The 576716-nt window shown below is 42.2% G+C and overlaps 3 protein-coding genes across 5 annotated transcripts; 2 read left to right on the top strand and 1 right to left on the bottom strand.

The window, feature by feature from the left end:
* The first annotated feature begins 49963 nt into the window (after positions 1-49963).
* TBL1X (transducin beta like 1 X-linked) lies at positions 49964-159966 on the top strand. Of its 3 annotated transcripts, XM_039358394.1 has the most exons (14): positions 49964-50640; positions 107772-107917; positions 119462-119735; positions 120219-120351; positions 120598-120739; positions 136145-136208; positions 136323-136420; positions 136731-136791; positions 141786-141907; positions 151390-151464; positions 151694-151821; positions 152702-152867; positions 155798-155899; positions 157211-159966. In XM_039358394.1, the coding sequence occupies exons 1-14, from the start codon at positions 50583-50585 to the stop codon at positions 157235-157237; spliced, it is 1596 nt and encodes a 531-aa protein (XP_039214328.1). In that variant the 5' UTR covers positions 49964-50582; the 3' UTR covers positions 157238-159966. The 3 variants fall into 3 exon arrangements, with proteins under 3 accessions (XP_039214328.1, XP_039214330.1, XP_039214329.1); XM_039358396.1 differs by lacking the exon at positions 107772-107917 and having other exon boundaries at positions 49968-50640; XM_039358395.1 differs by lacking the exons at positions 49964-50640; positions 107772-107917 and adding an exon at positions 116331-116392.
* Positions 159967-209147: 49181 nt separating this feature from the next.
* Positions 209148-243431, bottom strand: GPR143 (G protein-coupled receptor 143). Its single transcript, XM_039358414.1, has 8 exons — positions 242500-243431; positions 239948-240057; positions 236792-236886; positions 236067-236159; positions 234375-234484; positions 234073-234181; positions 227130-227247; positions 209148-209797 (listed from the first exon to the last, which is right to left on the bottom strand). The coding sequence occupies exons 1-8, from the start codon at positions 242741-242743 to the stop codon at positions 209498-209500; spliced, it is 1179 nt and encodes a 392-aa protein (XP_039214348.1). The 5' UTR covers positions 242744-243431; the 3' UTR covers positions 209148-209497.
* A 17347-nt stretch (positions 243432-260778) lies between these two features.
* Positions 260779-567215, top strand: LOC120314877 (protein Shroom2-like). The gene is given in 11 exon segments (XM_039358413.1): positions 260779-262547; positions 454839-454990; positions 480576-480707; positions 482143-484005; positions 484007-484757; positions 504558-504658; positions 530695-531444; positions 538324-538875; positions 553216-553393; positions 560353-560625; positions 565961-567215. Coding segments are annotated over 11 exon segments (5229 nt in total). The 5' UTR covers positions 260779-262337; the 3' UTR covers positions 566228-567215.
* Positions 567216-576716: the final 9501 nt, after the last annotated feature.

Raw genomic sequence — 576716 nt, 5'->3', positions numbered from 1 at the left:
GGCAGTGTGCCAAGCTATGGCATCAGTGAGTCATCAACAAGCCCCCTCCGTTCCAGGACCATCCTCTTCTTCGGCATCAACAACTGCTGTGAGGCCTCCACTGGATCAGTCAGGTATGGTCTCTCCCTCCCAATCCCCTGATTCGGACCCGGATGTTTCAGATTACGGGGGAGGCAAGGATGGTTGGTCGGATTGCGAGGAACCATCTTACGAATCCCAACCCATGGCGGAGCTTTTTAATGCTTCGCTATTTCCGGCTTTGTTACGCAGAGTGTGCGAGGCAAGTAAGCTTTCCCCTCAGTCGGTACCAACCCCTCAGCCTTCCTCCAATCAGGAAACCAATCCTTTGTTTGCTGTGCCTGTAGACACGCACCTCCATATCCCTTGTCCACAGCTGTTCTTCCAAAATGTGCAGGATCAGTGGGAATCACCAGCAGCCCAGCCATCTCAAAGCGCGTCTGAGCGCAAAATGGTAGACATGCCTAAGGCATTCGGAGACCTACTAGAGGTCCCAAAAGTGGATGAATCGCTGGCACCGCTTTTCTCCACTGCCAGCCTTCCAGCTGATGTATCCGATGCCCTTAAGGCAGAGGATAAAAAATCTGAAATGGCCTTACGCAAAGCGCACTTGGCATCTGCCTGGGCTGTGAAGGCAGCGACGGCCACTTCCTTCTTTGCAAGAATCTCTATCACCTGGCTGCGTCAGCTGCAGGATAGAATCCCACTTGAGGAAACTAGAATGCATCAGGATCTAACAAAAATACTTGCCACATCCGAATATATGGCCGATGCCTCTCTGTATTCAGCCAAACATTCAGCCCGGGCTATGGCTTCCAACGTGGTAGCTAGGAGACTCCTGTGGCTAAAAAATTGGAGGGCCGAAAGTAAGCATAAGTGGCGCGCAGCCACAGCCCCTTTCAAAAGTGGCAAATTATTTGGGGATGCACTAACACCGTACTTAGTTGAAAATAAACAGAAGCAAAAGGTGATCTCCCACGTGGCAAAGAGGTCCACAAGACGGTTCACCCCTTACAGTCGCCGGCAGCCCTTTCGGGCAGGGACAGCAACAGAGTCGGCACAACCGTACCGACCGATCGCTCCCAAACAGGAGCGTTCACTGGACAGGACAGGTTATAGAGACAGGTCCAGGTACCAGCCACAACCCAAAAATTCCTTTCGTGGCCGAGGGGGTCGGTCCTTCCGCCGAGGCAAATGACTCCGAGGGAAATCCCCCCATTGGCGGCAGGCTCACTCACTTTACTCGCCAGTGGGAAAACACGACCACAGACTCCTGGGTGTTGCGTACCATAAGGGAAGGCCTGTCCCTGGAGTTCAAATCCATTCCTTTCAATCACTTTGTGTCTTGCCCAGCCATGAGAAACCCAGTAAAGAGGGGACTCATGGAGGACGCTATACAGCATCTTCTAGCCATCAAGGCGATAGGGGAGGTTCCCCCAAGCCAAGCAGGGCAGGGATATTACTCAATCCTGTTTGTAGTCCCAAAGTCTTCAGGGGGATGGAGGGCAATCCTCGATCTCAAGGGATTGAATCTTCACCTTCATTACAAACGGTTCAAAATGCAAACATTGCACTCCATCCTAACCAGTATCAGGCGGGGAGATTTATTAACATCCATAGATCTGAAGGAGGCATATCTCCACATCCCTATTCTCCCAGCTCATCGCAGGTACTTAAGATTCTGCTATCTCAACCGCCATTTTCAGTATAGAGCCCTTCCTTTCGGCCTCTCTTCAGCCCCCAGGGTCTTCACCAAAATCCTGGCAGTGTTGGCGGCTCACTTGCGGCTGGTCCCAGTCAGGGTCCAGTGCTACCTGGACGATATCCTGATCCAGTCCCCGTCAGTCTCAGCCGCCCATTCGGATTTGACCCTCACTATACAGACTCTTCAGGCCCAGGGCTTCCTGATCAACTTCAAAAAGAGCCAGATGAATCCATCTACCCGTTTGCTTCACCTGGGAGCAGTAATAGACACGGAATCATGTCATGTGTACCTGTCAGAGGAGAGACGCAGGAGCATCAGGGACTTGGCTTGCAAGGTACGCAGGGACAGAACCGTAGCATTAGCCACGCTTTCTCAGCTCCTGGGCAAACAGATCTCATGTATAGCAATCGTGCCGTGGGCTCGGCTACATACCCGGGAGCTTCAGTGGTTTCTTCTCCCATACCAAAGACAGCATACCAGTACGTCCAACAGACGGGTTCGGGTTCCCCGTCAAGTATGGGTTTCCCTTGGCTGGTGGACTTCATCGGCCGTCAGCAAAGGGACCCTGTTCAAAGAACCCAACTACCTTCAGGTGACCACGGACACCAGTCTCTTCGGCTGGGGGGCTCACCTCCAATCCCGGATAGCTCAGGGTCGGTGGTCGCAAGCAGATCTCAAACACAACATAAATTGGTTGGAGCTCAGAGCGATTTATCTAGCTCTTCAAAAATTCCACACAGAAGTCAGGGGCCAGCATGTACTGATTCAAACAGACAACGTGGCTGCAAAGGCCCACGTGAACCGGCAGGGGGGCACACGGTCGAAATCACTCATGACAGAAGCCCGAGCATTGGGCACCTGGGCAGAGAAACACCTGCTCTCCATCAGAGCCGAACACATTTCAGGGGAGGCAAATCAACAGGCAGATTTCCTCAGCAGGTCGACAATAGATCATTCGGAGTGGATGCTTCATCCAGATATCTTCAGGGAGATATCAGCCAAATTCGGCAGTCCGATCATGGACCTGTTTGCCACCCCGGAGAACGCTCAGCTTCCCAGATTCCTTTCCCGGTTCCCTTCTCGGGGAGCAGAGGGAACGGATGCGCTTCGCAGCAGATGGCCACAAGGCCTATTGTATGCCTTCCCCCCATTGCCTCTACTTCCTGCAGCGATCAGGAAGTTCCTGGAGGAACAAGCGGAGGTGATCTTCATCGCCCCTTACTGGCCCAGGAGACCATGGTTCGCGGATCTGGTGAGTCTTTCATTTTCAGCTCCATGGAGGATTCCCGACAGCCAAATAAGGCTGATACAGGGAGATCTACAACATCCAGATTCACAATGGCTTCAACTGACCGCCTGGCACGTGAACGCCGCGCCCTAACCAGGGAATCTTACTCAGCGGAGGTGATTGCTATGATACAGGCGGCCAGGAGACCGGCAACGAACCGGCTTTATGACCATACGTGGAAGCATTTCGGTCAATGGTGTGATAAGGAACACGTAAGTCTATCACAGGTGACGATTCCCAGGGTCCTGGAATATTTAATGGAGGGCATCAACAAGGGGTTGGCACCCAACACTTTGCGCAGACAGTTAGCAGCCCTGTCCTCAATTTTGTCATGGGACTCCTCGAGCTCCTTATCAAGACATCCAGCCATTCGGGCTTTTCTTAAAGGGGTCTCGAATACCAGACTGCCTGTTATTCACAGGTATCCCTCCTGGAACCTACCCCGAGTGCTTCAAGCTCTAACATCTTCTCCTTTTGAACCACTCAAAATGTGCTCATTACGACATTTGTCATTCAAGGTCTCCTTTCTCATTGCCATTACCTCGGCCAGGCGCATTTCAGAGTTAGCGGCCTTGTCGGTTAGAAAAAACCTATGCACATTCCACAAGGATAGGGTAGTTCTCAGGCTTGACCCTTCATTTATTCCAAAGGTTAACACGGTTTTCCATAGGGCACAGGAGGTTATCCTCCCAAATTTTTGCCCTCACCCGTCACATGAATTGGAACAACGCTGGCACACTTTGGACGTAAGGAGGGCCTTGCGATGTTATATCAAGCGCACTAAGCCCTTCCGTAAGTCAGAAACTCTATTTGTGTCCTTTCAGCCTTCGTCTATGGGGCAAAAGGTTTCAGCTTCCACCATAGGGAGGTGGATAAGGGCCTGTATTTCAAGCGCTTATGTTTCCCTGGCCTTACCAGTTCCTCCTCATGTGACGGCTCACTCTACCCGCAATGCTGCTACAACTGCGGCGTGGGCAACACAGGCGTCCATTGAGGACATATGCAGGGCGGCGACATGGTCGTCGCCATCTCCATTCATTAGACATTACCGTTTAGACAAGTTTGCTTCGGCTGAGGCCGCCTTTGGTAGACGTATCCTACAACAAGTAGTCACACCATCTGGGGGCCCGGCCCCTACTGACTCCCACCCTTAGGGACTCGAGAAGCTTTGGTACGTCCCATTGGTGGATTCTTCTTAATCATGCTGGAGAAGGAGTGTTGGCTTACCTGAACGCCTTTTCTCAGCATGATGAAGAAGAATCCACGCCCTCCCTAAGTAAAAGTCAGATCCGGGTGGGATGGTTGTTCTGTTAGTTGTCGTTACTACCTGCTTGAGAGTCATCACGTCGTACTGTTGTCAATGGCTTCGCCCGTCGATGAAAACTGGGAGGTCCCCAGATAATGAGGAGGCGTGACAACTTGACAACTTAGTCTGATTGGGCAGTAGAACTAAGATAACCCATTGGTGGATTCTTCTTCATCATGCTGAGAAAAGGCGTTCAGGTAAGCTCCTTTTTTAAGCTCCTCAGCCAAAAAAGCAAAATCCTTTCTTTTTCTAAGAATTTTCGGAAGTATGTCTTTTAAAATTATAACGTCTTGAGCTGCAATTTGAAATTTCTGCTTATAAAAAGCCTGTATAATTTCATTACGAAGTGATCTCCTAGAGAAGTAAATAACCACATCTCTTGGTAAATTTCTCTGCCTCGCAATCCATGAATTAACCCTAAAAACTTTTTCTATCTCTCTCAGAATTTCTTCAGATTCATATCCCAAAATGAGAGCTAAATCTGCTGCTATTTCTTCTCTCAAATTCTCTTGCAGGTTCTCCTTCAGCCCTCTTATTCGCAAGGCAAATTCCATGTCTCTATATTGTGACATAATAATTTCATCCTGTGTTATATCAACCTTGTTTTCAATTTTACCAATTCTCTCTTCTAATCTTTCAACATTTTCTACCACATTGTCCACACACGCATCTAGACGCTCTATGTGGGTTGCTAATCCTTGAAATGCAAGCACTATGTCCTCCCTCATCTCCCTATTTTTATTCTCAAAAGGCTCTGCCATTTCTTCTTTGATCTGTCGTGCTGTATTTCCCAAAGCATCCTGTATATCTTTAAGTGTAAATGCCGACGATGGAGGAGAAGGTGGTGGAGACTTAGGCTTAGTTTGTTGTACAGTCTGAGTTACTGGAAAGGAAATTGAGCCTTTAGGGGGAACAATTCCAAAGTGTTTAGAAGCCATTTTCAAACTATTTAAAACCACTTCTTATAAATCTTATATAATCTTATAATTGCAAAAAGAAGGAAAAGAAGGGGGGATAATAAAAACAAATCCCCCCTAAAAAATCTTGCTCTTTTAAATGAATAACCAAAATCCATTACATTGTTTAAACTTTGTTGCCAAGTAAAAGTCTTTCTTAACACTGTCCTTTCAAACAAAGAAACAGCATTCCCGTGCCATTTTTCTCCTCTTCTTATTATTGAGATTAATAAATGGAGAAGATCCTTTAATTCTCTCCTGAGTTAAAGTCCAAAATTCTCTCAGTTCTAATCCCTCCTGATCAGCTCCGTCTGCTTTTAATTTACTCACTGATCTTTCAAAGGTGCAGATGTAGAAGCAGCGTCTGGCTTTGTTCCTGAAAAATCAGGACAAAGGCGTCCTGGGATGTGGAGAAGATCACGGACTCCGAGGGAGTTCTCACCCTCAGACCTCCAAAAAAGATTTATGGAGGTCCTGGGGAACTCGACCTCTATCCGGGAAAAGCTCACCTCCTTCCCTTCTCCCGAGAAGAGAGGCTTCAAGCCGTGAAACAGCTGTTATTTGCCGTCTCTGCAGGCTTTTACACATTCCCAGGGCGGACGGCTAAGAAAAAGCCGCCATCATTGTGGCAGTCACCAGCGGACGTCCTTGCTGGCATTCTTGATTATTTTAGAAATACACTTCTTGTCCCTACTGGCAGTAGCACCTGGAAGACATCTGACCTCTTTTGAAACCTCTGTGTCCTTTCCTAAATTTACATCCCTTATAATTGAATCACCTACCAGAAGGTGGCTTCTCTTTTTGGATGCCTTTTTGTTCTTGCATGACTGATGTGTAATACCTGATTCACACTTCTCCCTGTCAAAAACAAGTTCTTCATCTCGGACCATGATCCCCTGCTTATTTGAGTTATTATCACAAATACCTTTCCCTGTCTCCTTAATGTCCCTATTAAGGTCAGCAAGGGCATGCATCTGTTGTGCAGGGACACAGTGAAAGCTTTGCATTTATGGTTCACAGCTCTCACCCTGCCAGATCCCACGGTTGTCCACACTGCCCTTCTTCTGCAGGATCTTTATGGTAGAGGGGGCTGATAGCGCCGAGGCTCAGTAGAGTAGTGGGACTGAACTGGACACCTACTTTCTGCCTGAAGAGCACAGATTACAGACCCTAGATAAATAATCTGTCCTTGTAGACTAGTGATTTGTTTACAGCATTATGGGGCAGTATATGTTATATTAACCAGTATATGTTAACTGGTTTTCCCAGTTGCAGTGTATGGCTGTGAAAGTTGGACCATAAGAAAGGCTGAGCGCCAAAGAATTGAGGCCTTTGAACTATGGTGCTGGAGAAGACTCCTATGAGTCCCTTGGACTGCAAGGCGTTCAAACTGGTCAGTCCTAGAAGAGATCAACCCCGACTGCTCTTTAGAAGGCCAGATCCTGAAGTTGAAACTCAAATACTTTGGCCACCTAATGAGAAGGAAGGACTCACTGGAGAAGGGCCTAATGCTGAGAAAGATTGAGGGCAATAGAAGAATGGGACGACAGAGAATGAGATGGCTGGATGGAGTCACTGAAGCAGTAGGTGTGAACTTAAATGGACTTTAGAAGATGGTAGAGGACAGGAAGACCTGGAGGAACGTTGTCCATGGGGTCGCGATGGGTCGGACACGACTTCACAATTAACAACAACAACAACAAATATGTTATGTGCCATTGCTATTCCTAATGGGCAATAGCTTTACTATTTTTATTATTTTGTTGTTATTATTATTGCTAATTTGATTTGCTCCATTCAAGTCTTGCAATGTGCTTCATCATAGTGATTCCTTGGAGAGAGGAGTGAAATGCCAAAAGTCCATGCCAAGAATACTATTCTTAGCAGAATCATCTAAGGCATAAAGTTTATCCTTGCTGCCCAGATATAGCAAGCGAGCACCTCTATCAACCAGCAGCGATATAGAAAGGTCTGGAGGTGGACAATTACTTTAGTGATAATAGCAAAGGCATTATTTAATAATACATGGGAGAAGGTAATAGTAAATCACCCCTATATTTTACCAAGACAATCACATGTATAAACAGTATACATGGATAAACAATACAATGCCAAATAATGGCCCCTCAGGTGGGAAGGCACTCAACATGCTCCTGAAGATCTTTTAGAATGCTAATGGTGTTTATGACTCAGCTAGACTAAAGCTTTTGGGATGTCTAGTTGCTGATATTGCCATGTAGAAAAATAAAACCTGAAGCTGCAATCACAGAATTAGCATCAGAAGCTGCAATCACAGAACTAGCATCAGAATATGCAATGTAAGAATCATGAACATAGAAAAGCTCAACACAATAAAAGATGAAATGAATTAACTATAGATCTACATGTTAGTCATCAGCAAATTAAAATGGACTGGAACTGGACACTTTTAGTCAGAAAATCATACAGTTAGTCCTTGACCTACAATAGTTTGTTTTGTGAGCCTTCAAAGTTACAACAGCACTGAAAAAAGTGACTTATGACCATTTTCACACTTATGACTATTGTAGAATCCCCATGGTCACGTGATTTACATTCAGATGCTTGACAACTGATTCATATTTATGATGGTTGCAGTGTCTCAGGGTCATGTGATCCCCTTTTGCGACCTTCTGATGAACAAAGTCAGTAGGGAAGCCAGATTCACTTAACAGACATGTTAACTAACTTAACAACTGCAGTGATTCACTTAACAAATGTGGCAAGAAAAGTCACAAAATGGGGCAAAATTCACCTAACAAATTTCTACTTAACATAAATGTTGGGCTCAAATGTGGTCGCAAGTTGAGGACTACCTGTACTGTTACTATTCAAGACAAAACCTCCCCAAACAACATTGCTTTCATAGTCAGGAAAAATACAGCAAAGACAGCATTTGGATACAGTGCAGTCAATGATTAATATCAGTTAGAATCTTCAGGCTTCCCTTTTGATACGATGAAAGTTTATGCTCCAACTACTGATGCTGAAGAAAATACAGTTGACAAACTTTATGGTTAAATTTGTGATGGAATGTGCACCTGAAGAAATAGGAGAAGAATTTTGACAGCACAGAGCTTGCCCAGTAAGGAGGGAGTACATTCCATCACAGAGAAGCTCAAATTAAGATTGCACAGTCTGGAACTGAATGGGGGAGAGGGAAGACTTTAAGGTAGCTGCATCTTAGAATCTCTCAAGATATATCTAGTAAATTAGAAGGTTATAGCTCTAGTTTAATGAGATTCTGTCCTTTAGGTATAAGAAAATAAAGAACTGGATCAATTGGATTTCGCTCTGTCATCTTTGGGCTTGAGCCTGACAAAATCTGAAATCAAAAGACCACACAAGTAAGATGGACTGATTATTGTAGAACACTAGAATGCCGAAGTTGGAAATAAAAAGGAAGAAAACATGGTTGGACTGTATGGCTTAGCAAAATGAAATGAAATAGAAGAATGCCCTATTTATTAGATTTTAGATTTAAATTTTTTATTGCTGTTACAATCTTCAAACAGCCAAAACAACATGAATATAATCAGGTAGAGTATACAGAAATCACATTAAGTATTTGATTGATACAAGGGAAGTTGAAGACCTTCATTATTATAGTAAAGATGTGGCCAGGAGTTGACTGGAACATATCATGAATTCCTCATGTGTTAATTGCAAGTCAAGCTAAAGTGAAAGAAGAAAACTAATTCTTTCCACAATTTAGTCTTGAGCATGTATACACTACATTCAGTGTTGCTGAATCTTACTGATAGGGAACAAGAAGAAATGTGAAACAAAATCAAAGAAGTTGTTAAGGATAAATGTGAAAAAGTCTGAAAAGATAAAGAAATCGAAAAAAGTAAAGTGGATGTCAGAACAATAATTGAAATTGCTACAAAGAGAAGCTAAACCCAGGAGAGACAAACATCTCAGGAAGGAGTTGTACTTTTCCTCTTGCCATGAAAGCCAGCTGGATGACTTTGGACCAGTCACACTCTCTCATCCCAACCTGTCTCACAGGATTGTTGTTGTGGGGAAAATAGGGGGATGATGGTGTGTTGGATATGTTCGTCAGCTTGAATAATCTGTAAAAATAATAAAGGTATGATACAAGCAAATAAATAATACGATAAAGAATTTCAGATAGCTACTAGAAGAGACAAAGAACAGTATTATAATAACACTTTTACTGGTGATCCTCCTTTAGCAATTACTTGATCAATGAGTATTTGAACTTGTGACTGTCATGGCCAACTCAGACTGATAAGGAACCAACAATGAATAGCAATTCCCAAGATGCTGTCTCAGGAATTGCAGGCAGAGGAAGGTGCACCATCTGGTAACCTGTGAGGACTTTGAGCTGACCCCCTCCTCTCCCAGTGCAAGGCTTGCCATTTGGAGAGGAGAGCAAAGCAAACCTTGCCCTTTCAAATGAACATTGGGGAACAATTAGGGTTGTTTCTATTTAAGAAGAGTAGTGAGCTCAGGCTACTCTGTTGGAGAAACTACTTGTTAGCCTAAATCAGGGCTTTTCAACCGGTGTTACGCGTACCACCAGTGGTACTTTGGCACATGACAGATGGTATGCGACCCTCCTAGATGAGTGTAGTGGGGGAGGGGAATGAGCTGAAGTGACCCAAGCCTGAGGGAGAGGCAACTGAAGCTGCAGGACTGTTGGGGCTCGGCAGAAGCCCCAGGAGCGCCAGCAGGGCTCCAGCTGATTGGCGCTTCTGGAAGCAGTGTGTAGCTGGAGGTGAACTAAAGAAAAAGGGGGAGGAGAGAGAGGATATAAAAGGTGGTTTTGGTGGGAAAGGGGAAAAAGACAACAGGGAAAGGGAAGGGAACAGAGAAGAAACTGGAAGGAGAGCTCAGCAGGCAGGGAGGAAAAAGAGATAGAGAAGAAGAAGCTGTTGCTGGAAGAAAAGATCCCCTGGTTCATTTTCTCCAGCCAGGAAAATGCAATCAGCACTGATGAAATGAAAAGCTGAGAGACAAGCATATAGGAAAGGAGGTTGGTTTATTTTGTAAGCCAGTGGGTTCCTGGTCAACTGGCAGCTTGAATTTTTGGAAAATATGCTGCTTGGTGCAGTCTGCACGAAGTCTACCAAATGTGCCCTGCAGGGGGCGCATGAAGAGCGCAGGCGCAGAGCAAGGCCCCGCCCTCCCCAGGGACTCATTGTGCAGCAACCGGATTGACTTCTCATGCACGCAGGTCAGCGAAGGGGAGGCCGCCGCAGCGCCGAACTCCTGCACCCATCAGCTGGTGACCCCCGAACTTGCGCTTCTCAGCCGGGAGGTCTGGCGATGGCCACCGGTCTCTTTTGCCACCCTGCCCATCCTCGACTCCTCCTCCGCCCATTCATGTCGAGCCCCCCGGGGCTTGACAGGGAGAGAGGGAGGGAAGGAGGAAGGGACTCCTCCTCCTCTCCTAAGCTTCAAAGCTTCCCAAGGGTGCCACAATCTTCATGAAAGTGGGAGGGGAGAAGCAAAGAGAGCAAGGAAGCTCGCAGCGGGCTCGAAGGAGCACCTGTCAGCATTGGTAATGAGAAATTCCCCACAAACCCAGGGAAGGGGTGGAGAAAAGGAGCCCCCTTTGGGAGGAAACCGGCACCTCCTTGGCTTTGCGCTCTTCTTTTCCTCGGCAGCCGGGCTGCCAAGCCTCTCCTGGCTGGAATTTCCTTTCCTTCCCTCCCTCTTGGTCTCTTCCTCCTTCCCTCCCTCTCTCCCCTTGTCCCTTCCTTCCTTCCTTTCGCCTCCCTCTTTGTCCCTCCTTCCCTCCCTCTTTCCCCTTTTCCCTTCCTTCCTTCCCTCTTGTCCAGGATCGGGGCGAGCCTCTACATCTGATCCGCGCTTCTGCAACTGTAGCTGCTTTCCTTGGCTCCTGCCCAGCAAACTTGATCAAGCTGGCTAATTTAGCAGAAGCACGAATCAGCTGTAGCCCGGCGCTGATCCTGGAGCTTCTGCTAACTTAGCAAGCGGCATGTCTTTCGGCGAAGCTGAGCAAGTGAGCTGGGCGAGCTCTCTGCCTGTGCACAGGCAGATTAATAGTATTAGTAATAGTAATAGAAGTAAAGTTGGAAGGGACCTTGGAGGTCATCTAGTCCAACCCCCTGCTCGGGCAGGAAACCCTACACCATTTTGGACAAATGGCTGTCCAGTCTCTTCTTAAAAACTTCCAGTGTTGGAGCATTTACTGCTTCTGGAGGCAAGCTGTTCCACTGATTAATTGTTCTCACTGTCAGGAAGTTTCTCCTTAGTTCTAGGTTGCTTCTCTCCTTGATTAGTTTCCACCCGTTGCTTCTTGTCCTGCCTTCAGGTGCTTTGGAAAATAGCTTAATTCCCTCTTCTTTATGGCAGCCCCTGAGATATTGGAATACTGCTATCATGTCCCCCCTTGTCCTTCTCTTCGTTAAACTAGACATACCCAATTCTCGCAACCGTTCCTTATATGTTTTAGCCTCCAGTCCCCTAATCATCTTTGTTGCTCTTCTCTGTACTCTTTCTAGAGTCTCAACATCTTTTTTACATCGTGGTGACCAAAACTGGATGCAGTATTCCAAGTGTGGCCTTACCAAGGCATTGAAGAGTGGTATTAATACTTCACGTGATCTTGATTCTATCCCTCTGTTAATGCAGCCTAGCACTGTGTTGGCCTTTTTGGCAGCTGCAGCACACTGCTGGCTCATATTTAAGTGATTGTCTACTAGGATTCCGAGGTCCCTCTCACAGTTACTACTATTGAGCATGGTGCCACCTATGCTGTACTTGTGCATTTGGTTTTTCTTGCCTAAATGTAGAACCTTGCTTTTTTCACCATTGAATTTCATTTTGTTAGTTAGTGCCCAGTGTTCAAGTCTGTCCAGATCCTTCTGTATCTGAAGCCTGTCTTCTGGAGTGTTGGCTATTCCTGCCAGCTTGGTGTCGTCTGCAAATTTGATGAGTTCCCCATCTATCCCTTCATCCAAATCGTTGATGAAGATGTTGAAGAGTACTGGGCCCAGAACAGAGCCCTGGGGCACCCCACTACACACTTCCCTCCATATAGATGCAGTTCCATTGAGGACCACTCGCTGAGTACGGCCAGTCAGCCAGCTACGGATCCATCTGGTGGTGGTTCTGTCTACCCCACATTTTTCTATCTTGTCAAGTAGTAGGTTGTGATCTACTTTATCAAATGCCTTACTGAAGTCCAAGTAAATTATGTCCACAGCATTCCTCTGATCCACTATTTGCCTCTGATCCACACCATTTGCCGGCAGTAAAGCCTCCAGCCACACTGGCAGCCTATCCCCCTCCCCTTGTTCCTTCCTGGGCATAGGGGGGAGGAAGGAAGGGACAAAGAGGGAGGGAAGTAAGGAACAATGAGAGAGGGAAGGAAGGAAGGAACAATGGAAGGGAGGAAGGGACAAAGGGGAAAAGAAGGAAGGAAGGAAGGAAGGAAGGAAGGAAGGAAGGAAGGAAGGAAGGAAGGAAGGAAGGAAGGGACAATGGGAGAGGGTGAGAAGGAGGAAGAGACTAAGAAGAAGGTGAAGGAAAGGAAGGAAAGAAGGAAGGAAGGGACAATGGGAGAGAGGGAGGGAAGGAGGAAGAGACTAAGCAGGAGGTGAAGGAAAGGAAAGGAAGGAAGGAAGGAACAATGGGAGAGGGGGGGAAGGAGGAAGAGACTAAGGGAGGGGAAGGAAAGGAAGGAAAGAAGGAAGGAAGGGACAATGGGAGAGGGAGGGAAGGAGGAAGAGACTAAGAAGGAGGTGAAGGAAAGGAAGGAAGGAAGGAACAATGGGAGAGGGAGGGAAGGAGGAAGAGACTAAGGGAGGGGAAGGAAAGGAAGGAAAGAAGGAAGGAAGGGACAATGGAAGAGAGGGAGGGAAGGAGGAAGAGACTAAGGGAGGTGAAGGAAAGGAAGAAAAGAAGGAAGGAAGGGACAAGGGGAGGGAAGGAAGGCAGGTACCCATCCCAGTCCCATCCCAGAGACCCACAGATTCCCCCCACAGGCATTCTGCACCCTGAGTGATCAGCTGGCCACGCCCCCTGGCCATTGATCACATGACCCTGGGACACTGTGAACGTAGTAAGTATGAATCAGTTGTCAAGCATCCGAATGTAAATCACATGACCCTGGGGATGCTGCAACAATCATAAGTGTGAAAAATGATCATAATTCGCTTTTTCAGTGCTGTTGTAACTTCAAACAGTCACTAAACGAATTGTAAGTTGAGGATTACCTATACTTTCCCCTTTTTTTCCTCTTTTTTGGGTCAAGTTTTTGATACCCCCTGGCCAGCTGGATGGGGGGTTGGGGGTCACCACAACATGAGGAACTGTATTAAAGGGTTGCGGCATTAGGAAGGTTGAGAACCACTGACCTATACTCATAACTCATACTTTGCATCCGTCTTCACACAAAAAGAAATGATAGCCCAACACACACACACCCAAAAAAACCCACTGCAAAAGACATACTAGAAACAAAAATCAAAATAAGCAAGAAAATGGTAAGAGAACACCTATCCAATCTTGATAAATACAAATCAACAGGACCCAACAGACTACATCCCAGAGTTCTGAAAGAGCTGGCAGATGTTATCTCAGAACTGTTGCACCACATCTTCCACAAATCCTGGAGCACCGGGGAAGTACCTGAGGATTGGAAAAGGGCTGATGTGGTCCCCATCTTCAAGAAAAGGAAAAAACGGACCCAGGAAACTACAGACCAATCAGTTTAACATCAATAACTGGGAAGATCCTAGAAAAGATAATCAAAAAACAGATCTGCGAACAACTAGAAGCAAAGTCATAACTAGCAGCCAGCATGGGTTTGTTAAAAACAGATCATGCCAAACCAATCTTTATCGAAGAATGACTTCGATAAAGTGACTAAACTAGTAGACCAGTGAAATGCAGTGGATGTAGTATACCTAGATTTCAGTAAGGCATTTGACAAAGTAGATCACAACCTACTCCTTGGTAAGCTAGAAAAAGGTGGAATAGACAATATCATCACCAGATGGATCTTTAGCTGCTTGACAAACCGTACTCAACAAGTAGTCCTCAATGGCACTACATCCATATAGAGAAAAGTAAGCAGTGGGGTACCACAAGGTTCCATCTTAGATCCAGTACTCTTCAATATCTTCATAAACAATTTAGATGATGGAGTTGAAGGGGAACTCATCAAATTTGCAGATAACACCAACTGTCAGGAATAGCCAACACCCCAGAAGACAAACTCGGGATCCAAAAAGATCTTGACAAACTTGAACAATGGGCCCTATCCAATAAAATGAGTTTCAATGTGGAGAAAAGCAAAGTCTTACACTTAGGCAGGAAAAACCAAAGGAACAAATACAGATTGGGTGAGACCTGGCTTGGAGGCAGCAATTGGAGAGGGACCTTGGAGTCGTGGTGGACGATCACTTAACTATGAGCCAGCAGTGTGCAGCAGCAACCAAAAAAGCTAATACAGTCCTGGATTGTATAAACAGAGGCATAGAATCAAGATCATGCAAAGTACTAGTACCACTTTATAAAGCCTTAGTAAGACCACACCTCGAATACTGCAGCCAATTTCGGTCACCATATCACAAAAAAGATGTTGAGAGTCTGAAAAAAAATTCAGAGAAGAGCAATTAAGATGATCAAAGACCTGGAAGAAGAATGGCTGTGGAACTTGGGTTTGGCCAGTCAAAAGAAAAGAAAAAATCGGGGAGAGATGATAGCAGTATTCCAGTATCTGAGGGGCACAAAAAAGAGGGGGTAAGGTTGTTCATCAGAGCACCAGAGGGAAGGATAAGAAACAATGGTTGGAAACTGATCAAAGAGAGAAGCAACCTGGAATTAAGGAGAAACTTCCTGATAGTGAAGATAATCAACCAGTGAAACAGCTTATCCCCAGAAATCGTGGGCGCTCCATCGCTGGAAGTTTTTAAAAAGACACTGGACAATCACCTGTCTGAGATAGTATAGGTCCTCCTGCTTGAGCAGGAGACTGGACTAGAAGACCTCTAAGGTCCCTTCCAGCTCTATTCTGTTCTGTTCTGTTCTGTAAGAAATTCTGGACTTGAACCAACTAACTACCCTGTGATGATGTTTGGACCTTGGACTTCACCTGACCATTCTTGTGCCTGCTGCTTTGGATTTGGACTTTCTTTCAAGGCAACCTTGATGGACTTTTAGGGACTTGATTCTGCTTATGTGTGTGTGCCTGCATGCACAGGTGTATTTGCAGATACATTTCCTTTTTTGTTGTTTTGCTTGAGAAACTCATAATGAACTTTGCAAAGCTGTATACTTATTTGTGAGTGTTGATGTGAAACAAGAGAACACCAGCACTGAACAAGCAGTAGTTATGACTGGTCTGCAGAGTTCCAGCCCGCACAGTGCTCCCATGGTCATGTGACTGCAATTCAGCCTAAACAACCAGTCTTGATGTCACATAGTCTTGCAGTCATATGATCATCATTTGCTACCTTTTCTGCCAGCATCCCACCAGCAAAGTAAATGGGGAAGCTGGCAGAAATTGGAAGTCACGATGACATGTGTTCCTTGCTTAATGATGGTAATTGAGGACATCCAGAATTGTCATCACTAATCATCGTGGTTATGTGACATCATGCTGTACAGTTGCATTGCTTAGTAACAGAAATTACAGTCTCTATTACTGTTGTTAACTGAAGACTAAACTTTAAATATGGAAACAGAAACAGAAAATGAGAAGTTTTCAAACATCTCTGTGCTGACAAGAAAGTTCCAACTTCAAATTGTTATGCTAAAGGATACTAATAGACTGTAGTAACTGATTCAAAGCAGATAAAAAAGTTAGAAGTGAAATGCTATACATTATCATTTTCAGTGATCAATATCTAAGACAGCTTAGAAGACATACCCTATTTACAAGAACTTCTAGTACATTATTGCTGTAAAGCAAAGAATAGTAAAAAAAACAGTCAGCATGAGCTTTAGTGATTACAGAAAGATCTTTGCTTGTGTCAATTATTTTAAATTGCAGAATGTGCTTAGGAAAATGTGAATCCCAGAAAAAAAAATTTAAAGAAAATTTTATTGATTTTCTAGTTTTACATTTAAATATTTGAAAAGCAACGTGGTGGCTGAGTTGGCCAATAATTCAATAACATACAAATATCTTTACTACAGATCACAAACTATTATATTAAATATTTCCCCCTTTTCCCCTTGGTATTTACTGTCTCATATTTAAATTAATACAATTCTTATTATATTGATTAAATAAAAATAACTTTCTTACGTTTATCAATAACTTTTAGTTTATACATATCCTAGTTATTTTAACATTCAATCTTTTTAGACAATCAATGTCCTGGTTAGTTTTTCCCAATTTTTAGTTTCCCATTAATATTTAAATTTAACATTTAATATTTATAATTTCCAAGTTTTAAATAACCCCAATTCCCTTTATCACAATTCATCACAAGATCTAGTGTTCAGGATACACATCTTATCTATTTGAATTCTCACCATCTTACATCAACTGATTAATAATACAATATAATATTCTTATTTTCTGATAATTTCCAAATATCTTAAATTTAGTAACCAAAATTTCTGTTATTTCAACATTTAATACTTTCTCTCTTTTTCTCTTAATATCTACTATCTCATATTTAAGCTAGTAATTTTTATTATTACTGCTAAGTAAAAAGATGTTTATTACATTCATTGATAGATTTTTAGCTTATATATTACCTTTACATTTAACCTTTATAAGCAAATCAATGTTCAAATTTATACTTCCAAGTTTTAAATGACCAAAGTTTTCTTTATCTCAACTCATAACAATATCTAGTATTCAAAGTACACATCTTATCTATTTGAGTATATTCTATTTTAATTCTCATTAAGTCAAAACCCCAATTTTCTTCAGTCTTATTCTAGCTTTCTTTCTTTTCCAAATCGTCTTCCATGTCCGTGCTTTTGAGTCATCAAATAAATCTCCCTATATTATTATGTACATTGTTTGACGTAGAAAAAACCATCCGGTCACCATTTTTTTGAGAGGATTAACAAATCATCTCTCTATTTTAACATCTTGATGTAGTTGTCCTGAACTGTTTATCTTCTCTTCAGTCTATTCTTCTTCTTGATACTTAGGTTTCTTCTGATTTATATAGGAAGTTTTTTCCCTTTTCCATATTGTCATTCCCTTTTCTGGATTTTCCATTGACTGTATTTGTTGATCAGTTGAATCCTCTATCATAATATTTAATTGTTCCACTTTTCCTGTTATATTCTGTGTAGTTGATTTTTTAGTTGTAATCAAAGTTTGAGTTCGTATATCTGGGCTGACATCTTGTTCTTTTCTGTAACCTCTTATTTCATCAGTAGCTGTAAGAATAGTTTGATGAATTGCTTTCAACATAAAGAGAATCTGTTCCTGATTTTCATCCATATTCTCTTAGTAGTGTATTAGGTTAGAAGCTTTACAATCAGAGAATGCAAAAAAAAATTGTCACTGAGTATAGACCACAGCTGGGTTACATAAGTCTTATCTATAGTCTAGGCTGCTGGCCAAGTCTCTTTTAAGCAATAACAAGTTATAATATCAAGTTTAGCCACAAGATGTCGCCCCTACCATTTAAAGTTTTCTTTTAAGACCAAAGTTTTTATAATCTTTTCAATTTTACTTTTTTATAAGTAAAAACCCAGATCTTCAGTAAGAATAGAAAATTTTTTAGTCCACAAACTTTAAAAAATAAAATTCCAATTAGGATCAAGTTATTCTTGCAACGTTTTAAACTCCCCTGAATAGTCAGTCACCACTGTTTTTAGACGGAGGGATAAAATCTTCCTTCCCTCTCCACAGGGGGGAAAGTACTTTAAGCAGCTTATGCAGGTAAAAAAGATAGTTAGGATTTAAGAGAGGTAGATCTCACCCAGTCTTATCCGCGCTGCTTTATAGTTGCCTAGTGGTAAGTGTGACTTCGGCTGTCTGCAGCCTAGTGACAAGCCATATTTCTATGGCCAGTCTTTCATCCGCCGGTTTGGAGAGCTGCCCTGGATCAAGTGGGAGGGCTACCACCCTCCCACAATCAAGCGGGGGTCCCCTCCTTGCTGGTCATGCCTACAGGGCGACTTTCAACCTTTTCCAGAATCCCCCAGTGAAGTGAAACTGGATGCAGAAGACGGAGCTCGCCTTCCAGACGTCTATGGCAGCTGCATTGGCAAACTGGAAGCCTTGAATCCCAGAACATCTTATTGTCCTATATGAAACCTATACATAAGACAAGAAACCACAATCTGGGCAGAACATGATAGAACAAACCGGCTCCCATTCAACAAAGGAGTGAAACAAAGCTTTATTTATTTATTCAACCCAAATATGTTTAACGTGATTTCTTTATTCATTGTAACAAGTTTTACCAAAAGAAATTTAAAAAAAAAACAGACAAGGGGAAATTAATATAGATACAGTGAGGGGGCAAAGTATTTGATCCCCTGCTGATTTTGTACGTTTGCCCACTGACAAAGAAATGGTCAGTCTATAATTTTAATGGTAGATTTATTTTAATTGTGAGAGACAGAATAACAACAAAAAAATCCAGAAAAATGCATTTCAAAAAAGTTATAAATTGATTTGCATTTTAATGAGTGAAACAAGTATTTGATCCCCTTTCAATCAGCAAGATTTCTGGCTCCCAGGTGTCTTTTATACAGGTAACGAGCTGAGATTAGGAGCACTAATGCTGGAATTCGAAGAAGCAGTATAGAAAAGATATTGATGCTTTTGAATTCTGGTGTTGGAGAAGACTTATAAAAATACTCTGAGCCAAAAAAACAAACAAACAAACCTAAAACAAATCAATCCAGAATTTTTATTGAAGGCACAAATAACCAGGTTCAAATTACTGTGTTTTGAATACATTTATGAAAAAGATCCAGCTATGTATAATACACATAGCTGGATGAATTTGATTACAGGTGTGATGGGTGTAATGTTGGAGATTGGGACAGATCATCCTGAAGAAAATCTACCTTTGTGGTTGCTAAAATTTGACATTGAACTGAAGGTACCTAATCAATTTGATCTGTGGCATACATAAATAAATTGTAGTTAATACAGACTTTCTGGCAGGAAGTGAGAGCGATTTTGTTGAATGTGAAAAAAGATGCTACTGATTTACTACGTTTAGCATTTTAAAAAAAAGTGTTATGTCAACCAACAATGAGCAACTAAAGAAGTGAGAAGAAATTGAACTGAAACAGACTTTGTCTTCCTAGAATCAAAAATTCATCAGAATAGCAAACACAATAATTAAATAAATAGATGTTTGCCATTATGACAAAACTAAACAAAATACTAAGGAGCTGAAATACTACATTGTCAAATTTTATATATCCTAGTTAAAAATGCAGTACTTAAATCACCAGAAATTGATGCTTCTGAACTATGATTGTGTTACTGAAGAAAATTGTTGAAAATACCCTAGACCAGAAGAACAAGTCATTCAGTATCAAATGAATATTTTGGACATATAAGGTGAAGGCAAAAGTCAGTAGAGGAGACCTCAACAATTGAGTAAATTGAAGACAATTGAAAAATAGGCCTACCTCAGATAAGATTGTCAGATACTATTACTGACAACACATGTGTAAGCTTACAAGTATTAAGAGAAGGGGCATTGTCTTACCTGAACGCCTTTTCTCAGCATGATGATGTAGAATCCACCAGTGGGTAATCTCAGCCTTCCTGCTCAGTTGAGACTAAGTCAGAACTTTAGCCATGCCTCCTTCTGGGCTGTACCTTCCCAGTTTTTGACAAGGCGAAACAAACATGACGAAGTCGACGCATTGGGTCCTCCTACTCTGACACATGCCCTGAAAGGGTGGGTGTGGATTCTACATCATCATGCTGAGAAGGGTGGGTGTGGATTCTACATCATCATGCTGAGGTAAGACAACGCCCCTTCTCCAGCATGATGAGTGTAGAATCCACCGGTGGGACATACCAAAGCCGCTCATGTCCCTACAGGGGGGGAAAGAGTCTGAGCTTGTGTCCCACTAGAAGAAACTACTTGTTGTAGAACCCTCCTACCTAACGAGGCATCCGCCGCTGCAAATTTATCAAGCTTATAATACTTTATAAATGACGAAGGCGAGGACCAAGTCGCTGCCCTGCCGATCTCCTCGACGGATGCCTGGGTAGATCAGGCCGCTGACATAGCGGCACTGCGTGTGGAGTGGGCAGTGATTTGGGCAGGAACCGGAAGAGACTGCAAGAGATAGGCATGGGCAATGCATGCTCTAATCCACCTACCAATGGTCGAAGAAGAGACCTTCTGACCCATGGAAGAGGGTTGGAAAAACACGAACAGTGCCTCTGACTTATGAAAGACAGATGTCTGCTTAACGTAATAGCGCAGAGCCCTGCATACGTCTAGTTTATGCCACTGCCTCTCCAGATTATGTGACGGTTTGGGCAAAATTCTGGAAGACCAGATCCTGAGACCTATGGAACCAGGTAGTAACCTTCGGAATGAAGGATGGATCTAATCTAAGAACAACCCTATCCTCAAAAAAGGTGTACAAGTCACTCCTGATGGAGAGCGCAGCCAGTACCGAAATACGTCTGGCTGATGTGATCGCGACTAAAAAGGCAACTTTCAGAGAAAGGAAGTGAAGTGAGCAAGACTGGATGGGTTCAAACGGTGAAGCTATTAGTGCTTGCAGCACTCGTGGCAGATCCCAAGAGGGATAACGATGAACTGCAGGCGGCCTGGCGTTGGTTGCCCCTTTGAGAAAAGCAGCGACTGCTGGATGTTGCGCTAATGGAACTAGATTGTCGCAAGTAAGTACCGTTGATAAGGCTGCTACCTGTCTGCGGATAGTGCTTGGTGATAAGCCCTTATCCATGCCTTCCAATAGATAATCCAAGATGTTAGGGATGGTGACCGATAGTGGACTGAGATGATGCCTACTACACCACATGCAAAAATTCTTCCACGTGGCATCATAAATCCTATTAGTCGAGGGATGTCTTGAGGCCTGGATCATCGAGATCACCCCGGATGAATAGGATTGTCTGGCTAAATTCTCCCGCTCAAGTGCCAGGCGGCCAGCTGGAGCCACTGTGGGTCCAGATGCTGAAGGACCCCTTGGCTGAGGGAGATGCGATCTGGAGGAATCCTCCATGGCGGTGAGATTGAGAGATCCACAAGGTCGGCAAACCATGGCCGCCTCGGCCAGTGTGGAACAGCTAAGATGATTTCTGGCTGCTCCTGCAGCATCTTGCAGATGGTTGCCAGTATCAGCGGGAGGGGGGATGCGTATACCAGACCTCTGGGCCACTCGCTGCGAAGAGCGTCTGTTCCCTCCGCTCCCGGAGATGGGAACCTGATGAAGTATCTGGGCAGTTGGGAGTTTTTCGGGAAGGCAAAGAGGTCCAATTGGGGTTGCCTGAATCTGACCGAGATCTCCCTGAACAGAGCTGGGTCCAGGCGCCACTCCGAATGGTCGACCGTAACCCTGCTCAGGGAATCCGCTTGACAATTCGCCTCTCCCGATATGTGCTCCACCCTGATGGATCCCAGATTGGACTTTGCCCAATAACCCAGGCCCTGAGCTTCTAGCATAAGAGACCTGGACCGGGTCCCTCCCTGCCTGTTGATGTGTGCCTTGGCTGTTACGTTGTCCATCAGTATGAGAACGTGCTTCCCCGCCACTACGGTGGAGAATTGACGGAGAGCCAGATGAATGGCCCTGAGTTCGAGCCAGTTTATGTTGTGGGCTAAGTCCAAATGTGACCATTGACCCTGCACTAGATGTGTCAGCAGGTGAGCGCCCCAACCAAACAGGCTGGCATCTGTGGTCAAGGTAAGCCTGATAGGTTCTTTGAAGAGGGATCCCCTGGCCATTGCCGCTGAGGTCCACCACAGAAGGGACGATAGTATCTGATGCGGAACCCTCACCCTCCTGATGGATGAACTCATGCACCATTTCTGGAAAGGAAGGAGAAACCACAGGAGGTTTCTTGAGTGTAGCCTGGCCCATGGAACTATCCCCATACCAGAGACCATCTTTCCCAATAGTTGAGACAGTAGGACCAGAGGAACTACCTTCTCCCTCCGAACCTGGTGGACAAGAGTCCGGATGCTGTTCCGGCAATCCTGAGAAAGGAAGACCTTGCACAGATTTGAATCTATTATCACTCCTAGGTGAAGGAGGCGAGTTGAAGGGATTGTGTGACTCTTCTTGAAGTTCACGGAAAACCCGTGATCTTGAAGAGTATTGATGGTGATTTCCAGGTCCGATTGAGCCGACTGGAAAGAACTGGATTGGATAAGTATATCATCCAGATAACATTGTACGCACACCAGAATCAACCTCAGATGGGCTGCCAAGACCACTAGGATCTTTGTAAATACCCGTGGGGTGGAAGAGAGGCCAAACGGGAGAGCCATGTACTGGAAATGCCGGTGCGCATAACAGAACTGGAGGAATTTGCAGTGTTCTGGAAGAATAGGGACGTGAAGATAGGCCTCTGTCAGATCTATAGAGGAAAGGAAATCCCCTTTCCTGATGCTTGCTAGAATGGACCTGAGGGATTGCATCTTGAACCTTTTGTAGATCAAGAAGTGATTCAGACCCTTTAAGTGCAGTATTGCCCTCCATCCCCCCGAGGCCTTTGGTACCACGAACAGAATGGAGTTAAATCCCTGTCCTCTCTGTTCCCTGGGCACTGGCTCTATGGCCTCTATCTCTAGCAGGTGGGAGATGGCCTTGGATACCAGACCGGCCTTGGCGGAGTTTCTTGAGGTGGGGCATTGTAGAAAGCAGTCTGGAGGATCGGAGAAGAACTCCAGGGTGAGACTGTGTCTTATGTAATCAATCACCCAAGAGTCAGTGGTGGTAACCTCCCAAGTGTTGCTGAACAGAGCCAGACGACCCCCTATGGGAGAGTCCCCCTTGGCATCACTTGTTCCGTCTGTATGGGCGGCCCCCTGAACCCCGGATGGGTCATTTGGATTGGTACTGGCCCTTGGCTCCAGGGTTCTGGTGGTCCTGCTGTCAATCCTGCCTAGGGGGAAAGGATCGAGAGCCTCTGGGCCATTCCCAGAACTGCCCAGCCCGAAAGGGCTGCCTCCAATCCCATGTACCTCCCGTGCAAAAGGTTGTCTACGAAAATCCTGTTGAGGCTTTCTGTCTGACTTCTTAGAGGGATGTGCAAGAACCTTGTGCTTGTCCTTTCCCTCTATGAGGTACGGCTCGAGAACTGGGCCAAATAGATGTGTTCCACTGTATGGGGCGATCGATAGATGCCACTTGGATTTCAGGTCAGCCCACCACTGTTTCAACCACAGCAGTCTGCGGGATGAGACTGTGGCCGCAATGGATCTGGAGGAGTACCTGGCAGAGTGGAGTGACGCATCCACCATGTACTCAGACGCTGCAACTAATTTGCCCAACGTCTGATGTGCTCGCACCTGGTCAGGGGGGATAAGAGCCTGGAGCTGGCTGAGCCACATGATGGATGACCTGGCGAAAAAGGAGGAGGATGTAGCCGCCTTAATTGACCATGCCGAGGCTTGGTAGGCTCTGTGGAGGGAAAACTTGAATCTCTTTTCCTCCACTTTCAAGGCCTCTGCCATATCTCCTGGAATTGTGGAGGTAGAAAACAAGGAGGTTAGTGGAGTGTCCACGATAGGCACTTCCAGGAGAGAAGAAAAGGAAGAAGAGACATTGAACAGCTTTTTCTCAGTGCTACTGGGGGAGGGAATAGTGGCCAAAGAAGGCCACTGTTTCTCCACTGTACTGCGGAAGAAGTTTGGACAAGGAATTTTCTTTCTCCTCCACTACCTATTCTGAGAACAAAAGGTTCGAGTCCTGGGTAGAGGAGGTAGATGGTTTAGGGTCCTGTTCAGGAGCAAGATTGGCCATGGTGCAGGCCTTCATGAGTAATGACCTAAATAGTGAAGGGTCAAATAGGCCAGATGTTGGTGCCGGGCCCGGCCTCGGCTCCTCATCCTCTGACATGGGTATGTCAGCAGTCTCAAGATCCACGGATCCCTCTTCACCTAACTGAGAGGATGTCTCAGAAATGCCAGGACCGGTTAACAGGGCATGACCTGTTTGAGGTAGGGATATCTGTGGAGGAGGTGGCACCTGCATGGGTCTTGACCCATAAAGGAGGCCATAAACTGCGCAAATGCGTGGTGCATAAAGGCCTGAAATTGATCTGACCACATGTCTTATTCTGAGGAACAAAGGCCCGCTGCTGTTGGAGTAAACGTGGCTTTAGGACCCTGTTGTATTGTGGGAGAAGAGGAGGGAGGGGGACCGACCTGTCCAGTTTCCCCCTGAGGAGACCATGCCCTAGGGGCATCATGGGAAGGCATGAATTGAGGCTCAAATGGGGACCGGTCCAGTGGAACGGGGGGAACCATGAGCCTTTGAACTCTGGAGAACTCCCTTTTCAGCGCCTGATGTCTCCTCGAGGCCTCTCGCTCAGCTGCCTTGGAGGGCTCTTTGGTGGATGAGGTCTTTGCCTTGGTCTTTTTCTTTCCCCCCGTGTCCAACTCAGATGGTCTGCGCTTTTTTTGTGCGGGGGGAACATCAGAGCCCTGCGATGGCTGAGGAGTTGAACTGTCTGTCATTGCACCCTGGATATTCCAGAAGGAGATGTCCAGGAATGGGGGCAAACCAACACACAGAGCTGGTTGTCAGAGAGGGAAATCCCGCGCTCTGAGCAACAGCAACGGCAAACAGCCGGACAGTCCACTAGAACTGCCTGTCCAAGCCTTGCAGCACAGCACCACAAACTAAATGGGACAGATGGAATTTAACTACAATTCCCCCTCTTGAATTTAAGTTCAGGAAAAATAGGAGTTTTTTTCTGCAATGAGTAGATATGGCCAATAGATGAAAATTCAAATTGGCGGCCATGCCCCTGTGCTTGGTGTCTTTTCAATAGAGTGTACAGGGCCTGACCCTTATGGAAAAAGGAGCTCTGTAGTATGTCCCCCCATTCCAAGCCTGTCACAACAGGCCAAGATAAGGGCTTGATGAAGGCCCAGCTGCACGCGTAAGAAATACGAGGCCCTTTCAAAATGGCAGCTGTGCCTGCAAATGCTCCAAATGCTCCCAAAATGGCAACTGTGCCAAAATTAATGAGCAAAAGAAATGCCCTTGCCTGGCCTGGGGAGGCCCTGAAGGAGCCCTGCCTGCTGGATAGAGGCTTTTCTCCCCTCGCTCTGAAGTTAAGATAATATTAACTTGCTGTTTTGTTGCACAGCCTCCGCTGCGATCTGAGCTTCAAACAAGGCCTCACTGTGATAATGCGGTCTCGATGAGGCCGTCCGGCCTCCCAGAGCTTCGAAGGGAACCACCCGGTAAGGGAACTCTCCGTTTTGCGCGGATCAGCTGAATCGGAGCCTTGTTGCTCCGGTAATCTGGAAAGGCCCAAATTTAGCTCATAGGGAGCCTGCAAGGCTCTCTGGAGCCAAGGCTGCAGTTGGCCTCAAGAAAGAAGCCTACAAATTTTGGAGCCAAATTGTATAAATAAGTAATTTAAGATAATTTGGAATTTGTACATATTAAACTAATTATCATACTAACTAATCACATTTAACCTAGTCTAAACAGAGGAGCCAAATAAATTGTGTCCTGCTGAGCTGAGACTAAGTCAAAAACTGGGAAGGTACAGCCCAGAAGGAGGCATGGCTAAATTTCTGACTTAGTCTCAACTGAGCAGGAAGGCTGAGATTACCCATCGGTGGATTCTACACTCATCATGCTGGAGAAGCAGTTGTACTGACAATCTTGGCAAACCAATATATATATGGGGCAACAAGAGTCAAAATTAACTGAGCAACAGCAAAAGAGCTTCCAAAACTAATTTCAAACTTAGGCCGCTTATTAAAAGGTGATAAGAAGAACACCAAAACATTTCCTATGATGTGGTAACAACCTGTTTTGAGTTTGAAATGGTGAAGATTTCAAACTCAAACTGCTTTGCATTTCAGTAAGTGTAATTCTCTGGAGAAAGGGTTTTGGTTCTTGTCATATTATTAAATTCTGGCTGAGAAGCCTAACGAAGCAAAACACCAGAGACATTGCGCTCTCTAATGTAAACTTTATTAGGCATTAGCAAACCGGTAAGAAAGAAAGGAAGCTAGCTCTGAGAAACAGCGGGAAGCAGATAATTAAAAGAGTGAAAATTTCCCTCTCCTCTCTGACAGTTCAGATCACATTGTCCAATATATCTTCCAGTAATTATTATGAGGAAAAAACTTTAGTTCGCCAAAACAACTCTTCAACGGCTTTGGCTCTCACATTGATAAAGAACACCTGTGAATCCAAAACTCTCCCCCTCCCCCTGGTACTGTAGACAAGCTATAAGCATTACAGCAATCCTAAAGACAGTAGGTTTCGTAGCTTGACATATATAAATATTCTAATTTAAATAAGTTGGACAATGCTATTAGCTGCTGTATTTTAACATAGCTGGCAAATCTATTAAGGTAAGATAATTTTAATATTTGTTTACTGGTGTTGCATACCATGGTGTAAAGCAGTTGCACTTGGAAAATAAATATATGCAGCTTATAAATATATTAACAACTCATCAGTTCAGTAGAGTGGTAGATATTTCCTTGACTATCTAATCTTTGCATTATTATTTTTTTATTGAAAATTTATAAGATTTTACAATACAAAAACGAAACAGTTTTCCCCATCCCTCCCCAACCCTCCCCTTCCCTCCCCCGACTATCCCAGAGCTGGATATAGGCTTAATTAGAATTTCTTCAAAAAATCTTAAGAAAAGTATAAAATATAAATAAATCTAGATACATTACTTAAACAAATTACTAAATAATTAACAACAATATATATGTAAAAAAAAGAAAAACATAAATACCAGAAAAGAAGGAAAAAAAAAGAAATACATAAAAATATGAAAAGAAAATTAACTTTTCAATATAAGTTATAAAACTATAAACAAATCTAAATACATTACTTAAACAAGTTATAAAATAATTAAAGGTAATATATATATAAAAAAAGAAAAATGGAAAAGAGGAAAGAAGAAAATAATAATAATAAAAAGGAAAAAAAGAGACAAAAAGTTTGGCTTTTCAAGAAAATTGGCTTTTCAATATAAATTATTAAAAAGCTAAATAATATTTTTTAATATTCATCTTGTGTTGTATAAAATCTATCCATTTCCTCCATACCACAACATACTTCTCTTGAGATTGATCCTTCAGGAAAGCCGAAATCTTTGCCATTTCCGCCAGATAAGAAACTTTAAAAAGCCACTCTTGCAAGGTAGGCAGAGATTCCTTCTTCCAACATTGTGCTACTAACAACCTTGCAGCTGTAATCTTTGCATTCTTATAACCAGAGATAATTAATTTGTAAATATAAATTTTCTGTCAAACTTCTCTGCTAGCAAACAGATTTTGTTCATATTTAAACAATTACTAACAAATATTGATAAAGGATTTTCATGTTCCTTCAAAATATGTCACGTGCTTATTATCACATATAGTTTATTTCTTCCTTTGAGAATATTGCAGATAATTTCAGATCACTGAGCTGTATTTTATGACTGAAAGAGAGTTTATGAATATATTTTTAACTATTTTTCTATCTGTCTCTATCTCTCTATCTAATTTATAATGCCACTTCTTTCTTGCAAATACATCCCTAGTTTTGCACCCTGGTACCTTATTTAGTGCTCTCCTTGTTCTGTCCTGTACTATATTATGCCACAAAATTTTAAACAGGCTCAGTAAAAGGCAAAATGTTTATGACACATTTTCAATGAACAAATGAGACTAAGCACTTCCTATTCCTGTACTTGTTCCTTTTTTAATAAGTGTAAACTTGTACTCCTATTACCTCATCTGAATATTTTTGAACATATTTACCTTTTTAATATCAAATTATATGGATTGGAATTTGTTTTGACTGTTTTAACAATCAAATGACATTAAGTCAACTGCTTTCAGTTGGAAGTATTTTTTTAAAAATGTCCAATCAATGATATATGCCGATTTAGATGAGTACTACATCAAGATGTCATAGATAGTATCACATAATTTTGTTTCTAACATTGTTTGCTATGTATTATCATAGCCAATTAATAGAAGCCATTAATACTGATATCAAAAGTTTGACAGTTTGTCACATAAAGTGGATAGTTGACTCTTCCTTATTTTTTTTTCAAAGTTGGAATATAATTAAAACCAAATATATATTGTTACTGTTACTAACTTTTCTAACTTCTTTTTACTTCAGTAGTGTGATCCAACTGTTCTCCAGCATGATGACTGAAGAATCCACCAATGGGTTATTTCAGTCCTCCTGCCCAATCAGACTAAGTTGTCAGATTTGTCACGCCCATCCTTGCCTGGGACCTCCCAGTTTCATCTTAGTCTTTCGCCCATGAGGACGTGATAACTTGGACTCTCAAAGCTTACTCTTCAGGCAGGTTTGACTTTTAGAAACTATTCAATTTTACCCATTCGTGGATTCTTTTCACTGGAGAATTGGAGACTTCTAGTCTCCGATCATCTCCCTTGCAGGAAACTCTATCCCATTCCCTTAATGGGGAATAAAATTCCCTTCCCCATTCTTCATTTGAACAATTTCCTGGGAGGGGGAGATTCTCCTGCTCAACAGTCAGCTGAGCCCTTCTCTCCAACCCATTTACGGGGGTTTTGTCATCCCCAAAACACCTCCGGCCCATTCCAAGGCCGTTTCAATTTTGCAACTGCCATTTTGAAGCCGCTAGACCGTCAGCCCCCTTCCAAAGGTTTTACCTCAGGCGAGCGGACTGGCCTAAGTTATTGGAATTACAAGCGATATGAGGAGAAGAGGCCTAGTAGAGCCTTGTCTCTTAATGGCAGCCTTTTGACTAAGGAATCTCTGACTCCGCCGGAATATGCTGATATGGCCATTGCACCTATCAGCTGTTAGGCGTGATCCGGAGAGAGTCGTTTTTCCTTACTTCTTTCCTTCCACTTCAATTGTACTTGGGGCAAGAATTCCTTGAGTGCCTTACTACACGATTGCAGGCTAGGTCTACGATCATTTCAAACCCCCCTCCTCCCCTCCCCTTACAAAAAAAAAAGAGCGGCCGCCATTTTGTGAGTATTCCTTCAGGAATATTCTACATAGGTTTTGCTGCCTCACAGTTACGGGCGCCATTTTGAGTGATCTTGCAGGCCTACAACCCCACTGATAGGCCTCTGACATTCCACATTAGCAAGCTCGCCCATTGGAGCACAGCTACTGTAACTTAATTTCACCAATTACAACAACAACTTGATCTCACAAGTTGAGGATCCCTTTACTGCGATCTGTTGACAACAAGCTCTTGAGGCCTTTGTCGCTTAGCACTCCTTCACCTTAGCTTCTGCCACTCTGCATCTAATGGTTGCTTATCAGGACTTGACCATTGCCACTATTGTGAGACACGTGAGATTTCGTCACCAATTGGTGCAAAACTATTCACACGGACACATTAACTTTGCCCTTTGCCTTGGTGACGAGCGCCTTGCTGCACCCAATGTGTGTCCAGCTTGGCCAGTGGGCCGGACCATGCTGATCCACGTGCAGTCAGTCCCTCCACGGGGGGGGGGTAACTGACGTCTCTTGCGGAGTGAGTTAGTTCCAGAGCCACATCTGGAATGCCTCTCGATCAACCATGGCAGTCATCACTGAGCCACAGTCTTCAGATGCAGACAAGCAACCCAGCCTCACAGCTCCTGGCCTAGAGGAGGCTAAGGGTAAGGCCAAAGCCAAATACAGCAAGAGGTCAAGCAAGGCTAGCGACAAACAGGGCGATCGCATGCACCGAGCCCTAGAGAAGCAATTCTCTCGGGCCCAACACTTGTCTGAGGGGGAGGGGCACAAATCACCACTTCCTCTGACTGCAGCTCCTGAGATGGTCCAACAATTGCTCACTTCACCAAGAGCTTGGTTGCCTGAGGGGGAGCTTCGGCAGGTCTCAGGTCAGGGCAGCACACCCCTCTTTGGAGAGGATCTCGAGCTACCAGGCCCCTCCACGGCACCCACAGCAACCTTCACACCGACTGCAGCAGGACTTTGTCTCCCACAGGGACCTTGCTTTACCGACCAACTGCAGTCATTGATTTCACAGGCAGTCATTCAAGTCATGACATCCTCGGGTCACCAAAAATCCCCATTGGTGCCAACCACCTCATCACGACCTGCACTGATGGACTACACCGGGGCAGCTTCTCCATCCCAATATCCTGAATCCAACTCTTCCAGCGCTTCGGGCTATGACAGGAATGCAGACCGGTGGTCGGACTGCGAGGAGCCTCCACAAGACTCCCAGCCCATGGCAGAGCTCTTCAATGCTTCGCTCTTTCCCTCCTTACTTCGCAGGGCATGTGCAGCAGGTAAGATCACTTCTGACCCAGCCTCCAGCCCGGAAACTTCCACTGGCCAGGACACAAATCCCCTGTTCTCCAAACCGGTAATTCGGCGTCAACAAATTCCCTGCCCCCCTTTATTCCTGAAGAATATTCAGGGATAATGGGAATCCCCGGCTGCACAACCATCCCAGGCGGGAGCTGAACGTAAGATAGTAGACATGGCTCAAAACTTGACTGACCTAATGGAGGTACCCAAAATGAATGAATCCATAGCCCCACTATTCTTGGCCTCCAGTCTTATCTGATGTATCTGATGCCCTTAAGGTAGAGGATAAGAAATCTGAGCTAGCATTTTGCAAAGCTCATCAAGCATCTGCATGGGCTGCGAAGGCGGCTACCGCCACTTCTTTTTTCGCTAGGATTTCCCTCACTTGGCTTAGACAGCTTCAGGAGAGGATTCCCCTGGAGGAGGTCAGAGTCCACCAGGACCTGACCAAACTCATAGCGATCTCGGAGCATATGGCGGATGTGTCCTTATATGCCGCCAAGCACTCGGCCCAAGCAATGGCTTCCAACGTAGTTGCTCGGACGCTGCTTTGGCTCAAAAATTGGAGGGTCGAGAGGAAACACAAATGACAAGTGGCCACGGCTCCATTCAAGGGAGGTAGTTTATTTGGGGAGGCATTAACCCCATTCCTAGTGGAGAACAAACAAAAGCAGAAGGTCATTTCTCATTTGTCTAGGAGAGCAAACAGGCATTTCCTTCCCTATGGCCACCGTCAGTCCTTTTAGACCACGGCAACAATGGAGACTGGACAAGCATACCATCCCCCTGTTCCTAGGGCAGACCGTCCAGTCAACAGGACGAATTACAGGGACAGGTCCCAACACCAGACCCAGAACAAATCTTCCTTTCGAGGCAGAGGGGGTTGTTCCTTCCGTCGCTCCAAGTGACTTAGGAGGAACCCCTCCCATTGGCGGCAGACTTATCCTTTTTATCCGCCAATGGGAAAACACAACCACAGACTCCTGGGTTCTGCGTACCATAAGAGAAGGTCTGTCCCTGGACTTCAAATCCACACCTATAAACCATTTTGTCTCTTGTCCAGCCCTGAGAAACCCTAGAAAAAAGGGTCTCATGGCAGACGCAATTTGGCATCTACTAAGCATCAAGGCCATAGAGGAGGTCCCAGCGGACCAGGCAGGACAGGGGTTCTACTCCATCTTATTCGTAGTCCCAAAATCATCAGGGGATGGAGGGCAATCCTGGACCTCAAGGCCCTGAACCTCCATCTCCAGTATCAGAAGTTCAAGATGCAGACGCTCCATTCCATCTTGGGCAGCATCAGGCGAGGGGATTTCATGACCTCGGTCAATCTCACAGAGGCATATCTGCACATCCCCATCCTCCCAGATCATTGCCAATTCCTGCGGTTCTGTCATTTCAACTGCCACTTCCAATACAGAGCCCTACCATTCGGTCTCTCCTCTGCTCCCAGAGTCTTCACCAAGATCCTGGCGGTTCTGGCAGCTCACTTAAGATTGGCCCCGGTACGCATCCAGTGCTACCTGGACGACATCCTGATACAATCAACCTCTGTCACGACCGCCCAGTCGGATCTGGCCCTCACGATCAGGACTCTTCAGGGACCATAAATTTCAAAAAGAGCCAGACGGTCCCCTCAACCCGCCTCTTACACCTGGGCATGGTAATAGACACAGACTCTTGTCACATGTTTCTGTCAGAGGACCGTCAGAAAAGCATTCAAGACCTGGTCATCAGAGCCCGCAGGGACTATGCTTTCCCAGCTACTGGGGAAATTCATATCTTGCATAGCGATAGTACCTTGGGCCAGACTACATGCTCGGACCCTCCAATGGTTCATGCTCCTGTACCAGAGACACCAGCTCTTCCAACTGGTTGGTACAGATCCCCAGTCAGGTGCTATGCTCTCTCAATTGGTGGACATCTTCAGCCATGCTCAAGGGGACTCTCTTCAAAGAGACTCACCACATTCTTATGACCATGGACGCAAGTCTCTTCGGCTGGGGTGCACACCTCCAAACCCAGATGGCTCAGGGCCAGTGGTCATGTTCAAACCTGAGGCACAACATAAACTGGTTGGAGCTCAGGGCGACTCATCTTGCTCTCAAACACTTCCACAAGGTGACTGGTGGAAAACATGTGCTTGTCCTCACGGACAATGTAGCCGCAAAGGCCCACGTGAACCGGCAAGGGGGCACCCGTTCCAAATCCCTCATCTTGGAGGCTCAAACGTTGGGTTCCTGGGCAGAGAAGAACCTGCTTTCCATCAGGGCCGAGCATATCTCAGGAGAGGCAAACTGGCAGGCAGACTTTCTCAGCAGGTCAATTGTGGACCATTCGGAGTGGCACTTACACCCGGATCTCTTCAAGGAGATCACAGACAGGTTGGGCCATCTGATCATGGACCTCTTTGCCTTGCCGGAGAACACCCAGCTTCCCAGGTTGTTTTCACGTTTCCCCTCTCGGGGAGCGGAGGGGACAGATGCACTATGCAACCCATGGCCGCAAGGCCTATTGTACGCCTTTCCTCCTCTTCCTTTGATCCCAGCAGCTATCAGGAAAGTCTTGGAGGAATGGGTGGAGTTAATATTCATTGCACCCCACTGGCCCAGATGGCCGTGGTTTGCGGACCTAGTGAGCCTCTCCATGGTGGATTCCCGATGGTCAAATACAGTTAATGCAGGGGTCCCTGCAACATCCAGACCCCCATTGGCTCCAATTGACTGCCTGGCACTTGAACGCCACACCCTGATTCAGCAGTCATATTCGTCAGGTGTGATTGACATGATTCAGGCGGCCAGGAAACCAGCGACTAACTGCATCTACGATCACACTTGGCGGAATTTCTGTCACTGGTGTGACAGGAACAATCTGAGTCTCTCAATTGTGACCATCCCAAGGGTCTTAGAATATTTACTGGAGGGTGTTAATAAGGGCTTGTCATCCAACACCATTCGGAGGCAAGTAGCGGCCCTTTCCACGGTACTGTCCTGGGACAGTTCTCAACCCTTGTCTCAGCATCCCATGCTCTGCTCCTTGCTCAAAGGAGTCACAAATAGCAGACCACCTGTGGTCCATAGGTATCCCTCCTGGGAGCTACCCTGGGTTCTACAGGCCCTAACCGCCTCACCCTTTGAACCCATTAGAACCTGTTCCTTGCGATACTTGTCACTCAAGGTTTCCTTCCTGATTGCCATCACCTCCGCCAAACGTATATCGGAGCTGGCCGCTTTATCTATCAGGAAGGACCTGTGCACGTTTCATGAGGATAGGGTGGTTCTTAGGTTAGATCCTTCCTTTTTCCCTAAGATTAACACAGTGTTTCATAGAGCACAGGAGGTTATCCTCCCAAATTTTTGTCCCCGCCCATCACATGACCTGGAGCGCCAATGGCACACATTGGATGTACGTAGAGTCCTACGCTGTTACATCAAGTGCATGGTGGCATTTCATAAATCAGAAGCCCTATTTGTATCATTTCAATCCTCTTCCATGGGACAGAAGGTATCCGCCTCTACCATAGGCAGATGGATCAGGGTGTGCATAGCAGGAGCGTATGTGTCATTTTCCCTGCCAGTTCCTAGTTATGTGACAGCACACTCCACCCGTAGCGCTGCTACATCTGCGGCGTGGCCAACACAGGCATCCATAGAGGATATTTGCAGGGTGGCGACATGGTCCTCGCCTTCCCTCTTCATTAGACATTACTGGTTAGACAAGTTCGTCTCGGCTGAGGCCTCTTTCGGTAGACGAATACTACAACAGGTAGTGACAGGACTAGAGACACAGATCCCAACTGACTCCCTCCCGTAGGGATTGTGGGGGCTTTGGTAAGTCCCATTGGTGGATTCTTCAGTCATCATGCTGGAGAAGGAGCGTTGGCTTACTTGAATGCCTCTTCTCAGCATGATGATGAAGAATCCACGCCCACTCCTATAGAGATCAGTTAGGTCAGTGTCAGTGTGTTGTTTTACCTTGTACTTCTTGGAGAGTCATCACGTCGAACTGTTGTCATTGGCTCCGCCATTGATGAAAGTGGGAGGTCCCAGGCAAAGATGGGCGTGACAACTCTGACAATTTAGTCTGATTGGGCAGGAGGACTGAAATAACTCATTGGTGGAATCTTTATCATCATGCTGAGAAGAGGCATTCAGGTAAGCCAACGTTCCTTCTCACACCTTTCCTTTATCAGGGTCCAGTCCAAGCCAGGAATAAGCAAAATGGAGACTGTTTTAGAAAGAAGGTTGTAGTTTATTGAAGAGCGGAGCCAGACAGAAATGTGACTCTGGGAAAGCTGAACTCATGTTGCTGGGAGTGGTGGGTTTTTATATCTTCTTGGGCTTTTATGTTTGGAGTTGTTTCCTGTTCCTGTGGCATGAACTTTGATCTGAGCTTTTTGAGTGTGTCCTTTTTGGTATTGGTGGGTTAATCCTATTATGTCCTAAGGGTCATGTCTTTAGAGTTTGGGTGGGATATGTAGATTTTAGGGGTCTTTGTCTTTCTAATCTCATCAGCTCCAAACTTCCTGGCCCCAACCTTTCTGATAATCTGATAGGATTATCGAATTGCATTCCTACAGACCTGACCTCTGCCTGGGGCTATTAAGAAATCTGGGCCTGCTTTTCTACCCCAAAATATTTCTTTCTCGGGGGAGGGGGGTTGCTGTCTTTCTACAATTCCCTCTTTGTGCCATATAAGTGTGGCACAAGATTAAAAAATTGATCTAGCCAGGGAGATTTGGTAAACAAGCTTTTAAACTGTTAATGCAAAAAGGGGAAAGCACTAATAGAGGCAGCAGAAAAAGATCCCTGCAGTGGCTCCCAAAAGGGGGAGCCTTCCAACCTATAAAGTCTAAAAGTCAGGGCAAAAGTTCTGTTAGGTGGAAAAGAAATTTATAGTGTCAAATATTCTTTGCCAATTATTTTCAAATGTTGGAGTCACTTTCTGTGAGCTTTCCAGTCAGGTTTTTTTTTGAACCACATGCCTCCCAAAATTCTTCACAGCCATGTTTATCCTCAGTACATAACCACTGGCTGCCCATTTTCAAGGGTTTTTTCCTACCTTAGCTCTTAGTTTAGTGCACCTAGAGTTTGTGATGTCCAATTGAGGTTAGCTTGTGTGCTATTAAATTGCACACATTGAGCCCCAGGACTCCCACTATGAGTCCACGAGTGCAACATATTCAGGGCTTGGGTTTGGAAATCTCTTTCCTGTTACCTCCTCAGTGAGGGCATATGAATTGCAAATTGCCTGAGGGGGCCTGGTTCCCTCCCCCTTGGAATTTTCAGGAAGGTATGCATGCAAAGGCCTTAGTGCCACAGAGCAAGAACCAGCCTGGGGAACTTTACATAGAGGTAGGTGAAGGGAATAGTTTCAGTGTGATTCTGAATGGTGTGTGTGCGTGTGCAGCTACTTCTACAAAACAGGCAATACAAACATCCTAGACAAATTTTCCCTCCCACTAGACAGAAGTCCAAGGTGTTCAGTACCTGTCATGCCAATCATTCCCAAATGCCATCCCTCCATGAATCCATTCAACTGCTTAATTATAACACAAATGGAACAAGAAAGAAAACCATACAATGAGTTTCTGCCCTCCCCCCCTAGTTTTCCCAGTTGTCTTCTGAGGCTTCACGTGGGGACCAATGGTTCCTTCCTTCCTCTGCAGCTTTCACAGGCATCTGATGTAGGACTTGGGAAGATCTGTTCCATTCTGGTTGCATGGTGACAAACCTATGGCACGCGTGCCAGAGGCGGCACTCAGAGCCCTCTCTGTGGCCATGCCTGCCATCCCCCAGCCCACCTCTACCTGCAGCAGCCTCCTCACCAGCACTGCCCCGGAGGAGAGTCACCCCCGGGTGCAGTCCATGCAGAGCAGAGCAGCCAAGGACATGGCAGCCGGGCAGGGGGACAAGACCCCATCTTCACTCCCTATCGCATGCAGATGATGTGGGACATGTGTGGAGGGCGTGGCCGCCATGGCACTGTGGCAGGCAGTGGGTGGCCCTGCAGGCAAGCAGGGGCAGGAGGCAGGGCAGGCAGAGCAGGGGAGGCAGGGCAGTTTGGGGGCATTCAATCTCTAAAGGTTTCACCATCACTGTTCTAGTGGATGGCTGGATTCAAACCCCAATTTCCTGGCTCAAATGGAGGGAGGGTCTCCTCTGGGGGCAGCATCTGGGTCAGTGTGCTCTACCTTCAAAGGTTGCTGAGTCATCTGTGCAGGGCTGAAAGATATTAGAACAGGATCCCCTCTCCCCTTTCTGGGTGACTGTCCCAGGAGAGGCATTGCTGATCAGACATGAGGAATGGAGAACAGAGGATAAGAAATGGAGAAGCTAAATGGGGGATAGCTTGCAGGCAGAGTTTGAAAAGACATTGATACTGCAGTTGTTTAAGGAACAGATAAACAGACAAAATGGGGACACCACAGATGAGGAGAAAAGAGAAGCTGAGCAGCTTGAGAATGCTGAAAGCTCCAAATAATTTTATAAGCCTAGTATTTTTTTGTGTACAATTTGTGAGGGCATGGAGAATCTACCTTTAACGTTTATTTTAAAATAGACCACATTATTTTAGAGATTGAAAAATGCTTATACGTTCCAGGATTAGTTCCATAGTAGTTTTACTGATTACTGATAGGATAAGAAAAGTAACTTAATAAGATTATTTCCCTACACAAGCAAACTTGAGTTCATGGGGCTCCTCACGTTTCAGGAGAAGAATAGACAGATAAAATCCATTTACAACATACAGAAAATGCACAAATAAAACTTTTTCTCTAAATGAGCTTAAAATTTTCCCCTCTGATAAGTTTGGGCTGTTTCTTAAAAGCACACAGAAATTAAAAAAAAAAAAAAGAACACGTTTCTCTTCACCCTGTTTTGCTGTCCAGATAAACAGGGTGAGGGGGTTTTTTGTAGCTTATTTTAAGCAGAATTTCTAGCAGAATTTTAAAATTCAATTATCTAGGGATTAGAGACACCCAACAGTTAACATTTACCTCGGGGACACACAAAGACCTTGACACACACACACACACACACACACACACACAAAGACAAAGAGTAAAGGAGAGGAAAACAGAACACTCAGTTTTCACACCCTGGTCATTCCCACTATAAATGTCAATCAACTCAAATTAGGGAAGGCACAAATCTTAAACATATCATGTGGTTACATAGAAACAGAGAGAGAAACAAACTGCTCCTGTACCTTTTCTTTTAAGTATCTTTATTTAGTCAAATTGGCTTTTCCTGCTTCATCCCTGAGCTGAGTCCACTTCCAAATAGTTTGCGTTCGTGCTTCTTCCCCATTCCTGCCTGGATGGGCAATTTGTCCTGACTCCAGGCTCTAACAGTCTTCCTAGGGGAGAATTTGTTGGAATCCTCTGAGCTTCCCATTTCCTAGGTTGCTCTTCCCATCATCCGCAATGAGACTCCAAGGCCCCTCCTTCCCCTTTTTTTACTTGAGTCTCTTGCAGCCTGCAGAATACACCACCTGCGGAATACACAGCCCCCAACAGGTGAAGGTACCTTCCAACCTGTGGTAACTCCTCAGTTTTTTAGGCAAATGGCCTGGGAGGACTCTGTCTGCTGTGATTTCAGAGTACGGGTACCTCCTTTCAGAATAGGGTCTACTGACTTCCGGTTCCAGATCACGGCACTGGAGGTCGCTCAGAGAGAGTCGTCTTTTCGCCAGCTGGTTTCCCTTCGCCGGTAGACCCTGAATAGGGTTGAAAGTTGCCCTGGAGGGGTGAACACTTGAGGAGGACTCTCGTCGACCGCGGAAGGGCGGCAGCTTCTTTCGCGGTCTGAGGCAGCTCCTTTGGGCCGACCAAGTAAAGATCAGCCATGTTAATGGCCGATCACTTAGCCGCACCAGCCGCAAGTCACAAGAACATCTAAGCGTAAAGAACCACCGTGGAAGATCCAGGTGAGACCCTTCCCTTCCTCTCTTTTCCCTCTCTATTCCCTATCTACTTCTGGGAAATGCTCTCTTGGAATTATTTCCCTGCTTTGACAGAGTGGCATCTGTTTATTTGGGAAGATAAGCTTTGGAACAAAGGAAAGAATAATCTAATTTTAATGACTATTTTTACTTTTGGATACTCTGGGGTCCCGAAAAAACCCCTATTATAGAATTTTATTATTCTACTTACTTGGAGAATATTGTTTCTTTTATCCTTTTAACTGGAGAAAAACTTTATTAGGGTCTGGAAAAAAAGATTCTATAACTTACTGGGGACATCTTGTGGTGAAATCCGACACTGCAATTGCTTTTTTTTTCTTTTTTTGATTTTGAGGCTGGCTTTGACCTTCAAACTATCATAAAAGGGAAAAGATAAAGAAGCTGAAACAGCTGGGTGATGAAACTGACTGTTAGAAATTGTGGAGGTGGATATTGGCTGACTGTGATTAAATATAGCCTCCACTAAAAGACTAAAGGACTCTTTTTCCCTACTGAAATGCAGGAATTCTACCCACAACTTAACTATAAGCTCATACTGGAAAAAATTCTTGAAGCCACTGAGCAAATGGACTCCAGAATGAAAGAGGCTATCTCAGAACTACAAATTAAAGCTCAAATTTTAACTGATCAATCTACAAGCCAAGAAATAGCAGAGGAGGAACAGATTAATATTCAAGAGGCCTGTATGCAACACCATGTACAACTCAATGAGATGGAGGAACCTGATTTATATCTTAATTATAAACTCATACTGGAAAATAAATTTGAAGTCACTGAGCAAATTCAGCCTTTTTGAAGGGAGTAGAGAAACTAATTCAACCTGTTTTGTGGGGGAAGGGCTCCTTTGTGCATTGGAAGCTTTGGGGTTTAAAGCCAGTCAGTGCAAGGCTGGCTGGCTGGCTAGAGTGCTGTCCAGGAAATCCCCAAGGTTGCTTCCTGTGTTTAATTGCAGGAGGAAGGTTGCTTGGCACTGTTGTAGCTCACACTGAGGGAGAGTTCCTGACATAAGGGCCTCCTGTTCAGCCTGTGTTGGGGTAGCACCAAGCAATTTTACTGCATCAAGTGAATATGTAGGAGAGTCACAAACCTGGAATTTCAGTTACAATTTATTTTTAGCTTTAAAATATACCTTATGTTTTGTTGTATTTTAATTTTATTTTCTTAATTTTTATTCAACTGCATTTTAATCTGGTTTCAGCCACACTCAGGAGTGTTGTCAACTACAGCAATGTCTTTGCACAGAACTTGGTGCTCACTTTGTTTACTTGTAAAACAGTTACTTGAAATGCCAATGCTTTTACTGGCACAATTGAATCTTATGCTTTATTTATAAATTAGACATCTGTTGCTTGTCTTTTAAATTATTTTTAGATTTGTTTTCTAAAAACCTATTTATTGGTTTTGAAGAATGTCACATAAAAGAACACTTTGATTTTAGTATATAGTTTTAAAAAACTCCCTTTTTATAATCCTGTAAACCAGGAGTCCCCAACCCCTGGTCCATGGACAGGCTGCGGCATGCCAACAACCAGTCTGCACAAACAAGCAAAGCTCTATCCGTGGGATGCAGGCAGCACACAAAACCACGCCCTTTCCGGTCCGTGGAAAAACCTTTCTCCATGGAATTGGTACCTGGTACCCAAAAGGTTGGGGACCTCTGCTGTAAGCCCTTTAATTCAGTATGGTTGGCAAAATGTGTGAGGGAAGAGGATGACTGAGAATGAAGGCAGCTTCAAGAGTTGTTTGAGAATTTTCATCAGCCTAGGAAATCTGAACTGATATGATTATGGAATTTTCAGATATTTTATGTCATTTCAGGCAATACAGATTATCCATACTTCCTGTAAAGTTTTAAAACAACTATCTTTCTTCATCCCTCTTTTTTTGGCATTCTGATAAAAATGATCTTCCTAAATAGAAAGAAATCACTGATAGGTATTGGAAACTTATTGGGGCATCAAAGAGTGTCAATGCAACATTGATGTAATCATTGTAAAGCAGCAGACAGAGCAGTAAAGATAATACAGAGAAAGTCTATGGTGATGGTTCAGTAAAGCAGTCAGAGAAAGAAAACTCTCAAAGAAAAAAACAAAGATGTTTTAGAAATCCTGAAAATGTTGAAATAAGCTAGAGTTTAAACAGTACATTGAAATGTACCTGTGTCTAAAATATTTTTTCAAACCCTAGTGTATATAATTGCGCCTATTTGTGCCTCACTCTCCCATACATTGATACGGAATATTGTTTCAAAGGTAGGCCAATGTCAATCTTAGCAATTTTTTCTGTTACCTTTAGTTGTATTGGTTGGCATCAGTAGCAATAGTAGTGTAATGTAGAAAACAGCACCAACAGCAGAAAATGGGTATTGTGGACATGGAGATAATAAATATGAAGATATAATTGATATGTTAATTGGTATTGTTTATTAGATTTACAAATGGTTCATTGTAAGTTCTTTCCAATTAAATGTCTGTTTTGCTGTGATATACAGGTAGTCCTCGAGTTACAACATAATGGAGCCTGCCCATTCCATTTGTAACTTGAGGACCCGTAAGAGTGAATATCATACCTTGAAAGCGATCACTCCCTACTTCCGCCCACGCATACGCTAATCAAATGCCCAGCTCGTTAAGTCCACATGAGGTATCTCAGGGTGGGGAAGGCCATGGGGGCCTAGTGATGGACCATACCACCTGCTTCAGACTACCCAAGGCCTCCCCTGACCCATTGAGATACCTCATTCTCCTTCCCTGGGTCCCCATAATTGCCCTCCCCCATCCTGCCAGGCTGGATCACTTACCTTGTGAAGATCTGTCTCCTCTACAGCCTCTCTGTTTCTTTGTCTGCTCCCAGGGAGAGCAGGACGAGCACTCCCTGCTCGGCTTCTCTGACTTCTGGAATGGTGGGCAACATCAGTGAGTTTCCTCCAAAGTCTTCAGGTTCAGCGTAGAAAAGCGTTTACTTGCTGAAGGGAGATGTGGGACAGTGAAATCACATTGCTTCAAGCCTCCCGTTAGTATGCAAACACTTTTCATGCAGAGACTGGAAGCTTCTGGATGCCTTGATCTCGCGGGGAAGTCAGGCACCCATTCTCTGCAAAAGCGGATGGATGCCTGAAGTCGCATGACATGGCCCCCAGAAGCTTTCAGCCTCTGACCGAAAAGTGTTTATACGCCTATGGGGCGCTGCTTCAAAGAGCCCCATAGGGCTTGAGGCCTCTACTGGTGAAAACAGAGCCCCTTGAGGGAGCGTACGGTCACTCTGGTCCTCTGTTCTCGGCAAGGGGTGACCTGTGCATCACTGGCACTCCATCACTAGAGATTTTTAAGAAGAGACTATACATCTCTGCTGATGAAAATGGAGCCCCCAGAGGGAGTATGCATTGTTCCGGGCCTCCGTTCTTGGCAACAAAGGCCTCCACAAGGTCTCTGCCACTGAGAATGGAGCCCTAGATTGAGGTGCACATCATCCACGGCCTCTGGTTTTGCCGGCAGAGGCCTTTCCTGAAGGCTTCTGCCGGTGAAAACAGAGGCCGGGGTGATGCGTACATCACTCCAAGGTTCCATTCTCAGTGGAATAGGCTTTTCCTGAAGGCCTCTGCCAGAAAAAATGGAGGCCAGGGCTGCATGTGCACGTGAATCTGTGGCTCCTTTCTCAGTGGCATAGGACTTGCCCGAAGGCCTCTGCTGGCAGAAACGGAGGCCAGGGGGTGACGTGTGCATCACTGGCACTCCATCACTAGAGATTTTTAAGAAGAGATTATACATTCACCTGTCTGAGGTTGTATAGGTTCTCCTGCTTGAGCAGGGAACTGGACTAAAAGACCTCCAAAGTTCCTTCCAGCTCTATTCTATTCTAATCTGGGTCTCCGTTCTCGGGAGCATAGGCCTTTTGTAAAGATAGCAAAAGGCTTTGTAAATAGAGAGAAAGTTTCAATGTTTTAGGCCTTCCCTCCATTTGCAAACCCTGTTACCACAGATCTTGTCCAGGCCTCCGTGTGCAGAGAATAGTGTCCTTAAGTACTGTGAAATCATGTGAGATCAATAGCATAAGATCTCATGCTACTGATATCACGTGATCTTGTGGTATTTTAGGCCTCCATTCTCTGCGAATGCACTTAAGACCTGAAGCACCGAAACAGGCCAAGAAACTGAAGGCTCTCTAGATCTTTGCAAGGTGAAGTGCCAGGCCAGGTGTTACTTTAAGCCAGGGTGAATGTTGCAGTGCCTCTGCGGTCATTCGTAATGGTGAACGATTGCTGTGGTGCTGCAACATTCATAATTTTGGGATTTGTTCATAAACACCAGGGGGCGCTTATCACATAATTTCAAAAGTTCGCTAAGGGAATATTCTTAACTCAGGGATTACCTATAGTTGTGTGATATTGATATTGTAACATAATTATTAGTCCTAGTATCATTGATATATCTGCTGTGAGAACTAAAAATGTCATTTTCTTGTATTATTCTGGTAGAGTTTATTCAGAACAAACAAACCTATGGTTGTGGACTAAGCTTTAAGAACACTTAAAAGAGATAATGTGCCAATTTTTAGCAGCGTTGCCACTGAATGCATTTATGTCTTTCTATATTATAGATTTCTCTACAATTAGATATTCTACATGGACTTTTTAATCATTTTTAATTATAAAGTAATCCATGTCCTTTCGAAAGAAACTTTTACTGAAAATAACAGAAATAACAGAAATATTTTTTTGTTTGGAAATACAATAGAAGGAAATAAAAGCAAATTACTATCTCTATTGTGCAAAGTACAAATTACTGCTGTAAGTATAATTAATACCTAGGAAGAAGAGTACTAATTTACCATGATTGTAAAACTGCAGGGGGAAATCAACCTGCATGGATGATAGATTATATGAAAACAATGAAATAAAAGCACCAAATAGTTCCAAAGAAAAGTTTACATAAATAATGCACAGACATCTGCTAGACTAATGTCTGACCTTTAGCTTTAAGGAAACCTGTAGATTACTATAGCTTAAAGTAGCAGGTGTTACTTTAAGCAGAAGGAATTGCTGAACAGTTTGAATGAATAAATGTTCTCCAGCACTGGAGATGGATAATCCACGCAGTGGGTTGAGACTGTATTCCTGGCCAATCAGATCAGTCAGCCAAAGTTGCCACGCCTGTCCTGGACCATGATTCTCCAGTCTTGACTGATCTGGTCACACAGACAGACGTACAACTTTGGCTCCTGGGCAGGTATAGTTCCTTTCCATTGGGGGATTTTTTTTCTAGTAGCTGAAATTGCTTAGTTTAAAAGTTAATTAGAGATAATTTAATTCAATTTAATTGATTACTCTACAATTTCCTTGCTAAATTGTAAGACTCAGGAAGTCAGATTCCCTACAGGGGAAACCACCCTCACTTAAAAGGGGGAAATCCCTAACTCCCCTCCCTCACCCAAACCCTAACCACCTTCCCACAGCCGGAGCAGCCGGCAGCCGCCTTAAACGGGGAGGCTCGGGCAACCCTTCGCGTTTAAAAAAAAAAGACAGAAAGGCAAGCAATTAGCGAGGGAAGCGGAGGACAAAGGGGACGCATGCTGGGAGGGAGATTGATTACGGGAACAGCTGGCGAGCGAAGGAGCAGTTTCTTTCACTCACCAGGCTGCTCAGGGTCTTTTAAACGAGGCGCCATTGTCTGAGCAGCTGGGAGCACGCGCGGCTCTTTGTTACAACCGCACGTGGCACCAGCAGCCTCTTTAGCACAGGCGCAGTAATCTCTTGCTTCTTTAACACATGCGCAGTAGTCTCCTGGCAGCGGCAGCCATATTTTGTGCAAGCAGGGGATCCAAGGCTCCCTGAGAAGTCTAGGTCCAGCCGCTGGAGTAAATGAATAGGCAAGCAATACTAGGGTACTAGAGCATCTATTATTCATTTAGAGACATTCAAATCAGACACATAGCTGCTTTGTTCCAGGACTTGGTGTCTACAATCCAAAGTAAATAAGAACCTTTCATAACTAACTGTGTTTAGTTGCCTTTGGCTCCTTCCGGACTTCGGGTCCCCCATTAGTGGCCCGTACGCTTCTGGATTTAGTGGTGGGTTCCAGGCATCCCCAGTCGCGTGCCTGTCCTTACCCACCATAGTCAAGCCGGGTTCCAGGCATTCCCATTAGCGTGCCTGTTCTTATCCGTGCACAGTGACTAACTCTGACAATTTTGCAGAGTCTGCTCCTGAGTTCCAGACGCCCCCAGTAGTGCGCCTGTCCTTACTCAAAGTTGGAGCTCTCCTACTACCTGGGTCCCCCCTATCGCGGCCCGGCGTTAGTGGAGAATGGAGGAAGCAATCATTCCCTCCACTGGAGCCCTGCCTTCATCCTCTGGAGCACCCGCTTCAGAGGATTCGGAATCCTCTGCAGCCCCTAGAAAGGCTGCAAGGAAGTCATCAAAGAAGGCTGACAAACAGGCAATCAGAAGACACCAAGCCCTAGAAAAGGAGTTCAACAGAGCGCAGAAAAGGGCCAGAATTGAAAATAGGCAGAATGGGGGGATAGGTCCCGATCTATCGCTGGGTCTCCCTACATCCCCACGGGCCATTTGGTCATTAGGGAACTCATCACAGTCCCAAACAGAGGGCGGGATAGGCGAGATCTCATCGCTCTCCTGATCCCCCTCCCCATGGAGGTTACAGGAAACCCCGAGGACCATGCAAACCACAGCACCTGCAGGGTCGCAGGCAATGGTTACTCCTCCTGCATTGATGGGGGATCTGCTAGCTACCCTAATAGCACAGGCAGTGGACCGTGCATTTGAGGCCAGGGCTCAAACTTCCAAAGCCAAGCCTCTAGGATTTAGAACGAGGCATCGGGAGGAAACGGAGGACTATCAGGACCTCTCCTCTTTCTCAGACTCGTCGGTCTCAGAGGAAGCTTACCTGGACCAGCCAGGTACGTCACAAGGGATTCAAATGTCTGAGGAAGAGGAGGACACCTCACCTCAAGGGCCGTCCTTCAGCGGCCTGTTTAACCCTTCTCTTTTTGTTACCATTCTGCGCAAGGCTGAGGCCACAGCCCATCTGGGGCATGGGACACCAGCGGAGCCTGTCACAGTTGACACGGAGGCTGAGCCAACGTTCGCTGAAAAGGTAACCACTCAATACCGCATACCATGCCCGACCATGTTCCTAAACACAATAAGGAAACAGTGGGCAGCGCCAACCTCCCTACCACTTCCTAGCAATGCGGAGAGGAAGCTATTTAACGTAGCAAGGGAGCTAAAGGGAACATTGGAGGTGCCGGTGGTGGACGAACCCATAGGTCCCCTGATATCAGACACGGCCATATCAGGAGATTTTGCTGAGGCTCTTAAAGCCAAGGACCGAAAGAGTGAGTCCAACTACAGGAGAACGCACCAGGCAATAGCTTGGGCTACCAGGGCGACTACCTCCGTGTTCTTTTTCACCAGAGCCACACTCTGTTGGCTCCGTGAGTTACAGGGCCGGGTTCCCATGGAGGACGTACGCACTCACCAGGAACTCAGCAAAATGGTAGCGGCCACGGAATATGTGTCGGACGCGACACTTTTGGCGACCAGGTTTTCAGCCAAGGCAATGGCAGCAAACAACACGAGCAGGCGCCTCCTCTGGCTAAAGAACTGGCAGGCGGATACCAAATCCAAGTGGAAATTGGCTTCGGCTCGGTACCAAGGGGCAAAGCTGTTTGGTGAGGCACTAACGCCATACCTGACAGAGAACAAGGACAAGCGCAAGGTCCTTAAACACATGCTTAAAAGGCAGGACAAGAGACCCGGCTCCTGGGGAAGGAAACAATCCTTTCATACAGAAACCAGGGTCAACTACTTCCAAAATTCCCAACCCTTCCAAGCTAGACAGGATAGGGAAAGACAGGGGGACAGACAGAACACAAGAAATAGGCAAACACAGGGAAGACGGCCCTTTCGGGGGAACAACCGCCCCTTCCGCCGTACCAGATGACTCCCACCCAGACCTTCCCATAGGGGGCAGACTAGCAGGGTTTGCTCCCCAGTGGGAAGAGACCACCACGGACGTATGGGTCAGGAACACCATACGTCGCGGTCTATCTCTAGAATTTCTCTCAAAGCCCCCGAACCGCTTCCGCCCATGCCCCTGTCCCACGAACCCAACAAAGAGAAGGCTCATGAACGAGGCTGTTCAGCACCTTCTAAACATACGGGCCGTAGAACCGGTGCCTATAAACCAGAGAGACCAGGGGTTTTACTCTATCCTCTTCGTGGTCCCAAAACCCTCGGGGGGTTGGAGAGCCGTTCTGGATCTAAAAAGGCTAAATTTCTACATAAAATACCGCAAATTCAAAATGCAGACACTACGCTCCATCTTTGGAAGCGTAAGGAAAGGGGATTTTCTGGCATCGATAGGACCTCACGGAGGCATACTTGCACATCCCTGTCTCTCTGGCTCACTGCCGCTTTCTACGGTTCGCCTACAGGGGGCACCATTTTCAATACAGGGCACTTCCATTCGGCCTGTCATCAGCGCCCAGGGTGTTCACCAAGATTCTGGCGGTTCTGGCAGCACGCCTAAGAAATGTCCCGATCAGAGTCCAGTGCTACCTGGACGATATTCTAATCCAGTCATCGTCCGCCCAGCAATCTCAAGCGGACCTAAAGTTAGTGATAAAGCTGCTGCAGGACCACGGCTTCTCGGTGAACTTTCCAAAGAGCCACCTAACCCCAACTACAAGAATACTCCATCTGGGAGCGGTCATAAACACACAGGAGTGCAAGGTGTACCTATCACAGGAACGCCTCAGCAGCATAAGGAAAGCCGTAAAACAGGTAAGCCGCGGTCAGTCAGTGACGCTGGTCTGCCTCTCCCAGCTGCTAGGAAAGATGATATCGACCATAGCAATAGTTCCTTGGGCAAGGCTGCACTCAAGAGAACTGCAGTGGTTCATGCTCCCGTTTCAGAGACAGCAAATCAGTGCATCCCGGAAGAGGGTAGGCATACCTCTGAGAGTACGACACTCCCTCAGGTGGTGGCTATCTCCAGCTCTCCTCAGGGGGTCCCCCTTCAGGGAACCAGACAGAGTAGTAGTCACAACAGATGCGAGTCTATTTGGCTGGGGAGCCCACTTGGGGACCAAGTGGACACAGGGCCGCTGGTCAGCGGTGGATCTCCGACACAACATAAACTGGCTCGAGCTGCGGGCTATTCACCTAGCGTTAAGGCATTTCCACAGCAGCATAAAAAGCAGGCACGTACTGGTCCTGACGGACAACGTGACAGCCAAGGCCCACATAAACCGTCAGGGGGGCACACACTCTCGCTCGCTCTCGGCCGAGGCCCTCCTACTGGGGGCCTGGGCGGAACAAAATCTGGCCTCCATAAAGGCCGACCACATATCGGGGGAGGCAAACATCCAAGCAGATCAGTTGAGCAGATCAACAATAGATCACTCGGAGTGGCAACTACACCCGAAGATCTTCAGGGAGATCTGTCACCGCTTCGGGCTTCCCCAGTTGGACCTATTTGCCTCTCCTTCCAATGCCCACCTAACTCGCTTCTTCTCCCGATTCCCATCCAGGGGAGCAGAGCAGACGGATGCATTACGGAGCCCATGGCCAAGGGGACTCCTGTACGCGTTTCCACCCTTACCTCTCCTTCCGGCAGTAGTACGCAAGATTCTGCGGGAAAGAGCCAGGGTAATCCTTGTGGCCCCTTATTGGCCAAGGAGACCTTGGTTCGCAGACCTGAGGAGTCTCTCCTGCACGAATCCATGGCGGATTCCTCCGGAGAGGATCTCCCTCAAATAGGGGGAGATCTGCCACCCAGAGCCACAATGGCTACAACTAGCCGTCTGGCTCTTGAACGGTCAATTTTAGTCAAGGGGGCTTGCTCACAGGGTGTAATTAGGGTCATACAGGCATCAAGGCGCCCCTCCACGAACCGTATCTACGAGGCCACGTGGAGAAGCTTCCAATCATGGTGCTCTGAACAGGAATTGTTACTCGAAGGGATCACAGTTCCCAAGATCCTAGAATTTTTACTAGAAGGCCTAGAGAGAGACCTCTCGCCAAACACGCTGCGCAGGCAAATCGCTGCCCTCTCAACTATATTTTCTGCCAGCCCCGGTGAATCCTTGGGCAAGCATCCCTTAATACGATCCTTTCTCAAGGGGGCTGCGAATATCAGACCGCCAACCGTGCACAGGTATCCATCGTGGGAACTACCACGAATACTACAAGCTCTTACCAGAGCGCCCTTCGAACCACTCAAAACATGTGACATTCGCTACCTGACCCATAAGGTAGCATTCTTAGTAGCTATCACGTCAGCTCGACGGATATCCGAGTTAGCTTCTCTCTCAATGAGGAAGGACCTGTGTCATTTTCACAGGGACAAGGTAGTCCTAAGAATAGACCATTCATTCCAAAGGTCAACTCCGTTTTTCACAGATCACAGGAAATAGTCCTACCAGACTTCTGTCCAAACCCAGCTCATCCCCTGGAGCAACAATGGCACACCTTGGACGTACGAAGGGCACTAAGACATTACATTTCGCGCACAGCAGAATTCCGACGCTCGGAAGCGCTTTTCATATCCTTCCACCCCGCTACTAGGGGCCGGAAGGTTTCGTCCTCTACCATCGGTAGGTGGATTAGGGCATGCATCACTGGGGCATACCAGGCGGAGTCCTTGCAAGTCCCCAAGCATATCACGGCCCACTCCACAAGGAGCGCTGCCACCTCAGCAGCATGGGCCATGCAGGCTTCTATTGAAGAAGTATGCAGGGCAGCCACTTGGGCCTCGCCCTCTCCATTCATTCGCCATTACAAAATCAACAAGTACTCCTCTGCAGAGGCCTCCTTCAGTAGGAGGGTTCTCCAGCAGGTTCTAGACCAAAGTTACACACGGGACCAGTCTATTCCCCAACCCAAGGGACAATAGGCTTTGGTATGTCCCACTGCGTGGATTATCCATCTCCAGTGCTGGAGAAGGGGCGTTGACTTACCTGAACGCCTTTTCTCAGCACGGAGATGGATAATCCACACCCACCCTTATAGACTAGGATAATAGGGTATATTTAGTGGAGCCAAAACGTCTTACTGTCAGTCAATGGCTGCGCTCGTGTCAAGACTGGAGAATCATGGTCCAGGACAGGCGTGGCAACTTTGGCTGACTGATCTGATTGGCCAGGAATACAGTCTCAACCCACTGCGTGGATTATCCATCTCCGTGCTGAGAAAAGGCGTTCAGGTAAGTCAACGCCCCTTTTCCTAAGTACAAAACGGAGAAACATGTATGCACATATATGTAGAGAATTTGTAAAAAAATCCATTCTGTTGTCTAACATTGTGGTATAACTTGGTGATGAGAATGGTAAAAGTGCAACATAGACATTGGAACAATTGGACTATATATTGTATTTTAAAGGCCATTTGATATACTTTTGATTCATAGTCATAGTTAAAAATTATATTTTGTTTGTAATGTAAATTTTTTAAAACAATTATAAGCTGCAGAGTCATCAACCATATTGTTCTAGATGGATCCTTTTAAACTGTTATCTTGCAATATTTGGTTCTTTTCTGGTATGTGGGTTCATTTTACAGAGACAACCGTGTAAATTTGTGAATAGTTTCAAAATAAATGACGAAACTCTCATTCAAAATGGTCAATTTACTATTGCTACATATATTTTACCCAACAATTAAACCTTTCAATCAATTAAATAATTACTTGAATTCATGTTTATTTCAGTTAAATGCAGCTGTAACTCAGAGTAACAGCTCATTTACCTTTAAAAAAATTTAAAATTCTAAATTAAAGTTAAAATTAAATAATTGCAATCAAAAGATATATTTCTGATTATTCCTCTTTGAACAGAGCGTGGATCACACTTCTTGCAAGCCTCATTGTATTGAGGTGGGGCTAAGATGAGCATAACCAGCGATGAAGTGAATTTCTTGGTTTATCGTTACCTCCAGGAGTCAGGTAATTACTGTTCATTTAACAATATAATGTATTTATCAAACACAAAGTTATTGGAGGTAACAAAATCACCTAAATAGATTAAAATAAATATTATGTTAATTGATTGTTTGACAGTATTATTTATCCCCAGTATAGCTTAACTGTTTTTTTTCTTACTTTGATAAGATACAGACACTATACTTCCAATTGGCATAAAGAAATTTACAAAACTGCTAATAGGATTTATAGGAACCTCATAACGAAATGTAACAAAATCATAAAAACACAGTAAAATTTTTACACAGTAAAATAATATAATATCATTCTGAATCATAACATCAGAAGGTTCTATGGATGGAAAGGCTCTATTGCAGTCTTTCTCAACTTTGGCAACTTTAAGCTGTTTGGACTTCAACTTCCAGAATTCCCAGCTAAACATATTGGCTGGGGAATTCTGGAAGTTGAAGTCCAAACAGTTTAAAATAGCCAGAATAACTCAACTGAATAACTTTATTGAATTGATTAAACAATATTGTTCTATATGGGCTTTAACAAATATTTGTAAGATAATAAATGTTTTCCATATATTTTGATTGATGATTAAATGAAAAGCAGCATCATTCCAAAAAACTGGAGACAAAATAATATTTTGGAACACACTTATGATTTTATACTGCTCGAAGATTTAAAAGCAATTATGTTGAACTGGCATTGGAAATAATTTAAAAGCCAATTGTATTGGAGTAATAAAAGAATCATATATTCTATCAATCTCATTTGAAACTATCATTGGTGGTTTCTATTTCTTCCATTCCTGAGCTTTTTTTGAAAGCACCAGCACAAATACCGTGTAGTAAATTTCTATAGTTCTAAATTGCCTAAATTTGTGAACATATTAGAACAATGTATTTGATACTATTGCATATTAGAACCAAGCAACTGTATCATCATCATAATGCAGTAAAACCTTGATACATAAGACAAGTCATAAACCATAGAAAGGGGGTGAAGTCTGTATAATAATATCCATTGTATCTGAGGTCCATTAAGTCAAGGTATCACTGAAATAACAAGTAATAATGTTAGTCCAAACTCTGAAAAATAAAGTTCACCTCAGAACATTTTATTTTTATAACCCTTTTGTTATTTTAATATTTTCTTCCTTGACATAAATTAACATTGAAAAATATTCTTTTGATCAAAGTAAGCAGAAATAATGAATTACGCTTATACAATATATCCTTATGGTTTATCTTACACCAACTCAAATCATCTTTCAGTCTATAATCCAAAACAATAGCAGTCAAATGGTAGTGTCAACTCTACAATGAGCATGGCTGAAGCCATTTTTTCTTCTCATTCTAGGTTGCCACATAGAATGGAGGGAGGGAGGTTGCCCAAGTGCTTCGTTAGTCAAAATAATCTTCTGTCTCATGAGAACCAAGGTCATCTGCTGCTCCCGAGACTAGGGACTGGGCGTTGCATAAAAAGCCCACCAAATAAGTATATTAGGGAACATAGTTGCTTGCATAGTTTTGTGGGTGGGACATATAATTTTGTAATTGGGCAATTGTTACTTGTGTATTCAGACTTGGTTTCACTTTTGACCGTGCCGATACTCTTCTTTATGGCAGCCCCTGAGATATTGGAATACTGCTATCATGTCCCCCCTTGTCCTTCTCTTCGTTAAACTAGACATACCCAATTCTAGCAACTGTTCCTCCAGTCCCCTAATCATCTTTGTTGCTCTTCTCTGTACTCTTTCTAGAGTCTCAACATCTTTTTTACATCGTGGTGACCAAAACTGGATGCAGTATTCCAAGTGTGGCTTACCAAGGCATTGAAGAGTGGTATTAATACTTCATGTGATCTTGATTCTATCCCTCTGTTAATGCAGCCTAGCACTGTGCTGTTTACTGTAATGCTGGTTAGTTCTTTTGGACTGTGGTTGGACTATAGCTTGGGCTGATCGATGAAATATAGCCTTTCTCTTGTCGGGTTAGAAGGCTTTCCCCAAGATGAACGAAATGACCGCAGTCATTCCAGAGTTGCCGGGGCACCCTTCTTTCTTCGCCGCCTCTCTGGGGTGGCTTCGACCCATTATGGCAGTGGTTCTCAACCTTTCTAATGCCGCGACCCCATAATACCATTCCCCATGTTGTGGTGACCCCCATCCACTTATACATTACCAGGTGCCAGGGGCGTGGCCAAAGAAAAGGGGAAAAAAATGGCGGACAGCCTGGTTTGGCGACCCCCGTGAAATAATTGTTCGACCTCAAATGGGGTCCCGACCCACAGGTTGAGAACCACTGTATTAGGGTCTCCAGGCAGGACGAAAGTTGGCCACAGGGGTGCAGCAAACCCGTGACCAGTCACTACTGCGTAGGACCAGAAGTCAAATTTAAGGGAGGCTTATTACCAAGTCCGGATTAAGGAAGGGGACGAATGGAAAACCACCTTCAATTGCCCCCTGGGAAACTTTCAATTTAAAGTGATGCCTTTTGGACTATACAGCTCCTGCTGTATTTATGCAGTTAATCAACCAGGTGCTCCATGATCATGTGTAGGGGTTTTGGTTTATCTTGATGATATTCTCATTTACACTGAGACTATGGAAGAGCACATTAAATTGGTCCGTAAAATGCTGAGGAAACTGCTGAAAGCTAAACTGTATGCAAAGCTTTCTAAATGTGAGTTTCACCAGACAGGCCTGATTATCTAGGCTACCGATTTTCAAATGAGGGGATAGAAATGGATCCTGCAAAAGTAAAAGCTGTATTGGAATGGCATCCCCCTCGCTCTGTAAACAACTTCAAAGCTTTCTGGGGTTTGCTAACTTTTACCGCCAATTTATCCCCTCTTTCGCAAAGATAGCCATGCCAATAATCAACTTATTGAAAATGGGAAGAGGGGGGGGAGAAACCCCAACCTTGTCAGCCATTGCCTTGATCCCTAGAAAGTCAAGCTGCATTTGAGAAACTAAAAATACTCTTTGCAGCCAAACCTGCTCTCAAGCACCCTGATCCTGAAAACAATTCATCATTCAAGCCAATGCGAGTGATGTGGCTGTGGGTGCTGTTGTCTTACAAAAAAATCACCAGGGGAAATTATAACCATGCACTTACACTTCTCAGAAGCTAACCAACATGAAGAGGAGTGGGCTATTTGGGAGAAAAGGAGGCTTTTGTGGTATGATGGGCATTACTAACGTTGTGTCATTTTTTGGAAGGGGGGAGATACCTTTTGAGGTGTGGACTGGTCATAAAAGGCTCTGAAAACCCCCCCCCCCCACAAATTATCCCCAGAACAGGTCTGGTGGGCTCAATATGTCAACCGTTTTAACTTCATCTTAAACTATTTCCCAGGGGGTAAGGATTTTTTGGCTGATGCCTTGTCTTGAATGCCCTAGTTCAAAAGTCACCGGGAGGAAGTATTCAACTTCATTATTCCCCTGCCACAGTCTGCTTCTCAAATAACAACTAGATCGCAAACACAAGGACCACCTACTGGTCCTGATGATCGCTTACTGAAGGAACTTAAGGAGCAATTAGAGACTGACACCTAGACAAGGCAAAGACAACAAATCTATTTTAACCCTTAGGTGAGGAGTAGCCTGGAAAGGCTCTACATTATACCACCCAAATGGCCTCAGACTACAAGCCCTTCAGTAAAGTCATGATGCAAAGCAGGCGGGTTGCATTTAGTGCAAAGGCAATTCTGGTGACCAGGGATGAAAAGAGACGTTGAGAATTATGTGAGGAGCTATGCTATGTGCGCTGCAATGAAAAGACATCCTGGGAAGCCCCTAGGGTTGCTGCAACAAGTGGCTGGTCCTTCTCAGCCTTGGGAAGAGATAGCCATGGACTTTATATTAGAGTTGCTTGAGAGCAACGGAAACACCGGAATAGGGACTGTAATTGATCTATTTTCCAAACAAGCACATTTCATCACTTGATCAGGACTTCCCTTTGCCCAAAAGCTAACCAAGATGTTTTTGAAACACATATATAGGCTCCATGGAGCCCCAAAGCAGATTATTTCTGACAGGGGAGTCCAGTTTACTGCAACATTCTGGAGGGAGTTCGTTAAACTGATTGGGTCAACTCAGGGGCTTTCGTCAGGTTTTTATCTGACTACAAATGGAGCTGTTGAAAAAGCTAATGCAGTGGTGGAACAGTACCTCAGATGTGATGTTAATTACCAGCAGACTAATTGGACTGACCTCCTGCCTTTTGCGGAGGTAGCCTACAACTATACTGTGCACAGTAACACTGGACTCACCCCATTTTAAATAGTAATGGGTCGGGATTTTGTGCCTATGCACAAAAGTATCCCCACGAGCCTCCTACTTCCCAGACTTTGGATCAATGAGTGACGTCTTTCCAGGGGGTTTGGGTGAATGTGAAGAAAGCATTGACCAAGGCTATCAAGGTTTACAAGGAGCAGGCAGATGAACAACGCTCTCCTCAAAACTCTTTTTATGTTGGGCGATTGGTTTATCTTTCAACAAAATATTTAAGGTTAAAGTTACCCAGCAGAAAATTGGGGCCAAAGTTCCTTGGTCCTTTTTCCATCACAGAAATCATAAGCCTTGTTACAGTGGAATTGAAATTTCCATGACTGTTGGGGAAAGTCCACCTTATGTTTCATTGTAGTTTGTTGAAATCTGTATCTGAATCCTCTTTAAGACCTATTCCAAAGAAGCCGCTGAGTCCAGTAGTGGTAGAGGGGGAGACACATTATGAAATAAAACGAATTCTTGATTTTAGGTTGTACAAGGGAAAGTTACAGTACCGATCAGAAGCTACATGGGTGAAATGTATCAATGTGAAAGCAGACTGGTTAATAAAAAAGTTTTACGATAAATATCCTCACAAGCCTCAAAGAAATACTTAACATGCTTTTTGTTTCCCATATGGGAGACTCTTTCCTTTTGAGTGGGGCCCACTGTCAACTCTACAATGAGCATGGCTATAGCCATTTTTTCTTCTCATTCTAGTTTGCCAGATAGAATGGAGGGAAGCAGGTTGCCCAGGTGCTTCGTTAGTCAAAATAATCTTCTGTCTCATGGGAACCAAGGTCATCTGCTGCTGCTGAGATTAGGGACTGGGCTTTGCATAAAAAGCCCGCCAAATAAGTATATTGGGGAATATAGTTGCTTGCAAAGTTTTGTAGGTGGGACATTTAACTTTGTGATTGAGCAATTGTTACTTCTGTATTCAGACTTGGTTTTACTTTTGACAGTGCTGATACTTCGTAACTAATAAACATGTTCTTTGAGGAAATTTCAAACCTCAGAGTTCTGCTTTGTGCGTTTCTGTCTGTCGGAATCATGACAGGTAGATAATTTCCTGAAATGAGGAATTCTGGAAACTTTTATGATAACTTTATTTGCACCACACAAAGACAACTTTAAACAAAAAAGGTTTGCTGTTGTGGCAGTGAAAGAAACTGTTCTGGTTGCCTATGGAAAATATCAGTGTTTAAAAGCCTTGCTATTCATGTCAATTTTGATAGTTTATTCACTATTCGTGGTTACAGGTGTTTATTATGATTAAATGCAAAGTACATCCTGGGCAAAATCTGCTAAGAATATTTTTTCTTGTTATAAAATTATCCTGGTTATTGTTTCTATTAAAGGGTTTTCTTACAATATTTTTTATCTATTATGTAAAAGGATCTATTTCATGACCTACTCATATTGGAAAAATGTTTAGGTTTTATGGATCAACATACATAGCTCCAAGGAATAGTGTTTTTGCAACAAATATTTTTACTTTATGAAGATATTTCTTTTGAAAAATATAAATAAAAGTGTTAGAAGGTTTAAAGAATGACTACTAGTCAAAAACTTTAGTTTATTTTTTCAAAAACATTACAACTGACATTTTTTTAAATTTCAGTACTTTGTTGTAGCATATATAAAGTACAGGTAATCTTCAAGTTACGAGCATTCACTTAATGCTCGTTCAAAGTACGTGATGACGCCCCCTAGTGCTTACGAGTAAGTCCCGAAATTACAAATATTGCAGCACCACAGCAGTTGTTTGCCCTTATGAGCAACTGCAGTGGGTCTACAATATTCACTCTGGTTATTCCCTCTCTCCCCATCCCCGCCCCGGGCCTCCCTAGGCATTAGGCCTTCAATACTCACCCTACGAAGATTGAGATCCTTCACTTTCTTGACTACTCCAGGCCTTCAGTGCAGTTGCAGAGTATGGAGGCCTAAAATAACACAGAATCACACAAGATCAGTGGGGCGAGATCTCACGCTATTGATCTTACGTGATCCCTTTAGGCCTCTGTTCTCTGCAACAGAGAATGGAACCAAAGCTGGGGGACACTTCTACGTTCTTCTGGAGGCTGGATTGTGAGGTCGGAAGCTTTTTCCAGGCCACTGCCACCCGGATCTGAGTCCAGAGAACACTTCTGTGCCCTACTGCAGCCCCATCTGGGCTTTGGAGATCTTTTCCAGGGTGCTGCTTCCCAGATCTGAGGTCGGGGAATGCTTCTGTGCCCCCCCCCCATGGCCCGATCCAGCCTCCGGAGGCCTTTTCCAGGCCATTGCTGCCTGGATCTGAGGCTGGGGACATTATGTAGCCCTCCATTACACTCATAACTCGTGGACTACCTGTAAATAGCAATATAAATATGTTACTCTTATTTAAATATTGCTTAGTTTATAGCACAAACCTAAACAGTTATTTACTGAAGAGAAAAAAAGTAGAAAAGTAAATGTACTTAGTGCAATTAAGTAAAGTACTGAAGATCTGGAAATCCAACATGATCAGACTGCTCTTCCCAAGAGCTCTTCCCAATGTTTTTTTGAGCATTCAAACTTCTCCTTTCCAAAATCCAAAAGGCATTAACCCTAGGAGCCATTGTGGTGCAGTGGGTAGAATGCAGTATTGCTGGCTGACTCTGCCCACTGCCAGAATTTCTATCCTGACCAGCTCGAGGTTGATTCCATCTTTTCGAGGTTGGTAAAATGGCCCCAGATTGTTGGGGGCAATATATTGACTCTGTAAACCACTTAGAGAGTGCTGTAAAGCAGTAAAAAGTGTATATAAGTGCTATTACTATTAGCTGCCGTGCTGCAGTGTACTTCCCACAGCAGTTTTGGAGGGCCAATAGAAAAAAATACCATATGAGCTGAGACTGTGCCTCTGTGGACAAGGAACATTGAAACTACAGCTCACATCCTGCTATGTTGCATTTTCTATAATAGACATGTCAAATTCGTGACATTGCGCGACATATTGTGACTGTCTTGCCATTGCTGGCAATGGGGTGGGGGTGGCTTCTGCGTGATGCATCCAGCCTGCGGGCCGGCATTTTGACAGCCCTGTTCTATAAGGACTCACAGACTCAATATATAACATCTTACCTAATAAAATATCTGGGAAATAGTGATCTCTTTTATGTACAACTACTGTTATCAGATCAGTGCAAATTAGTTTCTTTGAATATGGCCGCATTCTGTATGCTGTATTAAATAGACTCTAACTGCCCACTGATAATCCACCACCAATCGTAATATATTATTTTGCCTGCCTTTTATTTTTATTTTGTATTGTTTTTAATGCTTTTATTTGTAATGCTGGTCTGTGACCATAATAAAAATGGATTGATAGAAAGGTAAAAAACTGCATATTTTAATGTTTAATGTTATTTATTTTGAACATGTATTGTAGTTAATTTTAAATTAATATCTTTAACCCCCAAATTAATATCTTTAAAGAACATGGTTTGGCCTAATAATGTTTAATCATTATGCCCAAGCAAGTAGCAATGCCCATATAAGTACCAAGTTCCTTCAAATTTATTATATCTGAAGAATAGAAAGGATGAGAGTCAACCTTTTTAAAACATTGTCTCATTGGTCCAGTAATCCCTAAAGATAATTGTTTTATTGAATTAACTAAGCTTTTAGGTTATAAGAACCATATCAAACATTCCTTAAAGCCTGAATCCATTGATTGGACAAAATAGGATACTCCAACTCTTTCTTATTTATTTATTTATTTAACTTGTATGCCACCCATTTCACCAGAAATGGTTCTAGGTGGCTTACAGACATTCCACTAAAATGTACCATAAAACATTAAAACAAAAATAAGGATCATAAATATAAAATTCAATCAAAATAATTGTACTATATATCATCCATTTCCCTCTGGAGTTTCAGCAGTTGAAATGGTATAAGAACCAAATTGCATGTGCAACACGTCATTCAACTCTATGTGTTGCTATTCAGCCTTTCTTGGTAGTATATTTATTTTGAAAAATTGAAAACATCATAAAATTATAGTTACATAATATTTGATTAAGAGTTCCGTTACCAAATTTTAAAAACAAGTATTACCAAAATACTTATTCATTACTCTGCAGTGTCAGTGATGCATGACAAGAAATAATATTTACATTTTCTGTTGATTAAGGCATTAAGATCCAGATATATCTGGGGCTTCCGGTGGTGACAGCTGCACTAATGGCGGCTTTTCCTTAGCCGTCCGCCCTGGGAATGTGTCAAAGCCTGCGGAGATGGCAATCTACAGCTGTTTTGAAGCCTCTCTCCTCGGGAAAAGGGGAGGAGGCGAGCTTGCCTGGATAGAAGTTGAGTTCCCCAAGACCCCCATAAATTTTTTGGGGGGGGGTCAAAAGATGAGAACTTCTTCGGAGTCAATGGTATTCTCCACACCCCAGGAGGTCTTTGTTCTGATTTCAAAGGAACAAAGCTAGACGCTGCTTCCACTTCTGCTTTCTTAAAGAAAACTGTGAGTAAATTTAAAGCAGACGGAGCTGATCAGGAGAAATTAGTATTGTGAGAATTTGGAACTTTAACTCAGGAGAATTAAAGAAATTTCGCCATCTATTAATCTTAATAAAAGGACGAGTAGAAAATGGCGCATAAATGCTGTCTTTTTGTTTGAACAGACATCGTTAAGATGGACTTTCACTTTTAAAGGTAACAAAGTTTAAACAATGTAATGGATTTGGGCAGTCATTCAAAAAGCAAGAATCTTTTTTTATTTGGACTTTCTCTTTTTTTTCTTTTTAAGTGCTGGTTTTAAGATTTTACAAGATTTATAAGAAGTGGTTTTTAAAAAAAAATAGTCTGAAAATGGCTTCAAAACGTCCTGGAATTTTGGTTTTTCCTAAAGCCTCAATTTCCTCTCCGGTGGTACAACAGACCAAGCCTAAATCTTCCCCGCCTTCTCCCCCATCGCATGCATTGACACTTAAAGATTTACAGGATGCCTTGGGGCAAACAGCGCGACAGATCAAAGAAGAAATGGCAGAGTTTCTTGAGAGTAAAAATAGAGAGATGAGGGAAGACATTGTGTTTGCATTTCAAGGACTTGCTTCTCATATAGAACGTTTTGACGACCGTGTGGATGATGTTGTGGAAAATGTTGAAAAATTAGAAGATAGAGTTGATAAAGTTGAAATTAAAATTTCAGGATGAAATTATTATGTCACAATATAGAGATATGGAATTTGCTTTGAGAATAAGAGGTCTGGAAGAGAACTTGCAAGAGGATTTGAGAGAAGAAATATCCAGAGATTTGGCTGTAATTTTGGAATGTGAATAGGAGGAAATTCTGAGAGAGATAGAAAATTTTTTTAGAGTTAATTCATGGGTTGCGAGGCAGAGAAATTTACCAAGAGATGTGGTCATTTATTTTTCTAGAAGATCGCTTCGTAACGAAATTATACAGGCTTTTTACAAGCAGAGATTTCAAATTGCAGCCCAAGATGTTATAATATTAAAAGAAATTCCTCCAAAAGTCCTCAGAAGAAGAAAGGAGTTTGCTTTTTTGGTAGAGGAGCTTAAAGAACAACAGGTGCAATTTAGATGGGAAATACCTGTAGGAATAGTGGTGAACTATGCTGGGACACGTTATAGGCTTAATACAATTTTAAAAGTGAAAGGTTTTTATACTTCTGTCCTGAAGGCAGGTTCACCACCATCTCCACGATCTAAGAGAGATGAAGATAAGTTGGAAAAACAGCCGGCTGAAAGCGCAATGTCATTAGTTGTAAGTGACTTACAGGAGTCTGCTCAACAGTGTTTGGAGATAAAAGAGGCTCCAAAGGGGCAGAGAATGACTCGTGCAGCTTACAGACGTAAAGAAAAGGAACAGAGAAAAGTGGAGGCTGGACCTACAGTACAGGATGTGACTACTTCAGAGCCTGTGGGAGGGACAAGACCAAAGAGATATTCTACTGCAGATCTTCAAGCAGTGGTCCGGAGGCTTCAGGCCATTAAAGATGGCAAAGTTTCTGACATGGAATGTTAAACTGAATTTGCCACAGAAAAGAAGGAAAGTATTTCATTATTTGAAACAACATAAGAATGATGTTGTTTGTTTGTAAGAGACTCATATTACCTCGAAGGATCAAAAGTATTTGATTAACTCACGGTTAGGATCACATTTTATAGCTCCTGCTCCAGAGAAAAAAGGGAGGGTAGTTATTTATGTGCAGAAAGATTTATCTCCTAAATTAATTGATTCTGACCCACAAGGAAGATATGTTATTATTGATTTAGCATTATACAGCAAGAGACTTCTTATTATTGGATTGTATGCTCCTAACCAACAACAAAAGCAGTTTTATAAGCTGATACATCAGAAATTGACTCAGTTGGATTATAAATCTGTTATTATGATGGGGGACTGGAATGGAGTTATAGATGTTAGTAAGGACAAGAGAGGATCTACGAAATCTTCTAATCAAGCTAAATTACCTAAAGTTTTTTTTTATTTGAAGGATGATTTGGAATTTAGAGATATTTGGAGAGAACGGAATATGGAAGACAGAGACCATACTTTCTTCTCGGGCAGGCATCAATCGTTTTCTAGAATTGATTTTTTTCTAATTACTACTGATCTTTTTTCTAGGGTAAAGAATGCCAAGATTTTTTCTAGGACTTTGTCGGATCACAGTCCTGTATGGTTGGAGTTATCTGCTGAAGAAGGGAGTAGAACAGTGTTTCTCAACCTTGACAATTTTAAGGCATGTGGACTTCAACTCCCAGAATTCCACAGCCAGCAATGCTGGCTGTGGAATTCTGGGAGTTGAAGTCCACATGCCTTAAAATTGTCAAGGTTGAGAAACACTGGAGTAGAAGATCTGGAGGTTGAATGAGAATTTATTTAGATACGAGGGGATTTTTCAAAAATGTAGAGTATATTTGAAGGAATTTTTTGTTTTGAATATGCATAAAGGTACTTCAATGGCTATGGTGTGGGACACCAGCAAAGCTTATATGAGAGGGGTTTTGATTCATACGAATAATGCGCATAGGCATAAACAGGCAAAAAACCGTGAAGAGTTGGAAGAAGAGATTAAAATGAAAGAGGGAGCTTATATTTTGAACCCATCGGATAATAGTTTAAAAGTTTCTATAAATATGTTGAAGGAGCAATTTAATATGTTAATGGCTGATCAGGTTGCAATTAATTTAAATTATATGAAACATAATACATTTTGTAATGCAAATAAACCTGGTAGGTGGTTGGCTTATCAGTTATGAAAGAAACAGAAATCAAGGGTTACAGATAAAATAGTTTATAAAGGTAAAGAGGTTTATCAACAAAACTTGATTAAAAAGAGTTTTTTAGATTTTTATACAAAGCTAGATGCTAGTGAAAATATACAAGTTTCAGATATAGATAAGTATTTGCAATCTGCAAATTTTCCTAGACTTTCAGATGACCAAAGAAATGAGATGAGTGGTTTAATTACTTCTGAAGAAATTATTTTGGCTATTAAACAATTGAAGATTGGTAAAGCTCCTGGTACAGATGGTCTAACAGCAAGGTATTATAAAATCTTATTTGAAGAAATGATAGAACCATTAAAGGAAGTCTTTAATAGCATTCTGTCGGGAGCAGAAGTGCCTCCATCTTGGAGAAGAGCTTTAATATCGTTGATTCCAAAGGAGGATCAAGATCCTGCTCAGCCTAAGAATTATAGACCTATATTTCTTTTGAATACAGATTATAAGATTTTTACGAAAATATTGGCAAATAGATTAATGCATGTTTTGAAACAAGTGATTCATAGTGATCAATCTGGCTTTATAACTGGAAGATATATGAAATATAATGTAAGACAAATTGTTAATCTAATTGAGTATTTGGATAAGAATAATCAAATTCCTGCAGCTTTGATATTCTTAGATGCTGAAAAAGCTTTTGATAAGTTAAACTGGCAATTTTTATTGAAAGTTGTAGAGAAAATGAGTTTTGGGGATAAGTTTTTATATACTCTCAAGGCTATATATCAACAACAATTGGCTCAAATCATAGTTAATGGGGGGTTAACAGAGGTATTTAAAATTGAAAAGGGTACAAGACAGGGGTGTCCATTATCTCCGTTGTTGTTTGTTTTAACAATGGAAATTTTATTCATTAAAATTCCCGAATCAACTAACATAAAGGGAATAAAAATAAATAAAAATGATTATAGATTGAGAGCTTTTGCAGATGATTTAGTCGTGACTTTATCTCAACCAACTTATTCGGTTATAGATTTAGTAGAAATTATAACCCAGTATGGGAAAGTTTCTGGTTTTAAAGTAAATAATAATAAGACTAAAATATTATCAAAAAATATGACTATGAAGGAAAAGGAAATGTTGGTTAACAGGTTTTGAAATAGTGAAAAAGGTTAAATATTTGGGAGTATATATCACAGCCTCTAATGTAAAATTGTATAAGAATAATTATGAGACATTATGGGCAAAAGTGCAAAAGGATTTAAAAGATTGGAAAAAATTACAATTATCTTTGCTGGGCAGAATTTCAGTGATTAAAATGAATGTTCTACCAAAATTTCTGTTTTTGTTTCAAATGATACCTATTTTTTAAAAAGATGCTAATTTAGATGAATGGCAGAAGGGCAATAACAAATTTATTTGGGCAGGGAAAAAACCAAGAGTTAAGTTTAAGATTATACAAGATGCACGGGAAAGAGGAGGACTTAAGGCACCTAATTTAAAATTGTATTACGATGCGGTGGTTTTAACTTTGATTAGTGATTGGTTTAATTTAACCAATAAAAATATACTTTCTCTTGAGGGATGGGATTTACTATATGGATGGCATGCGTATTTAATTTATAATAAAAAACTAGATCAGGTTTTTAAATCTCATATTTTAAGAATTGCTTTATTGCATGTCTGGAAGAAGTATTATTATAGGTTGAATTATAAAATTCCAATTTGGGGGATTCCCAGACACGCAATAGAGGGGGTATCTAGAGGTGTGAATTTGGATATGATTTCTTATAAGGAATTGCTTAACTTGGTAGGGAAGGATTGGCAACAAAAATCTTTAGTTGAGTTGAAACAAGAAAATATTGTACTCTCTTGGTTTCAATAAAACCAATTATTAGTTAGGTGGAATTTAGATCAAAAGGTTGGTATTTCCTTAGAGGATGTGAACTTGATAAAACAGATTAAAGATCAAAATCGAGCACATATAAAGAAAGTCTATAATGTTTTAATAGAACTGGATTCTGAAACAGAGTTAGTTAAATACAGTATGGTAAAATGGGGTCAAAATATTCAAGAACCAATTCTATTGCATACATGGGAGACAATTTGGGTTAGAAATGTAAAATTTACTCAAGCTCAAAATTTAAGAGAAAATTTTTATAAAATGTTTTATAGGTGGCATCTGGACCCACAAAAGTTGTCTTATATGTATCCTAATCTACAGCCCAAATGTTGGAGATGTGGTAGTTTAGATGCAACTTATTTTCATATTTGGTGAACTTGTAGAAATATAAAAGCTTTTTAAATTAAGATTTGGTGGAACATTCAAAAAAATTTTAAGAGAAAGATAAAGTTTACGCTACAATTATTTCTGTTAGGCCAGTGGTTCTCAACCTGTGGGTCGGGACCCCATTTGGGGTCGAATGACCATTTCACGGGGGTCGCCAAACCATGCTGTCCGCCACTTTTTCCCTTTTCCCTAGTTGTCCTACTCCCTCTTATTGGTGGCCACACCCACTTGGGGGTCACCACAACATGGGGAACTGTATTATGGGGTCACGGCATAAGAAAGGTTGAGAATCACTGTGTTAGGCGTTATTGAAGATTGTGATGTTAAAGAAATTAATTTGATGTTGAATCTTATAACAGCTGAAAGATTATTGGTTGGGCAATATTGGAAGAAAGATTCTTTGCCCTCTATGGAAGAATGGACTCTTAAGGTGTCTAATTTAGCAGAAATGGCGAAAATTTCTGCATATTTGAAGGACCAGTCACAAGAAAGATATATTCTGGTTTGGAGAAGATGGATAGTATATTCAAAATAAATATGGGAATAAAAAGTTTCATTTACTTTTTGAATAATGAGTATTATTATTACTAGTATTACTATTATTATTATTATCAATAGTTTATTATAATGGAATTTTTATTATATCGTATTGTTTAAGAATTAGGATATTAATTTGTTTATGTTATTATGCTTATTTAGAATTTGTTTATTTTATGTTAAAAGGGAGTTAAAGTATATTATGGATTTGATTTTTATATAGTTGGTTAATGTTATTTAGATTATTATTGTCATATTTGTAACCCTGTATTCAGCTCTGGGAAGTGTGGGAGGGGGAGGGGGTGGGGGATTTGGGGTTGTTTTGTTGTAAACTTTTGTAAAACTTTTCAATAAAAAAAAAAGATCCAGATATATCTAACCACTTTTAGTGCCAGGAAAGCAGCCAAAGCCTATTATTATTGGAACCAAGAACTTGTCAAGATTGCAAGGGTATTAAAAACAATTCTGAAGATGAGGTTTATTCAATACTATTTCATTCTAATACTCCATTTAAGTTACAAATGCATTTTAAAAAGCACTGTAATGTCAAATAGCATTAATACAGTATTTTCTTAAACTTTTTGCTCTTAGAACCTGTTGGTAGAAATTCTAGCCCTCTGAATAACATCAAACAGCAAGTTGAAATTAAACAGAGATTTATTGGCTACAACGGTTTGCAACACGTGGTGGACTCCAAATGAATATTTGAGCCAAACCTATTCACAGCAAAAACACACATTATATACATTCTATCCCGACGCCTTGGCCTCTGAGGTTACAATCTTATCAGAGCCACCTAAACAAAATACATTATCCCTGCCCCTTACTATTTTGTTTCACCTATTCCCTTATATGTATTTTATCATGAAATCCTACAATTCTCCAGCAGGATGGCTGTAGAATCCACCGGATGGGTTCCATGACAGCCTTCCCACCCGATAGACTAGGTCAAAACCTCCTCTGGGCGTGACTCCAGTTTTGACTTAGTCTCGAGCCCGATAACAGCAAAAATTTTCAGCTCCGCAGATAATCAAGACTTTTGAGACAAACTTCTCTTTCTCTGGCAAAATTTGGTACCTTGTTAGCTGATTGTCAGTAGCAGAATGGTCCCGGTTTGTAGCTCGGAGCTCCGAGCCGCTGCCAGCTCCGCGATTCCCTGAGGGGTTACTAAGCAGCGCGGGGAGCGTTTTTCTAATAAGGCATTAGATCGCACAGCGAGCCGGCCCGCCCTTTGGCTCCAAGCCTCAGAGTGGTTTGAGTGCAGCAACGGCGCTATAAAAGGGGGGGGAATGACATTGCCATAGGTGTATTCTATAGGCCACCCAACCAAACAGGAAATAGATGAACTTTTTGCTAGTCAGCTAACTAAGATATGTAGGACGCACATCACAATAGTAATGGGGGACTTTATCTACCCTGACATTAACTGGGAGACAAACTCTCCACCAAGTGGAAGATCAAACAGATTCCTGACAAACTTAGCAGACAACTTTGTCTCCCAAAAAGTAGAGAAGGGAACTAGGGGATTAGCCATTTTTGATCTAATTCTCACTAACAGAGATGAAATGATAGAAGGTGTTGAAGCCATAGGAACCTTGGGAGGAAGTGATCATGCAATATTGGAATTCAACATTATGGAAGCACAAGCAATAGAACACAGTCAAACTAGAGTCTTAGACTTAAAGAGAGCTAATTTCAATAAACTTAGAGAGGGCTTGGGAAGGATTCCATGGATGAGAATCCTCCAGGGGAAAACAACTCAAGAAGCTTGGGAAATTTTGAAAAGTGAGATAATAAAAGCCCAGTCTAGCACAATACCAACAAAGAGGAAAAATAACAGTTCTCAAAAGAAACCTGAATGGCTACATAAAGAACTCTCTGATAAATTGAAAGATAAAAAGGACAAGTATAGAAAGTGGAAAGAGGGACACATAATTAAGTCAGAATATCAGCAAATAGCCCGATCCTGCAAATATGAAGTGAGGAAAGCTAGCCTAAGGCTTGCGACCAAAGTCAAAAATAGCAAAAAAAAAAAAAAAAAGCTTCTTTCAACATGTAAAAAACAAGAAAAAAGTGAAGGAAATGTTTGGTCCATTAGTAGTAAAGGTCACAAGCAACAAGGAGAAAGCAGAACTATTTAACTTGTTTTTTGCATCTGTCTTTACACAAAGGGAAAAAACAGACCAACCTATCAAAAATAGTGCCATAAAAAACAGAATAGAAACACAAGTTAAGATAGGCAAGAAAATGGTAAGTGAGTACCCACCCAGCCTAGACGAGTTCAAATCACCAGGACCAGATGGATTACACCCCAAGGTTCTCAAGGAACTGGCAGATGTGATCTCAGAACCACTGAACTATATTTTTCAAAGATCCTGGAGCACTGGGGAACTACCAGAGGACTGGAAATGATGTAGTTCCCATCTTCAAAAAAGGAAAAAAAATGGATCCAGGAAATTACAGACCTATCAGCCTGACCTCAATACCTGGGAAGATCCTGGAAAAGATAATCAAACAACGAATCAGCGAACACCTACAGGCAAACAAAATCATTACTAAAAGCCAACATGGGTTTGTCAAAAACAGATCATGCCAGACAAATCTTATTGCATTCTTTGACCAAGTGGACCAGAGGAATGCTGTGGATATAATTAGTGGACCAGAGGAATGCTGTGGATATAATTTACTTGGACTTCAGCAAGGCATTTCACAAAGTAGATTACAACCTACTACTTGATAAGATAAAAAAATGTGGGTTAGACAGCGTTACCACCAGATGGATTCGTAGCTGGCTGACCGACTGTACTCAGCGTGTAGTCCTCAATGGAACCGCATCTATATGGAGGGAAGTGTGTAGTGGGGTGCCCCAGGGCTCTATTCTGGACCCAGTCCTCTTCAACATCTTCCTCAACGATTTGGACGAGAGGATAGACGGGGAACTCATCAAATTTGCAGACAACACCAAGCTGGCAGGAATAGCCAACACTCCAGAAGACAGGCTTAGGATACAGGAGGATCTGGACAGACTTGAACACTGGGCGCTATCTAACAAAATGAAATTCATTGGTGAAAAAAGTAAAGTTCTACATTTAGGCAAGAAAAACCAAATGTACAGGTATAGTATAGGGGGTAACTTGTTCAATAGAAGTAACTGTGAGAGGGACCTCGGAGTCCTAGTGGACAATCATTTAAATATGAGTCAGCAGTATGCTGCAGCTGCCAAAAAAGCCAACACAGTGCTAGGCTGCATTAACAGAGGGATAGAATCAAGATCACGTGAAGTATTAATACCGCTTTACAATACCTTGGTAAGGCCACACTTGGAATACTGCATCCAGTTTTGGTCACCACGATGTAAAAAAGATGTTGAGACTCTAGAAAGAGTACAGAGAAGAACAACAAATATGATTAGGGGACTGGAGTTTAAAACATATACGGAATGGTTGCTGAAATTGGGTATGTCTAGTTTAATGAAGAGAAGGACGAGGGGAGACACGATAGCAATGTTCCAATATCTCAGGGCCTGCCACAAAGAAGAGGGATCCCTCTAACTATTTTCCAAAGCGGCTGAGGGCAGGACAAGAAGCAATGGATGGAAACTAATCAAGGAGAGAAGCAACCTGTCGGGCCGTGCTGCAACCAACTGCTGAACCTACCTGCGGCAGCAAGGCACTCGCCACTCTGTGTGACGTCCGGTCGGCCCGACATCGTTCCGGTGGCCACGCATGCGCAGAAGCCGGCCCGGCATGCAATCATGATTTCTAGAGCCGCGCATGCGTGAAGGACAGAACAGGCAATCCAACGCATGCGTACTCAATAGTGGCCACGGGACATCTTCAAAGAGTCGAAAGAAGACGGCAGAAGCTTCGGGAAGAGATCGAAGCAACGGGAAGCGGCCGGGTCGTCGGGAAGCGTTCAGTAATCATGATGCAGCAAGTTTTGAGGTGTGGGGCGGTCCGTAGGTGGGTGGCGGTGTATGGGCGGTGACAGGGGTGTGGGCTAGGAAGGGTTCCAGCTTATGTATAAAAACACTTAGGGTTAACAGCTAGTCAGTGCTGACTTTATTCCGTTTACGTTTGTGAAATAAACTGGATGTTCTCCGTTCTTGACGAAGTGCCTCATTTTTTTGGTTACGTGTGTCAAAGACGGGGCTAACAGTAAGTCAGCACTCATCTTAGGCTCCTTTATTGGCTTTACCGTGGAGCTGACTACAGGCAGCATGGCCGAAGGTGTCCAGGAGATTGGGGTGTTGGAGGAAGTCCTTGAGCAGTCGGAGGACCCTGGCACGTCAGTGGATCCAGGGGCAGCCACGGAAGGACCAGTTGTTCGTCCAAAGGAGAAAAGTGTTCCGCTGCTGGGGGATGTGGACCCTGGGGTTAAGCAGAGGCCGGTATTACCAGAGGCGGCTGGCTGGGGACTGAGTTCCACGTCCCAACGAAAGGACACCGAGCGTCGGTCCATACAGGATAACGGGGGCTCTGCGATGGGCTGGAGGGAGAGGAGAGTGGTCGGCGACGATGGAGGTGACTGGAGTTACTCTACCACTCCAGGGCAGTATACCCTCGATGTATTAAAGGCTAGGTTTGGGGAGCCAGGGTTCCTTCCCAGACAGGGGGTGGCCGCTCATCGCCCTGAGGAGTCATCCGGATTCCGTCTGGGTAGCCCACAGTTGCGGGGGTCAACGGTGCCGTTGCAACAAGGAGGACATGGAGGTGCGCGAATGGGACCCATAGCTACCACCCCTGTGTCCCTACCCTTGGGACCCGGGGACCTTGGCCGGCATTCTACTGGCACGGGCCCTCAGCATGGTGGCCAGCAGGCTGTAGCCTGGCCCACGGGTATACCATGGACCCCTCCAGCAATCGGGATTCTTTTTGATGGGGATCCGGACAAATTGGCCATGTTTTTAGGGCATGTGCTGAATCATTTGGACCGTTTCGCAGGATATTACTCCTCCCAATGGGCTATGGTGGTAGCGGTGACCGCTAGCTTGCAAGGTGAGGCGGCTGCATGGGCGGCCGACCTGTTCGGAGAGCACGCCAGTGAGTTGGCCGACATAGGTGCCTTCCTGGAGGCTCTGAGATTGCGGTTCGAGGATTCCACCAGGGCGCAGAGAGCGGAGGCGGAAATAGTGACACTGAGGCAGGCAGGTAGGCCGGTGAGAGAGTTTATTAAGGACTTCCAGAGGGTAGCAGGCCGACTACGATCTTGGCCTGAGAAGCTGCTGGTACATCATTTCAGGCATGGACTCGATGTGGAACTCCAACAGGCTTGCCTGATGAGAGGTGTGCCATCTCGGTTGTCTGATTGGTACAGGACAGTGACCGAACTCTATGCAGGGTTACAGGAAATCAGACCGGTAACAGCCGTCTCTCCTCCGGCGCCGCCTCAGCAAACAACCAACAAACCAGGACTGTCGGGAGTTCCAGTTCAACCAGTTCCGCCCGGGGCACCAAGAGGGACGTTTCGTTGTTTTAGGTGCAATAAACCGGGTCATCGGGCGGCCCAGTGCCCAACTACACCTGGACGAGGTTCAACTCCGGGACAGACAGCTTTAGGAATGAGAAGGCAGGAGGTTACCCCGTTCCGAGGAAAAGATCAATTGAGGTCTTTGCAGGATGAAGGCAGCACCCCTTATAAGGCTATACCTGTAGTGGCGGTTGCCACCCCGGAGGTAGTTCCCGAGAGGTGTGACCAGGAGGATCCGGAACAAGATCCCATGGTAAGTAATCCGGTGGTTCCATTCACCGTGCCAATCCGCCTAGGGGATTGTAAGTCCAAACAACGCATAGAATGTCAAGCATTAATAGATTCAGGGTGTACCCGGTGTTTGATCAATAGAAAAGTGGCGGATGCGTTGGGACTTCGATTGGTTAAATTATCTCGACCCATCAATTTTGAACAAGTGGATGGGTCCTTACTAGGTGGGGCACCGGCATCCTATGTAACGGAACTGGTGCGCTTAGAGATGCAGGAACACTGGGAATTGCTGCGTTTTATAGTCATCCCCTCAATGACCGAGGACGTGATCCTGGGGTTGGCATGGCTTGACAGATGGCAACCAGTTATCTGGTGGGCAGGGGGATGTCGCCGTATAAGGTTAGCAGTAGGCCCTCGACCCCCAGGCAGTGAGGGTGAGGAACCGCAGGTACAATCCCCACAAGGTAGTCCACGGCTGGAGGAAAGAATCAGAGTAGCGGTGGACACTGGTGGAGGTACCCGGTTATTTCCTGTGGAATATGAGGATTTACAGGACGTGTTTAGCGAGCGAGAGTGTGATGCGTTGCCGCCCCATCGTCCTACCGACTGCGCTATAGATATCATACCTGGGGCAAAAATGCCAAAGCCTCGGATGTACCCCATGTCCCCTAAGGAGTTAGAGGAGCTACGAAAATATATCGATAAAAATTTAGAGCGGGGGTTTATACAGCCGGCCCGATCACGGATTGCGGCTCCGGTGTTATTTCAAGGGAAAAAGGACGGAGGATTACGGCTTTGCGTGGATTTTAGGGGGTTGAATGCGGTAAGCACAGAAAACATGTATCCATTACCCCTGCTGAAGGACATGCTGTCTCATTTATCCCAAGGGAGGGTGTTTACTAAGCTGGATTTAAGGGAGGCATATTATCGCATTCGAATAAAGCCAGGGGATGAGTGGAAGACCGCATTTAACTGCCCTTTAGGGAGCTTCCAGTTTACCGTCATGCCGTTTGGGCTCAAAGGAGCGCCGGCGGTATTTATGCAGACCATTAATGCGGTGTTGCATCAACATTTATATAGAGGGGTGTTAGTCTATTTAGACGATATTTTGATTTATTCTAAAACCATGGCGGAACATATACAATTGGTTAGAGAGGTGTTACGCAAACTCCTCCAGGCTCAGCTGTTCGTGAAGCTCTCGAAATGCGAGTTCCATAAAACCTGTATCGAATATTTGGGGTATAAGATATCTGCTGCGGGAATAGAAATGGATCCAGGAAAGGTAAAAGCAGTACTTGGGTGGCAGGCGCCTCGGACGAGACGCCAGTTGCAGAGCTTTTTAGGATTCGCGAATTTCTACAGGCAGTTTGTTCCTCATTTTGCCCGCGTGGCTTTGCCACTCACAGAGTTGTTGAAAACACGGAACTCCCCAACAAGGGTACGGCCTGGTCAACCATTAGCGTGGTCTAAGGAAAGTCAAGCTGCATTTGAACATTTAAAGGCGTTATTTGCCAAAGAGCCCATTTTACTACATCCCGATCCCGAGAAACAGTATATTGTCCAGGCAGATGCAAGTGATGTGGCGGTGGGGGCTGTATTGTTACAACGAAATCTTAAGGGTGAGCTACAGCCCTGCGCTTATACATCGCGCAAGTTATCAGAAACTGAGAGAAGATGGGCTATATGGGAGAAGGAGGCCTTTGCTATTAAGTGGGCTTTGGCAACATGGCGGCACTTTCTGGAAGGGGCTAAACATGAGATCGAAATATGGACGGACCATAAAAACCTGGCTATATTACAGTCGCCCCGACGGTTAGCCCCTAAACACGTCCGTTGGGCACAATACTTTCAGCGGTTCACCTTCCAACTTAAATATGTACCTGGGGGCCGAAATTTCCTGGCGGACGCCTTGTCTAGGTTACCTCAATATGAGAGTCAAAGGGAAGAAATAGTACAAGCTATATTGCCACCATATACCCAGGGAGTGGGTAAACTACGGTCCCGTCCTAATTCCAAGGATCTTGAATCGGAGTTGAAGGCGGCATTGCCCCAAGATTCGTGGTTTCAGAGTCACCGTACCCTGTTAACTCAGAGAGACGGTTTGGTATGGTTCGGAGGGAAGTTATATGTTCCATCGGTGTTACGAGCTAAAGTTCTTCAGAGATGTCATGACTCACAGTTAGCAGGGCATTTTGGGTTCATCAAGACGTTACACCTAATTAGACGCCAATTTTGGTGGCCTACGTTAAGAAAAGATGTCGAACACTATGTAAAGGCATGTACAGTATGTGCCACCTGTAAAACTCAGCCAGGAAGGCCAGTGGGACAATTACAGTCGGTGGCGAAACCTGAGCATCCATGGCAAGATATTGCCATGGATTTTATAGTAGATTTGCCGAACAGTAGAGGATATACGATTATTTGGACAATAATTGATCTGTTCTCGAAACAGGCACATTTTGTTCCATGTCGAAAGTTACCCACTGCTCGGAAGTTAGCATACATGTTTCTGACTCATATATACCGGATCCATGGAGCCCCTCGGCGAATAATATCTGACCGGGGGGTTCAATTTACTGCAAAGTTCTGGAAGGGCTTTACCACGTTACTAGGGACGTCCCAGGGGCTCAGTACGGCGTACCACCCTGCCACCAATGGGGCTGCTGAGCGGGCAAATGCAGCTGTTGAAAGGTATCTGAGGAGTTATGTATCCTATCAGCAAACCAACTGGGCAGACCTACTGGTATTTGCGGAAGTGGCATATAATAACGCAGTACATACCAGTACGGGATTTGCGCCTTTTAAGGTGGTTTCAGGGAAGGAGTTCGTTCCCATACCTGAGTGTAAGGATTCGGGGGCACAACCATATCTGCCAAGAGAGTGGATCCAATGGGTGTCAGGAGCATGGAAGGCCGCAAGAACGGCGTTAATAGAATATGGACGAAGGATGAGGTCACAAGCAGACAAAAAACGACAGCCCTGCAAACCATATATGTTGGGTCAGCTAGTGTATCTGTCCACCAAATACCTGAAATTAAGAATCCCGTGTAAAAAACTGGGACCTAAATATATTGGCCCGTTCAAAATTGTAAAGATTATTAATCCTGTAACCGTACAACTGCAATTACCCCGACTGCTAGGAAAGGTGCACCCAGTATTTCACTGTAGTTTGCTTAAACCAGTCCATTCATACCAAATGGACACTAGACCAGGCCCTATTAAAGATGAACATTATGAAGTGCAGAAGATACTCGATTCCCGTAATCAGAGAGGCAAGTTATATTATTTAATTAAGTGGAAGGGCTATCCTTTGGCAGAAGCTACATGGGTACGGGCAGATGATGTACAAGCCCCTAAATTAATCAATCAGTTCCATGTGGAAAACCCAGAAAAGCCGGGACTATGTGGGGTAGCGGGAGTGGACAAAAAGGGGTAAAGATACGGGTATAACATATTTGTTTGTTTCCCAGGGGGAACCGTGGTGAAAGGGGGGCAGTATGTCGGGCCGTGCTGCAACCAACTGCTGAACCTACCTGCGGCAGCAAGGCACTCGCCACTCTGTGTGACGTCCGGTCGGCCCGACATCGTTCCGGTGGCCACGCATGCGCAGAAGCCGGCCCGGCATGCAATCATGATTTCTAGAGCCGCGCATGCGTGAAGGACAGAACAGGCAATCCAACGCATGCGTACTCAATAGTGGCCACGGGACATCTTCAAAGAGTCGAAAGAAGACGGCAGAAGCTTCGGGAAGAGATCGAAGCAACGGGAAGCGGCCGGGTCGTCGGGAAGCGTTCAGTCATCATGATGCAGCAAGTTTTGAGGTGTGGGGCGGTCCGTAGGTGGGTGGCGGTGTATGGGCGGTGACAGGGGTGTGGGCTAGGAAGGGTTCCAGCTTATGTATAAAAACACTTAGGGTTAACAGCTAGTCAGTGCTGACTTTATTCCGTTTACGTTTGTGAAATAAACTGGATGTTCTCCGTTCTTGACGAAGTGCCTCATTTTTTTGGTTACGTGTGTCAAAGACGGGGCTAACACAACCTAGAACTAAAGAGAAACTTCCTGACAGTTAGAACAATTAACCAGTGGAACAACCTGCCTCCAGAAGCGGTGAATGCTCCAACACTGGAAGTTTTTAAGAAGAGACTGGACAGCCATTTGTCAGAAATGGTATAGGGTTTCCTGCCTGAGCAGGAGATTGGACTTGATGACCTCCAAGTTCCCTTCCAACTTTTATTATTATTATTATTTTGGATCATCACACAGTCAGCCAGATGTTCAGATTGGATTTGGCATTTTGTCTACCTTACCCAGGACCTGGGATAGGCAGATCTGGATGTTTGATGGTATTACAGATATCGTCGCAGGATGGAAGCAGTTGCTAGCAAGGCCGCCTTTTGCAATTGATTAATAGCGAATTTGTCAATGCCAATGGTGTTCAAGTGGTGCTCCAGTTGTTTTGGGATTGCACCCAAGGAGCCTATTACTATTGGTACTACCCTTGCTTGCTTTTGCCATAGTCTTTCTATTTCTATTTGTAGGTCTTTGTATTTTGTTATCTTCTCCAGTTCTTTCTTGTCTATTCTGCTGCCTCCAGGCACTGCCACGTCCACTATCCAGACTTTTTTGTCTTTCTTATCGACAATTGTTAAGTCTGGGGTGTTATGTTGCAGGTGCTTGTCTGTTTGAATTCTGAAGTCCCAGAGCAGTTTAATTTTATCATTTTCTATGACTTTCTCTATTTTATGATCCCACCAGTTTTTGCTTACAGGCAAATGATATTTTTTGCAGATCTTCCAATGCACCATTGTTGCTACTTTGTCATGCCGCTGCTTGTAATCAGTCTGTGCAATCTTCTTGCAACAGCTTACCAAGTGGTCCACTGTTTCTTCAGCTTCTTTGCATAGGCGGCACTTACTGTCTGTTGCTGTCTTCTCAATTTTGACTTTGTATGCATTTGTCCTTAAGGCTTGGTCTTGTGCAGCCAGAATTAGTCCCTCGGTCTCTTTCTTCAATTTTCCTGCTCTTAGCCATTGCCAGGTTTTATTATTATCTGCTTTCCCAGCTATTTTTTTCATGTATTGGCCATGTAGTGCTTTGTCTTCCCATGCCTCTATTCTGTTCTTCATTTGGCCTTTCTTGTAGGCCAGTTTGGTCTCTCCAGTAGTCAGTAAGCCTTCCTGATATACTAATTTCAGTGCATCTTCATTATTGTTCTTCAGATATTCTTCCAAAGTCATTTTTTCTTCTTCAACCATCTGATGTACTTGTAGCATTCCACGCCCACCTATTTGCCTTGGTAGATAAAGTCTGTCAATGTCACTGCGTGGATGAAGGGCATGATTCATTGTCATTATTTTTCTGGTCTTCCTATCCATTGCTTTTAGTTCTGCTTGAGTCCAGTCCACTATTCCAGCTGTGTACCTAATGACTGGGATTGCCCAGGTGTTGATTGCCTTTATGGTATTTCCTCCATTGAGTTTGGATTTTAAGATCTTCTTCACTCTCTTGATGTATTCACCTCTAATCTTTTTCTTGACTTCAGTGTGCTTGATGTTGTCAGCTTGAAGGATACCCAAGTATTTGTAGTACTCTTCCTCATCCAGACTCTTAATGTTATTTTCGTGGGGCATCTTGATTCCTTCAGTTTTCACTATTTTTCCTTGTTTGATAGTAAGTGTGGCACATTTGTCCAAGCCAAACTCCATACAATATCTTGGCTATATATACGGACAGTGTTGAGCAGCGATTCTATTTCAGATGATGTTTTTCCATACAGCTTCAGATCATCCATGTAAAGGAGGTGGGATAGTCTGGCAGATGTTTTTGATGTTTGATAGCCATGTCCTGAGTTATTCAGTATTGTTGACAGAGGAAACAGTGCAATAACAAATAGTAATGATGATAATGAATCTCCTTGAAATATTCCTCTCTTGATATTAACCTCTCCCAGGTTCTCACCATTGATCTGCAACTGTGTCTTCCATTGTGCCATCAATCTTTGCACAAATTTTCTGATGTTTCTACTGACTCCTGTTATTTCTAGGCATTTGATTATCCAGTCATGTGGCAGAAGTCAAATGCCTTTTTGTAGTCAATCCATGCCACATTCAGGTTGGTCTTCCTTCTCTTGCAGTCTTCCAAGATCATTTTGTCTCTTAGGAGTTGATCTTTTGTTCCTCTGCTATTGGGGCGGTTTCCTTTCTGCTCAGGTGGAAAGAGATTGTTTTCAACTAGATGCTGTTGTACTGCATCAGCTACCACACCAGTTAGTAATTTGAAAGTTGTTGGTAAGCAGGTAATTGGCCTGTAGTTACCTGGTGTTGCCCCTTTTGCTGGATTTTTCATTATTAGGTAGGTTTTCCCAGTTGTTAGCCACTTTTCAAGTTTCTCCTCCTTGTAGTATATTGTTGAACTGCTTGGCAATGAGTGGGTGTATAACAGTTAGATGTTTCAACCAAAACCCATGCAGTTCATCTTCACCTGGTGCTGACCAATTTTTGATTTTCTTTGCTCTTTTTTCTACCATTTTTGTTGTTATTACTAGTTCTTTCATTTCAACTTCTGTTTTATTTGCATCCACCTCTTTTAACCAAGCCGCATCCTTGTTGTATTTCTTTGGGTTATCCCATATCTGCTTCCAGAACTGCACTGTTTCTTCCTTGTCAGGTACTGACTGATTCCTTGCAGTTTCTCCATTGATGGATTGGTAGAAACGTTTCTGATTGGATTGAAATTGGAGGTTCTGCCTATAGTTTGCAATTCGAGCTTCATATCTACTGATTTTCCTGGCTATAGCTGTTATTTGTTGCTTTATTATTTCCAGTGCTTCCTTGATCTTCCTTGTTTCTAAGTGGTATTTCTTGATTAGGTATTCTTTGGTCTTCTTGTTCTTCAGCTTCTTTTCTTTCATCTGTTCTAGCTTACTTGCATGTGATCTTAACTTGCTGATCTTATTTTCTAGTCTAACTTCCATTTTTCTGGTGCACTGTTTGTTTGTTTTTCTTTTTTGTTGATTTTGCATCCCAGGTATTCTGTTATAACTGCAGCTGTGCTGTACATTAGTTGGTTTGTTTCTTGCAGTGAATTGGTGCTTATACTTGATATTGCAGTATTTGCATCTTTTAATGCTTGTGCTAGCTGTTTCTTTGGAACAAGCTTCAATGCAGGCAGCCTTATTCTGTTGTTTTTGTGCTGTTCTAGATGCTCAGTTATTCTTTGTTTCAATTCTTTTATTTCTTTAGTTAGAGGGTTTTGTTCTTCCTGAGGTAGAGGTATCTGGTTTCCAAATGAGAACAGTTGTATATCTCTGCTAGATTCCTTCACTGCCAACTCCCCCTGGTTTGCCTCTACATTCTGAATTACTTCTGGTAAGGCTTTGATTTCTTTGCCCTGGGTAAACCTTTGCAGTTCGTCCAATTATGTTTCTGTAAATACTTTATTTCGTATTATAAATCGGCGTTGATCTGCTAATTATTATTATTATTATTATTATTATTATTATTATTATTATTATTACCCCAATTTTCTTCAGCCTTGTTCTGGCTTTCTTCCTTTGCAAACTAGCCTTCCATGTCAGTGCTTTTAAATCATCAAATAGATCTCCCTCTATTATTATATATATTATTTGAAATAAGATAGACCATTTAATTGCCATTTTTTTGAAGGGCTAGCCCATTTGTATTCATTAGATCATCTCCCTATTATTCCAATTCCCCATGATTGTCCTGATATCTTTATCTTCCATTCAATCTGTTCTTCCTCTTTCTCCTCAAATTTCTTCTGATTTATATAGAAAGTCTTTTCCAGTTTCAGTATTGTCACTCCCTTTTCTGGATTTTCCATTAACTGTATTTGTTGGTAATTGAGTCCTCTGTCTTAGTATTTAATTGTTCCACTTCTTCTGTTATCTTCTGCGTTGTTAGTTTTTTGGTTGTAGTCAAAATTTGGGTTTGTATATCTAAGCTGGCATCTTGTTATTTTATGTTGCATCTTGTTTTGTCACAAACTGAAAGAATGGTTTCATGTACTGCTTTCAACATGGAAAGGATCTTTTGCTGGTCTTCATCCATATTCAGTTAATAGTGTATTAAGTTGAGGACTTAAAAATCAGACGTTAAAACTAATTTTATAACTAGGTATGGGACCTCTATTTCATCTGTTTATAGGTAGTCTTTATAGTAGAAGTCGCTTGTCAAGTAAGATTTTATAGTCCAAGGTATTTCATCATCTCATATAATAACCAATGTTTCTCAGATAAAGAAATAGGAAAGCAATTCCCCACATATAGCTCTGAAAGTCAATAAAGGGTTTTTTTCTTCCCAAGTTTTTTATTAATTTTCCAATATTATATTTACATATTTGAAAAGTAGCATGGCGGCTGACCATAGTAATTCCATTACATCATCAGTACAAATCTCAGTGTATTACAACAACTAATTCGCTCTCTTTCCCCCCTAATATCTACTGTGTCATATTCGGGCCAATACAGTTCTTATTTTATCAATCAAACAAAAAGTACCTTTCTAGTATTCATCAATAATCTTCAGCTAAAGGGGCGAGAAAGGGATCCTCTGCCCCTGCTTCAACTTCGGCGAGTCCAGTTCCTCAAAAATCGATTACTACATTTTTACAACAAGAAAAAGGAAAATTCCAACAGAAAGATATACAAGCGATATTGCAAGCAATTGCAGCCCAGGCGGCATCTACGACTAAAAATATTGAAGATTTGAAAATGGAAATAAAAAAGAATTTGGATAAGAATTATGAAGACCTGAAAAATGATCTTGTTAAAATGAAAATGGAAATCTTCCAACAGGCGATTACAGACAACCAACAAAGAATGAAAAAATTGAAGACAAGTCAGTGAAAGTTGACCATAAATTAGAATCCTTGCAAGATGAGAATCAGAGATTGGCGCAAGTTAACGCGGAGTTGGAAGACAGCATGGCTATAATGGAGATGGAAAGAGCATCATACTTTAATATTCCAAAACATTATAGAAGGAGGAGAACTTATTAGACCTGATGAGCGAGTTACTTGCAGATTTACTTGGAATGGAAATGATTCAAATGAAACAAGAGATAGATCAGGCCTTCAGAGTAAATTCAAGCTATGCCAGAAGAAACAGAGTCCCCAGGGAAGTCCATGTAAGATTTACAAGAGATGAGATTTTGAGAGCAATAAGAGATCAACCACTGAAATAAAAAGTAAAAGAGCTTGTAGTTCTTAAGCAAATTCCCAGAAGAATAAGAGAAGCCCAAAGAGAATATCAGTTTTTAACAAAGAAATTGTGTAATAAAGGAGTGAATTTCAGATGGCTACTCCCAGAAGGATTGTTAATCTTCTGGGACTCAAAAATATATAGATTGGATACTCCATTCCAAGCAGAGGAATTCTTTAACAATCATAGAACTTTTCTGGAAAGAGGTGACCCTGAGCCTAAGAAACAAGAGGAAATGACCGCTGCAGGAGCGTCTAAACAAGTGGAGGAGGAAGAAACCTAAAAAGACCCAAACAGAGGAAGATGTAAGATCGAAAGACCAGAGACAGATAAGCTCTCCTAGAAGATTGAGGTCTAGATATAACTGAAGTTATGGAGGAGGTTGGAATTCTTCCAATAAATATAAATGGTTTAAACTCTCCTGCAAAAAGGAGGAGAATATTTACTAGATTACAAAAGTCGAAAATGGAAATAATTTGTCTTCAAGGGACAAATATTAAGAGACAACATGTTAGAATTTTAGAACAACCAAAAATAGGTAAGCTACACTTCTTCCTGGCACCTTAAAAGAAAAGAGGTATAGCTCTTTATGTAAAAGAAAAGATGAACCCAAAACAAATTTATGCTGATGAAGAAGGGAGAATTCTAATGGTGGAAATTATGTGGAATCAAAAACATACATACATACATACATACATACATACATACATACATACATACATATTTTATTAGATTTTATATGGGTAGGGAAAAGGTAGGATCAGTGCGGGTACAGGAAAATCGGGATAAAAGGGACAGGGTGTGGATAAATACAATAATACGTAATTCAACGAACAAGCTGTCATCCGGGTCTTCATAATAAGTATTATTGTTTATATAATACTAGACAGTTATAAGAATAAATCAGTATAGTTACAACCGACATTTGGTAAAACACTAATATTCCTTTAAATAATTAACATTGTTGGTAGCATAACAGCTATTTCCAATCATCAACCTTAATACTTAATATAATAAAACTCTAAAATCTCTTCTTATTCTTTTTTTTTAAATATATTTTATTGGTTTTATAGTTTTAACAAAAAGTGTTTAAGACACACCATGATGCTTGGGTAAACAAAGATTCCAACATAAAATCACACAATAACAGCTCAACTTAATAGATTCGCTATCATCTCTCTATTTCCCTCAAGTAACATAGTAAATTTAATATATTTGATTTCTATCCTAAATTTCTATTACTACTAAACCTGTTTATTAAAACTTTAAATCAATTTCAATTACCATAATCAGATAGTGTTTTACATCAACATATTATCACTTCAAATACCTCTTGCAAATATATTCAAGTTCTTAATCCCTCTCATCCCTTTTTTATCACCAATCTTATTTATTTCTTCTTTCAATAATAACTAGTTTAATTTAAAAAAACCCAATATTATCTTATCTTATCAAATCGTATTATTATACACGAACATCTCTTTAAGTAATTAAACATTACACATGTATATAGTTATAGTTTTTTTACTTCTAAATCTAACTCAATATCCTTAACCTTTCAGCCAATAAGTCCATTTATAGTAGTCTTTGACTTAATTCATTTCCATTCATTAAAGAAACCAAATTCCATCCAATTAATTATCATACCATATCAAGACGTATTATTATACACAAAAATCTCCTAATTAATTAAGCATTTCAAAATTCCAGTCTAAATCAATCTATTATTCCAAGGAATGCATTCTTAGTCTCTATAAAGTCAAGTTTCTTTTTTCCCTCCACATTTAACTTTCATATTTCCATATCAAATTTTCATAAAACAAAAAAGTCATCAAACTAAATTAAACACACATAAATATAATTGTAGATTTCTTACTTCTAAATCTAAATCATTATCCTTAAAACAATCCATAGAACCAACATTGCCTTTTAATCCATTAAACAGTTTTTACTAATTTAAACACGCATGTATATAATTGCATTTTTCCGTTCTAGATTATTATCCTTAAAACAATCCATGAAGTCAACATTGCCTTTTACTCCATTAAAAAATTTTAAATTTGTTTTTCAATCTAATTCTGGGTTTCTTTCTATGCCACACAGGCTTCCATAAAAACACTTCCCTTTCAACCAATAAGTCCATTCTCAATGCTTGTAGGAATCTTTGAGCAAATGTACGTCTCTTTCTCTACAGTAAACATCTTTTTTCTCTTTCAACCAATAGATCAGTTCTTATTGCTCGTAGTAGTCTTTGAGAGAGTATAAATCTCTTCCTCTGCAGTAAATGTCTTTTTCCGTTCTCTTTGCAATATAGTTGCTTTGTATTTTAAAGTCTTAGTCTTTGCTTCTTCTGGTTCTCTAAGTTGTTGAAGAGGGGATTGCAAATGAAATAAATTCCACTTCTATCTCTGTAGATTCCTCTTCTGGTACATTTTGATTTATGACATGATCAGTTGTAACCTGGACATCAGTTTGAGCAAATGTAGTAGAGTCTCTGGATCTTAATTCTAAAGTACAGTTTTTAAATGCAGCACAAATTTCTGCAGTGGCCTCATAAATCTTTTCCAATATAAGTGCACAGTTCAGTTGTATCTGAGGTTTCTCCATTTTAATACTCTTAAAAGGAAATTTCTTTTTCTTTTTTGTAGAGGCTTTGTTTAATGTAAAAACATCCACCCTCACAGCATCACAGGTGCACAACTTATCTTTAATGTTTGAAGTTCATAAAAAAAGTAAGCAAAGTTACAATATTAAATTTTCGCCACTAGATGTCCTCAATGAGTTAGGAAAGTCTTTTCCAAAAATCAATTATTTTTTTCTATCTTTTAAGGTATAACATGTATATGTATATACATATACATATACATACATACATATATACATACATACACATATATATATATATATGTAGAAATAATAACATTCTTAAAAATAAAAGAGAGAGGAAACCTTTTCCTTCTTTTTTTTCCTTTTTCGTGTCCAGTTTATAGTCTTTCAGTGTTTGTAAAATGCCTTTCTTCCCCCCAAAAAAGCAGAAGCCGCCTTTCCAAGCCAGGGAAATAATTTCAAAAGCTCTTTACAGGCATACAAACAAAGAAAAAAGTGGAATAGAGAGAAAAATAAGAAAACATTCTCACCCGGATTCACCACGGGGGCACTAAAAGCTTAGATGTTTTCTGGCTTACAGTCTGAAGCGGCAGGGCGATCGACCATTTTCATGGCTGATCTTCTCTGTCGGCCCTCAGAGATTCGTCCAGACAGCTGGAGGAGCCGCCGCTCCTCTGCAGCCAGACCGTAGCCTCCTTGACAGAAGTCACACCCTCCAGGGTGACTTTGGACCCGTATAAGGGTCCACCGACAAAGGGAAACCTAGTCGACGAGGAGAGGAGTCTCCCCGTGCGACTAGTGACGCCGCAAACCGGAACTGGAAGTCCTAAAATCTCTTCTTATTCTAATGTGTTTCAACCCACTGATAAAATTTTCCCCAAGTTCTATAAAAGATTGAGTCTTCATTCTCCCTCATCTCTAACAATAATCTGTCCATTTCTGCACAATCTAAGATTTTCAAAATTATAATCTGGTCTGATAGTAGATTTTCATTTTTCCAAAATTGGGCAAATACTATTCTTGCAGCTGTTAATACATGTAATATTAAATAATCATTTTTCTTTACCATAGTTAGGTCTTAATATTCCTAACAGAAACAGTTCCGGTTTAAATTCTATCTGCATTTTCGTCATCTTTTCTAACCATCTATGAATCTTAGACCAATATTTTTTTGCGATAGAGCATGTCCACCAGGCATGATAATAAGTACCCGGTTTTTGCTTACGTTTCCAACATGTATCCAATACATTTTTAAACATTTTCGCTAAATGAACTGGTGTCATATGCCATCTATAAAACATTTTATATACATTTTCTTTGTATGTTACTGCTTTAGTAAGTTTAATATTTTTATCCCACAGTTTTTGCCAGTCTTCTAATTCTATAGAATATCCAAAGTTCTTTGCCCATACTATCATTTTCTCTTTTACTTGTTCTTCTTCCATCTTCCAATTTAATAAGTATTTATAAAGTTTCTTAATCAAATGTTCATATGTTTTTAAAAGTATTTTATTAAGTGGAGTCAGCTCTTTATAAAATCCCATTATTTTTATGTCTTTTTCATATCTTGTTTGAATTTGCAAATAGGACCACCATGTTAAGTCAATACCTTGTTGTTGAAGGGCTTGCCTGTCTTTGAGTTTTCCGTCCTTGTCCAAAATGTCTTTGTAACTAACAAGTTTATCATAGTTAATCAAATTCAGATAGGCAAATGCTTCCATCGTTGAAAGCCACTCAGGAATTTTCATATACATTTTGTGTCTAACTTCCTCCCATTCAGTAAGTAAAACATTTCTTATAGCATGGTTTTGAAAATACTTATGTGTTTTAGCTTCCTTGTACCATAAAAAGGCATGCCAGCCTAGTTGAAGGTCATATCCCTCTAAATAGAGAATTTGCTTCTTTCTCAGAGTAATCCATTCTTTAAGCCAAAGCAAAATAGCTGCTTGATAATAAAGTCTCCAATCAGGAAGTCCAAAACCCCCTCTATCTTTCGAGTCTTGTAGAAGTTTACATTTAATTCTTGCTTTCTTTTTTTGCCATATAAATCTTAATATCATTGCATTTAAATCGTCAAAAAATTTCTCACCCAGCTTTACAGGAACTGTTTGAAATAAAAAAATTAGCTTTGGTAAAATGTTCTTTTTAACAGTCGCTATTCTTCCTAACAATGATAGTTGGAAATTTTCCCATTTTTCCAGGTCCATTTTTATTTTTCTGCCTAATGTCTGGTATCTTGCTATTTGTGACTGGGTCCACTCTTTGCAGTAAGGAAAGCATATAAGAAGATCCTGCAAAGCCGCAATTGGATTAAAATTTGGATTTGTTTTTTCCCTGGTTGGTTTGGGGGTTTTTTTGTGATTACTTTTTTCATTTTTCTTTTAGAAACTTTGGATTTTTATTTTTATTTATACTCCCCTTTTTTAGGGCCTTTGGATAAACTTTTTTACTGGACACTTTTACTTGGATTTTTATTTTTTGACTTGGTTGGGAGGGCACTGGATTATTATTTTTACCTTTCCTTTGTTTTTTTGAGGATTACAATTGGCCAGTGGGCCTCCATGTTGGATTACAAATAAAGTGGCCATCAGACTGGCTATTGTATTATAAATAAACACCCATAATAATCTGAAGTTGAGTACTCTAAATTTGGCGAAAGGGATGAAAAAGGGTGCTTCAGTCCCAGCTTCAACTTCAGTGAGTCCGGCCCCTCAAAAATCTATCACTACATTTCTACAGCAGGAAACCCAACAAGCCCAACAAAAAGACACACAGGCTATACTTCAGGCAATTGCAGATTGCAGAATGGATATGAAAAAAGACTTAGAGAGAAACTGTGAAGATTTGAAGAATTATATTCTTAAAATGGATCAAAGAATGGAAGTGTTCCAACAGGTGATGATAGATACACAACAAAGAATGCAAAAAATAGAAGACAAGTCAGCAGTGGTAGATGAGAAAATTAGTAGCCCTACAAGAGGAAAGCCAGAGAGTGGCACAATCTAATGGGGAATTGGAAGGAAATATAGTGGTCATGGAGATGGAATGGACATCGTATTTCTTAAGATTCCAAAATGTGATAGAAGAGAAAGATGAGAACTTATTAGGCTTGATGAGTGGACTACTGACGGATTTACTTGGAATGGAAAAGGATCAAATGAATAGGGAATTGGACCAGGTTTTTAGAGTCAATTCTAACTACGCAAGAAGGAACAGAGTGCCTAGGGAGGTCCACGTTAGATTTCTTAAATCAGCGAGATGAAATTTTGAGAATAGTAAGGCACCAACCTATGAAGTATAAAGATAAAGAGTTTGTAGTTCTTAAACAGATTCCTAGAAAAATAAGGGAAGCACGAAGAGATTATCAATTTTTAACAAGGAAACTGATTGATAGAGGAGTGAATTTTAGATGGTTGATTCCAGAAGGGCTTCTGATTTTTTGGGGACTCAAAAAGATATAGACTGGACACCCCATTCCAATCAGAGGAATTTTTCAATAATCACAGAGCCTTTTTGGAGAAAGGCGATATGGAGTTTAAGAGACCAGAGGGAACTTCTACTGCAGAGACTTCTAAGCAAACAGAGGAGGAGATACCAAAAAAGACGCAATCAGAGGAAAATGTCAGACCTAAAGACCAGAGACAGATAAGCTCACCTAGAAGATTAAGATCCCAAAATAATTAAAATTATGGAGGAAATTGGAATATACTCAATAAATATAAATGGTCTCAACTCCCCATCAAAAAGGAGTAAAATATTTCATAGGCTACAGAAACCTAAAATGGACATAATTTCTCTTCAAGAGACTAATATTAAGAGACAACACTCTAGAATTTTAAAACAGCCAAAACAAGGTAAACTTTATTTTTCTTCAGCATTACAAAAGAAAAGAGGGATAGTGATATATATAAAAGAAAAGTTGAATCCAAAACAAATTTATTCTGATGAGGAAGGAAGAATAGTAATGGTGGAGATTTCATGGAATCAAAAACAAATATTATTGGTGGCAGTATATGCCCCCAATGAGAAACAAGAGCAATTTTTTCAACAACTATACGACAAACTTGTGGACTTAAACTACCATAATCTTTGTATATTTGGAGACTTTAATGCAATTGTGGATGCAGTTCGAGACTATAAAAGCCATAAACAAGGGAAGAAAGGAAGTAATATTTTACCTAAATCTTGTTTAAAAATGAAAGATGAATTATGTTTGCAGGATATATGGTGAGAGATGAATCCAGGAAAGACACAATATACTTTTTACTCTAACAGGCATAAATCTTGGTCAAGAATAGAGATGATATGGGTCTCCCATGACTTGAAGACTATGATACAGGAAGTTGAAATTGAATCAAATATTTGGGCAGACCACAACCCAATTAAAATGACATGGAAAGGATCTAAGAGAAGATTGAGATGGTCTTTGAATAAATCTATTTTGAAGGAAAAAGAATTTTTACAATTAGCAACAAAAAAAATGGAATTTTTTTAAGATCAATAAAAAGGAAGATACCTCTATTCAAAATGACTGGGACACGGCAAAAGCATACTTTAGAGGTTTAGCTATAACCTATGTTGCTAAAAAGAACAAAGAAAAGAGAATCACACAGTCCAAATTGAAAAAAACAGCTTGGTCTATTGAAGCTGGAGTTACAAATTGATCCACACACAAAAGAAAAATTTGAAGATACAAATGGACTTAATAAAACATAAACTAAATCCACTTGAGACTGATACTATGGCACAACAGATTAAACGAGCCAAACAGAACTTTTTCAAAAATGCTAATAAACCGGGTAGATGGCTCACATATAGATTGAAAAAAGAAAGAGAGAAAAGATCAATAAGTAAATTACTGGATGAAAAGGGTGAAATACACTGTCATAATGATAGTATTAAAAAATTGTTAAGGCCTTTTATGAGCTACTTTATAAGGCTGAGATGATCTCTAAAGAGGCAATTCAGGACTATTTAAAAAAAGCAAATCTTCCCAAAATATCAGAAAATATGCGACAGAGTTTAAATGAGAAGATATCAATGATGGAGATCATAGAGGCAATTAAAAGACAAAAGAAAGATAAGACACCAGGGCCGGACGGACTACCTGCAGAATTTTATGTAGCTTTACAAGATACTGTGACTCCTTTTCTGAAGGACTTGTGTAATGAAACTTTTATACAGACAAAAGTTCTGAATTCATGGACTGAAGCTAATATTAACTTGATACATAAAGAAGATACAGATCCTACACAAATCAAAAACTACAGACCAATATTGTTACTAAATGTGGATTATAAAATCTTTGCTGTAATTTTGGCAGAAAGAATGAAAAGTTTTTTAATAGAATTTATTCACCCAGACCAAAATGGTTTTCTTCCTAAAAGGCAAATAAAGAACAACTTAAGGATTATTTTAAATATCTTGGAGTATTACGAAAATCATCCTGGGAACCAGATGGCGCTTATATTTCTTGATGCACAAAAAGCATTTGATAACTTAAATTGGCAATTTATGTTTCAACAACTACAGGAAATGGACTTTGGTGAAAACTTTATTAAAGCAATCCAAGTGATTTACAAGAAACAATTAGCAAGGATATTTATAAATGGAGATTATACAGAGAGCTTTGACATTAAAAAAGGTACGAGACAGGGATATCCACTCTCCCCCCTGCTGTTTATTTTTACTCTGGAGGTACTGACTAGAAACATTAGGCAAGATATAGAAATTAAAGGTCTTGAGATTAAAGACCAGAAATATAAATTACAGGCTTTCGCGGACAATCTGGTCTTTACCTTAGAGGAGCCTTTGGAAACAGCTCCTAAACTTCTGCAGAAAATTGAGAAATTTGGAGAAGTAGCTGGGCTGAAAATAAATAAGGAAAAAACTAAAGTGCTAACAAAAAATTTAGCTGATAAACAGAAAACTCAACTCACCAAAAAGACAAATCTTCAAATAGTTAAAAAAGTTAAATATTTAGGTATCTATCTTACGGCGAAATATACATCACTAAAAGAAGATAACTATGAGAGACTAATAAAACAAATAAAAACAAATATTGATGTTTGCAATATATGTACCCAACGAGAAACAAGACCAATTTTACCAGCAACTACATGACAAATTAGTGGACTTAAACTATCAAAATCTTTTTTTTTTATTGTAAAGTTTTATACAAGTTTTTAACAATATCCCCCCTAAAATAACTCCCTCCCTCCCCCCCTCACTTCCCAGAGCTGGTTACAGGGTTACAAATAAACAAACAAATTCTAAATAAACTTATCCAACTATACAAATAACAAAATCAATAATGTCCTTTAACTCGAATACAAAACAAATTTTAAGCAATTCCAAATTAAAAACTATTTTTTTTCATAATTTAAATAATACTTTTTTAATCCCATATCAACTCTATTTACTCTACATGTAATTTATCCATCTTCTCCACGCTGAGATGTATATTTCTTTTAAACAACCATTCATCCATAATAAACACAAAATTTTCCTTCCAATATAACCCAACCAACAAACTTACATTCGATAAACTTGGCTATTTGCTTTTTTTCCCAACCCTAAGTAATTCTATTAATATCCAATATCTATTAATAGTTTCAACAAACCATTCATCTTAATCACTAAAATTCTCATCAACAGAGATCATTAGAATTTAAATTCTTTTACACATTTACCCATATCTCATAATTATTTTTATACACTTTAAATTAAAAATTTTATAATATATATACTCCCAAATATTTAAACTTTCCACTAAATCGTCACCTTCTATTATTCTTTTTCTTTACATCTACATACTACACAAATTATTCACTATTCCTTTAAAACATACTATTTATTGTTCTTTTTCTTTACATCTACATATTACACAAATCATTCACTATTCCTTTAAAACTTCTTCTATCTCAAAAAACTACTACAAAAGTTCATCATTTTCTTTTCTTTATTCCAATATCCGCCTTCTGCTGTTCTTTTACTTTATGTCTATAGGTTGCACGAGTCATTCTCGGTTTCTTTAAAAAATCTTCTATCACAAGAGACTGCTGCAGAGGTTCAGCCTGTATGTCTCCTACATCCAATAACATAGCACCTTCAACCGGCTGCCCTTCCGACTTTTCTTCTGTAATCTCAGGTCGTAAAGATGATGGAGAGCCCGCCTTCAAAACAGAAGTGTAAAAATCTTTCGCCTTTGAAATTGTGTTAAGTCTATGATATATCTCAGCATAATTCACCGCTATTCCAGCCGGTATCCCCCAGCTGAACCGGACCTGTCGTTTTTTGAGCTCATCAGCCAAAAAAGCAAAATCCTTTCTTTTTCTAAGAATTTTTGAAGGTATTCTCTTTTAAAATTATAACATCTTGAGTTGCAATTTGAAATCTCTGCTTATAAAAAGCCTGTAAATTTTCATTACGAAGTGATCTCCTAGAAAAATAAATAACCACATCTCGTGGCAAATTCCTCTGCCTCACAATCCTTGAATTAACCTTAAAAACTTTTTCCGTCTCTCTCAGTATTTCTTCAGGCTCAACCCCCAAAATGAAAGCTATATCTTTTACCTCAAATCCTCAAATCCTCTTGCGTGTTTTCCTTCATTCCCCTTATTCTTAAAGCAAACTCCATGTCTCTATATTGTAACATAGTAATTTCATACAGTATTATTTCCGCCTTATTTTCTACTTTATCAATTCGATCTTCCAGTTTTTCAAAATTTTCCACTACATCATCAATACGATCATCCAGACGATCTATATGACCAACAAACTTTTGAAACGCAGACGCAATGTTCTCTCTCAGTTTCCCTAATTTTATTTTCAAGAAATTCCTCCATCTCTTCTTTAATCTGTCTTGCCGTATTTCCCAAGGCATTCTGTAAATCTTTAAGTATAGATGCTGGTAACGATGGAGAAGGTGGTGGTAACTTAAACTTAGCTTGCTGAGCTGTCTGCATTATCGGGAAGATCGAGGCTTTAGAAACAATAGAAGCTGTGAGACGCTTTGAAGCCATTTTATTTTTAAGACCACATTAAAAAGTCTGCTAAAATCTTAAAATCAACAAATATCAAAAATAAGGGGGAGGAAAAAAGACAAAAACCCCCTTAAAAGAAAAAAGAAGATTCTTGCATTTTATATAAATACAAAATCTGTTACATTGTTTCAAATAGAAGTTCCGGTCCTTTCACTCAAAGAATCAACATCTCAGCGCCATTTTTCACCACTCTTAATTGAAAAAAAAGGAAAAGATAAATTCTTTTCCAGAGTTAAAGTCTCGAAATAATCACCATTTTAATCTCTCCTGGTCAGCTCTGTCTGCTTTAAATTTTACTCACAAATTCATTTTAAGCGAAGATGTGGAAGCAGCGTCTAGCTTTGCCCTGGATAAAAATCAGGGCAAAGGCATTCTGGAATGTGGAGGACACCTCAGACTCTGTGGGAGCTCTCACCCTCCGACCACCAAAAAGAAAGCTTTGGGGTCTCGGGGAGCTCTACCACTATCTGAGGAAAGCTCACCTCCTCCCCTTCGCCCGGGGAGAGAGGTTCTAAGCCGTGAGACAGCTGTTGCTCACTGTCTCAGCTGGCTTTGACACATCCCAGGGCGGATGGCTGAAAAAAGCTGCCATCGGCGCGGCCGTCACCACTGGAAGTCTATCAAAATCTTTGTATATTGGGAGACTTCAATGCAATAGCTGATGCAATATGGGACTATAAAAGCCACAAACAAGGAAAAAAGGGGGGGAATACCCTACCTAAGGCTTTTTTTTAAATGAAAGATGAACTGCTTATACAAGATATATGGAGAGAGATGAACCCAGAAAAATCACAATATACATTTTATTCAAATAGACATAAATCCTAGTCAATAATTGATATGATATGGACATCTTATGATTTGAAGACGATAATACAAGAGGTGGAACTAGAACCTAACATTTGGGCAGACCACAATCCAATTAAAATGATTTGGAAAGGAAGTAGGAAAAAACTAAGATGGTCGCTGTAGAAATCCATATTGAAAGAAAAAGAATTCCTACAATTAACAATAAAAGAAATGGAATTTTTCTTTAAAATAAATAAGAAAGAAGATACCTCTCTGCAAAATGTGTGGGATCTGGCTAAAGCATATTTCAGAGGCTTGGCTATAACATATGTTGCTAAGAAGAACAAAGAAAAGAGCCGAGGTGGCGCAGCAGTTAGAGTGCAGTACTGCAGGCCACTTTAGCTGACTGTGTTCAGCAGGTCAGCGGTTCAGATCTCACCGGCTCAAGGTTGACTCAGCCTTCCATCCTTCCGGGGTAGGTAAAATGAGGACCCAGATTGTTGGGGGCAATGTAAATATATATATACATTGCTTACTGGTGTACACCGCTTAGAGAGTGTTTGCACTTAAAGCGGTATATAAGTCTCATAAATAAATAAATGAAACAAGTCCAGTTCAGGCTGAAAAAAGAACTTAGTAAATTGGAATCCGAGCTGCGACTTGATCCACAAAAGAAGAAGCTAAAGAAACAAATGGAATTAATACAACATAAATTAAACTTAACTGAGATGGACACAATGGCACAACAAATTAAACAATCTAAACAGAATTTTTTTGAAAATGCCAATAAACCGGGAAGATGGCTTGCATATAGATTGAAAAAAGAAAGAGAAAAAATAATAATAAGTAAGCTACAGGACTCAAAAGGAGAGGTACACTGTCATAATGAAACAATGAAAAAAATTATGAGACACTTTATAAGGCGGAGGTGGTTTCTACAAAGATAACAATGGAGATTACAGAGGCAATTAAAAGGCAAAAGAAAGATAAGACTCTGGGGCCTGATGGACTTCCTATAGAATTTTATGTAGCTTTACAAGATACAATAAGTCCGATTTTGAAGGAATTGTGCAATGAAGTTTTTTCAGAGATAAAAATACCAAAAATACCAATATGAAGCCAACATTACATTGACAATTACCTTGATACTTAAAGAAGACACTGATCTCACACAAATTAAAAACTACAGATCAGTATTGTTATTAAACGTGGATTATAACATTTTTACTTCAATAATGGCAGAAAGAATGAAGAAATTTGTGAACGAATTTATCCATACAGACCAAAATGGTTTTTTGCCTAAAAGACAGATAAAGAATAACTTAAGGATTATTCTAAATGTTTTGGAATATTATGAAAACCATCCAGGGAAACAGTTGGCACTCATATTTCTTGATGCTCAAAAAGCCTTTGACAACTTAAACTGGCGATTTATGTTCCAACAGTTGATGGAAATAGATTTTGGTAAAAACTTTACAAATGCAATTCAGGCAATTTATAATAAACAAATAGCAAGGATATTTTAAACAGAGATTATACAGACAGTTTTGATATTTAAAAAGGCACAAGACAGGGATGTCCACTATCCTCTTTGTTATTTATTCTTACATTGTAAGTGCTGGCCAGGAATATTAGGCAGGATATGGAAATCAAAGGACTGGAAATAAAGATCATAAATACAAACTACAGGCCTTCGCAAATGATTTGTTTTTTATTTTGGAGGAGCCACTGGAAACAGCTACTAAACTTTTGCAGAAAATAGAGAAATTTGGAGAAGTGGCCAGTTTGAAAATAAATAGGGAAACGACCAAGGTACTTACGAAAAACCTAACAGACAAACAGAAAAATCAACTTGTAAAAAAGACAAGCCTTCAAATAGCCAAAAAAATCAAATATTTGGGTATCCACTTAAGAGCTAAATATACAGCATTAAAAGAAGATAATTATGAAAGACTAATGAAACAAATAAAAATAGATATGGAAAAATGAAAAAACCTTTAACTGTCATTGTTAGGAAGAATAGCAACTGTGAAGATGAACATCTTACCGAAGCTACCTTTCCTATTTCAAACAGCCCCCATCAAATTGGTAAGAAATTCTTTGATGATTTAAATGCAACAATACTGAGATTTATATGGCAAGGGAAGAAAGCACGAATTAAAACCAAATTGTTACAAGAAACTAAAGACAGAGGGGGTTTTGGACTGCCGGATTGGAGACTTTATTATCAAGCAGCCATTTTGCTTTGGCTCAAAGAATGGATTACATTGAGAAATAAACAACTTCTTTATTTAGAGGGACATGATTTGCAACTGGGTTGGCACGCATTTTTGTGGTATGGGAAAAATAAAGTACATAAATATTTTCAAAATCATGCCACAAGAAATGTACTGCTTCCAGAATGGGAGAGAATTAAACAAAAAAAGCCACCTGAGAGGCTTTCAACAATGGAAGCGTTTGCTTATCCAAATTTAATTAACTATGATAAACTTGTTACTTATAAAGATATTTTAGACAAGGACGGAAAATTAAAGACAGACAGGTTCTTCAACAACAAGGTATTGATTTAACATGGTGGTCCTATCTGCAAATTCAAATGATACGAAAAAGATGTAAAATCAACAGGATTTTATAAAGAACAGACATTACTCGATAAAACACTTTTGAAAACAGACGATAACTTGATTAAGAAGCTCTACAAATTCCTGCTAAGATGGAAGATGGAAGAAGAATAAGTAAAAGAGACAATGATAGTGTGGGTAATTTTTTTTGGATATGCTATAGATTTAGAAGATTGGCAAAAGCTTTGGGACAGAAATATTAAACTTACTAAAGCAGCTTCATATAAAGAAAATTTGTATAAAATGTTTTATAGATGGCATATGACACCCTTTAGATTAGCGAAAATGTTTAAAAATGTATCGAACATTTGTTGGAAATGTAAACAAAAACCAGGCACCTACTATCATATCTGGTAGACATGCCCTAATGCAAAGAAATTCTGGTTTAAGATCCATACATGGCTGGAAAAGATGACTAAAATACAGATAGAATTTAAACCAGAATTGTTTTTCCTAGGAATATTAGGATCTAACTATGGAAAAGAGAATGAATATTTAAAATTATATGTATTGACAACTGCAAGAATAATATTTGGCCAATTTTGGAAAAATGAAAATTTACCACCAGATCAGATTATAATTATGAAAATTTTAGAATGTGCAGAAAGGGACAGACTAACTTTAGAGATTAAAGAGAAAGAAGATTCAGTTTACTTTAAAACATGGGAAAAATTCTACCAATGGTTAGCAGCTCGATAGAATGAGAATGGATTGTGAAACTTAATAGGATGAGAGATATTTATTGACTAGACTTTACTTTCATGATTATTGTTATTATTAGCTATTATGATTACTTAGTATTATATTAATTATTGCTACTTAAGATGAATGATACTTACTGATTAACTTTTCTTTTTTATGATTATTGTCGTTCTTGGTGACTATAATTGTTTAGTATTATATTAACTAAAGTTATTTAATATTGTAAAGCTAACAAGATGAATGATATTTATTGACTAAGCTTTATTTTTATGACTATTGTTATTATTAGTGATTATAATTATGCAGTATTATAGTAGCTATTTATTTAGTAGGATAAACGACACTTATTGACTAACTTTTATTTTTTATGATTACGATTATTTTTTGTGATTATAACTTTTTAATATTATTTTAATTACTGTTATTTAACATTTGTACCCAGATGACAGTCTGCTTGCTAAAGCGATGAATTACTGTTGGGGGTAACCCCACTATTGTATCTTTCCTTACCTTATCTCAACCTCATACCCCAACCCCATCCAACACCCTTACCGATCTTATCCCTTCCCCACCCTTATAAAATATAATAAAATATTTTTTTAAAAAATAATAATCTTCAGTCTATACATATCTTAATTGATTTGACATTCCATCTTTAATTTAGACAATAACCTAGTAAGTTTTTCTTAACTTTAATTTCCCATTGATATTTAAATTTAACATTTAATCTTTATCATTTCCAAATTTTAAATGACCCCAATTTCTAAGTCTCCTATCTCATATTTGGGGCTAATTTTTTTCTTTTCTTCCTTCTACTTTATTCCTTTCCAAAAAGAAAAAAACAAAGAAAAAAAATTAAAATAAACCATCAGCATTTGTACCACAAATTAATTAATTATTAGTATTTATACTTCTAAGTTTTACTTAATCTTTGTCTCAACTCATAACAATATCTTAAATTCAAATCTTAGTTATTTTTAAACATTCAAACTTTTAACCAATCAGTGACCTGATAGTTAATTTTCTCTTAATATTTTAATTTAACGTTTAATTTTTTTTCAAAATTTTTAATTAAGTACAATTCCTTTATCAGAATCCCTCATACAATGTAATATTTAAAATACACACCTTATATATAAATTCTACCATGTCTTAAGAAACTAATAAAACAATATAATATTCTTATTTCAATATTTATATTTCTAAATTTTAAATAATCAAAATTTTCTTTATCTCAAATCATTACAATATCTTTTCAGAATACATATTCTATCCATTTGGATATATTCTATTTTAGATCTCATGTATAAATCAAAACCCCAATTCTTTTCAGTCTTTTTATATATATATATAAATTTTTAGAATTTTACAATAAAAACCCCTTCCCCAATTCCTCCCAACCCACCCCAAAACCCTCCCCCATTCTTCCTAGAGCTGAATACAGGGTTAACTAGAACTTAAAAGAAAAAAACTTTTAAACCCAAAAAAACCTTAAACAAATAGAATTACATTCAGTAAACTAATTATTAAATACTTTAACTCCATTGTATATAAAAAACAGAAAGAGAAAAAAGAAGAAATAATAATAATAATAATAATAAAAAATACAAAAAAATCTTAAACTTTAAATATAAATTATTCTTTTCAGTCTTATTCTAGCTTTTTTTCTTTGCCAAGTCATCTTTCGTATCTTTGCTTTTAAATCATCAAAAAGATCTCCTTATATTGTTTTGACTATTGTTTGATGTTGATAAAAGCGTCTAGTTCAGTGGTTCTCAACCTGTGGGTCGGGACCCCATTTGGGGTCGAACGACCATTTCACGGGGGTTGCCAAACAATGCAGTCCATCATTTTTCCCCCTTTTCCTTAGCTGTGCTACTCCCTTTTATTCTATTGGCTTTTGAAAGCCAATAGAATAGACTCTCTTGAATAGAGTCTAATTCTATTGGCTTTCAAAAGCCAATAGGAATTGTCCAGGCTGTCTCTGCCCTGCTGAGCCCGCCAAAAGTCCCATTCTGCAAACGGTGCTGCACCAGTTGAGTAGTCCTCGACTTACGACCGGTTAAGTAGTCCTCAACTTACGACCGGTCGGGGGTCGCAGCATTAAAAAGGTTGAGAACCACTGGTCTAGTTGATGTTTTCTTAAGAGGACTAGCTGATTTAGCAGGTCGTCTCTTTGTTTTTCCAATTTGATGCAGTTGTCCCAAAGTATTTATCTTCTCTTTCATCTGTTTTTCTTTTTATCTTCAAATTCCTTCTGTTTTATAAGAAAAGTCCTTTCCTTGTTCTCTATTATCAGTTTCTTTTTTGTGTTTTCCATTGTCTGTTTTGTTGAGTATCTAAGTCTTCTGTCATAGCATTTGGTTGTTTCACTTTCTCTATAGAATTCTGTATAGATGATTCTTTGGTTGAAGTCATAGTTTGAGTTTGCATATCCAGACTTATATGGAGAGTTTGGATAATCGTTTTAACATACAAAGAATTTGTTCCTGTTCTTCTTCTGTAGGAGAAATCCATTCCTGTTATTCTTCCATTGTAGTATATTAAACTAAAAAAAAACTTAGTCAGAAAGTCCATCAAGTAAGGAACTGAGCTGAGTTTCTTGCAGCTGGTGTTTCAAGGTTGCTTTATATCTTATCTATTTTCAAAGCTGCCAACAAGTCTCTCTTAAAGAGTAGCAGGTTACACTCTCAAATTTAGCCACCAGATGTCATCTCAGAGTTAGTTGGATCTTTTCAGGGTTTTTTTCCCCCTCTATTTTAAGGGGGGAACCCCAATCTTCAATAATAGTTAGAGTAAAAATCAGAGAAAAAAAATAGAGAGTAGAAAGTTACAAGTCTTATAATCCACCAATTTTAGGAAATAGAATCCCAATTAGAATCCCAGTATTTTTCCAATGTTTTAAACTCCCAAGTAGTTGATTGCCGCTGTTTCTGGAAGGAGGGTTAAAATCCCCCTTCCCTCACCACTTTAGCAGCTTATGCAGGTAATTAAGTATTTAGGATGTAAGAGAGACAGATCTCACCCAGTCTCTTCCATGCTGCTTTAAAATTGCCAGATGATAAATGCGACTTTGGCTGTTAGCAGCCTAGGGACAAGCCATATTTCTATGGCTGGTCCTTTCGTCCGCCGGTTTGGAGGGATTGCCAGCTCTAATGGAAGAGTTGCTGCTCCTGCGGTCCAGCGAAAGCCCCTCCTTGCTGGTTGCCTCTTCGGGGCAATTTTCGGCCCTTTTCAGGGGCCCCAGCAATGCAAAATTGAACGGGGGAGAGACAGAAAATCTCCCAGCCGTCCATGGCAACCACGTGACAAACTGGAAGCCTGAAAGTCAATAAAGGTTTACATTCATAGTTCAAGCAGGCCAGTTATGCTGCCCAGAAATTCTCTTTATAGCTGAGTTGTTCACAGACGGTATCTATCAAGGTCGAAAGAGTTTTATCTGAAATCTGGGTTCAAGTCAAGTCTCTTTTAGACAATAACAAGTTGTAATACCAAACTTAGCCACAAGATGTCACCAATGCAATTTAAGGTTTTTTAAGTCCCAAAATTTTATAATCCTTTTTCCAGTTTTATTTCTTTTTTGTAGATAAGAACAAAAGTCTCCAGTAAAAATAAGAAAACTTTTGGTCCCCAAGTTTCAGAAACATAAATCCAATTAAGTTAAAATTGTTCTTTTAGTGCTTTAACTCCCCTGAGTAGTCAGTCGCTGCTATTAGAGGGTGGGATAGAAATTCCCTTCCCTCTCTCCTCACAGGGGGAAAAGATACGTTGGGCAGCTTTTACAGGAAAAGAAAATACTTAGGATCTTAAGTGCTTTAGAAGAGCTTGGTGGTAAATTTGATTTTGGCTGTCTATTGCTATGGCTGGTCTTTCCTCCGCCAGTTTGGAGGGCTACCCTGGATCGAGCAGAAGGGCTGCCCCTTTCCTGCGATCAAGCAGGAGTCCCCTCCTTGCTCATTGCCCCTACAGGGCGACTTTCAACCCTTTCCAGGGTCCCCCAGTAGAACAAACCCAAACGCAGAAGACGCAACTTGCCTTCCAGTAGCCACAATGGCAAACCAGAAGTCCCCTTGCAGGATTTTCTATGGCACCACTTCCAATGTCGTGTTGGTTCGTAATAATGCAATAAATATATTTATCATTGGGTTGCATTTCTTTGATAACTGTTATATAAGGTTTTTTGGTAACAGCATTTCTTTCTTTCTCTGATGTAGCATTTATGTAGTATCTTCAGCATTGAAATCATATGAGAAAAAAAATCACCAATTCTTAGACTTGCCTGTTACCCTTATTTGCTTCTGTATTATTAGCAATACTGCATTGCCATTTCAGAAAAATCATTATATATTTTATTATACTTTCTGTATTTAATTAGGATAGGGGTGCCTAAGTTTCATTATGTAGAGGGCTGTTCTAGAGGTTTTGTGCCTGTCCTTGGAAAAGAGTTTCCCTTGGAGATAGATCTGTATGGCTTTCATGCTGCTGGAATTTTAGAAAGGTTAAAACTTGCCTGTTTTCCCAGGCCTTGAGCTGAGCTTGGAGAGATGCTCTTGGGTGTGGGATGGGATAGGACAGAACAGAATAGAACAGAACAGTTTGAAGGGACCTTGTAGGTCATCTAGTCCAACCCCCTGCCCAAGCAGTCCCTACACCATTTTTGACAGGTGGCAGTCCAATCTCTTCTTGAAAGCCTCCAGTGATGAAGCATCAACAACATCTGAAGGCGGTCTGTTCCATTGGTTGATTGTTCTGTAAGGAAATTTCTTCTTATTTCCAGGTTGAATCTCTCCTTGATCAGTTTACATCCTTTGTTCCTTGTCTGGCCTTCAGTTGCTTTGAAAAATAGGTTAACCCCCTCCTCTCTGTGACAGCCCCTCAAATATTGGAACGGTAAGGACCCACCCCACTTTGCATCTTAAGAAGACAGAACTCTTGGAATAATTCTTCCAACAGGAATCCTTTATTAAGAGAAAATGGTTGCAGGCATGCTAGACAGGACTTGGGGTCCAAGCTCTCCCATTCAAGGTTTTAAGGGGTTCCCCAGTAGTCCCACCCAATCAACCCCCCTTCCAGTGATAGTTTCAAGTATCACAATTCCACTCCCTTTCTTCTTTCTTCCGTCTGGATGGAGACTTCAGATAACTACATGAAAGGCAATTACTCTCCTTTGGTATGCTAACACTTCGAGGTTACAATAAACACACATTCAGCATTCAGCTCTTTGAAGTGTACTGAAGGAAGTGAGGGCCATAAAGCCCCTTTGTTCTCCCCCTTCTCTCCCTCTTATGGCAGAATCCAGAGAAGGCAGAATTGGGAGTTTCTATATTTGATAATTTAAAGATGAAATATAATTGGATTCTGACATCCGGCCCCTCTTAACAATAAGAGAGATCCACCTGAAAGAAAACACAAGTATAAAATTTAGTCAGGCTTGTTAGGATACTCTGTGTGAAACTTCTTCAATAGCTTCGGGGCTCTGACATGACGTTTATGGACCCACTCATTTTGTGAGGGAGGGAGGTGTTTCCAGGCAACTAGGTACTGAGTTGCTCCATGATATCTCCTAGAGTCAAGGACTTCCTTTATTTCGAAGTGTTGTTCACCCTCCACCATGATTGGAGGTGGTGGGGGGGGGATTTTTGGCCGTAGAGGTGACTGATGCTCTCTTTTCAGCAAGCTGCAATGAAAAATTGGGTGTATTTGCCTGAGATTTTTGGGTAATTCTAATTCTACTGTTACTGGATTTATGATTCTTTTAATTGGAAAAGGTCCTATGTATTTTGGTCCAAGTTTTTTACAGGGCTGTAGGGACTTTAGGTATTTTGTAGATAAGTACACCATCTCTCCTATAATGAATGGTGTAGGCTCAACCCTTTTTTTATCGGCTTGTGTTTTGTAAGCCTGCCTAGCTTCATCTAGTGCTTTTCTGACTATTGGCCAGGTGTTTTGTAATTTTTCCATCCATTCTTTCAGCGAGGGGATCGTTGGTTCGTTTGGGGTTAATTCTGGCATGGGGTTGAAGCTTTGACCGGTGGCTATTTGAAAAGGAGTGTAACCTGTGCTGGAGTGGACTGCATTATTGTAGGCAACTTCTGCAAAGGGGAGTAAGTCCGCCCACTCGGTCTGCTGGAAACTAAGAAAACATCTTAAATATTGCTTAAGTACTGAGTTCATTTTTTCAGCCCCCCCATTTCCTTGAGGGTGGTGGCTAGATGTCAGTCCCTGAGTGGTTCCTAAGAGGGATAAAAATTCCTTCCAAAATGCAGACGTAAATTGCACCCCCCTGTCAGAGATGATGCGTTGGGGTGCCCCATGCAATCTGTAAATGTGTTGGATGAAAAGTTTTGCTAAGGCTTTTGCAGTGGGAATCTTTTGGCAAGGGATAAAGTGCACCTGTTTGGAAAACAAGTCTGTGACCGTCCAGACCACAGTATTCCCATTGCTTTCTGGCAATTCCACTATAAAATCCATGGCTATTTCTCTCCAGGGGGCTGAGGGACTTGCCACTGTTTGCAATAGTCCTGGCACTTTCCCTTGCAACCTCTTTGCCGTGGCACATTTTGGACAACTGGCTATATAACTTTCAATGTCCTTTTTCATGGATGGCCACCAAAATTGCCGTTTAATTAAATGTAAAGTTTTTACAAATCCAAAATGCCCTGCTGATTTTGTGTCATGGCAAAGGTGCATGAAAGTTACTCTTTGAGTTGTTGGTATATATAACTTTTCCCCTATCCAAGGCAACCCGTCTTTCATTGTGCACACATTTTTGTTTTTCTGGAACCATTCATCTGTTTCCAAACTTTTTCTGAATTCAATTCCAGTTTGGCTGTCCAGTTGTGGTTTTAATTTGGCTTGGGTTCTTGTGGTTACTGGTGCTGCCAGTTGTGACTCTGCCATTATTGGTCTAGAGTCTGTGGTTCGTGCGCTGTTATATTGGGGCATGCGAGATAGTGCATCTGCCAGGAAGTTCTTTCTTCCTGGTAAATGTTTGAGCTTAAATTGGAATTGGTGAAAATGCTGGGACCAGCGGGCTTGTTTGGGATTGAGTTTCCTGGAAGTTTTCAGGGCTTCTAAATTTTTGTGATCAGTCCACACCTGGAAGGGGATTTTGTTGCCTTCCAGGAACTGTCGCCACGTGAGTAATGCCCAACGTATCCCATAAGCCTCCTTCTCCCATACGGGCCAGCGCTGTTCTGTTTCCGTGAGTTTCTTGGATGTATATGCACAGGGTTGCAATACTGCATCATCATTTTCTTGTAATAGCACAGCCCCCACTGCCACATCACTTGCATCTGCCTGTATTATGAAGGGTTTGTCCATGTCTGGGTGCCTTAGTACTGGTTCGGCAGAAAAAAGTCTCTTTAGTCTCTCAAACGCTGCTTGGCACTCCATTGTCCATGTTAGTGGCTGGCTAGGTTTTACTGAGGATGTTCCCTTCGTTTTTAGTAAGTTAGTGAGGGGCAAGGCTATCTGTGCAAATGAGGGGATGAATTGGCGGTAAAAATTTGCAAAGCCCAGGAAACTTTGTAGTTGCTTTCTTGTGCGGGGTGGTGCCCATTCTAATACTGCTTTGACCTTCTCTGGGTCCATTTCAATGCCCTGTGGGGATATGCGATAGCCTAGGTAGTCTATCCTTTCCTGGTGGAATTCGCATTTTGAGAGTTTGGCATATAGGTGAGTGGCTCGCAGCTTCTTTAAAACCGCTCTGACAAGTTTGACGTGTTCTTCTTTTGTTTCGGTAAAGATAAGAATGTCGTCCAAGTAAACAAGGACCCCCTTAAACAGGTGCTCCCTTAGAACGTCATTGATTAATTGCATAAAGACTGCAGGGCCCCCTTGTAATCCAAATGGCAAGACTTTGAATTGATAGCACCCCATGGGGCAGTTAAATGCAGTCTTCCATTCGTCCCCTTCCTTGATTCTCACGCGATAGTAAGCTTCCCTTAAGTCTAGTTTAGAAAAAATTTTCCCTTTCGATAGGTGTGACAGCATGTCTTTCATGAGGGGCAGCGGGTATAGGTTGCTTTCACTGATTGTGTTCAGGGCCCTATAATCCACGCATAAACGTAAAGAGCCATCCTTCTTCTCTCTAAAAAGGACCGGGGCAGCCACTTTAGGCTTAGCTGGTTCAATGAAACCTCTCTCCAGGTTTTTTTTTATAAATCTTTCCATTTCCTCCTTCTCCTTTGGGCTCATGGAGTATAATCTGGGCTTCGGGAGTTTTGCCCCAGGCTTGAATTCAATGGTACAGTCTGTGGGTCGGTGGGGGGGAAGCTCATTCGCCCTCTCCTCACTGAAGACTTCAGCAAGGTCCCTATATTCCTCTGGTATTTCTGTTAATCTTTTTTCCTCTCCTATGGATGCTTTTTCTATTCTTGATTCTGGTAGCCTCCCTTGGGGTTTTAAGTCCATAGGGTCCCCCTTCGGGAATTTGATTTCTGTCGTCCTCCAATTTACCCAGGGGTTCCATTTTTTCAACCATTCCATCCCTAGAATCATTGGGCATTCCATACCTGGGGTCACCACAAACGTTAAGTCCTCTTCATGGTTGCCCAGGGAGAGGTGTATTGGCAGAGTGGCTAGGGTAGCTGGCACCCCCCCTGCTATGGATCCATCTAGCTGGCCAAATGAGATTGGTTGTTCCAGTCTCCTGGATGGGATGCCCAGATTCCCCACTAGTGTTGGGCTAATGAGGCAGCGGGTGCAGCCAGAGTCTATTAAGGCTTTCACCTTCACAGCTTCGGGCATGGGGGGGATTAATATAGTCACTGTTTTGAAGATGGGTGTGATGCGTCCACTTACCAGGGGTTCGCCCTCCGAGCTGTCATCTGAGGCATCCACCGGCCCTGTGGTGTAGGCTGGAGTTCTTTCCCCTTGGTGAGCAGAGGTGGGGGTTTCTGCAATTTCCATCATTCTCATGGCTGTTTCTTTTGGCTTAGCTGAATACTTTCCGGTTTTGTTGATTGGGGATCTGTCTGGGTTGTGCTGGGGGGCCTTTGAGCGGCATTCTACAGCTCGATGCCCTTCTCTTCCGCACTTGAAACACCCCATTTGCTTCTTGGCTGTATCCGATGATTTCACCGGTTGGTGTGTCAGCTCAGGCGGGGGGCGGCTCCATTGTTTTCCTCGGCGGTGCCTCTTCAATATGTCGATCTCTGCTTCCTCTGCCAAGACGTACCATTCCTCAAGTCGATGTGGGTCCCCTCGGGGCAGGCAAGCATCATATAGATCATAGTTTAGTCCGTCTTTGAAATGGCCAAGGAGGATGTCTTCTGGCCAATTCAGTTTGCTGGCAATGGCCCGGAATTCTTGTGTATACTCAGCCACTGGGCGTTTGCCCTGCCTCATCGTTGTTATTCTTTCACGGGCTTTGCGATCAGCCAGGGGGTCTTCAAATCGTCTTCTCAAAGAGGACATGAAACGGTTGAAGTTACTGAGTTCTGGGGCATTGGAGTCATGCAAGTTCACTACCCAATCCGCAGCTGGTCCATCCAGGGCAGATTGCACGATCCGGATGCGGGCTTTGTCGCTGGGAATATCCTGCCCATATTCCTCCATGTAGCTGAGGACTTGGGTTAGGAAAAACCCCAAGCGTGTTGGCTCCCCTTTGAATTTCACTTCCAACGGTGGACGTCTTGGAATGGATCGGTGTCTCTGTTGTGGGTGGTAGTGCCTTCCGTCCAGATTGCCATCTGTGGTCCGGTAGGGGGTGGGAGCTCCTGGATCAGTAGATGTCCCTGGGGTTGCAGGTTCCATGTCCCCCTCGGTGTCTCTCCCTTTGCGGCTCCAGGAACTGGGGCGGCCGTAGGGTTCAGTATTCTCCTCTCCTAGGGAGCTGAGAGTTCTCTTCATCAGGTCAATAGCTTTCTCTAGGATCCAGTCTGAGTACGGTGCCCAGCTTCCTCCCTCTTCACTTGCGTGCAGGGATTTCTCCATCTCCTGCTTCCATTCTGGTTGCTTGGTCCCCCGTCTCAGGGTCACCTTTCTTGATTCCTTTCCCCACTCACTTTTCTTTCCAACGCCCATCGACCAGCGAGGCTTGTGGTCCTGTGTCTCCACCACTTCTTCTCCTGAGGAAACTGGCCTCTCGGATCCCAACATATGGCAAGGTTCCAGCTGGGTCAGCGGCTCTCTTTCCAGGGAGTTTTCCCCCTCTCTTGCTCCATTGTCTGACATGGTAAATTTTTGCAAAATCCCCCGGCAAGGGTCTCCCTTCCAGGTGGATTAATTTTGCAAGTCCTGTCTAATGTAAGGACCCACCCCACTTTGCATCTTAAGAAGACAGAACTCTTGGAATAATTCTTCCAACAGGAATCCTTTATTAAGAGAAAATGGTTGCAGGCATGCTAGACAGGACTTGGGGTCCAAGCTCTCCCATTCAAGGTTTTAAGGGGTTCCCCAGTAGTCCCACCCAATCAACCCCCCTTCCAGTGATAGTTTCAAGTATCACAATTCCACTCCCTTTCTTCTTTCTTCCGTCTGGATGGAGACTTCAGATAACTACATGAAAGGCAATTACTCTCCTTTGGTATGCTAACACTTCGAGGTTACAATAAACACACATTCAGCATTTAGCTCTTTGAAGTGTAAAGAAGGAAGTGAGGGCCATAAAGCCCCTTTGTTCTCCCCCTTCTCTCCCTCTTATGGCAGAATCCAGAGAAGGCAGAATTGGGAGTTTCTATATTTGATAATTTAAAGATGAAATATAATTGGATTCTGACAGGAACACTGCAATCCTGTGTCCTCTGGTCCTTCTTTTCACTAGCCATGCCAAGTTCCTGTAGTCATTCTTCATATGTTTTAGACTCCAGTCCCCTAATCATCTTTGTTGCTCTTCTCTGCACTTTTTCTAGAGTCTCAACATCTTTTTTATAAAGCAAAGATCAACATTGGTTGCAGTATTCTAGGTGTGGTCTTACTAAGGCTTTATAGAGTGATATTAGTATTTCATGTGATCTTGATTGAATCCCTCTGTTAATGCAACTTAGGATTGCATTGGCTTTTTTGGCTGCCGCTGCACACTGTTGACTTATATTTAATTGTCTACTAAGACTCCAAGATCCCTCTTGCTGCTATTAAGCCTGGTTTCACCCAATCTATATGTGTACTTCTGGTTTTTCTTGCCTAAGTGTAAGACTTTACATTTCTCTACTAGAATTTCATTTAGTTGTCTAGATAGGGCCCAGTGTTCAAGTCTGTCAAGATCCCTATGGATCTTGAGCTATCATCTAGGGCAGGGGTCTGCAACCTTAAACACTCAAAGAGCCACTTGGACCCGTTTCCCAGAGAAAAAAAAACACTGGGAGCCACAAAACATGCACACGTGCATGAGTGGCGGAGCTTGATTGAAGAGTTTAATTAAAAAGAAATAGAGGCTACTGTGCATGAGTTCTCTCTCTTGCTTTCCTCTCCTTCTCTCTCTTTCTCTCTCCTCTCCCCCATTTCTTTCTCTCCCTTTTCTCTCTCTCCCTTTTTCTCTCCCTCTTCTCTCTCTCCTCTACTCTCCCCTTTTTTCTCTCCTCTCCCTTTCTTTCTCTCCCTTTCTCTCTTTCCTCTCCCTTTTTCTCCCTTTTTCTCTCTCCTCTCCCCCTTCTTTCCTTTTCTCTTTCCCTTTTTCTCTCCCTCTTTCCTCTCACCCTTCTCTCTCTCTCTCTCTCCTCCCTTTCTTTCTCTCCCTCTTTTTCTCTTTCCTCTCCCCCCTTTCTTTCCTCTCCCTTTCTCTCTCTCTCTTCTCCCTCCCTCTCTCTCTGTCTCCCTCTCTCCAATCTTCTGCTCACCTGGCAAGCTGGCTTCAAGCTGTTCTCCAACAGGCTGGCTCTCTCCTGCCCTTCCTGCTTCCTGCAGAGATGCAGCCAAGGCAGGAGCCCCGCCCAATAAACTTCTTAGCTCACAGTGAGGCCACTCTCTTTTTTTTTACACAAAGAGAGAGAGAGAAGAGAGAAGAGAAGCGCAAGTGCCTCTCTCTGTCTCTGTCTCTATACAAATGGCAGAGGAGGCTGGGAGCTGCAGAAGGTTCAAAGAGCCACATGCGGCTCCTGAGCTGCAGGTTGCCGACCTGTGATCTAGGACAGTGGTGGTGAATCTATGGCACGTGTGCCAGAGGCGGCACTCAGAGCCCTCTGTGGGCATGTGTGCCATCACCTCAGTCCTGCCTCCTCCCGTGGCCCCCTCATCAGCAGCCCCCCAGAGGAGAGTCGCACCCGAGCACAGCCCACACAGAGCAGTGCAGCCAAGGACATGGCAGCCAGGCAGCGGGGACAAGACTCCGATCTCCCACCCCATCACGCACAGTTGATGCTGCGGGGCACAGGCGGAGAGTGTAGCTGCCATGGAGCTGCTGGGCCACCTGGGCGATTGGCAGGCTGTGGAGGCAGTGGGTGGCCCTGCGGGTAGGCGGAGCGGGGTGGGGGGGCAGCATAGGGGCACAAAGTGGGGGTGAGGGCGGTTTTTGGGCACTCGGTCTCTAAAAGGTTCATCATCACTGATCTAGGGTATTGGCTATTATACTAGCTCCATTAATCTTCCATCATAAAATCTAGCCCCCAGGCCCCTTATCATCTTTGTCACTTTTCTCTGCACAATTTCTAGGGTCTCCGCATCTTTTTTGTATTGTGATGACCAGAACTGGATGCAGTATTCCAAGTGTGGCCTCATTAGTGCAGTATAAAGTGGCACTATTACTTCATGTGATCTTGATTATGGTCACTGTTGACAAAGTATCTAATATCTTATGAATATAAGATACTTCACAGAAAAAGATCTCTTTAGACTTGGTAATGATATGGGATCAATAAACAACTCATTGCGTATCAGATTGTTCTGTGACATGTAAGCTCTTTCAGAATTGGTTGAACAACATTCATTTTATTTTGCCTTTGATACTAGAAACACTGAACTCATTTCTATCTAATGTGCCACTTAAGCTTTATGCTTTAATCATCAAATATAGAGAGAGTAGAAATCATCATCAAGGTGACAGATGTGTGGAAATATATGCCCCATTAAAGTATATTATTTCTGAAGTTTCATTTTTGTTCTGGTCTGGCACAGGATTCAGCTGTGTTGTATTTAGTATATGTGCCACATTTCAGAGAGCTTAGATTTCATATCATGCCTTCCTTTTTCTCAGGTTTCTCCCATTCCGCATTTACATTTGGAATAGAGAGTCATATTAGCCAATCCAACATAAATGGAACATTAGTGCCACCTGCTGCCCTTATCTCTATACTTCAGAAAGGCTTACAATATGTGGAAGCAGAGATAAGCATCAATGAGGCAAGTATCATCTCTTCCTTAGGTAGAAAATGTTTAATAATTAGAGCTTGATCAAACTAAGGCAAACTAGTTTGCTTGAGTAGATGCTAATTTTGAAGGATAGAAGAACAAAAACCAGACCTAACTTATTTGTTAATGTTGATTTTAATTAAAATGGATGTGCTTGTTTTTCTTTAACTGGTGAAAGCCGTTGGGTCTCTTTTTCATTCTGCTCTTTTGAAAATGATATTTTTTATATTTGATTGTATATTAATTTTAATTTCAAATATGACTTGGAAGTATCAATAAAGTGTAACAAACATGATTTTAATGTTTGTTGAGTGGTTGCATACATTGCAGTTTTGACCTGAATATCATACTGAATGAGATGCTTTTCAATTGCTTTGGAGACATTCTAAGTTGATTTGTAAATTCCCGGGACTTTTAAACAATCTGAAACATTATTGCAAATGTTGTTTCATATATAAACAAAGCTGAAAAGAGACTGAGTGGAGTATTCAGCTCTCTGATAACAGAGGTGAATGGCCAGTGAGTTTTACACCGCCTAAAACCCACTTATCATAGCACCTTAATTGCATCACTCTTTTATTAGAATTTGTTGCTTCTCGGGAATGGAAGTTGGAGTGGGGGGACAATTGACAATTGACTACAGTTGACTAATGGGGATTTTATCAGTGCCGATGGTGTTCAAGTGGTGCTCTAGACATTTTGGGACTGCACTCAAGGAACCTACTGCTATTGGCACTATCTTTGCATTTTTTTGCCATAGCCATTCTACTTCTTTTTACAGGTCTTTATATTTTATGGTTTTCTTCAGTTCTTTCTCTTCTGTTCTGCTATTTCCATATATTGCAACATCCACCATCAAGATTTTTTTTAATTTCATATCAACAACGGTTAAGTCCGGGTGTTGTTTGGCAGGTGTTTGTTCGAATTCTAAAACCCCAGAGAATTATCTTATTTATTTATTTATAGATTCATTCATTCATACATACATACCTATATACAAAAATGTGAATTCTTATTATCACCTTCATAGATGAAATTCTATTCAGTCTGTAAATGAATATTATAGATTTATGCCTCCCTAAACTCTTCTTTTAGATAACTAAGTTTGTAATGCACACATTCTATATTTAGCATGAAATCTTAATACCAAATATATATTTAGATTGCAAACAAATATTTGCATGTAATAATATTACTCACAATGAATTTCTGATATTGTTTGACGTCAGGTGTTAATTGTGCTACACAGAAATCATTATTAAGAAGTGTTCTTGCTAAGGCTCATTTATTTGAGACCATTATTTTGTAGTGCACTTAGAAGATAATTCATTTTCTGTACATGTTGTCTGTTTGGTTGGTTTTACTTGCACTATGTTACATATTGTCAATAGAAAAATTATTTTAAAAGCAGTTTATACATAATAAACTATCTCATTGTTTTAGGTATGGAATAATGCATATGCTGCTTGCTTTGCTAATCATAATCAAAAGTGATAAGATAATTAAAAATAATAATGTTGTCAGGTCAAAGTCAGAACTAGGGTAGAACTTCAAAAAAATTCAGTCTTTGTTCGATAAATTCTGATTGTTCTTAAGTTTCCAGTCCTTGAAAAGGGTGACTTAAGATTATGTTGGTGTTCTTAATTTTATTAATTCATATATATATGCTGTCCCATACACACATAACTGTGGTTTAGTGGGTTTATTAATATTCCCCCACAACTCCCTTCACCAAAACCCCAGAACTGTCCCAATTAAGTCCAGCCACAAGCAGACCAATGCTAATCTACAGAGCAATTGCCAGTGAATCCTTAATGCACTTGAAAATTTCCCAATCAAAAGGAACCCAGGAACCCACCAGGCAAACTTAAACCCACAATACAAGAGGGTTCACAAGGCATGATCCAAATCAAGGTACGGTGTCAATCCAAAGCAAGGAAAGAATCATAATGACCAGAAAACACACAGCTAGGAAATGAACACATTGTTCCCAGCATCGCTTCCATCTCTCTGCTGTGCTAAATAGCCAGTTTCTGGTGCAGCCCATCAAGAAGGGTGAGGTTTTTTCCTTGTGAGTAATCTGGCTGACCTTACCTGCTCCTACCTTTTCTCTGCCCTATGTGTTCTTGGATCAGGTGCAGAAAGCAGTTCTTCCTTATCACTGACTGGCTGCAGCTGCATGCTTTTTCCACCTGAAGTTTCAGGGCTATCCAGCTTCAGCTGTGCTTGAGCCAAATCCCTTTCAAGTGGCTACTCGGAGCCATTAACCAGCTCCCCTCCAGACATGCCTGGAACTGGTTCATCTTCCTTTGAGCTGATATCTGGGGAAGCATCTGAAGGAGTCATCACAATATATATATTTATATATATGGCCAAGTCAAAGCTTGAAATCACGGTCTCTTGCTTTCTAGCCTGATGCCTTAGCCATTAGACCAAATTAGCTAAAATTATCATATACAAGGTGTAAGGACCCACCCCACTTTGCATCTTAAGAAGACAGAACTCTTGGAATAATTCTTCCAACAGGAATCCTTTAAGAGAAAATGGTTGCAGGCGTTCTAGACAGGACTTGGGGTCCAAGCTCTCCCATTCGAGGTTTTAAGGGGTTCCCCAGTCCAGTGACAGTTTCAGGCATCACAATCCCACCCCTTTTTCCTTTCTACTGGCTGGATGGAGACTTCAGAGAAAACTACATGAAAGGTAAATAGCCTTTGTTATGATAAGGCCTTTTGGTTCTATCCACATTCAATCCCTTTGAAGTTGTACCGAAGGAAGGTGATGGCCATAAAGCCCCTTTGTTCACCCCCTTCTCTTTCTTTATGACAGAATCCAGAGAGGGCAGAAATGGGGTTTTCTATAATTGATAACTGGAGATGAAGTATAATTGGATTCTGATATCCGGCCCCCTTAAAAATAAGAGAGATCCACCTGAAAGAAAACAAAACAGGTATAAAAGTTAGTCAGGCTTATTAGGATACTCTGTGTAAAACTTCTTCAATAGCTTCAGGGCTCTGACATGACGTTTATGGACCCACTCGTTTTGTGAGGGAGGGAGGTGTTTCCAGGCAACTAGGTACTGAGTTGCTCCATGATATCTCCTAGAGTCAAGGATTTCCTTTATTTCGAAGTGTTGTTCACCCTCCACCATGATTGGAGGTGGTGGGGGGGTATTTTTGGCCGTAGAGGTGACTGATGCTCTCTTTTCAGAAAGCTGCAATGAAAAATTGGGTGTATTTGCCTGAGATTTTTGGGTAATTCTAATTCTACTGTTACTGGATTTATGATTCTTTTAATTGGAAAAGGTCCTATATATTTTGGTCCAAGTTTTTTACAGGGCTGTAGGGACTTTAGGTATTTTGTAGATAAGTACACCATTTCTCCTATAATGAATGGTGTAGGCTCAACCCTTTTTTATCGGCTTGTGCTTTGTATGCCTGCCTAGCTTCATCTAGTGCTTTTCTAACTATTGGCCAGGTGTTTTGTAGTTTTTCCATCCATTCTTTCAGCGAAGGGATCGTTGGTTCGTTTGGGGTTAATTCTGGCATGGGGTTGAAACTTTGACCGGTGGCTATTTGAAAAGGAGTGTAACCTGTGCTGGAGTGGACTGCATTATTGTAGGCAACTTCTGCAAAAGGGAGTAAGTCCGCCCACTCGGTCTGCTGGAAACTAAGAAAACATCTTAAATATTGCTTAAGTACGGAGTTCATTTTTTCAGCCCCCCCATTTCCTTGTGGGTGGTGGCTAGATGTCAGTCCCTGAGTGGTTCCTAAGAGGGATAAAAATTCCTTCCAAAATGCAGACGTAAATTGCACCCCCCTGTCAGAGATGACACGTTGGGGTGCCCCATGCAATCTGTAAATGTGCTGGATGAAAAGTTTTGCTAAGGCTTTTGCGGTGGGAATCTTTTGGCAAGGGATAAAGTGCACCTGTTTGGAAAACAAGTCCGTGACCGTCCAGACAACAGTATTACCATTGCTTTCTGGCAATTCCACTATAAAATCCATGGTTATTTCTCTCCAGGGGGCTGAGGGACTTGCCACTGTTTGCAATAGTCCTGGCGATTTCCCTTGCAACCTCTTTGCAGTGGCACATTTTGGACAACTGGCCACATAACTTTCTATGTCCTTTTCCATGGATGGCCACCAAAATTGCCGTTTAATTAAATGTAAAGTTTTTACAAATCCAAAATGCCCTGCTGATTTTGTGTCATGGCAAAGCTGCATGAAAGTGACTCTGGGTTTTTGGTGTATATATAACTTTTCCCCCACCCAAGGAAACCCGTCTCTCATTGTGCACACATTTTTGTTTTTCTGGAACCATTCATCTGTTTCCAAACTTTTTCTGAATTCAATTCCAGTTTGGCTGTCCAGTTGTGGTTTTAATTTGGCTTGGGTTCTTGTGGTTACTGGTGCTGCCAGTTGTGACTCTGCCATTATTGGTTTAGAGTCTGTGGTTCGTGCGCTGTTATATTAAGGCATGCGAGGAAGTTCTTTCTCCCTGGTTAATGTTTGAGCTTAAATTGGAACTGGTGAAAATGCTGGAACCAGCGGGCTTGTTTGGGATTGAGTTTCCTGGATGTTTTCAGGGCTTCTAAATTTTTGTGATCAGTCCACACCTGGAAGGGGATTTTGTTGCCTTCCAGGAACTGTCGCCATGTGAGTAATGCCCAACATATCCCATAAGCCTCCTTCTCCCATACGGGCCAGCGCTGTTCTGTTTCCATGAGTTTCTTGGATGTATATGCACAGGGTTGCAATACTCCATCATCATTTTCTTGTAATAGAACAGCCCCCACTGCCACATCACTTGCATCTGCCTGTATTACGAAGGGCTTGTCCATGTCTGGGTGCCTTAGTACTGGTTCGGCAGAAAAAAGTCTCTTTAGTCTCTCAAACGCTGCTTGGCACTCCATTGTCCATGTTAGTGGCTGGCTAGGTTTTACTGAGGATGCTCCCTTCATTTTTAGTAAGTTAGTGAGGGGCAAGGCTATCTGGACAAATGAGGGGATGAATTGGCGGTAAAAGTTTGCAAAGCCCAGGAAACTTTGTAGTTGCTTTCTTGTGCGGGATGGTGCCCAATCTAATACTGCTTTGACCTTCTCTGGGTCCATTTCAATGCCCTGGGGGGGATATGCGATAACCTAGGTAGTCTATCCTTTCCTGGTGGAATTCGCATTTTGAGAGTTTGGCATATAGGTGGGTGGCTCGCAGCTTCTTTAAAACTGCTCTGACAAGGTTGACATGTTCCTCTTTTGTTTCGGTGAAGATAAGAATGTCGTCCAAGTAAACAAGGACCCCCTTAAACAGGTGCTCCCTTAGAACGTCATTGATTAATTGCATAAAGACTGCAGGGCCCCCTTGTAATCCAAATGGCAAGACTTTGAATTGATAGCACCCCATGGGGCAGTTAAATGCAGTCTTCCATTCGTCCCCTTCCTTAATTCTCACACGATAGTAAGCTTCCCTTAGGTCTAGTTTAGAAAAATTTTTCCCTTTCGATAGGTGTGACAGCATGTCTTTCATGAGGGGCAGAGGGTATAGGTTGCTTTCACTGATTGTATTCAGGGCCCTATAATCCACGCATAAACGTAAAGAGCCATCCTTCTTCTCTCTAAACAGGACCGGGGCAGTCACTTTAGGCTTGGCTGGCTCAATGAAACCTCTCTCTAGGTTTTTTTTAATGAATCTTTCCATTTCCTCCTTCTCCTTTGGGCTCATGGAGTATAATCTGGGCTTCGGGAGTTTTGCCCCAGGCTTGAATTCAATGGTACAGTCTGTGGGTCGGTGGGGGGGAAGCTCATTCGCCCTCTCCTCACTGAAGACTTCAGCAAGGTCTCTATATTCCTCTGGTATTTCTGTTAATCTTTTTTCCTCTCCTATGGATGCTTTTTCTATTCTTGATTCTGGTAGCCTCCCTTGGGATTTTAAGTCCATAGGGTCCCCCTTCGGGAATTTGATTTCTGTCATCCTCCAATTTACCCAGGGGTTCCATTTTTTCAACCATTCCATCCCTAGAATCATTGGGCATTCCATGCCTGGGGTCACCACAAACATTATGTCCTCTTCATGTTTGCCCAGGGAGAGGTGTATTGGTAGAGTGGCTAGGGTAGCTGGCACCCCCCCCCCTGCTATGGATCCATCTAACTGGCCAAATGAGATTGGTTGTTCCAGTCTCCTCGATGGGATGCCCAGATTCCCCACTAGTGTTGGGCTAATGAGGCAGCGGGTGCAGCCAGAGTCTATTAAGGCTTTCACCTTCACAGCTTCGGCCATGGGGGGAATTAATATAGTCACTGTCTTGAAGATGGGTGTGATGCGTCCACTTACCAGGGGTTCGCCCTCTGAGCTGTCATCTGAGGCATTCACCGGCCCTGTGGTGTAGGCTGGAGTTCTTTCCCCTTGGTGAGCAGAAGTGGGGGGTTCCGCAATTTCCATCATTCTCATGGCAGTTTCTTTTGGCTTAGCTGAAGACTTTCCGGATTTGTTGATTGGGGATCTGTCTGGGTTGTGCTGGGGGGCTTTGGAGCGGCATTCTACAGCTCGATGCCCTTCTCTTCCGCACTTGAAACACCCCATTTGCTTCTTGGCTGTAGCCTATGATTTCACCGGTTTGTGTGTCAGCTCAGGCGGGGGGCGGCTCCATTGTTTTCCTCGGCTGTGTCTTTTCAATATGCCGATCTCTGCTTCCTCTGCCAAGATGTACTATTCCTCAAGTTGGTGTGGGTCCCCTTGGGGCAGGCAAGCGTCATATAGATCATAATTTAGTCCGTCTTTGAAATGGCTAAGGAGGATGTCTTCTGGCCAATTCAGTTTGCTGGCAATGGCCCGGAATTCTTGTGTATATTCAGCCACCGGGCGTTTGCCTTGCCTCATCGTTTTTATCCTTTCACGGGCTTTGCGATCAGCCAGGGGGGTCTTCAAATCGTCTTCTCAGAGAGGATGAAACGGTTGAAGTTCACCACCCAATCTGCAGCCGGTCCATCCAGGGCAGACTGCACGATCCGGATGCGGGCTTTGTCGCTGGGGATGTCCTGCCCGTATTTCTCCATATAGCTGAGGACTTGGGTTAGGAAAAACCCCAAGCGTGTTGGCTCCCCTTTGAATTTCACCTCCAACGGCGAATGTCTTGGAATGGATCGGTGCCTCCATTGTTGGTGGTAGTGTCTTCCGTTCAGATTGCCATCTGTGGTCTGGTAGGGGTGGGGACTACTGGATCAGCAGATGTCCCCAGGGTTGCAGGTTCCACGTCCCCCTCGATGTCTCTCCCTTTGCGGCTCCAGGAGCTGGGGCAGCCATCGGGCTCAGGATTCTTCTCTCCTAGGGAGCTGAGAGTTCTCTTCATCAAGAGCCGAGGTGGCGCAGCAGTTAGACTGCAGTACTGCAGGCCACTTTAGCTGACTGTGTTCAGCAGTCAGCGGTTCAAATCTCACCGGCTCAAGGTTGACTCAGCCTTCCATCCTTCCGGGGTAGGTAAAATGAGGACCCAGATTGTTGGGGGCAATGTAAATATATATATATACATTGCTTACTGGTGTACACTGCTTAGAGAGTGCTTGCACTTAAAGCAGTATATAAGTCTCATAAAATAAATAAATAAATAAATCAGGTCAATAGCTTTCTCTAGGATCCAGTCTGAGTACAGTGCCCAGCTTTCTCCCTCTTCACTTGCATGCAGGGATTTCTCCATCTCCTGCTTCCATTCTGGTTGCTTGGTCCCCCGTCTCAGGGTCACCTTTCTTGATTCCTTTCCCCACTTACTTTTCTTTCCAATGCCCATTGACCAGCGAGACTTGTGGTCCCGTGTCTCCACCACTTCTTCTCCTGAGGAATCTGACCTCTCAGATCCCAACATCTGGCAAGGTTCCAATTTGGTCAGCGGCTCTCTTCCCAGGGAGTTTTCCCCCTTTCTTGCTCCATTGTCTGACATGGTGATTTTTTGCAAAATCCCCCGGCAAGGGTCTCCCTTCCAGGTGGATTAATTTTGCAAGTCCTGTCTAATGTAAGGACCCACCCCACTTTGCATCTTAAGAAGACAGAACTCTTGGAATAATTCTTCCAACAGGAATCCTTTATGAAGAGAAAATGGTTGCAGGCATGCTAGACAGGACTTGGGGTCCAAGCTCTCCCATTCAAGGTTTTAAGGGGTTCCCCAGTAGTCCCACCCAATCACCCCCCTCTTCCAGTGACAGTTTCAGGCATCACAATCCCACCCCTTTTTCCTTTCTACCGGCTGGATGGAGACTTCAGAGAAAACTACATGAAAGGTAAATAGCCTCCTTTGTTATGATAAGGCCTTTTGGTGCTATCCACATTCAATCCCTTTGAAGTTGTACCGAAGGAAGTGAGGGCCATAAAGCCCCTTTGTTCACCCCCTTCTCTTTCTTTATGACAGAATCCAGAGAGGGCAGAAATGGGGTTTTCTATAATTGATAACTGGAGATGAAGTATAATTGGATTCTGACACAAGGTATGGAGTTCATTCATCCCCCAAGTAGACTAAAATATGAACAGGGCTCAAAAGTTCTACAAGTTTATACACAAGAATCTGATCTGCTATTCATTGTTCAAGGCTTTTTTGTGCTAGATAAGAGTCAACGAATTTCAAGGAGGGGCTACACTTAGATCTTTTATGGAGGTGTAGAGACTTCAAACTGATGATGCATTTGACCCCACCCTTGGGCTTATCCTGGTCATATTCTACATATCATTTTTAATTCTAAATTGCTCTTAAAAATTAGAAGAGAGGTACATTGTGCTATTATAGACCAGGGCTTTTCAACTGGTGGTACGCAGGCACTTGGCAGGTGGTACATGACCCTGCCTAGCCTAGACAAGTGTAGCAGGGGGGAGGGAACAAGCTAAAGCAGCGCAGCACAGGACTTACCATGAGAGAGTCATCAGGAGCTGCAGGGCTGCTGGGGCGAGACAAACGATCAGCACTTCCAACACACCTGGAAGAGTAAGGAGGAGGAGGGCAGAGACAGGAGAGGATATAAAAGGAGGCAATTTTGGCAAGAGAGGGAGAGAAAAAGATGCAGCCCTGGGAGGAGTAGTCAGATGGACTTGCACTGAGGAGAAAAGAAGGAGGGGGGAGAGAAGAGAGGTGATAAAACAGACCAGCTGGGAGCTGATCTACAACTTTGTGGCAGCCATCCATGCCGGGCGCACAAACAGTTGGCAGTGAAAAACAGGCAAGAAACGCAGCTAGGGAAGTGTTGCCCTCCACGAAGAATGAAGAAAGGCACTATAGGCTGGAGGTGGCAAGCAATTGGCCTTCGCCCACTTCACACAGCTGGCTCTGTGGGCTCCAGAGGAGGTTGTATTGTAAGCAGGGTGAGAGTCCACATTACCTGTGTGATGCGCCCAGTCTGCCCAGTTTTGGCAGGTAGCAGCATGCTCTCCTCATAGCTCAGAGAGGCTGAGCTGGGCGAGGTGAAGCTGGCAAGAAGCCAAACCTGCCTGGGCACATGCACAAGAGGCAGTAAGCACGCATCCCAGGTAACCGTCCTGCCCCACAGACTGACTGCATTCTGAATGCTTCCCTTTCACCCGGGACACCAGGCCCTTTGCACTCAGTATTCCTATGTGCTCATCTAGGCAGGTTCGGCTTCTGGCCAGCTTTGGCTTGCCCAGCCCCAGGGGATGGTGCCTTTCTTCATTCCTTGAGGAGGGTGACACCTCCCCAGCTGCATTTCTTGTCTGTTTTTCTCCCTCCCTCATCACAAATATCTTCCCACCACAAGGCTGTGTGGCTCTTGTCCAGGAATTTACAGAGACCTTTCAAGCCATGGCCACCGGCAGCATGACCACCGGCCGTGCTGGCAACCTCTCCCCCTCCCCTTGTCCCTTCCTGGGCACAGAAGGAGGAAGGAAGGAGATGGAAATGAGAAGGAAGAAGGCAGGGAAACAGGAAGGAAGAAAATGGGAATGAGAAAGAGGGAGGCAGGGAAGGATGGAGGGAGGGATACCGGAAGGAAAGGAAGGAAGGAGATGGGAATGAGAAAGGAGGGAGGGAGGGGAGGAGGAGGGGAGGGAAACAGGAAGGAAGAAGATGGGAATGAGAAAGAGGGAGGCAGGAAAGGAGGGAAACAGGAAGGAAGGAGATAAGAATGAGAAAGGAGGAGGCAGGGAGGGAGGGAAACAGGAAGGAAGGGAAGGAAAGAGGTGGGAATGAGAAGCAGGGAGGGAGGGAGGGAAAAAGGAACGAAGGAAAGGAAGGAAAGGAAGAAAGGAGGGAGATTGGAATGAGAGGGAGGGAGGGTCTGAAGGAAGTCCTGTCTTAGCACTTGGCCATAAGCAGCCCTGCTGCTCTTTTGCCATCCCCTTGCCCCCTCCTCCTGGCCTATCCTGGTGGTCTCTCATCCTGTCGCTAAGGATGCTTTGGTTACAAAGCTAGGTTTCCTCGCATGGAGAGGGAGTGGGCCTCCCTCTGACTCACACACTTTTACCTCCTATACCCACCATGAGCAACTTGGCCAAGGAGAGCAAGCACAGTAGCAGCAGCCTTGAGGAGGAGATAAACGCAGCTGGGCACCCCCTCGGGGAAGTTGGGCTGGATTCCGTTGGGCTGTGGGGTCCTGGTGCCCTAGGAGCTTGAGAGTTGGGCTGGGCACTTGCCCTCCACTGCCCAGGACTCAAAGCAGCCCGCACCATCATCCTGGAGTCCCCAGAACGGCCCAAGAGGGATGGCGAGGCTCCTCCAGTGGACCATTGACTTAGTTTGTCAAAAGGTTTTAAAGATCACATGACCCTGAGACACTGTGACCATCATAAATATGAATCAATTGCCAAGCATCCAAATGTAAATCACATGACCCTGAGGATGTTGCAATGATCATAAGTGTGAAAAATGGTCATAAGTCACTTTTTTCAGTGCCATTGTAACTTTGAATAGTCACTAAGCGAACTGTTGTAAATCAAGGACTACCTGTACTTTATCACTTTTTTCCTTTTTTTGCCAGCAAGTTTTTGACACTTTGCTAGGCAGCTGGTGGTACTCAAATATTGCCGTACCCTAAAAGTGGTGCAATTGGTAAAAAGGTTGAAAAGACTCATTATAGACTATATAGCTATGTGATTCATCCAATGTTGGACTAGAAATACTTTTGCTGATCTAAAAAGGAATTTTATTATGTTCTTATTTAACCTTCATGAGAAAAAAAGCAATAAAATGACTTTTCTGAATCTCCCCAAATCCAGCCTTTGTAAATCAAGATTCCAGATCAAAAGGTTTCAAATGAAGCCTTACTTTTGTTAAGTATAATTTTATGTGATACTCTGAGCAATGTCTTCTGAGGATAAGTCAAAATATTTTTTCTTGTTCTTAGTGTGTGACTTCTGTACTTTATTTTATGATTAATCATTCAATTTTTTTGTGGTTGCATAGTAGTCTAGCAAGTTTGTAATAAAAATTCTATAGATTCAACTGAAGACTAATTTCAGATTACATGGTAATCGTATTCTGCTTAGCTAGTATTTCATCTTATTTTTCAGGAAAATTTTAGTTTAATTCTTTTTTTCTTCTTTCCATTCCTAGGATGGTACAGTGTTTGATGGCAGACCTATAGAATCATTATCTTTGATAGATGCAGTAATGCCTGATGTAGTGCAAACTCGGCAGCAGGCTTTCAGGGAGAAATTAGCACAGCAGCAAGCTAGTGCAGCAACAGCTGTAGCTACAATAGCAACAGGAACAGCAGCCACAACTACTACAACAGCCACAGCAACAACTATTGCTGTCTCACAGCAAAATACACCAAAGACTGGAGAAGCCACTGTGAATGGAGAGGAGAATGGGGCGCATGCAATAAGTAAATTAAACTATGTTTTCTAATGAGTATGTTTAGATCAAATGCAAATTTATGTGACAAAGCTAGATATATGTATAGATATTTTTGAACTCTAGATTTTTATGCTCCAAGACCAAAAGCCACAGACACATTGCCCTCATTTTAGCCTTACGTGTTACTTGATGCCTTTTCACTATTGTCTTTCATGTTCAGGTTACTACATGGAGATTACAAATAAGCATTCTGAAATTTTAAATTGTATTGACATGTTTAAGCATTATAATTTTCGTTGGTCCTCATATGCTGGGAATAGAAAGCGGGTTTAAACTGCCTTGATATCAGTCAATAATGGTTTTGTCCTCTTGGAAAAAATTAACATTTCCAATCGATATTTTATGATTAATCTAATTTTCCTATTAGTTTTGTTACTGTTGTTTTATTTTCGTTGTTCCTATTTTCATTGTACTTAGTGTTAGTTTACATAGATTTATGCATGTTTTGCAGATAATTACTCAAAACCAATGGAAATCGATGGGGATGTTGAAATTCCTTCTAACAAAGCAACAGTTCTTCGGGGTCATGAATCAGAGGTGTTCATCTGTGCCTGGAATCCTGTCAATGATCTACTAGCATCAGGGTAAATTAGCATTAAAACAAATGTGAACTTTTTGACACTTTTCATTCTTGCCCAGCAATATCAACTCTTCCAACAACAGTAAATAGAATTTGGCAGATAATCTTCATTCTCGGAAGGAAGACATGTGCTCATACGAAGAAATGGATTTCCTACTAATATATAATAATATTGTTTCAAAACAATATTTTGAGCCAACAGAACCCCAAGCTTTTCTTTGTGAGTAATATGTGTATTCATTCTTTTTAGATCTGGTGATTCCACTGCCAGAATATGGAATCTTAATGAAAACAGCAATGGTAGTTCCACACAACTAGTTTTGAGGCACTGTATAAGAGAAGGAGGGCATGATGTTCCCAGCAATAAGGATGTAACATCACTAGACTGGAATGTAAGTTGACAGATAAAACTCTTCTGTTATCTATAAAATACAGCTTGTGTATAAAATACGATATCCGTGTGTGTGTGTGTGTGTGTACATACATACATATGTACGTATATACGTATCTATATCTTCTATATAAATAAAAATGTAAACGTTCATTTGTTCAAAATCATAGATCTCTGAAAGTTCTTCACCGATTGCTTTGAAATTTTGACACGTTGCATTTGAATACGCATGTTTTTATATACATACATACATACATACATATATATATATATATATATTTATATATATATATATATATATATATATATATATATATATATATATAATAGTCAAACACCATGATAATATAAAACAACTGTTTAATAAACTTAGCTTTCGTCGGCTAACTGCCGACATCATCAGAGTGCAATGCTAGAGGTTCAAAAGCCTGCTTATAAGACCAGCTGCTTCTGCGCTCTGCTCATGGAGCGCATAACCGGTCTACCCGCCCCAGTTGGTCGTATTGCTTCTAATTGTCTCGCATCCGTCTGTGTATTTGTAAATACAGGGGTCATCGCCTCTCTTGTCGACGCTCTCTTTGCTCACTTTAGTCATGTCTGGCTACACGTTGCTGTAGGATGGTCTCCCAGTGCCTCCTGTCCTATGGCCATACCCCTTGATATATGTATGGCGCCCCATCCCCCGTCATTGGTTCCTGCACGGGACCATGTTGGGGATTGCTCCCCTTTGCCAGTCATAGTTCTTTGCTGTTGTATGAGCCCGCAGTTCTGATCTTGTGTAGGTTGCACCCATTGCACTCGTTGTGAGTTGTTGCGCCGTTGTTCCCACTTCCTTAATGCCTGATAGGCAGGCATTAACTCTATGTGGTGATTAATTGAGTGCTCATCCAATAGCCAAGCCTCCTTCAGTAACCAACTGCCCTTGGTGATATCCTAGGCAATGGCCTCCGCCCCAGCAAGATCAAACACATGATTGTTGCAGGCCATATGGGCCCACACCTTAGAGCACTGCTCATGCCATCTAATGGCCAGTTCATGTTCATGAATCCTAGTTCTAAGATGTTTGGTCGTCTCCCCAATGTAATTGCAGTGACAGTCCTTGCATTTCACTCTATATATCACCGAAGATCTTTCTTCATTGGGGAGTGGTTCCTTGGGGTGCATTATTTTGCATATAGGGTTTGATTCAGTTTGTGGGCAATACAGATATTATATGGATTCAATATCCATGCCATTGCCTCTGACACTCCATTGACATATGGTAGTGTTGTCCATGCTATAGGAGTGCCTGTGTGTTGCGCTCTGCGAGGCTGATGTGATCTGCTGTACTGTCTGATGAAATCAACAGGGTAGCCATTACGCCTGCAGACACAGTATAGATGAGCATGGCTGTCGGTGAGCACTTATCCGGGTAAACCAGTTACACGCTTCATGAGCAGAGCGCAGAAGCAGCTGGTCTTATAAGCAGGCTTTCAAATCTCCGGCATTCCACTCTGATGATGTCAGCAGTTAGCCAATGAAAGCTAAGTTTATTAAACAGCTGTTTTAGATTTATCCTGGTGTTTAACTATTTTTCTTTACATGAATGTACCCGGGATTCGTATTTTTAGTATAATTAGAGGCTGTGTGTGTATGTGTGTGTGTGAAGGTTCCAATAGATGAGATCAAACGAATCAGAACTCCGAGGCTAAAAACTTCCTCAAAGAACATGTTAATTGGTTACATATCAGCATGGTCAAAAGTGAAACCAAGTCTGAAATTCCCTTCAAAGAGTCATGCTATTACAAAGTTAAATTTCTCACCCCTCCCATCTTTGCTGCAACCTAGATTGAGCAAGATGGTTGCAGCCAGGCTTGTTGTAGAGTTGATAGTCGGCCCCCCTAAGAAGAGAGCAAATCCTGTAGAGGAAACAAAAATACAAGTTAGGAATCCCCCCTGGGTTTCTGAGGATATTTATCATAAAATCTCTGTATTGTCTATCTGCTTTCACATCTGTACATTTCACCCAGGTGGCTTCTGACAAGGGGTAACTCTTCCACTGAACTAAATATTGTAATTTACTCTTATACAATCTAGAATCCAAGATATGTTTTATCTCATAATGAGTTTCTCCCTCTACTAAAATGGGACCAGGCACCTTTTTAAGAATCGGCCGTAAGGACAATCCTGTGACTGGTTTTAACAGAATGCAATAGAAAACAGGGTGAACTTTCCCTAATAGCCATGGCAGTTTTAACTGAATTGTGACAGGATTTAAAATTCTGATTATGGGAAAAGGACTGAGAAACTTAGGTCCCAATTTTTTGCTAGGCAGTTTCAAACTTAGATATTTAGTGGAGAGGCAAACCTTCTCCCCCACATGGAGTGGCCTCTGGGAAGACTGCTTCTTATCGGCTTGTTGCTTGTATGTCTTAGCTGCTTGGGCTAAAGCTTTCTTTACGTTTGCCCAAATAGTTTGTAATGAGATCACCCATTGATCTAGGGTCTGCGAAGTAGGAGGTTCTTGGGGATATTTGGGCATAGGGACAAACTCCCAATCAGTAGCTACTTTAAACATAGTAAGTCCAGTGCTACTTTGTACAGTGTTGTTGTACGCTATTTTGTTGAAAGGCAGGAGGTCCACCCAGTTAGTCTGTTGGTAATTTACATAGCATCTGAGATATTGTTCCACCATTGCGTTTGTACATTCAGCCAATCCATTTGTACAGATGATATATCCAATCAGTTTTACAAATTCCCTCCAAACATTTGCAGTAAAATGAATCCCCCTATCTGATATAATCCTTTTTGGTGCTCCATGGAGTCAATAGATGTGTTTTAAAAATAACCTGGCTAGTTTTGGGACAGATGGGAGTCCTGAAGAAGCAATGAAATGAGCTTGCTTCAAAAAAAGATCAATGACAGGAGGTTTTCCAGGGTGCTTTTTTCATAGCTGCGCAGGTAGCACAGCTTTGTACCTAACTTTCAATGTCTTTTTTCATGCCTGGCCACCAAAACTGCTGCCACATCAAATGTAGTTTTTAGAAAACCAAAATGACTGGCTTGTTTTGCATCATGATTACATTGAAGGGCTGGAACTCTGAGGGATACTGGAAGGTATAGTTTTGAACCCTTCCAGGCTAGTCCGTCTTGATAGGTCAATAGTGATCTATTGTCTTTGAACCAGGGGTCTGTTTTGAGTTCCTCTTTGAGTTTTTCTATTAATAGACTATCGGGCTTCTCAGATTTCCTCTGCATTTGACCTTTCATGGTTACTTGAGAGGTTGACTGTGGTAGAGGAATGATGGAATTAATAACTTCCTCCTGATGGAGTTTATATTGGAGCATTCTAGACAAAGCATCTGCCAGGATGTTTTTTCCCACAGGGAGGTATCTGAGGGTCAAATTAAAATGATTGAAGTACTGTGGCCACCTAGCTTGTTTAGGGGACAATTTTCTAGGGGTTTTTAGTGCCTCTAAGTTTTTATGATCAGTCCATACTTCAAAAAGCACTTTACTCCCTTCCAGGAAATGACGCCAAGTTAGCAAAGCCCATTTCACTGCAAAAGCCACCTTCTCCCAAACAGCCCATTGTCTCTCTGTATCTGATAGCTTTCTTGAGGTGTAGACGCAAAGTTATAGGTTTCACCTATTATTTTTCTGTAGGAGAACAGCACCCACAGCAACATCACTTGCATCGGCCTGAATGACGAAAGGTTTGTTGGATCAGGGTATTTAAGAACTGGTTCTGCTGCAAATAGTTGAATTGCTCAAAAGCTGTCTGGCATTCCATAGTCCATTGCAAATGTTGACAAGACATTTTTAACAGTTCAGTCATTGGCATAGTGATTTTCGCGAAGGGATGAACCGACAATAGAAATTAGCGAACCCCCCAAAACTTTGAAGTTGCCTACAGGTTTGCGGAGGCTGCCATTCTAGCACTGCTTTGACTTTGCCAGGGTCCCTCACTAGAGATTCGGTAACCTAGGTAGTCAAGGTATGTCTAAGCTTGGCATGGAAGCTAGCCTTCAACAACTTCTTAAGCACTAACTTGACATGTTCCTCCATGGTCTCAGTGTAGATGAGGATATTGTCAAGGTAAACCAAACCCCCCTTGAACAGATGATCATGGTTTATCAGCTGCATAAACATGGCAGGGACTCCTTGGAGTCCATTACTTTGAACTGAAAACTCTCCAGAGGACAATTGAAGGCTGTCTTCCATTTTATCCCCCTCTCTAATTTGCACCCAGTAATAAGCTTCCCTTAAGTCCAGTGAAGATTTTTGTTTTTGCCAGGTGGGCTAGTATGTCTTTCATAAGAGGGAGGAAAGTGCATGTTTTCTATGCTGACAATATTTAACCCTTTAAAATCCACAAAGAGCCTCAAAGATCCATTTTTTCTTTGAATAGCACTGGAGCAGCCATGCGTGATTTTGCAGGCTGGATAAAGCCTCTGGCCAGATTCTTGTCAATGTATTCTCTCAGTTTCTCCATCTCTCTAGGCATCATAGAATACATTTTTGGCTTTGGGAGTTTGGCATCTGGTAGAATTTCAATTGTGCAGTCGGTGGTTTGGTGAGGAGGAAGTGTGGCACATTCCTTTTTGCTAAAGACTCCTGCCAAATCATGATATTCGCTGGGAACAAGTTGGATCCCTGGTATTCATTCTACAGTGGCCTTTAATGTCTCGAAGGGTTTCCCCGGCTTCCTACTGCTGCAGCCCCCTTTATTTCACTGAGCTCGGTGGGCGGGAGGAGTCCTGTCGCCAGTCTCAGAGTTCTCCCACCATTCTCCCACCAAATGTTTGGTCGCCACTTATCAAGCCATGTGAAGCCTAGAATCACAACCTCTTTCATCTTAGAGATCACCACAAAGTGGATGATTTCCCAATGCTGTCCCATTTCCAAATGCAATGGCTCGGTTAGGTATGTTGCAGGGGAACCTCCGATAAGGGACCCATCCGCCGGTTCAAACTTCATGACTAGGGACAACAGTTTAGGTACTGTGGGGAGGTTGATTAGGTATCTGGTGCAACCTGAGTCTATTAGAATGTCTAAATCTGTTTGAGCCCCCATCTTTGGCACTATAATTTTGGTGGGAATATTGAAAGGTGAGATGGGTTGACTTACCATTGGATCATCTTCACCATCCTCATCACTATTGTAAGGTGCCAGTAGGGGCAGGTGCTCAGGTGGAGATCTTGCTTCTCCCTTGGAAGGAGAGGAGATTTGGACAGCTTGCTCCTGTTGAGCCCAATTGACTTCTCTCATCTGGCTCATGGTAGTTTCTCAACTTGGCCGTTGGGGTGGGTGCATTCTTGTTTTGGGGGGTAGGAGCCAGGCACTCTGCAGCTCGGTGACCTTGCTGACCACATCTGAAGCACTTGATGGGAGTTCCAGCAAGTGCTCTAGGAGCGCTAGCCACAGAAGTAGACTGGAGGCGTCGACCAAATAAGCGTTTCTCTGGTCCCCATCTTGGTTTTGACTCCTTAATCACTGACTTCTTGGGCCTTCCAGCTCAGTGTCTAGGGTCATCACCAAGCTATACCATTCTTGGAATTGGTTTGGAATTCCCCAATAGATATATGCTTAGAGTAGGTCACAGTCCAGCCCTTGCTTGAAGTAGTGGATCAGCAATAGTTCTGAATGCTGTCCTAAGTGACCAGTGACTCTCTGGAATTCCCAGACATATTCTTTCATTGGGCGAACACTTTGTCTCAAACGGTGGATCTCTTTTTCTGCCTGCAGGGCTTGGGATTTATTCTCAAATCTTGCCCTCAATTGCTCCATGAATAGGTTCATGTCCAGCAGTTCTGGGAGTCCCTCGTCATGCAAGTTGGTCACCCACTCAGCTGCTTCCCCCTCCAAGTTGGCTGTCACTGCAATCACCATCGTGGCATTGTCAGAGTAAGCATAGGCACAGAGATTAAAGTGGGCCCACACTTGATTCAGAAGAAAGGTAACTTCTCAGGGTCTCCATCGAATGTGGGCTTGATAGGGGGTGGCTTGAGATATTAGGGGGCCAGACACACTGGCTGCTGGGCAGCTTGCTGATCCTGTGGCTGGGGCTGTATTACTCTCCAGAATCCCCTGTGCTGGGCTCTCGGGCTCGCAGCTTGATGCTGCTGCATAGGGTTTGGTTGATATTGGGGGCTTGAGATTGCTGCTAAATGGGGAGCAGGTGATGTAGCATGGGCCCCAGCTATGGGAGTGGGACTCCAGCGGGGAGTAGAAGCAATGGATGGTCTTTGCTTAACCCCCATTAAACACTTGCACTGGACAGTAAGAACCACTTCTCTGATTTCCAGCCAGTAAAACTTCTCCTTCAGCTGTTTGACCGAGGCACTGTGGACTGCCGTCTGGTTCTTCCACTCCGTGGAGTTGTCCCAACCAGTTAATTCCTTCCCCTTCTTCTGCACTGTGGTTGAAGAACTATGGAGCTCTTGAGCAGTCTTGGGATGTTTCTGTGCTGAGGGGCAGTCTCTGCCTGGTAGAGGTTCGCCAGGATCGTGGTTCCTTCTTGTGGCACCAACTTCCCAGGTTGGATTATCCGGTTCTTCATCATTAGGCCTTCTTCAATGGCCGGAGCAGCCGCTTGCGCTCCACCAGCCAAATCCCCACTGTGACCAGCAGCAGATTCCTATCTCTTCTCCATACCGAAATCTTCACTGAGTCTTCGCTGTCCTCACAAGGTGGAGAGTAGGCAGCTGGGGCTCAGCACCCCGTGAAAAATAACATTTTGAGTGAGACTTGGTTTAATATCAACGTTCCAATAGACGAGACCAAACAAATCGGAACTCCAGGGCTAGAAAATTTCTCAAAGAACATGTTTATTGGTTATATTGTATCGGCATGGTCAAAAGTGAAACCAAGTCTGAAATTCCTCCAAAGAGTCACACTATTACAAAGTTAAACTTCCCACCTTCTCCCATCTTTGTGGCAATCTAGAATGAGCAAGATGGCTGCCGCTATGTTTGTTGTAGAGTTGACTCTGTGTGTGTGTGTGTGTGTGTATGATATGTATATGATATGTGTGTGTGTGTGTGCATACATGCATTTGAGTGAGCGAGTGTAAGTGAATAAATAAATAAATGAGAGCCCACTTAGTGTAGTGAGTAAGGCACCAGGCTACAAATCAGGAGACCACGAGTTCTAATACGAAAGCTGGCAAAGTGACTTTGGGCCAGTCACTCTCAACCCACAACATCATATTCAGGTGACAAGCTGGTTGGTCAATTCATGTTGCTATCAAAGGATTAACATTCAGTTGATCCAAAAACAAAAAGTGGAACCTGCACTTAGAATATTATAGATATAGATATAAATATTTCTTCCATTTTTTTCTTACACTTATAATAGTAATTTACATTAGCACAGATGTAAGCAATTTAATGCCTTCTAGATGTTTTGGATAATGGTTCAGTAGCTCCCATAATATTATCAGTTATTTTAAATGTATGCTAATAGTCTCCTTATACCCAGAATCAATATTTTCTGCAGGAACAGTTTATTTTTTAGAAAACTGTAGTTAGGAACCATTTGTTAATATATTCAAATTAAAAAATACATGTATAATATTTAAATAAAATATTTCTAAAGATCCAGCAAGAATCTATCCCAGTGATGGCGAACGTTTTAGAGACCGAGTGCCCAAACTGGAACCCAAAACCCACTTATTTATCACCAGGTGCCAGGTGGGTGTGGCCCACTGGGTGGGCATAGCTGTGGTGGTCTTGGCACATTGGGTGGGTGTGGCCAAGGTGGGCATGATCACTTTGATGTTGCTCATGGAGAGGGATGCTTGTGGGGACCGAGCGGGGTTGGGAGAGATCCAAGGGGTCTCTGGAAGGTGGGGTGCTGGGCAGGAGACTCATCCTGCGGGGTGAGGTGAGGCAGGGCGGGGATGCCATTGTCACAGGGCAAGGTAAGGCAGGGGCCGGGGCGGCTGATGCCTCACACCATCGGCTTCTGCACACAGAGGCCAGCGAGCGCATGGGTGCTGGGATGCATCCGGCCATGTGAGACCTCGGTGAGTTAGTGGGCAGCTGGTTGAAGAGGGACAGTTGCCATCTCTGGGGCATGGCATGCGTGCCCACAGAGAGGGCTCTGAATGCCGCCTCTGGCATGCGTGCCATAGGTTCGCCACCACTGATCTATCCTATAGTTTTTTATTTTTCAAAGTTACAAAGTTTGGAATTTGTAGTTTAGTAAATGAATCAGAAAATATATTTTAAAAAGAGATAACAAATGGAAAGATAAAATATATCAAACTACATTAAAGCATCCATATGAACGTTATTAAAGTGAATAAACTACTTAAGTTTATGTACATTAATCCATATAGTTTGTGAAACAAACTATAACTCCTATTAATCTATAAAAAGGAAAAGTATAGATTGAGTTATTCTCATCATGTACAGTGGTACCTTGGTACTTAAATGCTTTGAAACTTACCGAATTTAGTACTCAACACATTTTGATTTAAAAGTTTTGTCCCAGTACTCAAGTGCTCATCATTTGTTTGATACTCAACAACTTGTTGATGCCAGCTGCCTTATGACTCACTACATTATTCCTTACGGGAAAATTTTGTTTGGTACTCATCATTTTTGGTACTTATTCAACTTCCTGGAACCAATTAAGGATGAATACTGAGATACCACTGTATTAAAGCTTACATTATATTCAGATACAAAAAATAACCATATCTAATAGGTATGAAATATCAGTGCTTCCTGGTGCCTGCGGTTTCCCATTCTAAAATGGCACACACTTTCTCTAGGTCCATCTCCACCCCCTCATGTGAGAACCAATAGCCTAGGTAGTCAATCTTCTCTTTGTGGAATTTGCACTTTGAAAGCTTAGCATATAGTTTGGCAGCACGGAGTTTATTCAGGACGACTCTGACCAGTTTTATGTGCTCAGCTTTTGTCTCAGTGTATATTAATATATCATCCAGGTACACCAAAACTCCCTTGTACAGGTGCTTATGTAGCACTTTATTTCTCAGTTGCATGAACGGTGCAGGGGTTCCTTGTAATCTAAAAGAGAGCACTTCAAATTGAAAGCAGCCCAGGGGGTAATTAAAAGCAGTTTTCCATTCGTCCCCCTCTCTAATTCTGACTCGGTAATAAGCCTCCTGTAAGTTCAGTTTAGAAAATACTTTCCCCTTAGAGAGGTGGGGCATATCCTTCATGAGGGGCAAGGGGTTCACATTCTCCATGAACACCATGTTCAGACCACTGTAATCCATGCAGAGACCCATCTTTCTTCTGGAACAACACTGGGGTTGCCACCCGTGGTCTAGCCAGCTGGATGAAGCCCCGAACTAAGTTCTTGTCTATGAACTGGCACAGTTCGTCTAACTCCCTGGGAGTCATGGAGCACAGTTCAGGCTTTGGAAGTTTAGCTCCGGGGTAATCTCAATGGCACAATCTCTGGGCCGGTGAGGAGGGAGTTTGTCTAAACCCCTCTCACTGAATACTTTCACCACCACTTTCACCACTTCAGCCAAATCACGGTAGTCCTTAGGTATGCCTCTCAGCGACTCGTTTTTTGCAGCTGCCGCTGTTTCTCGATTTGGCTCTTTTCTGTTTGTTGAGGTTGCTAGACAGGGCTTCCTGTTCCTTTGGGAACCTTAACTGCCCATCCTGCCAGTTCATCCGCAGGTTCCATTTTTTTCAGCCACACCAGTCCTAGGAGGAGGGGCCTTTCCATGCCAGGTGCCACTATAAAGATTAAAGTCTCGGAGTGGCTCCCCATGGTTAACCTCAGGGGTTCAATGGCAAAGGTGGCTGGGACACCTCCAGCAGTAGGCCCATCTAGCTGGCAGAATGCAATTGGGTTCTTTAATCAGACAAATTCCCAGTTTTCCCATTAGGGTTGGGTTTATTAAGCATCTGATGCACCCTGAGTCTAGTAGGGCCTTTAGGGCTACTTTTGTCCCCGTGCCTGAGATTAACAGTCGTATGGACGTGGTTACTGGCACAATCGGGCCACTTACCAGAGGATCGTCATCATAATCACTGCCAGACCTCCCCAGCTCTGTCTCCGGTGGGGTCGGGGTTTCCCCTCCCAATTTTGGGGAGGAAAGAAACTCAGCACTCTTCAGGGCCATGTCTTTAGGGCATTGGGAAGGCTTAGTCGGTTTTTCCCCAAGGGTCAATCTGCCTTCTTTGAGCGAGTCTTCGAATGGCATTCCACAGTCCAGTGGCCTTCCTTGCCACATTTGAAGAGGGCAGTTGAGCGCGGTGATGCTGCTAGGGGTCTTGCTACCTCCCTGTTTCCCTCTGGCAGGGATCATCTCCACACTCTGCCTGAGTGGTACTGGTTCTGGGCTTGGTCAATCTCTGCTTCTTCGGCCAAGATGCACCAGTCGTGGAGGAGGGCAGGGGCTCCTCTGGCGATGCAGGCATGGTATAGGTCATCGTTGAGCCTATCTTTAAAACAGCACACCTGGATGTCTTCCAACCAGTTGAGACAGCAGGCTAGGTCCCAAAATTCTTTGGTGTATTCGGCTACTAGGCAGCAGCCTTGCCTCATTGACTTAATGCAGTCTCACACCTTTCAATCAGCCAGGGGTTTTCAAAATGCTGCCTCAGCACTGCCATGAAACGGTTGAAGTTCCGGAGCTCTGGAGCATTAGCGTTGTGCAGGGTCACCATGCATCTGGCAGCAGCACCTTCCAGGGCTAGGGTGACAACTCTGACCCTGGCTCCCTCGCTGAGGAGTTCTCACCTGTACTCCTGCATGAACGTGAGGACATGAGCGAGGAAGAACCCCAACTGTTGAGGGTCCCAATTGAACTTGATACCTGGGGGATGCCTTCCACTCTGGCTGCGGGGCTCCCCTTCCGCCAGCCCTCTGTGCATTTATCCCAACTGGGACAACCCGAGGTGGGGAGCTGGGACAAATGTTGCCCTTTCTGCAGAAGCTGCAGGGTCAGCTGAGGTTCCTGGGGTGGGGGACTTGCTTTCTCCGTGTATGAGTTCCTTCACTGGTTCCTCGCTCTTTTCCCTGCAGCCACTGGCTTCTTGCGTCCTCAGGTTCTAGAAGGCTTCCACCATGAAGTGTATGACGTGTTTCAGGAGTTGGTCAGCTAGGCTCAACTCTTCGCTTGGTTCGTCATCGGCATAGAATAGCTACATCTCGCGCTTCCAGCCCGGCTTCCTGCTGCCATGGGTGAGAGTGACCCTCTGGGTCCTCCCTTCCCAATCATCCTTTTTCCCCACACCTTGGCCTCTGGAGATCTTCCATGGCTGCGGCTTCCTTCCTCCACTCAGAGGAGCTCTCCCCGGGGTGAGTCTTCATGGAGATCTCTGCCCATCACTCAGCTTTCTCCTGCTCACTGCCATGTTGAGACTTCATGTGCACGGTCCCCACGGTAGAGATGTAATCCCTCCTGGTTAACCACTTTGCAGGTCTTGCCTAATGTAGGTCCTGCCTCAGTTAATATTCCCAATAAAGCAGAACTCTTGAAACTGGTATTGTTTCAAAAGGAACTTTTATTGAGAGATAGTGAAAACAGGAAAGCTAGGCAAGATCTGAATAATTCACGCATGAAATGTTACATTAAACCCCTCTCTTCAAAACCCCTCCCAGGTGCCTAATTTCCCCATCCAAATCCAGCCAATCCACAGGTGTGAAGTTGTTATGGGAACTGGAAGTTGAAGGAGTGATAAAACTTTGTTCCCAGCTGTTGCATCCTCTTCTCAGCCTAGCAGAAATAAGGCAGATGGCTCCAGGCACATTCCTTCCCCCTTTCACACCCAAAGAGATACATCAAAGGTTTAGAGAACAAAACAAAAGAAACACATCACAGAGCCCACGACCTCCCCATTCCCAAAAGAGGAAAAGCCTTCCCATCCCAACAGAATGGCACTGCCCCGAAAATGATTTGAGGGGCCTGACACTGGCAGAAAATTAAGCAGTTGTCCTCTTTCAGTATTTACAGGCAGCATATGAGTATTCAGAGATTTTCAAGGCATAGCATTATTTTGTCAAATAGTATATACCAAATGAATGGATTTTTTTTATTTGAAGAAATATTTTTTTCCAGATTATTGGTTTTTACTTAGTGCATTATCTTATGCAGTTGTATGCATTTTTATCCAGCAACTTTTGTTGAGGAAAGGGAATTCATGAAGCTCTTATTAGGAATATGTTATCAGGAGAAACAAAGAGGGGAAACTCTGTTGAGATAAAATGTTAAAAGTAAATCCTTTCAGTTCAGCTAAAATGCCTCATGAAAATAATTATATATTAGCTAAATTATTCTTTTTTTGTATATATATTTTAATTAGTTTTTTAATAATCAGAAGTGTTTAATATTTTATCAGCAACACATTGCCTAGGTTCCAACATTTAACTTCATCGCTAACGTATAAAGCGCTAAAAATAGAGACAATATGGCAATGTCACATGTATTCTATTATTTTTTTGTCTTGTTTGTTTTATATAGACATCATTACTACTATTATATCGTGTTGGTCCATGGTGACATTGTCACTACCAGTTCAGGCACTTGAACCAGCAACCCCATCGCCATAGGGGGCATACCTGATAGCCGTGCAACAACAGCCATCAGCCTGACGATTAGGCAGCTTGGGAACCGGACAGATACCCACACAAGGTTTTGGAACCTCAAGGAAGAAACCAAGCTACAGGCTTGGGATCCTGAACCAAGAAACCCACCCATGGCTGGTGTTACACAAAAAAATAATAGAATACATGTGACATTGCCATAGCAATGTCCTCAACTTTGTCCCTATTTTTAGGGCTTTATATGTCAGCGATGAAAAACCAACCCTACTTTTTCAGGGGTTTTGAAACATGCTCTTTCTAATGAGAATGATTTAACAGAGTTTCCAGAAGGTCTTTTTTTGTAAAAGCGGGCTAAAAATACCCTATTTTTGGCATTTTTACAAAAAATGTCAACTTTAACTCAATTTGTAAACTATTGGAAAGCAGTAGGAGAATGAAATTTTATATTCGAAAACCTTGTGTTGCTAAATTATTATGTGCAAAGTTTTGTGTTTATCATACCTTTCCTTCCAGAGATATAAAAAGCCAAACTTTAAACTTTTTCTGAGCCGTAATATTTTCGGCCAACTTTGCTACAAATTATCTAGATGGAGATTGCTCATGAGAATGTTTTCATTATTTTGTTTAATAGAGCACAAAACGTTGTACAAGATGGCCAAGTTTTGTTTCTCTCAATAAAATATTGCCAGAGATATTATATCTCAAAGTTGCTGGAACCTCAGAGTCATCCAGTAGAAGGCTGCTTATGGGGTCATACAAATGACATATCTCCACAAGTATTGCATCAGCAAACATAACACTTTAGCAATGTTCATTGGGGACATGTCTGCATGTTCACACAAAATTTCATCAAAATCCGTGATGGTCGAGCAGGGCGCTTTTCTGAAATCAGACCATTTGACATGGAATGACTCTTCTGGAACTTACTAGCTTTTTCTTGTTGAAGCAGTGTTCAATTGAGTTCTGATACACCAGACTTGCAGATGCAGAGAATGGGACTGAGGGCGCTTTCTTACCAGTTTTAGTTAAATTCAGAACACTCATTTTATTTCTACTCCCAAAATCTTTTATCAAACTCTAATACTTTCCCAATGCCCGCCTTAAACCAAGCCATTAGCATTATATTCAACACAATATATCTTTTAAAATTATCTTAGGTAACTTTTATAGTTCTTATCTGTAGTCTCTAAGTCAATAGGCTCTCTCAGCAAAGAGGTAAGAGCAAATAAAAAAAAGTTTATAGTCCATTTCTATAGGTAGGACTCACTTATAGGAACGATTGTTCAGAGTCCAAAATTATAATCCACCAAGACCTACTATTCAAGTTGATAGTCCATAGGCCTTCTCCAAGGAGTATCTCCAATATTTCACTTTCCACTGTCTATAAAAAGTTCTCCAATCAAACGTTAAAATTTTGTAATCCACTAGTCTCCCCAAACAAATAGGAGAGATAAAAAGGAAAAAAGAGAAAAAGAAAAAAAAGGAAAGCATAGATTTTATACCAAGGTCTGATGTTGCCCATCTGCCAAGGTTTTAATCCAAAATGTCTTGCTTGCAGCAATTCCTTACCACTCACTCTATCTTTAAATAGCTTGTGAAATCACAGCTCAGACGGTACTTATAATCCGAAAAAAGCCAGATGGCTTCGAAGTAGTTTATATTTTTTAGTTATAATCCATCTTGTAGGGAAAAACAGCCCCCCAAAAGTCTTCTATTTTTTCAGCTATAATCCACAGGACTGTGAAGGTCAGGGACATCAAAGGGTTTAGACTGTAAACTATGTCTGGGCGTCAAGCTCTAACACTCCGGACAAAATATAGATAAGGTTTATGACAGGTTTGCCATTAGATGTCATCAGATGCCCATTTTGTAATTTTCCAGTAGCTTTAAAAAAAGTTTAGCTCTGATACTCTCCAACAGAAATATAAAAAAGTTTAAAAATATTAAAGCTCCCCAAACTTTTCTTTCTTCTGTTTCTCTCTGTTATATCCATAATGATATTGTAGACCTCTCTTTTTTCCCCTACGAAAACTTAAAAGCGCAGCTTTTATTCTGGAGGAAGGAGTAAAACCCCCCTTCCTTTAGTTCTGGGGATTTTGTTACTTTTGGATGCTTTTTTCCAGAACAGGTTTTATGATTGTAGAAGAAAGAAAATAGTTTCACCCAGGTCCAGAATGTTGTTTACGCTTGTTTAGAATCTCTTTTGCTTCCAGCGGTCAGCAGTTTCCGACTGGCTGATTTCTCCTGCCGGTCCCAAGAGATCTTTGGATCAAGCAGGTTGGCTACCACCTTCCCACAATCAACAAGGGTCCCCTCTTGGTCCGTCATCTCTATGGGGCGACCTTTGGTCCTTTTCGGACCCCCAGAAAGAAATTGGGCATGGGAATCAGAGTCCTGTTTCCCTGAGCCCGCCTTGACACAGCAATGAAACCAGAAGTCAGCTAAATCATTCTGATAACACTAGCAGTAGCATAGCATTTAGACTTGTATCCACTCCATAGTGCTTTTCACTATGGGTGGTTTGCAATGTCAGCATATTGCCCCCAACAATCTGGGTCCTCATTTTACCGACCTCGGAAGGATGGAAGGCTGAATCAACCTTGAGCCCTGTCAGGATCGAGGGCAGAATTTGCTTGCAATACTGCATTCTAACCACTGTGTCACCAAGGCTCCTTATCCAATTCTGATAACACTATACTGCATTAGCAGGCTTGTTTCTAGTTGTCAAACTAGCCATTAATTTTTGATAAAAGATGGTATTGATATTTATTCTTTGTCATGAAAGAATATGCTTTTTCATACTAAAAAACAGAGTTGAATTATTGAATTATAACTGATTTGGGCCTCATATAGAAAAACTCCCTCCTTTTTGCACATTTTACAGAGTGACGGAACACTCTTGGCTACTGGATCATATGATGGCTTTGCAAGAATATGGACAGAAGATGGTAAGACTGAAGACATTTTTTCCTAGATCATTAGATTTTTTGTGTGTGTGATCCTAAATTTATTTCAGTGTTCAGATTATTTAAAACATTGACTTTATTTTTAATTCATCACAGGAAATCTTGCAAGCACCTTAGGGCAACATAAAGGGCCCATCTTTGCTCTAAAGTGGAACAAAAAGGGAAATTACATTTTAAGTGCAGGTGTTGATAAAGTAAGTGCTGAATTCTATAATTTTCAAGTATCAATTATCTAGTTATCTTTTTTATCTACTATTTCTGTATTTAGCAGATGGTGGTGCCATCATACTCTTCATTTCCCTATATGCACAATACAGTAGTCAATTATTGTCTAACAATGATCAACTCTTGTTCAATTTATACATGGCCACATTTTTTATCTGTTGAAGACCCCATATTATCTATTTTAAGTTATAAGAATTGTGGATTGTTTTGACCTTAAAACTGATAATGCTGATTGACATCTGTCTTTTTTCTTCCATTTGCTCTTCCTTCTCTACCTAGACAACAATAATTTGGGATGCTCATACAGGTGAAGCTAAACAACAGTTTCCTTTCCACTCAGGTAATTAAAGTTCAACTGTTTTTTATGCTTGCTATATTTAACAAATGGCAAAAAACACTTACTTTGTCATAATCAATTATGTGTCACAAGTGACTAGTGTATTAAATAGATTTAGGCTATTACATCCTAGTTTGCTTGATTACATTAGTCTGAAAAAAAGACAGAAGTGAGATAAATTTTGTTAGATAACTTTGAGAGTAAAATTTTGCCATACAATAAAGCAGGGGTGTCAAACTCAATTTCATTGAGGGCCGCATCAGCACTGTGGTTGCCATCAGGGGGCCGGGTGGGCATGGCTGGTATGGGCGTGACCTACTGGGTGTGCATGGCCAGCTCGATATCACTCACATCAGGGGCACCTGTGCGGGCCTGGGTAGGACGGGGGCAGATCTGAAGGTCTCTGGCAGAAGGGGGTGGGACCAGGGCGACCACCGGGGCATGATCCACTGCAGGAACCTCACTGAGCCTCAGGTTGTGCACGGGGCCCCTGGACGGTGACACGGACTGCCCGGAGCCCTGGGCAGTGGAGGTCAAGCGCCCAGACTGGCACCAGGACCCCATAGCCCTGCCTAGACTAGCCGCACTTCCCTGAGGGGGCGCCCAGCTGGCTTACCTCCTCCTCAAGGCTGCTGCTGCTGCTGTGCTCCCTCTCCTTGACCATGTTGCCCATGGTGGGTGCAGGAGAACAAAGTGTGTGGGTCAGAGGGAGGCCCAGTCCCTCTCCATGTGAGGAGACCTGGCTTTGTAACCAAAGCATCCTCAGCAATAGGATGGGAGACCACCAGGGGATGGCGAAAGGGCAACAGGGCTGCTGGTGGCCAAGTGCTAAGGCAGGACTTCCCTCAGACCCTCCCTCCCTCTTATTCCAATCTCCCTCCCTTCCTTCCTCCTTCCCGCTCTCCCTCCCTCCCTCCCTGCCTCCCTCCTTTTCATTCCTATCTCCTTCCTTCTTTCCTTCCCTTTCTGTTTCCCTCCCTCCCTTCCTTCCTTCCTTCCTTCCTTCCTTCCTTCCTTCCTTCCTTCCTTCCTTCCTTCCTTCCTTCCTTCCTTTCTTCCTTCCCTCCCTCCTTCTCTCTGTGCCCAGCACTGGCAGCATTTCTCTCAAAGAAAAAGAGTTGAAAGAGACCTTTGAGGTCTTTAGTCCAAGCCCCTGCTCAAGCAGGGAACCTATACCATTCCAGACAATGGAATATCCAATCTCTACTGAAAAGCCTCAGTAATGGAGCATCCACAACTTCTGAAGGCAAGTCTTTTCACTGGTTAGTTGTTTTCACAAGTCCTTAGTTCTAGGCTGGTTTTCTTCTTGATTAGTTTCCATCTATTATTTGCCTTCTGATGCTTTGGAAAATAGGTTGACCTCTTCTTCTCTGTGGCAGCCCATCAAATATTGGAATACTGCTATCATGTCACGACCCCTAGTCCTTTTCACTAAGCTAGACATACCCAATTCCCACATATGTTTTAGCCTCCAGCCCCCTAATCATCTATGTTTACCATCCATTTAGACCAGATGGTCCCCCTGGTTTGGTTTATAGAACAGTGGCCACAAGCAGAGCCTTCTCAGAGACAGCACTCCCATTATAGAACTTTCTCCCAGGAAAATATGAACATTGCATCCCTCACCCATTTAGAGGCAACTCCAAACACACTGTTCAGCCAGGCATATGTAGAAAACAACACATTTTATGGTCAAACAGCACTAAGTAAATTACTACTAATATTTTTCTTTCTTAAAATACACACTTTTAATATTGTTTAAAGCAGTGCTAGTGATGCTTTAGAATAGTTGTCTTTGACAGTTTTCTTGTAAACCACCCTGGATTTCTCAGAAACTTTTAATTTCAAATTAGATGTTGATTTAATAAATTATACAGAAGTAACAAATGTTACATCTAAATCCCACAGACCTACTGCCTCCTAGGTGCGTACTGCAGAGAGAATAAGGCATTGCATTTCTAGCCAGCATAGCCACAGGATAATGGGAACTGTGATGACCCAGGTCCCCGAACAGAGGTAAAGCAATCAGCTGGCAAGAGCAATAGTCTTTTTAATCACTGCCAATGTTCACCCAAAAGCCCCCACATATGCTGGCACGAGTTCAAACAAAACAGTCAGGGAAGTTTACACTGTTCTCAAGGCAAGACAGATAACAAGAAAACATAGAGTCCTTTTAACACTCAGCTTGCCTGCGAACTGCAGACTGCAAGGAGAGATCAAGAATGTAGTCTGTGGTCATGCAGCAGGAAACAAACTGGTCCGGAATATAAAGTGTCCAGGTTACAAAAGCACAAGTCACACTATCTCAAGATTCCACATTTGTTCCTGGCAAATGCCCCACCCCCACAGCATCTCCTTAAATCCTAATCCCCAGGTGTACCTTGTGGAGTGGGGCGGGACACTCTCCTCCCGAGCCTGCTTCCTCTCCTCCTCTCTGCTATCCTTGCTGTAGGATCAGCCTTGCTCCTCGTCTTCCCTGTTCTAAATCTGAAGGGCCCTGGCCTGCCTCAGCCTGCTCCTCCCTACAGTCCTCCGAAGCCACAGACACCCCCTCCATGTCTTCCTTGGAACTGTGGTCCATGACACCCAAAATATATTAGTTTGGGTAAGGCTGGATTAAATTATAAAAGAGCAGATGAGGGGAAGTAGGAGCAAGAAACACTTTCCACGTCTCTGACAAAATAATTGGGGGTGGGGGGAATTGACTCGGCCTTTTAATTTCAACTCACACCAATTCCTCTTAACTTCCCATTCAATCCAAAGAGTTCTATTATTGCCTGGATTTTAGGGAGAGGAGGAGGCAAGAATAGACCACAAAGTCAATCTGCGAGTTTGCTCTCTCACCTGCCTGCACACCACCTTCCTGATGCAGCACATGTGTATGTGTGTGAGAGACAGAGAGAGAGAGATTCCCTTTTTGTAAGTTTGCTTACTCTGCAATGCTCCCCAGGCTCTCTCTCTCTCGCTCTCTCGCTCTCTCTCTCTCTCTCTCACACACACACACACACACACAGAGAGAGAGAGAGAGAGAGAGAGAGAGAGAGAAACCCTTCCTGCTTTCTCCCCCTTCTCATCCTTTTCCTCCAGCTGCACCTGAACGGAGCAGGTTAAAAAAAGAGAGAACGGGGGAAGATGGAAGCTCCCCTTTTTTGTAACACCTTGGCTTCCTCCTCCTCCTCCTCTTCCCCTCCTCTCTCTCTATCTCTCATACACACATATACACACAAATCCTTCCTGCTTTTTCCTCCTTTTCCTCCAGCTGCACCTGAACGGAATGGGAGGAAGGTAAAAAAAGAGAGAAGGGGTGGAAGAATGGGGGAAGCTCTCCTTTGTTATAACATCTCGGCTTCCTCCTCTTCCACTCCTGCTCTGTCTCTCTCTGTCTCTGTCTCTCTCTCTCACACACACACACACACACACACACAGAGAGAGAGAGAGAGAGAGATCCTTCCTGCTTTCTCCTCCTTCTCACCCTTTCTCTCCAGCCACCATAGAGTTTCACATTGCTGGCCACCGGCAGTTCCAGGCTCCGGCCCTGCATGACTGCTGCGTTCCCCTCTCTGGCCCTATCACATGGTGGAGAGGGCGAGTGGAAGCCGGCCAATGCTCGGCTTGTACCACCCCATGTCACATCTCCATGCCTTTCATCCCACAGGCTGGGTGTGCTAGGCTTACAGAACGCCATGGCCCAAGCGAGAAAGGTGCAGCGCGGTGTGCAAAGCAGAGCTGGATGAGAAAAAGCCCTGCAAAGCGGGGTGTGGCCAGGCATGACGGGGTTAGGCTGGGAGGGGAGGGGAGGGGCAGGCTGAGGCAAATGAGCTGCAGCTACTACTGCACACCACCAGCCTCTAAGCGCTCACTGTTTCCTGTGTGTGCGCCAGGGCGCTCAGCTAGGTTGGGCTGGGCCAGGGCTAGGGCTGCTAGGGCCGGTCCCTTGCCATTTCTGGGACAGCCCCAGTGGGCCAAAGCTGGGCCCTCTGCTAGCCTTGTGTTTGACGTGTCTGCAATAAAGTATATTGATAGACTAAATCACTGAGAAATATTTGTTATTCTCAATTATCTTTTACATAGGAGATAGTATCTTTGTAGTGATTTAGCCCAGTCACATACTTATGATACCAATAAAATAAATTTACATAAATGGTATCAAACAATATCATCATGTAAATTGCATAAATTATTCCATTTTCATCTTACTTATTCAAACAATATAAATTGCCATGAATATTTGATGTCTCAGAAATTTAAAATGCAGAGTCCATTTTATGTCAAGATTTCATCTTGTATTATCTTGTATAGAGTCTGGGCCACATGTTTTAAATCAGATTGATAGTGTTCTGAAAGTCAATCCTCTGGTTTCCTAAAACTTTATTCTGGCATATATGTAAAAACTACATTATCTAATTTATTTTGATAGTGTTTTATGGGTTTCAGAAAGTATGCTGTGGGAATCTTTTTAGGTCTGTTTGGAGTTTTTTTCTATAGGTAGTCCTTAACTATGACTATGATGGACATAAATTGGGTCACCCAGCAGACTGACCCAATTTTATATTTTTTTGCAATAGTTGTCAATGAACATCACAGTCATTAAGTGTACACTGCAGTTGTTAAATGAACCAATGGTTCACTAGCAGTTGGTTTTGCTGAAAACCAGAAGTAAATGCTGGTTTTCAGCAAAACTGTCATACAATACTTTAATGTATGTTATTTGTATGGCGATGTCATTAGAGTGGAAACTAGTCCCACTGCATGCTGTGGCATCGAGAGTTTTATTCTATTGTAAAGAGTTTTATTCTATTGTGCATAAGAGTTTTATTGTATTGTAAATAGCAGTCATATTATCAGAATAATGTTGGTCATATTATCAGAATGTTGGTCATACTATCAGAATAATAGTATAGTGTTAGGATGCTACATGTAATTAAATTAACAGTTCCAAAGGTTATTTGTTTCCTGGCTGAATTTCCTAATGGTCCTTTTCTGTCCTCCTTACACAGCCCCAGCCCTGGATGTAGACTGGCAAAACAATACTACCTTTGCATCATGCAGCACTGATATGTGCATACATGTATGCAGACTAGGTTGCGATCGTCCAGTCAAAACCTTTCAAGGCCACACGGTAAAATTAAGCAATAATCTTAACACATTGTAGTTAAAACAGACTTTATCAATATTTCAAGAATACTATATTCTTAAATCAACAGCTTTCTAGTTCATTTAGCTGGCGGGCATATATTGAATTTTGAGAATATATTTATGTGTTCATGCAAAATAGTAAGCATATTGCTCTGAAATGGGAGTTTCCTCATTCACAAATTAGTTGACAAAGTGGTAATGTCTATTAAGAGAAAGCCAAGAAGGAAAGTTCCATTATTACCACAGCTGATTTTGCCTCCTTTCTTTCTACTTCAAAATTAGATAACACATTAGGGATTTTAGTCTTAAATTTAATCTTGTGTATTCTTGGCAGTAAATTCATTGATATTAATAAGAATATAGTGGAATTAATGTTTATTTGTTTTTATAGTTTTGCTTTAGAAAAATAATAATGCTATTTTTATTAAAACATTAAATAGAATTCATGATAGTGAACCAGTGGTCTGAATTAATATGCAACACTTTCTCCAGAGATTATTTAAAACCCATAGGTATTGTTTTTAATGTATGAAGAGATCTGTAAAAAAAGGTAGCTAATTGTAATATTGGGAGAATGCAAGAAAATTTATCAATTAAATAGCAAATCCAGAAAATGTATGATTTTAAATTGTAATTTATAATAATATACATTAAATTAATTTTGAGTTTTTAAAAAATATTTAGGCTCATTATTGTAATTAATATAAAGTCTCTCTATATTACGTTAACACAGGGGTAGGCAACCCAAAACACTTAAAGAGCCACTTGGACCCGTTTCCCACCAAAAACAAAACACTGGGAGCCGCAAAACCCTTTTGATATCTAAAATGAAGATAACACTGCATATATCCTTTTTTACCTTTATTATAGGTGTGTGTGTGTGTGTGTGTATGTATGTGTGTGTGTGTATATATGTATATGTATATGTATATATGTATGTGTATACACACACACACACACACACACACACACGTAAAAAAAGGATATATGCAGTGTTATCTTCATTTTAGATGTCAAAAGGGTCTCTCTCTCTCTCTGTCTCTCTGTCCCTCCCTCTCTATCTGCCCTTGGTCTGCCACTCCTCTTCCCCCGCTCTCTTTCTTTCTCTCTCTCTCTCTTTCCTCTCTCTCTCCCTCCCTCTCTCTCTCTTTCTCTCTCTCTCTTTCTCCCCCCCCCCCATCTGCTGCTCACCTGGCAAGCTTCAAGCTGTTGTCCAATAAGCAACCTCTCTCTTTTATGACTCATGGACTTCAACTCCCAGAATTCCTGAGTCAGCCTAGCTGGGCTAGCTAGCTCTCTCCTGCCCTTCCTGCTTCCTGCAGAGATGCAGCAAAGGGAGGAACTCCGCCCAGTAAGCTTTTCAGCTCCTCGGAGAATACTGTGAGTGCACTCTCTTTTACACATACACACAGACACACACACACACACACAAACACACACACACACACACACACACAGAGAGAGAGAGAGAGAGAAGCAGGGAAGCACAATTGCCTCTCTCTGTCTCTGTCTCTCTCTGCAAAGGCAGAGGAGGCTGGGAGCCACGGGGGAAGGCTCAAAGAGCCGCATGCGGCTCCGGAGCCGCAGGTTGCCGACCTGTGCGTTAACACAACAGCAGATATAACAGCTTTTGCTCTTACATGAGGCAACTTCTAATTCCAATTTTTAATTTTCCATGCATCCCTGATGGCTATTTATTTATAAAACAGACAAAATACCCATGAAATGATAATGTGGTAATAATAATGCTTAAGATGTTAATTCATTGACATTTAACTTCTATAAGCATCTCACACAAAATTATGAACTCTGTAGTGATTATAACTTGCTTCCATTTGCAGTGGGAATGCATAAAATCTTGACATTTTAAAGGGGTGTCTTGGACAAAATGATAATAACTGGACAACAGATTGAATTCTCTCTAAATTTAGATTTATAATGTTTAACAGAAGAAGTAAAAAGTTGCAAAACAAGAAATGTACAGGTAATCCCCCAGGTACAAACATTTATTTAGCAAGTTTTCACAAAAACTAATTAATTCAGAAAGGGTACTTACATTAGAAATTCAAAATTACGACCAAAAAGAAGCCTCTGTAGCCATGTGACTTGGATTCAGTCTCTGCTGTATTTTATATTTTATATTTTAACTCTGTGATTTGCCTGGGGCCTGGGCCATTGGGTGCTATGAGAAGCCAGAAGGTTTTTTTTTTTTTTTTAATCCCTGGTCACATGGCCAAAGAAGAGCAGAGTCGGCACCAGTTTTTGCTTTTGCTGCAATCTGCTACTGCCTGGGCTCCAGTGCTAGAATTACTTCTGTAAGTATTTTCTTAAAAAAAAAAATGTTACTCTATAGTGCTTGCAAACAAACAGGAACTTTTTGTGAACTGCTCTGCTTTTTAAGTGCTGTACTTGGCAAACTATTGCGTTTGCATTGAACTTTTATTTTTGAGATTAGCATATATTACTGTAGTTTGTAGGTTTTAAATTTAAATTGCCTCCAGAAGTTGTGAGTGCCCCATCACTGGAAGCTTTTAAGAAGAGACTGGATAGGCATTTATCAGAAATACTGTACTCAGAGCACTGGGTTAGACTAGATGGCCTCAAGGTCCCTTCCATCTCTGTTACTATCGCAAGCCAAGAGTTCTACAAATCCTTCCCCCATCTCCCTCTGGGTGCTTGGCTGGAGATTCTTAGGCTGGCAAGTGGGTTTTTTTTTTTAAAGCAACGGCTCCACCACCACCCCACCCTGAGACAGCTGAAGACGCTTGAACTGGCTAGCCTCAGTTGTTTTTTTAAAAAAAATAACTAATGGCTGCAAGCCCTGCTTGGAGGCAATTTAGTTCCTGAGGCAGCTCACCAGAAACAGCTGATCAGCAACCGGTGGGAAACGGAGCTCAGTCATCAGAGCAGCTATTGGAGGAACTAGTAAGTCAGATCTTAGTTCATTTAACAACTCATTTGATTTAATTAATGAATTTAATTTTAAAAATTTGTAAAATTAGTCTGATTCATTTGACAAGTTTTTTTGATTTACGAGCCTAATGGCCAGGATCCATTAGGTTCGTACCTTGAAGACTATCTGAATTGTTTATCTGCTTATAACAGCATGTTATGTGCTTCTGGCTACTTTCCTTCGTGACCACAGGCAAGCTCTCCTGACCAATAACCAGCCAAGACACAGAAGCTATCAAAGCTTGGTTCTCTCCAAAGTTTTAACCCAAAATATCTCCTTCTTTTATTCATCCCTATCACCGGCCGCTACAGCCCTCCTCTTTCCCCATTGGCTGAGGTAGTATGAGGTTACAGTCTTTCCGTCCGCCTAGACACATTTCCTGATAACATACTAAATCATATTCACATAGACATGTAAATGGTTATTTTAAACTTAGTATATATTTATATCTCCATTTTAAACAATAAGTTCTTTTCCTACTTTTCAATTCAATGTGCCTCTCTTCTTATCTTATTCAGCTTATTTTCCTATTTTCCATTCAACCTTCCTGGCTAGCCATTTCCTTTAAAAAAACTATTTATCTATTTTATGACTTCCCTCTTCCTTTCTCAGACCCAACTATTTTTGCCTATATGGTTTATCTTACTTCCTTAATCTCTTCCTGACTCTCACCATCTGTATTTTTCTTATTCAACTAGTTTCCATTGTATTGTAGGTTTAACTGACTGAAGATTTATCATATTGATGTATATTTATCAATCCTCCCTGTATTTCTGTATACTCTGATGAATCTTCATTTTTATTCGATAACATAAATTGAATCTGTACATCTTCTCCAGAGATGTTTTTCGCTACTGACCCCAACGTTTTGGTGCAAAATGAAATACAGCAGGGTAAACATTGGAGACAGACACAACACATAATACCTATCACAACTATAAACACTAGTCCTATAAATATTTGTTTTAACCATTCAAAATTGGGAAGCCAATTTGTTAACCAACTCCAATCACCCCACATATTTTCATACTTTTGTTCAGGAGCTTTGGTCACATTCCTGATTCCTTTTGCAATGTCCATCACTGCTTCATGATTGTCAGCTACCTTTAAATCCCACAAACAAATTTTTACCTTTATTTCCCAGGCTGTTCTGGTGTGTTGTCTTCAGTAATATTAGAAGTAGAATCCACCCTTCATGATTATTACACAGTATTTCACACCCACAAATTGATCCACAATTAAAACAATAACAATAACAATAATCACTAGCTATTACAGAGGTAGCACATCTATCACCTAATTCTTACAATGTACAATTCTACATTTTCAGTTTCTAATGGTATGACTTCTGACTTAGTTATTCATTTTATTTGTAACAAACAACTTTTACTTCTCTGATGAGTCACCACCAACATCTTTGTTCTTCGTCTGGGGTCACCTGAAATTCTAATAGAGATATTCAAAATAGATAGGGGTTCTGGTCCACTACCCATTCAAGTCCTTTTAAACGTGGCTTTCAGTCCTTGTCCTGGAATAACCGTCCACCCTCTTTCAGGTCCAGTCACCACCTTTGCTCATGTGTAGTGAGTCCAACCCTTCTCAGCCCTCCGGACAGCAGATATAATATAAGGAACTTCCCTTCTTTGGTTGTAGAAGTTCCTCCTTCCATTCACGATTCAGCACCCACTGTCCCAGCTGGATCTTATGGACTGGAAATTCCAAAGGAGTTGTTTGCGCCACCAAGCCTTCCTGTCAAAGAGAAGACAGAGACCCCAGTACTTGTTCTACATTTAGCTATTTGTCTCCCTCCTTTGGGAGCCTTAACCCTTTATTAACCCTTTTACATATCAAACATCCCTCTGTAGCCCTTTGGGCTATCCCATAAATTCCAAGGGTAGCATAGAATTTCAAATACATTTCTACCTATGCTTTAATTCCCCAATATTTCCCCTCATATAGTTTTTAGATCACCATTCTTGCAGTACCTTGTGATAACCACAGAATCCCCTTAAGACCATTTTTGTTGTTTGGTAATTATAAATCTACTATATCCTTAATCCTTTTACTATCTATTTTCCTTTCCCCTTCAACTATAATATATTCTAGATATTTTACCTCCTTTCATACCAATTGGGCTTTATTTGCTAAACACCCTCAATCCTTTCTTCTGCCAAAAAGTTGCTTTCCCATTTCTTTATAATTCCCAGAATAAGATCTTACAAAATTGGGAAGCTACATAAAAATGTATTTGCTTCCACATCTTAAAAGTGGAGGAAAGAAAAGAAAGAAAGAAAAAAAAAACCATTTGTCCTGTATCAGATAGACTACACTTGTCCATGGAAGCTCTATCAAAAATTGTCACATTTTTCTTTCTCCTCCCCCTTTCACCCTGATTAGATACCATGTTACAAAAATATAACTCAATAAACTTATTGTAAATAACACATTCAGGATTTTAAAAGGTAAAGCACATAGGCTCACCAATTAGCATTGGGCCAACATTTCTGGAATGCCTTTTGTCTCAGGCAAATAACATTCAAATCACTCTTGTGGCAGCACATCAAAGAACACCAGGATAGCTAAGAAGACAAAAGATTGTCTCCCCCTTCCCCCACTCACCAAACCAGACAGAGTAAAAATTTATACAAAACTTTTGCTTGAAACAGCCCTCAGGAGGAAAATTGCCATAACATTTACAAAAGTGGCTTGCCAAAACCTCCTTCCTAGGGCTAAAAATAAACCAGCCCCAAAGCACTCAGCCAACCCTCATGGCTAAAGCAGGATTTGAACTCAAATCCAGCCTTGCAGCCTGTGGCTATAACCCTGAAACCAAATTGGTTTTCTATAAAGATTTCCCTCCCCCTCCTTGGCTCCAAGGAAAAGGAAAACAAATTGGACACACACAGTATGCAGCAATTAATCATCTTTTCTGCAGTAGCAAGGAGTTCCAAAGATACATATTTATCAGATGTTAAATAAAACATCATAAGATTGTTCCTTTGACAAGAATACCCTCAAATGCATTATTAAGGATAAATCCAAACTAAAATGCAAAGGAAAATCACTGAAGCATGCCACACATACAAAAACAGAATATCAGAGTTGGATGGGACATTAGAGGTCCTCTAATCCAACCCCTTACTGAAACAGGAAACTCTATCCATTTCAGACCCTATCAATTTCTAACCTCCTCCCAAAAACCTCCAATAATTAAGCATCCACAGTTTCTGGAGAAAATTATCCCACTGATTAATTATCCTTACAGTCAGGAAATTTTACCCAATTTCTGTTCTTTAAAAACACACATACACACAAATAAACATGCAGACAGAAACTGCCTCCTCCCCTTTTTTTCTTCTTCTTCTTCTTCTTTTTTTTTTTTTTGCATCTCTTACTTCTCCAAGACAGAAATTCTTGGGTTAAAAAAGTAACAAACTAAACATGTTTAAAAGGATTGCTCAAAAATTTCACCCCCCTTCAATAGCCCTTCCACCATAGGTTTTAAACCCATTCTTCCTTCCAATGTAATGTTATACTGTATCTGGTGAATTACTTCACCAGGGTGCTTTAAAGTCACCTTTAAAGGATCCATGAGTACCCCTCTTCTATTGCCCTCTTGGGCCCATATAAGAGGGTCCACTTTTCCTTGAGCTTCCTCACTCAAGGTCATAATATTTACAATTATTTCTCTTTCATTCCCCATAATAACAACCCCCAATTTACCAATTAAGTACCTCCTGGCCAAATTACAGCTCCTTTTAACCAATACAAAGTTCAGGTCCTTTTACTACTGTCTGGACCATAGCAGATTTAAATATTGTTGTTTCTACTACATGTCCATAATTCCCTGATCCTTAATCTTCCCTTTCCCAATTTGCATTCCTGGAGGTAAAAGTTCAGGGTAAATCTGGTGGTCCAGAATCCATCAAGTACACCCTTTCCTCCTCCAGGGATCCAACCTTTAAGGTTTATCAGGGGTTCCTAAAAAGCTGAACCAGAAAACAGATTAGAACCCTGACACCCCTAATCCTCAAAATTCACCAAATGTGCTAGTTCTTCCCCCTCCTTCCTCTTAAGGTACCGTACTCATTTTCCCAGTGTCCTTCCTCCTTACAAAAGGCACATTTATTTATTTATTTATTTATTTAAGGACTGGGGAAAAATTTTCTCCTAGAGATTTATATCCCCTGGTGCCAACTGGTTGTCCTCACCCCCAGCCTGCCTTTCCTAATTACTCTTCCCCATCCTCTTTGCTGGCCTGTTTGCAATAATTGAGTCATGATTTTTATCTTATCTTATGTTTATCTCTCTCCTCTTCTCACTTCGCATGTACTTTCTGAGCCTCTTTTACCACTAATAAATCTTCTATTGTTTTAGTTTTCCATCTGTCTAATTTCTGCATTTCTACCCTAATACCTTCCTATGCTTTCCATTGGTCCTAAAAAAATTTCTTCTAGATTGCCTGATTTCAAAAGCTGTTAGGGGGGACAATTCCCCCCCCCTTTGGAGAGAGGTTTTCTCCTCTCTTGTTACCTTCCAAACTATAGGAACCTCAAGAAATACATAGCTTTCTACTTAACTCTTTCACACAAAATAGCAGATCAGAGTTCTCGCCTTTCATCCTGGCCAGGAATAAAACTTCACACAGCTCCTTTCTTTCTCTCTCTCTCTCTTTCCCTCTCTTCCATCTGATTATTTCCATTCTTTTAACACCTTCCATTGTCCTTCTAATTACTAAGAAACTACCCTTCTTCACCCTTTCTTGCTTTTACATCAGACACAAAAAATTCCAAATGCTTCACCCCAGGCAAAACAACCATTCTTATTTTCAAGAAGCTTTTTCAAAGCCAATGAGCTCCATCTCCCAAATTTTCCTTTTGGAATAAGGCCTTGTTGTTTTGTATATTACTGTTAGAGGGTCTCTCCCTCCCCTCCCCCAGGTCTTTAGAAATGAGTCAATACAATCCCCAAACACAGAGACCATTAAACATAATTTCCAGACCTTTCCACTTTTACTCTTTTAGGGCACTTGTAGCTTGTTCTCCAGGCAGTGGGGAAATGCAAGGAGTGTTTCTGATAGACTTTAACCACTGCCTATCCATTCCCCATCGCTCTAAGCTAAGCTGAGAAGCCCAATTTAATTTATTGGCTGGCCAAACATGTACTTAGGCCAAATATATACTGTAATGTATCATCCTTCCTTTGTTCAAATGCCTTGTTTAAAGCATTGACTTAAAACACTCCAACATTCTCCCTAAGGGATTCCCATCTCCCTAAGGGGGTTCATTCCAAAATGTAAATACCTTTCCTCTTTTTCCTTATTGGCTGGCACACTGGCCGGGGAGGCGTCCCTCCTCTTCAAACTCTTATTGCCCATTAACACCCTCTGATATATAGATACCCCTCTGGTATCTTACCTGTCAGGCTGAGTTGAAGTCCTTCCTTAGGTCGGCCGACTTTCCCTTAGGTTTTCACTGGGTTCTGGCTTTCCGTCTCGGGATCTCCAATTCCTCCTTGTTTGAGCAGGGGCAATCCGACCTTTAGGGCTTGGAAAAAACTTACCCAGGTGCGCACTCCCCTTTCGAATATCCCCGGCTGCCAAAGATGGAACGGATGCAAATCCCGGAGGAGCCCCCAAGGCTGTTATGTGCTTCTGGCTACTTTCCTTCGTGACCAGAGGCAAGCTCGCCTGACCAATAACCAGCCAAGACACAGTGAAGGCCTTTTGTTTCGTTTATTGCAATAAGCGGGGAGAGAAGTTATCAAAGCTTGGTTCTCTCCAAAGTTTTAACCCCAAATATCTCCTTCTTTTATTCATCCCTATCACCGGCCGCTACAGCCCTCCTCTTTCCCCATTGGCTGAGGTAGTATAAGGTTACAGTCTTTCCGTCCACCTAGACACATTTCCTGATAAACATACTAAATCATATTCACATAGACATGTAAATGGTTATTTTAAACTTAGTATATATTTATATCTCCATTTTAAACAATAAGTTCTTTTCCTGCTTTTCAATTCAATGTGCCTCTCTTCTTATCTTATTCAGCTTATTTTCCTATTTTCCATTCAACCTTCCTGGCTAGCCATTTCCTTTAAAAAAACTATTTATCTATTTTATGACTTCCCTCTTCCTTTCTCAGACCCAACTATTTTTGCCTATATGGTTTATCTTACTTCCTTAATCTCTTCCTGACTCTCACCATCTGTATTTTTCTTATTCAATTAGTTTCCATTGTATTGTAGGTTTAACTGACTGAAGATTTATCATATTGATGTATATTTATCAAGCATAATTAATAATTATCTACCAATGGAAAACTTTTGCTTGCAAAATGATTCAATAACTTTCAGTCTATTGCCCTGTTTGAGAAACTTCTGAAACGTTACATGTTTAAAAAATGGAGTATTTTTACTTGATGTGCCAATAAATTCAGCTTAAGTAGCTTGCTTGTTTGTAAAAAGTACAACACTGTTTATACACACTAATTTTAAAATACACCCTTTATTTCAGAATGAGGTCAATGCAATTAAATGGGATCCTTCTGGTATGCTTCTAGCATCCTGCTCAGATGATATGACGTTAAAGGTAATCTGAGGTCCTAGCATACGGTAGTATTTTCAAGAACTTGAATTGAGGTTTATAAAATATTATTTGTAAAAGTTTTCAAAAGATTTGCAATGTCTTTAAAACCATCTGAAAATAGAAATTACTAGTCTTTTGCATGCTTTTTTTCATAGTGATCTGCATCGTAGACGAAGAAAATATTTCTAAATATAGATTTTATTTATCTCCATTCAATTGATTCTTTATATAGATTTGGAGTATGAAACAAGACACTTGTGTACATGACCTTCAAGCACATAACAAAGAGATTTATACTATCAAATGGAGTCCAACAGGACCAGGTACCAGCAACCCAAACTGCAACATTATGTTGGCAAGGTAAAAGCAAAACAATGCAATGTCTTCCATTTTCATACCAAAGCTCTTGAAACACAGCTTCTCTTCACAGCTCTTTAGCATTCTGTACTCTCAGTTATATTTAACTAAGTGTTTACATATTTATAAAATTATGGTATTCTTCATAGAATATTAGAAGCAAAAGCATGTCTTGAAAAATGTTCCTTGCATTGTCAGCACTGGCAGAGGAGGAACAGAAAACTATATTTTCGTGCTGAGCTCAGAATAAAGGCTTTCTTCTTCTAGCAGCCTGTGCAATTCCTACGATGCAGAACCTACTTCATCCCTTTTCCTCCAACCCTACTTATTTATCTGTATTAAGTTTCATGGCCCACCTACATGCTATTTAGGATCTATGACAACTTGCCATGGCCAACTCACCACAGGACAACACATTGCTGGACAAAAGTTACACTAATAATAAAGAAATGGTGGAATAGAATCATTGTTGAAAGGATGCAAAAGGAGGGACAGAATGAAATGTGATCAACAAAAATTAAAATATTTTTTTATTTATTTTAAATAATTAAATAGAATTGTTAAATTCTTCCACATAGAGTTGTCCCATGGCAAGTTGGCTGTGGCAAGTTGTCCCATTCCCGGCTATTTATGGTTACTTATGACTACTGAGCTAATATGGGGCTGTGACCCTGATATAGTCATTCAAGGAACTTTTTACATTGGGAAATCTCTATATCAGCAATGGAATGGGGAGATAAGCCCAAGCACATATCTGCATAGGAAGGCAGAGAACATTGTATAAGATCAATAGGTTATTTTAATATTGATACTAATGTTTTAACAACTTACATGAGCAATATCCTCAATGAAAAAAAAATGTTTTTATCTCTTTATACTTCAGTGCTTCATTTGATTCTACTGTTCGGTTGTGGGATGTAGAAAGAGGTATCTGCACTCACACATTAACAAAACATCAAGAACCTGTTTACAGTGTAGCTTTTAGTCCTGATGGAAAATATTTAGCAAGTGGATCCTTCGACAAATGTGTTCATATATGGAATACCCAGGTATGGTAATTTTATATCATGGCACTAAGATATAGGTTTAAACATGCTCTTTAAATTGTAGTAAATATGTTTGTAACTTATTTTTACTAATATATATATATATATATATATATATATATATATATATATATATATACACACACACACACACACACACACACACACACACATATATATATATGTTGGAATATTCATGAACAGAAAGAGTCATGTGGTAACTCAGTCAGCCAATGTGAAGAAAGTGCTACTGAGTCTGTGCAAAAAGAGTATTGAGTTAGGAGCTGGATTTCCAGTCTCAAGGTTTTGTCTCTGGTTTGTCTCTGTAAGAAGTCTTCATTAAGCTATGTTGCTGTAAAGAAGAATGGTATCGTAAATATTTTTATATAAATATAAAGTTATTTGAATCAGCTAAATGCAGTCAACTGTGAGAGCTTCTGATTTATTTTTTACCAATAGAGAAATTAAAATTCTCTAACAATATATATATACATATACATACATATATACATACATACATACATACATACATACATACATATGGGGGGGAGGGCAGAGGCCTATGAATCTAATAGACTTAACAAAAGGATATTCCTGTCACTAGTAGTTTTGTGTCTATCTGTAGGAGCAGGTGTGTATATAGTACACTGTAAACAGATCTTACTTATGTTGAATAGTAAAATGTATGACCAGGATTCCTATTCCAAAATGATTTTCAGCAATAAAGTTTTAAAGTTTGTTTAAATCATACCCTTTAAAAAATTAGTAAGTCCTTTCCTTCAGCTTTATGTTTTCATTAATTGAAAGAGATTATAAACAGTATTCTTTCAATAGCTTAATTAGAAGTAGATAACCTAGTACTTTCCATGTGCTTTAGACCAGAGATCCCCAATCTTTTGGGTACCAGCGACCAGTTCTGTGGAGAGAGTTTTTTTCATGGACCAGAGGGGGCGTGGTTTTGTGCGCTGCCTACATCTCGCAGATGGGGCTTTCTTGTTTGTGCAGACTGGTTGCTGGTATGCCGCGGCCCAGTACTGGTCCACAGACCGGGGGGTTGGGGACCCCTGCTTTAAACTCCAACTGCCATTAGATTCAGACTGTATAACATATACTATATGATGTAAAATAACAACAGAATGTCATGTTTATAGTCCAGAAACAAGTAGCAAGACGGATTGTTTGAAAATAACTTTAAAGCAAGTTTAATGGAGACCCTTAAATATTCATCTCTAGTGTGTATGTCTTTCGCTATGGTAGACTTCATGTTTTGAATTTAGTCCAAAAACTAACCTAATTTAACATTGTTGCCTTTTTTAATCTGTCAAAAGGATTGTTCTTATGTTGATTCTCAGTCAAATTCTCAAAGGCAACTTTATTGGTAATGACGTTGGCTGTATTCCTTCCTAGGAATAGCAGTCTACACTCAAGATAAGTTAACTTAATTAAGAAATTGTATCAGTCCAGAAAAATTACTCAAAATACCAATGTGTTCTGTTATAGATGTGACTCTCCCAATGTTGCTAAATTCTTGGCAAGGCTCAACATTTTTATACTGCCTGAAACTTTTATCAGTTGTAGTTTGGATCTCTTAGAATAAGGTCATATAAATTAGAAGAAAAATTACATTTTAAGAGTAGTTTCATTCTTAGTTATTTTTTTAATTCAGTTTTCAGTTTTATGTAGACTCCTTACTTGTTATTCACCCAATATGTACCCTTAGTTAAAGGCCAAGTACCTTGAATAGTAAGTTAATAGTTAACAAATATCTGTGTTATCAAGATAATGATGAAAAATGTCTTGAATGCATTTGAGTCAACATAAAAGGGGAGAAAATGACACTGCCATAGGTGTATACTATATGTCACCCAACCAAATAGAAAAAATAGATGAACTTTTTGCTAGTCAGTTAACTAAGGTATGTAGGAAGTACATCACAACAATAATGGGAGACTTAAACTATCTCGACATAAACAAGGAGACAAACTGCACCAAGTGGAAGATCAAACAGTTTCCTGACAAACCTAGCAGACAACTTTGTCTCCCCAAAAATAGAGAAGGGAACTAGGGGGTCAGCCATAATGGACTTAATTCTCACTAACAGATGAAATTATAGGAGGTGTTGAAGTTATAGGAACCTTGGGGACGAGTGATCATGCAATATTGGAACTCAATATTATGCAAGCCCAAGCAATAGAACAAAGTCAAACTAGAGTTTTGAATTTTAAGAGAGCTGATTTCAATTAACTTAAAGAGAACTTGGGAAGATTCCATGGATGAGAATCCTCAAGGGGAAAACAATCCAAGAAGCTTGGGGAATTTTGAAAAGTGAGATTATAAAAGCCCAGTATAGCACAGTTCCAATGAAGAAGAAAAATAACAGCTCTCAAAAGAAACCAGCTGCACAAAGAACTCTGATAAATTGAAAGGACTCTGATAAATATAAAAAGTGGAAAGAGGGGCACATAATTAAGGCACAATATCAGCAAATATCCCAAGCCTGCAAAGATGAAGACAGGAAAGCTAAGGCTCAAATTGAGCCAAGGCTTCAACAAAAGTAAAAAATAACAAAAAAAAGTTTCTTTCAGCATGTAAAAAACAAGAAAAAAGTCAAGGAAACAATTGGTCCATTAATGGAAGAAAATGGTAACAAGATGACGAGCAACAGGGAAAAAGCAGAACTGCTTAACTCACTTTTTTGCATCTGTCTTTACACAAAAGAAAAAAACAGTCCAACCTTTTTCAAAAGATTAATGGCATAAAGATATAGTTACCCATTTGGAACATGGATATGCAAATGCAAATGATCAAGTTATTGCTCCATAATCTATAGGCAAAACTAATGCAAGCATTATTTGCAGAAATGTACGTGTTATGATATCAAACAAAATGGTGTACATGTATCCCCTGAATGAAGGTGTTCTATTTATTCATAGAGTGGGACTCTAGTACATAGCTACAGAGGCACTGGTGGAATATTTGAAGTCTGCTGGAATGCTAGAGGAAACAAAGTGGGAGCCAGTGCTTCAGATGGATCGGTATGATTTTTTCAGTTTTGGGTGTTTTTTTAGTTATCCATAAATCAGTGCATTTCAACACTGCAAGTATTTCTTCCTATGATGCATTAGTGATCTCTGCTAAAAGGCATAATCCAGACCAATTTATTCAGATATGTTGGGAGTAAAATTTAGTTCTGAAGCTGAGGAAACAAGAAACCACAAATCTCAGCCTAAATAGAATCATTAAATGTGGAACAGGTGTCCCCAACATTAATAGATAGCCAATAATTCTTTGCCTTGAAAAGACAGTGGGGAAAGGCCTGAGGTTTAAATCCTGGAGATAGAGCTCCTGGTTGTGTAGGCTTTTGGGAAAGTTTGTATTAAACTTTGCTCTCAGGAGTGTCTGGTTGGGTAGGGTGGGGAAATTGGTTCTTTTGGCCAGATATTTTTTTTTTCTGGGAAGTATGCAGCTGTGGGTATTTGTCAACAGCAACAGAAAGAGTGAGGAAGGGGCAGAGAAAAGGAAGGGAGAGGGAGCACACTTTGTCACTTTTACTCTTGGGCTCCCTCTTGTTCTGCCATGCATTTCCTGCTGACCAGGCTAGAGCGCATGTGGGGACCTTTGCACCATGCAGCATCAGTGCCTAAGTTTTGGAAAAAGCAACCCACCCCAAACTGTTTATTTGCTGGGAGATGAGGCTAAGCAGTCAATTGTGTAGAAGTTTAGTATGCTTGGATTTTGGTAGGAAGGATTTTCAGTGCCAGAGCAGGGAGGCAGCAGTAAAGTATGGCTCTGGGCAAGGCCTGGAAAGCCTAGTGTAGGCCGCGCATAAGTCTCATTTCTGGTGTTGAAAATTTTCACTGGTAAAATCCAAGTGGAAAGCATTGATTTTCTAGGAAAGCTGGCAGGGAAGATTTCAAATGGCAATCACATGACTATGGGATGCTTGACAATCCATGGTAAGCAGTATTTTGTGATTAATGGAAGTGTTTTACAGACTATAAAGCACTATTCCAAGGCCATCTTAATTTTGAACAGTTGTTAAGGTACCAATCATAAGTCAAGAACTACCTATAATGGCCAAGTTCAAATAAAGATATTTCTTGTTTTCATTGTATGCTTTTGCACCATTGCAAAATTTGAGTAAGGATTTGATTTTAGCCAATCCTTACTCTTCAGCTAGCCTTTCTTTCATCTGAGTCTTTGCAATAGTTAGAATTTAAAACTGAGTGATTGTGAACATTTTATAAAAATGCAAGTATGCTCTTGTTCATTATTCTATTACAATAGAAATATCACAAGATATTAACAGTTTATTTGGTGCATAATACCCTTTTTCTGTGTTCCAGGTGTGTGTTCTAGACCTGCGAAAGTAAATATTTTAGAAGAAACTGCAAATGAACCAGCATTCAGTGTGGAGGTAGAAGCACTCTTCGAACATACTGTTTAATATCTCTAGAATGGCAAAAACTGGGGGAAACAGAAGCAGAACTAAACAAATAATGCATTTCTCCCAGGCAAAAGAAGCTTGCAATGTTTTGTCCATCAAACTTCACCAAGGTTTTAAAACAGAATCACTTAGGGAGGCAGGATTTGTCCACTATGAACCTACAGCCTTTGGAGGCAAGCAAGAAGGTGACCATCAACAGCTAAATCTGCTGTTTGCTGGGGTCAAATTGCTGAGATCTCATTTTGACAGCTGCTAAAAAGAAGAAGAAAAGCTGTGCCAAAACCAATAACAATTAAAAGGAAAACAAAATCTATGAAGCAAAATGCTTTGATAAACCAAAATGGGGAAAAATCTTCTCTATATGGTATTGCATTGTTTTTCTTTCTAGTTTGGACACTACAATTGCTCTCCCAAAGAACATTCAAAAACCAGTTTGTATTGACGATACATTCAAATTTGTAATCCCAACACTTTGTATTTCCTAGACTACTCTTATTTGTTCAGTGATTTTTTGTCTTATCAGCTGGAACGTTACAGCCTTGACAATAACAGGCATAGGTTCAAACTGAATGTCTTTCTCTTTCTTTCTTTCTCTTTCTTTCTTTCTCTTTCTTTCTTTCTTTCTTTCTTTCTTTTTTTCTTTCTTTCTTCTCCAACTTTTTGCTTTGTCCTTTCCATTTGTGCCTAGTTAATGCAGAAGGCAGATGGGCATCATTAGTGACTGCTTCTGTTTTCCTTCTTTCCCCCCCCCCCCATCTTTTCCTCTTTTGTTTATCCTCTGATTCTGCTACTTCTTTAAATGTTTCCATGCTTCAGATCTTGAAATCTGAAGGGCACTTTCAATAAACTGTGTATTAAGTGCTTTAGGTGCCGGGGAAAGCTTTTTACAGAAGAAATATTACTTTTTTAAAAAAGAAACAGCCCTGTGTATTTTTGGAATAAGAAATAAAAGTCTTGGTATTTTCATGTTAAAATACAATTTTAGAAACTTAAAATATCTAACAGATGTGGATTGCATTGTGTTCCATCATTTTAAAGAACAATTCAGATGAATCCCTATTTAAAGATGCAGTATCTTTTTTAATCTTCATGAAAGGCAGTTTGCTAAAGAACAGTTTAGCCTATACTTATTTTTAAAAGATTCTTTAAATTAATCATGCAAGTGGTAAAATATTCCATGGCATAAATTCATTAACATGTTATAACATGACAGAATATTAAAACATAATTTCAGAATTATAAACTTCAAAACATAGTTTGAATTATTTAAAAAAAAAATCATGACTTTTTAAAGGAAAAATATTACCATTGGTGTACCGTAATTCTGCTTTTAAATATAATTTTGACTTTACTTAAAGTTATGAAAGAATTAATCTTAACATTTCATATTGTTTTGAAATACTATTTATTTACAAATTATACTAGAGATATTTGACAGATAGAACAGATTTCATTATTTTTATTTTTCAAATACTATCTCACCCCAAGATATCAGGCTTGAGTGCATTAAACTCAATGAAGTTCACTTCTAAGTAGACATGGATAATATTACTGTTTAAGACAATACTTTAAATCTGGCCTCAAATCAACAATAACTGGATAGTGAGGCATATAAATATAATAAATAAACTACAATCACAATTGGGACTAGAATTTCCATTGCGAAGCAAGACGGTTGTTAAGTAGTTCTAATAATATATTTTGCCACAGTTGTTAAGTGAAACATTGCAGTTGTTAAGTAAATCATATGGCCATTAAGTGAATCTGTCTTTCCCCATTGACTTTGCTTGTCAGAAGACAGCTGACCCCGAGACACTGCTATCCTACATGCCAGTTGCTAAGCGGCTGAAGTAGGGAAGCTATGATAGTTGTAAGTGCAAGGAAGTAAGTTACTTTTTTCAGTGCCATTGTAACTTTGAACGGTTGCTAAATAAATGATTGTAAGTAGAGGACTACATGTATTGTAATATAAAAATGATAAAACATTATTACATCCTCCCCATAACCAATTCTGGAATAGAATTCTGGACATTCTATTTGAATTTAGACTTAATTGAGATACATGTGAACTAATGGGATGCTACATCTTTAATATGGTAAACAGGGTTCCTGTGTGTGGAATCAAAATAACCTTTATTGTCATTTGTCATTTTTTTACTGTAGGCACAACGGCGCACATCAAAATGCCTAATATTTCTAGAGTTCCACAAAGATTTTTTCTTAATATAAGAAATTGCATTTTTATTTTTTTTTAATTTTAAAACAAACTGTAATTTTGGGCCTGAGAGATGTGCACTTTTTTTTTTTTAGAGTTTTCTTTTCCTTGTTTTTCTTTCTTTCCTTCTTTCTTTCCTCTCCAAATTATATTTTCATCCATTCACTGATAGTCTAAATTTTGGCTTCTGAAGTGTTATTGTCTGTGTCAGACTTGAAGCCAGGCTTGGTTCTCATATCAGCATTTCACAGATTCTATTCAAACATCTCCCCTTGTCCATTTTCTCTCTATACCCATCCCCTCTTACACGGACACACACACAAACTGCACTCACTTTCTTTCAGCAAATCACCCTGTGTGTTGTAATTCATTTGTTCTAGAAGAAAATCAAGAGATCATGTTCAGTGTCTTGAATAAATTGCTATATTTTGATATTAGAACAATTTTGTAGGAGTTATTCATTTCTTGTAGGCTATCAGCATTTTCTTTTTGTCTTCAGTTCTTATGATTTTCATATTACTAAGATCTCATGTTGAAAAATTGTGTAATTTTGTTTGTGCTAGATACAGAAATGTATGCTTTAGTCGCTAAAAATCCTTAAGTACAATATACATTACTTATATACAGTAATACTTCTGAAATTTTATGAGGCAGTATCAACCTACTCATCTTTTCAGAATTAGACTAGAAGAGTATAGAATAGTTTTATTATTTTAAATCTGGATGCCTGTATTCTATATAAATTGTCAGATCCTATGTTTGTACTGTGTGATCAAAACAACTGAAAAATAGTTTTTATGCCATTCTTTTTTTTTCCAAGGGAAAAACATTACTTTATTAGAATTGCATAACTAAAAAAACCTTTGAATTATTCAAAGTTCCTTAATGGAATTTACAATGAGGGTGAAGGTTCTTTCTCTGAGCTCGTGGATTGGTTTCCAAATGTTTCATTACCAGGCTAAGTAACATCTTCAGCATCATTTAGGGGATGTCTGTGTCAGTGCTGTTCTGTTTATAAGGGCTTCGGGTGTGGGTGTGTCAACTGAGGGTCTTGTGATGGATGGTGTGAGTTATCAGAGTCTTATGATGGTGAAGTTACATCAGGTCAGGGTCACTGGAAGGTGAGCTGCTGGGGGGGGGAAGAGGCTTCCATGGGTTGCTTGAGGGTTGGTGCTGTTTCTGGTTGACTGTGTGGTTGATTTGGATTCTGAGGGGGTTCAGAGGCTGGTTGTAGATCAATGTTTTTACAATTTTTAATAGTGTTTATAATGATAAAAAGAAAACTACTGTGGCATTTCCTCAGAAATAGCTGCCAAGACTGTTTGGGGGGGTTTTTTTTGTCTTCAAGTGCTATGTACTTGCAGTCTCCAGATAACAGGTAAATCTTTTTTATATATTTTATGAATATTCCATAAACATGAATATTCCATAAAGAAGTAAAACATTGTATGTGGCAGGATTATGCTTCTGGTCATTTTCTATTTATTTTTATTAGATCTTAGCTAGAGTATTTAGAATTATTTTAAACATCTCATCCAGCATGGAAGTGTGGAAAAAAGAAAGGAAGAAAGGAATGCACATTGAAGCAAAAGAAAAAGTTCTTTGGAGATGGAGTAGTGGTGGTTTATCCCTCATTAAAATAAAGCAAATTGTAATCAATGCATTCAAATGAGTAAAGTAAGGGAGGTGTTTCCAGGCCTGAATAGGCCTTGAAAATTATTTCAAAAATTGCTTCAGTCTTTGTGTTACTTCAGTATCTCTATTGTTGAAGCACCCTGACTTTTTATAGGCTGAAAAAAATATGCAATTGTGTTTGAACAATTGCATCATTTTTTCAGCCTATAAAAAATCCATTAAGAGTAGATTCCTTAAAGATGTGGCATCTTTTTTTCAGGTTTGTGAAAACTCGGGATGCTTTAAATCAGGGGTGTCAAACTGCCAGCCCGCAGGCCGGATACATTATCTGAAACCGCACCCACCCCATTGCTGGCAATGGAAAAAGAGTCGCGACACATCACATGACGTTGCAAGTTTGACATCCCTGCTTTAAATAAACATCCAAGAAATGTTGTGTTTCTCCAGCATGATGAATGGAGAATCCACGAGTGGGTTGTCTTATTCTTCCTGCTCAGATGAGAGTAAGTCTAGAACAGTGGTTCTCAACCTTTCTAATGCCGTGACCCCATAATACAGTTCCCCATGTTGTGGTGACCCCCAAGTGGGTGTGGCCACCAATAAGAGGGAGTAGGACAGCTAGGGAAAAGGGAAAAAATGGCGGACAGCGTGGTTTGGCGACCCCCGTGAAATGGTCGTTCGACCCCAAATGGGGTCCCGACCCACAGGTTGAGAACCACTGGTCTAGAAAGTTGCCACGCCTCCTGCTGGGCTAGACTGACCCAATTTACAACTTAGCCTTCATTCAGCAGGCCGCTTTATTTTTGGCTCCTCTAGGCTTAGCAGCTAGGTCAAAATTTCTCGTGGAGTCTCTATCATCACTGTGAGTTACAAAAATTTAGTTTTATTTCCGGACCCATTCCAAATTATTCCAAAATAATTCAAATATTGGGTGGAAGTTACCAGCTCATAACAGGCTTCCACTGACGATTTCGACTACTGGGGAGGGCTCTCCCCTTGACATGGGTCATTCCGCAACCCCCAGCTGATCCAGACGCCGAAAAGCCTCATCGGAGCTCGGTCGGGCTTTCCCTGGCGTGACGCAACCCCAGCCGCTTGCCTGCTCGCTCTGGCCTTGACAGCTAGCGTCGGATTACAGACCACACTGATAATTTGGCCGAACTGACTTTGACTTTGTGAGAGTGTCGGCCAGAATTTCTGAGCAGCAGCAAGCATCACAGGTCCAGGCTAATTTCCCCTCAGGACCTGACAGGTCCTGTTGGCTCGAACGGGCCATTAATTTTGGCGCTTTTTCCCACGGCCACCATTTTGAGCACCGCACGAAGGACAGTTTATTCCCCAAGGCTTTGCTCGATTCAGGGGAGCAATTGCTTCAACATGTAGCCCCTTCAAAGGGAGGAACATTGCTGCAGGCCCCTTGGGGGGATCTGTTCAGTTCTATTTATTCCAGAGAGAGACGCCATTTGTTAGCTACCTTCCCTGATGTGACAGCAGCCTTCTCCCTGCAAGTAGGATGGTGGCCATTTTATGAGCTGTCTCCCCTGTGGTGACACAGAGGCCTGCTGAATTTCTGCTCACCCATGCAGGGGTGTGTGTAATGCGCAACTCGGGTTTTTTTTCCTCTGAGAGTATCCTATTTGGGAAACTTCTGGCACCTTAGTAGTTAGGAGGCTGGCACACCTTTGGGCACCACTGCCTTTTCCCCACCTTCTTTGTGCAGACCCTAATCCCTAAGGGAATCTGCCCACCCGTCCACTGATTGAGGCAGGCACTGTGCCGCCATGTTTGGCCCCACAGATAGCCGTTTGATCGCTATCTGCTACTGTCAGCCATTGAGAGCGTTGGTCAGAGCCCTGTCTATCCAAATTCTGACAGGTTATTATTGCTCCGCTTCTGTTTCAGATATTTCCCATCCGGAATATCTCGGCTATAATGGCAGACAAGTTGTTACCTCAGCCTGCACAGGGCGTTTCACAGTCCTCCACCAAGAAAAAGCGTAGGTCCTCCAAGCTGGAGGTGGCCAAGAGGCTTAAGGCTAAGGCCAAAGCTATGACTACCAAAAAGCCCTCCAAGGCAGCTGAGAGGCCACGAGGAGACATCAGGCGCTGGAGAGGGAGTTCTCCAGGGCTCAGAGGCTGACTTCAACTGGGACAGATTTGTTTTCCCCCGTTCTACCAGAAGCGTCATTTTTTGAGCCTCTGCTAGCGCCATCTAACTTAGCCCCGCAGGCTTGGTCTCCTCGGGGAAACTGGACAGATGGATCTCACTCCCTCTAGTCAGGTAGCAGGTGCTCGGTGGGTTTCCCCATCTCCTGGGGCCGGAAACTACCTTTACACCTATGGCAGCAGGGCTTTGCCCAATTGAGCAACAGGGGCCGAGGCCTGATCAGTTTCAGGTGCTGATAGCTCAAGCTTTCGCCCAAGGTATGGCTTCTTCCCTTGGCCAGAGGCCCCGTTAGGAACCTATGGTTCCATCAATGACGTTCCCCCAGACAGAGGCCCCTTTGTTTCATTGCTTTACCTCTTTGGACACATCTTCTCAGTGCGGGGAGTCGGGTTCTGATGATTATGAGACATCTGGCATGCAGCTGTCAGACGATGAGGAGGCTTCTCTGGATCCTTCCCCATTCACTGGTCTTTTTGACCCGTCGCTGTTCAAGTCATTGCTCCTGAAGGCGTGTACTTTGGCCAACATCGCCCCAGACCAGGAGCCACAACCGGCCCCTCCCAACACCCAGGACTCAAACCCATTGTTTTCTGAGCCGGTGGTCATGGAGAAACATATTCCCTGCCCGCCTTTCTTCCGCAACACTGTCCAAAAGCAGTGGGCATCCCCTGGCACTTTCCCACTCCCAGTGGGACAGAGAAAAGACTAATCAATATTGCACCCTCTTTCCCTTCGCTCCTGGAGGTGCCACTTGTCGACAAACCTTTAACCTCTCTATTTTCCTTCCCCACTGTACCAGGAGACATGGCTGAGGCTCTGATAGTGGAGGACAGGAGGTCTGAATTTTCTTTACGTAGGACTTACCAAGCCTCGGCATGGTCAGTGAACGCAGCAACATCCTTGTCCTTCTTCGCCAGATCTTCTGTCATCTGGCTTTGAGAACTTCAGGCTATGATTCCCCAAGACTAGGTACGAGCGCATCAGACCCTGGGCAAGCTGGTCACAACATCTGAATACGTGGTGGACGCTACGCTTCATGCCGCCAGATACGCATCACGAGCCATAGCCACAAATGTATCGGCCCACAGACTTCTCTAGCTCAAACAATGGTGAGCTGACCTGAAGTCTAAGTGGCGTCTGGCAGCCGCTCCCTACACTGGTGAACATCTTTTCTGTGAAGTACTCAACCCTTACCTGGTCAAGGGTAGGGACAAACACAAGGTGCTGTCACACATTCCTAGGAGTGCGGACAGGAGATCACAACAATATTCTCGGAGGCAATCCTTTCGCTCAGGGCCTACCTGGGACTGTTCTCGAAACCCTCACTCCTTTCCCTCCAGACCGGACTGTCCTCAGGACCGCCCAGCCCCAGGGCCAGACCCCATTAACAATCTAAATGGCCCTTTCGGGGTTCCGGAGGCCGTCTGTTCAGATGGACCAAGTGACTCCAGAGAGGCCTCTCCTATAGGTGGCCAGCTTTCTCTCTTTACCAAAGCATGGGAAGCCACCACTACAGACTCCTGGGTGTTAAACACCATCAGACACGGCCTAGCCCTAGAATTCATAACCATTCCTCCAGAGCGCTTCCTCGCTTGCCCCACCCCGAGGAACCCATCCAAGGCGGGACTCATGTCCATGGTCATTGGACGTCTACTGCAAATACAGGGCATAGAGCCAGTACTGGAGGATCAGAGGGGAAAGAGGTTCTACTCCACTTTGTTTGTGGTTCCGAAATCCTCGGGGGGTTGGAGAGCGATATTGGACCTGAAGAGACTAAACTCCCACTTGGCCTACAACAGGTTCAAGATGCAGACCCTCAGGTCCATCCTTGCCAGTATTAGGAGGGACGATTTCCTGTCATCCATAGACTTAACCGAGGCTTACTTGCATATTCCCATCCTTTCTGAACATCGCAAATTCCTCAGGTTTTGCTACATCCACCAGCACTTTCGGTACAGAGCACTACCGTTTGGCCTTTTCTTGGCCCCACGGGTGTTCACAAAAATCTTGGCAGTGCTGGCTGCTTACCTGAGAATGATTCCAGTGCGCATCCAATGTTATCTGGACGACATCCTTATACAGTCCCCATCCTTCCGGTCGGCCCAGTCAGACCTAGCCCTCACTATCAGAACCCTTCAAGCTCATGGATTCTTCGTGAACTTCCAAAAGAGTCACACTGGCCCTTCAACTCGTCTCCTTCACCTGGGAGCAGTCATAGACTCGAACCTTTACAGGGTCTTCCCCTCTCAGGAACGTCGGGACAGCATTCGGGCCCTCATACACCGGTCCAAAGGGAGAGGGTAATTCCTCTAGTTGTGTTGTCGCAACTGTTGCGGAAAATGTGTTCTATCCCAGCCTATGGCCGTCCTTGTTAAAGGCACGACAAAACCCCTGTTGAGAAAATAGGCTGGAGACTCAAAAGAAAACAAACCCCTTTTAATATGGGTTACAAACCTGCCAAATAGTCTAGAAACAAAAGCAGCAAAACACAATCCAAATGGAGGAAATTGTCCACACGAAACACAATGCAAAACAGAAAAGTAGTCACCGGCAATACTAACAGAACATGATCCCATGAAGTACTTTGCAACGGTTGCCTTCAGCAACCAGCACTGCCCACACCTTCCCTTTTTATAAAGCAGTCCCAAGGCGTTGCCTCTCAGTGCCTTCTCCTCCTCCCCTGGAGTTGTCGTATTGACTGCTGCTGATCTGCTCTCGCTAATTGCCTGCGTCTATGAGCATCAATCATGTCCATCAGGTGTGAATCCTCCAACTCTGACTCATTCTCCCCATACAGCTGAGCTTCATCCGTAACATGACTGGAGGGGCCACGCTCTTCATCAGACCGTGAGTCTTGTAATTCATCAAAGCCTCCCTCTGACCCTGATGGCCCTCCAAATGCCTCCTCCTCCTCCTCAGATTCCCCAGAATCAGCTGTTGGGAACACAGGCTGGCATGGAATCACGATACTATCCTGAACCGCAGGGCCCTTCCCCTGGGTCTGCCGATCTGGATGCGGTCAGGATGGGAATTGTTCATGAAAGGCGGTCACCAAGGCAGGAGCACGAACGGTCGCATTTTCCCAGGTGAACTCCTCTGGTCTGTAGCCTTTCCATTCAATCAGATACTGGAAGCGACCTTTCACCCAACGGGAGTCCCGAATGCTGGCAACCTCGTACTCAGGAGCACTGTCTCCATCATGTTGTTCCGGTGGGGGAGGTTTGGCTCAGCGAAGTGGACACACCAGTTGCTCAGGGACCAACAGAGACCAGTGAAAGACCGGATGTACCTGCAGGGAACGTGGCAGAGTTAAGCAATAGGCGACCAGATTGATGACAGCCTCGATTGGGAATGGTCCTACATATCAGTGGTCTAATTTCTTGGCTGGCCAGGTTGATGGTAGGTTCCTGGTGGACAGCCATACCCGATCTCTCACCATTAATGGAGGCATATCCCGCCTTGACCGATCAGCAAACCTTTTCTAGTCAGCCTTGGCCTTCTCTAACTGTCGCTGCACCAATCGATGGATTGCCTGTAACTCTGCCATGTAGTCGTTCGCTGATGGTACCGATGAGTCTAGCGGGGAAAGAGGAAAAAACCGGGGGTGATATCCCACATTGGCCAAGAATGGTGTCATCTGCATGGAGGTGTGCTGCGAGTTATTGAATGCAAACTCAGCCACCGCCAGATAGTCCACCCAATTGTTCTGCTGCTGATTGACATAGCAGCGCAGATATTGCTTGAGGATCCCGATGACCTTCTCGATCCCTCCGTCAGTTTGAGGATGATCTGCAGATGAGAGGCAGATCTTGACATCCAATGCCTGCATCAACCCCTGCCAGAAACGGGCTGTGAACTGGGCCCCTCTATCGGACATGACCCTATCAGGGAGGCCGTGATGGCAAGCCATGGCATGGGATGAAATGCGCCATCTTACCTTGATCACGGACGCCAGTTTGTTTGGCTGGGGGAAACACCTTCAGTCACAACTAGCTCAGGGTCGGAGGTCCCACTTGGACTTAAGACACAGTATAAATTGGCTAGAGCTCAGGGTCATACATCTAGCCTTACGCCACTTCACCAACAGGATAGCAGGACAGCATGTTCTGATGCTCACCAACAATGTGGCCATGAAGGCCCATGGGAACAGACGGAGGGGCCCGGTCCAGGTCTCTCATGAATGAGGCCCGCCTGTTGAGTTCTTGGGCGGAGACCAATCTCTGCTCCATCAGAGCAGAGCACATCTCGGGGAGACAAACTGGCAGGTAGACTCTCTGGGCAGGTCAACAGTGGACCACTTCAAGTGGCGCTTGGACCCAGCTTGGTTCAGGGAGATCTCGGACAGATTCGTTTCCCCACAATTAGACCTATTTGCCTCTCCAATCAATGCCCAGCTTCTGAGGTTCTTCTCCAGGTTCCCATCCCCAGGAGCAGAGGGGGCAGACGCCCTTCATTGCAAGTGGCTCAGGGAGCTGGTGTATTTCCTCCCCCCCCCCCCGATTCCAGCAACCATCCACAAGATGCTTCAGGAACAGGCAGAGATCATATTAATTGCTCCACACTGGCCGAGACGTCCATTGTTTGCCGACCTTGTGGATCTTTCCGTTTTCCCCCACATGGAAGATTCCCCCAGGTCGCATTGCCCTTAGCCAGGGGGTCCTTCAACACCCGGATCCCCAGTGGCTCCAGTTAGCCGCCTGGCACTTGAGCAGCGGCACCTGACCCAAAAATCCTATTCAATGAGGGTGATCTCTATGATTCAGGCTTCCAAACACCCCTCTACTAATAGGAAGAATGGAAGAACTTTTGCCTCTGGTGTACCAGGCACCATTTACATCCCTTCTCCATCACTATTCTGAATATCTTAGATTACTTGTTGGAGGGACTAGATAAAGGGTTAACTCCTAATACCATCTGCAGACAGGTAGCAGCATTGTCCACGGTGCTTGCATGTCACAATTCTACCCCCTTGGCCCAGCACCCCATGGTGCGCTCCTTCATCAAGGGGGCGACTAACGCCAAGCCACCGGCGATACACCGATATCCCTCTTGGGACCTGTCGCGGGTAGTGCAGACTCTTACTTCATCACTGTTTGAGCCCATTAAGACTTGTACACTACGGCTATTATCCATGAAGATAGCCTTCCTAATTGCCGTCACTTCAGCCAGGCACATTTCTGAACTGGCTGCCCTCTCCATCAGAGGGGACCTGTGTATCTTCCATGATGACAGCGTGGTCCTTCATCTAGATCCATCATTTGTCCCCAAGGTGAATACCTTGTTTCACAGAGTGCAGAAGGTGGTACTTCCCAACTTTTGTCCTCGTCCATCTCATAGACTAGAACAGCAATGGCATACTCTGGACGTGCGCAGGGCCCTGCGGCATTATATCAAACGGACTTCTGCCTTCCACAGGTCCGAGGCACTGTTTATTCCCTTTCAGCCCTCTTCCATGGGCCAGAAGGTTTCATCCTCGACCATAGGCAGGTGGATCAAGGTTTGTATCACTGTGCACATGTGTCACATTCCTTGCCCGTTCCCGGCCATATCACTGCCCATTCCACCCACAGTGTGGCTACATCAGCGGCTTAGGTGACACAGGCATCCATTGAGGAGATCTGCAAGGCGGTGACTTGGTCCTCACCTTCCTCGTTTGTCTGACATTACAGGTTGGACAAGTTTGCCTCTTTGGATGCTTCGTTTGGCCGGAGGGTATTACAGCAAGTTGTATCATCCAGTGGGACACAAATCCAGACTCGTTCCCCCCATAGGGACAGAGAGGCTTTGGTGTGTCCCACTTGTGGATTCTCCATTCATCATGCTGGAGAAGGGGCGTTGTCTTACCTGAATGCCTTTTCTCAGCATGATGATGGAGAATCCATACCCGCCCTTTAGTGTCCGTCTGGTCCTCTATCAGGGTAGGAGGAGCCAACGCGTCAGACTATCATCGGTTGCTTCACCTTCGTTGTAAACTGGGTCAGTCTAGCCCAGCAGGAGGTGTGGCAACTTTCTAGACTTAGTCTCATCTGAGCAGGAAGAATAAGACAACTCACTCGTGGATTCTCCATCATCATGCTGAGAAAAGGCGTTCAGGTAAGACAACGCCCCTTCTATGAAATACAAAATGTCATTTTCAAAGTGTGCATCGCCTATATTTTCTGCCCCAAAGTTGCAGGAAGAATCATAAGCAATCAACATTTCAATAGAGGAAGGCTAACAACCTATTCTCCATAGTTTAATTTAAATGTTTTGTGCAAGTTATTTAGTATAAAGTCAAATAATGGGTTATATTTGAAATGCAGAGTTCAGTTGTACTAGAAACAGTATCTAACATAACAAAGAAGAGAGAACTTTCATGAAGTTCAGAGAAATGTAGAATACCCACATCTGTTATATTTTTAATGGAGAAAACTGTAGAGTGCACTTTAAAGTCTTAGAGCAAGAATTTTATTTTTTGATTCTAATTTATAACATTGTATTGAATTATAAAATAAAATACAAAAACAAATAGTAGGACCCAGTGGGAAGGGAAAAGGGAAAGAGAAGTGAGGGGGAGAAGGGAAAAAGAAAAGAAAAAGCACTGACTTCCAACTTTGTTGCAGTAGAATAAAGCATTAACATTGAACCTCCACTTTTTACTTTTCCAAAGTAGTAAAAACTAGCCATTTCTATAACAACAAATAGGCAGGTGGATCCCTTCTTTACACTTACATTTCATTCCGCAAGGAATGAAGAAAGGAACCAATGGCTGGAGGTGAGGCATGGAGGGAGGGAGGGAGGGAGGGAGGGAGGGAGGGAGGGAGGAAGGAAGGAAGGAAGGAAGGAGATGGCAATGAGAAAGAGGGAGATAGAGAGCAGGAGGGAGGGAAATGGAAAGGAAGGAAGTGTTAGAAGAAAAAGCTGGGGGGTTGCTTTCCAGCCGTGAGGCTATACTTTTAAGAGAAAAGACAAAAAATGAAGTGCCACTGTTTGAAATAGACGAGAGGAAGCTGGCTGCTTGAGAGGAGATGTTTATTGTCAGAAGCAAAGTACCATTTCAGCAGTTTGGTTCTCGGTCAGCTGAACAACAAACTGGGAGAGTGGAAGGATTCTTATTGTAAGGACCCACCCCACTTTGCATCTTAAGAAGACAGAACTCTTGGAATAATTCTTCCAACAGGAATCCTTTATTAAGAGAAAATGGTTGTAGGCATGCTAGACAGGACTTGGGGTCCAAGCTCTCCCATTCAAGGTTTTAAGGGGTTCCCCAGTAGTCCCACCCAATCAACCCCCCTTCCAGTGATAGTTTCAAGTATCACAATTCCACCCCCTTTCTTCTTTCTTCCGATAACTACCTGAAAGGCAAATACCCTTCTTTGTTATGATAAGGTCCTCTAGTGCTAACGCTTTGATGTTACAATAAACACACATTCAGCATTCAGCTCTTTGAAGTGTACTGAAGGAAGTGAGGGCCATAAAGCCCCTTTGTTCTCCCCCTTCTCTCCCTCTGATGGCAGAATCCAGAGAAGGCAGAATTGGGAGTTTCTATATTTGATAATTAAAGATGAAATATAATTGGATTCTGACATCCGGCCCCTCTTAACAATAAGAGAGATCCACCTGCAAGAAAACAAAACAGGTATAAAAGTTAGTTAGGCTTGTTGGGATACTCTGTGTGAAACTTCTTCAATAGTTTCGGGGCTCTGACATGACGTTTATGGACCCACTCGTTTTGTGAGGCAGGGAGGTGTTTCCAGGCAACTAGGTACTGAGTTGCTCCATGATATCTCCTAGAGTCAAGGACTTCCTTTATTTCGAAGTGTTGTTCACCCTCCACCATGATTGGAGGTGGTGGGGGGGGGGATTTTTGGCCGTAGAGGTGACTGATGCTCTCTTTTCAGCAAGCTGCAATGAAAAATTGGGTGTATTTGCCTGAGATTTTTGGGTAATTCTAATTCTACTGTTACTGGATTTATGATTCTTTTAATTGGAAAAGGTCCTATATATTTTGGTCCAAGTTTTTTACAGGGCTGTAGGGACTTTAGGTATTTTGTAGATAAGTACACCATTTCTCCTATAATGAATGGTGTAGGCTCAACCCTTTTTTTATCGGCTTGTGCTTTGTATGCCCGCCTAGCTTCATCTAGTGATTTTCTGACTATTGGCCAGGTGTTTTGTAGGTTTTCCATCCATTCTTTCAGTGAAGGGATCGTTGGTTCTTTTGGGGTTAACTCTGGCATAGGGTTGAAACTTTGACCGTTGGCTATTTGAAAAGGAGTGTAGCCTGTGCTGGAGTGGACTGCATTATTGTAGGCAACTTCTGCAAAAGGAAGTAAGTCCGTCCAATCACTCTGTTGGAAATTTAAAAAACATCTCAAATATTGCTCAAGTACCGACTGGCACCGTTCCGCTTGTCCATCCCCTTGAGGGTGGTGGCTAGATGTCAATCCCTGAGTGGTCCCTAAGAGGGATAAAAATTCCTTCCAAAATGCAGACGTAAATTGCACTCCCCTATCAGAGATGATGCGTTGGGGTGCCCCGTGCAATCTGTAAATGTGCTGGATGAAAAGTTTTGCTAAGGCCTTTGCAGTGGGAATTTTTTGGCAAGGGATAAAGTGCACCTGTTTGGAAAATAGGTCCGTGACTGTCCAGATAACAGTATTCCCATTGCTTTCTGGCAATTCCACTATAAAATCCATGGCTATTTCCCTCCAGGGGGCTGAGGGACTTGCCACTGGTTGTAATAGCCCTGGCGATTTCCCTTGCAACCTCTTTGCTGATGCACAGGTTGGGCAGCTGGCAACATAACTTTCTATGTCCTTTTTTATTGATGGCCACCAAAATTGCCGTTTAATTAAGTGTAAAGTTTTTACAAATCCAAAATGCCCTGCTGATTTTGTGTCATGGCAAAGGTGCATGAAAGTTAGTCTTTGAGTTGTTGGTATATATAACTTTTCCCCTACCCAAGGCAATCCGTCTCTCATTGTGCACACATGTTTGTTTTTCTGGAACCATTCATCTGTTTCCAAACTTTTTCTGAATTCAATCCCAGTTTGGCTGTCCAGTTGTGGTTTTATTTTGGCTTGGGTTCTTGTGGTTACTGGCGCTGCCAGTTGTGACTCTGCCATTATTGGTCTAGAGTCTGTGGTTCGTGCACTGTTATATTGGGGCATGCGAGATAGTGCATCTGCCAGGAAGTTCTTTTTTCCTGGTAAATGTTTGAGCTTAAATTGGAATTGGTGAAAATGCTGGGACCAGCGGGCTTGTTTGGGATTGAGTTTCCTGGAAGTTTTCAGGGCTTCTAAATTTTTGTGATCAGTCCATACCTGGAAGGGGATTTTGTTGCCTTCCAGGAACTGTCGCCACGTGAGTAATGCCCAACGTATCCCATAAGCCTCCTTCTTCCATACGGGCCAGCGCTGTTCTGTTTCCGTGAGTTTCTTGGATGTATATGCACAGGGTTGCAATACTGCATCATCATTTTCTTGTAATAGCACAGCCCCCACTGCCACATCACTTGCATCTGCCTGTATTATGAAGGGCTTGTCCATGTCTGGGTGCCTTAGTACTGGTTCGGCAGAAAAAAGTCTCTTTAGTCTCTCAAACGCTGCTTGGCACTCCATTGTCCATGTTAGTGGCTGGCTAGGTTTTACTGAGGATGTTCCCTTCGTTTTTAGTAAGTTAGTGAGGGGCAAGGCTATCTGTGCAAATGAGGGGATGAATTGGCGGTAAAAATTTGCAAAGCCCAGGAAACTTTGTAGTTGCTTTCTTGTGCGGGGTGGTGCCCAACCTAGTACTGCTTTGACCTTCTCCGGGTCCATTTCAATGCCCTGTGGGGATATGCGATAGCCTAGGTAGTCTATCCTTTCCTGGTGGAATTCGCATTTTGAGAGTTTGGCATATAGGTGAGCGGCTCGCAGCTTCTTTAAAACCGCTCTGACAAGTTTGACGTGTTCTTCTTTTGTTTCAGTAAAGATAAGAATGTCGTCCAAGTAAACAAGGACCCCCTTAAACAGGTGCTCCCTTAGAACGTCATTGATTAATTGCATAAAGACTGCAGGGCCCCCTTGTAATCCAAATGGCAAGACTTTGAATTGATAGCACCCCATGGGGCAGTTAAATGCAGTCTTCCATTCGTCCCCTTCCTTGATTCTCACGCGATAGTAAGCTTCCCTTAAGTCTAGTTTAGAAAAAATTTTCCCTTTCGATAGGTGTGACAGCATGTCTTTCATGAGGGGCAGCGGGTATAGGTTGCTTTCACTGATTGTATTCAGGGCCCTATAATCCACGCATAAACGTAAAGAGCCATCCTTCTTCTCTCTAAAAAGGACCGGGGCAGCCACTTTAGGCTTAGCTGGTTCAATGAAACCTCTCTCCAGGTTTTTTTTTATAAATCTTTCCATTTCCTCCTTCTCCTTTGGGCTCATGGAGTATAATCTGGGCTTTGGGAGTTTTGCCCCAGGCTTGAATTCAATGGTACAGTCTGTGGGTCGGTGGGGGGGAAGCTCATTCGCCCTCTCCTCACTGAAGACTTCAGCAAGGTCCCTATATTCCTCTGGTATTTCTGTTAATCTTTTTTCCTCTCCTATGGATGCTTTTTCTATTCTTGATTCTGGTAGCCTCCCTTGGGGTTTTAAGTCCATAGGGTCCCCCTTCGGGAATTTGATTTCTGTCGTCCTCCAATTTACCCAGGGGTTCCATTTTTTCAACCATTCCATCCTAGAATCATTGGGCATTCCATACCTGGGGTCACCACAAACGTTAAGTCCTCTTCATGGTTGCCCAGGGAGAGGTGTATTGGCAGAGTGGCTAGGGTAGCTGGCACCCCCCCTGCTATGGATCCATCTAGCTGGCCAAATGAGATTGGTTGTTCCAGTCTCCTGGATGGGATGCCCAGATTCCCCACTAGTGTTGGGCTAATGAGCAGCGGGTGCAGCCAGAGTCTATTAAGGCTTTCACCTTCACAGCTTCGGGCATGGGGGGGATTAATATAGTCACTGTTTTGAAGATGGGTGTGATGCATCCACTTACCAGGGGTTCGCCCTCCGAGCTGTCATCTGAGGCATCCACCGGCCCTGTGGTGTAGGCTGGAGTTCTTTCCCCTTGGTGAGCAGAGGTGGGGGTTTCTGCAATTTCCATCATTCTCATGGCTGTTTCTTTTGGCTTAGCTGAATACTTTCCGGTTTGTTGATTGGGGATCTGTCTGGGTTGTGCTGGGGGGCCTTTGAGCGGCATTCTACAGCTCGATGCCCTTCTCTTCCGCACTTAAAACACCCCATTTGCTTCTTGGCTGTATCCGATGATTTCACCGGTTGGTGTGTCAGCTCAGGCGGGGGGCGGCTCCATTGTTTTCTTCGGTGGTGCCTCTTCAATATGTCGATCTCTGCTTCCTCTGTCAAGACGTACCATTCCTCAAGTCGATGTGGGTCCCCTCGGGGCAGGCAAGCATCATATAGATCATAGTTTAGTCCGTCTTTGAAATGGCCAAGGAGGATGTCTTCTGGCCAATTCAGTTTGCTGGCAATGGCCCGGAATTCTTGTGTATACTCGGCCACTGGGCGTTTGCCTTGCCTCATCGTTGTTATTCTTTCACGGGCTTTGCGATCAGCCAGGGGGTCTTCAAATCGTCTTCTCAAAGAGGACATGAAACGGTTGAAGTTACTGAGTTCTGGGGCATTGGAGTCATGCAAGTTCACTACCCAATCCGCAGCTGGTCCATCCAGGGCAGATTGCACGATCCGGATGCGGGCTTTGTCGCTGGGAATGTCCTGCCCATATTCCTCCATGTAGCTGAGTACTTGGGTTAGGAAAAACCCCAAGCGGGTTTTTAAGGGGAACCCCTTAAAACCTTGAATGGGAGAGCTTGAACCCCAAGTCCTGTCTAATGTAAGGACCCACCCCACTTTGCATCTTAAGAAGACAGAACTCTTGGAATAATTCTTCCAACAGGAATCCTTTATTAAGTGAAAATGGTTGCAGGCATGCTAGACAGGACTTGGGGTTCAAGCTCTCCCATTCAAGGTTTTAAGGGGTTCCCCAGTAGTCCCACCCAATCAACCCCCCTTCCAGTGATAGTTTCAAGTATCACAGTTCCACCCCCTTTCTTCTTTCTTCCGTCTGGATGGAGACTTCAGATAACTACCTGAAAGGCAAATACCCTTCTTTGTTATGATAAGGTCCTCTAGTGCTAACGCTTTGATGTTACAATAAACACACATTCAGCATTCAGCTCTTTGAAGTGTACTGAAGGAAGTGAGGGCCATAAAGCCCCTTTGTTCTCCCCCTTCTCTCCCTCTGATGGCAGAATCCAGAGAAGGCAGAATTGGGAGTTTCTATATTTGATAATTAAAGATGAAATATAATTGGATTCTGACATCTATATGATTTTGTGACTGAAATTCTGGGATTTCTGCAATGTGATAGGCAATTTCTATTGTGGCTGACAGCTTATGTCCTGTGTTGGATTTTGGGGTGAAGGGTTACTGGTTCTAATTCTATTGCTCTGCTATTGTTAGCTGTAAATTTTGCTGCAAGGGATTTTGAAGTATTTTTGTCTTGAATGGATTTTGCCTGTAGCATTTATTTACTTATGAATGAAGCCATTTGGGGAGGCTGCCTTAACCAGCAGCCAGTTGGTTTTGGGGTTTTTTTTCCTTAAGTGCCGGTAGCCATCTGCTGGCTCCTTAACTTTCCTTTCTAGCCAGTAGCTAATTCTAAAATAGTTTTAAGAATTAGCTACTGGCTAGAAAGGAAATTTAAGCTAGTTCCCTCTCAGCGTCTTTTCTGTCTTTGGCAGCTTTTCCTGATAAATATATGGAAGAGGGAAAATATGGGGGGGGGTTCAAATTCTTCCTTCAGAAGGAAGGAGATGGGAATGACAAGGAAGGAGGGAGGGAGGGAATGAAGGAGCTGGGAATGAGAAGGAGGGAGGGAGGGAAACAGGAAAGGAGAAGGAAGGGAGATTGGAATGAGAGAGAGGGAGGGTCTGAGGGAAGTCCTGCCTTAGCACTTGGCCACGGGCAGCCCTGCAGCCCTTTTACCATCTTCTTGCCCTCTCCTCCTGGCCTATCCTGGTGGTCTCCCGTCCTATCTCTAAGGATGCTTTGGTTACAAAGCTGGGTCTCCTCGCATGGAGAGGGAGTGGGCCTCCCTCTAACCTACGCACTTTGCTCTCCTGCACCCACCATCAGCAACCTGGCCAAGGAGAGTGAGCATAGCAGCAGCAGTCTCGAGGAGGAGGTAAGCTCAGCTGGGTGCCCCCTTGGGGAAGTGGGGGTTGGACTGAGTTGGGCTGCAGAGTCCTGGTGCCCCGGGAGCTTGAGAGTTGGGCTGGGCACTTGCTCTCCACTTCCCAGGGCTCTGGGCAGCTTGCGCCACTTTCTGGGAGTCCCCCCACATGGTCCAAGCTTCTCCGGTTGACCATGCCCCAGCGGCAATCCAGTCCCACCCCCCTCCACCAGAGACTCCCAGATCTCCCCCCACAGCCCCGCCCATCCATCCCTACAGGCACTCCCCAACCTGAGCAACTTTGAGCTGGCCATGCCCCCCAGCCATTGACTTTCCTTGTCAAAAAGTTGCAAAAGGGGATCACATGACCCTGGGACACTGTGACCATCATAAATATGAATCAGTTGCCAAGCATCCAGATGTAAATCACATGACCCTGGGGGTGCTGCATTGGTCATAAGTGTGAAAAATGGTCATAAGTCACTTCAGTGCCATTGTAACTTTGAACAGTCACTAAGCGAATTATAAGTCGAGGACTACCTGTACTTTATCACTTTTTTCCTTTTTTGTCATCAAGTTTTTGACACCTTGCCAGGTGGTACTCGAATATTGCCATATCCTAAAAGTGGTCCAATCGGTGAAAAGGTTGAAAAGCCCTGCCATAGATAACCATGCCATCCAAACCTTAATTCATGGCTTTCCAGATTGAGTAGTCTCTTGTTCCAAATGTTCACCCACTCTTTTAGCCAAGCCAGACAGCATGCATCAAAGTACAATTTCAAATCTGGTAGATCCAAACCCCCTTAGCATTTTGTAATAGTTTGTATCTAATTCTTGGTTTCTTCCCTTGCCATATGAACCTGAAAATATCCCTTTGTCATTGTTTAAATGGAGCATCAGTTGCAAGTATTGGTTATGTCTGGAACAGAAAAAGCACATTTGATAAAACATTCATCTTAATACCTAATAGTGATAAATGCAATTTGTCCCATCTTTGTAAGTCCTTTTTAATATCATTCCAAAGAGACACATAGTTGTTTTGAAACAATTTTATATTTGTATTTGTCAACATAATCCCCAAATACTTCAACTTTTTCTTGACCTTAAAACCTGATTTTTTAATCAATATATCATTATCTTGGGATGACATGTTCTTAGTCAACTTTGTTGTTTTCTGTTTATTTATTTTAAAACCTGCTAAAGTCCCTAATTCATTCAACCTCCTCATCAAATATTCTATATTGGTTTTTTGGATCTTGCAGGAATGTAATAAGATCATCACCAAATGTCGTCAGTTTATAAGCTTCTTTCTTGATGTTTATACTCATTATTTTCTCATCTTGCCTAATATCTCCATTCAAAACTTCCAACCCCAAGATAAACAGCAGAGGAGACAAGAGACATCCTTGTCTCATGTCTTTGAATTTCACATGAGTTAGTTAAGTCACCATTAAGGAAAATTTTTGCTTGCGTTGATGTATAAATAGCTTTAACTTCTGTAATAATATTCTCTCCAAAATCCATTTCTTCCAACACTTAAACATAAACACCCAATTTAGATTGTCAAAGGCCTTCTCTGCATCTAAAAATATTAGAGCTGCCTATTTCTCATTATGGTATCGTAAGTATTCAATGATATTCAGGACAGTCCTCACATTATCCCTTAGCTGTCTTTTTGGCAGGAAGCCAGATTGGTCTTTATGTATATATTCTTGTAAGATCTTTAGTCTTTCTGCCAAAACTGCGGCAAAGAGTTTATAGATATTATTTAATAATTAAATTGGTCTATAATTCTTTGTCTTTGTGATATTTTGACCTTCCTTCGGTAACAACACAATATTTGCTTCCTTCCACGTTTGGGGTATCTTTCCTCCTGTAATATTCATTATATCCTTTATGGTTGAAGAAGTTCATCCTCAAAACACTTATAATATTGGCTTGTAAGGCCATCTGTACCTCGAGCTTTACCTGAATTATTTTTTATAGCTTCTAATATCTCAAAGGTAGTTAATGGGTCATTCATCTATTCTAGTCATGTCTAACTCCTGTTTTTTATACAAATTGGAATAAAAGTTATGAAAAGACTCTTCGATAAGTTCATTGTCTGTTATTACATTATTACCATGGCAGATTTTCTCAATCATTCCCTTTCCTCTTTCCTTTCCATCTTCCTAGTTTATTTGCAAACTCAAAGTTGGTTTCACAAACTTCAATTTGTTTCTATTTCTTGTACTGTTGACATGGACAGTTGTTGCCGTAACAGTTTAATTTGATGTAGAAATTTAGAATCCGTAGGTGTCTTTTGCAATTCAATTTCTTTCTAATTTCTTCCAAAATCTTTTGTGTCTTTTCCTGACTTTTTTTATTCTCTAATTGATTACAGTGAGGGAAAAAAGTATTTGATTCCCCTGCTGATTTTGAGAGACAGAATAACAACCAAAATCCAGAAAAACGCACTTCAAAAAAGTTATCAATTGATTTGAATTTTAATGAATGAAATAAGTTTTTTAAAAAATTTATTTTTTCTTTTTCTCTTTACAAAAAACAAAATACAAAGTACATTTTTCTTTTTTCTTAACAATACTATGTCCTATATCTCTTACATTTATTTACACTTATTTACATTACTTCTCGTACTTTTTTATTCTTCAATTCTAACCAATTATAATACCTGTCCCATATCTCATGAAATTCTGTATCTTCCTTGTCTTTTATTTCTAGAGTAAGTTTGTACATCTCAGCACATTCTAGTATTTGTTGGTATATTTTCCCTTTTGTTTATATTTGTTCATATTTATTGTTTACATTTGTTGGTATATTTTCCCTTTTCCAGCATTGCGCATATGCAATGCGTGCAGCAGTTATTATGTGTATAATGATGTATTGAAGTTGTTTTTCCATCTTTGGATTGACTATCAATCAGCAAGATTTCTGGCTCCCAGGTGTCTTTTATACAGGTAATGAGCTGAGATTAGGAGCACTCTCTTAAAGGGAGGGCTCCTAATTTTTCAGCTTGTTATGCTTTTTTTCTTTTAAAAAAAAAAGGTGCCGGAACTCACACACGTCATACAACCTGCCTTGCCTACTCTACAAGGTTCCATCCAAAAAAGGTGCCGAAACTCCGTTCTGGGTGTTCTATGAGAAAAAAAGCCCTGTATAAAAGACACCTGTCCACAGAAGCAATCAATTAGATTCCAAACTCTCCACCATGGCCAAGACCAAAGAGCTGCCCAAGGATGTCAGGGACAAGATTGTAGGCTTACACAAGGCTGGAATGGGCTACAAGACTATCGCCAAGCAGCTTGGTGAAAAGATGACAACAGTTGGTGTGATTATTCGCAAATATTTTGTGGCAGAAACACAAAATAACTGTCAATCTCCCTCAGTCTGGGGCTCCATGCAAGATCTCACCTCGTGGAGTTTTAATGATCATGAGAACGGTGAGAAATCAGCCCAGAACTACACGAGAGGTTCTTGTCAATGATCTCAAAACAGCTGGGACCATAGTCACCAAGAAAACAATTGGTAAGGACTGAAGGACGCCCACAAGGTCCCACTGTTCAAGGCCTATCTGAAGTTTACCAATGAACATCTGAATGATTCAGAGGAGAACTGGGTAAAAGTGTTGTGGTCAGATGAGACCAAAGTCGAGCTCTTTGGCATCAACTCAACTCGCCGTGTTTGGAGGAGAAGGAATGCTATCTATGACTCCAAGAGCACCATCCCAACTGTCAAACATGGTGGTGGAAACATTATGTTCTAGGAGTGTTTTTCTGTTAAGGGGACACATCACCATATCAAAGGAATGATGGACGGGGCCATATACCATCAAAACTTGGGTGAGCACTTCCTTCCTTCAGCTAGGGCATTGAAAATGGGTTGTGGATGGGTATTCCAGCACGACAATGATCCAAAACACACAGCCAAGGCAACAAAGGTGTGGCTCAAGAAGAAACATATTAAGGTCCTGAAATGTGAGGTCCTAGTGAGTCTCCAGACCTTAATCCCATAGAAAATATGTGGAGGAAACTGAAGGTTCAAGCTGCCAAACGTCAGCCTCAAAACCTTAATGACTTGGAGAGGATCTGCAAAGATGAATGGGACAAAATCCCTCCTGAGATATGTGGAAACTTGGTGGCCAACTACAAGAAACATCTGACCTCAGTGATTGCCAACAAGAATTTTGCCACCAAATACTAAGTCATGTTTTGTGAAGGGGTCGAATACCTGTTTCACTCATTAAAACACAAATCAATTTATAACTTTTTTGAAATGCGTTTTTCTGGATTTTTTTGTTGTTATTCTGTCTCTCACTGTTAAAATAAACCTACCATTAAAATTATAGACTGATCATTTCTTTGTCAGTGGGCAAACATACAAAATCAGCAGGGGATCAAATAATTTTCCCCCTCACTGTATGTGTCTGGAAGATTGAGCTAGGCCACAGTATGTTTTCCTTCAATATCATACAAGAATTCCTGTCTATGACCCCAAGAACAGTATCCCAACTGTCAAACATGGAGGTGGAAACATTATGCTTTAAGGGTGCTAATGGGACAGGACTTTATCGCATCAAAGGGTCAATGCACCGTCAAATCTTGGGTGAGAACCTCCTTCCCTCAGCCAGGGCATTGAAAATGGGTCGTGGATGGGTATTCCAGAATGAAAATGACCCAAAACTCACAGCCAAGACAACAAAGGGTGGCTCAAGAAGCACATTAAGGTCCTGGAGTAGCCTAGCCAGTTTCCAGACCTTAATCCCATAGAAAATCTATGGAGGGAGCTGAGGTTTCGAGCTGCCAAATGTCAGCCTCGAAACCTTAATGACTTATAAAGAGGAGTGGGACAAAATCCCTCCTGAGATGTGTGCAAACCTGGTGGCCAACTACAAGAAACGTCTGATCTCTGTGATTGCCAACAAGGCTTTTGCCACCAAGTACTAAGTCATGTTTTGCAAAGGGGTCAAATACTTGTTTCATTCATTAAAATGCAAATCAATTTATAACTTTTTAAAAATGCCTTTTTCTGGATTTTTGTTGTTGTTATTCTATCTCTCACTGTTAAAATAAGCCTACCATTATAGACCGATCATTTCTTTGTCAGTGGGCAAACGTACAAAATCAGCAGGGGATCAAATACATTTTTCCCCTCACTGTATACTGTATAAAATAACCCTCATAACAGCTTTACTAGCATCCCACACAGTCATCATATTTGACCCTTTGCCTAAATTATCAAAATACTCAAGTAATTTCTTTTTATAATTTTTTACAATCCTTTCCTTTTGAAAAATAGATTCATTTAGTCTCCATTTAAGACTCAAACTCCTTCCTGTAAGTACCAGAAGCACTGGATTATGGTCAGAAAAAGATTTAGTAGAGTATCAACTTTTAAAATTATATTTGCAAGATTTTTAAAAATCCATATCAATCCTTGAAAAGGATGTATGTTTTTCTGAAAAAAATGTACTCTCTAGCGGAGTCATTTTTATATCTCCATAAGTCTATTAGTACTAATTGTTTTTTTTAAACAGTATTTTAAAAAGGTTTTTTAAGAGTAGGGGAGGGATAGGGTCAATACAGGTATTGGAGTTCAGGGTAAGGTTCAGAGATGGTGTTGGGATAAGGGTAGGTACAACAATGGGGTTGCCCCCAGTAACATTTCCATGCTTTAGCAAGCAGACTATTGTCCGGATACAAATATTCAATAACAATAATTAATATGATAGTAAGTAGCTATAGTCAATAAGAATAACAGTAATCATAAAGAGTTTCAATTAATCAGTAAATATCATTCATCTTATTAAATTTCAGAATCATTTCTCGCTAGTTCGTTTTGCTAACCATTGGTAAAATTGTTCCCATGTTTTAAAATAGACTGAGTCTTCTTTCTCTTTAATCTCTAGAGTTAGTCTGTCCATTTCTGCATATTCTAAAATTTTCCTAATTATGATCTCATCTGATGGTATATTTTCATTTTTCCAATATTGGGCAAATACTATTCTCGCAGTTGTCAATACATATAATATTAAATACTCATTCTCTTTCCCATAATTGGATCCTAATATTCCTAACAAAAACAGTTCTGGCTTAAATTCTATCTGTATTTTAGTCATCTTTTCCAGCCATGTATGAAGCTTAAACCAAATTCTTTTTGCACTAGGATATACCCACCAGATATGGTAATACGTACCTGGCTTTTGTTTACATTTCCAACAATTATTCGAAACATTTTAAAACATTTTCGCTAGTCTTACTGGTGTCATGTGCCATCTACAAAACATTTTATATAAGTTTTCTTTAGTCAGTTTAATATTTCTATCCCATAGCTTTTGCCAATCTTCTAAGTCTATAGAATATCCAAAGTTTTTTGCCCATACTATCATTGTTTCTGTTAAGTCCTTGAAATGAAGGTGAAGGAATAGGACACATCTCTGTAGAACAACACTCTTTATTGTACTTCAGCCAAAACTCCAACAACGAACAGAGGCACGCAGGCCTCATTTTATATGCCCAGATCCCTGGACAACATGGTTACATAAGGCCCTTTTCGTGCCTTGTGCACGCGCACAAAGCTGGCGCACTTAGTCTGGTCCCGGGCAGCTTTTGCAAAGCCCGGGACCTTGGGCTCAGGACACAACACCCCTCCCCCCTAGCTTGGAATACCCTGACAACCAAGCATGGAAGAGATTCCTTACTGTTGCCACTACTCACACTTCCTATCCTTGCTTCCTTATTACAAGACACTTAATCACAACCAAACAAAGTACATTATTACAGTATTCTTAAGGGTAGTACCCCTTGTAAATGGACAGTAATTTTACAAAGTCTGAAAGATATTTGGGGGGGGGCTTGGTCCTTTGCGACCTCCTCGGACCGGGAAGTTTCCTGGGTCCAGTCCATGACCCTCTATGTTTGATGAGCCAAGACATGGGTGGCCACTTACTTCAGGAGGCCCTGGTGTTGTTGCCTGACCTACCTGCTCGCCTGCCAGGCTCAGTAGGTCAGGGTTTTGCTGGCCCCCGTACCTGGTTGATCTGCCCCTTTGTTGATTGGCTGAGCCCTCTACACTCAACCCAACATCTCTTGGAGGGGTGGTAGTCCCCGGATCCACAATGGACCCTTCTTGGGAGCACTGTCCCTCGCCTCCATGGTTCATGAGGGGATAATCAAGAGTGGCTACAGGCCCTCTGTATTGCGTGGACCCTGATGTGGTGCCTGAGGTTCCAGAATCAGGAGTAACCTCTTTGTTTGCCCCCCTCACAGAGGACTGCCTTCTGGGAGTAATTGCGGAATGTGGCCTGCTCCCTTGCTGTGTTGCCAGTTCTCTTGCAGGATGTGAGTTGTATAGATACCCCTGGATCAGTCTCCCTGTCTGGAGTGTTACTGGTTCTGGGTGAAGAATGTGGATGCCACCAGTGTGGCTCCCTGGCTGGAGTACGTATGGGTGTATATAGTAATTCTCTGCCCCATGATTTCCTGTTCGGAGCAATTGCGGAATCTTGCGATGGGGAATCGATGACCCCTTCAGTGGCCAGTAATGGCTGCTGACATTGATCCCCAAAATGCACTCTATAACCTTCCTCCCCTCCCCCCCACAGTGCAGAGCCAGGAGCGGAAGGATGTAAGTCCAGCCACACACGCAGCTGATCTATGTGCCGCCTAAGAACGCGGCCATCTTCCAAGGACATTTCATAGGATAGAGGAGCCAAGACCTTGCAGACAACCGCTGGTACCCACGGATGACCAGGCCCGTAGTTCCAAGTTCCAAACCAAATCACCCATGTGAAGGCACCTTGGAGCCCTTGGATGTGGCACCTGAGATGTCACCCAGTCAGGATGCAGCCTGTCCAGCTTAGTAATGAGCCAGCGACCCCAGTGGAGTTCAGCTCCTCCCAGTGGAGGAGTGGTGCGATGTCCAAGAAGAAAGTCTGCTAACCTGTGATGCCAGTCACTGTAAGTCAGTCTCTTGAGGGCATCCTTGGTGGTGCGCACCATATGCTCAGCCATCCTGTTGGTGGATGGATGGAAAGGAGCCGAAGTTGCATGGTGGATCAGGTTGGCTTGAAGAAAAGCCTGGAACTCAGAAGAAGTGAATTGAGGACCGTTATCTGAAACCAGAACATCTGGAAGGCCATGAGCTGCTAAAATACCTCTCAGCACCTGAATAGTCTTAGCAGTAGTAGTGGAGGTCACAGGAACATCCTCTAGCCACTTGGAATGGCTATCAACAACAACTAGGAAGAATTGCCCCTGAAAGGGCCCAGCGTAATCAATATGTACCCTAGACCATGGTGTTAGGGTTTCCTCCCACCTATGAACTGGGGCCTGAGGCATTTCAGGCCGGGACTGTTGGCACATATGGCACCCATGTACCTGGCCTCGATGGCTTTATCAAGGCCAGGCCACCACAAATGGCTGCGTGCAAGCGCTTTCATTCTGACTATCCCAGGGTGTCCCTCATGTAGGGAGATTAAGATTCTAGACCTCAATAAGGCAGGGATCACTACCCTACTTCCCCATAATAGGCAACCCTTGAAAGTGGACAGCTCATGCCTCTTATGCCAGAAACTTTGGAATTCAGTATCAAGGCACTTGTCAGGCCAACCTGACAACACCCATGACAATATGCGTGTAAGTGTGTGATCAGTGGCAGTTTCTGCAGCCACATCCCTAGCACTGAGGGGAGACTCAGGCAATTCTTGAATGGACAGAATATTAACTGCTGGAGCAGGGTCAGGCTCTAAAACTGGTAGGGGTAATCTACTTAGGCCATCAGCATGGCCCATTTTCTTTCCCGGTTTGTGAATCAGCGTGTAGTCATATGCAGACCAAAAAATGGACCATCTCAGCATACAGGGAGAAAGAATATGAGGGGTCTGTTTGGTCGTGGTAAACAACCCCAGCAGTGGCTTATGGTCAGTGTAGACCGTGAAATGGCAGCCATAAATAAAATCATGGAACTTCTTAATGCCAGCCACAATGGCCAGCGCTTCCCTATCAATCTGAGCATAATTACGCTTAGCAGAAGACAGAATTCTAGAATAATAAGCCACAGGCACATGTGTCCCATCAGCCATCAGATGGCTAAGAACTGCCCCTACTCCATATGGAGAAGCATCACAGGCAATGCAAACAGGTAATTGCTCATTGAAGTGAGCTAACACAGCATTAGAAGTAAGCAAGACCTTAACCTCATTGAAACTTTTTTCATGGACCTTGGTCCACTGCCAACAGGCTTGTTTGTCTAAGAGCCTATGCAAAGGTTCAGCTATTGCAGCTTTATTTGGCAGAAATGTATGGCAGAAGTTCAAAAGGCCCAAAAATGCTTAACATTCGCCCTTTGACTTAGGGCTTGGGGCCTGCTGAATGGCCTTTAATTTAGCATCAGAAGGGTGAATGCCTTGAGCATCTATCCTGAATCCCCAAAAATCAGTAGAATTGACTCCTATCTTACACTTGTCCTTTTTTAACTTAAGGCCTGCTCTCCTAAAATGAAGCAAGACAGCCCTTAATCTTTCTGCCAATGTTTGAGATGAGTCCCCTGCAATGAGAACATCATCAAAATATGGACAGACTGCTGGAATACCCCTCAATGTGTTTTCCATGACACTTTGGAATATACCAGGGGCTACGTTCATTCCAAATTGCAATCTCTTTACTTTAAAAGCTCCTCTATGGGTCACAATCGTTTGAGCTTCAGCAGCTGCCTCATCAATAGGCAACTGTTGATAAGCCTGTGCCAGGTCAAGTTTCGCAAAGATGCGCCCCCCTTTTAGGGAAGCCAGAATGTGACTTACTACAGGTACTGGATAGGCGTGTTGCTATAGTGCCTTGTTTAGTGTGCACTTGTAATCTGCACAAATACGTATGTCCCCATTTGCCTTAAGAGGCATTACTATGGGAGTTTCCCAAGGGCTGGAATCTACAGGTTCCAAGATGCCCTGCTGGAGCAATTTGTCCAGTTCAGCATCAATTTTACCTTTGAGGGCAAAAGGTACCCTCCTGGGCTTGGCCCTAATGGGTGTTATGGAAGGATCTAAGCGTAATGAAACTGGAGACCCCTTATAGGATCCAAGCTCAGAACTAAACACATCTGCAAATTCTTTGCAGACTTGTGCAAGGCTTAGCGTTTGCAAATGGTGCAGCTCCGTGACTTGGATTCCCAGAGCTTCAACCAATCGTGTCCGATGAGACTCGTGCGTTCACCCCCAACAGCCAACACATCTAAAGGACCCTCAAAATTCCTGTACCTTAAGGGTGCCCCCCCCCTTAACACACACCTTAGAATTCTGAAAGTCTGTGAGAATCACGTTGGATGGCCTGAGTTTAACTCGAAGGCCACAACTGCTGCAAATCTTCCTGAATGTGTTGAGGGAAATTATGGAAAGAGCAGACCCAGTGTCCAATTTCATGGATAAAGGAACCCCCTTGAACCTTACTTTAAGGGATAGTTTCTTCTTTAGGGGTTTATGTGTGCCTGTCCTTAGGACACTTCTGCGTGTTGCACAGAAACCCACCCTGTTTTGGCTGGGGACCCTGGTACCTTTCAGATGCAATTCTTCTCTAGGTTGTACCTTCTGACAAACTAAACAGACGGATGCGATGTGACCTTGCCTACCGCATGCTCTGCAAATGGCGGAACGGAACCGGCAATCAGCTCGTTTGTGGCGTCCTCCGCAACCGAAGCATTGAAGGGCTGTTGAAGCCTTTTCTGCTCGCTCCTTCTGTCTTCTTCCGAATGCCTGGTAAAGCTTGTCCACCTCATTTTCAGGAACTTCTTCCGACTCTTGTCGCATGGTCTGGTGGACGGCGACGGTCTCCAGAGAGCTTCTGTTGGGCCGCATATTCTTGACTGCCCCTCTTGCTGCTTCCTCTGCTGTAACTTCTCGTAGAGCATCTTGGAAAGAGACATCTTCCTTAGCAAAGATCTTTTGCTGTAAGTCTCTATTCCTTAACCCGCATACAGAATGGTCACGCAGACAGTCTGGCTGCTCATCTCTTATTTTTCCCATACCACAGGAAGGCATGCCAACCCAGTTGTAGGTCATGCCCCTCTAGGTAGAGAAGTCTTTTATTTCTCAACGTTATCCATTCTTTAAGCCATGGTAAAATGGCTGCTTGATAATAAAGTCTCCAATCCGGGAGTTCAAATCCTCCACTGTCTTTAGCTTCTTGTAACATTTTGACTTTAATTTGTGCTTTTTTCCCTTGCCATACGAATCTCAATATTGTTGCATTTAAGTCATCAAAAAATATCTTTCCCAATTTTACAGGAATTGTTTGAAATAAGAAAAGTAGTTTCAGTAGGACATTCATCTTCACTGTCACTATTCTTCCCAGCAGTGCCAATTGAAGGTTTTTCCACTTTTCCAAATCTAATTTTATTTGTTTCAACAGTCTTTCATAATTATCTTCTTTTAGTGTTGTACATCTTGGTGTTAAGTAAGTACCTAAGTATTTAACTTTTTAAACTATTTGCAGATTTGTCTTTTTTGTAAATTGGGTTTTCTGTTTGTCTGTTAATTTTTTTGTTAATACCTTAGTCTTTTCTCTATTTATTTTCAAACCAGCCACTTCTCCAATTTTTTCTATTTTCTGCAACAGTTTAGTAGTTGTTTCTAGTGGCTCCTCCAAAATGAAAACCAGGTCATTGCAAAAGCTTGTAGTTTATATTTCTGCTCTTTTATCTCCAATCCTTTAACTTCCGTGTCCTGCCTAATATTTCTAGCCAGTACTTCCAATGTTAAAATAAATAACAAAGGGGATAATGGGCATCCCTGTCTTGTACCTTTTTTAATGTCAAAGATTTCTGTATAATCTCCATTTAGAAGTATCCTGGCTGTTTGTTTATTGTAAATTGCTTGAATTGCGTTTATAAAATTGTTGCCAAAATCCATTTCCTTCAACTGCTGGAACATAAATTGCCAATTTAAATTGTCAAAGGTTTTTTGCACATCAAGAAATATCAATGCCATCTATTTCCCTGGATGATTTTCATAGTATTCCAAAATGTTTAAGATGATCCTTAAATTGTTTTTTATCTGTCTTTTAGGTAAAAAAACATTTTGGTCTGTGTGGATAAATTCAGTCAGGAATTTCTTTATTCTTTCTGCCATTATCAAGGTGAAAATTTTATAGTCCAAATTTAGTAGCGATATTGGTCTATAGTTTTTTATTTGTGTGGGGTCAGTGTCTTCTTTAGGTATCAAAGTGATATTTGCTTCAGTCCACGAGTTTCGTATTTTTGTCTCTGAAAAAAATTCATTACACAATTCCTTCAAGATTGGGCTTAATATATCTTGTAATGCTACATAAAATTCTGCAGGAAGTCCATCTGGGCCCAGAGTCTTATCTTTTTTTGCCTTTTTATAGCTTCTATAATCTCCATCATTGATATTTTCCCATTTAGTATATTTCAGATGTTCTCCGGGACTTTTGGCAGGTCAGTTTCTTTCATATAGGTCTGTATTCCCTCTTTAGAAATCACCTTTGCCTTGTAAAGTGTCTTGTAATAGGCCTTAATATTTTTTTTCATTGCATCATTGTGGAACTGTAGCTCTCCTTTTGAGTCTTGTAGCTTATTTATCATTCTTTTTTCTTTTTCTTTCTTCAATCTGTATGCTAACCATCTTCCCGGCTTATTGGCATTTTCAAAAAAGTTCTGTTTAGACCTTTTAATCTGCTGTGCCATTATATCCATCTCGGTTAGATTTAATTTATGTATTGTTATTTCCATTTGTTTCTTAAGATCTTTCTTTTGTGGGCCAATTTGTAGCTCAAGTTCCAGTTTATTGAGTTCTTCTTTCAATTTTAAATGTAGTTGTTTCTTTTCTTTACTCTTTTTAGCAGCATAAGTTATGGCCAAGCCTCTAAAATATGCTTTGGCCATGTCCCACACATTTTGAAGGGAGGTTTCTTCTTTCTTATTTATTTTAAAAAAGAATTCCATTTCCCTTGTCGCTTATTGTAAGATTCTTTTTCTTTCAGTATAGATTTATTCAGAGACCATCTTAGTTTTTTCTTAGTTCCTTTCAAGATCATTTTTATTGGGTTATGGTCTGCCCAAACATTGGTTTCTATCTCAGCCTCTTGTATTATCATTCTCAAGTCATAAGACATCAATTCTAGACCATGATTTGTGCCTATTTGAGTAAAATGTGTATTGTAATTTTTCTGGATTCCTCTCTCTCCATATATCTTTTTTATATTGAAAATTTTTATTTTTTTTTCCATTTAAACATTATAAAAATACAATACAATTTTAAAATAAGATAAATTCATAACCATTGGTGCGACCCACCCATTCCCCCCAGGCTGCGTCCACCCTTTCTTAAAACATTTCCTACTTCCCTCCTCTTTCTCTCCTCCCCTCCTACTCTTTCCCCTCCCCCTCTCCTCTCAATACCCTACTTCCTCTCTACGCCTTCTCTCCTCCCATCCCTATCAAACCCATGAACGCAGCATAAGGGGAGTGCCCGGGCCGCACTCCTATAAGCAACCATTATCTATACTACACTTACCCCCCCTCTTACCCTCCCTCCCACCCCCAACCCCCCTCCCTCACTTCCCAGAGCAGAATACAGGGTTAATAATAACAAAATTTATAATAATGAAAAAGAAAAGAAAAGAAAAAAAGAAAAGAAGAAAGAAAATATCATAATTAACCTTTAACTCCATAACCTATAAGACAATTCTCTATAATATTTGTTAATATTCATTCATAAAATAAGTGAAACTTTTTAATTCCATACTTTTTCTGAATATAATCTATCCATCTTCTCCAGTGATATATCTTTCTTGTGTATGATCCTTTAAATAAGCAGAAATTTTTGCCATTTCTGCAAAACTAGATACTTTAAATGTCCATTCTTCTAAAGTAGGCAAAGAATCTTTCTTCCAATATGAACCTACTAAAAACCTTGCTGCAGTTAATAAATTCAACATCAAGATAGTTTCTTTTTCATTTAAAAAACGAAAATACCCAGTAAAAATAGTTGAGGAGTAAACTTTATCTTCCTTCTAAAAATCTTTTGAATGTTCCACCAAATCATAATCCAAAAAGCCTTTACTTTTTTACAATTCCACCAAATATGAAAATATGTCGCATCATTATTACCACATCTCCAACATTTGGGCTGTATATTAGGATACATACAAGATAATCTTTTAGGATCTAAATGCCATCTATAAAACATTTTATAAAAATTTTCTCTCAAATTTTGAGCTTGTGTAAATTTAACATTTCTAGTCCAAATTGTCTCCCATAAGTCCAATGAAATCGGTTCCTGTATATTCTGAGCCCATTTAATCATACAAACCAGTTCTGTTTCTGAATCTAACTCTATTAACACATTGTAAATTCTTTTTATATGAGCCGGACTCTGGTTTTTAATCTGAATAACCAATTGTCTATCTTCTAATGTTATTCCCTCTTTCTTATCTACAGTCCATCTATCCCACAGGTCGGCAACCTGCGGCTCCGGAGCCGCATGCGGCTCTTTGAGCTTTCCCCTGTGGCTCCCAGCCTCCTCTGCCTTTGCAGAGAGAGACAGAGACAGAGAGAGGCAATTGTGCTTCCCTGCTTCTCTCTCTCTCTCTCTCACTCTCACTCACTCACTCTGTGTGTGTGTGTGTGTGTGTGTGTGTATGTGTAAAAGAGAGTGCACTCACAGTGTTCTCCGAGGAGCTGAAAAGCTTACTGGGCGGAGCTCCTCCCTTTGCTGTGTCTCTGCAGGAAGCAGGAAGCAGGAAGGGCAGGAGAGAGCTAGCTAGCCCAGTTAGGCTGACTCAGGAATTCTGGGAGTTGAAGTCCATGAGTCATAAAAGAGACGAGGTTGCCTACCCCTGAGTTGTTGGACAACAGCTTGAAGCTTGCCAGGTGAGCAGCAGATAGGAGGGGGGGAGAAAGAGAGAGGAAGGGAGAGAGAGAGAGAGAGAGAGAGAGAGGAAAGAGAGAGAGAAAGAAAGAGAGTGGGGGAAGAGGAGTGGCAGACCAAGGGCAGATAGAGAGGGAGGGAGACACACACACACACACACACACACACAGAGACCCTTTTGACATCTAAAATGAAGATAACACTGCAAATATCCTTTTTTTACCTATGTGTGTATGTAATTTTATTCTCTTAAAGGATTCTCTTGGTGATCATTGTTTTAATAGTATGGATATTCCCAAAAGTCATATTTTTATTTTTAATGTGCGTGTGCGTGTGTGTGTGTGTGTGTATGTATATATGACTGTAGAATATTTTCCTGCCTTAATACATCTAGGGATTTCAAATGCCAATTCAAACCAGACCAGATTAACAATTCTTTATACGAAATTTTATCAAAATTTATCCCCTTGGAAGTTCCCTCAATTGCATGTCTGGGAATCCCCCAGATAGGTATTTTATAATTTAATCTATAATAATACTTTTTCCAAACACGAAGTAGGGCATTCCTCAAAATATGTGATCTAAAAGTCCGATCGACTTTCTTATTAAAAATTAAGTATGCATGCCAACCATATATTAAATCCCAACCTTCCAAAAAGAGAATATCCATATTTGTTAAATTAAGCCAGTCACTTAACCAAGTTAAGGTGGCTGCATCATAATATAATTTCAAATTAGGTGCCTTAAGTCCCCCTCTTTCTCGAGCATCCTGTAGTATCTTAAACTTAACCCTTGGTTTCTTCCCGGCCCATATAAAATTGTTGATACCCTTTTGCCATTCATCCAAATTTGCCTCTTTTTTAAAAATAGGTATCATCTGAAACAAAAAAAGAAACTTTGGTAGAACATTCATTTTTACAGCTGAAATTCTCCCCAACAATGACAATTGCAATTTTTTCCAGTCTTTTAAATCCTTTTGTACTTTTACCCATAATGGTTCAAAATTATTCTTATACAATTTTCCATTTGAAGCAGTTAAGTATACTCCCAGATACTTAACCTTTTTTACCATCTGAAAACCTGTGGCTTTAATCAAACTTTCCCTATCCTTAACTGACATATTCTTAGATAATATCTTGGTCTTGTAATTGTTAACTTTAAAACCAGAAACATTCCCATACTGTTATAAGTTCTAATAAACAGTCAATCGCTTGATTCGGTTGTTCCAAAATTAAAACCAAATCATCCGCGAAAGCCTGCAATTTATACTCATTCTTCCTTATCTTTACACCCTTGATTAGCTTTGATTCTTGAATCTGAATCAATAAGATTTCCAGCGTTAAAACAAATAACAATGGGGATAATGGACATCCTTGTCTTGTCCCTTTTTGAATATTAAAATTCTCAGTCAGTCCCCCATTTACGACAATTTGTGCAGATTGTTGCTGGTATATAGCTTTAAGTGCATGTAAAAAATTATCCCCAAAGTTCATTTTCTCCACCAATGAAAATAGAAATTGCCAGTTTAATTGATCAAAAGCTTTTTCAGCATCCAAAAAGATAAAAGCCACAGGAATCTGGTTGTTCTTATCCAAGTACTCAATTAAGTTAATAATTTGTCAAACATTATGTTTCATATATCTCCCTGTTATAAATCCTGCTTGATCACTATGAATCAAATCTTTCATAACCTGCATTAATCTATTTTCCAAAATTTTTGCAAAAATCTTATAATCAACATTTAATAATGAAATTGGCCTATAATTCTTAGGCTCTGTAAGATCCTGATCCTCCTTCGGAATCAATGATATAAAAGCTCTTTTCCAAGAAGGAGGAACTTGCATACCCAACAGAATACTGTTAAAGAGTTCCTTTAATGGCCCTATCATTTCTTCAGATAAAATCTTATAATACCTCGAGGTCAATCCATCTGTTCTGGGAGACTTTCCAACCTTTAACTGCTTGATAGCTAAACCAATTTCCTCCACAGTAATTAAACTATTCATCCCATTTTGTTGTTCCTCTGAAAGTTTAGGAAAATGTACTGATTGTAAATATTTATCTATGTCAAAACCCTTTATATTATCACTTGAATATAATTTTGTGTAGAAGTCTAAAAAACTCTTTTTAATCAGATCTTGCTGAAAAACCTCAGTACCTTTATATTTTACTTTCTCTATAATTCTAGCTTTCTGTTTCTTTCGTAACTGATAAGCCAACCACCTCCCAGGCTTATTCGCATTACAAAAAGTATTATGTCTCATATACGACAGATTGGTAGCCACCTGATCTGCTATCAACATATTAAATTGTTCCTTAAGCATCTTTATGGATATCTTTAAATTATTATCAGTTGGATTAAGAATCAACTCTTGTTCTTTTAATTTAATCTCTTCTTCTATTTCTCTACGTCTTCGTAACCCTTTTTCCCTAAAAACGTTATTCAATTGAATCAAAATTCCCCTCATATATGCCTTACTGGCATCCCAAACCATAGACATCGATGTACCCTTATTCATGTTTATAGCAAAAAAATCCTTTAAATGCTCTTTACACTTTTGTACGAACTCTTCCCGATTAAACAAATTCTCATTCAGTCTCCAAGATCTTCTATTCCCATCTTCCAGATGTAGTTCCATCCACACTCTGTGATCTGACAATGTTCTGGGAAAAATTTTCACCTTCCTCACTCTAGAGAGGAAGTCACTAGTGATAAAAAAAAAGTCAATCCTTGAAAATGACTGATGTCTATCTGAATAGAAAGTAAAGTCTCTATCACTTATGTTCCTTTCTCGCCAAATATCAGTAAGCTCCAATTCTTCTTTCAAATCAAAAAAAGTCTTAGGTAATTTGGTTTGGGTAAAAGTTTTAAAAGAGCTCCTCTTGTCCATAGTTGAATCTAAAACCCCATTCCAGTCACCCATCAAAATTACCGATTTGTAATCCAACTGAGATATCTTCCCATGCAGCAACTTATAAAATTGTTTCTGTTATTGATTGGGAGCATATAATCCAACAATAAGAACTTTTTGGCCTTGTGATAATAGTTCCACAAAAAGATATCTTCCTTCAGAATCAGCCTCAATTAGTTTAGATGAAAAATTTTTCTTCACATAAATTACCACTCCCCCTTTTTTCCCTGGAGCTGGAGCAATAAAATGTGAACCCAGACGAGAATTCATCAAAAACTTAGAGTCCTTTAAAGTTATATTAGTCTCTTGCAAACATATCAAGTCATTATTATGTTGTTTCAAGTGAAAAAGCTTTCTTCGTTTCTGTGGCACATTTAAGCCATTAACATTCCAGGTCAGGAACCTGGCCATCTCCACTGGCCTGGAGCCTCTGGAGCATGGCCTGCAAATCAACTGTAGAAGATCTTTTTGGTCTTGCTCCTCCCACAGGCTCTGTAGTAACCATACTTTCAACTTTATCACCATTCTTCTGCTGCTGCTCTTTTTCTTTACGTTTATGGGCAGCTCGTGTCATCCTTTGCTCTTTTATCTCAAGATTCTGTGCAGCTTGTTCCATAACCATCATTGATGAGGCTCCTGCCATAAGATACTCTTCTGTTATCCTTATTTGTGGAGGTGATGACGATGTTGCCTTTAAAATAGAATGATAAAAATCTATTGCCTTCGAGACAGTGGTTAATTTGTGACGTATCCCCTCATAATTCACTATTATTCCTCTTGGAATCTCCCATCTAAACTGAATTTGACGATGTTTTAACTCATCAGACAGAAAAGTAAAATCTTTTCTGCTTCTTAGAATTTTTGGAGGTATTTCTTTTAAAATTATCACATCTTGGTCTGCAATTTGAAACTTTTGTTTATAAAAAGCCTGTATAATTTCATTATAAATAGATCTTCTGGAAAAATAGATGAGCACATCTCTTGGTAAATTTCTCTGTCTGGCAACCCATGAGTTAACTCTAAAAAATTTTTCTATCTCATTCTCAATTATTTCAGGCCTCCAACGAAGATTAAGAGCAATATCTTTCACAATAAGCATCTTTAAGTTCTTCTGAGAATTCTCTCTCAGCCCTCTGATACACAATGCATATTCCATCTCTCTATATTGTGAAATGATTTGTTCATCCTGTATGATTTCTATCTTGTTCTCTACCTCCTGCATTCTAGATTCAGTTCTTGTTTCATTTTCAGTAATCTCCTCCATTTTGTCATCAATTCTCTCTATATGCAGAGCAAGGCCCTGGAAAGCAAAAAGCTTCTTGTAAATCACTAAGAGAAATTGCAGGAGGAGGAGAGTGTGGAGGTGATTTTGGTTTCTGAGAAACAGACTGAGGCACTGGGGAAGAGATAGAAGCTTTAGGAGCAGGAGGCAGGCGTTTTGAAGCCATTTTCTTAAGTTCCAAGAAGAAAGATTCTTATTGAAAAAAAAAGGAAAAAAAAAAGAATCACAGTTCTTTTAATTATTCTTTTTAAAAAAAGGAAAAAGAATAAAAGCCAAATTCTTACTTCTATATTTAGGGAATTAATCTATGTCCAGGTTTTGCTTTATAACGCAAATCAGACAAGAAAGACAATCGCCATTTTGCCTTTCACTTTCCCTTTCTTCTAAAGGGAAAGTGAACAAAGGGAGAAGAGGAAACTTGCTGAAGTTAAAGACACCATCAAACTTGAGTGCAGTCTCTCCTGGTCTGCTCCGTCTGCTTTCAAATACTCACAAGCAGCTAAAAGAAGCAGATGTGGAAGCGGCAGCTTACTTCATCCCAAAACTTCGGGACGAAGGCTTCCCTGGAACGTGGAGATTGCTCAGGCTCCGAGGGAGCTCTACCCTCCGATCCCCAAAATAACAGGGATCCAGGGGAGCTCTTACCTCTACCTGAGAGCTCTCCTCCTCCCTTTATCCCAGGGAGGAGATTCAAGCCGTGGGACAGCTGATTGTCAAAGTCCTGCGGCTTTTACACGGACCAGGAACGGGCGGCTTTGTAAAACGCCGCCATCGTCATCGCTGGAACCACCGGAAGTCCTCTCTCTCCATATATCTTGAATGGACAGTTCTTCTTTCATTTTTAAAAAGGCCTTGGGTAGAGTATTTCCCCCTTTTCTCCCTTGTTTATGGCTTTTATAGTCCCGGGTTGCATCTACTATTGCGTTGAAATCTCCCAGTATGCAGAGGTTTTGGTAATTTAACTCCACTATTTTATTGTGCAATTGGTGATAAAATTGGTCTTGCTTATTATTAGGTGCATATATTGCAACAATCAATATCTGTTTTTGGTCCACCATAATTTCCACCATTAGTATTCTCCCTTCTTCGTCTGCATAGACTTGTTTAGGATACATCTTTTCTTTTATATAGAGGGCTATACCTCTTTTCTTTTGGGGTGCAAGAGTAAAGTAAAGCTTGCCCATTTTTGGTTGTTCTAAAATTCTGGAATGTTGTCTCTTAATATGTGTCTCTTGAAGACAAATTATGTCCATTTTAAACTTTTGTAGTCTAGTAAAAGTTTTTCTCCTTTTTGAGGGAGAATTCAGTCTATTTATATTTATTGATAAAATTCCAATCTCCTTCATGACTTCAGTTATATCTATATCTCAATCTTCTAGGCGATCTTATCTGTCTCTGGTCTCTCAGTTTTGCTCCTTCCTCTGGATAAGTCTTTTTAGCTTCTTCCTCCTCTACTTGTTTGGATGCTCCTGCAGCACCTGTTTCCTCTTGCTTTTTTTTTTTTTTTTTTGGTTCAGGATCCCCTTTTTCCAAAAAGGTTATGTGATTGTCAAAAAATTCTGCTGCTTTGAGTGGGGTGTCCAATCTATATCTTTTCAAATCCCAGAAGATTAATATCCCTTCTGGGACCAACCATCTAAAATTCATGCCTTTGTCAAGCAATTTCCTAGTTAAAAATTGGTAATCTCTTTGAGCCTCTCTTATCCTTCTGGGAATTTGTTTGAGCACTGCTACTTCTTTTTCTTTGTTATTTTAACGGTTGATCTCTTACTGTTCTCAAAATCTCATCTCTTGTAGATCTTTTAAGGAATCTGACATGAACTTCCCTGGGAACTCTGTTTTTTCTGGCGTAGCTTGAATTGACTCTAAAGACTTGGTCTATTTCTCCTTTCATTTGGGCCTTTCCAATTCCTAAGAGATCTGCAAGTAGCTCAATTATCAAGTCTAACAGGTTCTCATCCTTATCTTCAATTATATTTTGAAATCTTAAGAAGTATGATGCTCTTTCCATCTCTATCACCACCAGAGTGTCTTCCATTTCTGCATTTGTTTGGGCCAATCTTTGATTCTCATCTTGTAGAGATTCTAATTTTTGATCGACTTCCACTGATTTGTCTTCTATCTTTTGGATCCTTTGTTGATTATCTGTAATTGCCTGTTGGAAGCTTTCAATTTTTTGATTCATTTTATCGAGATTATTTTTCAAATCTTCATAATTTTTAGTCGAGGACGCCGCCTGAGCTGCAATTACCTGTAGTATTGCCTGGGTGTCCTTTTGTTGGGCATCCATTTTTTCTTGCTGTAACACTATAGTAATTGATTTTTGGTAGACTGGACTCAGGGAGGTCGAGGCAGAAGCAGAAGATCCTTTTCTCCCAAGTTTAGTCAAGTTTGAAGCACTCATCTTTAAGTTGATGTCTTATATTATAATCCACCAGGTGGCCCAGTGGCCAGTTGTAATCCAATAAGCTCCCATTGCTAGGAGGGGAAATCACGAAAAAAATGAAAAAGAAAGAGTAGTTCCAACCAAGAAAGAAAAATAAGCCAAAAAATATTGAGAAGGAAAAAGCAAGCAAAAAGGAACAAAATCAGTACTAATAAGAAAGTAGGGGGGAAAACTCCCAATAAAAAGGAATATTCAAAAGAAGGTTCAAAAAAGAAAAAAGAAATAAGAAAAAGCAAAAAACAAAAGAGGAAGATATCAATTTGTAATCCACCAGGTTCTGCTCAAAGGCAGGGGGAAAAAAGAAAAAAAGAAAAAAAGAAGAAAAAGAAAAAAAAGTTCCTTGATATTTAGTTCTTCCTGGCAGGATGTTTATAATCCAAGGAGAGAGATGACTCAAAATGTCATATATCTAAAATGAATAGTCTGTGCTGTACAGCCAGGCCAAAGCAGAGAAGAAAAGCCTCCTTCAACAAGCTTCAAGGTCATAGATAAGGATGTCTGGGCATTCAGCCAAGCTTCTAGTCTGAATAAGCACCAGACAAAGGAAAAAAAGTTTTTAATGTAACCACCAGGGGATACAATATATCCATTCCCAGCACTTAGGTAGAAAAAAAAAGAAAGAAGTCCAGAGTGAGGAAAAAAAAGTTTGTAAGGTTTTAAAAGTAACAAGTATAATTACAGTGGCTTCCAACGTAAAGCAGAGAAAAAAGGTGTCTTTAAAAAAAGAGTAAGCTTCCCAAGTTTCTATTAACACTTAGACAGCTTTACTGTGTTGAGAGTTTATTTTTAAAATGCAAAGTAGCTGAAACCACCGCTTGTATATGGGGGGGGAGGAAAACTCCACCCCTCCCTAAAAGCTTCGCGCTCAGGCTAAAAACAGGCTGTTTAAGAAAAAAATCCACCTTCACCAGGAAAGAAGAGCATGTTCTCACCCGGCTCAGCTGCTTGCTGTCAATCTATGCTGCTTCTCCGTCTCCGACAAAGTGTTTGTCTGCTTCAATGTATGTTCCATCCAGATCAGCTTCAAACAAAGTGTTTGTCTGTTTCAATTTATGTTCCATAAGATTGACTCTATCTTTCACCTGTCTAATGTCTCTGGATTGCTTCCCAGAATTCCCTTGCCAAAACATTGATCTTAGAGCCAAGTGTTGATCCCATTCTTTTAATTAATTCATCATTAGAATTAATTTATGCATTTTAGCTGTATAATCATCCATAAAGGATTTTAAGTCTTCTACAGTATATCACCTGATAATCTCTCAAGTTTTTCTGTCTTCTTGTGGCCATAATTAAAATTAAAATTTTAAGATTGAAAGTTTTAAAGTTATAGATTTATAACATAAAATCCAATAGGTTTAATAATGTTAGTTAAGGTTAAATGAAAAGACAGTTCTATGGTCTTTTGGCTTCCTCTTGTGGTCAATCAATGTTATTATACAGGGAACAAACCAAAGCCTCTGCTTAGAAGCCTGCTGCATTCCAATAAGTAAGAGTTGAAATTGAAACTGTTTCATCCTGTTCTCATGGCAGATACAAAACACCATTTGAGCAGTCCTTATTTAAAAAAACTTTTGCAAAATCGGCTAGCACTATAAAATCCTCTAAAAAATTTAATATCAAAAATTTCATAGTTTCCTCAATGCATTAGATTCTAGTAGTTTCCAGCTTCATTGTTTTGTCTCAGATAAACCAACTCCTCCCTCTTCGCCATCTTAAAGTCACTCAGCTTCAAAAATGACAATAATCCCACAAAAGGGAAACGGAAAGCTGCAACTATAGAAAACCTCTTTCAGCATGAAAGGTAAATAGGCAGAAAAACTAGTGCCTAAGAAGCAGTGGCACCCTTTATTGTCGGTTATGAATGGCTGGTTCTTCCACAGCAACCTTGCATGGTTGCCCCACCCCAGCCAGGGACTCACCAAATTATTTCTTCTTCAAGAAGCTGTCTGACAATGTACAGTTATTCAGGGAAGTAGAAGGGTTGATTTCCAAAGCCTCCTTTTTCCCAGGAGGTTTCTTCTGGTTTAGAAAGAATTCTAAACCTTAAGCTGTGGAGAATTTGTAATAGAGATTGAGAACTCTGCTACATCAAGGGTGGCTTTTTTCTGCAAAACTTTGATGTTTTGCCTCATTTTCCATTTCCTAGCATAGATGGAAAAACCACAGTGGAAAAACTTAGTGTAAGGACCCACCTCAGCTAACAACCTAAGAAAGCAGAACTCTTGAAATAGGCATTGTCTCAAAAGGAACTTTTATTAGGGGTTAGTGACAATAGGGAACTCAAGGCGAGATATGGGGGAAAACCTGCTTAAACGGTATAGTTAAATTAGCAATCCTCCCACCAAAGTCATAGTATCCATTTGAAACCATGACATTAAACCAAAACTCCAATTCATTTCAAAACGTGGGGTCCTGAGCCCCAGTTGCCTACCTAAACTTTTTTTGATGCTGTGGTAGCGAGAAAGGGAAGCAGCCAAGAGGGTGACTGGCCTGCATGACAAGCAGGCACCAGAGCTATGGGACATCAATCTGTTTATGCACGAGCTGAGAGTCAGATTTGAAGGTGAATCCCAAGCCCTACAAGCTGAAAAGGACATCCACAATTTGAAGCAGAGGGGTCAGCTAGCAAAAGAATATGTAAGGGAATTCTGAAAGGTGGCTGGATGGATCAGGCAGTGGCCTGAATGATCACTAATTCACCACTTCAAGGCCAGTTTGGACCATGATTTATACCAAGCATGCACCTAGGAAGGGATTCCTGACCAACTTCATGAATGGTACCGCCTGGCTATAAACTTAGACATCGAACTGAATCGCTACCAAAGACCTACAGCATTAGATTCCAGACCAAGGTGAGACCAAGTGAAACATCAGGTGCCAGCTGAAAGCTCCTTGCGACAGTGACGACAAAGGAAAAGACAACCTGATGGTGAGTCAGCCTGTTCCACCTTTTGCCTTCTTTGCAAACCTGTAGTACATTGGCACCTGGCAGGTGGTATGCAACCATCCTAGAAAAGTGGTAGCGGGGGAGGGGAATGAGCTGAACCAGTGGCAGCACCGCACAAACCTGAGTGAGAGATGGTTGGAGCTGCAGGGCTGTCAGGGCTCAGCGGAAGCGCCAGGATCAGTGCTGCTTTCCAGCTGATCGGCACTTCTTCGGGACTATCAGGGCTCAGTGGAAGTGCTAGGATCCGGCTGCAACTGGAGCTCGGGGCTGATCTTGGTGCTTCTGCTGAGCCCTGAAGAAGCACCAATCAGCTGGAATGTTGCAGCATCTCCAAGGTCTTGTGATTTACATTCAGATGCTTGGCAACTGATTCATATTTATGACGGTCCCAGGGTCCCAGGGTCATGTGAAGTGACCAAAACCTGCTGCAACCACCCAGCAGACGTGGGGAATAAAAACCAAACACCCCCCACTCCACCCCAGCTACCAATCCTCAACAGAAATGCTCACAACAATAAAAACCTCAGACAGGAGGAAGAGTGCCGTCAGGTGGGCAGGTAGGTGTCTTGCTCGGCTGTGACTTGGGGGGCACTTTTTTCAGTGCCCTTGTAACTTCAAACAGTCACTAAGTGAACTGTTTTAAGTCGAGGACTATCTGTACTTTATCACTTGTTTCCTTTTTTTTTTTGGTCATCAAGTTTTTGACACCTTGCTAGGCAACTGGTGGTATTCGGATATTGCCATATCCTAAAAGTGATACAATGGGTGAAAAGGTTGAAAAGCCCTGCTCTAGAGGATCTGACTGTCAATGCTGCAACTTCGTTTTCAGTTGCCACAGTTGGGAGGGGGAATGTGTGTTTTTAAAGTTAGACAAAACAATAAATTGTCCTGTGGGAACCAAAGTCATTGCTTCATAGGTTTTGGTGGGCTGAGCTTTCCGTTAGAAAGCCCGCTAAAGTAGTTTATTGGGGAATGTGATTAATAACATATTACTGGGGTGGGAAGTTCAACTTTGTAACTTTGTAACCTTTGGGAGGGAACATCAGTCTTGGTTTCACTTTTGATCATGCCTATACTTTGTAGTCAATGAATATGTTCTTTAAGGAAGCCTCTTGCCTTGGAGTTCTGTTTTTACTGGTCTCATCTATCCGAACCATGACAGCCTCCTTCCTAGGGCTGAGGGAAAGTAACTGGCCCAAGGTCACCAAGCTGGCATTGAACCTAAGGCAAGATCAGAACTCATGGTCTGCTAGTTCCTAGTTGATGCTTTAACTACTACCCCAAACTAGTTGTCTCCTGTTTCCATAACCATGTTCTTAATAGATTTCTGCAGTGAGAAAAAAACCCAGTTGGATACTATCCTGGGGAGACCGATCAAAATAGATTCCTAGTGCTTTGAATATATAGATGGATATAAATGTTATTAACAAATATTCAATGTATATAATGAGCAAAATACTTGATATATTAAGGAGAATATAGCTAATATACTACATTTATGTCTCCTTGGGCAAGATTCTGCCTTTTTAATTGTTATATTCCTGATATATCAGTTTAGCTACAAAAGTCATAAATGGCATTTTGGGCCTAAATTAGATCTATAATAGTTATGGCACATTGCTCTGTTTGTGTATAACAATCTTAACATTTCAGTGCATATTCAGTATACCTTTGCTTAATATGGAACACTCCCATCTTTTATTTCTTTAATAGAGAAAATGAATCATTTGTTCTACCATAATATGTCATAACAAAGAGTGCAATTTTAAACTAATTTATAGGTTTTCTGGGCTTATAAATAATGTATTAAGAGAAAAGCGACTGAGGCCCATTATAACTATGAAAAGGATTTTTTTAATTTTCTACATAGCTGATAATACACCATCAATATATAAGGCTAATTTAGATTGATAGAAGGTGTAGACAAATGTTAATTAGACGATGCTTTATAAAAATAGTAAGAAATGTATATTTATAAAAATGTAAGAAATAACAATAAAGCTAAAAAAAACTACATTGTTAGTCTACAAACTTCCTAAACAATAATTTCCTTTAACTTATTTGTTGAACAAAATCTACGGTTTGGTTTTAGCAGCCCGAAGGAAATTATGGCTAACTGTGATGCATTAATCTTTAGGGCATATGCTAAATCTAGATATTAGAGATTGCTAATTTGGATATCACTAGTTATCTTTCATGAATCTGTATAATTTGTATCACTGCATCTTGCATTAGTGGTTCATACCTTTTTTATGTATTACTTTTAACAGAAATCATTCCATCACAATAAGATGGTAATATGTATCTAGAAAGATACAGGAATGATTAACAATACAAAGCAACCTACCCCCACTCCAAAAGTTAACTTTCACAACTGTGTAATTGGTCAGTAGAGAAACAAAATGCAGAACTAAATCTTAACTAGCATGTGTTTTGGATATAACTGCTGGCCAGAAGGAGCTATAATAAAGGAATCAACATCATCAGAGGAGTGATGGAAATTCTATCACAGAGGTGGGAAACAATGGCCCCTTTATGACTTGGCTGGCTTAGAAGTTCTGGAAGTTGAAATCCACAAGTCATAAAAGGGCCATCATTCCCCATCCCTGTTCTAGCACAATCACATTTCTGCATGTTAAGAAAAGAAAGAAAAGAATAGAGAGAAGCAACTATGACTAAAATAGTGGGATGATTTCAACTGAGGAAAAGCAAATAAGCAAGAAAAGGAGGCAATCATAGTAAGCAATGCTTTGTAAATTACATGCTAGGTTACAGTGGCATGTTTAATTTTAAATTTTAAGGTAAATCATTAGAATTATAAGATGTCCTAATATCTTGTAGGAAGTCAGCTCCCCAGAGAAGGAAATATTAAAGAAGCAGAAAAGCATGCCCAGTTTTCCTTGACAGCCCTAGGTTTCCCTCCCCCAAACAGAAGCCAGCTCTGTACAAATGCAGATGTAAACCATCAGGAAGGACCCAGCTAGGAGATCAAGAAGGGGCGTTGTCTTACCTGAACGCCTTTTCTCAGCATGATGATGTAGAATCCACTGGTGGGTAATCTCAGCCTTTCTGCTCAGATGAGACTAAGTCAGAACTTTAGCCATGCCTCCCTCTGGGTGTGTCTTCCCAGTTATTGACGAGGCGAAGCATCCGTGGCGAAGTCTGACACCTGCCTAGACTGCCATGAAGGGAGGGTGTGGATTCTACATCATCATGCTGAGAAAAGGCGCTCAGGTAAGACAACGCCCCTTCTCCAGCATGATGAATGTAGAATCCACCGGTGGGACATACCAAAGCCGCTCATGTCCCTATGGGGGGGGGAGAGTCTAGGCTTGTGTCCCCCTGAGAAGAAACTACTTGTTGTAGAACCCTCCTACCAAACGAGGCATCCGCCGCTGCAAACCTATCAATCTTGTAATGTCTTACAAATGAAGAAGGGGAGGACCAAGTTACTGCCCTACAGATTCCTCAACAGATGCCTGGGTAGACCAGGCCGCTGACGCAGCCGCACTGTGCGTAGAATAAGCAGTGTGTAGGAACTGGGAGAGACTGAGAGAGGTAGGCTCGAGCAATGCATGCTCTGATCCATCTAACAATGGTTGAAGAGGAGACCTTCTGACCCATGGAAGAGGGATGAAAAGACACGAACAAGGCCTCCGACTTGCAAAAAGCCAATGTCCGCTTAATATAATGGTGCAGAGCCCTGCGCACATCTAATTTATGCCACTGTCTCTCCAGACAATGTGATGGGTTAGGACAAAAATCTGGAAGGGTATCCTTGAAAAAGGTACACAAGTCGCTCCTGACTGAGAGTGCGGCCAATTCCGAAATCCGCCTAGCCGATGTGATGTGAAGGCCACTTTTAGAGAAAGAAAATGAAGTGAACAAGACCTGATGGGCTTGAACGGTGGAGAAGTCAGAGCTTGCAGCACCCTAGGTAAGTCCCACGAGGGATAACAATGCACTGCAGGTGGTCTAGCATTAACCGCCCCTTTCACAAAAACACTAACTGCCGGGTGTTGTAATAATGGAACCAGGTTGTCGCAGGTAAGGACTGTTGATAGGGCCGCAACCTGTCTGCAGATGGTGCTAGGTGCTTATTCATACCTTCCAAAAGATATTCCAAGATGTTAGGAATGGTGACCAATAACGATCTGAGATGCTGCTTAGTGTACCACGTGCAAAAGTTCTTCCACGTGGCGTCATAGATCCTATTAGTTGAGGGGTGGCTTGAGGCTTGGATCATCGAGATCACCCCGGACGAATAGGATTGCCTAGCTAAACTCTCCCGCTCAAGTGCCAGGTGGCCAACTGGAGCCACTGCGGATCTGGATGTTGAAGATTCCCTTGACTGAGAGCAACTCAGTCCGGGGGAATCCTCCACAATGGCGAGAGCGACAGATCCACAAGGTCGGCAAACCACGGACGCCTTGGCCAATGTGGAGCAACTAAGATTATCTCCGCCTGCTCCTGAATCAGTTTGCGGATGGATCAAAAGCCTCTGGGCCATTCCCAGGACTGCCCGGCCCGAAAGGGCTGCCTCCATTCCCAGGTACCACTTGAGTGGAAAGTCTGTCTACGAAAGTCCTGCTGAGGCCATCTATCTGACTTCTTCAAGGGGTGTGCCAGAATCTTACGCTTGTTTTTGCCCTCTATGAGGTACGATTCGAGGACCGGACTGAATAAATACGTACCACTGTACATGGCTGTTGACAGACGCCACTTAAGATTTCAAGTAAGTCCGCCACTGTTTCAGTCACAGCAGCCTGCGAGACGCAACTGTGGCTGCAATAGATCTGGCGGAGTACCTGGCAGAGTGAAGACATGCGTCTGCCATTTATTCAGATGCTGCCACTAACTTTCCCAATGTCTGATGTGCGCGCACCTGTCAGGAGGGATGAGCCCCTGGAGTTCGTAGAGACATATGATGGACGCCTTTGCGAAAAAGGAAGATGAAGTCGCCGCCTTAATCACCCATGCCGAGGCCTGGTGAGCTCGACCGAGGGAGAACTCAAACCTCTTGTCCTCCGCCTTCAGGGCCGCAGCCATATTCCCTGGAATTGTGGATGTGGAAAATAATGAAGTTAGTGGAGTGTCCACAGTAGGCACTTCCAAAAGGGAAGAAAATGAAGAAGAAACATTGAAAAGTTTCTTTTCTGTGCTATTGGGAGAAGGTAAGGTGGCCAGAGAAGACCACTGTTTCTCCACCGTAGTGCAAAAGACATTTGGACAAGGAATTTGTTTCTCCTCCACTACTTGTTCCGAAAATAAGGGATTAGACTCTTGAGTAATGGAGGTGGAAGGTTTAGCTTCCTGTTCCGAAGTGAGGTTGGCCGTAGTACAGGCCTTCATGAGTAGTGACCTGAAAAGGGAAGGATCAAATAGACCAGAAGTAGGCACTTGTTCTGGCACCGCCTCCTCATCCTCTGACATGGGCATGTTGGTTACCTCCAGGTCCACAGACCCCTCCTCGCCTAATTGAGAGGATGTCTCGGAGATGCCAGAGCCGGGAACCGGAGCACGTCCTATTTGAGAAAGAGGCATGGATGGAGGAGGGTCATTGACCCATAGAGGAGGCCATGAATTGTGTAAATGAATGGTGCATAAATGCCTGGAACTGATCTGACCATATATCCTGTTGGTCTATAGAACGAACACCAGCTGCAGTGGGAGTATATGTGGCTGCAGGACCCTGTTGTGTTGTGGAAGAAGAGGAGCAAGGGGGACCAACCTGTTCAGTTTCCCCCTGAGGAGACCATGCCCTAGGGGCATCATGGGAAGGCGCATATGGAGGCTCAAATAGGGAACGGTCCAGTGGAACGGGGGGAACCACTTCAGCTTCACAGGACATAAGTCTTTGAACTTTGGAGAATTCCCTCTCCAGCGCCTGATGTCTCCTCGAGGCCTCTCACTCAGCTCCTTTGGAGGACTCCTTAGATGATGGGTTCTTTGTCTTGGCCTTTTTCTTTCCCCCCACTTTCAATTCAGATGATCTGCTTTTCCTTGTGCGGGGGGAATATCAGAACCTTGCGATGCCTGGGATGAGGCACTGTCTGCCATTGCACACTGGATATTCCGGGTAGGAGATGTCCAGGAATGGGGGGAAACCAAACACGCAGATCTGGTTGTCAGAGAGGGAAATCCTGTGCTCTGAACAACAACAATGGGAAACAGCCAGACAGTTCACTAGAACTGCCTGTCTAGGCCTTGTGGCACAGCGCCACAAACTAATTGGAACAGGTGGATTCTAATATAAATTCCCCCGCGCTGAATTAATACAAGTAGTGAAAGAAATGAAATCTGTGCTTCAATGAGTAGTTAGATCAAGCAATGCAAATACAAAATGGTGACAGACCCTTCTGATTGGTCTTGATAATGTACAGAATTGCCCTGAAATAGTGTTGAAATATGTCCCCCCACTAGGAGCCTGTCACAGCAGGCTTAAGTGGCAAAATAAAGCAGGCCCAGTTGAGCTCTTGAGGAACACGAGGTCCCTACAAAATGACGTCCATGCCTGAAAAGGCATTCAAAATGGCAGCCGCATCTGTTTTGGCTGTCCTAAAAAGCCGTCCGCGCCAAACAGGGTGAAAGGAAAGGCTATTTGGGCCTCCTGGAAGTAAGGGCTCTAAGGCAGTGGTTCTCAACCTGTGGGTCAGGACCCCATTTGGGGTCGAACGATCATTTCACGGGGGTCGCCAAACAACGCAGTCCGCCATTTTCCCCCCTTTTCCTTAGCTATGCTACTCCCTTTTATTCCATTGGCTTTTGAAAGCCAATAGAATAGACTCTCTTGAATAGAGTCTAATTCTATTGGCTTTCAAAAGCCAATAGGAATTGTCCAGGCTGTCTCTGCCCTACTGAGCCCACCAAAAGTCCCATTCTGCAACAGTGCTGCAAGTTGTCTGCAGAGCAGGCGAGCTGTCTGGAAGTTTCCACCCCTCCCTGCTGAGCAACTACTAAAAATGTAAGTAAAAGAGGGCCAGGGATGGGAGGTGGGAGGTCAGCGGGCGCAGGGAGGGTTGCTGGCGCAGGGGGCAGCATCATGCATGTGCGGTGCTCCTGGGCAGGGAAAGTCCTCGACTTACAACTGGTTGGATAGTCCTCGACTTACGACCGGTTTAGTCCTCGACTTCCGACCGGCTGTTTAGTCCTCGACTTACGACCAGTTGGGGGTTGCGGCATTAAAAAGGTTGAGAACCACTGCTCTAAGGGATCCCAAAATTTATTTTAAAGCCTCTGCTCCCCCGTTCGTCAGAACACTTGCAGTTGAGTCGCCCAGCCTCCGCTGCGATCTGAAAAGCCACCTGCTTCAAATGGAACCTCGTGACACTGAAACGATTCGAGAGAGAGGCCCTCCAGTCTGCCCGATCTCCAATGGATTCCTAGGAACCGCAAACCGGCTAATCTGTTGATCTGATGCTCCCGCTGATCAGCTGGACCGGAGCTAGAAGCTGCTTCAGAGACTCGTGGCTTCAGCTCCTCAGGAGCTTGCCAGGCTCATTGAGGCCTAAAGGGCCTGGGCAGCAATCCAATGAATTTGCCAAATTGAATCCGAATTTCAAGAAAGGAATAATTTGCAGTAAATTTAAAAGACTTTTAAATGCAAAAAATTCAATTAATGAAATCAATCTAAATAATTAGCCTAGTCTAACTGAGGAGCCAGGAAAATTGCGTCCTACTGAGCTGAGACAAAGTCAATAACTGGGAAGACACACCCAGAGGGAGGCGTGGCTAAAGTTCTGACTTAGTCTCATCTGAGCAGGAAGGCTGAGATTACCCACTGGTGGATTCTACAGTCATCATGCTGGAGAAGACAAAGACACCTAAAATCTGCATACCTCACCCAAACTCTAAGAGTCATTAGCCCCAGCTCCAGGGAAGCAGGATATGACCTTTGGGACATAATAGGATTAACCTATCACCATCAGAATACCAGAAAAGCACACTCAGACTCAGGTCAAAGTTCATGCCACAGGAAAAGGAACAACTCCACAAACAAAAGGCTCCAGAAGGTATAAAAACCCACCACCTACATGTGTTCGCTCTCTTTCTTTCTGGCTCTCCTCTTCAATAAACTGCAACCTTCTTTCTAAAGCAGTCACCATGTTGTTTATCCCCGGCTTGGCTGAACCATGATGAAGACTTTTCCTTCAACAATCTTTTATTAAGTAAAATTGTCTTTTGCTGGCAATGCAAGCAGTGGAAGATATAAAAGTACATTAAAGAATTTACTAGTAGTTTATTCTGACATGCTCAGAATTCATTGGTATCATATTTGCCTCAACAACTATTTATTTGTTTTGCTTTTTTAAATAAATGATTAGAGAGCCCAGTTTAAAAAATGATATGTCACCTGGTGTAAATATTAAGTGGAACATTTCTTCAAGGTCTGGATCATGTATACATTCCTCAGCACTGGTCTACTAATTGAAGAAATAAGCTAACAACATTTTAAGCAGATCAAATCTTGTCAATGTATGTGTGAGTGAATCCTGAAGTTTACCAGCCTTGGTAGATAGGAGAATTCTCCACTAATCCTTCATTGGTGCCCAGATTTCCTTCAGACAGTATGCTTAAAGTTTCATCTGTCTGATAGATGGGCTCTGTTGATGTTTTCTTTGAGTCATGGAAATTCACTGAGTTTCCGCTTGGCAAAGCATAGCCATTTCCAGCAGCAGTTGAGGTGGAGAGAGAATCCCATGGAATTGGGCTTTTCTGCCACTGCAAGTCCAGATTCCAGCCAGTCCAGCCATAAAAAGCCAATGTGAAAAGAAAGCCTTGCATGGGGTTCAGCACTCCCTAGGAAGGAAAGAACAGAGGAAGTTATTTGACGGCCAAAGTGCAGCTTATTATACTTTTTGGTGAGGACTTAAAACTTTAAAGTAGCCCTGCTTTCTCTGCTATTATTATCTCCTATTTCAGACTAAAGAATCAAACCTCAAATTACATAGTCATCCTCTATAAAAAATTAGACAACAAAAGGCAGGAATAAAATATATCTTAAGTAATGCCAGCTAGAATAGAATAGAGCAGAGAAGAGCAGAGCAGAACAGAATAGAAGCTGGAAGGAACCTTGAAGGTCTTCTAGTCCAGCCCCCTGCTCAAGCAGGAGAACATATACCATCTCAGACAAGTGACTGTCTAGTCTCTTCTTAAAAATCTCCAGTGATAGAGCATCCACGATTTCTGGAGGTGAGCTGTTCCATGGTTAATTGTCCTCACTATTAGGAAGTTTCTCTTTAATTCCAGGTTGCTTCTCTCTTTGATCAGTTTCCAACCGTTGTTTCTTGTCCTTCCCTCTGGTACTTTAGTGAATAATGTGACCCCCTCTTCTTTGTGGCAGCCCCTCAAATATTGGAATACTGCTATCATGTCTCCCCTATTTCTTCTTTTCTTTAGATTAGCCAAACCCAAGTCCTGCAGCCGTTCTTTGTATGCTTTAGTCTCCAGGCCTTTGATCATCTTAGTTGCTCTTCTCTGAATTTTTTCCAAATTCTCAACATCTTTTTTGTGATATGGTGACCAAAATTGGCTGCAATATTTCAGGTGTGCTCTTACTAGGGTTTTATAAAGCGGTACTAATACTTTGCATGATCTTGATTCTATGCCTCTGTTTAAACAACTCAGGATTGTATTAGCTTTTTTGGTTGCTGCTGCACACTGCTGGCTCATAGTCAAGTGATCATCCACTAGGACTCTAAGCATAGAGTAGATATATATCCTTCAGGGTATCTCCAAAATGTTTGTGGTGATGGCTTAAGTTAAATATTTTGGACAAACTGATTTGGTGTGGAAGTATCTTTTTTTTTTAGATCTCATTGATGTCATCATTAGAAGTATGTATCTCTTCACAAATATTTAGCGAAATAGATACTCCAACATACTTTGATTTTACTTAATAATGCCAATTGTTCATGGTTTTTAAACATAAAAACTTTGGATATTTTACTGACTTGTGTTTTACTTTATACAGGTAGTCCTCAACTTACAACAGTTCGTTTAGTGCAGTGGTTCTCAACCTTTCTAATGCCACGACCCCATAATACAGTTCCCCATGTTGTGGTGACCCCAACCACTTATACATCACCGGGTGCCAGGAGCGTGGCCAAGTGGGTGTGGCTGAGTGGGCGTGGCCACTGAGTGGGCGTGGCCACCAAGTGAGCGTGGCAAGAAAAACAGTCCTGGCCACCATTAATGCTGTGCCGCCACTGCATGTATTTTAATGCATGTTTACCCTGCCTTTAAATGTGGGACCAAAATTTACAGAAAGTTAGTAAATAATAAATAAGAACAGGCTGCTTTCATTTGAACCATAGATTATAGTGGGGACCTGGAGGGATTTTTTTTCACTGAAGATGAAAGAAAGTATATGAAAGGGAATAAAAAGCAAAGCAGAAAGGAATAAGAAGAGTGAGAAATGACATGGAGGTTATAGGTTTTGTGGATCAGAAATAAACAAAACAATTAAATCAGTTTTAAGAGAATAAATGGCAACAAATGGAAGATTCAAATTAGTTTTAAGGGAATAAAAGGAAATAAATGGAAGTATTAAACCACTTTAAACAATAAATGGAAGGGGAAGGGATGGAGATGGAAGGAAGGAAGAAAGGAAGATTGAAGGGGAAAGGAAGGAGATGCAGAAGGAAGGAGATTGAAGGGGGAAGGAAGGAAGGAGAGAGAGATAGAAAGGGAAGGAAGGAAGGAAGGAAGGAGAGAGATTGAAGGGGAAGGAAGGAAGGAAGATTGAAGGGGAAAGGAAGGAGATGGAGAAGGAAGGAGATTGAAGGGGAAGGAAGGAAGGAAGGAGAGATTGAAGGGGAAGGGATGGAGATGGAAGGAAGGAAGGAAGGAAGGAAGGAAGGAAGATTGAAGGAGAAAGGAAGGAGATGGAGAAGGAAGGAGATTGAAGGGGAAGGAAGGAAGGAAGGAGAGGGAGATTGAAGGGGAAGGGATGAAGTTGGAGATGGAAGGAAGGAAGGAAGATTGAAGGGGAAAGGAAGGAGATGGAGAAGGAAGGAGATTGAAGGGGGAGGCGTTGCCAAGGACGCACAAGCAGCTCTGCACAATTGCCTGGGGACGGGGAGGAGGCTCTGGTGGAGAGCTTGGCAGAGAGCCAGCGGCGGCACATCTGGGGCCTTGGAAGCTGCGCGGAGGATCCGTGCGCCTTGGAACCGCCGGTTGCCCTCTCACGCCTGCCAACCTGGAGCCCCCATCCTCATCCTGGCACTTCTTGCCCTCTCCCAGCCGCCCCCGGGACCTGCCCGCCCCTCCAGCCTCCTGAGCGCCATCGCCCTCCACACCGGCCAAAGCATTGCCTGACGTTACAGCTGACGGGCGCAGGTCCGGGGATCACCAGCTGACGGCGCAGGAGGTAGGCGCCGTGGCGGCCTCCCAGCCGACTGCTTCTTCGGCTGGAGCAGATGCCAGGGCTTGCATGGTCGCCGGCTGCAGGGAGTGCGTCAGTGGCCCTTGAGGACCATGCAAGCCCTGGCAACTGCTCCAGCCAAAGAAGCAGCCCCAGCATCCTCCTGCCAGCCACAGCGCAGCCGGCGATGCTCTGTGGGGTCTTCCTGCAGCTGCCTGCCCACCCCAGGATCAAGGGGGAGGCCGGCCGGGAGCGGGGTCCGGAGAGGCATGACCGCCTCGCCCTTTCCACGCGGCAGGAGCCAGGCCCACTTTCCCACAGGCACAGCACCGGCACCTGCGGGCCACGCTGGCCGCTGCCAACTTCTCACCCAAGCACGGCGGTTCCTGGCCAGCCACTGGCGTGGGCCCCGAAGACGCCGAGGAGGAAGGCGGGTCTGCAGAAAGGCTGCCATGCCCACCGCATCTCCCTTCCCGCCCAACGGCAGCCTGGAGCTCCGACCCTGGTACCATGGCCAGCCTCTGACCGGCTCCCCACGGCCAGCCCTGAGATCAATGGGCGACTCCCGCCCAGCTCTGCCTCGGCCCCGGCTGCCTCGCCCCCCGCGGCCTCTCGCGGGAGTTTCCGCCATGCCAAGTGCTCTCTTCAGGCGGTGCCCGCTTGCAAAGCAGGCGAGGCTGCCAATAACGCCACCAGAGACGGTCCCGCCTGACTCCCAGGCCGAGGGGCACCCCAGTTCCCGAGCGGCTGCGGCTGGAAGTGGCGAGCACATGTGCGGAGGGACCATGGGACGCCCGCCAAGCATGCTGGCCTCGGCCCCTTCCCACGAACAAGCTGGAATGCTAGGCAATGCTTTGGCCAGTGTGGAGGGTGAAGGAGAGGCTGCCGCAGCGCCAAACTCCTGCGCCCGTCAGCTGGGAGGTCTGGCAACGGAGCCGGCTGGCATGGAGGGCGATGGGGAGGCGGCGGCTTGGTGGAAGTCAAACCTCTCCCCCCCTCCTCTGCTCTCCATCTCGCATCCTTCTAGATTTGCCGCAGGAAGGCGCAGGGCAACCACTGGCTGGGCCATCAGCTGGCCCAGCCCAAGGAAGGTAAGCCACCCGCCGGGCCCCACACGCGCCAGCAACCCTCCCTGTGCCTGCTGGCCTCCCACCTCCCACCCCTGGCCCTCTTTTACTTACTTTTAGTAGTTGCTCAGCAGGGAGGGAAGCTTTCCAGAAAGTTCGCCTTGCAGCACCGTTTGCAGACTGGGGCTTTTGGTGGGCTCAGCAGGGCAGAGACAGCCTGGACAATTCCTATTGGCTTTTGAAAGCCAATAGAATTAGACTCTATTCAAGAGAGTCTATTCTATTGGCTTTCGAAAGCCAATAGATTCTATTGGCTTTCGAACGCCAGTAGAATAAAGTTTCTTGAATAGAATCTATTCTATTGGCTTCTGAAAGCCAATAGAATAAGAGGGAGTAGCACAGCTAAGGAAAAGGGGAAAAATGGCAGACTGTGTTGTTTGGCGACCCCGTGAAATGGTCGTTCGACCCCAAATGGGGTCGCGACCCATAGGTTGAGAACCGCTGGTTTAGTGACTATCGGAAGTTACAATGGCACTAAAAGTGACTTATGACCATTTTTCACACTTAACTGTTGCAGCATCCTTGTGGTGATGTGATCAAAATTCAGATGATTGGCAGTTGACTCATATTTATGATAAAGTGTTCCAGTGTCATGTGATCACCTTTTGCAACCTCCTGACAAGCAAAGACAATGGGGTTTGTCTTCCGGGGTGTTGGCTACTTCCTGCCAGTTTGGTGTCATCTGCAGATTTGATGAGTTCCCCTTCAATTCCCTCATCTAAGTCATTGATGAAGATATTGAAGAGTACTGGGCCTAAAATGGAACCTTGTGTTACCCCACTGCTTACTTCTCTCCATGTGGATGTAGTGCCGTTGAGGATTACTCTTTGAGTACAGTTTGCCAGCCAGCTACAGATCCATCTGGTGGTGATGTTTTCTATTCCAGCTTTTTCTAGCTTACCAAGGAGTAGGTTGTGGTCTACTTTATCAAATGCCTTACTGAAGTCTAAGTATACTACATCCACCGTATTTCATTAGTCTGTTAGTTTAGTCACTTTGTCGAAGAATGAAATAAGATTAGTTTGGCATGATCTGTTTTTAACAAACACATGCTGGCTACTAGTTATAACTTTGTTTGCTTCTAGTTCTTCGCAGATCTGTTTTTTTATTATCTTTTCTAGGATCTTCCCAGATATTAAACTGATTGGTCTGTTGTTTCCTGGGTCTGTTTTTTTCCCCTTTCTTGAAGATGGGAACCACATCAGCCCTTTTCCAATCCTCAGATACTTCCCCGGTGCTCCAGGATTTTTGAAAGATGTGGTGCAATGGTTCTGAAATAACATCTGCCAGCTCCTTCAGAACTCTGGGATGTAATCAGTCAGGCCCCGGTGATTTATATTCATCAAGGTCGGATAGGTGTTCTCTTACCATTTTCTTGCTTACTTTAATTTTTGTTTCTAATTTGTCTTTTACAGTGTTTTTTTGGGGGGGGTATGTTGGGCTACAGTTTCTTTTTGTGTGAAGATTGTTGCAAAGCATAAGTTAAGCAGCTCAGCTTTATATCTGTTGCCTGTTATTTCCTTGCCATCTTCTCTCTTTAGTGGACCTACAGTTTCCTTAACTTTTTTATTGTTGTTAATATGTTGGAAGAAACTTTTTTATTATCCATAATTTCTGTTACAAGTCTTTGTTCGTTCTGATCCTTTGCTTTCCTGATTTCATCTTTGCATGTTCTAGCGGTCTGCTGATAATCGGCCTTAATTATGTGCCCCCCCTTTCCATTTTTTTGTATTTGTCCTTTTTGTCTTTAAGTTTGTCAGAGACATCTTTGTGCAGCCATGCTGGTTTCTTCTTGAATTTTTGTTTTTCTTTTTCAGTGGTATTGTGCTGGTCTGGGCTTTTATGATCACATTTTTCAGAGTTTCCCATGCTTCTAGGGTTGTTTTCCCCTTTATGATTTTCATCCATGGGATCTTTCCTAGGTTCTCTCTGAGTTTGTTACAGACAGCTCTTTTGAAGTTGAAGACACTGGATGGATTTTCTGTTGCTAGTGTTTGCGTTATATTAAATTCTAGTATGACATGGTCACTTTCGCCCAAGGTTCTGGCAACTTCAACTCCCTCTATCACATCTTCTCTATTAGTTAGAATTAAGTCCAGTATGGCTTTATGTCTAGTTTCCTCCTCTACCTTTTGGATGTCAAAGTTGTCAGCTAGGTTGGTTAGGAATCTGTTTGATCTCCCGCTTGTTGCAAAGTTTGTCTCCCATTTGATATCTGGGTAATTGAAGTCTCTCATTACTACTGTGGTATGCTTCCTACATACATTTGTTAACTGGTTGGCAAAGAGCTCATCTATTTCTTCTGATTGGTTGGGTGGCCTATAATATAACCTATGGTAATATCACTTTTTTCCCTTTTATGTTGACCTATATACATTCTGGAGATATTTTATCTTGGTTCATGTGCACTTCTGTAGATATATAGTATTCTCTTACATAAAGTGCAACTCCGTCTCCTCTTTTTGTAGACCTGTTTCTTTTGAACAATTTGTATCCATCTATCAGTCCATTCCATTCATGGGTTTCGTCCCACCATGTTTCTGTAATGCCAACTATGTCATACCCTCCCTTATGTGCTATTGCTTCTAGTTCGACCTGTTTGTTCCCCAAGTTTTGAGCATTTGTATATAAGCATTTAAGATTTTTATGCCTGTTTGTGGGTATGTTTCCTGCATCTCCTGATTATAGTTTGGGTTTTTCTTTTTTATCATCTCTGCCTACCTCATTGTTTGATTTGTTTTCTTGGGATTTATAATTGGTTTTGGATACTAAAGATTGGCCACCCTCTCCCCTTAATTTTAATTTAAAGCCCTCCTGATGAGTTGGGCCAGTCTTTTTCCAAGTACATTTTCCCCTGTTTTCGTGAGGTGCAGCACATCCCATGCCAAGAGCCCTTTGCATAGGAAATGCAGTCCACATTCCAGGAAACCAAAGTTTTCTTGGCGACACCAACTCTTTAGCCAATGATTTATTTCTAGAATTCTTTTTTCCTTCAATGGGTGTTGGCCTTTCATTGGGAGTATGGATGAGAACACTACTTGTGCTCCTAGTTTCTTAATTTTATTGCATAATTGTTTATAATCTCTCACTATTGTACTCAGGTTCTTTGTTGTGTCATTCATCCCAATGTGAAGGAGTAGGAGAGAGTAGTAATCAGTAGGCCTAATTATTTTGATTAGGTTCTCAGCCACATCTTTGATTTTTGCTCCAGGGAGAAAACATACCTCCCTGGATTGTATGTCCGGTTTGCAGATGGATGATTCCTTTCCTTTGAAGATAGAATCTCCTATTACCAACACTTGCCTTCCTTTTTGGGGGGCTGCAGTCTGGGGTGCTTTTCTGTTTATCTCTGGTGTGTTTGTTGATGTGAGTTTTTTAGGGATATTTGAAGTGACGTTTTTAGGGATATTTGAAGTTGTTTCTTTGCTATGTGTCTGCATGTTTTCTTTGAGGGGGAGATTGTGGGTTTGCATGTTTCCATCTAAGGCAGTGGTTCCCAACCTTTTCTATACCCCATATCCCTAGAATGCTTCTGATATATTCTCGCACCTCTCACAAAAGTTCGAAATAATGGCAATGAATTATGCATATACACTATAATTTTGAAAACCCAAGTTTTTGCATCCCTTGGAATATCATCTCGCACCCCCACAGGGTTTGAGCACCCCTGGTTGAGAACCCCTGATCTAATGGGAGAAATTGATTGCTCAGTTTTAGTGGGGCTGGATTGGGCAGAAAAGGTTCGTTAATTGTATGCTGCTTTTTTCTTTAAGTATTGTGTTTCCTTCTGTGTGTGACATTCCTCCATTTGTCTTCCTCCAATGGTTTATCAGTAGGGTCAAATCCTCTGGGAATTATTTGTCCATTAATTGGTTCGATTTGGGTAGAGCTTTCTTTTGTATGTTGGGGTTTGGCTAGAGTTGCCTCTAAGTTCCTTACTTTTTCCTCCAGTAGTTTACATAGTTTACATCTAATGCATGTATAGTTTGGGTGTTCTTTGGGCATAAGCACATGCATGGAACATGTATTGCATACCGCAATAGTATCAGTTGCCTGTTCCATGAGTTTGTTGTTTGAAAATCCCTCTTTTTGGTTGGTGGGTATGCTTTGCTGTTAGCCTTGTTTCTAGCTTCTCTGTTCTAGGTAATTACAGTCAGGTCCAGAAATATTGGGACATCGACACAATTCAAACATCTTTGGCTCTATACACCACCACAATGGAGTTGGAATGAAACAAATACAATGTGGTTTAACTGCAGACTGTCAGCTTTAATTTGAGGGTATGTACATCCAACTCAGGTGAACGGGGTAGGACTTATAGCAGTTTGCATATGTGCCTCCCACTTGTTAAGGGACCACTAAGTTGGATGTACATACCCTCAAATTAAAGCTGACAGTCTGCAGTTAAACCACATTGTGTTTGTTTCATTCCAACTCCATTGTGGTGGTGTATAGAGCCAAAGATGTTCAAATTGTGTCGATGTCCCAATATTTCTGGACCTGACTGTATGCCTGCTTTTTTCTATCCTTTTTTCTGCCTGTTTGTGCTTGTTTTTTGCCTTGTTATTTAGGTATAGATAAAAGTATGAGGCAGTATGCCCTTTGGTTTTAATGGGAAAAAAATTGCAGTTTATATTGAAGTTAAAAGTTAATGTTAGGATACGGCTATTTAACGAAGGAAAGGGCTGCTTTCTCTTCAACAAGGGATTTACTTTTTGCTTTCTGTTCTCTGCCTAAAAATTCATCCCTATCCTTTCTTTTCTTAATTTGCTCCTTATTTATCTCTTTCCTCTCTGCCTTGCTTTTTTGACTGCATTCCTGTGCTCAGCCAATTTTTCTAATTGCCCCCAGTTGCCTCCAGCCGTTGCTCCTTTGAGGTCTCTTCTATGTTCAGCTAGTTTTTCTGTGCTGAGCTGGTCTAATAGCCAGTCTTTCTGAGCTGGGCAGGATTGCTAGTTGGTTTTTCTCTGCTGGGCAGGTTTAATAGCCAGGTTTTCTCTGCTGGGCCTTGCTACCAACTGCCTCCATCACCGCTCCACCACTCTGTCTCCAGTCATTGCTCTGTCTTCAGCATTCAGCCAGGTTCTCTCGAGCTGTCAGTTGGGTCCTCTGCTGTTCTGCCGCTTCTGTTGTGCTGCCTCGTTTCCACCTGCAGGCCTCCTGGTCAAATCCCGGTAGCACCTGGTCTGCTGCTGTCTGTAGGCCCTGGTCTACCGCTGTCCATAGCACCTGGTCTGCTGCTGTCTGTAGGCTCAGGTCTTCTGGTGTATGTAGTACCTGGTCTGCTGCCGTCTGTAGGCCCTGGTCTACCGATTTTTGTAGCACCTGGCCTGCTGCCAGCTGTAGGCCCTGGTCTACCAGCATCCATAGCACCTGGTCTGCTGCTGGTTGTAGGCCCTGGTCTACTGGTGTCTGTAGCATCTGGTCTGCTACCGGCTGTAGGTCCTGGTCTACTATACTGCAGTGTTTCATCACCCCCACTAATAGCTCCACAGCCACGTAGCTCCCGTTTGCTGCTCCATCGTGCCAGTGTTCTGCTTCCTTCAGCAAACAGGGCTGCCTGGATAGTTCACAGTAAGCTCTCCTCTTCTCTTCCTGGCTGGCTCTCCTCCCTTCTCCACAATCTCATTGGCTCTCCTGTTTCTCCTCTCTGCTGGTCATTCCACTGCTCTCAGTTGGCTTTCCTCTACGCCCCACAGTTTTCTGCTCTGCAGATCTTTCTTTTTCTTTTCTCCTCTAGTCTTTTTTTCTGACTTATCTTTCCCTCTTTCCCTCTTCTCCTATTGTTTTGTCTTAGTTTAAGATAACTTAGTTTAATAGCAACTTCTCTTCCCATAATGTAACCATGCTTCTGTGACCACCACCTTGGAATGGAATTTTGAGGTGCCAATCCATTTGCTAGCTCCTTATTCCACCATTGGCTCTGTTGAAAGTGGAATCATCTTCAGTCCACCATTGCTTCCCCAGAAGTCCCAAGACCTTTTGGTCATGCCCAAGAAGACCATTTTTATAGTTACTGGCTAATATGAAGGCAGAACAAGTAAAACAACATTGGGGTAGGAATGAGATTTTTAGCAAAGTCAAATCCCTGCTAAGAAGAGAAGAAAAATAGCTATGAATGACACAAGAAAATTCCAGCTAAAAAAACAGACAAAAAAGGGGAGAGAGCCAAGCTCTCTCCCCAAAAAGGGGAGAGAACCAAGATAGTCCACAGGAAATGAATGACATCAAAAGCACATAGGAGAGGCAAGATAACAATAGCAGGAGGCAGAGGATAAGAAGAACAAATGTTTGATGTATAGTCGCTACAATATAAAAGAAAAAAAGGAAAAACTGGCAAAGACGTTCTTAGGAACCAAATTCGATATGATTCAACTGATATAAATACTTCAATACAACTACAGTGATGCTTAAAAGTCTGTGAACCCTTTTGAAAATGACCTGAAACATGATCTCTTCCCCACACAAATCCTAAAACTAGATAAAAGACATACTTTTGCCACACACACAGTGGTGGGATTCAGCCCATTTGCACCACTTTGACCAGGCCCAGAATGGACTTCCGGAAGCGGTATCCACACAGAGAACTGGTTGTTCACATATTTGAATCTCACAGATGCACACAGATATGTGGCTTTGGATCATTTTACTCAATAGATGAACAAGTATAATGTTTTTGACTCATTTGTTTAACTAAGTTCTCTTTATCTAGTTGTGTGGAGAACAGGTCATGGTTTAGGTTATATTTATGTAGAAATACTGAAAATTCAAAACGGTTCACAAATTTCTAGGCACCACTGGATACATATATTTTTATATACAAGTTGTATATACAAACTATTTTAAAATATCTTATAATGTGTTTTCCTCTTAGTCACCTCAACAAACTTTTAACATATATGCATGGCTGGACTCATATGACATCCAAAACCACAGATTGGCTTAACACTATTATACAAACTCAACAATCACAGATTATTAAATAAGTTACTGTTAATCAAACCACAGTTGTATATAAACTGTTGTAAGGTTTTCCACTTAGCCTCACAATTGTCCCAGCATTACTCAGGAACTTAAAAGAGCCAAAGAAATTCCTGAGCCAAGGTTTCAGGAAGCAAACAACTTTTATTTTGATCAAAATAGAGTTGGGTGACCTCATCTCTCTTCGTGGCTGGTAGAGAGATGAAGGTAACAACCAGGAAAGATGTCTTCCACCTTTTATACCTTTCCGGAACAAAAAGATCAGGTCTTGGTACCAGGCATCAAATGGCACAAAAATAATTCCTAGATAATGACTCATACACAGCAACCCAGGCTCCATCCATAACTCCTTTTCCCCCTCCCCTTACCATGCTCTTTTCATGTAAGCAATCACCTGTATCTAAAGCATGAAACATTTGCTTTTACATAACTAATTTCCCAATATAAAGCACCTACAAAGCTGCTTTCACACACACACACACACACACACACACATATGCTGGAAGAATTGCATAAAAATACGACTCCTGGGCATGTCTATGGTACGAATAAAATACGAACACCAGGAGAATATAAATATAAAAATATACTTTACTAAAAGCTGCCAAGCTTTCGTTTGGGAACTCCAAACATCATCAGGGCTAAGGAGCCAGTAAACAATGATGACTTAAATGGGTTTGGCTGACATTTGCACACGGCTCCTGGACCGCGTCATCGGTCCCGGCCGGTTAATTTGTGTTCCAGATGTTTCTTTATTACTCTCCTTGCGCTTCCTTCTATCGTTCTTCCGGATCATTCCTCCCACCACTCCATTACTAACATTCATCTCCTCCACAACCCCTTTATCCTTATTTCCTTCCATAGTATTGACCCTCATCCCCTTTTTCTTTTCATTTTCCATCCTGGGGGCCTCCATTTCTCCTCTGTCGGTATTACAACCCTCTCTGGGATCACAGACGCCCCCCCCACGTTTTTCTCAATCCCTGGATCATTGGTGGAGTACTCCTTGTCTGCGGAAGGTCCAGGCAGACCACCGTCTCCCTCCCTTTCACTGTGTGCCTGGGCGATCGTGCCATTCTTTCATTCTTCTCCTCCCCCCCTTTTTTCTTTTCCCAATCTCCGTCGACATTCTCCACAGAGTCGGGCTGTAAACTCCTCATGCTGGATCTTCTACACTCTCCATAGTTGTTATCGAGTTCCAGGGGTGGGGGTCCATCGTGGTGATATTGGGGAAGGGATAGGTCCTCCATCGGTGGATGATTACATGTGTTTAACAGTGGTGGCCTCCCCAGATGTTCATTATAATGGTATTGGTGTTGATCGGGCGAAACGGGGGTGCCTCTGGTATGTCGGGGGTTAGCCAAAGTTCCATCTCTCTGTTCAGGGTGGAGGTCAAGTATCCCGTCACGTTTACAGCCATACAAGTGTTGGTCAGACCGCTTATAATGATTGGCATGGTGTTTAAAATCCCATTTCCTCAATGCTTGTTGCGCTGGGTGTAAATCAATGTGACGATTGACTGCGTCTTTGTTGGAATACCACGCCTCTTTCAGTAGCCGGCCTCCCTTAGTGGCATCCTCAGACATAACACGAACATTCACAAAGTCAAATTGGTGGCCATGTTGTGCCATATGCATCCACAATTGAGAATGCTGCTCGCCCCTTCTTATAGCTAACTGATGTTCATGCAGGCGAGATCTTAAACGCTTAGCTGTTTCACCCACATAATTGCCATCGCAGTTCTTGCAATTGATTTTGTAAACTACTGCTGATCTATCCATGGCAAGAAGTGGGTCCTTGGGGCGCATGACTTTGGACCATAATGTCTGATTGGGTCTGTGAGCCACTTCTATTCCATGGGGGGCCAGCAATCTGGCTGTTGCTTCCGAGACGTTATTAATATATGGTAAAGAGACACACATTTTTTGTAATGATGGTTCCTCTGATGAGATTATTTGGGCAATTAAACAATTGAAAGTTGGTAAGGCTCCAGGTACAGATGGATTAACAGCAATTTATTATAAAATGTTATCTGAAGAAATGATAGAACCATTAAAGGAACTTTTTAATAATATTCTGTTGGGAGCAGAGGTACTCCATTGTGGAGAAGGGCTTTCATATCATTGATTCCGAAGGAGGATCAAGATTTGACCCAGCCCCAAAATTATAGGCCTATATCTCTTTTGAATACAGATTATAAAATTTTCTCAAAAATATTGGCAAATAGATTAATGCGAGTTTTGAAGCAACTGGTTCATAGTGATCAATCTGGATTTATATCTGGAAGATATATGAAATATAATATTAGACAAATTGTTAATCTAATTGAGTATTTGGACAAGAACAATCAAATCCCTGCAGCTTTGATTTTTTTAGATGCTGAAAAAGCCTTTGATCAATTAAATTGGCAATTTTTACTCAGAGTAGTAGAGGAAATGAATTTTGGGGATAAATTTTTATTTGCCCTTAAGGCAATATATCAACAACAATCGGCACAAATTATAGTTAATGGGGGTTTAACAGAAGCATTTAAAATTGAAAAGGGTACAAGACAGGGATGTCCTTTATCCCCATTGTTATTTGTTTTAACCATGGAGATTTTACTTATTAAAATTCGGGAGTCACCTAGAATAAAGGGAATAAAAATAAATAAGAATGATTATAGGTTGAGAGCTTTTGCCTATGACTTGGCTGTGACATTATCTCAACCGACAGATTCAGTTAGGGATTTGGTTGAAATTTTACGTCAGTATGGGAAGGTTTCTGGGTTTAAGGTAAATAATAATAAGACTAAAATATTATCGAAAAATATGTCTATGAAGGAAAAGGATATTATAGTTAAATTAACAGGTTTTGAAATAGTGAGAAAGGTCAAATATTTAAGAATTTATTTAACGTCCTCTAATGTTAAATTGTATAAAAATAATTATGAGATATTGTGGGTAAAAGTGCAAAAGGATTTAAATGATTGGAAAAAATTACAATTATCTTTGTTGGGGAGAATTTCGGCAATTAAAATGAATATACTTCCAAAGTTTCTTTTTTTATTTCAGATGATACCTATTTTGAAAAAAGATGCCAATTTGGAAGAATGGCAGAAGGGGATTAATAAATTTATTTGGGCAGGGAAAAAGCCGAGAGTTAAATTTAAAATTATGCAGGATACACGGGAAAGAGGAGGATTAAAGGCACCGAATTTAAAATTGTATTATGATGCAGTGGCTTTAACCTTGATTAGTGATTGGCTCAACTTAACAAATAAGAATATCCTATCTCTTGAGGGATGGGATTTATTGTATGGATGGCACGCATATTTAATTTATGATAAAAAAGTGGATCAGATTTTTAAAACCCATATTTTGAGAAGTGCCTTGCTGCATGTCTGGAAAAAGTATTACTATAGGTTAAATTATAAAATCCCAATTTGGGGGGTTCCAGGACACGTGATAGAGGGAGTATCTAGGGGAGTAAATTTGGATAAGATTTCTTATAAGGAATTACTTAGTTTGGTTGGGCAGCATTGGCAATTAAAGCCTTTAACTGAGTTGAAGCAAGAAAATATTGTATATTCTTGGTTTCATTATAATCAATTGTTATTGAGGTGGAATATAGATAAAAAGGTTGGTATTATTTTAGAGGATGTGAACTTGGTAAAACAGATTAAAGATCAAAGTCAATTTCATATAAAAAGAATTTATAATGCTTTAATAGAATTGGACTCTGAAACGGAGTTAGTTAAAGATTGTATGATTAAATGGGCGCAAAATATCCAAGAGCCAATTTTATTGGATACATGGGAGACAATTTGGGTTAGAAATGTAAAATTTACTCAAGCACAAAATTTAAGAGAAAATTTTTATAAAATGTTTTATAGATGGCATTTGGATCCCCAAAAGTTGTCCCACATGTATCCGAAATTACAGCCCAAATGCTGGAGATGTGGAAATTTAGATGCAACTTATTTTCATATTTGGTGGACTTGCAAAGATATTAAAGCTTTTTGGATTAAGATTTGGTGGAATATTCAAAAGATTTTTAGGAAAAAGATAAAGCTTACTCCGCAATTATTTTTGTTGGGTATTATTGTAAATTTGGATTTTAAAGAAACTAATTTGATGTTGAACTTCATAACTGCTGCAAGATTATTGGTGGGGCAATATTGGAAGAAAAACTTATTGCCTATTTTGGAAGAATGGATATTTAAAGTGTCTAATTTAGCAGAAATGGCGAAAATCTCTGTCTATTTGAAGGATCATTCACAAGAAAGATATATTATGGTTTGGAGAAGATGGGTTGATTATATTCAGAAGAAGTATGAAACTGAAAAGTATTATCTTGCTTTTGAATTAGATTTTAGATAATTATTAATAGTATTAATGGTATTATGATTTTTGTCTTAATTTGTTAATATTTGTTTTGAGAAGGAGTTAAAGTGTATTATGGTTTTGATTGATAGTTTAGTTGGTTTATGTTAGCTAGAGTATGTTTGTTTATTTGTTACCCTGTAATCAGCTCTGGGAAGTGGGGGAGAGGGGGAGGTGATGGGTGGATTTATATTGTAATTTGTAAAACTTTTAATAATAATAATAAAAAACATGGCCACTAATTTGACTTTGTGAATGTTCATGTTATGTCTGAGGATGCCACTAAGGGAGGCTGGCTACTGAAAGAGGCATGGTATTCCAACAAAGACGCAGTCAATCGTCACATTGTTTTACACCCAGCGCAACAAGCATTGAGGAAATGGGATTTTAAACACCATGCCAATCATTATAAGCGGTCTGACTAACGCTTGTATGGCTGTAAATGTGACGGGATACTTGACCTCCACCCTGAACAGAAAGATGGAACTTTGGCTAACCCCCGACATACCAGGGGCACCCCCGTTTCGCCCGATCAACACCAATACCATTATAATGAACATCTGGGGAGGCCACCGCTGTTAAACACATGTAATCATTCACCGATGGAAGACCTACCCCTTCCCCAATATCACCATGATGGACCCCTACCCCTGGAACTCGATAACAACTGTGGAGAGTGTAGAAGATCCAGCATGAGGAGTTTACAGCCCGACGCTGTGGAGAACGTCGACGGAGATTGGGAAAAGAAAAAAAGGGGGGAGAAGAACGAAAAAATGGCACGATCGCCCAAGCACACGGTGAAAGGGAGGGAGACGGTGTTCTGCCTGGACCTTCCGCAGACAAGGAGTACCCCCACCAACGATCCAGCCCCCACTGGGACGAACACTTCAAAATCGGCCCAAAAATGAGCACAAGAGAGGAGAGTGAGAACGCGGGGATTCAGAATGTAGAGATCCGGAAACCTGGTGTCTGCCTGAATGCCGCTCCTAGTAGTAACGGGGAAGAGCGTGTGATAGGGAGGAGGGGGGATGATGGAGTGAGAGGTGGAGTAAGCACCCGATCACGCAGCAAACAAATGGAACGGTGGAAAACTGTCAACACGGAGAATGCCAGGACGGGGGAGGAGCGCATAGACGCCCAAACGTGTAACGCCCGTATGAAGGTTATTCATGATAGTGGAGGGGCGAGAAGAGAGGGTGTGGAGCAGGGATTGAGAAAAACAGGGGGGGTGGCGTCTGTGATCCCAGAGAGGGTTGTAATACTGACAGAGGAGAAATGGATGCCCCCAGGGTGGAAAATGAAAAGAAAAAAGAGATGAGGGTCAATACTATGGAAGGAAATAAGGATAAAGGGGTTTTGGAGGAGATGAATGTTAGTAATGGAGTGGTGGGAGGAATGATCCGGAAGAACGATAGAAGGAAGCGCAAGGAGAGTAATAAAGAAACATCTGGAACACAAATTAACCGGCCGGGACCGATGACGCGGTCCAGGAGCCGTGTGCAAATGTCAGCCAAACCCATTTAAGTCATCACTGTTTACTGGCTCCTTAGCCCTGATGATGTTTGGAGTTCCCAAACGAAAGCTTGGCAGCTTTTAGTAAAGTATATTTTTATATTTATATTTTCCTGGTGTTCGTATTTTATTCGTATTATATATATATATATATATATATATATATATATATATATATATATATATATATATATATACACACACACACACACACACACATATATATATACATACATACACACACACATACACACCATATATATATATATATATATATATATATATATATATATATATATGTTTTCTGAGGTTTTCGCGGGTATTTGTATATAGGTCTTTGGTTGTTCGGGTTTTCTCCCGCGTAAAATTGGAAGTGTCTTGGCAACGTTTCGACGAAGTCACATTCGTCATCTTCAGGCTGGTGTTTTTAGCTTCTTGCTTTGAGCAGCAAGAAGCTGCTCAAAGCAAGAAGCTGCTCAAAGCAAGAAGCTAAAAACACCAGCCTGAAGATGACGAATGTGACTTCGTCGAAACGTTGCCAAGACACTTCCAATTTTACGCGGGAGAAAACCCGAACAACCAAAGACCTATATATATATATATATATATATTAAATGATCACAAAGTATCACTACTAATATCAATATTACTAATGTCAACCTTAAGCATAATAAAAACCTTTCACTGTGAACCCAGTAAATTTGCTTAAAATTTCCATATGTACAGGAGGAGGCCTTAAATATCCTGGCAGTTTCCCTGTAACCAACTAGAAAAACTCATACCATTATAATCCATGTGATAAGTGCAGCAGTTCTGATATTTTTCAAGGAGCTTCCATTGATATCTGGCTGCATTTCAAGGTAGAACAGAAGACCCTCATTTATGATATTTGATGACCAGCTTTTATGAATGTAAAAGTTATGGATAAAAACAAGACAGAAAGCTTTATAATTATTTGTTATTTTCAAAGCAAAATTAAAACAACTTTCTATCAACATTACTTGTTTTCCTTTCAGGTATAATAAATATTAGTATGAGTACACATAATTATTTTGTTAGAATTCCTTCAAAGAGAAAGAAGCACATACAAATTATTAAATAATGTGTTTTAATTAGAGTACTATTATAACTTTAGTTATAAAATGGATTTTTTATTTTTTAGTATTCATATCAAGCTGTATAGACCTTAGTCTAGTATTATAGCTTGATATGAATATTTAGTATTCATATCAAGCTATATAGACCTATATACCACTTTATAGTACTCTCTAAGCAGTTTACAGAGTCAGCATATTGCTCCCAACAATCTGGTTCCTCCTTTTACCGACCTCAGAAAGATGGAAAGCTGAGTCAACCTTGAGCCAGTGAGAATCAAACTCCTGGCAGTGAGCTGAATGCAATACTGCATTCTCCAGCAGGATGACTGTAGAGTCCAAATGGATGGGTTCTATGACGGCCTTCCTGCCTGGCAGACTGGGTAAAACTTCGGCCACACCCCTTCCTTTGGGCGTGACCCCAGTTTTGACTCAGTCTCGAAGCCTGGTACAAGTGCGAGAGGCAGCTCTCAGAACCAAACGAATTTAAACTCAAAAAAAAAAAAAAAAAAAAGAAAGAAAAAAGGAATCCCCTCTTCTTCCCTTTGCAAGAGAAACTTCCTGGCAGCGATTAGAACTGAGAGAGGCAGCCAGGATCGGCGGACTCGTGAGTGGGGCTAGCTGGGGAGGCTCGGAACGGGCCGGATCGCTCACCCTTTCTTCCGGCCCGCCGAGCAGCTGTTGGGCGCGGGGGATCTCACCGGGTTGCGCGCAGCCCTCCGGGCCCTCCCAACAGCTGAGCAGCCTGGCCGAGGGAGCTGAGCACCCCTCGGCGCGGAACAGCTGAGCCGCGCGGGAAGTGGCAAACCAGGTCGCCGCTCGGCTGCGATCAGCTGAGCGGCGCGATAGGCAACGCGGCAAGAGCAAAGCCGGCGCTGAATTTCCCTCTATCCAGAGGAAAGGCGCAGCCCCCTCATGACTAGAGGAGTCTTCCTGATTGCAAAAATCAGGATCCGCCATTGTTTTTGAACCTCGTGGATTCCCGGGCTTCCATTGGGAGGCGTGGCTTCTTCCCCATTCGCCATTTTGGAAATTGATCTTCCCGCCGTTTCCCCTTGGGGGGCGGGGCCATCACCCGGACTCCATTTTCCGGCAAACAAAGGGTTTTGTTCCCTTGCAAGGATCTGAGGTTGCCCAGGGAAATTGAGACAGAGGAAGGAAGAGGGAAAGCAAAAGAATCGTTTTCCTATCATGGTCTGTTGCCACAGCCAAAGACTGGGGGAGAGAGAGAGAGATATAATTGTCTGGACTAGGTGAGGAGGTGAGGAGGAATATTCTTCCCTAACTGTTCCTATAGTGGCCTTTAGTCACTGCCTGGCAGGATCTTCTGTCCAAAGAATCCTGTCTGTCCGGCCATTGTTTGTATAGGCAGAGGAGGGCACAGTCCCAAGCATCTGCCTCTGATCTGCGTACCTTATTCCCCCATCCCAGGCATTTCCTACTCGGGGTGTCTGGCACAATGGCAGACAATGTCTCGTATTCAGTCACACAGGTCCCTCAATTGTCCCCCCCACAGCAGCAGCGAAAACGCAGATCCTCTGAATCAGAGGTGGGGGGGAAGAAGAAAGCTAAAACAAAGCACCTTACTCAGAAGGGACAGTCTAAAACGGCTGAGCGAGAGGCTTTGAGGAGACATTTGGCTTTAGAAAGACAAATTAGCAGGGCACAGAGAACCAATGCCAATGGGACAAATTTGGTTTCCCCTGTCCCAGTGGCGGCACCCAGCACAGAACCTACTGCCGAGGAAGTGCTCAAAACTTGGTCTCCTCCTGGGGAAACTGAACAGTTAGATTCCTCCAATCCCTCCTCACCAGCTTCTTCTCCCTCACCCGACCACACTCCAGCGCCTCACCCCAGCGACAAAGCGCAGGAGAACATATGGTCGGCACAATTTCAGGCATTCATGCAGGATGCATTCTCCCAATTCATAGCTTCCAAAGGGCAAGTGGCCTTTCACACACCCCGTAAGGGACGAGCTAGGCCACCCCCTACCAACATCTCTGAATCTTCCTCTCAACTAGGAGAGGGTGACTCAGTAGATCTTGACATGTCAGACATGCCCCTATCGGAGGACGAGGAAACCGCACCTGAGCAGGAGACGAGCTCTGGCCTCTTTAACCCAGCGCTCCTAAAATCACTCCTGATAAAGGCAGTTTCCACAGTCAGCCTAACATCAGTACAGGATGAGAGGCCATCGACAAGCAAGGAGGCCAACCCTCTATTTGCCAAAAAGGTCCCACAGGACAAGTACATTCCATGTGCGGAGGTCTTCATGACCACGCTGGAGGAACAATGGTCCTCACTTGCAAGCCCACCGGCACCTAACAGCGCGGAGAGGAAGCTTTTCAACCTATCTCCCTCCTTCTCTAACATGTTAGAGGTTCCCACTGTAGATAACCCCTTGATCTCATTATTCTCTACCTCCGCGATTCCAGGAGACATGGCGGAGGTCTTGAAACCTGAGGAGAAGAAATTTGAACACTCCTTCCGGCGTTCCCACATGGCTGCAGCCTGGGCGGCCAGAGCAGCCACCTCATCATCATTCTTCGCGAGGGCCTGCATCATGTGGCTGAGGGAACTGCAGGGCACGGTGCCTCCAGACCAGGTCAGAGTACACCAGACATTGGCCAAACTCCTCGCGGCCTCTCAGTTCATGTCTGACGCTTCACTGTACGCAACAAAGTATGCGGCAAGATCCATTGCGGCCACAGTGGCCTCGCGTAGGCTACTGTGGCTCAAAAACTGGAAGACAGACCTGAGGTCCAAATGGCGTCTCTCGACGTCCAAATACAGTGGAGAGGCCCTATTTGGTTCCATTCTGGATCCACATGTCAGCGAAGGCAGAGACAAGAAAAAAATCCTAGTACATCCATCAAAGAAGTTAGACAGGAGAGGCAGTCAGGACTTCCGGAGGCAGGGCTCCCGCCCAGGAAGCCCCTGGGAATGGAGGCAGCCCTTTCGATCAGGGCAATCCTGGGACTGGCCCAGAGGCTCACGATCCTTCTACCCGAGATAGGATCGAACCCAGGATCGCCAAAGCCCGGGAGCCAGGGGCCAGTTCCAGTCCAGACGCCCATATAGAGGAGCGGGAGGCAGATCCTTTAAGCGTACCAAGTGACGCCAAACAGGATACACCCATCGGGGGTCGGTTAGGAAATTTCACCGAGGTCTGGGAACAGACCACTACCGACGCCTGGGTCCTGGAAACGATCAGGCATGGCCTGACCTTAGACTTCTGTTCTCCCCCTCCAAACCGGTTCATCAGATGTCCCATCTCCAGAAGAGTACACAAGACAAGGCTGATAACTTCGGCCATAGCTCACCTCCTGTCAATTCAAGCCATAGAGAAGGTACCAAAGGAAGAGGAAGGAAGAGGATTTTACTCTATCCTCTTCGTTATCCCAAAGACATCAGGAGGGTGGAGAGCAATCTTGGACCTGAAGGGCCTGAACTATTTCATAAAGTACAGGAGGTTCAAGATGCACTCCCTAAAGTCCATACTAGCCAGCGTCAGGGAAGACGATCTACTATCCTCAATAGACCTCACAGAGGCGTACCTACACATCCCCATCCACCCCAGCTACCGGAAATTCCTCAGATTTACCTACGCGGGGCGACATTACCAATACAGGGCATTACCCTTCGGACTGTCGTCAGCACCAAGGGTATTCACAAAGATCTTAGCTGTACTAGCGGCCCATCTCAGGTTGATCCCGGTTCGCGTCCAGTTTTATCTGGACGACATCTTGATCCAGTCCAGATCTCGGGAACAAGCAAGGGCAGATCTCAAGACCACAATCCGAACCCTACAGGGGCACGGATTCTCGGTCAATCTAAACAAGAGCCACCTCATTCCCTCAAGGAGACTGCAACACCTGGGCGCGGTGATAGACACGTCACAGTGCAGGGTATTCCTTTCCCAGGAGCGACTGATCAGCATGTCCAAGCTAATCCACCAAATTCTAAGGATCAGGAGAGTGCCCTTGCTACAACTCTCGAAGCTCCTGGGGAAGATGATATCTTGCATGGGCATCATCCCATGGGCAAGGCTACACTCGAGGGAGTTGCAGTGGTTCCTCCTACCCTACCAGAGGAGGAACCTCAGCACCTCCAACAGGAGTGTGCTGGTACCAGCACAGGTGATGAAATCACTAAAGTGGTGGCTATCCCCCACGACACTCAAGGGGAGCATATTCAGGGAACCGAACAGGGTCACGCTCACGACAGACGCGAGCCTGTTCGGATGGGGAGCCCACCTGGGAACACAGATAGCACAGGGCCAGTGGGGACAGAAGGACCTGTCACACAGCATCAACTGGCTAGAGCTCCGGGCCATACACCTGGCCCTCCGCCATTTCTCACACCTAGTAACGAGGAGGCACGTCCTCATACTAACAGACAACGTAGCAGCCAAGGCACATGTAAACAAGGAGGGAGGAACGAGATCAGCGGAACTAATGAAGGAAGCATTGGCTCTGGCTCGGTGGGCAGAAGCCAATGTGAGTTCCATCAGAGCGGAACACATCTCAGGGGAGACAAACACCCAGGCAGACTCCCTGAGCAGAGCCAAGGTGGACCAGTCGGAATGGCGTCTGGACCCAGCTCTCTTCGAGGAGATCTTCCGGAGGTTCGGACAACCGCACCTAGATCTATTTGCCAACCACAAGAACACACAACTCCCCAGGTTCTTCTCCAGATTCCCGTCCCCGGGATCGGAGGGAACGGATGCTCTCAGGTGCCGGTGGCCGGCGCAACTCCTGTACGCCTTCCCACCGCTGCCACTAATACCGGCAACCATACGCAAGATGATCGTGGAGGGCGCAGAAATGGTCTGCATTGCCCCTCACTGGCCACGGCGCCCGTGGTTTGCCGACCTCGTGGACCTTTCGATATCACCTCCGTGGAGGATTCCCCCGGACAGGGTAAAACTCAGTCAGGGCAAGCTCGTACACCCAGACCCCCAGTGGCTACAACTAGCCGCTTGGCATTTGAGCGGCAAAGCTTAACAAAACAATCTTATTCTGCAGGGGTGATATCAATCATACAGGCATCACGAAGAGCGTCCACTAATAGGATTTACGACGCTACATGGAAGGGATTTTGTAGGTGGTGCGCTTCGCTTCACCTAGACCCGACCGCAGTATCTATCCCCAATATCCTAGATTACCTATTGGAGGGTCTTAATAAGGGCCTGTCAGTCAATACTATCCGCAGACAGATATCGGCCCTCTCAACTGTACTCTCCTGCGACAACTTAACTTCCCTAGCACAACATCCAGCGATTAATGCCTTTTTAAAAGGGGCATCTAACACAAAGCCCCCAGTCATACACAGGTACCCGTCCTGGAACCTGCCTAAGGTCCTTCTAGCCTTGACATCAGCACCCTTCGAACCTCTTGAAACATGCTCACTCCATCACCTATCACTGAAGGTAGCTTTCCTTGTGGCAATTACTTCAGCAAGGAGAATCTCAGAACTAGCAGCACTGTCAGTAAGGAAGGATCTGTGTACCTTTTTCAAAGACAGGGTCGTTCTTAGACCAGACCCAACCTTCATCCCGAAGGTAAATAGCATCTTTCACAGATCTCAGGAACTTACGCTTCCTGATTTCTGTCCAAGACCCAAACATAGGCTAGAACACAGATGGCACAAGCTAGACGTACGGAGAGCACTGTGTTTCTACGTGAAACGCACTTCGGCTTTCCGAAAGACTGAAGCATTATTTGTGTCTTTTCAACCATCAACTATGGGAAAGAAGGTATCTTCTTCCACCATAGGCAGGTGGATCAGAGCCTGCATAGCGCAGACCTACGTTTCACAGGATTTGCCAGCACCCACTCAGGTGACTGCCCACTCAACTCGGAGCGCAGCCACATCTGCGGCGTGGCTAACGCAAGCTCCAGTGGAAGAGATTTGCAAGGCCGCAACCTGGTCCTCACCTTCGGTTTTCATCCGACATTACCGTTTAGACTCCCTAGCAGCAGCAGACGCGGCCTTTGGCAGAAGAGTTCTTCAACAGGTCGTATCTGCTCAGAGTTCAGTAGCCTAGACTTTCCCTCCCAGGGGGACATGAGGGCTTTGGTATGTCCCATCCATTTGGACTCTACAGTCATCCTGCTGGAGAAGGGGCGTTGTCTTACCTGAACGCCTTTTCTCAGCAGGATGATGTAGAGTCCAAGCCCACCCAGAGGATAGGTCTAGGCAGGGATATAATAAAGATATAATAAAGAGCTGCAATGTTAATTCCAACAAAGTTTCTCGCCTAAGTCAAAACTGGGGTCACGCCCAAAGGAAGGGGTGTGGCCGAAGTTTTACCCAGTCTGCCAGGCAGGAAGGCCGTCATAGAACCCATCCATTTGGACTCTACATCATCCTGCTGAGAAAAGGCGTTCAGGTAAGACAACGCCCCTTCTAACCACTGCAGCCATCACATATGAGAGATAAAATACTGTTGTCAAAGGCAACATTAAAAAAAGTTTTGAGTTATAACAGGAAGAGACAAAGGAATAATACTACATTAAAATTGAAATGGACCACTTACATATCAAGAAAATACACATAGTTCAGCCAAAAATCTAACATATGTATTTGCCTGCCTTTGAAAAGTTTCCTTTAATTTTTTTAATCTTACCAAACAATGATGATCATCATAATTTTGAAAAAACGATTTTTAATCTCTGTCCCCAGCCGTCTTTCATTCTCTGTGTAGATTCCTTGCCTTCCCTTCAATAAAGATGCAACTGAGAAGCAGAAAGCAGAAATGAAGTATGTTCATTCAATAAAGAAGTTGATCCTGCCTAGCCAGAGCAAGCCTGCCATGTTTTGAATGCAGAAGGCAATATACTATGGATCTGCCCCCCACTTTCCTAGTAAGTAGAATTGTTAATCTTCATTTTTTCCTGTTAAAAATCTAACTGCCATTTGGAATCTTACCAGCAACAACAGTTCTACTGAAAAGAATTGGGTTGACCATCAAAACAAGCACCAGTGGAACATACGTGGTGACATAATGAGGAATTGCATGCTCCAATCCATTTTCACAACTGTAAAATAGGGAGAGCGGATGATTATAATTCCGATTTATTTGTTCCCAAGTTGGAAAAAGCTTCCTGCTTAATCAAGGAAGATTTCTTATGATTTGCTTACAATGCGACTATAGGAATATATTGAATAGGTGTCTTCAGTGTGGCAGCACACTGAATAGAAGGCTGTATTTGTGTGAACAAATATATACTGTTTAACTGACAGTGATAGTACAGTAACTGACTGTTTTTCAAACAAAGAATGATTATACTGCGAAATCGTATGAAGCTGGAAGCTTTCAGGAGGCCACTTAATTGATTCAATTTGTGGAAAAATAGGAAAAGGGATTGAAAAACGGCCTAATGCAAGAAATTAATGTTAACCTGATTGACCCCCAAAAGGCTAAGTATGAACATATTCTAATGTTCAATGTGGAAAAGAACAACTGATTCCATAACTTGCATTTGGAGAAGTAAAGATGTTTAAGTCATTCAGATAAAATATCTTTAAATGTGATCGGGGCAGAGAGCTAGTAAAATATAAAAGCAGAAGTTGGAGGTTGAAATAATTTTGCATGCATTGTACTAAAGAAGTGAGCAAGACAACACCCCAAACTTGTGAGATCACTCGTTCTCTCTTATACCCTTTCCTCTATTTCACCTCCTCTTTTCTCTCATGTCCTCCTTGCTCATTACACAGCAATTAGACATAGAGTCAGTTGTAATTCCAGAGTGATATGTTTCTTAATGATTTAATTGGTTATACAAATACAGCAGGTTGTTGGTAACGTGGCTCATTTGAGAATCTGAAAACACTGGGAACAAAAAAAATCAGCAAACAAAAAGGATGTTACTTCTTCCATATACAAATTTCACTTCTCACTGCTTTAACAACTCCCCATCTCCCACAGGCCTCCTAATACTAGAGTTCCTTTGTGAAATTAAAATTCTCTGGAAAAATGGATGTTTGCAGTTAAATAACAAAAGCTAGTAGTGGGAGGAACGTCCAAACATTTGCATGCATTTAAAAATGACTAAAAATGGCTCCTGTCAATATCCACATTAGCACTGTATTGTGACAAAAGCTTGCTCTGCAGGTCTTCTTTATAACATTCATTAGACCCTAAGACTTATTCAAGTAAATATTGTCAGGTCTTTTAATTACTTTTGACATGTATATACTTATTTTTCTCCACCGTGCAAATTCCCATGCTGTCTATGGACACTTACAAATTCCTGACTCTGGAAAAGTATCTCCTCAAAACTGAACAACATAATAAGGTTGGATTCCATTGTATACCTGGGCAGCGAAGCCAGCTTTCAAATGTTAGATTCCTTGCCTTTTAATAAATATGGACCTAACCAATAGCCTTCAGTGTCCTTTAATTTAAACAAATTACTGGAATGATTTAAAATTCAGGCAACATTAGTAATATTAGATGGGAAGGCCTGGAAAAAAACTGCAAAAATTGAAAAAAAAACAGGTATTTTTTTCATTTTTTTCCAAACAGCTTTGGGAAAAAGGGAAAAAAATGGGGGGGGGGAACACTCTGATTTGTCCAATTTTTCCATTTTTTTCCAAGTCTTCCCATCACTTACTTACCTAGAAACTGAAGGATAATAGAGCATAGCAACTCCCTCCATGCACAGCAAAATTGCCAAGCCCCATGTCATCATATGGTACAACACAATCGTGCTAGAATGATATTGTACAGAAAAATAAAATGTGAATATTTTTCTTTGTCAACTTCAAAAATTATATGAATTCCTTTCATATAAATTACAAGGCAAGTTAAACTGATAGTGAAAAAAGAATACAAAGATAAGCTTTTGAAAAGTTTTAGTTTACATCTCTAAAAGCAATACAATATAATAATAGAAAATATCAATATGAAAATACACACTCTACAGCAAACCTAAACAGAATAAAACCTAATTAAACGTTGTTAGCAAATATTAAATAGCAAGGAAATATATTTTTTCCCACTCAGTTGTGCTCAGTTCTCAGACATTACCTGGACAAATCCTTGTATTTTACTTGACAAGTTTTTCAGAAATATTGACTTTGCCTCTTTCCTATGGTTAGAGAAGGTGATTGATCCAAGGTCACCCAGCTGGCTCTGTGCCTAAGATAGGACTTGACTTCATATTTGCCTGGTATCTACCTTGATGCCTTAACCACTACACCAAATTGGCTTTCATATTAATTATTAAGCAAATATTAATCCATATTCATGAAGATAAAGCTATCTAAATGTTCACTTAACCATGAAAATATGTCATCCTGAAGATACCGCATGTTTAAAATATAATGTTCATTTGTGATACCTTACTCCTGCTGATCTTCTAACTACCAAGTACAAATCCACAGCATAGCAAAACAGCCACCAAAAGACAGCACTGTACAAAAGTTGGATCCACATCTGAGAAACAAACAGAAAATCATGTATCATAGGGACTTAGAACAGGATTATTGAAATATTGTTACTTGTAAGTCTGAAATGTTATGTCCAGCTGTGTTCAGTATATTACATAGAACAGAACACCAAAGAAAATTGGGTCAAATAATTTCCACCTACCCATGAGTAGCACGTTCTTCCTAAATTCAGATATATATAATAAGTTTGCTCAGCGCTTCAAATTCAAATAATTTGAAAAATAAACGTTTTAGATCATGTCAGAGCATGTATAAATACAGGTCTTTACCACACCTGCAATTTTCCAGAATTTTACCACTGATCTCACCAATAGCCACGAGTATAGGAAAAAACACAGCTACTTTAAAGAGATGCAGACAGGTGCTTGGATTTTTAGAATCAAATCCAAAATTCTGCACAATCCAAATGTATAATCTATTCTCTTTTCTACTCCAAAAGAACAATAAGATATTAAAAAGCTATTTAAGCATGGCATACTTTGAGAAGTCAAACTAAAGGAAACTAAGAGTGGTTCTCATAATCTTGGTTACTAAGGACTAGTGACTATACTTCACGACAAAATTATTAAATATATTAAACTTGGTTGCACATATTTCTCATGAAAGTTGGATGGAAATAAGAATATGCAGTTTTCAATCAAATTACTGTAAATTCCATGGCATGCACATAATTCACACATTTTGTTTAGATCATTTATCAGTTCTTAATCAGTGTTTACAAGTCTAGCATTTTTGCTCATAGGAACTGCATATTACACTGGTCTGAAACTTTATTTCTATTTGACTTCCATATCAATTCCTTCAATTGTTTATTTTTACTTAAGTTACTTTCGTCTTACATCTTTTTTAGTCCTTATTGCCAAAGATTACTATATAGCTTACCTACAGAAAGTTATAATTTAATCATGTTGCATGCAATACTGAAAGTCAAACTTTTTTTCTCAAAGAAAAAAAATGCAATTCAGCTTTAAGAAACTCAATTGAAAGCAAATGCTGCTCTAAAAACATTAACAGAAAATTAAATGAAGAGCAGAAGTTAAGTACATTCAAAATGATTATTACTAAATAAATGGGCATATGATTTGCTGCTTTAGACCATCACCTGTTTTTTATTTATATAAAAATGTATTTTTGCAAAAGTCACAAAATTATTATTACTAGCATAAAAAATAAAAACTGAGAACTAATATAACAGTGCATTTACCAAATCCTATAACCTATGAGCTCACTATAGATTTGCCTGAAAAGTTTTTTAAAAGCTCATTGTCAGAATCCAATTATATTTCATTTCTAGCTACCTACTTTGAATAAAACCCATTTCTTACTCTCTCTGGATTCTGTCATACTACGAAAGGGGAGGAGGATAAGCAAGGGGGTTTTATGACTCTAACTTCCTTCATTAAACTACAAAGTGACTGGATGTTGATTCTCATCAAGAGGACTGATCATAACAATATGGCCATCGCCTTTCATCTGTTCTCTCTCTCTGAAGTCTCCCTTTTGCCGGCAGTGAGGGAAAAGGGGGGGGCAATGCAACGCCTGGGATCTGGGAAAAGAGAGGATGGGTGATTGTCACCCGGAAGAACTGTGGGGTGGGGGCTGCTTGGGAACACTTAAAACATTGAAGGATGGGAGCAAAATCCCCAGATCCTGTCTAGCATGCCTGCAATCATTTTCTCTTAATAAAGATGCCTGTTGGAAGAGATATTCCAAGAGTTCTGTCTTCTTCAGATGTAAAGTAAGGTGGGTCCTTACACTCATATTAAGAAACGCTGTAGAACTTCAACTCAGAATATTTAAGAGCTGTATCGGGAGAAATTGTATGACTTCAGGAAATAAAGTAGTTACTGATCAGTCCTGAATGTGGCTGGAGAAGAGTTTTGTATCAAACCAGTCTAATATTATTTTCATATTTATTATAAAAGATACATATCGATTAGTTTGAGACAGTCCAGACAACCACAACCACGAGTATTAATTTTGTCATTATTGTAAGGATACATTTACAGAGTCTTGCAAGTCTGAAAGTACCTCTCACATCCCTCACTTTTAGTCTTCCGAGGATACTTTCTCCACCCCATTTATCATCCTGTTGTCTAGGGCTAGCCTGTGGCTCTTCTTCCTCTTTCCCAAGATGATTTCCAGATATGAAGTCTAAAAATAATGATTATTCCCTGTTCTTCTGGCTATTTGAATTAGCAATACACAGATCATTCTGCAACCTTTTTCATGATATGTTGGAGCCTATGACACCCATCAACCCCAGATACTGTAGCAATGTTTATGGGACTCCAGAATAAGTTTTTGGATATTAATTAGGAGAAGATTTCAGTAGCATTTTTTATCTGTTTATAGTTATGACATATGTGGATTTGGCTCTTGCATGCCTTTGCACATAAACCAATACTAAAAAAAGTGAACAGTTCATGAAATGTCACATACTTATTCCATTCCATTATAAAGCTCACACATTGAATCACTTTACCAATATAAAATAGGAAATAAAAGCATGAGAAACACGTCTTCTGGAATGCTTTATAATCTTTTTATCAACAACGGTCATAAGTCGGGATGCATGTTTGTGCACTAGGAAGCATAAGCAGAGCAGGCCATATAAAGCTCTGTTTGGGATCACATGACCAACACCTGAGGAAGGCTTCGAATGGAGCAATTACCAACATTCCAAGTCACTGCCGATGCCCTGGAGGAATGTAACTTGCAACATTATTGTGGGTAATTTCCAGTTTAGTTTGCATACAGCACCCCAGTTATTTTTTTCTCTACAACCAAAGGGTGGATCAGGTCCATTTTTAAGCTTGGTATTTCATTAATCTACTTATTGTGCCCCCACATCAAATGTAATCCTTTCTTTCCCTGTACAAATAGGCAGACAGAATCCCTGTATCTTTGAATTATTTTTTTTTTGCAATATTCCTCTGGGTTAGAAAGAATGAGAACATTCCCCAAGTATTTTATCCTGATCTTTTCAAAGGAGAAAGATATCAATACAATCTAGCAGCAATTTCATTCATTTCATTTATACCTACCGCACTTCCTACACAGAATGTAGCAGGCCATATATCAGTTTGATTTACTAAAGATATATTTGCCACAAAGTCTGGGAACCCTAACCAGACAATAGACCGGAAGATTATACCTATAAGGAAGAGAATAAATCCATATTAATGCTACAACTCTGACCACCTTAATATTCATGTTGTTTTATACTTTCCAAAAGTATTAAAAAGAAAATAAGACTTCATTCAGTTTTCTATGATGAATTGTTTTTCCCTTTTATAACATGAAGCTATTCTATTCTGAATTATGTTGAATCTCCCAAGCATAATTACCCATTTTTAGAACTAGTGTTATATTCCATTTATGTTGCTAGTCATTCTAAAACCCTTTTATGTTTGGTTCCTGTTTTCAAAAACCCTTGAAAGAGGAAAACATTTTCTAAAATATATGTTCAAAATATTTTTGTTTTTTTTATTTCAGTGATTTCTCTCTGTCCCCTTTTCTCCTAAAACACAAACAGCAGCAGCTATCAAGGAAAAAGGTAGATGATAGATAAGGATTTGGTTCTGCTGTTCTGCTTTCCAAGGCTTATTTCCATATAACTCAGGGTGTGGCCTTAAGGACTGGAAAAAGTTATTTTTATCTATTTTTTCTCCCCCCTTGTCTTATGTGAGATTAGACAGGATTGAGGACACCCATCTCTTTTGATTTTGTTTTTTTCTTTCATTAAAAGTCTATTTTTATTACAATGGGAGTGTATTTTTCTTCTCAAGTGATATTTTGATAAAGGTTTTGATCTGACAGTTAAAGGGTGGGTGATCCCTCTGGCAACTTTGTTTCTGTGTATGTATTGGGAGAGAAAATGTAGAAACTGGTATGAATCAGGATTAGAAATACTATAGTTTTACTCCCTCACACGCATACACTTCCGCCTTCCATCTTCTGGTCCACAGCTGCCTGCCTGGCTAATAAGGAAAGGATCAGCAACATAAGAATCTCGTCAGTTCTCTGGCCAATCCTAGCCATTTCTGGAAAGAAAGATGAAATAATCTGCATTTTCAGTGACCTTTGTCACAGTAAGACTGCATACTACTGCAAGAACCACTGACTGGATTAATGGGAATTGTCTTCTATGGCTGTGTTGTGGGAGAAGGATTGAGAAAAATCATATGCTTGCCAGCAGACCCAGCTTTCAAATTATCACTATGGTCATGTGAATGCCTAGATCTGAAAGGATAGATTTCATTCATGAACTGAGACATGTAAGGGATTAAAAACTGAATAGTTTTAGTCAAATTCTTCAGAGGAAATGTGGCAGTGAAAATAAATAGGTCAATGAGAGCTCTCTTTCCCTTCCTCCCTCCCATTCTGCTTTCATGAATACCTTTCATAAGACAAGGGGAAAAAAAAGAGAGGGTTTTTAAAGGGAATTTTTAGCAAACTATTACAAATACTGGAAAAGCAAAATCTATATCTAAATAAACTTGTTTGAATTTCCTTCACATTCCGTCTGAGTCAGTTAACACATTAATCAGTTTTTCATTGGAGAGTATGATTAAACTGTGAAATAACTAATATTCACTACTATTTCATCTACCTAACAGTAATTTATCTTTTAAAAAATTACTTTGTTGTAGTGCATACAAAGTCCAACTGCATGTGGATTAAGAAGCAATTCCCATCATATCCAAAGATATTTCTATGTATATTCAGAACAAGTTTAAGCACAATTCTGGTCATTGCAGGCTTTTCTATTTGGCTTCAGATTTATCAAATTATGAGTCTTGAGTATTGTGGAAAGGGGATTAAGAATGCTTACATACTAGTAGACTAACCAATTAGGCAACAGAGCAGCTGGCTTTTTATATAATACTAAAATGAAGTGACAGCAACAGCAAATGCAATACAAATCACAAATACAAATCACATACCATACCTCACTTTGAAATAACATATGGTTTATTGCATATCAGAAAGTCCAGGAATAAATTTCAACATACTGTACCAAACAGTGTTGCTGTTATTTGTCTATTGTTTTTCTTTATCTGTCAGAGGAGCTCATTTACTGGTACTGTTGTCCTAGGATAATACATATTAAGAATAACAGAGTTGGCAGGAACCTTGTAGGTCTTCTAGACTAACCCCCTGCTTTAATATTTCCTATTAAAATTTCATATTCCAAGTATTGTGTGGTGTATTTAGTTCCACTAAACCAACCGCTAATAGAACAAGAATTAATGAATAGAAAAAGAGATTCAGTCTTAAACATCTGAAATTTCACACTTCCTGACTTAGGAGTAAGTCCACTTAAAATCACCTACAAACTAGGCTGCAATGCTAGTGAAGCTCCATTGGATTCCAAACCATTGATGTGCATTGTCAAACTACTTATTACTTATTTATTCGTTTCTCTATCACCGTCTACCTTAAGTCTTGTATTAAAATATCCTTAGGCGGCTGGAAGAGAGTACTCTTTCTCCCAGCCCCTCCGTCTCTCTTCCTCTCTCTCTGCTCTTTGGTGGGATTGATTTAGTTATCAAATGTATATAGTCGCCCATCTCACCAGAAGTGACCTTCTTACCCAGAGAGCCCAGCATGTCACAGGCGGAGATGAGGAGGAGGATGGTGGTGGAAGAGGAAGCCTTGGAAATTCCTCGGGAGCCCCGATCCTTCTTCGGGAGGAGTTGCAGGGCGCTCAAGAGAATCCCAGCAGAGGCGCTGCCAAGGCAAACCCCGCAAAAGACCTCTGACTTGAAAGACACCACAAGCTGCGTGGAGACGTCCCGGTTGGGGCAACAGAAGGTTTCCAGCCTCGGAGAGGCCATAGCAAATTTGGGGGAGAATAGAGGGTCGGAGTGGGACGAAGGGCCAAACGCTATCGCTCGCTCGTAGGAAGCTCTTGCAGGCTTTCCGTCTTGTTCCTCCTGCAACTTAGAGTTGGGGAGTCACGCGATGGCCAGATCATGTGGCGAAGTGGCGATTAAAGCCCCTGGAGCTGCCATTTCCGCCTCCGTTTCGTAAATTGGACACGGAAGATTACCGTTTCTCATCAATGATTCCTGGTGTTTCCTTAGTGTAACTCGCTGTGGCATCGATATTCCTCCCTCCATGTGTTTCTTTTACAGTTGGGAGAACTCTTTCCTGAAATCCTGACTACCTTAAAAGTTGGCTGGTAGTTGTACTCCAGTACTCCTGAAAAACTTCAAAAGCTTGAGATTTGGGATCACGTGATCTGACCTAGGCCCACTAGTTACTGCTTCAGCATTCTTCCATCAATAGTAGCGAATATCTGTAGCTCAGGTGTAGGATGAGGGTGAAGTTCATTCTCTCAGAATTCAAATCAACCGCACAACCAACCAGAGACAGTACCAACCCTCAACCAACCCATACAACCCCCACGCACAAGCAGTTCACATCCCAGTGACCCTGACGTGATGTAACCAACCCATCACAAGACCCTCACTTGAGGCACCCATGCCTGAAGCCCTTGTAAACAGAACACTGACATTCCCTAAACTCCGCTGAAGATGTTACCTAACCTGATAATGAAACATTCAGAAACCAACCCACAAACTCAGAGAACGAACCCTCACCCTCATTCCTCCATCAACTGCATCTTGAATTTCCACTTTGCACTATCATACTGCATCTGAGCTCAGAAATCCATATGAAAGCTAGATAATGACAACATAGAATTTCTGTGTCACTGCAGCTGTCTAGCAATGTCTACTGGGCTTTTGCAGCCTAGGCTCAGTAACCTGTCACTAGATCAGTATTTTTCAAACTTGGCAAATTTAAGGTCTGTGGCTTCAACTCCCAGAATTCCCTAGTTTGTGTGCTGGAAAGGGAATTCTGGGAGTTGGTCCACTTATTTTAAAGTTGTCAAGCTTGAAAAACATAGCACTAGATTCAAGTTAGTAGACTGGAAAGTTGTCTCCTTTTAAGAAGTTTGTCTTCTTGAAAAAATAGAACTAAAGGCCAGAATTTACCCCAGCATTTGGGTATTTCTTTTTAATTAACTGCTCAGTCTGTTCTTTGTAATTTCATCTTAAGAGTATGTTCAATGATAAGTACTGAAGTCTATTTTAGTTGATAAGACTTATTTTTACATATCATTATCAGCCCAAATCAGTCCATTACAGGATTAAGTCCTCTTCAACTGACTGCAAATAGTTTCCAGTTAACACCTTCAAATTGAGTCACATTATTTTTCAAGCATTTATTTGGGTGTTTTCTGAGTCTTTCAAGGTCGTGTATCCAATCAAGAATTGTTCTTGTCCGACACTGATCTATTGTTGTATAATGAAGTCAATCCATTGTCATTTCTGTGAGGTTACTCAATTACAATGTATATCCTTGACTATTGGTAGAGTCATTTTTTTTCTTATCACATCTTATGTTAAGCATTTTTCTACTTCTGTACTGCTTTTGCTTTGAATATGCAAGTTGTGAAACCTTGTGTTAACACACATATTATACATTAATTAAAGTATAACATTACTGAAGTAGGTTGCGATGTTCTGAAATGCTCTTCAAACTATGGTAGTTTAATCTATGACATTACTGTCCACGATTATATTTTTACTGTCAACATTCTTTTCTATTTTTTATTGGCAAAGGTTTTGAATAATTTTGTCTTCAAGATAATTTTCAAGCCATGTATTTGGTCACACTTTCATCTTAAATAATGGTTCACAAATTCTATTTTACTGCTTTCACTGAGTGGGATTGTATTTCTTGTGTGTGTGTGTGTGTGTGTGTGTGTGTGTGTGTGTGTATAGCCACATACATAAATAAATTCTTCATTTCTAAGTAAGCATGTAACTAATTGTAGTCAAAGGCCTTTCTGGTGGGCCACTGCAGCCAAGAACCAAGCTATGGGTTGAGTCCATAGCTTGGTTCTCGGCTGCAGTGACCTTCCAGAAAAGCCTCTGACTGCAAAGTGCAGCCTGGGGACGCTGCAGAAGAAGTGGGCCAGTAAGGAGAGGCCTGGCTGCAAGATAAGTGGATGCGGGGTGCGTGCAGCAGCTCCACACCCCCACACCTGCCCTAGCTTGATTTTTAGATGTGTGCCTTGCCCCCAAACTGAGGCTTATTTTGGGGGTAGGGCTTACATTAGGCCCACCCCCAAAAATCAAGCTAGGGCTTATTTTGGGGGTAGTTCTTACTTTCAGGGAAACACGGTAGCAGCAACAGCTTTGAGATTAGATTGTTCAGAGGTTTTCTAAAGAACAAAGGTTAATATAAAGAGAAGAATGATTTCTCTAATTGTTTTCCATTGGATTCAGTGACATTTCAAAAACAAGGAAATTAAAGATATTATGAAAAAATGTTTGACTTTTTCATTTCATTCCTGCTTCTATTTTGAAGGACTCATTTATAGCTCTATCTGCTCTGGAAAGTTTTGATACCTCGAAGAATAAAAATAGATGCATGAATTACTATATGCTTCCTTTAACTATGGATTTGTTGGGGTTTTATGGTTCAAATGAATTGGACACTAATTTTAGACTTTCTGTTAACTAAGAGTTAGGGTTTGTCATGCATAATTGACATGAGCTTAAGAGGACCATCTTTCATAGTGCAACATCTATTGGCATCTAGCATTCATAGCAACAGCAAACAACATCAATGACACAATGTGTTTCATAATATAAATCCCTGCTTTTCATATTTGCTCGTTCCCCTGCCCCACAACCACATCAATGAAATTCACTCCGCCATTTTGTTAATGCAGGATATAATCACAATTGCTACTTCTGAGGGATCTCTCTTTTAACTCCCATGTACACAAACTCACCACAGAATTGTACCCTGTGAATTGCCATCTTTAAGAGCCCAGAGATTCTGGTCTTTTATTCTAGGTATCACAACAATTACAGAAGAGCAATCCTTCTCCTCCAGTCAGGTCCAATCACATACTAATAGTAGTATTCAACAATATGTGTGGCTGCAGCAACCCCACCAGAGATTGGTTCTTTGCTGAGACTGAGCGTCCATTCCAACTATTCTTAGCACTCACTGTATGGAGTAGCAGTGGAAACAGAAGGCAATGGGATTCCTTGATTTGTATGGAAGCAGCAATTGCAAAGAAGTCCTGGTATTATGGTATTGACAGAACTGGAAGAATGAGTTATCAGACATCACAAATGCATTTATGATCTAGTATGGTACATCTTGCCTCAGCAATGCTGAACAATGTTACTGTGACTTATGCATGACAAAGTCCAAGCCAACAGATGTGATAAGGGAGTGGCTGGTGTCTAGTGATGACCATGAACCAGACCTTGTTCATATGCATGGCATTAAGTGGCTGCAGGGAAGTGGGGATCGGTATCTTCATGCAATGTTGACATGTGTATCCCACATACATGGTAGCCCTGCATTTTCTACTTGGAATCTTGGCACACCTTTTTCATGGATTCCAGATCCTAAAGCACAACACACAATGTGCATTCCTGAATGGCAATAGTTTGCAGTGCATCACCAGGAAAGACCCCACACAGAGCAGGGCAGAGATGCTATGTAAATTTGCCCTCATTTGTAAAATAGTAAGTTTCTACCTATTGAGCATTAGTTGAACAAAGGGAGAGGTAATGTAACATTTTAGTGCCTTCAAGTCAGTCTTGACTCCTGGTGTTGGAAATGTAATTAAAACACCAACAAAATTGGATTGGTAAGAAAAGAGTTTATTCTGCAGAAAATAGAAAAAAAAGCAGTTTGCAAAGTGTGGTGGATCTCTGAGAGAAGCTTCAACAGGAAGTTCTAAACTAGAGACCACACTCAAACATTCATACTCATAACATTATATACATTTCTATCACAACGCCCCTGTCCCCTCCCCTTCGGTCCCATTTGAAAGGACTTTAGAGGCCACAATCTTGTCTGAGATGCCTAGCCAGAATACATCATCCCTCCCCCTGGTTACATTGTTTCGAACTTCCCCCTGCCACCCTTTTGTCTTGTTAAGTGTATCTTATAGCCAAGCCTCCTGGAATCTAGTGTCTACATGCAGGGCTTGGTTAATCCTTTTATTATTAATCAGTTGTAACCGTTTTATTTTTAAACTTCTTTGTTTCGCACAAATCCACCCTTTCTATTATTTTTATACTAATTTAAAAATAAAACTTTTTCTCAAATGGTTTTAAACTTTCCTGGATCTCCTCGGGATTCTCGAAGTCAAGTATTGCAGTATGTTCAGTTACCGTATATGCCGGCGTATAAGGCGACCCGGCGTATAAGACGACCCCCGTCTTTGGCGCCGAGTCGCATGCCTAGAACGTTGTCTTATACGCCGGAAACTACCAGTATTTCCGGCGTATAAGACGACTCAGCATATAAGACAACCCCCGACTTCGGCGCCAATTTTAACACTTGCGGAAGTCACCTTATACGCCGGCATATACGGTACCTTGTTTAACATCAGCATTTGCTCGTCATTCTTATTGGTTGCATTTACCATTCCCTCCACTGTATTTTGTACAATACTTCTTATTACAGGGATCAAGCAGGGTAAGCACATTAACCTGAAAAATACTACTGCTAACGTGAATAAAGCTTGTTTCCAATTTCTAAAAATTTCTCCCAGGGATCCCCCATTATCAAGTATTCCAGTCCAGGTTTGGACTGGTACATGGGCTATTTTCCTCATCCTGTTTGTTATCTCCTCAATGGCCTTCTCTTCATCATCTATTTGCAGACAACAGTTGGTTAAGTTAAATTTTCTACAGACCCCTTCTTCTTCTGCCAATAAATAATCCAATGCTAACCTATTTTGATAAATTGCAGTCCTCATTTGGGTATTCTGTTTAGCCAACTTATTTAATGCTAGCGCTGTCTCATTAGTAATAATCTCCAGAACTGCTTGTAACCTAATAATGCAATTCAGCATATAAATTGGAGTCCTATATCCCCTTGATCCATCCTCAGCCCAAGTAGCAGGTCCATACACCTGTATTATACGTTCAGGTGGCTATTCATTATCCTTCCAATTTCCAATTTCCAATGATCGGTTTCTCCTAGCTCCCATATACTGCTACTCCAAGTTTTTCCCTTTGAGGAATAGGAAGTAGGAAAAAACTAGGTTTTATATTTCCCAATACACATGAACCACACCAATTCCTAGGTAGTCTGGTATCTTCAAATTTTCCACATATCCAATAAAACCCTTGCAGGGTGAACCATTCTTGGGATGCATTGTCCCAAAGCCCCTGTAAAACCGTGTTATTAAAAGAATGTTTTTCAATACTATGCATGGTTCCCCAATTCTGAATACTTGAATCTCTGTAAGATCTCTGGCCCTCGCATATCATAGTTCTTACTTCCTCCTGGTTTTCGAAGCAGTTTCTCTGAAAGCAGGAGTGACCTATAATGGATGTAGTTAAAGCCCATTTTTGACTTTTCTTTATTAATTTAGTAGTCCAAGTAGATGTAATGTAAGGACCCACCCCACTTTGCATCTTAAGAAGACAGAACTCTTGGAATAGTTCTTCCAACAGGAATCCTTTATTAAGAGAAAATGGTTGCAGGCATGCTAGACAGGACTTGGGGTCCAAGCTCTCCCATTCAAGGTTTTAAGGGGTTCCCCAGTAGTCCCACCCAATCAACCCCCCTTCCCAGTGATAGTTTCAAGTATCACAATTCCACCCCGTTTCTTCTTTCTTCCGTCTGGATGGAGACTTCAGATAACTACATGAAAGGCAAATACTCTTCTTTGTTAATGCTAATGTTCTCTGGTGTTAACGCTTTGAGGTTACAATAGGTTACAATAAACACACATTCAGCATTCAGCTCTTTGAAGTCTACTGAAGGAAGTGAGGGCCATAAAGCCCCTTTGTTCTCCCCCTTCTCTCCCTCTTATGGCAGAATCCAAAGAAGGCAGAATTGGGAGTTTCTATATTTGATAATTAAAGATGAAATATGATTGGATTCTGACATCCGGCCCCTCTTAAAAATAAGAGAGATCCACCTGAAAGAAAACACAAGTATAAAATTTAGTTAGGCTTGTTAGGATACTCTGTGTGAAACTTCTTCAATAGCTTTGGGGCTCTGACGTGACGTTTATGGACCCACTCATTTTGTGAGGCAGGGAGGTGTTTCCAGGCAACTAGGTACTGAGTTGTTCCATGATATCTCCTAGAGTCAAGGATCTCTTTTATTTCGAAGTGTTGTTCCCCCTCCACCATGATTGGAGGTGGTGGGGGGGGGATTTTTGGCCGTAGAGGTGACTGATGCTCTCTTTTCAGCAAGCTGCAATGAAAAACTGGGTGTATTTGCCTGAGGTTTTTGGGTAATTCTAATTCTACTGTTACTGGATTTATGATCCTTTTAATTGGAAAAGGTCCTATATATTTTGGTCCAAGTTTTTTACAGGGCTGTAGGGACTTTAGGTATTTTGTAGATAAGTACACCATTTCTCCTATAATGAATGGTGTAGGCTCAACCCTTTTTTTATCGGCTTGTGCTTTGTATGCCCGCCTAGCTTCATCTAGTGATTTTCTGACTATTGGCCAGGTGTTTTGTAGGTTTTCCATCCATTCTTTCAGTGAAGGGATCGTTGGTTCTTTTGGGGTTAACTCTGGCATAGGGTTGAAACTTTGGCCGTTGGCTATTTGAAAAGGAGTGTAGCCTGTGCTGGAGTGGACTGCATTATTGTAGGCAACTTCTGCAAAAGGAAGTAAGTCCGTCCAATCACTCTGTTGGAAATTTAAAAAACATCTCAAATATTGCTCAAGTACCGACTGGCACCGTTCCGCTTGTCCATCTCCTTGAGGGTGGTGGCTAGATGTCAATCCCTGAGTGGTCCCTAAGAGGGATAAAAATTCCTTCCAAAATGCAGACGTAAATTGCACTCCCCTATCAGAGATGATGCGTTGGGGTGCCCCGTGCAATCTGTAAATGTGCTGGATGAAAAGTTTTGCTAAGGCCTTTGCAGTGGGAATTTTTTGGCAAGGGATAAAGTGCACCTGTTTGGAAAATAGGTCCGTGACTGTCCAGATAACAGTATTCCCATTGCTTTCAGGCAATTCCACTATAAAATCCATGGCTATTTCCCTCCAGGGGGCTGAGGGACTTGCCACTGGTTGTAACAGCCCTGGCGATTTCCCTTGCAACCTCTTTGCTGATGCACAGGTTGGGCAGCTGGCAACATAACTTTCTATGTCCTTTTTTATTGATGGCCACCAAAATTGCCGTTTAATTAAGTGTAAAGTTTTTACAAATCCAAAATGCCCTGCTGATTTTGTGTCATGGCAAAGTTGCATGAAAGTTAGTCTTTGAGTTGTTGGTATATATAACTTTTCCCCTACCCAAGGCAATCCGTCTCTCATTGTGCACACATGTTTGTTTTTCTGGAACCAATCATCTGTTTCCAAACTTTTTCTGAATTCAATCCCAGTTTGGCTGTCCAGTTGTGGTTTTATTTTGGCTTGGGTTCTTGTGGTTACTGGTGCTGCCAGTTGTGACTCTGCCATTATTGGTCTAGAGTCTGTGGTTCGTGCGCTGTTATATTGGGGCATGCGAGATAGTGCATCTGCCAGGAAGTTCTTTCTTCCTGGTAAATGTTTGAGCTTAAATTGGAATTGGTGAAAATGCTGGGACCAGCGGGCTTGTTTGGGATTGAGTTTCCTGGAAGTTTTCAGGGCTTCCAAATTTTTGTGATCAGTCCACACCTGGAAGGGGATTTTGTTGCCTTCCAGGAACTGTCGCCATGTGAGTAATGCCCAACGTATCCCATAAGCCTCCTTCTCCCATACGGGCCAGCGCTGTTCTGTTTCCGTGAGTTTCTTGGATGTATATGCACAGGGTTGCAATACTGCATCATCATTTTCTTGTAATAGCACAGCCCCCACTGCCACATCACTTGCATCTGCCTGTATTATGAAGGGCTTGTCCATGTCTGGGTGCCTTAGTACTGGTTCGGCAGAAAAAAGTCTCTTTAGTCTCTCAAACGCTGCTTGGCACTCCATTGTCCATGTTAGTGGCTGGCTAGGTTTTACTGAGGATGTTCCCTTCGTTTTTAGTAAGTTGGTGAGGGGCAAGGCTATCTGTGCAAATGAGGGGATGAATTGGCGGTAAAAATTTGCAAAGCCCAGGAAACTTTGTAGTTGCTTTCTTGTGCGGGGTGGTGCCCATTCTAATACTGCTCTGACCTTCTCTGGGTCCATTTCAATGCCCTGTGGGGATATGCGATAGCCTAGGTAGTCTATCCTTTCCTGGTGGAATTCGCATTTTGAGAGTTTGGCATATAGGTGAGCGGCTCGCAGCTTCTTTAAAACCGCTCTGACAAGTTTGACGTGTTCTTCTTTTGTTTCGGTAAAGATAAGAATGTCGTCCAAGTAAACAAGGACCCCCTTAAACAGGTGCTCCCTTAGAACGTCATTGATTAATTGCATAAAGACTGCAGGGCCCCCTTGTAATCCAAATGGCAAGACTTTGAATTGATAGCACCCCATGGGGCAGTTAAATGCAGTCTTCCATTCGTCCCCTTCCTTGATTCTCACGCGATAGTAAGCTTCCCTTAAGTCTAGTTTAGAAAAAATTTTCCCTTTCGATAGGTGTGACAGCATGTCTTTCATGAGGGGCAGCGGGTATAGGTTGCTTTCACTGATTGTGTTCAGGGCCCTATAATCCACGCATAAACGTAAAGAGCCATCCTTCTTCTCTCTAAAAAGGACCGGGGCAGCCACTTTAGGCTTAGCTGGTTCAATGAAACCTCTCTCCAGGTTTTTTTTTATAAATCTTTCCATTTCCTCCTTCTCCTTTGGGCTCATGGAGTATAATCTGGGTTTCGGGAGTTTTGCCCCAGGCTTGAATTCAATGGTACAGTCTGTGGGTCGGTGGGGGGGAAGCTCATTCGCCCTCTCCTCACTGAAGACTTCAGCAAGGTCCCTATATTCCTCTGGTATTTCTGTTAATCTTTTTTCCTCTCCTATGGATGCTTTTTCTATTCTTGATTCTGGTAGCCTCTCTTGGGGTTTTAAGTCCATAGGGTCCCCCTTCGGGAATTTGATTTCTGTCGTCCTCCAATTTACCCAGGGGTTCCATTTTTTCAACCATTCCATCCCTAGAATCATTGGGCATTCCATACCTGGGGTCACCACAAACGTTAAGTCCTCTTCATGGTTGCCCAGGGAGAGGTGTATTGGCAGAGTGGCTAGGGTAGCTGGCACCCCCCCTGCTATGGATCCATCTAGCTGGCCAAATGAGATTGGTTGTTCCAGTCTCCTGGATGGGATGCCCAGATTCCCCACTAGTGTTGGGCTAATGAGGCAGCGGGTGCAGCCAGAGTCTATTAAGGCTTTCACCTTCACAGCTTCGGGCATGGGGGGGATTAATATAGTCACTGTTTTGAAGATGGGTGTGATGCGTCCACTTACCAGGGGTTCGCCTTCCGAGCTGTCATCTGAGGCATCCACCGTCCCTGTGGTGTAGGCTGGAGTTCTTTCCCCTTGGTGAGCAGAGGTGGGGGTTTCTGCAATTTCCATCATTTTCATGGCTGTTTCTTTTGGCTTAGCTGAATACCCTCTGGGTTTGTTGATTGGGGATCTGTCTGGGTTGTGCTGGGGGGCCTTTGAGCGGCATTCTACAGCTCGATGCCCTTCTCTTCCGCACTTGAAACACCCCATCTGCTTCTTGGCTGTATCCGATGATTTCACCGGTTGGTGTGTCAGCTCAGGCGGGGGGCGGCTCCATTGTTTTCCTCGGCGATGCCTCTTCAATATGTCGATCTCTGCTTCCTCTGCCAAGACGTACCATTCCTCAAGTCGATGTGGGTCTCCTCGGGGCAGGCAAGCATCATATAGATCATAGTTTAGTCCGTCTTTGAAACGGCCAAGGAGGATGTCTTCTGGCCAATTCAGTTTGCTGGCAATGGCTCGGAATTCTTGTGTATACCCAGCCACTGGGCGTTTGCCCTGCCTCATCGTTGTTATTCTTTCACGGGCTTTGCGATCAGCCAGGGGGTCTTCAAATCATCTTCTCAAAGAGGACATGAAACGGTTGAAGTTACTGAGTTCTGGGGCATTGGAGTCATGCAGGTTCACCACCCAATCTGCAGCTGGTCCATCCAGGGCAGATTGCACGATCCGGATGCGGGCTTTGTCGCTGGGGATGTCCTGCCCATATTCCTCCATGTAGCTGAGGACTTGGGTTAGGAAAAACCCCAAGCGTGTTGGCTCCCCTTTGAATTTCACCTCCAACGGTGGACGTCTTGGAATGGATCGGTGCCTCCATTGTGGGTGGTAGTGTCTTCCGTCCAGATTTCCATCTGTGGTCCGGTAGGGGGTGGGAGCTCCTGGATCAGTAAATGTCCCTGGGGTTGCAGGTTCCACGTCCCCCTCGGTGTCTCTCCCTTTGTGGCTCCAGGAACTGGGGCGGGCGTAGGGCTCAGGAATCTCCTCTCCTAGGGAGCTGAGAGTTCTCTTCATCAGGTCAATAGCTCTCTCTAGGATCCAGTCTGAGTACGGCATACAGCTTCCTCCCTCTTCACTTGCGTGCAGGGATTTCTCCATCTCCTGCTTCCATTCTGGTTGCTTGGTTCCCCGTCTCAGGGTCACTTTTCTTGATTCCTTTCCCCACTCGCTTTTCTTTCCAACGCCCATCGACCAGTGAGGCTTGTGGTCCTGTGTCTCCACCACTTCTTCTTCTGAGAAATCTGGCCTCTCGGATCCCAACGTCTGGCAAGGTTCCAACTGGGTCAGCGGCTCTCTTTCCAGGGAGTTTTCTCCCTCTCTTGCTTCGTTGTCTGACATGGTAAATTTTTGCAAAATCCCCCGGCAAGGGTCTACCTTCCAGGTGGATTAATTTTGCAAGTCCTGTCTAATGTAAGGACCCACCCCACTTTGCATCTTAAGAAGACAGAACTCTTGGAATAGTTCTTCCAACAGGAATCCTTTATTAAGAGAAAATGGTTGCAGGCATGCTAGACAGGACTTGGGGTCCAAGCTCTCCCATTCAAGGTTTTAAGGGGTTCCCCAGTAGTCCCACCCAATCAACCCCCCTTCCCAGTGATAGTTTCAAGTATCACAATTCCACCCCGTTTCTTCTTTCTTCCGTCTGGATGGAGACTTCAGATAACTACATGAAAGGCAAATACTCTTCTTTGTTAATGCTAATGTTCTCTGGTGTTAACGCTTTGAGGTTACAATAGGTTACAATAAACACACATTCAGCATTCAGCTCTTTGAAGTCTACTGAAGGAAGTGAGGGCCATAAAGCCCCTTTGTTCTCCCCCTTCTCTCCCTCTTATGGCAGAATCCAAAGAAGGCAGAATTGGGAGTTTCTATATTTGATAATTAAAAATGAAATATGATTGGATTCTGACATGTAATGTTAGTGTCTTGGATATCAATTTCTTTAGCTTCCCACCACATACATAACAATTCTTTACTCCCAGGGTGGTAGCTATCCCTTCAGCCAGATCTATAAATAGATTTTTAGTGAGAAAGGTGAGTCCCCAGGTATCAGGGTGATCAGCCTTTTCAAGCTCTTCATAAAAGGAGTGGAATAATTTTCTTTCTATTGGGGTTAGATTTTTCCTGGTTACTTTAATGATGATGCGGGTGCTTGGGTCCTTTCCCGGACTCTCAATCCCCAATCCATATTCCTGTGATCCTTCGTCAGGATCCACAAAATGGTCTTTTAAACAATCAGATTGCCCGACCCCCTGGTTAAATTAAACCAACTGTTCTTCTCTGTCCACACTCTAGGTGGACCCCTACCATCGGAGTACCAATATATCTGTGAAGCCACATAGGAGCTTCCTCTCTTTTGTTGGTCGTAAACGAATATCCTTTGTGTGAGATAACTCCAATGCCAACTCAGGCCCTTGTAGGTGGTCCAGGGACTAAACTTCATGGCATAGCAGGCATCAAAGCAGATTCTACTCTTGTGATTAGTAGAGGTACTGGTGTTCTGTCCTAATAATAAATAAATGTTAGATTCTTTCCACTTTGAAAGGTAAATATCTGAATGGTTGTTTGATATTTCACACTAGAGGGGTCAATGCATGTAACCCTTCCTGCTTTATTACACAGGGAAAATCAGGTGGTATTATGAACACACGTTCCCACCACCTTCTTGCAGTTCATCTGAGTATGATATGTCAGAGTTTTGGTTATCTTATTAGCCATTTTGGTGGTTCTAATGCAAGCATTACAGTTATCAGAGTTATTTGTACTTTGGCCTTTGCATATGCTCCTGAACCCTACTACTCCCACTATAATCCATATTTTAATTACTCCCGTAACCAAGGTCATATTGAGGTCTAACATTATCCCAATTCTGTCCACCCCTGGAAAAGTACTTCTTCCCTTTCACTTTTAACATCACCGTCTATAACGGGCTGAAATTGGTACTCGGGACACCAGTCTTCAACAATCACTATATCACACTCTTCTCTGCAGTCTCTGTGTATCGGTGCACAGTCTGGGGAATGGGTGCAACAACAATTACACCAACATTTACAGTCACACAACCAACACATTTAAAACTCCCCCCCTTCCTAATGTCTCTATATTTTGCTTTTTCTTATTATCAACTTCAAGGGGTCAGGTAGAGGCACACTTCTGCACTCAGTTGGAGCTTCTACTGGTCCTTTTACACGGGTGTAGTGGGTCCAGCCTTCTCTGCCTTTCGTACTGCTGTTTTGGATTTCAGCAGCACCTGGAAAGGACCTTTCAACTTCGGAACCAGCTTCTCCTCCTTCCAACTCCAGATCAGCACCCAATCTCTGATCTGGAATTTGTGGACTGGAAACTCCAAGGGAGGTGCTTGTGCCAGCAATCCTTGTTTCCTGAGAAAATCAAAATATCTGGACAGTTTATGCACATATTGCTTCCAACACTATTCTAGAAACCACATTACTTGTTGCCATGAGTACTACATGGGTAGTAAAATCTACCTGAATGCACTGAAATGGCCTAAGGGCTGGAGGCTTCCCTCCCCCTTTTTGTTTCCTAATTGCTTGCCTATTTACCTTTTTACATATCAAGCATTTATCCATCACTTGTCTTGCTGCTGTATAAATTCCAATACATCCATAATGTTTTATTCAACATCCGTCTCCCATCTGGCAACATTCACTTCCCACTTTCTTCTACTTCCCATTTTCATTACTCTTTCCCCCCCCCCTTCTGGGTAAACCCCCCCTCTCCTAGCCATTCCTTTGTCTGTATTTACAAACAAATTGGTTAGTAAAGTGCAAACAAAGGAGCGCTTACCAAAAACTCTGCTTGAGTTTGTTTGCATACTAATCTTTATTCAAAACAACATAGCTCTTTTATAATCCCAATTCTGTCCACCCCTCCTTCCTCAAACCACAATTCTAAGCGAAAAAAATTAGAAAGATCAAACCCCCGTCCTCTCCTCCTTTCTGTCTCTCTTGCTCTTAAAGCAACATAGCCAGAAAAAAAGAGGGGGGGGGGTTGTGCCTGCAGACAGAGATTGAAAAGGCATTAATACTGTAGTTAAAGAAACAGGCAGACAAAATGAGGAAATCACAGATGAGGACCAAAACAAAGCCTGGATGAGACCATACATGAAAAGTTTCACTCCTGAACAACATTTGCAACAGGGAGAGAGCAGAACTACTAAAAAAAATAGATTAGAAACACAAGTTATGATAGGCAAGAAAATGGTATAAGGTCGTGGTGGCGAACCTATGGCACGCGTGCCACAGGTGGTACGCAGAGCCATCTCTGTGGCCCAGTCCTAGGCCTTCAGCTGGGTTTTATAAAACCTTTTCGCCTTAGGCCTCTGCCGCTGTGTGCAAAAAAAAAGATTCAATCAATCAATTTCAACTTCTCACGGGAAAAAAAAGATTTTGCAAAGTTGGAGTTGATTGATTGAACTTTTTAGTCCCACCCAGTCTGCCGTTACCACCATAGCCACGCTCACCCAATGGGCCATGCCCACCCAATGGGCCACACCCACCCAATGGGCTATGCCCGCCCGGCACCCAATGATACATAAGTGGGTTTTGGGTTGCAATTTGGGCACTCGGTGTCTAAAAGGTTCGCCATCACTGGTCTATAGTTTCCTGCCTGAGCAGGGGGTTGGACTAGAGGACCTCCAAGGTCCCTTCCAACTTTATTATTCCTGCTAACTTTGGGCTGTCCTTAAGAGGAGGGGGGGGGAAGAAAAACAAACAAACACATCTTTCTTCACTCTGTTTGTTGGCCAGAGAAGCAGAGTGAGGGTATTTCTTTTTGGTAGCTTCTTTTCTCTTGGGATTAGAAACAATTAACAGTCACATTTACCTCACACACAAAGACTTTGACACACATATACATACCAAGACAAGGAAAAGAGAACACAAAAGGAAACAGAACTTTTAGTTCTACACATCCTGGTCATTCCCACCACAAATCTCAGCTAACTCAAATTAGGGAAGGCACGAATCTTAATCATACCACGTGGTTGTACAGAAAGATAGAGACAGAAGGAAAATCACTACTTCTTATTTTTCTTTTACCTTTATTTAGCCAAATTGGTTTTCCAGCAAAGCCCTGAGCAAAGTCAATTTTCCTAACTTTACTTTGCTTTGCTTACAGGGCCTAACCAGCTGGTTGCTCAAATCCAATTCTTTCATTCACTCATTCCATTCCATTTGCATACAACCTCTCCCTTTTCCCTAACAAAAGGTCCTGCGCTCTGGCCAAACCCCCATGCTTTCCAGGGTCTACCACTCAAACAGATCCTTTCTGTGGCTAGGAAAGGCCAGAGAGAGCAAAATCCAACTGTGATTGGATAAAGAGTCTTCTCACTCACACACAGAGACATACACACATTTCTCTCATTCCACTGGGTTTTAAAGTTCAAATTTAGAGGTACTCACCTTCTCCTTCTTTCCAAAGCAGCCCTTGAGCTCAAACTCAAAACTCCCTTTACTACCCTGGCTCCACATGGGCAGGGCCTGGGAAACCCATCCACAGACACAAGCGGGTCTGCTGCCTGCAAGATGGGGCTTATGTTTCCTTTTCCTGTTGGGGCTACTCAGTTTTCTCATCATATTCACATATATGAAACAGCACAAATTTACCATATCTTATTTTGTTAAATTTAACTTAGTGATCAGTTTGTTATATGGTGGTTTCCCCCAGTTTTCTAACAGTTTTTCTAATGGACTGTGGGGATCTATTTTCAGTTTTGGATGTGCTCTTGGCTCCGTTCCTTCGTGACCAGAGGCAAGCTCGCCTGACCAATAACCAGCCAAGACACAGTGAGGGCCTTTTGTTTCGTTTATTGCAATAAGCAGGGAGAGAAGCTATCAAAGCTTGGTTCTCTCCAAAGTTTTAACCCAAAATATTTCCTTCTTTTATGCAGTCCTGACCCCAGCCACTACATCCCTCCTCTTTCCTCATTGGCTGAGGTACTACGAGGTTACACTCTTTCCATCTGCTTATACACAGTTCCTGATAACATATTAAATCATATTCACATATACAATAATAATAAGAAAAATTAGACATTTAAATGGTTATTTTAAATTCTGTGGATATTTATGTCCCCCTTTTAGAACAATAGGTTCTTTCCTATTTTTCAATTCAACATGTCTTTCCTGGCTAGACATTTCCTCTTACAAATGTTTTTATAGCTTGTCTTCTTCCTTTCGCACTCTAAGACCCAGCTAATTTTTGCCTACATATTTCTTTTACATCCTTTCTTTATGTTAACCTTTTCTGTTTCCCATCATAGCTTCTTCACTCAGTAAATTTCCACTGCAGAAAATTCAATTTTAAATTTCTTTTTCAATATTAAATTTTGAAGACCTTTCTTTTACTTCTATCACCTTTTCACACACTTCTTCTCCTGGGACCCTCCTGAATTACCCACGGTTGGTTTACCACACAATTCTCTTGTCCTTACCAATCTAATGTACCATGGTTCGCTTCACTAAGCCTCTTTCTCCTTTTACTCAGGAGTCCGTTCTCACTCCATCTTGCCAGTTCTTTAGATCCCCGGGACATTCATACCTAGTGCATGTATGTCTTGCCAGTCTTCTAGGACTCTCGGGGCATCTCTCACACACACCTCTCATAGATCTCAGACTCAGACTGTCCTACCCAACCCTCCCTGATCACCTAGGTTTTATTCCTTGCTTTACCCCAAGTTTTACTCACCTAGGTTCATGCACGAAGTTGTCCGGTCCTTGTCCTGGTAATTCTCTGGTCCCCTCTCCTCAGTTCTTACCAATCACTATTTGGTCCATGGGCCTGGCTCCATTCCGCTTTCTTGACCTGTGACTGCAATCTTGGACCAATGAAATCAATGGGGCATGCTGTCCTCAGTTGACCTCGCCTCCCGAAGATGCAGGAACAGATGCCTGAGGCCCCACGTTTGGGCAGCCAATTTGTTGGAAATGGGATTAAAACACCAACAAAATTGGATTAGTAAGAAAAGAGTTTATTCTGTGGAAAATAGAAAAAAAAGCAGTTTGCAAAGTATGGTGGATCTCTGAGAGAAGCCTCAACAGGAAGTTCTAAACCAGAGACCACACTCAAACATTCAAACTCATAACATTATATACACTTCTATCGCGACGCCCCTGTCCCCTCCCCTTCGCTCCCGTTTGAAAGGTCTTCAGAGGCCACAATCTTGTCCGAGATGCCTAGCCAGAATACATCATCCCTCCCCCTGGTTACATTGTTTCGAACTTCCCCCTGCCACCCTTTTGTATCTTATAGCCAAGCCTCCTGGAATCTAGTGCCTACATGCAGGGCGTGGCTAATCCTTTTATTATTAATCAATTGTAACAGTTTTATTTTTAAACTTTTTTGTTTCTCACACTGTTAAATCCCTAGTTTCTCTGACAGAATTTTGGAAGTGATTTGTCATTGCTTTCTTCCTAAGGTTAAGAGAGAATGACTGGCCCAAGGTTTCCCAGCTGCCTTTGTGGCAGTTCACAGTCTCCTGGTTTCTAGCCTGATCCTTGAACCCAGTGATGACGAACCTTTTAGAGTGCCCAAATTGCAACCCAAAACCCACTTCTTTATCACCAGGTGCCAGGTGGGCATGGCCCACTGGGTGGGCATGGCTGTGGTGGTCATGACAGACTGGGTGGGCATGGTCACCTTGAAGTTGCTCGTGGGGAGGGACGCCTGTGGGGGCCGGGCAGGGTTGGAGATCCAGGGGGTCTCTGGCAGGTGGGGCAATGGGTAGGAGGTTCGTCCTGCTGGGTGAGGCAAGGCGAGGCAGGGCAGGGGTGCCATTGTCACAGGGCAAGGCGAGGCAGGGGCTGGGGCAGCTGCTGCCTGATACCATTGGCCCTGCACACAGAGGCCAGCGAGTGCATGGGGGCTGACAGTGTTCATCAGCAGCCACAGCCTGCCAGCCCCCCCCCCAACCGGCACACTCTGGGGCTCCACAGCCTGCCATCAGTAGTTCAGAGAAGCTGCCTCTGAACTGCACGGCTGGCTGACAGCTGAGGAGGTGATGCAGTGGGTTGTGCCCAGGAAAAGGAGAGCATGCGAGGCCAGGAAGGATGGGGGGGGGGGAAGAGAAACCAGCTGTGCTGTATGCATCTGGCCACATGGGACTTTGGCGAGTTAGCGGGTGGCTGGTTGAAGAGGGATGGTTGCTGTCTTTGGGGCATGTTTGCGTGCCCACAGAAGAGGGCTCTGAGTGCCGCCTCTGGCACGCGTGCCATAGGTTCCCCACCACTACTTTAACCAGTAAACCAACTTGGCACTGTCAGTGTAATAGATGGGTTTTAAAAAAGATAACACATTATTTTATTCCATCTTTATTATTTGTATAATTAACTCAAGGAGGTGAACACTCACAATGCTCCTTCTTTCTCCTATTTTCCCCATAACAACCCTGTATCATGGGTTGGGCTGAGTCACAGTGACTGGCCAAAAGTTACCCAGCCGGTTTTCATGTCTAAGGCGGGGCTAGAACTCACTGACTTCTAGTGTTCAACAACTACATGGTTAAGGTATCATGCTGGTTGGTGAATTCTGGTAGCTGAAGTCCACAAGTCTTAAAAGTTGCTAAATTTGGAGACCCTCTGCACTAGACTAAGGAATTTCTAATTCCGTTCAGAGCTTTTGTACAGTCGCTTCTTTGCCGCTCGGGAAATTGTGGTTTTTAGTCCCTGTTAAACCCGGATTTCGTCACTAGGCTGCCTAGGCTGCTGTAGAGCTTTAATTGATTCGAAAGCGATGCTACTCTCCGCTGTACTTTCCCGCAGCCGCCGCTAGGAGGCCTCTGACGAGAAAAATGTCGCCTCCCAAGACATTTCGCAGGTAGCTCGGTGGCGCGCGCCTCTATCCCCTGTAAGAAAAATGCCGGAACTTTTTCGTGTTGTAAGATCCTGCAGGCGACGGTTCCAGCCTTCCTCTCGGCCGCTGAAACGCCCAGCCCGCGGGGTCTTTTGGAAGGCTGCTAAGCAAACTTCTCGTCGCCCTCCGACACAAAAGTCTTCTTTAGCCAGCCTGTTGTGCTTGTCCTCGGCAAAGCAGCGGGAGGAGAAAAGGCCCTCGTGAAACCCTGCGGCCAAGGAGCCGGAAGGAGCTGGCGCTGCCTGTTTTTGAAGAAAACCTGGAAGGGGAACAGGGAGGTTTTTTTTTCTTTGCCGTGGCTCAACCTCTCCTTTTCTTGGCGCCTTGGAACCGTCAAGTTTACTGTTTGCAGCTCCTTTCCCCGTATAAAACTCAACTGGCTCCAACGGGACCGCTTCTAAGAACACCGGGCGCAAAACTGCGCTCAAAGGAGCAGTTTTCTGAAAGGTGGGCACGATTCTCAGTGGAAAGGCGCTACTCCCATTGTGAGGACGATGGTGCTCGCGGCTTTCCCCTATATGTTGGAGAAAACTTTTCGCTATTGTCCTCGGTTTATTTGGGAAGGATGATCGAGATTTCCTTTTTAAAACAAAAACAAAAAAATACCCATGTTTCAAACCACCCTTTTTCCTGCTGGGAAGAGCCCCCCCCATCCGAAACGGAAACTCGTAACATCTTCGGGCGAAAGTGAAAAATGTCCTCAGTGACTTCCTTCGTTTCTATTCGGGTTCTGGTCTCTGGCATTTCCCTTGGGGAAAACTGCCGCGGTTTGTTTCCGTGAAGCAATTAACAGGCGCGCGCAAAGCAACTAAGCCAATAGCCGTGAAAGCGCGAATAAATATTTTATGCTTTGAGGGAACTGTATCTAGTCCAGTCGAGCAAGTCTAATTTCCTGGGGTTGCTTGCTCGCTCTCTTCCCTTTGGGTGATTTAGGCTTCTCTTTCAAAGAAAGAAAAAGAGAGCCTGAACTCTGGAAGAGGAGGAGGAGGAGCCAGGGTGTGGAAGGGGTTTACAATCCCCCTCCCTTCTCATCTGGGAGCAGCCTGAAAAACTGTTGAAGGTATGTGGTTCCTAGGTCAGCGACGCGTGGGATCAAACTAGGAAGAAGCTGGGGAGGGGGCAATTTCGAGAGACTATGGAGAATGTGGACTTCAGAGGCAGACAAAGATCCGAGGCTGAATCCGGCAGTATTTATGGATCAGGGACACCCGCACCAACTAGCGACAGGAGACAGAGAGGAGCTGATCTGTACAAGCTGGTGGAAGTACAATTAAGTGGCGAAGCTCCCTGGGGATTTACGTTAAAAGGAGGCAGAGAACATGGAGAACCTCTGATCATCACTAAGGTAAGGGGCAAGAGAGCTGCACGAATGTATCTGCAGTGGTGCGTACCTTGCCGAAGCGGAAGAGGTGCCCCTGGACGAGGCGTGTTTCTTAGTTTCTTTTATTGATGTGATCCGCCCGGAGAATAGGTTTATGGTACCAATTGACACTGAGTGAATGATTATACAAAGGATTCCGGATGGGGGAGGGAGAAGGGGTGAGAAATGAAATGGTGATGGCTGCGGTGTACCTTAATAAGACAACTTGCGGGTTCTTGCCACTGGCTGAATGTCTTTAGGTCTAGCGATCGCCTGTAAGGAAGAGATTGCTAGCAAGCCTTTTAATGTAGATCTTAAAACTGCTTGGTTACTGCTTTGTGTTGGTGATTTGGGGAGTTACAAAAAGGGCATGAACAGTCCAATCAAGAACCAGACTTTTTAGTGGCAAAAGTTGGCTGTGCCTTAATACCGTGTTGTATTTGGAGACATGTTTTTATTATAGTTAATATACACTAAAGTCCCAGTGATTAGAAGTAATTTAATAATGTATTAAAGCTTAGCTTTACTGTTTTATAAATAGAGTATATCCCATTCAGCGGTGACTAAACATTTATAGGTATTGCTAGAGTTAATACCCCCCCCCAAGCTTTATTAATTAATTCAAAATAACATTTCAAGTTAATTCATCAGCCATCACACAGTTGTTGGACTGGAATGCCACTGGGAAGAAGGTTCACCTTTGCACTTATGTACAATATTTATTGAAGTAAAAAAGTAATTCAGGTTGCTGGAGGTAAATCTACATATCCTATTTGTCTTTTTGAATTTTGTGAATGATTACATAGTGCTTAATTAAAAATGGACATTATTCCTTGTGGAAGCACTACAGTTTCCTCCTTTTGCAACCCACAAAAGCAGTTTTCTTCCTTCGCTTCCTTCTCTGTACTTCCTTATTCACCTGTACTAAATAAACATTTCATTGTGGGTTAGACCAGTGGTTCTTAACCTTTTTGAATGAATCGCCCTCTTGAGCCAGTGAGGAAGTTGTCATCGCCCCCTCCCCCAACATAACCTCTCAATCACAACATAGGAAATAGTTCTTTGATTTATGCAAACACTTTTTTTGTTTTCTTTAAAATTGTCATCAGGACATATCGATACAAATAATTTATTTCCAGTCTTTTTCCCATATCTCCCATATTCTGGCCAATGGCGTGCCACTGTATGGGTAGAGGCTGCTGCACAACACGCATGAAGATAAGCAATGCATATTCACATATGTATGGCGTTCTGTACTGAAGCTAGCTGGAGGAACATTTGAAAACACAATTCAATCCACTAATAGCGAGCAATCTGATGTTTTTGTACGACAGATATACAGTGATTCACTGTACAAAAAAGTCTCAAAAGTGTCCCCAAACTTCTCGCTCCATTGCCCCCATATTGCCCCCTTTTCGTTCCTTCGCCCCCGCATCGCCCCTTTTTGTTCCATCGCCCCCCTGAAAAATGAAATCTCCCCCTGGGGGGCAATATCGCCCAGGTTAAGAACCTCTGGGTTAGACCATAAACCTATAAGTCAAACTAAATTTCTTAACTTATGACTTTTTATGGTATCTTTTTTACTTGAGATAGAAAAGGGGAGCAGGATTCTTATTTAATGGTTAAAACTTAGTATGCAGTTTTATTTTTTCAGACAAGTTCCTCCTTCTATTACTTTCAAAAATCTGTGTATAAGGTCAGTATTCCTGATGCTGATGCCCTCCTTATGAGTTAGATTACAAAGGAGCTGAAAATTATGAAAACTGTAACCTGACACATTGGTGAGAGACTAGGCTGCAGAAGTTCATGTGTGATAAGCTATGCATATTTCAAAAATGATTTACAAAATGTAGTTTGAATCTTATATGAGCACAGCACATCTCTAATTTTCATTAAAGCAGCTCCTCTTTTTTCGGGAATAGAAGGGGATTACTTTATTAATGATAAGCATGATAAGCAGAGACATACTGTGCTTGTGTGGGTTACAAAGCACTACTTCTGATTTTTTTCATAGCATTTATGACCCTACTGTGTAACAGTTTTTATATAAAATATATATAGATTGCTTAGCCATCATTAACTCAACCTTGATTAATGAATTAACCCAGATACCATATTTCCATGTTTATGCACAGAACAATATTAAATTATAAAAAAAAATCCTGATTATTTCCCACAGTGATGGGTAAAAGATAAATTTTAGCAAAGGTTCTCATTCAAAATAGTTGAACAACAAGTAAGCAAAATAAAAAGAATTTGCCATTGTCTTTTGCTAGCCTCTTATAAATCAAGGATTTGAGGATGCCTTAAATAATTTTGGGTCTCTCTGAAAATTAGTTAATGTATTTTTCCTTAAGTTTAAAAAGTATGTATAACAATACTTATAACTCTAGGAAATAAACTGTGTGCACAGTTATTAGGAAAGTTGTATTTTGGAGGATTAATTTTCTTATTGAACAACTGTAGTGCTCTCAGTCAATCCAAAATGTTAATAAACCTGAATATTTATGAAAGTAAAAGTGAGGTTTTGGCTTTCTTAGGAGAATATTTATCTCTGCACAATTATTGGGCAACTATTAGTGTGCAGAATTATTATGCAACTAAATGAAAAATGAAAATTTGCCCATCTCACTCATTCATTTGCATCTATTAAAGTGAGAATAATAAACAAACAACTCAAAATGTCTAAATAAACATTCCTGACATTTCAAAAAAAAAAAAAAAAATCAGTGACCAGTATAACCACCCTTCTTTTCAATAACAGTCATAATCCTTCCATTCATGGAGTCTGTCAGTTTCTTGATCTGTTGACGATCAGTATTTTGTGCAGCAGCAACTGCAGCCTCCCAGAGATACTGTTCAGAGAGGTTTCCTTCACTGTAAATCTCCCATTTAAGAAGGGCCCACAAGTTCTCAATAGGGTTTAGGTCAAGTGAGGAAGGGGGCCATTTCATTATTCTTTCATCTTTAAGGCCTTTACTGGCTAGCCACGCAGAGGAATACTTCGATTCATGCGATGGAGCACTGTTCAGCATAAAAATCATGGTCATCTTGAAAAATGCAGATTTTTTTCCTGTACTCTATACTGAAGAAGCAAAATCAGCTCTAAGTTTCCTGCGTGAAAATCTGGTTAGTTAACAATAGCACTCCATAACCCCACCCACCAAGTGTTCACATTGCCCAGTCATATTTCTTTGGTTTGTTATGAGAACAGTCCACTTCTCTGCCAGACACCTGCTTTTGTGAACTTGGTTCTCATGGTTCCATTTCTCCCAAGCTTACCTTCCCCCCTGTTTCAATGGCAAGTTGAGTAGCGATAGAGATTAGCAAGCATATTAGCAATTCAATCTTGACATGCTGGCCCCCTGAAAAAAAAATAAGCATAGGGAAACAATAAGTAAAGTTATCCAACAATTCACACATCATCCCTTAGACGTTGTGGGTATTTCTCATGAAACTTTTGTGTTAGTCGATCAGCCTTAACATCCTGGGCTCTCAGCATCAGCTAAGGGGTAGCCTCTCCAGAGGACTAGGTACTGTAACTTCCCCCTAAAAATCCTTGAAGTTAATATTTTCTTAATCTCATAATACCTCTCACCCTCAACCAGTATAGGAGGAGGAAGTGTTCTATCCCAGCCTATTGCCGTCCTTGTTAAGGGCACAAGGACCAAACCCCTGCTGATGCAATAGTCTGGAGACTTTACAACAAAACAAACCCCTTTTAATATGGGTGACAAACCTGTCAAATAGTCCAAAACACAAACAGCAAAACTCAAGCCCAAAGGAAGGAAATAGTCCACAGGAAACACGATGCAAACAGAAGAGAATTCACAAGCAAGACGAACAGACCAGGATTCCAAGAAGCACTTTGCAAACGGTTGCCTTCAGCAACCAGCCCCACCCACACCTCCTCTTTTTATACAGCAGTCCCAAGGCGTTGCCTCTCATTGCCTTCTCCTTTTTACTCTGGAGGTGCCGCATTGACTGCTGTTGATTTACTCTTGCTAATTGATGACGTGTGTGGGCGTCAATTAGCAAGTCCATCAGGTGTGGGTCTTCCAAGTCTGACTCATTCTCCTCACACAGCTGAGCTTCATCAGGAACACGACTGGAGGACCCAGGCTCTGCATCAAACTGTGAGTCCTGTAATTCATCAGAGCCTCCCTTTGCCTCTGGTGGCCCTTCAAATGCCTCCTCCACCTCCTCCTCAGATTCCTCAGACTCAGCTGTTGCGAGCACAGGCTGGCACGGAATCACAACACTAGGTTCCTCTCACCCAGGTCTCAGGCTGGATCTTTTGAATGGTTTCAATAAGCTGCAATGGAATACTGGGTGAATTTGCTTCAATTCCTTTGGCAACCGTAGTTCAACAGTTACTGGATTAATTATTTTCACAATTGAGAAAGGTCCTATGTACTTAGGGCTCAACATCTTACAAGGCTGCCTTATCTTGAGATACACTTGGTCCCCAATCCTATAACTCTCTTGGGGAGCTTTCTTCCAATCAGCCTGTTCCTTGTACGATTGCCTAGTTATCCATCCAATCAGCTAAGGATGATGAGGAAGGGGACCCCCGTGGTAGTTCTGGCATAGGCACAAAGTCTGCTCCCATCACTACCTCAAGTGGGTTGAACCTTGTACTACTATGTACAAAATTATTGTAGGCTACCTCTGCAAAAGGTAGAAGTTCTGCCCAATTGGTTTGTTGGCAGTTCACATAGCAGCATAAATACTGCTGTATCATTGAGTTAGCTCTCTCTGCCACCCCATTGGTACTCAGATGGAACCCAGAATTAAGCCCCGCGAGGATCCTATTAATTTGATAAACTCCCGCCAGAACTTTGCGGTAAAGTGCACCCCCGGTCAGAGATGATGTGCCTTGGGACTCCATGCAGCCTATATATATGCTGCACAAATAGCTTGGCTAAGGTCCAAGCTAATGGAAGTTTTGGGCATGCCACAAAATGCGCTTGCTTTGAAAACAGGTCAATCACATTCCAGATTAAGGTATTCCTGGAGCTCTTAGGCAGTTCCACAATGAAGTCCATGATTATCTCCTCCCACGAGCTGTGTGGGTTAGCCATTGGCTGCTATAGTCCAGGAGGCTTTCCTGGCAGTCTTTTATAGAAGCACAGGTCAGCCAGCAACGTAGTTCTTTATGTCCTTGTTCATCTTGGGCCACCAAAATTGCCTCCTCACCAAGTGGAGGGTCTTCACAAAACCAAAATGGCCCGCTGGCCTCACATTGTGACACCTTTGCAAAATTTAGGCTCTTAGATTGAGTGGCACATACAGTTTGGAACCCTTCCAAGCCAGACCCTCTTTCATTGTCATGTCCCTTTTATGGTTCCTAAATGATTCCTCTCCCTCCAGGGCTTCCCTTAGCTTATGGGTGACCTCATTATCAGCTGGCTGAGGGGGAGCCAACAGAATTGGTCTTGTAGAGCCCTGTGCTGCTAGCTGCACAGAGGGAAGGATCAAGCTGCCCAGTATGTACTGATTGTCTCTTTCACTTTCACAGCTGATCACACTTGCCTAACTTTCAGTGGCTTTTCCACCTCCAGTCCTTTCTCATCTTTAATCCTCAACCGCTACTTTCACTTCCTGAATCAATTGACACATTCCATTTTTTTCAGCCACAGCAGCCCCAGTATCATTGCCTCTTCCATCTTTGGGGCTATAATAAACTGGATAGCTCCACACCCTTAGGCTTATTGGCTCAATCAGGCAGGTTGCAGGTTGCAGGCACAACCCTCCCATAAGTGAGCCATCCACTTGCTCAAACTTCATTGGTTGCTTCAGTCTCTTAAGTCTTAGTCCCAACAAGTCCAGCGTTTTTAGGCTGATTAAGCACTGGGTGCAATTCAAGTCTAACAGCGCCGTGAAGACCCCTCCTTGCTTCTGATTGAGGGGGGACTACCACCTCCCCTGGGCAGTTAATGGGGTGATGGCGCCACTTACCATCAGATCATCTTCCCCCTCGCTGTCATTCTCATAGAAGACGGGTCCAGACTTGCTGGGGATTGGAGCTTCCTCCCCTTCACTTGATTTGAGGGAGACCTCTATGACCTGTGTCGCTTGTATTTTCTCCTTTGTCTTCTTTGGAGTGTTCTTCGGCTTGGGTTGGCTCAGGTTCCTGGGCATTGACATGGGTTGGGGGAGCTAGGCAATTGGCTGCTCAGTGGCCTTCCTTCTCACATTGGAAGCAAATTCTGGCCGAGTGCTCAGAGGAGAGGCCCTCCCACTCTATATGCTGGCAGGTGCTTTTTTGGGCCTTGGTGAGAGCAGCTTTCAGCTGCAGTGTGTTGACAATATTGCATCAGGTCCAGCTCCACTGTAGTGGCCAGTTGGTACCAAGCTTGGAGATTGTCAGGGATCCCCTGGGGTAGGCAGTTCTGGTACACCTCTCTGCTTAGCCCATCTCAAAATTGGTAGTCTAGCAAACATTCCGGCCACCCACTTAGTCTCCTGGCTATGCTGAGAAACCCCCAAATATACTCAGCCACGGGCCGGTTCCCTTGTCTTATGGAGCAGATATCGGATTCTATCCAGCAGGGTTGGGTGGAGTCCCCAAACCTGACCCAGAGTCCTTCCAGGAAATCATTGACAATCCCCAATTTTGGAGCCCCTTCATCATTGAGTGCCACCATCCACTCAGTGGCTTCCCCTCCAGTTTTGCTGCTATAGCATTCACACAGGCCACTTCATCTGGGAACACCACACCATGCTGGCCCAGATAGATCCATACCTGGTTCAGGAAATAGGTGAGCTTTTCTAGCTGCAGTCAAACGTGGCTTTCAGAGGCGATGGCTTGTGGTCATCTGGAACCAGTAGGTAGCTGGGTAGCACCCCCACAATGCAGGGATCAGGGGGATGTCCAATGGCCACCAGGGTGTTCCCACTGTTCCCCTGCTCCCTGCTGGTCCCTGTCACACCCATGTTAGCGCTGCTGGTTGAGACGGGGAAGGGGACAATGCCGCAGTTTGAGCCGTCCCCAGTATTGCCCCTTGGCCTGGGGATTTTGCATGCTCCACACCTCCATCCCCAGTGTGCCCCCCCAACCCGGGGATTCCACCTCTTCCACGCCTCGCATGTCCAGTTCTCCAAACTTTTCTTGCAACTGCTCCACCGGAGGGCTGAGGGAAATGGTTAGAGATTTCCACTCTGCTGATTCCTCCCAGTCTGCAGCCCTCTTGGTCTTCCACTCACTTCCCAGGTTATCGCAACCCACTGGTTTTCCCACACGAAAATCTGCCTCGTTAACAATACCTTCCCTTAACACCCACCCATCGGTTGTTCACATTGCCCAATTATATATCTTTGGTTTGTTATGAGAGCAGTCCACTTCTCAGACACCTATGTTAGTCACCTTGGCATTCTTTTTTTTAATCAAAGTTTTATTAAATTTTATAGGGTTGGGGAAGGGATGGGAATTGAGGTTTGGGGTGGGACTCAGGATTGGGACAGGGATGGGAATAACAATGGGGTTGCCCCCTGTTATATCTTCGGTTCTTTAGTCATTGAATGAGGCAGAGTGTTAAAACAGCAAAGTTTATTAATTCAGCACAGAAACAGCCCTAAAGGCTGCTGCACAGCTATTTATACAGTTAGCCTCTAGGTGGCAACCAATAGGTTTAAAGTAACAGTTTCCTGCCCCAAACCTCATTATCAGCTTGGAGACAGCCAGTCTGGCTTTCAGTAACAGCAACTGTTAAACAATACAGCAGTGTAAGTCAGACATTAAGCAAGTGATTTAAAACAGTTGTGGCCAATACATTACACCCCTTCCCCCTAGATGGCTCAAACTCTCAATTGCTGGACATAGCCCTGTAGATATTTAGGCGGCCTTCTTGACCATTCTCCAGCACAGGAGATGGATAATCCACCAATGGGTTAACTCAATCCTCCTGCCCAATCAGATCAAGTCAGCCAAACTTGCCACGCCTGTCCTGGGCTTATTTTCCCAGTCTTGACTTGATCTTGCTTAGAAGAGACGTGCATGTTTGGCTCACAGACAGGTAGATCTTAATCTATTGGTGGATTATCCATTACTCCTTAATTTCTAGCCCTCTGAGTAGCGCTGGGACCAGCGCTCCTCTAGAGGACTTTCCCTTCATCTGATCCCCATTGGGATTCAGCAACAAACAGAGGCTTCCGTTTCTTCCTTTCCTTCCTAGCTCAGTGCTGGGCTCAGCACTGTTGCAAATTCCCCCCCCCCCACTCCCCCCAGCTCACCTTAGCGTTGGAGCTTGCAGCTGTAGCTCCAGCGGCCTTACGGCGATCAGATCAGCTCCATGGAGGCCACAGGGCCTCGTCTCGCAAATAATCGCACTGGAGGCTTTCAGTGTTCCCGAAACGCCACTGATCAGCTGGGGAGGCCGTTTTGCCCCTGCCGCTTCCTTCGAAGTGTGCAGCCGGTTGGGTGAGCATTGCAGTCCATTCAGACCGAAGGGGGTGAACGGAGTTTGGGACGCGGCTGCTATTTTGCGGACTGCATGGTCTTTCCCAGTTCTTGCTGGCTACAAAGGGAGGCGGGGTGGGGGTGGGAGAAGGGTTTTTCCCTCCAAATCTCTTCACCTTTCGTTAGCCTTTCCCGCAAGGTGCATTTCTCCTTCATTGTACATCAGCCCCTGAAAAAGATCTCATCTCAAATAGACGGCCCAGGCCTAGGCAGGAGCCCCACCGGTTATGGTTGCCATCTTGGAGGCTTCGTCATCCTCCCACCATTCTGGAAGCTCCTTGTGCTCCAGCCCAAGGCCTTCCCGGGTTCCTTGTAACCAAGGATTGCCTGGGATATCTCTCTCTTGTCATCCTTGGTGACTCCTCTTGTGGCATTTGCCTTTTCCTCTTTCATTCCTTGCATAGGCCCAATTGATTTCATTGGGCCCTCTGGTGTCTCCACTTGGCTAGCTGATTAACGCAGTAGTTCCCAGCCTCTGACTCTGTATTAGTTTCCATCTCCTTACATTGCTGGCCTGGCAACACAGCAAGCCTCACTAGCAGGCTGCAGTCCACCCTCTGGGGGAAATCATTGCGGCTGCAAGTAGGACCGGTCTTTTGGATACCACCGGTTTGGTGACCAGGGGGGTAGGGCAGTTCTCACCAGCCATTGCCCTACACCCTTATTAGCCAATTGATCCTTTTTCCAGGGGTACCTTCTCGTGCACCTGAAGCTTTTATACCAGCATGGAGGATAACATGGCCTTCCAATCCAAGGATGCTTCCCCTCCTCCCTCCGTCCAGAAAAGGCACAGGTCCCCTAGCAAAGAGGCTGCTGGTAGGATCTCAGCCAAATCAAACCCAAGGCTGTCTCTGGGGGGGGGGGAACCTCCAAATTGGCTGAAAAACAGGCCAGCAGGAGACACCAGGCATTGGAAAAAGAGTTTTCAAAGGCTCAAAAACAGGCCAGGGCCGAGACTGCTCAGACTGAGTCCACCTTTTTTGATTTGCCTCTTGGTCTCTCCTCTTCTGCCCAGGAAGTCTGGTCTCCAGTACAGCCTTCTACTTCCTCTGGTCAGCCCGGTCTGGAACCTGACGCACATACAGTGGGGCAAAAAAGTATTTAGTCAGCCACCAATTGTGCAAGTTCTCCCACTTAAAAAGATGAGAGAGGCCTGTAATTGTCATCATAGGTAGACTTCCAACTATGAGAGACAAAATGAGAAAACAAATCCAGACAATCACATTGTCTGATTTGGAAAGAATTTATTTGCAAATTATGGTGGAAAATAAGTATGTGGTCAATATCAAAAGTTCATCTCAATACTTTGTTATATATCCTCTGTTGGCAATGACAGAGGTCAAACGTTTTCTGTAAGTCTTCACAAGGTTGGCACACACTGTTGCTGGTATGTTGGCCCATTCCTCCATGCAGATCTCCTCTAGAGCAGTGATGTTTTGGGGCTGTCGCTGGGCAACACGGACTTTCAACTCCCTCCAAATATTTTCTATGGAGTTGAGATCTGGAGACTGGCTAGGCCATTCCAGGACCTTGAAATGCTTCTTACGAAGCCACTCCTTCGTTGCCCGGGCAGTGTGTTTGGGATCATTGTCATGCTGAAAGACCCAGCCATGTTTCATCTTCAATGCCCTTACTGATGGAAGGAGGTTTGCACTCAAAATCTCACGATACATGGCCCCATTCATACTTTCCTGTACATGGATCAGTCGTTCTGGTCCCTTTGCAGAGAAACAGCCCCAAAGCATGATGTTGCCACCCCCATGCTTCACAGTAGGTATGGTGTTCTTTGGATGCAACTCAGCATTCTCTCTCCTCCAAACACGACGAGTTGTGTTTCTACCAAACAGTTCTACTTTGGTTTCATCTGGCCATATGACATTCTCCCAATCCTCTTCTGGATCATCCAAATGCTCTCTAGCAAACTTCAGACAGGCCCGGACATGTACTGGCTTAAGCAGGGGGACACATCTGGCACTGCAGGATCTGAGTCCCTGGCGGCGTAGTGTGTTACTGATGGTTGCCTTTGTTACGTTGGTCCCAGCTCTCTGCAGGTCATTCACTAGGTCCCCCCGGGTGGTTCTGGGATTTTTGCTCACCGTTCTTGTGATCATGTTGACCCCATGGGATGAGACCCCAGATCGAGGGAGATTATCAGTGGTCTTGTATGTCTTCCATTTTCTAATTTTTTTTTATTTAAAAAGTTTTATTGAAAGTTACAAAATAAACCCATTTACCCTCCCCCCAACCCCCACCCCTCGACTTCCCGGAGCCAAATACAGGGTATTTCAAACATATTAAACATAATCTAATTAAGTTAACGAATATATTAATCATAAGCTAAACAAGTTTAACAATTTATACAAAAATTAAAATCATACTTAAACCTTAACTCCCTTTAAACCTTAATAACATATCATAAACAAATCAGTTTATAATCAATTGTTATATAATAAAAAAAAATTTTAATTTAAATATTATTAATAATACTTATTATTTAATCATAAAATAAGTGGAACTTTTCAGTTCCATATTTAATCTTAATATAATCTATCCATCTTCTCCATACCATAATATATCTTTCTTGTGTATAATCCTTTAAATAAGCAGAAATTTTAGCCATTTCTGCTAAGTTAGAAACCTTAAATGTCCATTCTTCTAATGAATCCTTCTTCCAATATTGACCTATCAATAACCTTGCTGCTGTAATTAAATTCAACATTAAAACAGTATCTTTAACATCAAAATCCTCAAAAATCCCTAATAAAAATAGTTGAGGAGTAAACTTTATCTTCCTTTTGAAAATATTTTGAATGTTCCACCAAATCATGATCCAAAAGGCCACCAAATATGAAAAAAGTTGCATCAAAACTACCACACATCCAACATTTGGGCTGTAAATTAGGGTACATACAAGATAACTTTTTAGGATCCAAGTGCCACCTATAAAACATTTTGTAAAAATTTTCTCTTAAATTTTGAGCCTGTGTAAATTTGACATTTCTAATCCATATTATCTCCCATAAATCCAATGGGATTGCTTCCTGAATATTCTGAGCCCATTTTACCATACAATCTTTAACCAATTCCGTTTCCGAATCCAATTCTATTAAACTATTATAAATTCTTTTTATATGTGCCTTATTCTGATCTTTAATCTGTGTTATCAAACTTTCATCTCCTAATGTTATCCCCACTTTCTTATCTAAAGTCCACCTATCCACTATTTGTAAATATTGAAACCATGACTGTAACGTATTTTCTTGTCTTAATACATCCAAGGACTTTAATTGCCAGTCATTGCCAGACCAGATAAGTAATTCTTTATACGAAATTTTCCCAGAATTCATCCCCTTCGATATTCCCTCTATTGCATGTTCAGGAATCCCCTAAATAGGTATTTTATAATTTAACCTATAATAATACTTCTTCCAGACTCGAAGTAGGGCACTTCTTAAAATATGCGATTTAAAAGCCCAATCAACTTTCTTATTAAAAATCAAATATGCATGCCAGCCATATAATAAGTCCCACCCTTCAAGAAAAAGAATATTTTTATTTGTTAAGTTAAGCCAATCACTTATCAAAGTTAACACGGCTGCATCATAATATAATTTTAAATTGGGTGCTTTAAGCCCTCCTCTTTCACGAACATCTTGCAAAATCTTAAACTTCACCCTTGGTTTCTTCCCAACCCATATAAATTTATTAATACCCTTCTGCCATTTATCCAAATTAGCATCCTTTTTTAAAATGGGTATCATTTGAAACAAAAAAAGAAACTTTGGTAGAACATTCATTTTAACAGCTGAAATTCTCCCCAACAGCGACAATTGTAATTTTTTTCCAATCATTTAAATCCTTTTGTACCTTTGTCCATAATACTTCATAATTATTCTTATATAATTTTCCATTAGAAGCAGTTATATAGACTTCCAGTCAGTAATAATAGAAAGGAAAAAAAAAGAACTCAAAAAATACTATCCCAAAAAAAGAGAAGAAAGTTCTTGCCTTTGAGATTAAAAGTTCTTATTAACTTTGTTACAACAAACAGAAAAAGCAGAAAAAGCCGAGCGCCATCTTTGACTTCCGTCACTTTCCCTTTCTGTCTTCAAACAAAGGAAAACTTCTTTTTAAAGAAGAAGATATTTTCTAAGGAGTTAAGGTCCTAAATAATCCCAATTCTGATTTCTCCTGATTAGCTCCGTCTGCTTCTGAATACTCACAGTTCCACTTTAAAAGGCAGATGTGGAAGCGGCGTCTAGCTTTGTTCCAAAAATTCGGAACAAAGGCGACCTGGAATGCGGAGTAAAACTCGGGCTCCAAGGGAACTCTACCCTCCGACTTCCCTAAAAATATAGGGGTCTCGGGGAGCTCTACCTTTACCCGAGAAGCTCTCCTCCTCCTCTTCTCCCAAGGAGAGAGGTTTTAAGCCGCGAGACAGCTGATCTTCACTGTCTCCACTGGCTTTTACGTAATCCCAGGATGGGCAGCTAAAAGAAAGCTGCCATCAGCGCAGCTGAGTGCCACCGGAAGCCCCATTTTCTAATTATTGATCCCACAGTTGATTTCTTCACATCAAGCTGCTTGCCTATTGCAGATTCAGTCTTCCCAGCCTGGTGCAGGTCTACAATTTTGTTTCTGGTGTCCTTCGACAGCTCTTTGGTCTTCACCATAGTGGAGTTTGGAGTGTGACTGTTTGAGGTTGTGGACAGGTGACTTTTATACCGATAACAAGTTCAAACAGGTGCCATTAATACAGGTAATGAGTGGAGGACAGAGGAGCCTCTTAAAGAAGAAGTTACAGGTCTGTGAGAGCCAGAAATCTTGCTTGTTTGTAGGTGACCACATACTTATTTTCCACCATAATTTGCAAATAAATTCTTTCCAAATCAGACAATGTGATTGTCTGGATTTGTTTTCTCATTTTGTCTCTCATAGTTGAAGTCTACCTATAATGACAATTACAGGCCTCTCTCATCTTTTTAAGTGGGAGAACTTGCACAATTGGTGGCTGACTAAATACTTTTTTGCCCCACTGAAGGCAGCCGCTGCTTTCTTAGGAAAGGGAAATAGTCAACTTTATAGGAAAGTAATCAGGACAGCGAGAGAAGAGAAAGGTCTCACCCGGATTCACCACAGTGGTTCTTCATGCTTAGGTGGTCTTTTGACTTGCAGTTGGTATGGCTAGGTGATCGGCCATTTTACTGGCCGATCTCCTTCTCCGTCAGCCCTCCGAGTTAGCTCGGACAGCTGGAGGAGCCGCCGCTCCTCTGCAACTGAGCAAAGCCTCCTCAACGGTAGTCGCGCCCTCCAGGGTGACTTTCGACCCACATAAGGGTCTACCGGTGGAGGGAAGCTAGCCGACGAAGAGAAGGATCTCTTCGTATGACTAGAGGCGCTGCAATCCGGAACCAGAAGTCGGGTTATCAGGGGACTCTTGTACTCCCCTAGACTAGAACTGAAAACATCTGCGAATTCTTGGCAGATTGCAGACAGATCTGCCGCTTGTATTCGGTGAATGCCAGTTACTTGAATGCCCAATGCATCAAATCAATTGAGCCCTATGAGGCTTGTGCGTTGGCCTTCCACCACTATGACATCTAGTGGCCCCTTGAACCATTTGAATTCCACCAGAAGTGTGGCTTCACCTTTGACTGCCACTCGGGGGTTTTGGAAGTCTGTGAGTAGTAGATTAGACGGCCGGAGCTTGCCCATCTGTTGCTATGATGGCATAGGTGCCTGAATGGCCTTGTGAAATGATGGACATAGCTGAGCCCATGTCCAGTTCCATCTTGCATGGAACTCCCTGAAGCTTGACTTGTAGTCTAAGCTTCTGCTTTAGGGGCGATGGGCACCAGTGTGGAATGCGCTCCTTTGGCTGGAGCAGAACCCTACTTGGTGTTGACCCGGGGTCCCAGTACCTCTCCTGACTGTCTTCTTTCGGGCGGTCCCTCTGATGACCTCGGCAGATGGCAGTGATGTGGCCTGCTTTTCCAAAAGCCCGGCAGGTTGCAGTTCGGAATCGGCAATCCTTGCGTTGATGGTGGCCTCCGCAGCCCACGCATCTAAGGAACAGAACTGCCTTCTCAGCTGGCTGCGGTCCCGTTTCCAGGTGCTTTCGTAGCTGGTCGACTTCATAGTCTGAGTCGATGTCTTTCATCCGCTTAGCGTTCTTGTGGATGGCTTCGGTGCTTGGCGTGCTTTTGGAGGGACACAGAGTTTTAACAGCCCCTCTGGCAGCTTCATCTGCCATGACCTCCTTCAAGGCCTCTTGTAGCGAGAGAGTCTCCTTAGCGAACACTTTTTGTTGGAGCTCTTGATTCCGGAGTCAGCAGACTAAGCGGTCTCGCAGTCTCTCCTCCAAATCCGCGAAATTGCAGAGTTGGGATGCTTGACGAAGAGCGACAATGAATTCTGTTGCGGACTTGCTGGGTTGTTGCTCCCGCTGCTCAAAAGCATGCCTCCACACTATAATGGATAACTTGGGCTCAAAGTGGTCTCGGAGCTTTTTTTTCAAGTCCACATAGATGACCAACTCAAGCGGTGCCGAGATGACCAGGTTCTCTGCAATGTCGAAGGTGGCGGGGCTGCACACGCAAAGGAGTGTCGCGGCCTTCAATCCATCTTCGGCAACCTGGTTGGCACGGAGGTAATTTTTGACACGGGAGATGTAGGACGCCCATCTCTCCGGGTGAGTTACATCAAATTATTCAAGCTTCCCGACCTTTGCCATGGTGGTTTGTTTCTTTGTTCAATGCTTTGCACTGCTGGCTTCTGTGTACACCCTAGGACAGATCCTTAGGGCGTGGTGGTCTCCAGCATGGCTTGCTGGCAGACCGTGGGGAGGGGGAACGTAGTTCCTGTCAGACTCTGTACTGACCTCACCCACTTGTGACTTCAAGCTCTCTCAATGAAGCAGCACATCCCACCTGCATTGCCGCTGTTATATCTTCAGGTCTTTAGGCATTGAATGAGGCAGATGTTGAAACAGCGAACATGTTTATTAACTCAGAACAGAAGCAGCCCTAAAGGCTGCTGCACAGCTATTTATACAGTTAGCCTTTAGGTGGCAACCAATAGGTTTAAAGTAACAGTTTCTCACCCCAAACCTCATTGTCAGCTTGAAGACAGCCAGTCTGGCTTTCAGTAACAGCAACTGTTAAACAATACAGCAATGTAGGTCAGACATTAAGCAAGTCATCTTTTCCAACCATGTATGAATCCTAAACCAGAATTTTTTCGGTCTAGGGCAGGGGTAGGCAACCCAAAACATTCAAAGAGCCACTTGGACCCATTTCCCACCAAAAACAAAACACTGGGAGCTGCAAAATCCTTTTGATATCTAAAATGAAGATAACACTGCATGTATGCTTTTTTACCTACACATATACATATATGCACACACACACACGTATATATGTGTATATGTGTGTGTGTGTGTCTGTGTATATATATATGTGTGTGTGTGTATATATATATATATGTTTTCTGAGGTTTTCGCGGGTGTTTGTATGTAGGTCTTTGGTTGTTCGGGTTTTCTCCCGCGTAAAATTGGAAGTGTCTTGGCGACGTTTTGACGAAGTCCCATTCGTCATCTTCAGGCTGGTGTTTTTAGCTTCGTGCTGCTCTTAGCACGAAGCTGAAAACACCAGCCTGAAGATGACGAATGGGACTTCGTCGAAACGTCGCCAAGACACTTCCAATTTTACGCGGGAGAAAACCCGAACAACCAAAGACCTATATATATATATATATATATATATATATATATATATATATATATATATATATATATATATATTAGGTTTTTAGGTTTTGCTAACAAAGAATAAAGAGAGAATGGTATAGCTATTTCGGGTTCCTTTAACCCTCATCAGCCAAACTTACTCTTCTGAGATTCGAACCTGGGCTATCTGCATGTTAGGCAGATGTTATAACCTCTAAGCCACGGGTTCTTTCCCACTTTGTTAGCTACCAGGAGAGAGACAGGGGGAGGAGATTTTTACCTTGAATGAACACCCTGTCAGCCCAGATATGGGAGAAAGAAATCTTCTTTCTTTTCTTTTCTTTTGCCTGTATCAGCTCAATCTATATATATATATCTAAGATAAAATGAACACTAAGGTATTGATTAAAACTATAAGAGTTTAATTTAAAAACGCCAAGCTTTCGCCGTCATCTGCCGGCGTCATCAGGGCTGGACCGTCAGGGTGTGAGAGAGTCATTTTATAGGCAGGCCGGAGTCTGCACTCGGCTCCTCGATCTCGTCACCGGACCCAATTGGTTGAATTGTGCTCCGGTGGTTCGTTTCTTTCTGTCCTTCCTAGCTGCGTGTGTATCTTCATCTACCTTCTTTTCTTTGGATTCTGGGGCAGGTGATGTAAACCCCTTGTCTCTTCGATTGCCTCTATCCCTCAATCCATTCCCCCTTTCGGGTTCGAGTGGTAGTTTGTATTTGTCCTTTTCCTTTCTCCAATCACGCTTCACCCAGTCACTTTCTCTATGAGTATCTTTCTTTTCATCCTTAATGCCCCTCCCTTGTGCCCAACTGTCATTAGAATGGTCGTGCACAATGTTCCAGACTGGCTGGGGTGGCTCAATGGATTGTTTTTCTATGGGGGTGATCTCATGGTTATAATTATCTTTGGCCCGTCGGTGAGGTGTCAGGTCTAATGATCTCTCCCCATCTTTGTCTAACGTATCTCCTTGCATGCTAATTGGGATATCTCTGATGTTCGTGATGCAGGGGTTCTGGGCTTTAATTTCTATCGCTCTCTTAGTTTTTTGCAAGTGTGTTAACATTGCAAGGGTAGTGGGAATTCTCAATCGTTGTTCCTCCTCTTCTGAATTGCATCGAGTTGGTTGGGGGGTTGGCACATCTCCTATGGTTCTCTCATTGGATTTACTATCGGGCCAGTGGTAGCGAGATGGGTGGTTGGTCGCACTCCATGATCTAAGTGCTAAGTGTGCCGGACAGAGGTCAATATGCCGGTTGATAGAGCTGCCATTGGATAGCCATGCTTCCTTAAGCAGTCGGCCTCCCTTAGTACTGTCACTTGCCAAGACGTCTACTTCATTAAAATTAAAGCGGTGGCCCAATTCCGCCATATGAGTCCATATCTGGGAGTGTTGTTCGCCCCTTTTCACAGCTAGTCTGTGTTCGTGGACTCTGGTCTTCACTCGTTTGGAAGTCTCCCCAACATAGTTGCACGGACAGTCCATACATTCGATCTTATATATGGCTGCCGATCTCTCTATGTTGGGGAGCGGGTCCTTGGGGCGCATAATGGCTGCCCGTAGCGTTTGGCTGGGTCTATGTGCTACCTGTATATTATATGGCGCCAAAATTCTCGCCGTAGCCTCTGAAACATTGCATTGTACAATATTGTACAAGGATGACGGAGCAGAAAAGTACAATGTTAGAGTGCAAAAAAGAGAGGGCGGAACAGTTAAGGCAGTCACAGGCAATCAGGAAGAGTGGCCCTGTCACGAGGGCAATGAGTAGGCAATTGGACCAGCAAGGGATAAAAAGAACTTCCCACCCCCTAAGCCCCACTCTGAGGACGCTGGCAGAGGACCAGCGAAAGCTAAGTTGTTTTAATCTTGTATATAACTGTTTTTATTGTTTTAAATGTTGTTTTAACAATAAATAACTGGAGTATACTCTTCCCGGAGATCGAAGATAGCATCATTGAATATATATATATATATATATATATATATATATATATATATATATATATATATATATATATATATATATACACACATACACACACACACACACACACACACACATATACATGTACATATATACATATTTTTTTTAGGTTGCTAACAAAGAATAAAGAGAGAACTGGTATAGCTATTTTGAGTTCCGTTAAGTCTCTTCAGCCAGACTTATTCTTCTGAGATTCGAACCTGGGCTTATCTGCATGTTAGGCAGTTGTTATAACCTCTAAGCCACAGGCTCTCTCCCACTCTGTTAGCTATCAGGAGAGAGACAGGGGGAGGAGATTTTTACCTTGAATGTACACCCTGTCAGCCCAAATATGGGAGAAAGAAATCTTCTTTCTTTTTCTTTTTCTTTTGCCTGTATCAGCTCAATCTAGAGCCATCCACAAGCAGCAGTCGCCAACTGCGACATCATTTTACATTTTTTTAGGTTGCTAACAAAGAATAAAGAGAACTGGTATAGCTATTTCGAGTTCCGTTAACTCTCTTCAGCCAGACTTACTCTTCTGAGATTCGAACCTGGGCTTATCTGCATACATATGTTGTTGTTGTTAATTGCGAAGTCGTGTTCGACCCATCGCGACCCCATGAACAGCGTTCCTCCAGGTCTTCCTGTCCTCTACCATCTTCTGGAGTCCATTTAAGTTCACACCTACTGCTTCAGTGACTCCATCCAGCCATCTCATTCTCTGTCGTCCCCTTCTTCTATTGCCCTCAATCTTTCCCAGCATTAGGCCCTTCTCCAGTGAGTCCTTCCTTCTCATTAGGTGGCCAAAGTATTTGAGTTTCAACTTCAGGATCTGGCCTTCTAAAGAGCAGTCGGGGTTGATCTCTTCTAGGACTGACCGGTTTGAACGCCTTGCAGTCCAAGGGACTCGCAGGAGTCTTCTCCAGCACCATAGTTCAAAGGCCTCAATTCTTTTGCGCTCAGCCTTTCTTATGGTCCAACTTTCACAGCCATACATTGCAACTGGGAAAACCATGGCCTGGACTATACGCACTTTTGTTGGCAGGGTGATGTCTCTGCTTTTTAGTATGCTGTCTAGATTTGCCATAGCTTTCCTCCCCAGGAGCAAGCGTCTTTTAATTTCTTGGCTGCAGTCCCCATCTGAGGTGATCTTGGAGCCCAGAAAAATAAAATCTGTCACTATCTCCATTTCTTCCCCATCTATTTGCCACAATTGAGAGGGCCGGATGCCATGATTTTGGTTTTCTTAATGTTGAGTTTCAAGCCAACTTTTGCACTCTCCTTCTTCACCCGCATCAAGAGGTTCTTTAGTTCCTCTTCACTTTCTGCCATTAGAGTGGTATCATCTGCATATCTTAGGTTGTTGATATTTCTTCCGGCAATCTTAATTCCAACTTTTGTTTCATCTAGCCCTGCCTTTCCCATGATGTGCTCTGCATATAAATTAAATAGGCAGGGCGACAGTATACAGCCTTGCCGGACTCCTTTTCCAATTTTGAACCAATCAGTGGTTCCATGTTCCATATATACATATACATATACACATACACATACACACACACACACACACACACACACACACATACACACATGGGGCGAGGGAGGAGAGAAACAATCCACATGTGAGGGGAAGGGAATCCCTCTCAGCCTCAAGACTAATGGGAAAAATACTTACGGTCGAATGAAGGAAATGAGACATGGTGACGTATGTGAAACATCTAAGGCACAGCACAACCAGCTGGGCCCGTCAACACATTCTAGAAGCCGGATGCAGGCTATTAACATCTTATAAAAGCACATCCCCCAGTGCCTACCTTTTAGAACCCTGACGATGTTGGATGAATCCCAACGAAAGCTCGGTTATTAAAAACTCTTTTATTATTTCTCTTGGTGATCAATTTATTTTCGGATTTTATCATGAAGTACCCAAGAGTCGAGTTTTTGGTCTTATATCTAGTCAATATGATAGAGCAGTGCTGCTCTTGGCTAGGCACTGGGAGAAGCTGACATATCGCATCTCGGCTTGCTATCGGAAACTAACCTTTCTGCATACGTGTATGCGGGAGGACTTACCACCCAAATTGCTGAGGAGGAAACCCGTATTGGATTCAGTGGAATGCCAACAAGCACTCCAACAGTATCAACACCGTACGATCCAGGCCCTCATCAATGACCAGCATAGGCATGTGGAAGCCTTAAAAACATGGACCCAACACCACTGTGAGCAATGTGGCTTGGAACTAACAGAACAGCATTTCCAAGCACTCAACCAACATATCAAGTCCGTAGCTGAGAGGGCCAACCAACTAACCAGCATGCGACTCCAAAATAAGGTAAATACCTTGCACCAATTGAAAGGTAGCAAGTTTATGGACAAGTTGGTTCACAACTTGTCCTCTAAAAAGCTTTCTCACTTTCAATTCACCCTGCTGCAGCACGATGTAGGGCACAACCTCATGGATGCGCACCTGCTGGATTTTGTGGCAGCATTAGAACCTGCCATGTATCATGGGGAAATGGGGGAGGACTCCAGAAACTCTGTTAAACAGCAAGTTGCTGGTTTGCTTATGCAACACAGATGGCACCAGACCCTCCAGAGAGGAGATTATGGCCCTGGAACCACTCAAAAGAGACAAATCCATAGTTATATTACCAGCTGATAAAGGTAGGGCCACTATAATAATGGATAGGATGCTGTATATACCTAAAGCAGTTAGAACTGTATATACCTAAAGCAGTTAGAACTGCTTAGCGATACCACGGCCTATAGAGTTGTCAAGAGGGACCCTATGGTCTCGATGACAAATAAGATCAATAAGGCATTAAACAACTATAAACATGCCAAGAGGGTGGATGATGACACCTTGAAAAGAATGCGGCCTAAGGACTGAGCTGTACCCAGGTTTTATGGACTCCCTAAGATCCATAAAGAAGGCACCCCACTTCGCCCCATTGTCTCCTTTAGGGGCACACCCATCTTTGGGCTGGTGAAGTGGTTGAGTGAATGTATTGCCTACCTGGTGGAAGACAACCCTATCACTGTTAAATCTGCATGTGAGTTTCTGGACAGGATCAAGAGCCTCAGGGTGGAGGAGGATGAGGTGATGGTGTCGTTTGACGTCACCTCCCTCTTCACCTCCATCCCTCGGGGGCTTGCGATAGATGTCCTGAGGAAACAGCTGAAGGCACGGAAGGAGATCCAGTGCCGAGACTCCCTACGTGTACAGGACTTATTAGAACTGATAGAGCTGTGCTTGACCATGTACTTCACGTTTCAGGGAGTCACTTATGAACAGGTAAAGGGCACCCCCATGGGCTCCCCCATATCCAGCGTGATAGCAGAGGCGGTTCTCCAGCATTTGGAACGTGAGGCTATGGCCCAATACCGACCCAAGTTTTGGGCTCGGTACGTAGATGACACTTTTGTCGTCATAAAACGTAGAGATAAAACCAATTTTATGGGAATACTGAATTTGGTTCATCCCGACATTAAATTCACTGCGGAGGAGGAGGATCGGGGCTCGATAGCTTTTCTAGACGTTTTGATATAACGTCTACCAGATAATTCCATCTGTACAAAGGTCTACCGTAAGCCCCCACACACAGATCGGATCTTCCATTATAACAGCAACCATCTAAACGCTGTTTGGGCATGTACATTCTCACTGCAGCATGGAAGAATTCAGAGTAGAGGAAAGGAGATATTTATCCCGCACCTTTCAATTGAATGGATACCCAGTTGGGTTCATAAGACGGCATAGCAAGCTATTTGAATCCCATCACGACCATCACAAGGAAGCACCCCAAACACAGACTGTGCGCGTTACTCTACCATATATTAACAACTCTCCGAGGCCACGGCCAGACTTTTGGCCCCCTATAATATAAAGGTGGCTCACAAACCTGACCAGACCTTGTGCTTGAAGATCATGCGCCCCAAAGATTCGCTACCCACCCCAGAAAGATCAGTGGTGGTATATAAAATCAGCTGTATGGACTGCCCACGCAGCTACGTGGGCGAAACATCCAAAAGGCTAAAGACTCAAATACACGAGCATAAATTGGTGATCAAGAGGGGCGAACAGTATTCGCAGGTCTGGTTGCACATGGCCGAGAACGACCATTGTTTTGACTTTGACTATGTGCAAATTCTAGCAAGTGATGCCACCAAAGGGGGCCGACTGTTAAAGGAAGCCTGGTTCTTGGAGGAAAGATCCATCAACTGGCACATAGATATGTGCCCAGCACAGCTGTCATTAAGGACTTGGCATGCCAATCAAACTCACAACCATTGGAAAAGGCCACCCCCCGATTGAGAGGAGAGTGCTACCACCATTGTGCAGGGTGACCGGATCAACAGAGAGCCCGAAACACTTCCACAGACCACAGTTGATTGCACCACGATGTTCCAACAACCTCATGGAACTCCATGGGGTGGTGCAATGGATGAATGTGGTGTGATAACTCGATCTTGTCGGAGGATAATGGACCTCCAGACCATGGATTACAACACCCAGCATGAGCCGGACACCCTCCCACAGCCTCTGCCTACCTGCCCCGTGTGTGATTGTCAGTATTGCAGAGCTCTCCCAAACGACAGGGTGAGGGAGTGGAGCATTGTGGCCCACCCCTGTCGGAGGGAGGTGAACGAGCCTCGGGAGTTAGATCAGGACAACCCCTGCAGCCGGCATACTGTCGAGAACGAACTTGTCAAGATGATGACAATGGGAGATCAGAAGAACCAACTTGAATGCCAGAGCAGACATGGACTGCGAGTTCGACGGGGAGAAGGAGGAGGAGAAAGTGTAGTGCAGACGCCCCCTCATGACACCATTAGCACGAACTCTAACTTCCCCAGACAAAATACGAACATCGTATTGATGGCTAGCCAGTTAGAATGGATGTGTGGAGATAGATGGAGGGTGGATCCACGACGCATGGAACAACATTACGCCGTTTCCTGTACAAGAAGGAAAAAAGATAGTTCTAATGATATGGGACTGGCAACTATTGAAGAGGTTAGCGAAGTGGAAAATAAGAAGGATAGTGATACACCCCGATTAATAATGGTCGGCATCAACGATGGGGGGGAAGGGAGAACCTCCCCCTCAGCCCATATACAGCAGGGCGAGGGAGAAGAGAGACAATCAGCATGTGAGGGGAAGGGAATCCCTCTCAGCCTCAAGACTAATGGGAAAAATACTTACGGTCGAATGAAGGAAATGAGACATTGTGACGTATGTGAAACATCTAAGGCACAGCACAACCAGCTGGGCCCGTTAACACATTCTAGAAGCTGGATGCAGGCTATTAACATCTTATAAAAGCACATCCTCCAGCGCCTACCTTTTAGATCCCTGACGATGTTGGATGAATCCCAACGAAAGCTCGGTTATTAAAAACTCTTTTATTATTTCTCTTGGTGATCGATTTATTTTCGGATTTTATCATATATAGCTAACAAAGTGGGAGAGAACCCGTGGCTTAGAGGTTATAACATCTGCCTAACATGCAGATAGCCCAGGTTCGAATCTCAGAAGAGTAAGTTTGGCTGATGAGGGTTAAAGGAACCCGAAATAGCTATACCATTCTCTCTTTATTCTTTGTTAGCAAAACCTAAAAACCTAAAAATGTAAAAATGATGTCGCAGTTAGTGACTGCTGCTTGTGGATGGCTCTAGATTGAGCTGATACAGGCAAAAGAAAAGAAAAGAAAGAAGATTTCTTTCTCCCATATCTGGGCTGACAGGGTGTTCATTCAAGGTAAAAATCTCCTCCCCCTGTCTCTCTCCTGGTAGCTAACAAAGTGGGAGAGAACCCGTGGCTTAGAGGTTATAACATCTGCCTAACATGCAGATAGCCCAGGTTCGAATCTCAGAAGAGTAAGTTTGGCTGATGAGGGTTAAAGGAACCCGAAATAGCTATACCATTCTCTCTTTATTCTTTGTTAGCAAAACCTAAAAACCTAAAAATGTAAAATGATGTCGCAGTTAGTGACTGCTGCTTGTGGATGGCTCTAGATTGAGCTGATACAGGCAAAAGAAAAGAAAAGAAAGAAGATTTCTTTCTCCCATATCTGGGCTGACAGGGTGTTCATTCAAGGTAAAAATCTCCTCCCCCTGTCTCTCTCCTGGTAGCTAACAAAGTGGGAGAGAACCCGTGGCTTAGAGGTTATAACATCTGCCTAACATGCAGATAGCCCAGGTTCGAATCTCAGAAGAGTAAGTTTGGCTGATGAGGGTTAAAGGAACCCGAAATAGCTATACCATTCTCTCTTTATTCTTTGTTAGCTAAAAACCTAAATATATATATATATATATATATATATATATATATATATATATATATATACACACACACATACATATATACACATACATACATACACACACACACACACACATACACACACACACACACACACACACACACATCAAATAGCTAAAAAGCATGAGCACCAGGAAAAATACAAAACTATAAAAGTTTAATTCAATAAAACACCAAGCTTTCGTTGGCAGCTGCCAACATCGTCAGGGTACATTCTAGTTTATCGGTGAGATGCTGTTTACGCCCAGCTCCTAGGTCTCGTCACACTGTTTGCACCCAGCTCCCCGATCTCGAGCGTTATAGCGAAGGCTGTGTTGCAGCAGTTAGAGCACGTAGCGATGGCCCGGTACTATCCTAAATTCTGGGCCTGCTACGTAGATGACACATTTGTGGTCATCAAAAGGAGTCAAAAGGCTGACTTTGTGGGCATACTCAACTCAGTATATGTGGACATACAGTTTACGGAGGAGGAAGACCACCAGGGCAGGTTGGCGTTTTTGGACGTCTTGGTCCACTGCCAACCGGATGGAACCATGAAGACAAAGATGTACCGTAAACCCACACATACTGATAGTATCCTTCACTATGACAGCAACCATCCTGTCGCCCACAAGGCCAGCTGTATTAGAACACTCTTTAGGAGAATAGACTCCCACTGCAACACAGCTAGAGCTAGAATGGAGGAGAGGAAACACCTCTTCCACGTATATAGACGCAACGGCTATCCAACAAAATTTATTAAGCGCCATAGTATGCTAACCAGACCCCTGGATAACCCACGGACGGAAGAATTACCATCGTGTGTTACCCTCCCCTACATCAGTAATGTTTCAGAGGCTACAGCTAGGTTGTTGGTGCCCTACAATGTGAGGGTGGCACACAAACCTAACCAGACATTACAGTCCAAAGTTATGAGACCTAAGGATCCACTCCCTAATGCAGAAAAACGGTGATCGTATATAGGATCGATTGCAAGGATTGCTCTAGCAACTATGTGGGAGAAACTTCAAAAAGAGTAAAAACTAGGATCCATGAGCACAGGCTAGCCGTAAAAAGAAGAGAACAGTACTCCCAGATCTGGACACACATGGCGGAATCTGGGCATAGGTTTGATTTTGACAATGTACGGGTTATTGCCAGTGATAGTACAAAAGGGGGCCAGCTACTCAAGGAAGCCTGGCTCTCAGACGGAGATTCCATCAGCCGACATGTAGACCTGTGCCCGGCACATGTGACACTGAGGGCATGGGATACGTGTGATCGACCATCCCGATGGAAACAACCTGGCATTGTACCATGCCCCCCGGAGAGGGAAACCATGGGGGGAATGAGCCGCTTGTTTCAATGATCCAAGAACGTCCAGGAGGGGAACAACCAACAGCCAGAAAACCTCCCGACTATGAGAGCATGCATGTGCTCGCAACGAGCAAGGAAACCTACCGACATCAAAGGCCTGGCTCCTAACGGGCCAGATGTTTCCCTGTGCCATGCGAGGTGCTTAGGAAGGACGACGCTGCCCATACGCACCCAGATGCAAGATAACGCCTGAGGGACCTCTCCGCCTCCACCATCCCCACCACTGTCTCCACCTCCACTCCCGCCTCTACCTCGAAAGCACGTATATACCCCCAGAGAATAGGGAGACCATTGAGTGACAAAGAGGTGGTAACTAACAAGCTGGGGGTCTCCCCGTGCCTCCCGAGACATTGGGGAGGAGCAACACTGCCCAGGAACACACAGGGGGGAGATGACAGAGGGCCAGAAGACCCCCTTGTCTTGGGGGTGTGTATGCGCTCCTGAAGAACGGGAACGGACGGACAGCAAAGGAGGGATGACCAACGGGCCGAGCACTCTGCCGGATTCCCCCACGTGGGGAAGATGGGAGGAGCCGACTTGAGGGGATGACAAAGCAGACATGCCCGGGAGTCCATCCCATGTCGGCAGCCCAATTGAGGCAACGGGGACCACAGGTTGATGTCCGTGACATCCCAGGAAGTGTTGCCGTTAGGAGAGAGGAAAGGGGGAAAACGGGTGTTGGAAGGGATAGCAGCCGTGGGATTGACAATTGTGCTGGTGAGGGGGTGGGATTGGAGAGCAGGGGCCAAGGCGGGACATTTGGGGTGAAGCTCTGCGGTAGGAAAGATGACAACGGGAATGTGAATGACAGACATGGAAGGGGGAAGGAGGGAGAGAGTATATTGAGGTGGAGTGCCCCAGGGAGGGGTGTGAGAAGAGAGAGCAGTTTATGGATACGGAGCTTGTGTCCGATCAAAAAAGGAAAGGGGAGAATCCTCCGAGCTTACAATCATACGAGGAGGGGGGAATAGGCAGTAACACAGACGCAGGCAAGAAAAATAAAGAAAATACAGTTATTTTCTTTACAGTTAGTAACACGGAAGCTATGACTAAAGTGCAGATTGGACGGTTAGGACCTGTGACGAGATCTAGGAGCCGGGCGCAAACAGCGTCTCACCTATAAATGAACTCCCCCATCGACTAGAATGTACCCTGACGATGTTGGCAGCTGCCGACGAAAGCTTGGTGTTTTATTGAATTAAACTTTTATACTTTTGTAATTTTCCTGGTGCTCATACTTTTTAGCTATTTGAAATGAATATACCGAGGAATCAGTCTTTTGTTTTTAATACTATTATTGACACATAACATATATACAAACAACAGCAATGCAGCTCACCATCTCAAATCCCCCTGCAACTCAGACTACCCCGAGCACAAAAACGCCCCCATCCAAACAGAACACTCCCCCATCCAATCAGAGCACAGCCAACCCCCCATCCAATCAGAGCACAGCCAAGCCCCTAACCAATCAGAACACACCTCCACTCAATCAGAACACAGCCAAGCTCCCATCCAATCAGTTCATAACCCCACTAGCAGTTAAAAGGAAGAAACAGCTACGATCACACATTGCTCCTAGAAGCAAGAAGCTGAAAACACCAGCCTGAAGATGACGAATGGGACTTCGTCGAAATGTCGCCAAGACACTTCCAATTTGACGTGGGAGAAAACCCGAATAAACAAAGATCTACATACACACACACACACACACATTTGTTTTCTGAGGTTTTTGCAGGTGTTTGTATGTAGGATCAACTCCGTAGCCATGACATCTCCAGAACAAAACGCTTAGCTGATGAACAACACCTAAAAACTGAACTACACACTCTCACTAACATCCAATGGATTCCAAAGAAATAAGATTACCAAGCTAATCCAAAAAGAAACCCCCACTAAAATCCAAGACAGAGAACAAGAAAACGGCAAAGCCCTCCTCCCATACATAAAAGGCACCACAGACAGAATCAGCAAGATCCTCAACAAACACAACATCAAGACAGCATTCTGCACAAACAGAAAAATATCCACCATCCTAAGAAACCCCAAAGACAAAATTTTTTTCTTAATTGAAAATTTTTATTTTTTAACATACAAACATTATAAAAATACAACAAAATTTTAAAGTAAATTAAATTCATAAGCAACCATTGTCTATACTACCTTTACCCCCCCTACTCTCCCTCCCACCCCAACCCCCTCCCTTCACTTCCCAGAGCAGAATACAGAGTTAATAATAACAAAATTTATAATAATAAAAAAAGAAAAAAAGAAAAGAAAAAAGAAGAAAAAATTGTCATAATTAACCTTTAACTCCATAACCTATAAAACAATTTTCTATAATATTTAATATTCATTCATAAAATAAATGAAACTTTTTAATTCCATACTTTTTCTGAATATAATCTATCCACCTTCTCCATACAATAATATATCTTTCTTGTGTATGATCCTTTAAATAAGCAGAAATTTTTGCCATTTCTGCGAAACTAGATACTTTAAATATCCATTCTTCTAAAGTAGGCAAAGAATCTTTCTTCCAGTATGAGCCTACTAATAACCTTGCTGCAGTTAATAAATTCAACATCAAAGTAGTTTCTTTTTCATTTAAGTCAACGAAAATACCAAGTAAAAATAGTTGAGGAGTAAACTTTATCTTTCTTCTAAAAATCTTTTGAATGTTCCACTAAATCATAATCCAAAAAGCCTTTACTTTTTTACAATTCCACCAAATATGAAAGTATGTCGCATCATTATTGCCACATCTCCAACATTTGGGCTGTATATTGGAATACATACAAGATAATTTTTTAGGATCTAAATGCCATCTATAAAACATTTTATAAAAATTTTCTCTCAAATTTTGAGCTTGTGTAAATTTAACATTTCTTGTCCAAATTGTCTCCCATACATCCAATGAGATCGGTTCCTGTATATTCTGAGCCCATTTAATCATACAATCTTTAACCAATTCTGTTTCCTAGTCTAACTCTAATAAGACATTGTATTTTCCTTTTATATGAGCCGGACGTTGATTTTTAATCTGAATAACCAATTGTCTATCTTCTAATGTTATTCCCTCTTTCTTATCTACAGTCCATCTGTCCACTATTTGTAAATATTGAAACCATGACTGTAGAATATTTTCCTGCCTTAATACATCTAGGGATTTCAAATGCCAATTCGAACCAGAACAAATTAACAATTCTTTATACGAAATTTTATCAAAATTTGTGCCCTTAGAAGTTCCCTCAATTGCATGTCTGGGAATCCCCCAGATAGGTATTTTATAATTTAATCTATAATAATACTTTTTCCAAACATGAAGTAAGGCATTCCTCAAAATATGTGATTTAAAAGTCCGATCGACTTTCTTATTAAAAGTAAGTATGCATGCCAACCATTATAAATCCCAACCTTCCAGAAAAAGAATATCCATGTTTGTTAGGTTAAGCCAATCACTTAACCAAGTTAAGGCGGCTGCATCATAATATAATTTCAAATTAGGTGCCTTAAGTCCCCCTCTTTCTCGAGCATCCTGTAATATCTTAAACTTAACCCTTGGTTTCTTCCCGGCCCATATAAAATTATTGATACCCTTTTGCCATTCCTCCAAATTTGCCTCTTTTTTAAGAACAGGTATCATCTGAAACAAAAAAAGAAACTTTGGTAGAACATTCATTTTTACGGCTGAAATTCTCCCCAACAATGACAATTGCAATTTTTTCCAATCTCTTAAGTCCTTTTGAACTTTTGCCCATAATGGTTCATAATTGTTCTTATACAATTTTCCATTTGAAGCAGTTAGATATACTCCCAAATATTTAACCTTTTTTACCATCTGAAAACCTGTGGCTTTAATCAAACTTTCCCTGTCCTTAACTGACATATTCTTAGATAATATCTTGGTCTTATAGTTATTAACTTTAAAACCAGAAACTTTCCCATACTGTGTTATAAGTTCTAATAAACCATCAATCGCTTGATTCGGTTGTTCCAAAATTAAAACCAAATCATCCGCGAATGCCCGCAATTTATACTCATTCTTCCTTATCTTTACACCCTTGATTAACTTTGATTCTCGAATCTGAATCAATAAAATTTCCAATGTTAAAACAAATAACAATGGGGATAATGGACATCCTTGTCTTGTCCCTTTTTGAATATTAAAATTCTCAGTCAGTCCCCCATTTACAACAATTTGTGCAGATTGCTGCTGATATATAGCTTTAAGTGCATGTAAAAAATTATCCCCAAAATTCATTTTCTCTACCAATAAAAATAAGAATTGCCAGTCTAATTGATCAAAAGCTTTTTCAGCATCCAAAAAGATAAAAGCCACAGGAATCTGGTTATTCTTATCCAAGTACTCAATTAAATTAATAATTTGTCTAACATTATGTTTCATATATCTCCCTGTTATAAATCCTGCTTGATCACTATGAATCAAATCTTTCATAACCTGCATTAGTCTATTTGCCAGAATTTTTGTAAAAATCTTATAATCAACATTTAATAATGAAATTGGCCCATAATTCTTAGGCTCTGTAAGATCCTGATCTTCCTTCGGAATCAGTGATATAAAAGCTCTTTTCCAAGAAGGAGGAACTTGCATACCCAACAAAATACTGTTAAAGAGTTCCTTTAATGGCCCTATCATTTCTTCAGATAAAATCTTATAATACCTCGAAGTCAATCCATCTGTTCCGGGAGACTTTCCAACCTTTAACTGCTTGATAGCTAAACCAATTTCCTCCACAGTAATTAAGCTATTCATCCCATTTTGTTGTTCCTCTGAGAGTTTAGGAAAATGTACTGATTGTAAATATTTATGTCAAAACCCTTTATGTTATCACTTGAATATAATTTTGTATAAAAATCCAAAAAGCTTTTTCTAATCAAATCTTGCTGAAAAACCTCAGTACCTTTATACTTTACTTTCTCTATAATTCTAGCTTTCTGTTTCTTTCGTAACTGATAAGCCAACCATCTCCCAGGCTTATTCGCATTACAAAAAGTATTATGTCTCATATACGACAGATTGGTAGCCACCTGATCTGCCATCAACATGTTAAATTGTTCCTTAAGCATCTTTATGGATACCTTTAAATTATTGTCAGTTGGGTTAAGAACCAACTCTTGTTCTTTTAATTTAATCTCTTCTTCTATTTCTCTACGTCTTTGTAACCCTTTTTTCCTAAAAACTTTATTCAATTGAATCAAAATTCCCCTCATATATGCCTTACTGGCATCCCAAACCATAGACATCGATATCCCCTTGTTCATGTTTATAGCAAAAAAATCCTTTAAATGCTCTTTACACTTTTGTACAAACTCCTCCCGATTAAACAAGTTCTCATTCAGTCTCCAAGATCTTCTATTCCCATCTTCCAATTATAAGTCCATCCACACAGGACTATGATCTGACAATGTTCTAGGAAAAATTTTCACCTTCCTCAGTCTAGAGAGGAAGTCACTAGTAATCAGAAAAAAATCAATCCTTGAAAATGACTGATATCTATCAGAATAAAAAGTAAAGTCTCTATCACTTATGTTCCTTTCTCACCAAATATCAATAAGCTCCAATTCTTCTTTCAAATCAAAATAAGTCGTAGGTAGTTTGGTTTGAATAAAAGTTTTAGAAGAACTCCTTTTGTCTATAGTTGAGTCTAACACCCCATTCCAGTCACCCATCAAAATTACCGATTTATAATCTAACTGAGATATCTTGCCATGCAGCAACTTATAAAATTGTTTCTGTTGTTGATTGGGAGCATATAGTCCAACAATAAGAACTTTTCGGCCTTGTAATAATAATTCCACAAAAAGATATCTTCCTTCAGAATCAGCCTCAATTAGTTTAGTTGAAAAAGTTTTCTTCACATAAATTACCACTCCCCCTTTTTTCCCTGGAGCTGGAGCAGTAAAACGTGAGCCCAGACGGGAATTCATCAAAAATTTAGAATCCTTTAAAGTTATATGAGTCTCTTGCAAACATATCAAATCATTATTATGTTGTTTCAAGTAGTGAAAAAGCTTTCTTCATTTCTGTGGCACATTTAAGCCATTAACATTCCAGGTCAGGAACCTGACCATCTCCACTGGCCTGGAGCCTCTGGAGCATGGCCTGCAGATCAGCTGTCGAAGATCTTTTTGGTCTTGGCCCTCCCACAGGTTCTGTAGCAACCATACTTTCAACTTTATCACCACTCTTCTGCAACTGCTCTTTTTCTTTATGTTTATGGGCGGCTCGTGTCATCCTTTGCTCTTTTATGTCAAAATTCTGTGCAGCTTGTTCCATAACCATCATTGATGAAGCTCCTGCCATAAGAGACTCTTCCGTTATCCTTATTTGTGGGGGTGATGACAATCTTGCTTTTAAAATAGACTGATAAAAATCTCTTGCCTTAGAGACAGTAGTTAATCTGTGACATATCTCCTCATAATTTACTATTATTCCTCTTGGAATCTCCCATCTGAACTGAATTTGACGATGTTTTAGCTCATCAGACAAAAAAGTAAAATCTTTTCTGGCTCTTAAAAATTTTTGGAGGTATTTCTTTTAAAATTATCACATCTTGATCAGCAATTTGAAACTTTTGTTTGTAAAAAGCCTGTATAATTTCATTACGAATAGATCTTCTGGAAAAATAAATAACCACATCTCTTGGTAAATTTCTCTGTCTGGCAACCCGTGAGTTAACTCTAAAATTTTTTTCTATCTCATTCTCAATTATTTCAGGCCTCCAGCCAATATTAGGAGCAATGTCGTTCACAATAAGCATCTTTAAGTCCTCCTGAGAATTCTCTCTCAGGCCCCTGATACGCAATGCATATTCCATCTCTCTATATTGTGAAATGATTTGTTCATCCTGTGTAATTTCTATCTTGTTCTCTACTTCCTGCATCCTAGATTCCATTCTTACTGCATTTTCAGTAATCTCTTCCATCTTGTCATCAATCCTCTCTATATGCAGGGCAAGGCCCTGAAAAGCAAAAAGTATATGGTCCCTTACTTGCTTGTTCTTTTTCTCCAATAATTCTTCTGTATTAACCCTCTCTGGAATTATAAGATCTTTTACTTCCTCCTTAATATCCAGGGCATGCTGTTTTAAAGCTTCTTGTAAATCATTAAGAGAAATTGCAGGAGGAGGAGGAGAAGGTGGAGGTGATTTTGGTTTCTGAGAAGCAGGCTGAGGCATTGGAGAAGAAATAGGAACTTTAGGGGTGGGAGGCATGCGTTTTGAAGCCATTTTCTTAAGTTCCAAGAAGAAAGATTCTTATTGAAAAAAAAAAGAAAAAAGGAAAAAAAAATCACAATTCTTTTAAATATTCTTTAAAAAAAAAACGAAGAAAAAAGAAGAAAGAGTAAAAGCCAAATTCTTACTTCTGTATTTAAAGAGTTAGTCTATATCCAGGTTTTACTTTGTAATGCAAATCAGGCAAGAAAGACGATTGCCATTTTACTTTTCACTTTCCCTTTCTTCTAAAGGGAAAGTGAGCAAAAGAAGAAGAAGAGGAAACTTGCTGAAGTTAAAGGCACCATCAAACTTGAGCACAGTCTCTCCTGGTCTGCTCCGTCTGCTTTCAAATACTCACAAGCAACTAAAAAAAGCAGATGTGGAAGCGGCAGCTTGCTTCATCCCAAAGCTTCAGGATGAAGGCTCCCTAGAATGCGGGGATTGCTCAGGCTCCGAGGGAGCTCTACCCTCCGATCCCCAAAATAACAGGGATCCAGGGGAGCTCTTACCTCTACCTGAGAGCTCTCCTCCTCCCTTTTTCCCAGGGAGGAGATTCAAGCCGCGGGACAGCTGATTGTCAAAGTCCCGCGGCTTTTACACGGACCAGGAACGGGTGGCTTTGTAAAACGCTGCCATCGTCGTCGCTGGAACCACCGGAAGTCCCCAAAGACAAAATTGAGTTAGAAAATCAAGGAGTATATGAAATCCCATGCACCGCTTGTCCCACCACATACATCGGACAAACCAACAGGACATGAAATTGACTTTAAAAAGACCAGAACTATCGCCAAAACTGAACACTTTATAACAGAATAATCAGAGAAGCCATCGAGATAGAAAAACGCCCACACAGCATGAATAAACAAGATGATACCTCCCACCTACCAGCCATTTGGAAACCCGCCCTTATTGACAAACGAGTCCCTAACACAAAGAATAACACCAGACCCACGCTCACAAAAGCCACACAAGATGTCACCACCACACGTCCACGCAAAAAGCAAACCCAAACCCACACCGATGATGAGACACGACCACAAACCAGAAGCCAGACCACAGCTGCATCATTAGCCACTTTAAACCCCTCCAATCCATACATGAAGCAAACTGACACCCACCATGAAGATGAGGCACGACCACGAACGTGAAGCCAAACAATAGCAATGCAGCTCACCATCTCACATCCCCGTGCAACTCAGACTAACCTGAGCACAACAAAGCCCCCACCCAAACAGAACACTCCCCCAACCAATCAGAGCACAGCCAACCCCCCCATCCAATCAGAGAACAGCCAACCCCCATCCAATCAGAGCACAGCCACGCTCCTAACCAATCAGAACACACCTCCATCCAATCAGAACACAGCCAAGCTCTCATCCAATCAGTTCATACCCCCACTGGCAGTTAAAAGGAAGAAACAGCTACAATCACACATTGCTCCTAGAAGCACGAAGCTGAAAACACCAGCCTGAAGATGACGAATGAGACTTCGTCGAAACGTCGCCAAGACACTTCCAATTTGACGCGGGAGAAAACCCGAATAACCAAAGACCTAAATGCAGTATTATCTTCATTTTAAATGTCAAAAGGGTCTATCTCTCTGTCTCTCCCTCCCTCCCTCTCTCCCTCTCCCTCTCCCTCTTTCTGCCCTTGGTCTGCCAGTCCTCTTCCCCCACTCTGTTTCTCTCTCTTTCCTCTCTCTCTCGCTCTCCTTCCCTCTCTCTCCCTTTCTCTTTCTCTCCCCCCCCTCTCTGATCTTCTGCTCACCTGGCAAGTTGACTTCGAGCCGTTCTCCAACAAGCTTAGAGGTAGGCAATCTCAGCTCTTTTATGACTCATGGACTTTAACTCCCAGAATTCCTGAGTCAGCATAGCTGGGCTAGCTAGCTAGCTGTCTCCTGCCCTTCCTGCTTCCTGCAGAGATGCAGCAAAGAGAGGAGCCCTGCCCCAAAAGCTTTTCAGCTTGTCGGAGAACATCGTGAGTCCACTCTCTTTTACACATGCACGCACATACACACACACACACACACACACACACACACAGAGAGACAGAGAGAGACAGTGAGAGAAGCAGGGAAGCACAAGTGCCTTTCTCTATCTCTGTCTCTCTGCAAATGGCAGAGGAGGCTGAGAGCTACAGGGGAAGGCTCAAAGAGCCGCATGCGGCTCCGGAGCAGCAGGTTGCCGACCTGTGGTCTAGGGCATATCCACCAGATATGGTAATAGGTACCTGGCTTTTGTTTACATTTCCAACAATTACTCGAAGAGTTTTTAAATATTTTCGCTAATCTACCTGATGTCATATGCCATCTATAGAACATTTTATACAAGTTTTCTTTATATGAAGCTGCTTTAATCAATTTAATGTTTCTGTCCCATAACTTTTGCCAATCTTCTCAATCTGTAGAATAACCAAAGTTTTTTGCCCATGTTATTGTCTCTTTTTTGATGTCAAAGCTTTCTGTATAATCTCCATTTAGCATTATTCTAGCCATTTGTTTTTGGTAAATTGCTTGGATTGCATTTACACAGGTACCCCTCTTGGGAGCTGCCTCGTGTGCTTCGCGCTCTAACAAAACCGCCCTTTGAGCCCATTGCTACTATTCCATTATGGGCCTTGTCCCTTAAGGTTGCATTCTTAATCGCCATCATGTCAGCCAGACGTATCTCCAAACTGGCTGCTCTCTCGGTCTGGAATGACATTTGCATCTTCCACCAAGACCGGGTGGTCCTTCGGTTGGATCCTGCTTTCATGCCCAAGGTCAACTCACTCTTCCATAGGGCACAAGAAGTCATTTTACCAAATTTTTGTCCTAATCCTTCCCATGACTTGGAGTGGCAGTGGCACACACTGGACGTATGCAGGGCCCTGCGGCATTACATCAAATGCATGGAGCCTTTTCTGAGATCTGAGGCCCTATTTGTTTCCTTCAGTCTGGCTTCTCTGGGACAGAAGGTGTCCACTGGCACTAGGGAGGTGGATCAGGTCCTGTATAGCGGAGGCGTACCAGTCTTCTTCCCTGCTGACTCCAAGTCATATTACAGCCCATTCCACTTGCAGCGCTGTGACATCTGCGGCATGGGCCACTCAGGCGTCCATCGAGGAGATTTGCAGGGCTGTGATATGGTCCTCCCCCTCCCCATTTGTACGCCATTACAGGATTGACTGCTTCGCTTCCACGGACACCTCCTTTGGTCGGAGGGTCCTTCAGCAGGTGGTCTCCGGAGACATAGGTCTGGCCTTATCTGTTTCCCACCCATCGGGACAGTGAGGCTTTGGTATGTCCGATTGGTGGATTCTCCATCTCCTGTACTGGAGAAGGGGCGTTGTCTTACCTGAACGCCTTTTCTCAATACGGAGATGGAGAATCCACACCCACCCTTTAGTCAGTTAGGCCGATATTAAGGGATTGAGAGCCAACACCTCGTCCACCTTCAGCCATTTTTGCCCTCGTCAAGACTGGGTCTCCTAGCAAGAGGGGGTGTGTCAATTTGGCTACTTGGTCTCAAGATCAGGCAGACAGAGAAAACCCATTGGTGGATTCTCCATCTCCGTACTGAGAAAGGGTGTTCAGATAAGACAACGCCCCTTCACATTATGAACTCTTACCCATTCAGTATTAGCTAAGGGGTAACTTCTCCACTGGATCAAGTACTGTAACTTCCCCATAAAAATCCTTGAGTCCACTATCTTCTTAACCTCATAATGTTTCTCTCCCTCCACCAAAATGGGAGGAGGAGGTTCCTTTTCAACTGGCCTTAAACTAGGTCCCTTATTGCAATGGAACACTGGATGGACTTGTTTCAATTCTTTTGGCAATTGTAGTTCAACAATTACTGAATTAATGACTTTCACAATTGAGAAACGTCCTATGTAAATAGGACTCAGTTTTTTACAAGGTTGCCTCAGCTTGAGATCTGCATCACTGTATTCCTAGAACTCTCAGGCAGTTCTACAATGAAGTCCATGGCAATCTCCTCCCACAGGCTCCTGGGGTTAGCCACTGGATGCAATAGTTCAGGAGGCTTCCCTGGCAATCTTTTCATGGATGCACAGATTGGGTACCCAGCAATGTAGCTCTCTATGTCATTGTTCATCTTAGGCCACCAAAATTGTCTCCTGGCTAGGTGGAGGATTTTTACAAAACCGAAATGGCCCATGGACTTTACGTTATGACACTTTTGCAAGATCTGAACTCTTAAGTTGAGCAGCACATATAGCTTGGGGCACTTTAAGGTTAGACCCTCTCTCATTGTCAACTCTTCTCTGTGTTTCCTAAACCATTCATACACCTCCATGGTTTCCTTCAATTTCTGAGTGACCTCATTATCAGCTGGCTCAGGGGAAACTGGCAAAATTGGCCTCATGGAGCCTTGCGCTACCAACTGCCCAGAGGGGATGATCAAGTTAACTATTTCTTTGCTGGAGCTCTTGTACTGAGGTAGGCAAGAGAGCGCATCTGCCAGGAGATTTTCCCCTCCTGGTGGGTACTAAAGGGTAAAGTTAAATCTATTGAAGTATTGAGCCCATCGGACCTGCTTAGGGAATAGTTTCTTTGGGGCCTTCAGGGCCTCCAAATTCTTGTGGTCCATCCATACCTCGAAAGGGATCTTGCCACCCTCTAGAAACTGTCTCCAGGTAACCAGGCATAATGGACTGCATAAGTCTCCTTCTCCCACTAGCATCTGTTGGTGTCAGCTTCCAGGAGATGTAAGCATATGGTTGGAGTTTCCCTTCTTTGTTCTTTTGAAGTAGGATTGCCCCCATGGGTACATCGCTAGTGTCAGCTTGTATCATGCTGTTGGAGTTGGATGTTTGAGGGTTGGCTCCACTGCGAAAAGCCACTTGAGCTTTTCAAAAGCTGTTTGACACTTCATAGTCCAATTGAGTAGCTGGCTTGCCTTGGCCTTCAGTCCTCCCCCTCCCGTTTTTAATAGCTTGGTGATAGGTAGGGCTGTCTGTGCGAAAGAGGGGGTGAATTGCTGATAGAAGTTGGCAAAACCCAGAAAGCTCTGCAGTTGCCTCTGGGTTCAGGGACTTCCCACTTCAATGTCGCTTTCACTTTCCAAGAGTCCATTTCTACTCCCTCGCTTGATATGCGATATCCCAAGTAGTCCAAACTAGTTTTGTGGAAATCGCACTTTATAGTTTAGCATAAAGCTTAGCTTCCAATAACTTCTGTAGCACTTCCCTTACTAGCTTCACTTGCTCCTCTATTGTCTCTGAATAGATGTGAATATAACCAGGTAAGCCAGCACTCCTTTGTACAGATGATCATGTAGCACCTCATTAATTAGCTGCATGAAACAGCTGATGCTCCCTGTAGTTCAAAAGGCATCACTCAGAATTGGTAGCATCTGAGGGGCAATTGAAATCTGTCTTCCATTCATTCCCCTCCTTGATCCTCACACGAAAATATGCCTCTCTCAAGTCCACATTTTTGGCTTGGGGAGTTTTGCCCCCAGTAGCAATTCAATTGCACAGTCTGTGGAGTGGTGAGGAGGGAGCATATCCAATTCTCGCTCATTAAATATTTCATCCAAGTCTTGATACTCCTTCAGGATGCTTGGCACTGCTGGGCTGCTCTCCATTAGGGTATTAACTGGCTCAACTTTCACTTTCACAGCCAATCATGCTCGCCTAACTTTTGGCGGTTTCTCCATTCCCATTCCCTTGACTTTGCTCCTCAGCTGTCACATTGCTTCCCCAATCAATTGACAGCTTACCTCACAGAGTTGTTGTTGTGGGGAAAATAGGAGGAAGGTGTGTTGGATAAGTTTGTGCTTTTGAGTTATTTATAAAAGTAATAAAAGCTATAAATGAATAAAATAAGTATTAATTCAGTTTTGATTAATATAATATTACAAAAGCCATACTGTGGAATCAAGTAAGTATTAATTTGCATATCGTGAAAGTATCACCAATGATACTTTTACCACAGTATAGAAATGTAAGGAGGCTTCAACATTTTGGACTATTCTAATTCTATATAGCAGTGATGGCGAACCTTTTAGAGACTGAGTGCCCAAACTGCAACCCAAAACCCACTTATGTATCGCCGGGTGGGTGTGGCCCACTGGATGGGCGTGGCTGTGGTGGTCACAGCAGACTGGGTGGGCGTGGCCACCTCAATGTTGCTTGTGGGGAGGAACACTTGTGGGGGCTGGGCAGGGTTGGGGGAGATCCAGGGGGTTTCTGGCTGGTGGGCCAGTGGGCAGGAGGCTTGTCCTGCAGGGTGAGTGGCAAAGCAAGGTGAGGCAGGGGCCGGGGCAGCTGCTGTCTAACACAAAGTTAACTGGGGCCCTTATTGGATCTCCATTGTATCTGGCTGCCTAGAGTGCTGGGAGGCTTTTGCAGAGAGGTTTTACAACCTCTAACTCTTGGCAGGCTGCAACACAAAGGTACATTCAGGGCAAGTGTGTCTGAAATTACCTGTACCTAAGAATGTCTGGCTTAATTCAGTGCAACACTTGCTTTGCAGCTGTCTTTTGCGATACCCTTTTCAAACTTGGTAACTGTCCTATCTATAAACAAATCACTAGTCTACAGGACAGATTATTTACCTAGGGTCTGTAATCTGTGCTCTTCAGGCAGAAAGTAGGTGTCCAGTTCAGTCCCACTACTCTACTGAGTCTCCACACTATCAGCCCCCTCTGCCACAAAGATCCTGCAGGAGAAGGGCAGTGTGGACAACCGTGGGATCTGGCAGGGCGAGAGCTGTGAACCATAATCGCAAAGCTTTTGCTGTGTCCCTGCACAACAGATACTTGCCCTTGCTGACCTTAATAGAGACATTAAGGAGACAGGGAAAGGTATTTGTGATAATAACTCAAATAAGCAGGGGATCGTGGTCCGAGATGAAGAACTTGTTTTTGACAGGAAGAAGTGTGAATCAGGTATTACACATCAGTCATGCAAGAACAAAAAGGCATCCAAAAAGAAGAGCCACCTTCTGGTTGGTGATTCAATTATAAGGGATGTAAATTTAGGAAAGGACACAGAGGTTTCAAAAGAGGTCAGATGTCTTCCAGGTGCTACTGCCAATAGGGACAAGAAACGTATTTCTAAAATAATCAAGAATGCCAGCAAGGACTGTGATGTGGGGGCTATTGTACATCTTGGGACTAACGATCTGTCCCAAGAAGATGTACTCTCTGTGCAGAATGATTTCCAGAGCTTGGGGCAGGAACTTAGCAGAACAGGCTGTAGGCTTACTTTTTCAGAAGTTTTACCAGTATACAAGGAGCAAAATGGAAAAGGCCAGCGTATAGCACAATTCAGTATGTGGCTAAAGGAGTGGTGTAAATGGGAAGGGTTTGGATATATTAATCACGATGTCTGTAGCTGGTCCAATGAAAAAATGTACAAAAGAGATGGTTTGCATCCATCAAAGAAAGGGACTGAGTTGCTTGGCAATAAATTCACAGATTTTCTGGAGGAATATTTAAACTAAACAGTGGGGACAGTGAGTTAATTGATACAGAACATCCCTGTCCCCGGCAATCTAAAAACTATAGGGCTACCAGTGCATGTAACATAGATGTGTGTGCGGACAAAAATATCAATCTTGCTGTCAAGCAAAATCAAGCTTCTAATAGCGAGTGTCACACAAATTGCACTAACCAAATAGATAGTAAGACAATAGGGGAACTCAGGCACCACACAGGTTACATAGAAAGTAAACACAGGGTCAGTCATAAAGGACTCAAATGTCTATACACCAATGCACAGAGTATGAACAGCAAACAGGGTGAACTAGAAATTCAAGTTAATGAGGGCAGATATGATATTGTTGCCATTACAGAAACATGGTGGGATGAAACCCACAAATGGAATACACAGCTAGAGGGATTTAAATTCTTAAAAGAAACAGACCAAATAAAAGAGGAGGTGGAGTTGCTTTATATGTAAGAAATAACTACATCTCTACAGAAATAGAGCACAACAATGATGAAAAGTGTCTTGAATGCATTTGGGTCAATATAAAAGGGGAAAAAAATGACATTACCATAGGTGTATACTACAGGCCACCCAACCAAACAGAGGAAATAGATGAACTTTTTGCTAGTCAGCTAACTAAGGTATGTAGTAAGCACATCACAATAGTAATGGGGGACTTTAACTACCCTGACATCAACTGGGAGACAAACTCTGCACCAAGTAGAAGGTCAAACAGATTCCTTGCAAACCTAGCAGACAATTTTGTCTCCCAAAAAGTAGAGAAGGGAACTATGGGATTAGCCATTTTGGATCTAATTCTCCCTAACAGAGATGAAATGATAAAAGGTGTTGAAGCCACAGGAACCTTGGGAGGAAGTGATCATGCAATATTGGAATTCAACATTATGGAAGTACAAGCAATAGAACACAGTGAAACTAGAGTCTTGGACTTTAAGAGAGCTAATTTCAATAAACTTAGGGCTTGGGAAGGATTCCATGGATGAGAATCCTCCAGGGGAAAACAACTCAAGAAGCTTGGGAAATTTTGAAAAGTGAGATAATAAAAGCCCAGTCCAGCACAATACCAACAAAGAGGAAAAATAACAGCTCTCAAAAAAAACCAGCATGGCTGCATAAAGAACTCTCTGATAAATTGAAAGATAAAAAGGACAAGTATAGAAAGTGGAAAGAGGGGCACATAACTAAGTCAGAATATCAACAAATAGCCCGAGCCTGCAAAGATGAAGTGAGGAAAGCTAAGGCTCAAAATGAACTAAGGCTTGCGACCAAAGTCAAAAATAACAAAAAAAGCTTCTTTCAACATGCAAAAAACAAGAAAAAAATGAAGGAAACAATTGGTCCATTAGTGGGGGAAAGTGGCAAGAAGGTGAGAAGCAACAGGGAGAAAGCAGAACTATTTAATTTGTTTTTTGCATCTGACTTTACACAAAGGGAAAAAACAGACCAACCTACCAAAAATAGTGCCATAAAAAACAGAATAGAAACGCAAGTTAAGATAGGCAAGAAAACGGTGAGTGAGCACCTGTCCAGTCTAGACGAGTTCAAATCACCAGGACCAGATGGATTACACCCCAGGGTTCTCAAGGAACTGACAGATGTGGTCTCAGAACCACTGAACTATATTTTTCAAAGATCCTAGAGCACTGGGGAACTACCGGAGGACTGGAAAAGAGCTGATGTAGTTCCCATCTTCAAAAAAGGAAAAAAAATGGACCCAGAAAATTACAGACCTATTAGCCTGACTTCGATACCTGGGAAGATTCTGGAAAAGATAATAAAACAACAAATCAGCGAACACCTAGAGGCAAACAAAGTCATTACTAAAAGCCAACATGGGTTTGTCAAAAACAGATCATGCCAGACAAATCTTATTGCATTCTTTGACCAAGTGACAAAATTAGTGGACCAGAGGAATGCTGTGGATATAATTTACTTGGACTTCAGTAAGGCATTTGATAAAGTAGATCACAATCTACTATTTGATAAGTTAGAAAAATGTGGGTTAGACAGCATCACCACCAGATGGATTTGTAGCTGGCTGACCGACTGTACTCAGCGAGTGGTCCTCAATGGAACTGCATCTACATGGAGGGAAGTGTGTAGTGGGGTGCCCCAGGGCTCTGTTTTGGGCCCAGTGCTCTTCAACATCTTCATCAACGAGTTGGACGAGGGAATAGATGGGGAAATCATCAAATTTGCAGACGACACCAAGTTGGCAGGAATAGCCAACACTCAGAAGACAGGCTTAGAATACAGGAGGATCTGGACAGACTTGAACACTGGGCGCTATCTAACAAAATGAATTTGCTTGCAGTTGGAGAGCAGGTCGCTGCTGGTCATCTCCTTGACCCCCTCGCTGATCTTGCCCTTGGCCCATATGTGGAGCCTGTTCCCCTCGCACACCCAATGCATCTTAGCCCTGCTTCAGGCCACCGCCAACAGTTCGTGCAGGTCCATTAGGCTGCCGCCGCCATCCAGAGCACCTGGCCCGCCCAGCAAAAAGAGGCAAAATGGACAGCTAACAAGCTCAAGAAAAGGTGGTAGAACATGCCCATGCTCAGCAAGCCAGAGGCCACCTCAAGCGGGGAAAGCCGGATCCCCATTGATGCTATAGCACCCCAGTCCCAACTAGGATTGCATGCCTCCCCCCATCTCTGCTGGCCTGGGTAGCCATGACGCCAATGGGGATCTGGCTTTCCCCACTTGGGGTGGTCTTTTGCCTGCTGGCCCTGGGCGTGCTCTAGCACCTCTGTGTGGGACTTCCTCGCTGACTGCTTCGCCTCCTTTGTGCTGGGTGGGCCTGCACCTCTGGGCGGCAGCCTAGTGGACCTCTGTGATGTGGCTGTTTGCCACTGGCCGCGGCCATTTGCCACCTTGTTCATCGCACCAAATGCTGCTGCCATGAGGCTGCGGCACAAGCCGGGCAGAGGTAAGGAACCGGTATACCAGTTTCTTACCACTGCCCGGCTTGTTCTACAGCCTCATGACAGCTGCATTGGGCAGGAGGCGGCAAACGGCCAGTTTCGGCATGATGCAGCTGTTGCCGCCTCGCGTATTATGCCCAATGCCGCTGCAATGCAGCTCAGTCGAAAGCAGCCGTGGAACAAGTGGGGCAGGGTCACCTGCTCATTCAGCTACAGCTTTGATGGCTCTGTAGGCAGAGTTGCGAAGTTCTCTGTAGGCTCTGTGGTCTACAGAGCCACCAAAGTGGCAGGTGGAGTGCCAGAGGCTCGGGGAGGGAGGGTGCTGAAGTGGGCGGTCGGGCCATTGGCAAGAGCAATGTGTCTGAGCAGAAAGCGGCATCAGAACAAGTGGGGCAGGTAAGTAAATAAATTCTTGCTCCCCCCAGAAATTGCCTTTCTTTCTTTACCTGACTCCCAACCCCATGCAATTTCTCCTTTGCGATCTGCTGCCGCCACCACCTGCAAGGAAACAAAGGAAGTTTTTTGGGGGAACAAAAAGGTCAAATCAATTCCAGCTTCGCGATCTTTCACGGGAAGTTGTAATTGATTGACTCACAAAGATAGAAACCACCTGTGCATTCCATACATTCCCCTCCCCCCTTGGAACTGTTGGCAAGCTAGAAGTGGCAGGCTGTCCTACTCAAGCAATCTTCATAGCCTGACAAACAGATTGTACCAAACCAATCTTATTTCATTCTTTGACAAAGTGATTAAATTAGTACACCAGTGAAATGCTATGAACATAGCATACTTCAGCAAGGCATTCAATAAAGCAGACCACAACCTACTTCTTGGTAATCTAGAAAAAACTGGGAAAGATAGCATCACCACCAGATGGATTTGTAACTGTCTGACAAACCGTACTCAATGAGTAGTCCTTAATGGTACTACATCTACATAGAGGGAAGTAAGCAGTGGGGTACCACAAGGTTCTGTCTTAGGCCCAATGCTCTTCAATCTCTTCATAAAAGACATAGATGGGGGCTAGAAGGGAAACTTGTCAAATTTGCAGATGACACTAAGGTGGCAGATATAGCCAACACCCTATATCAATGATGGTGAACCTTTTAGAGAATGAGTGCCCAGATTGCAACCCAAAATCCATGTATTTATCACAAAGTGCCAGCGCCGCATCAGCATTGTGGCGCCCTCGGGGGGCATGGCCCACTGGGTGGTCACAGCTGTGGTGGTCACAACAGACTGGGTGGTCATGGCAAGGTGGGTGTGGCCACCTTGATGTTGCTCGGGGGGATGTCTATGGGCTCAGGGCATGGTTGGAAGAGATCCAGAGGTCTGTGGCAGGTGGGGCAATGGGCAGGAGGCTCCTCCTGCGGGGTGAGGCAGGGGGCAGGGCGGGGCTGCCATTGCCACAGGGCAAGGTGAGTTAGGGGCCAGCAAACGCATGGGGGCCAACGGTGTCCGTCAACAGCCACAGTCTTCCGGCCCCTCAACTGGCACACTCTGGGGCTCCGCAGCCCGCTGCCAATACCGGGCCAGCCCTCCAGCAGCAGGCGGAGTAGGGGAGGGGGAAGGCACATGATGCAGACCGCCAGACGCACCTACTCTGTCTCATCTGTTTTTGCTTGCAGTTGGAGAGCAGGTGGCTACTGGTCATCTTGGCCCCCTCGCAGATCTTGCCCTTGGCCCGCGCATGGAGCCTGTTCCCCTCACACACCTGATGCACCTCAGGTTGCTGCTGCCAGAAGCTCATACAGGTCCATTAGGCCGCCACTGCTGCCCGGAGCAGCAGCCCCACCTAGCCCCACCCAGCAAGCCAAAGGCCACTCCAAGGAGGGATAGCTGGCTCCCCATCGGCGCCATGGCCCCCCAGTCCCAGCTAGGGCCTGGGTGGCCATAACAGCGAATGGGATCCGGCTTTCCTTGCTCGGGGTGGCCTTTTGCCTGCTGGCTCTGTGCGTGCTCTGCCATCTCTAAGCAGGCTTCCTAGCCGATCACTTCGCCTCCTTCGTGCTGGGTAGGCCTGCAGTTCTGGGCGATGGCCTAATTGACCTGTGAAAGTTGTTGGTGGCTGTGGTAGGTACCAAGGTGCGTGAGGGGAATTCACTCCACCCGAAGGCCAAGGGCAAGAGCCTTGAGGGGCCTGAGGAAATGGGACGGAGTAGGCATGTCCGGCGGTCCACATTACGTGCTCCCCGTCTCTGTGTGCTGCCGGTGGCACTGTAGCACTGCTGGTGGAGGAGCAGCCTGGTATTCACAGTGGTACGCAGGTGAACGGCAGGGCAGGTACGGCTCCTGCCATTGCATGGGCCAGCAGGCAAACAGCACATTATCTGGTACATTCATTTTGTGAATTAAACAAGCAAAGCATCATTTTAAATATCTGTCTCAGAAACATATGATTATCTTATGTTTGTGAAGTCAACTCTGCTAATTAAATGCATCTAAAAATTAATTTTTTTGCATGCTGTTTGCTTACTCAATAAATCCCCTCCGTGAATCAGCAACAACCAAAGTGACTGTCATGCAGCATCTCAATTATTTATCGCTATGGCTGTTATTAATAATGCTACTGCAATTTCAGCTCATAAAAGGGCATTTAATATTTCCTGCCAGCCGGTAGACATATATGCCTGCTAAGAATGTATATGTCTTTCTGGAGGGCTGGGCAGGGGAAGCCGCAGACCCCAAATCCTCTTCTTTCTATCTGGATTGTGCTGCCAAATTTCAGTCACCAGATTGCAATAAATGAATAAATAACCTAGGTCAGGTGACTGTCCCCTCCTCTCCCAATGATCATCTTGCTAACCCATTCAAGGCCTTGTGTCTCCTTCCTTTGCTCTGCCTTCTTTCTAATGTTGTTTAATTATGTGTGTGTGTGTGCAGCCCCACACCTTCAACAGATGATTGGAAGACAGCTGTAACACGTTCTGCGACTGGGGGGGGCGCGAAGAGAAGAGTCTCCAAACTTTTTTGCCAGTGTTTCTCAATCTTGGAAGGGAGGGAGAGTGGGAAGTAAGGAAGGGGAGGGAGGGAGAAGGAAGTAAGGAAGGGGAGGGAGGGAGAAGGGAGGGAGGGAGGGAGGAAGGAAGAAAAGAAGGAAGGCTGGAAGGAAGGCAGATGGCCTGGTATGGTGTATGGTGGCAGGGATCTCTGGGGTGCTGGGTGTGACCTTGGCAGTAGGTGCATCCTGACACATAGGTTTTGTTCAAAAGGAGAATAAAAGAGACTGAAAAAACATCACTACAACAGGCTGCAACAGGTATAGTGAGGGGGCAAGACATAGAGGCAGGCTGTGACATTGGGGAGGAAAAGAATGCGAGAATCAAGAGAAGCTGGGATGGGAGGCTCTTGCAACCTTCCACGAGGCTAGGGACAGGAGCTGGGGGAGCAGAGTGCATCAGGTTGAGGAGGAAGGTGCAGTTTAGTCCCAAATGTGCAGTCCACAGTCCCTTGAGCCACAAAATTTAAGTAGTAATAAGTGAGAAAAAGAAACAAGCACTCCAAAAAGCAGCTTTCATTAATTTCTTTGATAATTGATATTTTCTGTCATCTGCAAAGGGGGACTGTTCTTTCTCCAGCACAGGAGATGGAGAATCCACCAATGGGTTTTCTCTGTCTTCCTGCCCAATCAGATCAAGTCAGCCAAACTTGCCACACCCATCCTAAGGCTAGGACCTCCCAGTTTCGACTTGATCTTCACCCAGAACAGATGTGCAAGTTTGGCTCACAGGCAGGTAGATCCCAGTCCCCTTGGTGGATTTTCCACAGTTCTGTTGTCTCCTGGGTAGCGCTGGGCTCAGCGCTGCCTCAGCTGGCTGCTGGTTTTTTCCCTCTCCTCATTCTTAGACAGAATGGAGGCTTCCATTCTCCTCTCCCTTATACAAACAGCGCTGGGATCAGCGCTGTAGAAGCACCCCCCCACTTCCCTTCCCAGGCCTCCTCCTTTGTCGGAGATTGCGGCTGCAACTCCAGCGGCCGTGTGACACCCGGATCATTGCCTTTCGTCTCCAGTGGCTCAGTTCCTTACCCACGGGGGCCGTTTCTCCTTTCCCATCTCGACAACAGCGTTTGAGAGCTGTTACTCTCTCATTTCTTCCTCTCTCTTTCCTTTGGTGCGGGCCGGAATCACGAGTCACTAGGAAACTGGCCCTATTTACCATGGCTGCCATGTTGTGACCGCATGGTCGCTGCCGTCTTCCGACCAAGGCATCAGGGAAAGGGGGGGAGGAGAAAGGGGGGATTCCCCTCGACTGCAACTGAAGTGTTTGAGCTTCAGGGGACCCTGGGTTGGTAGGGAGAGACGGCCTAGTCAGCCCTTGTGTTTTAAGGTGGAACAGGGATAGTGGTGTAGGCCACGGCTGCCATCTTGGAAGGCCTTCACGGATGCATCTGTGATCTATAGGCCTGGACAGAGCTTTACCTTGGGGGGAATACAAGGTGGGTCCCTTCTGGCAGAGCTTGGGGGGCTAGTCCTGCCGGTGAATGGCCAATTCGGGTCATACCCCGGGAAGGTTCTTTTCTGCACCCCTGCATAAACCATTGGACTCAATTTGGGCCTCAATCTGGTGTTTTTCCAGCACAGGAGATGGAGAATCCACCAATGGGATTAGACTGTTCCTGCCCAATCAGATCAAGTCAGCAAAAGTTGCCATGCCTCTCCTGAGCTAGAGGATCCCAGTCTCGACTTGATCTTGCCCAGGACAGATATGCAAGTTTGGCTCTTAGGCAGGTATAGTCTCCATTGGTGGATTTTCCATCTTTTGTCATTTACCAGTTTTCTGAAGAGTGCTGGGTTCAGCGCTGGGTTCGGATTGCTGTTTCTTTCCAATCCCCCCCCCCCATCCCTTAGCTTCAAAGAGAGGCTTAATAAAGCCCTTTCTTGCGTTTCTTGACTTTCTATTTCATTTTCCATCCCCCCCACCCCCAACCTTGCATGTCTGTCCTGGGTGAAGATCAAGTCGAAACTGGGAGGTCCTAGCCTTAGGATGGGTGTGGCAAGTTTGGCTGACTTGATCTGATTGGGCAGGAAGACAGAGAAAACCCATTGGTGGATTCTCCATCTCCTGTGTTGGAGAAAGAACAGCCCCCCTTTGCAGATGACAGAAAATATCTGGATCTTGGCTGAGATCAGTGATTTTCTCATTCCTCTGGGGAGCCTTCCCTCATCCCTCAGAGGCGACAATAGTTGCTTTTTCTTTCATACTAGTTTGAGTGCTTGCCGGAGCCTGCGGCTGCAGCTCCAAGGCGTAATTGCGTGCATAGACCAAAGGGGGTGGTGGAAGTTCAGCGTGCTTCAGGGGGGTTTCCCTAAAGCTTTTGATACCGTTTATTGTTGCCGGGGCTGTGGCTGTAGTTCCGGAGTCCTTGTGGATCGAATCCTTCACTCGTGACAACCGGGAGGTTGCGGCTGCATCCCCGGTGTCCTATTTTGTGCACAGGCCCAAGAACAGCAGTTTGGGGCTCAGCGCGAGTCAGGGAGGCTTCCCTGCGGTTTTCAGCTATTTTTCTGGTTTCCAGAGCTGTAATTGCAGCTCCGGAGGTCGGGCGGCTCGAATATTTTACTTGGTTGCTGGGGGGATTGCGGCTGCATCCCTGGTCGCCAGACGAGCATGCGCCATCTCTCGATTGGTTTTTTTCTTTGAAATCAGCTGGCTGGCGGCGCAGACGAGCTCCATCTCCTTTCGAGGGCGGCGACCGCACCCCCTGGAGAGCGCAATTGTTCTCCGGCATGATGAATGTAGAATCCATCGGTGGGTAATCTCGGCCTTCCTGCTCAGATGAGACTAAGTCAGAACTTTAGCCACGCCTCTGTCTGGGTGTGTCTTCCCAGTTATTGACTTAGTCTCAGCTCAGTAGGATGTAATTTTCTTGGCTCCTCAGTTAGACTAGGTTAATTACTTTGATTGATCTCATTAATTGAAATTTTTTCTACATTTAAAGTCTCTAAATCAGTGTTTCTCAACCTTGACAATTTTAAGGCATGTGGACTTCAACTCCTAGAATTCCACAGCCAGCAATGCTGGCTGTGGAATTCTGGGAGTTGAAGTCCACATGCCTTAAAATTGTCAAGGTTGAGAAACACTGCTCTAAATTAATGTAAATTATTCAGTTCTTAGAATTTGGATTCAAATTGGATAAATTCATTGAATTATTGCCCAGACCTTTTAGGCTTCAACAAGCCTAACAGGCTCCTGCAGAGCCGAAACCAAGCCGCTGAAGCGGTTTTTTTAGCTCCGTTACAGCTGATTGTCGGGAACATCAGATCAGTAAAAGTGGTTCCTAGGAATCCTTCGGAGCTCAGGCAGACCGGAGGGCCTCTCTTGGACCGTTTTCAACGCCATGAGGTTACATTCAAAGCAGGCGGCCTTTCGGATCACAGCGGAGGCTGCGCGACTCAACTGCAAGTGCTCTGACGAACGGGGGAAAAGAAGGCTTATACTATAGTTTGGGATCTCTTAGAGCCCTTTTTTCCAAGGGGGGCCCCAATAGCCTTCTTTCTCTTTTGTTTGGCGCCATTTTAGGTCAGCCTAAACAGGCATGGCTGCCATTTTTGAAGGCCGTTCAGGCGTGGCTGCCATTTTGATCACCCTCTCAGGTGTGGTTGCTATTTTGAAAGCCCTTTCAGTCGGCCGCCATTTTGTAGGGACCTCGTGTTCCTCAGGAGTACACCGGGCCTGCTCTATTTGGCCACTTTAGCCTGTCCTGACGGGCTCCTAGAGGGGGGACATAGTTCTACACCGTTTCAGGGCAATTCTGTCATTATCAAAGCCAATCTAAAGGGATAGTCGCCATTTTATATTTGTATTGTTTGGTCTAACTACTCATTGAAGCGCAGATTTCATTTCTTTTGCTATTGGTATTAAATTAATGAGGAGGAATTTATATTAGAATCCACCTGTTCCAATTAGTTTGTGGCACTGTGCCACAAGGCCTAGACAGGCAGCTCTAGTGATCTGTCTGGCTGTTTGCCATTGCTGTTGCTTCAGAGCGTGGGTTCTTTTCCCTCTCTGACAACCATATCTGTGTGTTGGTTTCCCCCCATTTCTGGACATCTCCTACTCAGAATATCCAGACTGCAATGGTAGACAGTGCCTTGCCCCAGGCACCGAAAGGCTCTGATATTCCTCCCGCACAAGGAAAGCGCAGATCATCTGATTTGGAAGTGGGGGGAAAGAAAAAGGCTAAAACAAAACACATTTCCACCAAAGAGCCCTCCAAAGCAGCCGAGCGAGAGGCCTCGAGGAGACATCAGGTGCTAGAGAGGGAATTCTCCAAAGTTCAAAGGCTCATGTCCAGTGAAGCTGAAGTGATTCCCCCATTCCACTGGACCCTTCCCCATTTGAGCCTCTATATGCGCCTTCCCATGATGCCCCTAGGGCATGGTCTCCTCAGGGGGAAACTGAACAGGTCGGTCCCCCTCACTCCTCCTCTTCCACTACACAACAGGGTTCTGAAGCCACGCATGCTCCCACTGCAGCTGGTGTTTATTCTATGGGCCAACAGGATATATGGTCAGATCAGTTCCAAACTTTCATGCACCATGCATTTACACAATTTATGGCCTCCCAGATGGGTCAACAGCCCTCTCAACCACCACCGCCTCATTCCATGCCTCCCTCTCAAACGGGATGTGCTCTGGTTTCTGGATCCGGCATCTCTGAGACTTCCTCTCAATTAGGCGAGGAGTCTGTGGACCTGGACGTAGCCGACATATCCATGTCAGAGGATGAGGAGGCGGCGCCAGAACAAGTGCCAACTTCTGGTCTTTTTGATCCTTCCTTTTTCAGGTCACTGATTATGAAGGCCTGTACTACGGCCAAGCTCACTTCGGAACAGGAAGCTAAACCTTCCACCTCCACTGATCAGGAGTCTAATCCTTTGTTTTCAAATAAAGTAGTGGAGGAGAAACAAATTTCTTGTCCCAAGGTCTTTTGCACCACGGTGGAGAAGCAGTGGTCATCTCTGGCCACTTTACCTTCTCCCAATAGCACAGAAAAGAAACTTTACAATGTTTCTTTTTCTTTTTTCTTCCCTTCTGAAGGTGCCTATGGTGGACACTCTGCTAACTTCACGATTTTCCACATCCACTATTCCAGGGGATATGGCTGAGGCCCCGAAGGCGGAGGACAAGAGGTTCGGGTTCTTCCTCCATCGAGCTCATCAGGCCTCGGCATGGGCAATCAAGGCGGCAACTTCTTCCTTTTTCGCAAGGGCATCCATCATGTGGCTCCACAAACTCTAGGCACTCATTCCTCCTGACCAGGTGCGCGCACACCAAATATTGGGAAAGATAGTGGCAGAATCTGAATATATGGCAGACGCATCCCTTCATTCTGCCAGGTACTCCACCAGATCTATTGCAGCCACAGTTGCGTCTCACAGGCTACTGTGGCTCAAACAGTGGCGGACTGACTTAAAATCTAAGTGGCGTCTCTCGACAGCCATGTACAGTGGTACGCATTTATTTGGTCCAGTCCTCGAACCGTACCTCATAGAGGACAAAGACAAACGTAAGATTCTGGCACACCCCTCCAAGAAGTTGGATAGGCGGCCTCAACAAGACTTTCGCCGACAGACTCCTCGTCCAAGTGGTACCTGGGAGTGGAAGCAGCCCTTTCGGTCCGGGCAGTCCTGGGAATGGCCCAGAGGCTCTCGATCCTTTTCCCCTAGACAGGATCGCCAACAGGACCGCCAGAACACCGGAGCCAGGGCCCAATACCAGTCCAAACGCCCCTACCGAGGCTCTGGGGGCCATCCTTACAGACGGACCAAGTGATGCCAAGGAGATCTCTCCCATAGGCGGTCGCTTGTCGCTGTTCAGCAACATTTGGGAGGTTACCACCACCGACTCTTGGGTGAGAGAGACCATAAGACACGGTCTTGCTCTAGAGTTCTACTCAAATCCTCCAGACCATTTCATACAGTGCCCCATCTCAAGAAACACAACCAAGGCAGAATTGGTAGCCACGACCATCTCCCATTTAATAGAAATAAGGGCCATAGAGCCGGTGCCTTTGGAACAGAGAGGAGAGGGATTTTACTCCATTCTGTTCGTGGTACCCAAGGCCTCGGGGGGATGGAGGGCGATACTAGACTTAAAGTGTCTGAATTATTTCTTAAACTACAGGAGGTTCAAGATATAGACCCTAAAGTCCATTCTGGCCAGCATCAGAAAAGGGGATTTTCTTTCCTCCATAGATCTTACTTGCACATCCCAATCCTCCCAGAACACCGCAGATTCCTTCGGTTTTGTTAAGCGCACCGGCATTACCAGTACAGGGCTCTTCCCTTTGGTCTCTCTTCAGCCCCAAGGGTTTTCACAAAAATTTTGGCAGTATTGCTTCCGGTGGCGACTGCTGCACCGATGGCGGCTTTTCCTTAGCCGTCAGCCCTGGGATCGCGTGAAAGAGCGCGGAGACGACGAATATCAGCTGTTCTGCGGCTTGAAACCTCTTTCCTTGGGAGAAGAGGAGGAGGAGAGCTTCTTGCATGGGTAGAGATAGAACTCCCCTGCACCTCCTTAATTATTTGGAGGTTGCAGGGTGAGAGCTCTCTCGGAGCCTGAGGCTTTTTGTTTTCTCCGCATTCCAGGATGCCTTCGTCCTGTTTTTCAGGAACAAAGCAAGATGCCGCTTCCACATCTGCATCTTAAAGAGACCTGTGAGTTAATTAAAAGCAGATGGAGCTGACCAGGAGAGATTAGAATTGTTAATGTTTGGGACTTTAACTCAGAAATAGAGTTAAATGATTCTTCTCCACCTATCAATTTCACCAAAAGTAAGAGTGAAAAAATGGCGCTGGAGTGTTGTTTCTTTGATTGAAAAGACAGAGTTAACAAAGACTTATATTTGGCAACAAAGTTTAAATATGTAACAGATTTTGGCTATCTATTTAAAAAGCAAGAATCTTTCTTTTTTGGAATTAGCCTTCACTTTCCCTTTTTCCTTTTTTTTCTTTCTGTGAAATTGCTGATTTTATAAGAAGTGGTTTTAAATAGACAGAAAATGGCTTCAAAGCATCTCGGAATCCCTGTGCTTCCTAAAGGATCAATCTCCTCTCCGGTAACTCAGACAACTACGCCTAAGTCACCCCCACCCTCTCCTCCACCACCAGCATTTACACTTAAAGATATTCAAGATGCTTTGAAAAAAACAGCGCAAGAGATTAAAAATGAGGTGGCAGAGCTTTTTGAGAATAAGAACAGGGAGATGAGGGAAGACATTGTGCTTGCATTCCAAGGGCTTGCCACCCATATTTAATGTATAGATGACAGGGTGCATGAAGTTGTGGAAAATACTGCGAAATTAGAAAACAGACTTGGTAAAGTTGAAGATATATAACACAGGATGAAGTTATCGTGTCACAATATAGAGACATGTAATTTGCTTTGTGAATAAGAGGATTGAAGGAGAATCCACTAGAGGATCTGAGAGAGGAGGTGGCAAGAGATATTGCTCCTATTTTGGGATGTGAACCTGAGGAAATATTGAGAGAGATTGATAGAATATTTAGAGTCAATTCATGGATTGCGAAGCAGAGAAATTTACCTAGAGATGTGGTTATTTATTTCTCTAGGAGATCACTTTGTAATGAAATTATACAGGCTTTTTATAAGCAGAGATTTCAAATTGCAGCCCAAGATGTTATAATTTTAAAAGAAATACCTCCAAAAATCCTTAGAAAAAGAAAGGATTTTGCTTTTCTGGCTGAGGAGCTTAAAAATCGACAGATTCAGTTCAGATGGGAGATACCTGCTGGAATTGTGGTGAACTACGCTGGGACACGTTATAGACTCAATACAATTTTAAAAGCAAAACATTTTTATACTTCTGTCCTGAAAGCAGGTTTGCCACCATCTCCACGATCTAAGAGAACAGAAGAAAGGCCGGAAGAACAAGCTGAAGGTGCAATGTTATTGGTTGCAGGAGATTTACAGGCTGGCCCTATGGAACAGTGTTTGGAGGTAAAAGGTGATTCAAAGGAACAAAGGATGACTCGTGCTGCGCATAGACATAAAGAAAAGGAACAACAGAAGGCTGATGTTGGATCCATAATACAAGGTTCGATTACTACAGAGCCCGTGGGAGGGACAAGACCGAAGAGATCATCTACAGCTGATCTTCAGGCAGTGTTCCAGAGGCTTCAAGCCATTAAGGATGGCAAAGTTTCTGACATGGAATGTTAATGGCTTGAATTCACCACAGAAAAGAAAGAAAGTATTTCATTATTTAAAACAACATAAGAGTGATGTTGTTTGCTTGCAGAAGACTCATACTGCTTTAAAGGATCAAAAGTATTTGATTAACTCCCAGTTGGGATCACATTTTACAGCTTCTGCTCCGGAAAAAAAAGGGGGTGTAGTTATTTATGTAAGAAAAGACTTATCGGCTAAATTAATTGATTCTGATACACAAGGAAGATACGTTATTATTGAATTAGTATTAAAAGGCAAGAAATTCCTTATTATTGGATTATACGCCCCAATCTACAACAAAAACAGTTTTATAAGTTGTTACATCAGAAGCTAACTCAAATGGATTATAAATCTGTTATTATGATGGCATCAATCGTATTCCAGAATTGATTTTTTTTTAATTACTACTGATTTTTTTTCCAGGGTCAAGAATGCCAAGATTTCCCCCAGAATATTGTCAGACCTATATGGTTGGAGTTATCTGTTGAAGACGGGAACAGAAGGACTTGGAGGTTGAATGAAAATTTATTTAGATATGAGGGGATTTTACAGAAATGCAGAGAATATTTGAAGGAATTTTTTCTTTTGAATATGCATAAGGGTACCTTGATGGCAATGGTATGGGATGCTAGTAAAGTTCTGATTCATATGAATAATGTGCATAGGCGTAAACAGATGCAAAAATGTAAAGAGTTGGAAGAAGAGATTAAACTGAAAGAGAAGGTTTTTATTTTAAATCCATTGGATAACAGTTTAAAGGCTTCTATAACTATGCTTAGGGAGCAATTTAATATGTTAATGGCAGATCAGATTGCAACTAACTTGCGTTATATGAAATATAACACATTTTCCAATGCAAGTAAGCCTGGTAGGTGGTTGGCTTATCAATTACGGAAGAAACAGAAGTCAAGGATTATAGAGAAAATAGATTATAAAGGTAAAGAGGTATATCAACAAAATTTGATTAAAAGGAGTTTTTTAGATTTTTATTCAAAGTTATATGCTAGTGAAAGCATACAAGTTTCAGATATAGAAAAGTATCTACAGGCAGCACATTTTCCTAGACTTTCAAATGATCAACGAGATGAGATGAATTGTTTAATTACTTCTGAGGAAATTATTTGGGCGATTAAACAGTTAAAGGTTGGTAAGGCTCCTGGTACAGATGGATTAACAGCAATCTATTATAAAATGTTATCTGAAGAAATGATAGAACCATTAAAGCAGCGGTTCTCAACCTGTGGGTCGGGACCTCATTTGGGGTCGAATGACCATTTCACGGGGCTCGCCAAACAACGCAGTCCACCATTTTTTCCCCCTTTTCCTTAGCTGTGCTACTCCCTTTTATTCTCTTGGCTTTTGAAAACCAATAGAATAGACTCTTGAACAGAGTCTAATTTTATTGGCTTTCAAAAGCCAATAGGAATTGTCCAGGCTGTCTCTGCCCTGCTGAGCCCGCCAAAAGTCCCATTCTGCAAACGGTGCTGCACCAGTTGAGTAGTCCTTGACTTACGACCGGTTGAGTAGTCCTCAACTTACGACCGGTTGGGGGTCGCGGCATTAAAAAGGTTGAGAACCACTGCATTAAAGGAACTTTTTAATAGTATTTTGTTGGGAGCAGAGGTACCTCCATCTTGGAGAAGGGCTTTTATATCGTTGATCCCAAAGGAGGATCAAGATCTTACCCAGCCTAAGAATTATAGACCTATATCTCTTTTGAATACAGATTATAAGATTTTTTCAAAAATATTGGCAAATAGATTAATGCATGTTTTGAAGCAATTGATCCATAGTGATCAATCTGGATTTATAATTGGGAGATATATGAAATATAATGTAAGACAAATTGTTAACCTAATTGAGTATTTGGACAAGAACAATCAAATCCCTGCGGCTTTGATATTTTTGGATGCTGAAAAAGCTTTTGATCAGTTAAATTGGCAATTTTTATTGAGACTTGTAATTAATGGGGGATTAACAGAAGCATTTAAAATTGAAAAGGGTACAAGACAGGGATGTCCATTATTCCCATTGTTATTTGTTTTAACAATGGAGATTTTACTTATTAAAATTCGTGAATCACCTACAATAAAGGGAATAAAAATAAATAAGAATGATTATAGGTTGAGAGCTTTTGCCGATGATTTGGTTGTGACATTATCTCAACCGACAGATTCGGTAAGGGATTTGGTGGAAATCATAACCCAGTATGGGAAAGTCTCTGATTTTAAGGTAAATAACAATAAGACTAAAATACTACCAAAAAATATGTCTATGAAGGAAAAGAATATGTTAGCTAAATTAACAGGTTTTGAAATAGTGAAAAAGGTTAAATACTTGGGAGTACACATTACAGCTTCTAATGTTAAATTGTACAAAAATAATTATAAGACATTATGGGTAAAAGTGCAAAAGGATTTAAATGATTGGAAAAAACTACAGTTATCTTTGCTGGGGAAAATCTTAGCGGTTAAAATGAATGTTCTTCCAAAGTTTCTTTTTTTGTTTCAAATGATACCTATTTTGAAAAAAGATGCCAACTTGGAGGAATGGCAGAAGGGTATTAATAAATTTATTTGGGCGGGCAAAGAACCAAGAGTTAAGTTCAAGATTATACAAGATGTACGGGAAAGAGGTGGACTTAAGGCGCCTAATCTGAAATCATATTATGATGCGGTGGCTTTAACATTGATTAATGACTGGCTTAATTTAACAAATAAAAATATACTTTCTCTTGAGGGATGGGATTTACTATATGGATGGCATGCATATTTAATTTATGATAAAAAGGTGAATCAGGTTTTTAAATCCCATATTTTAAGAAGTGCTTTATTGCGTGTCTGGAAGAAGTATTATTATAGGTTAAATTATAAAATGCCAATTTGGGGGATTCCTGGACACGCGATAGAGGGGGTATCTAGGGGTGTGAATTTGGATAGTATTTCTTATAAGGAATTACTTAGATTGGTAGGGAATGATTGGCATTTAAAATCGTTAGCTGAGTTAAAGCAAGAAAATATTGTACAGTCTTGGTTTCAGTATAATCAATTGTTGCTTAGGTGGAAGTTAGATCAAAAGGTTAGTATCACTTTAATGGACAGAATTTGGTAAAACAGATTAAAGATCAAAACCGAGCGCATATAAAGAGAATTTATAATGTTTTAATAGAAATGGATTCGGAAATGGAATTAGTTAAAGATTGTATGGTAAAGTGGACTCAAAATATTGAAGAACCGATTCCATTGGATACATGGGAGGTAATTTGGGTTAGAAATGTAAAATTTACCCAGGCACAAAATTTAAGAGAAATTTTTTATAAAATGTTTTATAGATGGCATTCTGGATCCTAAAATTTACAGCCCAAATGTTGGAGATGTGGTAGTTTGGATGTCACTTATTTTCATATATGGTGGACTTGTAGAAATATAAAAGCCTTTTGGATTAAGATTTGGTAGAACATTCAACAGATTTTCAAGAGAAAGATAAAGTTTACCCCACAATTATTTTTATTGGGTGTTATTATAGATTGTGATGTTAAAGAAATTAATTTGATGTTGAATTTGATAACAGCTGCAAGGTTATTATTAGGGCAATTTTGGAAGAAGGATTGCTTGCCTACTATAGAGGAATGGACGCTTAACGTGTCAAATTTAGCAGAAAAGGCTAAGATTTCTGCTTACTTGAAGGATCACTCACAAGAAAGATATATTTCGGTTTGGAGAAGATGGATAAATTATATTCAGAATAAATATGGACTAAAAGTTTCATTTAGTCTATGAGTGAATTTTAGAGTATTATTATGATATTATTATTATTTTTAGTATTAGTATTGTTTAACAATTTCGAGATTGTATTGTTTAATAATTAGGATATTAATTTGTTTATGTTTTCATTATTATGTATATTTTTTATTTGTTTATATTTATGTTAAAGGAGAGTTAAAGTGCATTATGGACTTGGTTATTTATATAGTTGGTTAATGTTAGTTAGATTATGATTATTATATTTGTAACCCTGTACTCAGCTCTGGGAAGTTGGGGAGGGAGAGGGGGGGTTTTGGGTGGGTTATATTGTCATTTTTATAAAACTTTTTAATAAATTTTTTTTTGGCAGTATTGGCGGCCCATCTCAGGATGATCCTGGTGCGCGTACAATGTTATTTTGACGATATTCTTGTCCAATCCAGTTCTTTCCGGTCGACTCAGTCAGACCTGGAAATCACGATCAGTACTCTTCAGGATCACTGGTTTTCCATGGACTTCAAGAAAAGCCATACGACTTCTACAAAGCGCCTCCTTCATCTAGGTGCGATAATAGATTCGCATCTTTGCAAGGTTTATCTTTCGCAGGAGTGCCGGATCAGCATCCGGAGGCTTGTCCACTAGGTTCAAAGAGAGAAGGTAGTTCCTCTGGTCCAGCTTTCTCAACTGCTGGGAAAGATGGTTTCTTGCATGGGAATTGTTCCATGGGCCAGACTTCACTCCAGAAACCTCCAGTGGTTTCTCCTCCCAGAAACGGAACCTCAGTTCATCCACAAGGAAGGTGAGGGTTCCACACCACATCCTGTTATCTCTTCTGTGGTGGGTTTCATCCGCAATGACCAAGGGGACCATCTTCAAAGAGCCTTTCAGGCTCACCTTGACCACAGACGCCAGTCTGTTCTGTTGGGGCGCCCATCTCCAGACTCACTTGTCGCAGGGTCAGTGGTCCTGTTCGGATTTAACTCACAACATAAATTGGCTCGAATTCAGAGCCATACATTTGGCACTCCATCAGTTTTCCTTCCTAGTGGTGGGACAACACGTCCTGATTCTGACAGACAACATGGCAGCCAAGGCTCACGTCAACAAGCAGGGAGGGACCAGATTATGGTCGCTCATGTGGGAAGCTCTGGATCTCGGTCTGTGGGCAGAGTCCAATCTGAGTTCCATCAGAGCAGAACACATATCGGGGAAGGCAAATCAACAAGCAGATTCCCTGAGCAGGGTCACGATCGACCACTCGGAGTGGCATCTGGACCTGGCACTGTTCAGGGAACTCTGTATCAGATTTGGTCATCCACAATTAGATCTTTTTGCCTCCTCGATAAACTCCCAACTCCCCAGGTTCTTCACCAGGTTCCCGGCACAGGGGGACGGAGGGAACAGAGGCTCTCCAGTGCGAGTGGCCAGGGGGACTGCTTTAAGCTTTCCCTCACCTTCCGTTGATACAGGTAACCATCCGCAAACTGATTCAGGAACGGGTGGAGATAATCTTAGTTGCTCCACATTGGCCAAGGCGTCCGTGGTTTGCCGACCTTGTGGATCTGTTACTCTTGCCACCATGGAGGATTCCCCCAGACTGAGTTGCTCTCAGTCAAAGGAACCTTCAACATCCAGATCCGCAGTGGCTCCACTTGGCCATCTGGCACTAGAGTGGGAGAGTTTAGCAAGGCTATCCTATTCGTCCGGGGTGATCTCGATGATCCAAGCCACTAGGCATCCCTTGACTAATAGGATTTATGACGCCACGTGGAAGAACTTTTGCACGTGGTGCACCCAGCAACACCTCAGTCCGTTGATGGTCACCATTCCCAACATCTTGGAATATCTTTTGGAATAAGGGATTATCATCTAGCACTATCCGCAGGCAGGTTGCGGCCTTGTCAACTGTCCTTACCTGTGACAACCTGGTCCCATTATCGCAACACCCAGCTGTTAGCGCCTTTCTAAAAGAGGCGGTTAACGCTAAACCTCCTGTGGTGCATCGTTATCCCTCGTGGGATTTATCTAGGGTGCTGCAAGCTCTGACTTCTCCATCGTTCGAGCCCATCAAGTCTTGTTCACTTCATTTTCTTTCTCTCAAAGTGGCTTTCTTAGTAGCTATCACATCGGCTAGACGGATTTTGGAATTGGCTGCGCTCTTAGTCAGGAGCGATTTGTGTACTTTTTTCAAGGATAGGGTGGACCTGTGGTTGGACCCTTCTTTTATCCCAAAAGTCAATACCTGGTTCCATAGGTCCCAGGATCTTATTCTTCCAGACTTTTGTCCTCACCCGTCACATCATCTGGAGCGACAGTGGCACAAATTAGACGTGCGCAGGGCTCTGCGCCATTATGTTAAGCGGACTTCGGTTTTTATAAGTCGGAGGCTTTGTTCGTGTCTTTCCAGTCCTCTTCCATGGGTCAGAAGGTCTCCTCTTCGACCATTGGTAGATGGATCAGAGCATGCATTGCTCGAGCCTATCTCTCACAGTCTCTCCCAGTTTCTATACACATCACTGCTCACTCTACGCGCAGTGCGGCTGCGTCAGCGGCCTGGTCTACCCAGGCATCTGTTGAGATCTGTAGGGCAGCAACTTGGTCCTCCCCTTCATCGTTTGTAAGACACTACAAGATTGATAGGTTTGCAGTGGTGGATGCCGCGTTTGGTAGGAGGGTTCTACGACAAGTGATTTCTTCTCAGGGAACACAAGCCTAGACTCCCCCCCCCCCGTAGGGACATGAGCAGTTTTGGTATGTCCCACTGGTGGATTCTACATTCATCATGCTGGAGAAGGGGCATTGTCTTACCTGAACGCCTTTTCTCAGCATGATGATGTAGAATCCACACCCTTCCTTCACTGCAGTCTAGACAGGTGTCACAGCATTTGGAGCCATTGTGTTGGACTTCGTCACGGATGCTTCGCCTCATCAATAACTGGGAAAACACACCCAGAGGGAGGCATGGCTAAAGTTCTGACTTAGTCTCATCTGAGCAGGAAGGCTGAGATTACCCACCGGTGGATTCTACATCATCATGCTGAGAAAAGGCATTCAGGTAAGACAACGCCCCTTCTCTCTCTGCCCGGTGGATTTCAAAGGCCTATAGGGACACGCAGCACCTACAGTGTGGTGACCTATTAGGCATTTCACACTCGTGGCCGCCATTTTGTGGCTTTGGACATTATTGTTACTTGCATCCCTTCGTCCTGAGGAAGGGGTTACCCCCTCTACCCCATTCTTACTTGGGAAATAGTCTCAGCAAAATTTCACATTGGAGGGATTTTGGATCCGGCCGCCATTTTGAGAATCACAGTTCTTTCTCTCCTTCATTGGCCTGCCTTTAATTGGGGCCTGCACTAATCCTCTTGCCCTGAGCAGGATTAGTAGACCAGCAGTCCAGTAGTTTTGTATCACTATCTTGGAGGTCTCGAATTGGTGTCTCCTTCTCAACACACAGCATAGCTGCACACTCTGTTCTTGACCTCCCCTGTATTGCAGTGTTTTGGATTCCAGGTGTACCCTTTTGTGCACCTGGGTTTATCTACATTTTAAAGGTCTTTGGATTCCAGGTGTACACTATTGTGCACTTGTGTTGTCCACAAGATTAGCAGTCCTTGGATACCAGGTGTACCATATCGTGCACCTGTGTTTATCCACAGAAAAAAGCAGCGGTCTCTGGATACCAGGGGTACCCTATCGTGCTCCTGTGATAATCCACGAGGATGGAGGATACTGGCTCTTCCAAGAAAGGGACTTCACCACTTTCATCAGCCTCCAAAAGGCATAAATCCTCCAATCAGGAGGCTGCAGGTAAAATCTTGGCCAAGGCCAAGGCCAAGGCCAGATCTGCAGGCGAAACCTCTAAAAAGGATGAAAAACAGGTCAGTAGGAGACACCAGGCATTAGAGAGGGAATTCTCTAAAGCACAAAGACAGGCCAGGACTGAAGCCACACAGGCTGAAGTCCCTTCCTTCGATTTGCCACTGGGGCCCTCTGCTTCCCCTCTGGGGATCTGGTCAACGGGATACCGTCTCTGCCCCATGCCGGGTGACACATCTCACCAGGACCCCATCTTCCAGCGTGCTGCCACGCGGGCCCAGCATTCGGCCCTGGAAGCTACCTTCATCCCTAATGCGGCTGGTCTCAGACCAACAGAGGTTTCCCTTTCCACAGAGGACCACCTAAATGAATTGATTGCACAGGTGGTAGAGTGCGCCTTTCAGGTCAGATCGCACGTACCTAGGTCAACCTCAGTTTCTCCCCTACCTATCCACCAGCCTACTACTGAGGTCTTTTGTGCACCTTCTTCTCCTTCTCAGTCCTCTTACTTCGAGGGTTCATCCTCTCGTGAGTATGATGCGGAATTTGGAATCCCGATGTGAGATGAGGAAAACCCTCCTGAAATGCCATCCTTTGCTGGTCTCTTTAATCCGTCTCATTTCGTACCCCTACTCTGAAAGGCCACTTCCACGGCCCGTCTTGGACCCGAACTCTCCACATCGGCATTGATGGCTGCTCTGGACTCGGAGGCAGATCTGAACTTCACTGAACCTGTAACCACACAACATAGTATCCCCTGTCCGCCCACGTTTCTAAATGCGGTCAAGAAACAGTGGGAATCCCCGGGTAGCCTTCCTCTCCCGAGTACCAGTGAAAAAAGACTTTATAATGTGGCCCAGGACCTGGCATATGCTCTGGAGGTCCCCATGGTGGATGAACCCTTGGGGCCCCTGGTATCTCCCATTGCCACTCCTGGCGATGTGTCTGATGCCCTCAAGGCAGAGGACCACAAAAGTGAGCTCACTTTCCACAAGACACACCAAGCTACAGCTTGGGATATCAGGGCAGCTACCTCAGCATCCTTTTTCAATAGGTCTGCCCTCCGCTGGCTTTGACAGCTTCAGGCTAGGATTCCGGCAGAAGATATCCGCACTCACCAGGATCTGAGCAAGATGGTGGCAGCAATGGAATATGCTTCCGATGCAACGCTACAGGCTGCCAGATTTTCATCCGGGTCCATGGCTTCCAATGTCACCAGATGCCGTATGCTTTGGCTGAAACACTGGCATGCTGATGCCAAGTCTAAATGGCGCCTATCAGCAGCCCCTTATGGGGGGAACTGTTTGGGGAAGCTCTAGATTGTTACCTTACAGAGAATAAGGATAAGCGTAAGGTCCTCCATCACCTCATTAAACATCCAGACAAGCAACCCAACACCTACTCACGGAGACAGTCCTTTCGTACGGGAGCTAGGTTCAATTATTCCTATCCCATCCGCTCCTTTCCCATCAGACAGGACAGACAAGACAGACAACCGGACAGAACAGGCTCTAGGCCCAGACAACAGTTTCAGGGCAAACGGCCCTTTCATGGGAGCGGCCGCCCTTTCCATTGCTCCAGATGACTCTCCAGCGGTCCCTCCCATAGGGGACAGACTTTCCCTCTTTGCCCGCCAGTGGGAAGCCACCACCACAGACGCATGGGTGCTAAACACTGTTCGACACGGGCTCTCCCTGGAATTCTTCACCTACTCTCTGAATCGTTTTCTCTCTTGTCCCCAATCAAGAAATCCCACAAAGAAAAGATTAATGCAACAGGCCATTCAGCACCTTGTAAACATAAGGGCCATAGAACCGGTACCGTTGGATCAGAGAAGTCGGGGATTCTATTCCATCCTTTTCGTCGTCCCCCAAAGCCTCGGGGGGACGGAGAGCAATCCTAGATCTAAAAAGACTAAATCATCATCTTGTATACCACAAGTTCAAGATGCAAATGCTCCAGTCCATTCTCGGAAGCGTAAGAAGAGGAGACTTCCTAATATCAGTAGACCTCATGGAAGCTTATCTTATCCCCATCTCTCTCAGCCACCACGGTTTCTAAGATTTGCTTACAGGGGCCGGCACTATCAATACAGGGCATTACCATTCAGCCTATCCTTGGCCCCGAGGGTTTTTATCAAGGTCCTAGAGGTACTAGCAGCTCACCTCTGGATGGCACCAGTCAGAGTCCAGTGTTACCTGGACAACATTCTGATTCAGTCTTCATCAGGCCAAGCGGCACTGGCGGATCTCAAAAGATGATAAAACTTCTCCAAAGTCACGACTTTTCGGTAAACTTCTCCAAGAGTCACTTGTCCCCCACGATAAGGCTATTACATCTAGGGGCCATCATAGACATGGTGAACTGCCGAGTCTATCTATCCCAAGAACGCCGGGACAGCATACACCAGTTGATCCTTCAAATATGCGGGAACCGTACGGTAAGCTTAGCAAGTCTCTCCCAATTTACTGGGAAAGATGACTTCGGCCATTGCCATTGTACCTTGGGCCAGACTCCACTCCAGGATCCTTCAGTGGTTCATGCTCCCCTTCCAGAGAATGAACATCAGCTCATCCACTCGAAGAGTGCAAGTTCCACTTTGGGTCTCGCGCTCCCTCAGGTGGTGGCTCTCATCGGCCATGCTCCTGGGGTCCTCCTTCAAGGAGCCGAATCAAATCACTCTTATGACCGACGCCAGCCTGTTTGGCTGCGGAGCGCACCTACACTCACAGTGGGCCCAAGGCCATTGGTCCCGTTCCAACCTTTGGCACAATATAAACTGGCTGGAACAGAGCCATACATAACTCAGTAGCGAAACGTCACATACTGGTCCTCACGGACAATGTTGCTGCCAAGGCCCATGTGAATCGGCAAGGGGGCACTCGATCTTGTGCTCTCCTGTCTGAGGCTCTTCTACTGGGTTCTTGGGCGGAATACAACTTGGCCTCCATCAAGGCTGATCACATTTCAGGAGAGGAAAACACTCAGGCGGATCTCCTCAGCAGGGTGATAGTGAACCACTCGGAGTGGCGCCTACACCAAGGATATTCAGGGAAATCTCCCATTGCTTTGGACTGCCAGTCCTAGACCTCTTTGCTTCCCCGACAAACACTCAGGTACTGAGGTTCTTCTCCTTTTTCCATCCCTAGGGGCAGAATGCATGGACGGTCTTCGAAGCCAGTGGCTGGAGGGTCTGCTCTACGCCTTTCCTCCTCTCCCTCTTCGGTGGTCATCCGCAAGATCCTCAGAGAGAGAGAGCAGAGGTTCTTCTAGTGGCCCCATACTGGCCTCAGAGACCGTGGTTCGCCGACCTCGAGAACCTCTCCCTAGCGGAACCGTGGAGGATTCCCCCAGACAGGGTCTCGCTCAGTCAGGGGACACTCCTTCATCTGGATCCCCAATGGCTTCAATTAGCCGTAATTAGCTTATCCTGGGAGTACTGCTCACCAGGAGTCATTTCCATAATCCAGGCCTCCCGTCGGCCCTCTACAAACCGTATTTATGAGGCCACATGGAGAAACTTCTGTTCGTGGTGCTGAAAACATTACTTGACAATTTCAGTTCTGACAATTCCTCACATATTGGACTACCTTCTGGAGGGTCTGGAGAGGGGTTTGGCTCCAAACACATTACACAGGCAGATCGCTGCTCTTTCCACCATACTTACATGTGACTCTGTGACTTCTCTAGGTCACCATCCCTTGATCTGCTCCTTCATCAAGGGTGCTGCCAACACCAAACCCCCTGTGGTCCATAGGTATCCCTCCTGGGAACTGCTGCGGGTGTTGCAGGCTCTTACCAATCCGCCCTTTGAACCCCTTAAAACATGTGATTTGCGATACCTATCGCACAAAGTAGCTTTCTTGGTGGCTATCACCTCCGTGCGGTGGATTTCCGAATTAGTGGCACTCTCCACCAGAGATGATTTATGCATTTTTCACCAGGACCGGATGGTCCTTCATCTTGATCTGACCTTTGTTCCAAAGGTAAATTCCTTATTTCATAGGGCTCAAGAAATTGTGTTACCAGATTTCTGTCCTAATCCATCGCATGCTCTGGAACGACAGTGGCACCTACTAGACGTCCGCAGAGCACTCTGTTATTACATCTCACAGACAGCCTCTTTCCGCTTCTCCGAGGCCTTTTTCGTTTCCTATCACTCTCCTTCTATGGGTAGGAAAGTATCCTCCTCCATGATTGACAGGTGGATTAGGGCTTGTATTGCGGAATCGTATCGGGTGGATTCAATGCTGGTTCCAGGGTGCATCATGGCCCATTCCACCCATGGCGTGGCTATTTCTGCGGCCTGGGACACCCAAGTGTCTATTGAAGACGTTTGTAGAGTGGCCACATGGTCCTCTCCATCACCCTTCATTAGACATTACAAGATAGACAAGTTCGCCTTGGCAAAGGCCTCCTTTGGCAGGAGAGTTCTCCTTAAAGTGCCACACTGAGCAGGCCTGATAGCAGGGACAGTAGGCTTTGGTATGTCCCATTGGTGGATTCTCCATCTGCTATGCTGGAGAAAGGGCGTTGTCTTACCTGAACGCCTTTTCTCAGCACAGAGATGGGTTCTAAACACCATTCACCATGGCCTCTCTCTGGAGTTCATCTCCAGTCCACCGGGGCATCTCATTTCTTGTCCTCAACCAAAAAATCCAGTAAAGAGGGGCCTCATGCAGGAGGCCATCCATCACCTACTGGACATTAGGGCCATAGAACTGGTGCCAGCTATATAAGGAATTCTTTATTTGTTGTCTGGGAGAAAGTAAAGAGAAATTATTATTTGAAGATTCCAAATTGGCTCTCAACTATGGAGGCGTTAATACACCCCAATATGTTTAACATGGGAAACATTATAAGATATAAAGACTTATTAACAGATATGGGGGAGTTGAAAACCAAACAACAATTAGAGGAACAAGGAATAAAGATGGATTGGTACATGAGAACGCAAATACAATCTAGATATGAAAAAGATGTTAAAATAGATGGTGTTAATTTGGGGACAACAGAGTTAGATGAAATACTCACAGGAACGGAAGAAAAATGGATTAAAAAATGTACAGTTATCTACTACATATGGAGTTAGAGAAGGAACAAGTGAAAGAGATAATGATATAATGGACAAGGAATTTTGGATACACAATTGAATTAGATAGATGGCAGCAATTATGGGAAAGAAACTATAAATTGACAATGGCGACTGCGTATAAAGAAAATATGTACAAAATGTTTTGCAGATGGCACATGTCTCCTGAAAGATTAGCTAAAATGTTTAAGGACAGGTCTATGAAATGTTGGAAATGTCATCAGATACCAGATTCCTTCTACCATATGTGGTGGACGTGTGCAGAAGCTAAAACTTATTGGAATATAATTAGAACATGGATAGAAAAGATGATACAACAACGTATAGAACTAAGACCAGAAATATTCCTGTTGGGTATTCTACCAGAGAAATACAATAAAGAAAAAACATATTTAATTATTCGTGTAATTACGGCAGCCAGGATTATGTTTGCACAAAATTGGAAAGCACTGAAAGCCCCCCCAGAGGGAGAGGTGATTGGGAAAATATTGGAATGTGCAGAAATGAATAGACTAACAATGACAATGAAATTTGGGGAACTTTTTATGATTGGCTGAAAAGATAATACAGTTAAAAGATAGTTAACATCAATTTAGATGGAAGAAGAAGGAGCAGATAAGGAGGGAGACCCAGGCGACACAGTATTGAATAACTGCAGGCTGTATAAATGTTTATAGAAGTATATACCGAGAAGGTTAGATAAATAGAAGTATTAATCTTATTGTATATAATACAGATAGGAAAATTTGGAGAGAGGAGTTGCTCGGACATTACCCCTGCATTGTATCTGAAGAGGGATGAAGAAAGGAGAGGAGAGAGAAAAGAGTAAAGGAGGGGAGAAGGAAGTAGGAAGGTTGGAGGAAGAGGAAAGGGGAGGAGAGTGGTGAAGGAGGGGAGAGGAAGAAGAGGGAAGTAGGGAAGAGAAGAAAGGGAGAAAGAAGGTAAAGAAGAAGGAGTGTGGATACGGTGAAAGGGGAAAGGGGCGAGCAACACCAAAGTTATGTGTATGTATTTATTTCATTTTGTTAAAAGTATCTGTATGTGAGCGTGGAGGGAATGTATGTTAATATCTGATAAGTGTTACGGTATATGTATGGGGGAGAGTTTGGAAAAATAAAAAATTATTTAAAAAAGAAAAAAAAAGAACCGGTGCCAGCAGGTCAAAGGAGTCAGGGATTCTACTTCATCCTCTTCATTGTCCCCAAGGCTTCGGGGATTGGAGGGTGATCCTAAATCTCAAAGGTCTCAACTTGCATCTTGTATGCCAAAAATTCAAGATGCAAACGCTCCAGTCCATCTTGAGCAGCGTGAGAAGGAGAGACTTCCTAACGTCCATAGACCTTACGGAAGCTTATCTACACATTCCCATCTCTTGAGACCACCGCTGGTTCCTAAGTTTCAATTATATGGGCCATAATTATCAATACAGGGCACTCCCATTTGGCCTGTCTTTGGTCCCGAGGGTATTTACCAAGATCCTGGTGGTACTTGCCACTCACCTGAGACTGGTGCCAGTCCATGTCCAATATTACCTGGAAGACATTCTAATCCAGTCGTCGTCACTCCCGGCTGCCCAGTCAGACCTCAGACTGGTGATAAGGGTCCTTCAGGACCACGGGTTCTCAGTAAATTTTCTGAAGAGCCAGACAGTCCCCTCCTAGGCTATTGCACCTAGGAGCCATCATAGATACGGCAGAATGTCGGGTCTACCTGTCCCAGGAACGTTGGGACAGCTTTCGGGAGATGGTCCTCAAAATATGCCGGGACCGGACAGTGACATTGGCCATCCTTTCCCAGTTACTGGGAAAGATGATATCGTGCATAGCGATTATTTCATGGGCCAGATTGCATTCCAGGAACCTCCAGTGGTTCCTGCTCCCCTTTCAAAGGTTGGGCACCAGCTCCTCCAACCAAAGGGTAAGGGTCCCTCCTCAAACCTTGCGATCTCTCAAGTGGTGGCTCTCTCCAGCCATGGCAAGAGGGTCCTCCTTCAAGGAGGCCGTTCGGCTCACGACAATGCCAGTCTGTTCGGTTGGGGAGCACACCTTCAGTCACAGTGGGCTTAAGGACGGTGGTCCCGGTCAGACTGAGGCACAACATCAACTGGTTGGAGCTCAGGGCCATACACCTGGCTCTCCGCCACTTCTGCAACAGGGTTGCGAGGCATCAGGTGCTGGTCCTCATGGACAACGTGGCGGCCAAGGCCCATGTGAACCAGCAAGGGGGTACCTGATCCCGGACCCTCATGAATGAGGCCCAACTGCTGGGCTCTTGGGCAGAGACTAGCCTCGCCTCCATCAAAGTCGACCACATCTCGGGAGAAGCGAACAGACAGGCAGACTTCCTGAGCAGGTCGACAGTGGACCACTCGGAATGGCATCTACACCCGGACCTCTTCAGGGAGATCTCAGAAAGTTTTGGCACGCCGATCGTAGACCTGTTCGCCTCTCCGGCAAACACCCAACTGCTGAGGTTCTTCTCCTGTTTTCCGTCCCCAGGGGCGGAGATGGCGGATGCTCTTTGGGTACCGTGGCCTGAGGGTCTGCTGTATGCCTTCCCTCCTCTCCCCCTTCTTCCGGCGGTCATCTCCAAGCTCCTGCAGGAGAGGGCGGAGGTTATTCTTGTGGCCCCGTACTGGCCACAGAGACCGTGGTTCGTTGACCTAGTGAATCTCTCCAGGGCTCACCTGTGGAGGATTCCTCTGGGTCGCGTCTCAGTCAGGGGGCTCTGCATCATTCGGAGCCCCAATGGCTTCAGTTGGCCGTATGGCACTTGAGTGCTGGATCCTGTCCCAGGAGTCCTGCTCACCAGGTGTCAATTCTATGATCCAGGCCTCACGACGGCCTGCCACAACCGCACTTACGATGCCACGTGGAGGAATTTTTGCCAGTGGTGCACCAAGAATCATCTGGCTATACTGGATTTGACAATTCCAAGGATCTTGGACTATCTATTGGAGGGTCTAGATAGGGGCTTAGCACTGAACACGTTACACAGACAGGTTGCAGCTCTCTCCACCTTGCTTGTATGCGACAGCACAGTGTCCCTCAGTCAGCACCCATTAATACGCTCATTCCTTAAGGGTGCCACAAACACTAAGTCCCCTGTTGTGCATAGGTATCCCTCTTGGGAGTTGCCTCGGGTTCTCCAGACCCTCACCAGGCCACCATTTGAACCCATCAAGACGTGTGATTTGCGGTTCTTGTCCCTCAAGGTTGCCTTCCTGGTGGCAATCACCTCAGTAAGGCGGACATCTGAGTTGGCGGCACTTTTCATCAGGGAGGACTTATGCATCTTTCACCGGGACCGAGATGGTAGGTTAGACCCTACCTTTATTCCTAAAGTTAACTCTCTATTCCACAGGGCTCAGGAAATCATGCTTCCAGATTTCTGCCCCAATCCATCTCATGACCTGGAACGGCAATGGCATTCCCTGGACATCCTCAGGGCACTCCGTTGTTACATCAAAAGGACAGCTGCTTTTCGCATTTCTAAGGCCCTCTTCATCTCCTTCCACCTTTCCTCCAAGGGTCCTCCTCTATGATTGGGAGATGGATCAGGGCTTGTATTCCAGGGGAGTACCAGTTCGATTCCTTGCCAGTTCCACATCGTATCGCAGCCCACTCGATGCGCAGTGTGACTATCGGTGGCTTATGCCACCCAGGTGTCCATAGAGGACGTTTGTTGGCCGGCCACGTGGTCTTCACCCTCGCCGTTCATACGACATTACAAACTGCACAAATATGCCTCTGCGGAGGCCTCCTTTGGCAGGAGGGTTCTCCAGCAGATGGTATCTTGAGGCGTTATAATGGACCTATCTGCTTCCCTCCCTCTGTTGTGATTCCGTGCCAGCCTGTGCTCCCAACAGCTGAGTCGGAGGAATCTGAGGAGGTGGAGGAGGCATTTGAAGGGCCATCAGAGCCAGAGGGAGGCTCTGAAGTACAGGACTCATAGTTGGATGCAGAGCCTGGGCCCTCCAGTTGTGTTTCTGATGAAGTTCAGCTATGTGAGGAGCATGAGTCAGACTTGGAAGAATCACAACAGATGGACTTGCTAATTGATGCACGCAGACAGCGTCAATTAGCAAGAGTAAGTCAACAGAGGTCAATGAGGCACCTCCAAAGTAAGAAGAAACGGCAAGGAGAGGCACCACCTTAGGACTGCTAAATAAAGAGAAAATGCCAAGTGGTGAGGCCAGACAAATTTGATGGCAACCCGGACATGTTTCCTGTTTTCATGGGACAATGCCACTTGTACATTAGTGTGAAAGCAGATGATTTCCCCACTGACCGGGATAAAGTGGGGTTTAAGATAAGCCTGCTTTCTGGTTCTACAGCTCGTTGGGGCACACCCTTGTTAGCTCAACGTAGCCCATTGCTGGATGACTTTGTGGGGTTTTATGAGCACATGCGGTTGATGTATGAGGACCCCATCAAGACTCAGACAACTACCCGGTGTTTGAAAGCCCTGAGGCAAGGCCGATGCCCCCTGCAGGGCTATATCAGTGAATTTCGGCTGCTTAGCCAGGATGGCTTGTCGGAGGAGATGTTGGATGAGTTGGCCCGTGTTGAGCTTCCCCCGGACCTTAATGGGCTCATTCATCTCTGCCTGCGGATCGACGCCCGGCTGCAGCAGCGAAGGAGTCGCCATGCTACCCCAGAGATCTGTAAGCCCCCCATTGTGGGGGGGGGGGCAATGGAGTTAGGCGCTGCCAGACCTTGTCTATCGATGGCAGAGATGAACAGGTGATTTCGAGGGGGTTGTGTTTTTATTGTGGGGACCCTGGACATTTCGCTGCTTTCTGCACCAAGAAGCGACGAGGGGCATCTGTGATGGAGCCGGTCCCGAGACTGCCCTCGGCTTCCCTGTTGGGAAACGGGCCACGCCCGACCTTAAAAGGCCTTTTGGGTCAGGCGTCCCACAACTCTGAATCATGTCCTTCTGATGCTGCCCACAGACCCCCAAAACATCTGATCTTGGATACGGGCCTGCTTCTTCCTACCTTGCCCAAGGGGATTCCCGTCCATGCGTTGATTGACTCTGGGGCCACTACGAACTTTATGACGCAGCATTTATGGCTAAACGGGCAATTCTCCAATGCCCGGTGGATCCACCGACGTTAGTGGAGACCATTGATGGTCGAGTGCTTCTGTCTGGGCCAATTAAGGCCGCCACGCAACCGCTATGTATGGCCATCAGTAATCATGAGGAGGCCATTCAGTTTTATATCACCTCAGACCTGCATTTTCCCATGGTCTTGGGAATGGCGTGGCTCCGGGCGCATGACCCCCAGATCTATTGGTCTCAGAACTTGGTCACCTTTCCAAGCCTGCAGTGTGTGGACCACACCCGCCACATCTATGCCGGTCAGGTAGAGGGGCCCATGGGGGTCTCCTTACCCCCTGAATTGGCAGAGTATGCTGATGTGTTCAGCGAGACTGAGGCGGATCGATTACCCCTGCACAGGCCTTATGACTGCCCCATTGACTTAGTCCCTAACGCGCCTCTCCCAGTGGGGCGTTTGTATTCCATGTCGGACCCCAAGTTGGCTGCGTTGAGGGACTTTTTGGACAAGAATTTGGCTCGGGGGATTATTCAGCCCTTGTCCTCGCCAGTATCTGCACCCGTACTCTTCGTCAAGAAGAAGTCCAGTGAATTGCGGCTTTGCTGCAATTATCGGAAATTAAACGCCATCACAGTGCGCAACCGATACCCGCTGCCCCTCATCCCTGAACTCTTGGATTGGTCCCCGTGAAGCCAAAATCTTCACAAAACGGGACTTGAGCAGAGCTTACAACCTTGTCAGAGTTCGATCGGGTGATGAGTGGAAGACGGCATTTGATACTCGGTACGGGCACTTCGAGTACACGGTGATGCCCTTTGGCCTGACCAACGCCCCTGCTGTTTTCCAACACTTTATGAATGACATTTTCCGGGACTTGTTAGATCAGTTTGTGGTTATTTACCTGGACGACATCCTGATCTATTCCCCATCGCGAGAGGAGCACCATCGGCATCTCCGTCAGATCTTGCAGCGGCTTCGAGAACATCAGCTCTATGCTAAATTAGAGAAATGCCAGTTCTATCAGATGACTATCGAGTTCCTGGGTCATCGCATTTCTCCTGAGGGCATTGCTATGGACCCGAGTAAGGTGGAGTCTTTGCAGAGTTGGCAACCACCACGTCGTGTGAAGGATGTCCAGCGATTTCTTGGGTTCGCCAACTATTATCGGACTTTCATCCCCGGGTTTGCTACCATGACAGCTCCCCTTACTCGGCTCCTGCAGAAAAAGACTCGGTTTCAGTGGGACGCTCCAGAACAACGGGCTTTCCAGGCTTTGAAGGAAGCCTTCATGGAGGAGCCCATCCTGAAGCATCCTGACCTTCAATGGCCATTTGTCGTGGAGACAGATGCCTCCGACATTGCCATTGGGGTGGTGTTACTCCAGGCGACGACGCCCGGCGGTGCCCTCTTCCCTTGTGCGTACTATTCACAGAAATTGAATCCGGCGGAGCACAATTATACCATCTGGGAGAAGGAGCTATTGGCCATTAAAGTGGCGTGCGAGACCTGGAGGCATCATCTGGAAGGGGTGCGGCATCAAATCAAGGTCCGGACAGACCATAAGAATTAGAAAGCCTGCAGACCGCTCGGAAATTGAACCAATGCCAGATCCGATCTCTTCTTTGCAAGGTTCAATTTCTGGGTGACGTACATACCGAGCGGTCACAATCAAAGAGCGGATGCTCTGTCCAGGAAGCCCGAATATTCCCGAGCAGAAGACAAGCTTCTGCCCAGGACAGTGCTCTCTATGGAGTCTTTTGCTGCGGTGAGAGAGCCAATAGATGTACGGGCTCGGATTCGGGAAGCACAGCAGCAGGATTGGTGGGTGGCTCAGCAAAAGGAGGAGGTAGGGCCCAATTCACCATGGACAGTCATGGATGGATTCCTCCACTATCGTGATTGGCTCTATGTGCCTAGAGGCCCGCTCAGAGGACTCATCCTCAACCAGTGTCACGATAATCCAGCAGCGGGGCACTTTGGCCTGTTCAAGACTCTGAATTTGGTATCCCGTACCTTCTGGTGGCCCCGAATCCGACATGATGTTCAGACCTACGTTTCATTGTGTATTTCCTGTAGGCAAGCCAAGTCAGCGACAGGGGCCCCACCCGGACTACTGCAGCCTTTGCTGATACCCAAAAGACCCTGGGGGGTGGTGTCCATGGATTTTTTGACAGATTTACCCCCGTCTTCTGGATTCACGACGGTATTCGTGGTGGTTGACATGTTGACCAAGATGGCGCATTTCATTCCATGCCGTGGCTTACCGTCTGCCGCATCACTGCTCGCATGTTCATCCAGCAAGTGTTCCGTCTGCATGGTCTTCCTGATAAGATCGTGTCCGATAGAGGGGCCCAGTTCACAGCCCGTTTCTGGCAGGAGTTGATGCAGGCATTGGATGTCAAGATCTGCCTCTCCGCGTATCATCCTCAAACCGACAGAGGGACCGAGAAGGTCATTGGAATCCTGGAGCAATATCTACACTGCTATGTCAATCAGCAGCAGAACAATTGGGTAGACTATCTGGCGGTGGCTGAGTTTACGTTCAATAACTCTCAGCACACTTCCACGCAGATGACACCATTCTTAGCCAATGTGGGCTATCACCCTCGGTTTTTCCCTCTTTCCCCACTAGATGCACCGGAACCACCAGCGAACGACTACCTGGCAGAGTTACAGGTGATCCATCGATTGGTGCAGCGACAGTTGGAGAAGGCCAAAGCTGACTACAAACGGTTTGCTGATCGGTCAAGGGGGGATACGCCTCCACTAATGGTGAGAGATCAGGTATGGCTGTCCACCAGGAATCTACCATCAACCCGGCCAACCAAGAAATTAGACCACCGATATGTTGGACCGTTCCCAATCGAGGCTGTCATCAATCCGGTCGTCTATCTGCCACGTTCCATGCGGGTACATCCGGTCTTTCACCTTTCTCTGTTGGTCCCTGAGCAACCGGCGTGTCCACTCCGCCGAGCCGAACCGCCCCCACTGGAACAATGTGACGGAGACAGTGCCCCCGAGTATGAGGTTGCCAGCATTCGGGACTCCCGTTGGGTGAAAGGACGCTTCCAGTACTTGATTGAATGGAAAGGCTACGGACCGGAGGAGTTCACCTGGGAGAATGCCTCTACCGTTCATGCTCCTGCCTTGGTGACTGCCTTTCATGAACAATTCCCATCTCGACCGCATCCGGATCGGCAGACCCGGGGAAAGGGCCCCGCGGTACGGGATAGTGTTGTGATTCCGTGCCAGCCTGTGCTCCCAACAGCTGAGTCGGAGGAATCTGAGGAGGAGATGGAGGAGGCATTTGAAGGGCCATCAGAGCCAGAGGGAGGCTCTGAAATACAGGACTCATAGTTGGATGCAGAGCCTGGGCCCTCCAGTCGTGTTTTTGATGAAGCTCAGCTGTGTGAGGAGCATGAGTCAGACTTGGAAGAATCACAACAGATGGACTTGCTAATTGACGCATGCAGACGGCGTCAATTAGCAAGAGTAAGTCAACAGAGGTCAATGAGGCACCTCCAAAGTAAGAAGAAACAGCAAGGAGAGGCATCACCTTAGGACTGCTAAATAAAGGGAGGAGGTGTGGGTGGTGCTGGTTGCTGAAGGCAACCGTTTAAAAACTGCGTCTTGGAATCTTGGTCTGTGACTTCTCTCGTGACTTTGCATCTGCTTTTCATCGTGTTCTTTTGGACTTGAATTTGTTGTATTTGACAGGTTTGTCAACAAAATTAAAGGGGTTTTTGTTTTTGTTTGCAAGTCTCCAGCCTATTGTAGTATCAGGGGTTTTGTCCTTGTGAAGTTAACGACAATAGGCTGGGATAGAACACCCTCAGGGACAGTAGGCTTTGGTATGTCCCATTGGTGGATTCTCCATCTCCTGTGCTGGAGAAGGGGCGTTGTCTTATCTGAATGCCTTTTCTCAGCACGGAAATGGAGAATCCACTCCCTCCCTCTCAGTTCCTTTAGGCCAGGGCTTTTCAACTTTTTCACTCATTGTACCACTTTTAGGATACGGCAATATCCGAGTACCACCAGTCGCCTAGCAAGGTGTCAAAAACTTGATGACCAAAAAAAAAGGGAAAATATGATAAAGTACAGGTAGTCCTTGACTTACAACAGTTCGCTTAGTGACTGTTTGAACTTACAATGGCACTGAAAAAAGTGCCTCCTAAGTCACAGCCGAGCAAGACACCTGCCTGCCCATCTGGCGGCACTCTTCCTCCTGTCCGAGGGTTCCATTGTTGTGAGCATTTCTGTTGAGGATTGGCAGCAGAGGTGGGGTGGGGTATGTGTGGTTTTTATCCCCCCCATCTGCTGGGTGGATGAAGCAGGGTTTGGTCACTTCACGTGACCTTGGGACACTGTGACCATCATAAATATGAATCAGTTGCCACGCATCTGAATGTAAATCACAAGACCCTGGAGATAAGGCAACATTCCAGCTGATTGGTGCTTCTTCAGGGCTCAGCAGAATCGCCAGGATCAGCTCCGAGCTCCAGCTGGAGACTGGCGCTGATCCTGGCGCTTCCGCTGAACCCTGACAGCTCTGCAGCTCCAGCCATCTCTTGCTTGTCTGATGCTGCCACCAGTTCAGCTCATTCCCCTCCCCCATTACCACTTTTCTAGGATGGTCGCATATCACCTGCCAGGTGCCAATGTACCACAGGTAGTACCCGTACCACTGGTTGAAAAGCCCTGCTTTAGGCCTAGGGTTAGGTCCTGTGAGCCAACACGTCATAATGTCAGTCAGTAGCTTCGCCCACATCGAAACTGGGAGGTCCTAGCCTTAGGACAGGCATGGCAAGTTTGGCTGACTTGATCTGATTGGGCAGGAAGACAGAGAAAACCCATTGGTGGATTCTCCATCTCTGTGCTGAGAAAAGGCTTTCAGGTAAGACAACGCCCCATCTCCTCACCCTCAAAATTTCAATTTCTTCTGTATATCTTGATATCAAGATACGCAAATTGAGGTTCCTGCGGAAGGCTTTAGGTTACATGGAATGATGGAGGCTGTTTGAAGGCCGGAATGAAAATCCTTTGTAGCACCTTTTTTGGCCTAGGGCAGTGGTGGTGAACTTATGGCAGGCATGCCAGAGGCGGCACTCAGAGCCCTCTCTGTGGGCACACGCACCATGCCCCAGAGATGGCAACCATCCCTCTTCAACCAGCTGCCCGCTAACTCACTGAGGTCCCACATGGCCGGATGCATCCCAGCACGGCTGGTTTCCCTCCTTGTCTCGCCTCACCCCACAGGATGAGCCTCCTGCCCACTGCCCCACCTTCCAGAGACCGCTGGATCTCCCCCAACCCTGCCTGGCTCCCCCAGGCATCCCTCCCCACAAGCAACATCAAGATGACCACGCCCACCATGGCCACACCCATCCAGTCTGCCATGACTGCCACAGCCATGCCCACCCAGTGGACCACGCCCACCTGGCACCCGGTGATAAATAAGTGGGTTTTGGGTTGCAGTTTGTGCACTTGGTCTCTAAAAGGTTTGCCATCACTGGCCTAGGATGTTTACATTGCTCTAGCTTTCATCTGCCTCTCCTGAACCTTTACAACCCTTAATAAATAACACTGCATCTAAATAGTTACAATAGCACTTCAGGAGAACTTAAGATGCCAGATTCACTCCTAATTATCCACACCTATGAGAGATTTTCCTTCTGGTCTTCAAACAACCTCCATCATTCCATATAACTCATAACCCCAATATTCTTATGGGAAGCCAATAAAATACTGTATGTTGCATTCATTGAGGACAATAAGTACTCATTGTGTTACTACTGTTGAGAAGACTTCTGCCTGCGAGATGGATGTAACTCTAGCAAACAAGTGAGGAAGACAAAAGTTTGTTTCTGACGGGTACACCTCTACGTATTTGATAAGCTGAATGTAGTTGATTACTTTTTGGCACTGTGAACAACATGATAGATGCAGCGCCAGAATTCACACAAGTTTCGGAGAAGTAATAAAAAGAATCAATGAGCATTCGCACCCCCCATCAGCAGAGCATGTGGAAGTGGCATGTTTCCTGAGCAGCATGAAATGGCGAGCAGAGGAGACATTGAAAGGCACATCTGAAGTTCTCAATCTGTGTCTGGCCAACGTGACCCAGCAGTCTATTCGGCAATACCAGCAACCCCAGCCTTGTGAAAAACCATCCGCAAAAAAAGGAACAAAATATGAGCGGCTCCCTCAGACCCGGTCAGCCTTGATGACCTTGTTTTATGTGAGGAATACAAGATATATTCACCAACTCCTGGCTTACAAGAGCCTTTCCTACTAGGAGATTTTGGATAGGGATCAAGGAGAATCCTAATATTTGGCCGAAGGACTTGGTTGAACATCTTGCAGTCATCCGATACCTGGTATGTAGATGGGACTTTTGCCATAGGTCCAAAACTCTTTGCACAGATGTACATAATCCTAGCAAAGAAGTATGAGGGGGTACATTTTGTGTTGTATGCACTTCTTCCAAACAACAACGTGCTACATATGAGAGGCTGTTTGAGTTTGTTAAAAACCTGATGCCTGACACACAGCCACATTCCATTCACTGTGATTTTGAATTGGCTGCCATGAATGCCATCAGAGAATGGTTCCCGGATGTGGCTTTAAAAGGGTTCTTTTGTCATCTAGCATAAAATATGAGGAAGCATTTGGTTAGAGATGGAACCTCACATGAATACAATACAGATGCTGAGTTTGCTATGAGGACAAAAGTGGTTGTGGCCTTGGCTTTCATGCCTGTCCCAGACTTGGATGAATACCTAGCGGCGCTGGAAAATTATCTCCCAGCCCAGCTCTTCCATCTCCTGCACTGGTTTGAGGATATCTTTGTAGGTTGTCCGGCCAGGAGGGGGCAAGAAAGACAGCCACCTTTGTTCCCAGTAGCCATGTGGAATTTTTCCAGCAAGCACAGACAGCAGAGGATCATATAATCATTTGGAAGCAGCTCATCAAAGGCTATGAGCACAATTGGGCATGTGTTTATAGATGGCCTATGCAGGTCCAAGTAGGCAAGGATGCATTTTATGGACAACTCCTATCAGGAAATGGTCCTCCAAAGAAATTGAAGAAATACCGCAATGCAGACCAATGGATTGCCCAGATTGTCAGTGAATATGGCAACCAAAACCCAATTGATTAACTGTGTGCCATTGCACACAATTATCAAACAGAATCCAATTATACTTCATCTCTAGTTATCAATTATAGAAAACCCCATTTCTGCCTTCTCTGGATTCTGTCATACAAGGAAAGGAAGGGGGTGAACAAAGGGGCTTTATGGCCCTCACTTCCTTCGGTACAACTTCAAAGGGATTGAATGTGGATAGCACCAAAAGGCCTTACCATAACAAAGGAGGGTATTACCTTTCATGTAGTTTTCTCTGAAGTCTCCATCCAGCCAGCAGAAAGGAAAAGGGATGGGAAATGTAATGCCTGAGACTGTTGCTGGAAGTAGGGGGGGATTGGGTGGGGCTACTGGGAAACCCCTTAAAACCTTGAATGGGAGAGCTTGGACCCCAAGTCCTGTCTAGAACGCCTGCAACCATTTTCTCTTAATAAAGGATTCCTATTGGAAGAATTATTCCAAGAGTTCTGTCTTCTTAAGATGCAAAGTGGGGTGGGTCCTTACATTAGACAGGACTTGCAAAATTAATCCACCTGGAAGGGAGACCCTTGCCGGGGGATTTTGCAAAAAATTACCATGTCAGACAATGGAGCAAGAAAGGGGGAAAACTCCGTGGAAAGAGAGCCGCTGACCCAATTGGAACCTTGCCAGATGTTGGGAGCCGAGAGGTCAGATTCCTCCGGAGAAGAAGTGGTAGAGACACGGGACCACAAGCCTCACTGGTCAATGGGCGTTGGAAAGAAAAGTGAGTGGAGAAAGGAATAAAGAAAGGTGACCCTGAGACGGGACCAAGCAACCAGAATGGAAGCAGAAGATGGAGAAATCCCTGCATGCAAGTGAAGAGAGAGAAAGCTGGGCACCGTACTCAGACTGGATCCTAGAGAAAGCTATTGACCTGATGAAGAGAACTCTCAGCTCCCTAGGAAAGGAGAATCCTGAGCCCTACGGCCGCCCCAGCTCCTGGAGCCGCAAAGGGAGAGACACTGAGGGGGAAGTGGAACCTGCAGCCCCGGGGACATCTGCTGATCCAGTAGTCCCCACCCCCTACCGGACCACAGATGGCGATCTGGACGGAAGACACTACCACCAACAATGGAGGCACTGATCCATTCCAAGACGTCCGCTGTTGGAGGTGAAATTCAAAGGGGAGCCAACACGCTTGGGGTTTTTCCTAACCCAAGTCCTCAGCTATATGGAGGAATACAGGCAAGACATCCCCAGCGACAAAGCCTGCATCCGGATCATGCAATCTGCCCTGGATGGACTGGCTGCAGATTGGGTGGTGAACTTGCATGACTCCAATGCCCCAGAACTCAGCAACTTCAACCGTTTCATGTCCTCTCTGAGAAGATGATTTGAAGACCCCCTGGCTGATCACAAAGCCCGTGAAAGGATAAAAACGATGAGACAAGGCAAACGCCCGGTGGCTGAATATACATAAGAATTCCGCGCCATTGCCAGCAAACTGAACTGGCCAGAAGACATCCTCCTTAGCCATTTCAAAGACGGACTAAATTATGATCTATATGATGCTTGCCTGCCCCGAGGGGACCCACACCAACTTGAGGAATGGTACATCTTGGCAGAGGAAGCAGCGATCGACATATTGAAAAGACACAGCGGAGGAAAACAATGGAGCCGCTCCCCGCCTGAGTTGACACACAAACCAGTGAAACCATCGACAACAGCCAAGAAGCAAATGGGGTGTTTCAAGTGTGGAAGAGAAGGGCATCGAGCTGTAGAATGCCGCTCCAATGCCCCCCAGCACAACCCAGACAGATCCCCAATCAGCAAATCCGGAAAGTCTTCAGCTAAGCCAAAAGAAACTGCCATGAGAATGATGGAAATTGCGGAACCCCCCACTTCTGCTCACCAAGGGGAAAGAACTCCAGCCTACACCACAGGTCCGGTGAACGCCTCAGAGGACAGCTCGGAGGGCGAACCCCTGGTAAGTGGACACATCACACCCATCCTCAAGACAATGACTATATTAATTCCCCCCATGCCCGAAGCTGTGAAGGTGAAAGCCTTAATACACTCTGGCTTTGGCCAGTTAGATGGATCCATAGCAGGGCGGGTGCCAGCTACCCTAGCCACTCTACCAATACACCTCTCCCTGGGCAAACATGAGGAGGACATAACGTTTGTGGTGACCCCAGGCATGGAATGCCCAATGATCCTAGGGATGGAATGGTTAAAAAAATGGAACCCCTGGGTAAATTGGAGGACAACAGAAATCAAATTCCCGAAGGGGGACCCTATGGACTTAAAACCCCAAGGGAGGCTACCAGAATCAAGAATAGAAAAAGCATCCATAGGAGAGGAAAAGAGACTAACAGAAATACCAGAGGAATACAGAGACCTTGCTGAAGTTTTCAGTGAGGAGAGGGCGAATGAGCTCCCCCCCCCCACCGACCCACAGACTGTACCATTGAATTCAAGCCTGGGGCAAAACTCCCGAAGCCCAGATTATACTCCATGAGCCCAAAGGAGAAGGAGGAAATGGAAAGATTCATAAAAAAAAACCTAGAGAGAGGTTTCATTGAGCCAGCCAAGCCTAAAGTGGCTGCCCCGGTCCTTTTTAGAGAGAAGAAGGATGGCTCTTTACGTTTATGCGTGGATTATAGGGCCCTGAATACAATCAGTGAAAGCAACCTATACCCTCTGCCCCTCATGAAAGACATGCTGTCACACCTATCGAAAGGGAAAATTTTTTCTAAACTAGACCTAAGGGAAGCTTACTATCGCGTGAGAATTAAGGAAGGGGACGAATGGAAGACTGCATTTAACTGCCCCATGGGGTGCTATCAATTCAAAGTCTTGCCATTTGGATTACAAGGGGGCCCTGCAGTCTTTATGCAATTAATCAATGACGTTCTAAGGGAGCACCTGTTTAAGGGGGTCCTTGTTTACTTGGATGACATTCTTATCTTCACCGAAACAAAAGAGGAATATGTCAACCTTGTCAGAGCAGTTTTAAAGAAGCTGTGAGCCGCCCACCTATATGCCAAACTCTCAAAATGCGAATTCCACCAGGAAAGGATAGACTACCTAGGTTATCGTATATCCCCCCAGGGCATTGAGATGGACCCAGAGAAGGTCAGAGCAGTATTAGATTGGGCACCACCCCGCACAAGAAAGCAACTACAAAGTTTCCTGGGCTTTGCAAACTTTTACTGTCAATTCATCCCCTCATTTGCCCAGATAGCCTTGCCCCTCACTAACTTACTAAAAATGAAGGGAGCATCCTCAGTAAAACCTAGCCAGCCACTAACATGGACAATGGAGTGCCAAGCAGTGTTTGAGAGACTAAAGAGACTTTTTTCTGCCTAACCGGTACTAAGACACCCAGACATGGACAAGCCCTTCGTGATACAGGCAGATGCAAGTGATGTGGCAGTGGGGGCTGTTCTATTACAAGAAAATGATGATGGAGTATTGCAACCCTGTGCATATACATCCAAGAAACTCACGGAAACAGAACAGCGCTGGCCCATATGGGAGAAGGAGGCTTATGGGATACGTTGGGCATTACTCATGTGGCGACAGTTCCTGGAAGGCAACAAAATCCCCTTCCAGGTGTGGACTGATCACAAAAATTTGGAAGCCCTGAAAACGCCCAGGAAACTCAATCCCAAACAAGCCCGCTGGTCCCAGCATTTTCACCAGTTCCAATTTAAGCTCAAACATTTACCAGGGAGAAAGAACTGGCAGATCCTCGCATGCCTCAATATAACAGCGCACGAACCACAGACTCTAAACCAATAATGGCAGAGTCACAACTGGCAGCACCAGTAACCACAAGAACCCAAGCCAAATTAAAACCACAACTGGACAGCCAAACTGGAATTGAATTCAGAAAAAGTTTGGAAACAGATGAATGGTTCCAGAAAAACAAAAATGTGTGCACAATGAGAGATGGGTTGCCTTGGGTAGGGGAAAAGTTATATATACCAAAAACCCAAAGAGTCACTTTCATGCAGCTTTGCCATGATACAAAATCAGCAGGGCATTTTGGATTTGTAAAAACTTTACACTTAATGAAACGACAATTTTGGTGGCCATCCATGAAAAGGGACATTGAAAGTTATATAGCCAGTTGTCCAAAATGTGCCACTGCAAAGAGGTTGCAAAGGAAATCGCCAGGACTATTACAAACAGTGGCAAGTTCCTCAGCCCCCTGGAGAGAAATAGCCATGGATTTTATAGTGGAATTGCCAGAAAGCAATGGGAATACTGTTGTCTGGACGGTCACGGACTTGTTTTCCAAACAGGTGCACTTTATCCCTTGCCAAAAGATTCCCACTGCAAAAGCCTTAGCAAAACTTTCCATCCAGCACATTTACAGATTGCATGGGGCACCCCAACGCATCATCTCTGATAGGGGGGTGCAATTTACGTCCGCATTTTGGAAGGAATTTTTATCCCTCTTAGGAACCACTCAGGGACTGACATCTAGCCACCAGCCACAAGGAAATGGGGCCGCTGAAAAAATGAACTCCGTATTTAAGCAATATTTAAGATGTTTTCTTAGTTTCCAGCAGACCGAGTGGGCGGACTTACTCCCTTTTGCAGAAGTTGCCTACAATAATGCAATCCACTCCAGCACAGGTTACACTCCTTTTCAAATAGCCACCGGTCAAAGTTTCAACCCCATGCCAGAATTAACCCCAAACGAACCAACGATCCCATCACTGAAAGAATGGATGGAAAAAGTACAAAACACCTGGCCAATAGTTAGAAAAGCACTAGATGAAGCTAGGCAGGCATACAAAGCACAAGCCGATAAAAAAAGGATTGAGCCTACACCATTCATTATAGGAGAAATGGTGTACTTATCTACAAAATACCTAAAGTCCCTACAACCCTGTAAAAAACTTGGACCAAAATATATAGGGCCTTTTCCAATTAAAAGGATTATAAACCCAGTAACAGTAGAATTAGAATTACCAAAAAATCTCAGGCAAATACACCCAATTTTTCATTGCAGCTTGCTGAAAAGAGAGCATCAGTCAGATTTCCGACCAAAAATCTCCCCCCCCCACCACCTCCAATCATGGTAGAGGGCGAACAACACTTCGAAATAAAGGAAATCCTAGACTCTAGGAGATATCATGGAGCGACTCACTACCTAGTTGCCTGGAAACACCTCCCTGCCTCACAAAACAAGTGGGTCCATAAACGTCATGTCAGAGCCCCGAAGCTATTGAAGAAGTTTCACACAGAGTATCCTAACAAGCCTGACTAACTTTTACACCTGTTTTGTTTTCTTTCAGGTGGATCTCTCTTATTTTTGAGGGGGCCGGATGTCAGAATCCAATTATACTTCATCTCTAGTTATCAATTATAGAAAACTCCATTTCTGCCTTCTCTGGATTCTGTCATAAAAGGAAAAGAAGGGGGTGAACAAAGGGGCTTTATGGCCCTCACTTCCTTCAGTACAACTTCAAAGGGATTGAATGTGGATAGCACCAAAAGGCCTTATCATAACAAAGGAGGCTATTACCTTTCATGTAGTTTTCTCTGAAGTCTCCATCCAGCCGGCAGAAAGTAAAAGGGATGGGAAATGTAATGCCTGAGACTGTTACTGGAAGTAGGGGGGGATTGGTTGGGGCTACTGGGAAACCCCTTAAAACCTTGAATGGGAGAGCTTGGACCCCAAGTCCTGTCTAGAATGCCTGTAACCATTTTCTCTTAATAAAGGATTCCTGTTGGAAGAATTATTCCAAGAGTTCTGTCTTCTTAAGATGCAAAGTGGAGTGGGTCCTTACACCTGGTTTCTTTTTTAAGTGGTCTTGTTTTTTTTTGTAACTTATTATTTCTTTGATGGTGTATGGTTACATGTGGGATGGTGTGTACTTAAGGGAGTGTGAATATCCCAGGCAGTGGTTCAATGGGAGGGGTAGTCTGGAGCCCCATTGCTACTCCAGTTTGGGGGGGGGAGCATTCTGTGTTCATAAGAGGAGTATTTTTCATCATGAAAGTCAATCACTACCTCTCACCAGAATCCCAAGCAGTGCTCCTCTTGAAGAGGAAGTCCCTAATGTCCCTAGCGTCCCCTGTAATTGTAACCCTTGCAACCACTCCATGGAGAAGATGCACCAGCTGCCAAGGTCACACCCAGCATCCCAGAGATCTCTGACGCAGACACCATACTCATGTCATGAGCCTTCCTTCCTTCCTTCCTTCCTTCCTTCCTTCCTTCCTTCCTTCCTTCCTTCCTTCCTTCCTTCCTTCCTTCCTCCCTCCCTCCCTCCCTCCCTCCCTCCCTCCCTCCCTCCCTCTCTTATTCCCACTATCCCTCCCTCCCTTCCCAAAATTGAGAAACACTGGCAAAAAAGTTTGGAGATTCTTCCCCCCCCCCGGGTCGCAGAACGTGTTACAGCTCTCTTCCAATCATCTGTTGAGGGTGCATGGCTGTGAGGGGGGAAACCCCGTGCATACACATGCATGGACGCACACACAATTAAACAACATTAGAAAGAGGGCAGAGCAAAAGAAGGAGACACAAGGCCTAGAATGGGTTAGCAAGATGGGAGGGGAGGAGCAGTCACCTGACCTGGGTTATTTATTCATTTATTACAATCTGGTGACTGAAATTTGGCAGCACAATCAAGATAGAAAGAAGAGTTTTTGGGGTCTACGGCTTCCCCAGCCCGGCCCTCCAGAAATCTACATAATTCTTAGCAGGCCAGTGGTGGGATTCATATATGTGAACAAGTGGGTCTCTGTGTGGATGCCGCTTCTGGAAGTCCATTCTGGGCCTGGGCAATAAAAAATTAGCGAACTGGCTGAATCCCACCACTGTAGCAGGCACATATTAAATGCCCTTTTATGAGCTGAAATTGTAGCAGCATTATTAATAACAACCATGGCAATAAATAATTGAGCCACTGTGTGGCAGTCACTTTTGTTGTTGCTGATTCAGGGAGGAGATTTATTGAGTAAGCAAACAGCATGAAAAAAAATATTAAATTTTAAATGCATTTAAAAGGGTTGACTTTACAAACATATGATAATCATATATTTTTGAGACAGACATTTAAAATGGTGCTTTGCTTGTTTAATTCACAAGATGAATGTACCAGATAATGCGCTGCTCAGCCATGCCAGGCTGCCCCCTCCCGCAATGGGAAGAACTGGGCCTGCCCTGCCGTTTGCCTGCCATCCTTCACTAGACTAACCATGCCCAGTTCTTGAACCGTCTTTCAAATGTTTTAGCCTCCATACCACTAATCATCTTTGTTGTTCTACTCTACTCTCTTTCTAGAGTCTCAACATCTTTTTATAGTGTGGTGGCCAAAATTCAATGCAGTATTCTAGGTGTAGTCTTATATGGCTTTATAGAGTGGTATTAGTACCTCACGTGATCTTGATTGAATCCCTCTGTTAATGCAACTTAGGATTGCATTGGCCTTTTTGGCTGCTATTGCACACTATTGGCTCATATTTAATTGATTATCCACTAGGACTCCAAAATCCCTCTCACAATTACTGCTATTAAGCCAGATTTCACCTAGTATGTGTACTTTTGGTTTTTCTTGCCTAAGTGTAAGTCTTTACTTTTCTCTATGTTGAATTTCATTTTGTTAGATAGGACCCAGTGTTCAAGTCCATCTAGATCTTGAGCCTATCATATAGGGCAGTGGTGGCGAACCTTTGGCATGCTTGCCAGAGGTGGAAATTAGAGCCCTCTCTATGGGCACACACACCGCTGCCTCCAGCAGCTTGCACAGGTCCATTACTCTGCTGTCGCTGCCCAAAACAACAGCCCTGCCCTGCACAAAGGAGGCAAAGCAGCCAGCTAGCAAGCTTGAGTAGAGGTGATACAGCACGCCCACGCCCAGCAAGCCAAAGGCCACCTGAGCAGGGAAAGCCGGATCCCCATTGGCACAATGACCCCCCAGTCCCAGCTAGGATTGCGTGCCTCCCCCTATTTTTGCTGGGTTTGGGTGGCCATGACGCTGATAGGGATCTCGCTTTCCCTGATCGGGGTGGCCTTTTGCCTGCTGGCCCTGGGCGTGCCCTATCACCTCTATGCGGGGCTTGCTAACTGGCCGCTTCGCCTCCTTAGTGCTCCAGGCGCCAGCGGCCTAATGGACCTGCATGACCTACTGGCGGCAACAGCCTGAAGCGGGGCCAACCAGCGTCGGGTGCACAAGGGGAACAGGCTCCACATGTGGGCCAAAGGCAAGATCTGCGAGGGGCCCAAGATAACCAACAGCCACCTGCTCTCCAACTGCAAGCAAAAATAGATGGGACAGAGTAAGTGCGTCTGGCGATCTGTATCACGTGCCTCCCACTCCCCTCTTCCGCCTGCTGCTGGAGCGGTGGCCTGGTATTGGCAGTGGGCTGAGGCGCCCCACAGTGCGCCGGTTGAGGGGCTGGCAGGCTGTGGCTGCTGATAGACTCCATTGGCCTCCATGTGCTCTCTGGTCTCTGTGTGCAGGGGCCAATGGTGTCAGGCAGCAGCTGCCCTGGCCCCTGGCTCACCTTGCCTTGCCTCACAGCAATGGCACCCTTGCCCTGCCCCCTGCCTCACTCCACAGGATGAGCCTCCTGTTCACCACCCCACCCACCAGAGACCCCCTGGGTCTCCCCAACCTTGCCCGGCCCCCACAGGTATCCCCCCACAAGCAACATCGAGGTGGCCATGCCCACCCTGGCCATGCCCACCCAGTCTGCTATGACCACTGCAGCCATGCCCACCCAGTGGGCCATGCTCCCCCGTCCCTCCTTAGGACACCACAATGCTGATACGGCCCTGGCACTTTGTGATAAATAAGTGGGTTTTGGGTTGCAGTTTGGGCACTTGGGTTTGCCATCCCTGTCTAGACCCATGACATGATTTCCAATATGTGAGGGGCTGTCACAGAAAGGAGGGGACAATCTATTTTCCAAAGAACCTGAAGGCCAGACAAGGAACAATGGGTGGAAACAGATCAAGGAGAGATTCAACCTAGAAATAAGGAGAAATTTTCTGACAGTGAGTACAATCAACTAATGGAACAGCTTGCCTTTAGAAGTTGAGGGTGCTTCATCATTGGAGGCTTTCAAGAGGAGTCTGGACTGCCATTTGTCAGAAATGGTATAGTGTCTCCTGCTTGATCAGGAGGTTGGATTAATGACCTACAAAGATCCCTTCCACCCTTGTCATTCTGTATTCTGTCATGAATATTAACTTTGAACCTAGGCAGATAAAGTCTGTTAACATCTCTGATTTCTTCTCCACTTATTTACAATAGGGTGGCTTGGCCTGTTGATACAATCTTAGAGTTCTGTTTTTGTTTAATATTGAACAGCATACTGTTTTTGTCTCCTATTTCACCTTTAAGGAAGCTCTTGTTGAAGGTGAAAGAATACAGTGCAAAACCCTGCATACTCTTAACATTTCTTTTTAAAAACTGACATGCAAAAGCATACAGCAATATAATCATTGCATGTACAGACAAGATTGGAATTTTCATTCTAGAAGAAAAAAAAACCCTCGGGGTTCTTTAGACATTGGAATGATGGGTATAGGAAATGTCATGTTTTCGTAGATATCCTCAACTCATATTTTTACCATATTATTTGTAAATTAACCCAGAAGTAACTCATGAGAGTGAGTGGTAAAGTTGGCTCATTTCTGTTGTGAGCAGGGTACCTGAAAAATATATATAAATATATGCAAAATATAATACATTTTTAATTATATTACTGTAAATGCTTAATAAGAATGCACATCTGTCATGAAGATATAACATTGTCATCCTACTGAATATGGTTGTTCTGTTCTTTAGCATAATAGTATTTCCTTCCCAGTTATCATTCTTCCAATTGTAGAATGAGATGTCAAGGCAATCAGTTGGACAACTGTGATAAAAGTGACATAAATATATTGGAAAATGCCAGTTATTAAAATTGTATATTTAGAAACCACAGTTGCAATCATTTTCATGTATGTTCATTTACTATGAAATCAGTAAAGTTTATTTCAAAGCAGAAGCATTGGAAACTCTGAAAAATACCAAGTCCAGCACAATACCACTGAAAAAGAAAAAGAAGAAAGTCAAGAAGAGAACAGCATGGCTAAACAAAGATCTCTCAGACAAACTGAAAGACAAAAAGAACAAGTACAAAAAATGGAAAGAGGGAAGCATAACTAAGGCTGATTATTAGCACACAGCCAGAACATGTAAAGACGAAGTCAGGAAAGCAACATATTAATAACAAGAAAAAAGGAAACTTCACAAAAGAGAGAAGATCGCAAGGAAGTAACAAGCAATAGGGAGAAAGCAGAGCTGCTTAACTCATTCTTTGCAACAGTCTTCACACAAAAGGAAATTATAACCCAACATACCAAAAAATCTACTGCAAAAGACAAACTAGAAACAAAAATTAAAATAATCAAGAAAATTGTAAGAGAACATCTATCCGACCTTTACGAATATAAATCACCAGGACCTGACAGATTACATCCCAGAGTTTTGAAGGAGCTGGCAGATGTTATCTCGGAACCATTGCACCATATCTTTCAAAAATCCTGGAGCACCGGGGAAGTACCTGAGGATTGGAAAAGGATTGATGTGGTTCCCATCTTCAAGAAAGGGAAAAAAACAGACCCAGGAAACTACAGACCAATCAGTCTAACATCAATACCTGGATAGTGGAAAAGATAACCGAAAAACAGATCTGCGAACAACTAGAAACAAACAAAGTTATAACTGGTAGCCATCATGGGTTTGTCAAAAACAGATCATGCCAAACTAATCTTATTTCATTCTTTGATAAAGTGACTAAATTAGTAGATCAGTGAAAAGATGTGGACATAGTATACTTAGATTCAGTAAGGCATTTGACAAAGTAGACCAGAATCTACTGCTTGGTAAACTACAAATAGGTAGAATAGACAACATCACCACCAGATGGATTTGTAGCTGGCTGACAAATCGCACTCAATGAGTAGCCTCAATGGTACTACATCCACATGGAGAGAAGTAAGCAGTGGGCACAAGGCTCCATCTTAGGCTCACTACTCTTCAATATCTTCATTAATGACTTAGATAAAGGAATAGAAGGGGAAAGTCACTTGTCTGAGAATGGTATAGGTTCTCCTGCTTGAGCAGGGGGCTGGACTAGAAGACCTCCAAGGTCCCTTCTAGCTTCTATTCTATTCTATTCTATTCTATTCTATTCTATTCTATTCTATTCTATTCTATTCTATTCATTTTCTAATTCTAAAGTTTGAGCCTTTGAATAGTTCATCATTATTATTGTGTAATAGGTTTCGTAGGCAGTAACCAACCAGTATAGTACAATGTTGTTTATTAAGTCATAAGAGAACGGTCAAAAACCGGCAAATGCCTGCAATTTATACTTTCCATCTCTAGGGCATCAGCCAATCACAACATTAGCAGTTTCCTTCCAAAACAGTTGGAGGTACGTTAGTTTCACAACACATTAACATTAGTTGTTAATATATAACACCCCTCCCCCCCAGGATAGTTGTTATCCTTTGCTTGATTACGACACATAGTCCTTAAGTTAGACTGGGGGGCCTGCGGATTCTGGTGGACCGACGTAATGTCATTTGGGAGTCTTGTTTGACTGTATGATCGTCTATCCCTGGTTGACCCATGATGTGATGGCTGTTTAAGTCACCTGATGGGAGAGGTGGTTCCGCGACCTGTAGTGCCTCTGTTTCTGCAGAGGATGCCTTGGCAGGTATGGGCAAATTCAGAAAAACATAGTCACCCGGTGTGTCCAAATTCCTCTCGAACTCCTCTCACGGGATTGGCCCAGCCTGCCAACACCGTAACTGATCAATTTGGTGTCTGACCACATTACCATTTTCCAAAACCACCTTGTAAGACAATGGTCCCGTTACTTTAGTCACTCTAGCAGCAACCCAGGGTGCCCCCTGCCTATAATTTCTGGTCCTTACCAGTTCACCCAGCTGTAGGCTCCTGGGAGGCTTTGGTTGAGCTGTTTCCGCTGCTGTCCAGTCTGGGTGGAGTCAGCCAAGCTTCGTTGTGAGCTGGTGGCCCCACCTTAGTTCTGCTGGGCTGCGACCTGTTGCGGTACTAAGTGTCGTGTGCTGGCACAGGAGAAAATTTGCCAGGTAGTGATTCCAATCTTCCGTTGTCATCTGCTTGAGCAATTCCGTGGTGGACCTCACCATTTGCTCGGCCTGACCGTTGGAAGCGGGGTGGAAGGAAGCAGAAGTTGCATGCTGTATCATGTTGGCATTTAGGAAGGATTGAAATTCGGCCGCCATAAATTGTGCCCTGTTGTCAGACACGATGATGTCCGGCAGACCATGTGTGGTGATGAGCTGGTTCTTGGATACCCTGGCAGTAGTCATCAATGGGACAGGTACCACTTCCAACCACTTGGAATAGCTGTCCACGACAATGAGGAATACCTGTCCCTGGAATGGGCCCGCAAAGTCAATATGCACGCGAGATCATGGAGCGTGCATGGTCTCCCAGCGGTGTATGGGTGCTTGGGGCATCTCTGCTCAGGTCTCTTGGCAGACCTGACAGCTCCTTACTTGGTTTTCAATGTCTTTGTCCAGGCCTGGCTACCACAAATAGCTCCTGGCTAGAGCCTTCATCCTCACGATTCCGGAGTGCCCCTCATGTAGAGAATCCAGCACCCTGGCTTGAAGACTGGGTGGAACGATGATCCTGCTGCTCCACAACACACAACCCTTGTGGGCTGACAGTTCATCTTTCCGGCACACGTAGTGCTGGAACTCGGGGCCTGGCCGGGTTTCTGGCCATCCCTCAACACCCATTTGAGAATGCGGCTGAGTGTTCTGTCCGTGGCGGTTTCAGCAGCCACGTCCCGTGTGTAGGGGTGTTTCTGGTAGGTCCTGGATTGCCAGGATACGCGCTGCTGGCGCTGGGTCTGGATCCTTCTCCAGCACTGGAGATGGATAATCCATCAATGGGTTGAGACTGTATTCCTGCCCAATCAGATCAGTCAGCCAAAGTTGCCACGCCCGTCCTGGACCATGAGATTCCCAGTCTTGACTGATCTCGCCCAGGAATCAGACATTCAACTTTGGCTCCTAGGCAGGTATAGTTCTCTTCCATTGGTGGATTATCTTTCAGGGGCTCAGAGTTTAGGTTAATTTAAATTAATTTGGATTCAATTCACTAAATTATTTAAAATTCTTCCAAATTGCAAATTGAAATTCAGAATTCCCAGAGGGATATCCACTCTCGCTAGAAAGGGGGGGATTCCCTTAAACTCCCTCCCTAACCCAAACCCCAATCCTCCACTTACCCACACCGATAGCTCTTTAAAAAAAAAGGGAAAACGGTCGATCGGCTGAGCTGCGGCTTTTAAGCCCACGCTAATAACAACAGCCGTCTTAGCCTCGCGGAGGAAGCGGAGGACTAGGGGGGGCGCATGCGAGGGGGGAGGTAGCCGTGGAGTCTTTTCAGGTGGCGCAAGCCAGCTGGAAGGCGGAACGCCGCCTTTTAAATTGCCAGGCATTCCCTGGGTTTTTCAAACGAGCCGCCATTACCGGGGCAGCTCAGCGCACGCGCGGCCTCTTTGTTTCCGACGCACATGACACAGGCAATAGAGGAGGCTTCAGCGCAGGCGCGGCAGCCATTTTGAGTGCATGCGCAGTAATCCTAGGCCCGCGGCGGCCATTTTTTTGAAGACCAAGTGCCACTGAGCGTGCGCAGCAGGCAGATTGCACACGCGTGGCCAGGATCCTCTCTCCGGTTCTAAATAAACAGGGAGCTGAATAATTCCGAAGCACAGGAAAAGGTACTGGAGTCATAAGACTCCTTACGGACTTCCTAAGCATTTAAAGCCCTTTAAACACTGTAAACTTGTTAAACCTTCGCAGAACCAGATAGGTGTTCATAACTTCTTATTCCAAATCTTGGTGCCTCCCTGCCTAGAATAAGCTAAGTGCCTCTGTTGCACAACCAACTGAATTAAATTGTCTTGGCTCCATCCGGACCTCAGGCTCCCCATTAGTGGCCCGTATGTTTCTGGATTTTAGTGGCGAGTTCCAGGCATCCCCAGTCGTGTGCCTGCCCTTATCCGCGTACAGCAATTTTCAGACCAATCAAAGAACTCTGTTCCTGGGTTCCAGGCGCCCCCCGTAGTGCACCTGTCCTTACTCAGTGTAGAAGCTCTCCTACTACCAGGGTTCCCCTATCGTGACCCTGCGTTAGTGGAGAATGGAGGAAGCCATCATTCCCTCTGCTGGAGCCTTGCCTTCTACTTCTGGAGCACCCAGTTTAGAGAGCTCTGAAGTATCAACAGCCTCTAAGATCAAGGCTGCCAAAAAGTCATCCAAGAAGACAGACAAACAGGCAATCAGAAGGCACCAAGCCCTGGAAAAAGAATTCAGTAGGGCTCAGAAAAGGGCCAGAATAGAGAGGTGTCAAAATGGGGGGATAGCACCTGAACTACTACTGGGAGTTTCATCATTCCCACTGGGCATTTGGTCTACTGGGAATTCATCTCAGTCTCCAGCACGAGGCGGGACAGGTGAATTCTCATCGCTTTCCTGATCCCCCTAACCACGTAGGACACAGGAGCCTCTGGAGACCACACTAACTCCAGCGCCAGCAGGAACGTAGGTAATTGCTTCCCCACCTGCTCTGACGGGGGACCTACTAGCGACCTTAATAGCGCAGGCAGTAGACTGCGCATTTGAGGCCAGAGCTCAGACCACCAAGCCCAAGCCACAAAGGCACAGATCGAGGCACCAGGAGGAAACAGGACCAACAGGACCCCTCTTCCCTCTCAGACTCATCGATCTCCGAGGATTCTTACTTTGACCAACCAGGTACGTCACAGGAGATCCAAATGTCCGGACAACTCACCCGAGGTGCCTTCCTTTAACGGCCTTTTTAACCCCTCTCTTTTTGTCACCATACTGCGTAAGGCAGAGTCCACAGCCCATCTTGGTCAGGGGACAGCAGCGGAACCCATCACAGTTGACACGGAGGCTGATCCCAGGTTCGCCAAAAAGGTAACCACTCAACATCGCATACCATGTCCAACCCTGTTTCTAAACGCAATAAGGGAAATAATAAGCAACATAAGGGAAACAGTGAAACAGGTAAACTGCGGTCAGTCAGTAAAGCTAGTCTGCCTTTCCCAATTGTTAGGGAAGATGATCTCGACCATAGCAATCGTCCCATGGGCAAGGCTGCACTCAAGGGAGCTACAGTGGTTCATGCTTCCATTTCAGAGCAGAAGCTCAGTGCATCCTGAAGAAGGGTAAGTCTACCAGTAGGGGTACGGCACTCTCTCAAGTGGTGGCTATCTCCGGCCCTTCTAAGAGGCTCACTCTTCAGGGAGCCAAACAGAATAGTAATCACAACCAATGCAAGCCTGTTTGGCTGGGGAGCTCACCTGGGGACCAAGTGGACACAGGGCCGCTGGTCAACAGCGGACCTCCGACACAACATAAACTGGCTCAAACTCCGAGCCATCCACCTAGTGTTAAAACATTTCCAAGACAGCCTAACACGCAGTCACGTATTAGTCCTAACGGACAACGTGACAGCCAAGGCCCACATAAACCGTCAGGGGGGCACGCACTCCCGCTCCCTTTCGTCTGAGGCACTCCTACTGGGAGCTTGGGCAGAACAAAACCTGGCCTCAATAAAGGCCGACCACATATCGGGGGAAACGAGCACCCAGGCAGATCTGTTGAGCAGAACAACAATAGACCACTCGGAGTGGCAACTACACCCGAGGATCTTCAGGGAGATCTGCCACCGCTTCGGCCTTTCCCAGGTAGACCTATTTGCCTCCCCTTCCAATGCCCAACTGATTTGCTTCTTCTCCCGATTCCCATCCAGGGGAGCAGAACAGACGGATGCGTTACGGACCCCATGGCCAAGAGAGCTCCTATATGCATTCCCACCCTTACCTCTCCTTCTGGCGGTAGTACGCAAGATTCTGCGGGAAAGGGCCAAGGTAATTCTTGTGGCCCCATATTGGCCAAGGAGGCCTTGATTCACAGATCTGAGGAGTCTCTCTTGCACAAATCCATGGCGGATCCCTCCGGAGAGGATCTCCCTCAGGCAGGGGGCGATCTCCCACCCAGAGCCACAATGGCTACAACTAGCCGTCTGGCACTTGAGCGGTCAATCTTAACTAGGGGGTCTTGTTCACAGGGTGTAATTAGGGTTATACAGGCTTCAAGGCACCCTTCCACAAACCGTATCTATAAGGCCACGTGGAAAAGTTTCCAATCATGGTGCTCTAAACAGGGATTACCACTCAAAAAGATTACAATCCCCAAGATCCTAGAATTCCTACTAGGCAGTTTAGAGAGGGGCCTAGTGCCAAACACGCTGCGTAGGCAGATCGCCGCCCTCTCAACAATACTTTTGGCTAGCCCTGGTGAACCCTTGGGTAAGCATCCCTTAATCCGATCCTTCCTCAAAGGGGCTGCGAACATTAGACCACCAACCGTGCACAGATACCCATCATGGGAACTACCACGAGTACTACAAGCTCTTACCAGAGCACCATTCGAACCACTCAAAACATGTGACATCCGCTACCTGACCAACAAGGTAGCATTCTTAGTAGCTATCACGTCAGCTCGTCGTATATCCGAGTTAGCTTCTCTCTCAACGAGGAAGGACCTGTGTCACTTTCACAGGGACAGGGTAGTCTTGCAAATAGATCCTTCCTTCATCCCAAAGGTCAACTCCCTTTTTCACAGAATGCAGGAAATAGTCCTACCAGACTTTTGCCCAAACCCAACTCATGCCCTAGAATGACAATGGCACACATTGGACGTGCGCAGGGCGCTAAGGTATTATATTTCATGTACAGCAGAATTCCGCCACTCAGAAGCGCTTTTCATATCCTTCCACCCCTCCTCTAGGGGCCGGAAGGTCTCCTCCTCCACCATTGGTAGGTGGATTAGGGCATGTATCACTGGGGCATACCAGGCAGAGGCCTTGCCAGTCCCCAGGCATGTCACAGCTCACTCCACAAGGAGAGCTGTCACCTCGGCAGCATGGACCATGCAAGCTTCTATTGAAGAGGTTTGCAGGGCGGCCACTTGGGCTTCGCCTTCTCCATTTATTTGCCACTACAAAATCGACAAATACGCTTCTGCAGAGGCCTCCTTCGGTAGGGGGGTTCTCCAGCAGGTGCTAGACCAAAGTTACACACAGGACCAGTCTATTCCCCAACCCGAGGGACAATAGGCTTTGGTATGTCCCATTGGTGGATTATCCATCTCCAGTGCTGGAGAAGGGGTGTTGACTTACCTGAACGCCTTTTCTCAGCACGGAGATGGATAATCCACACCCACCCTTCTAGACAAGGATAATAAGGGATATTTAATTTGAACCAAAACGTCTTACGGTCAGTCAATGGCTTTGCTCGTGTCAAGACTGGGAATCTCGTGGTCCAGGACGGGCGTGACAACTTTGGCTGACTGATCTGATTGGGCAGGAATACAGTCTCAACCCATTGGTGGATTATCCATCTCCGTGCTGAGAAAAGACATTCAGGTAAGTCAACGCCCCGTCTGTGGCAGAGGCAGTCGGCTGAGCATGTCGGCATAGCCCATTTCCTTCCCTCGCTTGTGGACTAACGAATAGGCAGCCATGAAAATTGACCATTGCAGCATCCTTGGTGACAGGATCTGCGAAGTCTGCTTGTCAGTCATAAAAAGGCCAAGCAGCAGTTTGTGGTCTGTGAAAACGGTGAAAAGTCGCCCATATAAGAAGTCGTGGAACTTTTTAATACCTGCAACAATAGAGCTTGTTTATCAATTTGTGCATAGTTTCTCTCAATTGATGATAAAGTTCTTGAGTAATATGCAATGGGGGCTTTGTGACCGTCTGGCATTTGATGGCTTAGCACTGCCCCAATGCCATAGGGCAGTGATGGCGAAACTTTTAGAGATTGAGTGCCCAAAACCTGCCCCCCCGCCCCATCCACGCTCCGCTCTGCTCCCCACTCCACTCCCACTCGGTGCTCCACCCCACCCACAGGGCCACCCACTGCCTCCATGGCCTGCTGCAGCATATTGCCCAGGCAGCCCAGTAGTGCCATGGCGGCCAAGCCCTCCGCCTGCACCCCGCAGCACTAACTGTGCGCGATGGGGCACAAGGGCAGAGTCTTGTCCCTGCTGCCCGGCTGCCATGTCCTTGGCTGCATTGCTCTGATGGGCCACGCTCAGCGGCGACTCCACACTGGGGGGCTGCTGGTGAGGAGGGGGCCATGGGGGGATGCGAGGCTGGGGCAATGGCATGCATGCCCACTGAGAGGGCTCTGAGTGCCACCTCTGGCATGCATGGCATAGGTTCACCATCACTGCCATATGGCGAAGCATCGCAAGCTAGCGTTACTGGCAGTTTTTCATTAAAATGAGCCAACATGGAGCTTGAGGATAGCAGCGACTTGACTATCTTAAATGCCCTATCATGGGTACACGACCAGACCCAGGGTCCTTTTTTGTCCAGGAGACGATGAAGTGGTTCTGCCAGGGCAGCCTTGTGTGGCAAGAACAAGTGGTAGAAGTTCACAAAGCCTAGCAATGCTTGTAGTTCCCCCTTGGATTTCGGTCTGGGGGCTTGTTGAATTGCCCTTAGTTTGGCCTCTGATGGGTGGATTCCAGCAGCATCTATTCGGAACCCCAGGAACTCTGTGGATTCCACACCAATGTGGCACGTCTTTTTTCAGTTTTAAGCCTGCCTCATGGAAACGTTGAAGTACTGCCCGGAGATGTTCCACCAGGACTGCCACTGATTCCCCTGCGATCAGGACATTGTCAAAGTACGGGCAGACACCGGGTATGTTTTTAAGTGTCCATTCCATGATGCTTTGGAACAACCCGGGGGCTACGCTTATCCCAAACTGCAGGCAGCACACTCGGAATGCCCCTCTGTGTGTGACGATGGTTTGTGCCTCTGCAGTGGCGTCGTCGACTGGCAGCTGCTGGTATGCCTGGGCAAGGTCTAATTTAGCAAAAATTCGGCCTCCTTGAAGCAAGGCGAGTGTGTGACTTACCACCAGAATTGGGTAAGCATGTTGCTATAGTGCCTTGTTTATTGTGCACTTTTAGTCTGCACAGATGCGAACGTCCCCATTTGGCTTCACTGGGGTCACTATGGGAGTCTCCCACAGGCTACTGTCCACAGGTTGGAGCACTCCCTGCTGCACTAGTTTGTCAAGTTCCGTGTCAATCTTTGGCTTTAGTACGAAGGGCACTCTGCGCAGTTTCACTCGGATTGGGGTGACTGCTGGATCAAGATTGAGTGCCCCTCTGTATTGTCCCAACTCCATGCTGAAAACATCAGCATATTGTTGGCATACTGCTACCAGGTCAGCTGTTTGTGTGCGATGGATACCCGTCACACGGATGCCCAGGGCTTCGAACCAGTCCAGTCCAATGAGGCTGGTGCGCTGTCCATCTATGACCATAACGCTGAAGGGACCCTCAAACTCCTTGAACTTAACTCTAATGGTGGCTTCCCTCCTTACGGAAACATGGCAATTCTGGGAGTCGTTAGTATGAGGCTTGATGGTTTGAGCGGAACTCACCCTTTGCCTCGTCTACAAATGTAATCAAAAGTCTTGTATGAGATGATTGATAGAGCTGACCCAGTGTCTAGCTCCATGGAGCGTGGGACCCCTTGAAGTCTAATTTGGAGTTTTAACTTCTCATTGAGGGGGCGTTGGGCTTCTGTTCATTGGATACTTCATTTCCCTGAGCAGTATCCAACCTTGTTCTGCCCTGGGGCCTATTTACCTTTCTGCTGTGGAGCCGCAATTCACATTTCTCGTTGGCTACCTTGACAAACTCTGGCGATGTGCCCTTGCTTCCCACAGGTGCGGCAAACAGCTGTGCAAAATCTGCACTCTGCCCTTTTATGCTGTCCCCCGCAGCTAGCGCAGTTCTGTGGAGACATTGTTTGCTCTGTTGAGCATTGCTGTCTGGGTGGCTCTCTGCAACTGATCGATATCATCATCTTCATTGGTCTCTCCTGGTCCATCTGCAGTCTCATGGTGGATCGCTGTGGGGCTGGTGTGTGTTTTTGGTGGCCGGAGAGCCTTCATTGCTCCTCCGGAAGCCTCATCTGCCATAACTTCCTTCAAAGCGTCTTGGAAAGTCAGTTGTAGCTCTCTATTCAGCAAACCACAAACAAATCTGCCTCTGAGGTGGTCTTCCAAATCTGGAAACTTGTAGTGGCGTGAAGCTTGTCAAGGTATGGTCATGAACTCAGCTGCCAATTCTCCAGACCTCTGCTCTCGTTGCTCGAAAGCATGCCGCCAAGCGATTATGGAGAGTTTCGGCTCAAAATGCGTTTTCAACCTTCTCTTGAGGTCTGCGTATGTCACTGACTCCACGCTTGCCGTTGCTACCAAGTTTTCTGCAATGTCGAACATTGCTTGCCCACATACACAGAGTAGGGTCGACACCTTCAGGTTATCGTCTCTGATCTGGTTCGCCCATATGTAGTTGTCCACTCGGGAGACATAAGAGTTCCACTGTTCTGGATGGGTGATGTCAAACTCATTGAGCCTTCTGAGTTTGGCCATTCCGGAAGTTCTGTGAGGTCCTGGTTACTGCCTTTATGCTGCGGAAGAAGCTGTGTTGCCTTTGATCCTGGGGACGGATCCCTCAAGAAGTCTGTACCTCCAATGTATCTTACTGGCAGACAGGGCGGGGAACGTGGTTCCACCAGGGCTCTGTGCCTGGTCTGACACCCAGTGACCTCAGTCTCTTAGTTCGCATTAGCTCTCTTCCTACAGTATCCCATCTTCGTCGCCACTATTGTGTAGTAGGTTTCGTAGGCAGTAACCAGATCGGCGTAATACAATGGTGTTTATTAAGTCATAACAGAACTGTCAAAAACCGGCAAATGCCTGTAATTTATACTTTCTGCCTCTAGGGTGTCAGCTAATCGCTCCCGCCCAAACTTGAATTCTTGAAGTTTCCCTCCAAAGCAGTTGGAGGTACATTAGTTTCACAACACATTGACATTAGTTCTTAATACATAACAATTATAACAGTATAGTACAATAGAGAAACTATAATCACCTTTATTTCTGTAACATACAAAAGTAGTCTTCAACTTATGATCAGTTGTTTAATGGCCATTTGAAAAAAGATATTGATGATCCATCCTCAAAATTAAAACTGCTGCATTACTCCTATAGTCACAAGATCATTTCAGAAACTAGACAACTGACTCACATTTAGACTGGTCACAATGTCCCGCAGTCACATGATCACATTTTGTGACTTTTTGCCATTTTCCGTCAAAAAACACCCATTGGATAAGCTGTATTCCTATTTGAACATGGTAACTTGCTTAATGACTGTGGTCATTTTCAACCAATGGCAATGGTTGTTAAAATCAAGTCCAGTCACATGGTGATTGGACTTATAACTGCAATGACTTATGACCAAAATTCCAGGCTCAGTTGTCAGTGTAGGTCAAAGGCTACCTGTATTTTATAATTACCTGGTTTCCTCTTGAATGCTGGAGCACATATTGTTTCAAATATATCTTATGAAAATGTTAACCAAAGCGTGGTGATACCTTCTCATTTCTTCTCCAATTATACATTTCCCATAGAACTATTCAAAATACAGTGTTGCAGAAAAAGTGACTTACAATTAGTGCTCACACTTATGATCATTGCAATGTCCCCATGGTTGCATGATCAAAATTTGGGCACTTGGCAATTGACCTACATTTATGATGGTTGCAGTGTCCCATGGTAACATGTTCACCATTACTACCTTCCCAGGTGGCTTCTGACAAGCAAGATTAGTGGGGGAAGCCAGATTCACTTAACTATGTTATTTCACTGTGGTAAAATGGCTTGTAAAATCAGACTTGACTCATTTAATTGCATTGTTTAATGACTGAAGTTTTGGTCCCTTTTGTGGTCTTGATTTGAGGACTATCTGTATTGTCTGAATAAGTTCTGACTATATAATACAAACAAGTTTTTTGGCAGAACTTTCTTCCCCAGTTTTAGTAGTTACAGAACAATTTTTTTTCAATTTGTATAATTGCACTGCATTTCTTTTAAGAGAATAATATTGTTGCTGTGTGAATGATGGTGAATGATGATGTAAATTAAGTACAATAGTTATTCATAGAAAACTGAAATTATTTGTATTTTTATACACTAGTAAAATCGCCTTGTAAATTGCCAATGAACCAAATGGCCATTCCTTTTAAATATACTTTAATAATTACAAGTTTGACTTCAGGCTGTTTTCAAAAATAATTACAGGAGAAATTTAGAATTTGAATCAACACATCTGGAAGCATTTTGAATACACATTTGCCTGTAAGTTAGGCTTGGGGATACCTCGATAGACATGTAGAATTGTTCTGTAAGTTCCATTTCACAATTGAGTTTAGTTATATAACATATAAAACATGCACTTTGAAAATTTAAATCTTTGCTATATAATACATTTTTAAACAATGCATACTCCATTAAATTATTCTCTCTTCTTAGGCCATCAAAATTAATATCCATCTAAACATCTTACAATAGAGTTCAGAGGTTAAATATTTTTTAAAAAATATTTTATTGTTTTTTTACAATAACAATCTCCAGTGCCTGGTGTACAGCTGTTGTCTTGATTTATATATTTGGAAAAAAAGGCAATAATAATTAACAGTCAATAATGATTGATTTTGATATTTCCATAATAGTATATTCATTAATCTTAAACAGATCTTCTAAGGAACCAAAGAATGTATGTTGTGGGCAATTTTGCACAATATGTTTAATAGTTTACATTTCAACACCACAGTCATAACAAGGTCAGTGTCAAGCCTGGAAATGTTCATGCTGTTTTGTATTTTTTTCCCCTTGGCTTGTCTACAGTACCTGGGGGAGGGGAGTGGAGAGAATGGAATGTGTTGCAGCTGTGGAAGGTCCTCCACTAGTCTGTTTTGTCTACTGAAGATTCTTTCTCATAATAATTGTCTGGAGCTTAATTGGGTAATGTGACCTGGGCTATCAGGGAGAAAGGGAGTTACTGTATTTTTAATATACTGCTTTTGCGCCAATTTAATCAGAGCTGACTTTCGTATTCATTAGTGCCAATATGCTATGGTCAATAAAGCCTGGCATTAGAGATTGCAGTGTCTCAGGTGTGCTTGCTTTGTTGGGGTTATCAGCCAAAACTTTGACATTTAGTCAACTCTCATTAAAAATGAAAATCAAGTAAGGGGTCCTGAGCCCCTACACCCTATATGGTGTTGGCTACTCCTGCTAGCTTAGTATCATCTGCAAATATGATCAGTTCCCCTTTTATTCCCTCATCTAAGTCATGAAGATATTGAAGAGTACTGGGCATAGGACAGAACCTTTTGGTACCCCACTACTTATATCTCTCCATGTAGATGTAGTATCATTAAGGACTACTTATTGAGTATGGTTTGTCAGCCAGTTAAAAATCTATCTGATGATGATACTGTCTATCCTACCTTTTTTTAGCTTTCTAAGAAGTAGGTTGTGATCTAGTAGTTTATTGAATGCCTTGCTGAAGTCTAAGTATACTATTCCACAGCATTTCACTGGTGTACTAATTTAATTACTTGGCCAAAGAATGAAAGATTGGTTTGGCATGATCTGTTTTTGGCTAACCCGTGCTAGCTTCTAGTTATAATTTTGTTTCTAGATGTTCACATGTTCTAGATGTTCTAGATTTTTTATTATCTTTTCCACTATCTTCCCAGGTATTGATGTTAGGCTGATTGGTCTGTAGTTTCTTGAGTCTGTTTCCCCCCCTTTTTTTGAAGATTGCATTTCTCCATTGCATTTAAACTGGCCAAAGCTTGCTGGGAATTGCTACAAACTGTGAATTGAAAAGGAGGAGGTGGGAGGAGGAAAGTAGCTGAAGCCCTGTTGATTGGACCTCCATTGCATTTAAACTGCCCAGAGCTTGCTGGGAATTGCTACAAACTGTGAGTTGAAAAGGAGGAGGTGGGAGGAGGAAAGTAGTGGCCTGCGCGCCTAACAGCACGTGAATCATATAACTAAAAATCAAAAACAGCAGCAGTACATTAGGGCAAGTGCATCTGAGATTCCTTGTATCTCAGAATGTTTGGCTTAGTTCAGTGCAACATTTGCTTGCAGCTGTCTTTCGCAGCACACTTTTCAAACTTGGAAACTGTCCTATCTGTAAACACATCACTAGTCTACAAGGACAGATTATTTATCTAGGGTCCATAATCTGTGCTCTTCAGGCAGAAATTAGGTGTCCAGTTCAGCCCTTTTACTCTATTGAGCCTCGGCACTATCAGCCCCCTCTACCACAAAGATCCTGCAAGAGAAGGGCAGTGTGGAAAACCGTGGGATCTGGCAGGGTGAGAGCTGTGAACCATAAACACAAAGCTTTCGCTGTGTCCCTGCACAATAGATACAGTGCCCTTGCTGACCTTAATAGGGACATTAAGGAGTCAGGTAAAGGTACTTGTGATGATAACTCAAATAAGCAGGCGATTGTGGTCCAAGATAAAGAACTTGTTTTTGACAGGGAGAACTGCAAATCAGGTATTACATATCAGTCATGCAAGAACAGAAAGGCATCCAAAAAGAGAAGCCACCTTCTGGTTGGTGATTCAATTATAAGGGATGTAAATTTAGGAAGGGACATAGAGGTTTCAAAAGAGGTCAGGTGTCTTCCAGGTGCTACTGCCAGTAGGGACAAGAAGCATATTTTCAAAATAGTCCAGAATACCAGCAAGGACTGTGATGTGGATGCTATTGTACATCTTGACACTAACGTTCTTTCCCCCAAAAAATGTACTCTCTGTGCAGAATGATTTCCAGAGTTTGGGGCAGGAACTTAGCAGGAGAGGCTGTAGGCTTACTTTTTCAGAGGTTTTACCAGTGTATAAGGAGCAAAATGGAAAAGGCCAGCGTATAGCAGAATTCAATATGTGGCTAAAGGAGTGGTGTAAAGGGGAAAGCTTTGGTTATATTAGTCACAATGTCTGTAGCTAGTCCAATGAAACAATGTATAAAAGAGATGGTTTGCATCCATCAAAGAAAGGGACTGAGTTACTTGGCAATAAACTCACAGATTTTCTGGAGGAATATTTAAAGTAAACAACGGGGACAGTGAGTTAATTGATACAGAACATCCCTGTCCCTGGCAATCAAAAAAGTACAGGGTTAGCAGTGCATGTAACATAGATGTGTGGGTGGACAAAAATATCAACCTTGCTGTCAAGCAAAATCAAGCTTTTAATAGTGAGTGCCACACAAAGTGCACTAACCAAACAGGTGGTAAGAAAATAGGGGAACTCAGGCACCACACAGGTTATGTAAAAAGTAAACAGGGTCAGTCATAAAGGACTCAAATGTCTATACACCAATGCACAGAGTATGAACAGCAAACAGGAGGAGCTAGAAATTCGGGTTAATGAGGGCAGATATGATATTGTTGCCATTACTGAAACTTGGTGGGATGAAACCCACAAATGGAACACACAGCTAGAGGGATTTAAATTCTTTAAAAGAAACAGACCAAATAAAAGAGGAGGTGGAATTGCTCTCTATATAAGAAATAACTACATCTCTACAGAAATAGAGCACAACAATGATGAAAAGTGTCTTGAATGCATTTGGCTCAATATAAAAGGGGGAAAAATGACATTGCCATAGGCGTATACTATAGGTCAGGGCTTTTCAACCTTTTCACCCATTGTACCACTTTTAGGATATGGCAACATCCGAGTACCACCAGTCGCCTTGCAAGGTGTCAAAAACTTGACCCCCCCCCAAAAGGAAAAAAAGTGATGAAGTACAGGTAGCCCTCAACTTACAACAGTTCGCTTAGTGACTGTTCGAAGTTACAATGGCACTGAAAAAAGTGCCCCCCCAAGCCACAGCCGAGCAAGACACCTGCCTGCCCACCCAGCAGCACTCTTCCTCCTGTCCGAGGTTTTCATTGTTGTGAGCATTTCTGTTGAGGATTGACAGTGGGGATGGGGTGGGGGGTGTTTGGTTTTTATTCCCCCCATCTACTGGGTGATTGCAGCAGGTTTTGGTCACTTCACATGACCCTGGGACACTGTGACCATCATAAATATGAATCAGTTGCCAAGCATCTGAATGTAAATCACAAGACCCTGGAGGGGCTGCAACATTCCAGCTGATTGGCGCATATTCTGGGCTCAGCAGAAACGCCAGGATCAGCGCTGAGCTCCAGCTGGAGCCTGGCACTGATCCTGGCGCTTCCACTGAGCCCTGACAGCCCTGCAGCTCCAGCCATCTCTCGCTCAGGCTTGTGCTGTGCTGCCACTGGTTCAGCTCATTCCCCTCCCCGCTACCACTTTTCTAGTATGGTCGCATACTTTTCAACCCGTACCACAGGTTGAAAAGCCCGGCTATAGGCCACCCAACCAAACAGAGGAAATAGATGAACTTTTTGCTAGTCAGCTAACTAAGGTATGTAGGAAGCACATCACAATAGTAATGGGGGATTTTAATTATCCTGACATCAACTGGGAGACAAACTCTGCACCAAGTGGAAGATCAAACAGATTCCTGACAAACCTAGCAGACAACTTTGTCTCCCAAAAAGTAGAGAAGGGAACTAGGGGACTAGCCATATTGGATATAATCCTCACTAACAGAGATGAAATGATAGAAGGTGTTGAAGCCACAGGAACCTTGTGGGGGGAGTAATTATGCAATATTGGAATTCAACATTCTGGAAGCACAAGCAATAGAACACAGTCAAACTAGAGTCTTGGATTTTAAGAGAGCTAATTTCAATAAACTTAGAGCTTGGGAACGATTCCATGGATGAGAATCCTCCAGGGAAAAACAACCCAAGAAGCTTGGGAAATTTTGAAAAATGAGATAATTAAAACCCAGTCTAGCACAATACCAATAAAAAGGAAAAATAACAGCTCTCAAAAGAAACCAGCATGGCTGCATAAAGAACTCTGATAAATTGAGAGATAAAAGGGACAAGTATAAAAAGTGGATAGAGGGGCACATAACTAAAGCAGAACATCAGCAAATAGTCTGAGCCTGCAAAGATGAAGTGAGGAAAGCTAAGGCTCAAAATGAACTAAGGCTTGTGACAAAAGTCAAAAATAACAAAAAAAGCTTCTTTCAACATGTAAAAAACAAGAAAAAAAGTTAAGAAAATGACTGGTCCATTAGTGGGGAAAAGTGGCAAGAAGGTGACAAGCAACAGGGAGAAAGCAGAACTATTTAACTCATTTTTTGCATCTGTTTTTACACAAAGGGAAAAAACAGTCCAACCTATCAAAAACAGTACCATAAAAAATAGATTAGAAACACAAGTTAAGATAGGCAAGAAAATGGTAAGTGAGCACCTATCCAACCTAGACGAGTTCAAATCACCAGGACCAGATGGATTACACCCCAGGGTTCTCAAGGAACTGACAGATATGATCTCAGAACCATTGAACTATATTTTTCAAAGATCCTAGAGCACGGGGGAACTACCAGAGGACTGGAAAAGAGCTGATGTAGTTCCCATCTTCAAAAAAGGAAAAAAAATGGACCCAGAAAATTACAGACCTATCAGCCTGACCTAAATACCTGGGAAGATTTTGGAAAAGATAATCAGCAAATACCTAGAGGCAAACAAAGTCATTACTAAAAGCCAACATGAGTTTGTCAAAAACAGATCATGCCAGACAAATCTTATTGCATTCTTTGACCAAGTGACAAAATTAGTGGACCAGAGGAATGCTGTGGATATAATTTACTTGGACTTCAGTAAGGCATTTGATAAAATAGATCACAACCTACTACTCGATAAGTTAGAAAAATGTGGGTTAGACAGCATCACCACCAGATGTATTCGTAGCTAGCTGACCGGCCGTATTCAGCATGTGGTCCTCAATGGAACTGCATCTACATGGAGGGAAGTGTGTAGTGGGGTGCCCCAGGGCTCTGTTCTAGGCCCAGTGCTCTTCAACATCTTCATTAATGATTTGGACGAGGGGATAGACGGGGATCTCATCAAATTTGCAGACGACACCAAGCTGGCAGGAATAGCCAACACTCCAGAAGATAGGCTTAAGATACAAGAGGATCTGAACAATCTGGAACACTGGGCGCTATCTAACAAAATGAAATTCAACGGTGAAAAAAGTAAAGTTCTACATTTAGGCAAGAAAAACCAAATGTACGGGCATAGTATAGGTCAGTGGTGGCGAACCTATGGCACGTATGCCAGAGGGGGCACTCAGAGCCCTCTCTGTGGGCACACGTGCCGTCGTCCCAGTCCTAGGCCTTCAGTCCTGTCCATCTGAGCAACCTGCATCAAAATCTCCATGGTCAAGTGGCTTTTTAAGCTGGGTTTTATAAAACCTTTTCGCTTTAGGCAGCATGTATGCCAAACTTCACTTGTTTACTCTCACTGCCTTTCCCCCCCCCCAGACCTGAAAACACAATGTGCGCATCTCCTAAGCTAACACTTAATCAGAAAGTTGACCAGACCCTGCCCCGAGGTGAGTGGCCGAGGTTTCGCCACACCAAGAGCTTCAGGAGTGGATGAGAGTTGCCTTTTAAACAAAGGTGGGGGGAAGGGAGGGGGAAATTCTTTGGACTATAGCTTTTCTCATACTCGCATTCCCTCTGTTTTTAATCCAATAAAGTTGTTTGGTTATTTTATTAAGCCATTGATGGTAGCCTTCATAGCACTGTTAACATCATAGTTTGTTTAATAATTTTACGCAGTTAGCTCCCATCCCCTCACTCCCCCCATCACTTCTGCTAAGGTACATCTTGGTTCCTGTTTATTCATGCTTATCCTGCCTTTATAAATAATTCAAGCCTAATACTCTTTTCTCATCCTATTTTCCCCACAGCAACAACAACCCTGTGAGATGAGTTTGGTTGTGACTAACCTAAAGTTCATGCCTAAAGCAGGACTAGAACTTGCAATCTCCTTGTTTCTAGCCTAGTGCTTAACCAACAACCCAAATTGTGTTTCATGTTGTTACCTTGTAGCTCCCTCGTTGAAATTGGAGCAATGGAAGTGTTTTTTTATTATTCCTCTGAACAGATCAGCTTAAAAGAGAAGAACTCTTGATTGTGAGACCATTTTAATCTTTCCGTTTAGGATTATTGTAATCTGTGTGAGTTGGAAGTACTGTAGCACTTACCTTTTTCTGTCCTTAGCAACATGAAATTGTTGTTCTCAGTAGTCAGATTCAGGAAGTTAAAATGATCTTCATTATGTATTTAGTGTTATCCTTCCCAAAGTAATGATGGGTGTATCATCAGTGAGGAAGAAGGTGGTGTGTGTGCTATATGAGAGGACTGGGATTGTCAGGGGGAACGTAGTATTGGCTGCTGTCCATAGGAACCAAGCTGGGTTCCTACTATTGGGAAAATGAGAGCTTGTATGGATGATCGAGGTCTGCATGCCTCCTGTGTATGGGAAATGTGCACTACACGTTCTATGACCTGCATGAAACACTTGAGAAGATAGAAGGGATGACAAAGGAAGCACAGTTAGTTTTGAAAATGAAATCCTTAAAGTGTGGAATTCTCTGCCAAATAATTTTAAGTCAATGAAAGCACTTGGCATTGCTTTCCTTGCTTTGTTTGAATCGCCTTATGCTTCAGCTTTGAATTATATCAAATCTGACACCAGAAACAGACTAACAGATGATCTGAGTGCTGCATGTGTTGCTCTCAAACTTACAAAGTATGAGCCAAGTTTAGAAAAATTATCAGCATGCATGCAACAGCAAAAATCACATTAATTGTTCAAAAGCATGCCAAATGCAAACTTTTACCTTTCAATAAAAAAGTTGTTTGTATCATTGAAAGCTCTGTTATTGTGTTTTCTTTTAAGACAAAAGATGTTAATGTATGAGTTGTTTTTTCTAAACTAAAACCTCAGTATTCAGGTTAAATTGCTGTGTTGGCACTTTGCGATAAATAAGCGAGTTTTGGGTTTCAGTTTGGGCACTCAGTCTCTAAAAGGTTTGCCATCACTGGTATAGGTGGTACCTTGCTCAATAATAGCAGCTGTGGGAGGGATCTCGGAATCCTAGTGGACACTCACTTAGATATGAGCCAGCAGTGTGCTGCAGATGCCAAAAAGCCAACACAGTGTTAGGCTGCATTAACAGAAGGATAGAATCAAGATCATATGAAGTGTTAATACTACTTTACAATGCCTTGGTAAGGCCACATTTGGAATACTGCATCCAGTTTTGGTCACCACGATGTAAAAGAGATTTTGAGACTCTAGAAAGAGTACAGAGAAGAGCAATAAAGATGATTAGAGGTCTGGAGGCTAAAACATATAAGGAACGGTTGCTGGAATTTGGTATGTCTAGTTTAATGAAGAGAAGGATGAGGGGGGACATGATAGCAGTGTTTCAATATCTCAGGGGTTGCCACAAAGAAGAGGGAGTCAAGCTATTCTCCAATGTGCCTGAAGGCAGGACAAGAAGCAACGGATGGAAACTAATCAAGGAGAGAAGCAACCTAGAACTAAGGAGAAACTTCCTGACAGTTAGAACAATTAACCAGTGGAACAACCTGCCTCCAGAAGCGGTGAATGCTCCAACACTGGAAGTTTTTAAGAAGAGACTGGACAGCCATTTGTCTGAAATGGTATAGGGTTTCCTGCCTGAAGACTAGATGACTAGATGGACTAGATGACCTCCAAGATCCCTTCCAACTTGATGATGATGATGATGATGATGATGATGATGATGATGATGGGAAACATATCAGCTCTTTTCCAATCCTCTGGTAGTTCCCCGATGCTCCAGGATTTTTTGAAAGATATGGTGTAATAGTTCTAAGGTAATATCTACCAGCTCCTTTAGAATTCTGGGATGTAATCCGTTAGATCCTGGTGATTTATGTTCATCAAGATCAGACAGGTGTTCTCTTTTCACAACCTTAATAAATACACTGGTTTAGAAATTGAATTGCATTAGTGGTTTTAGATGAAAATAAAGGACAAAATGATGAAATGTAAGCAATCATTTCTCTTTTTTACTGACTTACTATATTGTGCAAAGCATTAAAAAAAACATACTTCACAAAGGAAGTTGGCAAAAATAAAGCCATAGGGATGTGTAAATGATTGCATTCCAAGAATGAAACATTCTAGGAAACTAGGCAATTTTCTCCAGATCAATCTCAAATGGTTTGAAGTGGTGCAGAAAGTTTCCACATATAAATCTTCCATGACTGAAAGAGGTTTGTGGTGTTTCAGATGTGACCTGGGTTCAAATAAGTCTATTCCATACACTATAAACCTATGGTAGAGACTATACTTCTGGAGCCCTAGATTACTCTTATGACAGATGATATGATATATTCTTTGCTCCCTGGACTTTTAGCAGCTGAAGCAGAATATATTGCATATCGGTATGAAATACCCTTTTCAACATATTCAAACAGCCATGGTCTGCAGAAGGGTCAGTCAACTTCACTGCTTCAAAGACTTGACACTTCAAAGGGCAGAACTGGCTTATAGTTTTAAGGAAGTTGTTTTGCTTGTCATGTGTTGCTTGTAAAACACTTTTTTCAAATACTTTGCATTGCCGTAATATTTTTATTAACAATAAAAGCAAATTATTGCTTATTCTAAAGAATGCACACACACATATGAACATACAGTCTGTTTTGAACTGGATTTTTAAGACAGAATAGAACAGTGATGGCAAACCTTTTAGAGACTTGAGTGCCCAAACTGAAATCCAAAACTTGCTTATTTATCGCAAAGTGCCAACACGGCAATTTAACCTGAATACTGAGGTTTTAGTTTAGAAAAAACAACTCATACATTAACATCTTTTGTCTTAAAAGAAAACACAATAACAGAGCTTTCAATGATACAAACTACTTTTTTATTGAAAGGTAAAAGCATGGAAAAGAATGGAGAATCCACGAATGGGTTAAAGAAGTCCTCTAGCCCAATCAGACCAAATCAATCAAGTTGCCACGCCCCTGCTGGATTGGACCTTGCCCCAGTTTTGATTTGGTCTCAGCCCAGGACGGACGTGGAAATTTGGCTCCCAAAGCAAACTTTTAGGAGGACAGGTCGTATTTCCTTTTGTTTGATTCCCGTTCGTGGATTTTTCATTGTCTTGCCATCTGGTCAGTGCTGGGATCAGTGCTGTCCCAGTTCGGCAAGCGTTCCAAAGAGGTTTCTTAGTTTCCCTGAGGCAGTCTTCTCCCCACTTTGTCAGCTGCCATTTTAAACACGACGCGATGGGGCTTTTTTCCTCCAGATTCATGCTGCCTTACTAAGCTTCCTTCTCTTGCAATTCGTCCTTCTCTCTTACTATTTACCAGCCAGAAGGTCGTTCCCTTTTTTTTTTTCAATACTGCTTTCAGTTATTTGCCAGCAGAAGATTGTTCTTTCTGTTTTCAATTATTACTTTCAGTTTTCCTTTGGCAGCCGGTGTGGCCACCATTTTGGACCACCACGTGGTCCGTAGCCGTCTTAGTTTCAGTTTCCTCATTCCTTTCTCAAGTTGGTTTCTCTTTGGCTATTAATTTATTGCTGGCCGGTGACAAATCGGATCTATGATGCCACCTGGCAGAACTTCTGTCACTGGTGTGACCAAAATAGTTTGTCCATATCTTCTGTTACTATTCCGAGGATACTCAAATATCTCTTGGAAGGCGTGGATAAGGGCCTAGCACCCAACACTATCCATAGGCAGGTGGCGGCTCTCTCTACGGTTTTTACCTGTGCCAATTCCGCACCATTGTCTCAACACCCGAGAGTTTGATCCTTTCTCAAGGGGGTTATGAACAGTAAGCCTCTTGTAGTCCATTGTTACCCCACTTGGGAGTTACCACAGGTTCTACAGGCTCTTACAGGAACCCCTTTTGAGCCCATCAGATCTTGTACTCTGTGACACTTGTCCCTTAAAGTGGCCTTCTTAATAGCAGTGACATTGGCAAGGTGCATCTTGGAATTAGCAGCTCTTTCTGTTAGGGAAGACCTATGCACCTTTCATCAGGACAGAGTGGTCCTACGGTTGGACCCCTCGTTCGTTCCCAAGGTTAACACCTTGTTCCGTAGGGCACAGGAGGCTGTATTACTGGACTTTTGTCCTAACCCATCACACAACTTAACGAGGCAATGGCATACTCTAGATGTCCGCAGGGTCCTGCGATATTATATTAAATGGACAGCTACCTTTCGTAGATCGGAGGTGCTTTTTGTATCTTTCCATCCGGCTTCTAAAGGTCAGAAAGTCTTTTCCTCTACTATTGCCAGATGGATCAAGGCCTGCATCGCGGAGTCGTACCGGGAACGCTCCCTGCCTGTTCCATGCCATCTGACAGTGCACTCCACGCAGTGCCTCTATATCAGCTGCGGGGCACACTCAGGCTTCTATCGTTGACATTTGTAGGGTGGCAACGTGATCTTCACCTTCCCCCTTTATCTCATTACAGGCTTGATAAATTTGCCTCTGCAGAGGCCTCCTTCGGCCAAAGTGTTTTACAGCAGGTGGTTCAGTCAGCGTCGACACTTGACCAGCCTGTTTCCCACCCGTAGGGTCACATGGGCTTTGGTATGTCCCATTCGTGGATTCTCCATTTTCCATGCTGGAGAAGGGGCGTTGTCTTACCTGAACGCCTTTTCTCAGCATGAAGAATGGAGAATCCACCCCCTCCTCTTTTTGAAATTCACAGTCAGTTCAGTGTCAGTAGCTGGGAGCCAACACGTCACAAAGTTTTTAGCTTCACCCTTTTCGAAACTGGGGAAAGGTCCAGTCCAGCAGGGGCGTGACAACTTGATTGATTTGGTCTGATTGGGCTAGAGGACTTCTTTAACCCATTCGTGGATTCTCCATTCTTCATGCTGAGAAAAGGCATTCAGGTAAGACAACACCCCTTTGGCATGCTTTTAACAATTAATGTGATTTTTGCTGTTGCATGCATGCTGATAATTTTTCTAAACTTGGCTCATACTTTGTAAGTTTGAGAGCAACACATGCAGCGCTCAGGTCATCTGTTAGTCTGTTTCTGGTGTCAGATTTGATATAATTCAAAGCTGAAGAATAAGATGATTCAAACAAAGCAAAGAAAGCAATCCCAAGTGTTTTCATTGACTTAAAATTATTTGGCAGAGAATTCCACACTTTAAGGATTTCATTTTCAAAACTAACTGTGCTTCCTTTGTCATCCCTTCTATCTTCTCAAGTGTTTCACGCAGGTCATAGAACGTGTAGTGCACATTTCCCATACACAGGAGGCATGCAGACCTCGATCATCCATACAAGCTCTCATTTCCCCATTAGCAGGAACCCAGTTTGGTTCCTATGGACAGCAGCCAATACTAAGTTCCCCCTGAGAATCCCAGTCCTCTCATATAGCACACATACCAGCTTCTTCCTCACTGATGATACACCCATCATTACTTTGGGAAGGATACACTAAACACATAATGAAGATCATTTTAACTTCCTGAATCTGACTACTGAGAACAACAATTTCATGTTGCTAAGGACAGAAAAAGGTAAGTGCTACAGTACTTCCAACTAACATAGATTACAATAATCCTAAACGGAAAGATTAAAATGGTCTCACAATCAAGAGTTCTTCTCTTTTAAGCTGATCTGTTCAGAGGAATTGCTCGAATTTCAACAAGGGAGCCACAAAGTGACAACATGAAACACAATTTGGGTTGTTGGTTAAGCACTAGGCTAGCAACAAGGAGATTGCAAGTTCTAGTCCTGCTTTAAGCATGAACTTTAGGTTAGTCACAACCAAACTCATCTCACAGGGTTGTTGTTGCTGTGGGGAAAATAGGATGAGAAAAGAGTATTGGCTTGAATTATTTATAAAGGCAGGATAAGCATGAATAAACAGGAACCAAGATGTACCTTAGCAGAAGTGATGGGGGGAGTGAGGGGATGGGAGCTAACTGCGTAAAATTATTAAACAAACTATGATGTTAACAGTGCTATGAAGGCTACCACCAATGGCTTAATAAAATAACCAAACAACTTCATTGGATTAAAAAGAGAGGGAACGTGAGTATGAGCTATAGTCCAAAGAATTTCCCCCTCCCTTCCCCCCACCTTTGTTTAAAAGGCAACTCTCATCCACTCCCGAAGCTCTGGGTGTGGCGAAGCCTCAGCCACTCACCTCGGGGCAGGGTCTGGTCAACTTTCTGATTAAGCGTCAGCTTAGGAGACGCACACATTGTGTTTTCAGGTCTGGGGAAAAAAAGGCACTGAGAGTAAACAAGTGAAGTTTGGCATACAGGCTGCCTAAAGCGAAAAGGTTTTATAAAACCCAGCTTTAAAAGCCACTTGACCAGGGAGATTTTGATGCAGGTTGCTCAGATGGACAAGACTGAAGGCCTAGGACTGGGACGACGGCACGTGTGCCCACAGAGAGGGCTCTGAGTGCCCCCTCTGGCACGTGTGCCATAGGTTCGCCACCACTGGAATAGAATATAGAATAAAAGAATTGAATGGGACCCTGGAAGTCTTCTAATCCAACCCCCTGCTCAAGCAGGTGTCTGTGTAGAACAGAAGATGTAGTATGAAATAACTGAAATTTATTAATAAATAAGATGTACATGTTTGTTCTCAGTTGGTATGAATTAGAACTAAACAGTAAGAATGAAGGGAAATATTGAGTAAGAAATAGTTTTGAGGATGGAGTTTCAGTGGGAGTTATAGGTACAAATGAACACAATTATCTTACCTCTTTCCACTTTTATTTTCTAAAACTTCTAAAACCTATTAATTTTGCATTTTGCTTGATTTCAAGTATTATCTGTACTGACAAATTCTGTACAAATATTCTTAATAGCCCTTATCACTGTAATAAAATGTATGTTTTTTTGTGAATTTGAATTATTGTTTGCAGATATGAAGCAGGAATGCTGGCTAGTTCCCATGGTGGTGTTACATGGGGAAGGATTTATGTTTTTCCTGGCTATTCTGTGTGTGTAATATGTAGCACTTGGACATGATTGATTGGAATATTTTTTTACCTCAACCCCCACTCTGACACCAGAACAGCAGAAAGTTAAAAATCTGACCATTAAAGGAAACTGTTTTGTTTTGTGTTAAGATTAATGGAGCTTAAAGGAACCAGTATATTGTTGCTAACTTGTTAAATTCACACCTTTTAGCAGATTAACTTGTTCTTTACTACATAAAAGAGAAATGTGATATTCCTGGAATAGTCAATTTCAATAAAAGTTAGAAGTGTACTTTAAAAGATACAAAATATGTTACAACTAGACATAATATGTATTTAGTACAATAAAATTGTAATTGGAATAGTTATTGATAATATATATAAAATATTTTAAAATATTTTCAGTTTAGGCTGAAAAAGTGTATTCAGTTGTGCCTTTTATCCATATTTATATATAGCCCAATTATCTGTGGTTTACTGAATAAAAAGAAGTTAACTTTGGGCAACATGGCATACCAATGGAATGGATATAAACTGTAGGTCAGGGATCCCCAACTCCCAGTCCGTGGACCAGCAGCAGGTGGCAGCATGTTAGAAACCAGTCTGCGCAAACAAACATGCGAAACCACACCCCCTCCAGTTTGCGGAAAAACCTTTCTCCACGGAACCAGTCCCTGGTGCCCAAAAGGTTGCGGGCCACTGCTCTAGGTGGAAATTGAAACTTGTACTTAAAGATTATCATTAATGTTTACTCATTAGATAGAGAAATTTTAAATGGGGTACTATGTTTGTTTTAATGACTTTCAATAGGTGGGGAGATACTGATGAAATCTGCAGTTGACACAAAATTAGGCAGAATAACCAAAACAATTATCAGCTTGTGAGCTGCAAACCTTAGGGGATTGTGAATAAATTGTATGGGTAATGAAAATAGTTTTGGCTTGTCCATGCTAAGCAAAATGGCTGTGAGAAAGTGTCATTTTCCACTTTGTGTTTATCCAGGTTGAGTGGGACCATGTTTTTTCAGGGCTCTGACTTTGCATGTGCAAAGTTGTTGGCCAGGGAACATTGATAGACCTGGAATTATCTGGTCCAGTTTGGATCATGGATATTGTGAGACTGCATCATTTTTGCACAGGAATAAGCCAGTTCCCCATCAACAAACAGATCAGGTCACTGAGGGTAGGAAGGAAAGAGTTGCTTTGTCTTTTCCTCTTGGCTGAGTGAAACACAGCAAATCTGTAGTGGATTTGTAACATAGACATGCTGGTGTATATACAGAATGTGTTTGTTGTGGATTCTTACTGCCAGCTGCCACTGGGGCCTTCATAGCTTTTGGCTTTACTTAGAGAGGGAGTTGCTGCTGTTGTGCTGATGAGACACCCCACTTATAGCGCTGCTGCTGACCTTGGTGGCTTGCTACTAATGTTGGTGGCCTACTGCTGGCCTCCTGGATCTTTCTGACTTTACTACCATTGCTCCCAGCTCAATATTCTAGCACTCCCAAAGCTTTTTAGCCTTCTGCATGCTGACTTTCTCAAATGTTTTTCATAGTCTCTCACTACCATATTCAACTCTGCCACATATTTTTTAATATCTTTGGCTGCCCTCCTACACCCTATCTCATTGCAAACCTTTTTCACAACTTCACACTATTTTCTTCCTTACCACCAAAGAAATTGAGGAAATTATAACCTACTTTAAAGGATTGTCTCCTCCTCTTATTCATCAGGAACCTTAAAAGTTACAGGTCAGTGGGAGACAATGGCAGATGTTTTTCTACTTGTCTTCTCAAAAAAAATCCATGCATACTTTTAGTTAAAGTTCCAGTTTTATTTGGCTAACTTTTTATCTTCTTGGAGATACTTTGCTATATTGTCTTCTCATTATGGGTGGCACATTCTGTACCTATTCAGTGCATTGACAAAAAATCTGGCACTTCAAGTTGTTTGCCATATTGATATTAATGTCAGTTCTTGGCATTTTCCAAAAAATGCAAGTAATTTCTTTCTTTTAAGTACAATTGTCACAAAGTCTTCTTAGCAATATTTATTCAAAAGAAAAGATGTTACAAGAATTCTGGCAAATAAACTGTCTCATTTATAATTGGCATGTATCTTTAATACTGAGTAGAATCTTCCTCATTTTCTTTTTTGTTTCCTTTGTGTGAAATGATGGGCGACTTTACTGATAATGAAGGAATTTGCAAGTTGCTTTTTACAAAATTCAATCTATCTTTATCCTGGTCATTACAGGAAAGCTGTAAACTTGTACGATTGCAAGGTGAAGTACCCATGTATGAGTCTTTGAATGGTATCTTTCACCCATTCCAATTGGTACTCTGTGATTATGCTAAAGTCTCAACACCACAGGTGTTCTTGTAGGCTTTTAGTATCATGTTTCCCTGAAAATAAGACCAGATCTTATATTTGTTTTTGCTCTAAAAGACCATTGAAACCATGTAATATAGGCAGTGAACAGGGAGCAGGCAGCGCGAGGAGGCAGCACAGAATTGAAGCAGTAGCAGGAAGAGGAGGCCACCGACGGGCAGGTGATGGGTGGGGCAGTGCGAAGTGGGGGCAGCAGGGACCGAAGAAAGCCCCTCTAGCAATGGACGCATCTGTTGTGCAGTGGCAGAGGAGGCCTTTCGCTCTCACTTCCTCAAGCTCCGAAATAGTGGAGGGGGACCGGGTAAGGGGACTGAGCCTCCCCTGCTCATCCTCCATAGCATGGCAGTCCGGCTCAAAGGGGGAGTGAAAGGAAAGAGGCAGGCGGGCATTCAGGTCATTGAACAGGTGGGGGGAGATCACCGAGAAGGGAGTGGCCTGGCTGCGGGAGCCTGAGGTGCATGGGTGCAGGGCGCATGGGGCAACTCCACACCCTGCCACCTGCCTTATTTCACCTTGTGGCAGCGGCACGAATGCACCATGCGGCTTCCTACCCCATTGGGATAATGAGCAACCAGATGGTGGGATGGAGTGGGTGGGCTCTTAACTAGGGCTTATTTTGGGGGTAGGGCTTATATTAAGCATACACTAAAAATCATGCTAGGGCTTATTTTCTGGGTGGCTCTTATTTCCGGGGAAACACGGTAGTCCACTTAAGAGTGTATCTTCCTATAGTTATATCAAGACCAATACAAGGCTCACATAGCATCTATCAACATATAGCAGGAATGGTAGATGAATATTGTTTTAACATTGAGTTCATGCACAGCAGTTTTCAACTTGTGAAAAGTGGTCTGGCATGCTGATGCCCAAGAGGCTTCAATAGGCTGCTCTTAGGGAGGTCTGTGAATGTTTGTATTTTAGGAGATGTGAGAAATAAAATGTATTTAATATATTTCAGCCCACAGAAATAATTGCATCACCTTCTTGGTGAATGGAATATAATTTCTATATGATATGGGGGTTTTGTGTTTTTGTCTTGACCTTCTCGTGATCTACTGCAGAAGATGGCAACATATTTGAGCTTGGTAAAATTGGCATTTGGCAGATTAATTCAATTCAATCTTCCAAAAACTGGTTATGGCAATAGGACGATTTGATACATTAGTGTCTGGAATGGCATGTGGACCTTATTAAATTCAAATGGTATCTATACAAAATGGAAAGGTCTTATTGGATAGTGAAGGAAATCTTTTCATTTTAAAAGAAGGTATCTTTTGTCAGATATTAAGCAACTCTTAGCTGGCGAATTATATTCCCCAGATAAGACATTCCCACCATCTTCTGCAGGGACTGTTCAATAATTTTGCAGGATTTCTTACATTGTGCATTTCAGCATGATTGACCTTTGCTTGATCTGGATTCTAGTTTTTCTTGTCTGGCCCTGTTTTACTAAACTGTTCTATATATATGTCAACTAGATCTGCATGTTTGGGTTCCCCCCACTTCTGGATATCTCCTACCCGGATTATCTAGATTGCAATGGCAGACAGTTCCTCACCCCAGGCATCACAGGGCTCTGGTATTCCCCCCCCCACAAACAAAGCGCAGATCTATTGATTTGGACACGGGGGGAAAGAAAAAGACTAAGACAAAACACATCTCCACCAAAGAGCCCTCCAAGGCAGCAAAGCGAGAGGCCTCGAGGAGACATCTGGCGCTGGAGAGAGAATTCTCCAAAGCTCAAAGGCTCATGTCCAGTGAAGCTGAAGTGGTTCCCCCCCGTTTCATTGGACACTTCTCCATTTGAGCCTCCATTTGCACCTTCTCATGATGCCCCTAGGGCTTGGTCTCCTCAGGGGGAAACTGAACAGGTTGGTCCCCCTCGCTCATCATCATCTACTCATCAAGGTCCTGAGGCCATGTTTATTCCAGCTGAGGCTGGGACTAATTCTATGGAACAAAGGGATATGTGGTCAGATCAGTTTCAGGCTTTCATGCACAATGCGTTTATGCAATTCATGTCTTCTAGGGGTCAACGACCCTTGCAGCCACCACCACCTCCTTCTATACCTCCTTTTCAAGCGGGATGTACCACAGTCCCTGGTTCAGGCATTTCTGAGACTTCTTCCCAGCTAGGGGAGGAGGGATCTGTTGACCTGGAGATAGCTGACATGCCCATGTCAGAGGATGAGGAGGCAGCGCTTGAAGAGGCACCAACTTTGGGCTTTTTGACCCTTCTCTTTTCAGGTCTCTACTGATAAAGGTCTGTACCACCTCCAACCTCACTTCGGTACAGGAGGAGAAAACTTCTACCTCCACCAGCCAGGAGTAACCCTTTGTTCGCTGAACAGGTTATGGAAGACAAGCAGATTCCTTGTCCACAGGTTTTCCGTACTACAGTGGAGAAACAGTGGTCCTCCCTGGCTACTTTACCTTCTCCTAATAGTACAGAGAAGAAACTGTTCAATGTTTCTTCTTCATTTGTTTCCCTCTTGGAGGTCTCTTCTGTAGGTACTCCTCTGACTTCTTTGTTTTCCATATCTGCTATTCCAGGGGATATGGCTGAGGCCCTGAAAGCGGAGGACAAGAAGTTTGAGCTTTCTCTCTGCCGAGCACACCAGGCTTCGGCATGGGCAATCAAGGCTGCGACTTCATCCTCTTTCTTCGCAAGGTCATCAATCATGTGGCTTCGCGAACTGCAGGCAATTGTTCCCCCGGATCAGGTTCGGACACATCAGACACTAGGGAAGCTAGTAGCTGCTTCAGAGTACATGGCAGATGCTTCTCTTCATTCGACCAGGTACTCTGCCAGGTCCATTGCAGCTATGGTTGCCTCTCATAGGTTACTGTGGCTGAAACAGTGGAGAACTGACTTGAAGTCAAAGTGGCGTGTGTCCATGTCCAAATATAGTGGTACACAGTTATTTGGGTCAATTCTTGAACCGCACATTATTGAGGGCAAGGATAAACGCAAGATTCTGGCTCTCCCCTTCAAATGGTCGGATAGGTGGCCCCAGCAGGAGTTTCGTAGGCAGGCCTTCTGTCCCAGTGGTTCCTGAGAGTGGAGGCAGTCCTTTCGGGCAGGGCAGTCCTGGGATTGGTCAAGAGGCTCGCGATCCTTTCCCCCAGGCAGGATCGTCCACAAGACTGCCAGAGCATGGGAGCCAAGGGCCAATTCCAATCCAAACGTCCCTTCTGGGGCTCGGGTGGCCGCCTTTACAGGTGGTCCAAGTGACGCCAAGGAGGACTCTCCCATTGGGGGTCACCTGGAGCTGTTCAGCGACATTTGGGAGGCTACCACCACTGACTCTTGGGTCAGGGAAACTGTCAAATATGGTCTCACCCTAGAGTTCTACTCTCTTCCCCCAGACCGTTTCATACAGTGCCCGATGTCACAAAATGCAACCAAGGCACAATTGGTAGCCACGGCCATCTCCCATCTGACAGAAATCAAGGCCATAGAACCCGTACCACAGGAACAGGAAGGAGAGGGGTTTTACTCCATTCTATTCGTGGTCCCCGAAGCCTCAGGGGGATGGAGGGCAATACTGGACTTAAAGGGTCTGAACTACTTCTTGACCTACAGAAGGTTCAAGATGCAGACCCTAAAGTCCATTCTCACCAGTATAAGGAAAGGGGACTTCCTCTCCTCCATAGATCTGACAGAGGTGTACTTACACATCCCAATACTTCCAGAACAGTGGTTCTCAACCTTTTTAATGCCGCGACCCCAACCGGTCGTAAGTCGAGGACTACCCAACCGGTCGTAAGTCGAGGACTACCCAACCAGTCGTAAGTCGAGGATTTTCCCTGCCTGGGAGCGCCATGCATGCGTGGTGCTGCCCCCTGTGCCAGCCGAGGCGTAGCAGGCAAGCGGCAGAGATGGCGCAGGCCGACCATGGGCTGGGCTACCAACTGGCCCAGCCCAAGGGAGGTAAGGCACCCGCCAGGCCCCACATGTGCCAGCAACCCTCCCTGCACCCGCCGGCCTCCCACCTCCCACCCCTGGCCCTCTTTTACTTACATTTTTAGTAGTTGCTCAGCAGGGAGGGGTGGAAACTTCCAGATAGCTCGCCTTCTCTGCAGACAACTTGCAGCACCGTTTGCAGAATGGGACTTTTGGCAGGCTCAGCAAGGCAGAGACAGCCTGGATAATTCCTATTGGCTTTTGAAAGCCAATAGAATTAGACTCTATTCAAGAGAAGCTATTCTATTGGCTTTCAAAAGCCAATAGAATAAAAGGGAGTAGCACAGCTAAGGAAAAGGGGAAAAAATGGCGGACTGCGTTGTTTGGCAACCCCCATGAAATGGTCGTTCGATCCCAAATGGGGTCCCGACCCACAGGTTGAGAACCACTGTTCCAGAACATCGCAGGTTCCTTCGGTTTTGTTACGGCATTACCTATACAGAGCCCTTCCCTTTGGTCTATCTTCAGCTCCAAGGGTCTTCACAAAAATTTTGGCTGTCTTGGCGGCTCACCTCAGGATGATACTGGTGCGTGTGCAATGCTATCTAGACGACATCCTAGTTCAGTCCAGTTCTTTCCAGTCAGCTCAGTCAGACCTGGAAGTCACAACACATACCCTTCAGGTTCACGGGTTCTCAGTGAACTTCAAAAAGAGCCACACTATCCCCACAAAGCACCTCCTACATCTTGGGGCGATCATAGATTCAGACCTTTGCAAGGTCTATCTTTCACAGGAATGTCGGGTCAGCATCTGAAAGCTGGTGCATCAGGTTTGGAGAGACAAAACAGTGCCCCTGGTACAGCTGTCTCAACTCTTAGGAAAGATGGTTTCTTGCATGGGGATCATTCCGTGGGCCAGGCTTCACTCAAGAAACCTTCAGTGGTTCCTCCTTCCCTTTCAGAAACAGAACCTCAGTTCCTCCAACAGAAAGGTCAGGGTCCCCCACCACACTCTGTTATCCCTCCTATGGTGGGTTTCATCCGCAATGACAGGGGGACCATCTTCAAGGAGCCCCTCAGACTCACCTTGACTACAGACGCCAGTCTGTTTGGTTGGGGTGCCCATCTTCAGACTCATCTGGCCCAGAAACAGTGGTCCCGGTCGGACCTAGTTCACAATATAAATTGGCTTGAACTCAGGGCCATACACTTAGAACTCCGGCAATTTTCCTCCCTAGTGACGGGACAGCACGTCCTGATTCTGACAGACAACGTGGCAGCCAAGGCTGACGTTAACAAACAGGGAGGGAGCCAATCCTGGTCGCTCATGCAGGAGGCCTTGGATCTAGGTCTGTGGGCAGAGTCCACCTTGGGGTCCATCAGGGCGGAACACATATTGGGGGAGGCAAATCGACAAGCAGATTCCCTGAGCAGGGTCACAGTGGACCACACGGAGTGGCGACTGGACCCAGCACTGTTCAGGGACATCTCGATACGGTTTGGCCATCCACATCTGGATCTCTTTGCCTCCCCGTCGAACACTCAATTTCCCAGATTCTTCTCCAGGTTCCCGACATGGGGAGCGGAGGGAACAGACACCCTCCAGGGCCAGTGGCCGGGGGGCCTGCTTTATGCCTTTCCTCCCCTTCCGTTGTTACAGGCAACCATCCGCAAACTGATTCAGGAAAGGGTGAAGATAATCTTGATTGCTCCACATTGGCCAAGGCGTCCGTGGTTTGCCGACCTTGTGGATCTATCGCTCTCACCACCATGGAGGATTCCCCCAGAACAAGTGGCTCTCAGCCAAGGGAATCTTCAGCATCCAGATCCACAGTGGCTCCAGTTAGCCGCCTGGCACTTGAGCAGGAAGGTTTAGCTAGGCAATCCTATTTGTCTGGGGTGATCTCGATGATTCAAGCCTCAAGGCGCCCCTCAACTAATAGGATTTATGACGCCACATGGAGGAACTTCTGCACGTGGTGCACTAGGCAACACCTCAGGCCGCTCTCGGTCATAATGCCCAATATTTTGGACTATCTGCTGAAAGGTTTGAACAAGGGGTGATCACCCAGTACCATCCGTAGGCAGATCACAGCCTTGTCAACGGTCCTTACCTGTGATGACTTGGTTCCTTTGTCGCAACATCCGGCAGTTAAGTGCTTTCCTAAAGGGGGCGGTTAATGCTAGACCACCCGCAGTACATCGCTATCCATCTTGGGACCTACCTGGGGTGTTACAGGCTCTTACCTCTCCTCCATTCAAGCCTCTCAGTTCCTGTTCTCTTCATTTTCTGTCTTTGAAAGTGGCATTCTTAGTAGCCATAACATCGGCTAAAAGGATTTCGGAATTGGCCGCACTCTCAGTTAGTACCTTTTTTGAGGATAGGGTGGTCCTCAGATTGGACCCTTCATTCCAAAAGTTAATACCTTGTTTCACAGGTCCCAAGATCTGGTTCTTCCGAATTTTTGTCCGAATCCTTCACATAGTCTAGAACGACAGTGGCATAAATTGGATGTGCGCAGGCTCTGCATCATTATGTCAAGTGCACCTTGGCCTTTCGTACGTCGGAGGCCTTGTTCGTGTCGTTTCAACCCTCTGCCATGAGTCAGAAGGTTTCATCTTCGACCATTGGTAGGTGGATAAGCGCATGCATTGCTTGGGCCTATCTTTCTCAGTCACTTCCAGTTCCTGCACACATCACGGCTCACTCGACGCGCAGTGCAGCTGCGTCAGCAGCCTGGTCCACCCAGGTTTCGGTCAAGGAGATATGTAGAGCAGCGACGTGGTCTTCCCCTTCCTCATTTGTCAGGCATTATAAGATTGATAGGTTTGCAGCGGCGGATGCCGCGTTTGGCAGACGGGTTCTGCAACAAGTGGTTTCTTCTCAGGGGACACAAGCCTAGACTTTTCCCTCCCCGTAGGGAATGAGCGGCTTTGGTATGTCCCACCGGTGGATTCTACACTCATCATGCTGGAGAAGGGGCGTTGTCTTACCTGAACGCCTTTTCTCAGCATGATGATGTGGAATCCACACCATCCCGTTAGGGTCGTCTAGGCATATGTCATGATGATTGGAGCCATTGCGCCAGACTTCGTCAGGGATGGTTTGCCTCATCAAAAACTGGGAAGACACACCCAGAGGGAGGTGTGGCTAAAGTTCTGACTTAGTCTCTTCTGAGTAGGAAGGCTGAAATTACCCACCGGTGGATTCTACACCATCATGCTGAGAAAAGGCGTTCAGGTAAGACAACGCCCCTTCTCTTAGCCATGTTCAAACATCTGTTTAATAATATAATATCCCATCTAATGGGTCAAAATATCTATTTTCTTCAGTCTTCCTTTAGCTTTCTCCCTTTGGCATTTAAATCATCAAGTAGTTCTTTCTCTATTTTTGTGTATATTGTTTGGAATAAGAAAGACAATTTGATTAAAGTATTTTTGGTAGAATGCTCAGCCCATTTATATTCATTAAACAGCCTCCCTCCTTCTCCAATTTTCCACAATTCTCCTAACAGCTTTATCTTCCGCTCGATCAGCTCTTCTTCCTTATCCTCAAATGTGTTCTAAGATCATGACAAGTAAGATATCTTTTCCATTTCCAGTATTTTCACTACGTCTTCTAATTCTTTGTTTGTCTGAGTCTGTCTGTTGATTCCTTCCTTTAGGTCCTCCATCTTTGGATCCGCTTCCTCTAATTTTCCTTCTATTTTCTGGGTTACAAGTTCCTTGTTTGTAGTTATTTTCTGAATTTATAGGTTTAGATTAGAAAATTGTTCTTTTATCTCCTTTGTGTTATTTTTAGTCTCATCATGAGCTAAGGCAATTGTCTCTTGAATTGATTTCAACATAGAAAGAATTTCTTTCTGAGATTCATCAATATTTTCTTTTAGCTATGTCAAGCTGGGGGCTTTAAAGACAAGTGTTAGGGATGGCTTTTTACCATTTAAGGTTAAGTATGGAATATCTATTTTGTTTTTGTATGTGGTCTTTATAGTCCAATCTGTTAGGGATTTTAAAAGTTTCAGTCAATTGTCACTTGAACTTTAAATTCTCGAGCCAGCCTATCAGTCTGTCCTTAAGCCTCCCCTAAACAAATACAAGCAAAATTCAAGTTTTTTTTTTGTCCAATGAAAAACATATCCTTTCTGTCCAGAGATAAAAAAGCAATTAAAAGTTGTTCATCAATCAAAGGTTTATAATCAACGTATTCTATCATCTCAATCAGTAATGCATGTTTCTTCTACAGGGAAATAGCTCCACGACACAGCTCTGAAAATCAGTTAGTATTTGTATTCATAATCCAGACAGGCCAGTTTCAAAATAATTTTGAAACAAGGTTGTTTTTTTCTGCTTTTCCTAGCTGCAGTCTTCAAAAGTGAAAATTTCTAAGGACACCAAAAGTTTTATCTGAATCTGGGCTTCAATCCAAGTTTCCTTTAAGCATAATAGATTGTAATGCCACGGTTCACCACTATATGTCATTGACGCCGTCTTCCAGCTTTTTAAATCCAAACTTACATTGTAAGCTTTTCAAGTCTTTTTTCTAAAAAAAAATCTCAAAAGCACTTTTAGTCCCCAAATTTCAAAGCTATATGTCTGTATTGATTCCAAATTAATCTTGTAATTTTCTCTGTTTTCCCCCAAGCAATTAGTTCACCGCTTTTCTTTTCCTGAGGGAATGGGGTGGAAAGTTCCCTTCCCTCATCAGGGGGGATTCTTTGCTTTAAGTCATTTTTTTCCAGGAAAAAGTCTTAAAGTCATAAAGCGAGGATAAAGTCTCATCCAGTTCCATCCATGTTGCTCAAAATTCGCTCCTTAGTGCTTATTTTCTTCAGTTGTCAGCACCTTCTGACTGGCCACACAAATGTTTCCCCCACTGATTTGGAGGGCTTCCTCAGATCAAATGGAAGGGCTGCTACCCCTCTGCGATCAGTGAGGGTCCCCTCCTTCATTGCCTCTCCGGGGCTGGTCCCCAGCGAGACAAAATCAAATGTGGAAGACGATGTAAGGACCCACCTCAGCTAACCACCCAAGAAAACAGAACTCTTGAAACAGGCATTGTCTTAAAAGGAAAGTTTTATTAGGGGTTAGTGACAGTAGGGAAGTCAAGGCGAGATCTGGGGAAAATCCCACTTAAATGGTATAGTTAAACCAGCAATATTCCTCCTCCCACCAAAGTCATAATGTCCATTTGAAATCCAGCCAATTCACAGGTGGCACGATATGCGTGTAACTGGTACAGTTGGCGTGCATCTCAAGGTCTTCTACAGTTTCATTTCTTTGTAACCATCTCCCTGATATGGGAGACACATTCCTTTCTCAAACAGATAGAGATGGGAGAAGAACAGCAGAAAGCGAAAGTTATCCTAAGCAAAAGCAAATATTCCCCCTCCCCCCAGCAGAATGGCAGGCCCCAAAGCAAAAGCACAAGAGTATATATGCAAGGAAAACTATAAGAATTTTTGGACCTGACATATACCCCCCCCTAAAAGAATGGGAAATCAACCTAAAAGACAAAAAGGGAAGGGGGACAAACAATACAGGCATATCAAATAGGCTTATCAGGATATTGAGAATGGAAATGACTTAGGAGTTCTAACATGTACACCCACTCACTCTGGGCAAAAGGGAGATTCTTCTAAGCTACTAAGTATTGTGTCACCTCATAGTGTCTTCGAGAGTCCAAAATGTCCTTAATCTCAAAGAGTTGTTCCCACTCAACCATGATAGGTGTGAGTGCTTGAGGTGCAGGAGGTCTAAGGTTAGAAGTGACCTCCAGTTTGAGCAAACTGCAGTGGAAAACAGGTTGGATTTTCCATAAGTTCTTTGGCAAGTCCAATTCACAGGATTGATGATGTGTTTGATAGGGAAAGGACCTACAAATTTAGGGCCTAATTTCTTAGAAGTTTGTAAAGACTGCAAATACTTCATGGAGAGGTATACTCGGTCTCTAATTTGATATGGTTTTTGCTCCACTCTCCATTTATCGGTCTGAGTCTTATAGGCTTCTCTGACTTCATCCAGAGCTTTCCTGACTATTGGCCAGGTATTTGTAACTGTTTAATCCATTCTTGCAAGGAGGGGATTTCAGACTCCTCGGTAGGGAGTTCAGGCATTGCCACAAATGTTTGACTATTAGCTTCCTGAAATGGAGTGAAACCTGTACTGGAGTGCATAGCACTCAGCAAATGGTAATAGGTTAGACCAATTGTCCTGCTGATAATTAATGAAACATCTCACGGATTGTTCTAGAACTGAGTTCAGTCTCTCTGTCTCCCCATTCTTTGGGGATGATCTGAAGCTTATAACCCTTGACTAGAACCCATCAAGTCCAGAAAAGCTTTCCAGAACTTAGAGGTGAATTGAACCCCTTTGTCTGAAAGGGGGGGGGGTGTCCCATGAAAGTGATATAAGTTTTGCACAAAGAGTTTAGCTAAGTTTTTGCAATTGGAATCTTGGGGCATGGAATGAAATGAATTTGTCTAGAGAACAAATCCATTATGACCCAAATTATAGCACTTTCAGGCAACTCCACAATAAAATCCATAGAGATCTCTCTCCAGGGTGCTGACAGACCTGGGGATTTTCCTTGCCGCCGTTTAGTCACTGCACATGTTGAGCAGCTGGCAATGTAGTTTTCTATGTCCTTCTTCAATGCAGGCCACCAAAATTGTATTTTAATGAGATGTAAGGTCTTTACAAAACCAAAATGTCCAGCAGTTTTTGAGTCATGCCTTGCTTGCATTATTTTAAATCTTAAACCTGCTGGGACATAAAGTTTTTCTCCCAATCCACGCTAATCCATCTTTAAACATACACAGGTTATTGTGGTTTTGAAACCAGTCATTGGATTCTAACGCAGTTTTAAAGACCTGCAACAATGTCTTTCCGACAGGAGCCATAGGTTTTGACTGGGCTCTGGTGGTTAATGGGGCTGCTAATTGACGAGGATGCAAAAAATGTTTTAATCACCTCTGCTTTCTTACTGTTATATTGTGGTAACCTGGATAATGGATCAGCTAAAAATTCTTGCTCTCAGGCATATAGTGAATAGTGAAATCAAAATGATGGAAATGTTGGGACCATCCTGCCTGTTTAGGGGGGTTTTCATGGCTTCAAGTTTTTATGATATGTCCATACTTGAAACGGTATTTTACTCCCTTCTAGGAAGTGCCTCCAAGTGAAGAAAAGCAGAAAGTAAAAGTTATGCTAAGTGAAAGCAAATATCCACTCCCCCCCCCCTGCAGAATTGCAGGCCCAAAGCAAAAGCACAAGAGTATATATGCAAGGAAAACTATAAGGATTTGGGCACCTGACAGATGGAGCCTTGCCTTCCTGTGTCTGTCTTGCCGCACCGCCTAACCGGAAGTCCCGTTTTACTAAACTGTTCTTGTGGATCTCTGATTTTTCCTCCTTAGTCAATTCAGAAGTAGTTATTAATTTGATGAATGATTTCTGCTAAGTCTTCTATCTTGCTCCTTGTCTCTGGATGATATGCCAGAGAGATGGTTAGCTGACCTTCATTAGATGTGTTCAGGCAGAAACTAGACAAGTGTTTGTTTCAGAGGCCTTAGTTGGGATCCCTGCACTGAACAAGAATGGCACCTTGTAATTCTAGTATAATATTATTTTATGAACTTCAAAATATACCACAAGTTTTGGAAGCTAAATGGACCTTTAGGAATAAAAGTGTTGTCTGAGGACAGAATTCCATGTTTATAGATTTTTAAGTTATTTTTCAAATTGTTATTGCTCCTGGCAACTTTCCTTCATGACCAGAGGCAAGCTCGCCTGACCAATAACCAGCCAAGACACAGTGAAGGCTTTTTGTTTCGTTTATTGCAATAAGTGGGGAGAGAAGCTATCAAAGCTTGGTTCTCTCCAAACTTTCAACCCAAAATATCCCCTTATTTATACAACTCTGTCCCAGCCACCACATCCCTCCTCTTTCCCTATTGGCTGAGGTACTATGGGGTTACATTCTTTCCGACCATCTCCTACCTATTTCCTGCGCCATACTTAATCATACATCATATATACATTAATAATATAAAATATTAGACATATTCCATTGTTGATTTTGAGTTGTGGGCCCCTTAGAACCATAGGTTCTTTTCTGTTTTTCAGTTTAGTTAAGTTTTCCTGGCTAGACATTTCTTCTTGCAATTGTTTTTATAGCTTGTATTTTTCCTTTCCCATTCTAAGACCCAGCTAATTTTTGTCTACGTATTTATCTTACATCCTCTCTTTATGCTATCCTTTCCTGTTTCCCATCCATTATAGTTTCTTTGGTAATCTTGTTTCTCCACTCAGTAAGTTTCCACTGCAGCAAATTCAATTTTAAATTTCTCTTTCAATATTAAATTTTGAAGACCATTCACTTATTCCTATCAGTATGATTTTATAAGGCCATGGAATACTTCAGTCTGTATGTTGATGTTCATGATCTATTATGAGCAAAGATCAGCATTTTACCTTACTTAGCACTACCGTTAGTTCCACTAATTATTTAACATGATTTCATATTCTCCATTTCTGAACTATAGGTTCAATTGTTTTTAATCATTGCCATTTTGCCTGGAACAGTTTTATTACTACAAAAACAGCATTGCTTTATGTTAAAAGTGCTGAATATTTAATAACTGGATATACTTACTTGGGTTCATGTAAGAGTAGTAATAGTAAACAGTAAAATATAATACGCTTTCTTAAGCTTATTTAGAGCCAGTTTGGTTTAGTGATTAAGCATCAGGCTAGAAACCAGGAGACTGAGTTCTAATCCTGTCTTAGGCACAGAACTAGTTGGGCCTTGGGCCAGTCACTCTCTCAGTCCAAGGAAGAAATCATAAACCATTTCAAAAATCTTGCCAAGGAAAATACAAGGATTTGTCCACTCACCAGGAGTTAAGAATGATTCAGTTGTGCACACACAGAGAGAGACCAGCATGCACACACACACATGCTTCTCCAGCACAGGAGATGGAGAATCCACCAATGGGTTAGCTCTGTCTTCCTGCCCATCAGACCAAGTCAGCCAAACTTGCCACGCCCCATCCTAGGCCAGGACACATCTAGTCTTGACTTAGTCTTCAGCCCTAAAGGATGTGACAAGTTTGGCTCCCAAATTAGCTGCAGGTAGTAGAGTTTATCCCATTGGTAGATTCTACCTCTCTTCTTGTCCTCCACAGTAATCTCAACAGCGCTGGGATCAGTGCTGTTTCAGATTGTCTGTTGGAGGCTTGGGAGGTGTTTTTCCCCCAGGGCCCTGAGGTGAAGTGCTGAGGCTTCAGTTTCTCCTTCAACTGATCCTTTCCTTTCAGCTGCTTCAGCGCTGGGCTCAGTGCCGCAGCTTGGATCTCTCCCCAACTCTCCAGGGAAGCTATTTCAGCTTCTCTCTTCACTGATACTTTTCCTTTCAGCTGCTTCAGCGCTGGGCTCAGCGCTGCAGCTCGGATCTCTCCCTAACAGCCCAGGAAAGCTACACAACGTTCCGCTCGGCTTCTTGCCCCAGTCATCGTGTCGCATCGTCTGGCCGCCATTTTGGCTGCCACAAGCATGCTGCAGCTGCCAATCGGACCTCCGGGGGGGGGTTGAGGCTGCCCCCTCGCCTACTGGCCTGAGTTCCCTTCTGAGGAAGGCAGGACTCGTGCATTTGCCAGGAAGCTATTTTTGGTGTTTTCGTGCTCCTCACTCACGATCCAAATGGAGCAGCCGCCATTTTGACCATGCCTCGTTTCCTTGCTAGCCAGGAGCATTGGGCCTGTTCTCCCTTATCATCGAAGGCTTGCCTGGCTTGGCCTGTATTCCCTCCCATCAGACCCTCCTCCATTTGGAGGTCTCTTCAACCCAGCCCTGTTCTTGCCACTGCTGCGCAAGGCCAGCACGACGGCCAACATAGGTCCTGATAGGATTTCTCAGTCGGACCCCTCGCCCAGTTCAGATCTGAACCCGGTGTTCTTTGAGCCCGTCGTGACTCAGCACCATATCCCTTGTCCATCTCTCTTCTTGAATGCTGTTTGGAAGCAATGGGCTTCACCGGGCACCTTTCTGGGAGGAATGGATAGGAAATTGTTCTGTACAGTGCCAGATTTGACTGACGCCCTGGAGGTGGCAACGGTGGACACACACTTGGCCCCTCTCTTGTCCTCGTCCACAGTGTCGGGAGACATGGCCAAGATGCTAAAGGCTGAGGACAGGAGATTTGAATTGACCTTCCGCCGGACTCACCAGGTGGTGGCGTGGGTGGTAAGATTGGCCACTTGCACATCCTTTTTTGCCAGGACCTCTCTCCTCTGCTCTGTCAACTCCAAGCCAGGCTCCTTCCGGAGGAGGTACGCACTCACCAAGACCTGAGTAAACTGGTTGCAGCAACAGAGTATGTATCTGATGCAACATTGCATGCGGCCAGGTTTTCCTCCAGGACCATAGCATCTAATGTCACAGTACGGTGGATGCTATGGCTCAAGCATTGGCAAGCTGATGCCAAATCCAAGTGGCGTCTGACTGCCATTCGACCTCTCCTTAGCTCCCAGGGTGTTCACCAAAATCCTGGCGATGCTCGCTGCATACCTGAGACTGATGCCAGTATGCATTCAATGCTACCTGGATGACATTATCATCCAGTCGTCCTCCCTTGTGGTGGCCCAGTCGGACTTGAGGTTGTCAATCAAGGTCCTCCAGCAACACGGGTTCTCGGTGAACTTTCAAAAGAGTCAGACAGCTCCCTTGACCTGATTCTTATACCTGGGTGCCATCATAGACACAGTTGGTTGCCAGGTCTACCTATCCCAGGAACGTTGGGACAGCATCCGGGACCTGGCCCTCAAGGTATGCAGGAAGCACGTAGTGACGCTGGCCCTGCTTTCCCAACTTTGGGAAAGATGGTTTCCTGTATTGCAATAGTACCTTGGGCCAGACTGCATTCCAGAAACCTCCAGTGGTTCCTGCTCCCCTTCCAAAAGTTGGGCACCATCTCCTCCAACCAACAGGTGAGGGTTCCTACTCAGAGCTTGCAATCCCTCTGATGGTGGTTCTCGCCAGTGGTAGCCAGGGGGTCATTCTTCAAGGAACCCGTCCGGCTCACGCTTATGACAGATGCCAGTCTGTTCAGCTGGGGAGTGCACCTTCGATCTCAGTTCACTCAGGGCCAATAGTCCCGAGCAGACTTGAGGCACAATATCAATTGGTTGGAGCTCAGAGCCATACACCTGGCTCTCCACGCCACTTCCGCAACAAGGTTGCGAGGCAACACGTGCTAGTCCTTACGGACAATGTGGCGGCAAAGGCCCATGTGAGCCGGCAAGGGGGTACCCGGTCCAGGTCCCTCATGGCCAAGGCCCAATTAATGGGCTCCTGGGCAGAGACCAACCTGTCCTTCCTCAGGGCCGAACACATCTCGGGGGAGGGGAACTGGCAAGCGGACTTTCTATGCAGATTGACCATGGACTATTCCGAATGGCACCTGCACCCAGACCTCTTTGAAGAGATAGCACAGAGGTTCGGCCAACCAGTCATAGACTTATTTGCTTCTTTGGCGAACTCCCAGCTCCCAAGATTCTTCTCCTGGTTCTCATCTCCAGGGACGGAGAGAGTGGATGCTTTACGTGTTTCCCCCTCTCCCTCTCATCCCGGCAGCCGTGCAAACTGCTGCAGGAACGGGTGGAGGTGATACTCGTGGTCCCGAACTGGCTATGGAGGCCATGGTTCTCTGACCTCGTGAATCTCTCCAGATCTCCCCAATGGAGGATTTCACCAGATTGCATGTCTCTCCACCAGGGGGTTCTACAACACCCAGAACTCCAGTGGCTGCAGTTAGCCGCCTGGTACATGAACTGACCTGGGAATCATATTCATCGGGAGTGATTTCCATGATTCAGGCCTCCCGATGGCCGGTGACAAATCACATCTATGACTCCACATGGAGGAATTTTTGCCATTAGTGTGAAAGGTGGTAACTGGATATCTCGGACTTGGCAATTCCACAGATTTTGGAATACTTGCCCGAAGGCCTTGATAAGGGCTTAGCGCCTAATACCATCTGCAGGCAGGTTGCGGCCCTATCAACCTTACTTACCTGTGCCAAATTGCTTCCTTTGACCCAGCATCCCAGAATATGATCCTTTCTCAAGGGCGCCACCAACACAAAACCGCCTGTGGTACACAGATATCCCTCTTGGGAATTGCCGCGGGTACTACGGGCCCTCACCAAGCCACCATTTGAGCCTCTCATAACTTGTGCTCTACGGTCCTTGTCCCACAAGGTCACCTTCCTGGTTACTATCACGTCAGCCAGGTGAATTTCTGAGCTTGCAGCTCTGTCGGTCAGGGATGACCTCTGTATCTTTCACCGGGACCGGGTGGTTCTTCGATTGGATCCCACATTCATTCCCAAGATCAACACCCTTTTTCATAGGGCCCAGGAGATTGTTTTGCCGGATTTTTGCCCTAATCCTTCCCATGTCTTGGAATGACAGTGGCACACACTGGACGTCCGCAGGGTGTTGTGTTATTATATCAAGCGAGCGGCCTCCTTCCACAAGTCTGAGGCCCTCTTCGTCTCCTTTCACCATGCCTCTCTGGGACAGAAGGTGTCTGCCTCCACTATAGGCAGGAGGGTCAGGGCTTGCATTGTGGAGGCGTACCAGTCATTTTCCCTGCCAGTTCCAAGTCATGTCACGGCACATTCCACTCGCAGTCCTGCGACCTCCACAGCATGGGCCACACAGGCATCCATCGAGGAGGTTTGTAGGGCGGCGACATGGTCTTCGGCCTTCCCCATTTGTAAGGCATTATAAAATAGACCGGTTTGCATCTGCGAACGCCTCCTTTGGATGGAGGGTTCTTTAGCAGGTGGTATCTAGGGACGTGGATCCGGCCTTGACTGCTTCCCTCCCATTGGGACAGTGAGGCTTTGGTATGTCCCATTGGTGGCTTCTCCATCTCCTGTGCTGGAGAAGGGGCGTTGTCTTACCTGAATGCCTTTTCTCAGCACAGAGATGGAGAATCCACTCCCACCCCTTAGGGTCTGTCAGGCCAGGGTTAGGGGTCTGGGAGCCATCTCGTCGGCCTTTCGTCAGCTGCTTTCGCCCTAGTCAAGACTGGGTGTGTCCTGGCCCAGGACGGGGTGTGGCAAGTTTGGCTGACTTGGTCTGATGGGCAGGAAGACAGAGCTAACCCATTGGTGGATTCTCCATCTCTGTGCTGAGAAAAGGTGTTCAGGTAAGACAACGCCCCATCCATGCATATGAGCTTATTTACTGTCAACTTGTTATGCTATGATTAGGAAATCTCTCAGAAGTTAATAATAAAAATATAAAAAAACAAATTAAAACTGAAACAGTCAATAATTATAAACATGTTTTAAAATATATTTATTTTAGAACTCTTTTAACATCTCCCCATTAAGTTTATCCTTCAGTTTGGCAGTGACATTACAGAGATCCAGGGCAAATTACAGAGAAGGTTCAATCGTAGGAACATGAGTTTTCAGGAATTTCCTACAATATTTAATAACCCATTTTCATTTTATCTTTTCCTTATCTTTTTTTTTGTTCTCAGAATCCAGTTCTTAAGTGCTGACAAAGTTCAGTAAGTTATGGACTTTATTAAGATGTTGGTGGCTATATCTTAGAAATTAGAAAATGGACAACATATTTGCTGATTTAATTTATTTGCTTCATGAGGATTTTTTGATGTTCAGGAAATAGTGGTGAGAAGTGAGCTATATTATTATTTCAGACTTACATGAAAGTGTTTGTATTGACTTGGTATGAATTTCAATGTTGCAGTAAATGCAGTATCTTAAATATTTAACAAATTTAACATTTAAAATTCACATTTTGTTCCTAAAATTGCAGCTAATTGCAGTCTTCTAGTTTTCATGTCCACTTTCTCTGGCAAGGGCAATAGAAGCAAGAAATGTATGCATCAGTGTCTTATTCACACAAGACACATGGTTGTAAAGGGGATTATACACCTCTTTAGAAAAACACTGCATATTTCATGTTACATTTTCCACACACTGGCCATTAACAAAAATGATTTCTATGAATGAACAACAATATGCCTGGGAAAAGGAGACTCCTGCGAGTCCCTTGGACTGCAAGGCGTTCAAACCGGTCAGTCCTAGAAGAGATCAACCCCGACTGCTCTTTAGAAGGCCAGATCCTGAAGTTGAAACTCAAGTACTTTGGCCACCTAATGATAAGGAAGGATTCACTGGAGAAGAGCCTAATGTTGGGAAAGATTGAGGGCAATAGAAGAAGGGGACGACAGAGAATGAGATGGCTGGATGGAGTCACTGAAGCAGTAGGTGTGAATTTAAATGGACTCCAGAAGATGGTAGAGGACAGGAAGACCTGGAGGAACGTTGTCCATGGGGTCGCGACGGGTTGGACACGACTTCGCAATTAACAACAACAAAATGCCTGGGAAAAAGGCACATTTATTATCCTTACATATATTTTGCCTTTTTTTTCAGTATAAGCCAGTGGTCATTAGAAATAGATATTTTGTTTGAAATGTATACATTCTATATGAAAAAGAATAGGAATAATAATTTCAAGCAGTAATATAAAATTTAACTTTTGGGAAATTATCTGTTTAAAAAGAATTTGATATCATACACTGAAAAAGTTAATGGTATATTTTACAATTTGATTACTCTTCCAAGAGCTTTAAGAAGAATTCTGCCTTTCTGCCCTAAAGAGGATGTTGTTTTCTTTACAAAAGGCAGTAATGCTACAGACAAGGGATAGACTCCGGCAAAAAGAGTTCAACATTCAAAGTCCTCCTCTCTGTTCCCTCCCCAAAGTGATAGACTGCACCAAATCAAATGAAGCCTTTAATGCAAGAATGTGCTCCTACATTCCACATGTTGAGATATTTTTGTCACAGGGGTTCAGGAATGTGTTTTCTTTCTCTTTAAACATCTTGGTGTGAGAAAAGGAGCATATTTTCCAGTTTTGGTGAAGATGGAGTGCTAGGAATTCTTGTATGATCTTGAAGGAAAACATACTGTGGGCTAGCTCAATCTTCCAGATACATACAGTGAGGGAGGAAATTATTTGATCCCCTGCTGATTTTGTATGTTTGCCCACTGACAAAGAAATCAATTGAGTTGATGCCAAAGAGCTTGATTTTGGTCTCATCTGACCACAACACTTTTACCCAATTCTCTGAATCATTCAGGTGTTCATTGGCAAATTTCAGATAGGCCTGTACGTGTGCTTTCTTGAGCAGGGGGACCTTGCGGGCGCTGCAGGATTTCAGTCCTTCATGGCGTAAGTGTGTTACCAATTATTTTCTTAGTGAATATCATCCCAGCTGCCTTGAGATCATTGACAAGATCCTCCCGTGTAGTTCTGGGCTGATTCCTCACTGTTCTCATGATCACTGAAACTCCATGAGGTGAGATTTTGCACGGAGCCCCAGACCACGGGAGATTGAGGTTTTTTTGTGTTTCTTCCATTTGCGAATAATCGCACCCACTGTTGTCACCTTCTCACCAAGCTGCTTGGCAATGGTCTTGTAGCCCAGGGGTCCCCAACCCCCGGTCCATGGACCGGCACTGGGCCGCAGCATGCCAGCAACCGGGCCGCACAAACAGGCAGCAGATAAAACCATGCCTCCTCTGGTCCGCAGAAAAACCTTTCTCCATAGAGCCGGTCCCTGGTGCCTAAAAGGTTGGGGGCCTCTGTTGCAGCCCATTCCAGCCTTGTGTAGGTCCTTGTATAGGCTCTTTGGTCTTGGCGATGGTGGAGAGTTTAGAACAGTGGTTCTCAACCTGTGGGTTGGGACCCCATTTGGGGTCGAACGGCCATTTCACGGGGGTCGCCAAACAACGCAGTCCACCATTTTTCCCCCTTTTCCTTAGCTGTGCTACTCCCTTTTATTCTATTGGCTTTTGAAAGCCAATAGAATAGACTCTCTTGAATAGAGTCTAATTCTATTGGCTTTCAAAAGCCAATAGGAATTGTCCAGGCTGTCTCTGCCCTGCTGAGCCAGCCAAAAGTCCCATTCTGCAAACAGTGCTGCACCAGTTGAGTAGTCCTCAACTTACGATTGGTTGAGTAGTCCTCGACTTACGACTGGTTGGGGGTCGCGGCATTGAAAAGGTTGAGAACCACTGGTTTAGAACCTGATTGATTGATTGCTTCTGTGGACAGGTGTCTTTTATACAGGTAACAAGCTGAATGTCAAGACTGCTAACATCGGATGTTCTTGCTTGCCATATATGAAGAAGCAAACATGTTTTATTTAACCTGCATATCACTTCTAAAGTTAAAGTCAGACAATGTTAGAATAGTGGGTGGGAAAGTATGTACTCGGGGGAGAGTTAACCACAACAATAATTCAGTACAGTATTTCCAAGGTCAGCTGTAATAAGAGTAGTTATGGGAGGGAAAGTTCACACTTCAAATTAATTGGAGAACGTGATTGATGACTGTAAAATGAAGGAGTGAGTTATGCTTTGTTACGGGTGATTGGGGGTGGGAGGATTCAGTTTTTGGCTTCATTATGTACGTGCCGAAGCTTTGCAGAAATAAAAGGATTCTTTAAGGTAAATAAAGCCTCAAAATTCTTTGAAAACCTGCTTCTTTCGGAACCATGACACTGAGATTACGAGCACTCTCATTAAGAGAGTGCTCCTAATCTCAGCTCGTTACCTGTATAAAAGACATCTGGGAGCCAGAAATCTTGCTGATTGATAGCAGATCAAATACTTATTTCACTCATTAAAATGCAAATTAATTTATAACTTTTTTGAACTGCATTTTTCTGGATTTTTTGTTGTTATTCTCTCTCTCACTGTTAAAATAAACCTACCATTAACATTATAGACTGATCATTTCTTTGTCAGTGAGCAAACATACAAAATCAACAAGGGATCAAATATTTTTTTCCTCATTGTAGCCTTTACCATTGGCTTTTTCTTAATTTAATTAAAGTGTAACACTTTTTTTGTTAAAGACCAGCTGCATTCTTCCAGTCTTGTAAAAAAGTTGGATTTTTTTACTGACATATTAATTATTTTTCAAGTAATTATTGAATTTCCAATTGTTTTGAGGTTGTTTATGTTCATATTATCTAATAGCATGGCCTGGTTAATTCAATAATGCATCTCTTCCAAGGGAAAAAAGGTTAGTTAAAAAAATGAACACACTTTGATGGGGATGACCAACTCCTGAACTCTGTTTAAAGCTTAGTATACAATCTTAGTATATAAAGAGAAGTGAGCAACTAAGCCACACTGATGTTATTAAAGAGGCATACTGTAATTCACAAGAACTGAAATCTTACAATACCTATGAATCAGATGTTTACTGATTTCAGAGCACACCTTATAGAGAAGAGGATGTACTTATTGTTGCTGGTTGCTACAGATAAGAATTATTTTTTGTCTATAAAAATAATTCTTAAAATTAGTCAAGGATATTGTTGTCTCTTCTCAGAATTCATTAATATAATAGTACTTGGATACTCATCATTAATTGGTTTCAGAAGGCATCATGAATACCAAAAACATTTTTCTATAAGGAAATAATATAAGGCAGCCTCACCCAGCACAAAGAAGGCGAAGCAGCTGGCTAGCAAGCTCGAGTAGAGTTGGTAGAGCATGCCCCCATGCGCTCGCTGGCCTCTGTGTGTGGGGGCTGATGGTGTTAGGCAGCAGCCGCCTCTGCCTCACCTTGTCCTGCAGCAATGGCACCCCCATCCTACCCGCCTCACCCTGCAGGATGAGCCCCCTGCCCACCATCCCACCCACCAGAGACCCCCTGGATCTCTCTCAATCCTGCCCAGCCCCCAGAGGCGTCCTCCCCACGAGCAACATCAAGGTGGCCACGCCCACCCGTGCCATGCCCACTCAGTCTGCCATGCCCACCATAGCCATGCCCACCCAGTAGGCCACACCCACACCTACCCCGAGGGCACCACAATGCTGATTTGGCCATGGCACTTTGCAATAAATAAGTAGGTTTTGGGTTGCTGTTTGGGCACTCGGTCTCTAAAAGGTTCGCCATCACTGTGATAGCAGTATTCCAGTGTTTACGGGGCTCCCACAAAGAAGAGGGTGTCAAATTCTTCTCCAAAGGACCAGAGGGCAGGAGAAGAAATAATGATTGGAAACTGATCAAAGAGAGAAGCAACCTGGAATTAAGGAGAAACTTCCTAACAATGAGGACAATTAACCAGTGGAACAGCTTGCCTTCAGAAATCGTGGGTGCTCCATCACTGGAGGTTTTTAAGAAGGGACTGGACAGTGACTTGTCTAAGATAGTATAGGTCCTCCCACTTGAGCAGGGGGCTGGACTTGAAGACCTCCAAGGTCCCTTCCAGTTCTATTCTATTCTACCATATATTTGTTTTGCAATTCCATTCTCATTTATTCTCTCTATGTGACCAAAACGTGACACAGTGTTTTGAAAGCATTAGCAATTTTTTATTTATTGCCTTTCCTTGTAGAAATCTTTTGGCACCTCGAATGAATAATTTCATAGAGTTTTTTCTTTTATATACTTTTTTATTTATAGCGTGAGGTCTCACAGCAAGATGGCCACTGTGTGACAGCTCTTATAGTGAGCTCCTCATCCTTTTATTTTAGTTATTTTTATATGGTTGTAAAACAGTTCATTTTCATTTAATTTTTATCTAATATTAACTATTAACTAGGAAAGTTAGATTTTTTTTTTTACTAGGAGTTGTATTTTTATGATTTTAAATTTAGGATTAGATAGGATTAGGTTTTAGACTATGAGTTCTGGAATTTATCAGCTTCAAGCATTTGTCAATGAAGTGGAAGTATGTTTTAAAAACCTTTAAACCACCCAAGGATGCCAAACCAAAAGGTAACAGTAAAAGCAAAAAGGGACTCTAAAGGAAAGTCTAAAAGGAGTCATAAATTGGATATACAGTTGGGAGGAAACCCTAATCACAACATGGCGGCAACAACACCCAAACAACCAAAGATAAAGGACCTATTTCAGATAATGGACACTGCAAGTAAGTCTCCTTTTTTTTCTTCACCCCTTGTAACCATTTTAAATAAGCCCTGCTCCTTACTGGATTAGGAGGAGGATGATTGTCTTTATGTGGAAATAGAGGCTCCATTAGGAGACAGGGGGGAGAATAAAGATAATATTAAGAACAATGTTAAGGGAGACTTGGACTTGGTTGCCAAGAATTTCCTCTTGACAGCACAAACAGTTATTGCTATATTTGATCAGCTCTTGGAAACAAATAAAAAGATTGAAGAATTAAAGTCTCTGATGGGAAATTATATCTCTCAATTGGATAAGGAAGTAAATAGCAAAGCCCATGCTCCAAAACTTACTTTGAATTCATGGACAGCTTACATGGATCAGGGGCCACAAGATGGAGAAGACATGGAGGAGAGGCTGGTTCTACAGAGACATAGTATACTACTCCAAGTTGCAGATGTTCCCTTGAACAGGGGCAGGTGGCATAACAGACAAGCAATACTGAATTCTCTTTCCCAACTTTTACATTGTAGGGTATATTTTAATGAACTAACAGATATTTCATGACTCCCCAGCAGACATGGTTGTAAAAGAATATTGTTAACCTTTGGGCAGATTGTTCTTCCATCAATGTTGCTTAGGCATGAAAGCTTTCTAAGGAAATACTGTATTCGGCCAATATAGGTATTTTATATCACCCAAATTCAGCCTCTGCTAAAGTCTTGTCAGAGAGCCAAGTTAGAGAGGGAGGCTGACTCCAACCTTGAAAATTCCAAAACATTAACGGCCAAGCAAAGAATCCCTCTATTAACAAGGATAGAACAAGATAAGGATAATAAAAAAGAGAACTCAGATCTACTTAATGGACAGTTACAGTTCATGGATGATGAAGAATTAATCCATCAGTTTGCCACCCTTTGCCCAGGAAATCAACAGTTGATTTTGAAGAAAATTGGAATAATTAGTTCAATGTTAAAATCGGCAACTAATGCAACAGAAACTCTGAACACTCTGCTCTCCACTAGCTGCTCTTCTGTGGAACTTTTATCGAACTCGGTTTCTGAAAGCACCAAATCTCCAACAAATAAAAAGAAAAGGCATGTCAGTCCAAAGCAAAAAGTAAAGAAAAAGGACATAACAGTACAGGTCCAAATTAATGATCCAATACGACAACTAGATAATGGGAAGGAGGATTGGAACCCTTGTTTATCAGTAGAAATGCCAGTCTTAGATCAAAATCAAGGGAATACCAGTAATCAAGATAAGAGCAACAACTACAACTTACAAAGAGGAATATTGAATTTCACAGTAACTGTGTTTACACAGGAAATATAGTCAACATTGATCCAGCTCCAAAAACAATTGACATCCAGTATCTTTTACTCCCTATTCAACCTACCCAGTCAGAATATCCTGCTTTCTAGACTCCTATATAAATTGTGATTTGGAACATAGCTGGCTGGAAAGAAGTGGTTGACAGTGGACTAGTGAGTTTCTTATCTAAATTTGATATAATAGCCATTCAGAAAAACTGGCTAACAGAAGAGGATGAATTAGTACAACTTTCAGGTTTTCAGGGATGGGCTTCCCCTGCCCAAAAAACAAAGAACTGTATCTATGTATTTTTATTAAGCAAGAATTGCAATGGCAGGGGGAGAAACTATATAATGAAGATACCGTAAATGCCGGCGTATAAGGTGACTTCCGCGAGCGCTGAAATCGGCGCCAAAGAGGGGGGTCGTCTTATACGCCGGAAATACTGGTAGTTTCCGGCATATAAGACGATGTTCTAGGAATGTGGCCCGGCTATAAAGACGGGGGTCGTCTTATATGCCGGGTCGCCTTGTACGCCGGCATTTACGGTAAGTTTTTGAATTTTTTAGCTGTGAAATTTAGATATGAGGAGTTTGAATTAATATTGGTAAATGTATACATTCCTCCAAACACATCCCTGTATTATAACTATGACTATTGGACATGTTTAGAAGTCATTCTGGATAATATATCTGTACTGTATCCCCAATCCATAATTATATTGTTGAGAAATTTGAATGCTATACTAGGTCCATCCTTGCATGAGTTTGCTCAAAAGAAAGGATTCCCAAAGGAATTTCTTGATAATCATCCACAGTGGCTTTCTAGAGACAACAAAAGTAATACTGCTGGGCTGTTCCTACTTTCTTTGATTTTTAAAGTAATCTCCAAATCTTGGGAGGTAAAGATAATAACTATATATACCCCTACACATACCACTCAGCCCATTCAAGCAGTGTGCTAGATCTCTTCTGTGTATCAAGACATAAAGTTGATCTCTTCAGAGGTTACTGTACATTTAGGTGATGAAAGTGACCATCAGTCTGTGACTGTAACATTAGGAGATTGCTCAGTCTTAAGATCATATAATATGGCTGACGGATGGCTCACTAAAAACTTAGAGGTGATCCAAAATAAAAGGTTAATCTACGCTAAAGTTGATAGAAAGGCAATATCAGACAATCTTAAAACAGAGAATGCTGTTAACTGGGCTAGAACAATCCAGTCGTCTACTACAAATGGCTATCAGTCTCCAAAGCATTTTTTAATCTTTGTAATATGCTGAAGAAATACCTAATAACTAAACCCCCTGCTAAAAGTTGTTGTGTGGGTAGGTCTCGCTAATTTGATTTCTAATGCCGGTCGTTGAAAAGGAAACTGAAGGCAGCCATGAGACTCGCTCAGAGGAGTCCTATTTCTCATATACAAGCTGAGATGCTGCATATAAGAAGAGAAAATAAAAAACTCATTAAATTAAATATAAAGTTTTGCCATTTAAATCTGGTCAGAACTTGAGCTAGCTGCCAAAAGTTATAACTCAGTAATATTTTGACATTGTGTAGCAGGAGTCCTAAAGGAACGGAGATTTCCATTTGATATACCAATCCCGGCTGAGGACTGGGAGAATTATTATCAATGTCTGTTTACTTCTACGGAACCTGTAGAGAAGCTGTCTTTAAGCAGTGACTTAGTAAATACTAGAATTCTGCTCCTTTGGCCTCCAGTCTCACTAAAAGAGAAACAATCCATCATTAAAAGCCTAAAGAGTAATAAAGCCCCAGGTGAGGATTTTTTTGCCAGTAGAATTATTTAAGAAATTCCCCCACTGGTGGGGTCCAGTACTGGCAGGTCTTTTTACACATATAAATAACACCTGCCATATACCAGATAGGTAGAAGATGGGAATAGTTATCCTCGTATATAAAAAAGGGAATAAAAAGGATCCTAGTAATTATAGGCCCATTAGTCTTATTGATCTTGTAGCAAAAATATATGCTAGGTTCCTTTTGAATAGAATTGAAATCTGGGTAGAGGAAAATCATATCCTTGTAGAAGAACAAGCAGGTTTTAGACAAAACCGATCTACCATCGATAACTGCTTTGTCCTGAACCATCTAATTTCCAAATATGCCTATAAGAGAAGATCCCTGTTTGCTGCTTTTATAGACCTTACAGCAGCATTTGATACTGTAAACAGAGAAGTACTATGAAATAAATTGACATCTCTTACAATAGAACCTAGACTGCTAGCTTTGATTAAAGCCCTTTACACATGTATCTGTTTGAAGGTGCAGTATAGGGTTAATGGAGCTCTGACTAACCAGGATTCACACAAATGAAGGGGTAAGACAAGGGTTTATCCTGTCCCCATTATTATTTAATTTATACATTAATGACCTGCCAGGGTTAATGAAGGATCCCATGGTACATATGCCGATGATCCTAAATGCATACTGTAACAGCTTGCTCTATGCCAACGATATGATCCTATTATCGTATTCACAAGTAGGATTAGGCAGGCTATTAAGAAGGTTTACTCCTATTGCCGGGACAACTCCCTAACCATCAGTAAATCTAAATGGAACAACCTGCCTCCAGAAACTGTGAATGCTCCAACACTAGAAGTTTTTAAGAAGAGACTGGACAGCCATTTGTCTGAAATGGTATAGGGTTTTCTGCCTGAGCAGGAGGTTGGACTAGATGACCTCCAAAGTCCCTTCCAACATTATTATTGTTGTTGTTGTTATTAAATTAAAAATCATGGTGTTTGGAAAACATCATGAGACACATAGATGTCAATTAGATGGTGAACCAAGTGAACAGATTAACACTTTTGTATACTTAGGCATAATGTTTTCCAAGATTGGATTCTTGGACTTGCCATCACCATCAAAGCACACTCAGAGCAAAGATTTGTTTGAATCTACTGCTTAAATTAAAGTATATAGTTATCCAGGGTCCCTTGTCCCATTAATCAGAGTATATAAAGCTAAGGTTACTCCTCTGCCCGTGTATGGAGTAAAATTTGGGGTATATTACAACACCAGAACAAATGCAGTCCCAACACCTGAGATGTATTTTTGGCATAGATCTAAGAACATCTGCTGCAGCAGTTAGAGCTGAACTGGAAATCTATACAATTCATGCTCTATCCAAAATCAGAACATATAATTACTGGCATAAAATTAATGAAATGGAGAGTGATAGACTCCCCAAGTTATGCTTACTAGAGCAGATAAAATTACAACCACAAACTTCCTGGTTCACTAAATTGACAAATTTTGTAAGAAGCTGTGACCTTTCTATCTCTTGCGTAACAGGGGAACGATCTAAAAAAAGAGCTGCCCAAAGAATTAAGGATATTGAAGCACAAAATGACATAGCTATCCTTAGTAAGATGGGTAATTTGAAATGGCTGAGCAAAATACAAACACACTTTTAAAGCATAGAACTATTTGAAGTTACAACTGCCAAAACACCTTAGGGAAATATTCACACAAGCGAGATTTGAACAGCTCGATACAATGGGTCAGATATGGGAGATTCCACTCTATACTCTATAATGGATGTCTCTGCATCTGTGGACCAGCAGAGGTCACATCCTATTTGACTGCTGCCTGTATAAGAAGGTGAGAGACGTGTACCTTGGCTTATACACTAAACAAATGACCCATTGGGATCCCCATATCAAAATAACTTACCTTAAGTGTGGCCAGAATTTGAAAATTACATTTAACACAGCACAGTACCTGAGCAAAATGTTTTGGCTGAGATCGGCATATGTGAGACTGACTGGGGTAGATGGGTAGGGGTGCTAGTGAAATATAATTTTATCATATTTTATCTATGTGTTAAATTGCTGTATTTGCTTCTAATTTCATTTTAAAAATGTATTTTATCCCGATTTCTTTTTAAATTATATTTTATTTTTATTTTATTTTAAATTGTATTTTAACCAATTCCATTTTAAATTGTTTTACTGCATTTTAGTATAAGGTGTGTTTGGAATCTTGATATGGCCCATGGACTAATCAATAAAGCAATTTAATTAATTAATTAATTAAATAGTGTGATATATTTTACACTTTGTCATTTGATCTTGGACTGTGAATGAATAAATAATAGAATTGTTAAAATCCTATTAAATGTTGTTTTATTAATTAAATGTGATCATATCAGAGTAGAAAGCCAGTGCGCTTCCATATTTAAAATACATGCATAGATAAGGTGACCAACTTTTTTACAATGAAAAGGAGGACACAAATAAATTGAAGAAAAAAATATCGTAAATAAAATAAACATTTTATTCATTGCAACAATAATACAGAATACACTATAATATGATAAATGTATAATAAAAACATTTGTAACAATAACATTTTATATTGTAATTATACTTACATGCTGTGCCCCTGCCCACAGCCACCCTGCCAGCACTGCTGCCCCACCATGTAGAGCAGGCCCCATGGCTCCCAAAGCACCAGCTGCGCTGGCTCCTGCTCCGGGGGGAGCAGCCTGCCATTGACACACCCCGCCTGCAGCTGCCCGCCAGCACCACCGCCCATCCTGCACAGCCCTGTGTAGAGCAGGCCCCGTGGCTCCCACAGCACGGGGGGCAGCCAACAACCGCCGCCCCTCACATCCCTGCCCGCAGCAGCCCCGCCGCCCCTGCCTCTTGTGCCTGCAGCCATTATTGCCCTAGCAGGGCCGAAGATCAAGAGAAAGTTACCATGGTGTTGCCGCTCCAGTTTCCTCCAGGTATCTTCGGGACTAACTAGGAGATGGTGTACTTGGGTAGCAGGGAGGGGTGCAAAGTTCCTGTCAATTTGTCTTCACTGCAGACAACTTACATGTGCAAAGTTTGCCAGCCGGGTGTTTTGGCGCACTCAGCAGCAATTCCTATTAGCTTGCAAAAGCCAATGGGGGGAATAGCACAGCTCATGCAAAAGTTGAAAGAAAGCCATCAAAAAAAGGTGCTGGAACGCCGTTCTGAGCGTTCTATGAGAAAAAAAAGCCCTGCAGATTGGTCTTCAAATATCGAAAAGGAGGACATGCAGGACACTTTTCGAGGGAGGACAGAACTCACAAAAAGAGGACTGTCCTCCCTAAAGGAGAACGGTTGGTCACCTTAGCATAGAAAAACATTAAAAAAATAATTTTACAATCCAAATCTGTTATGCATATTTTATCGATGTAGCGATGAAATATTGTTAGGCAGGGTTTTTTTTAAATGCAAAATGAAAGTTGACCTGTCAGAATCCATTTCTTTGATGGGGGGGGGCTTTTACCCATTCCTTTTCTTTTGTGTTCCTCTGGGTTCTGCCAAACTCCTGGGGGGAGGAGGGAGGCTTTTGGGGGTGTCAGAACCCATTTCTTTGATGGGGGGCTTTTCCCCATTCCTTTCCTTTTCTGTTCCTTTCTCTGGGTTCTGCCAAACTTCTGGGGGGAGGCTTTTGGGGGTGTCAGAACCCATTTGTTTCAGGAGAGGGCTTTTTCCCTTTCCTTTCCTTTTCTGTTCCTCTCTCTGGGTTCTGCCAAACTCCTGGGGGGAGGAGGGAGGTTTTGGGGGGACTGTATGTGTAATGGCCTTTTGCTTTAACCTCTCTGCTTCCTCTTTCTGCTTGCTCTTTGAACTATTCTCCCCTTGATGTCAACCTGGGGTGAGAAAGGAATGTGCCTCTAGCCATCTGGCTTATATCTCGCTGCGGATGAAAAGGTGTGAAGACCCAACAATGTTTTCACAGCCTTGGGAATGGAGTCTTAGCCTTATTCCCACAACAGACTTAACACCTGAGTATTTGGGCCATTTGAACTGACCAGATGAACTGCTGGGATGGGATTTGCTTTTTGCTCCTTTAACCTATTGATTTGAACGGGAAACCTTCAGATCCTGTCTTCTACACCTGCTATCAACTTATCCTAATAAAAGTTCCTTTTGGAATGGAATTGTTCCAAGAGTCCTGCTTTCTTGGGATGAGGTTTTGAAGTGAATCTTTACATGACCTATTTCTTCTATTTTTAAAACAAGATGCATTTGGTTAGTTAAGTTATTCAGTGGCAGATAGATTTCCCAGTTAAGCAAATTAACGGCACCTACTTCATATATAATTGAGAAGCTTTGTCCATTAATTTCTAATCTAGTTAATTATCATAAAGAGCCTGCAGGGAGAGGGAGTTTAGTATCTTGTTTCCTCAGAGAAAACGCTTGCATGTAACATTATATTGCCAAGAAGATTAATATTATAAATTAATGACTCAAATTTAGATAATAGTTTGTGTTCCTACAGAGAGATATAGCTCACTATTTGAGCCTACAGTTTTAAAGGTTTGCAACAGTTTCTTTATAATGGCTAGTCTAGGCTGTTAAGTTAGCTTTTCAATTATTTAAATGGCATAACTCCTTCAAGACCATTTATTTTCTAATCATCCTATAAGTAATCAGATCTGTTTCAGATGAAATCAGATGTGCTGTGTTAGAACAATAGCAAAAGATTGACCTGATGAGAACTAGACTTTTGGCATTGTAAAGAGATCACCAAACTGTTGAATTAATTTCCACCCTTTCTTTTTGGATTATATAATCACTTAAACTAGGCCACAGTGGATTCCGGTACATGCCTTGGTCGATTCCAGGGCAACCACTAACTTTATGGATGATGCATTTGTGACCAAATAGGCTGTTTCTCAATGCCCAGTAGACCTGCCTCTGCTAGTGGAGAGCATTGGTGGCCAATTGCTTCTGTCTGGGCCAATTAAGACCACCATGAAATCATTGGGTATGGCCATCAGCTCTCATAAGGAGGCCATTCAATTTTATATCACCTCTGCCCTGCATTTCCCAGTGGTCTTGGGCTTGGCCTGGCTCTGGATGCCTGACCCGCAGATTTAATGGTCCCAGAACTTGGTCACCTTCCTGAATTTACAATTTGTGGACCACAACTGCCAAGCCTGTGCAGGCCAGGTGCTAAGTCTCACACGGGTTTCCCTGCCTTCTGAACTGGCAGACTTCATAGATGTCTTTAATGAGAGACTGACCAATTGCCCCCACATAGGCCATATGACTGCCCCATAGACCTGGTCCCTGATGCGCCTCTCCCAGTGGGGCATTTGTACTACATGTCTGACCCTGAGTCGGCCGCGTTGTGGGACTACCTGGACAAAAATCTGGCTCGGGGGTTTATCTGGCTCTAATCTACACTGTTGTCAGTGCTGGTGCTGTTCGTGAAAAAGAAGTCAGAGAAATTGAGGCTCTGTTGCGACTATCACAAATTGAACGCCATTACTATGCACAACTGTTATCCTCTGCCCCTCATTCCTGTACTTCTGGAATGTCTTTGGGAAGCCAAAGTCTTCACCAAATTGGACCTGAGAGGAGCCTTCAACTAGTTAGGATCTAGCCTGGTGAGGAATGGAAGACAGTGTTCAGCACCCGATATAGCCACTTCAAGTATACCATCATGCCGTTTGGACTGACCAATGCCCCCTCTGTCTTCCAGCATTTCATGAACAATATATTCCGGGACCTATTGGATCAGCTTGTCATGATGTATCTGAATGACATCCTGATCTACTCCCCTTCATGGGAGAGTCATCATCAGCACCTCTGCATGGTCTGCAATGGCTCCGGGAATATCGATTGTATGCCAAACTGGAGAAATGTCAATTTTATCAATTGACTATCAACTTCCTGGGACATCGCATTTCTCCTGAGGGCATTGCTATGGAGACGAACAAGGTCGAGTCCCTGCATAGTTGGTAGTTGGTAACCCCCACGTTGAGCTAAGGATGTCCACTGACTCCTTGGGTTCGCCAACTACTATAGGATATTCATCCCCAGCTTTGCCTCCCTGGCCATGCCCCTCACTCGGCTCCTTCAGAAAAAGACCCCGTTTCACTGGAGCACTCCAAAGCAACAAGTTTTCCAGGCCTTGAAGCAAGCCTTTATGGAAAAACCCATTCTGAAACACCCTGACTCACACTGTCCATTTGTCGTGGAAGCAGATGCATCCAACATTGCTGTCAAATTGTTGTTACGCCAGACTCATGCACCCAGCGGTACCCTCTTCTCTTGTGTGTATTACTCAAGGAAACTTAAATCTGGCCGAGTGCAACTATACTATCTGGGAGAAGGAGCTACTGGCCATTAAGGGGGCGTTTGAAGTCTGGAGACATCATTTGGAAGAGACTGGCATCAAATTGAAGTTCGAACGGACCACAAAAATCTCAAATGCTTGCAGACCACCCCCAAAATGAACCAATGGCAGTTTCGATGGTCTCTATCTTTTGCCAGGTTCAATATCCGCGTCATGTATATCCCGAGTGATTGCAACCAAAGAGTAGATGCTCTCTTGAGGAAACCGATGGTTCTACTCATAGAGTCCTTCTCTGCAGTTTGGGAGCCAGTGGATGCGTGAGTGGATCAACGACGGGAGGAGGATTGGCTCTGTGTTGTGGAGGTGCTCTGGGGACTCATCCTCTCGCAATGCCATGACAATCCTGTGACGGTATTTTGGCCTCTTCAAGACTCCGAACCTGGTCTCCCATACATTCTGGTGGCCCCAATTATGACACAATGACCAGGCCTACTTCATGTCTTGTGTATGGTGCCAGCAGGCCAAGTCAGCGATGGGAGCCCCACTGAGTCTGCTCTAGCCCTTGCCAGCGCCTGAGAGACCCTGGGGAGCAGTGTCCATGATTTCGTCTTTTTTTTTAGTTTTATTTATTTATAACATAAAATGTGAAAATACAAAAGCAAGTAGTAGGGGACAAAGTAGAAAAAGGGGAAACAAAAAAGGTGTGAAGAAAGCGGGGAGGAAACAAAAGGCATTGACTTCTGACTCTCTCTGTTGCAGTAAGATCAGACATTAAAATCAGATCTCAACTTCTTACATTTCTGTAGTAGTATGCACTAGCCATTTCTGTATTGGCAAATCAGTAAAACTCAAAATCATGATAACATTTTTTTCCATCTCAAGCACAAAGTCCAGAAGCAGTTTCCAAGTAGAAAAAAAAGTACTTATGTTCTTTTCTTTTATCAGCACAGTCATTTTGGCCATCTCTGCTAATTCCATCAGTTTTGTAACCATTCGTCCATGGTAGAAATCAAGGCATTCTTCCACTTTTATGCATAGAGCAATCTTGCTGCCATCGCTATATATAAAATCAGAGTTCCAATTTTTTTTTCCAGTTCTCTTTCCATTAGGCCCAGAAGAAAAGTTTCTGGTTTAATCTTTATGTTCACTTTAAGAATTTTCTCCATTAATATATAAATCCTAGTCCAATATTTCTTTTCCTTATCACATGTCCACCATAAATGATAAAAAAATCCCTTCTTTACATTTGCATTTCCAATATTCATTTAAAATACCTTTATACATTCTAGATGACTTATCTGGTGTTAAATACCAGTGATACATCATTTTGTAGAAATTTTATTTTAGGTTATAATTTAATGAGAATTTTAAATCTTTTATTCACATATTCTCCCATTGTTCAAACATCACACTATACCCAAAATTCCTTGCCCACTGGATCATGCAGTGTTTTACATGTTTATTTCCCAAATTCAATTTTAATAATGTTTTACAGACCTTGACAATTATATGATCATCACTACCACATAGTAGGATTTCCAATTCATTTTTAGCGAACTGAAAACCATGGCCTTTTTTGTCTAGTTTAAATCTTTCCTTCATTTGTTGATATGTAAACCAGTGACAAGCATGACCTAATTCTAATTCTTCCCTAGACTTGAGGATGGGGCTTCCAGAATTGAAAGATCCTGTTTTGCCATATGTCCACCAGTTTGACTTCACCACCATTTCTTTTCTAAAAAAAACTTCTTGGGGGGAACCCCCATAGGTACAGTTTCATAAAAAAAACTTGTTTTATATTTATTCCAAACTCTTAATATGGCATGTCTATAAAATGATTATTAAAATTAACATTTACTTTAACTTTATTATACCATAAATACCTATGCCATCAAAACCTTAATTCATGGCCTTTCAAATTGTTCAGCCTCTTATTCTGGAGGTTCACCCACTCTTTTAACCAAACCAAACAGCATGCATCAAAATACAATTTTAAACCTGGTAAACCCAGATCCCCTCTTTCCTTAGCATCTTGCAATAACTTATATTTGATTCTTGGTTTCTTTCCTTACCATAATGAATTTAGAGATACCCCTCTGCCATTGTTAGACTTCTTGACAGACCTGCCCCCGTCTTCTGGGTTCATGACAGTATTTGTGGTAGTGGACATGCTGACAAAGATGGCATATTTCATCCCTTGCCATGGTTTGCTGATAGCCCGCGCCACAACTCACATGTTCATTCAGCATGTCTTCCGGCTTCACGGCTTACTTGATAGGGTCGTTTTGGATAGGGGGGCTCAATTTACAGCTGGAAAGGGCTGCTGAAGGCCTTAGACATACAAATATGTCATTGGCACATCCAGAAAGAAATGGCGGAACCGAGAAAGTGATTGGAGTCCTGGAACAATAACTGTGCTGCTTCGTGAAGCAGCAATAGGATAGTTGAGCAGACTATCTTGCAATAGCCGAGTTTGCTTTCAACAACTCGCAGCACGCCTCCATGCAGATGACACCTTTCCTGGTCAATGTTGGATATCCTCGGCATTTTCCCCTCACGCAACTCAACTCGCCCATTCCTGCAGCTAACGAGTATCTTGCCAAGTTATAGGCTGTCCATCAATTGGTACAATGGCAACTGGATAAAGCCAAGGCAGATTTTAAGAAAGTCGTTGATTGGTCTCGGCGTGATACGTCTACATTATTTGTGAGAGATCGGGTATGGCTGATAACAAAGTACCTTCTGGCTTCTGGTTTTGGCTTCATGGCGAGGCAGACGCAGGAAAATGGGGCTCCGTCTTCCGTGTTTGATTTCGCCCCATTGGGAGACCCTGGAAAGGGTTGAAAGTCATCCCGTAGAGGCGGCAAACAAGGATGGAATCCTCGTTGATCATGGAGGGGTGTCAGCCCTCCCATTTGATCCGAGGAAGCCCTCCAAACCGGCGGGGGAAAGACTGGCTACATTTACATAGTCAGTCAGAAGCTGCTGTCAACGGAAGACACCAAGAACTATCAAGTAATCTTACAGCAACATGGATGAAATTGGGTGAGATCTAAGCCTCTCTTTATGACTTTAAGACTTCTTCCTGAAATTCTGCCCAAAGCATTCCCCCTGAGGAGGAGGGAAGGAGAATTTCCACCCCATTCCCTCAGGAACGTGATGAATTAATTACCTATTAATATATAGTCCTTAATAACATTAAAAATGCGAATCCATCAGGGTTGGAATGCTAGGTGATTAGGGAGCTTGCCTATATAGCTACCTGTCTCTGGGCCTGGCTTCTTGAGCATGTAATCAGTCCATTAGTTGTATTAATCTGCAATTTGCTAAGTTGATTCACATGCGGCAGCCTGTTGGTGGACCCAGTGGTTATGTCCAGATCCTCCATTACTTTTCTAGCATGCATGCGAGCACCTGGGGGACAGCTGTCAAGCTGTCTCTGCCCCCTATCTTCCCCCCCCTCTCATTTTGGAGTGATCTTTCAATCTGCATTTCAAACGTCCTGTAGGGCTGTCATCTTCCCCTACAGCCGCCGTTGTCTCGCCCGTAGCTCTCTCTCCCCAATCCTGCAAGGAGCAGCTGTTAAGATCTTCTGGCCCACTATTCTCCCCCCCTTTTTTGTCATATATATGAGATTTGGAAATTTGAGGACCAAAAGTGTTTTTAAGACTCCCCCCCCCCCCGTTTTAAAGAAAGACTTGAAAAGTTTACAATATAAGTTTTGGATTTAAAAACTGAAAAAATGGCATTGATGACATCTAGTGATGAAGTACGGCACTACAATTTATTTAAGCTGAAAAAAACCTAGCTCAAAGCCCAGAGTTAGATAAGACATTGGCTGGCCTTGAAGCTTTTATTTTTTGAGAACTGCAGCTGAGAAAATGGAACAGACTTGGGGGCTGCTTATCTATGTGGCAGTTATGATAATATTATTCTAAAATTGGCCTGTCTGAACTATGAATACGAACTCTGACTTTCAGAGCTGTATTGTGGAACTATTTTTCTGTAGAAGAAACATACACTACTGCCTGATATGATGAAATACTTATTATAAATCTTGACTGTTACAACCTTTAATGGTTCTTTTTACTCCCTGCACAGAAAGGATATTTTTATCATTGGACAGAAAAACTTGAACTTTACTTATATCTGCTTAGGGGAGGTTTAAGAACAGCTAGTTGGTTGGACAAATTTATAAAGACTACTTACAAAAATAAAATGGATCCTTCATACTTAGCTCTAAATAGTAAAAAATCATCCTTAACATCTGTGTCCAGAAGTTTCAGTTTGCCATATTATCAAGAAAATACTGATGAACCACAGAAAGAAATTCTCTCTATGTTGAAATTAATACAAGAAACAATTGCTTTAGCTCATGATGACATTCAAAGTAACACAAAGGAGATAAAAGAACCATCTTCTAATTTAAATCTACAAACTCAGAAAATAACTACAGAGAAGGAACCAGCAACCCAGAAAATAGAAGGAAAGCTAGAGAATGCTGATACAAATATTGAGGATCTAAAGGAAGAAACCAGTGACCAGACTCAGATAAATGAAGACTTAGAAGACACAATGATAGAAATCAATTAGTTGTTTGAATATGGTTAAGAATAGATTGCTAGAAATAGAAGTATTATTACCACTAGATAGATAGGATTTGTAATCAGAATATCATATCTTGGTATGAAAAGGGAAATAAGAATATGTTAAGAACTTTGAATAAGGGAAGCTTTTGGTTATCCAAATATAACTTGTTCTGAAATTATAAATGATTGAGATATTTTGAACATGGATGGGGAATTAAAATTAAAAAAGGAAAAATAGGATATAGACTGAATAAATGGATATTGAGTGCAAATGCAATTAAGATATTCTTTGGTTAGTAAACATATTCTAAACTGTCTATTACCAGAAGAAGAGCGGTTGTACTGGAAGGTGTAACATTGGATTTAGTTTGAAGAAGCCTACATGTACCATGTAATCACTAATGGACTCAGTCATCACATTGTCTATTAGGTACTTGATTGTAAAAATAGAAAATTAATAAAATATTTTTTTTAAAAAAACAAAAACAAAGCACCTTCCATCAGAACGGACCTGCCAAGAAATTGGATCACCGGTACCTAGGCCCTTTCCCCATCAAAACTGTCATTAACCTGATCGCCTGACATTGCCATGCTCGCAAAGGGTACATCCGGTCTTTCACCAGTCCCTCTTGATTCCAGAACAACCAACTTGTCTGCTCTGCCAACCAGGACGCCCTCCACCAGAACAGCATGACAAAGACAGCGTTCCCAAATATGAGGTTGCCAGCATTTGAGATTCCCATTGGTTGAAAGGCCAGTTCCAGTACTTGATCGAGTAGAATGGCTACAGACCAGAAGAGTTCAAATGGGAAAAAGCAGCAACTGTGCATGCTCCTGCTCTGTTGCAGGCATTCCACTAGCAGTTCCCTTCATGGCCGCTTTGTGCCCATCAGACCTGGGGAAAGGTCCTGTGGTGAGGAATAGTGTTGTGGTTCCTTGACTGCTAGCGGATCTGGCAACCAAGTTAGATGAATCAGATGAGGGGGAAGGGGTACCTGGGTTCACATTGGATTCTGCAGAAGGCTCTGAGAAACAAGAAGACTCAGAGCCAGATGCAGAGCCAGGTCCATCTACTCATGCTCAGGCAGAGAGACAGCTGTGTTGGGGGCCTGAACTGAGCAAAGAGGAGGAACAGCTGGGGCCTGTCCCAGATGCACGTTTGTGCAGAGAGGAGAGGTGAGCAGGACAATGGAGAGCAGTGGGGCAGCTCTCCAGGAAAAGTAAGAGACTGTAAGAAGCCACGCCCTGGCTGGACTGTAAAGAGGAGAGGTGTGGGAGACACAGGTTGCCATAGGCAACTGCTCATGCTACGGTAACTGTTCCTCTGTCAGATTTCTTTTGCCAGGATTCTTTGCCAGATTTGTCAGCTTTCTTTGTGTTTGGGTTGAATTGCTAATTGAGTCTTCCTGCTTGGAACTCAGACACTTTGTACTTATTTCAGCTAAGTGGGAGCAGAGACTGCGATTGTTTGTTTCAACATCTAAGGACTTGTTATCTGTATTTTATTCCATAAACACCTTGTTAAAAAAAGGGGGGGTTTCTCATAAATTCCTGCCTTGCTCATGCCTTGTTAACTGTAAAAGGTTTTTTCCTCACAAGTAAGCTGTTGAGTTGCACTCGCGAAGGCTGGGTCAGAACAAATTGGACATGACAAATGCCTTATTGCTATAATCAGAGTTATCAGTGTTTTGGTGGATAAGGGATATGAATACAGGTAGTCCTTGTTTAGAAACCACAGTTGGAACCAGCAACTTGGTCTTTAAGCAAAGCTGTCAGGCTTCCAGTTCCGGGTCGCGGCGCCGCAGTTGTGTAAAGAGACTGCTCTCTTCACCGGCCAAATTTCCTCTGCCGGTAGACCCTTGATCGGGTCGAATAGTCGCCCTGGAGTGGCGACTACCGCTGAGGAGGCTTCCTGTTTGACTGCATAAGGGTGGTAGCATCTTCTACAGTCCAGGTAAGCTCCTTTGGGCCGACGGAGTAAAGATCAGTCAGTAAAATGGCCGATCACTCAGCTGCACCAACCACAAGCCACAAGAACATCTAAGTGAAACATAACCACCGTGGAAGATTCGGTGAGACCTTTTTTGCCTCTATTTTTCCTATTTACTCCTGTGAAAAGCCTTTTTTTTTTACTATTTCCTTACTTTGTTAAAGTAGTGCTATTGATGGGGGGGGGGAAAGCCATGGAACAAAGAAAAAATTAAGTTCTACTTTTTTAATGGCTGATATTATTTTGGGACATTTGGGGGTCCCAAAATTCCCTGATATAGAGACTTAATACATCAGCTATTTGGAGAATATTGGTTTTTTTTTTTTTTTCTATTTTTTTACTATTTTTGTAATTAAAGGAAAAGAGGGGAAGAGGAAAGGAGGAAAGAAAAGAAATTACTTTTACAGGGGGTTTGGAAAGACTGAATAACTTTGGATAACCCTCTGGGGACATCTTGTGGTGAAAGTACCAATTGCAATTGTTATTTTCTCTTCTTGGACTTTGAGTCTGACTCTGACCTTCAAATTATCATAAAAAGGAAAAGATAGACTTCCGGTGGTTAAAGCGGTGGAGATGGCGGCTACTTTGTAGCCGTCCTCCTGAGATGGTGTTAGATCCGCGGAGCACAGCGTTCATCAGCTGGCCCGCGGCTCGCAATCCCCTTCCCGGGCGAAGGGAAGGGGTAGAGATCGCATGAATAGAGGTAGAACCTCTTAACCCTCCCTGGATTTTTTATTTTAGGGGGGTAAAAAGAGTGCTCCCTCGGAGTTCATTGCCTTCTCCGCCTCTCAGCTGTCTTTGTTTCTTCGGAAACAAAGCGAAACGCCGCTACCATCTCCGTATTTAAAGTAACCGTGAGTAATCTTAAACCGGACAGAACTGTTTAAAGGATTTTATTTATAGTTTAGTTTTATTTTATTTTTATTTAGTTTATTTAGTTTATTTAGCATGTGTTGATTTTTTCTTATTTTTTAAGCTTTCTCTTTTTCTTCCCGGGAGGAAAAGTGAGAGTGAAAGTAAAATGGCGTTTTGAAAGTTTTTTTTTCTTTTGAAAGACGGACTGGCTGAACTGTTGTTTAATACTGCTTTCCTTTTTAAGTTTTTCTTTATCTTTTGGGAGCTTTTAAATTGATTCTATTTTATTCTATTTTACCTTATTTTTAACTTTTGGACTATTTACTTTTTATTGGTATTTTTATGAAGAAAGAAAGATAAATTGAAATGGCTTCAAAACGACAACCAGCTACTACAGCTCCTAAAGTAACTTCTTCTCCTGCTACCTCTACTGTGCAACAACAACTTAAAATAATACCCTCAGTGCAGCAACCTAAAACTACTCCACCCTCACCCCCCCCATCTGGCACATCAGCACAAGACATTAAAGAAATAATGGTAAGTGCTGTGTCACAGTTTAGGGAGGAAATGAAGCAACTTTTGGAACAGAATAAATCTGAAAGCAAGGAAGAAATGAAGAAAGAGATGAAGGAGCTTTTAGAACAGAATAATACTATATTGAGGGATGATATACTTCTAGCTTTATCTGGAGTGGCCTCAGTGGTTGTGAAGCTGGACTCTAGAGTGGAGGAAATTGAAGAAACAGTAGAACTCTTGGACTATAAATTCCAAGATATGGAGAAAAAAGTGGAAACTTCACAAGATGATATTCTTATGTTCCAGTATAGACAGATGGAATATGCTTTGAGAATAAGGGGCCTGAAAGAAGATAAAACTCAAGATCTGATGGAAATGGTGATTAATGACTTGGCTGTTATTTTGAATATAGACAAAGATGAGTTACGTGGGGAAGTGGAAAGAATTTACAGAGTTAATTCTTGGATTGCAAAACAGAGGAATCTGCCTAGAGATGTGGTGATATACTTTGCTAAGAAGTCCTTGCGAAATCAGATTCTGCAAACTTTTTACAATAAAAGATTTCAGATTGCTGCTCAAGATATTATTATTTTAAAGGAAATTCCACCTAAAATTTTAAGAAGCAGAAAAGATTTTGCTTTTCTAGCAAATGAACTTAAAGCAAGACAAATGTCATTTAGATGGGAGATTCCGATGGGCATTGTTTTGAGCCATGCGGGGACACGTTATAGACTTAATACAGTTGCTAAAGCTAAGGAATTTTATAAAACGGTCCTGGGTGCAGGCTCACCTTTGCCCATGATGCACAAAGTCCTGAGTGATAAAGAGATGGAACAGAAATCTGAAGATACAGGTGCGATGACTGCTGGACAGGTGGTATGGATGTCTCAAGCAGAGGTTAAAGAACAGAGAATGACCCGTGCAGCACATAAACGTAAAGAAAAAGAACAACAGAAAAAAGAAAAAGAAATCAAAGAATCTACTCAGCAAATTGTTTCAGTGCCGGTGGGAGGAGCAAGACCCAAAAGCTCTGCAACTTATTCTTCAGTAGCAGAATTTGAGGGGATCTTCTCCAGGCTTAAGGCCAAGGGAGATGGCAAAGCTCCTGACTTGGAATGTTAATGGATTAAATATTCCTCAAAAGAGAAAAAAAATTTACCATTATTTGAAACAACACAACAATGATGTTATTTGCTTGCAAGAAACTCATATTACATCTAAAGACCAAAAATACTTAAACAATCCTCGTTTGGGATCTCATTTTGTATCTCCCGCCCCTGGGAAAAAAGGGGGTGTGGTAATTTATGTTAAACAGAACTTATCTGCTACCCTGTTAGAATCAGATCCTCATGGAAGATATGTTATGCTTGAACTTGGTTTATACGGCAAGAAAATTCTTATTGTGGGGTTGTATGCACCAAACCAGCAACAGGAGCAATTTTATAGGTTGTTACATCAGAAAATAACTTTGTTGGACTATAGATCTGTGATTTTAATGGGAGACTGGAATGGTGTCTTAGACATACAAAAGGACAAAAAAGGCTCTTCTACTTTTTTTAAACAGGCTAAATTACCTAAAGCCTTCTTTGACATGAAAGAAGATTGGGAATTGAGGGACTATTGGCGTGAACGTAACCTAGAAGAAAGGGATTTTACCTTCTTCTCAGATAGACACCAATCTTTTTCAAGAATTGATTTCTTTTTGATTACAACAGACTTATACAACAGGGTGAAGAATGTAAAAATTTTTCCTAGGACATTGTCTGATCATAGTCCAGTATGGATGGAACTGTTTGCTGAGAAAGAAGACAGGAGATCCTGGAGGGTGAATGAGAATTTATTCAAACAAGAAAAAAATGTTCATAAATTAAAGGAATGTTTAAAGGAATATTTTGCTTTAAATATGAATAAGGGAACATCAATGTCAATGGTGTGGGATGCAAGTAAAGCTTTTATGCGTGGTATCTTGATAAAAATGAATAACTTGCATAGACAGAAACAGACTCAGAAACGTAAAGATTTAGAAGAGGAGATTAAATTAAAAGAGAAACTTTTAATTTCAAATCCTTTAGATGAAAAGGTGAAAGGAGCTTTAAAACTGTTAAAAACACAATTTAACATGTTGATGGCTGATCAAGTTGCAACCAATTTACTATTTATGAAACAAAATACATTTTGTAATGCTAATAAACCAGGGAGATGGTTGGCTTATCAGTTAAGAAAGAAACAGAAACAGAGGAATATAGATAAAATAAATTATAATGGTAAATTGGTCTATCAGAAAGAATTGATTAAGAAATCCTTTTTAGAATACTACCAAAAATTATACAAGAGTGCTAATATTCAAACTACAGACATAAACAATTATTTAGGTAAAGTTAACTTTCCTAAATTAACAGAAGATCAGGAAAAAGAGATTAATGGCTTAATTACTAAAGAAGAAATTGTTACAGCAATTAAACAACTGAAATTGGGCAAAGCGCCGGGTACGGATGGGTTGACATCTATCTATTATAAAACTTTAGTAGAAGAGATGACTCAACCATTGTGTGAATTGTTTAATAACTTATTACAGGGTTTAGAGATCCCTCCATCTTGGCGTAATGCATTTATATCATTGATTCCAAAAGACAATCAAGATCTTACATTGCCTAAAAATTACAGGCCTATATCTCTTTTAAACGTGGATTATAAAATCTTTGCAAAAATTTTAGCTAATAGGCTTATGGGGATCTTGCAGCAGTTTATACATAAGGATCAATCGGGTTTTATAACTGGAAGGTATATGAAAAATAATGTTAGACAAATTATTAACTTATTAGAGTATCTAGAAAAGAATAACCAAGTCTCTGCAGGCCTGATATTTTTGGATGCTGAAAAAGCCTTTGACCAAGTGAATTGGCAGTTTATGTTATGTTTAATTAAGGAGATGAATTTTGGACAAAATATATTACAAGTATTATCTAATATATATCAAAAACAGACTGCTCAACTTATTGTAAATGGGGGTTTGTCAGAGGCTTTTGTAATAGAAAAAGGAACAAGACAGGGATGCCCGTTATCTCCGTTATTGTTTGTTTTAACATTGGAAATTTTGTTGATTAAAATTCGGGAGTCTCAAGAAATAAAAGGAATAGAAATTAATAAAAAAGAATATAAATTAAGAGCCTTTGCAGATGACTTGGTTGTTACTTTGTCTCAACCTACCTGTTCGGTGGTAAAATTATTACAATTGATTCAACAATATGGATGTGTTTCTGGTTTTAAAATTAATAATAATAAGACCAAAATATTAGCTAAAAATATGACTAATGGTGATAAACAGGTTTTAGTTAACTTAACAGATTTTGAAATTGTTGATAAGGTAAAATATTTGGGGGTCACATTATCTGCTTCCAATGCAAAACTGTATAAAAATAATTATGAAAAGCTGTGGATGGAGGTACAGAAGGATTTAAAAAACTGGAACAATCTACAGTTATCCCTTATGGGTAGAATTGCAGTTATCAAAATGAATGTCCTGCCAAAGTTTATTTTTTTGTTTCAAATGTTACCTATTTTAAAGAATGAACGTAATTTAGATGAATGGCAAAAAGGTATTAATAAATTTGTTTGGGCAGGGAAAAAACCAAGGGTGAAACTTAAAATAATGCAAGATTTTCGTGAGAGAGGTGGACTCAAGGTACCAAATATGAAATTGTATTATGATGCTGTAGTATTAACATTGATCAGCGACTGGGTGAATTTAACAAATATAGAAATACTTCATTTGGAAGGTTGGGACTTACTTTTTGGATGGCATGCCTATTTAATATTTAATAAAAAAGTGGATTGGGTTTTTAAGTCTCATATTATAAGAATCTCTTTGCTTAGAGTGTGGAGAAAGTATTATAAAAGTGACTTCAAAATACCATTATGGGCTATACCTCGGCATGCCATAGAAGGTATAAGGAAAGGGGTTAATATGGACATGGTCTCTTATGCACAGTTACTTAGATGGGATGGCCAAGATTGGCAGTTAAAATCTTTGGAAGAATTAACGCACGAAAATTTAACTTATTCATGGTTCCAATACAGACAAATAGTGGACAGATGGAAGATGGATTGTAAAATGGGCTGGCTCAGAGAAGATGAAGTCCTTTTAAAACAAGTAAGAGATCAAAGGCCAACCCATATTAAGAGAGTTTATGGGGTTTTAGTGGAATTGGACTCAGAACCTGAATTAGTTAAAGATTGTATGATTAAATGGGCACAGAATATTGGTGAAACGATTTCAATGGATACTTGGGAACTTATTTGGATAAGAAATGTTAAATTCACACAAGCGCAAAATTTAAGAGAGAATTTTTATAAGATGTTTTATAGATGGCACCTTGATCCAAAGAAAATGTCCATCATGTACCCTAATCTGCAGCCGAAATGCTGGAGATGTGGACATTTGGATGCTACTTATTATCATACTTGGTGGACGTGTAAGCATATAAAAGCTTTTTGGATTAAGATATGGTGGAATATCCAAAGAATTTTTAAACGGAGGGTAAAATTTACTCCGCAATTATTTTTACTAGGTATTGTTACTGATTGTGATGCTAAGGAGGTTATATTGATGTTAAATTTGATTACAGCCGCTAGGCTGTTAATAGGGCAATATTGGAAGAAGGAATCCTTGCCTACTTTGCAAGAGTGGTTTCACAAAGTTTCGTATCTGGCAGAAATGGCAAAGATTTCGGCTTTTTTAAAGGAGCAATCTCAAGAGAAATTCTTTGCAGTATGGGAAAAATGGATAAATTTCATACAATATAATTTGGATATGGAAAAATATCATTTAGCTTTTTTATAACTTGTAATGATTGTTTTTTCTTTTTTTCTTTCTTCCTTTTCTCTTTATGTATTATTACTTATATATATATATATATTTTTTTTATATATATGTTCTATTTTTCGTCTACTTTTTTCTTTTTTCTTTCTCTCTCTCTTTTCTTTTCCCTTTTTTTTCTCTCTTTCTTAGTATATATTATTCATTTTAAAGTTTATGTTATGCATATTATTATTACATATATTATTATATATATTATTATTATGACCTTTATCATTTTTATTAATTATCTTATAAATTGTAAACGTTATTTTTTAAAATTTGTTAAATAATCCTATATTCAGTTCTGGGAAGTCGGGGGGGGGGAGGGTGGGGTGGTTTGGGAGGGGGGGATGTTTATTTGTAAAATTTTTGAAAAATTTCAATTAAAAAAAAAAAAAAAGGAAAAGATAAAGAAGCTGTATAGCTGGGTGGAGGTGGACTTTGACTGATTGTTATTAAATACAGCCTCCACCAAAAGAATAATGGCTCTAAACACTATTGAAATGGAGGAACCCTGCCTAGACTTTAATTATAAGTATATATTGGACAAAATTCTTGAAAATAGTTGCCTATACAAGGGAGATTATTTCTCAATGACAAACTAAAGCACAAGACCTAAGTGAACATTTTGCAGGTCAACAGACAGTAGAAGGGATATACACCCAAGAGACCTGTTCTCAACCTTGGTTTCAACTTACTGAGATGGAGGAACTAAATCCACATCTGGATTATCAATCTACATTGGAAAAAACCTCAGTTGCTAATGAACAAATTATTTTTAACACAGAAACTAAGGATGTTACCCAGAAGGACAAGCTGATGTGCAGAATTCAATTGACCTTTTGACAGATAAAAAAAATTAATAGAAGAAGAACCAAACAACACTAAAGAGGATTATGTATCATTTTATATACAATTTATTCAGATCTTGGAGCATTAAAAATGATTGCAACTAAACTATACATAACCTCAAAAAAGATGGGGATTGAGGTCCAATTATGAGCTATTGAGAATCGCCACAATTTTGTTACTAGCCTATTAAAATGGACAATAGGAGAATTCCCTTTGGTTTATGTACTCTGGTCAGAGATGAACGGAGACTTATTGTGGATCTAGAGGCTTTATTATGGAAACCTATTTGGAATAGAAAGAGGATATAAATATGGAATTTAAGATTACAGTTATGGGTCGCAAAGGTTTCATAGAAATATGGACTGATTTGGTTTTGGACTTTTAAGAGGTGTTATTAGGATAAGATTTAGAACTTAGCATTGAAATATAATAAGAACAGATTCTTTGGAATAATAGATCTTTCTTCCTTGCTCTTTTTTCCTCTTGGTTTGTTTCTGTCTTTTTTACTATTTTTTTTCTATTTTTTGTGTTTTTTTATTATTAGGCATGATAATTAATTTGTGGAGGTATAATGAGAAAAAGATTGTAATAATGGAAGAGATGAAATTAATAAATGAAGAATTACTGAAAAGGAAACAGAATATGGTTAAGAATTGTAAGAATGTAATGATGGAAATAATATATTTAAGTAAGAGAAGTTAGGGACATACAAATGGTAAATAATATATTTGTTTAATGCTAAGTTGGATATGGTATTTGGAAATTAATAATAGCTGAAAACAGGACTTTGATTTATATAAGTAATGGGTTGCAGATAACCTTTATTGATTAATGGAATTTTTATTTAGGAATGTATTAATGAATGAATCTTATTTAGAAATGTATTAATTTGACTATATCATGTTAATTGATAGAGAGGGAAATTTTAAGGAGTATTATGTGAGCTGTATATTTAAGAAGTTATTGTATTCAATTGATTACCCTATCTCCACATTGGCTCTTAAGCTTCTGGGTGCAAAAATGGAAAAACCAATAAAACTGTTTTAAAAAAAAGCAAAGCAGTCATTAAGTGAAAAAAATCCCATGATTGTGACTATGTTTATGATTTTATTTCATTTTTCCTTTGCTTTATAATGATACAACACCAGACAGCTGGATGAGCCCAAATGACATAAAAACTCAATTTGCAAAGAAGCTGGGTAAAAGGTAAAATCTTATAGTCCTTTTTCTTCACTCTCCCACCCTTTGAAATGTTGACTTGGCACTGGAATAAATAGTAAGAAGAGATTGAACATTTTTATTTACATTCATTGGAGGTAGTGGTTACAAGAGAATAAGCATACACTTTGAGAGGAATGTAATGCCACATTGTTTGACTAGTATGCTCACCATGAGCCACTTAGAAGGCAAACAAAAGCCTTTAATATGAAACTGATTAGAAACTTGTCAGTTTTAGGCAGCAGCTATAGCCAACTACCTATTGTCAACTAATTAATAATCAACTAATTAAGCTGGTTAACTTGCAGTTAGCATTTTTCAAGAAGTACTGTGCTGCTGAGAAAAGCAGTTCAGAAATAAATCACTTATTTAGACAACACCTAAATAAGAGGGTAGCAAATAAAGATGGGTCAGGCACAGGATAAGGTCTACTAATTGAGTGTAATGGCAAATATCTGACATAAAGAGACTGCAAAGATCATAAACAGGGGCAATGGTTACAAAGTTATCTTTTCATCATTGTAACTGAAGTCACTGTTTAAGACAATTGCTAAATAAGAACTACTTGTACAAAAGAGTAGACCCCCCCCTTATGTATCCCAATGTATTTGCCTTCATATTATCTATATGCCTTTGTAGTTTTTTTTGGGTCTGCCATTCTGGTGGGAGAGGGGCTGCTTGATTGGGGACTGTACTTGCTTTGCTGTACTCTGTCTTTTCTGAAACATCCCTTTGTGAGAAAGGAATGTGGCATGAAAACATCTGCCTTATCTCCAGATGACAGAGCCTGAGACTGTTGGGAAACGAAAGCAAGAGAAACCTTGAGATGGGTGCTAAATCACCAGGGCACCTGTGGATTGGCTGGATTTCACTCAGATGGTTGGACATTGGGGGGAGGAGTTCTGAATGGGTATTAGGATGTAAGCTTTCATGCATGAATTCTTCAGACCTTGCTTTGCTCTACTGCTATCACTAACTCTCAGTAAAAGTTCCTTTTGAAACAATGCCTGTTTCAAGAGTTCTGCTTTCTTGGGAGATCTAATCAAAGCAGATCCTTACAGTTGGAGTATAATGCAAAGTAGAAAGGCATAACATGCATAGGACTTTATGCCAGGCTTTATACATTTGAGGAAGAATTTCAGGGTCTTTCTTCCTCCCTGTCTTTCTGCTTCAGTTTTCATGTTTTTCCCATTTTATATGATGGAAATCTCTCTCACCAATGTCCTTTGTACTCCTGATCTACTTTTGAAAAGAAATATGAATGCATATAAAATAGAGCTTATAGGATCACATGTTTTCTCCAGTACAGGAGATGGAGAATCCACTAATGGGTTTTCTCTGTCTGCCTGCTGTTGAGACCAAGTAGCCAAACCTGACACGCCCCCTCTTGCTAGGAGATCCAGTCTTAACTTGGTCTCAGCTCTTGAAGACGTATCAGGTTTGGCTCTCAACAGATAGCAGGTTAGAAATCCGTTGGTGAATTCTTCTTTTTCCCCTAAAAATTAACTAAATACCCATTTGGAATCCTCCCTTAATTTTTCCCATAGCACTGGGATCAGTGTTACCTCAAATCAAAGATTTGAGGAGTGGGGGTGGGGAGAAAGGCTCCTGCAGCTTCCTTGTCTTGCTTTCCCCAGGGCTCTGGAGAAAATTTCTAAACGAGCTGTTTGGGACATTTTACTCTCTCCCCCCCCTTTTTTCCTTTCCCTTTTCTTTTACCTTCTACCACCGGGTGCTCCTTCAGACTGCCGGTCTGAAGTTGGAGCTTCGAGTCAGGGCCTCTGGACTCACCTCCAAGGGCCGGATTCGATCGCGGACGCCATTTTGGTTGTCGGTAAATGCAATGAAGCCCGATTTGACTCATTTCTCGCTGACCGTTCGAAAGCAAGATTGCTGGGTGCAATTTCGGCGCAGCGTTTATCGTTGCTATGGTTTTGCTACTCCTCTGAACAGGAGGCAGCAGGCAAACCAAAATCTAAGGCCAAGACCACTCTCAAGAAGCCTTCCAAGTTGGTGGAAAAGCAAGCCAGCCGTAGGCACCAGGCTCTGGAGAAGGAGTTCTCCAGAGTGCAGAGACAGGCCGGACTGGAGACGGATCAAATGGCAGCTCCTGAATTTGACCTTCCTTTAGGCCCTTCAACCTCGACCCAAGGTGTGTGTTCTCTCACAGGGACACCTGCCACACTCACCTCCCCTCCCGTATTGGCTCAACAGACAACAACTTCTCAGGCTGAGCCCCAGAGGCCACCTTTACTCCTATGGCTGCAGGACTCAGGGGCCCGGACATGGGAGACATTTTCTCTGACAGCCATCTTGAGGCCTTACTATCCAAAGTTGTGGAGACGCAACACTTCAGTCGGCCAACTTCTAGGTCTCTAGCATCCAACATTACAGCAGGAGGATGCTTTGGCTGAAACACTGGCAGGCCGACGCCAAAGCCAAATGGCGTCTCGCGACTGCTCCCTATCTGGGCAATAATCTTTTGGGGGAGGCCCTGGCCCCATACCTTGTGGAGAACAAGGACAAGCGGAAGGTCATGGCCCGTTTGAACAAACGGGCCGACAAGCGTCCCGCTCCCTATTTCCGCAGGCAGTCCTTTCGGCCAGCAGTGGGTCCAACAGCCACTCAGCCTTCCCACTCATATACACCCAGACAAGATAGACAGTATGACCGTCCGTATGACAGACTGGGCTTTCGGCCTAGACAGCAGAGCCAATCTAAGCAGCCATTTCGAGGGGCAGGATGCCCCTAAAGGAGGTCCAGGTGACTTTTACACTGCACTTCCCATCGGGGGAAGGCTGGCCCACTTCTTCCATCAGTGGGAACTCACTTCCATGGACACCTGGGTCTTGCAAACCATCCAGTTTGGTCTGTCCCTGGAGTTTCTGGCCAACCTCCCGGACCGATTCATTGCCTGTCCCGTTTCCCGGGCTCCACTCAAACAAAAACTTATGCAGGAAGCCATTCAACACCTAGAGATTCAGGCCATAGAACCGGTACCGCCGGACCACAGGGGAAGGGGATTCTACTCCATCCTCTTTGTGGTCCCCAAGGCCTCTGGGGGATGGAGGGCGATTCTGGACTTCAAGGGTCTAAACTATTACATCACTTACAAAAAGTTCAAGATGCAATCACTCCGGTCCATCCTGGGGGGCATCAGACAAGGAGACTTCCTGGTGTCAATAGACCTCACGGAAGTGTACCTCCACATCCCTTCCATCCAGCTCACCGGCGGTTCCTCAGGTTCTGTTACAGGGGCAATCATTTCTAGTACAGGGCCCTAACTTTCGGCCTTTCCTCGGCGCCCAGGGTGTTCACCAAGATCCTGGCCATACTAGCCGTCCACTTGAGGAAGGTACCAATACGCGTCCAGTGTTACCGGGACGACATCCTGATTTAAGCGTCATCCTTCCAGGCAGCTCAGTCAGACCTGGAACTCACCATTCAGGTCCTCCAACAGCATGGTTTCTCAGTCAATTTTCAAAAAAGCTACACAGTTCCATCATCCAGGCTTCTCCACCTGGGAGCCATCATAGACACCACAAACTGCATGGTCTACCTCTCCCAGGAGCGATTGGTCAGCATCAGGGATCTGGCTCGTCGGGTATATGGGGACCATACCGTTCCACTGATTTTACTCTCCCAACTGTTGGGAAAGATGGTCTCCTGCATAGCCATAGTTCCTTGGGCCAGGCTCCACTTGCGGGATGGTTCCTCCTACCATTTCAGCGGGTGAATGCCAGCGCATCCAACCGTCAGGTCAGGATCCCAATTCACATCCTCAGTTCTCTATGCTGGTGGTTCTCACAAGTGGTGACCAAGGGATCACTCTCCAAGGAGCCGGAATGCATCACCATTACGATGGACGCCACTCTATTCGGTTGGGGAGCCCATGTACAGTCTCAGTTTGCACAGGGCCGTTGGTCCCATGCAGACTTGAGACAGATCAATTGGCTGGAGCTCAGGGCCATCTACTTAGCTCTTTGCCAATTCAGGCACAGGATCAGAGGCTGTCATGTTCTGATCCAAGGCACACGTCAATCATCAGGGGGGGACCAGGTCCAGGTCCCTTATGTCCAAGACATGGCTCCTAGGTTCCTGGGCAGAGTCCAACCTGGCCTCTCTCAGGGCCGAACACATCTCGGGAGTAGACAACTAACAGGCAGACTTTCTGAATTGCTCTATGGTGGACCCCTCAGAGTGGGGGTTACATCCGGATCTGTTCTCCAAGATCTCCCACAGATTCAGCCATCTGATCCTTGACCTGTTTGCATCGTCAACCAATGCCCAGCTCCTCAGGTACTACTCCTGCTATTTTCTTCCAGGGGTGGAGGGGACAGACGCCTTGCGGACCCTGTGGCCACGAGGTCTCCTTTATGCCTTCCCTCTCCTCCCACTCATACTGGCAACCATCCGCAAACTACTCCAGGAGCAGGCAGAAGTGATCCTCGTGGCCCTGTACTGGCCACAGAGGCCCTGGTTTGCCGACTTGGTGAATCTTTCCAGGTCTCCTCCATGGAAGATTCCTCATCGCATGTCCTTGCACCAGGGGGCCCTCCAACACCCGGACCCTCAATGGTTACAGTTGATCATCTGGCGCTTGAGCACAGCATCATGACACAAGAATTATTTCCCCCTCCCGCGCGCAATTACCATGATTCAGGCCTCTCGTCGCCCAGCGACCAATCGCATTTATGATTCTACTTGGAAGAATTTTTGCTATTGGTGTAGGAGGCGACAACTGGATGTCTTCAAACTGACCATCCCTTAGATCATAGATTATCTCCTGGATGGTCTGGACAGAGGCCTGGCCCCTGCGACTATTTGCAGACAGGTGGCGGCCCTGTCAACAATACTCACCTGTGCGGATTCAGTTGCTTTAGCTCATCATCCTAGAATACGTACCTTCATCAAGGGTGCGTGCAACACCAGGCCTTCCGTGGTATATAGGTACCCCTCTTGGGAATTGCCTCGCGTGCTTCACGCTCTAACAAAACTACTCTTTGAGCCCATAGTGACTATTTCGTTGCGGAACTTGTCTCTTTAAAGTTGCATTCTTAATCGCCATCACGTCAGCCAGACGTATCTCTGAGCTGGCTGCTCTTTCGGTCAGGAATGACCTTTGCAGCTTCCACAGTGACTGGGTGGTCCTTCGTCTGGACCCTGCTTTCGTGCCCAAACTCGCTCTTCCATAGGGCACAGGAAGTCATCTTGCCAAATTTTTGCCCCAATCCTTCCCATGACTTGGAGCGGCAGTGGCACACACTGGACGTCTGCAGGGCACTGCAGCGTTACATGAAGCACACGGAGTCTTTTTGTACATCTGAGACCCTATTTATCTCCTTCCGTCCGGCTTCTCTGTGACAGAAGGTGTCCGCTGGCACTATTGGCAGGTGGATCAGGGCCTGTATTGTGGAGGCGTACCAGTCCTCTTCCCTGCCGGCTCCAAGTCATCTTACTGCCCATTCCACTTGCTGTGCTACGACCTCTGCGGCATGGGCCACTCAGGCGTCCATAGAGGAGATTTGCAGGGCTGCGACATGCCCCTCGCCCTCCCCGTTCATACGCCATTACAGGATTGACCGCTTTGCTTTCACAGATACCTCCTTTGGTTGGAGGTCCTTCAGCAGGTGGTCTCCGCGGACATTGTTCCAGCCTTATCTGTTTCCCACCCATCAGGACAGTGAGGCTTTGGTATGTCCCATTGGTGGATTCTCCATCTCCTGTACTGGAGAAGGGGCGTTGTCTTACCTGAACGCCTTTTCTCATATGGAGATGGAGAATCCACACCCACCCTTTAGGTCAGTTTGGCTGAATTTAAGGAATTTAACACCTCGTCCACCTTCAGCCACTTTCGCCCTCGTTAAGACTGGATCTCCTAGCAAGAGGGGGCATGTCAAGTTTGGCTACTTGGTCTCAAGAGCAGGCAGACAGAGAAAACTCATTGGTGTATTCTCCATCTCCGTACTGAGAAAAGGCGTTCAGGTAAGACAACGCCCCTTCTCACAGCTTGGATAGATGGTGGTATCCTAGGTAATGCATATGTCTCTGTTATATGGAATTAGCAGGAAAAATCCCAGAACATGTACTTATCCATCTAAATAATTTCTTTTCCTAAACAAAGTAACAAGAATGTTTTATGTAAATTAAGGTATCAATAATGTTTTTTTGATTTACATAGGGGAAAAGGGTATTTCATTGTGACTTCACTATGAAAATAATTCCCCTTTCTTGCTGTCTTTTGCAAGCCTTATGTATAAAATTTCACTCTCTACTTCAGCGGTTCTCAACCTGTGGGTCGGGACCCCATTTGGGGTCGAACGACCATTTCACGGGGGTCGCCAAACAACGCAGTCCGCCATTTTTTCCCCCTTTTCCTTAGCTGTGCTACTCCCTTTTATTCTATTGGCTTTTGAAAGCCAATAGAATAGACTCTCTTGAATAGAGTCTAATTCTATTGGCTTTCAAAAGCCAATAGGAATTGTCCAGGCTGTCTCTGCCCTGCTGAGCCCGCCAAAAGTCCCATTCTGCAAACGGTGCTGCACCAGTTGAGTAGTCCTCGACTTACGACCGGTTGAGTAGTCCTCGACTTACGACTGGTTGGGGGTCGCGGCATTAAAAAGGTTGAGAACCACTGCTCTACTTGAAATAGTATCTTGCTGATTCGTACTCTCTAAAAGCTACCCTCTGGCTTAAAGACAGAGTTTTAGAATATAGTGGGCTGATATGAGAGTGCATTTCTTACTGATAATGGCTCTATATCCATTGTTTAAAGAATATCCAGGTAAGATTATGTTCTTGGAGGGAGTAAGCTTCTTCCTCACTTTGGCATAAGATTGGGAAAAGCAAGCAAGAAGCTACCAGTTTTAAATTACCTATATATAAAGCCCACATTTGAAAGCAAAAGTACCGCTATTACTTCAGACTTACTTTCTTTAACAAATATTAATTAGAATTTAGAAGTTCTTTAAATGTTTGTTTCCTCTCTATTAGATAGTTCAGCCAGTTAAATTCATTTTCTATGGATGTTGTTGTTTTAACCATTTAGTCATGTCAAACTCTTGGCAACTTTATAGGCAAGTGCTCTCCATGCTACACTGTCAAGCACAGCTTCTTTCAGTTGTTGAATGTTTATCTTTGTATCAGTTTTGATGTTATCCAGCCAGCGTGTTCTTTGCTTGCCCCTTCTTCTGGTTCCATTAACCATTCCTAGAATCATTGTCTTCCCCAATGAATTTGCATGCATGACATGGCCAAAGTAAATCAGACATAGTCTAATGATTTTAGCTTCTAGTGATGTGTCTGATGTTCTATGATTCAGCACCTCTCTATTACTTGCTGTGGCTGTCCATGGTATATACCACAGGTCGGCAACCTGCGGCTCCGGAGCCGCATGCGGCTCTTTGAGCCTTCCCCTGCGGCTCCCAGCCTCCTCTGCCTTTGCAGAGAGAGACAGAGAGAGAGAGAGAGGAATTGCGCTTCCCTGCTTCTCTCTCTCTCTCTCTCTCTCTCTCTCTCTCTCTCTCTCTCTGTGTGTGTGTGTGTGTGTGTGTGTGTGTGTGTAAAAGAGAGTGCACTCACAGTATTCTCCGAGGAGCTGAAAAGCTTTCTGGGCGGAGCTCCTCCCTTTGCTGCGTCTCTGCAGGAAGCAGGAAACAGGAAGGGCAGGAGAGAGCTAGCTAGCCCAGCTAGGCTGACTCAGGAATTCTGGGAGTTGAAGTCCATGAGTCATAAAAGAGACGAGGTTGCCTACCCCTGATCTTGTTGGACAACAGCCTGAAGCTTGTCAGGTGAGCAGCAGATAAGAGAGGGGGGGAGAAAGAGAGAGAGAGAAAGAGGGAGAGAGAGAGAGAGAGAGGAAAGAGAGAGAGAGAAAGAAAGAGAGCGGGGGAAGAGGAGTGGCAGACCAAGGGCAGATAGAGAGGGAGAGAGAGAGAGAGAGAGAGAGACCCTTTTGACATCTAAAATGAAGATAACACTGCATATATCCTTTTTTTACCTGTGTGTGTGTGTGTGTGTGTGTGTGTGTATACATACATACATATACATATACATATATATATACACACACACACACATACATACACACACACAACACACACACACACAAACACACACACACCTATAATAAAGGTAAAAAAGGATATATGCAGTGTTATCTTCATTTTAGATATCAAAATGGTTTTGCGGCTCCCAGTGTTTTGTTTTTGGTGGGAAATGGGTCCAAGTGGCTCTTTAAGTGTTTTGGGTTGCCTACCCCTGGTATATACAATAATTTACGCCAACACTACAGTTCAAATGCGTCAATCCTTCTTCAATCAGCCATTCTTAATGTCCAACTCTCACATCCATACATTGTTATAGGGAAGATTACTGCTCTAACTAACCTGATTTTTTTATTTATATCAGTATCTCTGCTTTTTCAGATCTTACTCATCTTAACCATTGCAGTATAATCTAAGGTTATCTCTATATTCTCTATGGATAGAGTACAGTAATTCCGAAAGTTATCAAATATTGGGGAATTTCTGGGGAAGAAATGGCATACTGAAGAAGTGTCCACATTTTATGGAGGTGGCGATTGCAGCTAAGAACAAAGAACCCACAAGTAGACAGACTCCCTTGATTCTGTCTGGAAATTCTGTCTGATTAAGTAAGCAGAAAAAGTGCTTACTTAATATTAAGTAAGTGCTTACTTGAATAATAAGACTCTGAAATTAATTTTAAAGAATAAATGAGAAAGAACAAAGAAAGAACTTTTAGATATTGGAAATATAACAAGATAATCAATTTACAATGGCATTCAGAGATTTTTTTGAGGAATGGCAATGGAAATTTTAATCAACTTTGTCAGCTATTTGTGAATTTTTATGAACACCCTGTTCCCAGAAGAAGCTGTTACATCATAATGTATTACATAAAAAGATTTGGAAAAAATATCTGACATAATTGTAGAGAGCTATGTGGGTAAGAATTAATTGCTGTCTATGCAAGAAAAAACTCCAAAAATTAAGAAGGAAATAAAAATGCCAATTCAAGAGAATAATTGGAATATGTTTTTACCTTCTGGATTTACAAAAGAGGCTTGTTAAAATTTTGAAGAAACTTTAGGCAGAGGGTAATGATGATTAAATGAATTAAAGAGTGAGATTGTTTTGTGTAAAAAGAAGGAATATAAAATTGGCTTATTTGATAAGGATTAAAATGGGAAATGTTGTTATAAGGGGGAATTCTTTCTGGACTTGCTGACATCCAGACTAGAAAAGATATAAGTTTTATATTTATTAACTATTGTGATTATTTTAGTTCACTGTTTGCATTTTTTTCTGATACCTGGATCGGAAAAGTTGTTTAATGTATTTGCCAATAGTTAAAAGTTTTGTTATAGGATGAAGAGTCTTATATTTGTTAAGTAAGAGGAAGTGAAGTGGTAGTGAATATTGTTCAGTTATAATTATTGAAAAGCTAGGCACTGCATACCTGCCATTCTAGACTGAACTCAGATTCTTTATGAAGTTTACATGCAGGCAATATCTTGCCATTTGAATGATTTCCTTTAAGCTTCTCTTTTCTTAGTAAGCATATCCATCTCTTTAACTCTTTCTCAGAGGACTTGATTTTCATATGCAATGCTACCTGGTTGTACTTCTATTAAATCCAGCAGAATCATTCCAACAGAATTTGATATGCTCCAAATGTTTATCTTGCATTCCGTAGGAAATAATACAAACCAGTCATAGCATTTCTTTTTCTTTTTCTTTTTTTTTAGAAGTGCTGATTCGAAGACATTTCTATTAAGGCTGTGCAAATCAGCCAAGGCCCAACTGAGATTTGTGATTCAGTCGGATTCAGTAAAAGTGAATTGCTGTGATCAAAACCTTGTTGAATCACCATATCCATGTACTTATTAATTTAAAGATGTTATTAAACAGGATTGCTTTTGAACCAAAACTTCAAGTTTAATCTTCGCACAGACCTCATTTGCTGTAACACTTGGCATCTGTTTTGTTTTTAGTTTTACTAAAACTATAAATAAGTCAAGTGGTTCAAGATACAGGATAACACTGTTTTAGAATTGTAATGGTTACATTTACTGCTTTTCTGAAATAGATCGTAAAAAAATATAAATTTCCATCATGAAGTCTAAATTTAGCACAAGTGAAAATGTTTTGGTTAAAATTCCCACTTGTACAAATTACAAACATTAACCATAATAAGAAAGTGTTTTGTTCAGACTTTTTAAAATTAAGAGTTAGAAGGAAAAGTTGGATATTAAATTAAATATTGGATTTCATATATGTTTTTCATAATGTTTCAGCTTTTACAACCTGGGTGGCAAGCTTGATCTTTAACAAGAAATATTCATAAGCATTCTTTAAAACAAGGTTCCCCAACCTGTGGGCCGTGGCCCGATAGTGGGCTGTAGCCTACTTGCCAGTGGGCTGTGGGATAGGGTGGCCAGTGCACGCATGTATGTGTGCACATACCCCACTTGCGCTAGCGCCATGGTCACAGGATGCAAAAACAGAATGCCATGGCACAGGGTGCAAAAATGGGCCACCGCCATGCCTCAGGGCACAAAAACAGGATGATGCCATGCTGTGGGGCACAAAAATGGGCCACCTCTGCGTGTTGCGGCAAGAAAATGTGATGACAACACTCCTCGGGGCACAAAAATGCCCTGTTGCTACGCCGCAGGGCATGAAAACATGCTGCCGCCACACTGTGGGGCACAAAAATGGACTGCAAAAATGGATTACCAGCATGCTGCAGGGTGTGAAAATGGGTATCACCAAAGGGCACAAAAACCGGGTGCTGCAGAAGAATGGGGCAGATCTGGTGAGCATCACATAGGCATCAGCCCCGCCCCATTTGCATCACACGCGTGCTTGCATGCGTGTAAAATGCTTCCCCTCCCTTTCCCTCTGGTCCGCCAACCGAGAAACATTGGTGACCTCTCCTTTAAAACATGAGAGGATAAAAAAGTAGTCGGGGATAAATTTTCACATGATGTTTTGAACTATAAATCCCTTGAAATGAGTATTTAAATTGTTGTTTAACAATTATACATGTAACTGTGTAACTGAAAAATTGAGATATTTCAGATCTTGAGGTTTTTTTTAAATAATAATTATTTAAATAATAATTCTACTTGCTGTAGAATCACCACTTAATATTTTAAAGAGGAAAAAGTAGCTTCTGTTCATAGAGAATACATGGTTTGATTTTACCTTCAATTTTTGCTTATTAACATTTCCTTTCTCTTACCAGTTCTCTACATTTTATTAAGATTACAATTTCAGATATTTTTCTTTGGCAAGTAGCATTAAAAAAGTTTGTAGAATAGCTCCAGAACTCTTCCTCATCCAGGCAGATCTACTATATTACTGTTTTTGCAGAAAATGCTATAAACCAATAAAATATTTGTAGCTCAGTATTGAAATGCAGGGGCCTTGGTACTCTCTGAGCTAGGTTGTTTTTTGTAGATGTTTCATTACCCAAACAACATTATTAGTGCTAGTAAGGAGGGGGTTTGCTCCACTATATTTAGCATATATATCCCACAAATATATATGTCAGTGATGGCGAATCTTTTAGAGACTGAGTGCCCAAAAACTGGCCCTGCCCCCACTCCACCACACCCCACCAGCCCGCAGGGCCACGCACCACATCCAGGGCCCGCCGCAGATCGCCTAGCAGTGCCATGGCAGCCACGCCCTCTGCCCTTGTCCTGCAGCATCAACTGTGGCGATGGGGTGTGAGGGCAGAGTCTTGTCTATGCTACCTGGCTGCCATGTCCTTGGCTGCACTGCTCCACCTGGGCCACGCTTGGGGGCAACTCTTCTCCAGGAGGGCTGCTGGTGAGGGGGACATGGGGGGAGGCAATGCTGGGGCAACGGCATGTGTGCCCACAGAGAGGGCTCCGAGTGCCGCCTCTAGCACCCATGCCATAGGTTCGCCACTACTGATATATATGATACACACACACACACACACACACACACACACACACACACTACATACCTCCACTACATTTATTCAGTCTAAGTGTAAGATCATCCACAATCTCCAAAAAAGCAAGATAGTATACTTACATATTTGGAAAAAACAAATGAGGATTCTCCATTATATACAGTAGAGCAGGGCTTTTCAACTGGTGGTAAACATACCACTGTTGGTACTTTGGCACGTGACAGGTGGTACACAACCTTCCTATACAAATATACCAGGGGAGGGGAATAAGCTGAAGTGATAGAAGCATGAGGGAGAGACAGCTGGAGCTGCAGGACTGTCAGGGCTCAGTAGAAGCCCCAGGATTACTGCAGGGTTCCAGCTGATTGGCACTTCCCGAAGCAACACGTAGATGGAGGTAAAGAGAAAAGGAGGAGGGGAGAGAGGATATCAAAGGAGGTGGTTTTGGCAGGAAAGGGAAAAAAAGACAATGGGGAAAGAGAAGGGGACGGAGAAGAATCTGTGGAAGTCAGACATGGAGGAAAAAGAGACAGAGAAGAAGCTGTTGCTGGAAGAAAAGGTTAATTTTCTCCAGCCAGGAGAATGCAATCAGCGTTGATGAAATGAAAAGCTCGGAGATAAGCATATCAGAAAGGAGATTGGTTTATTTTGGAAGCCAATGGGTTCCGGGTCAGCTGGCAGCTTGATTGGGTTACTATAGGGATTTTTGTATAGTTTTTACAGCATTTTGTAATTCAGAAGCTCGGTTTGTGTGCTTTTGTTATTGGAATATTTTAGTCTGTTTCACAAAGGTTAGCAATGAGTCCAAAATGTTGGCTTCCATAGGTTCTAATCCCTTTAAACAAATATAATATCTTGATTCTGTCTATGGCTTTTAGCAAGTTTTCTTTGTAGGTAAACAGGCTTAATTTAAAGCTTCCACTTTTTGCAATTTCAGGCTCCAGTTGCAACATTGTTTAAGCTGAGACATGCCTGAGGCTATTATTTGACAGCTTGAAGAAAAAAAGAAACAGAGTTAGTGTTTCTTTATTCTGGGGGATTTTTGTAAGCCTTTCTTGCCTTGTGCTTGATTTCTGTGTCTTTAGGGGTACAGTGAAAGGACAGGGGGGTGCATTCTTACTACACTGTGGAAGGAGAGCTCAGAAGGCAGGGAGGAAGAAAAGAGAGGAGAGGAAGAAGGGCCGACCAGTCAGCTGACTACCAGTCAGCTGACTAGCCGACCAGTCAGCTGATGGATAAATTCATTTGTCAGTGTAAAGGGAAAGAGATTAAGCAAAGGAATTGCCACGAAAAAGTTAAAACTAGTACTTTTTCCTTTTTTCTTTTTTTTACAGTTTGTAAAATTTTATTAGATTATAGAATAAAATACAAAAATACAAAAGCAAATAGTAGGACACAGTGGGGAAGAAAAAGGGGAAAATGTGAGGGGAAGAAGGGAAAAAGAAAAGAAAAGGCATTGACTTCCGACTTCCCCTGTTGCAGTAGAAAGAAACATTAACATCGATCCTCAACTTTTTACTTTTCCATAATAGTATAAATTAGCCATTTCTATAACAAATGAATCTAATCAGTAAACCCAAAATCCCCCCCCCTTTTTTAGTCATCAAGTTTTTGACATCTTGCTTAGCACTGGTGGTATTTGAATGTTGTCATGTCCTAAAAGTGGTACAATCTGTGAAAAGATTGAAAAGCCCTGTAGTAGAGCATTATTTCTTAACCTCAGCAAGTTTAAGATATGTGGACTTCAGCAACCGTAAATTGTTTTTTTACAATTTACAATGTGCTTTAATCGTAATATCCATCTTGTTAATATGCCACCCAAGTCAATTCCTTTCCTCTTCCTAATATTTTGTAAGGACCTGCCTCAGTTAAATCTCCCAAGAAAGCAGAATTCTTGAAACTGGCACTGTCTCAACAGGAACTTTTATTAGAAGGTATTGACAGCAGGATAATGAGGTAGGATCTGAGGATTTCCCACGCAAAACTTTATATTAAAAGAATCCTTTCAAACCCCTCCCCATCTGTCCATCTGTCTGGTTTAAATTGAGCCAATCTATAGATGTCAAATTGTTGTGAGAACAAACCGATAAGGTGCCATTCTGAAGGCTGTCAGGTTTCTCTGTGGTTCTTCCCTCCACTTGGAGATAGGGAGATGGCCGGAGGCACATCCCATTCTCCAAGAAAGATACTTCAAAGAGAATAGAACAAAGCAAAGTAAATATACTGCAGAATACCCATAGGTCCCCCTCCTCCCATTAGCATGGCAGAACCCGAAAAATGAAAGCATAGGAAAGAAAGGCAAAATGCATAGGGGTTCTGACATATTTATTTGTTTGTTTATTAGATTTATATGCTGCCTATCTTGCCTAGAACTTATTCTGAGCATATCTGTATGTATTGGGACTTAATTGTCAAAATTCCCAACTAGCATCAACAAAGTCAACTCTGACAATTGAAGCCAAGCAGAAAAGGAGCAAATGGAAGGAAAGATCTACCGTACTTTCTGGCGTATAAGACGACTTTCTAGGCATGCGACTCGGCGCCGAAGACGGGGGTCGTCTTATACGCCGGGTCGCCTTATACGCCGGAATATACGGTAGATTTTGTCCATTGAAAACAATAACTGCCAAACACTAACATTTATACCAGATATCCTAAATCTATTTTTAGTTGTAAGAAATGTTACGGAACGAGAGTTGAGGTCATTTATGTCTGATAACAAAGCAATGATGACGACTAAGGCTCTTTTTCCAGCATAAGATATTAATGAAAAGAAACAAAAATGTGAATCTCCAAGGACAATAATTTGATACAAAGTCATCATTCCACATGACATCAGATACTGTACAACATAGCTTGCTTGTTCATACTGGTGTTGTTACAGGAGTGTAGACATTTTTGCATTACCAATGAAAGCTGATCAGGATTTTTTTTTTTTTTTTTTTTGTCTTTTGAGACTGCAACATCTTGATTAGTCTTTCATCTGTTTAAATCTGCAGATATGATTCCCTTTCCTCCTGTTCCTTGTATGTTGTCAGCATTCGAAAATAGATTTGTAAATATTCTTGGAATATTCTACACTATTCTTTAATGAAGTTTTTTTTCTTGGGAAGAGGAGGGATTACCAGCTTTCTCCTCATCGGTTTAAGGATTTATAGTACTTCATTACAGTTCTGTTTCAGAAATCAGCTTTCTTTGTACATGGCATATTTAGTTTGATCAGTGATAAAAAGCTTTAGATCAATGTTATCCATTTTAATAAATAACTTTGGAACTCTCATGCATGAATTCAGGTGAGTTTATTTCAGAAAATGCTGCCATACATGTTTTCAATGTACAGCATTTTATGAAATGATAAATTAAAAAATGACTTAAGGAAACAGTGTAATGTTGGATAAGACTAAATTTGTAAAATACAAAAACATGTTACTTTCTAAGCTTGTAGAAAGCTTTCTGCATCTAAGGGAGCATTAATTTGATTGATAACTAATAATAACAATTCATTTATCAGTAAATATATAACAAATCAGGAATTTCCATGTCCAACAATGTGTTTTATGCAGGAGATCTGCATTTTTTTCAAAACATTTATTGAAATTAATATTTATATTTCAACTTCAATTTTTTTGATATTAGATTTGCCTGCTCTTATCTTTTTTTAAAAAAATCAAAACAAAGGCATTTTTCTACAGGAAGTATTAATTCCAAAATCTTATTTCAGATTTATTTGGACCCTTAGTCTATTTGTAGCTTTTTTAAAAAAAAATCCCTTTTTTGCTGTTTATTCCAAAAACATTTTTTAAAAGTCATTAAAATTGTATTTTAAATGTCTTTCACTAAGAATTGAAAAAAAATTATCCAGTATTGTAAAACTTGTCAATCCAAAGGTTCATAATAGCTGAAAAGCAATTAATAAGCTATTTCCAAAAGTGATTAGGAAAGGAAGTATGCAAAACAAGTATCTTTTTAATAGTGCTGAGTCAATGTCCTCATGTCCCAGAGCTCAACCTGCCAGAAACTATTGTCTTGCAGTCTCCTCATAAGGAGCAATTGTTTGGAGCACTAGTTGATAATCTCAGGTCTTCTCCTTGTCCTGAGACAAATTATGAAGACCCAATATACTCAGCAGCTTTTTCTTCTGCCACAATCATCAGCTCCACATTTTGTGGAGCAGTCTTCAGTTTGCCATTTCTTTCCTGGAAGTCCAGAAAGCTGATTTTTTTTTTATTGTCATTTTATAGTGCTTTGAGCTGGTTATATAGCCAAAAGAGGACATTGATTTTTGTTGCTTGGACTATTTTTTCTCCAAATTAATAATTCAGTTTTGTGCATGAGAAAGCCAGGAAGTTAATCAAGTGGAAAGGATTTGGAGAAACGATACAAAGGACATTTTAACTTAAGGATATTAGTTTCTCAGTCCTAGACATATGTTTAGATAATAAAATTATTAATAATATTGAGATCTCAGAAAACTCTTATAAGGCCTATAGCAAATGTGTCAAACTCTAAGCCTAAATATGTAATTAATGCACTGAGTTCTTGTTTGTGGGTGCTAATTTTTTCAGGTATAATTAGCATAGCTAGCTGGTTTGAAATCCTAGAAAAAATGTTGAGATTCAAGTTTAAAAATATAACAACTAGAATATAATATTAATGACAGATAATAGAGCAGAGATGTAAATTGTATTGTAACTTATTTTTTAATGTATTATATAAAAATATAATACATTTAAATTGATGGATGCCCTAATATCATCTTGAAAATCTTACAAATCTCATATGAAAATCCTGAAACTTTTCAAATGTGTTATTCTCTCAATAATTTAGAGTTATCATGACTTTCTCACTGATCAAGAGGACAGTATTGCCAGCAATTTTAAAGTAAATTTCTATGTATAGTAGAAAGTGATTTAAGAATCTTTTTAATTGATTTGTTAAACATATTAATTAATTAATTATACTTTAAATCAGTGGTTCTCAACCTTTTTAATGCCGTGACCCCCCAACCGGTTGCAAGTCGAGGACTACTGAACCAGTCGTAAGTAGAGGATTACTCAACTGGTGCAGCACCGTTTGCAGAATGGGACTTTTGGCGGGCTCAGCAGGGCAGAGACAGCCTGGACAATTCCTATTAGCTTTTGAAAGCCAATAGAATTAGACTCTATTCAAGAGAGTCTATTCTATTGCTTTCAAAAGCCAATAGAATAAAAGGGAGTAGCACAGCTAAGGAAAAGGGGGAAAAAATGGTGGACTGCATTGTTTGGCGACCCCCTTGAAATGGTCGTTCGACCCCAAATGGTTGAGAACCACTGCTTTAAATATATAAAATAATATTTTTCAATCACAATTAAATACAATTTCTAAAAACAGCATGGAAAAAATTATGGCATTACAAAATTTTAACTGTTTGAAATGTTGACAAGTGTGCAAGTTTCAAGTTTAATTTATCTACTAAATGTCACAGGTGACTCCAGGCAACATACAGCAGAAAATATAAAACCACAAACATGTTCAAAATAATGATATAAAAGGTTTTTTTATATTTTGTATTTTAGCTTGGAATAAAATAATATATAAATTCTCTCTGTCTACAGTTCAGATCATTGTCTTTTTTGTCACAGCTGTTCTTTGTTGTTAAAGCTTTGAAGGTCACAAACACAGATTAGCTTTTCCCAGGTTATGCCAAGTCTTATATAAGCTATCATAATCCTCATCCACCACTAGATATCAGCATCTATTTGTTTTTCAGTTTCCAAAATGAACAATTGTCTTTAGAATGAGAGTCCTAACCATTCAACAATATTAGATTTATTCAGATTTAAGTTTTAAATTTCAGGTTCCACTGAATATATTTCCACAAAATATATTTCACTTCCATATATTTTGATCTTCCATAAGAAGATTAATTCTCCACTTCCATTAGTATAAGGATGGGGTGGAAATCCCCCTCCTTCTCTTTTGGAGGTATTTTGCTTCTTGGGGATCTTTTCCAGGAAATTAAATATAGAATAGAAAAGAGAAGATCAAATTCCTCACCCAGTTTCAAACACGCTGTTTACAGTTGTGCTGGTTAGTACTGTTGGACTTTGGTTGCAAGTAGCTTGGGCTGGTCAATGAAATATGGCCAGCCTTTCTCCTGTCAGGTTAGGCTTTCCCGCTGTTGTTCCAGAATCGCTGGGGCACCCTTCTTTCTTCGCTGCATCTCCGGGGCAACTTAGACCCATTTAGGGTCCCCTGGCAGGGCAAAATTAGCTGCGGGGGTGCAGAGAATCCGCACACCCAAAACTGGTCGCTACCACACAAAACCAGAAGTCCTGAAAAAATGGATTTACAAATAGTTAGGAAAGTTAAATACTTGGGAATATATCTAACAGCAAGATGTGCAACGATAAAAGAAGATAACTACATAAAATTACTTAATCAAATAAAATTAGATCTGGAAAAATGGAAAAACTTACAACTGTCAGTATTAGGAAGAATAGCTACTGTGAAAATGAATATTTTTACCAAAACTGCTTTTCTTGTTCCAAACAGTACCTATAAAAATAGAGAAGAAATGTTTTGATGATTTGGATACATGAATTTCAAAATTTATTTGGCAAGGAAAGAAAGCTAGAATTAAATTGAAAATGCTACAAGAATCCAAAGAAAATGGAGGATTTGGATTACCAAACTGGGTCTTATACTATCAAGCAGGTATCTTAACATGGATAAAAGAATGGATAATTCTCAGACATAAAAGACTGTTATATCTAGAAGGACATGCATTTCTGTGGTATAAGAAGAATAAAATTCATAGATACATTCAAAACCACTATGTAAGACATTCACTAATTCATGTGGGAAAGCTAAAATCTATTTGAAAATCCTAGGATGGCTTTCAATGATGGAAGCATTTGTTCACCTGAACCTAGTGAAATATGAAAATTTTTTGACATATAAGGACATTTTGGATATTGAAGGGAAACTAAAATCTAAACAAGAACTTGTAGACCAGGGTATTGAATTATCATGGTTAGCCTCAATTGCAAATGCAATCGAGATACGATAAAGATGCAAAAATGTATGGCTTTTATAAAGAACAGACAATGTTTGATCAGATATTGTTGATGAAAAATTGATTAAGAAATTATATAACTTTCTATTAAATTTGAAAATGGAGGATGAACAAGTAAAAGATACAATGATACAATGGGCAAAAAACTTTGGATATAATATAGAATTAGAGAAATGGCAAAATCTTTGGGAAAGAAATTACAAATTGACTATGGCAACTTCTTATAAAGAAAGCTTATATAAAATGTTTTATAGATGGTACTTACCACCTGCTAGATTAGCAAAAATGTTTAAAAATATGTCTAGTAAATGTTGGAAATGTGACCAAGAATCTGGCACATATTGCCATTTGTGGTGGATCTGTGTTAAAAAAAAATTGGACAAAAATACACACATCGTTAAAAAAGATGTTAGGAAAGCATGTAGATTTTAATACCAGAAAAATTTGATAAGCAAAGTATGTATGTATGTATGTATGTATGTATGTATGTGTGTGTGAATATATATATATACACACACTAAGAAATAAAACGTGAGCACCAGGAAAAGTTAAAACATTAAAAGTTTTATAAAATTTTAAAAGTTTAAATATAAAACATTTAAAAGTTTTTTAAAAAGCAGACCTAGCTTTTATTGGCTCCTGCCAACATCAGGGTGCAAATGAATCAGTGGGAGAGACATTTATAAACAAGCCAGCGCCTGCGCTCGACTCCTGAACCATGTAACAGGTCCCAACCGGCCAATCGTTGTACCTGTGTCAATTGCTACATAATTGCTCAGTTTGTCCTCATTCTCCCCATCTACATGCGTACTAGCTTTCACTTTCCCAGCTGTCTGCATCTGTGACTCAAGAGGGCACATAGCCTTTCTACAATCCAGTGTGTGATCCTTATCACCAAGTTGCTTCTCCCCCTCCTCTCCCTTAAAACCTTCTACACAGATGGACCTCTCCCCACCTCCACTCTTTCGACATCCATCACCATCATGTTCCTGCTCTCTATTCTGAGATCCTATTACAAACACCCTGCAAGCACTCATACTATCGGACTTCCCTTCACACTCGGTCTTTCTAACCACTCTCCTGTAATCCTTAACAGCATCAATCTCCTTCTTTCTTGTAATAGCTCCTATTCCATTCAGAGAACCAATCCGTGATTCCTGCCGTCCACTAAGTGGGGTGGCAGATACCCTCCGGGGCGATCGTTTCAGCATCCGATCTAATTGGCATCCAACAATCACCCTCTCTTCTTTCATCGCTCGAAACGCTGCTGTCCGAGGATGTATGATTGTTCCTGAGGCAGGGAGCTCACGGGCGCTCTCCTCCCATGCAACCGCAGGGGGCGTGGCTTTCCTCGAACGCAGTGAATAGGGAGGCGGGTTGGACCCGGATGTCATCGTCCTTCTGTCTTGTGGCAATTCCGCTGCTCCATACGAGTGCGAATGCCTTCCAGGTGGGTGGGTGAGGAAGTCCACAGTAACGGGGGTTTCCATACAAGTGGGGGGAGTATTCAGGCCAACGGGGGTGAGGTCTCTAAGGTTGTTGGGTTGCCTCATACACAGAAAGTACGTCTCCATCCTTAAAGTCGGGAGGGTCTCTGATCTTTGGCTGTTATTCTCACGGGTATCAGTTCTCTGAAGTGAGGGGATGGGACTACAATTATTGGGTCGTCCATTCCATGGTGGTCGAGTGCGAACTTCCCATGCTCTTAAAGCTAAATGCGCAGGGCATAGGTCAATGTGACGGTTGATGGCTCCTTCGCGCGAAAGCCAGGCCTCCTTTAATAGCCTGCCACTCTTCGTGATGTCATTAGCTATCACCTGCACCCCATCAAAATCAAAGCTATGACTAGACTCTATCATGTGTGTAAGTATTTGGGAGTACTGTTCCCCTCTTCTAATAGCCAGCTTGTGCTCTTGGATCCTGGTCTTAACCCTCTTGGAGGTCTCACCCTCATAACTGCTGGGGCAGTTATTGCAATGAATTTTATATACTACCCCAGACTTCTCCAATGTGGGGAGTGGATCCTTGGGTCTCATGACACAAGACCGTAATGTCTGGTTGGGCTTGTGTGCCACCCTAACATTATAGGGTGCCAACAGCCTAGCAGTGGCTTCTGAGACGTTATTAACATAAGGGAGGGTGACACGCGTAATCTGGGATGGTATAATCTCCGTCTGTGCACCGTTGGGAGGTCTGGACAGGGCACCATGGCGCTTAACAAAACTGGTGGGATATCCGTTCTGCCTACAGATGTGGAAGAGGTGTTGCCTTTCTTCCGCTCTGGCTTTGGCTGTATTGCAGTGGGAGTCCACTCTCTTGAAGAGTGTCCTAATACAGCTAACTTTGTGGGCCACTGGGTGATTGCTACGATAATGCAAAATCCTGTCAGTGTGTGTGGGTTTACGGTAGACCTTAGTCCTCAGGGTCCCATCAGGTTGGCGGTGGATTAAAACATCCAAGAACGCCAACCTGCCCTGGCGTTCTTCTTCCTCCGTAAACTGTATATCCGCACACACTGAATTGAGTGCACCCACAAAGTCAGCTTTTCGACTCCTCTTAATGATGACAAAAGTGTCGTCCACGTAGCGGGCCCAGAACTTGGGACGGTACTGGGCCATCGTTATGTGCTCCAATTGCTGCAAAACGGCCTCAGCTGTAACACTCGAAATTGGGGATCCCATGGGAGTACCCTTAATCTGCTCATAAATAACGTCCTGGAATGTAAAATAGGTTTTCAAGCACATTCCCAAGAGGTCCACAAGGTCGTCAGGGCGAAGGGAGTCCTGGTGCTGTCCTAATTCCCTGAGATAAAGTAGGTTCTTAACCGTCTTGACAGCTAAATCCTGTGGGATAGAGGTGAAGAGGGAGACCACGTCAAAAGACACCATCACCTCATCATCCTCTATCCTCAGGTTACTGATTTTATCCAAGAAATCCTCCGCAGACCTAACGGTGGTATAACTGTCATTGACCAAATGGCCAATACGATGACTTAGCCATTTGGCCAAGCCTGACATCGGGGTGTTCCTAAACGACACAATGGGTCGAAGTGGGACACCCTCCTTGTGAACTTTGGGAAGCCCGTAAAACCTGGCCACCGCCGTGTCACTCGGGTGTATCCTAGCAAGAGTATCTTCATCTATCCTCTTGCTGCGTTTAAGGGCATTGAGCATTTTATTGACACGGTTCTTAAGGGTCGTCATGGGGTCCCCACTTACGATCCTGTAAGCTGTGACATCACCGAGTAATTCCAACGCCTTGTTAACATAGTGCGCTCTGTCCATGACGTCCGTGGCCCTCCCTTTGTCAGCCAGCAATATGAGGGTAGCCTCATCCTTTCTGAGTTGGGCCACGGCTCCAACTCCTCCCTTGATAGAGTCTGGTGTTGCCTATGATTTATAAATATGTAACATTGCATGTACTAACAGCAATGTATTTTCTCAGCACTGGAAGAATGAAGAAACACCACTAGATGAAGAGATAATCAAAAAGCTATTGGACAAAATGGACAGACTTACATTAAGGATCAAAGAGAAAGAAGATACAGAATATTTTCAAACATGGAATTTATTTTATCAATGGTTGGAAAAAAGGGGTAGAGATTAAGAATTAACTTGTATTATTAAGCAAACAAATTAACCCAGACAACACGATGTTTATTAAGCACTATTCAAATGTACCCCTTTATGGATTACTGCCTTGTCGTGGCGAAGGGGCTTGCGTAACTCAATGAAGCTATAAGCTATGCTGTGCAGGGCCACCCAAGACGGACAGGTTATAGCAGAGAGTTCTGACAAAATGTGATCCACTGGAGAAGGAAATGGCAAACCACTCCAGTATCTTTTCCATGAAAACCCCATGGACAGTACTAAAAGGCAAAAAGATATGACGCTGGAAGATGAGCCCCTCAGGTCGGAAGGTGTCCAATATGTTACTGGGGAAGAGCAGAGGGTTAGTACTAGTAGCGCCAGAAAGAATGAAGCAACTGGGCCAAAGCCGAAAGGACGCTCAGCTGTGGATATATCTGGTGGTGAAAGGAAAGTCTGATGCTGTAAAGATTTTTTCTCCATAGGAACCTGGAATGTAAGATCCATGAATCAAGGCAAGCTAGACTAGTCAAAAAAGAGATGACAAGACTGAACATCGACATCTTAGGAATCAGCGAACTAAAATGGACAGGGATGGGTGAATTTAACTCAGATGACCATCAGGTATACTACTGTGGGCAAGAATCCCTCAGAAGAAATGGAGTAGCCTTCATAGTCAATAAAAGAATAGGACAAGCAATACTGGGATACAATCCCCAAAATGACAGAATGATCTCAATTCGAATCCAAGGCAAACCATTCAATATCACAATAGTCCAAATCTATGCTCCAACCACTGGTGCTGAAGAGGATGAACTTGACCAGTTTTATGAAGCCCTACAGCACCTTATAGAATTAACACCAAAAAATGATGTCCTTATCATCATGGGGGATTGGAATGCTAAGGTAGGAAGCCAAAATATAACCGTAATAACAGACAAGTTTGGCCTTGGAGTACAAAATGAAGCAGGGTACAGGCTAATAGAATTTTGTCAAGAGAATATGATGGTCATAACAAATACTCTTTTCCAACAACCCAAGAGACGGCTCTACACATGGACATCACCAGACGGTCAACATAGAAATCAGATTGACTATGTGCTCTGCAGCCAAAGATGGAGAAGCTGTATACAATCAGTAAAAACAAGACCAGGAGCTGACTGTGGCTCAGATCATGAGCTTCTCGTTGAAAAATTTAGGCTTAAATTGAAAAAAGTAGGGAAAAGCACTAGGCCACTCAGGTATGAACTAAATCATATTCCTGATGAATATACAGTAGAGGTGACAAATAGATTTAAGGAATTAAATCTGATAGACAGAGTGCCTGAAGAACTATGGATGGAAGTTCGCAACATTGTACAAGAGGTAGCAACTAAAACCATCCCAAAGAAAAAGAAATGCAAGAAAGCAAAATGGCTGTCTGAGGAAGCTTTGCAAATAGCTGAGGAAAGAAGGGAAGCGAAAGGCAAGGGAGAAAGAGACAGATACACCCAATTGAATGCAGAATTCCAGAGAGTAGCTAGAAGAGATAAGAATGCCTTCTTAAATGAACAGTGCAAAGAAATAGAAGAAAACAACAGAATAGGGAGGACCAGAGATCTCTTCAAGAAAATTGGAGATATGAAGAGAACGTTTCATGCAAAGATGGATATGATAAAGGACCAAAATGGCAGAGACCTAACAGAGGCAGAAGAGATTAAGAAGAGATGGCAAAACTACACAGAAGAACTATACAAGAATGAGCTTAACATCCCAGATAACCACAATGAGATGGTCATTGACCTCGAACCAGACATCCTAGAATGTGAAGTGAAATGGGCCTTAGAAAATCTGAGCAACAACAAAGCTAGTGGAGGTGACAGTATTCCATCTGAGCTATTCAAAATCTTAAAAGACAATGCAGTAAAAGTGCTACACTCAATTTGCCAGCAAATTTGGAAAACTCAACAGTGGCCACAGGATTGGAAAAGGTCAGTTTACATTCCAATTCCAAAGAAAGGCAATGCCAAAGAATGTTCAAACTATCGCACTATTGCTCTCATTTCACATGCTAGTAAAGTTATGCTTAAAATCCTACAAGCTAGACTCCAGCAGTATGTGGATCAAGAACTACCAGAAGTACAAGCAGGATTTCGAAGAGGCAGAGGAACTAGAGATCAAATTGCCAACATACGCTGGATCATGGAGAAAGCTAGGGAGTTCCAGAAAAACATCTACTTCTGCTTCATTGACTATGCTAAAGCCTTTGATTGTGTGGACCACAACAAATTGTGGCAAGTTCTTAAGGAGATGCGAGTACCAGACCATCTTATTTGTCTCTTGAGAAACCTATATGTGGGTCAAGAAGCAACAGTGAGAACTGGACACGGAACCACTGATTGGTTCAAAATTGGAAAAGAGTCCGCAAGGCTGTATACTGTCGCCCTGCCTATTTAACTTATATGCAGAGCACATCATGAGAAAGGCAGGGCTAGATGAATCAAAAGTTGGAATTCAGATTGCCGGGAGAAATATCAACAACCTAAGATATGCAGATGATACCACTCTAATGGCAGAAAGTGAAGAGGAACTAAAGAGCCTCTTGATGCGGGTGAAGAAGGAGAGTGCAAAAGTAGGCTTGAAACTCAACATTAAGAAAACCAAAATCATGGCATCCGGCCCTCTCAATTCCTGCAAATAGATGGGGAAGAAATGGAGGTAGTGACAGATTTTATTTTTCTGGGCTCAAAGATCACCTCAGATGGGGACTGCAGCCAAGAAATTAAAAGACGCTTGCTCCTTGGGAGGAAAGCTATGGCAAATCTAGACAGCATTCTAAAAAGCAGAGACATCACCCTGCCACAAAAGTGCGTATAGTCCAGGCCATGGTTTTCCCAGTTGCAATGTATGGCTGTGAAAGTTGGACCATAAGAAAGGCTGAGCGCCAAAGAATTGAGGCCTTTGAACTATGGTGCTGGAGAAGACTCCTGCGAGTCCCTTGGACTGCAAGGCGTTCGAACCGGTCAGTCCTAGAAGAGATCAACCCTGACTGCTCTTTAGAAGGCCAGGTCCTGAAGTTGAAACTCAAACTTCAGGATCTGGAGAAGGAAGGACTCACTGGAAAAGGGCCTAATGCTGGGAAAGATTGAGGGCAATAGAAGAAGGGGACGACAGAGAATGAGATGGCTGGATGGAGTCACTGAAGCAGTAGGTGAGAACTTAAATGGACTCCAGAAGATGGTAGAGGACAGGAAGACCTGGAGAAACGTTGTCCATGGGGTCGCGATGGGTCGGACACGACTTCGCAATTAACAACAACAACAACATTCAAATGTAATAATAGAAAATTAATAAATGTTTTTGAAAAATAATAATGAACAGACTCATCTTTTAAAAGTCATGTAACTTATGTCTTGTACTCATTATCCATTTTCTGGATTTTGTGACTATTTTTTCATATTAGGTTCATAGCTAAGTTATAGAAATTATTTTTTAAAAATCTATCTCAGACCATTTCTACAATGGATAGTTTAAGAAAATGTAGAAGTGATATTTTTTTTCTAATAGGCTGTACTACAGTTCTTCGTGTTCTTCAGCTTACTGAAATTCCACTTTCTGTTCTGTTCTGTTAAACAAAACAAATTTCCAACTGATGACTTGGGGTTTTTTTGCTTTTGTTTGGTTTGTTTTTGCCTTCAAAAGTTCTTTCTTGGTCTGTTTGGTAAATATTATGAAGAAAGAACATATGTCGCTTCACCTCAAATGTTATATTTATTATTAAATTTGAAAAAGCAGTTGTGCAACAGTCTTTTTGAGGTGTATGGCAATAAACATCTGCCCACTCTCTTTCAAGCAAATTTATATATATAATATATATTTCCGAATAAAGCAAAAAATTATCAGAAGCAAAAGAAAAAAAAAAGTAATAATGTACATGATATAAGGACTAGTGAGAAAGGGGGTAAATATCTCTGCTGTATTATTTTTTTTCTATAAAGGTTTCTTTAGAGAACTAACACATTAAATGTACTTCCTTGTATTATTCCAGACCTCATTTTTCTCCATATAGCAGTGTTCCCAAAATTATTAGGTGTTACCTCCTGTTTAAAGAATACCCAGAGGCCATGACTAGAGGGGCCTTTTCCCAGCTCTGGCTGGTACACTCAATGAATGACTATTTGGCTTCAGTAACTCATACTCTCATTACAAGGAGCATTAGCATTTTGATATCAATGATGGGACAGTGTTTGATCACTTAGTGATCTAATTGATCCTTAATTCATTTCTGTGATGGAAGCGAGGATTTATGGCACTTTAAGTTTGGAATTGCTACCTAGGTAGAGATAATAACAGCATGTGAGTTTTACCTTCTTAAAATGGTGTTATAAGGGACTATCTCTTGGACAAGAAAATTTAACCACAGTGCCTTCGTAACTTCCAGATCAACTATTTGGATGCCTTTTCTTCCTTTCTTTTTCCTTTTCCTTTTTCTTTCTTTTTATCTCCCAGAGTCACTTGGTACTGAAATATAAAATAAATAAATAAATAAATAAAATACTTCTTTTACACTATTGTCAAGTCAGCCGATCAATTTCTATAAGATAAACAGGCAGAATATGTGTTTTTTTAATAATCTATGTAAACCACGTTGATTTTTTTCTCATTTTATTTTTTAGATTGAAGAAGGTAGCAAAGCTGCAGCTGTGGATAAATTGCTTGTTGGAGATGAGATTGTCAGCATCAATGACATTCACCTCTCTGGCTTCAGGCAAGAGGCAATCTGCTTAGTGAAAGGCTCATATAAGTTTCTAAAGCTTGTGGTAAAAAGGTAAGATGATCACAATATGCAGTGGCAAAAACTGAAATTAGGTTTTGTTTCGATGTTGTTAATTTAGTGACAATGAATACTTTTTACAAAGATACCTTTGTCACCACAAATTTCTGTGTGCATTTTCTAAAGTAACTTCTTCAACATGTTTTATTTTTTAATTGCTTCAGAAAGCTAGTTGATGTTGTCATTCATTCTTGGGAAAAGATTACTCAACAATAGTCAGGTAAACTATTAGGATTTGTTCTGTAGCATTTCTAAATAAAAAAAACTGCAAGGTAAATATCTGGTTTGTACGTATTTTAAGTCTCATTATTTATGACTGTGACAGTTTTGGGGAAATGCACCTCATATCTAGAAATGATGCTTTGTCAGATATCGTGGGTTTAATCATTGAATGGTTGTGGGAAATATTCCTTCTCATTCTTTTAAGATTATAAAGTGTGATATTCATATCTCCACTGCAGTTTTTAGGTGTGTTAGGCTTCTGCTTTTAAGTCACTCTACCCCAATTTGGAAAACTGTCTATGTTTCAGTCTACTATTACTAATATTTTTAATAAACAGTAGCTTCAGAAGTCGAGTGTCAATGCTGTTAACATCGGATGCTCTTGCTTTGACAACTGATGGAAATGCAGCCATTTAGAATTAGTTGATGCTGGGAGGGGAAATAGGGATGAGAGTCCAGCTAGTCATAACAATAACAACTTAGCCATGGGAACCCAAGGACATTGGGCCCAGAGTTGATAGTGTTTTGGTGGGCTGGAGAGCTGAGGAGAAAGCTCACACTTCAAGCTAATTAGGAAATGTGATTTATGACTGTTTATTGGAGGAGGGAATTGTACTTTGTTACTTTGTATCCAGGGGAGGGGAATTTAGTTTTTGGTTTCAACTATTTGTTTCTCAAATAAAAGATTCTTTAAGGTAAACAATGCCTCGAAGTTCTTTTGAAGAGTTTCATCTGTCGGAACCATGACATGGAGTTTGTTGTCTCTGCACATACTGAGAATATCTTATTGAGTATAGTTATAGGACAGTATGGCTATATGTAAGGAATGAAGTTGGCATCCTAAAGAAATTATGTCAACATAGATCAGATGCATTCCAAGACTGTAAGAGAATAGGCAAATATAGGTTAACTCAGAAAGATGGAAAGAAAAAGACTAGCGTATAATGGCTGTAATTTCTGTGTATTACAGTGCACAAATTTTATGTATAGTAATTAGATTATCAATCTACCATTATACTATATATTGCCTCAAGGGTGAAGTGACTCCAGAAACTTGCACGATAAGATTGGCATATCAAGTAAAAAAAAAAACCCACCCTCATTATCCCCACACAAAAGCAAAAGTAAAAGTAAAAAAAAATACAGGAAATACCTGTGATTCAATAAGAAAAGATATAGAGTTTAGAGTCAGTTTGAGAACAGCCTTCTGGTTCATTTCTATAATTAGATCATATACCAAATTCCTTCTGAGCATCTAGTGAAATATCTTCTATCAATCTTTAATCTTTGTTATCTAGAGACCAGTCTTGCATGCTGTAAAGAAATTGTTGAAGAATTATAACAGAGAATCATGAGCAATAGGTTCTCATATTTAGTATTTTACCATAATCCTTAAAGAAAGCAGAACAAGATATCTAAAGAATCAACTTTTGGGGCACTGCTGTTTGTAACAATTTGGAGAAGTTTAAAAAGGGAAGAGGGAGGAGGAAAATTCAAAGTCAGCAGGGAACAGAGGGTGTGCCATTATATTGTATCAAATATCATATGTTGCTCATAGCTTGGGTTTATGTCACAGCCATGAATTCCTGCTCTAAAGGAGCAAATTTCTCTCCTTGAAACAAAAATTAATGAACTGGAAATATTTAGACAATAAGAGAGGTATAAAGAAAAAAATCTTCCAGAATATGCATCCCCCAAATAGAACATGTAGATAGAGTAATGGTTTTCAAGGTTTGAATTTATTCATAAAATGACTTCCAAGTGAATGCCATATAAGAGAAGAACTTTTAACTTTTTAAATATTTATATAAAGGCAAAAATTGCTAAAATTTTATGTTAGCCACATATGATAGAACTGTAGGAAGTGATAGGAATGGGAAATCAGGGAAGAAATAAACATGTCAGAATAACAACAAATACAAATACTTTCTGGGAGATCTATCAAAAATTATATAGCCAAAGAACCAATAGGTTATAACAAAGTCCCATCTGGTCTGAATATTTGATGGTATTTTGGGTTCTTGTTGGGAAAAAAGAACAATTAACATGTTATCTATTCCCTAAGCCAGGGCTTTTCAACTGGTGGTACGCATACCACCTGTGGTACATTGGCAACTGGCAGGTGGTATGCAACCATCCTGGAAGTGGTAGCGGGAGTGGTAGCGGGAAGTGGTAGTGGAGCACCAGGCTCCAGCTGATTAGTGTTTCTTCTGATTGGTGCTTTGAGACTCAGCTGAAGCACCAGGATCAGCGCCAGATTCCAGCTCTTTCCTTCACGGGGAAGGGGGCGGGAGAAGGGATGAGGCTTCCACATTCCTCAAATCTGGGGCAAAGTAAAGCAACAGAAACTGGAAATTGCCAATCATCTGGCCAACAGTGGCGGGCTCGGCTACACTGAGCTGGAAGCACAAGGCAGAGGCGCCCCTGAAAATGGACCAGAGGGAAAGCAGAGCAGAAGGGAAATCTGAAACCACCCCCCAAAAAAACAAAACCCACCTCCGGACAGTCTTTTCCCCTCCTTTCTGAACGTGAGGATTTGATCCCCTGAGAAGCTGCTGCCGCCGCCTGGCCATCCACTAAAGGAGCTTGGGAGGAGCAGAGCCTCAGGACCTTCGCCCCTTGGGCTGACTGGATTTGGAAGTGGCTTGTGCAGGACAGAGACCTCTTCCCCAGGGCTTGCAGTGGCTCTTCCTGGCCACCCTGATGGTCCCCTGCTACAGAGGCTTCGACCTGTACTTCATTTTGGACAAGTAAGTGGTCAGGTGTTGCAACGGCTGTGCGGGATGGGGATGGGCTGCGTGGGGTGCTTTGTTTTGGGAAAGGGCACAGCAGCCCTGACAGTTTTTCAAAACTCCGCAGCAGTTTTTTCCCTTTGCTTTGGGTGCTCAATTTGGACAAAAAACACCTGGCAGATGTTGCGTTCCTCTTTCCTCAGGAGAAGGTCAAAGGAAAATGTTTGGCTCCTTCGCTGGTTTCTCTTTTTTGTAACATTGCTTTTTTGGGGCGGAAAGTTTAGTAAAGAGCAGCTGTCAGCTTTCGTCTGTTTGATTAGACTTACAAACACCCATTTCCAAAGCCTTAGTAAATCCCTCGCTCGGCTTCCCTCATGGGATGCAATTCCCGCAGAGCAACCGTTTAAGACAAGGGTGGGGAACCCTGGCTCTTTTATGACTTGTGGACTTCAACTCCTGAGTCAGCCATGCTGAGGAAAAAGGGAGAGGTTTCCAAACTGAGCCGTGCTGGATCAGGAATTCTGGGAGTTGAAGTCCACAAGTCATAAAAGAGCCAAGGTTCCCCACCCCTGGTTTAAGATCTGTGAACTCCGGAATCAATTCGAAACTTGCTCCATGGCTGTGATGGATTATTGATTCAATCAATAATTAGAAATTAGCATCTACATACCCAAGAAAAAGAAATATCTTTGGGAAATATTAAACAGGCAGGAACAATAACAAACCTAACCCCAGAAACCAACTATTACAAATACGAAAGGCTGCTCCAAAAGAAACATCCATTTCCCTTCTCTTAGAAAAGTCAAGCCGAAAAATAAAAGTACCAGAGAAGAGGGGTTTTCTCTCTCTCTCTCTCTCTCTCTCCTCTCTCTCTTCCTCCCCGGCCTGGCACAGTTAATAGCCTCGGGCAGACAGCCAAGAAACATGAAGCAAAAGAAACAATGTAGTTTAAATGTAGCGATAAGCACTAGTGTTGAACAAACTACCGTATATGCCGGCGTACAAGGCGACCCGGCGTATAAGATGACCCCCATCTTTGTCGCCAAGCCGCATTCCTAGAACGTCATCTTATACACCGGAAACTACCAGTATTTCCGGCGTATAAGATGACTCGGCATATAAAACGACCCCCATCTTTGGCGCCGATTTTAAGCGCTTGCGGAAGTCGCCTTATACGCCGGCATATACGGTAAAAGAAAGCTGACAGGAGTACCCTATACCAGTGATGGTCAACCTTTTAGAGACCGAGTGCCCCAAAACCACCCCACCACCCCCGTCCCTGCTCCGCCCTGCCCACTGGGCCACCCACCACCTCCACTGCCTGCCACAAATCACCCAGCCAGCCCAGCAGCGCCATGGTGACCATGCCTTCCGCCCATGCCCTGCAGCATCATCTGCGTGCAACTGGGCACAAGGGCAGAGTCTTATCCCCACTGCCTGGCTACCATGTCCTTAGCTGCGCTGCTTCGCATGGGCCATGCCCAGGGGTGACTCTCCTCCAGGGGGGCTGCTGGTGAGGAGGGGGCTATGAGAGGAGGTGGGGCTGGGGAGACTGTGTTCCCACAGAGAGGGCTCTGAGTGCTGCCTCTGGCACCCGTGCCATAGGTTCGCCACCACTGCCCTATACACACATAGAAACCAATAACAGGATTAACCCCAGACACACACCAGCACCTGTGACAAGATTAACCTAGACACACATAAACTTTATCAACAAATTATTTCCTTCCCTGGGTGATAGGATTAATCAATCCTGCTGACAGTGAAAAAAACCAAGCTAGGAAATTACTTGTACCACCTGTGGTACATTGGCACTTGGCAGGTGGTACACAACCATCCTAGAAGTAGTAGCGGGGGAGGGGAATGAGCTGAACCAGCGGCAGCACCGCACAAGCCTGAGCGAGAGATGGCTGAAGCTGCAGGCTGTCAGGGCTCAGCAGAAGCGCCAGGATCAGCGCCGGATTCCAGCACTTTCCTTCGTGAAGAAGGGGACGGGAGGGGGGATCAGGCTTCCATATTCCTCAAATCTGGGGCAAAGCAAAGCAACGGGAACCAGAAGTTGCCAACTTCATCAACAAGTTATTTCCTTCCCTGAGTGATAGGATTAATCAATCCTGCTGACAGGGAAAAAAACAAGCTAGGAAATTACGCGTACCACCTGTGGTACATTGGTACCTGGTAGGTGGTACGCAACCATCCTAGAAGTGGTAGCGGGGGAGAGGAATGAGCTGAACAAACTTCTTACAAATCTCATCAAAACTTAAAATAGGAAAAAATATAAATTGTACCATGTATTTAGGTGATTTTTACTAGCTAATCCAGAAGTCATTGCTGAATCACTTCTCTGTCTGGCTTCTGTAATAAAATCCACTTTCTGGCAGCTTGCTTTGCTCAGTGTCAACTTTTTTATTTTTATTTTTAGCCTATTTTTTCACTTTAAGTCTGAGTCACTCACTGTTCCTTTGTTCTACATTAATGAAATGCACATTCTCTCTTTTTTCTATTTTTGCTGCTTTTTCTGCAGCTGCAGGAATTGTATCCAGGAAGGAAATAAAATGCTTACTCATGTTATTTGTCCTACAACTGACATGATGCATTGTGTTTCTTTAAGAGTTTTGGGGGTGTATTCTGAAATATTGGCCAGATGCATTGAAGAATGAAGCTTCCAGAGAGCCTTAACAGTGGCTGACATGTAAAAACAAAACAAAACAAAAGATTTTGTAGAGGCTGAGTTTCCAAAGAGCCACATTTTGCATAGTCCCAAGGCTGTGAAAAGATGATTTGGTGGGTGGATTTAATTATCTTTCTTCCAGGCGCTGATCCTGGCACTTCTGCTGAGCGCAGGCAAGCAGGCAGGCAGGAATGAGAAGGAGGGAGGGAAAAAGGAAGGATTCCCCCTCCCTGACGATAACCACAATGCTAATGTGGACCTCAATGAAACTGAGTTTGACACCCCGATATAAAAGGTTATTAAGTGAATCTGGTTTCACCATTGACTTTGCTTGTCAGAAGGTTGCAAAAGGAGATCACATGACCCTGGGGCACTGTGACCGTCATAAATATGAATCAGTTGCCAAGCATTCGAATGTAAATCATTTGATCCTGGGGACGCTGAAACAGTCATAATTGTAAAAAATGGTCATAAGTCACTTTTTTCAGTGCCATTGTAACTTCAAACAGTCACTAAGGGAACTGTTGTAAGTCGAGGACTACCTGTACTTTATCACTTTTTTCCTTTTCCCTTTTTTTTTTTTTTGGTCAGGTTTTTGACACCTTGCTAGGCGACTGCTGGTACTCGGATATTGCCATATCCTAAAAGTGGTACAATAGGTGAAAAGGTTGAAAAGCCCTGCCCTAAGCTGCACAGAATCTTTTATTATATATTTATTTCAGTTCTTTTAAACATTCTGTGGGATATCTCATTACTCAACCATAAAGATACATCTTCTCCATGTAGTTATGATTGTTTGCTATTTCTGAATGATTACATGAATCATGATTACCTTTAAATATTGGGTCTGGGTTTTTTTTGCTTTGTTAGCAAATTTATTACAAGTAGTCCTCAGATTATAATCATAATGCAGCCTGCCTATCATGGTTGTAAATTGGGTCACCAACGTGGCCAATTCAATTTTATCACCTTGTTAAGCAAATCACTGCAGTCATTAAGCAAAACCAATGATTTGTTACAGGCATGGGTTTACCAGAAGTAAATGCTGTTGGCTTTTTGCAAAAATGTTGCAAAATGTGGTCATATGACCCTGCAAACAGCTATAAATGTGACACAGTTGCCAAGCACCCAAAATGTGATCACATGATCATGGGGCAACCATTGGAAATTCGAATCCAGTTCTAAGTATTCCCAGGGAGATTTGTTGTAACTTCAAACAGTTGCTAGGTGACCGATCCTAAATTGAGGGCTACCTTTAGTATATCTATACATTTTAGTAACTCATCTTGCTGTGCTGCTGTGGAGTTTTGGACAGGCTAAAAAAATTGCCAGTATAATTTGCCATTATTTATATCTATTGTTTAGATCAGTGGTTCTCAACCTGTGGGTCAGGACCCCGTTTGGGGTCGAATGACCATTTCACGGGGGTCGCCAAACAATGCAGTCTGCCATTTTTTTCCCCCTTTTCCTTAGCTGTGCTACTCGCTTTTATTCTATTGGCTTTTGAAAGCCAATAGAATAGACTCTCTTGAATAGAGTCTAATTCTATTGGCTTTCAAAAGCCAATAGAAATTGTCCAGGGTGTCTCTGCCCTGCTGAGCCCGCCAAAAGTCCCATTCTGCAAACGGTGCTGCACCAGTTGAGTAGTCCTCGACTTACGACCGGTTGAGTAGTCCTCGACTTACGGCCAGTTGAGTAGTCCTCGACTTACGACCGGTTGGGGGGTCGCGGCATTAAAAAGGTTGAGAACCACTGGTTTAGATATACTTTGAAACAGAACAGCATTAGAATTTCTTAGGCTACTTGGTCATTTAATTTGATACTGCAATCAATGAAATCATCAGATAGCAGAAACAAATTTGACCCAAATCAGAAGGTACCAGTGAGTTGCTCTCTTTTTCCTCATTATGCTGAGGAATATATTGAGAATTCCTTCCTAAGTGCTCGAATGAGAGAAGCAACCAAATTAACATATTTGTTTTTATTTTCCAGGGTGACTCCTGGGGGCAAAATGCTTTTTCTTTTTGAAGTTCTGAGCATTAGTCAGAATCTTTTCATAAATTTTTAAACTGTAGTCTATATTCAACCATATAGCGAGCTTTGGATATGCAGAGTTACTGAAATAGTGAAGATATTACTTTTCTGTCCTGCTTATAGTGCTTTGTTTAAACTAATTTCCAGTAAAAATAAGTAAGTTTTCGCCTCCTGTGTTAAAAATAGTTTTAAGTACTCATCCAATCCTTAAAATCTTAGATCTAGAATTGATAATCTCTTACTGCGTGCAGCACTTCTGAGATATTTACTCTCAAAATCCATGATAGGCTGAGTTAAGGCTTTTAGGAGGCATGTTGACTAGGTTAAATATATGAATATAGGAATAAAATGGAAGTTTTGTGTGGTGTTGAACTTCTTTTTAACAGTTTAATTTTTATTCTAACAAAATAGTGCAATAGACAATCAAATATACAGTGTATACAGTATTCTTTAATTTATTGCTTTGGATCTGCTGGAGAAAATATGTTGTTTGCTCTTTTGAAAACATTGTAGGAAATGCTATTCATGTAAAAAATATGTAACCTTCCTCTCCCTCCACACACAGTTTTGAAGTTTTTCCGCATATCCAGTGTTTGTTTTGTGCTTGTAATTGTATCAAAAGAACACCAAAATAAGCTAATTAATGTGTGTAATTGCAGTTTGCTCTAATTGTTAAAACAACTAACTTGATTTGTATATGTTAGTGAAGCAGAACCTGATTTAGTACTTATTAAATGACCTTGACAGCACTTGTGGATTTATTCTTTTATCAATTAAATGTACATGTTGATAACACATATACTTCTATTATGACAATTTTTAAAAACTTGCTAAATTTCTTGCCTCATTGCTAACATAAAAGCAGTATATCAGTCTTTTTTGTGGGTTGCTAAAAAATCATATATCAATAAAAGAATATTTATAGCTCAGTGTTGAAGTGAAGGGTCCTTGGTACTCTCTGAGCTTGGTTGTTTTGTTGCAGATGTTTCATTACCCAAACTAGGTAACATCATCAATGCTAGTCTGATTATATTACCTAGTTTAGGTAATGAAACATCTGGAACAAAACAACCAAACTAGAGAGCACTAAGGACCCTTTAGAACCACTTCTTAAAGTTTTATAGGAAGTATTATACAGTACCTTTGTGTCAATGAAGATTCAATCATCCAGGCCAAAGTATCTAAAGGTTCAAACATGGCAACTGGACCAAAGTTTGTTAATCTGAGACATTTTGTTACTCATCCAAGCAACTTCATCAAACAGAGCAAAATTAGGGTGAGTCAGAGTGTCATTGGAATGTACCAATTCTTGTCAAGTTATGATACAGTATCTTTCCTATTGCTGCTGCATTTCATTATTATTTTGATGATTTTAATGTTTTTAATGCTTCAATACTTTTATGTTATAAGCTGCCCAGAGTCATTGGATATGGACGGTAAATACATTTTGTAAATAAATAAAATTTTAAATATGAACCTTCATAAAAATATGTCACATAAATAAAATGAAAGCCAACTGAAGTGAGGACAGGATAAAGGCAATTGCTATAATAGGATGTGTCTTCATTTAAAGTCCTAGTACACAAGTATGCACATTTGGATTTTTTAAAAATAAGGAGATTGCTAGAAATTGCAAGCTTCCCATTTTGTACATAGGTAAGGAGGTAGGAATATGTGCACTGGTTGGGAAACTGATTAATTCACCTTAGAAATATCTCTGTTCTGCAAGAAAACAATAATGTAAGATTCCTCTTGTTTATGGAGGTTTGGGGTACAAAAGATATTTATGACTGGTATGGCGTATGTCAGGGGTCCTCAGACTTTTTAAATGGGGCCAGTTCATTGTCCCTCAGATTGTTGGGGGGCCAGACTATAGTTTGAAAAAAAAATGATTATAATATTATGGAAAAGTAAAAAGTTGAGGTTCATTGTTAATGCTTCCTTCTACAGCAACAGAGGAAGTCAGAAGTCAATGCCTTTTCTTTTCTTTTCCCCTACTCCCCCTCACTTTTCCCTTTTTCTCTCACCCTTTGTCCCTTTTTCTCTCACCCTTCTCACCCCTCTTTCAAAGGCCTCTCGCATGGTCTCTCTCCCACTCCTCCGTCTCTTTCAAAGGCCTCTCGCTTGGTCTCTCCCCCACTCACTTCCAAAGGCCGCTTGCTTGCTTGCTCACTCTTCCATCACTTGGAATGGCTCCTCTTGCTCGCTCATTCTCCTCACCACTTTGCTAACAAAAGCCTCTTCTATTCTTTCTCTTTTCCATGTGTTTTTTCTCTCTCCCTCTCCTGCCAAAACCTGCTCCTTTTATAGCTTCTCCTCTCTCTGCCTTCCTCTTCCTTTTCTCTTCCGGGTGCGCCGGAAGCTCCAATCAGCATGGAGCTGCCTGCACAGATCCTGGGGCTTCTGCCGAGCCCTGCAGCTTCAGGTGATCTTCTTCAGGCCTGTGCAGCGCCGCTTTAGCTCATTCTCTCCCCGCTACACTTGGCTAGGGGTCGTGTACCACCTGCCAGGCACTAAACTTGAAAAGCCCTGCACTATACCACCAACATTCGCCCGGCGGGCCGGATAAAAAGACAAAGCAGGCTGCATCCAGTCCATAGGCTGTAGTTTGAGGACCCCTGGCATATATGTAGGAGATATATTGTTTCATTAAACTGAAAAATAAATAATACTGGAATGCACATTTATTTGAGTAAGGATCTATTAAATGTGGTTAAGTCATACTTGTTCAGAGGAAGTTAATGGGAAAGTCAAGATGAATCAGTACAAAATAAGCTTAATTTTGGATTCTCAGCTGTTGCCTTTTATAGTGTATGGGCACTTTTTCATCATAAATGTATTTATATACATGGATATTACATGAAAAAAAACATGTTTATTATAGAAAACAATCTGCTGATCAGCATTCCACATTTCCTTTATTTGTTTGACAGATTTTCCCTCTACATTTCAGGTGCTGTTGTCTTCTGAAAGCAGTTTACATCAATTAAAACACAGGCTTTAGTCTCTGGTGTACAGTGTAAATGATAAAACATATATAATATTTGTGGATAAATGTTAATCTTTTGATCATTTAAATCATGCAAAATAAATAAGCATTTGATAAGGATAATGCAGAGATAAAATTCCAGCAGATTACAGACTGGCTAGGGAGTTGACTGTCCAGTCTCTTCTCCAGCATGTAAAGGAATGTAGAATCCACAAATGGGTTGATTTAGTCTTCTAGCCCAATCAGACCAAACAATCAAAGTTGCCACTCCTCTGAAGGGTCTGACCATGCCCCAGTTTCGTTTGGTCTCAGCCCTGAAGAGACGTGAGAATTTGGCTCCCAATTTAGATTCAGAAAGGTAGTTATTGCCATTTGTGGATTCTCTACCCTTTTTTTCCTTCTTTGGGGGGGGGGTTGGTTCAGCTCTGGGCTCAGTGCTGCACCATTTCTTCTCTCTTTAATCAATTCCCTTCTCCGTTGAGTTTTTCAGAGGCAGACAGTTCATTACAGACAGCTGCCTCCTCATTACAATCCACCCCCCACCCCCTCCCAGGATCTTTGCTGTGAATGCAAGCTTTAAACTACTAGTTTTCGGCTGAAAACTCTCAATTCACCTTCCTGGGTTCATTACCAATTCAAACAACCTGCGGGTGCCATTTTGAGCTTCTAGAAGGCTCGATCCTCACATTACTCAAGTACTTCCTCGTTACTGTTGATTATCAGCTGTAAATTACCCAAAAAACCCATAGGTGAAGTGTTTGACTAAAAGAACTTATTACCAGATTACTTGAATAAGAGGATCTTTTCTCTCGGCTTGTTTTATCTCTCATTAGATCGTTGCGGCCACCATTTTGGGCTCCACCCGATCGCACACATTAAATTGACTGCTTTGACCTAATTACAGCCTTTTCAGTCACAAAGCAACTTACTTATTTGGTGATTCTCCCTATGTGGTGGGGGGAATAGGAGTTCTAATTACACTCTTTTAGATCTTCATTACCTCGTGCTTCAGCTGCTTAATAGGCGCCATCTTAGGTTACCTAGTGGACATAGGGAAAATACCTTGAGTCTCTCACTCCATTTTATCTGGTAATATTCCAGACTGTGTGACTTACCAGTACCTTTCAAATATCCAGTGCCAACAGATTGGACTGCTGCTTGCCTTGCCTGTTTTCCGCTGTCTGCATAGTGGTCGGCACTTACTGTCCTAGCCGTCACTAAGTGAGACACGAGGGTCAAAAAAATTTGAAAATTAATTAAAATAAAACAGAATTAAAATAAAAAGATATATATCTATATTCATATATAGACTTATCTTTAATTGACATTTGATACTTTTTTTGGCCAAATTGTCTCTCTATTATAGTGGGCCTGAAAAATTGAACGGGGAGGACAGCCCCTGAGCGTAGCACGGCTTATATCGCATAGTGACTCCGTGCTTAATGGCGGGCCGGACCTCACAGATCCTCATGTAGGCCTTTACCACCCAGGTGGGCCATGGCCTTCCTTTCTCCTGCAGACCAAGGGCCGATCCAGGGATCTCCTGGTGAAAACCTGCCCTTTCTTCTCCTGCAGAACAGGACTGATCCAGGGATCTCCTGGTGAAAACCTGCCTTTTCTTCTACTGCAGTATAGGCCCGATCCAGGGATCTCCTGGTGAACACCTGTTGTTTCTTTCCTATTGTTTATTTCAATATGGCGGATAACACTGTTTCACAGGCTTCCACCTCCAGTGGAAATGTAAAACGCAAGCCATCCAGTCAGGATACACCTGCAAAAGCCAAGGCCAAGGTCAAACGGACCTCTAAGGCCGATGACAAGCAAGCAGATAGCAGACATAAGGTGCTGGAGCGACAATTCTCCAAAGCCCAGCGACAGGCAGGAGAGATGCAGCTTATCCCCTCCCTTCCTCTTGCATCCACATCAGGGGAGCACCGGCCTTCCCCTTTTACATGGGCTTGGTCTCCTGAGCAGACCCTGGACCAGGGTTCTTTGCTGGGATATGAACGGGACCATCTGTCCCTCTTTGACCGAGAATTGAGATTACAGGTCCAAGATTCAATTCCAGCTGCTGAGCCAGGACCTTCCTCAGTGTCTTGTGAGTCTCAGGGGGAGGTTACTACAGTTGTCCCTCCCCCAATCCCATCAGCATCTTTCACGCCGACGGCGGCGGGTCTTCAGGGTCCCGAACGTCCTTCATTTACTGTCCAGCTCCAAGCCATGATCTCACAGGCAGTGGCTCAGGCAATGGCGGCTTCAGAGAGGGCCATTGAGGTCCAAGGACCGTCAAACCCCACTATGCCCACGGAAACTATGCATCCCAGGGAGTATGTGATCTCAGATCACGGTTTTCCACCTCAATCTGAAGGGAGCGAGATATCGGATTATTCCGCACAGATTCCAGAAGAAGGCATGTGGTCAGACGGGGAAGACATTCAGGTGGAGGCCACTCCTATGGTAGGGGTGTTGAATCCAAATTCCTTCTATTCTCTTTTACAAAAGGCCTATGTCACCGGAAAAATTGAACCGGTGAAACCACAGACGACCGATCAGGACTCTGGACAGAGTTCTGACCTACTGTTTCTGGAACCAGTCAAGAAGAACCTACAGATACCTTGTCCCCCCATGTTTCTCAAATCCATTCAGGATCAGTTGGGATCTCCTGGAAGTTTCTCTGCTCTTGGGGGATTAGATCGTAAGCTCTTAGATACGGTCCCTTCCCTCAACGATGTCCTCGAAGTTCCGGGTGTAGACGAGGCTCTCGCCTCCATACTGTCAGGCACCAAAATCCCAGGAGATATGTTGGAGCCCTTAAGGCTGAGGACAAGAAGTCTGAGATTTCCCTTAAAAGGACCCATCAGGCATCGGCTTGGGCTATAAGAGCCTCAACATCTAACTCCTTCTTCACCAGAATCGCATTAATCTGGCTCAGGGAATTACAGGCCAGAATATCCCCAGATGAAGTAAGGGTTCACCAGGATGTCACTAAACTAAGGGCCACACTGGAATACATGGCGGATGTGTCTCTGCAGTCAGCCAAATATTCGGCTCGGGCCATAACTTCCAACATGGCTACACGCCAGTTGTTCTGGCTAAAAAATTGGAAGGCCGATACCAGGCACAAATGGAGAGTAGCTGTGGCACCATATCAAAAGGGTCATCTTTTTGGAGAGGCTCTCACTCCTTACCTGACTGAAAACAAAGAAAAGTTGAAGGTACTAGCTCATATTGTCAAAAAAATGGGCAGACGTTTTTCTCCATACAAGCGGCGTCCGTCGTTTAAGTCTGGCTCAGACCGAACTACCTGGAGTGGGTATCGGCCCTTTCAAGCAGGGCCGGACCACTCATCAGACCGGTCTGGCTAAGAGACAAGCCAAAGCCACAATTTCAGTCTAAGCGGTCCTTTCGCGGCAGAGGAGGTCGTCCTTTCCGAAAGTCAAAGTGACTTGAGGCAGATTCCCCCCATTGGCGAAAGACTGGCACTATACTTCCACAAATGGGAAAGCACCACCACGGACAATTGGGTTCTAACCACTATCAGAGACGAACTGTCTCTGGAGTTCCTCACACTCCCCCCTCGGAACTTCATCTCCTGCTCCCTATCCCAAAATCCCGTGAAACAAGGTCTCATGGAGGAGGCCAGTCGTCATCTGTTAAGCATAGAGGCAATAGAGCGGGTACCCCCAGATCAATGGGGACTAGGTTTCTACTCCATCCTATTCATGGTACCAAAGGCCTTGGGAGGATGGAGGGCGATCCTAGACCTCAAGGCTCTAAATCGGTACCTAATTTACCAAAAATTCAAGATGCAAACTCTTCATTCTATTCTGGGCAGTATTCGGCCAGGGGACTTTCTTACATCCATAGATCTGACAGAAGCTTACCTGCATGTTCCCATACATCCAAATCACAGGCGTTTTCTCAGATTCAGGTATTCCAACCATCACTATCAATACAGGGCCCTGCCATTCGGCCTATCGTTAGCTCCAAGGGTTTTCACAAAAATCCTGGCAGTTCTCGCCGCACAGCTCAGGTTGGTACCAGTCTGCGTTCAGTGCTATTTGGACGATATCCTAATCCAATCGTCCTCGGCACTGAACGCCCGATCAGACGTGGCACTGACGATCAAGACACTCCAGGATCATGGATTTATGAGGCAGATTCCCCCCATTGGCGGAAGACTGGCACTATACTTCCACAAATGGGAAAGCACCACCATGGACAATTGGGTTCTAACCACTATCAGAGACAGATTGTCTCTGGAGTTCCTCACACTCCCCCCTCGGCGCTTCATCTCCTGCCCCCTATCCCAAAATCCCGTGAAACAAGGTCACATGGAGGAGGCCAGTCGTCATCTGTTAAGCATAGAGGCAATAGAGCGGGTACCCCCAGATCAATGGGGACTAGGTTTCTACTCCATCCTATTCGTGGTACCAAAGGCCTCGGGAGGATGGAGGGCGATCCTAGACCTCAAGGCTCTAAATCGGTACCTAATTTACCAAAAATTCAAGATGCAAACTCTTCATTCTATTCTGGGCAGTATTCGGCCAGGGGACTTTCTTACATCCATAGATCTGACAGAAGCTTACCTGCACGTTCCCATACATCCAAATCACAGGCATTTTCTCAGATTCAGGTATTCCAACCATCACTATCAATACAGGGCCCTGCCATTTGGCCTATCGTTATCTCCAAGAGTTTTCACCAAAATCCTGTCAGTTCTCGCCGCACAGCTCAGGTTGGTACCAGTCCGTGTTCAGTGCTACTTGGACAATATCCTAATCCAATTGTCCTCGGCACTGAACGCCCGATCAGACATGGCACTGACGATCAAGACACTCCAGGATCATGGATTTATGATCAACTTCCAAAGAGCCATCTGATCCCAGCAAACCGTTTGCTCCACTTAGGCACAATAATAGACACCAACCAGTGCCGAGTTTTCCTGTCTCAGGAGCGTCAACTCAGCATACGTACGATGGTCACCAGGGTGCACAAGGAGAAACGTGTAACCCTGCTCCTACTGTCACAGCTGTTAGGGAAACTGATTTCATGTATTGCCATAGTGCCCTGGGCCAGGCTTCATACGAGACAATGCAGTGGTTTCTACTCCCTTACCAGAAATGGGGTGTAGCATGTTTTCCACAGAGGGTGCAAGTCCCACCACAGACACTCACGTCCCTCATCTGGTGGTTGTCCCCAGCATTGTCCAAAGGATCCCTGTTCAGATTCAGGTAACCTTGACCACAGACGCCAGTCTGTTTGGATGGGGGGCACATCTGCAATCCCAATTCGCCCAGGGGCGGTGGTCCCAACGGGATCTCAAGAAAAATATCAATTGGTTAGAGCTCAGAGCCATACACCTAGCACTTCGCCATTTCCACAAGAAGTTGGCGGGCCGCCACGTGCTGGTTCTGACAGATAACGTGGCGGCAAAGGCCCATGTCAACAGGCAGGGTGGCACTCGATCGTGGATTCTAATGTCCGAGGCCCAATGTCTGGGGTCATGGGCAGAACAGAATCTGTTGTCCCTAAAGGCGGAACACATGTCAGGGGTGGAAAACGACCAGGCGGATTTTCTGAGTCTATCTACGATAGATCATTCGGAGTGGCGTCTACATTCCCCTCTCTTTCGGGAGATAACTCACCCTTTTGGTCGGCCCAAAGTTGACCTGTTTGCATCCCCGATGAATGCCCAGCTTCCCTGGTTTCTATCTCAGCACCCATCCCAGGGTTCGGAGGGAGCAGACGCCCTCCGCAGACCTTGGCTGGCGGGCCTTCTATATGCATTTCCACCCCTTCCCTTGATCCCGGCCGTCATCAGGAAGCTGTTACAGGAATGGGCGGAGCTAATTCTTGTGGCCCCATATTGGCCGAGGTGTCCATGGTTCACGGATCTCGTGAACCTTGCCGTAGCCACCCCCTTGGCAAATCCCTCCAGAGAGGATAATTCTAACGCAGGGGGCCATACGCCACCCAGACCCGCAGTGGCTACAACTAGCCACCTAGCATCTGAGCGCCAGTTCCTGATGTGTGGATCTTACTCTTCAAGGGTGATAGCTATGATCCAAGCTTCCAGAAGGCTGGCGATGAACCGGATCTATGATGCCACTTGGAAAAACTTCTGTGACTGGTGTACCTATAAGGGTTTGTCTATTTCTTCTGTCACTATTCCAGTGATTCTTGAATACCTCATGGATGGCGTGGATAAGGGCTTAGCGCCCAACAGCTTGCATAGACAGCTGGCCGCTCTTTCCACGGTGTTCACCTGTGCCAACGCCACTCCATTGTCCCATCATCCCAGGGTCCGGTCCTTTATGAAAGGAGTCTCCAACACCAGACCTCTGGTAGTACACAGGTATCCATCTTGGGAACTACCTCGGGTTCTGCAGGTACTCACTAGGTCTCCCTTTGAACCTATAAGGTCTTGTCCTCTTCACATTTTGTCCCACAAGGTGGCCTTCCTAGTAGCCATCACGTCGGCGAGGCGCGTGTCAGAGCTGGCTGCTCTTTCAGTTAGGGAAGACCTGTGTACCTTTTATCAGGACAGAGTGGTGATGAGGTTAGATCCCTCATTCATTCCCAAGGTGAATACACTGTTTCACCGGGCTCAGGACATTGTACTACCAAACTTTTGTCCCAATCCTTCTCACACACTAGAAAAGCAGTGGCATTACCTAGATGTACGTAGGGCATTGCATCATTACATTAAGAGGACAGCTTCCTTTCGCAAATTGGAGGCATTGTTTGTCTCTTTCCACTCAGCTTCCAAGGGACAGAAGGTTTCCTCCTCTACTATAGCCAGGTGGATCAAGGCCTGTATCTCTCAATCTTACCAGGCTTACTCTTTACTTGTCCCAAGCCACCTGACAGCGCACTCTACTCATAGCACTTCCACGTTGGCGGCGTGGCAGACTCAGGCATCCATAGAGGACATCTGTAAATTGGCTACGTGGTTGTCCCCTTCACCATTCATTCGCCACTACAAACTTGACAAGTTTGCTTCCACAGAGGCCGCTTTTGGCCATCGGGTTTTACAACAAGTGGTCCATTTCAGCAACGACACTTAACCAACCTGCTTCCCACCCATGGGATCATAGGGGCTTTGGTATGTCCCATTTGTGGATTCTACATTCCTTTACATGCTGGAGAAGGGGTGTTGTCTTACCTGAACGCCTTTTCTCAGCATGAGGAATGTAGAATCCATTCCCTCCCTGATCATTACTAGCAATTAGGTTAGTGTTAGCTGTTCAGAGCCATCACGTCACACAATCATTTGCTTCACCCTTTCTAAACTGGGGCATGGTCAGACCCTGCAGAGGCGTGGCAACTTTGATTGTTTGGTCTGATTGGGCTAGAAGACTAAATCAACCCATTTGTGGATTCTACATTCCTCATGCTGAGAAAAGACGTTCAGATAAGACAACGCCCTTTCTTAAAAACCTCCAGTGATTGAGCGCCCATGATTTCTGAAGGCAAGCTGTTCCACTGGTTAATTGTCCTCACCATTAGGAAGTTTCTCCTTAATTCCAGGTTGCTTTTCTCTTTGATCAGTTTCCAGTCATTGTTTCTTGATCTGCCATCTGGTGCTTTGGAGAATAATTTGACCCCCTCTTTTTTGTGGCAGCCCCTCAAATACTGGAATACTACCATCATGTCACCCCTATTTCTTCTTTTCTTTAGACTAGCAAAACCCAAGTCCTGCAGCCATTCTTCATATGTTTTAGTCTCCAGGTCTTTGACCATCTTAGTTGCTTTTTTTGAACTTTTTCCAAGGTCTCAACATCTTTTTTGTAGTATGGTGACCAAAATTGGTTGCAGTATTCCCGTTGTGGTTTCACTAGGGTTTTATAAAGTGGTATTAATACTTCTTGTGATCTTGATTCTATGCCTCTGTTTATACATTTCAGGATTGCATTAGCTTTTTTGGCAGTGGCTGCACACTGCTGACTCATAGTCAAATGATCATCCAATAGGACTCCAAAGTCCTTGACAGTCAACTGTTTTTGAGCCAGGTTTCACCTAATCTGTACTTATATCTTTGATTTTTCCTGCCTAAATGTAAAATTTTGTTTTTCTCCACATTAAAACTCATTTTGTTAGATAGGGCCCATTGTTCAAGTTTGTCAAGATCTTTTTGAATCCTGAGCTTATCTTCTGGGGTGTTGGCTATTCCTGCCAGTTTAGTGTCATCTGCAAATTTGACGAATTCCCCTTCTATTCCTCATCTAAGTCATTTATGGAGATGGTGAAGAGTACTGGACCTAAGACAGAACCTTGTGGTACCCCACTGCTCACTTCCCTCCATATAGATGTAGTACCATTAAGGACTACTCATTGACTATGGTTTGTCAGCCAGTTACAAATCCATCTAGTAGTGATGTTGTCTATTCCACCTTTTTCTAGCTTAACAACCAGTAGGTTATCTACTTTGTTGAATACCTTACTGAAATCTAAGTGTATTATGTCCATAGCGTTTCACTGGTCTACTAATTTGGTCACTTTATTAAAGAATGAAATAAGATTGGTTTGGCATGATCTGTTTTTAACAAACCCGTGCTGGCTATCACTTATAATTTCGTTTGCTTCTAATTGTTTGCAGATCTGTTTTTTATTATCTTTTCCAGGATCTTCCCAGATATTGATGTTAGACTGATTAGTCTGTAGTTTCCTGTGTCTGTTTTTTTTTCCCCTTTCTTGAAGATGGGAACCACATCAGCTCTTTTCCAATCCTCAGGTATTTCTCCAGTGCTCCAGGATTTTTGAAAGATAGGGTGCAATGGTTCTGAGATAACAACTGCCAGGTCCTTCAGAACTCTGATTCATTCACTTTTCTATTTTCCCTCCATATGTAGTTCCTATGCAGTAAATAAATGTGATGACTAGGTAGCAAAATATTTGCATAGTACTGTCACTCTTCTTTAGGAATAATGAAAGTAGAGCTATGCTTGTCCTTCCTCCAAATAGGGATAAGACTAAGCATGGATTTAGCAGTCCTGTTGGGAATTATTTTTTCCTAAATGTTAGCAGTATTTGTCTTTTAAAAAGGCACGATAAATGTGAAAAGAAATGGTAATTATTTTAATAAATGTTAGAAACTATTTTCATATTAAGGAATGATTTGGAGGGGGAAAGAGCTGCCTTTTTATGACATCTGCCTAATATGCTTTTTATAAATCTACTGAATCAACATTTCACAGAAGAAATATTTCATGGTTAATGACCAATGCTGCTGGTTTCCAAAATGTTAGATTTTGCTTTTTTAACATTTTTTTATGTTACAGTTATTCCTCACTGATATAATTCTTCAGATATCTTTTCTTATACCTAATGGATATAATTTATATTTACTTTGATGAGTACATAAAAATGCCAAGTATTTGGATTTAGGTTTTGCAAATGGGGTTTCTTTCCATATTTCATTATTTTATTTTTTTACTGCATATTTTGCAACCTTCAATATTGAATAGTAGATTGTTAAAATGTCAAAATTGTTTCCAAATGATATTAAGTTGCAACTATAAGAACTTGGTCCTTTGCTTTAGGTGCCCTCTAGTGTATATTTTATTTATTTGTTCCAACTGATTTAAATGCTGTTCTGCATTAGGGAATTACATTTGGATTCAGCAGTGTGTCCATTATTATCTAATGTACTTGTATAGGGACCAGATTTTTTTAATATTGTAGATGACATTAATACAACAGAAATGAAACAATAGGATGGGGATTTAAACATTTATTTGGCTTCATTGCTGTATAATTCCTGGCATTGTGTCAACAAATCTTAGATCAGTGGTTCTCAACCTTTTTAATGCCGCGACCCCCAACCACTCGTAAGTCGAGGACTACTCAACCGCTCGTAAGTCGAGGTCTACTCAACTGGTGCAGCACCGTTTGCAGAATGGGACTTTTGGCGGGCTCAGCAGGGCAGAGACAGCCTGGACAATTCCTATTGGTTTTTGAAAGCCAATAGAATTAGACTCTATTCAAGAGAGTCTATTCTATTGGCTTTCAAAAGCCAATAGAATAAAAGGGAGTAGCGCAGCTAAGGAAAAGGGGAAAAAATGGCGGACTGCGTTGTTTGGCGACCCCCGTGAAATGGTCGTTCGACCCCAAATGGGGTCCTGACCCACAGGTTAAGAACCACTGTCTTAGAAATAGAGTTGATTTGTGAAAGTACACATCATGTCATGAAGGGATATGAGGACAAGCTAATTCTTATAATACTATCCAAATCAGAGTTGTGATTTCATACTATTTATTTATTTAAGTATTATCTCAGTTATCATTGGCCTGACTTCAATGCATTTATATCAGTCTTCTACAACAGTACTCCAAATGTATTTGACCTCAGCTCCCATAATTCCCAAGTAGCATAACCTTTCCAAACCCAGATATAAGAAAAGCATGAGTTATAATGGGACTATACACATGAACTGCTCGTTTTTGCAAGTGAAAGGCTGTTTAGGAAATTATTATACAGGTGTAAGCAGAATTACATATAAATGCATTGTCCAAGAGAGAAGATGGCTTTATTCTCCAGCATGACGAGTGGAGAATCCACCAATGGGTTTTCCTCATCTTCTACCCATAGACTAGTCAGCCAATTTTGCTCCGCCTCTCCTCTTGAGACCTCCCCTCCCCAGTCTCAACTAGTCTTGAGCCCGATTAGACTGAATTTCATTGACTCCTGAAGATAAGGTCGTATCTCTTGATATTTCTTGTTGTTCTGACTAATTTGAAGGGGGGGGGTCGCTAGAAAACAAACGGCTGTTCGCTTTCCTTTTCCCTTTTTGCTGCCTGATTGGCTAATCGCAGCACAACCGCGAGGTTGGCTTGCGTCCGGCCGGTAGCCGAACAGACAAAGAGCAGATGTCATTTTCCGGTCACCAAGTGTGACTCCTTCTCCTTCCATTTCACCCCTCCCACAGGAATTTCCAGCCACAAGAGGAGAGCTTCCCACTAGCCAGCTGATCCGCAGGTAAATTTAAACCTCCCGCGGTTCCTACGGCAGCCTGTGAGCCACGGAGGTCTAACAGCACTCGCAGGCTTTTCTTCCGAAACTAGCCGAATCACTCAAGGATCAGCTGGTCTGTGGAGAGCCTTTAAACTCCGCGACTCTCTCCCGAAGATCAGCTGGTCCGCGGAGAGTTGCAGTTCTGTGGCTTAATTGAAGCTCCTCTGTCCGGTAGAGAGCTAGTCTTCAAAAGTTACCTGATTTGGCTTTATTCTCAGATGCGAACGCAAATGGAGTTCAGCAGCCTCCAGGGAGCCCTGCTGAGCTGCACAGGCAGAATACACAAATGGAGTTCAGCAGCCTCCAGGGAGCCTGGCTGAGCTGCCCAGGCAGAATAGCTACCTCCACATGGTCTGAGGCCAGGGAATCGGAGTCAGACTTCCTTCCTTCTTCCTAGCCATGATAGGGCAACTTTCTGACTCTTTAGGGTTGCTGGGCAAAGTAAAATCGGACTGAGAAGCCAGAGCTCCGGCTTCTTCCATCCGTCTAGTCGGCTGACAAAACTGGAAGTCAATAAATCTATACTGATTTAATAGCAATTATAATATACAGATCCTCTGCGAAATTATTTTATTAATAAAACTATCTCCCCAAATGAAAATTATGTTAATTTCTAATGCTGTCATAGATTCTTAATATTACTGAATGAAATATCAAGGCTCCATATTTGTTGTTTTAAAGGCATATATTTGGCAATCAAACTTTTCTTTGTTGTGCAAATTGGTCCTAGGAAATAAATAAGGGTAAAGCTATGTATAAATCAATGATATACAATGTGTTTGCTTTTTGCTTTCCCAGCACACAATGCACCCAGGTGTACCTTAGTCTTTCCAGTGAAGTTAAGCAATACTACTCAAAAAAGTGGCCCATTCATCAGTAGGGGGTGAATGATGCCCTTACAATTGCTATTCTTTAATTTTGGCTAATTTTGAATCATAAAACCAGCTGTTACTGTCTTTTTTTACTTCTCTTCTAAAGTTAAATTATATTTATGTTCCAGTTCATTGTCTTACTCATTTCATTGTTGCGATAATTTCCCTTCCTTTCAACTTCAGGTTCATACCATAAATCACTTTAGCTTAGTTCAAAGTGTATTTCTAAAGGCTGTATTTCTAAAATGCAAATGACTAGAGGAAAAAGTGCTCTTTATTTTTTTCATAGCAGTAATGTTATTGCTACTTCATTGTGAACAGTTGTAGTTAAATAACAGTGTTCCATTATATTTATTTGCTACCCATTTCTGGTCAACTCAAAGAGGTGCAAAACCTATAGAAAGTTAAAGTTGATTCCTTAATGAAAGTAATTTCATCAGAAAAGTAATTTGCTGCTTCAACTTTCTTTAAGTTAAAGGTTTTATGTTAAAACTTTAAAAAGTTACTGCTTGCAGTTTCACATTCCAATGGATATTCAAAGAAATTAGCCTTTAAATAATGTACATTTAAGTCACAAAACAAAAATGTCCTTATTAAAAAAACTCCTTTTTTGATGGTATTCATTTAAATGAAATCTGATCCTGTGAACACAGCCATGAATATCCATTCTGTCTCACAGAAAATTCGACATAAGATATCAAAAAGCTGTCAAGGTATTATATTGCCTTATAAATTGCATTGTGAAGTAAAGTCATACATCTGTTTCTGGTTAACAAAGCAGCACTATGGGATTTAAAACAATAATAGCTTGGTATGTGCATGTGCCCTTGAGCTTATGCAAATTAAGAGTCTTAACAATATAGGAATTAAATGTTCATTTTAGATTGACTTTTGTTAAATGCATGCATTCACAAAATAGCATCTGTTGTGGAAAATATATGATTTGAGGCTTCTGAATATGTTCAGGAATATAAATTAAGTAGCAATATTATTTTTCTCTAGAAAAGAATGGTAAGGAAGGCTTTATAGATCAAAATGTAGTAGAGCATTCCCTGGCATTTTTTTTTAAAAAATACTTAATATAAGAAAGACCCACAAAATCAATAACTGATTGAAGATAATAATGAAATTGAATATTATAAACATCAATCTAACCATGTTATTGATGGCCTAACATGCACATTAGGTCATACTGTAGATCTGGTGGGGTTTTTTTTTTCCCCTCAGGGAAGTAGTGACATGATCTGAACATGGAAGACATTACCACCAGTGCTTTATCATTTAATCAGGTGACTGTGAGTCACAACCACTCTGTGGTTTTTTTTTTTTTTCAGCTTCCTGGTGTTGCCCTCCTCCCTGGTCATTAACGCATCAGGCTAGAGGAGAGAGTGAATTTTAGTCCTGTCTTAGGTATGAAAGTCAGCTGGGTGACTTTGGGCCAATCTCTCTCTCAGCTCAACTTACCTCACAGGGTTGTTGATATGGGGAAAATAGGAGGAAGAAGGAATATTATAAACATTTATAAAAATAATAAAGGTAGGATAAAAATAATAAAATTTGTCCAGAGTAACTAATAGACCTGAATGGGTTTAAGAGAAAGCTTGTGGTGTTTCCTAATGATTTGATAAACAGTTTGATAGAGGCTTTGCCTCTGCATGGAAAGATTTGCATTTGACAGTTGTTTGTCAGTGGCAGACATGTTTCACTTTATAGCCTTACCTGGGATACAAGAGTTTAACCCAAATTCATCCAGAAATAAAATATTCTATAACTGGGCTACATCCCATACAAATAAACAAGCCACTAGAATTATTGTGATGTAGTAGATAGCTATAGAACAAGGGCCAGGAGACACAGGTTTTTAGTCTATTCTTATCCATGAAAACTCACATGATAAAGAAAGTCACTTTTTTTCAGCCTACCCTATTTCACAAGGCTGCTGATCTGAAAGTAAGATGAAAGGAGATTACTAGGACACTATGAGCTCCTGTGGGGGAGGAGTGAGTTATACATTAAATAATAATAAGCAAATGTAAAAGTTAATCTTTTGTAGTGGAATGTCTATGGAGATTCTTAATTATCCAGGTCATGGTTTCCCAATAGTGCTTTTCCCAAAGGCAATTTTTGGATTTTTTTTTTTAAATGTTTTTCTTCTGAAAAGCTTCTTGGATGAGAAGTGTAATGATTTCAAAAGAAAAAACACAAAGTCCAGTTGCCTTTTGGAAAAGCACCTTTGGGACTTTTCATGCATCAGTGGGTTGGACTAGAAGGTCTCCAAGGTCCCTTCCATCAATTATTATTATTATCATTATTATCATCATCATCATCATCATTTGATCATGAAGTGATCAGCACAATAATTATTGCTAGATTGGTAGACAGGAGACAGCTTCATGAAGGAAGTTACATAGGATTTGAGGATCTTTAGGAGATCCATTCCTGGTTATGTAAAATTTTGAAGCAACTGGGCTCAACCCCCTCCCCCACTCTCTGGAGCAGCAAAAGTCAAGAAGGCATAAGAGGCTCCTTCAAGCCTGCTGTTTCGTACATTTTTTGTACACCTGAATAAGAAAGCAAATGGGTTATAAAACCAAAGAGACAAGCTTCTGGTCTTCAGCTGTGGGGTTTTACAACTGTAGAATGTGGGGTAAATTCTCTTTTTCAAGGTGATGCTTTATTCTGTAAACAGCAGGCATTTGCATCTGTAACAAAGTTTAGCTTTTCCTATAGCTAACAAACCACACCTATTTTATTCTGAGGTTCAAATAAGAGGAATGTCTGAGTACTTTTTTTGTACTTTCTTTCTTGTACACAAGGTTTAATTGTTTTGAATTTGATTTACCTGCTCTTAAAAAAATATTTCAGCTTGCTTTGGAGTGTCATTTAAAACAAAAGCTGGATTCTTCTAAGAGGTGACTTGTTTAAAAAAATGTTCTGTAATGCAGTCCTCTTTACTGCATCTGTGAACTACGTCTTTGGTTGTTTTCCACAGTGTGATTTCCATATACAATAAATGTATTTGCTTCACTTTTCTCATTCCAGAAAAAACAATCTAGCCTGCAGGCCTCATTCCTGGCATGCTACCAAATTCACTGAGAATCAACTTGAAACAGCTGTGTCACAACTCTCCTCCACCAATGTCTGTGCTTCATGGCCCTCTCAGTATCATTCAAGGTAAGTTCTTGTTGAAACGTACAAACAGCAGGCTCAAATGGTAAGAAAATAATTGCTTGTCTTATTTTATTATTAACTTTAAACTACCAGCAATGTACTGTGTTGTCCTGTTGGGCTTATTGTACAAAGCAAGCTCTGTTATTAAAAAGATCAGTAAATTATATACCCAAGAGTTATTAATTCAGAATGTTTTTTCATTGTGAAGAAGGAAAAATAATACCTGCAAGTTGTGATGGCTAGTGATTTTTTTTTCTTTCCTACAACTGGTACCAGAATTTATAATCATTTCAAATCCGGGCAGCTAATTGCACCAAATAACTTCTTCCAGCAGCCTTTAATGGAAGAAATAGAAATTGCTGTTCCAGGGTACCTTATAATAATAATAATAACAATAACAATAACAATAACAATAACAATAATAATAATAATAATAATAATAATAATAATAATAATAATAGTAAAGTTGGAAGGGACCTTGGAGGTCATCTAGTCCAACCCCCTGCTCGGGCAGGAAACCCTACACCATTTCGGACAAATGGCTGTCCAGTCTCTTAAAATTATACATGTGTATAATTAAGAAGGCTGTCCTTCTTAAAATTATACATGTGTATTCTTCTCTGGCATCTTTTAAAAGAATAAATCTGTAATTACTTTTCTATATACTGTGTAATTTCCTTGATGAGAAATAGGTATTGCATACCATTGCCTTTTTAATAATTGAAAAGTCTACAGTAATAATTATTTCTGTGAAAATTCTTCCAGCGCTTAAAAAAGAAGTACCTTAATTAAGATATGATTTTTTTTCAATCATTCATAATACTATGATTTAATTACAACACAAAAACCCATAATATAAAATATTCAAATTTGTAATGAATTTAGAAATACATTTAGCATTATTAACACTATAATGCTGGTTGGTTAAGTTTATATTATTAAATAAAATATTCTGTTTCCTAATTTATATTTTGACAACTATCTAAGGCTGCAATGATATACCAGTTAGGTAGAAATAAACCTTTAAGAACTCTGTGGGATTTTTTTTCTAATTATTTTTTTACTGTTATATTGCGTCTTTTTCAGAAATACTATGAAATTCTTTTTGAATAAAATTAATTCACTTGTGGATTCTGTCTGTGCTGATTTTTAGTAAGACAGAAGTGAGAGAAAACTTTTAAAAATGTATTATCTAACATACTAAGAACATATCAATTAGCTTGAGACAGTGGTCAATCAAGCAGGGAATTGATAGGCACAACCATGGGCTTGCTGTAGTCTTCACTAAAGCCTTTTTCACACTTTGCAGTTTTTTAAAAAATGACATTATGGTTTTAATATACAGCTCTAATACATAAAATATTGCTGTAAGTAATTGTAATGATGGTTTTGTGTATGTATTATATTAATGGAGGTCTGTTTGTTTTACTTGTTGCAGTTCCTTTGATCTTTTAAATTCATGGGATCAATCAAATCTACATCATACCTCAGGCCAGTTCAGCTCTGTGGGAAGCATGGATATCAGGGATCACACACCCCAAACATATCAGTATGGTCAGATTTCCTCTGCAAAGTCCAATAGCAGCATTGATCATCTGAGGAATCCCAGCAAAAGAGATTCTGCATATGGTTCTTTTTCTACTAGCTCCAGTACACCTGATCACACATTGTCTAATGTAGATGCTATGTCAACAGAGAATGTGATGTATAAAATGGGTCACTGGGAAACTCCAAAACAAGGAAATAGCAAGACCGCTTCGTTTCTAAGTGATAATGGAAGTTCTGAAGAAAAAGTTAACTCCTTTGCAACTCCCCCACAATATGAAAACAACCTAAGTTTGCGACTGGAAGTCCATACTAATTCACTCTATTCTGGGGCTGGAAGAACTAATTTTGTACCTGTATGGTATGTCCCTGAAGGGAAAAAGTCTGCTTCCCCTCCACCTCCCCCACCCCCTCTGCGTAGTGATAGCTTTGCTGCTACCAAAAGTCATGATAGAGATCATACACCTCTATATTCAGAAGGCATTCAGAGCCCCCAGCATTTTGAAGTCCTACATAGAACACCAATCAGAAATGACTGGAGTGCTGAAGCTGCTGAAGAACAAAAGCTAATGATCAACTCAGTTGTCAAGACCTCACACAGAAGACGAGGAAGCAGCCCAATACAAAGACCTGATTTTATTCCAGATTATGGTTTCTCTTCCCCAGGTGACAGGATAAACAATAATATGGGAAGTGCTAAGAGGCTGCATTCTTCTCTGTCTAGTACTGATGTTCGATTTGCCCAGTCTGTTTATGAGTCTCAGCACCATCAACATCAACGTCAGTATAGTGATGAATATAGTTTCTTTCACAATACAAAAGCCTCTGCATCATCTAAAGAGCCAAAATGGCTCTCTCCTTATAGTGACATTAGGGAAAGGCCTTCTGATAAACATAACTGTCATCTAAACCAAACCAGAATTCCCAGTAATACCACCACTGCAGTTTCTGACATGAGTTCTGAGGAAAACCCTGGACTAAAGCATTATTACTGTGCAAAAGTGAGGCAGCAGCCTGCTCAGGGAATCTCAAAACCATTACAATATAAAAATGAACGTAGGAATTCTGGGACAGGAAATCTTGCTGCTTCTGTGTCAAGTGAGAATCCTGCCATAACCATGAGCCAAAATCCTAAGTATTCTCTACCTCAGCATATTACTTCTCTGGATATATGTGAAAAGGGAGCTCATTGTGTAGTTAATAAAGGAGAGAATATTAAGGCTATTGTACTAGAAGATTCTAGGAAGGTAAATTACCCTGAGAAATTGGGTCAGAACAAGACATTTGAAGAAAATCTCAGTAGTCATCATGATTATAAGGATGGGCAAGAGTATTTTCAGGTATCTGACACTAAAATAGCCCAAAAAGATTTCAAATGGAATCAGGAGAAGAACTATCATATTTCTCCTCCAAAGACTCCAATGTTGCATACTTTAGCTCAGGAAGAGAAAAAGCAAGTTAATGTTGCTGCCGAAATTGGAATTAATAAACAGACAGGATTTGATGTTCACCTAAGCAAAAATGCACGAAGGAGTGATCGTTTTGCTACCACACTGAGAAATGAAATTCAAATGAAGAGAGCAAAACTCCAAAAAAGCAAAAACACAGCGGCCTTAGTAGAGCCAACTGAGGAAAAGGACTGTGCTGAGAACTGGAAGCATGATCCTCAAGAAAAGACACTGTTTATCACAAGTTGTTATTCTCACATGTACAAAGATAATCTGAAAGAGGTCCAAACCAGAGTCTTAGCCACTTCTCAGAGACTTAGAACCCAAGAGAAATCTTCCAGACCGAAAGATAAATATGTATAATACTACTCCGTTGGCTTTTGTTTCTAAAGATGAATTAGGTTTTCCTGAACTTAGGCAGTCTTCTAGACAGATATCACTGAGTAATGATGCTCATCATCTTTCACGTATTGGTACTAGGAAGAGATTTACTACAGAACAAAAATTAAAATCTTATTCTGAACCTGAGAAAATAAATGAAGTGGGTATGTGGAATGATAACTGCCAAACACACCATCGTCCAACTACATCAGAGGAAGTTTTGGAAACTTTTGCAGATAAATGGAAGTTTTTTGAAGAAACTAGTAAGCCAGTCTGTCAAAAATCTTCACAGAGATGTGAATCCTACTTTCATTCAGAAGTAGAGCTTGCTACTCTTCATAGAAATTCTAATGAAATTGAATCTGGAGGATCGTGGTACAAAAAGAGAACGCGGTCAGCTTCTTTCGGAGTTGAGAATGTACTTTGTGCATCTGATAGATCTAGTGAAACTGTACATTACAGTGGCGACATCACTAAATCAAGACAACCTCAGAGGTTAGAAACATTTGCAGAATACCAGGCTTCCTGGAAAGAACAGAGAAAACCTATAGAAAGCTGTAGTTCTGGAAAGTGCCATTCAGCTGATAACATCCTTGATGCTGGCTTTGAACAACTTGAGAAAACTCAGTATAAACATGAAAGGTCCAGGTCATCTCCTTCTACTGATTTTTACAAGCAGGTAAATACATTTTACTACATTTTGTTTCAAAGCAATGAAAAATAAGTATATATAAAAGCAAAGTTCTTAAGCATAGTTGCATACAAAATTTCAGGCAAGCCTGTTAAAGTATACATTTCAATGAATCCTTAAATAAACAGAAAACTGACTCAACATTTGCTTGGTACAAAGTTAAATATACTTTTCTGCAAACATGAATGCGTACTTAGTATAGTATTTTTTGTTATATACAATTTCCAATTAAAAATTGAAAATATGACAGATTTTGAACTATGGACACCTTTTCAGTTGGTACTTTGTAATATTTTTTTTAGTTGTAATTAGAGCTTCCAAACAACTGTAATTAGAGCTTCCAAACCTAAGAATTTTTCTTTTTGGGGGGTTGGGCCAATTTTTCCCTATGTTTCTTGCAGAAGCTAAGAAATTTTCTTAGGCTTCCTTGCCTGCCACTGCATGTTTGAGATCGTCTCATAGATGTTCAATAATCTTATAGTTTGAAGATAAAAGGGCTGTTCCAAAACCTTTGACCTTTTTTTCATGTAATACTTCATAATTGTCTTCATGAACTATCCAAATTCTTTTCAGTTTTAATTACTTTATTAACTGTTGGACATTAGTTTGAAACCAAGAAAAAACTCCACCAAAATTGGAGATTCAAAAGTGGTTAGGTCTGCAAAACAGAGCTCATAGATCATTCTAAATGACTTTCCAAAAATTTTAGCTGATATATGTTCAATCCCAGTACAACATTACTTACTAAACAACAATAATGTACATATGTAAAGTTATCAGAAGGAAATCTTTTCCATGGCTCTATGATGTATTTGAAGAAGAAAAAACCAATGCCAGCTGGTAAAAAATAGAGAGGGTTTAGTTATACTTGTGGTTGTATGACAGACAATAGCACAGGAAATTCTGAAAGGAAGAATGGATTTGGCTAAATATCAATAAACCCTGATCTTCTTTTAAAAGACCTTGAAGGGTAAAGTAAAGCCCCCTTTGGATTTTATGGTTTTGTTTCATTTTATTCTTATCCAGGTTTGTTTTCATTGTATTTTTGTTATGGTCATCCTTCTTATCTTTACTTCTCATTTTTGTCTGCTGTATTTTTTCCTTATTTTTAGTATTTCCATTTATTGCCATCCAGAATAGTTTAAAATTGGACAAGATATAAATTTAAAAACAAAGAAGTAAATAATGTCCACTCAGTAAAGAAACTGAATCTGAAAAGGGAATGGATATTTCAGCAAGATAATGATCCAAAACATAATTTGTTTCTCACATACCTCATAAAATGCCAGTTACAAATATCTTGCATTATATGTGGTTAACCCCACAGTCTCTGTTATGTTGCTTTTTCTCTTAAATATATACCTAGCCTTCAGCATGTCTACATCATTCATTTCTTCCATAATTCAGCCTCCCCCAGCCTTGACATTGTTTCTTAATTAAGAGTGGAGTTTATTATTTTGTTGCTTTAAAAAAAACATTCAGCCTGGCTAAAGCCATCATAGTTGCCACATAGATTGGGGGGGCAGACGGGAAGGAAAATGAAAGTATTGATAGTCAAAACACAGAATGGTCCTGTGGGAACCAAGGTCATTCCTGCTGGAAGGAGGAGCAACGACGAATTAAAAAGCCCGCCAATTACTTTCATTGGGTCGTATGATCTACAGCATAGTAGAGGGGAGGGAATTGTTACTTTTAGTTACATTGAATCTCTAGGAGAATTTCAGAGTTGGTTTCACTTTTGACCGTGCTGATATTATGTATCCAATAAACATGTGCTTTGAGGAAGCTTCAAGTCTTGGAGTTCTGATGTATTTGGTTTCATTCATCGGAACCTTGACATTAAACCAATTCTCCTAAAACTTTTTTTTACTGCTCTAAGATAGAGGGCTATTGAGGAGTGATCCTTGGGGTCCTGAGCCCCAACCACCCACCTGATTCTTTTGGGAGGATGATGAAGACTCAGGGATGATCCCAGGATGGAGAAGAAAGGGGGAGCAACTGCTTATCCCAGCACAACCCCTACTGAACACGGGTGACAGCCCAGGCTGGGGATGGAGCCCCACTGGCTGGGACACGACTGAAAGCCCATGCAGACAAAGCTGATAGGCCAGCGGTGTAGGAGGAAGCTCTAGCCATTTGGGACCATTTGAGTATTCCATGACTCCCAGAGAGATGAATGAACTAAGGGAATACATTGACAATAATCTGTCAAGACGATTTATCTAGCCTGCAAAATCATGCGTAGCCGGTTCTGTGTTGTTTAAAGAAAAAAAAGATGGGATACTGAGATTGTGCGTGGATTTTAAACGCTTATATGCTGTTAGCATAGAGAACATGTACCCATTTTCCTTGATGAAGGACATGTTAGCTCACCTCTCCAAGGGGAAAATCACTAAGCTGGATCTGCGAGAAACTTAACTACCAAGTAGGAATTAAGGAGGGAAATGAGTGGGAAACTGCTTTTAATTGCATTGGGTCATATGATTTGGGAAGTTTCCAGTTCAGGGTGATGCCCTTTGGTCTCCAGGGGGCCCTTGCTGTGTTCATGCAGCTGATAAATGAGGAAGCTCTAGCCATTTGGGACCTTTCCGTGCAGAGGAAGATTTCCTCTGCAAGAGCTCCCCTAAAGCTGCTAAGGCTGAGTTCCCCTTGATCTCTACCCACAGCTCTCTATCCCTCACACCCAGGTATAGAATGAAGAGATTGGCCAGAAAGGATGAGTCAGGGGAATGGAAATACCTGACGACAATGCATGGCCATTCGGTCAAGAAATTAAAGGAGAAATTTGACTAATTGGAGATTGTAATCCTGGGGTTGGCCTGTACAAGGGGGGTCCTAGTTTATCCTCATCTTTACAGAGATAATGGAGGAGCATGTCAAATTGGTTTGCGAGGTGCTCAAGAAATTATTAACAGCAAACCTTTATGCCAAACTAAATGTGAGTTCCATCAAACACGCCTGGACTACCTAGGTTACCGAATCTCGAGCGAAGGGGTGGAGATGGATCCAGGGAACATCAAAGCCATTTTGGAATGGCAGCCCCCTCGAACTCACAAGCAGCTACAGAGTTTTTTTGGGGTTCACTAACTTTTACTGGCAATTCATCCCCTCTTTCGTGAAAATAGCCTTACCGATTACCAAACTCTTGAAAACTGGCAACGGAGAATCAAAACCCCATTCTAGTCAAACTTTAAAGTAGACTATAGAGTGCCAACAGCCTTTGAGCAACTCTAAAGGTTATTTGCGGGAGAGCCATCCTCAACATTCAAACAGATGTGAGTGACGTTGCAGTGGATGCCATTCTTCAAAAAAAATGACAAGGGTGTGCATATGCCTCTAGAAAACTCACCAACACAGAGTAGCATTGGGCTGTATGGGCAAAGGAGGTATTTGCTGTGTGTTGGGCATTGCTAATCTGGTGTCACTTCCTAGATAGTAGCAAAGTACCCTTTAAAGTATGGACTGACCGTAAGAACCTCGAAGCACTAAAAAACCCACGCAAATTATCCCCCAAACAGGTTTGATGGGCACAATATTTCAATTGTTTTAACTTCTCTCTCAAATATATTCCCGGGGGAAGAACATCCTGGCTGACACCTTGTCTAGAATGTCACAGTACAAGAGCTGTTGGGAGGAGGTGGTGAACGCTATCATCCCCTCACCTCAAAAAGCCTCTCAACTCACCACTAGACATCAAGGCTGAAAGCAGCCCATCAGCCCTAACAGCAGCTTAACCCAATAACTTAAAAACAAACTGAAATCCAACCCCTGGTTCAGAGACAACAAACAGCTGTTAACCTATAGGGATGAACTAGCATGGAACGGTTCCAAGTTGTACCTTCCTAGTATCCTCAGGGTGCAAGCCCTGCAACAAAGTCACGATGCTAAGCAAGCCAGCCACTTTGGATTTGTAAAAACTTTGCACTTAACGAGATGGCAATTCTGGTGGCCAGGAATGAAAAAGGACATTGAAAACTATATTAAGAGCTATGCTGTACCGCCATGAAAACCAGACCCCTGGGCTGCTAGAATAGGTGGCGGAACCATCCCAGCCCTGGGAAGAGATCACAATGGATTTTATCGTCAAACTCCCTGAAAATAGCAGAAACACCCTGATTTGAACTGTCATTGACCTTTTCTCAAAGCAGGTTCATTTTATAGCCTGCCCTGATCTCCCCTTCACCCAGAAACTGGCGAAGAGTTTTTTAAAAAACATTTACCAGTTCCACAGAGTACCAAAAAGAATCATATCGGATCGAGCGGTTCAGTTCACTGCAAAAATTTGGAGGGAGTTCATGAAGCTGATCGGATCCATCCAGAGGCTCAGCTCAACTTTTCATCCAAATACAAATGGAGCTTCTGAACGAGTGAATGCAATGGTGGAGCAATATTTGAGATGCTATGTCAACTATCAGCAATTAACTGGGCAGACCTCCTGCCTTTCGCTAAAGTGGCGTATAACAATATAGTGCACAGCAATACTGGTCTAACTCCCTTTAAAGTAGCTATAGGCAGGGAATTTGTGCCTATGCACAAATTCAGGAACCCCCCTCTTCACAAACACTAACCAAGTGGATAAACACATTGCAGAACCTTTGGGCAAACGTCAAATGTGCCTTAGAAAAAGCCACAAAGATCCAAAAGGAGCAGGCTGATAAGAGGTGGTCCCCCCAGAAACCATTTCATATAGAAAAGAAAGTCTATCTCTCAACCAACTATTTATGAATGAAACTATCCTCCAGGAAGCTGGGACCCAAATGTAACGGTCCTTTCTCCATTGTAAAGATTATCAATCCTATCGCAGTTGAGCTAATGCTCTCACGGCTATTGGGGAAAATACATCCAGTTTTCCATTGCAGTTTGTTGAAACCAGTTATAGAATCAACTTTGAGACCAATACCTCGAGCTGCCCCAGGTCCCATTATAGTGGAAGTGACACCCATTATGAAATAAACACATTCTTGACTCTAGGTTATATAAAGGGAAATTACAGTATCTAATTCAATGGAAGAGCTACCCTTTGTCAGAAGCTACGTGGATGAAGAGTAGAGATGTAAAGGCAGACAGATTAATACATTGTATGTACTAATCTGTACGCATACATCTGTATGTTTCATGACAAACAGATCCAAAAGCCTAGGGAGCCATCAAGACATTAGCAGAACATTAATGTGTATTTATGCTTAATATCTTTCAGGGACTACTTTCTCTTTAGGGGAGTCTGACTGTCAATTTCTGAAATGAGCCTGCTTGAAGCCATGTTTGTCGTTCTAAGTTGCCACATAGATTTTGTGGGGGGAGACGGAAAGGAAAATGAAAGTATTGGTGGGCAAAACACAGAACGGTCCTGTGGGAACCAAGGTTATTCTTGTAGGTGTTGGAAGGAGGAGCAGTGACAAATTGAGAAGCCCGCCAATTACTTTCATTGGGTTGTATGATCTATAGCATAGTAGAGGGGAGGGAATTGTTACTTTTAGTTATATTGAATCTCTAGGAGAATTTCAGAGTTGGTTTTACTTTTGACTGTGCTGATATTATGTATCCAATAAACATGTGCTTTGAGGAAACCTCAAGTCTCGGAGTTCTGATTTATTTGATTTCATTAGTTGAAACCTTGACAAAAACATTGAAAATACATAGCCTGAAACATTAATTTAGACGCTGGGTTAATTCCTCAAATCTGGCTATTCTACAAGTGATTCCAGCTCAGGGCCTTGGTATGTGTCACCAATAAACAAAAAGAGAGAAGGGAATCTTCCCAACTCAGCTGTGAGAAGCTTTTTGGCTTTATGGATTATCTGAAAGTCATGTTGGGAGCCAAAATAAGTTAAGTCTAATATGACTATAATGTTCCATTTAAAAATGCCATGTTGATATATTAGTATTCCCATTTAAAAACCCATTTAAAATAATAAGTATGCAATAGTGCATTATTAGATATATGACCCCCTTATCAGATTAATATGTGGTCATATGGGTCATATGGATGTGAAATGGAGAATTAAAGATCAAATAACAGCGAAGAAACAATTATATTTAAAGTTTAAGATAAGCTAAATATCCATTCATTGCAACAATTATTGGCCATCTGTAATGGTAGCATTGTTCTATAAATAAAATTTTAAAGCAAATTTATAATGTATGAAGAAGTTACGCCCATTGCAGATTGTTATAAATTGTTCATGGGGGATATAAACATTGTACTACTATTTTCACACACATGTAGATTCACACTGCAAAAATTGTTTTGCAATTTATCAGTAAACAAGTACTGTTATTTTTTATGTTAATTTTGTGTGTATTTATTGTTGAGCTATTGAAAAAGATGGGCATTCTGATGGCATAGTCTATCACATTGGAAATGACTCTACAAATGAGTCAGGCTGTGAGCAATATATTGTAAAGGAAATTTTCAGTAAATCACAATATACTGGATGAGGCTAGGATCTTCTTCAAGACATATTTCCTTATGTTTGCAGAACTATTACATGATCAGTTATTGTTTAATGCTGTTTCAAATTGCTATTAGTTGTTTTCTACTTATTTGAAGGGAGATGGTTGCTTCCTGTTAGTAAAGACAAGCTTTTCATTTTCAGCATTTGTAAAAGTATGAGGAATGTATATGACAAGCTATGAAGCTATCTTGCATTAGAAGTGCCATGCTGCATTTAGCTTGCCTACAGTTACGAGGGGGGGAGGGGAAAAGATTTGGAATGCACAGGTGGTTTCTATCAGCATGAGAGCCAAGGTCGCTGAAGAGATGATTTTGCAAATAGAGACTTTCTTCTCATAACAACCATTTGAAGACTAATTGAACAATGTAACCTGAACTGTCAGAGAGGGAAGGTTTTACTCTTTTAATTATCTTTTCCTGCCATATTGCCAGAGCTGGTTTTCTTTCTATCGTGCCAGTATGCTATGCCTAATAAAGTTTTACATTGTGGGAGGTCTTCAGGGCATCTAAGTTCTTATGATCAGTCCATACCTCAAATGGGGCTTGCTTCCCTCCAGGAATTGCCTCCATGTAGGGCCCACCGTATCACAAAAGCTTCTTTCTTTCACACAACCCATCGCCTTTTGGTCTCATTTAACTTGTGAGATGTGTACACACACGGCTATAAGTTTCCCTCCTTGTTTAGTTGGAGGAGGACCACTCTTAAGGCTACATCACTGGCATCTGTATGGATCACAAATGGCTCTTCTGGGCTTGGTTGTTTCAATACTGGTTCAACTGCAAACAGCCCCTTTAATCTTTCAAATGCTGTTTGGCATTCCATTTTCCAGTTCAAGGGCCAATTCAGCTGAGGCTTCTCCCTCCCCTCTTTTCCAGTTTTCAACAGCTCAGTAATTGGCATGGCAATCGTAGCGAAGGAGGGGATGAAATGGTGCTAAAAATTTGCAAACCCTAGGAACCTCTGCAGCTGTTTGCGGGTGTGAGGGGCTTGCCACTCCAAAATGGATTTCACTTTTCCTGAATCCACCTCTTACCCCCTCACATGACACACAGTAGCCCAAGTAGTCCAGCCTGGACTTGTGAAACTCACATTTTGACAGTTTAGTATACAGCTTAGTGTCCAACAGCTTTTTCAGCACATTCGTTCGTCCATGGTCTCAGTGTAAATGAGGATGTCAACCAGGTACACTAAAACCCCTTTGTATAATGCTCATGTAGCACCTTGTTTATGAGTTGCATGAACACAGCAGGGACCCCTTGCAGTCCAAAAGACATTACTTTAAATTGATAGCTCCCAGGGGGAAGGGGGAAGTTGAAGGCCATCTTCCACTCATTTCCTTCCTTGATTCTCACTTGTTAGTATGCCTCTCTCAGGTTTAATTTTGTGAATATCCTCCCCTTAGCTAATGTCCCAACATATCCTTCATGAGGGGGAGGGGATACATGTTTTCCATGCACATGCTGTTGTTCCCACGAAGATCCATGCACATTCTCATCGACTCATCTTTCTTTTCCTTAAGCAACACTAGCGCTGCCACTCAAGATTTTACCACTTGAATAAATCCCTCGCCAAATTCCCTTACTTCCTCCATCTCTTTGGGAGTCATGGAATACATCTTTGGCTTAGGGAGCTTCGCTCCAGGCAGGATCTCAATAGCACAGTCTGTGGGGCAGTGAGGAGGCAGAACATCACACTCTTTCTCACTGAATGCCTCCATGAGGTCTCAGTACTTCCTTGTGAAGAATTGCCACTCCTCCCCCTTCTTTGATGCTCCCTTTCTGTGCTCAGGAGTTTTCCTTGGCCCCCCACCTTCTCGAGCTGCTCTTTCCTCTTGCCAGGGGGGCTCAGGCCCTGCCTCCTCATAACCATTCATTTCAATGATTTCTCCCAATAGATCTGCCCCCCTTTGCTAACCAAGTCAGGCCTAAGATCATATCCTCTGCCATCTTTGGGGTGACCATGAAGCAAATGGTCTCTTGGCGGCCCCCAAATTCTAGTTGCACTGGCCCCATCAAATGGGAAGCTTCATTGCCTATCAGGGTGCCATCAACCAGCTTCAATTTCACAGTTTCTAAATCTCCTCACATGCAGACCTAGCCTCTGCACTGTGGTGTCAATGCTGTGGCAATGGATGTCGTTGCTCTGACAACTGAGAACCAGCAGCCATTTTTACTTTCGCTTTTAATGTGCCTTTCTATTCTTTTAGAGTTCAGATGTAGAAGGGGGGATGGGGTAAATGCCTAAGGGTTTAGCTAGCCATAACAATGTAGAAGTGTGGAAACTCAAGGATGTGTTCTGTTAAGATTTTGGCGGGCTAAGGGGCCAGAAAGGAAAGCCCACGTTTTGTGCTAATTGGGGAATGTGATTTATGACAGCCCTTGTGGGGTGGGAATTGCAATTTGTTATTTTGTATCTGGCAGGAGGGAATCTCATTCTTGGGTTCAACTATGTAAATGCCAATATTTTGTTTCCTAAATAAAATGTCCTTTAAGGAAGAATTATTGCCTTAATTATTTTACTGGTTTCATCTAATGGAACCATGACATGTGGCTTGGCTAATAAGACAACAGGTGCTGCCCAAATCTATGACGGCCTTCACCACCCTCTTCACCCCCTTGTGGGATGCTGCAATGTCTACTATAACTTCAAGGTGGTTGACAGGTCCACTCACCATTGGTTCATCCTTCCCCTCGCTCTTGCTGTCATAGAGGATCATCAGTGGTTCCTCTTCAGTCAGAGTTCCCTCCCCTTTGCTTTCTGGTGGGGAGACCTCAACGACCTGGGCTACCACTCATGATTTCTCCTTCCCTTTCTTTGGCAGCTTCTTTGGTCTTGAGGGAATCGGTGCCATAGGAGCCATCCGGTTGTGGGTGCTGTGCACATTGCTGCCCTATGGCCCTCCGGGCCACAGCAAAAGCACATAAAGGGTGCCATGCTCAGACAACCTTGCAGGCCTGGAGACACTGCCACTGGTTGCCTTCTCCCTAATGTGCACTTCTCTTGACTTTTTTTCAGCTGCAGTCCAAACCTCCTGCTGCCCTTGTACACCACCAGATCTAGCTCCACAGTGGGATCCCTCAGGTTAGACACAGGTGAAACAGGTTGTGGCTCAACCCTTCTCTGGCCAGTGCCTTAGCTTTCCTATAATCTTCCTGAAATCTCTGATGTACTCTGCTATGGGTCTTTCCCCTGTCTGACATTGTGGACCTCTGCTTCTACTCATCAGGTTTGTGTGGGGTCCCTGAATTGGGTGCTAAGGCCACAGAAGAGTGCATCCAGATCTGCCAGCTCAGGGATGCCCTCGTCATGGAGATCTGTCACCCATTCCGTCACCTCTTCTTCAAGGTTGGCCACTATGACATCCACCCAGACCTCATTATCAAGATATTCTGCTCCATGTTGGTGAGGGGCGGGTGTGGAGGCGGACTCAGGGTGGGCTAGGGTCCTGGCATCCAACCCCTCCATAGAGGTACATCCATGGGTGAGTCCCATACCTAGAAGCCAGTGGCGGTCACCACTCTACTCCCCCAGGCTGGGAAGTAGGCACCAGTGGTGGACTGCAGGCCGCTAGCCCCAGATTGGGGCTGGAGCAAAGGGGTCGGTGTTGGCTCTGGGAGTTGAGCCAGGCACCCTAGGATCCAGTTGTGGGACCGGCTTCCCTCCTCAGATCTCCAAGTTTCTGAGCCTTTGCCTCAGTTGCTCCACCAACTGAGAACTGTAGACCTGATGGAGTACAAGAGCCATGGAAGTTTTGAACTGCAGCTGAAGAAAAGTCAGGAGAAGTGCACACTAGGGAGGAAGCAGCTGATGGAGGCATCTCTGATACCTGCAGTTCCAGTTGTTCCCCCATCACGTGTTTTTGCTGTGGCCAGAAGGACCTTCAGGCAACAATGTGCCCAGAGCCGACACCCAAAAAAGGGAGAAGTCATGAGCAGCAGCCCAAGTCGTTGAGGTGTCCCTCACTGGAGAACGAAGGGAAAGGAACTCCGACTGAAGAGAAACCGCCGATGGCCCTCTATGAGAGCGACAGCGAGGGAGAAGATGACCCAATGATGAATGGATTAGTGAACCACCTCAAGGCTAACGTGGACATTGCAGCACTCCGCTCAGGGGTGAGGGGGCGGTAAAAGCTCTCATAGTCTCGGTTTGCACCCATTGCTTGATTAGCCAAGCCATAGTATGGAGTTTAGGGCTGCATGTGAGGAAGCTTATGAAGTCCATGAAGTTTAAGCAAGTTGATGGCACCTTGGTAGGGGGCAGAGCAGTTCCCATATAATGGAGCCAATGCAGCTCAAATTTGGAGACCATCAAGAGACTATTCGCTTCATGATCACTCTAAAAATGGCCAAGGAAAGGATCTTAGGCCTGACTTGATTAGCAAAATGGGGCCCCTGGATCTATTGGGAAAAAGCCTCAAAGCAAGTAATCATGAGAAAAGAGAAACTCAACCAGAAAAGGGGAACAAGGAGACCTGTTGAGCTCAGCTAGACCATGACAAAGAGAGAGAAGGAACAATGACCTGTTCCCAGAGTGTACTGGGACCTTGTGGAGGTGTTTAGCGAGAAGAAATGTGACATTCTGCCCCATCACCACCCCACAGACTGCACTATCAAGATCCTGTCCAGAGCAAAGCTCCCTAAGCCAAAATATGTATTCCGTAACTCAGAAGGAGATGAAGGAGTTGAGGGAATACATTGACAAGAATTAGGTGAGGGGGTTCATCCAGTTGTAAAATCCCAGGTGGCAGCAGTGGTGCTATTTAAAGAAAAGATAGATGGATCACTGAGATTGTGCATTGATTTCCATGGGATTAATGGAGTGCACATGGAAAACATGTATCCCCTCCCCCTCATGAAGGATATGTTGGGACATTTAAATAAGGGGAGGATATTCACCAAATTAGACCTGAGAGAGGCATATTATTGAGTGAGAATCAAGGAAGGCGATGAGTGGAAGATAGCCTTCAACTTCCCCCTTGGGAGCTATCAATTTAAAGTAATGCCTTTTGGACTGCAGGGGGCCCCTTCCTTGTTCATGCAGCTCATAAACAAGATGCTGCATGAGCATTTATACAAAGGGGAGTACCTGGATGACATCCTCATTTACATTGAGACTATGGAAGAACATGTGAAATTGGGCAACAGATGCTGAACAAACTGTTGGACACTAAACTATATGCTAAGCTGTCCAAAAGTCTCACAAGACAAGCTTGGATTACTTGGGCTCCTGCGTATCGTGCGAGGGGGTGGGGATGGACCCAGGGAAAGTGAGGTCCAACTTGGAGTGGCACGTCCCACATATTCACAAATAGCTACAGAGCTTCTTGGGATTTGCAAACTTCTATAGGCAGTTCATTGTCTCTTTCGCAGAAATTGCCTTGTTAATCATTGAACTGTTAAAGAGGGGGAGAGAAGCCCTGGACAATGGAATGCCAAGAGGCATTCGAAAACTGAAGGGGCTGTTACAGCTGAACGAGTTCTAAATTCCCAGACTCAAGAGGAACCTTTTGTAATTCAGGCAGATGCCAGCAATGTAGCCATTGGTGCGGTCCTCCTCCAGTGGAATAAGGAGGGAAACTTGCAACCGTGCATGTACACATCTCACAAACTGAATGAGACAGAATGATGGTGGGCTGTGTGAGACAAAGAGCTTTTGCGGTTCAATGGGCATTATTGATATGGAGGCAATTCCTAGAGGGGAGTAAAATCCCATTGGATTTTGAAGGCCCCCCATAAGCTCTCACTCAAACAAGTCTGATGAGTGCAATACTTCAATTGATTTGATTTTGAGTTAAAGTACTTCCCATGGGGGAAAAATTTTCTGGCCGATGCCCTATCCCGCATGCCTCAGTACAAAAGCACCTTGAAGGAGGTGATGAGTTCCATCATTTCCATCAAACAACAGGTGGCGCAAGCTATGACCAGGCAACAGGAGAAGAAAAGGAACTCACCCCCCACCTATGTGTTTGCCCAAGCTACCAGCCGACATGTGGCTTGTGGCTCATCAAAAAGAACTAACCATGAGGGGTGGGCTGGTGTGGAACGGAGATAAACTGTATGTCCCCGACAGCCTATGACTGCAAGTCTTGCAGTTCAGCCATGATGCTAAGTAGGCTGGCCACTTTAAGAACCCAAAGTGGCCAGCCTACTTAGCATCATGGCTGAACTGACTCCACCTTGCTAACCGTCAGTTCTGGTGGCCAAAAGTGCACAAGGATATTGAAAGTTATGTGAAAAAATGTGCTGTTTACACAGCAAGTAAGAGACTGGAAGAGCCCAGGACTGTTGCAGCAGGTGGTTGACCTGGCTAGACCCTGGGAGGAGATAGCCATGGATTTTATAGTGGAGCTACTGGAGAGTGGGAGGAACAACATGATTTGGACTGTAATAGACCTCTTTTCCAAGCAAGACCACTTTATCGTGTGCTCTGGACTCCCTTCAGCCCAGAAACTAGTGAAGATGTTTTTACAGCATATCTACCAGCTGCATGCAGCACTTAAGACCATCATTTCCGACTGTGAGGTCCAGTTCACTGCTAAGTTTTGGAGAGAGTTTGTTAAGATGATTGGGTCCTCCCAGGGGCTTAGTTCAGCTTTTCATCCGAGTATGATTGGGGCCGCAGAATGAGCTAATGCAATGGTGGAACAGTACTTGCGTTGCTATGTCAACTATCAGCAAACAAACCGGGCAGGATTTCTGCTGTTTGCAGAGGTGGTGTATAACAACATAGTACACAGTAGCACTGGTTTTATTCCATTTAACCTAGCCATGGGGTTGGAGATTGTGTCAATGCTAGAATGCCTGCAGCAGCCTCCCTCCTCGAGCACCTTAACTGAATGGGTAAATTCATTCCAATGTTTTTTTTTAATTTTTATTTTTAACCAACAAAACAAAACATAACACACATACACACACAGTATATACTCCTCCCTTTTTTTAACAGCGATTATGTAACGATAATCTTCTATTATTTACATTTCCCCCCTTATTTTTCTTTAGAATATTTGTCCTTATTGCCCCGTTGTTTCTTATTTACATTTTTCTTCCTTCATATTCTACTTCTTACTAAGAATAATTCATATTATTATTATTATTATACATTATTATACACATATTTCCAGTTTTGACCTTTCCATATTTATTCTCCTCTATTATTTCTAGTCTCCAACCAGTCATACCACTTGTTCCATATTATATAGTACTCTGTGTCTTCCTTTTCTTTTATCTCTTTTGTTAATTTGTCCATCTCAGCACAGTCCAAGATTTTTCTTATCACTTTTTCCTCTGATGGTATATTCTCATTTTTGCAGCACTGTGCATATGCTATTCTTCCGCCGTTATTATATGTAAAATTAAGTACCATATTTCTTTACTATATTTTCTGTTTAAAATACCCAACAAAAAGATCTCTGGTTTCCAGTCTACGGGTTGGTCTATTATTTCTTCGATCCATTTTCTTATTGTAGTCCAGTATTTTTTCACAACTGGGCATGTCCACCATAAATGATAATATGTTCCATGTACTTTTTTACATTTCCAGCATGTTGGCGAATTGTTCTGGAACATCTTGGCAAGCTTTGCTGGTGGAAGATGCCATCTGTAAAACTTCTTCAACTGGTTTTCCTTGAATGCCGCCGACATAGTCAATTTTATATTTATTTCCCATATTTTTTCCCATTTTTCCAATTCTATATTATATCCAAAAATTTTTGCCCATCTAATCATTGTGTCTTTGACAACCTCGTCTTCCATTTTATATCTCAATAGGTATTTGTATAAATTGCTAATTAATTTTATTTCTGTTCCATGTATAATTTTATCCAATTCTTAAGGCTCTTTTTGGATTTCATATAATTTTTTGTCCTCTGTATATTTAGATTGAATTTGTGTAAATGTCCACCAGTCAATCTCTCTGCCAATATCTTGTTCCAATTCTTGTTTTGTTTTCAGATTTCCCTGTTCATTTACTAATTCCTTGTATCTAATTATCTTATTTATATCCAGTAGGTTTGGGTATTTCAGAGCTTCTGTTGGGGATAACCACATTGGAATTCTTATATAATGTTTTTGTTTTATTTTTTCCCAAGTCTGTAGCAATGCATTCCTAACTATATGTCTTTGAAATATTGTATTTTATGTTTTTCGTCCCATAGGAATGCATGCCACCCTGCTTGCAAGTCATGTCCTTCTATTGTTAAAACTCTAGTATTTTTCTGTAATGCAAATAAACCTGGTAGATGGTTAGCTTATCAATTACGTAAGAAACAGAAATCGAGGATTATAGATAAAATAATTTATAAAGGTAAAGAAGTCTCCCAACAAAATTTGATTAAAAAGTCTTTTTTAGATTTTTGTTCTAAATTATATGCTAGTGAAAGTATACAAACTTCAGATATAGAAAAATATTTACAGGGAGCACATTTTCCTAGACTTATGAGTGATCAATGTGATGGGATTAATGGTTTAATTACTTCTGAAGAGATTATTTTTGCAATTAAATAATTGAAGGTTGGTAAGACTCCAGGTACTGATGGGTTAACAGCGATTTATTACAAGACGTTATCTGAAGAAATGATAGAACTATTAAAGGTACTTTTTAATGATATTTTATCTGGAGCAGAATTACCTCCATCTTGGAGAACGGCCTTCATATTATTAATTCCAAAGGATGACCAGGATCTGTTCCAACCTAGAAATTGTAGGCCTATATCTCTTTTAAATACAGATTGTAAGATTTTTGCAAAGATACTGGCAAATAGATTAATGCAGGTTTTGAAACAATTGATTCATACTGACCAATCTGGATTTATAATGGGGAGATATATGAAAAACAATGCAAGACAAATTGTTAATTTAATAGAGTATTTGGATAAGAACAACCAAATCCCTGTTGCTTTAATATTTATAGACGCTGAGAAAGCTTTTGATCAATTAGATTGGAATTTTCTATTGAAAGTTGTAGAGGAAATGAATTTTGGAGATAAATTCTTGTCTGCTCTCAAGGCCATTTATCAACAACAATCGGCACAAATTGTAATTAATGGGGGATTAACAGACGTATTTAAAATAGGAAAAGGTACAAGACAGGGTTGTCCTTTATCCCCCTTGCTATTTGTATTAACAATGGAGATTTTACTTATTAAAATTAGAGACTCATCTAGATTAAAAGGAATAAAAATAAGTAAGATTGATTATAGGCTGAGAGCTTTTGCTGATGATTTGGTTGTGACATTATCCCATCCAACAGATTCGGTCAAAAATTTGGTGGAAATTTTAGCACAGTATGGACAGGTCTCTGGTTTTAAGGTAAATAAGAATAAAACTAAAATATTATTGAAAAATATGTCTAGGAAGGGAAAAGATTTTATAGCTGAAACAACCGGTTATGAAATAGTTAATAAGGTTAAGTATTTAGGAGTTTATATTACAACATCTAATGGAAAATTGTATAAGAATAATTATGAACGCTTATGGGTTAAAGTTCAAAAAGATTTAAATGATTGGCAAAAGTTACAACTATCGTTATTGGGGAGAATTTCAGTAGTGAAGATGAATGTTCTACCAAAGTTTCTTTTTTTGTTTCAGATGATACCCATTTTAAAGAAGGATGCTAATTTGGATGAGTGGCAGAAGGGTATTAATAAATTTATTTGGGGTGGGAAGAAATCAAGGGTAAAGTTTAAGATTTTACAAGATGCTCGAGAAAGAGGTGGACTTAAAGCACCAAATTTGAAATTATATTATGATGCGGCCACTTTAACTTTAGTAAGTGACTGGCTCAATTTAACAAATAGAGATATTCTTGTTCTTGAAGGGTGGGATTTATTATATGGTTGGCATGCATATTTAATTTTTGATAAGAAAGTAGATTTGGTCTTTAAGTCACATATTTTAAGATATGCTTTACTTCGAGTTTGGAAAAAATATTATTATAAGTTAAATTATAAAATACCTATTTGGGGGATCCCTGGACAAGCAATCCAGGGGGTTTCTAAGGGGGTGAATTTTGACAACATTTCGTATAAAGAGTTACTTATTTGGTCAGGCACTGATTGGCAGTTAAAGTCTTCTGATGTGTTAAGGCAAGAAAACATTTTACAATCGTGGTTTCAATATTTGCAAATCGTGCAGAGATGGACTTTGGATAAGAAAGTGGGAATTACTTTAGTAGATGAAAATTTGGTAATTCAGATCAAGGATCAGAAATGTGCCCATATTAAAAGAATTTATAATGAGTTAATAAAATTGGATTCAGAAACAGAGTTAGTTAAAGATTGTATGATTAAATGGGCCCAGAATATTCAAGAACCGATCTCGTTGGACTTATGGGAGGTAATTTGGACTAGAAATGTTAAATTTATGCAGGCCCAGAATTTGAGGGAAAATTTTTACAAAATGTTTTATAGATGGCATTTGGATCCCAAAAAGTTGTCCTGTATGTACCCGAACCTGCAACCTAAATGTTGGAGATGTGGTTGCTTGGATGCAACCTATTTTCATGTTTGGTGGACTTGTAAAGTTATTAAAACCTTCTGGATTATGATATGGCGGAACATTCAAAAGGTTTTTAAAAGGAAGATTAAGTTTACTCCCCAACTGTTTCTTTTGGGAATTTTTGTGGACTTTAATGTTAAAGAAACTATCTTAATGTTGAATTTAATAACAGCAGCAAGATTACTGGTGGGTCAATATTGGAAGAAGGATACTCTGCCTTCTTTAGAAGAATGGGTATTTAAGGTTTCTAATTTAGCAGAAATGGCTAAAATTTCTGCTTATTTAAAGGACCATTCACAAGAAAGATATTTTAATGTATGGAGAAGATGGATAGAATATGTTCAGAAGAAATATGGAACTACAAAGTTTCACTTATTCTATGAGTAATGATTTCGTTTATAAACTTATGATGTTAAAGTTTGAAGAGAGTTAAGGGTTTTTAAGATTTTGTTTATTGTATAATTAGTAAACTTAAATAGATTATGTTTAATATGTTTGCATAATCCTGTATTTTGCTCTGGGAAGTCAGGGGGAGGGGTGGGGGGAGGGGGGTGGGGGTGGATGGGTTGAAGTTTAAGTAGTTCAGATAAAGTAGAAATAGTCTTATTGTATATAATATTAATGTTTTAATTTTGAGAGAGGAACTGCTCGGGCATTTCCCCTGGACCGCATCAAGAGGGAGGAGAAGAAGGTGAGAAGTAAGTAGGAAGGTTGAGGTGAAGGAGGAGAGGGGGTGAGTGAAGAAAAAGAGGGAAAGAAGTAAGTTGGTTTGAGGTGGGATGCGGTTTGGGGAGGAATGGGCGGGCAAGACTGAATGTAGTGTGTATCAATTTGTTTTATTTTTTATCTGAAGTATTTGTAAGATTGTTATTATTGTAAAATTGAAAATAAAAATTTTTACAAAAAAAACCCAACCTCTAGTATTTTTCAAATCCATCCAATCTTTTAGCCAAGTTAAGCTCGATGCTTGGTAGTATATTTCCCACTCTGGTAACGCCAATCCCCCTTTATCTTTCATATCTTGTAAGAGTTTTAATTTAATCCTGGGTTTTTTCCTTTGCCATATACATTTAGTGACCAATTTATTTAATTCTTGGAGTGATGCAAAGAAAGCGTTAAACAAAGCAGCTGGAAGTCAGAAAAAACAGATGGACAAGAGATGAGTTCTCTACGGGACGCTCCGGGTAGGGGAAAAATGTATCTATCCACTAAAATGCTTCAATTTGAAACAAACTTGCAAGAAGCTAGGTCCAAAATACATAGGCCCTTTCCCTGTTGTGAAAGTTATAAACTCAGTGACAGTAGAGATCAAGCTACCTAGAATACTGGCATCCAATATTCCACTGCACACAGCCTACTGAAGCCATTTCAGGGGTCCACTATGAGGCCAGTGGGGAAGGCAGTCCCAGCGCCTTGACAAGCAGATCCTTAACTCCCGAATTCACAAAGGGAACTTACAATACCTAATCCAATGGAAGGGCTATCAAATATCTGAAGCTAGATGGGTAAAAGCTCACAATATAAAAGCACATCATTTAGTAAAAGAATTCCATACTAAATATCCCCAGAAGACGGGAACAGGGCAAGAGAAAGTTAACAAGTAATAATGTGGATTCATTTTGTTTTCCAGGTTCCCCCAACCCCCTTGCGTTAGAACGCTGCTTCTAGCTTACCTACAGTTACAAGAGGGGAGGGAAAGGTTTCGAATGCACAGGTGGTTTCTAGTAGCACGAGAGCCAAAGTTGCTGAAGATATGTTTTGGCAGATAGAGACTTTCTTCTCATAACAATCATTTGAAGACTAATTGGCAATGTGAGCTGAACTGTCAGAGAGGGGAGGAAAGGTTTTACTCCTTTAATTATCTTTTTCCTGCCATATTGCCAGAGCTGGTTTTCTTTCTACCTTGCCGGTATGCTATGCCTAATAAAGTTTTACATTAGAGACCAAAATGTCTCTGCTGTGTTTATTTGATTGGGCTTTTCAGTCGGAACCTTGACACTATATTAGTTGGAAGCCAAGGGTAAAAAATGATGAATAATCACTTTTTCATCTGACTATGCCCTGCAATAAATTATACACAAATGGGTGCCATTTCATTTTATTTTGTCAATACCTTAGATCCAGTCAAGGTACTGAAGCTATATATTAGATCCTGACTCTAGAGAAGGGGTGTTCAACCTTGGCAACTTTAAGACTTCTGGACTTCAACTCTCAGCTGCCTAGGGAATTCTGGGAGTTGAAATCCACACCCCTGCTCTAGAGATTATATCAATCATCTTCAGCCTAATGCTTCCAGAGGTATTAAGATTTCAACTTTCTTAATTCCCAGCTACTCTATGTTAAGAAAATATGGATCTTGAAATTGAAAACATCTGGAGAGGAAAGAATGCATTGGAGAGATATAGATAGATAGATAGATAGATAGATAGATAGATAGATAGATAGATAGATAGATAGATAGATAGATAGATAGATTGATTCACAAGTATAAATAATTATTTTAAAAGCTTCACTTTTTGTAATCTTGTTTATTTATGTTGCATGCCAAATACATTTGTGCATAATACATAATCATTAGTTTTTCAGTGTCCTCATTTAGGTTTTGCCCAAACAGAATTGCAAATTATTATAGTTTCTTCTTTTTAACTGGTCAGATGAATTAGTAACTTGAATGTAAAATTTGTGAAACTAACTAAGATGTTTCATTTGTTTAAGCTAAATCAGCAGAATGCAGGATATTTTGTGGACTTCAGGCAAATCCACAAATGAAGGGGTGTGTAATAATATGTTTAAGGAAACTGAAAGTTAATAATTTGTTGCTTATAAAACTGTGTTTTCAGGGAACATCAACAGAAGCAAAGAGGCAAACTGAAAAATCCAGGAAAGATGAAGAGCTTATTTCCTCTGTTGCAAAATCAGATGAAAGTAGCTGCAATTTGAGGTAAACAAGGGAATTTTTCTTCAAGTCTTAATAGCATATATTGCAGAAAATGCTTAGTCAGATATTTTCTGGGAAGAACAGAAGCTGTTGAACAAATCTAATTTTAATATTCCTCATTTTGTAAAATATGTGCTTCCAAAAGAGAACAAATGTTAAAAATTAAGTATATATATAATATTTTGATGCTATAGAAATATTTAAATAATTGTGTTGTTACTAGTTTTTCTTACTAAAATTAAGCTGAATAATTTCTGTCAAAATTAAATAACCGCTCTCAAATCTATTTTTTATGGAGAAGTTAAGCATATATTGTAAATCAGCGGCACTTGAAAGTATTTAGATTTTCTGAGGAGCTCCCTTTTATGTAGTAATGTATTTCTAAGTTGTTATTGCTATTGCTTGGTTTGAATAGTATGTTAAATTTCTGCTGGCTAAAAACAGAAGTGGAAACTTTCAATGTTCTCCTTGTGGCCTGCCAGAGAAGGGGAAAGAAAAAAGTAGGGTTGCACAGAACAACATGGCTGAGATTTATTCAGCCAAATTAAGCTTCTCTGTGTTTGAACTTGCCAACCAGCATGGAATCAAAAGAGAAGCATGTCAGTGTGCATCACATTACTTTTGTAAAGCTTAATAATCAAACTTGACAAACAAGATAACAAACATAAAAAGATTCTGAGAATGGATGGCTAAATTATAAAAAGAGAAATATATAATTGAAGGTTCTACTGTATTGCAATAAATATACAATTGCATGGATGAAAGTAGGGTAGGATCTTACTGGCTTCTCTTTTACATTATTATAGTAGTGTTTTGTGTTTTAGTACAGTTCATAATCAATAAGCATAAGAAAGTTTTTTTTAAAGATGTGAGCATGATGCAAATGTTGAATATAGCATTGCAAATGGGACAGAAGCACTTATTTAAAAAGTATTTATCTAAGAACTTGCACCCTTGCACACTTTATAAAAGTTGAAAGTTTTCCTTTCCCGTACAATTAAAAAGCATAGTAATGCCAAATCTAAGCACAAGAAGCATTGTAACAAATCAGCTTTGTGGAAGAATATTTTAATTGTTATTGTTAATATTCCACAAATATAGGTAGTCCTTGATTTATGTTCACAACTGGGACCAAAATTTCCATTGCTAAGCAAGGCAGTTAAGTGAGCTATACATCTTTTTACAACATTTTTTTTTGCCATGGTTATAAAGCAGATCACTGCAAGTCATTAAGCAAAACCAGCTTCCCCCATTGACTTTGCTTGTTGAAAAGGTCACAAATGACATTCACATGACCCCAGAATACTGCAACTATTGTAAACACATGACAATTGCCAAGCACCCTAATTTTGATTATGGCTGCAATAGTTGCAAGTGTGAAAAACAGTTTTAATTTTTTTTTCAGTACCATTGTATCTTTGAATGGTCATTAAATGAATAGTTGTATGAAGAAATATTTTATTTTATTTTTTGTAGAAATACTTATAATTTTAAATTCTGATAGTAAAGACAGTTAAGAATAGATGACAATACAGTGTTTGTATGTGGCTTCCGATGAGGTAATGGTCTCCTTTGAGCTAGTATCCCAGCTTGCATCCATCCCCCCCCCAATCTAGCATATGAAGTAATAGATAAAAACTAGGAGAAGAATACAGATCAGAACAATCTAACCAGGACACAAATCATGAAGCTACTCCAATACCGCCAACATACCTTCTTCAAAGGGAAAATGTATGAGCAAATAAAAGGGAGTTATTGCACAAACGGTCCTGCCTCAGTTAAACCTCCCAAGAAAGCAGAACTCTTGAAACTTGCATTGTTTCAACAGGAACTTTTATTGGAAGGTATTGACAGCAGGAAAGTAAGGCAGGATCTGAGGATTTCCCACGCAAACCAATAGATTAAAAGAACCCAGTCAAACCCCACCCTAACAGTCCATTCGGCCAGTTCAAACAGAACCAATCCATAGGTGTCAAATTGTGTTTTTTTTAATTGAAAAGTTTTATACAAGTTTTTAACAATATCCCCCCCTAAAATAACCCCCTCCCTCCCCCCTCACTTCCCAGAGATGGTTACAGGGTTACAAATAAACAAACAAATTCTAAATAAACTTATCCAACTATACAAATAACAAAATCAATAATGTACTTTAACTCAAATACAAAACAAATTTAAGCAAATTGTTGTGGAAAAGAACCAATAAGGCGCCGCTCTTAAGGTTGTCAGGTCTCTCCGCGGCTTCTCTCCACCTGGAGATAAGGCAGATGGCCGGAGGAACATTCCATTCTCACCCCAAGAAAGATACCTCAAAGAAGAAAGAACAAAGCAAAGATAATACACTGCAAATACCCATAGGTCCCCTCCCCCCACTAGAATGACAGAACCTGAAAATGAGGAGGAAGAAGAATAGGGAAGGGAAGAATAGGGGTTCTTACATGCCATCCCTCTTAAAAAAAATGAAAGATCCACCTGGAGAAAGACAAAATAATAACAGGGAGATAAAAGGAAACACAAGGGTTAGTCACATTTGTCAGGGTAGCAAGTGTGGAACTTCTTAAATAACTTAGGGGCCCTCAAATGTTTTTTATTCACCCACTCATTCTGGGTGGCTGGGAGGTCTTTCCACACCACCAAATATTGGGTTGACCCATGGTGTTTTCTGGAGTCTAAAATCTCTTTAACTTCAAAGTGTTGCTCTCCTTCCACCTTAATAGGCTGTGGTGGGGAATATGCAGTTGGCCTTAAGGGTGAACTCAATTCCGGCTTTAGTAAACTACAGTAAAACACCAGATGAACCTGTCTTACGGTTTTGGGGAGTTCCAACTTGACTGTGACTGGGTTAATGATGCGTTTGATGGGAAAAGGTCCCACAAACTTCAACCCTAACTTCTTTGAAGGTTGTAAAGATTTCAAAAACCTTGTGGAGAGATATACCTTATCCCCCAGCTGAAAGGCTTTGGCTCTACCCGTTTCTTTTCTGCCTGTACTTTATAAGCTTCTCTAGCCTCGTCTAACATTTTTTTAGCTAATGGCCACGTATTCTGTAATTGCATGATCCACTCCTTCAGGGAAGGGATGGTGGGTTCGTTGGCTGGCAATTCAGGCATCGGGTTGAAACTCTGTCCTCTAATGACCTGGAACGGGGTGTAGCCAGTACTAGAATGCACTGCATTGTTGTACACCACCTCAAAGAAAGGAAGTAGGTCAGTCCAGTTATCTTGTTGGTAGTTTATAAAGCATCTCAGGTATTTTTCTAGTACTGAGTTCATTCTGTCCCCCCCCCCATTTGTTTGAGGATGATGACTAGATGACAGCCCCTGGTCGGTACCTAGTAGACACAAAAAAGCTTTCCAAAACTCTGAGGTGAATTATACCCCTCTGTCTGATATGTGCTGTGGGGTTCCATGCAGCCAGTAGATCTGCTACACAAACAGTTTAGCCAAGGCATTTGCAGTTGGGATTTTTTGGCACAGTATAAAGTGGGCCTGTTTGGAGAACAAGTCTGTCATTACCCAAATAACAATATTTCCAGCGCTCTCTGGTAGCTCCACGATAAAGTCCATAGAAATCTCTCTCCAGGGTGCTGAAGGGCTTACTACCACCTGTAAAAGGCCAGGCATTTCCCCTTGTCTTCGCTTGGCTGCTGCACAGATGAGGCAACTAGCCACACAGCTTTCAATGTCCTTCTTTAGGGATGGCCACCAAAATTGTCTCTTTAACTGGTGGAGGGTTTTCATGAAGCCAAAGTGTCCAGCTAACTTTGAATCATGGCAAAGTTGCATGAATTTTAATCTCTGAGTTGCAGGTATATATAATTTTCCCTCTCCCGTGGCAGTTCGTTATTCACTGAACAGAGATTTTTGTGGCTAAGGAACCACTCGTCCTTCTCCAGTGCTGGTCTGACTTCCGCGCCTACTGTGCTGTCCAGGAGGAGCAGACTCTTTGCTTGTGTTCTCATGGTGACGGGAGCAGCTAGTTGTTTCGTGGATAACAGTGGCTTGACTACTTCAGCTTTTGCGCTATTGTATTGTAGCATCCTTAGCAGGGCATCTGCTAAGAAATCCCCCCCCCCCAGGCAAATACCAGATGGTGAAATTGAATTGATGGAAATGTTGTGACCACCAAGCTTGCTTGGGGGACAGTTTCCTATGCGCTTTTAATCCTTCAAGATTTTTGTGATCAGTCCACACTTGAAAAGGGATTTTGTTCCCTTCCAGGAAGTGTCTCCAAGTGAGGAGGGCCCAGCACATGGCATATTCTTCCTTTTCCTACACTATCCATCTTTGTTCGGTCTTTGTGAGTTTCCTCAAGGTGTAGGTGCAAGGTTGCAACTGGCCTTCCTGATTTTCTTTGAATAACACCACTCCCGCCACTATGTCGCTGGCATCAGCCTGAATGACAAATGGCTTCTCTGAATCCAGATATTTAAGCACCGGCTTGGCAGAGAAAAGCCTTTTTCATTTTTCAAATGCCACCTGGCATTCCATAGTCCATTTCAGTGGCTGGGTGGGTTTTGGCTTGTCCTCCCCTTCATTTTTAACAAATTTGTAATGGGGAGTGCAACTTGCGCAAAAGAGGGGATGAATTGCTGATAGAAGTTAGAGAAACCCAGGAAACTTTGCAGCTGCCTCCTGGTCCGCTGTGGCACCCACTCCAGCACAGCCCACACTTTCTCTAAATCTATTTCCACCCACTCATGGGAAAGACGGTAACCCAGATAGTCGATTTTTTTCCTTGTGGAACTCGCATTTTGAGAGTTTGGCGTAGAGCTGACTGCACAGAACTTATTCAGAACTGCCCTGACTAATCTGACATGTTCATCTTTCATTTTGGTATAAATTAGGATATCACCAAGTACACCAAACCCCCCTTTTACAGGTGCTCATGAAGGACCTCATTTATCAGCTACATAAAGACAGCTGGCACCCCTTGCAGCCTGAACGGGAGCCCTTTGAATTGGAAACATCCTAAGGGACAGTTAAATGCAGTCTTCTATTCATCCCCCTTTTTGATTCTAATCCGGTAGTATGCTTCTTGTAAGTCCAGTTTAGAGAAAATCTTTCCCTTTGAGAGATGGGCTAGCACGTCTTTCATGAATGGCAAGGGGTAGATGTTGTTCACACATACTGCGTTCAAAGATCTATAATCCACGCAGAGGCAAAGAGACCTGTCTTTCTTTTTGTGAAACAGTACTGGAAAGGCCATCTTTGGTCTTGCCACCTGAATGAAGCCTCGTGACAAATTTTTATCTATGAGCTTTTGCAGTTCCTCTAACTACTGGGGAGTCATTGAGTAGAGTTTAGGCTTGGGCAGCTTAGCCTCCGGGATGATTTCAATGACGCAATCTGTGAGACGATGAGGGGGATCAACTCATCCGCTCTTTGCTGAGCACTTCAGCTAGATTCTTTGGGCATGCCCTCTAATCCCTGATCACCACTACTTCTTGAATGTGGGCTTTCCTTTTGGGAACCTGTCCTCCAATTCACCCTCAGGTTCCACTTCCTTCTCCCTGGTCTCTGATTTGTCGGCTGAGCTGGAGGAGTCAAAAGCCTTCAGGGGGGACCTCCAACCAGCGCTCACTCTTTCCCTTATCACCGCCATGATTAGACATCACTTGCACCGTCCCCACAATAGGGTATTTTTTCCCTCCAGGTTGGCTACTATGCAAATCCTGCCTAATGTAAGGAGCTGCCTCAGTTAAACCTCCCAAGAAAGCAGAACTCTTGAAACTTGCACTGATTCAACAGGAACTTTTATCGGAAGGTATTGACAGCAGGAAAGTAAGGCAGGATCTGAGGATTTTCCGTGCAAAATGATAGATTAAAAAAACCCAGTCAAACCCCACCCCAACAGTCCATTCGGCCAATTCAAACAGAACCAATCCATAGGTGTCAAATTGTTGTGGAAAAGAACCAATAAGGCGCCACTCTCAAAGTTGTCAGGTCTCTCTGTGGCTTATTCCCTCTGCCTGGAGATAAGGCAGATGGCCGGAGGCACATTCTATTCTCACCCCAAGAAAGATACTTCAAAGAAGAAGGAACAAAGCAAAGGAAATACACTGCAAATACCCATAGGGCTCCCCCCATTAGAAAGGCAGAACCCAAAAATGAGGAGGAAGAATAGGGAAGGGAAGAAATAGGGGTTCTGACACATGGACTAGAACACTGTGCATTTCAAAATTAAACACCTAAACATTGGTGCTGCTATGTGGACGACACGTTTCTCATCATCAAAAGAAATGCACTGAAAGACTTTCATATGCTATTGAACTCCATCTTCCAAGACATACAATTCATAATGGAGGAAGAAATGTCTAGATAATTACCATTTTTAGATGTGCTCGTCAGCAGTCAGGAAGATGGAAGCCTAAAAACCACAGTTTATCGTAAGACCACCAACACTCTATGCATTCTTAGTTTCAACAGTAACCAACCACTGTTTTACAAAAAGATCTGCGTCAGAACACTATATGGCAGAATGAGAACCCATTGTAGTACCCAGCAAGCTAAACAACTGGAGAGAAGATACCTTCATGAACAATTCAAGCATAATGGGTACCCACAAGTATTTATTACAAGATGGCTGCACAAAATGCAAAGAAAAGAAAAGAAAAGAAAAAGGTAAAAGACCAACACCCTGCCATACTGTCAGAACCCGTTTCTTTAGTGGGAGGGGGAACTTTAGCTGGTTTAGTCTTTTCTTTTCCCTTTTGAGGGTTCTGCCATTCTCCTGGGGGGAGGGGGAAGCTTGAGGGAATTGTTTTGTATCTTTTTCTTTCACTTAGCTGCTACAATGTATCCTCTCCACTTCCTCTATCTGCTTGCTCTTTGAACTGATTCCCCCTTGACACCAACCTGGGGTGAGAAGGAATGTCCCTCTGGCCATCTGGCTTATCTCTCGCCACGGAAGGGAAGGTGCAAAGACCCATCAATATCTTCACAAGCATGGGAAAGGACCCCGTTATCAGCTCCTTTCCCACAGCGGAATTAACACCTGGGGATTGGACCATTCAAACTGACCAGATGAACTATTGGGGTGGGGTTATGCTTGGGACTCTTTTAAACTATAGATCTGAGTGGGAAACCCTCAGATCCTGCCTATCATGCCTGCTATCAGCTTCTCCTAATAAAAGTTCCTTTTGGAAAGAAACTGTTCCAAGAGTCCTGCTTTCTTGGGAAGGGGTTTGAAGTGGGTCCCTACACATATATCAAAAACATTTCAGAAGCAGTAGAATGCAGCTTCTGAGATCTGCAAGTGGCAATTGCACACTGCCCAGAGATTACCATATAAGGACCAATTATACGTTGTAAAGATCGCTTGGAGGTGGGAGATGCTTCCAATGTAATCTACTGGATTCCCTGCATGGATTGTCCCTGTGACTATGTAGGACAAACGGGGAGGAAGCTAACCACCTGATTGCAAGAACACAAGTGAGCAGTCAGACAAGGAGACCTGAACTCATTGGTCTGAACTCGTTGCAATGAACAAGGACACACATTTAATTTTAGCAGCTACTAAGATCATTGGCCATGCAGGTACAAAGATAGCTAGGGAAATGATTCAAGCCTGGGAAATGGGCCCCTTGTCAGTTAACAAGAGTGCTGATTTACCACCAGCTTATCAAGTACTTAGGAGCCAAGGGCTTGGCAGCACAAGGAAACAACACCCAATTGCTAGCCATCAACACTTCAATCAACCAATAGGAAGCAGCACATAAATATGACTCACAGAATAGCCCAAAGCACATATTCCAGTAGAGAGAAGTTCCCTGAAAATGGGCTCCAGCGTGAGTCTGAAAGCTCAGAAGAGCAAATCTCTGGTCCTGGTGACCAATCCAGATTCAACTTTTCATCATTATCTTGGGACATATATATTTGCCTTCCTGTTAAAAGATTCCTTATACTGCCATTAAAATCTGTGGATTGGGCAGCATTGGGATAAAAATATTACATTTGAAAACCAGAATATATTTATGGAACTGGAGTATTGAGAGGTTTAAAAAAGAACACAATACGGACTTCCGGTGGTGATCGCCGCGCCAATGGCGGCTTTTTTTAGCCATCCGTCTCGGGAATGCGTTAAAGCCAGCAAAGACAGCAATCATCAGCTGTTTTCAGGCTTGTAACCTTTCTTCCCGGGAGAAGGGAAGAAGGTGAGTTTTTCCAGATAGAGGTCGAGTTCCTCTAGTCTCCCCAAAATTTTCTTTTGGGAGACAAAGGGTGAGAACTCCCTCAGAGGCTGGATCATCTCCGCATCCCTGGACGCCTTTGTTCTTCGGAACGAAGCTAGACACTGCTTCCACATCTACTGCTTAAAGGGAATTGTGAGTAAAATCTAAAGCAGACGGAGCTGTTCAGGAGGAGCAGAATTGTGATACTTTGGAACTTTAACTCAAAAAAGAATTAATATCTTCTCCACTTATTATTTTAATAAAAGGAGGGGGGAAAATGGCAGAGGAATCCCATTTCTCTGTCTGAAAGGACACTGTTAAGAAAGACTATACCATTAAAGGTACTTTTTAATGATATTTTATCTGGAGCAGAATTACCTCCATCTTGGAGAACGGCCTTCATATCATTAATTCCGAAGGATGACCAGGATCTGTCCCAACCTAGAAATTATAGGCCTATATCTCTTTTAAATACAGATTATAAGATTTTTGCAAAGATATTGGCAAATAGATTAATGCAGGTTTTGAAACAATTGATTCATACTGACCAATCTGGATTTATAATGGGGAGATATATGAAAAACAATGTAAGACAAATTGTTAATTTAATAGAGTATTTGGATAAGAACAACCAAATCCCTGCTGCTTTACTATTTATAGATGCTGAGAAAGCTTTTGATCAATTAGATTGGAATTTTCTATTGAAAGGACTGAAGTATAAAAATCTTTTGCTTGAGCAGCAGTATTAAGTCTATAACATATCCCCAGGTAGTTCACCACCATTCCAATCGGAACATCCCATCTAAACGAAATTCGTCTCTTTTTAAGTTCATGTGCTAAGAAAACAAAGTCCTTTCTTCTTCTTAAAATTTTGGGTGGGATCTCCTTTAAGATTATAACGTCTTGTGAAGCAATTTGAAATCTCTTCTTATAAAAAGCTTGTATGATTTCATTGCGTAAAGATCTTTTTCCAAAATAAATTACCACATCTCTTGGCAAATTCTTTTGCACTGCCACCACGGAGTTAACTCTAAATAATTTTTCAATTTCACTAAATATTTCCTCCTTTCTTTTATTCAAAATCACGGCAAAGTCCTTTGCAACCATCTCTTTCAGATCTCCTTGCAAAGACTCTCCCAAGCCTCTTATTCTTAAGGCATATTCCATTTGATCATATTGAAGCATAAGAATCTCATTTTCCATTTCTTTTTCCATACTTTCAATTTTTCCCTCCATTAATTCCACTTTTTCAACTACTTCTTCCACACGGGAATTCAACTTTTCAAGAACAGAAGCAACTCCTTTTAAAGCCAAAACTATATCTTGCCTCAAAGTCTTATTATTTTCCTCTAAAATCTTTTTCATTTCTGCCCTAATTTGAATTATAACATTTCCCATCATATCTTGCAAATCCTTCACAATTGTTAGCTGGGCCACAGAAGAGGGTGGAACTATTGATTTAGGAGCTGTAGAGGTTCCTGAGCGCTTTGGAGCCATCTTAAAAAAAAAACTTACTCTTTCTTAAAAGTTACAAAAATTCCTTCAAAAAAAAATCAAAACTCCCTCAAAAGAAAAATCATTATGATAAAAAGAAAAAAGGGAGTTAAAAAAAAGGGAGTTAAAATATCCATTCCAATCATTAAAAAGAAAAGGAAAGAAAAGGGGGAGAAGAAACATCAAAAAGCCTGCCTTTTAAAAGTCTTAAACACCAAAAAGCCAGACTGTTAAAAATACAAAAAACAAAACTAAAAAGTTAAATAACAAAAATAATAATGCTTCTAAAATCCATCCAGTCATTAAAAAGGCAAAAAAAGGAAGAAACCGATCGCCGTTCTAACTTCCCAAAAAAACAAAAACAAAAAAAAACGCCGGAAAGTCTGCCGATCGCCATTTTACTTTCCCTTTCAGCTCAAAGTAAAAAGTAAAAGGAGAGAATATAAACATGAAAATAAATCTTTAAACTTAAAATGCATATAAAGTCAAAGAAAGCAAAAAAATAAATCCTCTAATCAACTCTGTCCACTTCTAAAAAAACCTCACCAGATCACTTTAAGCGCGGAGGTGTTTGCAACGGCTTGTTTTGTCCCTAGGGACAAAAGCAGCTGGGAAGCGGAGACAGTCTGAACTCCGTGGGAGCACTCTGTCACCCCCCCCCCCAAAAAAAAGAATGGGGGTACATAAGAGGCTCTACCACTATTCAGACAACCCTCTACCCCCCCCTCTTTGCCCAGTAGGGGGATTTTGAACTGCTGAACAGCTGATGTCTGCTGTTCATAGCGGTTCATTACACTTACCCAGGAGGATGGCTACAAAGTAGCCGCCATCGCCGTGCAGATCCACCGGAAGTCGGATAGGATTTCTTATAAGGAATTACTTAGTTTGGTAGGGAAGGATTGGCAACTAAAGTCTTTAACTGAGCTGAAGCAAGAAAATATTGTACACTCTTGGTTTCAGTATAATCAATTGTTAGTTAGGTGGTTTAGATCAAAAGGTTGGCATTACCTTAGAGGATGTGAATTTGGTAAAACAGATTAAAGATCAAACTTGAGCCCATATAAAGAGAATTTATAATGTTTTAATAGAATTGGATTCTGAAATGGAGTTAGTTAAAGATTGTATGGTTAAATGGGCTCAAAATATTCAAGAGCCGATTTTATTGGATACATGGGAGACAATTTGGGTTAGAAATGTAAAATTTACCCAAGCGCAAAATTTAAGAGAAAATTTTTATAAAATGTTTTATAGATGGCATTTGGATCCCCAAAAGTTGTCCCGCATGTATCCCAATTTACAGCCCAAATGTTGGAGATGTGGAAGTTTAGATGCAACCTATTTTCATATTTGGTGGACTTGTAGAGATATAAAAGCTTTTTGGATTAAGATTTGGTGGAATATTCAAAAGATTTTTAAGAGAAAGATAAAGTTTACTCCACAATTATTTTTGTTGGGTATTATGGTTGATTTTGATGTTAAAGAAATCAATTTGATGCTGAATCTTATAACAGCTGCAAGATTATTGGTGGGGCAATATTGGAAGAAAAATTATTTGCCTACTATGGAAAATGGATACTTATGGTGTCTAATTTAGCAGAAATGGCGAAAATCTCCGCCTATTTGAAGGACCATTCACAAGAAAAATATATTTCGGTTTGGAGAAGATGGATTGATTATATTCAAAAGAAATATGAGACTGAAAAGTATTATCTTGCTTATGAGTAGATTTTAGATTATTATTAATAGTTTAATATGGTTGAATTTATATTATTTTTAGTGTTATGGTTTAATTATATTTTTATTTTTGTTTTTAATTACTTAACATTTGTTTTGAAAAGGAGTTAAAGTATGTTATAGATTGATTGATAGTATAGTTGGGTAATGTTAGTTAGATTATGATTGTTTATTTCTTACCCTGTAATCAGCTCTGGGAAGTGGGGGAGGGGGGAAGGGGTGGGAGGGGTCTGGGTTATATTGTATTAAATTTGTAAAACTTTTAATAAAATAAAAGAACACAATACTTCAAAACCTAAAGCCTTAGCACCCCAGGTCAAGAATTTCTGATGAAATAAAAAAATGCAAAAGCAAAAACAAGCCACTTGCCTGTCATACAGATGACCAAAGCCATCTGTATGACAGACAGTGAGTCAGAGTTTGGAGCAGATTTCATTTTTCTGCTTGCTGGGTTGCATTTACAAGGATGGAATCTTCATGAAACAAAATGAATAGAAGCTAATGTTTATATATTGCAGTAATTTAACACAATTTGATAAATAGAAAAGATTTCTCTGGTAGGAGCTTGATTTCATTTGCTTTCAGTGAAAAGGGTCTCCTTTATATAATATGTGTTTGTTCTTATTCCTGCAGTACTGATCATGACTTTGTACAGATATCTTCACTCTGAAATTAACTGAAACTCATCCTTATTTATTAATACATTGATTGAATTTATATACCAGCCATCCTGATATCCAATGTAACACAGGTGGTATTTTTTTAAAAGTTTTTTATTTATAAAACAGTTAAAACAAGGATGGACATAATGTAACATTCCAGTATATATATTCCTAACAATTTGTTCCTCATCATACATATAATTCTTAATCTCTATATATACATATTTTTCTATACAATACAGTCTCTAATTTGTTTCTCTGTATACTGACATAGAGTTTTATATATCTCTAGCTTAACACTAACTTAAAACCCGAACAGTTCTCCTTGATTCACACCAACAATAGAATTTGTCCCAGATTTCAAAGTAATCTGACTCTGTCTTGTCCTTCATTTCCATTGTGAGACTATCCATATCAGCACACGATAAGATTTTATATAAAATCTCTTCTTCTGTTGGAATTTCTTTATTCCTCCAGTTTTGTGCATATGCCAATCTAGCAGCCGTGAGAATATGTAGATCAAGTACAATATCCCTTTGTTGTATTTCTGCATAGTTATGCCTAGTAGGAAGAGTTCTGGTTTTAGCTCTACCTCTATCATTAGTATTTCTTCCAGCCAGTTTTTAACCTTGTTCCAAAAGTCATGGGCTTTTGAGCACTCCCACCACATGTGGTAATATGTCCCTCTTGCCAATTTACATTTCCAGCACGGTAAAACAGGTGATATTGAAGCACTTTCCTTAAATATTTTCATGTAATACCACAGTGGGTAAAGCACTGCATGAGGATTTAATGCTTTTGGTTCTTCTGATCCTTTTTTTAACTATTGTAATGACTGAGGAACTGTTTCATTTCAGCAACATACATGGTGCTTTTTATGCAATTGACCAAGGCGGTTGCTTCAGAAAGTTGGGAATTGGGACCACAATCTTAAATGGTTCTACTCTGTAATGAAATGCATTAGTGGCCTTGAGGAAAGAGAAGAAGAGATACTGCATAAGAAACAATCAGAAAAGAGTGGTAGGAAGCCACAATTGATTAACAGTCACAGAAAGAAACTGAGAAAGAACTCATTCTAATGGAGCAGGCAGTTAAATGTGGCTGATGGGAAGTTTGTACTTTCACATTTGCCCGATTATATTAATATACTTACAATAAAGTGGAATTGGTTCATCTAGTCCTGTTAGTTGCCTGATTATCTGGAAGGCTGGCACACTCCTTCTTTAGCACTTGGTTCCAGTTGGTATTAGTGAGAGAAAAATTGGCTTTAGTGACCTGTTACTTCTAGAATGGAGTTTGGTTTTATATCTCCTACTATTCAACATCTATATAAAGCCACTGAGAGATAATCCATCAGTTTAGTTTGCAGTGTTATCAGTATGTGATGATTATACATTGTTATCCTAGGTCCACAATTATAATATTGTCAAAATCTTTCTCTAACATGCACAGTATAAAAGGGAAAAAGAAACTGAAAAGAAACTTGCTGAATTTGAACCCAGACAATATATTGTTGCTGTTTATTCATCAAAAATGACTGTCAGCTTCAGTATCCAAGGGATAGGATTGTCCTGAGGGTCCATGACTTGGTGATGATGATGATAGACATGATTTCCTTCTGTTATATGGATAGTTTATATTTTTATTATTGTGAATGTTGTCTTGTATGTCACAGGTATGTTATGATTTCAGAAAGTGAAATATTTAATAAAGTAATTTAATAAATATGCATTTTTGATTTAGAAATTAAATGTGCAGAATCTATTTAGGAAAGCATTTTTATATTTAATTTGTAAGAATGTATTTACTATTAGATTTACATTCCACTTTTATTTTGTACAACTCAAGGCTGTATATACAGTTCTTTCTATTCCCTATTTTTCCCAAAACAATCCTATTGTTGGGCTGACAAAGTGACTGGGCCAAAGTCACCCAGTTAGCTAAGGAAGGTCTAGAACTCAAAATCTTTAGGTTTCTGGTTGAGCAAAAAAATATTCTTATCTGTTTTTGCTATTGGGCACAACATTGTCTAGACCTTTGTAATTGACAACAGCATATATTTATAAAGCTTGAGTGTCATATTTTACAAATGGCAAAACAAAATTTAGACACACTCAGAGAAATAACCATGTTGACCAGTATTTTGCTGCAATCAGACAAGTTTGTAATAAGGGCAATATAACAAAACATGGGTTAATATTTCAGGAACTCCTTTACCACTGGGACAAATTCTTTATTTGGATATCCTGTCATTCCCCCTCAAGAATAGTTGCTGGAAGAGCATTAAATCTTGCTAGAATGCAGGACCCTTCTGAATTTGGGGATATTTGATTGAAATATCTAGCCATCTTGAATAAAGGTGAGCAACTACCATCTTTGCATATGGTAGCTAGATCTGATTTTCTTCCAAATCCTTGGCTGTTTACAGACTGCTTCTGTGTACTCTTCAGGATTGTATTGGGTGATAAACTAATTAGGTGCATAGAAAAAGTTTTGATGGAATTCAAAGCAATGCTCCTAGGATTCAAGACTTGTCTGTGACCAAGGCAATAGCTACATCCAAATCTGCTTAACCTCAGTAAATGTTACATTGCATATTTTCAGATTAGATCAATACCAAACTGGTATTAAATATATTTCTGCAGAGCAGGAATGAGGAGGGAGAAAAATGTGCATGTGCCTATATCTATCAGAAGGATGACTGGTACTGCATGGAGCAAAAATGTACAGTATTTGTAGGATTGCTTAAAAGTATTTCTGGATTATGATTGAAAATCTTAATACTGTTTAATGAACATGAAAATAAATCTACCTTAGAAAATTTATAGTATACTGCAAGAGCAAGAGAGTTAGAAAACTGTTTTAAATAGATTTTATAAATCCAAATTTTATTTCTTTGGCACTTTAGACTGTCTCTTGGATTATTCCTCTGTTCACTTCATTAGTCTTTATTTTTATAATGTGGTGTATTTTATATCAACTTGTTCATTTTTCTGTTTTTCCTTGTCTACATTTAAAATCCTTATTCAGCAGCTTACTATTGATATATAATTTCTTCTGTGTTTTACTGATTTTAAATGATATTAAAGATATTCTGCAAATAACTGTTGAATATTTGGTCTCCAAAAAGTAGAAGAGATAAGCAAGTATTTTGGATCTGTTTTCTGAGCTCTGGATGTAATTATTTCAAATGTGATTATCTTCTCTTTCGTTCTGAATGAATTGAAGAACAGTCCTATCACATTTGCCCACACAAGAATATAATAGTTATGGTCTGCAAAATTCATATATCTGTTTCCATTTAGCTAGAAGTAGACTTTAAAGTAAATATGCTGTCCAGCAAAAAACCTGTAGCTTTGTACATTGTCTTTTGTATTACTACTGTCCTGGAAGCAGCCATGCAAAATCTTGGCTATATCCTTTCCAACTAACTTCCCTGGCTCCTACCTCTTTAAATACTTATTTGTATTTAAACCCAATGTCATGGGTCCGATAGATGAGACCAGTAGAAATTCAAACAAATTTGGCTCTCAATTTTTAAGAATTCCTTGACAGTGTACTTTTCTATGATCCACAGATTTATATATCTACTAAATATAAGAGTTAACATAAATGAGATCAGTGCTTTTTTTGTAAAAAAAAAAAAAAAAAGGTGCCGGAACTCCGTTCTGGGAATTCTATGACAAAAAAAGCCCTGAATGAGAGAATAGCAAATATATAGAAACTCAAAAAGTACGATTTTGAATCTCATGTGAGGCTTGATTATAAATCTGAATTCTCCAGACCTATATTGGGAACTGAATATGAAACAGTCAAAAAAACATACTATTGGACACTGATGAACTGGTCAAGGGGAGATAGGGAAATGGGGCAAAGTGTAACCTTTGCACGAAAATACTCAGATCTACCTTTACTTTCACTGCATCCACTTAACATTCATAAAAGAACTTATCACTATATTCATAGACTTGCTTAGGAAGAAACTCACTGAAGTTTCTTCAGTGTAGGCAAGACAAAACCCATGTGTGCTAATATACAGATCTACTTCTTGTGAAATACAGCATCAAATATGCATCTTTTCCAAGATTGCAATTCTAGGGCTTTTTTATCATCTTTTTGAATAAATGGAAATTTGGACAGTGTGTTCCCCGTCTCGAAATTGGGTATTGATTGTTCAATTTTTTTAATCGTAGTTTCATCTGGCCTTGCCTTATCAGCTTCAACTTTTATGCAAAGGTCATAAAAGCCACATTTTACTAGTGATGAGTTACCTTGCAGTCTATACTGCTAATTTTTAATGAGCACAAAATAAGAGATTGGGAGACCCTGGTTTTGTAGTAAACCAAGTCCCTGCTTTAATTTATTTTAAAGAGAACATTAAATTGCTTCAATGTATGTTCTGCACTCTAAGAAAATAAGTGACGTAACTGTTGGAATGTAAGATAGCAGAACAACAACCAGTTTGTTTTGGTAGAGAGAGGTGTCAAACTGCTGGCCCATGGACTGATTGCATCATGAGGAGGTGCGCCTACCCCAGCTCCGCCAATGCGAAAAATGTCATGACACGTCACGTGATGTGGCAAGTTTGACACCCGTGCTCTACAACCAAAAAATATTTGATTAAGCATAGACATATGCCATGATTCACCTATCATAGATTGAGATTTTAAAATGCTAGGCGATTTTTTTTACCTTATACAAAGCTTATAGGCATACGTTTTCCAGAATGGGTATGTTTATTTTTTAATTAAAATTCATTATTTTTAGGAGCTAGATTTTGTGTGTGTATGGTTTTCTGCTGTTTGTGAGAGGAAAATGACCTAAGTCACATTGAATTACATTTCTAAGCTGTGTTTGTAAATTCTTCAGGGTGCTTGTTGAAAGTTAATATAGCTGTAACACAGTGGTTCTCAACCTTTTTAATGCCACGACCCCAACCGGTTGTAAGTCGAGGACTACTCAACCGGTCATAAGTCGAGGACTACTCAACTGGTGCAGCACCATTTGCAGAATGGGACTTTTGGCGGGCTCAGCAGGGCAGAGACAGCCTGGACAATTCCTATTGGCTTTTGAAAGCCAATAGAATTAGACTCTATTCAAGAGAGTCTATTCTATTGGCTTTCAAAAGCTAATAGAATAAAAGAGAGTAGCACAGCTAAGGAAAAGGGGAAAGAAATGGCAGACTGCGTTGTTTGCCAACCCCCGTGAAATGGTCGTTCGACCCCAAATGGGGTCCCGACCCACAGGTTGAGAACCACTGCTGTAACATTTTACGAGTTTTGCCTCTGAGTGTTTCTGGTGCTTGAAGCTTTCTTTTGTCCTTTTTGAACAGTAAGCTCCTGTCTTTTCAGGGTAATATGATCAGCATGTGTTGCATGAAAAATAGCCATTTGTAATATATACATGCTCCTTGTTGAATGAAGATTTCATTTTTGATAACACTGTGTCATGGTTCCGACAGATGAAACCCTTCAAATGAACTTTGAGGCACTGTTTTCCTTAAAGAATCTTTTATTTGAGAAACAAGTATCGGCACTACATAGTTGAACCCAAAAACTAAATTCCCTTCCCCCTGATACAAGGTAACAAAGTGCAATTCCCACCCCCAATAAACTGTCATAAATCACATTCCCCAATTAGCTTAAAATGTGGGCTTTCTCCTTAGCTCCACGGCCCGCCAAACCATTCTCAGCTTGTTCTTGGGTTCCCACCACAGAGTTATGGCTAGCTGAGCTTATATTGCAACCCCCCCCCGCCTCTGCTGCACCTAATTTCTAAAGTAAGAAAAAGCATGTTAAAGGAATAGAGAAAACGGCTGCATTTTCATCAGTTATCAAAGTGGGAACATCCAATGTTAGCAGTGTTGACTTCTGGCCCCCCTTACAAAAAAGACAAATCCTGTAATTCAAACAAAGTTATAGGTTAGGGGTTGCCCCTTAGTTTATTAGGGTGTTTCTCATACAATCTATTAATGACTCTGTCGGCTTTTACATCACTAGATTTTACCCATGTGGCTTCATACAATGGATATCCTTTCCATTGCACTAAGTACTGTAACTTTCCCTTAAAAATTCTAGAATCAAGAATACATTTCACTTCATAATGAGTCTGTCCAGGTGCTTTCTTGGGGGGAGGGGTCATAAAGTGGAACCCCGGAAAGATTTCAGTAGGCTACAATGGAACACAGGGTGGACTTTCCCTAGGAGTCTGGGAAGTTTTAATTCTACCATGACTGGGTTAATGATTCTCACTATGGGGAAGGGGCCCATGTACTTCGGTCCTAACTTCTTACTAGGCAACTTAAGTCGTAAATATTTTGTGGATAAATAGACTTTTCCCCCAACTTGGAATGATCTTTGGGGACCCCTTTTTTATCAGCTTGCTTTATATACATCTCAGAAGCCTTTTTCAGGGCAATTTTAGTGTTTTTCCATCCCATACTGCCCACCTTCTCTCACAATTGGTGAACTTTTTGAGGTGTAGGCACAGGGCTATAGGACTCCATCATGGTTCTTTTGCAATAGTACAGCTCTGATGGCCACATCGCTGGCATCAGCTTGAATCACAAAGGGTTTCCCAGGACAAGGATGCTTTAGGAGTGGTTCAAATGCAAATAGTCTTTTTAAATTCTCAAAAGCAGTTTGACAGTTCATAGTCCATACTAGCTGCTGGCCAGGTCGTGGCTTCCCCCTTTTTTACCTGTTTTCAGTAAGTCTGTGAGGGGTAAAGCAATTTCAACAAAGGAAATAGTATGAACTATCGGTAAAAGTTGGCAAATCCCAGAAAGCTCTGAAGCTGCTTACGAGTCTTTGGGGGTTGCCATTCTATTACGGCTTTCACTTTAGCTGGGTCCATTTCAATGCCCTCACTGGAAATTCTGTAGCCAAAATAATTTAGTCGTGTCCGATGGAACTCACACTTTAACAAAAAGTTTGGCATTCAACAGTTTCTTTCGCACTTCTCACACTAGTTTTATGTGGTCAGTCATATTTGTGCTGTATATCAGGATATCATCAAGATACACAAAAACTCCTTTGTATAAATGGTCATGTATTACCTGGTTGATTAGCTGCATGAAGACAGCTGGAGCCCCCTGTAGTCCAGACTGCATGACTTTAAATTGATAGCTCCATATGGGACAGTTAAAAGCAGTTTTCCATTCATCTTCTTTTAGTCTTACTCAGTAATATGCCTCTCTCAGGTCCAATTTAGTGAAGATACTCCCCTTCACCAGGTGGGTTAGTAAGTCCTTCAGGAGGGGGAGGGGGTACTTGTTTTCTACGCTCACAGCGTTTAACCTTTTATAGTCCATGCAGAGATGAAGCGACCCATCTTTTTTCTCTTTAAATAGCACCGGAGCTCCCACCTGAGATTTGGCCCATTCAATAAATCCTCTCGCTAGGTTCCTGTTCACATACACCTGCATTTCCTCCATTTTGAGGGGGGTCATAGCATACATCCTTGGCCATGGGAATTTAGCTCCCGGTAACAGTTCAATGGAGCAATCATTGGGCTGTTGGGGAGGTAGGATGTTGCATTCTTTCTCACTAAACACCTTTGCTAGGTCCCGGTATTCACTGGGAATGGTGGCTCACCTGGTTGAGGCAGGGTGGCTATCTTTGCTAGCTCAGTAGTCAGCCTAAACTCTCCAGTAACATTGGCTGAATTAAGGGGGGCTTGGGCCCTATAGGTAGTCTCACAGTCCTCATCCCTTTCTCCCACCAAATAAATTGTTTCCATTTGTCCAACCAGGCTAGCCCTAGAATCACAACCTCAGTCATCTTCAGAGCCACCATAAAGCGAATGAACTCCTGGTGTTCACCTATTTCTAAGCATATTGGCTTCTTATAATGAGCTAGCTCAACATCCAATCTTAACTGCTGCCTGGTACCACTCTTGCAATAGATTGGGGACAGCTCAATAGACACAGGCTTGGAAAAGGTGATCGTCTAGTCCATCCTTGAAGTGGTGCACTAGGGACTGTTCAGGCCACCTTTCTATTTGACCTGCTATGTTACGAGCAGGTCTGCCCTCTTGTATTATCTTATGTATTTGTGTTTCCACTTTAAGAGCTATGGATGGGTCCTCAAACCTGGTTCTTAGTCCAAGGAAGAAGAAGGGGAGGTTCCCCAACTCAGGCGCCTGCTCGTTATACAAATTGTTTAGCCACTGGGTCAGCGTCAAACATCACTCTGAGGGGTGGCGCCATTATGGATCATTGTCCCCCCCAGTGTGGCTGCATTTCCAGTGGTTGTTGGCCTCCCTGTTGTGGCTGTTGCATTCCCAGGGGAAGCTGACCTCCCAATGGAGGTTGTGGCATCCCCAATTGCTGCAGGCCCCCCATCGGTTTCTGCACATTCAGGGGCTATTGCCAACCCCACTGCTGCTGCACTCCCAATGGCTGCTGACCTCCCAAGGGTGGCAGCTGTGGCATCCCCAGCTGCTGCAGGCCTCCCATTGGTCCCGGTGTGGTTGCTGTGGCATCCCAGTTGCTGCAGGCCCCCCAGCAGTTGCTGCATATTCAGGGGCTGTTGTCAGTCCCAACTGTTGCTGCGCTCCCATCGGTGGCTGCAGCATCCCCAGTTCATACAGGCTTCCCAATGGTTGTTGCACATTCAGGGGCTGGTACCATCCCACTGCTGTGGTACCCCCACCTGCTGCTGACCTCCCAGTGGCAGTGGCTGTGGCATCCCCAATGGTTGCAGGGGCCCCAACTGCTGCAGTGCTCTCACCTGTTGTTGCCCGGCCAACAGATTGCACAGCTGTTGCATTATGTCATGTTGAATGCTCACATCGGAGTCTTCCCCCTGTGTAGACTTTGGGCTTGAGTGGTGCCAATGTAGAAGCTCTGGGCTGTGTGACCGATAGCAGCAATGGTCAGGGCTTTCACCGTACCTGTGGCGATCTGGCCTTCTAGAAGAAATGACAATGTCTTGGGCCACCGTGTTCAGAGCGGTGGCTGGGACTGTCCCTCCTTGCAGAGCTGGAGGTTAATGTTGGCGACTTTGAAGACAGGGAAGCCGCTTGTGCTCCATAGGCGGGGCTGGGCTTCTTTTGGGCATGGATTGGCATCTGCTCTGCCGATCGTCGTGATCAGTTGCATGGGAAGAGTGAGAGGGTTGCTCCCCACTCTTCATCTCTAGCCCCTTGAACCTTTCCACCAACTTCTCCACCGATTGGCTATGGGCTGCAGACAGGTACTTCCATTCTTCAGAGTCCTCAGTAGTTATCGATTTCTTGACTCTCAAGCACCTCGGGGAGTGTGATTCTAGAGAGATTCCTTCTTGTAAAGCAACTTCGGACACTTTTGAAGAACTTGCTTTTGGCAGGGTCGTCTCGAGGGGTTTGGAGTCTTCACTGGGCAGGATCCACTCTGAAGATCAGATCAGCTCCTGTATTTTGGGTCTCGCCCCCAGCTGTAAGGCCTGGGAAGATTCCTTCTCCACTGGTGCGCTGGCTTGCGCTCCTCCACTGAGACGGCAGCCACAGCCATGGTGCTGGATACAGGCATTTCTTCCTTCTCCATGTTGATATCTTCCCCAATTCTTTGTCAGCTTGTCCCTCAACTTAGGGACAGTGACTGGAGCTCAGGAGCCCAATGTGGTTAAGATAGAAAATGCTAGTTTTGGGATTAATGTCATGATTCCGATAGATTAACCCCTTCAAAGAACTTTGAGGCATTGTTTTCCTTAAGGAATCTTTTATTCAGGAAACAAAGTATCGGCACTACATAGTTGAGCCCAAAAACTAAATTCCCTTCCCCCTGATACAAAGTAACAAACTGCAATTCCCACCCCCAATAAACTGTCATAAATCACATTCCCCTATTATCTTAAAGCGCGGGCTTTTTATGGGGAATAGAAATATAATGAAATGAGGTTAATACTACAGTCTGGATAAATCGGAAAACCATGAAAACTGTTAAAATTTCACATCTGAAAGAGTATTGATGAAATTATAAGAAAATAATTCTCTGCTTTAAAAGTTGGGGAAAAAATAGCTACTAATATCTAGTGGCGATTAAAGCATAAAACTATAGCTGCATTGATTTGAAATTGGCAAGATGCCCAGAATAGAGAACAACTTGTTCCTTTGAACTTCAGTGACTTCTAAATAAACAGAAAGCAGCTGGGAACAAAGGAAAGAAAATATACTGGGCTATCTACTACAGAGTGAGAACTATATTTATTTAGAAACTGTTGACCTTCTGGGATTATAAATACACTGAGCTGCAGTTTTCAAGCTCAAGAACTGTTTGCAGAAAAAGAAAAACCTTGACTTTTGGCTAATCTTCTAAGGGGGTTGTTACTGGAAAGCTTTCAGGTGGTTAAATTCTGGACTGAAATCTTGGTTGATTGATAATTGTAAGACCCCTGAACAGAAGAACTGATACAAAATACTGCTTTCAATGGTGCTTTGATAATTGGAAACGTACTGGAGTATAAAAACCATATATAAAGATAAGAACTAGGTAAGATTTTATTGTTTGGATTTTAAGTGGCTGTTTTGACAAGGCTAATCAAAGAGACTATGGTACCCGTGAAAAACTATCTGGGGGGGGGAGACAAAATGGATGTTGTACATCTATCTAAAAGTGACAGGAAACAACACCTAATACTCCCTCCTGAAAATCTCATCCTGGAATATCAGAGTTCTGCAGGAGCAATGACTCAAGACAAAGCAAACACATTTCAGGAGAAAATGTATGCAATGCTGTGACAGATTCAAATGACAATTGTTTCAAATCATGAGGAGATCAAAAACAACTTTGATGATATAAATGAGCATATCTCCAACTTAAACTTACAATTAAAAAACTCAAATATGACAATAAAGAATGAAGAAACAAATCAGATAATAGAACACAGACCAGAGGAAAGTGATTTAAATATGGAAGCTACAAATGAAGAGAACTGCAACTTAATACAAACAAAAGAAAATCTGCAAGACTTTACTACAACAAAGGAAATAAAAAAGATGTTTTATCTTCCAGGACTTCAAAACAAACTTGAGGACAAGAAAGAAGATCTAACAAAATGAATTAAAAAGCTGTCAGGAAAATCATTAAAGTTGGGAGACAAAAAATGAATATCCTACTTAATTTGTCTTTTTTATCCCCAACAATATCTACAAAAATGCAGCAAAAATCCCCTCGCAAGCTGAACATACTGAATTGGAAAGCGACCTGGCAAAAGAAGAGGGCTAGAGTCAGATTTAAGAGACTTGATTCGACTTACCAGATGGAGTACTATATGATTAAACACTTGTTTGAAAACGGTTAAAAGAACAGATAAAGTTTAGATATAAAGGGGATTTACAGTAAGAGGAATAAAATATATAAGTAGTATAATATTTTTCACAATACATGAAATGTAAAAATATTGGGATGGTGTATGTGAATGAAAAGTTTGGATATTTAAAAATAATTAATATTGAGAAAATTATGACTGATAAGAGCGGTTTGAATACAGTGGGGAAATTAAGCTTAAATAAGAATTTTGAAAACAAGACACATAATGACTTAATAAGATGACTTTTATAAATACAATTGAAATATAACCGATTAAAAAAGATATTATATGTTGATGTTATTGTTCGTTGTACAAATACTAGAAAAATGTTTATCCTCAACCTTGTATATATCAAAAATATTAAGAATTATATTTGTTTAATGCAGACAAAAGGAGAATACTACTGGAAGAAAAGAAATCAAGGAAATATATCATTGACTAACATTAATTATATAAATTAATGATTATTGATTGTTTTTAAATATATGAACTCAGACAACACAGTTTGCTAAACACTAGGGATTATTATTGTAAAAAATCAATAAAATATAATACAAAAAAAAGATTGTTCACCAACATGCTAAACAAATCACATATGCAGTCCATAAGCAAACTATAATCACAATTCAACATTTATAGCTGTTGTTTTACTTTGACAGTACTCCTGTTGCTATTAATCAGCCGTATTTCCACATGACAGTGTTTCAAACTTTATTACAGTAAATATTTATCTAAATAATTTTTATGTAGCTGGCAGGAAGTTGAAACAATGGCTTTCTAAAATATTTCAAAAAGATAAAGTAAATTCCATATAGACCTAGTTTTTTAACTTCTGTCTTTACTGACTTATACTTAACTTTAGAAAATGTCTAATTTATTGCTCTTGTTTGGTAAGTAGCTATAAGTAGAATTACTTTACTGTTTCAGCTTCTTTCCTAAACTTACAGTATCTCTCTAGCCTCCTCTAATCAAAGAGCAAAGGTATCTTCTTTCTGAGATTCAGAGGTATTTCTACTTAAGTTTAATTCTTTGATGATGATCAAATATACTTTGATCATCTAATATCTTCATTCAAATAATCAGAATTCAATTCAATATTCCAAAGTATGCACATGCATTTTATCTTCCCTTCACATACGCAAATCAATTAGGAATTGAAACTTCACCATATTCCCACAATGGGAATTGTGTCTTCAGGAAAGCAACTAAGGCAGCATTTCTTATTATGTTTTTTTTAAAAAAATAACTGTTTTCATCTCATTTGAATGTAAAAGAAAGACCTGACTGATTCAATATAAAGGGAGGGACAAAGCAGTACAAAAACTGCTTTCAATTAAATGAAACTCATACATATTTCAGTATCTCAGATATGATCCTGTAAATGTTCTTACTGCCATCACTATTGGTTTTTTAAATAATAACATTTATATCAATTTATATCAATATCAAATAACATTTTAACAATTACTTTTATCTCACATTCATTCTTTCATGTGTTTCTTTTTTGCTATTTATTTTATTGTGTACTTAGGGAAATTTTGAAAATGGATCCTTTATCTTTTATAATTTCTTTAAATTTTGGGTCTGAACCAATTTAGTTCATAGATTTAAAAAAACAAAGTATAATTCCAGAAATACTATGCATCCCATTTTGTATTAAAGTAAAACTTCCACTACCCTGTCATCTATATATTGAAGGAGACTTTATTTGGAAGAATCCTTGAGATATAAGTCTATTTATATCTTGATTTATAAGGCCTGAGCGTATGGATTTTTTTTCATTGAATAATCTGATTGTCAAAATTGTATTATATAATATATTAATCTTGCACATAGTATCCTAAGAATTTCAGATGTAAGAGATAATAGTTTATCTATTATGGCTGCACTTCTGGTTACAAATATATTCAAAAACTGCTAACTCTGCAGATGCCAGGAAAATGGCTGAATGAGACTAAGTAATAATCTATGATATGTAGGTGCTTTTTTATGCTAGTATAGGAATATAGATACCCACTTCTAATAGTGGCTGCCCCTTTCAAATTGGATGCTTAAGTTTGCTTTTTAAAAATTGTATTCCCATTGTGTCAGGGATTTTAAAAGAAGGAAAGTCCCTCTGTTAGTGTCAACATCCCTTTATAAGCATTGTTCACTTTTGAGTGTGAGTGGGTGGGGATTTGTTTTTACATAACTCCCAAGATTTTGTAAAATATTTTCATTTCTTCTCTTCTACATGATCTTTTTTATGTTATATTTATATTAGTATTTTTTGTTTCTAATTTAAATTTTTCAACTGATTTTAGTATAGTTTATTGCAATGATTTAAAGGAAGAAAAAGGAACATATCAATGTCTACAGATCTAGAAATTTATTTAATGAAATAAAATATGCTGTGCATAATTTTGTTCAAGTGGCCTCATTTAGTTCACATGAAAAGGAAATAACAATTCTGTTATTTGTGTGAAGTAATTGAAGTATCATGTCACAAAATGGATTCTATATAACCTTAATCTTTGATAATAGTTTTCTGAAAGCCAGTTTTATTACAAAAAGTACATTTGTTTTATTATGGAATGCTGTAAGGTTAGGCATAATTGAATAATAGAAATATATTTACTAACTTACCCTACTTACTGATGCTCAAATAATTCATCATTTAATAATTCCCCCATCCCTCCCTTTTTCCAGATCATCTGATAAAGAGTACTCAGAAGACTCTCTGAGAGAACTCAGGAGGACTTGGGAGGACTACAGTTCAGGAAACAAGTGGAAAGTATCTGCAAAGACCTTCTATGTAGGACAGGCCACAGTTGCATTACAGTGGAGCCGAGGTAGATCTGGGACATTGCCCAATGATTACAGATATTCACAGGAAAATGTAAATGAGAAAAGCAAAGATTATGGTGCTTTGCCTCTTGCTATTTCTGGACTACAAATATCAGATAAGAATCAGCACTTTTTAACACATATCAAAGCAGAAGAAAATTTACAGGGGAATTCTAAGAATAAGAAACATGGCTCTTTTCCTCAGAGGCTACCCGCACCCAAACGAGATAAGAAACATGAGCGACAGGATAGCTTTTCAGCTTCACTTGCTTCAGAATCTTTGCTGACAGTGCTCAACAGATCAGCCCAAACTTCCCCTGCTGCTACCAATATAGTAGTAGACAGCTCGTCACCTTCTCAGGTTTCTGCAAAAAATTATGGAAAATTTGTAAGTGCAGAGCTACCAGAGACTGGGAAGTTGGCATCCACAGAAAATGTTTTTCAGCATTTAGAACAAAAAAGACATCTCAAATCTGAACCTCCCCTTCCTTCAGCTTATTGTTACCATCTAAAATCTAGAATGGAAACATCAAGATCCCCTTCACCACAGTTTGCTCCACCAAAGCTGACTGATAAGCCACCTGTGGCTGCTCAGGATGAAAATTTCACAAGGTAAGCCACCTTACACAAACGGTTAAACATTTGTCACGTTTTATTGTTGGATTTTTTTCACCAGTTTAATATTAAGGTTTCCAGCCACTGTCCCTACATGATTTTAGCAGTTTAATGTTAAGCTTCCTAGACAGTTTTAGAACCAGATTATTTTACCTCAGCAAAAATTATATACAATTTATTTATTTCTGCTTTTAAACTGAATTCAGTGCAACATGCTTAAATTACAAGTGAATCTCATTAACAGTTCTTGAAAATAAAGATAGTCATCCAATGACTCTATGACTAATTAAAGAATAGTCCCCTTTTCAGGTGCCCTGCCATTCTGGTGGAGGGGGGAGGAGAATGCTTTTGGGAAGCATTCTTTGCATACTTTCGTTTTGCTGTAATGCTGTAGTGCTTTGGAATTAGGGAAGGGGATCATCTTTGGAGACAGCAGGACTCCCTCCAGCTGATTCCAGCCTGACTCCAAGGCCACTGCACCTTGAAGATGACCTGATATCTGTCATGTGCTTTGGTGTTCTCAAAACAATCTTGCGGCACTATATTGACTGCCAGTGGACTGGTCAAGGGAGTTTCAAAGTGGTTTCAAAGTAGGAAGAATAGCTTGGTATTTTGCATGAGAATGTTAGATTCTGCTTGACTTTGCTGCAAACACTGTCTTTCAGTAAAAGTTCTTTTGATTAACCACATGGAATCAAGAGTCGTACTTTCCTGAGAGGGCCAGTTGAGGCAAGTCCTTACATTAAGCGGAATCTGCAATAGTGGTCAACATGGAGAAGCACCCACCTCTACCATGGGGACCATGCAATGTCTGCAAAAGGCAGCAACCAAGAGGAAGCTGAGTGCTGGGGGGAAGCCTCTGCCAAGGCTAACCTCGGGGCAGACCTCTCTGGCTGGATGGAAGAGGTTGCTAGCCTAGGAGATTCATCAAAATCCAGGTGATTCATTGGTGTTGGGAAAAAGGATGACTGGGAAGGGAGAACTAAAAAAGTGACTCTCATCTGAGCCGAGACACCTGACGACGCAAGTGGCGAATGGAGCTGGAAGAGCTTAAAATTGAAAAAGAAGAAAGTGGCAAAGTCAATCACACCAACTTCCTCATGAAGTAAGCCATGCGCACCATGATGGAAGCATTCCAAAGCCTCAAGGCACACGAGATCCTAGCCAGGCAACTTCTGGGAAAACTCATCAAACCCGAGAGGAGGAGGATGGCAGGGTAGCTTCACCACTAGACACCATTGCAGGGGTCTCAGCAACACCAGCCAGAGCAGCTGCAATTTTGGAAGCAGTGCAGGGTGGGGTCATGCCAGAACCACTGCACTGGGAGGTGCTGGAGTTACAAACCCACAAAGAAGAAAAGCCCCATTGCTGTGTGTGAACTTTGACAGGGACTCCCAGCAGCTGATATTCTTCCTGGCCTATGTGCTAACCTACATTCAGGAGTACAGGCCAGATATCCCTACCGAAAGTGCCAAGATGAGGTGTGTTACATTATCTTTGGAAGAAGCAGCTTCCCATTGGATGGTAACCCTCCACAACGCGAATGCTCCTGATTTGAGGAACTGTGATTGTTTTATGACCGTGCTCCATCATCAGTTTGTGGACCCTTTCACTGATAAAAAAAGCCAGAGACCACATCAAAACCGTAAGGCAAGGGCATGGAGCAGTAGCAGAATACACCAAAGAGTTCCGTGACCTGGCTTATTGATTTGATTGGCTAGAAGACATCAGCTGTTTTAAAGAATGATGACCTATACAATGCTTGTGTGGTGAGAGGACCCCCTGCAACCCTGTACAGCTAAAGAGGTGGAAAATGACCAAGCCCACAAGAAACACCAAGCGGTGAGGTCCTGGAAGAAATCCCCTCTAGAGATAAGAGAAACGGCAAAACCTCAACCTTCACAAGCCAGATCAAGGCTTGCTTAAAATATGGCCAAGAGGGTCATCAAGCCACTGAATGCAAAATGGGCTGTCCAGCCAAGAATGCCAGCCCAAACCCCACAGGGAAACCCTCTAAGGTGCAAACACGGGCCAAAGAAATGGCGCTGAAAGGAGTGAAGGTTGTGGAGTTCACTCCCTCACCTAAAAGAGCAGAGGGAACTCTGACCCCACCAGAGGATGGCCAGGGGTTCACAGATACTGACTCAGATGACGACCCCCTGGTAAATGACCCAATCATGCTAGTGATGGTCTGTATAAAACTGAGCTTCCCTGGGTCCAGGTTGAAGGCTAACCTCAGAGCCCTATTAGATTTGGGTTGCACCAGATGCTTAGTAAATCCAGCACTGGTCGAGAAGCTGGAAATTTGAGACGATTAAAAGTCCCAGTGGCATTTTGTCAAGTGGACAGTTCGGTCACAAGGGGCATCCCAGCCACTTCTGCCACCAAACCCATAAGAATACAAATGGGGCTCATTCAAAAATTATGAGCTTCATAGTAGCACCTGGAATGGAGAGAGCCCTAATTCTCAGGCTAGCTTGTCTAAAAAAGTGGAACCCTTATGTGAACTGGAGAAACAGACTACTAAAGTTTCAAATAAACTGTTCCTACCAAACTCGAAAGGAACCTATTAAGCCAACTACCCCAAAGTGCGAATTAGGGGCAATCATGCAAAGGAAGGACCTTCCTGTCATTCTCAAAAAGTATTGAGATCTCCGAGAGGTGTTTAGCGAGAAGAGTTTGGATGAATTTCCCTCTCATAGATCTACTGATTGTACTATAGAAATCCTGCCCATTGCCAAATTGCCAAAGCTGAAGCTATACTCAATGACCTCCAGAGAGCTAGAAGAATTTTGGTTATTCATTGATTAAAAACCTAGCCCAGGGCTTCATTCAACCAGCGCGGCCACTGGTGATGGCCCCAGTCCTGATCTGGGGAGAAAAAATGGGGCCCTTCGTCTATGCGTGGACTATAGAGGGTTAAATGCAGTGTGTGTGGAGAATGTTCCTAGCTCTGATGAAAGATATGCTGGCCCACTTTGCCAAATTCTTTACTAAACTGGATTTGCAGAAGGCATATTACGGCATGAGAATCAGAGAGGGAGGATGAATGGTAATGAACCTCTGGAACGCTTTCCTATCTGCTACTGTGTAGCAAGCAAACCACACACAAATGCAATAGGTTAGAATGCTCTCTATGGAGCAATGGTAGAAGGTCACCAGCAGTTTTTCATTCAGTTGTTGTTTCCTGAGAAGTCTCAAAAAATATAATCTCTGCTGGGCCTTCTTAACCAATGCTATAATATGAGCACTCCAGGTCAGGTCCTCCTTTATGGTAACACCCAGAAATCTAAAGCTTGCCACCCGCTCCACACAGTCCCTGCTGATGATCAGGGGCTGAATGTCTGATCTATTCCTCCTGTAATCTACTATAAACTCCTTGGTCTTAGTTGTGTTGAGAATCAAATTACTGTCTCTGCACCACAAGAGCAACCGCTCCACCTCATTCCAGTAGGCAGACTCATCCCCCTTGGAGATAAACCCCACCACTGTTGTATCATCCACAGATTTAACAATAATATTGCTGGGATGAATGGGAGTGCAGTCATACATGTAGAGGGTGTAAAGTAGAGGGCTCAACATACAGCTGAAGAGATATAGTTGCCTAATCTAACCCTCTGAGAGGGCCAGACAGGAAGTTCATAATCCAAAGGCAGATTGAATGTGAAAGTCCGAGATTGACAAGTTTAGACACCAGTGTGTATGGAAGAATTGTGTTAAATGCAGAGCTAAAATCCACAAAGAGCATCTTTACATAAGTCCCCTGCTGCTCCAGATGAGTCAGAGCAATATGGAGAGTGATGGCTATGGCCTCCTCTGTGGATCTTTTTGCTCTGTATGCAAATTGGTGACTGTCAATTGTGTATAGGAGGCAGGACACAGTGTGCCTGTGGACCAGTTTTTCAAAACACTTCATGATAATAGGGGTGAGTGCTACTGGTCTGTAATCACTGAGACTGTTAATAAAGGACTTCTTTGGTAATGGAACAATGATGGAAGTCTTCAGACAGGATGGAATAGTGGACTGGGATAGAGACTGATTAAAAATCTTGGTAAAGACCCCAGCCAACTGGTCTGCACAGTATTTAAGCACCTGGCCAGAAATGCCATCAGGTCTAGCAGCCATCCTCGAGTTCACAGCTCTCAAGGTACTCCTCACCTCATGCTTCTCTACGGTGAGGGGAGGGCTGCAGTGGACTAGTGCCTGTAACACAGCTGCCTCTGATGACTTCACTTTGAAGCAGGCAAAGAAATGATTCGTCTCCTCTGCCAATGAAATATCCCTGTCAACAGGAGTGATGTTATTGGGTCTATAGTTGGTGATTTGTTGGATCCCCTGCCACACCTGCCTCGCATCATTATTATGAAAATAATCTTCAATCTTCCTCTTATAATCTGCCTTAGACTGCTGAATGCATCTCTTCAGACTAGCTCTGGCAGCACTATATTTTTCCCCATCACCAGACCTAAAGGCATTGTTTCTGTCATGCATGCATATATGTATGTATGTATGCCGCAATACAATTGCTCCAAAGTGCAAGTAGTCAAGCCAGTGCTTCAATCCCATCAACTTGCTGCTCAGGTGACCACCCGAGCCCAGGGAAGGGAAAAAAAACTCCAGTACCAAAAGACGTGACCTTAGCCCTAAAAACAGCCCTAAAGAATAATAAATAGTTCCAGAATTAGGGAGGGAGATCATCTTCGGACACGGAATGGACTCCCTCCCAGCTGGTTCCAGCCTGACTCCAAGGCCACTGCACCTTGAAAATGACCCATTCTCAAAACAATTTTGTGGCACTGTTTGGACTGATCAGGGGGGTTGGGTTTCAGTAAAAGTTCTTTTAATTAACCACATGGAGTCAAGAGTCGTACTTTCCTGAGAGGGCCAGTTGGGGCAGGTCCTTACACATACGTTGTGATTGCATGTTCCCTTATTATCCTAAAACTGAATTTTCCGTTGAATATTTTGTGTATCACACATACAGCCATATTAATAAAATCCAAAGAAAACAGAATGCATATATCCAGTCTTACATATACTATTACAAACATTATTTGGATGTTTTCAAGCAGAGGTTCATACCTTTCTCACCATGGAAATCTGAGAGTTATTTTTATGAATGGTTGAAAATCGCTATCAATCGCTAGCAAAACAATGTTAATCTCTACATCTAACTTCTCTAAGTGAACAACTATATTTTTAGGATAGAAGATGAGGGAATCCTGTATTACAATGACAGTTCTTCGAACTTCATTTTATTGCCAACAGAACAGGACTTCCTAAAACAAAGACAGACTTAGAACTGCCGGTTTCTAAACATTTCTGTTCCCTTGGTAGCCAGATTAGCATAAAATACATAATATACAGCATATAATACAACAATTTCTTTCCTATTATGGCCAAAAATAGAGGATATTTAACATCAAAAACAATTAAAACAACTGCTAAGAAAAGTAGCTTTTCACTGGTACAAGTTAGCAGGATTTTATATGAAGGTATAGAGCCCCTGTTGTGCTGCCCTTCAAAGTCTTGCACACTGAATTTTAATTTGTGAATAATACAAATGGGCCATATTATTCATACTTTGTAAAGCCAATAAAGAAAATAGATATATCCAAGATGACCCAAGTCAAAATCCCCAATATATTCAGTCCAGCTGTCCCGGCACCCCTGCAGTCATGTAATCACAATCGGGGCACTTGGCAACCGACTTGCATTTACAATGGTTGTAGTATCCTGTGGACACATGATCACCATTTGCGACCTTTCTGGCAGGCTTCCCACAAGCAAGTCAATGGGGAGGGTGGCAAGGAAGGTTGCAAGTTGCTCCTGCCACCTCTTTTTTTCCTGAAAAGCTTGAACTCAACAGTATGAGATCCCAGGGACCTTGTACTACATAGTTTACACATGGCTACAGCATGCCCAGCCATGTTTATGCCAGGCTGCAGCAATCATTCCTCCTTGCCCAGCCATACTCATTAACTGTGTATCCTACTGCACTCATAGCAGCCAACTCTGCATATGGCCACACTCCTGCTGCACCTTGGCAGCCACTCCTTGCCTTTCCATTGGTATCTGTTGGCCTGTTTTCAAGATGCCAGAAACTCACTCCTTCCTGCCAGCTTTTTCATTGACTTTGCTTGTGGAAGCTGTCAAGAAGTTACAAATCACAGTCATGTGAGGTCTTTGCTTAATGACCTTGCTTAACAACAGCAATGGGGGCTGTCTGGATTGCTTTTGCTAAGCAATGGGATCACATGATGTTATTCTTTATGACTGCGTCATAATCCCAATTATGGGCTTTAAGTAAGGACTATGTATAATAAATGCCTTAAGTGAAGAATCTTCATTAGTCATTAGCTACAAATTTACCAAATGTTATGTCTCATGTGCCAATTCAAGTTTCATACTGATTTATAAATTGCTGTTCAATTATTTCACCAGTATATAATAAACCTAGCTTAAATTTTAGAAAACTTTGTTATAAACAATGAGAACCTTGTTTAGATTACAATAGTAATTTGCACATTATTGGAAAAAATTGTCACTGAACAGAGTAGATGTTTCTTCATATCAATATATGTGGGTTCAGTCAGTACATTTAGGCTTAATTTTTTGTTCACCTTTTTTAAAAGGAAAAAGCATGTTAAGTATCTTTAAAATTTCAGTTAAGTGCAGTTCTTTGTACATTTTATAACTTTAGTAACAATGGCTAGTGCTCAGTAGAAATAAGGATACTTGAAATATACATGGGTATGTGAAAAATGTTACTCATTCCTAAATTTATAAATAGGCTATTATTAATCTATATTTACATCAGTCAACAGAATGTTTACATAATACATGTAATATGCTATTTTAATTTTTTTCCAAAGAATTGAAAGAGTGATGGATAACAATACAACAGTAAAAATGGTTCCAATCAAGATTGTACATTCTGAGAGCCATTCAGAGAAGGCAAGCAGGCAGAATCTTGGCACTAGAATAGAGTCTCCTACTTTACGAAGCGGCTTTAAAAAAGACCAAATCAAGACACTTAGCACTTCTGAACAGTCCTATTCACGTTTTTGTGCTTATACAAGACCAGGTGTGGAAACTGACCTTGAGAACAAATCAAGCCTGTCTTCTTTGCAATCTGTTGAAAGTTTTGGGAGGAACATAAAGGAAAGTGACATATCCACCCATGCAGTTAATTGTGTGAGAGCCAAAGAAAGGACAATTGAGGACTGGAAATCAGAAGAATTAGCTAGAGAAATAGTGGATAAGAATAAATCATTAGCAGAAATTTTGGACCCAAATGTGAAAATAAAAACCACAATGGATTTAATGGAGGGAATCTTTCCCAAAGATGAATATTTCTTAGAACAAGCTCAACATCGCAGAAAATTTCTTTTAAAGGTTTCAGCAGCCAAAACTGAAGAGGAAAAGTAAGTACATATTTGTCCAACACAAATTAATGCTTTTATCTTTTTTTTAATCTTATATATGCACACATTCTATTTTAAGTTTTGTTTTATTAAAATATGTTATATAATCAAGACAAACTTAGCGAACATTCTTCCAATTCACACCCAGTTTTGGTTGGGATTTAGATTCTATTTTTTTTTAATATATTTTATTGATTTTTTAACATAGTCACTTTAATATTTGGTAAGCGGCATGTTGTCTGGGTTTACATTTAAAAACAATCCATAACAATTATTAGAGTTTTACAGCTTTCCAGTGCAAAATTAAGCCCAAAAAGTAAGCACGCATTCAAAATGAACAGGAGGAATAGTTTAGAAAAACGTTATCTATAAAATATATATAAACATGATACATACAATTTCATTCAGCTCTGGGGAACATGGTAGAGAACAACAAGTAACTCAGGAGATCAGGACACAGGGAGAGACTAAGACACGCCCAGACCTAGGCTGGATCACATGCTTCACACAACCAATACTGTACTGTGTCTTAATCAAAACAGTTCTCATTGGCTGGTTTGTTGCTATGGCTATTCCAGTTCATAAATTCTTAGACAATGACACTCCTCCTTTTATGACTGGAATAGACATAAAACCAAATAATTTAATACTCTACTCATGGTGTACTCCACCCAATGGCTTGGTCATTACATCTGAAGAACATTGTCATCTGAAGAACAATGAAGCAAGCGAATTAGTTTACTTTTGATGGCTTCTCTGACATTACAATACTTAATGTCCACATGCTTGCTTCTACTTTTCACTCTGTCACCTGTTGTCATTTTAATGCAAGCAGCATTATTTTTAAATACTGTTACAGCTTCTTTAACTTCTATGTTTAAATCCTTTAACAACTGTACATACCAGGTTACCGCTGAATAAAGTTCAGACAGGGCAATAAATTCTGCCTCCACAGTAGAAATAGCTACAGTTGTTTATTTTCTGGATTTCTATCCAATCAAAGTCCCTCCAAATAATATCACAAACCCAGAATTGGACTTTCTGGTTTGCACATCATTGGCACAATCACTGTCACCATAACATTTTAACTTTAATACTTCAGAGACCTGTATTTGAAAACCCAAATTTACAGTTCCCTTCAAATACCTGAGAATTCTCTTCACACCCATCCTGTGTAACTGCGTTGGTGCGGCAGTAAAGCGACTTAAGATGCTTACTGCACAAACTATGTCTGGTCTGGACCACTGTGACAAATATAATAGGCTTCCTATTACTGACTGATATATCTCCTGATCACAGGTTTCACTTTTGTCCTCACCCAAAGTGTTGTGAAAATCTATGGTCATAGGTGTTCGAGCAGAATTACAATCCTTCATGTTGTATTTCTCCAACAGCTGTTCAATTTTCCTTCTTTGACTGAGAACGTAGCCACCTTTCTCAGTTTTTTGTATCTCTACACCAAGATAGTTTTGTATTTCACCCAGACTTTTCAAATCAAATGTTTTTGCCAACTGATTAGCAAATTCCTTGACCTGTGCTAGATCCTTTGCAATGAAGCAAAGATCATCCACAAATGCTAATAATTGGCAATCCCCACCATGGAACCTTGCAGTATATATGCAATCATCAGCCTTACAACTCTTGAACCCAAGACCCTTCAATGCCACATCTAAACAGATGTTCCAGTTTCTGGCTGATTGCTTCAGCCCATAAATGGCCTTGTTCAGTTTATACACAGTGCCAGTTTTTTACTTTCATACCCTGGTGCTTGAACCATGTAAATTTCTTCCTCCAACTCTGCATTGAGGAATGCTGTAGTTATATCAAAGTGCCAAATTTTATGCCCACGTGCCATTGCCAATGCTAGTGCCAACCTTATAGTTTCACATTTTACTGTTGGAGCAAATACCTCATCATAGTGCACATTTTTCTTCTGCGAAAACCCCTGTGCCACTAATCTTGCCTTATATTGGACTTCATTGTTGGGTAACACTTTCTTTTTGTATAGCAATTTACAGCTTTGTAAGGTGAACACTTTATGTTCATCCATGGGTTTCATTTTTTTATCCATGACCTCTTTCCACTTCAATTGCTCCACTTTGGGTAGTGCCAATACTTCCTGATAGTTTCTTGGCTCATACCACACATTACACATCTTTACTTTCCCAGTAGAATACCTGTCAGGTGGAATTCCTTTGTTCCATCGCTCTGACCTGCATGGCATTGACTGCTCTTGACTGTCAGCCCTTTCCTGCTTCATATCACCATCTTTTTTGACTCCTTTTCTTGTCTTTTTTTAGCTTCTCCTCCCTGAATGCTGACACCATCACTAAGTGAGTCACCATCACTAAGTGGATCATCCCCAGAATTGGCATCAATTCTGCCCCAATTCTGTTCTGCAAAGCTAGCAGATCTGGAAATTACTATTCTTCTGCTCCCAACACTAAAGCGATAGCTTTTTGAGCTAAGCTCATAGTCCATAAACCTGAGCTTTCTAGCCTTTAGTTCCCCTTTTTTCCTAACTGCCTTTGGAATATGCCCCCTTGTATAGCTTCCAAACACCCTTAAATGTGCTAGAGATGGCTTTCTTTCATATAGCACAGCATATGGAGTATCATTTATAGAGAACTCCACAGCCTATTGACCAAATAATTGGCAGTCAACATGGCTTCGCCCAATACGACTTGCTTAGACCAGAATCCTCCAGCAGTGAGCCTTTCATGGTCTGCAAGACTTCATTCTGTCTTTCAGCCACGCCATTCTCAACTGCTGTGTACGGATTTGTACATACACAAACAGCTGGCATACCTGTTGCCTATATCTTCTTTCTGCGAAGCTCACCAATTGCTTGAACTTCTGCAGCACCTCTGGTTTGCTCTTTAGCAAATAACAGAAACCAAAACTGCTATGGTCATCTACAATGATCAGCGCATATCTGGTTCCTCCCATTGGTCCTACTAAATCTACATGTGCCAGCTCTAGAACCCTTGTTGTCTGCCTTGTGCTCTTCTTGCTCACGGGGAATACCTTAGATTTCAATGATTTACATACTGCACAGTCTAGGTATGCCTTGAACCCTTTTAAGGTTAATCCCTCTGCAAACTCTGGCATCCTTTGCAACACTCTGAAGCTGGCATGGCCAAGCTTTCTGTGCAAGAGATGAATGCATGAATCATGCTGTACCACATTACCAAATGTTTGTGCACATTGACTCTTTTGTGCCCACAACACATAAAGATTATCCTGTTTTATGCTCTGTGCACTTACATTTCCATTTCTTTTTATGAGACATTTCCCATTTACAAATGTGGTCTCAAATCCTTGTTTGTCAAGACTGGAGACACTCAGTAATTTATGCTCCATTTCAGGCACACTTAATACATATTAAACCTTTCCTCCAGACATGGAATCAGCACACTGCCTTTCCCCATGACTTTTGCCTTCTAGCCATTTGCTAAGGCCACTGCATCTCCTCCAGTTGAATCCAATCTGGAAAACAACTTAGAATTATTAACAATTGTTTGACTAGCCCCACTGTCTAGTAACCATTTATCTCTGCTATTACAATAGCTAACTTTTGCAACAGCAGCTTGTCCATGTGCTGTTGTTCTTGCTTGTAAACAGTCTTTCTTTAAATGAGTTTCAGCCCCACAAATGAAGCATTTCTTTTTCTCCTGTTCTTTCCTCTTGGTAATTCTCTGCTGAGATGTAATCTGATCTCTGCAGACAGTGGGTCTGGTGCTTTGCTCTCTCTGCTCCTTGGACCCCCACCTCAGGAATTTCTCCTCGTAACTTCATCCAAAATGGTGTTTCTGTTCTTCTGAAATCAAACAGGCTTTAAGCCCTTCCATACTTAATTCCTGTTCTGGTCTGCATTCATTCTGGCTTTGATGGATGCAACCAGGCTGCAGATCAGTGTCACCCTCCCACGAGCACCTCCAGCCTCACAGCCACAAGGCTTTTCTTTCACAGGGACAGCCCCCGCCTGCCCACATGAGATAGCAAGACGGTGGCAACATAGCAGTACTGGCAACCTCTCCCCCTCCCATCACCCCTTCCTGAGTGTGGAGGAAGGAAAGAGATAAGAAGGCGAAGCAAGGAATGGAGGGAGGAAGGGAGGGAGAGTGGGAGGGAGGGAAAAAAGAGAGGGAGGAACGGAAGGAGGAAGGAATGGAGAGTGGGAGGAAGGAATGGAGGAACAGAGAGGGAAAAAAGGGAAGGGGGAATGGAGGGAGGGAGGAATGGAAGAAGGAAGGAATGGAGAGAAGAAGGAATGGAGGGTGGGAGAGAGAGAAAAAGAAGGAAGGAAGGAAGGAAGGAAGGAAGGAAGGAAGGAAGGAAGGAAGGAAGGAAGGAAGGAAGGAGAGGCAACTTGGTTGGAGATGCCCCAGATCGTGCAGTTCTGCTTCAATTCTGGATCCACTGAGACTTGGGCTCAAAGGAGAAAGCAATTTTGTGTTCTCTTTTGTCACAGGCAGGACTTTATTGGCAATCCAAGTTAACACGGGTATTCTTGAACTGTGAACTCTTAGGAAACTATCCCTTCCTTGTATGTTGCAAACAGCCATTTCTAGTGGGGAAAATAGGACAAAGTAGAGTAGGGGAAAATATTTTTCTTTGCTATATTTCCAGTCTGAATTAGACCATGGCAGGGTCCCTGCAGGAGAGCTCTTTTAATGATTATGTATTAATAGAAAAGCAACTAACTTATCTCTGTTCCTAAATGCTAAAGCTGTTGCACATAAAAAACAGAGAAGCTCTGATCAACTATCACAGCTACCATTTTGACAGTTCTGCTATACTGTTGTTTGTGGATGCCCCCACTAAATGCAAGCATGGGATAAACTGAGCCTGGTTTGTTCTCAGTCTTTTAAGTGGCCACAGACGACTAGCAAAAGTGGCATTTGATCACAAGGCAAGGAGGCATCAAGAAATGTTTCCCCTTTTGCATTTGAGCATCCAAGAAGGGACAGGAAAGGAGAAAGGGAAAGAGGAGAGACAAACAAAAAGAAGGAAAGAGGGGAAGGAAGAAGAAGGAAAGGAGAATGAAGAGGGAAGGAAAAAGAAGAAAGGGGGGAAGGAAGGAAGGCAGGAAGGTAGGGAGGTTATAATGAGAGGGAGGAAGGGTCTGAGGAAAGTCCTGCCTTAGCACTTGGCCACGAGCAGCCCTGCTACCCTTTCGCCATCCCCTTGTCCCCTTCTCCTGACCTCTTCTGGTGGTCTCCCATCCTATTGCTGAGGATGCTTTGGTTACAAAGCAGGGTCTCCTCACATGGAGATGGAGTGGGCTTCCCTCTGACCCACACATTTTGCCATTCTGCAACACCATGAGCAGCTTGGCCAAGGAGAGCGAGCACAGCAGCAGCAGCCTCAAGAAAGAGGTAAGTGCAGCTGGGTGCCCCCTTGGGGAAGTGGGGCTAGGCTAGGCTGGGCTGTGGGGTCCCTGAACAAGGGCTGGACGCTTGACCTTCGCTGCCCAAGACTCTGGGCAGCCCGCACCACAGTCTGGAGCACCCCCACGCGGCCTGAGAGGGACAGTGAGGGTCTTCCAGTGGACCATGTCTCGGTGCTTGCCCTGGTCCCACCCTCCTCTGCTGGAACCCTTGGATCCGCCCCATGCCTGCACAGGCACCCCTGATGCGAGCGATGTCAAGCTCGCCATGCCCACCCCAGCCACACCCACCCAGTAGGTCACACCCATGCTAGACACACCCACCCGGCCCCTGAGGGCAACCACAGTGCTGATGTGGCCCTCAATGAAATTGAGTTTGACATCTCTGAGTTAAGACATTGAAGGTCACAAAAACAAGTTATCTTTTACTAGGCTTTCTGTCAATTCCTGTATTAGAGTAACTACAGTTGTATATTTTCATCCACCACTAGATGTCAGCACCAGTTCATTTTTTCAGTTTTCAAAACAAACAATTACTTTCTTCTGTTTTCATTAATAATCTTTTGAAAAGAAAACTTTAACAAATTACACCAATTTCAAACTTAATCAGATTTAAGTCTTATATTCATTTCATTTCAATATATTTCTGTCCCCCATAAAAGTTTAATTTGCCGCTTCCTTCTGTGGGAGGATGGGGCAAGAGTCCCCCTCCTTCTCACTTTCAGATGATTTTTGCTTCTTGGATTTTTTTCCCCAGGAAATCAAATATCAAGTAGAAGAGAGAGAATCAGTATTGTTACCCAGTTCCAAACACGTTATTTACGATCAAGCTTAAATTAGTGCTTTTTTGCTTCGGCTGCTTGTAGCTTGGGCTAGATTCTGGAGTGAAGCTAGCTGTCAGATCCCCAAAACCCTCTTTGTTTCCCCTGCATAGTTATTCTACTTTTGGGGCCTGCCATTCTGCGGGGGGGGGAGGGGGAGCATGCTTTTGCTTGGGATAACTTTCGCTTTCTACTTTCCCTCCTGCCTCTATCATCTTAAGAAAAGAATATGTCTCTCTTATCAGGGAGACAATTACAGAGAAACGAAAAAATGAAGAAGACCTTCAGATGTGCGCCAACTGTACCAGTTACCTGCTCATTGTGTCACCTGTGGATTGTCTAGGTTTAAAATGGACATTATGACTTTCGTGGGAGAAGGAATATTGCTAGCTGAACTATACCATTTGCACGGGTTTTTCCCCAGATCTCGTCTTGACTTCCCTATTGTCACTGACCCCAAATAAAAGTATACTTTTGAGACAATCCCTGTTTCAAAAGCTCTGCTTTCTTGAGTGGTTAGTTGAAGTGGGTCCTTACACTAGCCTTTCTTCTGCAGGTTTCTGGAGGGCTTTCACCGAATGACCGGATTGATCGCCATTCTCCACAGTTGTTGGGGTTTCCCTCCTTCTTTGTTGCCTCTCTGGGACAACTTTAGGCCCATTTAAGGTCCCCTAACAGAAAAGAATCAGCCATAGGGTGCAGAGCCCCACAATTCTTCAGGTACTTGCGCTACTGTGCAAAATCAGAAGCCTTGGATTTAGATTCCAATTTGTCTGGAAAACACCAACTTCAAACAGACTGAAATACCCAACGTTCTATTTTCAGGAACCAAATACTTGTGTTAAGCTTACAAACTAGAGATGAATCCCCATTTCTCCTAGTGGTTTATCAAAAACTTATAAATCTTAATGATTGTGGAAGTTTCATTTCACTGTAATATATGCTTCTTGTTGACAGATTCATTGTGCCTTGCTGGATAAAAATTGTTTTCATTACTTCCTAGCTTTTTATTATAAATGTTATTTTTCATAGCAAGTAAAAGTTATTGCACAGAACAGGGAGCTCTACAGTAATTTTGTACTGTAATTACAATCACCAGCAACACTCATATTTACATTTTTGAGCAATCTGAGAAAGGCAGTAGGTCTTATGAGCTCAAAATTAAGAGTGGGTAGATTGGATTAGCACTAATACAACGTGTTGATGAGTATTGGATATGGTAGATGCTGATTCAGATAAGTGAATGACTTTCGGTGAGTCACTATTTTACACCAACTTAATTTTCAAACCTGTTGCAGGGCAGAATGAAAGAGAACTTCCATATATGTCATCTTGAGTTGTCAGAAAAAGAAGCTGGATATAATTGCAGTAAATAAAATAAAAAATAATGCATCCTAGTAAATACTTTGATAAATTATAATCTGATTCACCATAAGTAAGGCTCACTTTAGCCCTATGACAACATTGTTTTCCTCATACAATAGCAGAGGAGTTCTTCCAGTAACTGCTTGTCTGTAAAACTTAGTAAAAATTCAAAAAGTATATAAAATATTTTATATGTACTATTGAGTTTTGCCAAAATTATATTTTCAATTTGGATATTTCTATAGATTTTTGGAGCAGAATCATAAGAAATTACAAACATCTACCTGAAAATTAATGGGGGATAGAAAATGAAAATATAGTATTTTCACTAACACCCACATGAAAATAAATAAATTTGAAATCTTATTTTCAAGCAAGTAACATAATAATAATAATAATAATAATAATAATAATAATAATAATAATAATAATAATAATAATAATAATAATAATAATAATAACTGGCTGCACAAGACCAAGCCTTAAGGACAAATGCATATAAAGTCAAAATTGAGAAGACAGCAACAGACAGTAAGTGCCACCTATGCAAAGAAGCTGAAGAAACAGTGGACCATCTGGTAAGCTGTTGCAAGAAGATTGCACAGACTGACTACAAGCAGCGGCATGACAAAGTAGCAACAATAGTGCATTGGAAGATCTGCAAAAAATATCATTTGCCTGTAAGCAAAAACTGGTGGGATCATAAAATAGAGAAAGTCATAGAAAATGATAAAATTAAATTGCTATGGGACTTCAGAATTCAAACAGACAAGCACCTGCAACATAACACCCCAGACTTAACACTTGTCAATAAGAAAGACAAAAAAGTATGGATAGTGGACGTGGCAGTGCCTGGAGACAGCAGAATAGACGAGAAAGAACTGGAGAAGATAACAAAATACAAAGGCCTACAAATAGAAATAGAAAAATTGTGGCAAAAGCAAGCAAGGGTAGTACCAATAGTAATAGGCACCTTGGGTGCAATCCCAAAACAACTGGAGCACCACTTGAACACCATTGGCTTTGACAAATTCGCTATTAGTCAATTGCAAAAGGCTGCCTTACTAGGAATTGCTTCCATCCTGCGACGATATCTGTAATACCATAAAACATCCACATCTGCCTATCCCAGGTCCTGGGTAAGGACTCGATAGGTAGACAAAATGCCAAATCCAGTCTGAATATCTGGCTGACTGTGCGATGATACATAATAATAATATTAATAATTCCAGTCATTAGGTACAAAGCTGGAATAGTGGACTGGACTCAAGCAGAACTGGTTTACATCATTGTTCTTCTGAGGATAATTTGGCAGACACGATGACTAAACCATTGGGTGGTGTTCACTATGGAGAAGACCAGAAAAATAATGACAATGAATCATGCCCTTCATCCACGCAGTGACATTGACAGACTTTATCTACCAAGGCAAATAGGTGGGCATGGAATGCTACAAGTACATCAGATGGTTGAAGAAGAAAAAATGGCTTTGGAAGAATATCTGAAGAACAATGATGAAGATGCACTGAAATTAGTATATCAGGAAGGCTTACTGACTACTGGAGAGACCAAACTGGCCTACAAGAAAGACCAAATGAAGAACAGAATAGAGGCATGGGAAGACAAAGCACTACATGGCCAATACATGAAAAAAATAGCTGGGAAAGCAGATAATAATAAAACCTGGCAATGGCTAAGAGCAGGAAAATTGAAGAAAGAGACCGAGGGACTAATTCTGGCTGCACAAGACCAAGCCTTAAGGACAAATGCATACAAAGTCAAAATTGAGAAGACAGCAACAGACAGTAAGTGCCGCCTATGCAAAGAAGCTGAAGAAACAGTGGACCACTTGGTAAGCTGTTGCAAGAAGATTGCACAGACTGACTACAAGCAGCGGCATGACAAAGTAGCAACAATGGTGCATTGGAAGATCTGCAAAAAATATCATTTGCCTGTAAGCAAAAACTGGTGAGATCATAAAATAGAGAAAGTCATAGAAAATGATAAAATTAAACTGCTCTGGGACTTCAGAATTCAAACAGACAAGCACCTGCAACATAACACCCCAGACTTAACAATTGTCGATAAGAAAGACAAAAAAGTCTGGATAGTGGATGTGGCAGTGCCTGGAGACAGCAGAATAGAAGAGAAAGAACTGGAGAAGATAACAAAATACAAAGACCTACAAATAGAAATAGAAAGACTGTGGCAAAAGCAAGCAAGGGTAGTACCAATAGTCATAGGCTCCTTGGGTGCAATCCCAAAACAACTGGAGCACCACTTGAACACCATTGGCATTGACAAATTCGCTATTAGTCAATTGCAAAAGGCAGCCTTACTAGGAACTGCTTCCATCCTGCGACGATATCTGTAATACCATAAAACATCCACATCTGCCTATCCCAGGTCCTGGGTAAGGACTCGATAGGTAGACAAAATGCCAAATCCAGTCTGAACATCTGGCTGACTGTGCGATGATCAATAATAATAATAATAATAATAATAATAATAATAATAATAATAGTAATAATAAAGTTGGAAGGGGCCTTGGAGGTCATCTAGTCCAACCCCCTGTTCAGGCAGGAAACCCTATACCATTTCGGACAAATGGCTGTCCAGTCGCTTCCTAAAAACTTCCAGTGTTGGAGCATTCACTGCTTCTGGAGGCAGGTTGTTCCACTGGTTAATTTTTTTTTTATCTTGAAAATTTTTATTTTTTTAAAAACATACAATCATTTATAAAAATACAATAAAATTTTAAAATAGAGAACCCCCCCCTTACCCTCCCTCCCACCCCCACCCCCCCTCCCTTCACTTCCCAGAGCAGAATACAGGGTTAAGAAAAAAAAAGAAAAAGAAAATTATAATAATTAAAAAAAAGAAAAAAAAAGAGAAAGAAAAAAAATATCATAATTAACCTTTAACTCCATAACTTATAAAACAATTCTCTATAATATTTGATATTCATTCATAAAATAAATAAAACTTTTTAATTCCATATTTTTTCTGAATATAATCTATCCACCTTCCCCATACAGTAATATATCTTTCTTGTGTATGATCCTTTAAATAAGCAGAAATTTTTGCCATTTCTGCAAAACTAGATACTTTAAATATCCATTCTTCTAAAGTAGGCAAAGAATCTTTCTTCCAATATAGACCTACTAGTAACCTTGCTGCAGTTAATAAATTCAACATCAAAGTAGTTTCTTTTTCATTTAAGTCAACAAAAATAACAAGTAAAAATAGTTGAGGAGTAAACTTTATCTTTTTTCTAAAAATCTTTTGAATGTTCCACCAAATCATAATCCAAAAAGCCTTTACTTTTTTACAATTCCACCAAATATGAAAGTATGTCGCATCATTATTGCCACATCTCCAACATTTGGGCTGTATGTTGGAATACATACAAGATAATTTTTTAGGATCTAAATGCCATCTATAAAACATTTTATAAAAATTTTCTCTCAAATTTTGAGCTTGTGTAAATTTAACATTTCTTATCCAAATTATCTCCCATAAATCCAATGAGATCGGCTCCTGTATATTCTGAGCCCATTTAATCATACAATCTTTAACCAATTCTGTTTCCAAATCTAACTCTAATAAAACATTATATATTCTTTTTATATGAGCCGGACCTTGGTTTTTAATCTGAATAACCAATTGTCTATCTTCTAGTGTTATTCCCTCTTTCTTGTCTACAGTCCATCTATCCATTATTTGTAAATATTGAAACCATGACTGTAGAATATTTTGCTGCCTTAATACATCTAGGGATTTCAAATGCCAATTCGAACCAGAACAAATTAACAATTCTTTATATGAAATTTTATCAAAATTTGTCCCCTTAGAGGTTCCCTCAATTGCATGTCTGGGAATCCCCCAGATAGGTATTTTATAATTTAATCTATAATAATACTTCTTCCAAACACGAAGTAAGGCATTCCTCAAAATATGTGATTTAAAAGTCCGATCAACTTTCTTATTAAAAATTAAATATGCATGCCAACCGTATATTAAATCCCAACCTTCCAAAAAAAGAATATCCATATTTGTTAAATTAAGCCAATCACTTAACCAAGTTAGGGCGGCTGCATCATAATATAATTTCAAATTGGGTGCCTTAAGTCCCCCTCTTTCTCGAGCATCCTGTAATATCTTAAATTTAACCCTTGGTTTCTTCCCGGCCCATATAAAATTATTGATACCCTTTTGCCATTCCTCCAAATTTGCCTCTTTTTTAAGAATAGGTATCATCTGAAACAAAAAAAGAAACTTTGGTAGAACATTCATTTTTACAGCTGAAATTCTCCCCAACAATGACAATTGCAATTTTTTCCAATCTATTAAATCCTTTTGGACTTTTGCCCATAGTGGTTCATAATTGTTCTTGTACAATTTTCCATTTGAAGCAGTTAGATATACTCCCAAGTATTTAACCTTTTTTACCATCTGAAAACCTGTGGCTTTAATCAAACTTTCCATTTCTTTAACTGACATATTCTTAGATAATATCTTAGTCTTATAATTATTAACTTTAAAACCAGAAACATTCCCATACTGTGTTATAAGTTCTAATAAACCATCAATCGCCTGATTCGGCTGTTCCAAAATTAAAACCAAATCATCCGCAAATGCCCGCAATTTATACTCATTCTTCCTTATCTTTACACCCTTAACTAACTTCGATTCCCGAATCTGAATCAATAAAATTTCCAATGTTAAAACAAATAACAATGGGGATAATGGACATCCTTGTCTTGTCCCTTTTTGAATATTGAAATTCTCAGTCAATCCCCCATTTACAACAATTTGTGCAGATTGCTGCTGATATATAGCTTTAAGTGCATGTAAAAAATTATCCCCAAAATTCATTTTCTCTACCAAAGAAAATAAAAATTGCCAGTCCAATTGATCAAAAGCTTTTTCAGCGTCCAAAAAGATAAAAGCCACAGGAATCTGATTATTCTTATCCAAGTACTCAATTAAGTTAATAATTTGTCTAACATTATGTTTCATATATCTCCCTGTTATAAATCCTGCTTGATCACTATGAATCAAGTCTTTCATAACCTGCATTAATCTATTTGCCAAAATTTTTGTAAAGATCTTATAATCAACATTCAATAATGAAATTGGCCTATAATTCTTAGGCTCTGTAAGATCTTGATCTTCCTTCGGAATCAGTGATATAAAAGCTCTTTTCCAAGAAGGAGGAACTTGCATACCCAACAAAATACTATTAAAGAGTTCCTTTAGTGGCTCTATCATTTCTTCAGATAAAATCTTATAATACCTAGACTGGTTAATTGTTCTAACTGTCAGGAAGTTTCTCCTTAGTTCTAGATTGCTTCTCTCCTTGATTAGTTTCCATCCGTTGCTTCTTGTCCTGCCCTCAGGCACTTTGGAGAATAGGCTGACTCCCTCTTCTTTGTGGCAGCCCCTGAGATATTGGAACATCGCTATTATGTCCCCCCTCATCCTTCTCTTCATTAAACTAGACATACCCAATTCCAGCAGCTGTTCCTTATATGCTTTAGCCTCCAGTCCCCTAATCATCTTTGTTGCTCTTCTCTGTACTCTTTCTAGAGTCTCAACATCTTTTTTACATCGCGATTACCAAAACTGCAGTATTCCAAGTGTGGCTTTACCAAGGCATTGTAAAGTGGTATTAACACTTCACGTGATCTTGATTCTATCCCTCTGTTAATGCAGCCTAGCACTGTGTTGGCCTTTATTGGCAGCCAGTGATTGCTTGGTTCATGTTGCTTCATGCCAAAAAGAGAGACAAAGAGCTATTTATATCTTAGGTATTCAAATTTTGTTCCTTTTGATAGAATGTTTATTAAGTGTAGCAATTGAGGAATGAAACCAGTCATCTTGGTTATTTTTTTGAAGTGATATATGATAGAAAATGTTGAATTTTGTGAAAGTTTTTCTCAGATTGATTCTCTATATGTTGTCTATTATTCCTCGCATTACATCCACCAGGCAAGATACTGGTTTCAGTATAGTTCATGGCTTGTCTCTTTGTACTATGTGTGCATGTATGTGAGTATGTGTGCATTGATCTCTAAAAGGAATAGGGCTTGGGTTGGATACCATCTGGCCAGTTTTGACTCACTGCAGACATCATTGTTTTTTTTTTTTTTGTGCATCATTGTTTTTTTACTATTTATTTGGAGGAAAAATAAACCTCCTTTAATTGAATTATGTTCCAAAAGAATTGATCCTATGTATACAATATATTTGCTATCAGTGAACTGATTTCAATCTTAACTTTTGTAGTATTAAGAGAAAGGTGTTTTTAGCAATAGGTTCTTTTAAGCATTAGAATTGTAGATAATGAAACCCAAGAACCTATATATTTACTAAATGTGTGTTTATGGGATTAGATAATCAAGGCTAATGAAAGCCACAAACAGATTTAAATATTATCTTTCTTCCATTCCCCATGTAATCAAGGGTAGGACATAGAAATCTAAATATGGTCAAAGAACATCAATTAGAAGCAAAATAGAAACCAGTATTTTAGGCCATAATTTTGAGAGATTCCTTTAATTTCCTGTCTCTCTAGCTAGATTCTTGGTGATAAAATAATATGGTTATTTTATCTATTGTTTCTTTGGGTATCTTTCTCTTAACCCTACAATCTGTGTACTGCAAATAGTATTTCAGAATAATTATTATCTTGCTTTCAGTGCATAAACATGTTTAGAAGCCTGTTGAAAACTAGTATTTTTTTAAATCTTTGCTTAGGAAAGAGGAGTTGCCTCTGTCTTTGGCCATTCCCTTAACAACTAATTCCACTTACTATAGCACCTCTGCACCCAAGGCAGAACTTCTGATTAAGATGAAGGATATGCAGCAGCAGCAGCAACAGCAAAGTGAGGAAGATTCTGAAAATGAGTTAGACCACAATTTGTCTGAGAAGAAGGTAAGTTTATCATGAGATTTTGTTTTCAGTGTTACTTATTATTGGAAGCCATGGTCTTGAGCTGTCTAGTGGTTCTGTCTCAGTGTCTGTTCAGCTGAAATAAAATGTGATCACACCAAAAATTAAGAGGAAGAAACAGTGCTTAGTATCCAATATCCACAAAGTAAAAGAGAGAAGCTCCTATTGAAAGGAACAAAAAAGTAAAGTGATAGCATTAATATCTCTTCAGAATATAGAATAATTTACTAGTACTATACTTAGTAGGACATAGTATCCTTAGATTTCAGTAAGCCATTTGATAAAGTAGACCACAACCTACTCCTTGGTAAGCTAGAAAAAGATGGAATAGACAACATCACCACCAGATGGATCTGTAGCTGGCTAGCAAACCGTACTCAACGAGTAGTTCTCAATGGCACTACATCCACATGGAGAGAAGTAAGCAATGGGGTACCACAAGTTTCCGTCTTAAGCCAAGTACTCTTCAATATCTTCATCAATGACTTAGATGAGGGAATTGAAGGGGAACTCATCAAATCTGCAGATGACACCAAACTGGCAGGAAGTAGCCAACACCCAGGAAGACAAACTCAGGATCCATAATATAATAATAATAATAATAATAATAATAATAATAACAACAACAACAACAACATCAAGCACACTGAAGTCAAGAAAAAGATTAGAGGTGAATACATCAAGAGAGTGAAGAAGATCTTAAAGTCCAAACTCAATGGAGGAAATACCATAAAGGCAATCAACACCTGGGCAATCCCAGTCATTAGGTACACAGCTGGAATAGTGGACTGGACTCAAGCAGAACTAAAAGCAATGGATAGGCAGACCAGAAAAATAATGACAATGAATCATGCCCTTCATCCACGCAGTGACATTGACAGACTTTATCTACCAAGGCAAATAGGTGGGCATGGAATGCTACAAGTACATCAGATGGTTGAAGAAGAAAAAATGGCTTTGGAAGAATATCTGAAGAACAATGATGAAGATGCACTGAAATTAGTATATCAGGAAGGCTTACTGACTACTGGAGAGACCAAACTGGCCTACAAGAAAGACCAAATGAAGAACAGAATAGAGGCATGGGAAGACAAAGCACTACATGGCCAATACATAAAAAAATAGCTGGGAAAGCAGATAATAATAAAACCTGGCAATGGCTAAGAGCAGGAAAATTGAAGAAAGAGACCGAGGGACTAATTCTGGCTGCAAAAGACCAAGCCTTAAGGACAAATGCATATAAAGTCAAAATTGAGAAGACAGCAACAGACAGTAAGTGCCGCCTATGCAAAGAAGCTGAAGAAACAGTGGACCACCTGGTAAGCTGTTGCAAGAAGATTGCACAGACTGACTACAAGCAGCGGCATGACAAAGTAGCAACAATGGTGCATTGGAAGATCTGCAAAAAATATCATTTGCCTGTAACAAAAACTGGTGGGATCATAAAATAGAGAAAGTCATAGAAAATGATAAAATTAAACTGCTCTGGGACTTCAGAATTCAAACAGACAAGCACCTGCAACATAACACCCCAGACTTAACAATTGTCGATAAGAAAGACAAAAAAGTCTGGATAGTGGACGTGGCAGTGCCTGGAGACAGCAGAATAGAAGAGAAAGAACTGGAGAAGATAACAAAATACAAAGACCTACAAATAGAAATAGAAAGACTGTGGCAAAAGCAAGCAAGGGTAGTACCAATAGTCATAGGCTCCTTGGGTGCAATCCCAAAACAACTGGAGCACCACTTGAACACCATTGGCATTGACAAATTCGCTATTAGTCAATTGCAAAAGGCGGCCTTATTAGGAACTGCTTCTATCCTGCGACGATATCTGTAATACCGTCAAACATCAACATCTGCCTATCCCAGGTCCTGGGTAAGGACTCGATAGATAGACAAAATGCCAAATCCAGTCTGAACATCTGGCTGACTGTGCGATGATCCATAATAATAATAATAATAAAATGTTAGAAGGGACTTTGGAGGTCATCGAGTCCAATCCCCTGCTCAGGAAGGCAGGAAACCCTACAACATTTCAGACAGATGGCTGTCCAGTTTCTTCTTAAAAACTTCCAGTGTTGGAGCATTCACCGCTTCTGGAGGAAGGTTGTTCCCTTGGTTAATTGTTCTAACTGTCAGGAAGTTTCTCCTTAGTTCTAGGTTGCTTCTCTCCTTAATTAGTTTCCACCTGTTTCTTCTTGTCCTGCCCTCAGGCACTTTGGAGAATAGCCTGACTCCCTCTTCTTTGTGGCAGCCGCTGAGATATTGGAACATTGCTATTATGTCCCCCCTCGTCCTTCTCTTTGTTAAACTAGACATACCCAATTCCAGCAACTGTTCCTCATATGTTTTAGCCTCCAGTCCCCTAATCATCTTTGTTGCTCTTCTCTGTTATCTTTCTAGAGTCTCAGCATCTTTTTTACATCGTGGTGACCAAAACTGGATGCAGTATACAATTACCAAGGCATTGTAAAGTGATATTAATACTTCATGTGATCTTGATTCTATCCCTCTGTTAATGCAGCCCAGCACTGAGTTGGCTTTTTTGGCAGCTGCAGCACACTGCTGGCTCATATTTAAGTGATTGTCCACTAGGACTCCCAAATCCCTCTCACAGTTACTACTATTGAGCAAGGTACCCCCTATACCAGTGATGGCAAACCTTTTAAAGACCGAGTGCTCAAACTGCAACCCAAAACCCACTTATGCATCGTCGGGTGCTGGGTGGGTGTGACCCATTGGGTGGGTGTGGCTATGGTGGTAATGGCAAACTGGGTGGGACTAAAAAGTTCAATCAATCAGTTCCAACTTTGCAAGATCTTTTTTTCCCGTGAGAAGTTGAAATTGACTGATTGATTGAACCTTTTTTTTTTTTTTTTTTGCACATGGTGGCAGAGCCTAAAGCAAAAAGGTTTTATAAAATCCAGCTGAAGGCCTAGGACTGGGGCGATGGCATGCGTGCCCATAGAGAGGGCTCTGAGTGCTGCCTCTGGCACCTGTGCCATAGGTTCGCCACCACTGCTCTATACTATACCTGTACAAACTTAAAAAATGGGCCCTGTCCAACAAAATGAGTTTCAATGTGGAGAAAAGCAAAGTTGTACATTTAGGCACGAAAAATCAAAGGTACAAGTACAGATTGGGCAAGACCTGGCTTAAAAACAGTAACTGTGAGAGGGACCTTGGAGTCCTAGTGGACGATCACTTGACTATGAGCCAGTAATGTGCAGCAGTAGCTAAAAAACTAATACAATCCTGGGTTGTATAAACAGAGGCATGGAATCAAGATCACATGAAATATTAGTACTGCTTTATAAAACCCTAGTAAGATCACACCTGGAATACTGCAGCCAATTTTGGTCACCATATCACAAAAAAGATGTTGAGAGTTTGGAAAAAAAATTCAGAGAAAAGCAACTAAGATGATGAAAGGCCTGGAAACTAAAACAAAGAACAGCTGCAGGACTTGGGTTTGGCTATTCTAAAGAAAAGAAGAAATAGGGGAGACATGATAGCAGTATTCAAGTATTTGAGGGGCTGCCACAAAGAAGAGGGGGTCACATTATTCATCAAAGCATCAGAGGGCAGGACAAGAAACAATGGTTGGAAACTGATCAAAGAGAGAAGCAACATGGAACTAAGGAGAAACTTCCTGATAGTGAGGACAATTAACCAGTGGAACAGCAGAAATTGTGGCTGCTCCATCATTGGAGATTTTTAAGAAGAGGCTAGACAGTCACTTGTCTGAGATGGTATAGGTCCTCCTGCTTGAGCAGGAGGCTGGACTAGAAGACCTCCAAGGTCCCTTCCAGCTTTATTCTATTGTATTGTACTATGCTTATAATTGTTATGTGCTTAGAGCTTAAAGCATTGTTAGAGACCCCACACATCCACTTTACGGTCTGTTTCTGTTGCTCCCCTCTGGGAGGAGGTTTCGAAGTATTTCTAGCAGGACTGCCCAATTCTATAATAGCTTTGTTCCCTATGCCATCCATCTTGTAAACTCGTAAGATTTGTTTTTCTCGACATGCGCATGTATACATAACCCGAACAAGACTGTTGTTTCTCTGTGTCATATAATATATGTGGGTATATGCATAATTCTGCATTTATTTATTTATTTTTGTCATATTTATGTAGTGTACATCGGAGGTGGTGACCCATTGAGAACTGGATGCAACAAAATTTCATTTTAATGTATGCCGATTAGTATACATTCAAAGTGACAATAAAGTTATTATTCTATTCTAAAAGATACTTTTTAAAAAAAATATATTGTACATCACTGAATTGCATTAACTTTTAGAATTAAATCCTGTATAAACATAACTGAGAAAAAGTATTATTTAGTTCAACAGCATTTATTTCCCAGTGGACATGTTCAGAATATCAGTTATCTGATATTATCTGAATCAGCACATTTAGCTCAAACTCTGATGTTTGCTCACAGACTACTGTTAAGTACAACTGGTTGATGGACATAAAAAAGAACCTTCTTGGTGATCTTAACTCTAAGCCTATCATTTCAGAACTTCTAAAAGAAAATTCAGCCCTCCTGTTTAAGAACTATATTTATTAATCATTTTAATTTTTACTTAATTTGAAGTTAATGACAACTTCCAAATGAAAATTCTTTAAATTATTGCTGATTTTTATCTTGGCTCCAAATAGGATTATTTACAGATATTTATTCATGATATTTACTTTATTATTAGGTTATGATTTTTATTTATTTAATTTATCAAATTTCTATACCATCCTCCTTATCTAAGTGACTTTGGGCAGTTTACAAATAAAATAATATATAACCCACTTCAAGAGAGATATTATATATAGCTTTAGAGGCAGTATAAATACTTGTGACAAAATAAAAATATTGAAGTCCAAAGTTAAGAAGTGAGATTTCAGGATATCTGAAGGATGACTTAACAGATAACAGAATAATAGTCGAAAGGGACCTTGGATGTCTTCTAGTCCAACTGCCTGCTCAAGCAGGAGACCTTGTACCATTCCAGACAAATGGCTGCCCCATCTCTTAAAAACCTCCAGTGATGGGTTTCCCACAACTTAGACTGGCACTTGAAGATTGTTAGGATTTTGATAAATATAGATCCATATCCATTAACATTTGATTACTGAACTTAATTATGCAACACATAATATTGACAGTGGCAAGAGCAAAGGAATTTTTTTTCTATGTAATCAAGATAAAGTCATTCACAATACTCTTAACAAAATGATTAAAATATACTATAATATCCCTGCCAGATCATAATATGTAACACAATTGTACAAAATATATTCAACTGAGCATTAGAATTTTGGGTTTTAAAACTTCTCTGAGTTTGGTTTTTTATTTGCAGACATTTCCACATCCACTTGGTAATATCTGCTCCTTTTATAACTTTTCATAGTTCTCTTCACATGTGCATAAATCAGGAGAAGACTTGAATAAAAACAGTTGTTATCTTAAAAATAATTTTTGTAAAATAAATATTCCCCATATTAAAAAAATAATAGTGATTCTTCTCAAGTTTTATCTGTTAATATTTCCTATCTTTTAATACAAAGAATATAATTTTGCACAATTTCTGTAATTGTCTGAGATGCTGTGTAGACAGAAGTACAGTTATGTGGGAGTTGCTTTTGATTAGATGATTCTCATGGCTCAGTCTGGTTGTTCACAGTGCTGCTGCCACAAGGTGAGTCAAGGCACATGGGGGAGGGGAGGAGCTGCCCCATGCACCCTGCATCCGCTTGCCTCTGGGCCTCGCAACCAGGCCTCCCATACCCCGATACCTGCCTCGCCTTGGGGCAGTGGCAGCAACAGCCCCATCCTGCAGGACCCACGTGACCATTGCCGGCTCACATTTTCTGTGGCCACTAGCCGTAGCTCACACGCATCACACACCCCCCCCGGCCTCTGTTTCGCTGGCAGAGGTCTTTTCCTGAAGGCCTCTGCCAGAGAAATGGAAGCCAGGAGGTGACACGTGCATCAACCCAGGGCTCCATTATGGGCTGAAGAGGCTTTCCCTGAAGGCTTCTGATGGCAAAATGGAGGCCAGGGGGCAACATATGAGCGGTGGCAAGTGGCTGCAGAAGAAGTGGGCTGGCAGTGGCTATGCAGGCTCCTGCTAGACAGGGCCATAAGGCAAGACAGTGGAAAAAATAAGACACCCCCTGAAAATAAGACCTAATGCCTTTTTGGGAGGAAAAAAATATATATGAGACCAGGTCTTATTTTCAGGGAAACATGGTGTATATATAGTGATAACGGGATAACATAACATGTTCTGCTACTTTTAAGGAGTGTTTTTTTCAGTTGGACATCCCAATTCTCTTCCTTCAATTCTGTTATAATTTACATTGATTTGAGGGCACTTTTGTTTTTGTTTTGTGGACTATTGTTACATCAAACTATGATAGAGAAACATTTATGCAAATGCAATAAGATCAATATTACTTCTGTTATTCTCTCATTTACTTTTCCCAACCTATTCTATTATATCCATATTTCCCATTCCTACAATATACTTTTCCAGCTTTACTGAAGATCAAATCACTGGAAGAAAAAATCCAGCTTGCATTTTTATGTTTTTGCCACTAAAATTCTTTCTTATTTAGCTTACAGTTATTTATTCCTTGTCTTTTCTTAATCCCAAATCAGAAAATGCTTACAGCATGCCTTTATAACCATTCCAGTAAGAGAATATTAACAGCTGCTCTAACTATTTGAAATGACCGTATTTTGCTTGCATTGCTTTCATTTTTCTGAATAACAAAAATATATAGACTACTTTGGCAAGATTCTGTTATCTTGTGGTTTCATCATCTAGCCATTTAGAGTCATGAGATGAGTAGCCATATAAACCTAATAATTAATTGTATCTCATAAATTGAGCTCCTCTCTCTCTCTCTCTCTCTCTCTTTTTTTTCAGCAAGAGCTTATAGATAGCATTAGTCGAAAACTAAAAGTGCTAAAAGAAGCTCGAGAGACACTCTTGGAAGACATTCAAGCCAATAATCATCTTGGAGATGAAGTGGAGATAGTTGTAAAGGAGGTCTGCAAATCCAATGAATTTGATAAGTTTCGGATGTTTATTGGAGATCTAGACAAAGTGGTTAATCTCCTGCTATCACTCTCTGGTCGACTTGCCAGAGTAGAAAATGCATTAAACAACTTGGATGAAAATGCTTCTCCTGAAGAAAGAGTAAGGCATTTGTATTGTCATATGAGGAAGAACTGTCTAATTGCACCATGTTATTTTGTTTTTGCCAACTCAAGTGTATATGTATATATATACATATATATATATATATATACATATACATATATATACATATACTATATAATACATACACACACACACACACACACACAATATATATATATATATATATATATATATATATATATATATATATATATATATTCACGATTAAAAAGGTTAAAAATGTGAACCCTAGGGATATTCATAATAAAATATAAAAATGAACACTAGGGTAATAAAAACTAAAGAAGTTTTTAATGGGTTAAAACTATAAAAGTTTTAAAAAGCGCCAAGCTTTCGCCGTCACCTGCCGGCATCCTCAGGGCTGGCGTGCCAGAGAATGAGAAGGTCTTTTTATAGGCGTGCCGAGGTTTGCACTCGGCTCCTTGATCTTGTTATGGGGCCTGATTGGTTCAGCCGTGTGTAGTTGGCCTGCGCTTTTTTTCTCTTCTTAGTTGTATTTTTATCCTCGTCCGTCTCCAGTTCTCCCAACCTCAGATTAGCTGAATGGCAATTCCAGTTATTTCGGTTGCTTTCATGTTCCGATCTCCCCTCAGGCTTGGGTGGTGGTGGACGTTCCAAGTTCCTTTCTCCGCCCCGTTCTGTCCGGTTGCTACTTTTAGAGTCCCATATATTTCCGGTCTCAATGCTTTCGGTTTTAATATGTTTATCATCCTGGTAATCCCGTAAATTGTTACGAGTCTGGTATAGCGTGGGGGGGTATTCCGCATGGTGGAGGGGTCGTCTCTTGTTCGTTGTCATGCCCAGCTGTCTCGCACGTGTCTTACTCCGAGTGCTCAATCCTGGGGGTGTGTGCATAGTCATCGGGGCGCGTCCCTCCTGGTTACCGTGTTCTTCCTTAGTTCTCCCCTTTTTTACCTTGTTGGAAGCGCTCGCGTATGTTCTATGGGAGTCCTCAGGATCGTCAGGTAGGGGGTATGACAGCTCGATCTCTCGCCCCCTGCCGCTCTCCGACTTTCCTTCCTCCTCTCCAACGGTATGTAGGGGTTCATCATCAACCACCTCCCATGGTTTGTCCTCATAGGAGCTGATCGTTCCAGCTACATGGGGAGGTTTTCTCCTCCTTTCCCGACCAGCTGCGATGTTTCTTTTGGTGTGTGGGCAGGCCATTGCGTTTGGTGATTCCTCCGCATTTCCACCTGCCGTATCTTCCCTCATCTCCTCTTTGTAGCCGGGGGTCCGGACCTTGGTTCTTGTCCCTCCCCTGATCTTCTGGGATTGCGGCAGTCCCGCGGGGATGGTCAAGGTGCCTCGCGTTTGCTTCCTTTCTTTCGAATTGCACCTGGTTCGTTGGGCGGTGCGGGTGCTACCCAGATTGTTATCAAGCCGTCGGGGGTGTTGCCGCCGATTATTGGCACTCCATGATCTTAAGGCTAAATAGGATGGGCATAGGTCAATGTGCCTATTAATAGACTTACTGTCTGAGAGCCATGCTTCTCTAAGAAGGCGGCCCCCTTTGGTGTTATCATTTGCCAATACACTGACGTCACTAAAGTTAAACTTATGGCCTAGATCCACCATATGGGCCCATATTTGGGAGTGACAGTCTCTCCTTCTCACTGCTAATTCGTGCTCATGGACCCTGGTCTTAATGCGTTTAGCAGTCTCCCCAGTATAATTACATTGGCAGTCCGTACAGTCAATCCTATAGACGGCTGCTGATCTTTCGGTGCTGGGGAGCGGGTCCTTAGGGCGCATTATGGCCGCTCGCAGTGTTTGGTTGGGTCTATGGGCCACCTGTATTTTGTGTGGTGCCAGGATCCTAGCTGTGGCTTCCGATACGTTATGGATATAGGGGAGGGCAATACGTGTGGTGGCTTGAGGCACGGATTCTTGAGATGCAGGGTTACTCCGGAGTCCAGGTGGTCTCCTGAACTGATTAATGATTTTAACCGGGTAGCCGTTGCCTCTACATGTTCGGAAGAGGTGGTTTCTCTCTTCTTTTTTGGCTTTGACGGTGCTGCAGTGTGTCTCCACTCGTTTGAATAGCGTCCTGACACAACTGGCTTTATGGGCCATCGGGTGATTACTCCTAAAGTGGAGAATCCTCTCTGTACACGTTGGTTTTCGGTATACCCTGGTAGCTAGACATCCATCCACCTGGCGCTGCACTAGTACATCCAAAAATGCTAGACTGCCCTGATCTTCTTCCTCCATGGTGAATTGGATGTCCGGGTATACCGAATTCAGGATGCCCATAAATTCAGTTTTGTGTCTTTTCTTAATGACCGCAAACGTATCGTCCACATAGCGGGCCCAAAATTTTGGTTGGTATTGGGCCATCGCTATGTGTTCCAGCTGCTGGAGTACCATCTCTGCAACCACACTAGAGATCGGCGACCCCATAGGTGTTCCTTTAATTTGCTCATATATAACCCCCTGGAAGGTGAAGTAGGTGTTAAGACATATTTCCATGAGCTTTACCAAGTCCTCCGTTTGAAGGGAGTCCTGGTGTTGCCCATGGTCTCCTTGGTTAAGCCGGTCTCTTAGGACCTCAACCACAAGTTTCTGCGGGATGGACGTAAATAAAGAAACTACGTCAAAGGAGACCATGAGCTCATCCTCTTCTACCTTCAGGGTTTTTATTCTATTGAGGAATTCTTCTGCCGATCTTACGGTGGTGTCGCTGTTACTTGCCAAGTGGCCGATGCGAACGCTCAGCCACTTGGCAAGTTCAGAGATGGGGGTACCCCTAAATGCTACGATGGGGCGGAGGGGGACATTGGGCTTATGTATCTTAGGTAAGCCATAGAATCTAGCGAGTGCTGAGTCACCAGGACGGATCCTTCTCAGCACTTCTTCCCCCATCCTCCCCTTACGTTTGAGGTCATCAAGGAGCTTGTTAGTACGGTTTCTCAAAGTGGTGGAGGGATCTTTACTAACCACTCTATAGGCAGCACCGTCTTGGAGTAAATCCAATGCCTTTCTTACGTATGCCTCTTTGTCTAAAACGACAGTTGCCCTCCCCTTATCGGCTGGGAGGATGACAATGGTGTCATCTTTTCTAAGTTGGCTTAAAGCCACCCTTTCCTCTGCCGATAAAACTTGTTGGTGTCTGTGGCTCATAATTAGGCTCGTGACCTGTTGCCTGATTACATTCTTGGTTTCCTCTCCTATCCCAGTATGGTGTAGGGCGGGCTCTAATGCCGCCACAAAGTCCAGTGTATCCGCATCATTAAGGTTGTGTCCTGCATCTCGTTGCAGTAGGGATAACTGTGGCTGGCTTAACACCCTTGAAGATAGGTTGTGCACCACCCCAGGTAAATTGTTATTACAAGACTCACGTAATGAATTCAGCCTTTTAAGGAATGTTCTTGTCATGTGTTGAGTCGTCCGGGCCATGACTTGCCGAATATGCTGGTTTAGCATATTGAAATGCTGATGGTTTAATTCTGTATTACAGGAGTCTCGATAGCCTTGGATGTCTCTCTTTAAATTGCCTATTCTTCTGTGTTGGTCATTAATTAACGCATATAGTGTGCGTCGTTGGAATTGACGGGCGGCCTGCCAGCATTCCAAGGAGTCTACTGTTGGTTTTCTTCTTAACGAGTTTGGTGTTAGGTTCTCCTTGATACAGCGGTGGAGGAACGCCAGCTTGCAATAATTAGTTGAGATACGCCGTGCTGCCCTTTCCCATTTTCTGGCTCTGAGCAAGACTGCTCTACTATATTCACGATTAAAAAGGTTAAAAATGTGAACCCTAGGGATATTCATAATAAAATATAAAAATGAACACTAGGGTAATAAAAACTAAAGAAGTTTTTAATGGGTTAAAACTATAAAAGTTTTAAAAAGCGCCAAGCTTTCGCCGTCACCTGCCGGCATCCTCAGGGCTGGCGTGCCAGAGAATGAGAAGGTCTTTTTATAGGCGTGCCGAGGTTTGCACTCGGCTCCTTGATCTTGTTATGGGGCCTGATTGGTTCAGCCGTGTGTAGTTGGCCTGCGCTTTTTTTCTCTTCTTAGTTGTATTTTTATCCTCGTCCGTCTCCAGTTCTCCCAACCTCAGATTAGCTGAATGGCAATTCCAGTTATTTCGGTTGCTTTCATGTTCCGATCTCCCCTCAGGCTTGGGTGGTGGTGGACGTTCCAAGTTCCTTTCTCCGCCCCGTTCTGTCCGGTTGCTACTTTTAGAGTCCCATATATTTCCGGTCTCAATGCTTTCGGTTTTAATATGTTTATCATCCTGGTAATCCCGTAAATTGTTACGAGTCTGGTATAGCGTGGGGGGGTATTCCGCATGGTGGAGGGGTCGTCTCTTGTTCGTTGTCATGCCCAGCTGTCTCGCACGTGTCTTACTCCGAGTGCTCAATCCTGGGGGTGTGTGCATAGTCATCGGGGCGCGTCCCTCCTGGTTACCGTGTTCTTCCTTAGTTCTCCCCTTTTTTACCTTGTTGGAAGCGCTCGCGTATGTTCTATGTTCTTATTATATATATATATATATATATATATATATATATATATATATATATATATATATATATATATATATATATATATATACGCATAGGGGCTACAGTAATATATAAATATATATAGGAATATATTTAAAATATATAAATATTTACCCCTTTCCACTTTCAGGTCATTGGGGCTAAAAGCCAAAAGCTGGAACCTGACTTTTGGCTGCTTTTTGGCTCTTTTTTGTACCGGGGGCCGACCAGGTGTTGTTACTCTCCTTGCACTTCCTTCTATCGTTCCTCCGGATCACTCCTCCCACTCCTCCACTGCTAGCACCCATCTCCTCCAAAACCCCTTCATCCTTCTTTCCTCCCATAATATTAACTCTCATCCCCTTCCCCTTTTCATTGTCCACCCTGGGGGGATCCGGTTCTCCTCTGTCGGCAATACCAAGGTCCCTTCCAACTCTGTTGTTGTTGTTGTTGTTGTTGTTGTTGTTGTAATGGAGCAGAACAACAACAATCATTACAAGATCATTTTCCTGAAGACACAATTTAATTAGAGCTTGTAGAACTCTAAGAATAAAAAGACTCTCATAGCAGATAGTAAATTAAATCTTCATCAACCTTTTTGAGACGTGGGAGTGCTGCCATCAATTATACAATATATGTGTTACAATGTTCTACCAAATAATAAAATTCAGAAAGCTGCTTTGTCATTTTATTATTTGCTTGGGAAGCATGTAGGTCTTCCTAAGATGTTTCCTTTAAAACAATGATAGGAGAACGTTCATTATGGAAAAGAATATAAAGCTAAATGTATTAATCACTACAATTTCCCTGTTCTGTTCCCTTAGCAGATTCTAGTAGAAAAACAGAAATTACTCACACAGCAACATGAAGATGCAAAGGAGCTGAAAGAAAACCTGGATCGAAGGGAACGGATTGTCTTTGATATTCTGGCCAGCTATCTTAGTGATGAAAGCCTTGCTGATTATAAGCACTTTGTCAAAATGAAATCAGCCCTCATAATAGAACAGCGAGAGCTAGAGGACAAAATCAAACTTGGGGAAGAGCAACTCAAGTGCCTAACTGAAAGTCTCCAGCCTGAAAGGCCCAAATAATGATTCAATAATGGCAATAATCCTCAGACTTTGCTTTACATAGTTTTATTTGCAAACCTTGAAACTTCTTATAGTTTTTTTAAGACACAAAAGAAGTCAATATACATATGAGTACTGTTCCCTGATTCCCCAAAAGGGAATAAGAAAACTGTTAATTTTAGAGATTTTGAGAAAAAGAACTTCTATTAAGCAGACAAAACAACTTTTCCAGCACTATGATTGGGCTGGTGAAATACATTGGCAACATTGTACATTTAGATATAATTTTTAAAAAAGAAATTTTGCATGACATTAGTCCTTTCAGAATTATTTCAAAACCATTTGCAAGTAAGCTTTTAATTATATCCAATTGAACTATTTCAGAATGTACCAGTAAATTGTATATTTCTGTGGCCCTGTGAATTTTAATGTTGTAATGAAATATAACTATAGTTTATTAATTTATCACTTCAGTAGTGATGGCTGTAGCAGGAACAAAAAAGAAGAATCCAAAGGCAGAAGTTTAATTCCAAGAAATTGTCTTAGCTGAATGAAAAATTGAAGAATTGATTCTTATAAGTCTAAATTTGTAATGCAGTACAAAATTAATACGACATTTCATTAGGTACTATTTGCCAGGTTTAGTGAGTCATATATTTGTATGTTGTTCTGCATGCTCTTCATCTGTTTGTTTTCACCTGATGACTTTGCCTTTAATAATCACTGTTTGTCCTGTGACTGTACTATAAGAAGCTCGTTGTTTTACTTAGATTTACAGTTGGACACCTCAATGCTGTGTTTATATTAACAAATAATAAGTTTGATCTTATTTTCCAATTACATGTAGGGACATATTAACACTATAATCTAAAAAATGTTTTTAAAAAGCCCCTTTAAAATCTTTTACATGATAACAATGCAATAACTGTTGGTGTATTTACCAAATTATAAATAATGTTCCTTAATATTAATATATGTTTGTAATGAATAAAGATAATATTATATCTTTTCTATAGAGTATTTTTAAGACTTACTGAAAAATAATTTACTTAATACCTAAAACCTTGAACCATTCTGTACAGTACCCTTTTTTAGAAGTTAAATTAATTACACCATTAAAAAAGAACTTAATTGTGAATCATTTCACAAAAGTAGGTACAATTTCAGCTGTTCTGATTACTCTAGCAATAAAATCGTTAGCTATAGAAGGACTAACCATAACTGATTCCACATAATCATGTATTTCATAAGCAGATATCACTCAATCCTATGCATTTCTATTCAAAAGCAAACCTAGGACTCATGCAACAACACACATGTGTATGGCATTGTAATTATGAGTTCTTGATTGATCTCACAAATATCAATGCAAATTCATACAATTGATGCCATTTCCTTCTATATTGTTAACATTTTAACAGTTTTCCCTAATATTTATATCTGGCAAATTGGCATCATTGTGATATACATTTTCCAGTCCATATTAGACAAATGTTACATTTTGTTTCTGGTTTAATCCTTATATATACACAATATAAAGCACCAGTTTTGTTCCAATCAAATGTAAAGTTTTTTCTTTAACTCTATAAGGAAATAAAAGTTTTCTGTGGTGCTTCAGGTTATATATGTGCACTCAAAATATAACCAGTATGTACACAGTAATTTGCATTATGACATACAGTATAATTCATATGAATTTAGTACATAAATTAATGTATAATTATATTTTACTTTGCATAATAATATTTTTAACCTCTGGTTAAAGCTTGCCAATTTTTTTGTTTGTTTGTTTGGCTGGATCTCTGGAAAGGGCAGGTAAGGGATTCCCTTTTCTATATATATACTTTACAAATATCTCTGTTATTTGTTCTATCTGAAAGAGAATCGGGTGCTAATGTCTTGCTTTGGCATCATGAGTGAAGGATTATTTCTTCACTTTATAGGTTATTATAGTATTTAGATTTTTTGTACAGTAAAAATATATATTTTGATTTTTTCCCCCTGTGGTCCATTTTTTATATTTTACTCCAATTCAAACAGCATATTTCAATTTCTTAATTTTTGCTTAATTATTTACCAACTGAGGTTATATTGTTTTATCAAGAAAAATAAAATAAATATTGTGCTGGGGTATTGAGTGATGTGTTAATTTTAGCCATTATGCATAGCCGTTACAAAATGGGATGTTGCCATTATGAAGAATGTTAATTCTACTTGGATGCTGATTAATTAGCATCAAATTATAAATCCTTAAAATTACTTCCATTTACATTTAAAATCTTTACCAAAGACAGCTTCTACAGTAAAATAAGAGATAAATACAAAAACAATTGGAAAGTTCTAACTTGTACATGCAATATGATAGCAGTATTCACTTTTCTAATATGAGATGACAAATAGATTTTTTTAGAAGACATAGAAAGTTAAATCATTCCTATACAAAGTTCTGCCTCTTATGCCTTATCTTCTTTTCCTTTTTGGAAGAATGACCCAACAATGAATTTTTTGTGTCCACTGAATACATTAAGATCTTATTTATTTTATTTTTTTCCCTTTTACTTAAAAGATATTCTCTCTATATATGGCTTTACATTGTTTTATAATACATATATTAATAAATAAGAATATTTAGCAAAGTATACTGGCTTAATCCAAGAACATGCAGACATTACTTCAATACATGTCTAGGATATCCAGTAAATATCGATCTACGGAGGATGCTATTTCTTCCATTCTCCATCTGAGCTTGAAACACTTAGAGGAAAGAAATATTCATGTGCTCTTTTGTTTGTCAACTTCAGTTCAGCATTTAACATAATCATTCCCCAGCATCTAGTAGACAAACTGGGCCTTTTTGGCTTAAACACTCCTTTGTGCAACTGGATTCTTGATTTTCTTACCAACAGGCCCCAATATGTGCGTGTTGGAACAAATACTTCTAACACTATTTTCTTGAGAACAGGTTCTCCTCAGGGCTGCATCCTAAATCCGCTGCTGTTCACCCTGTTGACCCATGATTGTTGTGCTAGGTTTGCCATATTGTGAAGTTTGCAGATGATACAATAGTAGTGGGCCTTATTCATGATGACAATGAGGGTGCTTACCGCAAGGAGGTTGAGGGGTTGGTGAACTGGTGTAAGGAGATCAGCCTAGTTTTAAATACCAGAAAAACCAAAGAGATCATTGTCAATTTCAGAAAAGGCAGGCACAGCCACACTTCTCTGTGCATTAATGATTCACCTGTGGAGATGGTTACTACCATCAAAGTCCTGGGTGTGCAGTTGTGCTTGGTTGCTCAACAGCGAGACACTGGTGAAACAGGCACAGCAGTGCCAGCATTTTCTGAGTTGCATGAGAAAAGCACATCTTCCTTCCCCTATCCTTACCACTTTCTATAGGGGGATGATCGAGAGCATCCTGTCATACAGCATCACAGTCTGGTTTGGAAGCATCACTGCTTCAGACAGGAAGGTGGTGCAGAGAGTGGTGAGGATGGCTGAAAAGATCATTGGCAGTTCCCTCCCTCCCATCCAGGACATAACACAGAAGCGTTGCTTGAGCAGGGTCCGTAAAATTGTCTGGGACACTGCCCATCCTCTTCACAACCTGTTTTCCTTGTTGCATTCTGGGAGGAGGTTCCGGGTATCCGAAGCAGAAGATGCAGATTCAGCCACAGTTTCATTCCATACAGTATAAACCTTGTGAATTCTCAAGCTTCCTCCTTCCGTTATATATTCAAGATGGACAGTGTTTAATATTCATATGTTATGTACTGTATATGTAGGGATGTAGGTCTATACATATGCTATATATAGTATATTTAGGTGTATGTCATGTATGTGTTCAATTTGAGAGCAGGCAATTAAATTTCATTTTTGATGTGTGTCATTGTGCCCACTGTAAAAAATGACAATAAAGGTTATCTATCTAAAATATGTGAAAATGAGTCTTCTGTTGACTAAGTTGGGCTATTAATTTGGAAAGCTTTTATAATAAAAAAAATCAAGAAAAACAAATAGCAAAGAATTTATTGGTAATTATCTATTTATAAGTTCTCAGTTTTCAAGATCTTTTGGTACATAGCCACTGTGTAGTTTTGCTTAGCTTTCTCTGGCAATTAAAGTCAGAGATAGATAGTTCAAATGATTGTATGTTGGATTACTGAGGAGATCAAGATTCAGTCATGGAATCTCACTGACAGACTTTGGACTAGTTGCTCAGTCACAGTCAAGTTTATCTCACATGATTTGTGGAAATAAAACAGGGAGATCCTGGTGCAGGCTTTCATGGCTTTCAGTATCTGTTGGGCTGTGTTGGACTTCAAGGTTTAGCAACTATGCTGTAGACAACAAGATTCTTGACATTTTGCCAGCAACAGTGGCTGGCATGTTCAGACAAGGTGGACTACTATAAATGCCTGCCATAGTTGCCAGAAAAACTTCAGGAAATCTCTTGTCTAGACCTCAATCTCTAAACCCTGAAGCTCAGCAATGTCCAAGGAGAAATCCCTTTCAGCACCAACACACTGAGAAATATATAAATCCAACACATTAAGAACTGTACCTATTTTCCTATTCTGTTTCTCTTCCTTAAGAGTAAATTACTGGCAAATTGCCTTTTCTTGTCAAAATGAACATTTTGTTCTTTTGTTCATATGACATATTGTGCCCCCAAATAGGCCAGAGCAGATAGGCAGCCTACAAATCTAATTAATTAAAAAGTGTTAAGTTAACTTTTTGATTGTAAAAATATATGGCATGTCTAGAGCAGTGACTCTACATCAGGGGTGTCAAACTGCCGGCCTGTGGACTGGATGTATCATGCCGAAACCGCGCCTACCCCATTGCTGGCAATGGAAAAAAAGTCATGATATGTCGTGACACATCACATTGCGAGTTTGACACCCCTGCTCTACATCTTCAGAAGAGATCATTTAAAGGTCATTTTGTTACAATGTAATCTAGCATGTTGTCATTTCTAAATTGGCCAAATTGACTTCTCTAAGAATCTCTGTTTGCTTGATAGCTATACTTTACTATTTAAAAAGCAATAGAACTAGTACATTTCAGGTTTTCTCCCAGATCACGAAGACATTTTACAATCTGGAGAAGTGTTCCATATAAGCTTCACTAGCATAGAAGTACACAGATAATATCTATTGGTTGTGCAAAATTTGGACTACTCAGACAGGATGATATTGCTATCCTTTTTTCATATTTGAGTAATATGTAAGATGAAAATGGGTGTTCTGATACTTTCAAGCTGGCTTGAGTCTAGATATTTTCTTAAGACTAATATCAATGATATCAATATCAATAGAACAGTTGCTCTGTTCAGTTATTCGCATAGGAAGACATTTGAAATGTCTAGATGCATGCTTGTATTACTACCATGTTTCCCAAAAAATAAGCCCTTCCCCTGAATAAGAACTACTCTGATTTTTTGGGAGGGCTAATATAAGCCCTACCCAAAAATAAGCCCTAGTTGGGACCCTGCCCACTCCATCCCACCTCACTGCCTCAATAGGGCAGGAGGCCAGGTGGCACATCACACCACTGCCACCATGAGTGAGGCAGGTGGGGGAGGGGTGGAACTGACCCACATGCCCTGCACCCACTTACCGGTACTTCAGGCTTCCCCTGGCAAGCCATTCCTTGATCAGCAATCTTTCACTCCCCTCCCGAGCCAGACTGCCATGCTACGGCAGATGGGATGGGTGGGCTAGGCTTGGTCCCCCTCTGCTGTTTCGGAGCCAGGGGGAAGTGACAGTGAATGGCTCCGCTGCTGCTGTGTGCCGCTGGAGGGGTTTTCTTTAAGCTTTACCCTGCAGATCACCTGCCCGTGAGCAGCCGCCACCTCCTTCACGAGAAGTTGGAAGGTCTGACTGAACTTTTTTTAGTCCCACAAATTCCATTTCCCTGTAGCAGAATAGAAACACACCAGAGCTGGAAAGCAGGTTAGCAAAGAAATGCTTTCAGGAAGAGGGAGGAGCTGCGCCAGGAGGAGAAGCGGGGCTACCATTTCCAGAAGGGAGAGGCAGGACAATGCAGGCAGCAAGCAAGTGCTGTTCTCTGCTCTGCATTCATTCTTCGCAAGATAGGCGACAAAGGGCTGGCGGAGGCAGGCAGCTGGGAGAGTTGGTGGAGGACAAGGAGGTGGCAGCTGTGCTTCGGCAGGTGATCTGAGGACCAACATTTAAAGAAAGCCCCTCCAGCAGTGCACAGCAGCAGACAGCGGCAGCAGAGCCATTCGCCATCATTCCTCCCTGGCTCCGAAACAGCGGAGGGGTTATCCCGCCCATCCCATCTGCTGTAGCATGGCAGTTCGGCTTGGGGAAGGAATGAAAGGAATCAAGGAATCAAGGAATGGCCTGGGGGGGGGGGTAAGCAGGTGTAGGGCGCGTGGGGCAGCTCCACCCCTTCCCTCACCTGCCTTGCCTCATTGTGGGGACAGCAACACGATGTGCCAGGTGGCCTCCTGCCTTGAGCGGCTGCAGCAAAAGTAGGCCGGCATCCATGCGGGCTGCTGAACAGGGCTATTGGTGCTTCTGCCGTGAGGTGAGGCAGGTATTGCGAAAAATGTAAGACATCCCCAAAATTAAGACCTAATGCCTCTTTTGGAGGCAAAAATAATATAAGATAGTGTCTTACTTTCGGGGAAACATGGTATTATTTGCTTACAGAGATTATTTTATATGAACATTAAGCACAATCTACTTTTTCAAACATCAGGGTATCTGGGGTAGTTTTATAAAATATTTACTGTATATCCACAACACATACATTATTCAGAACCATATTTGAAGCATACTAAAAATGATTCACTCCTAGAAACATTGCTCAACCAGGTGATGGGATCTAGTTGAGCTTGGCTGATCTCAAAAGGCTCAGCAAGATCAGACCTCATTAGTATTTCAATGGAAATGCCTGTGAAATCCCAGGTATATAAACTGAGAAGTAAACAAAAGAAAGAATACCTTGACAAGACATTTAGACCTCACTGTTGCCAAAAAATACTCCACATATGTATCTATGAGGTCATGAAAATTTGAGACTGATGCAAATAAAATTTGCACAATTAGAAATTATCTGGGGTTTCCTCATCAATTCTAGCACTGCTGTCAGAACCCATTCCTTCCCTGGGGGGGGGGGATTTATTACATTTCTTGCTATCAAGATCATGTGAAGTGCTAATACCACTTTACAATGCCTTGGTAAGGCCACACTTGGAATACTGCATCCAGTTTTGGTCACCACGATGTAAAAAAGATGTTGAGACTCTAGAAAGAGGGCAGAGAAGAGCAACAAAGATGATTAGGGGACAGGAGGCTAAAGCATATAAGGAAAGGTTACTGGAATTGGGTATGTCTATTTTAATGAAGAGAAGGATGAGGAGGGACATGATAGCAGTGTTCCAATATCTCAGGGGCTGCCACAAAGAAGAGGGAGTCAAGCTATTTTCCAAAGCACCTGAAGGCAGGACAAGAAGCAACGGATGGAAACTAATCAAGGAGAGAAGCAACCTAGACACTAAGGAGAAATTAATTAATCAGTGGAACAACCTGCCTCCAGAAGCAGTGAATGCTCCAACACTGGAAGTTTTTAAGAAGAGACTGGACAGCCATTTGTCCAAAATGGTATAGGGTTTCCTGGCTGAGCAGGGGGTTGGACTAGATGACCTCCAAGGTCCCTTCCAACTTTATTATGGATCATCGCACAGTCAGCCAGATGTTCAGACTGGATTTGGCATTTTGTCTACCTATCGAGTCCTTACCCAGGACCTGGGATAGGCAGATGTGGATGTTTGATGGTATTACAGGTATCGTCGCAGGATGGAAGCAGTTCCTAATAAGGCCGCCTTTTGCAATTGACTAATAGCGAATTTGTCAATGCCAATGGTGTTCAAGTGGTGCTCCAGTTGTTTTGGGATTGCACCCAAGGAGCCTATGACTATTGGTACTACCCTTGCTTGCTTTTGCCACAGTCTTTCTATTTCTATTTGTAGGTCTTTGTATTTTGTTATCTTCTCCAGTTCTTTCTCTTCTATTCTGCTATCTCCAGGCACTGCCACATCCACTATCCAGACTTTTTTGTCTTTCTTATCGACAATTGTTAAGTCTGGGGTGTTATGTTGCAGGTGCTTGTCTGTTTGAATTCTGAAGTCCCAGAGCAGTTTAATTTTATCATTTTCTATGACTTTCTCTATTTTATGATCCCACCAGTTTTTGCTTACAGGCAAATGATATTTTTTGCAGATCTTCCAATGCACCATTGTTGCTACTTTGTCATGCCGCTGCTTGTAATCAGTTTGTGCAATCTTCTTGCAACAGCTTACCAAGTGGTCCACTGTTTCTTCAGCTTCTTTGCATAGGCGGCACTTACTGTCTGTTGCTGTCTTCTCAATTTTGACTTTGTATGCATTTGTCCTTAAGGCTTGGTCTTGTGCAGCCAGAATTAGTCCCTCGGTCTCTTTCTTCAATTTTCCTGCTCTTAGCCATTGCCAGGTTTTATTATTATCTGCTTTCCCAGCTATTTTTTTCATGTATTGGCCATGTAGTGCTTTGTCTTCCCATGCCTCTATTCTGTTCTTCATTTGGTCTTTCTTGTAGGCCAGTTTGGTCTCTCCAGTAGTTAGTAAGCCTTCCTGATATACTAATTTCAGTGCATCTTCATCATTGTTCTTCAGATATTCTTCCAAAGCCATTTTTTCTTCTTCAACCATCTGATGTACTTGTAGCATTCCACGCCCACCTATTTGCCTTGGTAGATAAAGTCTATCAATGTCACTGCGTGGATGAAGGGCATGATTCATTGTCATTATTTTTCTGGTCTGCCTATCCATTGCTTTTAGTTCTGCTTGAGTCCAGTCCACTATTCCAGCTGTGTACCTAATAACTGGGATTGCCCAGGTGTTGATTGCCTTTATGGTATTTCCTCCATTGAGTTTGGATTTTAAGATCTTCTTCACTCTCTTGATGTATTCACCTCTAATCTTTTTCTTGACTTCAGTGTGCTTGATGTTGTCAGCTTGAAGGATACCCAAGTATTTGTAGTACTCTTCCTCATCCAGACTCTTAATGTTATTTTCGTGGGGCATCTTGATTCCTTCAGTTTTCACTATTTTTCCTTGTTTGATAGTAAGTGTGGCACATTTGTCCAAGCCAAACTCCATTACAATATCTTGGCTATATATACGGACAGTGTTGAGCAGCGATTCTATTTCAGATGATGTTTTTCCATACAGCTTCAGATCATCCATATAAAGGAGGTGGGATAGTCTGGCAGATGTTTTTGATGTTTGATAGCCATGTCCTGAGTTATTCAGTATTGTTGACAGAGGAAACAGTGCAATAACAAATAGTAATGGTGATAATGAATCTCCTTGAAATATTCCTCTCTTGATATTAACCTCTCCCAGCCTCTCACCATTGATCTGCAACTGTGTCTTCCATTGTGCCATCGATCTTTGCACAAATTTTCTGATGTTTCTACTGACTCCTGTTATTTCTAGGCACTTGATTATCCAATCATGTGGCAGAGAGTCAAATGCCTTTTTGTAGTCAATCCATGCCACATTCAGGTTGGTCTTCCTTCTCTTGCAGTTTTCCAAGATCATTTTGTCTATTAGGAGTTGATCTTTTGTTCCTCTGCTATTGGGGCGGTTTCCTTTCTGCTCAGGTGGAAAGAGATTGTTTTCAACTAGATGCTGTTGTACTGCATCAGCTACTACACCAGTTAGTAATTTGAAAGTTGTTGGTAAGCAGGTAATTGGCCTGTAGTTACCTGGTGTTGCCCCTTTTGCTGGATTTTTCATTATTAGGTAGGTTTTCCCAGTTGTTAGCCACTTTTCAATTTCTCCTCCTTGTAGTATATTGTTGAACTGTTTGGCAATGAGTGGGTGTATAACAGTTAGATGTTTCAACCAAAACCCATCATCTTCACCTGGTGCTGACCAATTTTTGATTTTCCTTGCTCTTTTTTCTACCATTTTTGTTGTTATTACTAGTTCTTTCATTTCAACTTCTGTTTTATTTGCATCCACCTCTTTTAACCAAGCCGCATCCTTGTTGTATTTCTTTGGGTTATCCCATATCTGCTTCCAGAACTGCACTGTTTCTTCCTTGTCAGGTACTGACTGATTCCTTGCAGTTTCTCCATTGATGGATTGGTAGAAACGTTTCTGATTGGATTGAAATTGGAGGTTCTGCCTATAGTTTGCAATTCGAGCTTCATATCTACTGATTTTCCTGGCTATAGCTGTTATTTGTTGCTTTATTATTTCCAGTGCTTCCTTGATCTTCCTTGTTTCTAAGTGGTATTTCTTGATTAGGTATACTTTGGTCTTCTTGTTCTTCAGCTTCTTTTCTTTCATCTGTACTAGCTTGCTTGCATGTGATCTTAACTTCTGATCTTATTTTCTAGTCTAAGCTTCCATTTTTCTGGTGCACTGTTTGTTTGTTTTTCTTTTTTGTTGATTTTGCATCCCAGGTATTCTGTTATAACTGCAGCTG

The sequence above is a fragment of the Crotalus tigris genome, unplaced genomic scaffold (genome assembly GCF_016545835.1).
Source record: "Crotalus tigris isolate CLP2741 ecotype Arizona unplaced genomic scaffold, ASM1654583v1 scf7180000019016.1132606, whole genome shotgun sequence".
In the NCBI taxonomy this organism is placed as follows: Eukaryota; Metazoa; Chordata; class Lepidosauria; order Squamata; family Viperidae; genus Crotalus; species Crotalus tigris.
This window is presented reverse-complemented; position numbering and strand designations above follow the sequence as displayed.

What these genes read in the sequence shown, in the direction of transcription:
- GPR143 (XM_039358414.1), bottom strand. Translation starts at nt 242,743, where the DNA reads ATGGCCTCTCCGAGGCTGGAAACCTTCTGTTGCCCCAACCGGGACGTC. An exon ending in CATTCTGTGTAGGAAGTGCG is followed by an intron (nt 236,887 to 239,947) that starts GTAGGTATAAAT and finishes TTTGTTTCTCAG; the next exon opens with ATGTGGATCCAACTTTTGTA. An exon ending in CAGTAGAACTGTTGTTGCTG is followed by an intron (nt 234,182 to 234,374) that starts GTAAGATTCCAA and finishes TCTGCTTCTCAG; the next exon opens with TTGCATCTTTATTGAAGGGA.
- TBL1X (XM_039358394.1), top strand. Translation starts at nt 50,583, where the DNA reads ATGAGCATAACCAGCGATGAAGTGAATTTCTTGGTTTATCGTTACCTC. An exon ending in ACAGTTTCCTTTCCACTCAG is followed by an intron (nt 136,792 to 141,785) that starts GTAATTAAAGTT and finishes CTCCTTACACAG; the next exon opens with CCCCAGCCCTGGATGTAGAC. An exon ending in TTCATATATGGAATACCCAG is followed by an intron (nt 152,868 to 155,797) that starts GTATGGTAATTT and finishes ATTTATTCATAG; the next exon opens with AGTGGGACTCTAGTACATAG.